At 45.2% G+C, this 569,699-nt stretch overlaps 3 protein-coding genes and 5 long non-coding RNA genes across 29 annotated transcripts; 4 read left to right on the forward strand and 4 right to left on the reverse strand.

Annotated features, from left to right (window-relative positions):
• Positions 1-566: 566 nt before the first annotated feature.
• PLEKHB1 (pleckstrin homology domain containing B1) lies at positions 567-55,290 on the reverse strand. Of its 5 annotated transcripts, XM_043504037.1 has the most exons (10): positions 55,079-55,195; positions 53,291-53,350; positions 50,771-50,923; positions 45,860-45,962; positions 42,762-42,801; positions 27,060-27,124; positions 22,984-23,220; positions 15,154-15,164; positions 8,112-8,115; positions 567-578 (listed from the first exon to the last, which is right to left on the reverse strand). In XM_043504037.1, exons 2-7 carry the CDS (start codon positions 53,325-53,327, stop codon positions 22,992-22,994), a joined length of 627 nt encoding a protein of 208 aa, XP_043359972.1. In that variant the 5' UTR covers positions 53,328-53,350; positions 55,079-55,195; the 3' UTR covers positions 567-578; positions 8,112-8,115; positions 15,154-15,164; positions 22,984-22,991. The 5 variants fall into 5 exon arrangements, with proteins under 5 accessions (XP_043359972.1, XP_043359970.1, XP_038278312.1 ...); XM_043504035.1 differs by lacking the exons at positions 567-578; positions 8,112-8,115; positions 15,154-15,164 and having other exon boundaries at positions 19,795-23,220; positions 55,079-55,290; XM_038422384.2 differs by lacking the exons at positions 567-578; positions 8,112-8,115; positions 15,154-15,164 and having other exon boundaries at positions 19,795-23,220; positions 27,022-27,124; positions 55,079-55,290.
• Positions 55,291-69,410: 14,120 nt separating this feature from the next.
• On the forward strand, positions 69,411-73,459 carry LOC122457575. The gene is made up of 2 exons (XR_006277191.1): positions 69,411-69,461; positions 72,315-73,459. It is a non-coding gene; the product is annotated as an uncharacterized LOC122457575 (long non-coding RNA).
• Positions 73,460-91,996: 18,537 nt separating this feature from the next.
• FAM168A (family with sequence similarity 168 member A) lies at positions 91,997-454,819 on the forward strand. 16 transcript variants are annotated; one of them, XM_038386325.2, is made up of 14 exons: positions 92,591-92,703; positions 129,443-129,582; positions 151,731-151,815; positions 155,557-155,651; positions 234,349-234,450; positions 237,387-237,474; positions 400,671-400,751; positions 410,223-410,249; positions 419,811-419,936; positions 420,882-420,920; positions 433,349-433,491; positions 440,686-440,860; positions 443,792-443,922; positions 445,187-454,819. In XM_038386325.2, exons 5-13 carry the CDS (start codon positions 234,448-234,450, stop codon positions 443,902-443,904), a joined length of 795 nt encoding a protein of 264 aa, XP_038242253.1. In that variant the 5' UTR covers positions 92,591-92,703; positions 129,443-129,582; positions 151,731-151,815; positions 155,557-155,651; positions 234,349-234,447; the 3' UTR covers positions 443,905-443,922; positions 445,187-454,819. The 16 variants fall into 16 exon arrangements, with proteins under 16 accessions (XP_038242459.2, XP_038242378.2, XP_038242424.2 ...); XM_038386381.2 differs by lacking the exon at positions 129,443-129,582; XM_038386405.2 differs by lacking the exons at positions 129,443-129,582; positions 151,731-151,815 and having other exon boundaries at positions 92,574-92,703.
• LOC122457862 lies at positions 170,219-174,207 on the forward strand. Its single transcript, XR_006277541.1, has 2 exons — positions 170,219-170,553; positions 173,567-174,207. It is a non-coding gene; the product is annotated as an uncharacterized LOC122457862 (long non-coding RNA).
• LOC122457864 lies at positions 228,146-233,160 on the forward strand. Its single transcript, XR_006277543.1, has 2 exons — positions 228,146-231,925; positions 232,636-233,160. It is a non-coding gene; the product is annotated as an uncharacterized LOC122457864 (long non-coding RNA).
• Positions 263,294-272,804, reverse strand: LOC119849491. 3 transcript variants are annotated; one of them, XR_006277547.1, is made up of 2 exons: positions 272,752-272,804; positions 263,294-263,899 (listed from the first exon to the last, which is right to left on the reverse strand). It is a non-coding gene; the product is annotated as an uncharacterized LOC119849491 (long non-coding RNA). The 3 variants fall into 3 exon arrangements; XR_006277545.1 differs by lacking the exon at positions 272,752-272,804 and adding an exon at positions 271,396-271,528; XR_006277546.1 differs by lacking the exon at positions 272,752-272,804 and adding an exon at positions 264,119-264,777.
• LOC122457865 lies at positions 308,575-309,612 on the reverse strand. Its single transcript, XR_006277544.1, has 2 exons — positions 309,558-309,612; positions 308,575-308,636 (listed from the first exon to the last, which is right to left on the reverse strand). It is a non-coding gene; the product is annotated as an uncharacterized LOC122457865 (long non-coding RNA).
• A 19,301-nt stretch (positions 454,820-474,120) lies between the features above and the next one.
• On the reverse strand, positions 474,121-555,226 carry RELT (RELT TNF receptor). Its single transcript, XM_038387705.2, has 11 exons — positions 555,067-555,226; positions 513,179-513,261; positions 502,829-502,942; positions 502,195-502,373; positions 501,167-501,252; positions 496,574-496,831; positions 487,738-487,818; positions 487,256-487,337; positions 486,180-486,446; positions 484,538-484,718; positions 474,121-477,099 (listed from the first exon to the last, which is right to left on the reverse strand). Exons 2-11 carry the CDS (start codon positions 513,221-513,223, stop codon positions 477,088-477,090), a joined length of 1,305 nt encoding a protein of 434 aa, XP_038243633.1. The 5' UTR covers positions 513,224-513,261; positions 555,067-555,226; the 3' UTR covers positions 474,121-477,087.
• Positions 555,227-569,699: the final 14,473 nt, after the last annotated feature.

A 569,699-nucleotide genomic window follows, 5' to 3' on the forward strand; every position in this document is an offset into this window, starting at 1 on the left:
AACCTGGATGCAGATCAAGCTGCAGCCCTGAGTCAGCAGGTCTGGGTAGTACAGCATGAACCCATTAGCTTGACTGTCAGATCTGGTCCTGCAACTGTAAACCCAGGTCAATCAGAGATGAAATTTACAACCCAAATGAAAAATGGTCTGGTCGCAGGCGGTGAATTGGGACGAACGCCAAAAGCCACAGAGCTGGTGAGCCCCCTATGTTCAACGGGGAAAAGCCAGATCAAAGTGTGGAAGTAGATAAAGAGAATTTGGATGCAGGCCTCTGTATTGAACAGGAGTCAGGCTAACTCTAGCTTTAATAACGCGAGATTTGTAGCAGCAGGGGTAGTGTGAAGCGAGTGGAAAACAATTGTGAAAGAGGCTGTTGTGACCTTGTATTAGATAAGAATAGAATGCAGACTATAAGAGAAATGGTAAGAAAAATAAGATATCATGAAGGAATATTTATAAATATGCAGTTATTGCTTATTATTGTCTGTAATAAAGGTATAAATACTTGCTCTAATTGTTTATCTTTGAGAGACCTGCATAGGTGGGGGAAACCCTGTGTCCTAGTGCACTCTCTCCCTCTGTGCAATTGCTTGAGGTAATAAAGTGTATCTGATACCCAACCTGAGAGTGAGAACTTTGTTTTTCTCCAACAAAGTATTGACCGGAAAGAAAGGCACTGAAGATGGAGAGAAATGGTTAGTCAGCCAGCCTGGTCTCGATCCACAGCTTGAAAAGAGCTCAGCTGCCAGAGCCCTGCCTCTAATTTTATTTTCTTTGACTGATGTACATCATCAGCGTCTTTTTTTTTTTTTAAATTCCAGTACTCTTCCACTCCAGCAAGGCAGAAATAATTGCAGGTGTTCAGGGAGGAGCAGCATGAAGACGAGAGAGAGAGAGATCATACGTGTAGCTGAGCAGAGAAGCACAGAAAAGAATATAAATGAGTGAATCAGATTCTGCACTTTAAGACAGGAAACAACAGAGATCTGAGAAATAATAAATGAGAATTCAGAGAGGAATCTGTCAGGGCTGGAAGCACCCCTTCCTTCACCCCTTGTCCCGCCCACAGGAAAACTGTGTTTTGTTTGGTAATGGGGAGGGCGTAGCCAAGAGAGGCTGTGGCATTTGTGGAGATGTGGAAAGAATTGCAAGAGCCTAGTGGAGCTCCCCTCTGAGGAATGGCGAAGTGAGTTGTGTGGCATTAATGAGGCCTGCTCAGTAAATTCATCCTGATGGCAACGTTGCCAATTCTCATGACTCTAACTGCAAGTTGCACAAGTTTGGATGATTTTTCTCAAAGCCCCAGATCCTGGAATCAAGTGATTAAATAAGAACCTCTGATTTTTTTTAATTGAACGCTAATTTCCAGCCCTCGTGGTTGCAAAAGAAAATATGAAAATGTGAAGTGTGTGCAATCTAAAGGCTCAGAATCCAGAAGGTTTAAAAAAAAAAAAAAAGAGAAAACCTCACACTTATTTTCTTTAAACCAATCATGATTTTTGGGGGTCCAGACTCATGAATTTTGAATGCTCAGGGTTGGCAATACCATGACTGATACAAGTGTAGCGTATCTACAAACTCTTGTCAGTTTCTTTTCTGGAACATTTTCTGGTCGGAGTCAGTTAATATTTCATCACAGGAAAATTCTGGGTCAAATCTGCAAAGCAAGCGTTTCTTGTGATATGGTATCCAATCATCTGAGCAGCTGCTATTATTAAAGCCCTCACAAAGGTGCTTGGTGATGGTAACACAGAGAAAGAAAGTGTCTCTGACCCAGAGCGTTTACAGGCTAAACAGACTGACTGTACACCCAGATAGACTGCTGTGTGTGGGTAAAGGGCAGCTCTGGGAGCCCTGGGGTCTCTCTTAACTGAATGTGCGAGAGTATTTCTAGCCGTTTTTGGCATTGGGGAAGAGGTGGGGAGGCAAATACCACCATGCATGTTCCACATGCATTTGCTTGTCTGAGAAGCAATCTGCTTTGGTGTGTTAGCACCCACACGCTGCCCAGCCACGGCTGCTCCTAGGCTTCCTTTGTTACCGAGCCACCCAAAATCATGAGTCGGGCCCCCAAAATTAATGAGCTTGGCTTAAAGAATCATGCCAGTTTAAAAATAATAATGGATTCTTTTTGTTTGCCTGCTGGCATTGGGGCATTTAGAGTTCACATTTTCAAGCTCTGCTGTGCCGCTGTTGGAGCTAGAAATGCCCTTTTTATGCTAGTGAAAGTCGTGATGCTCATGTATTCACATGACTCCAGGAGCTGGGGCTTTAAGAAAAACACCAACTAGCACAAGACTCGCAATCAAATTGCTAGACTTGGTAACATGTCTGTCCATCTTTCCCCCAGTCTTATTCACATGCCTTACTCTGTGCTGCCCATTACACCTGGTCGTATCATCTCTGGTGAGAAAAAGGACCAGGCTGCTCAGCTCCTTTTAATCCCTCTCTAAGACACATTATTCTGTTCTCGATAGGTGCTTCTGCTCTCCTTATCATCGTAGTATCTGAGCACCTTCCAGTAGGGCATAAAGCGACGTGAGTAACATCAGTCATGTTGTTTGTACTCTCTCCCCAAGGACAGAGAAGTATACGGTGGGGTGCCATGTTTTGGTAGGGGTTGGGGTTTTTTAGCGTATATGCTGCTCTGTGTTTGTTAGAGAGGGCAGGTGGAAGAAATGTGTCGAGCCCTTGGAGTGGCAGATTGCAGATTTGTGATGATCCTTCATTCCTGGGGATGTGTCCTGGGAGCAGAAGTGTCATTATTTCCCCTAATTGTTTCCTCTAGAGTGAATTTACCTGAAATTGAGGTCTTCCCTTTGGAGCAGCCAACTGGGGCTTTTCTTCTTTCCACAGCACAAGAGGAACCAGTGACTGTTTTAAAGGCTGCACCAAGCTGTTACGATAAGGAAGGAGAATGTACGTAGCTAAGAGAACATCTCCATTTTAAAGGGCTTATATGGAAGGATACAGGCCAGCTGAAAATGGTCTTTTTATTTCTTTGCCAGCTGCCACACAAGCATATTATCAGAGACGCATACCAAGCTCCATAGTAAACAGTATTGCAACAATCCACTGAAGCCCTCTAGTGGATGGGATCAGAACTCTCAACTGTGTGTGTCATAAACCCTGTACTGCTAGGGGGGCTCGTGGTGATTCTCGGTTAGCTCAGATGCAGGAGTGGCTGTGTTGTATAGCATAGCTACAAAGGGGAAATCCTAGGTGGTTATGGATGCTGAGAGCCTGGAGGCCCTGCTCATGCCGCTATGGGCCTACATTCATAGGCTACTCACCAGTGTTGGAGACTTTTCTCTTCATCTCAGGAGGTGGTGGGAGATGCATGTGCGGGGGTCTCCCCTTTCTTCAAACTCTTACACCCTTTGGGCAGGCAGGTATCTCTCCCCTGCCCAGATCTAGCCCAGCGCCTTGATCAGCATGGACAGAACCCCAGTGCCATGGTAGAAAACACTCCACAGGGTGCGGTATAATCCCAGTTGCCTCCTCCAGTCACAAACCACCTCGATGGCTCCTCAGCCCGGCTCCTTAGTCCCAGATCCCTTTGGGCAGTGGCTGATGTGCAGTGCAGGCTCACAGGGACTATGCACTCAGGCTGCTTCCTAGCCCTGTCATCTAGCCCCGAACTCCAGCTGCATCCCTCCAGGGGCTGCACCTGGCCTCTACAGCAACCTGCACAGTCCCATCTCCAATGGCATCCTGTTCTTTCATTCAGGACCGTGGGCAGGAGGGGCAGGATTTATTGCCAAGGCTCTTGGAGGGGAGGTGGAGAGACCAGGTGCTCCTCTCTGCTCATCCTCAGCCGGGCTGGGATCTGGGGCAGGGCCACCCTTCACAGCACAGACCTCTGGTGCGGGGGCTCCACAATGAATCCCCAGGGAACCCTACAAGTGTCTGTGCAAAGTGCTGGTTCCTGTGAAATGTAATTGGCAGGAGCGCTGTTGAGCGGTTAGCACAGGGGACTGGGAATCGGCATTCCTCGTTCCGCTGCATGACCGTTAACTTAGCCTCTGTGCTTCCATTTCCGCTCCGTGAAACGGCATTCATGATGCACCTCCCTCGTGGGGCAAGGCTGAATGTGGGCAAAGTGCTATGAGATCAGCTAATGACGGTGCTATGGATGCACCCTGAATTATTAAAATTAACTCCAAGTGACGGCCTGTTCATCTCAGCCTGGCAGCTGCCAGGCTACCGGCCAGAGCTCAGCAGCCACAGAATCCAGCTCCTTATAGTCTAGGAAGTGAGGGACTGGAGTGGCCCAATGACCGAGGCTCTGGCTGTTTGTTTTATTTCACTGTGCCCTGGTAAATAGGGTTACTGGGGCAGTTCCTGACACAGACCTCATGCAATGGCAGCAAGAATGTGAGCAAGTCCCCTTGGGTGCTCAAGCTGGCGGGGCGTAAGGGCCCCTGCAGTAATTATCCTACAAGCCTTGATTGGCAAAATGGCCCAGAACCGCGTTATTGAGCGCAGGGCCGGGAAGGAACGCCAGCCCCCTGTCACTGTAGCTAAGGCGATCTCTGGGCCTTTGACACACAGTTGAGCAATTCTGATTCCACCCAGCAGAGGGCAGTGCTACCCGGACACACCAGGCCGCGTAACAAAGGAAATGCCCACCCCAGCCGAGCTTTGCGGCTCTGAGCGCATAGCAATGATTGTTGTGCTGTCAGATGCTGCTGGGGCCAGGTCTGAACCAGAGCCCTAGCTGCAAACATCCACCCGCTGTAGTGAGAGGTGGAGCTGAATCGTACCCCTGCAATAGGCCAAACCCTGCTCTGAACAGCTTCAGGCTTGGGGGCAGGTTTGCAGTGGGGGGGCCTGTCTGATCAGGGCTACAAAGAAAATTGACCCGCCAGATCGATGCAAACCTCAGCCTTAGACATAGCCGTGTCCCCCTCCCACAGGTGACCATAACTGAAAGGTGGGGAGTCATGGAAAAACAAGCCGAGGCCCCATTTTATGTCTACAATAGACCCGTGTTTCTCAACCACTAGGCTGTGTGCTCGGGGGTGGGGTCATGGAAAGCAACTCAAGGGGCATGAGGCGTTCAATTTTATTACAGTCTAAAGCAAAGAAAATCTCGCTCCGCCTCTCCCCGCACACCCTGACAAAGATCAGGGATTCCTTATCATCCTCTCCAGCCATGCACACAAATCAATTCCATTGGCTTATCATCGTTAGCACTAATGCACTTTTTACTCTTTTATATTAAATTTCTGGGGGTGGGTGGCAAAAAATGTTTGACTCCAAAGAAGGGGGTCGCCAAGCTGAAAAGGTTGTGGGCCAAGACCCTGGAATCTTACCAAGCTGTTCGGGGACATCTGCCGACTTTGTAAGATCAGGCGAAAGGGCACTAACCACTCTTAAGCCAAAGCGTCTAAAAAATCCAGGGGATTCATAAAATGGTGGGTCTATTGCAGGTGAAGTGCGGGGAGAGGCATCTCATGCTGACTTAGCAAGCAGATGAGTGCCCCTGGCTATATAATTGTGTAGCCCTGTGGGCCGCTACAGTAAACTCGCCCCCCTCCCCCAAGGGACTGTCTGAAGTATCCCTCTCTGCACTGACAGTCCTGTCTTTTAGCTGGAGAGAGCCTCGTTTTCCCATGCCCCTTGATTCTGCTGGCTCAGCCTGTGAGCAAAGCTAATTTCCTGGCCTCGAACAGAGGCGAGTTCATTTTGTGTTTGAGACGGTCGTGGTGCGTCAATGGACGAGCGTAGCATAGGCATCCTGCTGCCGCCTTCACTGCACTGCCTGCCACTCGGTCAAAACGCCCGAGTGGATTTTCAGAAGACTTTCTTGGCTGGTTTCCCGGTGACGGAGGAGGGGAGGGGCACAAAGTGGTAGAATAGGTGCTTATGTACTGGCAGGCGTGCTTCTGATACAGTCTGGTAGTGATGAGTTTGTTGGGAATTCTCTGGGGCAGGACACGGGCTATCAAATGCACCAGGACTACAAGGGGCGGGTGGGGGGAGTCCTTTAGCAGCATGTGGGATACTCAGAGCACCATGTAGCCACTGGCTTTTAGCTGCCTCCAGTTACGCCCACTGGACCATTTCCAGGCAAGAGCTGAGCAGGATTTGGACCAAAGCCAGCACAGAAACAAAGAAAGCGGCTGACCGGAAGCGTGTCTCGGAAACGACTGAGAAGATGCTGTCTGCAGCAAGGCCAAGAAGTTTGGACAGTTGGCTATTTGTCTGTCTGGGGGACAGTTGGCCCTGCACGATGGTCACAAATTCCTGGGGCTAGAGGGCAGGGAAGTGAGTACCTGTCAGCCTTCAGAAATCTGCCAGTCTGAATAATATGCAGATTAGAGTATTAAAGGAAGGTCCTGTGCTACCAGTAGTTATTTCTGAACAATCCTGCAGGGTGTGGGGCAGTCCATGCTTACCAGCGTGGTACAGCCTAGTAGGTCAAGCAGTAGCGTGGGACTCATAAGACCTTGGTTCTATTCCTGGCTCTACCACAGGCCTGCAGGGTGACCTTGGGCAAGACACTTCCCTGCTCTGTGCTTCAGTTTCCCCATTTGCAAAATGGGGTTAATGATGCTGTTCTCTTTTGTAAAGTGCTTTGAGAGCTATGGATGAAAAGTGCTGTGTAAGTATTATTAGTACCAGGAGACCAGAGAAATGAAAATGACAGGTTTCAGAGTAGCAGCCGTGTTAGTCTGTATTCGCAAAAAGAAAAGGAGGACTTGTGGCACTTTAGAGACTAACAAATTTATTTGAACATAAGCTTTCGTGAGCTACAGCTCACTTCATCGGATGCATTCTGAGCTGTAGCTCACGAAAGTTTACGCTCAAATAAATTTGTCAGTTCTAAGATACCACAAGTCCTCCTTTTCTTTTGAGAAACGAAAATGTGGCACAGATTTAAAAAAAGAGAGAGAGAGGTGATCCTGCAATTACCATTCCTAATTCTAACTTTTTTCATTGCTTTGCTAGATGAGTTGAGAGGAAAATAACGTATGATGTGATGAGAGAGCGAAAAGATTAGCTGCTGGAGGGAATACCGTAGATGGTCTTGATGTTGATATAGCATCTCATAAAAATCTTACTCTCAAAATGACCCAGATACAAATAGTCCCCCTGGCTTAAAAACGGTGTAGAGGCCAAGTGTGGGCAATGGCTCTCAGATTGGGGGAGGTGTCGGGCAGGGGGTACGGGCCCCGTTTCATGAATGAATGTCATTAACATGCAGCTTGTTCCCTTGGCAGATCAGAGCTGATACTAGTCAGCGGAGTTGTGAGGCCAGAGAAATAATAACACAGAAAGGTTATGGAGGGCTGGAAAATGTAGGAGGTAGATAAGGAAAATGCAGGAGAATATATCTGCACCAAACCAACCCTACAAGTGCACCCATGTGAGTCCGGGAACAGCGGTGCACTGTTGCTATGGGCCTGCCCACGGAATGCCTCTGCCACAACTCCTGGCACAGCCCCCTTGAAGTGGGGGATTTTGAGAGGGAATTGTGGGAGAAGCGGTCAAACCCCCACAAGTCCATGCATGGGCAACGCCTCCAAGTCCCAGACATGTCTTTGCTCTCAGCTGCATGAGGCTTTGAAATGTCAGAAAAAACAGACAATTCCCAGGACAGGAGTAAGAGAGAGATGATACCCCCAGACAGACTATCGCCTGCTTCTGCATTGATGCACGACCCCCAGCGCATGCATGAGGGTCCAGTCCAGCCCTGGTGATACTCTGAGACTGACACAGAGTCTCTAGAAGGTAGAAATGGAAAAGATCCAGCAGCTTACCCGCTCCATCCCCCTCTGCAGTCAGGCTTCTCCCCACTAGGAGAGTCTCCAGTGTACCTAGGAATGGCCCCCGCTGGCTCCAGTACAACTAGGAATGGCCCCCCACCTTCCCAGGGGACACTCTTCTGCAGCCGACTGCCAGACATCGAGTTCCACCCTGAACAATTCCTCTGCCACCTGGGTGTTCCCACCCTCCCGTTGTTTGTAGGCAGTTCTCCTGCCCCACCCTTCATAGCCAAAAATCTTCCTAATGAGCTCAATTCAGGAGCAAGGGAAAGATTGGTGCACTGCCGAGTGCCACCTTCCCACTCACTTGAGATCCTCAGAAGAGCCAGTTGCCACACACAGCAGATTGTGCAGATGTTCAAGCTAGGATCACACATGCTCTGCTGGCGTGGCATCTCCTGAGCTCGGCTCTGTTCCTCTGGCCTTTTGCTTAACCTACACCCCACCATCCCTCCAATTAGTCTATATAACTCCATCTCTGGCTGGGTTTGAGCCACCAACCAGCAGCCACGCACGCTTGGCCATCGAGACACTCCAGGTCCTGGGGTGCCCAGAACTGAGAGCACTATTCCACTATTACAGGTTTCAGAGTAGCAACCGTGTTAGTCTGTATTCGCAAAAAGAAAAGGAGGACTTGTGGCACCTTAGAGACTAACACATTTTTTTATTTATTTATTTTATTTATTCCAGTATGGGGCCATCAGCTCCCTCATCTGTGATGCCTTTGCCTAGCTTCTGCTTGCTCCGCCTGGTTTTGGGATGCATGGCTGTGGGAGCTCGCAGCCTCCCAGAGCACCACGCTCGCTGTCACGGGGCGTATAGATCTCAGTCCCACTGTCACAGACACTGGAGAAAACCCCGCCCGTTCTGCATGTAAATAAAGGACAAGGCTAAACTGCCCAGCTGCTGCCTAATTAAATATAGATCTTTGGGGGAAGAGTTTAGATCTGTTTGTTCAAGTGGCGTCTCTGTGTTCCGTGCTTTGCGAGGGGGATTTGAGACAAGACCCCTCAACCTGTTGCAGACTTTGTCCCCCTGGCAACAGCTGAGCAGGGTGCATTAGCCATTCTGCGAGGCAGAGGAGCAAATCCTGCATCCTCGATGATTGGCCGCAGTTCAGGCTTCGGGCAGAGCTCCTGAAGCTCCTCATGGTTTGCGATCAGAGCTGCTTTGCACCTGACCCATCCATCTGGAGACTCTGGGAAGGGTCCCATTTTGGAGCTTGCCCCATCTGTTTGGGGCCCTGGGTTGCTCTGCCAGGCTATTCGAGGTTGGTTCCATTGTTATTAGTGATCGGCCTGTAAGTGAATTTAGCACTTGAGAGGCTGATGACATTGTGTTTGAGCCAAGCACATTGTGAGCCACCCTGCCTCCTGCCCGCACAGCTCTGCCGGCCAAGCCAAGGATGGCATGGCATGGTATTGCCACCTTTACTTCTCTGCTGGTGACTGCAGAGCTGGATCCTCAGTCAGCAGCTGCCACTCTCCGGCCACCCAGCTCTGAAGGCAGCAGTGCAGAAGTTAAGGGTGGCAATACCACAATCCCCCTAAAATAACCTTGTGACTCCCTTTTGGGTCAGGACCTCCAATTTGAGAAACTCTAGTCTCCCCCTGTGAAATCTGTATAGTGTAGGATAAAAGCACACAAAAGAGCAGATTTCACGGGGGGAGATCAGAGTTCACAGTCCACAATGTGTTTTTCATGGCCGTGAATTTGGTAGGGCCCTAGCTCTATCCCATCACGGTGGAAACTCTCCAACTCATGGAAAGCTCGGTTCTCTAGAGAAGTCCTTGTAGCCAAACAACTAGGGCTGCAGCTGGAAAAGCAGGCGGCCTCCAGGGATAGAAACTAAGCACAGCGACTTGGCACTGAATGAGCCGGTGACATTTCAGAGAAGACTGAGTCTGACTTTTTTAGAAATCTTTGATTAATTCCTAGCAGATGGAAACTGAGCTAGTCCTCTCCTTTCCCTCCCTGTTCCCCTTTCCTTTTCTTCCCTTCCCATTGCTTTACTTCTTCATTCCTCCCTTCTTTTGGAGGGGGAAAAATCAATAAAATGTAACTCTGTGACCTTGGGCAAGTCCCTTGGGCCAATGCTTTCACAAGGGGCCACTGATCTTTGGGCATCTCTTGCCCAATGTGAGACATTTGGGCCCAATTTTCAGAGGTGCTGGCCAGGGCCGGATTAACTCTCCTGTGGACCTGGGGCTATTAGATTTTTGGGGCCCCTGTATACAAGTCTTTTTCCTTGGAGGGAGTTTGGTGCAGGAGGGGGCTCCAGGCTGGGGCAGAGTGTTGGGGTGCAGGCTCTAGGAGGGGGTTTGGGTGCAGGAGGGGATTCTCAGCTCGGGCACGGGTGCGAGGTGGAGACTATGGCCGGGAGGCGCTTACCAGAGGCGGCTCCTGGCTGGTGGCACAGCTGGGCTCAGGTAGGCTGCCTGCCATAGCCCTACCCTGTTCCCGGAATTGGCTGGTGGCTGGCACGTCTCTGTGGGGAGGGAGACAGCGTGCCTTCGTGTGCAGCCCGCACCCACAAGCGTCGCCAGGGACGGTGCTCGGGGTGAGAGCAGTGTGCAGAGATACCTCTCCCCTCCCGCCCCCCGCCAGGGGCCGCAGAGACGTACCAGCAGCCAGCCGCATCCAGGAGCAGCCTGGGGCTATGGCAGGCAGAGCCCTGCTGCGCCACTGGACTTTTAGCAGCCTGGAGTTGGAGATCGCTGCCTGTGATTTATTTTTGTGGGGCCCCCCTAGAGCCGGGGCCCTGGGCTGCAGCCCATAAAGCCCCTGCCTTAATCCGGCCCTGAAGCCAACCACCCCAATTCCAACTGAAAGCTGTGGGTGCTCGGTGCCTCTGGAATCAGGCCCCAGGTGTCTCAGGTTGGGCAGCCCAGAAATTAAGGAATCCAAAATCAGTGGCTGATGTGAAAATTGGGGCCTAACCTGCTCTGTGGCTCAGTTTCCCAGATGGAATTACAGCTAATAATACCTCTCACCTCATAGGGTGGTTGTGAGGTTTAATTCATTCATGTCTTGAAAGTGCTCGGAGACGCTCAGATGAACATGCTAAAAAAGGATGATGATAAATTCAGACAGCTCAAAATTCAGAGGGGAGGCTCCGTGTGTTTTGCTCAGGCAGTTGGATGCGGGGCCAACTTCTGTTGTGTGATGCTGGTGTACATCTGAAGTAACTCCACTGGATCAGTGGAGACATTGGTATAACTTGGAGCAGCATTTGGTCCCAGATTAATGTGGGCTGATTCTTTCCTGACACTGTTTTCTCCCCTGTTACACCCGAGAGCACAGTAAGGCCCATCATTTCAGCAAGTTGTCCCATTACCCAGCTGCTTAGATCACTCACCTTGGCTCAGATGCACCTTGAAGCAGAGCTGAAGGGCTGGAGGAGCTGGGCTGGCACCATTTTGCTCTAGGGAAGACCACCAATTAATTAACACTTAGCAGCGGCTGCAATGAATTGAAAAGATTTTCTGCCAAGCTACATGGAGCAGAAGGAATGAATTAATCACAAGGAAAACAGATGTGATGGAAACTGGGTCATTTGCTCATATTCAGGGGCAGGGTTCCTACTGCTGAAAGCCAAGGACAGGGCGTTGGTGTGAACTGGTGAATCTGACATTGGTTCTGTACAGAAGAGTATTCCAGGCTGGGGAGATGTTGTTACTCAGACTGTGTGGGGTCTCCTTGGGATGCTCAGTCACAGCACTTAGCGGTGGGAAGCGGGATGTGGATTAAACCCAGGCTGGCCAGTAACCCCTGCTGTATGTCCAGTGAGGAGGAATCGGGTCACTAGCTGTCCGAGTGTAAATCCAGAATAAGAAATCAACGGGGCAAATGAGAGTGTACTAACATCTAAAAGTCCTGTGAACCAGGATTCAAGAGCTGTGGTATCTGACATCTTTCCCCCCCCCCACACACACCTGAAGAGGTGCCCTGAGGGCAATGTGAGACTCGGCTTCTTGGGGTGATTTTTGTAAGGTCACTGCATGGCAAGTTAGAGTGTACTAACCTCTAAGGATAGCTCAGTGGTTTGAGCGTTGGCCTCCTTAAACCCAGGGTTGAGAGTTCAATCCTTGAGGGGGCCATTTAGGGACCTGGGGAAGAAATTGGGGATTGGTCCTGCTTTGAGCTGGGGGTTGGACTAGATGACCTCCTGAGGTCCCTTCCAACCCTATGATTCTATGGAGTTACATCAGAGTTCATGTTCTCTGTGTGTGTGTATATAAATCTCTCCTCTGTTTTTTCCACCAAATGCATCCGATGAAGTGAGCTGTAGCTCACGAAAGCTTATGCTCTAATAAATTTGTTAGTCTCTAAGGTGCCACAAGTACTCCTTTTCTTTTATCAGAGTTCCTGAGAGCAGGGCTTTCCCATCACTTTTTGAGGGCCTGTTTGGAAACCCAAGGAGCCAAAATTACAACTACATAAGGGAGGGTGCAAGGGAGGTGAGACCACCCTTGGGAGTGTTTAAACAATGTAGTTTGAGTTTCTATTTTTTCCGCAGCGCCTTTCACCACCTCCCTAGGTAACCATTCCAGTGCTTTGCCACCCTCCTAGTGAAATAGTTTTTCCTAATATCCAACCTAAACCTCTCCCACTGCAACTTGAGATCATTGCTTCTTGTTCTGTCATCTGCCACCACTGAGAACAGCTGAGCTCCATCCTCTTTGGAACCCCTCTTCAGGTAGTTGAAGGCTGCTATCAAATCCCCCTTCATTCTTTTCTTCTGCAGACTAAAGAACCCCAGTTCCCTCGGCCTCTCCTTGTAAGTCATGTGCCCCAACCCCCAATCATTTTCATTGACCTCCGCTGGACTCTCTCCAATTTGTTCACATCCTTTCTGTAGTGGGGGGGCCCAAAACTGGGCACAATGCTCCAGATGTGGCCTCACCAGTGCAGAATAGAGGGGAATAATCACTTCCCTCGATCTGCTGGCAATGCTCCTACTAATGCAACCCAATATGCTGTTAACCTTCTTGGCAACAAGGACACACTGTTGACTGTCATATGCAGCTTCTCATCCACTGTAATCCCCAGGTCCTTTTCCACAGAACTGCTGCTTAGCCTGTCGGTCCCCTGTCTGTAGCGGTGCATGTGATTCTTCTGCCCTAAATTCAGGACTCTGCACTTGTCCTTATTGAACCTCATCAGATTTTTTTTGGCCCAACCCTCCAATTTGTCTGGGTCACTCTGGACCCTATCCCTACCCTCCAGCTTATCTACCTCTCCCCCCAGCTTAGTGTCGTCTGAAAACTTGCAATTCATCCCATCATCCAGATCATTAATGAAAATGTTGAACAAAACAGGCCCGAGGACCGACCTCTGGGGCACTCCACTTGACACCAGCTGCCAACTAGATATTGACCCGTTGATCACTGCCAGTTGAGCCCAACGATCTAGCCAGTTTTTTATCCGTCTTGTAGTCCATTCATCCAGTCCATACTGCTTTAAATTGCTGGCAAGAATATTGTAGGAGACCATATCAAAAGCTTTGCTAAAGTCAAGATATATCACATCCACCACTTTCCTCATATCCACAGAGCCAGTTATCTCATCATAGAAGGCAATCAGGTTGGTCAGGCATGAATTGCCCTTGGTGAATCTATGCTGACTGTTCCTGATCACCTGCCTCTCCTCCAAGTGCTTCAAAATGGATTCCTTGAGGACCTGCTCCATGATTTTCTCAGGGACTGAGGTGAGGCTGACCAGTCTGTAGTTCCCTGGATTCTCCTTCTTCCCTTTCTAAAGATGGGCACTACATTAGCCTTTCTCCAATCGTCCAGGACCTCCCCCGATCACCATGACTTTTCATAGATAATGGCCAATGGCTCTGCAATCACATCAGCCAACTACCTCAGCACCCTCAGATGAATTGCATCTGGCCCCATGGACGTGTGCATGTCTGGCTTTTCTAAATAGTCCTTACCTGTTCTTTCACCACTGAGGGCTGCTCACTTCCTCCCCAAGCTGTGCTGCCCAGTGCAGCAGTCTGGGAGATGATTTTGTCTGTGAAGACTGACTCAAAAAGCATTGAGTACTTCAGCTTTTTCCACATCATCTGTCACTAGGTTTCCTCCCCCATTCAGTAAGCGTCCCATACTTTCCTTGACCTTCTTGTTGCTAAAATACCTGTAGAAACCCTTCTTGTTACCCTTTACATCCCTTGCTAGCTGCAACTCCAATTGTGCTTTGGGCTTCCTGATTACACCCCTGCATGCTTGAGCAATATTTTTATACTCCTCCCTAGTCATCTGTCCAAGTTTCCACTTCTTGTAAGCTTCCTTTTTAAGTTTAAGCACACTGAAGATTTCACTCTTAAACCAGGCTAGTCACTTGCCATATTTGCTATTCTTTCTGCATACCAGGATTGTTTGTTCTTGTGCCCGCAATAAGGCTTCTTTAAAATACAGCCAGCTCTCCTTGCCTCCTTTCCCCCTCATGTTATTCTCCAAGGGGATCCTGTCCATCAGTTCCCTGAGGGAGTCATAGTCTGCTTTTCTGAGTCCAGGGTCCGTATTCTGCTGCTCTCCTTTCTTCCTTCTGACAGGATCCTGAACTCGACAATCTCATGGTCACTGCCTCCCAGGTTCCCATCCACTTTGCTTCCCCTACTAATTCCTTCCCAGTTTATGAGCAGCAGGTCAAGAAGAGCTCTGCCCCTAGTTGGTTCCTCCAGAACTTGCACCAGGAAGTTGTCCCCAGCACTCTCCAAAAACAAAACTGATTGTCTGTGCGTTGCTGTATTGCTCTCCCAGCAGATGTCAGGGTGATTGAAGTCCCCATGAGGACCAGGGCCTGTGATCTGGAAACTTCTGTTAGTTGTCCTAAGAAAGGCCTCATCTACCTCATCCTCCTGGTCAGGTGGTCTGTAGTAGACGCCCACCACGACATCACCCTTGTTGCTCTCGCCTCTAAACTTAACCCAAAGACTCTCAACAGGCTTTTCTCATTTCATACTGGAGCTCTGAGCAATCATACTGCTCCTTTACATACAGTGCAACTCCTCCACCTTTTCTCTCCCACCTGTCCTTCCTGAACAGTTTATACCCATCCATGACGAGTGCTCCAGTCATGTGAGTTACCTCACCAAGTCTCTGTTGTTCCAATCACATCATAGTTCCTTGGCTGTGCCAGGACTTCCAATGCTTCCTGCTTGTTTCCCAGGCTTCTTGCGTTTGTGTACAGGCACCTAAGAAAACTAGCCGATTGCCCTACTTCCTCAGTATGACTCAGGAGGCTTTCCCTGTTGCACTCTCCTCGTGTTTCGTCCCGGTATCCCCACTTACCTCAGGTCTTAGGTCACTGACCCCCAGCGAACCTTGTTTAAAGCCCTCCTCACTAGGTTAGCAAGCCTGCCTGTGAAGATGCTCTTCCCTTTCTTCGTTAGGTGGATTCCATCTCTTCCTAGCAATGCTTCTTCCTGGAACAACATCCCCTGGTCGAAGAATCCAAAGCCCTCTCTCTGACACCACCTGCATAACCATGCATTTACCTCCACTTGTTTGATGGTCCCTATCTGAGCCTTTTCCTTCAACAGGGAGGATGGATGAGAACACAACTTGCGCTTCAAATTCCCTTTATCCTTTTCCCAGAGCCACGTAGTCTGCAGTGACCCACTCAAGGTCATTCTTGGCAGTATCATAGGTGCCCATGTGGAGAAGTAGGAAGGGGTAGCGGTCAGAGGGCTTGATCAGTCTCGGGCAGGCACTCCGTCACATCCTGAATTCTAGCTCCAGGCAAGCAGCACCCTTCTCGAGTTTCCCGTCTGGACGGCAGATAGATGAGTCCATACCCTTAGGAGGGAGTCCCCAACCACCACCACCCGTCTCCTTCTCCTGGAAGTGGTGTTCGTGGAACTCGCATCCCAAGGACGATACATCCCATGCCTTCTGGTTGATGGGGGTCCTCCCTTGTTTCCCCTGTTTTTTCTCCAAGTGGGTGTTTGTTTATACCTCTTTCTAACTTATCTCCAGCTCAATGACTGACCCTGTGAATTCAAGAGCTTGTAGTATGGCTATTTTTAGTGGAAAGAATCTACTTTGCCCAGTGTTCCACTCTCATCATGATGTGCAGGTTGTGATCAGTGGAGGTGCGGCTGTTAAATCTCCCTTCCCATAATGAATAGAAGGCAGCTGGCAAGGTATTTTCTGTAAAGACCCCGCAGGCTGTCAAATATCCTCTGAGTAGCACAGATTTGCTGACACTCCAGAGACACAGCAAGGCTCATTCTGGGCATTGTTGGTAGTTAGAGCGACTCTTTAGTAGACCAAGCTGGCTGAGCTGTGTACTTTAAAGAACAGCTTGCATAAGGCTTAGGTGACCAGATAGCAACTTTGGGAAAATGTGATGGGGGTGGGGGGTAATAGGCACCTATACAAGAAAAAGTCCCAAAAACTGGACTCTCCCTTTAAAAATGGGACATCTGGTCTATCTAGCATAAAGGGTCTTCAAATCTGAATAAAGGAGAGGGTTCTATCCAGCCTGAGATTTCCTACCTTTCTTATCGTAAAGTGAGGGAGTTCAGGGTGGGGAAAAACTAGATGGGAGCCAATTGGAAACAGTAGGACGTGACATCGCTTGGTCACTCAGCCTAATGTACCTTGACTAGGAAATCAACATAGTTTTTATTTTTTATTATTTTTCAATTGTAGTGGAGGTAACAAGGCACATGCCCCTCACCAGCCTGAGGCCTCAATAAGACTTTGCTTCTGTGTCTTTTGCCTTGCAGCACTCAGTGCTCTGTTGCTCAGTGTAGGCTCCCAATGGCATGGCCCAGGTCTCTGTTCAGCACCTCGCATGGGTATCCCCGACTGACTGTAATCGTAAAGAATCATGATGATCCGAGAGCTGGACTAAGATGGTACCTGCCTGGATTCATCCCTCTGCTTAGCGGCAATGCAAACCTCCATGGCAATTTGCAATGAGACACCTTATCCCAGTTCCCAGTAGGGGAGAGCCATCAGTGTGATAGCTTAGCTGTCTGTGGTGGGGATTAGCACTGATACAGCTGCATTGATGGGTGACATCAGGGCAAATACCCAGCCTAGACAATGCCTTAGTGACCTAGTTTCTCATGGCCCTTGAACATGTCATTCCTCTGTGCCTCTCTTTCCCCATCTGTAAAATAGGGACAATGATGCTGACCTTCCTTTGTACAGCGCTCTGAGACCGCCAGATGAAAAGTGCTATATGTAAGAGCTAAGCTAAGTATTAAACTAAGCTTGCCCTGATCTCTCTCATGCCTGAATTGCAAAAGGTGGCCCCCCTCTGATCAAAGTCTGGGAAAGCGATTGCCATCCTGTTGCAGCAGAGGTGCTTAGCACCGGACCAGCTCTTAGCAGAGATTTCTAATCTAAAACCAGGCCCCAGGGTTCTGCTCACCTTCCATTCAGAGCTTGCTCACACTTCCAGGATTCATGCGTTGGTAGTGAGTGGCATGGCAAAGCAGCAGGAACCAGCCCACTCTGGGCTCTGCAGAGCCATCCTAGCTCCTCCTCTCTGCTGAGAAACAGGCTATTAACATTACACGCAGGTGGCAGCTTCTGACTGTGCTGACGTTTGGCAGCTATCAGCTTCGGCTGGCCGAACACTTAAACCCTAAGAGCAGTTGGAACACTGGTCTCTGAGCCTTTGATTCGCATGGTCTCTCGCTGCAGTGAGCAGCGCTTTCATCACAGGCAGGCCAAGAAGATCTTCAGCCTCCCTCCCCAGGGTCTGCTCTGCCTGTTCCCATTCTGCTTTCTGCCCCCATCGAAACAAATAAACCAGCCTGTCAATTTCCTATACATCAGCTGAAGTGACGGGGCAGAGCTATGCCGGGGAGCCAGTGGAATGGCACCCAAGGAGGAAGCTGAGCCAGTAGCTCCAAGCCTTTCACCTGTCCAACCATGTATGAAGATGGGTATGGGAGGGTGAGTGGAGAGAGACGCAGCTGGGTTGATACTTGAGGATGTAATTATGTGAGGGAGAGCAGGTGGGGCCGGGTGTCAGCACGCCCAGGGTCTACCCCATCTGCCTGCTGGCTTATTGTGTGACCTTGGATGACTCTCTTGAGCGCTCTGTGCCTCAGTTTACCTTGTGTGGGTATTTCCTATGGGCAGCAGCTGCATTTACAGAACTGTTGTCAGACAAACTATGGCCCTGAATCAGACAAGCATCCTTATGCAGGACAGCACTTCAGCATGTGCCTAAGTCCTACTAGGCTCTCAAATGCTTTCTGCATTGTGGGGGGGGGTGAAGGCAGTAACACTAAGCCTTCCTCCAACCTATTGTAAGATCAAGTGTAGTTCTCAACTGGACTGGACACCCTGCCACCCCCCAGCAATATGGAGAGGGCGGGGGGGGGCCATGACCCCCAACATCTGTTCACAACCTCCAAGTTGAGACCCCCTTGCTGAGATGTCCTCATCTCTTCAGATGATTTAGCCATCTGAACGGCACCAGCTCTTCCGCTGAACGGCCCTGCCACAAGTTACTGGCTTTCTACTGACATGGAGTTTAACTCCCCCAGCATTTCATGGACGTGGGAGGGGCTCTCTAGAGAGCGGGAGCTAGACCTGGCCAGGTCCTGGATGAAACCTTCAAGGCAGGCAAGCTCAGGGAGGGAGCCTATGCTGAAGCTCACTGGTCTTGAGTTACCAATGAAGCAGGTGGGGGATGAGCATGGATGCTATTTTGGGGACTGTGTGCTCTGTTGAGGATGAGGCAGGGCTTTGGCCCATTCATAGCAAGTATTATAAATGCCTCTCCCTCTCTCTCCAAGCCAGGTTAGCAAAGAGCAGCGTTTTCCTAAAGGAGTTCTGCAAGCTTCAATTCCTTCCACTCCCCCGTGGGGTGCATACTTCCCCAGTTTCATCCTGGGCAGCTTGACTATAGCAGATTCCAGTGCCCTGCTCTTTATGGGGCTTCTGAAGCCATGTAGTATTTTTGATTTGCTTACATGAGCATAGCTGAGTTTCTGCCTACAGGTTAAGAAATTATTTCAGTCTGAGAGAGTTCAGCTTTATTGACCATAGACTCAGCTCTGAACTGCACCACTGCTAGTAATAAGCATTCTTCCAAGATCTAGTCACATATATGCTCAGTCAAACAGAAGATGTAAGACTTTCTGTAATGATACCAGCTAGTAACTCATCATAATGCTATCATCCCTTAGACACTAAATATGGGAAAGAAAGCAATAGATTATACACGGAATAGTGAAGAACCACCTTTATTAGTTTTAAATAGCCTTTATTTTCAAAATATACATTAGTGGATTTATAGCAACAGTGATGCAACAAAATTCTGCTCCTCGGCACACAAAAAGAGAAAGCAAAAGTGGCAAGGAAACTGACATATTAGCATTAAAACACTAAGACCGCCTGTTAAGGACAGCTACTGTACCAATGTGAACCAAACCAGGTCAGAATACACCTGGAGGGGATGGCTGGTGGCTACATCAAACAAACGCAGGAGACAGAAAGCAAAACCCCCTCTTCTGTTCTCAGTCAGCCCCCATGACTGTTGTTAGGGTTCCCCCCTATTCCTACCGCATCTCCAGTATCCACAGAAGCAAATACACTTAACAGGGTCGCTGTCAACGCCTTTTAGGACCAAACCAAGTAGGCAGCCCCAGCAGCCCAGCCAAGCAGCGATGCTCTGGGGCATTATTCCTGCACAGGGTAGATATAGGCAGGATAGCACTTTGCTCTTTCCACCCAGTGATTGCAGGTGCTGCCACGCCCGCAACCCAGTTGGCCACACCCCCTTGAGGCCATGGAGCAACACCGGGAGCACTAGCCATTCCCCACCCTCTGAACTCAAGGGGTGCCCCTGGCCACATACTGCTGGCATCCTGCAAGGGAGGAGAGTGGAAAATCTGTGCCCTTGCCCTCTTAGCCCCCATTGCGCAGGTCAAGCTAGAATTGAAGCCGTCAATTGGATCTGAATGGGCTTGTTACAAAACTGAATGAGCAGGAAAATTTTCAGGTTTTTTTTTTTTATATGTGACCAAATTGTTTTCTCCTATTTATGGAAACCGTCCCCTGCAGCATTTGCACCCCAGCACTGCAGCTTTGTGCTAGTGCAAGACAACCAGAAAGGGAAAGTGACCAGAAACAGCATGTGAAACTGACCAGTCCAGCTTTACTGCCCAGATTGGGCAAACATCCTCCCATCTTGCATGGCATCTCAGAGCCCAGGATCCTGCCCGAGGCTGAATGTCTACACTGCAATTTTACATCTCCGCAAGTCTGAGTCAGCTGATGGAGATCAGCATTGCTGACGAAAGCAGGATTGGGGCTTAACAGCCTTGCAGTTTAAATCATCTTAAACCAGTGGCTTTCAACCTTTCCAGACTACGGTACCCCTTTCAGGAGTCAGATTTGTCTTGCTGACCCCAAATTTCACGTTACTTAAAAATTACTAGCTTACAAAATCAGACATAAAAATACATGTGTCACAGCCACACTGTTACTGAACAATTGCTGACTTTTGCATTTTGTCTGTATGAAATTTTAATTTGTACAGACTTCGCTAGTGCTTTTTATGTAGCCTGTTGTAAAATTAGGCAAGTGACTAGATGAGTTGATGTACCCCTGGAAGATCTCTGTATACCCCTATGGGTACGTGTACCTCTGGCTGCCACTGATCTAAGCTATTAGAAACAGACACAAGATCTGTCTTTAAGTACGTTTTATGTTTTCTGTGTCCCTTTAACAGCACAGTAAATACCTCACAGGCTCTGAAATGGACACAGTGTGGCTAAGGCTGATTGCTCATCCCCTTAGCCCTGTCTATGGGTGCACTCTTACCTAATGCACATAAGGAAATCACTTGTTGAATTGTAAACAATTCTGTCAGTCATCTTTGGGGAAAAGCCCACACAGCAACTGAATGAGAAGGGTGCTGAGCCACTGGCCGGCACTTTCCACTGCACAGATAAAAGTCATGTTATGCTTTAGCTTTCACTAGGGTAAACCCAGGTCACTCCTTTGAAGTCAATGGAGCTGCTGCTGTCTGACAATGGGGCAAACAAGGTCAGAATCTGGCCCATGGTCTGTCTCCACTGTTATCCCTGATATCCTTAGAGGGGCTCTTTAACATAGAATCCCAATGGGGGTTTAGCCCCACACTCATAAAACAACCCCCCCTCTGGGAAATGCCACAGGCCAGACGCATCAGCCCTGCTGAAGCCACCAACCACACAGTGGCGAGGTGCGTTTGCAGGCGTCACTGTTACTAGCGGGTCGTGCTTCATTTCTGCAGCGCTTCAGACGTACAGTGGCATCACAGAATGCTTCACAGACCCCCCTGCGTGGTTCTGGACGTGCCAGTATCAGTGAACATCAGGGGTTACAACACAGTACCAGACAGTGCAGCGGAAATGGCTACGGTTAATGCCTGCTTAACTGGATTGCACTGGGTTCCTAGAAACCCTGTGGGGTGTAAAAACTGCCTCTTGCCACCCATAGATCCGGTAGGAGAGATGGGAAAACAGCCTGCTTTCCCTCAGCAATTTGCATGGTATCTGCCTGCCTCTTGAAATACAGGTGGGCACAGAATGGGCATACTGCCCCCCCTTGTGCATACCCACTCCTGCCCATGGCTGCAGAATGGACATACTGCCCCCCCACCCTTGCATGTACCAAGTTCTGCCACTGGGCACAGATTGGGCATACTGCCCTCCACCCTTGCGTGTACCTCACTCCTAAGGGTGAGCAGAGAATGGGCAATCTGCCATCCACCCTTGCACCATAAAATAGGTATAATTTTTTCCTCCCATTCATCCCAGCCTGGGCCAATATATTCTGCAGGTGCTTTCCCTCTTCTTGTCCTGGGGTCAAACCAGGGACTTTGCTCCTAGCAGGTGGGCAGTCTGGGGCTCAAACAGCCAAGTGTGGAATTGGCTGTATAGTCAGGCACCCCCAGTGCAGGCTGTAGTGAAAAGCAGAAACCATCTAGAAGTGGACGGAACTGGGCTAATGGGAGGGGCACGGCTTGTGCCTGCCAAGTCTTATTCACTCACCCCTGCCACCTCGAAGGGGGAGTAAGAGTTGAGCAGCATGGGGCCCTGCCATGGCCTGAGCATTGGCCATGAGCCCATAAAAGGGCTGACCGTCACGCTCCTCCCGAATCCCCCTGCTGGTAGTGACCTGGGGGCAACAATCCTCTTCATGGCCTAGCGCTTTGGGGGTCCACTGGAGGGTTGCCACAAAGACCTCCCTTGTCTTGCCGCCTGGGGGTGGTATTCTCAGCCCCGGCAGCTCAGAGACCAAGATGGGGCTGAGGGATAGACCAGGGGGCAGAAGGGACTGGGCGCTAACCGACAGGCCAGCCCCAGCACAAAGCACCGTGGGGGAAGGACAGAGGGCGTCATACACGTAGCGAGTGAGTCAGATCTTTTAATAGGTGAGTGGAGTGTAACAGACTCTGGGTAAGTGTCAACATGCACTGGTGTAAATATGACACAGAAGGATTCGCGTGGCTCATGTCCAAGTACATTTTGTGGCGTGAAATACGCTGTAGACTTTGCCTATTGCACTTCACTGTGCACTGGACCATATAGAATCACGTCTAAACTAAAATACCCTGACCCCCCCCGTGGGATGACCTCTGTGTTTCCTTTACACAGCTAGTCAGTCATGTTCTATATATGTTACACGCCTGAGGGGGGCTGCTACATAAGAAAGGGGCTGTTTCTTTTTACTGCCTATTTAGTCCAAGGAGGATTTCTTGTAAACGCAATGTATAAAACATCTGCAACTTACACAGCACTGGCCTGTACGCTACAGGAATCTGAAACCCATGGGCCAATTGAGACAGGATTCTCACCGTAGCATCACCCTACTGACATCAGTGGAGTTAAATCACCCTACACCAGCTAAGGATCTGACTCCGTGCTCACCTCCTCTGTCCCTCTCTTCAGAGGAGGAGGGCCAGGAGCAGAAGCTGTCATTCTGGAGCAGAAGGAGACGCTGGGAGGTACCGGAGGTCTCTGCAGCACTCTCTGCTTGGCCCTGGCCAAGGTCTGTTGGGCAGGTGCAGAGCCTAGGTCAGTGTGGGCCAGAGGCATCTGGATTGTGTTGAGTGATCAGAAAACGTAACAACTGCTGGGGTAGGAGGCAAAGGAAAATTTATGCCGCCAGTGCGCCTAGTCAGGCACGCCAAGCAAAGTGCAGACTTGTTGGGGATGGGAGGGGAACCTTACAACGATCTACATTATGGGGGATCGCCCCACAGGCCTCCTGGAGGGAACCCAAACTTTTTGGTCAAGCGCTTGGTGCAGAGGCGTCCCGCGGGTGAGCGAGTTCTTAGAACCAGCACGGCATCCACATGAAGGATCCCAGGGCGGCCCCAGTGGCAGCGCCGGCCAGCAGGCCCAAAGCCATCTGGTCTCCCGACACGCGGTAGGGGTCCTCGCGGACAATCACGTGAGTCACTCCAGGTGCTGAGGGGCAAAGACAAAAGGAGATGCAGGGTGAACATGGAGGAGGGCACCCAGGGACACCATTGTGGGAGAGGAGTGAACCTACAGCAGCGCCGAGCTTACACAGCGACTTCACCAGGACCTGGGGAGCGCTGCCTCTCGCTGTCACCGGGAGACAAATACTGCTCAGGTCCGTTCAACACCAGGGTACAGTGTGATCTGAGCTGCTGGGGGACAGGGGGAGACCTGGGTTCTGCTTTGGGGTATTTGATGAGAGCCTGGGTAGAGTTCGTGATGCATTGCTTGCTTGGCTAGTTAAATTATGGGGGTGTGTCCTTCCTGCTTGAGCTGACAATCTCCTGGAGCAGTGAGCAATATAGGGCTTATGACACACAGTGCAGTATTTGTTTCCACCCAGCAGGGTTTGGTAGCGCACACACAAGCCATGGTGACTGAGCCTTGAACAAAACAAAGGCAACATCTCTCTTCCACTTCTGAATAAGCCAATCAAGTGAATCAATTGCTCCAATAATCAGGAAAGCACAAACGCACTTTCTGCAGGAACTAGCTGCCCTGGAGACGTGAGCAAGGAGCTCTTGGCTCTGAGCTCCCAAGGGGCTTGTGTACAACTGTGCTGCCTCATGCACCACCCCAGAGCTGGGTCCGCTGCTCGGGTACTGCCTGGTGTGAGTCTGGAATCTCCCAGCTGGGCAAGCTAGGGGCCAGATTCCCCGATGGCGGGCAAGTTAACATGCCCATGATAGGACCAAGCAGGACCTGGGCTTGCCGTGACACAGCACCCCTCTGAGCTGCACAGATGCCGCGCTTCACAGTGCGGCTCGCCCTGAGGCAGGGCATGTGGCCCCTCCACCTCCAGGTTCCTGCCAGAGATGAGGAAACAGCTTTAATTTAATTTCTGATGTATATTCCCACTCAGGGCCTGCATCCTTCCTTCCAGCAGGGGCAGGGGCAGGGGCAGGGGCAGGGGCAGGGACGGCTGCCTGAGCCCTGTGCAGATCCACCCTGGCCAGAGGTCCCAGGCCATTCAGGGCTGGCCCCCTGCACTGCTGTGGTGAGCCAAGAGCCCATCTGCATCCAGGCAGTGACAAGTTGGCTCCAAAGTCGCGGGTGCAGCCAGGGCAGTTTCATGTTGGTGCCACCAGATGTCACCCTATCATTAGGGATGCGGCTCGGCGGGAGGGGGAGCAGTCGGGCACCCAGGGATTTGGCACCTGTAAATGTCTGACAAGCTCAGGCTCCGATGGGAAGCTGCTGCACCCCCCCCTGCCCCAGTAGGCCACGTGTCCTAGCCACAGCCTCCCTCTGCTCGCAGACTAGCACACCGGCTCCAGGGCAGCAGGTCCTGGGACCCTCAGCCTTGAGGAGAGAAAGCGGCAGCTGCCCACTGCTTGGCAGAGGGTAAATTCTGAAACAACGTCCCATGGAACATCCCGGCTTCTCCGGCTTAGCTACTCAGTAACACCTCCAAGCCTGATCCCCCATCCCAGCCCCCGTAACACCCCCCAACCCGATCGCCCGTCCCAGCCCCTGTAACAACCCCCAGCCCGATCCCCTGCCCCAGCCCCAGCAACCCCCCCGCCCGATCCCCGTCCCAGCCCCCGTAACACCCCCCCGCCCGATTCCCCGTCCCAGCCCCGTAGGCCCCCCAGCCCGATCCCCCTAGCCCCCGTAATACCCCCAGTCCGATCCCCCGCCCCAGCCCCCGTAACACCCCCCAGCCCGATCCCCCCGCCCCAGCCCCCGTAACTTGCCCCAGCCCAATCCCCCATCCCAGCCCCCGTAACACCCCCCCAGCCCGATCCCCCGTCCCAGCCTCAGTATTATCCCTCAGCCCGATCCCCAGCCCCAGTAACACCCCCCAGCTAGCTCCAAATCCAGCATCTGTAACTCCTCAGCGAGCCTTCACTGCCAGCACCTGTAACCCCCCATCCAGCTGCCCCTCCCAGTTCCAGTCACTCTGGGGCAACCCCCTCCCAGCATCACTAACTCCTTCCCCAGCCAGTCTCCACTGCCAGCATCAGCCATCCAACCCAGGCCACCTTCCCAGCACCACTAACCCCCAGCTAGCCCCCCTCTCAGCACCAGTAACCCCCCAGCAATCCCCCTCAGCCAGCACCAGTAACCCCCAGCTAGCCCCCCTCAGCCAGCACCAGTAACCCCCCCAGCAATCCCCCTCAGCCAGCACCAGTAACCCCCAGCTAGCCCCACTCAGCCAGCACCAGTAACCCCCAGCTAGCCCCCCTCAGCCAGCACCAGTAACCCCCCAGAAATCCCCCTCAGCCAGCACCAGTAATCCACCAGCTAGCTCCCCTCTCAGCACCAGCAACCCCCCAGCAATCCCCCTCAGCCAGCACCAGTAACCCCCAAGCCAGACCCTCTGCCAGCACCAGTAATGTCGCAGCTAATCCCTTCTCAGCACCAGTAACCCCCCAGCCAGCCTCTCTGCCTCAACCAGCCCCCCATCCCAGACTCCCAACCCAGACCCCCTATCCAGCAGCAGTAAGTCTCAGGCAGCCCCCCACTTCCAGTTCCAGTAAGAACCCCAGCATCATCCTCCACCCCCAGACCACGCACCCCAGTCAGCCCCCTCCCAGGACCAATAACCTCAGTTTTCAGCCCCTGCCCCAGCATTGGTCCCCATGCCAGTACCACCCAGCCCCACATCCAGCTCCCCACCCCAGCAGCCAGCACCACCCAGCTACTGAAGAACAGCTTTGCCCATTCAGCGTCCTCTGTGCACTGAGTTTCTGGGTCTCAGTCCAGTCCACACCTGGGACCAACTGGTGTCCATGTTGGCAGCCAGAGCAGAGAGGCCAAGGCCTACGCAGAATGAACTCCTCTCCCTTCCTATGAGATGGTCGATATTGGGCCAGGGTGAGGCAGCAGCTGTTACCCATTAGGAAATAGACAGAGAGCATCAGTCTCTAGGCCTGTCTGTCTAGGTTCATAGGGCCAGATTTCCAAGGTAGTTAGGTGCCTGAAGATGCAGAGAGGAGCCTAGCGGGATGTTCAATGGGCCTCTACCTGTGTCTCTAGGGGCCTAAATCCCTTTAAAAATCTGGCCCCATAGATTTGAAGGCCAGAAGGGACTGTAATGAGGTTCTGATGCTGGTGCCCACCACCATGGTATCTCAGCACCTTTCAAAAGCAGGGAGTGTCCATCCAGCACCTTTTGTAAGCAGTAAATTCAATGCATTTATGTTACATTAAATACGTGAAGGGAATATAATGTTTTGCAAATGACTCTAGGAATGGCCCAGAAGTCTGCAGCAGCGCTGCTGTGCAATGCAATTTGGACCAGTGCTAGACTACTGTAGGAATTTAATTTTAAATTAAAAAAATATTGGCTTCTTTATAAACTGTCCCATTTTAGCTCTAAGAGATGATGCCAAGTAATTAATGAGCTGTGACCTTTTGTCCTTTCCTGGTGAAGCTAGGCACAGAATTGAATTCTACCTAGAGTTACAAAAACTCAAGAAATGTATTTCCTGAAGGAATTAAGCGTCCTCTTCTGCTTTATGCACAGAAATAAGCAAAACCCTCAGTAAATTATTAAGAATGATACCGTGGCTTGATTGGCTGGGGTGTAAATGGGACCTGCCATCTAGAGGTTGGAATATGGAATATAAAGAGGTTGGAATTTACTAGCCAAGTAAATAACAAACATGTCTAAATCTGCTCCGTTTCCTGCAGGCTGGGTGCAGCCCTCTGGATCCTGGCCGGTTACTAACCCCCTGCCTCATTGGGGCCCCCCAACAGTCAGTGTGGGCTGTGGGAAGGCCATGATGGGGAAACACATACCTCCGTACTGGGTGCCGTAGTATCCCGAGCTGACGTACATGGTCTGGTGGGAGTCCAAGGGCACTGTCTGGTAATAGTCGTCATACGGGTCGTACATATGGACCTACACAAGGAGGGCAACACTGATATCAGACCCAACAGTGATGCCTTGCCACCTGCTCCCAACTCTGCCTCACTGTCCTAGTCGATAGCGTTTGCAGCATGGTAGAGCACAGACGTCTTTCCAAACTTGCTGCCGTCACCAGTAATTCTACAACCCCCATCGCCCCAGTATCTGGACCCCTGGGAACTATCTTTACATCGAATGGTGGCACACTGCACTGCTTCTGTAGGCCAAGCTCACTGCCCACATCAGGCTTCCTTTGATCTCTCCATTCCCCCACAAGCTCCCTTCCATCCCACCTCCTCCCTCATGCCGGGGCTGTGACTCCCCCATTCCCTGCCCAGTGCCAGCGGCCCAGATTCCCCCTCTCCCCCATCATTCTTATTTCTTTCCTTCTGTCTGGCAGATAAGTCATTCAGGGTGCCAAGACTTTAACCCTATTGGGATGACGGGCAGAGCTGAGCTGAGGGGTGGGCTGGGGGTCTTGTTATGCTGGAAGATGTTAATGGTGCCATCAACTGGTTCTTTGCTTTCGAGACAATTAGAGACCTGGCTGAAGCTGCTAGCTCTGCTACCCAGATGCCAGGGGCTCTGTGTCTCCCCCATTTCTTTCATCCCATTTTTCCATTTTGCATCAAACTCAATAGGGTTCTTCTCCCTGAGGCCTAGCATGTTCCCTGAAATTTTACAATTGATTGGCTGTAGCATTCAAAAGTTATTGTGTTATGTCCAAACTGATCCCATTGCGGCTGAATGTAGGATGGTGCTTCACCTGGCCAATTATGGTAAGCCCTAGAGGCCCCAGCTGAGATCAAGGCCCCCTTATACCAGGCACTGAAGGTACACATAGTGAGAGACAGTCCTTGCCACAAAAAGTTTAGTCTAAATAGACAAAGGTCAGGAGGGGAAACTGAGGCACAGGAACAAGAACTGACTTGCCCAAGGTCACTGAGCAGGCTACTGCCAGAGCTGGGCCTAGAACCCAGCTCTCTGGGGAACACACTTGCACTACTGGGAAGAAAGAATTCAAGGGGCAACACAACCCCAGTTCAGGTGGGTGAGTCTCTCTCTCTCTCTCATGCACGCCCCCCCTTGTGTTTCAAAAGCACACAGCATCCGATCATCAGCCTCAGTTGCAGCGTGCGCTTAACAAAATGTCCCCCAGCAACCAGATGTGCAGCAAGAGCGAGCGAACGCTACTGCCGCAGCCTGGATTTCCTGCTGGGGTTTCTGTGCACAGCCCCTCCGCAGAAGCCATCTCCCCCAGTCTGTCCTGGGCATTTGATCTGTATTGAATTGCTCCTTTCTGCGGCTGAAGCCTCAGGAGAGGAATTAATGCAGATTACCAGCTCTCTGCTCTGTGCCTTCCTATTAAAATGTATTTATTTGTACCTCGGGAGTCCATCAGGGAGGCTGTTAATGATGTGAGAGCTTAAACTGGTTTTAAATGGGTTCTGCTCTCCTTCAGACTGATTTACAGACATCCCGCAGAAGGGCCCTGAGACCTGAGGGTATGTCTACGCTGCAAGCCGAAGGCGTGATGTACCCAGGCTGCCGGGTGGGTGAGGCGAGTGTAGCTGCCCCCTGCTATTGTTACTCGAGCTAGCTTTGATCTGACTTGATTAAAACTAGCTGTTATCTCTACACATGCTGCAGTGCAGCTATAACCTCCAGCTGGAGCCAACGGTAAAATTCCCCATTCACCTGGGCAGGATCAGGGCCTAAAACAGTCCATGTGTGAAGAGGCCACGCTAGGTACACTGTAGTCTGAAGGGGCGCACTCCCCCCATGCACAAATCACACGTGCAAGGAACGGTTGTGCCCTGTGTTACTGGCACAACAGGCCGCAGCAAAGCACACAGCACTAGCTACTGGTGCTGTGCGTGGTCGAGTGGACCGAGGATGGACGGGAGGCAGGAGTGCTGGGTTTCATTCCTGCCTAACTAGCTGCTGTGTACGGAGGGCCAGAGCGGGAGGAAACCTGCCGCTTGAGCGGGGCCCATGTTCGGCCTAAAGGAAGGCCAGAAGCTGGATGTGGGCGAGGTGACAGCGAAGAATTAAGAGAGAGTTGTGAAGTCAAAGCTTGAGGCACTGGCCTCCATTCCCAATGTGCCTGGGCACCTGGCTACAACCTGGCGCTCTCCAGGGATGATTAAAGTACAACCCAACAGATGAACTCCCGCCTGTGTCCTTGGACTGTCCAGAATCAGGGCTGCTGGTAAGGTCCCTGTTGGAAACAGTGCTCTGGCCCAGTTGGACGTGTGGCTTAGCCAGGCCTCTAATGGATTAGATTTGGCCATCGGCACAGACAGCCGCTCACGCCAAGGGCTCAGAGCCTGAACGTGACCCGCAGTTTGTGCTGATTTCTCTTACACACGCGGCTCCAGCAGATGGGTTCAGAGAGCAGCTGGATTTGTTCAGGGGTCCTCACAGATAGCGTCACCTCGACCAGCCCCGGTAACGTACTGAGCTTCCAAGCAATGGGAGGACACAACACGAAACCCTCAGCCAGGCCGAATGCAGACACGCACGTTCCGGAGCGGAGACATGCCGGCTGCGGACAGCATAGGGATCCCTCGGTCACAGCACTAGTGCGTGGAGCACAGCTCGCTTTCCTCTGATAGCCAGTGCAACAAGCATGAGTGTTAAGAGCTGGAGGTGGGAGCTTGATTGACGGCCCTGAAGATGGAAACCTCCGGTATCCACACAGGCAGCAGGGGATGCCTCTCCAGCCTGGATCGTGCCTCGGAGAGGGCTCCAACTCCGTGGCCCCATCAGTCCTAGGCCTCTCCCCAAGGCTGCCAGTTAGCTCCAGTTGCGGGGGTGAATTTATGTGGGTGGCGGCTGTCCACCAGGTGCTGGGCTGAGCTCCCCAACCAGTCCACATACAGCTCTCAAAGCAGTCGTCCTGACAAGACTTAGCCATCGCCGACCTCGGATGGCTGGACACCCGGGCACCGTGGTGCTGAAAGGCCTTCTGACCTACTCTCTCTATTGGTATTGCAGTAGCTGCCAGCTGAGGTTGGGAGCCCACTGTGCCAGGGGCTGTACATACGCCGAGGGAGAGTCCCTGCCCCAAAGTGCAAGCAGTCTAGCCAGAGAAGACAAAGGACACAAGGAGGGCCAGCCTGGATCAAACCCAGCGGTTATCTGGTCCAGAGGCTGGTCTGTGACAGCGGCCAGTAGCAGATGTCTCAGAAGAGGGTGTAAGAGCCCCACAGTGGGGAGATGTGGCTGCCTGTCCCATGTTCACTCTCACCCTGGTTTCTAATAGCCAGGGTTTGGCTACAACACTTTCATTATTAATTCAGCAAAGGGTGGGAGACAAGCAGTAGTATTATCCCCATTGTACAGATGGTGAGTCTGCAGCAGCCTGGCTGGGCAATGGAGACCAAACGACATGCTCAGGGTCACCCAAGGAGGCTGTGGCAGAGCAGAGAGCCCAGAGTCCCTGTCTTGTGCCCTAATTACAAGACTGCACTCCCTCCCCTCCATTACCAGGTGTTGGAGTGCTTTGCTCAGGCACTGTGGGGTTAGCTGGGCTACCCTGTGAGCAGCACTGCACTTTGATTCAGCCCACTGGCCAGTACCTTTCTTTGTGAAACGCAGGCAGCAATAAACCCCCATCCATGCCAGCGGCACAAGAGCCCAGCATCTTACAGGGCACCCTGGGGTGTGGAGCTGATCACTGCATTTCTGCCAGTGGCCTCTGGCCACTGACTTTATGGCAGTGGTCTCCAAACTGGGGTGCACACACCCCAGGGGGTGCTCAAGATGATCCCAGGGGGTGCATGGCAGCAGGAGTGCCACCGGACGACACTCCGCTGTATTTTTTCTTCGGCAGCAGCTCTGCATGTCCACAGCTGGTGTTCCCCTCCAGTGGCGCATCTGCGGCAGGTCTTCCCGTCTTTACCCTGGAGGTGCGAGAGCCAAAAAGTTTGGAGACCACTGCTTTACGGAGCATTCAGCGGGAGCGATCAACAGTCCAGAGTGAAATGTGGCTGAGGTGAGAACCCACGCAATGACCCGGCCACCTCCAGGCCCCCCCAGCTTGGGGGGGAGTGGGGGTGGGGGAGACAGTGAATAATTCAACCAGGGGAAAATGCAATTAGAAAGCAGAGGTTTGAGACAGGAGGTGAATGGCATCCCCATGGAAACACATGGCCAGAGCCATCCCCCGAACCTCAGGCTGGGATGCATCAAAGGGAATCCCGAATTGCCAGCTGCTGCCTCTCTCCCATCTCCTTAACATGCTCTGCCCCATCTCTCCCATGGGCTAGGCTCAGTGGTTCACTGACATGGCTCAAGTGGCTCAAACCACAGGGGCCGGGTGCCAGTAAAGAATCTCACTGTCCGTGGGTAGCCCTCGCTGCAAACTATGGGCTGGTCTCACTGCCCAGGAGCCACAGACAGCAGGGAATGGAGAGGAACGAATGTCCTCAGCCCCTGCCCTATGGGAGGGTTGGGTCCCAGAGCGTGCCAGGGAGGGGAAATACCAGGGCACCTCCAAGAGGGTCTAAGTCAGTGCCAGATGGACCAAAGGGGAAGGGACTATCTCTGACCCAGGGGCTGGAGGCTAGTCTAGCTTCTTACCCAGGGCAGCGTTGGGGAAACCAGCATGCCTGCTGCCTGTTCTGCCAATGATCAGGGCACAGCAATGCCTGGCATTAACGACTGGCACAAAACACTCCCCTTGTACAGAGCATAGGCCAGAATGCAACGCAGGCATGGCTGACAGACATGCCTTCCCTCCATGTGGGTGTAGAATTGCACAGGATGAAGCCCCGGCCCAGCCTGGCCTCCCCCCGCCCAGCAATCCGAAAACAGGACGCGTTGTCTATGCAACCTGCAGTGGCAGAGTGATATTAAAAGGCCAAGCTGGGAAATGAAGCCATTCGGGGCCGAGCCAGACAGGTTTCCTGCTGACTGGGGAGATGCTGCCAGGCAACTGGTGGAGTTTGCGAGTGGCCACTTAACGGCACTGCTGTGCCCTCATCGAATGGCCTCCCTAAGGGGTGGCTATCATAGGGCTGACTGGTGAGCTGTGGGAGAGGCAGGCCGCTGGATGGGTGGCTTTAGCACAGAGGCAGCTGTCTATCATAGGGCTGCGTTGTTCAGGGGCTGCCCATGCTGTTACACCTGCCTGTATACCGGGCTGCTCTCTCTTCTACACCCCATTCATGGTGCCAGTTTAAATCCTCTACATCTTTTCCCCCAGGAACAGCGGTGTAGGCACCTCAGGGCCCCACTGGGGCTGGCTACTTCCTCCACGGGGTCCAGCGCAGTCTGTCTGCTCCTGCATAGTCATGGCCCAAGCCCGAGAGCAGCCGTGACACAGGAACAAGGGCATCTGGAGAGCATGGTTCTGTTCCCGGCTCTGGCCTGCTGTGAGATTTCAGGAAAGTCATTAGGCCCAAACATACTGAACTATTCTGGGTGCCCAGCTGAAGCCATCCCAGGCCTGCCGTCAGTAGGAGGAAAGGGTGCTCAGCCACTCTGACAAACAGATCCTGGCTTCAATTGCCTGCTCTGCCACAGAATCCCTGTGACCTTGGGCAAGTCACTTAGCCTAACCAACGCCTCAGTGCCCCAGCTGTAAAATGGGGAGATAATCTGTCCTTCCTCCACCTGTTACCTGGCTGGGCTGTGTAGACAGTAAGCTCTCCAGGGCAACGGCTGCCCCTTATTCTGAGGTTGTACAGTGCCTGGTGCAACAGGTGCTATTAGGTGCTACTGTGCTACATTAGGTGCTACTGTAATACCTATAAAATATTTCTATATTCCCTGGTGCAACTGGGGCTGAGGGGACTGTAGCAATAAAACACAAGCAAGCACGAAGGGGTGAATTTTAAGTCTCTCACACACACCCCTCCACCTCCTCCCACCCCCCATAAATCTTCCTACTCCACGATCCTGCAGCAGGCGTTTTGGGGGCACCGACGTCCTTGAGAACAATGAGGATTTGAAGCGGCAAAAGCAATGGCGCTGGAGAGGAAGGGGTTTCTGAGCCAGCCTGCACCGAGCGCCAATGCATCCGATGAAGTGAGCTGTAGCTCACGAAAGCTTATGCTCTAATAAATTTGTTAGTCTCTAAGGTGCCACAAGTACTCCTTTTCTTTTTATCAATATTGTAGAGACACAAAGAAAAGGAAGGCTGCAGCTGGTGCGTGGCTGTGCTATGGGAACACACTTACCCTTCTAATGTATGAGGGAGCCACGGGGAAGGGATTTTAGTCCCATCTCAAGGCAACAATGTGAATTCAGTGTCCTCCCCCCCTAAGACAAGGGTCCAGTGAGGAGATTCCATCTGCACTGCAACCGCCTGGCATTCGCTGCTTAGGGATCAATTCAAAGCAAAGGGCCAAGTCACTGCGCTCCAGCAGGGTCCCGCCAATGAAAGCAGGGCAGGTGCGGCTAAGACCTCCCAAACTCATTCCACTTGCAGAACTTTAGCTTTCAGCCGTATGCACAGACCCCATGGGCTAGCTGTGGTGTCTGGGGCCTGAGTTAGGACACGGGGCCCCTCAACCAAGTCTGGTGGTGGAAACAGGACTATATGCTTAGGCCCCCAATTCTGGGCTCTGCTGTCGCCCCTTAACTGAGCTGCCATTTAGGGGCCACACAGCTGGCTTAACCAGCCACCAGCGGTGGTGGTGGGGTAGGAGGGATCCCCAGGCAGCACAGAGCAGCTGGAATGTGCCTATATCTTGATTTACTGGGATATATAAGGGGAGAAATATGACCAAAGAATTCTCAGGTCCAGCTCTTGTGGGCAGAGCAGCCCCTGGTCGCCAGTTCGAAGTCACCACATGTTCAGGTAGCCCCCGAGGCTGCTCTAATTTATGCTGGGGGCTGGGCAAGCACCCGCCCAAGGCCAGAATTTGCAAGGCACAAAAGCTGGCTTATAGGCATTTGGGGCCCCACTCCCTGGGTCTGGATCTCTCAGAATCGGGGCCTTAGAACTCAGCAGAGCCGCAGCAAAACTTGGGAACACGCCTCAAAGGTCTGTCCTCACAGTGCTGTAAGACTGACGGTATTTTAACTACAGCAGGGAGCTAGTGCCTGGTCACGGGACCACCCAACGGGGTAGCGGGTGTAGTGGAGACGAGGCCTAACCTGGACATCTTAAAACAGGCGAAAAAAACAAGTCACGAGTCAAACAAGTTTTGGAAGCCTCAGCTGCAGCCGCCCCCGCTTGGGAGGAGTCCGCTGCAGGGTGTCAGACACTCCGCCATTTGCTCTCCTCCCAATCCGTTCGGGCTACAGGGGAAACTACCGCTCGGGGCCCTGAACTTGCCACCGAGCAGCAAACTGGCCTCTGAGCTCGGATAGAAATCAACACCCAGCCGCGGCCTTGGAGCTCCTCCGGAGTTGCCTTCTCTCTGCTGAACTCGAAGAGTAGAACAGTCTCTTTCTCCTCATGGCTAGTGGTCATGTGCCAGGCCAGGCCAACGGGTTTCAATACCAACAACCAACTACCAAACACAGCCATTGGGCCCTGATTGACCCGGGCCTGGAACCTCCTAGCCAGGAGGAGAATCCAGCACTTCTTTATTAGCCTGCCTGGCTGGAGTGAACCAAGTCACTTCACACACCCAGCAGGACAGGGCCTAATTAGCAGCTCCTCACACTGAAGGGGCAGCTTCAAAGTGGGTCTTTGCTCAGTGCTGATGCAAAGAGTTCAGGCCAGGGAGAGAGGCCAGAGCATGGCAAGGCAATTAAAATCTCTTGCGTGCCTCTCGTCTGCACAAGCTGGGAAGCCCGGGGCGCAAGGCCCACCAATGCCAGGCCTGGTTTTGGCAGAAATCCAGGTGTGTGTTTGCAGCAGGGAGAGCCAGCAATGTGGAGGCAGGCTTTTGATCTTGACAAGGTCTGTATGAAATGAGAGCCTGCCTTTACCCTCAACCTTCTAGTATTTGCTCCTGTGTGTGACAGGAGACTGCACGGGGCAGCGAGGATGTTGCACTTCAGGAGCGAAGCCCACCCATGTGTCATGGCCCAGGCCAGAGAGCAGCAGGAGCAGATGACCTTGTGCAGAGACAGAGGTCATTTGATCCAAGAACAAACCTAGAGAAGAATCACCCCACCCCACCCCGCCCCCACCCACCCACTTGTCTTTCCCTGGGTTCCAGGAAGACAAAGACAATAGCCCCTTTCCCTTTCCCCATGCAGCACCATGCCCCTGGATGCCTGACCTTGAGAGAGCCGGGGATGGGACGGGACGGGACGGAGCATCAGAACAACACCCTCCGGCCCTCAAGCTCCAAGATGCTTGCGCAGCATAAATCAATATACTGATCAGCCTCACACAGCCCCCATGGGCTTTTGTGCACCAGTCACCTGTGTTTTAATCTCCTTCTCCTATTCATCTCGCTCAATACACAATTAGATTGAGTGTGCTGGGGGGTTCAGGATGGGAACTCTGAGCACAATCGGGGGGGGAGGAGGCAACCAAAGGTTATCTGCCTCACGTTCTTATTCACTTTGATGCACGCTCTCCTTCAATTCAATTGATGCTCTCCTTTAATTCATCTCTGTCAGCCCAGGTTTGAGACACTCCTGCTCTCTGGGTCTCCAATGTAAGCATCACAGCTTTAGATCATTTCCTAGTGGTACAAGTAGAAGACTAAAGGGGAAGGATGGGTCCAAGCACTTGTCTGGGAGACCAGAGTTCAATCTGCCTGATCTGCCATAGGGAATCTTGGGCAAGTCTCTCTGTGCCTCAGTTCCCCTCTGTACAATGGGGTAACAGCCCTGCTGTACCTCCCAGGGCGTAGCGAGGATGCACACATACATGGCCTGCATCACCAGTTCAGAGCGCACGTAGCTAGGACAGGCAGAAGACTCAGACTCCTGGGTTTTCCCCCTAGCTCTGACACTGACTTGCTGTGTGGCCTTGAGCACGTCACTTAACCCTCTCTGTGCCTCTTCTGTAAAATGGGCATGATACTGACATCTACCTGGCTGCAAGATCTTCAGCTGGGAGGTGCAGCAGGTTTGTAACTTAGAGCTGCCTTCCAACAGTGCAGAAAGCTCTGCCTTCTCCTAGCCACGGCACTTGGCTGCTTCCTCCCCGTATCCCTTTGCCTTCACTTCCACTGTGTGACTGAACATAGGAAAACTCATTATCTGCTGCAAACACAGCTTCAGGCCCCTCTCCAAAAAGCCCTGCTAAGGTCAGCCATTGATCCCCAGCATGCGCCAGCTCAGCAGCAAACGTTTCTTTCTTCCCAGCCCAGCTAGAGGAGACTTCTGCTTCCTTGCCACTGGATTCCCCACATTAAAGACGCTAACAGCTCCTTCCTCGTCAATGCTGGCTCATTTTGTTCCAGAGTAAACTGGAGACAATGGAAACTAGCCTCTTCTAACAGCTCTCAAATTTGCTGTCATCCCATGTGTTAACCTGCAGCCCCTGCCTCCACCAGGCAGAGATGAAGGAGACTGGAAGAGGAGGAGTCACAGCCATGGGGAAACACAGCTCCACTGCCCCTCCAAAACACCTCCCCGCCCCCAATCAAGGGCTAGTGGGGCAAGACACACAAGGAGCAACCAGGTCTACAATATTATTACTACTAGGTAAGGAAATGAAAGGAGCAACCAAGACAAAAGTATTCTCCATTATACTACGGGGGAAACCAAGGCATGGTTGGGTTAAGTTGTTGGCAGAGCCAGGACTTGAGACTCATGAGCCATGTGCTCTCTCTCTTGCTATGACCAGCATGTACCACTTAGGAACAGAACTCCAGACTCCTGCCCCCTCGTACCCTGTTCTAACCACTAGACCATGGCAGCCCAGGGAGCCCTGGGTTCTAGTGCACCTTCCAGTCCCTTGCTTTACGCAGGAGACCATGGACAACCTATGAAGGGACCTCAGCCCTCCCATCTCACTCTTCTACTCCAGTCACATGGACCACCTGCAGCGTCCATTCAGAGGGTTCTGACTGATGATGACAGAGTTTCATGTTGATGAGACGCTACGAGGACTCGGCAAACAGAACAGGTGAACCCGCACATGCGTGGTCAGACCAAGGCAAGAACTGCAAACACAGTTACATGTGGGACAGACAAGACAGTCCATGACCATTGCAGGCTGATGCATCCTTGCTTCGCGCTGCTCACATAAGCTGTAAATGCGCCTCGCTTCTAAGTGGTTAACAGTGATGTGACAAATCTGCTGCCACTTTGTTCTGGTGGGGCTGTTGCATGTCAGTGACACGTGCTTGTAAGCACCTGAAGGGCTAGAACTGGGGACCATGAAGGTTCTGGGCTGATGCCTCTGCATCGCCACTGGGTGCTCAATCTAGGTTTCCACTGGGGAGCCCTGTGAAGCTAGGCACTGCAGGAAGTACCACCCAGTGGGGACTGAGTGGCGCCCTCCTCCCCAGCCCACTGATTGGCCCATGCCAGTCTATAAACCCGGAAGCCATCACAGGGAGCTGTTTGAGCAATGATGCAGCTTGCCTGCTTGCTTCTTCTCCAGACCTTACCTTACTCTGACTCCAGCTCCTGACCTCGGTTCATCCCTGACTCTGCTATTTACCTCCTGCCTGCAACTTGGCGCCTGCCCCTTACTTCCTGCTATCCTGACCTGGATCATTCTCGACTCCGCCACAGGTCTCCTGATCACAACTTGGTCACTGACTAGCACACACTGGCCACCCATGGCCCAGCTCTGACACATGCTTTCAAATTTGACTTCAGTGTGTCTTTATAGCATTTGTACCAGCCACCATAAAGAACAGGTGCCTTTCTTTAGCTGACCACAGAGGGTTAGGGTAGCCTTGTATTGGCCGTATGAATGAGATGCTAAGGCTAACGCAGCTGAGCTTTAAAGAGCATGAAAGCAAGACATCTGGTGACAATTAAAGATTTTCATATTGGGAATCTTGTCCCACCATTTGACCCTGCAAAACACACCTAAGACAGCGCCTATGGCATTGATAGGTTTCCTAACACAGCAGCCATATGTTGTCCATGTCTCACAACCATACAGAAGCATTGTAAGCACGACGGCCCGACAGATATTTAGATTAGTGCTAATTTCATCACCCCTATCGTTCCATAGGTGGTGCAACAGCATTGCAAATGCAGTGCTGGTCTTGGCTATATGATGGGTGGCCTCATCAGCAACTGTGGTATGCTGGGACTGCGTGTGCTCTAGGTAGCCAAACTTCACCACAGGTTTGGGACTGGTTTTAAACAGGGTAGAGGTGCATCCCCCGACACACATTGGCTTCGCTCTTCTGTTCTCTTTAGGCTGATTGTTTAGGCTCCATTTTACCACGGTATCAATCTGTCTATATCATAAAGCAATTGTCACACAACATGTCCAGGGGTCTCCAGGATCCCCCTCTGATACACTGCAGACTCCCACTAACAATATTCACCACATACATAGCATAGCATTTTACATCTTCCACATGCTTCACAGACATTAATTCATTCCCAGAGGGAGCTGTCATCACCCCCATTTTACAGGAGGGGAAGTTGAACTACAGAGCGGAGAAAGGACTTGCCCAAGATCACAGAACAAGTGAGTAGCAGAGGCGGGACTAGATCTCGGGAGTTACTCCTTAAGTCTTTGCAGGATCAAGTCATTATAAGCATATTGGGTGAAATCTTGACCCTATTAACTTCACTCAGGCTGCCTATTGCTCATGGCTCTGTTATCCCCTAGGAGCCAAAGGCTCATTCCCTTTTCATTCGGTCAAAATTCCCATTGAAAGGACCATGGGATTTGGCCTAAGGTATTTAGCAATTTTCTTAATATCAGATTTTGTTATTTTCCTGGGGATAGAAGATAGGCTGATTGCCAGGATCGTGCTAGGTTCCTCTTGGAAGAGTTGCTTTTGCCAGTTCCCTGTGGCTTTTCAAAAAAAAAAAAACCACAACCACCCAACAGTGGTCTGATAAATTTGTTAGCCAGTTCCCTTAACGCTGCATTTCCTCTGGACTCACTCATTCGTATACATTCACATTTCCCAAGGATTCCCTTAGCTATTGATCTTTTTCAAAAAGAATTTGTACAATAGCAGAAAGCAAGAAGAACCCTTGAGAATCTTCTGTACTCCAAGAAACATGTATGGAGCAGCAACAGGAGGCAGGGCTCCCAGGCTCCAGCCATTGTGTTATGAAGGACATCTCCAATTTATTCTCCAGCACAATGAAGCGGATCCTCCCATTTCCCTTCTTTGTGATAAATCCAGTTAACAAGTTCATTTGAAGAGGTCAATTCAAAAAGTTATTGCTAATTCCACCCCCAATTAGCAGCCTTTCCTCACTGGAGAATCTTGGCTTTATGAATGGCTGTCAGACCAGCAGTGTGACAGCATTTACACTCTCCCTATGCTCTTAGCAGCACTATTCTCCCCCAGCATCACTAGGCAATGTTATTTGCCAGTGGCACTCGACTCTGTGGGATGCAGACAATACAAACAAGAGAAGATTGGAGCCACCAAGTTTAAAACAAAAACCCTTCTCTTTCTAGAGCTCCCCGAGACTTATCAACCAAAGAGACGCTACTTTTGCGTTCCAATTACTCTATCCTGCTGGTGAGGGAGGAAGTGGGGGCTCTATCAGCCTTCTCAAGATGCACCCTTCCTCCAGGATTTGATCCACTAAACCAATGTCCTAATGTGTTTCTCTAGCAATCTCCAGAAACTCTTTACCAGAATAGTAACATCTGTGAAGGGGGGGGGAGGAGAGGGGGGGTGTTTTTAAGACATCTCTATGCCAGCCAAAAAGCCCAAGTGTAGATGCAGTTATATCAGCATGAATGCTTTACAGCTTATTTTGCTCAGGGAACCAGTATAAGCCATGCTGGCAAGAGCCCTTTGTTGCCAGCATAAGCTGTGTCTACACTAGGAAGGTTTTCCAGTACAACAATAGAATCTACACTTTAAGTGTAGGTACGGCCTTAGATTTCTGTTGGACCAGCAATAGCTACTGTGTGATGGACTATTTTCTTCAATGGTAGAGTCCTCATGAAACTGGAGTGCAATTAGGGTTCCTTTCACTATAATTTTCCCAGCTCAATGGAAAATCCTGCCACACTGAGCATGAAATAAGCCAGTCTTCTGTTTCTTTGTTCCATGCACACACACAAAAATAAACATTTTGTGCAATGTTATGGTGGACAAACTAAGCAAATCAGGCAATACAACCTTAGTCATAATAATATCTAGCTCTTTTATAGTACTTTTCATCATAGATCTCAAAGCACTTTACAGAGGAGGTCAGCATTATCCCCATTTTACAGATGGGAAAACTGAGGCACAGAGCAGTGGAGTGACTTGCCCACCATCATCCAGCAGTCCAGGACAGAGCTGGGAATAGAACGTAGATGTCCAAGTCCAGTGCTCTACCTACTTGGCCCCATTGCTTCTCTTTATGGTGAGATGCTCCACCTTAACTCTGCCCAATTGCACACGTTTGTAAACTAAGGTCTCTTTGGACATCCTTTTCTTTTATAAATCAATAATACAAAACACCAATTGGCACTTCACATACAGCTTCACACTGATCCCAATTCTCCTCTCACTTACACCAGTTTTACATCACCGGCTTCAGTGGATTGGCTCCTGCATACCACTGGTGTGAGATCAGTCAGATTCACAATCTACTTGCTGTACATACCACATGGAGTAGTATGGACTCTGCCACCTAACCTGTCTCATGACTACTGAGCAGAGCAGAAATATTGTGGCTGGTCTTTGTAGGATTTCTGACTTGACTTTCATACACTACTCCACCAACAAACAAGGAAATGAGCAAGGTAAATGCTCATAGGGTTTAGTAGGGTAGTGGGCATCCCAGCATGGGGGCGGGGTGAGGGAAGGGTGTCTGATCAATCCAGAGGGAGATGGGCTGAGGCAAGGAGCAGTGGGGACAGTAAAAGATGCATTACCCTGCATCCACTATCTGCCCCAAATCCCCAAATGCAAAAAATTTGCTCCAATGTCTGTAAGCAAGGCAGCGAGCAGATCCTTGAAAGCCACCCTGCAGCTCTTAAGGAAATCAGCTGTAGGAGAAGCTTAGGCGCACAGCTTCTCCTCCCGGCTCCCACGCCCACAGGAACTACCACGACAGCACACGCCTCCCAGCCCCACGTAAGCAACCAATAGGCTACCGCAACCATCCCGAACAGCAAGTAGGGGGTGTAACAGTATTTGAGATGAGAAACAAGCACAGGAGCATCACCACCACCACAACACAGAGACAGTCAAGGGTTGGACAGAGCAAATGGTGGGAAGGCGACACCTGTGTCTGGCCAAGCCCCAAGGAGACACATGGGAACAGCCATCCACCAGTCCATCACAAGGTGGCTCCAACAAAGAGTCCAACGATCCAACAAAAAACACTGGATTAGAACACAGTTTAGCCAATCCCCTCTTCCCTGACATATCCCCCGCTCCCCTCCAGCGTACACCCCCATGATCCTAACTCCTGTCCCTGAACAGGCACCATTTGCCTCATAGTGCCCTTAGTTTATCCAATGCCCCTTTAGTCCCCCCCCCCGGCCCATTTGGATAAAGGGGCTCCTGCTCTATCTTTACAGCGCGAGGAGCAAAGCCATCCGAGGCAAGGCCTGGGATGAACCGCTCTGTCCCTGGGAAGAACAATTCTCCCATTATCTGTAGGGTCCAGCAGCAGCCCTCACTCTGGTACAGGCTCCCCTTTGTTGGGCTGCTGGCATAGGCGTGGCTCGGTTGCTCCATCGTGGGTAGAAACAAAAGAATCTTAGATATTCAAGATGGAGGAGGCCCGCTGGGTTAGCAAGTCTATTGCCCAGCTGGGGCAGGGCTTCTCCCTACAGTATGTTTCCTTGGGCTTTTGTCCATCTTATTATTTTCATCCCAATCCTCCTGGTTATAAAACCGTGCATTACACTAAATAACCACTTACATCCATAAAACTAATCCCTTTAGGCAGCTGCAGACTGATGTCCCTAGTCATTGCCCCACTAAACTCAAGAGGTAGTGTGGTCTAGTGGACACAGCACTGCCCTGGCAGTCAGAAGAGACTTGAGTTCTTGTCCAGTGACCTTGGACAAGTTGCTTCCCCTCCCTGTGACTCACTTCCCCCTCCCATCCTTTGTCTGCCTTGCCTGTTTAGGTAATGAGCTCTTTGGAGCAGGGATTGCCTCTTACTATGTGTCTGCACAGCGCCTAGCATAAGGAGGCTCCAATCTCAGCTGGGGCAAATCACTGGTAATGATACTGAGCAAAATTTATTAAGAAGGTCCTGATTCAAGGACCAGTGAAGTCAACTGAAAGACTCCTCACTGCCTTCAAGGGGCTTTGGATCAGGACCTTAACTTCAGCTCATAAATCAACCCCTCATGGACTTGAATCCTCTCTGTTGTTCTTCTCTGAGCACCATCCAGTTTGTCTGTATCTCTTTAGTACGGAGGTCCCCAAAAGGGAATGCAGTTCTCCAGATATGGTTATGCCTCTTCCCACACTCTGGGACGAGATGCCTTTGTGCAGGTAGTCTCCCCCGCCACACTCCTCCCTTGACTGATTCTATGGGACTTGGGGAAGGGGGTGTTGGATGTGGGAGAGGAGATGGAAGGAGACAGCTCATTATTTGCAGCCTGTAATAAGAGTCCTATGAAATGGAAGTAGGAAAGGCTCACCGGGGTGTTTTTCGCCTCCAGCACTGCCATCTTCCAGGCGCTGTAAACAAAATGGGACAACAACATGTGAGCGAATACGTGCCTGGAGCAATTTTAAAACCACTTCAAGGCTCTTCCTTGGTTAATCTCTCAACACTGCTCTACTATCAGGGAGCTCAGCAAACAGCACAGCGCCTAGGCCAGCAATTCTCAAATGCAGCCACTGTGGCCGCATATGGCCACCGGGGCTTTTCTTGTGGCCACAGCCTCCTGGGCAGTGATTGGGGGGCAAAGCAGCCACCCCTCCCCTTCCCTGTTGCTCTTGGATGTGCCACCTTAATGTTGGTTGCTGGGACTGCCAGCAGGAGTTGGGCCCTGCCCCCCTCTGGAGACACCTGGGACACAACACGGGAGGAGAAGGCACCCCACCTTCCCAGGGATGTGAATTCCCCACCTTCCCAGGGATGGTGGGGTTTGGGCTTCAGCCCTGGGATGGCAGGGTGACAGGCTCTGGCCATGGGGCTTCAGGCTATGGCCCCGGAGCTTCAAGCTCCTTCCTGGGGCCCCATCCCCCAGGCTTCAGGCTCTGGCTCCCTGCTGCCTCCCCCACCCTTCATCGCCCCTGGTCCCTGCTGCCTCTCCATCCACCTCCCCATCCAGGGCTTAATTTGTCCCCAGGCTTGCTGAGGCTGAGTAAGTCTGCTGTGAAAATGATACTTGTATGTTTGTTAATATCACTTTTCACAGCAGCAGACTTACTAGCTAGCAATAAATAAATTACAATGATTTTGATGTGCATATGTATTTGTTTTTCCCAAAGTTAATTACTTTAGGAAAAATTGTCAGAGCGGCCACCAGCAAGAATCTGTGGCCATACTCTGAAGCCACCAAAAAATTTGTTGTGAGAACCCCTGGACTAGGCCCTTCCTTTCACAAAGGGCCAGGAACCTTTCACACGCCCCTGAAATGAACCAGGAACTAGGAGGAGAACCTGTGTCCCTGGGAATCTCCTTAGCTCGACACAGTTCTGGTTAGTTAGCCTAGGAGGTGGCTGTTGGGATTGGAGAGGTTTCAATTTGGCCCCATGTCTCCTTTAAAGTGACATTACGGAATTTCCATATTTATTATCCATTGGTGGCTGCCAATCTAAACGCCATCAGTTTCCAAGCCAGGCCTTTTTATCCGACAGTCTCACAAACTCTGTTCAGAGTTGAAAACTCAGCTGGGTTCTTTATGCCTCAAATATCATCGCCTGCAACTAATATTCTGCAGCTGGAACCAGGCTGACACAAGAGAGGCAAAACAGAACCCAGCTTGCTCTCCCAAAGCTACATCTCTCAGCAGGGCTAAAAGAAGCGAAGACAGGTGTACACCAATGAGACCAGCAGATAAAAGTTAAAGGCAGACAGGAAGCAGAGCTGTTGAGTAAGAAGGTGCCACTTTTACTTAGCCACTTCTCTGACCCTATATCCTCACAGAGGCTAATCTCAGAGTCTAATCTCAGCTGTGTATCACGGGACATCTCCGTAGCTACATAGTGGAATTAGATACAGTACTGACCCCTAGACTGCGTGCAGAAATAACTACAGGTCAGTTCACTATTCCATCATCAGAATCTGGACTGGTTCTTAGGGCTCCCGCACTGGGATCTGCGCTCACTTTGAGTTACATACCTGGGATTAGAGGGGAAAAATATGTCCCTAATTAGTGAAAAGCACTATGATACAGGAGATCTCCTGTTTGTATGGAGTAGGTGAATAACTACAGTGCCAAGTTTGGGTTTTTTTCTTGTCTTGGGAGCCCAATCAAATAAATTCCTTACGGCTACTTAAATCGATTAAAGTAATTAATAGCCACCACATCTATCCATGGTACTTATTTGGTCCTCGTTACTATAGTATTTGAGACTCTGACAACCCGGAACAACTATATCCTCATGACACCCTTGTGGGGTAGGTCGGTGCTATTATCACTTGTGCACAGATTGCGAACCAAAGAACAATGACTTGTCCAGGATCACATATCAGCCTGTGGTAGAGCAGGAAACTCCCAACTTCCCATTTAGCACTATAACCACTGGACAATCCTTCCTCTGCCCAAACACAATGGAATTTGGTCTTATTCAACGCCACCTTAACCCTAGACAGCCTGGAGAAAGTAAGAGCAAGATTCCTTTGATGGGTTCACAGTCAGGAAGCCACCCGGCTTGCTGGAAGTTGTCACAGTGCATGACCCCAGTTCAGTTGGGTGTGCATGTGTTCCCGTGACTGTAATCCTTTTTGACAGCCCCACTAATCTTTAATCCCTGTTAGCTCATTCCCTGGGGCAGCACCATAGCCAGTGGTGCAGCTGGGTCATGTGATCACAGCACGTCTGTTCTGGTGTCTAGCCTCTGATTATGCTCTTTAAAGTTATGTAAATCACTTCCCATTTCACCTGGGAAGAGGGGGGGAAATGCACACACAATGGGCCAGACGCACACCTGGTGTACATCATTGAAGTCAGTTGGGTTGCTTGCACCAGAGATGAATTTGGCCCCGGTGTGTTTTATACAGACTATCAGTGACACAAGAAGCACTCAGATCCTATGTGAGGGGCATCAATATAAGAACCCAGATGGGCCACATCTGTATCAGGCTCCAATGGTGCACTCCTCACTGAAATTCAAGGCCAGCAATCATCCTTAGCTTGAATGTTTTATGCTCTGGTGAGGCAAGTTTTAATTATTATTGTAAAAGGTGCTGGATTGAGGCCAGGGGTGCCGGAACAGGCGAGTTGCTGAGTGCTGCAAAAAGCAGCAAGAAATACCCCTGGTGAATGTGGGCGAGTACTGCATAAGAATAATAGTAAAAATACTATTGGGGGAGGGTGGATGGTGTGGGTGCTTACAAACAGTCCCTTAACAATGTTGCCAACCCTATGCAATACACAGGAAATATACCGTGGCTCCCAGGAGGGGGTGTCTCTTGCAACAGTCCAGTGACGTTTATGCCTCTAGCAGGTTTCTGGTCACTGGCCACGAACAAGCATTAAAGTGCAGCAGAGACAGGCCTGGTATAAAACCGGGGAATCCTCGCCATCCTACCGCTGATCGTGCGGCACCTCCAGGAGTTACTTACACCGCGTCGTCCTCACTCTCTGCACACAGGGTCACTTTGGAGCCATCTCGCAGCACAATCGTCATCAGGCAATCTCGACTCTTCCCTTCCGGGGGCTGCACATCTGGAAGCCAAAGCATCAGCACGTCAGAGGAGTCAGGGTAGGGGTGCAGCTAGCAAACCTAATATGTGTGCAAGCGCACGCTCGCTCGCACGCGCACACACACCCAGACAGCACCTCCTTCCCCTCAGGGCACTCCAAGTCCCGAGCTGCAGCCCCACGAAAGGGCCTCCCCCAGCCACATCCCCACGACATGTCCAAGCCCCCCTGAACTATAACCTTACTGACCTTGGGGTGCCACTCAAGAGCCATATGCTCAGGGGTTCATTGCCACTCCACGGTGGGCAAGCCTCACTCCTCCCTTTATTCAGGTGGGCATGGGTCTTGTCCTTGAGAAGGGAGTGCTCACCCACCCCTCGGGGCGCGTGGGGCCCTTTCTGGTATCTGAGGGTACGATTTAGTTACGGAGGTGAGGGAAGCCAGGGATTCCTCCAGGACTTTGGCTTCGATGGTCATGGGTGGAGCTGGGGCTGTGCATCCCTGACCCTCGACTTAGGCCTGAACTGGGGCTGTGTACACCCCCCCCCCCACCGCAGCTGTGGCAGGAATCGGGGCTGTGCAAACCTTTTCCCCTGTGGCTTCGGATGGGGCTGGAGTCGGGGCAGTGCGCCATCCCCTTCACCCCGCCAGCTTCAGCTGGGACTGTTCGCCACCCCTCCCCCATGGCTTCAGATGGGGCTGGAGCCAGGCTGTGCACCCCTCCTGTCCCCTGTGGCTTCAGCCCCCCTCCGTCCCCTGTGCTGTGGCAAAAAGATGTCCTGCAAAAAGATGTGACCGCCCCTCCGGTTCTGCAGCTTCATGAGTTTTTCAGTATGCTCATGCTCCTCGCGGGCTGCGCGCCCCCTCCCCATGGCTTCAGCAGGGTCTGGAGCCGGGGCTGTGCCCCCTGTGGTAGTGGGGCTGGGGCTGTCAGTCCTTCCCATGGAGATCCCAATCTCATTCCTCCCCCACAGCCCTCTCTCCCCCCATTGTTTTTAGTAAAAGCCACGGACAGGTCAGAACTCCCATGAATTTTTGTCTATTGCCCGTGACCTTAGCGTGACTTTTACTAAAAACAACCGTGACAAAATCTTAACCTTACTGATACCAGACCAGCAGAGCCACAATGGGACTGGCAGCAAGCCCTGTCCCCATGCCTTTGCTGGGCAGAGGCTGCTAGAGCAACAGGCTTCAGAGATAACAGGTCACAGGGATGACTGAGGCAATTTGCCCCTCTCAGACCTATTGACTGAAGCTCTCCACAGACTCTGGCAGATGTCACCTCATCACTTACACACAGGTCTTGTTTTCAGTGTTTTCTTTGCAACCATGGGAGCTACAAACAGAACCACTCTCATTTTAAAGGTGCACAGAGATTCTAACCACATCATCCTGGGAGGTCAGGAGCCTGGGGCCTAGGCATGTCCATACAGTGCCCCACGTCTTCATCCAGCCCTGCCATCATCTCCCCCCAATGCAGCCCTGCCATCTCATGCATGGGGAGGGTGAAGCCAGCGATGCAGCAGGAAACATCTAGCCACGGGTCAGCAGTCTAAGAGAGCCTGCCAGTAATGGCATGACAATCGCAGATCCTAGCAGTTAGGCTAATATGACAGGATGGACAGCTAACCCAGAAAGAAACCCAGCCCTTCGGGTCAGAACCAGTCAGCTAGCCCTTCCCATCCCACTCATTAACAAATAAATAAATAATAATGACTTTCATTCATTGATCTGAAAACATTTTATGCAGCAGGGTCAGTATCATAATCCTCATTTTACAGATGGGGAAACTGAGGTAGAGAGCAGGGAAGTGACTTGCCCAAGGTCACTAAGCAGGTGAGTGGCAGAGCTGGGACTAGAACCCAGCTCTCCCGAGTTCCAGCTCAGTTTCCTGGCCATGCAGCCTCCCAGCAAACGACACAGCAGATGGAATTCATTCTCCCTCATAGGCTGCCAAAGAGCCCTCTGGGGAAATGAGGCTGGCGGTCCTAGTCCAGAATCTGGTGGGCAGGACAGACTGTAGCATGAGCGTAATGGGGGTGAGACTCTCCCCTGCAGCGCCTCTTGTCGGTCATTCTGGGAATCACCTCTTTTGACCTGGAGCGCCCTCTGCCTGCCGGTGCCTTGCTGCCGCTGGCCCCCGTGTCCCTCCCGGACCCCGGTGCCCCTTTATCTGGTGGTTCTGCCCCAGCAGTATCCCCCCAGTCTCTGGGTCTCCCTTCCCGGGGATCCCCCAAACTCCCTAATCTCACCTTGCCTCAGCCTCTGGGCTACTGCCAGTCACCATCTAGCCCCCTTTCACTGGGGCCAACTGCAGTCTGTATAAGCCAGTCATCATAGGCAAAGGGGGTAGGACCTACTGCCTCTACCCAGCCCCAGGCTGCCCCTTTGGAGCCCCCGAACCTGTTTAGGCCCTGCATAAGCCCCTGCAGCCTGGGGGGTTTCCAGACAGGAGTTCCCCAGCTCTCTTGCCTTCCCCCAGCACTACCCCACCTCAGGTTCCTGTTTAGCTCCCACGCAGCCAGGTCCTTCCCCCCCTGCAGTCAAAGAGGGACTGCCTGCTCCTGGACCACTGCCCTCTTATAAGGGCCAGCTGGGACCTGATTGAGCTGGCCACAGCTGCAGCTGCTCCCTAGTGTATAGGCAAGTAAAGACACCATATTTTAAGTTTTATATAAAAGAGAGATGGATTACAATAGCTTTTCTTCAAATGGAGTCAATGCAGGAGTTAAAGTAGATTGAACTGTGGAAATTGGAAGGGCAATAGCAAACCACTACAAGCAAAGGGGAGATGAGAAATTAGGGATGGAAGTGGGAGTAAAAATTTCCACTTTTTGGTGACCTGTTATCCAAACCTGGTTTGATACATTTTCTTCAGACTTGGCAGAAACCTCAGACTAAATCTGTCAATTTTCAGGCCAAACTGATTTGTCAAGCCAAAGAGCGATATGAGATCTAAAACACGGCTTTATAATGGAATCTATCAACAACCTGACCTATGGAAAGGAAAGAAAAACTCTTGCCTCTCCATAATCAAGCACTTTGAGATCCTCAGAGAGACGGCTCTATAGAAATGTAGTGTTGTTATTGCGATTAGAAGCACAAGAAAGGAGCTTTGTGCCATAGGAATTTCCTTTGTTCCAACTGCCTGAGGGATAATACAACTTGCTGACTCAATACAGTACCATGTATTGAGTCACCAGAACAACAACAAAATGCAAACCAAGGAAGAGAGAGACTCTCCCTCTTCACCCAAAGAGAAACGGGCTCACATCTTGTGTAGAGTATATTCCACTGCCCTGGGCTTGTGTATTCATTATGTAGTACTCAGACGTATATTCAGACACATTCTCGGATTCACGTAGCGTCTATTATAATCAAGAGTTCAGGTTCCAAATAAGTCCTCATCAACAACAGAAGGAACAGGTCACTCACAAGCTCAACACCTCACTTCAAGCAATAAGCAGCATCTCACTTAGTCACCGAGGTAACAAGCATGCCAGCCCTCACTCCAACTGCTTGATCACTGGTGTTCTCTAGATTCCCTCAAGAAATGGTCTTGTCTTGGGAGACATGTGAAAATTGGAGTTTTGGAGAAGAGACCATTGCTTTCTCTGTAGATTGTGGGAACAAGATGAAAATGAATTTCAGGGAACCAAGGTTCAGAACAAAAGAAAAGGAGTACCCGTGGCACCTTAGAGACTAACAAATTTATTAGAGCATAAGCTTTCGTGAGCTACAGCTCACTTCACGAGCTGTAGCTCACGAAAGCTTATGCTCTAATAAATTTGTTAGTCTCTAAGGTGCCACGGGTACTCCTTTTCTTTTTGCGAATACAGACTAACACGGCTGCTACTCTGAAAAAAGGTTCAGAACATTGGCTTGGGTTTGCCTGGACTCTGCCATCTCTGAAATGGCGGAAGTTTGACATGTGAGGTGCTTTTGAAGTTACATCTACATAGGACTGCGAAGTTGTATCTTTTGGTCATTATTGGGGGCTTTTCCCTTTCCCAGAAGGGGCCCAGACAACCCAGTCTTGCCCACATTGAATACCTTCACCTCATGGAGTGGGCACATTGGAAAGCTCACGCATGATTAACCCCAAAGGAAGGCAGAGGTTCCAGAGATGAGGGACGTGTCTGGGTAATGGAGGTGGCACACAGCCGTCCTGTTCAGGACACTTTGGTTTAGAAGCCCACAACGAGCTCCGATCCTCTGGAGGTGGGACAGCAGGCGACACATACAAGACATGGCGAGCAGAAGTCACTCATCGCCAGCTAAACAAATCTGCAGAGCATCCCTATGGATCACCTTGCAGCCAGAGCACACAGCGCAGTCGTGGAGGTCACAACTAGGATAGGTACACGGTGAACCGAAAGAGCGAAGACGGAACCCCAGAACTGACGCATGAAACAGCGAGTTATTTTTATTACAGCATCCCTTTAAATCAAACAAGTCCAACAAGGCCACAACACTGAGTGTGAACACGAAAGGCAGCACAGTCCAGCAGGTAGAGCATTGCACTGAGAGTCAGAGCTGGGTGTTAATCCCATTTCTGCCACCTACTCAGTGTGACCTGGCCACGGAACGTCTGTTCCTCAGTTTCCCCATTTGTACAGAATGAAGCAGTAGTAGTATTTGCCAAAGAGCACCAGAATGCTCAGCTCCATACTAGACAGAGTAAAGCCTAGCAGCACACTACAAAGACAGACAGCAGCACAAACCAGACCCTGGGAGCCCCAGGGGACAGTTCTCCCAACATCTTAGACACTGCAGAAGCAAGGGCGTAGAAAGCGCGAGATGCAACGGGACCCCCAGAGGTATTCACTCACCTCTGCATTCGCGGCCAGTCTTTATGTCCCGGCAGTTGAATTTGATGTGGATCCTGCCCTCCAGGTCACGCTGAGTCTCATCCTGGAAATATACAAGGCCACCATCTAGCCACAGGACAAACCAGTTCCTTTTCCAGCGTCGCAAAATGGAACCTGCAATAGCAAGAAGGAAGGGAATGAGGGCAAAATCCAGATAGACGTCAGCCATCCAGATAGTAGTACGTTCCTCCTGCAGAGCTGCTGATGGGGCAAAGCATCTAACCTCTTGTTCTCACCGACTCTGACCACTACAGACGCCTCGTTGAAACAAGGAGAGCTTTGCTGACTTCAGCTTCCAGCCACTGGATCTCACTCTGCCTTTGGTTGCTAAATTAAAAAGCCCTTTTAGTTTGCAGTATTCTTCTCCCCATGTAGGTTTTGACACATGAAAGGCTTGTCTTACTGGAGACAGACCAGACACCCAGTTTGAGTTGCTGAGTGGGGAGCACAGGTCTTGCTTTAAAGCAGAAAACAACAGCCCAAAGCAAAGATCAGTCTGATAAACAGAAACATACAGACAGCTCTGAGGTGTGCTGCATGGCGAAAGCATGCTCAGGATCTTAGATTTATCTCCCACCTGATTCCTTTGGAGGCAAGGGGCATCGTTGCAGTAGCAGAGCAGGGATAGTGCTTTTCAGGATATTCTACGCTGGAGCTGGAGGTGTCATACCTGTGCTAGATCTGATCAAGCAAGCGTGCTAAAAATGGCAGCATAGCCATGGCAGCACAAGCTGTGGGAGGGGCTAGCTATCCTAAATGCGTAACAGCAGACCTCGGACGGGATTACGATTGGGTTGGCAATCCCGCTGCTCACTCTCCGTAGCTATGCTTTTATTTCTAGCGCGCTCAGAGCTAGCACATGTACATCTCCTTGCGCTGGAAAGTACCTGACCAGCTCCAAGTGTAGACCTACCCGCAAAGTCACAATTCTGTCCTTGCTTCCCCCAGCTACAGGGGCGAAATAAGATGCTCCAGCCCTTTTGATGGCACAACTCACTGCCGCCTTCATTCTGGCTCAGCTCTGCTGGCATGGCATCATAGGGGGGCGGAGTTTTGGCTTTTGACTTCCTGCCCATCTGAGGAGGAGAGTAGCAGCTGTGTTGCTCTGGCCCCTATGTAGGGTCTGGAGCTGTAGAGTAGACAGCTTGCACAGGGAGTAAGCAGGCTCCTTATACCTTCTGTATATAATCGGGTTCACTACTGACCCCTTTTGTCTTTCTTCCTCATGTCTGATTTACTGCAAGCTCTTTGGGGCACGGCCCTGTTCATTATTGTTTCTCCATGGAAAGCCCCTAGAGTATTTGGGGGCACTCGGGGTTTGATTCTCTTCTGCCTTGCCCCTTGTGTAGTGGTTGACACCTGGGAAAAGTGAACGGAAGGTGATGCCAGTTCAGAATGGTGGTGTTTCACACCCAGCGGTAAGTGGCTGCACAAAGCGTAGAGCAGTGGAGAATCTGGCCCAATATAGTTCAAATGGGGAAGGCCAAACAGTTTTAATTAGGGCCCCCAGCGAGAGCTTTACAAATAAAGCCAGCCCCAAAGGAGAAATCGCAGCAAATTGGTCACATACTCAGCTCTCAGATACTACACTGCTGGGAGGGATAGAAAAACCTACTCTGGGGCCAGACTGTTAACCCTTGACTCACCTGGGTGATGAATTACTCGCCTGAGTAGTCTCACTGACTTACCTGGCTGAAGAATTCCTCACCAAGTGCGAATAAGGGGACAAAATCCGGCCCACAGATTGTTACAATGAAAATAAGGTCAACAAAGCCAATAGATGGTGCTTGTGACAGCCTTGTGCTGTTGCAGTCATTCCCAGGCCCAGAGCAACTGGAGTTGGAGTGCCAGGAGCAGAATGGCACGCCAGGTATAACCTTCACTTCGTTACCAGGGCACGGCTATTCAGGAAGCATAGTGCAGTACTGGAAGTCACGTGTCCTGGGTTTTCTCAAACAGAAAGACAGCCTAGATTTGTAAGGCCAGATGGGGCCATCTAGCCTGACTCTTACATAACACAGACCAGTTACACTCAGTAATTCTTACACTGAGCCCAGTAACTTGTTATTGAACTAGAGCATATACTTTAGTAGATCTCTATCATCAGAGACAGGATTGTCTGCTATCAGGTTCTTACACACTTTAGGGAAACTCCACGAGCCCAGTCCTCAAGGCAAACACACTATCCTGCAGCCAGTGGGTTAACATGAAATGTTTAAGTGCTCGGGATCCAGGCTGTGCATGTAATAAGCACATCAGCCAGCTACCCAGAGCATGTGAAGAAAAAAGTTGTCCCCAAATACCCGCAACAACAAGGACCCAGCAAGGAGAAGCCAGCCCAGTGCAACCCTCCCCTCCCAAATAAAGAGAGATCTTTTTGGCATGACAGAGCTAAATTAGGTTTCAGAGTAGCAGCCGTGTTAGTCTCTAAGGTGCCACAAGTACTCCTTTTCTTACAGCTAAATTACAGACTGAACTTACTCTGTCTCCAAAGCCAGCCGCTCTTCATCAGCGCCATTGCTTTAAAAGGTCTTTCCAAACCTATCAAGGCAGGAACATCAAATACACGGAGTTAAAATAAACAACCACAGTGGGGTCTGTCATTGCTATCCAAATAAACACAGCAGCTTTCCCGGAAGTTACTGTCTTAACTACTGGGTTTCCCACCTGCAGGCTTCCCCTAGCAACTGTGAAAATAGTATTTTGGGTTCTAAATTTAAGAGCTAATCTGGGTTAAATAGATGCAGTATTTAATTATCTGTGTGATATGAATTGAGGAGGGAAAAAAACTCCACTACCTTTCTTTACACCATTAATCATATTGGGATTTAGGGATTAGCAGCTCTCCTGTATATGTAATGGAGAAATCCAGAACATACCTGCAAACACAGGCAATAACTCACAAAGGCTTTGGTAACTTTCCACAGTGACCGATTGGCAAAAAGCAAACAAGTGTTGCAAATGGATGAAAATTAGTTCTTACTAAAGTTTAAAAAGCTCATTAGTGCATACAAATCATAGAAGCGTAGGACTGGAAGGAAGCCTTGAGAGTCATCTAATCCAGTCCCTTGCACTCATGGCAGGATTATGTAATAACTAACCCACCCGTTCCTGACAAAAAGGAGGACTTGTGGCACCTCAGAGACTAACAAGTTTATTTGAGCATAAGCTTTCATGAGCTACAGCTCACTTCATCGGATGAGCTTATGCTCTAATAAATTTGTTAGTCTCTAAGGTGCCACAAGTACTCCTTTTCTTTTTGCGGATACAGACTAACAGGGCTGCTACTCTGAAACCATTCCTGACAGGTGTTTGTCTAACCTGTTCTTAGAAACCTCCAATGACAGAGATTCCACAACCTCCTCAGGCAATTTGTTCAAGCGCTTAACTACCCTGACAAAGGCAACAGCCAAACAGTGGGGGCTAAAAGACAGGAATACACCCACTTGTTTTAAGTCAAGAGTAGCAAGGCACAATACATTTTCAGTCCTTTTTTGGGGTAAATAAGAGATTTTACTAACTTGCATCAGTATGTACGTACATTACATGCAGTCTGAGAGCCAATCTATGACCACACAAAGTGAGTAGGTTTCAGAGTAGCAGCCATGTTAGTCTGTATTCGCAAAAAGAAAAGGAGGACTTGTGGCACCTTAGAGACTAACAAATTTATTAGAGCATAAGCTTTCGTGAGCTGTAGCTCACTTCATCGGATGCAACATACCGCCTCCGTTCACGAAAGCTTATGCTCAAATAAATACGTTAGTCTCTAAGGTGCCACAAGTCCTCCTTTTCTTTTTACAAAGTCAGTCGTGTCACATATCTCAGTGTTTATGGACAAATACGCAGTATTCATAAACCACCCACCAGCTGTATTATGCAGCTGTACAATTCAGCTACGCACATCCGATGAAGCGCGCTGTAGCTCACGAAAGCTTATGCTCAAATCAATTTGTTAGTCTCTAAGGTGCCACAAGTCCTCCTGTTCTCTGTTCATCTCTAAACCACACCCCTGGACAGCGCCTGGGTGTTGCCTACCTCCCCGCCACACTCATCACCTGCGCTCGGGTGGAAACAGCTCAGGCGTCCCGCTTACTTGCGCATTTCACTGGACACTCGTGCTGCCCCGCCCCCCCCGCCGTGGAAATTCACCTGCTAACCCGCCCCCCCCGGCTGTGGCCAAACAAATCCCGCGCCAGCCCAGGCTAACTTACGGCCAGCACGGCGCGCGCCCCCCGCCCCGCGCAGCACCCAGCTCTGCGCATCCTTTACCTGGCACTCTGCAGGGCTGCCACGCGCCGCGGCTAGAACCCCGGCCTCTGTGACGCGGCCCAGCCGGGTACCCCCGCCCCCGCCCGCCAGGAACGCGCCCACCGCCGCCGGCGCTCGGCTCGCACAGCACGCCGGGAGTTGTATTTTGCAGCCGGCGGCCAGCCTGGGCAGGGTACGCCAAGGCGGGACTACAGCCCCCAGGAGGCAACGGGGCCGCTCGCCACCCTGCCGACGGGGACCTGCCGTCTAAGCCAGGGCCGGGAGCTCTGCGTCTTGTGACATAGGGTGACTCGCAGCCGCTAGCAGGGGGAAAGGCCAGGCGGGCCACCGTGCCCCCGGATGAATGTGGGCGGGGACACACACACCACACACACAGTGCGTTTGTGCAATCTGGCTTTGCGGTCCTGCGTTATGGGGCTCCCACCACTGGGACAGTATCACACACACACACACACCCCACCCACACACACAACAACACACACACACAGAGTGCGTTGTGCAATCTGGCTTTGCGTGTCCTGCGTTATGGGGCTCCACCACTGGGACGTATCACACACACACACACCCCCACACACACACACACACACACACACACACACACACACAGAGTGCGTTTGTGCAATCTGGCTTTGCATGTCCTGCGTTATGGGGCTCCCACCACTGGGACAGTATCACACACACACACACACACACACAGAGTGCGTTTGTGCAATCTGGCTTTGCTGGTACTGCGTTATGGGGCTCCCACCACTGGGGACAGTATCACACACACACACACACACACACACACACAGAGTGCGTTGTCCAATCTGGCTTTGCGTGTCCTGCGTTATGGGGCTCCCACCACTAGGACAGTATCACACCCACACCACACACACACAGAGTGCGTTTGTGCAATCGGCTTTGCGTGTCCTGCGTTATGGGGCTCCCCACCACTAGGACAGTATCCACACCCACACACACACACACACAGAGTGCGTTTGTGCAATCTGGCTTTGCATGTCCTGCGTTATGGGGCTCCCACCACTGGGACAGTATCACACACACAACACACACACACCACACAGAGTGCGTTGTCCAATCTGGCTTTGCGTGTCCTGCGTTATGGGGGCTCCCACCACTAGGACAGTATCACACCCACACACACACACACAACAGAGTGCGTTTGTGCAATCTGGCTTTGCGGTGTCCTGCGTTATGGGGCTCCCACCACTAGGACAGTATCACACACACAACACACACACACACACACACAGAGTGCGTTGTCGAATCTGGCTTTGCATGTCCTGCGTTATGGGGCTCCCACCACTGGGACAGTATCACACACACACACACACACACACACACACACACACACACACACACACAGAGTGCGTTGTCCAATCTGGCTTTGCATGTCCTGCGTTATGGGGCTCCCACCACTGGGACAGTATCACACACACACACACACCACACACAACAGTGCGTTTGTCCCATCTGGCTTTGCATGTCCTGCGTTATGGGCCTCCCACCACTGGGAAGTATCCCGCCGCCAGTAGCATGGGGTTGGGACTTGGAGGAAATCCCTAGCCTTTCCGTAGCCCTCCTGTGACATTCCATTCCATGTGCCTTATGAAAATACGCATATGGTGTGAATATGACATAACTGAGATATACTTTATGCAAGATGGGGCTTGTGAGAGAGCATTGGAAAGGCTGTGATTTACTGAACGGTTCCACAGTAGCAGCCGTGTTAGTCTGTATCCGCAAAAAGAAAAGTAGGACTTGTGGCACTTTTTGTTAGTCTCTAAGGTGCCCCAAGTCCTCCTTTTCGATTTACTGAATGTGATTATCCAATGTGGTACGCCCATATCATTCTGGTTTCAGAGTAGCAGCCGTGTTAGTCTGTATTCGCAGAAAAGAAAAGGAGGACTTGGGGCACCTTAGAGACTAACAAATTTATTGAGCATAAGCTTTCGTGAGCTGCAGCTCACTTCATCGGATGATGTAGCTCACGAAAGGTTATGCTCAAATAAATTTGTTAGTCTCTAAGGTGCCCCAAGTCCTCCTTTTCTTTTTGCATATCATTCTTTATCTGAAGTTAGGAATATTGACTATGCATCTGTATTTCAACTATTCTACTTTGGGTGATGCCACTGCTAACACTTCAGTACAACAATGGAAAAGCCAGACAGGGCGGATGTCCCATCAGCGAGGAAATGACTGTGAAAAGCTTGGCCCTCCCGTGGACCCTCCATACTGCCACTCACTCATGGACACTGTGTCAGGTGGTCTTATGTCCTGATGCTAAACATTACCTGGGACTTTTTGTAATTTTCCACTGTAAGGGGGGGGTGTCAAGTTTGGGAAACAAAGGATTCCCACCTTATGTAAAACCTATTTAAGGTTTGGGAGGAAGGCAAACAGGACTCCTCTCTTCAGCCTGTCTGCCCAAGAAGAAAGACTGCAAAAGCCACCTGAAGGGAAGGCGGGGGGTGGGGTGGGGAAGTCCAGTCTGAGACAGGGGGTCCAGTCTGAGACAGGGGGTCCAGTCTGAAAAGGAATATAACTGGAACTCTGAACCACAGAAACTTTTCAAACGGCCTGCAACAATATCTAGGGTGAGAAATACTATTTGTAACCAATTTCTTTAGTGAAACTAGCTTAGTTTGCGGGTTTGATTTCATTTGCTTAGTAATCTGCTTCGTTCTGTTTGTTATCCCTTTTACCACTTAAAAGCTACCTTTTATAGTTAATAAAATTTATTTTGTTTATTATTAAACCCAGTTTCTGTAATTTCTAACTGTGGGGGCAAGAAGTGTGCACACCTCTCTTCACATTGAGGGAGGGGGCGAATTTCATAATATATCTTTGGGTCTGCACTCCAAGGGAGGTAGACACCTGAGTGCTGGGGGAAAGTCCCTTAAGCTGAGTCTTCCCAGAGCTGATCTGCAGCTGGGTGTGGCCCTGCCTGTGTGTGTGTTAGAGAAGGCTTTAATAGCCTAGCTCGGCAAGACAGGTTAAAGGGGGCCCATGCTGGCAGAACAGATAGACTCAGTGGTATCTCAGCACAGTCAGGTGGCTTCCCAAGGGGTCCAACCCATCCACTTCCCATCAAGAATCTAAAAGCACTCCACAAACTCTGACTGATTCAGCCTCACTGCATCCCTGCCGAGTCAGAGAGGTGTGAATGACATGCCCCAGCCTACACAGGGAGTCAGTGGCAGAGTTGGAACAGAACCTAGGTCTTCTGATGCCTGTTTCGGGTCTGCAACATCCTGTTGCCTCCCATTATGCAACCTAGGGAATGTACACTGTTTATTTACTCTGCCTTTGAGCTGTGTTACTGAGGAGGAGACTTTGAGAAGGAACAGTCCTCCTGTTTGGGAGAAGCCTGGGAAAAGCCTCTCAGTAATATTGAACCAACAGCTCATGCTGCTGACATCCTGGCTGTGCATACCATGAAGAAGCACGCAGCACTGCCAGACTCCTGTAGTCGGGAATGGCTATTGGTATCACTGAATCACAGCAGCCACACTGAAGAAAAACAGGAAAAACATGGACACATGCACATTTGAAAAAAAAGAACCTACTGCTTTATTCTGCAGCGGGGCTTGCTTTGAAACCGCCTCCCAGGCGTGACCCCTTGCTCAGCTACGTGAGGTGGGTACCGTGTTAAAAGACAAGAGTCAAGGGGGAAAAGAGATGGACAGCCAGAAAAAGGCCATTCCAGACAGCAGGAGAGGAGATGCACAAAACATGGCACAGTCAGGTGAAGGGATCAGAGAAGAGGCCAGTTGCAGGTGAATGGAGGGATTGTGAAGACGAGTAGAGAGCGAGAAGGTGTTTGAAAGACTGCAGAAGGTATTAATAGCAAGGAGGCCATAAGCTCTTTGTAGGAGAGACACTGTTTCATAGATTTGTATAATGCCTAGGACAATGGGCCCTTGACTGGAACCTCTAGGTGCTGCTGTAATATTACCAATAAAAATAAATGATGTTTATATTACAGCAGCACCTAGAGGCATCAACGAAAATTGGGACCCCATTGTAGTAGGTGCTGTATGCACGCAGTGAGAGACAGTCCTGATCCGGAAGAGCCTGCAGTCTAAATAGACCAGAGAGACAAAGGGCAGGAAGGAAAACATAGGTGCAGCAAGGTCACCCAGCAGGACAGTGGCAGAGCTGGGAATAGAAGTCTGCTAATCCCAGTACGATGCCCTAACCACTAGAACACACTGCCTTGATATTTGAAGTGATTTCTGAAATGAATGGGGAACCAATTGAAAAGCAGAATTCTGCTCCCAACATGAGCACAGCTTGAAACACAAAGAGGTTAGAGAAGTTCTTACTATGATGCTGATCATGTCTTGTCACCATGAAGGATGGAAACCATCTGTTTATTTTTTAATGTGCATGAAGGAGCCACTTTACTCTGGAGCTTCAGTCTGTCTCCAAACTGTCCTCACATCTCAGAGCAGCTCGAGTGGGTTGAGATGTATCCTCTGGAAGAGACGTACATAGACGCGAGGATTTGAAAAATGCTGTACATTCCATTCAGTCCCACACTCCATATCACCTAAAAGCCACCTGTGCAATAAGTAAGACTGACAATGGGACAGTACTATGGCGAGATGTAATAAAAGCCTGCTCCTCTGTGTAATGAGCATCCCATATTACCACTCATGATACAGGGCCAGACTTCACCCACGGACAGATTCCTCTGATCTTGTTCATCACCCACAGCTGGACAAGTCTTGACCAATCAGATGTTTCCTGCTGTTACCTGCTGGATAACTACCTCTGAGGCTTGATCATGCAATCCTTACTGCTGCAAATAGTGCCTTTGATATCAAGAGGAGTAAGCTCAGGAGTAAGGAGTATCCACATGAGGAAGAACTGAAGGCTCAGGGGTTTGGGTTTCATAGAAGGTGAACGGAAATGTTCATTTTTCATCTAAAGGAGGAAAAAAGAAATGAATGTAATAGGTGCTGAAAAGGACTCTCTGTAAGGTTTCTAGTCACTTTCACACCCCACATTTCAAGAACTAGCACAATGGGAGTGATGTTTGGATTCCAAACACAGCAGGGGAAAGTTTTCGTGCAAATAATTTTTTATTTTAATTGGATTTGACACTTATTATACAGACAAAAAGAAAAGGAGTACTTGTGGCACCTTAGAGACTAACAAATTTAAATTTGTGCCACAAGTACTCCTTTTCTTTTTGCGAATACAGACTAACACGGCTGCTACTCTGAAACCTGTCATTATACAGACACACACACACAAATAACATTATTAAGGTTATATAGCTAACAACTCTAAAGTAAGGAAACATCAGGATTAAGGTTGATGTTCAACTTTAATTCCACCGCCTTTTGCATATGCAGTACCATACAGTCTTTAATTACATGATCACATACAATTTTTTCCACACAACCCCTGTCTCTTTCAGTGCATAGACAGAAAGGCTCCCTACTCTCAGGTGATTGGCTTGCCACAGCTCAGTGTTGCAGTTGCAGGAAAAATGCTGTTTGGGCTGGAGCATGCCCAGTGCAGATGGAATTTTGGGAGACTTCAGCTGCGAAATTCTAGCAGGTCTCTACTGAACATGCACAAACTGATTATTTCTGTCATCTGCTTTTTCAGGCTTATAACTTGGCCAGATTTGAATGGGTTTTCATAGGAATGACACCACATCCCTTGCACAAAGGCTGCCCCCTTGCCAACTTTCAAGTCCTGGCTCCAAAGCATGGGAGTACTAGAACTTCTCAAAGAAAAAGACCTCCCAAATTATTTAATCTGGGCAAAACAACACATTTTTCTCTAACCTAGTTCTCAGAAATAACTGACCAATTGGGGCTGAAATTTCCTTCCAAAATTCAGCTCGAGACAGACACCTGTCAAATAAAATTTCAGCCCAAACAGTTGATATTTGGCAAAGTTATAAGCAACCAAAAACAGGGCTGTCTAATGGGCAGTGACAGATAACCTTAATAAGTGGTGCCACCAGCCTACTCTTTAAACATTTATGGAATTATATTTGGAACCCCAGCAACACACCTTTGTACTTGTGTATAAGAACCAGAATGTGAAAGTGGCTAGAAACCTACCTGTCTCTCTTTAAACAGTTTTAAAATTAATTTCTTCCTTTCTTTGGGGAAAAATGAGTATTTCAGTTTACCTTTATGAATCCTAAGGACCATGCTTCAGTCCTTAATAGATGAATAAATTTTTAAGGTCAGGGAAGACCATAATCTAGTCTGACCTGTTGCTATGGAATTTCACCCAGTGATTCCTACAACAACCCTATAATTTGAGATTCAGCTAGACAATCTCTTTTAGAAAGACATTCAGATTGTGTATCACCTTTCATCTTCTTCCTTCTTTTGCTTTGTTTCCTAGTCTTCTCCCCAGTCTCCTAAATTAGGGATGATCTCTATAACTCACTTATTGCTGTACGTCTTGTAAGTAAGGCAGCCATGCCAAATTCATGCCTGTCTCACCTTTATACCGCCCCACACCACGTTGTGTTCTCTTTCTGTGCTTGTGCATGCCTATATGTCTCTTCTAATGGCCCAGAGACATTGATTTCCCTGAAACTCCATCAACTCCAATGGCATTTAAGTAAATGCTTAAGGTTTCAGTTTAGGAAGGCACTTAAGCATGTGTGCGTACCTAATTTTAAGTGTAACCCTTCTGCCAGGTGGAGCCAGCAGCAACCAGGGCTGGGTTCAATATCTAGGGGTTCCTTTTCAACAATACAACACAGAACTGGCTCGAGCCCCTACTCAGTAACCTGGGAAAATTACATACCATCCCAGGGTGCCTCAGAGAGGCAAAACTTCCCCACTCACAAGCACAGAGTCTGAGTGTAGAAAAGAAACTTTTAATGAAAGGAAGGAAGTCACCTGACATTAATTAGGGAAAATGCCACAAGTAGGATTCATAATCATAAAACTGTGATCAGGACACATACCCCAGAGTGAGTGGGGCAGAGCCTTGCGCCTTGTGTTCTTGAGTTCTAGAAGCAAAAGTTCCTTTTCGGTGCCCCTTTCTGCTTCCTCACCATACCCCACTCATAGCGGTTGTCCTTGGTCAGTGAGGACCCAGGGGTCAGAGGTGCATCTGTGTGAGTTCACCTCCCACCCAGGGAAGAAGGCACCGTGCTTTCTCCACCATCTGAGCACTTGCTCTGGCTGGCCGCTCCGCCAGCCGCTCATTCATTGCCTTGCCAGCTGTTCGTTCGCTGGCCGACCGTCAGTTATCTTGTGCTGTCACCTGCCTCTCTGCTGTGACCTCTGCCATCAATCTCCCAGGGGGTTGTCTACACTGGCATTTTGTCCTCAAAACTTTTGTTGTTCAGGGATGTTAAAAAAACACCGCCCTGAACAACAAAAGTTTCATCGACGAAAAGAGCCAGTGTGAACAGCACTGGAATAAATTGCCTAGGGAGGTTATGGAATCTCCATCATTGGGGATTTTTAAGAGCAGGTTAGACAAACACCTGTCAGGGATGGTCTAGATAATACTTAGTCCTGCCTTGAGTGCAGGGGATTGGACTAGATGACCTCTGAAGAGCAGGCAAAGAGTCTCCAGGGAGGAAGCTCTGGGGGGTGCTGCTCCATCCCAGAGCAGGAACCTTTGCATGTAAGCTGGTCCACTAGGGTGCTGAGATAGACCCTGCTGTTCAGACTGAGGACTTGTGCCCAGGGAGCGCTACAGAGATGTTGAAAATGGAGGGGTACCATGGTGGGCCCTGTTGGACATGAGGACTGAGCCCAGGGAGGGCTACAGGACATTACTGAGGGATCTGAGATAGGCCCGGTTAGACAGTGTACCCCAGAAGGTACATTGTTTGCACATGGATTGTGGGTGACTCAGCCCGAGGGCTGAGTCACCGAAGACCCGCCTGACAAGCGCAATGGCCGATGGGGCACCGTGAGCCAAGACATTAAGAGAACTGCAGGCACGCACACACTCGACTAGGGGACACTCGCGAGAGGTGGGTGCCACCCCATTACACTGGCCCTAAGTGCTTTCCTAGATCAGGATGGAGTTACTCACAAGCTTAATGTGAATCATGTGCTTCAGGGTCTGATCCTCCTCCCACTAGGGTCAGTGGCAAAGCTGTCAGTGATTTGAATGAGGCAGGATCGAGCCCTCAGTGCTTTGCTGACTCATGGCTGATAACCCAGCTTCATTTGAAGTTCACTGACTCAACTCCCAGCTCTTGAACTCTTGAATCTCCCCTGGCGGTTTGGAAAAGCTTCTGCTGTGACAAGCTGTCATAGCTCCGCATTATTAGAGCCCTTCTCACTACCAGAGATGGCAGGGATTGCATGAACTCTCCAGCCTGCATGGCATTCTTGGCTGTGCCTCCCATGATGTCCGTAAATAAACAGGCCTCTAGTTCCATATGCAGGGGCTGCGTCTAGTGAGGTGAATTGTCCAGCCTTCCCAGAGTGGAAGACTTTCTACCTGAACAATGTTTGTACAGAGTAGATGCACATCTCTGCACCCCAAAGAGATACACCCCACAGAGGCAGATAATTAAATTGCTTTAGGAACCTGTCACAGGCTCATAGAAAGGCAGAGAAATGGGGAGACTCGATGGGATGGTTTGATTCTTCTACCCGAGGAACTTAAAACAATGGCATGTTCTCACCTCTGAAAGGGCCTGAGACTTGCAAGCTGATGGGCAGAGGTTGAGAGGGAAGCTAGGGCTCGAGTCTCCAGTGCATTCTACCTTGGGGCCATCATTTACAGCTGCACCAAGTGAGCATGAGATGCCACCAACTCAGAATTCTCTCCTCCCTTGCACTGGCTCTACAATGTTTGCACCACTGTATATTATGGTACAGAGTTCAAGGCCTGTCTCTGCTCTCACTTACACCAATGTAACTCCCTTGAATTCAATGTAGTTCCTCCTGATTTACACCATATAAGTGTAAAGAGAACCAGGCCTATGAAGTTTAAATCATATGCCTGGAAAACAAAGTAATATTTTCCTGTAATTCAAATCTTAGGATACAGTTGTAATTTCATGTACCTCATGCTGAGTAATAACATGAGAGGACTCTATGCTTGTAAAACTAAATGGCTCTTTATTAAGAGAACTATTTACAGAGATGCTGCAACTGCAGCTAATATTCCAGCCATGTGCACACAGACTGCCTTCCTGGTGCCTCCTGCAAGTTCCTCCCCCATACAACCTGAGCTTCTCTCTCCAAGTTCCATGAAGGTTGCTACCATTGTGATCTGTGTTATGTGCCCAGGGGAGGAAAGGACTATAAAGCACCCACTTACTTCTCTGGTCAGGCTAATTGTATCATGGGGAGAGGTTGTTGGGAGGGGCAGAGCCTACATACACAACCCTCCAGCCAACACACCTGAGCCAATGCACAAAGTCATTTGCACCAGGGAAAGGGCTTGCAGTGTGTCATAGGGTTTACAAGTCCCCCACTAAGACTAAAGGGATGATGGAGCAGTACTGGGCCCCAAAAACCTCGCCCCTCAGCAGCTGCAGAGCATGCTCCCAATGGAGGACCTGCTTAAAATGAGATACGGTTGTCAAGCTGGAGGAAGAGTGAAGGAGAGGCTATCTGCAGGAAGGAAGTCAATTAGTACCTTCTGGGACAGAGGAATCTGCAGGGGAAGGCCCTAGAGTGTGGGTAAGGCCCAGGAGGGGGGGGCAGCTATGTGCCTGACCCCTCTTTCTCTCCCATTCTCCTAGACCAGGGAGAAACCACCAGGAAGGGAGCTGGGGAGCCCCAGTGGACAGTCCGAATTGCTGAAACTGCTTGAACAACCTTCTGCAAGGAGGGAAGTAGAGGGCTATGACCACACCCCAAATTGAAGAGAACAATTGGGGATAGCAGATGCCCCAGAGGAGGCTGGTCTGGGGTGTCAGCTAGAGAAGAGAGAAACATTCCCCACCCTTCCTCCCTTCGGCCCTGGGCTGGGACCTGATGGAGTGGGACGGCCTGGATCCCCCTACCATTCCCTCCACCTCGAGACTGACCAGGGAAATCTGCAGAAGGACAGACTGTAAATTGGCCCTAGGCCCGCCCAGGACTTTAGAGTCCGTTGAGCTGCAGCCTGCCTGCTGGCCCCTAAATGCACCCTCCAACACACAGATTGCTTCCTCCACGGAGCACGGGGGGAACCAAGGATCAGATTGTCCCTGAATCATAGTTCAGGCCCTGGAGCAGTACAACTATGTGCGTCCCTTAGGGCTCCTGGTAACTCTACAATCTAGCCCTTGCATCAGCTTTAATTACAAAGGGTATCTGTTATAAATACAGGTTTCAGAGTAGCAGCCATGTTAGTCTGTATCCGTAAAAAGAAAAGGAGGACTTATGGCACCTTAGAGACTCAAATAAATTTGTTAGTCTCTAAGGTGCCACAAGTCCTCCTTTTCTTGTTATAAATATAGTTCCCCAGATTTCACATCTGGGTGAGCAGAGGGCCTTGTCTACACAGCCCCCCAGTTTGGAGTTGGGGGTGTGAACTGCAGCACACACCAGCATGCTGTGCTGTAACTTCTGTGTGTGGCGCAAACTAAAAGGTCCCTCGTTTGCGTAAACAGAGTCCTCTTGAAACAGGTCTAAGTTAACGTGAGCTAGCTACCTTTTAGTTTGTGCCTGGAGTGTCCTCATGTGGGAGTTACCGCACAGCATGCTAGTGCGTGCTGGAACTCACACACCCCATAGTGAACTGCCTGGCCCTGCAGACATGAGCCAGGGCTACACCACAAATGATACATCAGTATAACTACATTGCTCAAGGATGTGAAAAATCCACAACCCTGGCTGGCGCAGTTATACCAGCCTCACCCCCCATGTAGACAGCGCTATGTTGACAGGAGGGCTCTCCTGTTAATACGGCTACTGCCTCTCGGGGAGGAGGATTAACTACGCCGATGGGAGAAGCTCTCCCGTTGGTGTAGCAGTGTCTTCACAGAAGCTCAACAGTGGCACAGCTGCAGAGTTTTAAGTATAGACCTGCCTGTAGACGGAGAGGCAGTGTGGCCTTTTAAACTGGGCAGCCGATGAGGAAGTAGATGCTGTGTGGTCTAATAGTATGTAACAGCTGCCATTTGGGTTGACACACCAAGGATTAAACAGTGGACCTTCAGAGCTAAAAGGTTGAGTTGCTATAGTTTGAGCTAGATAACCAAGACTCTCTAGCTGATGTCTGTAACAGACGCATATCCTCCGCAGAGCGGTACAGCGGGGACCTATAACATACACTCACCAGTAAATTACAACTGGTTCTCACAGTGGTTGTGAAAACCTGGGTGAGTAGTTGAGAATTCAATCCAGTGGCCAGTAAAGTCAATGGGAGGTCATTTGATCAGGCTCTTAATCGCTCTGAGCCTCAGTTTTATCATCTATAAATGGAGATACTGATTATTTAAAATATAAATTAAACATTTGCAGGATTTAAGATACATACTGAGTCATGCACATGGATTTTCTCTCCGTAGATTATTTGTGTACATATCTTATCAACTGTATGTTATGTATACGTACACAATCACAGTATATTATGCTGGAAGGTGTTAATGGCTGCTATAAAGCTGATCTTTGATCTATAGACAATCACATACCTTGTTCAAACTGATGAGTGTAGCAACCACCTTTTATTTAGACTAAATGGAAGGAGCAGTTAAATGCTGCTTTATGTCATGATAGGTGAAACAGTAGAAGCCACTGTCCATGGCATTGGGCTACTTGGTAAGGTTTGAGTAACAGCTAACCCAGGTTGAATAGGGGTTTTCTGGGGATTGCAAATGCAGGGGCCAGGGGATTGATTGGTTGGAGCTGTGGGGTCTATGAGAGTGAAAAGTGGAAAGCGAGAAAGGTAGCCATGAGTGTGGAGCAGTGGCAGAGCACCTTGCAGCATAGGACTGGCCAGAAAGGCAGGCTTGGAAATTGGGAGCCAGGAAACTGCTTGCTGTTGTTTGTACCTACTGTGTTCAGGGAAACAGGACTTTGTACGTTCTTGGTAGATAAATGGTATTGCACCAAAGACTGTATCGCCCTCATGTATCAATTTCTTCTGCTAACAGAAACAGTCCAACAAGGGACCAAATATTGCCAAACTACCTGGGTCCAAAAGGACACACATATCTACTCCCACAGTATTTAACATACCCAGGTGCATGTAAATGCATACACTCTCACACAGGCGATTTTAAAGGGATGAAATACAAAGCTTTTCTGAGCGGTCTTTTCATTGCACCAGAGGCGAGAATGCTTTTTTCACATTGCACTGTTCATATGTGGGAAACAATCTAGCTCAAGACGACTTAGCAAGGGAAATCCCCAGTGGCTGGCTGGTGTTACAAGGCTTAAAATACAAGTCTGGTTATTTATAGTCAAAGGCTGGGTTGATAATAATAATAAAGATGTTTAATAAGCATTTGGCAGCCCTAAATACAAAAGTCCTATATTCCAGGCAGGTTTTTTCAATATAAAGCCCTCTTTCTCCCCTCCCTTTCCTCCAGCGCTGGGTTTACTGAGTTGAACATCAGAAGGAATTACGTTAATCCAGCTGCTTGCAGGTTGATTACAAAGGGGCTAAATTGTGATTCTGTATCAGGTCTCCGCTCAGGAAACCCCCTCCCCACATGTACAGAGTGATAATTAGATATCAAAACAATCCAGTCGTGCTAAGCCTTTTAGAAAGATGCATGTTTGGAAATCAGGCTTCAGGGTTGGGCCAGATGCTTTGTTCTACAATGAATTAATAAAAAGACTCCCTTTGGAAGGGTAATAGTTTGGCTGAAAATTTTACTTGCTTCAGGCCATCTGCTAGTACTAGTTTGAACCTCGATGTATTCCACAGTTTGGTATAATAGTTCCCAAAGCTTTTTCTCCCTCATATTGTGAGCTCTGCCATAGGACTGGAATAATTTGTCTCCTTGACAGCAAAAGGACATGCTGCTGACTGAAATAAATAGATGCTCTATTTAAAATGGCAGCAGATTTTCATGGTGCCGAAAATGTGTAGCATTGCACTAATGGGTTCTGGTTGGCTGCTGTCCTCAGTTGGCAGGGAGAGAGGACATCAAGTTTATTCCAAAGGAGGGGTGGGGGGGAGGGAGAAGAACAGAAGTATAACCCAGAGGGAACAAAAACCAATGTACTCTGTGTTTGTTATAGGTTGGAGCAAATGTAGGACACAGTGTATTTAAAACTGCAAGTGATCAGATGTGAAACATCATTAAAATATTGCTGTATTGTCCTGTTTTCATGATATCGAAAAAAATTAATGAAGTTGACCTAATATTTTAAGGGCCTGATTTTTTTTTTAACTGCTTTCATTTTGCAGGTACAAATGGTAGCTTTTAGATGCCTGATTCTAACATCTGCATTGTGGTGTCATCAGAACTCACCCTCCTGTTTACTATACTTTTGGAAATGTGCTTTGGGGGGCAGAGCAGGAGGTGACTGTAGTGAGGAAGGTCCCAGGAGGAGTCTGGGGCTAAAGGCCAAGGGCTCATTGTGCTCTGACAGGTGGGTAAATAGAGGGGCAAGAGGTCAGGCACTTCATTCATGAATGACTATAAGGCCCTTTGAGATGCTCTGAGAGAAGGTGCAAAGGATTCATGTATATTATTACCACTGTGCACAACAAGCTGTGGGGTGAACTGCACTGAAAATGTAGGAGGGCTCCATATTGGAAACAAATCAGCATGACAGGTTTCAGAGTAGCAGCCGTGTTAGTCTGTATTCGCAAAAAGAAAAGGAGTACTTGTGGCACCTTAGAGACTAACAAATTTATTTGAGCATAAGCTTTCGTGAGGTACAGCTCACTTCATCGGATGCATTTCCACCAAATGCATCCGATGAAGTGAGCTGTAGCTCACGAAAGCTTATGCTCAAATAAATTTGTTAGTTTCTAAGGTGCCACAAGTACTCCTTTTCTTTTTGCAAATCAGCATGAGACACCTTGTTGCCCTTCTGATTGCCTAGAGAGGACAAGCCCACCCGTCGTCATCCCAACAAAAAGAACCCTTACCATAGGCAATGGCAGGACCAAGCCTCAGTCAACTGTGAGGTGTATTTTCCTGCCATCTAATGAGTCAGGTGGTTATTCCTGTGTGACTGGCAAAAGCTAGTGAGGGCAGAATAAAGGTGGGGGGGAGCAGGACACAACAGAAAATCACCATCGGCCCTTCATGCAAAAGGTCAAAAAGGATTAGAAACAACTTTTCCTCGAGATTATTACTAATGGGACCACAGATTACTAAAAGGGTTTAAGAGCAGCCACAACTGTGGCCACACCCAATCAGTCCACAGCTGGCCCTGATATAAGGGCTCAGGAAGGAGCTGGGCTAGTCTCACTCCAGCCTTGGAGTGGTGAGAGCAAAGAGCTGGAGTGCTCAGGCCAGGTGAGTCCCCAGGCTGAGGCCTGGCTAAAGGCTGGGGCTGTAGGGAAAGGCAGGAGGTCCAACCCCCTTTTCAATAATGAGTGGCCATCCCAGACTAGAGTTTGCCCCAGAGAAAGGGGGCTAGATGATGACTGGCAGTAGCCTCTGAGGCAAGGTGGGTATAGGAGATTGGGGGGACCCGTGGTAGGGGAGACCCAGAGCATGGGGACTGCTGGGGCAGAACCCCAAGGTAAGGGGTACTGGGATCCAGGAGGGACATGGGGCCTGTGGCAGGTGAGATACAGGCCAGCGGGAGGTGTGCCGAGTGCTGGAACTGAGCTAATTCCTGAATGACCAGCAGGAGGCACTGTGGCAGTAAATCGGTGCCCTGCTACAATCCAGTTTACGCTTCACCATCTCTTTTGGTAGGGATTCAAGTGAGTTATGTGCCCAGCTCTCATTGGAAGTCAATGGGATTGGGGTGCACCCAAAAATCTGAGCTTTTGCCCTTGGTTGAGCCTCCACAGTGAAAGTAGGCTGGTCACTTTCACTGACTGGTTCTCCAGTGCCAGCTCATTCTATTTTTCTCTAGTCAGGTCTTTCCCTGCACTCATCATCCTTGTCCTAGCGGAACAACAGAGTGTTTTGCGGATTGGGTTTCTAGCACAGAAGGGTCCGGAGCCAAAGTCAGTGTGGCCCAATAGATGGGGTCCTAGAGTAGGATTTAGGAAACCTGGATTCAGTGCCTAGCTCTGCCAGTGACTTGCTGCGTGACCTTGGACAAGTGACTTCATCTCTCTGGACCTATGTATAGTTTGTCAGCTCTTTGGGGGCAGGGACTGCGCACAGGGTGGCCCTGATCTCTGAGCGAGCCTTTGGTGCTACTGTAATACAAGCCATAGTCACTTATGCTTCCCACCCCAGCATTCTCCCATCTCAGATCCGTTCCCCAATGCAGCAATAAAAGGGCTAGCTCCTAGGAGCCTTCCCACCGAATCTTTACCCGGGACTCTGGAACAATTAAAGAAGAGACAAGCCCAAAAGAATCCATTCCAGATTTTACTCTGAGACTGGTGGATGCTGGGACAGGACTTCAGGAGTTTAATCAGTGCTGTGGGAACACTCAGGCTGGCCGGTCTTGGTTTGTTGATTGCCGGAGCTCCGGGGGCCATAACAGAAAGCTTGTCCTGCAGTATCGCTAGGTAGGACACATCTTTCAGATCCACTAGAGAGGAAAATTTTTGTGTGGGGAGATATTGCCCTTGGAGCTTCCAATCTTTTTATGGGCTTGACACACAGGGTGTCTGAGCCTCTGCCAAAAGATGCTTATTGCCCTGTCCCAGTCCTGCCCCAGCAGGTCCAGATCATATGCGATATACAGTTCAGGTGTGAATCCAATACTTTTCCCTGTCCTCAGGATGCTTGCTCCATAGTCAGAGATGAGAGAAGCAGGGGGGGCTGTGTCCTTGGGTCGGAGTCACATATTGATTTGTTCTTGAATCTCTGACAGCTTGCCGTCTGCGGTGTGATCTTTGTGAAATTGAGAGATACAAAGCATTGCTTGTCATTGAAAGATTCTGCTAGTGGCAGAGACAGATGCTTTTTGGAGTTGCACTGAGTATGACCTATAATGCTTGTGGAGTCAACTGTACGTTTGCATATCGCTGGCAAATGTCTTACACCGCCTCAGGCTCTCAGTGCTTATTATATTCAGCTGAACAGCATTGAATGTATTGTGCGAGTTGCAAAATATTGCCCTAACTTCCAAGCATTCAGAAAGGGTTTCGTCTGCAGGAGTGGAGAGTTTATTTCATTGGAAGAGAAATCAGTGGCTCGAGGCTCATGTGTTTCATAAATTTGGAGGCCGGAAGGGGCCATCAGGATAATCTAGTCTGACCTGTGCAACACAGGTTGCAGGATTTTACCCTGTGATTCTTGCATCAGGCCCATGAGCTTCTGGTTGAACTTGCCTGGTCTCTCTCTTTGCAATATGCATGTACAGGCTCAAATCCCCAGCAGCAGCACCCAGCCCAAACACTGGGCGGGCAGGACACTGCAATGGCTTGAGGGGGGGAAAAAATTCTCCTCTCCAGGCTGTGGAGGAGCTCTGTGGCTGCTGCTACAGCCCTGAAGCTGCAGTCTGTAACTCCCACCATGCCCTCTGTTTGTTTGGGTGGATTTTCTGACCCCAATCCTGCCCTTCCCACAGCTCACCCTGCACGGCTAAGCCCTGCACTGACCAGGGGAACACTCACCCTCTGAATCCTGTCCAGCCCCACACTCACCTCCCAGCTGGCTGAGCCTCCACAGCTGTCAAGAATTATAACATTCAAAAACCAGTTGGAGAACACTTCAATCTCTCTGCTCACTCGATCACAGACCTAAGAGTGGCTATACTTCAACAAAAAAGCTTCAAAAACAGACTCCAAGGAGAGACTGCTGAATTGGAATTAATTTGCAAACTGGATACAATTAACTTAGGCTTGAATAGAGACTGGGAATGGATGAGTCATTACACAAAGTAAAACTATTTCCCCATGGTATTTCTCCCTCCCACCCCACCCCCCACTGTTCCTCTGATATTCTTGTTAACTGCTGGAATTAGCCTACCTTGCTTGTCACCATGAAAGGTTTTCCTCCTTTTTCCCCCCCCACCCCACTGCTGGTGATGGCTCATCTTAAGTGATCACTCGCCTTACAGTGTGTATGATAAACCCATTGTTTCATGTTCTCTGTGCGTGTATATATATAAATCTCTCCTCTGTTTTTTCCACCAAATGCATCCAATGAAGTGAGCTGTAGCTCACGAAAGCTTATGCTCTAATAAATGTGTTAGTCTCTAAGGTGCCACAAGTACTCCTTTTCTTTCCACAGCTGTAGGGGCAGGAGGAGGAGGAGTCACCCCATGTAGTTGCTGTGATTACTTGGAAGGAGAACAGATGAGGCCAGAACAAGGGGCAGCAAAACTTTAAAGGATGGATCAGCCGTTTCAGAGCTCTGGGCAAGCAGTCCTCTCTTCAGGACTTTCAGCCAGATTGCTGCTCTGCTGGGAAGTCCCCAGCTCCTGTGCCAAAATGTCCCTGCTCAAAGCCACCTCTCTGCCCCATCATGTAGCCTTTGTGTTCTGTAGGATGTGAGTCCAGGAGTTACTCAACCCCACCTGCATAGGCGCTGACTCCATGGGTGCTCTGGGGCTGGAGCACCCGTGGGGGGGGAGTGGGTGCTCAGCACCCACCGGTGGCCCCGTGGATAAGCTCCTCCACAGGGCCTCCTGCTCGCCACAGATCAGCAACCCAGAGCACCAGATCCTCCATGGGTGTAAATTGGTGTCTCTCCACTGGCTTCAGTGGAGCTGCTTCCAGCAGAAGGTCTGGCTAAAAGGGACTAAATCATAGTGGGCAGACAGGGGATGGTGAAGAAGCTAATGTGGAAGCATAGGGGCTAAAGGAAGCACGGCGAAATAATTAACTGGCAGAGATGGGTGGTGTGGCTGGGTAGTCTCTTAAAAAGGAAGGAGGAGTTGTGGGGAATAGCTGGGTATTTAAAAATCCTGTCCTGTCAAGAATAATTGGACAGCAGAGCTATGATTAGAACTCAGCAGTTCCTGACTCCCAGGCCTGGGATCAGGCCACCAGACTATCCTTTCTGATCCCCGTCACTCACAAGGACATCATGTGGCTTCAAAGAGCTGTAGCTAGGGGCAGGACACAATCTAGGGAGCCAGAATGTCAAATTTCATTTTTTGGGGGGGGAGGGGGAGGAATCCCCAGACAGTTGCCTGTTGCAGAATTTGGTTGTGCAAAAATGCTCAGTTACAAATAATGGGCCAAGTTCTCAGCTGGCATAAGTCAGCATAGTTCCATTGCAGAGCTGTCCTGATTTATACCAGTGGAAGATCTGGCCCTGTGAGAATTCTATATTTCTATAGTTCACATCTGTTAGGAAGGAAGACTTCCAAACACACATCGTATTGTGATTTGTTCTCTTAATGGTGAACAATAAATGCTAAGTTAAAACAATTGTTCCTTTCCCAGTGTGTATGTGCAATGCAAATGCTTATTTTGGGATATCTATTAATGAATTTCATGCATACTTATGGGACTTGGAGAAAGCAATTCCCTCCTGGATGTTGTTAGCATATTTGCTTTGCCTGTTAGAGTGTGCAAATAGAGGTCACACACCTGAAATAGTTCAAACAGATTCTGGAGACAATTAATGCAGGAAATAAGATGTTGGGATCAAATTTAAAATTTTTATTAAAGCTAATGTTAAATTGTATAGTACACAGGTTAAGAAAAGTGTCTGTACATCTGGGTATAGTACTTGGATTATCCACAAATACAAAGTTTGTTTTAAAAGTCATACGATACATATAGTGCATAATCAGCAATAACCCAGACTTAGGTGAATAAATTTAAGAATACAGTTTAGATATTAGCATCCAAGTATTCGGGTACATCACTCATGAAAAGTTATACAGAGAGTTGGTTGTGGAAAGCCAATATAGCAATGAGTGAAGATAGTCCCTCAGTAATTGAGACTCGAGGGTAGGTTGTCCATTTAGAAAATAGAATACATGTGGAAAGTATTTCAGATACTTTCCTGATTGCACTTCTCATTGGCACTCCAGCTTGTCTCTCCTGGTATTGTGATCTATGTAGATGTCCCTTGGCCACCTGATGGCATCCGACACGATGAGTTGCCGCATCAGCAGAGCGTAGCACTGACCGAGTCTGCCTTCTTTCAATACTTGCTAGTTACTGGGGTCCCATGTGCCCAGGGCTCGGACAATCAGTTCATGTTACTGCACTGCCTTGTAACCTGCAAGGTAGAACAACTTGGAGGCATCTAAAGAAAGCTGAGTAAGGGGAGAGGATGTTAGGAAATGCATAGATATGCCCCGTTAAAGGACTTCCTGTGACAGGGAGCAAATCGCACTGCTCAGGAGGATAGTACACTTATGTGATGTCTTTGTGCCCTAGGGAAAATGAGGATGGGAGTAGTTAGATCAAAGGGCTGGTTGTTAGAACTCTGAGCCTGTCGCTGACTTGTTAGGGAAGTGAATTCACCTCTCTGAGCCTTATTAAATTCTTCCTAGCTTTTGTTTATATGTTGTCAATAGGAACAATAATACTTTCCACTTTTCCTAGATCTCAGTAATCTGCGGACGTGTGTCAGTATTATTCCAATTTGAAACCTGGGATTTAAGTAACTTCGCTTCAGAGTTGCTGGCAGAGAACCCAGGTCTCTTGACTCATCGCTGCAGAATGCTGCCTTCCTGCTTTAAATGACATGTGCCAAACCATTCCTGAGATGGGGAAGAGATCCATGGGAAATGGATCTTGGGTGGCTGTGGGCTGACGGTGAGATGTCCCTGAGGTTAGATGTCCATGCAAATAATAGCTTTTTCTGTATCAGATGGAGGTGGGATTATTCCAGATGACTTCTGAGTCACCTGGAGCTGGCAGCTTGGATGGGATTGGCAGTTGGAAGGGATGGTCATTACTACCTATGTCATGGTCCAACCATTACTTTCTTCAGTTTGGGGTCAGGGCATTCCTTTGTCATCAAGGGAAGGGGCCTGTTTCAAAAATCCAGGACGATGGAGCCAGTGTGTTTCCAGATGGCAACGTGGAGAGACAAGTGGGCCTTCCAACAGCCCATGCCACTGATGGCCTGGTGGGACCTCAATGGCTTTTTTTTTTTCCTGCTCTGAATGCCCTCTTCCCCATACTCATACTTACAAATGAAGTGAGCAGGGGAGATGGCTGCAGCAGTGGGAGAGTTCAGAGCACCAGGCTGGAAGTAAAGAGACCCACGTTCTATTCTTAGTTCTTTGGCTGTCCTGCTGAGTACCCTTGGACATGTCATGTCACCATTCAGTGCCTCAGTTTTTCCACCTGTAAAACAGGGAAATACAATAGCTGCTTGACAATGGTTAGGCTGCTGGCACAATGAAATCATGCTAATCAATGTGGTCTCATTGTTTCCTTGCACTCCCCCCCTCTGTCTGTATCTATCTGCTGTCTCATCTTGTACTTCGATTGCAAGCTCTTTGGAGCAGGGACTCTGTGTTCTGTGTTTGTACAGCACCTAGCACACTCGGATCCTGGTCCATGACTGGGGTTCCTAGATGCTATGGTAAGACAAATAATAATACCCTCCTTTGCCAAGTGCTTGGAGTTCTGTGGATGAAAAGCACTAATCTATCAGATCAGGGCTAAGTTGCATGCTGAGTCCAATAGGAGCAAGAAGATTCTGCTGTCTCATAAGAATGGCCATACTGGGTCAGACCAATGGTCCATCTAGCCCAGTATCCTGTCTTCTGGTTGTGGCCAATGCCAGATGCTTTCAAGGGAATAAACAGAACAGTGCAATCAAGTGATCCATCCCCTGTCCAGTCCCAGCATCTTGGCCTATAACTGAAAAGGAGGTGGTCACAGATAGCTGCTTAGACTTCAGTTTCATCTGTGATCATTCACTATTTTCCTATGCAACCCTCAGCTTGCAGTCTGCAAGTGAAATTCTTAAGTGGGAGAGGGACTCTAGTCTGTTCTTTTCAGACTGAGAATCTTAAGTGTGGGGAAAACGATAACAAATACATCAAAGAAACCTGAAAAGGATAACTGACCCACAAGTCGGCCAGGAGGGGGAAGAAGGAACTGTATGTAAATGGACTGAATACCTATCCTGTCCTCATAAGAGCAGCAGCCACTGAGCTAACATCTACCCTCAGCCCCTGCCAGGGGATTGGCTTTGTTGGTAACTCGGAAACAACACAACATGTATATCTGCTGAAGCTGCTTCACTGTGATTAACTGTCCCTGGAGTTTCCCTCTGGGGCCTTTTCTGTCCTAGATTCCTCTTCCTAGAGGCTCTCATGTCCCAGGTGGTGGTGATGAGCCATACACCTGCTGCAATGATTCATCACAACTCCCAGCAGTGCATGTGCAGGGTTCTAACACCTGCTAACCAGGTGGGTCAGCAAAACAGTTCTGTTAGCCGGTTATACTGAGCTTATTAAAGTCCCAAATCCTTCGAACACTTATGACTTTAATGGGCCTATTTATGTATATAAAGTTAAGCATATTTGTTTACAAATCATAACAGACAGGAATTTTACTGATAAAAGTTTACTTTCTACTCTGTTTAGTTGTTTGTGTAGTTTGCAATTTGCTTAGTCTGGACAACTGGGGGGGGGGGAACCCATTCAGTTCCCTTTCTGACTCTCATGTGTAAGTCTGCCAATGCTGCAGAGGAAGGCTTCAATCAAAAGAAAGCTATTTCTTTTAATTTCAAATGAATAAAAAAACCTAAAATGTTTGTAAAATATTTGTCTACAATACCAACATTTTCACACTAAACTGCCTGACAATGACCTTCTAATCTATTATTGAATAGACATTATGTTGATTAGATAGATTACAGTGAAAACTACCTTAATAGCTTACTCAGGGGACCCGCAATGGGTTGCTTATGGCCTTCTAATAAAGAGCTACCATAATCCAATTATAGACACCACTGTTCTACTCCATGTAGGCTTTTATACCATGCTCATCTTTGTAGTATCTGAGGCCCTGTCTACACTGGCAAGTTTCTGTGTAGTAAAGTAGCTTTCTGCACTGTAACTCCTGAGGTGCACACACTGCCAAGCCATGTAGTGCACAGAAACTGCACAACTGCAGTACTGTAAAAAACCCACCCCGATTAGAGGCGTAGAGCTTTCTGCACCAGGGCTATAGCGCTGCGTTGCCAGTGTAGACACCCTTGTCAATTATAGTGCTGAGACTGGCCTCCAGAAAGTGTCCCAAAATGCCTGTTCTCGCCTCTCTAGTCATCAGTTTGAACTCTACTGCCCTGCCCTCAGGTGACCGACCATTATCCCCATCCTGTAAATTCCTTGAGAATTTTGAAAGTCCCCTTCCTGTTTGCTCGGTGATACGTGCAGTGGTCTCAGCGCATCTTTCTAGCTGGCTGTGCCTGCTCTATGCACCAGGCGATTCCCCCGCTTGGAGCAATGCCGAGCTGCTGGAACTCATCAGCGTTTGGGGAAGGAGGCTGTCCAGTCCCAGCTGCTCTCCAGCCATAGGAATTATACGGTGCATGACAGAAAGGGGCCATGACGGGACACATTGAAGTTCAGGGTCAAAGTGAAGGAGGTGCAGAATGCCTACCACAATGTGCAGGAGGGAAACCACTGCCCTGGTGCTATGACCACGAGCTGCTGGCTCTACAAAGAGCTGGACGTGATACTCTGTGGCGACCCCACCTCCACTACGAAGGCCACTGTGGATTCTTTGGTGGCTTGTGTGCCAGTCGAGAGTGGACCGAGCCAGGAGGAAGAAATCTTGGAGGGGCACCTAGAAGCAGAGGATGACTCGGAGGTCAGAGATGCATACAGCCAAGAGCTCTTTTCTACCCTGGAGGAGGCTAGCCAGTCACAGCTGTCAGATGTTGGTGAAGTGCAAACAGGAAAGAAGGACCCTAGTAAGTGGATTTGATTTTGGGAATCATTGATGAGAGTTGTTGGGGGCAGGACGGTTGCAGAAAGCAGGCTTGTCTCCCACCATATGCCTAGTCTGAGCGGTGGAACAGTCTGTTGATAGACTCCCTCGCTTCATGGGAATCTCCCTCAGACCTCAAGGAACTCTCGTGGAGATACTGGGCAATCTGCTGCCGCAGGTTCCTAGTCAGAGCTGTTTTGTTTCTTGCCCATTAACGGAAACTTTCCCATGCCACCGTGGCATCAAAGGATGGGGGGGACCATTGCTGCACACAGACGAGCATAGGGGCCAGGGCAGAAGCTGCAGGCTTGGAGAAGACCCTCCCTTGATTCCCTGTTCACCCTCAGCAGCGAGATATCTTCCATAATGAACACATCCTGTGGAAAGTGTGGGGACAGGAATGATTATCAGGCCCCCACTACAGTGCAGGCTGTCCCCAAGAGCCACATGCCCAGTGTACAGTAGAATCCAGGAAGGGTGATTTACACTGCCTCTGCGGCTACTCACCATTTTGGGGGTCTTGTGGCTCATGTGTGCTTGCCTGGGGTCAGCCAGTTAGTGACAGGTGTGTGAGTACTGGCTGTGTTTTAAATCAGTGTTTTGTGTGTTGCAAACAATACTGCTTCTGTAAAATGTTGCGTTTAAACTTCACAGAGATGACCTGGGGAGCCCAGCCTTCCTCTTTATCGGCAGCAGAGTGGCTGCGCAGAATTAGAAAGCAGCCACAAAGGACTAAGGAGGACTTTCTGTGTGATGTTATGATGTGCTTCACCCCCAAGAAACAGGAATTGAAGGAGTGACGGGAGAGCGAGAAGAGGGATCAAAAGGAGAATGTGGCATGCCAGAATGAAGCCATAGAGCGGCTCTTAAAGGTTATGGAGCGCCAAGTGGACATGCTCCAGCCGATACTAATTCTGCAAACTGAGCATCTCCACGCCCGCCCTCCCCTGCAGCCGCTGTTGCAAAACTTTCCCATGCTCCCCCCAGACACTGCCAACATACTCTTATCAAGCTCCTGGCTCCAGTCTATAGGTGTGGCATTCCACTCCTCCCTGTCACAGTTCAGCAGTGCGGACTCCCAGTATCCACTGCACTCAACATCCATCCCTCTGCAGTTTAGCCCTGATGAAGTACAGTGCTCGCTGCATTGTACTCAAAAGGAGGCAGTTGGATATGATCCATGGACATACACAAATCTTTAACCATCCCAGGACCAACCTCCTCTTGAGACCTTCCCTTCCCTCATCCCCCCCCTTACTGCTGATGGGTTTTTTTGTGTTTGACTCTCTCCTCCAGTTGTTGGTTTTTTTTTTAATAAAAGAATTGTGTTGGTTTGAAAGCAATCTTTATTCTATTAATTGAAAGCAAAAAGAGCCCTGCAACACAACATACAATTATGTTAAACAACATATTGCATTGTCTGAACCAATCACCTCCTATCATTACAAGCACTGCACTCCCACGCATAGCAACAAATATTAGTTGGCTTTCAGCTTCAAATTGCTGCCTCAAGGCATCCCTGATCCTTGCAGACCTGCGCTGCACCCCTCTAATAGCTATGGTCTCTGGCTGTTCAAAGTCTGCCTCCAGGCAGACAGCCTCTGGGGTCCAGTCCTGAGTGAAGCTTTCACCCTTCCCTTCATAAATATTATGGAGCATACAGCACGCACCTATAAGCATAGGAATATTGTCAGCGGTCAGGTCCAGCCTCTTGTATAGGCAGCGCCAGTGGGCCTTTAAAAAGCCAAAAGCACATTCAAAAGTCATTCTGCACTTGCTCAGCCTGTTGTTTAACTGCTTCTTGCTGCTGTGAAGGTTCCCCATGTATGGCTTCATAAGCCATGACATTAAGGGGTAGGTGGGGTCTCCCAGGATCACAATGGGCATTTCAACTTCCACTGATAGTGATCTTCTGGTCCAGAAAGAAAGTTTCTGCTTGCAGCTTCCTGAAGAGGCCAGTGTTCCAAAAGATGCATGCGTCATGGACCTTTCCGGACCAGCCTGTGTTAATGTCTGTGAAATGCCCATGGTGATCCACAACCACTGAGAGAACCATTGAGAAATACCCTTTCCGATTAATGTACTCAGTGGCTAGGTGGTCTGATGCCAGAATTGGAATGTGCATGCCATCTATTGCCCCTCTGCAGTTAGGGAAGTCCATTTGTGCAAAGCCATCCACAATGTCATACATGTTGCCCGGAGTCACAGTCTCTTGGATCAGGATGCGATTAATGGCTTTGCAGACTTCCGTCAACACAAGTCCAACTGTCGATTTTCCCACTCCAGACTGGCTAGTGACTGATCTGAAGCAGTCTGGAGTAGCCAGCTTCCACAGTGAGGTCGCCAAGTGCTTCTCCAACTACAGGGTAGCTCTCATTCTCATGTCCTTGCGCTGCAGGGCTGGGGCGAGATCACACAGTCCCATGAATGTGGCTTTCCTCATCTGAAAGTTCTGCAGCCACTGCTCATCATCCCAGACGTGCATCACGATGTGATCCCACCACTCGGTGCTAGTTTCCTGAGCCCAAAAGCGGTGTTCCACTGTGGTCAGCACCTCTGTAAATGCCACAATCAATCTGGTGTCATATCTTCTATGCATGGTGAGATCAGTGTCAAACTTCTCTTGTCTTTGTAGTTTAAGGAATAACTCCACTGCCACTTGTGACGTGTTGGTCAGAGCCAGCAGCATATTGGTCAACAGTGCAGGATCCATTCCTGCAGATGGAAGAGGCAGAGCACACAGTACACATGTCCACTTTCATCATCTGAGTCAGATGCCATCAGCAGAAGGTTGATTTTCTTTTTTGATGATTCAGGTTCTGTAGTTTTCGCATCGGAGTGTTGCTCTTTTAACAACTTCTGAAACCATGCTCCACACCTCATCCCTCTCAGACTTTGAAAGGCACTTCATTCTTAAACCTTGGGTCGAGTGCTGTAGCTATCTTTAGAAATCAAACATTGGTACCTTCTTTGCATTTTGTCAAATCTTCAGTAAAAGTTTTCTTAAAACGAACAAGTGCTGGGTCATCATCTGAGACTGCTATAACATGAAATATATGGCAGAATGCGGGTAAAACAGAGCAGGAGACATAATATTCTTCCCCAAGGAGTTCAGTCAAAATTTAATTAATGCATTATTTTTTTAACAAGCATCATCAGCATGGAAGCATGTCCTCTGGAATGGCGGCCGAAGCATGAAGGGGCATATGAATGTTTAGCATATATGGCATGTAAATACCTTACAATGCTGGCTATAAAAGTCCCATGCAAACACCTGTTCTCACTTTCTGGTGACATTGTAAATAAGAAGCCGGCAGCATTATCTCCTGTAAATGTAAACAAACTTTTGTTTGTTTTAGCGATTGGCTGAATCAGAAGTAGGACTGAGCGGACTTGTAGGCACTATAGTTTTACATTGTTTTGTTTTTGAGAGCAGTTATGTTACAAAAAATCTACATTTGTAAATTGCACTTTCACAATAAAGAGATTGCACTACAGTACTTGTGTAGCGCCCCCTCTCCACCTGGTTACCTCATTTAATGCCAATCCGCTTACAGGTTTTGATGGACAGGCTGCCAGCAGGCAGTCCCAGGAATCTATGTAGTCTGCTTGGGGGTTACACTCGTATGAGGTGAATTGAAAAATACTATTTCTTTTGTATATCATTTTTACAGTGCAAATATTTGTAATAAAAATAATATAAAGTGAGCACTGTACACTTTGTATTCTGTGCTGCAATTTAAATCAATATATTTGAAAATGTAGAAAAACATCCAAAAATAGTTAATAAATTTCAATTGGTGTTCTATTGTTTAACAGTGCGATTAAAACTGTGATTAATCATGATTAATATTTTTAAAGTGTGATTAATTTTTTTGAGTTAATCACGAGTTAACTGCAATTAATCAACAGCCCTAATTATTATATTACTAATATTAGTAATTTAGATTACATGAAGCTCTGGGATGAAGTCCATGGTTGACACCTTTGCTCCTCTAGCACAATGGAACACTCTACCATCAGGAGACAGAGCTTTCTCTGTGACTCTGTGCAGAGTGGACTGCAGAATGAACTCCCCAGGAGCTCGGCTTTATCATAACCCTCACCACCGCCTGCTCTGAGTCAAAGGAACATTTCTTTGACCTGTCTTCTCTAACATAAACAGATAGCAGCAGGTGAATATATCTAATAAAAACAATTGCAAAACAAGACACTTCTCCCCCAGGGGAGAGGATGACAGAAAAAACATGTGAAAGAGATTAGTCTGTTACTTAATAGTGCCTAATATACTATTGGTAGGCACTCAGGTCATGTCTACGCTGGCAGAGTTACATTCTTGGCAGTTACAGCGCCACTCAGAGAGCACTGAAGGGAAACTGCTGTTGTGTGTTCACATTGACAGCTGCCTGCGCAATAGCGTGTTCCCACTTGAGGCGGTATTCGGAGCGGTGCATTCTGGGCAGCTATCCCATAGAGCACCTCTTCCTCTGCTGCCGCTAAGAGTTGTGGGAAGGCGGAGGGGGTTGAGGGGCATCCTGGGTCTCCCAATGCCCCATGATGCATTGCTTCACATGCCAGCAATCCCTGTGCTTCTGTCCACATTTGGCACCATCTTCCAATAGTTTGTGTACTGTGTACACCTAGTACAATGGAACCTGAATTTCAGCTGGGACCTTTAGATGCTACTGTCATCCTCATCAATAAGGCACTCAGTTTTACTTGATCATATTCGAAGGCCCTGATCCTGTAATTGGCTCTGCACAGGCAACCCCGTACTTCCATGCCAAACCCAATTAAAGTAAGTGGAACTCCGTACAAGCATGTGAGCCCTCCCATGCAGTTCCAATTGCAGGATCGGGGCCCAAGGTGTTACAAACATGGTTCAAACGATTGAACCATTTCACCCTTTCCCCATTTGGCTTTACAGTGCTGCGGAGTGTCTGTCAGTAGGAAGCAGGCTGTCTGGCCTTTGACTTCAGCAGGGGCAGAGTTAGGCCAACACTGAGCACTTTTGGAGCTCAAATGTGTACGCAATAGGCCAGGTTGTCCATGTCCCTGCACTTGGGACCTGCTTCTCATTTACACTTTGGCCCTTTAACTGTGCTTTGGTGATGTGCAGGGAGCTTACAGTGAGATCTCAGCTCTTTGTGTTGTCCTTTACACTGATACACAGTGGGTCTGAAATGTTGTCAGATCACAACTGCAGCATCGTATGCTCGCTTTGCTCAGCTACACAAGGTGCAGGGCCAGGGTGCGTCTGCTCCAGTGGCTGCATGCAGCTCCTTTGCCAGCTCCTCCCGCTCCTGATCTGTGTCATTGCATTTTAAAAAGCACATGCATGTGAAAATCCACAGCTGGGAAAGTGATATAAAGACCTAGTTTTTGTTCTAAACAGCTGTGTGTCTCTTGAAGCTCAGTTTGTGAAAATGCACCGGTGCTTCTCCAGTTTAAGGAGATGGAGAGCCTGTACAATTTCCCTTTAGACACAGATCCCTTTTTGGGAGGCTTCTATACCTGGACTGACCTACTTTGGATTTCATTCTCCACTGTCACCAGCTGCACCCAATTACAGTCATGACCTCCTCACGCCAGCCTGCAACAACACCTGGAGTCAGTAGGGGCAACCCCATGCATGTCAGTGGATTTAGGCATACTTGTGCTAGTATTAAATTTGACCACCGGTGCCCAGTCTGTGCCCACAGAACTTCCTAGGCATCCAGGATTTGTGAATGTGGTCCAAATGCCCAGACTCCCTTTAGTTCTTCTGTATTGGGACAAGCTGTTTTTGGAGCCAGCAAGAGGGTGTGAAACATACACTCATGGTGGGAGAATGAGGTCATGTCACCTCGTTGAGTATTCATAGTACAGTAGCACATAGAGACCCCCAACAGAGACTGGGGCACTGCACAAACACCCAAGAGACAGTCCCTGCTTCAAAAGAGCTTATGAGGTGGAGAGACAAGACGAGCAAAGGCAGGGGTGCTGGAACACTTTTAATAGTGGGGGTGCCTAAAGCCAGTCCCCTTATCCTTGTCTGACCCCCACAGAGCTGGGGCTGGGAGCAGGGCTGTGTCTGTGGGAGGGGGGACCCGGACAGGGGTAAGGAGGCAGAGGCTGGGGTCACAGCTGGGGGTGGGCATGGGGCCAGGAGCGGAGCACTGGGTGCGGGGCAGCAGCCAGGACCCTGGGCACAGGGTGGCAGTCAGGACCCTGGGCATGAGGCCGGCAGCCAGAGGCATGAGAACTAGGGCTGCACAGGGCGCTGCAGCACCTCCAGGTTTTACGCAGGGCTCTACTGCCAGCCCAGGGTCCTGGCTGCCATCCCGTGCCCAGGGCTCCAGTCCTGGCCCTGCCCCCAGCCTTGGCCCCCATACCTCTATCTGGGTCCCCCCATCCTGGAGCCATGGCCCTGCTCTCAGACCTAGCTCTGGTGCATGGGTGGGTAAACAGGGGTGAGAGGGCTGGCTTCCAGCACCTCCATGATTAAAAGTGTTCCAGCGTGGGGTGGCAGCCGGGACCTTGGGTGTGGGGCCACCAGTGGAGCCCTGGACATGGATCAGCCGCTGGGACCCTGGCCTGGGCACGGGGTATCAGCCAGGACCCTTGGTATGGGGCCGTCAGTGGAGCCCCAGGTGTGGGGCAGCAGCTGGGACCCTGGGCATGCGGCCAGCAGCCAGGACCCTGGGTGTGGGGCCATCAGTGGAGCCCCGGGTGCAGGGCAGCAGTGGGGACCCTGGGTGTGGGGCCGGCAGCCAGGACCCTGGGTGTGGGGCTGTCAGTGGAGCCCCAAGTGCAGGGCAGCAGCTGGGACCCTGGGCAAAGGGCTGGCAGTGGAGCCCTGTGAAAAACCTGGGGGTGCTGCAGAACCCCCTGCACCCCTAGTTCCTGCACCTATGGACGAAGGGTGGGAATGGAAACAGAGGCACAGGATGGTGAAGTGACTTGCCCAAAGTCACACAAGATGATCAGTGACTGAACTCAGTCTAGAACTCAGGTGTTTTGACTCTCTCCCAGTGCCTGATCCACTAGAGCAAACTGCCTCATAAGTGACCTCTGGGCAAGGGAGCAAAAGATGTTCATATAAATATGCCCTTTGGTTCCTCTCCTGTAGTGTCTAGGTACTACTGTGAGGGGGTGTGTTAAGGGTCTGCCCCCATTGAGATCCATGGCAAAACTCTCAAGGGCTTAAAAAGGAACTGTATCATGCTTAATAGTACCTAAGGTAGCCCCTACTGATACTCTGTTCAGAACTGATATTTACAGAAATGTGAAGGAGAAGAAGTTTTACGTCACACAGCTTTAAATAAAAAGAAAAGGAGTACTTGTGGCACCTTAGAGACTAACAAATTTATTAGAGCATAAGCTTTCGTTGCATCCGATGAAGTGAGCTATAGCTCACGAAAGCTTATGCTCTAATAAATTTGTTAGTCTCTAAGGTGCCACAAGTACTCCTTTTCTTTTTGCGAATACAGACTAACACGACTGCTACTCTGAAACAGCTTTAAATGGCACACACAAATGAGGCTGGAATTAATAGCTAATACCCGGTTTGGGAATCTTAGCTCCATAGACAGTTCAAACATAGGGGATAAATTCTGGTACTGCCCCAGTGGAGGAGCTGGACTAGATGACTTTTGAGGTCCCTTCCAGCCCTACAACTCTATGTTTATGCCCTGAGTTACACCAATGCAGCCAATGGTCTTATTATGGGTAAGGCTCAAGAATGGCAGTCTGGAGGCTGATCAGTAGATCAACCATTATTATCTGGGTTCTGATAGTGGCTCTATCACAGATTTCCTCTGTGCCTGAGCTTGGGAAAGTCACTTATAGGGTGGGATTTTCCTACATGTTCAACACTGGCTTAATTTATTCCCATTGAAGTCACTGGTATAACTCCTGTTGACTCCATCAAAAATGGATTTGGGCCAACTAGCTGTATTAGATACTTGCCTGGCCCCTATTACCATAGTACCTGAGCATTTCCTAATCTCAAATGTATTTATCCTCACAACACCCCGGGAGGAGGTAGGGAAGTGCACTGCTACCTAGAAATAGCAATAAGTAAACTGAAGGCAGATTTTGGCCAGCATAATTAATTTCTCCCCCCAGGTTTCTCCTGTCCTTGGCAATTTATTCTCTGAGCTCTCTTTCACTCAGGTCTGTATGGAACGCAGAAGAAGAGAATGCAGTGCTTGTCTTCTAATGAAGTTGCTGCATTGAGGCAGTTATCCCTTTTCTGACAACGGGATATTCTTTTACCTTCCATGTGTGGTCAGAAATCCATATTATGGGGTCACTGAAGAAATTTGAATATGCAGAGATAACTTCATTATTCTAAAAAGAAAAGGAAAGAAAAACAAATTTATATTTCTATTTATTTATTTAAATATTTATATTCGTGAGCTACAGCTCACTTCAGCTCATGAAAGCTTATGCTCAAATAAATTTGTTAGTTTCTAAGGTGCCACAAGTTCTCCTTTTCTTTTTGCGAATACAGACTAACTCGGCTGCTACTCTGAAACCTTTCATTATTCTAGACTTCAGCCTAGATACACACAAAGTACTTTATCAGAGCAAATAGTTTACTATACACATGTTCTCTTTGCTAGTGGATATTTGCATTGCCCTTTTATTGTATGCCCCGTGAACAGCCTATTGGACATAATAATGTGTGGAACATTAGAGCAGTAAAGTAAGTGAAAGAGAGACTATGAGTTTGAATTATGAAATGGTCTCTAAAAATTTCCATCTGAAAGAGGCACTAGTGGGTGAAATTATTCCTAATCTTACTTACTGGATAGCTATCCTGTACAGCAAAATCTGTGTTGTCAACCTCAAGCATTCAAAAATCATGAGTCAGGCTCTCAAAAATCATGAGATTGGATAAAATAATTAAATTTTAAAAATGAATGTTTTTGGTCCTGTTCATTTTCCTAACGTTTTTTCAGCCATTAATGTTTACGTTTCCAAGCATTACTGTGCTACGAGGGATAGTCTGCCTGCCTTCCTGAAATCCATTGTCTTTATTTCGCTGTTTTCCCTCCTACCATTCCTTAGAATCATGAACTCTATTATTTCATGATCACTTTCACCCAGCCTGCCTTCCGCATTCAAATTCTCAATCAGTTCCTCCCTATTTTACAAAATCATACCTAGAACAGCCTCTCCCCTGTTTCTCCATCTTTTGAAATAAAAAATTGTCTCCAATGCATTCCAAGAACTTGTTGGATAATCTGTGCCCTGCTGTGTTATTTTCCCAACATATATAATAACCTGACACTTGGAGCTGGAGTGTTAAGAAAAACCCCAAATGTTGTGAGACATACTGGTGTAAAACTGGAGTGATGCAGAGGTGAATCAGGCACAATAATTGCAATCCAGAAAAGTCAGACCAGACCTGTTTATATTGGACGTGGTGATGTACCTGAAAGGGGACAGTAAATGTCAGCAAGAGTATTATTCTTAAGTGATGTAAGGTTGGCACCTGTTCCAGTATTTCCATTCTGAATTAACTGGGGTGAGTCCTGCACCACTAAAAGTGGTGTTATGACGTGACAATGTTTTTGTCTCAGTGTGATGGTGTTTTAACGTTGCATGATGACACAAAGTCAATTTGTTGTGCTCTATTATTATTATTATTAGGAATTGGCTGGTATGTATATAGTATAGGTACATACTATACCTATACAGGATAGAATCAGAACTGATCAATTGTGTGTAGTAGGCTTTGTAGGGCTAACTGCTATGGAAGACTCTCTTTTAGCAGAAGTGGTAGGGACCTGTGCTTCTGGAGAAGAATTCCAGTGAAGCTCTGTGAAGTTCCATGTCTCTGTGGTGTGCAGCAGATTGACCACTGTCAAGTCAAAATCAGGCATGGACTGGTTACCTTTTTGCTCAGTATTTGCTGAGTGCTGAAAATGCTCGGTCTTGTATCGAACACAGAAGAAAACGTGGTTCATACCACAAGAAGTTTAGATTCCAGTCCAAGATTTCTCAATTTCCCTAGCAAGGCCTATTTTGATGGTGCAAATACTATCTACCCTCCCTCTTTTTCCTGAGTTCTCCCCCTGTTATGAATGGTCATTCAGCAGTCTGCTGCAGTCCTCTGTTACAACAACATGACTGGTACTTTCCAGTATGTCAAAGCAGATTATATCTTACTGATGTAAATTTTCTTTGTTTAATTTCTTTTAATTTATTTCCTTAAACTAATTCCCTCCTTCCCCTTAAATTAAAAACAAATGTGATGGTGGGGGTGAGGTACTCAAGCTCAGAGGAGCCCTAATGGTTGTTACATGGCCATGTTTCCCGTGTGCTAGAAATGCAAGCTTGCCAAGCTCTACTTCTTCTCTGTCACACACCCACCACATGATTGTAGCTTCTGTTTGTCCTCCAGAACAAGAGATACAATAGCAAACATTAAAAAGTCATAATTTTACCAATAGTTACCATGCAGAGCATTCCCTTATACTCACAGGTAACTGTTGATACTGATTTTTTAACAAAAAGAAAAGGAGTACTTGTGGCACCTTAGAGACTAACAAATTTATTAGAGCATAAGCTTTCGTGAGCTACAGCTCACTTCATCGGATGCATTTGGTGGAAAAAACAGAGGAGAGATTTATATACACACACACAGAGAACATGAAACAATGGGTTTATCATACACACTGTAAGGAGAGTGATCACTTAAGATAAGCCATCACCAACAGCAGGGGGGGGAAGGAGGAAAACCTTTCATGGTGACAAGCAGGTAGGCTAATTCCAGCAGTTAACAAGAATATCAGAGGAACAGTGGGGGGTGGGGTGGGAGGGAGAAATACCATAGAATCATAGAATCATAGAATCATAGAATATCAGGGTTGGAAGGGACCCCAGAAGGTCATCTAGTCCAACCCCCTGCTCAAAGCAGGACCAAGTCCCAGTTAAATCATCCCAGCCAGGGCTTTGTCAAGCCTGACCTTAAAAACCTCTAAGGAAGGAGATTCTACCACCTCCCTAGGTAACGCATTCCAGTGTTTCACCACCCTCTTAGTGAAAAAGTTTTTCCTAATATCCAATCTAAACCTCCCCCATTGCAACTTGAGACCATTACTCCTCGTTCTGTCATCTGCTACCATTGAGAACAGTCTAGAGCCATCCTCTTTGAAACCCCCTTTCAGGTAGTTGAAAGCAGCTATCAAATCCCCCCTCATTCTTCTCTTCTGCAGACTAAACAATCCCAGCTCCCTCAGCCTCTCCTCATAAGTCATGTGCTCTAGACCCCTAATCATTTTCGTTGCCCTTCGTTGTACTCTTTCCAATTTATCCACATCCTTCCTGTAGTGTGGGGCCCAAAACTGGACACAGTACTCCAGATGAGGCCTCACCAGTGTCGAATAGAGGGGAACGATCACGTCCCTCGATCTGCTCGCTATGCCCCTACTTATACATCCCAAAATGCCATTGGCCTTCTTGGCAACAAGGGCACACTGCTGACTCATATCCAGCTTCTCGTCCACTGTCACCCCTAGGTCCTTTTCCGCAGAACTGCTGCCGAGCCATTCGGTCCCTAGTCTGTAGCGGTGCATTGGATTCTTCCATCCTAAGTGCAGGACCCTGCACTTATCCTTATTGAACCTCATTAGATTTCTTTTGGCCCAATCCTCCAATTTGTCTAGGTCCTTCTGTATCCTATCCCTCCCCTCCAGCGTATCTACCACTCCTCCCAGTTTAGTATCATCCGCAAATTTGCTGAGAGTGCAATCCACACCATCCTCCAGATCATTTATGAAGATATTGAACAAAACGGGCCCCAGGACCGACCCCTGGGGCACTCCACTTGACACCGGCTGCCAACTAGACATGGAGCCATTGATCACTACCCGTTGAGCCCGACAATCTAGCCAGCTTTCTACCCACCTTATAGTGCATTCATCCAGCCCATACTTCCTTAACTTGCTGACAAGAATGCTGTGGGAGACCGTGTCAAAAGCTTTGCTAAAGTCAAGAAACATGGGGAAATAGTTTTACTTTGTGTAATGACTCATCCATTCCCAGTCTCTATTCAAGCCTAAGTTAATTGTATCCAGTTTGCAAATTAATTCCAATTCAGCAGTCTCTCGTTGGAGTCTGTTTTTGAAGCTTTTTTGTTGAAGTATAGCCACTCTTAGGTCTGTGATCGAGTGACCAGAGAGATTGAAGTGTTCTCCAACTGGTTTTTGAATGTTATAATTCTTGACGTCTGATTTGTGTCCATTCATTCTTTTACGTAGAGACTGTCCAGTTTGGCCAATGTACATGACAGAGGGGCATTGCTGGCACATGATGGCATATATCACATTGGTAGATGCGCAGGTGAACGAGCCTCTGATAGTGTGGCTGATGTGATTAGGTCCTATGATGGTATCCCCTGAATAGATATGTGGACAGAGTTGGCAACGGGCTTTGTTGCAAGGATAGGTTCCTGGGTTAGTGGTTCTGTTGTGTGGTGTGTGGTTGCTGGTGAGTATTTGCTTCAGATTGGGGGGCTGTCTGTAAGCAAGGACTGGTCTGTCTCCCAAGATCTGAGAGAGCGATGGCTCGTCCTTCAGGATAGGTTGTAGATCCTTGATGATGCGTTGGAGAGGTTTTAGTTGGGGGCTGAAGGTGATGGCTAGTGGCGTTCTGTTGTTTTCTTTGTTGGGCCTGTCCTGTAGTAGGTGACTTCTGGGTACTCTTCTGGCTCTGTCAATCTGTTTCTTCACTTCAGCAGGTGGGTATTGTAGTTGTAGGAATGCATGATAGAGATCTTGTAGGTGTTTGTCTCTGTCTGAGGGGTTGGAGCAAATGCGGTTATATCGTAGCGCTTGGCTGTAGACAATGGATCGAGTGGTATGATCTGGATGAAAGCTAGAGGCATGTAGGTAGGAATAGCGGTCAGTAGGTTTCCGATATAGGGTGGTGTTTATGTGACCATCGCTTATTAGCACCGTAGTGTCCAGGAAGTGGATCTCTTGTGTGGACTGGTCCAGGCCCCCTGCTGTTGGTGATGGCTTATCTTAAGTGATCACTCTCCTTACAGTGTGTATGATAAACCCATTGTTTCATGTTCTCTGTGTGTGTGTATATAAATCTCTCCTCTGTTTTTTCCACCAAATGCATCCGATGAAGTGAGCTGTAGCTCACGAAAGCTTATGCTCTAATAAATTTGTTAGTCTCTAAGGTGCCACAAGTACTCCTTTTCTTTTTGCGAATACAGACTAACACGGCTGCTACTCTGAAACCTGTGATTTTTTAACGACAACCAATTTTCCTCGATGTATAATTTGGCATTAGGTTTCTGTCTGTTGTCAAAATGTCAAAAATTCTAATGTTGATGTGTGTATAATCTAGCTCCACAACCCCTACTCCCAGATACTTCCCCAGGGTGCCCCACAGCACCAGGCTAGTCAATTACAGATGAGACAGAAAAAAGTTATGCAAGATCAGGGCTAGGAAGGCATTTTAAGGAGTGCTTTGAAAGAGAAGGACAGTGCTCCCTGTATGAGCCAGGGGATGTTCCAGCTGATAAGTAGTTTTGGGGGCTGTAAGGCCTCTGGCTCCTGGGCCCCCGATTGCTGGGGCTGCTGGTTCTCCAGGCTGCATTGCCTGCTGAGGTGACTGGCCCTTAGGGCTGCTGATGCTCCAGGATAGGTGTAGTTGGACTTCTATATGTGGGGGGGCGGCTTTAGCCAGGCGAAGGCGGCCATGCGGGGGGGGGGGGGCGAATTCCTTGCCAGACAGAGGCCTGCCCGGGGTGGGGGGGCACACTCTCCCATTCCCCTCCCAAACTTGGCTCACAGGGGTCTAGGGTGACCAGATATGAAGTGTGAAAGATCAGGAAGGGAGTGGTGGGTAATAGCCATCTATGTAAGAAAAAGCCCTGAATATCGGGACTGTCCCTATAAAATCCAGACATCGGGTCACCCTATAGGGTCCGACAGTCCCCCGGGGCTTGGGCTGCAGCACCAGGTCTATTGACTACAAGTCCCAGCATGCCACACTCCATGACTACAGATCCCAGCATGCCGTGCTTCCGCAGCCTCCCAGAGCCGGCCTGTCTGTGACTACAGGTCCCAGCATGCCATGCACCAAGACTAGGCCGGGCGCCATGACTACCGGGCCCAGCGTGCCGTCCTCCCCCGGGATCCCTGTCCGCCCAGCTCTCCGCGTTCCCCGTCCCTTGCGCGTTGACTACATGCCCCAGCAGGCCGCGCTCGCCGATCGCTCGGGCGGCAGACTGTCGCGGTCAGCGGAAGACTACAATTCCCAGCGTGCTCGACACCAAGTCCCTCCCCTTAACTACAACTCCCGGCATGCAACGCTCCCGCCTGCTCATCCCGTCCCCGGGAAGACTAGCGCGCACACTGAAGTACTACAGCTCCCACCGGGCTAATGCCCTCAAACTACAAGTCCCAGCATGCACTGCCTCCGTTTTGGTCCGGGGAAAATCACACGTGCGACGGGAAGACTACAACTCCCAGCATGCCTCGCGACCGATGCCGCCTCGCGGCTTCGCCGTGCCCGGAGCGTGGCCTGCCGGGAGCTGTAGTTCGCGGCTGGTCTCTAACGGTCCCGCTGGTGGTACTCTCCCCCCCTCCCCTCGGCCTGTCCCCTCCCCCACTCGCTGGCTGCTGTGGGAAGAGACAGGAGCCGAGGCGGAGGAGGGGGAAGCCGCGCAGCCAACGCCACGGACACCGGGAGCGGGGACGCCGCCGCCGCCGGGGAGACCAGCCACCGTCTCGTTCGCCCGCCCGCAGGTGAGCGGTGAGGAGACCCCCCCCCCCACAGGGGCCGCGAGCGGGCGCCCGGGGCCACCGCATCCCGGGGTGGGCCGGGCACCGCTGGGTTGGGGAGCGGGCGGGGTATGTGGGGGGAGCTGGCAGGGGGCTGGGGGTATGTCGGGGGATCTGATATGCGCTGGTATGTTGGGGGGGAGCTGGTAGGGGCGCAGGGGGTATGTGGGGGGAGCTGGCAGGGGGCTGGGGGTATGTCGGGGGATCTGATATGCGCTGGCATGTGGGGGGGGAGCTGGTAGGGCGCAGGGGATATGTGGGGGGGAGCAGGCAGGGGGTATGTCTGGGGGAGCTGATATATGCTGGTATGTGGGGGGGGGAGCTGGTAGGGGCGCAGGGGGTATGTGGGGGGAGCTGGCAGGGGGCTGGGGGTATGTCGGGGGATCTGATATGCGCTGGTGTGGGGGGGAGCTGGTAGGGGCGCAAGGGGTATGTGGGGGGAGCAGGCAGGGGGTATGTCTGGGGGAGCTGGCAGGGGGCTGGGGGTATGTCGGGGGATCTGATATGCGCTGGCATGTGGGGGGGGAGCTGGTAGGGCGCAGGGGATATGTGGGGGGGAGCTGGAACCAGGGCTGGGGGTATGTCCGGGGGATCTGATATATTCTGGTATGTGGGGGGAGAGCTGGTACGGATGCAGGGGGGATGGGGGAGCTGCTAAAGGGGCAGGGGATGTGTGGGGGGGAGCTGGTATGGCAGAGGGGGACATCTGGGGGGAGGTGGTATGGGGAAGGGGTTCAGGGATATGTGGGGGGAACTGGCAGAAGGGAAGTAGGGGGAGATCATACAGGGCAGGGTGGACTATGAGGAGACCTGCCAGGGTGTGTTTGTGTGTGGGGAGCTGATATGGAGCAGGATGCATGTTGAGAGAGCTGGTATAGGGTCAAGATTTATATGGGGGGAGCTGGCATGGTGTGCGTGTGAAGCTGAAGCGTGTAAGTATGGGGAGCTGATATGGGGCATAGGGGTTGTGTGGGGAGCTGGAAGGGGTTATGGGGGAGCTGGTTTTGGGACACGGGGTATGGAGTGAGCCTGCATAGAGGAAGGGGGCAAGGGAGGAGCTGGCCAGAGGGTAAGTTGGCATGGGGGCATATGGGGATCAGCTGGTACAGTGTGGGGGGAGCTCATGTAGAGGGCTTGCAGCTGGCATGGGTGTACTGGACTGCCATGGGGTAGCATGTTGGTAGAGGGCTGCCATGGTGACATAAGGGGGAACTGGTATGTGTAAGGAACTGGCCCAGTGGGGCTGGCCTGGGGGAAGCTGCCATGCAGGTCTGGGGAGGCATGAAGGAAGCAGTAGAGAGCTGGTATGTGAGAGGTAATAGAAGGGGTTTGACATTCGTGTTTGGTAGGAGGGACCCTTTTTTGGCGTTTTGAGGGAAATAGGGAGGTATATTAGGAAGGCTCTGGAAGGCATGGGGCACATGTGAAGGGCTGGAATGTGAGAACATTTGGGCAAATAATGGAGGTGCAGGCCTGTGGGAGATGGCAGCAGGCCATCTGGACAGCAGGCCTGTGGGGGATGGTGGTGGTATCATGGTGGGGAGTTAGAAAGAAAGGTAAGAGAGAGCTAAAAGTGGTGTATGGGGAACTGGAATAATTGCCCTGAGCCCTTGTGATAGGCTACACTTTGTCCATATAAACAATAAATATATTAAATGCAGGAGTTTGGCAGGAAGACAAGTTGTATGTGGAAAGCTGGCAATGGTGGTATGGGGAGGTGGCATAAGGGCAGCTGGTAAGGCGGTGGTTCTCAAACTTTTGTACAGGTGACCCCTTTCACATAGCAAGCCTCTGAGTGCAACCCCCTTAATAAATTAAAAATACTTTTTTTATATATTTAACACCATTATAAATGCCGGAGGCAAAGTGGGGTTTGGGGTGGAGGCTGACAGCTCGCGACCCCCCATGTAATAACCTTGCGACCCCCTGAGGGGTCCCGATCCCCAGTTTGAGAAGCCCTGTGCTAATGGAAGAGTTGGCAGGGGTTATGGTGGAGCTGGCAGGTGGTAGGAAGGAGTCAGAGGGAGACTTGGCAACCATACAGGGAAAAAGGATCTGGCAAGAGCATGGAGGTGGGGGAGGTAATGTGGGTTTCATTCCAACTTTCACCTTTCCTTTTGGTGCTAAAAAGGGAATTAAATCACTGGGTTTTTGGTTAAGGTTATTTATTATTTCTCTTCTTTATAAAGGCTATTTTTTAAACCTAGGTTTGTGCAGGCTCTTGGAAATCCATGTAGGTTGGTGCAAAAGGGCTGTTTTTAAAATGAGGGGATGCTTCTGTTTTGCAGCATCCAATGCAGGAATGTGTGCTTAATGTAAAGGAGTGGGGGGGCAAACAGTGTGGAAAATAAAAATGGATTGTTGTATAATTTTGTGGTGGGGAAGAAATGAATTGTGTTGTCTCCTTAGCCTGTTTTGTGTTGTATTGGAATGCGGAGTTTAAAATGACACAGATTTGATGAGATTGAGGATATCGCCATGTAACATCTGTAGTCTGAAAACAGAGATCACAAGGTTGAGAAATATAAGGCTGCATTAATGTTCCACCCATATAGTATTTTACCAATGTAAAAAAAAAAAAAGGCTAGGGTTTTATCTTTTTAAAAATTGATTGCTTGAAGATTTCATTTATTGGTGTCATGGTTTTCAGGGCAATTAAGTCCACCATCATTATATTGTGGGCTAATAATACCAGAGAGGAGTCCTTGGCTTCAGTCTTTTATGTAAACAGAGGAGCGGTGAAATATGGAAATACAATAAATATTCATTGAAGAAGGTTTTGTACTGATTATTTTTTTTTCTGCACTGCTTGATGACAAGCTTTCAGGTTATAGCTTGTATTTCCATAGATTGAATTTCATCTAAAAGGAATTCAGTTGTTACTGAATTCTGTCAAATGTAGAAAAATGAGCAGGTTGAGTGAATTTTTCTTCCCCGACAAAAGGCATGTTGTGTTGACCAAAAAGAAACTTCGTTTATGTTTTAATCACAATATGATTTAAGATGAAGTAGTGTGTTTATTCTAACTGAGAAATTGTGATGGAGGAAAGTAGAACATTTTCAAGGAATGTGGATGATGGAAACATCTTTAGGGAAACGTTTTGCTGGACTTGATTGCATCAACTACATTATTTCATGAATTGTTAACTGTAAAGTGGTTGTTGATTAGAACTCAAACTGAGTGGAGATGGTGAATAATGTAAAGAAAAATGGAAATTAGTACTATGAGATCAAAATGATTTTTTATTTCTTACTGAAGTGCACCTCTTTTAAATTTTAACTAGTTTTCTCTTGACCTTTACAGTTGAGTACATAAAACAAAACTGATATGCTTAATGTTTGTACTTACTAGATACGTACAATTATAGAAAGGACTTAAATCAGTTAAATTTTTTTAAGCTACTATGAAAATTAGAGCTGCTATTTATATGTCTCAAATGAAAGTGAAATAATCAAGTTACCTAGTAGTTCTTCCTAAACTTTTTTCCAAAGTAAATAAAAATATTTGAATTCTCAGTTAGATTCTGGCTGGTTGATTTAATTGATGGCTTAAAATTCTAAATTTAGATTGTTCATAATGATGAAATGATGTGGAGAGTGTGTGTGTGTGTTTTTTTTTTAAATTTCAATGTTTATTATTTTACATACTGGTGTTAAGATGGGCCCTTTTTTCTGTCTGTAAAAATGTTGCATCCTTTTTGGTTGGTTAAAAATACTTGGTTATGCTTATAGAAAAGGTTTGCTAAATGGTTTCAGAGTAGCAGCCGTGTTAGTCTGTATTCGCAAAAAAGAAAAGGAGTACTTGTGGCACCTTAGAGACTAACAAATTTATTTGAGCATAAGCTTTCTAAGTGGTAAATAAGACATTTTGAACACGTTTCACCCTTTTCTATTATGGAACAAGCACATTGGAAGCTAAACAGCTTTATGGTGCATGGGGTTAGCTGTGAATTTGTTATTCATAATGGACTGTTTAGAGTGAAAAACATAAATGATACATGTGTGCAACACAAAAATTATGAAGTGAAATATCTGTACATTGTTCTTCCTTAATGAAGCTGAATCTAATGCAACTGTTACTTTTTTTATTCAGCTATGCTAAATTACCTGTCAAATTCAGTGATGATTGAAGGTTGCAGTGGATGAACTACTCTTGATGATGATTTTAAAGAAATAATTGAGGGCAAAGCTGCAAGAAGAAATTAAAAATAAGTTTTCATGACCCATTATATTAATAACCACTGTAGAGCTACTAGAAAAAAAAATACTGCTCTCGGTGCATTTAAAAATATTTCTTAGGCAATTGAAAACACTTCAGTGAAACATTTCCGTTAAACACAGGTTTCAGAGTAGCAGCCGTGTTAGTCTGCATTCGCAAAAAGAAAAGCAGTACTTGTGGCACCTTAGAGACTAACAAATTTATTAGAGCATAAGCTTTCGTGAGCTACAGCTCACTTCATCGGATGCATTTGGTGGAAAAAACAGAGGAGAGATTTATATCTCTCCTCTGTTTTTTCCACCAAATGCATCCGATGAAGTGAGCTGTAGCTCACGAAAGCTTATGCTCTAATAAATTTGTTAGTCTCTAAGGTGCCACAAGTACTGCTTTTCTTTTTGCGAATGCAGACTAACACGGCTGCTACTCTGAAACCTGTATCATCTTGAAAGTCCAGTTTATTTCCGTTAAAGAGTCAATAGTACCTCAATTGGAAGTATAATTAAATTCAGATTTAATTTCATTATAATTTTAATCATTCAATGTGACTGGAAGTGCAGGTAAATTTCAGTATGGCCAAAAAATTGCCCAGATACCTTCCTTAGTTGGGTATATGTGTATACTTCAGATTAACAGCCACTTCTGATGAATTTTAAAATGTGACAGTAATGGGTGGACATTTGATCTTCCGTAAAACGCTAGATGGATGGATTTGATGAGGTTTTTAAAGGGAATTTTTTATATTTTTGTTTCTGAGATCACCTTTCCTTCAGTCCAGATTATGATCTTCATTTGTTTGCCAGTCATGCCCTTTGGGCTTGATTATATCTGCAGAAGCCCTGATTTCCTTTTTCCCCAACCCAAATGCTTTGTGTGTTTCCCATTTTCTCGGTAATTCATAAAGTCTCTCCTTAGACCAGTGGTGCCCAAACTTTTCCTGTTGCACCCCCTTACAAGTAATGGAATCTGTCTGTGTCCCCCACTCCATTACTGCACAGTTGGCTCAGTGAGGAGCTGGGCCTAGAGGGAATAAGGACAACGCTGTGGCTGGAGGTGGGGTGGAGTTGTGGCTACTGGGGGCGGAGTGGAGCTGGGCTGGGTGGTGCTCCCTTCCCTGAATGTTCCTCCATGCCCCCCTAGAGAGGTACACCCCACTCTTTGGGGACCACTGTCTTAAACCCTATGTCTCTTAACTGTGGTAGTTCACTGATGAATTAGTCATACCAATGTTTACTTGCGTGCTGCTGGAGAGTAGTCAGTTTTGTCAGGTTTCCCTTGGCTGGAGGGAAATCACTTGCTGCTTTGGATGACAGCATGAGTTTTGTTTCCTTTCGCTCCAGAGCCAATAAACTTCAGAAAGGAGCAAGTTAATCTTTGTCTTGAGATAGGAGAAATATCATAATGTTGTGCCTACCCCTCCTTCAAATAAATTTTTATCATCTCAATGTTTGAAGTGTCCTCTAGATTTTAGGGAACCATGAATAACAGGCCAATGTATTTAGACTATAGCGATTCTTTAAAGCATGAGCAGAATACATCAATTGCTGTAACAGTGAGAAAAATGCAAATGATTGGCTTAGGAAACAGATAATTTTCATACTTCTCCTTTTACGATGATTCTGTGCCTTTTTGGTTTTGAGGGTGAGGGAGTATTGAGTGTGAAAGGATGGTAGTGACAATTATTTTTCTTAGATTTCTGTTGTTCACATCTCAGACTATTCTATAGCTCAACAACTAATACGTTTGATTAAATTATTCTAAAGTTTAAAAAAATTTAACTCGTATTCAAACCATGATTTTGTAGAAATACTTGATATAGTATCATTTAATGAGTCAGATGGTTTTTATGCAGTTTTCTGTTGCTTTGAAGAAAAATGTAAATAGTCCAATAAGATATATTACCTCATTCACCTTGTCTCTCTAATAGTCTTCCTAGTTCATTTCAAATGTCAACACCTTTGTTCTTTGCTTGTCTTACATTAATAGAATTTCTCACAAACTATTCCTGTAACCACATGAAAATTGTTTCAGGTCACAAAACTGAAGGATAAATTAAAACCACTCTGAAATATTTTATCTGTTAACTTATGGTATTTAACTATTTGAATGAAAACAAATATATTGGATCTGGATTGGTTAGTATTAGAGCCAGAGCAGGTTTCCCAACATTATTCTAATATGACTACAATACCTGTACTCAAATAGACATTGTTCCTAAGATGTCTTTAAATAGTTATTGTCAGTTTCAGGACCATTGCACCTGTATTTTCCCCCTAATGGTCCACCAAGGGTACCCATTTAAAGGCTCCCAGCCATTTCCTTGCCTCACTCCCTCCTGACTGGGGTTTTTCCAGGCTCCAAGGTTCTCAATTTACATTGTGATGTGCCCAGAAAGCCAGGCTGCTTAAACAGGCCAGCATCTGCACATTGCTTTCTCTCTGAAGGTTATGAACTTTATAATTGCCAGCAGTTGCAATTTATCCCACAGCTCTCTCTAAGCAAGCACATTTATTCTTAAAGCGAGTGCATTATAGAGAAAACATATTTAAAAGTACCTACCATCATCATTGCTCTTCTCAGGGAGTAACACACATTTTGTTAATCTGCTCTGAGATTAACAGACATGCTTAAATTTCTGAACTCTTTGAGACAGACTGCTGTAAAGCATTGAGGCACCTTTTTGGTGGTTTTGTAGGACATCATATCTAGTCATCTTTTATCTGTAGTTGTTGAAAATGGATCTCCTAAATGCCTTCCACTGTCATGTCATCCATGCATCTTATTGTAGTATTCAGGTGATAAATGACAAATCAAATATAAAGGGAAGAAGGTAAAGTGCCAGTGGTAAAAACTCTGCTCCATTTGACTGAATTCAACATAAATAATTTTTAAATCTGAAGATGTAACTCTATGGGCTCAAAGAATGTTTTGTTTTTCCTCCACTACAACATCCAAAGTCCTGATCAGCAGAACTCGGCCATGTGCTGGACAGTCTGGTGAATCTGGACTGTTTTCATCTGTAAGCAGAGTGAAAGGATTTTTGCTGAAGAGTTTTTTCACAGTATGTTTTTCATGGATGAGATTGATTGGATTCAGCCTGGTTTGGCTGCCTTTGTGATAGCAGATTTATGTTGTGGGCAGGATAGATGGATGGGAACAAATATGGTGTCTTGTCTTGGTGAGTTTCAGCCATTCTTTCTCACTGACTTTCTAGAGATGTTGGGTTAACTTCAGGCTTTGACTTGTACTTATGTGAGCAATTGTTAGGCCTCTTCTCAAGAAATTATTTATTTTATAATGATAGACTAGTCTATCTCTCTGTCTTTAAGCTTTGTTTTGGAAGGAAGGTTATTAAAATGGTTGCGTCATGGCAGCTCTGGTATCATCTGTAGTGCTTGGCCTGTGAACAATACCTTCTGGTTTCAGAGGCACAATGGCATGGCAAACTGAAAATTCAGATGCAAGCTTCATTTAAATTCAGAAATGGAGGTTTTATTGGATTAGATAGGAAAATGAATAACACATTCAGTGTTTTATCCCATATATTATTTATTGTGTTATTTCAATGTTACCCCAGTCTTTGCTGCAGATTATTGTACTGACAACGTATAGTTGAAATTGGGAAGGCTGAGGGAAAATTCGAGGTTTTGGCAGCAGGATATAAAACAGTTTGGCCTTTTAGAGAGAGAAGGTAAGTGAGGTAATGTCTTTTATTGGACCAACTTCTGTTGGTGAGAGCGACAAGCCAACAGATGTTGGTTCAATAAAAGATATTACCTCACCCATCTTGTTTCTCTAATATCCTAGGACCGACACAACTACAACAATACAGCATACAGTTTGGGCTTTTGGCACTTGGGAAGACATGGGGAGTTCATGTTAGAGCAATTGTTGATCACGTGATAACGCAAGTAATACCAATTATCTGCCCTAGTGATGTCTAGCCCAATATCTAATGGTGCATCCAACCGTAAATATTTTGGTAAAAATGGTGAGTCATGAAATAGTTAGCCATTAGTGTTAACACACAAGCTAGATGGATGTGTCCATTCATACTTCTCGTATAGCTGTTATTTAAGGCTGTTTGCAAAGTCCAAGAAAACTGTAACTAAATCAGGCGGTCCAGTTATTTTAAAACACACATCCTATGTCTCCCCTTACATTATGTTTAAAACTTGTAGTTAAACCATGTTGTTACTGGTCTCCTGGACTCTGCATTAGATACAGTGTCTGCATTACATTAGTTATATTTGGGTCACATTTGGAAGGTTTTCTTTGTAGTTACAAAGGTTAGAACCTTAATTTAAAATAAAAGCAGCTTAGGTTCTGCTGCACAATTTTGTTGTAGATTCTGTACAAGTGTGGAATATACATTATCTGATTTTTTGGCAATGGATATTGGCTCAGTGCTGATTCTTAATCTGTCAGCTCTTTGATGCCATTCACCATGAGGAGGTGGTGGTGTGCCTGCAGATCCTTGCAAGGGTAGATGGGAATCGCAGAGAAGGTGGTTGTATATAAGTAGGGGCTGCATGGTTGTCACAGTGGTAAAAAAATGTCATGGATACCTTCATATTTGTGTTTGTCTGAGGCTTTTCTTTGTGTCAGTGATTTTAATAACTGTACCTTGCAGCGGTGGCTCCTGTTCTGTGGGACTGGGATTGGCTCAATGCTCCAGGTGTTGTGACCTGGCCAACAAGGTTGCAGTGCTGTTCAGGTTTGGCCCAACTGCCCCTCCATCGTAAATTTTTAACAGTGAGGGTAATTAGTCATTGGAACAATATACCAAGGATTGTGGTGGATTCTCCATCACTGGCAATTTTTAAATCAAGATGAGATGGTTTTTCTAAAAGATATGCTTTAGGAATTATTTTGGGGAAATTGTATGGCCTGTATTGTACTGGAGCTCAGACTAGATGATCACAATGATCTCTTCTGGCTTTTGAGCACCACTTGCTCAAATTTGGCCTGTCCGCTCCTCTGTCATAGTGGAGGAGAGCTGGGTCAAATCTCAGCAGCGCTGCAACTCCATGCATCAGGTCACAACACCTGGAGTGGGGAACTGGGCCCAGTCTTGTGGGGTGGGAGCTGCCGTTGTGGGGTGACAGGACCTGACTACCCCTGCAAAGTCCTTTGTACTTTAAATAGCGCTCCCATTATTTTACACGCTATTTTCCCCATACCCATGTTTTTTACTACATTTACTGTGACTGTGTTGTGATTTTTTTTTTTAATTAAAAAAAGTTGTGACAAATTTGTGGCCCTACATATTAAGGCAGTTACTCTGAGATTTAGTGAGATGGTCTAGACTACAGTGCCTTTAATATTTTGATGTCCCCGTCAATTTTGTCCCTTTCATTAGATTTATATAGTGTGGGCTCTTTGTTTTCCTAGTACTTAGCCATGATTAGGACATGAATGAAAGCTAGATTTTTGAAAACTCGTTCCAGATAAGTCTGAGATGTTGCTGGTTGGATACGGAAAAAGGTACAAAGAAGATAGTGTACATATCTTCCTCAATTGAGGGCATATCTGTTTGCTAACACGGCTCAGAACCTTAGGGGTTCTCAGCTATTGATGGGTTCCCAGGTAACAGCTGTAGCTAATATTGCTTTTTTTATTTTAAGTTGGTTTGTCCAGTGCTACATTAACTTTGCCGTGGTTATCTGTGACTTCAAATACTACTACTACTTTGGTAGCACCTTCCATCCAAAGTTCTCAGAGACTGTACAAATATTAATTAAGTAAGCCTCGCGTTATCTGTATGAGTGGATGGTATTATCTCCATTTTATAGATGGGGAAACTGAAGCAGAGAAGTGAAGTGGCTTTCAGAAGTTACTCAGAAAATTTTGGTCAGAGCCAGGAGTATATTTCATAGTTCAGGGCCAGAAGAGACCATTAGATCATCTTGTCTGACCTTATTAATATCACAGATTATTAAATTTCACCCAGATACCCTTCTGTTGAGCCCAGTAACTTTTGTGTTTAACTAAAGTATAACTAACTTCTGTTTGGCTGAAGCATATCTTCCAGAAAGAAAAGGAGTACTTGTGGCACCTTAGAGACTAATACATTTATTTGAGCATAAGCTTTCGTGAGCTACAGCTCACTTCATCGGATGCATTCAGTGGAAAATACAGTGGGGAGATTTATATACACACAGAGAGAACATGAAACAATGGGTTTTATCATACACACTGTAAGGAGAGTGATCACTTAAGATGAGCTATTACCAGCAGGAAGGGAGGGAGGAAGGAGAAAAACCTTTTATGGTGATAATCAAGGTGGGCCATTTCCAGCAGTTAACAAGAATGTCTGAGGAACAGTGGGGGGTGGGGTGGGAGGGAGAAATACCATGGGGAAATAGTTTTACTTTGTGTAATGACTCATCCATTCCCAGTCTCTATTCAAGCCTAAGTTAATTGTATCCAGTTTGCAAATTAATTCCCATTCAGCAGTCTCTCGCTGGAGTCTGTTTTTGAAGTTTTTTTGTTGAAGGATAGCCACTCTCAGGTCTGTAATTGAGTGACCGGAGAGATTGAAGTGTTCTCTGACTGGTTTCTGAATGTTATAATTCTTGACATCTGATTTGTGTCCATTTATTCTTTTACGTAGAGACCGTCCAGTTTGACCAATATACATGGCAGAGGGGCATTGCTGGCACATGATGGCATATATCACATTGGTAGATGCGCAGGTGAACGAGCCTCTGATAGTGTGGCTGATGTGATTAGACCCTATGATGGGTACTCCAGAAGTCACCTACTACGGGACAGGCCCAACAAAGAAAATAACAGAACTCCACTAGCCATCACCTTCAGCCCCCAACTAAAACCTCTCCAGTGCATCATCAAGGATCTACAACCTATCCTGAAGGACAACCCATCACTCTCGCAGATCTTGGGAGACAGGCCAGTCCTTGCTTACAGACAGCCCCCCAACCTGAAGCAAATACTCACCAGCAACCACACACAACAGAATCACTAACCCAGGAACCTATCCTTGCAACAAAGCCCGTTGCCAGCTGTGTCCACATATCTATTCAGGGGACACCATCATAGGGCCTAATCACATCAGTCACACTATCAGAGGCTCGTTCACCTGCGCATCTACCAATGTGATATATGCCATCATGTGCCAGCAATGCAAATTGGATACAATTAACTTAGGCTTGAATAGAGATTGGGAGTGGATGGGTCATTACACAAAGTAAAACTATTTCCCCATGTTATTTCTCCCCCCACCTCACCCCCCACTGATCCTCAGACATTCTTGTTAACTGCTGGAAATGGCCCACCTTGATTATCACCATAAAAGGTTTTCCTCCTTCCCCCCTCCCTTCCTGCTGGTAATAGCTCATCTTAAGTGATCACTCTCCTTACAGTGTGTATGATAAAACCCATTGTTTCATGTTCTCTGTGTGTGTATATAAATCTCCCCACTGTATTTTCCAATGAATGCATCCGATGAAGTGAGCTGTAGCTCACGAAAGCTTATGCTCAAATAAATTTGTTAGTCTCTAAGGTGCCACAAGTACTCCTTTTCTTTTTGCGAATACAGACTAACACGGCTGCTACTCTGAAATCTTCCAGAAAGGCATCCTTTTGAAGACACCAAGAGAGAGAAAATTCACCAATTCCCTTGGCAGCCTGTTCCAATGGTTAATCACCTTTGCTGTTTTTTTTTTAAGGGCCTTATTGATTGAATTTGTCTGACTTCAGCTTCCAGCCATTGGTTTTTATTACATCTTTCTCTGCAAGATTAAAGAACCTTTTATTATTTTGTATTTTCTGCCTGTGAAAATATTTATATACCGTGATCAAGTCACCTTTCACTCTTTGGTGAGCTAAACAGACTGAGGTTTTTGAATTTCACACTATAAGGATCAACTATCCTGTTGGAGAATCCATATCTCCAACCACATGTCTTAGTGAGTAGGAAGGTAGTCCAGTTGTTAGGATACTATTTTGAGATTTGGCAGCATGGGTTCAATTCCTTGCACTGCCACAGACTTTCTATGTGACCTTGGGCAAGTCTCTTGGGACAGGTGTACACTTAAAAAGTTAGCTCAATCCAGCTACGTTGCTCTGGGGTGTGAAAAATCCACACCTCTAAGCGACATAGTTATGATGGCCTAGTCCCTGGTATAAACAACATTCTTCCATTGACCTAGTTACTGCCTCTTGGGGAGGTGGATTAACTATAGAACACCTCCTGTCGTGATAGTGAGTGTCTATGCTGATGCATGACAAATTCAAGTGCAGCACTTCTAGTGAAAACATAGCCTTAGTTTCTTTTTGCCTCAGTTCATCTGTGCAATGGGGTTATCAGCACTGCCCTGCCTCTCAGGGTTATTTTGAGGATAAATACATTAAAGATTGTGAAGCATTCAGGTACTGTGATGATAAGGACAATATAGATACCTACGATAGATATAACAAGACCATCCTTCTCCCATTTGTGACCTGCAGATTGGATTACTGCAGTATGCTCTGTGGGGAGCTACTCTTCAAATTCACACAGGATTTTCAACTAGTGCCAAATGTGTGCCCCCCATCTAATTAGAAATGTCTCTTGTAGGAAGCATAACACATCAGTGATGCATAGACTACTCTGGCTTCCTGTTTGGTCCTGTGTACAATTCAAGGTGGTGGTTTTGATCTATAAAACCCTTGTTTTGAATCCTGTCTGCCTAGGAGAATTCTTCTTTCTCCATGCTTTTTATTGACAGATGAGATTAGTTAGGATTCGCTCATTGACAGTCTCTATATGGGAGGGCTTGGAGAGAATGTTCTCTCTGGGGATACTTGACTCTGGAATTTACTTTCCCCATTGATCAGACAAACCCAGAATTCACTGGCCTTCAAGGCAAGCCTCAAGGCCTACCTGATCATTTATGCTTTTGCCTGAGGTGGTGACTTAAGGGGGGGTTTAAGTATCTTTAATAGCTCCAGGTGTTTTCTTTGACTTCTGAGATTGCATTTTTCTTGTTTAGTTATTTTAATTTCTGTGGGTTTATAATGCTGTACCCTAGAGACTGAAAAAGTTGCGTTATGAAAAATAACGTATTCAGAGGCTTTTGGCTCATAATTGTCTCCTTTAGGCATTGACAAAATGCACAGAAATACAGGTTGTGGAAATCAGATGGCTATGTTGACTTGTTTACTGTGTTTTTCATGCTCTAGAAACCACAAAGCTCATAACTTGTTCCCATAAAAGGTTGTGTGTTTTCTACTTGGTTCACTTTATTTTACCTTGAGGACCAACTTGGCTACAAATAGTTTCTGTATCTTGGAAAATTTCAAAACCACTTCACTACTGAATTAAAAAGGAATATTAACTTCTGCATGTGTCAGGTTCTGTGGACTATTACACTTATTGAGCTTGTTTTACAGGAAAACTATGAATTTAGAAATCTCTATCAAGCCCATTAGTGTTGCATCTGAATACTTTACAACACTGTAACAAACCAAATTTAAGAAGAAATAATATTTGCCATCAGTCACAAGACACCTACCATTAACACCCGTACATCCCCACAAATGATAAATGCCTTCCCAGCTTCTGATCCTAAAAGTCAGGTTATACTGATGCCTTGCATTGAATCTAAAAGATGGGAGCCAATTCCAAAGCAGAGAGCGGTACACTGAGAATTTCCTGCCACCTGCCCTCAGAATTCAACCCAATGTGAATCCTCACTGGATTTCTTGGTAGCAAAGCCCCAGAAGCCTTGGCACCCAGAGCCTAGAAGCTCTGACATTATTGTATGTGGACTTTTTTACAGTCATTTTACAGTAGATTCTTATTCTGAACAAAGTGTCTGCACAGATGAAAGTTATACTCTATCAAACGTCTTTGGATAGCCAAGTATCAGAAAACTAAATTTCTATGAAATTGGCATTTTAACTATGTACAGAAACATATCTTAAAGTACGTTCATGCCCCCACTGTGTAGTATCTGAGTGCCTTACAATTTTTAATGCATTTATCCTTACAATGCTCTCATGAGGTATGTCAGTGCTATTATCCCCTCTTTACAAATGGGGGACTAAAGCAAAGTGATTTGCCCAGAGTCACACGCACAGTCTGTGGCAGAGTCGGATTGAACTCAGGCTGAAATAATGGACTATCTTTCCTTTCATTACAAAAAAAAAAATATAACCCTCCCTCTCCAAAGACACACAGGCACCCAAAGGATTTCTGTTTTTACCAGTTTCCTCCCTAGGCATCATACAATGACAGTTTATGAGGGGGTGGACAGTGGGAAAGACAACTAGAGATTACATGTAAAGGTGCATTCTTGGAATAAAATATTTGTATTTCTCACTGGGGACAAATAGTCTCTACAAGTCCTTTTTTGTAGAAAAAGCATGTAGTAGGAGTATCCAAATGCTACTTAACATCACTGGGGAGTATTCAGGCCCTAATCCCACACTGTTCTGATTTAAACAGGCTCTTTTTCTACAGATTTTTGAAAGCCATGCTTCCTTCTAGAGCCTTAGTGATAAGAAATGACCAACAGTCAGTCTACTAGATCCCAAAAATCTTGAACGTTTTACATTTTAATTCAAGTGGACTAAAGGAAAATAAAAAACAACAAAAAAAGGCAGCCATGGAGACAATGACCAGTCTCTAAATTTCTGTTGGTGGAATCCTGGTGGATAAATTTCTGGAATCCCCTTTATGTCGTTTATTTAATCTATTTAAAATCACACTTCTGTTTGAAAAGCAAATTACCTACTTGTTACAAATATCACCTGAGCTTACTATAAAGAGATTACAGAGAAAAATATTTCTCTTTTTTCAGCTTTACTTTCTATAGTCAGTTTTGCTGTTTCTTCCTTTAGACCAGTTTCCATGTTTATGTGGATTTTTCATGCAGCAGCAGGAAAAATAAAACTATTTTAAAACGTAGGAAAGTGTGATTATTAAACCACAAAAATTGGTAAGGAGAAACCTGGGGACAGGTGCAGTACCTGAAACTTCTTCCAAGTAATTTTTTTTTTAAATTAACCACATTTCAAGTTGACTGTATCCCTTTAACTTGGCAAGAAGTTGTCTTGAACCCAGTGTCCTAAAAGAAGTGTTCTTTTCCAGAATTTCTGACCCAGTGTTTAGCCAGTAAATGTATCGTTGCTTCAACATTTGCGTCTTAAAAAAGCTTTCCTAATAGGGACAATTTATTTCTCGTTGTCTGGCTGCCTCTAATACAAATTACTACCTTATAGAATTTTTAATAGAATGCATTTTTTGATTACCTCACACCTGCTAAAATGAGGGGAAAGAAAAAAACCCCTTGTATAACCTTGGACTACAAACTCTAAAATACCATAATTTTGAGTCATATGGTTATTGCCATGGTATCTGTACAGGGCAGTTAAGGTTGTTTGGGTGCCTTAACTCTGCATTTCCATAGCTTAACGTATTTGGATTTCTTTTAAGTTTAACCTTAACTCTGAATTCCTTGAGTTTATTATGCTTATTTTTGGAATAATTGCACCATTCCTGTAATGTGTTTTACTATAAATTGATGATTGTGTACTCTCTACCGCAACTCCATCTTAATGTTTTTGTCTGGGAATATATACTAAAGGTCGTGAATAATACACAATGCAGTATGTTGATATTTTCTGAAATCCTTGAGTTTTAATAGCGAATAAACTGAAATTTGTGAAGACTCTAATTCGGGTTGGTCCCTGTTAAGCTATTGAAATTTTGTATGTTATGTATTTCTGCTATATTTAGTGTGATAAATGTAGGTAAAGTAAACCTTAGCAATGAAGACTATTATGACACAAATAATTAGTGTATGTATGTTGCGGTGTATTGCTTTTTTCCCTCAGGACTCTTTTAGCATAACACAAAAGGAGCAATAAGATGGAGGTCTGTGCTGCAATTTCCAACAAATTGCTGCTTCTGGTAAATGATAATACAGTTTGAACCTCTGTGCAGAAGTGGATGAAACAATAGATACAATGCTGCTATTTTTCTGATAAGAATTGCTTAAATGGGAATCTTGTTTTAATAATGGAATAATTTGCAGGACTTATAAATTATTGTGATTTTATTCTCATGGAAATAGCTGTATTTTGGCTCCTGTTGTTAATTTCTGTAATATGCTGGTTGATATACTCTTTTATCCTGGACAGCTCTGGACTAGTCTGATCAATATGCTTGGGTAATTAGTGTGATGCACAAATCATTTTCCTTAGCTTTGGCCTGGCAGGTGGTTACTAGGTAACTAGTTGGATTGTGCAGGAAAAATGCACAAAATTGATGACCACCCTATGATTAAAGACTAAACAGCTCATATTTTTGTGTGGATTGCAACTTTGAAATCATTGTCACTCAAAATTTGTTTTCTTTTAAAAAAAAAAAAAAAATATTCATCCAAGAAGTTCTGAAGATGAATTTTCTAAAGCTTATTTTGTTTTGGCTTATCTACCATAAGATTCACGTTCATTCTCTTTCTGTGTCTCATATATTTTTACTGTGCAATAAGCAGCTATTTTAAAAAAAAGTCTTAATACAAAAACATTGACAATAAACTGAATCTCAAATAATGAAGGATTATTTAAAGATTAGAGATTGGTGGTGGTTTGAGCAGTGGCAGGGAATATGCAATTCAGGGAAGAGTGGGGTGAAAAGGAGGGTTTCAGAGTTGTGCAGTAGGAGGTGTTGAAAAGGCTTCAGCTCTGCTCTCACTGACTCCATGGTAGGTCCTACACTCTTTCTTGTATCCTTTCCACAGCTCCTCAACCTGTGGGTCCCAATCCAATAGCTATCACTGTCTGGAGAGGTGAGCTGTGCTATACAACTTGTGAGACTGGAGATGAGGAGATGCTTCAGGGGCAGTGAAGGGACTAATGTGCAGACAGTGCATTCCGTGGCTGGGCTAATCAGTTTTAAGGAGCCAGAAGGAGGAGAATTGGGCTGTGGTATATAGGGATGCTGAAAAATGTTTTAAAAAAATCCAACAAACCTCCAAGGAGATTGAACGTCCACAAACTTGGTAACGTGGAGTTGAGGTTGGCTGGTGATGCCTCATGCAGAACACTGAGTTCTGCTACCCTAGGACTTTTGAAAACCAGAAAATAGAGCTAAGGTACATGCCACCCCTGCAATTCAACCTTAACCCTGCTCCCAGGAGCTGGCAATGGCTCAGTAAGAGGGGCTGCCATAATAAGTAGACACAAGGAAATTCTGAGAGAATATGCCAATATTTGTGTTTTCATAGATTTGAATTCCAGAATCTGTTTGCATACACTTCAAATGCCTTCATTGTGTTAGGTATTCGTTTTATTGAATGGTTGAGTGATTAGTTGGAGTAGATTGGCATAACTATTACTGTGATATGAGAGGTGCATGTGTACTTCCGAGGGTCATGTATGCCTCATTTCAGTGTTGAGTTCTGTAGGATTTGTGAGTAGTGGCATGGGGGGGTCATCTTAAAAACATAAAAATGGCCGTACTGGGTCAGACCAAAGGTCCAACTAGCCCAGTATCCTGTCTTCTGACAGTGGCCAACGCCAGGTGCCCCAAGGGAATGAACAGAACAGGTAATCACCAAGTGATCCATCCCTTGTCGCCCATTCCCAGCTTTGGGCAAACAGAGGCTAGGGACACTGTCCCTGCCCATCTTGTCATGTGGATTGTCAGAATGAGGTAGTGTATACAGCAGTGGTCTATGGAGCTTAGTGCGGGGTAAGTGAAGGCACTGTCTTCACAGAAGGAACCTTCAGAGCAAGGATGAAAAGGTGGTAACATTAGCAAGTCTGGGGTGATGTGTGTGGAGTAGGGTCAGGGTTTGAGTGTAGGCCACGTGTAGGTAGCTCCTAATTTCTACCTCTTACATAAACATGAATTTTGCCTTAGCAAAGATAAAATGTTAGACTTTGTCCTACAGTGCTCACGTGCTGTGTTCCCAGAATGTTCTGTAGCATTTGTTTAAGTAGGGTGCTAGTACATGTGGTGTTGACAGGTTTGGGCGTCACTGAAAGAAGCCAGAGTTAAAGTTGTGTTGCAGGGATGGCGAGTACTTTAACTTAGTATTTGCTGATGATATTCCTCAGATGCTTCAGCAGAACAGGGTTAAGTACAGTACAGCATGGATTGACATTTCCATTAGAGCATGAAGCACTTTTATTCCAAAATTTCCCCAACCTAAAAAATGAACTTGTACCTTTTGATACACTCAAGACAGAGATATCCATTATAACTGCACATAATATTGTATGTGAATAGATATTTAAGGTGGAGCTGGTAGCAGTGAAGGTACTCTGAAAACTCAGGCCCTAGCTGTCTCAAGTTGGGTACCCAAAATTAGTGGATATATTTGAGACAATTTTGTACTTGTATCTCTGGGCCTCAGTTCCCAATCCATAAAATGGGGATATCAGCACCAGCTCACCTAATTGGAATATTGTGAAGATAAATTTGTTCATATAGGTGAAGCACTAAGACACCATTGTGACAACGCCACAGAAATGCTCAAGAGGAGATTATAAATTTTGTATTCTGTTCAGGCTTTGGATGTTATGCAGTAAATAAGGCCTGGGGCCACACACTGAATAGGGATATAAGGAAACAGAATCATAGAAATGTTGGACTGGAAGGGCCCAATCTAAGCGACAGTTCTGCAGAAAAGGACCTGGGGATTACAGTGGACGAGAAACTGGATATGAGTCAACAGTGTGCCCTTGTTGCCAAGAAGGCTAATGGCATATTGGGCTGCATTAGTAGGAGCATTGCCAACAGATCGAGGGAAGTGATTATTCCCTCTATTCAGCACTGGTGAGGCCACATCTGGAGTATTGCGTCCAGTTTTGGGCCCCCCACTATAGAAAGGATGTGGACAAATTGGAGAGAGTCCAACGGAGGGCAACAAAATGATTAGGGGACTGGGGAACATGATTTATGGGGAGAGGCTGAGGGAACTGATCTTCTTTCGTCTGCAGAAGAGAAGAGTGAGGGGGATTTGATAGCAGCCTTCAACTACCTGAAGTGGGGGGTTCCAAAGAGAATGGAGCTCAGCTGTTCTCAGTGGTGGCAGATGACAGAACAAATAGCAATGGTCTCAAGTTGCAGTGAGGGAGGTCTAGGTTGGATATTAGAAAAAACTATTTCACTATGAGGGTGGTGAAGCACTGGAATGGGTTACCAAGGGAGGTGGTGGAATCTATCCTTAGAGGTTTTTAAGGCCTGGGTTGACAAAGCCCTGGCTGGGATGATTTCATTGAGGTTGGTCCTGCTTTGATTCTATGACCTCAGTAGGTCATGTAGTCCAGTCCTCTGCACAGAGTCAGGACTAAGTATAATCTAGACCATCCCTGGCAGGTGTTTGTCTAACCTGTTCTTAAAAACGTCTAATGATGGAGATTTCACAACCTCCCTGGGCAACTTATTGCAGTGCTTAACCTGCTTGACAGTTAGGAAGTTTTTCCTAATGCCCAACCTACACCTCCTAGCTAGGAAGAAGAGCTGGCTGAAACTTTTTTTTAAAGTTGCTAACAAAATCATCCAAAGCATAGCACTTGATGATGATGGGGATGTTTACTGCCCAGACATCTGTTAGGAAAATGCAGCAGGATACAGATTTTCAAACAAGTTCTTGGAATGTATTGGAGACAACTTTTTATTACAGAAGTGGAGAAAATGACTAGGGGAGAGGCTGTTCTATATTTGATCCTGAAAAATAGGGAGGAATTGGATGAGCATTTGAAAGTGGAATGTCTGCCCTGGCCTGTACTGAAAATTGGACGGGTCTGTATACTATGGTGCTACATAAAAGTTTCACAAAGAAACTAAAACTTCCTCCCCATTGTGAAAACCTTACTTTGGGTTGACCATGTTCAACAGAACATATCCAGGAGTAGTGGCAGATATGACTTCATGTGGCAAAAATCAGTAATGGATAGATTGTCTCGAGTAAATATTTCTCTATTCTTCATAGTACAGGAGAAAATAATGCATCTCTAATCGGTGATCTCTAATCAGTGAAAAAATTATGAATGCTGAAAGAAGCTGGGTTTAAGCCATGAACAGTTTCCTGCCTCCTTCCTCTCTCCAAAACCACACGTACCTGAAACAGGTGCCAATTTCTGTTCATTTGACCCCTTCCTATCTGAGCCTGTAACCGTATGATATTATGTCAGATACAGTAGGCATGAAATACTCTCTCATCTTTAGTGTTGTTTTAGTTGATTAAAATAATGGTTGAAAGTACTCTGTAGCTGTTTTAAAAACTAGATGAAATCGACTAACTAACCAAAATATGTTCACTGAATGACAACATAACTATTACTTTTTAAAAATGCTTCCTGTCAAAGCCAGAGTTTAAACGTGCACTGAGTGCAATGTGTTAAAAACTGATAACAGCCAAGTGAAAATTGTCATCACTTTTAACCATGCTAGCTCACTCACGAGTGTAGTTTTGTATTTTAATCTTTTATAACCCACTAAATTGTTGGATACTACAAAGAAATGTAAACCCATTGAAAGAAGTTAAATCACAAATAATCCTTCTACTGTTGAGTTAATTGCATACATGTTTGAGTTTTTCTAAAATTATCTATTCAACTGTTTCAGGCTCTGTTTGAGACTTGCACACCTGTGTCTAGCTTGCAGAAGATTTTCCTCATTAATTAAGAGCTCCTCTCTTGTGTTATTACTTAATTGGATGCCACAGGAGTCTGATGAAACAATGAACTCTTAATTGCATACAAACTCCTGTAACAAATGCTGTATGTGGTGTTTCTGTAGCTGGTTAGTGTCTAATAGCTGTGTTGGTCAATGAGTAAAAGCAGCCTACTTAATTCAGTACATAGTTGATTCAGTCCCTTTTTCTTAGAAGTCAACTTGACCTGTTTGTCAGCTTTATTTAAAAAAAATAAATAAATCCAAGCTCACGTGTGTACAACTTAGGAAATTTAAGCAAGTTTAAGTTTGCTTAGTAGATGTATTGCTTAAAAGGGGTGTGCATTTCTCCATAATTCCAAACATGTAATTCTAACTGTAAAATAGTGCATGGTATCTTCTCCCTTGTATATACAAGGTTTGAAAATTTTCCTGGATACGTGCTAGCCCAGGGGTCTCAAACTCAAATGACCATGAGGGCCACAGGAGGACTAGTGCATTGGCCTGAGGGCTGCATCACTGACACCCTACCCTTGCTGCCCCCGGCCCCGCCCCCACTCCACCCCTTCTATGAGGCTCCGCCTCTTCCCACTCCTTCCCTGTCCCCAGGGGGAGCGGGGAGGGGTGCGGGGTGTGGCGGGCGATTAGGGCAGGAGGTGTGCAGGGTGCGGCAGGGGGGCTCAGGGCAGGAAGTTGGGGTGTGGGGTGCAGGAGGGGGTCAGGGTACAGGGTGTGGCAGGGGACTCAGGGCAGGAGGTGTGCAGGAGGTGCCCCAGGAGTGCAGGAGGTGTGCAGGGTGCAGTGGGGGGCTTAGGGCAGGAAGTTGGGGTGTGGGGTGCAGGAGGGGGTCTGGGTGCAGGGTGCGGCAGGGCAGGGAGTGCAGGAGGTGTGGCAGGGGGCTCAGGGCAGGAAGTTGGGGTGTAGGGTTCAGGAGGCATGAGGGGTGCAGCAGGGGGTCACGGTGCAGGGTGCGGCAGGTGGCTCCAGGCAGGGGGTTGGGGTGCGACAGGGGGCTCCAGGCAGGGGCTTGGGGTGCAGGAGGGGTATGGCAGCAGGCGGGCAGGGAGTTGGGGTGCAGGAGGGGTTTGGGGTGCGGGCTCCAGCCCGGTGCCGCTTACCTAGAGTGGCTCCGAGGTGGCAGCGGCGCACGCCTGCCTGCCCTGGCCGCGCGTCGCTCTGCTTCGCTCCGCTGTGCTCCAGGAAGCAGCTGGAACCAAGTCCTTGAGGGGGAGGGCGGGGGGGAGGCACACGGCTTCATGTGCTGCTCTTGCTGCTCCTCCAGGTACCTCCTCCGAAGCTCCCATTTTCTGTGGTTCTCCATTCCTGGCCAATGGGAGCTGCGAGGGGCTGTGCCTGGAAGCGAGAGTATCTCGCGGAACCCTCTTCTCCTGCTCTGGGGCCGCAGGGGCATGATTTCGGCCGCTTCAGGAAGTGGCGTGGGGCTCATGACGCCACTGGGTAGGCAGGGGGGCGTGCGGGAGGGGGGCGCAGGGAGCTTGGTGGGCCGCATACAAGAACCCCGCGGGCCACGTGTTTGAGACCCCTGTGCTAGCTGGAGGTTGACATGAAAGATGGGAGAGGGGTTTGCCTGTGAGTTTCATAGGTGTTGTAGTGAGAAGACCAGTTTTTGTGGCTATATCTCTTATAGTAGCCTCTGGCTAGTCAATGTCTGAAAATTTGAAGCCTTCTCTGTTTTCCTCTGACAGCTAGAAGGAATTTCTTGACCTGTTGAGGTGCTTATGTCTCCACTACTCTATTTTCTTGCAACTTCTGTTTTTATGCTGGGGAATGGTTCTCCTCAGTGTCTCATTCCCATGGTTGTCTCTGCCGCTCATACCTTTCTCAATCAGCAGAACGGTGTATTGTGCATAATTCATGTCAGTGTCACTGCTGCCCACGGAGTTCTGAATACCTGGAGTGGAACTGACAAGACTTTTTTATTTTGCTCAACTACTTTGGTACACTCTAGCAGCAGCAGCTGAGACAATGTAACTACCTGCAGGCTTGGAAAGACAGAGCTGCCTTTTTTCACATTTGGAGGGTTTTATTCACAACCTTAGCAACTAGAAACACCCTCTCACTCCACCCCCAGTAGAAGCTTAAATTTGGCAGAAATTGCTAGGTTAAACTCCCACTTCCTTGTAACTCTAGGGCAAGCTGGTTACTTGATGCTGGCCAATTGAATTTTCAAGTTCTGCTTAGGTAGATAGTTGTCTATAATGCTGTTATAATAAATGGACTGAAAGAGACCTGATCAGTTTTTGAACACTATTATTTTGTTGTTCCCCCTGTTCAGTAGTATTTGCCAGTGTAACTTTCTTGGGAGCGTTATATTAGTCCAGTGGTTTTCAACCTTTTTTCACTTGCAAATCCCTAAAAAATTTCAAATGGAGGTGTGGGCCCATTTGGAAATCTTAGACATAGTCTGCAGACCTCCAGGAGTCCACGGACCACAAATTGAAAACAATTGTATTTGTCTAAACGAGTTTTAAATTTTTTTTAAAGATAAAGTTCCACCTCTGTCTTCAAAATTAAATTTTTGATTCTCTGCTTAAGTATTTGCTATTGACTTTGAGATGGAGGAGATATTATTTATCAAGAAATAGATTCTTGTTAGAGCAGGAGACCTGGAGTTGAGCGATCTGATTTATGTTCCTTGTTCTAACATGGGATTCTTCTATGACATTGGACAAATCATTTTCCCTTTCACTCAAAGGAGGTTATTAAGATGCAACTCACATGGTGGTTGTAAGACTTAACTTTTTTAAAGATTTCGAGATTTGTGGATGTAAGTTGTGCATTGGTGTATCCCAGGAAAAAGGAATGGAATAACTATAGATTTGTTGGCATTGAAGATAATAAAGTGATAAGTAACAGTCAAAATGGATTTGTCAAGAACAAATCGCGTCAAACCGACCCAGTAGCTTTCTTTGACAGGGTAACAAGCCTTGTGGATGGGGGGGAAGTGGTAGATGTGGTGTATCTTGACTTTAGTAAGGCTTTTGGTACTATCTTGCATGACCTTCTCATAACCAAACTAGGAAAATACAACCTAGATGGAGGTACTATAAGATGGGTGCATAACTGGTTGGAAAAACATTCCCAGAGAGTAGTTATCAGTGGTTCACAGACAAGCTGGAAGAGGATATTGAGTGGGGACCCACAGGGATCAGGTCTGGGTTTGGTTCTGTTCAATATCTTCATCAGTGATTTAGATAATGGCAGAGAGAGTACACTTATGAAGTTTGTGGACAATGCCAAGCTGGGAGGGGTTCAAGTGCTTTGGAAGATAAGGTTAAAATTCAAAATGATCTGGACAACCTGGAGAAATGGTCTGAAGTAAATAGGATGAAATTCAATAAGGACAAATGCAAAGTACTCCACTTAGGAAGGAACAATCAGTTGCACACTTACAAAATGGGAAATGACTGCCTAGGAAGGAGTACTGTGGAAAGGGATCTGGGGGTCATAGTGGATCACAAGCTAAATATGAGTAAACAGTGTAACACTGTTGCAAAAAACGCGAACATCATTCTGGGATCTATGAGCAGGAGTGTTGTAAGCAAGACACGAGAAGCAACTCTTCTGCTCTACTCCGTGCCTGTTAGGCCTCAGCTGGAATATTGTGTCAAGTTCTGGGTGCCTCATTTCAGGAAGGATGTGGATAAATTGGAAAAAGTTCAGAGAAAAGCAATAAAAATGATTAAAAGTCTAGAAAGCATGACCTATGAGGGAAGATGGAAAACATTAGGTTTGTTTAGTCTGGAGAAGAGAAGACTGAGAGGGGACATGATAACAGTTTTCAAGCACATAATACAAAGAGGAGAGAGAAAAACTGTTCTCCTTAACCTTGAGGAAAGGACAAGAAGCAATGGGCTTAAATTGCACCAAGGGAGGTTTAGGATTTGGCGTTAGAAAAAACTTCCTAACAGTCAGGGTAGTTAAGCACTGGAATAAATTGCCTAAGGAGGCTGTGGAATCTCCATCACTGGAGATTTTTAAGAGCACGTTGCACAAACGCTTGTCAGGAATGGTCTAGATTAGTGGCTCTCAACCTTTCCAGACTACTGTACTCCTTTCAGGTGTCTCATTCATCTTGTGTTCCCCCAAGTTACACCTCACTTAAAAGCTACTTGCTTACAAAATCAGATATAAAAATACAAAAGTGTCACAACACACTATTACTGAAAAATTGCGTACTTTCTTTTTTACCATATAAATATAAAATAAATTGATTTGAATATAAATATTGTACGTACATTTCAGTGTAGTATATAGAGTAGAATAAATAAATCATTGTATGAAATGTTAGTTTGTACTGACTTTGCTATTGCTTTTTATGTAGCCTGTTGTAAAACTAAGCAAATATCTAGATGAGTTGATGTACCTCCTGGGTATGTGAACCCCTGCTTGAGAACTACTGGTCTAGATAATAGTCCTGCCATGAGTGCAGGGGATGGGACTAGATGACCTCTTGAGGTCTCTTCCAGACCTTCTCTCGAGGTCCCTTCCAGACCTACTATTCTATGATTGGTAGCTTTTTTTAAAGGTGAAAGAGTGTTGAGGAAGTAAATTATAATAACCGCTTATCTTTTATCCAGCTACCTTGAACCTCTAATTAAAAACTACCTGACAAGTATACTGTTCATAGATTCATATATTTCAAGGCCAGAAGGGACTACTGAGATCATCTGCTCTGATCTCCTGTACAACATAGGCCATACAACTTCTCAAAATATATTGATAGAAAAACATCTGATCTTGATTTTAAAATTGCCAGTGATGGAGAATCCACCATGACCCTTGGCAAATAGTATGAATGGTTAATTACTCACACCATTAAAAAATTACATCTTATTTCCAATCTGAATTTGTTTAGCTTCAACTTCTAGCGATTGGATTGTGTTATACCTTTCTCTGCTAGATTGACGAGCCCATTAAAAAATATTTGTTCCCCATGTAGGTATTAAATTTCTGTCAGCAGCTGGGACTGGATGGCAGGATATGGATCACTCTATAATTGCCCTGTTCATTCTCTCTGAAGCATCTGGAAGACAAGATACTGAGCTAGATGAACTGTGGCCATTCTTATGTTCTTACAGACTGTAATCAAATCACCCCTTAACCTTCTCTTTGGTCTTTTGAGTTTTTCACTATTAGGAATGTTTTCTAATCCTGTAATCATTCTCATGGTTCTTCTCTGAAACTTCTCCAATTTATCAACATCCTTCTTGAATCCTGGGCAGCAGAACTTAGTAGTTTCTGATTAACATCCTCCGGAGATATAAGTGGAGTGGAACGAATGTTATCATATTATGAGAGGTTTCAGAGTAGCAGCCGTGTTAGTCTGTATTTGCAAAAAGAAAAGGAGTACTTGTGGTACCTTAGAGACTAACAAATTTATTAGAGCATAAGCTTTCGTGAGCTTCAGCTCACTTCATCGGATGTGAAGTGAGCTGTAGCTCACGAAAGCTTATGCTCTAATAAATTTGTTAGTCTCTAAGGTGCCACAAGTACTCCTTTTCTTTTTGCATATTATGAGAAGATATCTGTTTTTCCCCAAATTCAGAACAGAAATATTTATTGAAAACTTCTGCCTTTTCTTCATTATGATTGATAATTCTATCATTTCCAACTGGGGTAATGAACCATAGCATTGTCAGGATTCTTTTTGTTCCTAATATAGTTTAAAAATTCCTCCTTACTGTCCTTAAGTGCTGGCCATAGATTTCTCCTTGTGTCCCTTTGCTTCCCTTATCAATTTTATACAATTCTTACTTTCAGATTCATATTAATTACTGTCAATTTCCTCTTTCTTTCATTTATTATGTATTATGTTTTAATTTTTGTATAGCTACTGTCACATCACCTCTAAGCTGTTTTGTTTTTAACCAGTACGGTTCTCTGGGAATCTAGTAAGGTGTTTTTAATGATTCCAAATCATCATTCACATTTTTTTGATTAAATTCTTCCTCCCATCTGATTTGGCTCATAGTTGTTTTCAACTTTGTGAAATTGGCACTATTAAAGCAACGTGTTTGTATGTAAAAACACACATTTGATGCTTGAGAATATTCCAGATGTATATTATATATGTAAATATATAGTATATTTAGCTTTGGATGAGCTCAGACACCTCTGGACATAGAAGCAACTGTGTGGTTTATTTCCATGGGAACTTTTGGGCTTTGAAGTAATGATGTTGGCATCTGGTGCAATTGATTTGTCTTCAGTTCACATGAGCACAATTTTGGTTAGTTTTACCGCATAGTGAGATTTTTCCTCAGTGGAGATGAAATTAATGGTGGGTGGCTGGTGTTTCTGACCCCAGAAAGATTGGGATTTGAGATAATGTCCCTTCCTGAAATTTGATATCAGTTTGGCTTCACCTGACAAGGAGATTGGGTTTACATAGAGACCTGTGCACTAGTAGGAGGCCTGGTAGTTTTCTCATGAAGTGGCTTTGGCCTTAATTAGGCCTAGGAATAAGATTGGCCTGACAAGATCAGGAGATGTCAGGATGCTATGGATTAGAGCATCAAAAAGGGAGGAGGAAGCCTTTGACAGCCTGGAGCAGCCAATAGCCTGAAAACCATCCCTATCCTATTTCATTTTTCCACCACTGCCAGGACAGTTTGTTTTTAGGAGATATATCAAAGTTCAATACAGTTGCCGCCGTTGGCCCAAAAAGATCATTCCTGTTTCCCTCTTTATCATCTTCTACCATTTGCAGTACTTTCTTTCTTAGGAGGGGTGTTGTGAGGATAAATTTATATTTGTAAAGTGCTTAAAAAAAAACCTGACAAATCACCGTGGTAAGTACTTAAATGTAATTCTTGCCAGACAAACTTGATTGCTTTTTATAGGATTATAATATTTCAGAAGGGACTGTAGTAGCTTTGATATATTTGGAAGTTGTGTCTTTTTAAAATCCTCTTCCGTCAATAACAGGGATCTAAGGATGATCTCATAAGAACAGCCATCCTGGGTCAGATCAATGGTCCATCTAGCCCAGTATCCTGTCTTCCAACAGTGGCTGATAGGTGCTTTTGAGGAGTGAACAGAACAAGGCACTTGATTGAGTGATCCATTCCCTGTCATCCAGTCCCAATTCTAGCAGTCAGATGTTTAGGGACACCCAGAGCATGGGGTTGCATCCCTGACCATTTTGGCTAATAGTCACTGATGGATCTATCCTCCATGAACTTATCTAATTCTTTTTTGAACCCAGTTATGCTTTTGGCCTTCAGAACATCCCCTGGCAATGAGTTCCACATCTTGACTGTGTGTTGTGTGATGTGCTTCCTTAGATTTGTTTTAAACCTTCTGCCTATTAATTTCATTGGGTGGATCCTGGTTCATTTGTTATGTGAAGCAGGAAATAACACTTCTCTATTCATGTTCTCCACACTACTCATGATTTTATTGACCTCTATCATATACCCCTTAGTTTTCTCTTTTCCAAGCTGAACAGTGCTAGTTTTTTAAATCTTTTCTCATTTGGAAGCTATTCCATTCATCTAATCATTTTTGTTGCCCCATTGTGTACTTGTTCTCATTCCAGTTGATCTTTTTTGAGATGGGGTTACCAGAACTGCAAGCAATATTCAAGATGTGGGTATACCATGCAGTTATATAGTTGCATTATGATATATTCTCTTCTTATTATCTATCCGTTTCCTAATGGTTCCTAGCATTCTGTTAGCTTTTTTGATTGTCACTGCACATTGAGCTGATGTTTTCAGAGAGCTACCTGCAATGACTCCAATATCTTTGTTGAGTGGTGATGTACAAATTGTGGGTCTAAATTAGCTGTTAAATTGGGATTCTGTTTTCCAATGTGCATTACTTTGCATTTATCAACACTGAATTTCATCCGCCAGTTTGTTGCCCAGTCACCCAGTTTTGTGACATCCCTTTTGCGTATTCTCAGGAAGTGGTGTGTTTTTCTGTCCTTCCTCTTTCCTCCTTACCAAGTGTATTCCTTAACTCAATACTTGTCATTCTCCGACTCCTTCCTCTTGCTGTCAGATGGCCCTTCATTCACTTTTTTGGACAGTGAACCTAGTTTTCATCTGGAATATTGTTGTATTTTTGTTACAGTGGTCTTGGCTTTCATATTAAAACTGTTTTAACACGGCTGCTACTCTGAAACCTACATTTTTTTTAATGTGTGTGTAAACTATTTGTCTGAGACTATTGGAGAACACAGGAAGCAGACACTGCATGTCACAATGTATAAATAGCTTTGCTGAGAGCATAACAAAGGCGCTGTTTTATCACAGAGCAGAGTCAAAGAAACATCAGAACCAATGATCATGCCTCTTGTAGTTGTGTGAATAGTGGACAGGGCAATATGATGATGATGTAACACTGAGGTTATGACTTTCACATGCACAAATGTTGGGAAATTCCGGGCTGAGATTTCTATAGGGACATTATACCTGCCCCATGTCATGAGTATATACACTTTACAATTGGTCATTTATCACACTTGTGCAAAAGCCCAATACTTGAGGCTTGAAAAATCCACTTTCCAAATAGAAACATTTCCCAGATGAGTGCATTCAACCCCTGCAGAATCTAAGCTTTCATTTAAAATAAAATTCTATTGCTTTTATACTTACAAAGAACCCTTCCAAATGTGAGCCAACTGATCATAGAATCATAGAATCATAGAATATCAGGGTTGGAAGGGACCCCAGAAGGTCATCTAGTCCAACCCCCTGCTCAAAGCAGGACCAAGTCCCAGTTAAATCATCCCAGCTAGGGCTTTGTCAAGCCTGACCTTAAAAACCTCTAAGGAAGGAGATTCTACCACCTCCCTAGGTAACGCATTCCAGTGTTTCACCACCCTCTTAGTGAAAAAGTTTTTCCTAATATCCAATCTAAACCTCCCCCATTGCAACTTGAGACCATTACTCCTCGTTCTGTCATCTGCTACCATTGAGAACAGTCTAGAGCCATCCTCTTTGAAACCCCCTTTCAGGTAGTTGAAAGCAGCTATCAAATCCCCCCTCATTCTTCTCTTCTGCAGACTAAACAATCCCAGCTCCCTCAGCCTCTCCTCATAAGTCATGTGCTCTAGACCCCTAATCATTTTCGTTGCCCCTAATCATTTTCGATGTAGAGCTGTTTTCCTAAGACTGCAGGCAGACAGACATTCAGTGCTTTTGCGACTGCTCAGAGTTTTCCCAGACTGCAGCAGAATACTTTCCAGAACCCTGTGGGGAACAATGACACTGAGACGCTTTTTCTCGGGAAAGCTACTGTATGAGCAGCATGACATGAGAGACTGATATGGCAGCTTTCAGAGTAGCAGCCGTGTTAGTCTGTATTCGCAAAAAGAAAAGGAGTACTTGTGGCACCTTAGAGACTAACAAATTTATTAGAGCATAAGCTTTCGTGAGCTACAGCTCACTAGGGAGGATGACTTAGAAATGGAGAGCCTCAACCCACTATTTCCCAAAAGACCCCTGAAAACCTGCCTGAGTTTGAGGCCTGTTTAAAAAATGAATTAAAATCCCTTAGGTGAATCAATATTTCTGTTCTTATATAGTATGTCCTTCGTTCTTGGAGTAGTTATGGGAGGCAGAATGAGGAAACTATGGGGATACTTTTGCAACTCCCATTTAGCAAATCCTACATAATAAAAGATTTGCCTAATAAGCAATGAAGACTTATTCGATAGGAGTTCATTCACCATTTAAGGGAACTTCTGGGAACTCAAGTTTCTGAGTCCTCCTCACAACAGTCGGATCTGATCTTATCCCAGGCTTGTTTCGTACATTCTTTATGCCAGAAAAGGCGAAGCCCCTTACTTAATTAGTCACTCACAGTTTGGATGGCTACGTTATGGTAGCTGGGATGTTTTTCTTTTTGAAAGTCATGGTTTGTTTGAATGAATAGTTGCTTCCTTTGTCTTAATGGTTAGGTCAGGAAAAGACAGTCAGCTTCATAAATGTAAGGGCACGTCTTCACTGGCAGCGCTTTAAAGTGGCTTGTGTAGTTGCAGCATAGCGCTGGGAGAGAGCTAAAAAACCCACTTCCCCAAGGGGAATAGCTACTAGTGCTGGTGCACTGTCTACACTGGCATTTTACAGCGCTGAAACTTGCAGCGCTCGGGTGTGTTTTTTCACACCCCTGAGCAAGAAAGTTGCAACGCTGTAAAGTGCCAGTGTAGACAAGCCCTAAGTTCCTCATTTGCTTTGGCATTTTTGACACTGCTTATCACATTAGTCTGCAGCTGTTACAAAGAGGGTCTTTTTGTAGTATAAAAAGCCGCTTGATGGAATACTATAGCAGCATGTGTACACATGGAGTTGGGTTTGCCCTCCAGGAACTACCCAGGATTTTAAAGATCTCACAGGACTGTAGTTTTAAGACGTATTTTGTGGCCCTGGAGAACTGATCAGTGCTGCTTATTATCAGTGTTTCCCCCTAACTTCCCTGCTCATTATTCATCAGTTCTGCTTGGCTTTAAGTTACCAATCTGCACTGTGAGACACACAAGCTGTGGCTACACAGATATTAGCACTGATAATGTATTACGTTCCTTTCATAGAAGGACTTCATTATATAAGGGGAGACTGCTTGCATTGTAGTGTTAGGTGCCTGCTATATTAAATGTGGCCTCTGTGAGTCTGCATGTGAAGGAATGGAGATTTTGAAGTAATTGGTTCTTGCTTTGTTTACCCTGTTCGGCTGTAATAATTGCAGAAGTCTGTCCACAGCATTCAAAGTGGGAATCTAAACCTAGCCATCGGCTAATAACACAATACATTTTATGTAAAAGCCTCAACTTCACACAGCAATTATTAAACCTATCTACCAGGTAAATGATAGCCTCTGACTCCTCATAGTCATTTGTGCCCTGCTGCAAAATGAGATCTGTTTTCAAGAAACTATTAAGTCAATACTTAATTACTAGTTCATTCTTTTTATATACCTTTTGTATATAAATTAAATTTGGGGTAAATATAGTATCTGAATATGGAGTAATAGATAAGCATTTTCCTGCAATGCAATTTATTTGCCTTAAATTACTACTGTCTATAATTTTATGTTCACATGTTGGAAATCACCTTGTTCTATTTCCATGAACAAGCACTTGTTTTGTTTAGCATTTTTCCAGTCCAATCTGTTATGAGTTTTGCTATTGTCTCTAACATCTTACATGGTTGACTTGAGGGAGGCTTCTCTGCTCCTTGAAGTCTTTGAACCATGATTTAAGGACTTCAATAGCTCAGACATGGGTGAGGTTTTTCATAGGAGTGGGTGGGTGAGATTCTGTGGCCTGCGCTGTGCAGGAGGTCGGACTAGATGATCAGAATGGTCCCTTCTGACCTTAGTATCTATGAATCTACATCACAAAGGGTGATACTTGAGTAACATATAATGTTCTTCGCAGGATTTCTCTTCGGGCTAAATTCAATATTAATAAAGTGGACAAGGACAAATACATTCATTCATCTGTTCAGATCAGTTTTAAAAGAATTATAAAAATTAGAGATGGAAAAGCCAAATTAGATTACTGTATCTTGTCCACCTTCCACCTTGCCAGTTCAGGATTGTTCCCTATAGCAGCCTTGCTAAATTCTACTTGTCCAACCAAGGTGAGAGAAATATGAATCACGTTTTTGTTTGTTGTTGTTTTCATTCTTGTGGGAAAGGACAGGTGATCTTCTAGGTCGGCTGGTAAATTTTATTTCAATTTACAAGGCTACCTTTTGCTTTATTTCGTTTTACTTTGTCTTATGTTTGGTAGGTTTCCATTACTTCTCTTGGGAATGGTGATCTTACCATTAGGAATGTTTCCTACTATTAAACTGAAGTTCTTAATTTTGCCCTATTACTCCTATCTATTATAGGCATCAACTACATTTTGGAATAGCTCCTCAGACCACCATAATCAATTTTTCTCCTTGATGTTTACACTCTTCACATGTTTTTTAAACAGTTGTTCATACATTAAGCCTGGGATATTCTTCCTTACACATTGACAAAATTTATGTGATTCTGAAGATTCAAATAACTTGAATCCCTTAAAAGACAGCTCATGTCCTTACCTCCTAGCAGGAGGGCTACAAAAGTTAGTGTATTTTGTAAAAATAACTTTTAAAAATGGAAAAGGTACCAGAATCATTGGAGATTGGCTCTTAAGCATGGTAACCTTAGGGTCTGAGATAGCATGTCAATGCTAAGCATGTTTAATTCAACAAATTTATTTTAATACCCATCAAATCAAAATATTTTTTCATGCCTATGCTTGTGATCATGAAGAAAGATGGTGAGATGGAACAGCACCCAGATCAGCCTTCTGATTAAGGAGAATGTTTCTGTAACCACAATTATAGCTGTAGGATTAGCATGTAAAATCCTAAATAGGAATATGTTTCATTGGAAGGAATTCATATGTAACATGTATATCTACTGCTTATCTACCGTTGATTAAAATGGGGGAGGGATAGCTCAGTGGTTTGAGAATTGACCCGCTAAACCCAGGGTTGTGAGTTCAATCCTTGAGGGGGCCATTTAGGGATCTGGGCAAAAATTGGGGATTGGTCCTGCTTTGAGCAGGGGGGTTGGACTAGATGACCTCCTGAGGTCCCTTCCTACCCTGATATTCTATGATTCTATGAAAATGGTCAATATTCCCAGATACTTCTCATTTTTATTTATTGGCCAGCATATGTTCTCTGATAGAGAAGACAAATGAAATGACATCAACTTCATTTTCACACCAGTCTGGGCTGTAGCTATGCATTTGCTTTGTGCAAAATGAATCAAAACTTTCCTCCATCTTTGGAAAATATGAAAGCCCCATTGCTTAACATATGAAACTAGACTGCCACAGCACAAAAAAGTGCACTGTAATGAATGATTCTACACTTGCAGGGCAATGGACTATGTGACTAGTAGATCTTCTTAATTTCTTGAATTTGTATGATTCTGCTGTAATAAGGTTACATCTCTACTGTAAGGTGTTGTCAAGGTTCCTTCCTCACTCTGAACTCCTAGGCTACAGATGAGGGAACCTGCATGAAAGACCCCCTAAGCTTATTCTTACCAACTTAGCTTAAAAACTTCCTCAAGGTACAAACTTTGCCTTGTCCTTGATCCCTATGCTGCCACCACCAAGCATGTTAAACAAAGAACAGGGAAAGAGCCCACTTGGAAATGTCTTCCCCCCAAGCCCTACACCCCCTTTCCTGGGGAAGGCTTGATAAAAATCCTCACCAGTTTGCATAGGTGAACACAGACCCAAACTCTTGGATCTTAAGAACAATGAAAAAGCAATCGGGTTCTTAAAAGAAGAATTTTAATTAAAGAAAAAGTAAAAGAATCACCTCTGTAAAATCAGGATGGTAAATACCTTACAGGGTAATCAGATTCAAAACATAGAGAATCCCTCTAGGCAAAACCTTAAGTTCCAAAAAGAGACAAAGCCAGGAATATACATTCCATTCAGCACAGCTATTTTACCAGCTATTAAACAAAAGAAAATCTAATGCATTTTTAGCTCGATTACTTACTAACTTAACGGAAGTTCTGAGAAGTTATAAAGAGCATTCCTGATCTGTTTCCAACAAAAGCATCAAACAGACAGACAGACCCTTTGTCGTCGTCGTCGTCCCCCCCCCGCCCCGCTTTGAAAGTAACTTGTCTCCTCATTGGTCATTTTGGTCAGGTGCCAGCGAGGTTATCCTAGCTTCTTTACTCTTTACAGGTGAAAGGGTTTTGCCTCTGGCCAGGAGGGATTTTATAGTTCTGTATACAGAAAGGTGGTTATCCTTCTCTTTATATTTATGACAGGTGTTATGTGTAAAATTATCAAAGGAGACCAAGGAGTTAGGTGCCCAACTCATTGAATTTCAGTGGAGTGGGTACCTAAATCCTTTGAATATCCCAGCCTGTATCACTAGAACATCTGATATTTGGACCTTTCTAGCCACTGTAGCGTTACTGCAGTAGATCTGACTCTGGAGTCTAGATGCTGGACAATTTTATTTCAGACAAGTCCCCAGTTTGTCTAGGCCCCAGGTGAGTAAAGGAACATTGGAGAAAGCCGAGAAGCCAAACCATTATAACAACAGAAAGCAAGGCCAGTTTACAGAGAGAGAATTCGTAGATGAGGATCTGCAGAATGAAATCTTTGAAGTTAGATTTTTTTTTTTTTGGACGGGTACTTTGTAGTATTAAAAAGAAGGGAGGGGAAAAGCATTCATATGTAGACCAACCTAGAATTATCTTTTATTTGGGCCTTTATAACATCAGTTAATGACTGATTTTTAAGTTAATTATTGTTTAACTTAAATTACTTGTTGGATAACAAGATTTTTTTAAACATTCATACCTGCCACTTTTTATCTATGTAATTGTTCAGATTTTGATCTAAAAAAACTCCACACTATGGAGTCCCCATCCTAAACTCAGGACTACTTGACATACATTTAAAGACACAAGAATGTGCGAATTGCAAAATATAAATAGTCCAAAGTAGCAGCACTATTCCTGTCTCCCATTCTACCACAACACATAACTTAATCATCACAAGTGTTATCAGTACAGCTGTATAACCACTCCCATGCTTCCCTACCTGACAGATACACCACTCTGAATGGTTTGACCCTCCACCAATGCCTGCTCAAACAGAGGGACTTTGCAATACTTTGGTCTGTTTGTTTTCCAGAACGAAACATGGCGGTGTGGTCTACTGCAATGTACAGTGACTTTATTTTAAAACAATCTTGTCAGAAGGAGGGTTGGTTTTAAAAATGTGGGGTGCATTATCTTTTTTCTCCAATTTATATGAAATATGTGTGTATAAGGGATAGCATGTTCAGGCCTGCGATAAATTAATTCTTTTAGCAAAAGCACTAAAGTTATACTGTTCTTTTGCCAATTTGGCACAGGAAAACTACTCAAATCTCAAGAGGAATGCTCTGCCAATGAAAAGTCTCTCTGTACTTTTTAGATTCAGCATACCATTCTGACTGGGAAAACATTTTTGAAAAATGAACTGCTTTGTTGCATTGACTTATTAACTTTATTACATTTAGTTTTTTTTTACACAGGAGAAAAGCAAACTCTTCTGCCAATCAAGAACTGTTGGGTGTTTCCTCTACTCGTGTGACCTGAAGGGCTGAAGTGGCCTGTACGATCTCCAGCTGCTTGCTACTTTCCAGCAGGAGTGTTTGTCTTGCTATTAGCACTTAATTTCTTATTTTTTAAGTCACTTCTGTCTCTGCAGCAGCTGTTCTAAATCTTTTGCCAAAGATAGTTATTTAGGGAAAAACCAGAAAAAAACATTGCAAGGGAAGGATGTGCTTAAAATATTGGGCCTAACTGTAGATGTTAACTGCTAGTCCTTTTTCTGACTTGCTCACAAAATCCGTGGCTCACCCTGTTTGGCCAGGATAGCAGAACGTTTTGGTGAGATAATGGTAATGGAGCCTGACCCTGGTTGTCTTGGAATACCACTTCAGGCCTTGTAAACATGATTAACTTCGAGCACATGAGCAGTTCCATGACTGCAAGGTAAACACATTTAAAGTTAAGCAAGTGAGTGCACGATAGGGACCTCAAAGAGGATCTTTGGTGTAAATCAACATAAGTGGACTATATGAGAAATCAGCAGGGCTGGCTGGGGGCTACCGAGTTCTTTTCTCATGTCTCACTTCAGCAACCCCTTCCATCCTTGTTCTCATCCCCTACTTCTGCCTTCCTGATTGTAAGCTTTTCCCTCTGATATGCGGCTTTTGTGAATATACACACTGTGTCCTTCTCCTGTTGATCAGGCGGGGAGTGTCTTTTGGTTTCTTCTCAGTTGTTTTCCTCCTTCTTTTCAGGAAAGCAGCAGGAGCTATCTGTCTGGAAAGCACTAAAACTCTAGAGGGTCAGAAACAAAAAGTTAAAAATTCAGAGAGTTGCTTGGACTCTGGAAGGTGCATGAAAGAATTTCAGTGGCTTCTAAGACCATCATAATAATGTGAGTAACATGCTTTGCTCCCAGAGCTGACTTTGTCTTGCTCTATAAGGCTGATTATACCTGGAGCTCTCAGAAGTAGGAAGTGAGGTGTCAGTAGAGGAAAGTAAATAGTGGTCTTATGTTCTCCTGACAAACATTTTAGGTGGAATTCATTTTTCCTTCTCATATGAGACACTACAACATTATTGAGCTATTGGCCTCTGCCAACAATGCTGGCCTTCATTGTCCATTTGTCCAATATTCTCAAAAGGACCATCTCACTTTCTTCTTGTTAATATCAAGGAAGCCAGTATGTCACAAACAAGGAATTAGAATTGCTCCCACATGAGCATAAGTTCATTTGGTTGCTATTATTGAACCAGCTGAGATGATTCACATATTTGGAATGTTACAATCAATGGTTGTAACCTATTTAGTAAGGATCAAAAGAGAGTGGCGCTCTATGTCAGAAATTGCATTATCTGTTTCAAAATCACTGGTAACTGTGAAGAAAATGATCCTGAAAACCTGTGGATCAATGTCTCATAGATAAAGCACAAGATGGAGTATTGGTGTCTGCTAGAGACCACCAAATCACTCTAGGGAACAGGATGTCCAGCTCCTTACACACCTATCTATAATGTATAGGGGAAAAAAAGCTGCATGATCACGGGGGACTCCAATTTTGAGCGACATGCTGGTGGCTCGTGCTGCCTGTACCAAAACATTCTTGGAATTTCTGAATATTGTAGATGACAATTCCCTAGCTCAAAAAGTGTTGACTCCAACATGGGGGAATTCTATATTAGACCTCATCTTGACAAATACATAGAAACTGTTCACAGAACTAAAAATTAATAGTAACTCAGTTACAAGTGATCATGACTTGTTTCAACATTAGAAATGGGATCAGAATAAAGTCCAGATGCTTTAAAAAGGCCAATTTCTGTCTAGTACAACGGAGCCCAAATTTTTTGTGTCAGGCCCCCCCCTTGCCAGTAATGAAATTTGTCCGTGCCCCCCCCACCCCATTACTGCACAGCAAGGTTTCCTCAGCAGAGAAGCTTAGGATGAAGGCAGAGTTGGGGACAAAACTGGGGATGGGGAAGGAGCTGGGGCTAGAGGCAGAGCTGGCCTGGGGGCGGAGAGGGAATGAAGGCAGAGCTGGGCTGGGGGCGGAACAGAGGGCGGAGTGGAACTGCAGCTGGGGCTGGCCCGGGCCCCACCGTGCACCCCTCTGAATGTTCCTCAGCGCCCCCTACTAAAGTTAAACATTTTTATATTAACATATCTGGATAGCTTTCATCCAAGACTTTTAAAAGAGCTGGCTAAGGAGCTCAGTGGACTGTTGTTGATTTTCAATAAGACTTGGAACACAGGGGGAAGTTCCAGAAGATGGGAAGAAAGCTAATGTTGTGCCAGTATTTTAAAAAGGTAAATGGAATGACATTGGTAATTGTAGGCCTGTCAGTCTGACATTGATTCCAAGATAATGGACCAGCTAATACAGGACTTGATTAATCAAGAGTTAAAGGACGGTAATATAATTAATGCCAGTCAACATGGGTTATGGAAAATCGATCCTGTCTAATTTAATATCTTTTTTTTGATGAGGTTACAAGTTTGGTTAATTAAGATAATAGTGTTGACAAAATATACTTTGCCTTCTATAAGGTGTTTGACTTGGTACTGCATGACATTTTGGTTCAAAAACTAGAAAGATATAAATTAACGTAACATACATTAAATGGATGAAAATCTGGTTAATTTATAAGTCTCAAAATGCAATTGTAAACTGGGAATCATCATCGGGAGGGTGTGTTTCCAGTGGGGTCCTGCAGGGACTGCATTTTGGTCTTATATTATTTAACATTTTTATCAATAACCTGGAACAAAACATAAAATCATCACTGATAATGTTTGCAGATGACTCAGAAATGGGGGAAGTGGTAAATAATGAAGATGACAGTCACTGATATAGAGCAATCTGAATCTCTTGGTAAGATAGGTGCAAGCAAACAAGATTTGGGGGTTGTGGTGGATAATCAGTTGAATGTGAGCTCTCAGTATGATGCTGAGGCCAAAAAGGCTAATGTGGCCATTCGGTGCATAATCAGGGGAATCTCAAGTAGGAGCAGAGAGGTTATTTTACCTCTGTATCTGGTACTGGTGTGATCACTTCTGGAATACTGTTTCCAGATATAATGGCCGCAGTTCAAGAAGGATGTTGATAAATTGGAGAGGGTTCAGAGAAGAGCCCCAAGAATGGCCCAAAGGATTAGAAAACATGCTGTATAGTGACAGACTCAACAAGCTCTATCTATTTAGTTTATCAAAGAGAAGGTTAGGGAGTGACTTGGTCATAGTGTATAAGTACCTATATGGGGAACAGATATTTAGTAATGGGGTCGTCAGTCTAGCAGAGAAAGGTATGGCATGGATTGGAAGCTGAAGCTACACAAATTCAGACTGGAAATCTGGCATACATTTTTAACAGTGAGGGTAATGAACCACTGGAACAATTTACCAAGGGTTGTGGTGGATACTCCATTACTGGCAATTTTTAAATCAAGATTGGATGTTTTTCTAAAAAAAAAAAATGCTCTAGGAATTATTCTGGGCGAGTTCTGTGGTCCCTTCTGGCCTTCGTATCTGAGTCATCCTCTTTCAAATCTTTCCCTAAAACTCACCTTGGCTGTGATGCCTGTAAAATACTGACAGTTGTGTGTTGAGGCTGTTGCTCTTTACACTAATCTTTGTATCTTTGTTTTACTGTTTCCTTTTCCTCTCTTCCCCTCTCCTTATTTATTTGTTTTGTCCACATATTGTCTTGTCAACTCTTGTGAACTCTTTGATACAGGAACTATCCTTTATTTTAGTTATGTGTGCAGCACCTAGTACCAGAGAGCCTTGATTTGAGACCTCTAGGTGCTACTGCAATATAAATAATAAATAGATTGCAGAGATTTTGGAACACTAATTTCCACTGTCTATTCTCCAATGATCCTGTGTTTAAAGGAGGAGTTCTAGATTGTTGGAATTGATGAATGTACAACCTTACCTCAAAATGTGGTGTTTGAGGTAATGGTGCTAGGTTCTCAGAAACAATGGTGATAGTGTGGTATATGAACCTGAATAGAAAAGAATAATGTGTGGAAGACCTTCAGGAATTCTGGATTGGAATTCTGATTAAGCTGAGTTAGACTTACTGGATGACTTTCAGTTTTGAGAAATCTTTTAGTCACTAACTTTTAAAAAGTGGAAGGAAGGGTTAGCAAGGTGGGAAACTCTGAAACTCTAGTTGCTGCTGCCTGTCAGTCTTGAGCAGAGGAAGCACCAAACAGTGAGACTGAATATAAGGAAGGCTGCTTTGTTTACATCTATTCATATGATTATTATATCTTAAGACAAATGTATGGTGGATAGAATTGAATTTCTCCCATTTTTTTAATGCTTTAAATACATGTAAAGATGAATACGGCCCTTACTTTATATAAAAACAAACCATTGTCTATCTTGTAAAAACAAAAATTAAAAAGCATTGAAAAATTCCATTGATGTTACTCCAACAAACATAGTGGTTTTATTTCCAATTCTTTCTATAGGCAGATTTTGCAACTCAATAGTAATATTGCTTATTATTTATAATTAACACCTTTCACCTTTCAACACCTTTAGATAAAGATACTCATCTTTATAAAACATTTTTGTAAGTCTTATCCCTATTTTTCTCAAGGGTAAGTCCAAGCAGCCAAAGGTTGTTGTTACCTGCCAAAGCTCTCTCAGCAAGTCAGTGAACCAAGTGAATACAGGGCCCTGATCTCCTTATTCCTATTCTTTTGCTCTAACTTCTTACATGCAGCTTCCATAGACTAAGTAAACAGCTTTTAGAAGCTATCTGAGGTTTTTGGCTCAGAAAAGTAAAGAAAATAGCTGTATTAATATCAGTCTAGTTTTTTAAAATATGAAATTTTGTAACTTAATTTTATAGCACAGAGATATAAGGTGCAAGTGAGGAAGCTAAACAAACAAAAATGATACAAAGACGTATCTGACAATGTCACAAAGCAATGCATCCCTGGAAGTTTTTCTATAAATAATGTTTTGTCTACTACACAGTGAATGCCCTTTTAGTGCCTGTGAAAGTGTCAGACTGAGATGCATGGAAAGTCAACTGTTCTGTCCATGGAGTACAGGTAGCTTCACTGCAACTTCATACCACGCTGAGCTTGGTGGGACCACTTTTATACAGTAGTTGTGAGGTTAATTCAGTTGTCATGTTGCCCCGTCAGTCCTTTGTCCCTGTTTTATCATCCATGATTCCAATTTTGTATCACTTTTAATAACAATACCTTTATGCCAGGAGATGACTGAGTCCAACAACTCACTTCACATGATTGCTGGACAGTGCTTGGAATGAACCTACTTTGTTCACTGGTAGGATTTGTGTACCAAGTGCAGTTTCTTGAAAATACCCTGATTTTTACAGAGTTTAATTATCTCATTAATGCAACATTAATTTGACTTTGGCTAAATAGGGTAACATTTATTTAAAACAAACCCGTTTTGTTTTCTCTTTGTAGGAAGTGTAGAATATAACATTCATTGATGCACTCGCAAACTAGTGGTTGTTTTTTTTCAGCACTAGATAAACTAATGGGAGCAAAAATATACAGTATTGATTTTTTTTTTTCCTGTGGCTTGTGAGGGGTTGTTAATCCAGCAGGTACACAAGAGCACTCATGTCTGTCTGCACAGTAATCTCTAATATATTGACTTTAAAATTTTTTTTTTTAGTCTGTAGTTTCAGTGACTTGATTTGTGGAGCAGATGATATCTCGTGGCATGTAATTACTCATTTTGGAGTTGTGTAAGAGGATGGAGGATGAATTTTGATGCATTATCTGTAACAGTAAACATCTCTCCTATTATTCATACAGGATTCCCTGTATGTCTTCTTTCTTATTATTTGATATAGAGGTTTGAGAGACCATTCTCTTATTATCAGGAAACAAAATTTATGGAACCAGATACTTGTAGTCCTGGTCTTGGCACATAAGATTGCTATAAGGCAATGATTTATGTTCTGAAGGCTAACTATTCTTTTCTCTTAGGGTTACTAATTGTAAACAGTTTAGTGTCCATAATGTGCTGCATCCTTCTTTTGTTTATGGTTGGGGGGGGGTCAAAATGCACAGTGGATTATAAGGAGCTGGTTGTATTGAATGAGTAAGCAGTTTTGGCAATATATAACATAGCACATCTTAACATCAGAGGAAGAGTCAGCACCCTGACAAACAAACAAACAGGTTGTTTATTAAGGAAAGCATGTTGGGGTGCTAAAGTGCTTTGCTATAGCAGTTGTAGACCAGGTTTCTCAATACTGAAGTATTATTTTATGTTGGATTCCTGAAGGAACCAGGGTCTGAGGAAGAACCCTGGGGATTGACAGAATAGACAGATAAATGTTGACAGTTACATTTCCATGAAAGGTACTTAATGTTTTTATTCTTTGTATGTTATTTTCTGTGTACATAGGTTTCAGAGTAGCAGCCGTGTTAGTCTGTATTCGCAAAAAGAAAAGGAGTACTTGTGGCACCTTAGAGACTAACAAATTTATTGGAGCATAAGCTTTCGTGAGCTACAGCTCACTTCATCGGATGCATTTGGTGGAAAAAACAGAGGAGAGATTTATATACACACACACACAGAAGTTTCATGTTCTGTGTGTGTGTGTGTGTGTGTGTGTGTGTGTGTGTGTATATAAATCTCTCCTCTGTTTTTTCCACCAAATGCATCCGATGAAGTGAGCTGTAGCTCACGAAAGCTTATGCTCTAATAAATTTGTTAGTCTCTAAGGTGCCACAAGTACTCCTTTTCTTTCTGTGTACATAGTCTCTCTTTGTTTTTGAAGTTGAGGCTTGCAATAGATATCTTTATGGTCACTGATTTTTTTTCCCACCCCCACATCCAGCCCCTTAAAGTTTTTTTTTTTCCTTCTGAGAATGTGTTTATCATGGCAGTGCTGCATTTTGTGTAGGATTTGCAGGTGCCAGAGGCAGAAGGTGTCCACAGTGAGTAGGGTTCGATGATGTGGCTGACTGGATGGGATGAGGCATGATGTGCTTCCAAAAACTGTGTGGAGACGGCAAAATGCGGAGGAAGTTTGCTGGCCAGTGACTCCGTGTGTTGTGTTTACTGTGCATTGTGATGTGACTTCATGGTGCTTTGCTATTATGTGAAAATAATAATAAATAGGCTATCATATTCCATCTCAAGATTAAGAAAAGGAAATAGTTGTTATATATGTGTCTAAAGGTTTAAACATTGCTCTTGTGGTGTAGTTTGTGTGGTCAGAGGCTTTGGGACGAGACAGCCATGATGGTTGGCTGTGCTGCTCTCCAGAAACTTCTCTTCAGCAACTTCTTCCATTCAGTACAACATAGTGGCAGAAACACAGTGGTTCCTGGTCTCATTGTGTTGAGTCGTCTTGTGACAGATTGGTGGATGGGCATTCTATGGCTCTTTCATGTCATGACCCTGCTACAGTTGACATCATCTCTTTCTCTTTGCTTCTTCCCTATACGTCATATCCTTGTCGGTACTGTTATCTTGTTTCAGTTCTTATCTTGTCGTCTTATGTGTGGTACCCAAAGTCCTCTAAAATTATTATGTCAGTCTTCACCGAAAAGGCCCTTGTCCTGGGGAAGGCAGCAGCATCAGTATAGGATTCTCTGGATAAGAAAATGTAACTCATTCTCAACAGACATTACAGGTTGAGAAAGCTGTTGTCCTGAAAGTAGCGGTGGTCCATGAAATGTTGAAAGCTGCCTACTCTCCTGGGCTAAAGTCCTGAGGAAAATTAACAAGCACAAATATAAAGGCTCCAGTAGGACCAAAACATGTGAAGGGTATCTGCCTCTCTTTCCTTTATTTATAATGCTACTTGTGATGCTATAAAGCTTGCCTCATGCACTTTCTTTTGTATTCTTATATCAAGAAGGGACCAAAGACTCAAATGTCTGGGATGCTAACAGCAACTTCAGATCACGAGTCCCTTTTGACAAACAGAAGCTGTTTGAAGAAGCTCTGTGCAACAAAGCCATCAAGGAGGTGACAGATTTAGTTACTGAAGGAAAAGAAGGAAAAGTGGTTTCTATTCAAAGTTCAGATTCTTTTGAGATTCCAGTTTTTGAAGCCACAAGCAGGCCTTTGCCCTGCTGAATCTGATGTTACTTCTTGGGGTCATTTTTCTTCAACTGGCTGTGGAGCAAATAGTCTCTTCACTTTTGCACCATGCCAACAGCAATAAAGGCCTGCCTGCCCAGACCACACCTGTCTTCTTATAGGTGAGATGGAAAGGCAGACTGAAACATTTCTGCAGTGTCTGGGCCATTACAACATTTGTTCTCCCTATTGGTCAATGTCACCTTGTTTCTTGTAATGAGTTTGGCCCAGACACAGGCTATGTTAGACTCTCTTCAGAAGCCTTTGATATCAAAGTGCAATGTCATGGGTCCCCAAATCGGAGCAAAGGCTTTTTTTTCCAGGTTCCCCAAGGCCCCCACAAGAGTTTGGGTGCTTCTTATTAGCTCACTATTTATCCTATCCAAGGGGTTAATAAGATGATGCAGGATCTGCGAGGAAAACCTCCCTATTTTCATCCTAGGTGGTTTCCTATGGGAACTCTTGTATAAAATATTTAAATCTGAAGGAAGATTCAATTAGTTTTGTATGCACCTGCCAAGTTACTCAGACAATTTTTGGATCACATGATCAAATGGGAAAGGTACCAACAAAACTATGTATGACTAAGAGCTGTGTTTTGTGTAGCTTATTCTATTTGTTGTGATCTAATATTGAGCTAAGAAATTAGTTTAAATACACAGAAATCCAGGGTTTTCCTTTTCTAACTTCTTAAAAATAGATATAAACTGGAATTAGTGTAACACCAAGGAAAAGATGTGCTTCACTTGTTCTTTCTGTGCTGTCAGGTAATTTGTGACTTTTCCCCATATCACTTCTGAAGGTCTCATAGAATTTAAGACCAGAAGGGACCGTCATGATCATCTATTATGACCTCCTGCACATTGCAGGGCACAGAACCTCACTCGTCCACTCCTGTAATAGACTCATACCTTCTGTCTGAGTTACTGAAATCCTCAAATCATGATTTAAAAACTTCAAGTTACAGAGAATCCACCATTTACTCTGCAAGTGACCTATGCCCCATGCTACAAAGAGGTGATCCCTCTCACCTCCCAGGGTCTCTGACAATCTGACCCAAGGGAAGAGTTCCTTCCTGACCCCAAATATGGCGATCAGTTGGATCCTAAGCATGTCAGCCAGACACCTGACAAAGAATTCTCTGTAGTAACTTGGAGCCCTCCGCATCTAGTGTCCCATATCTGGCTGTTAGGGATATTTGCTACTAGCAGTTGCAGATGGGCCACACACCATTGTAGTCAGTCCCATCATACCATTTCTTTCATAAACTGATCAAGCTCAGTCTTGAAGCCAGTTAGGTTTTTTGCCCCCACTGCTTCCCTTGGAAGGTTGTCCCAGAACTTCACCTCCTCTGATGGTTAGAAACCTTTGCCTAATTTCAAACCCAAACTTCTTGATGGCAGTTTATATCCATTGATTCTCGTGTCAGTATTGTCACTTAACTTAAATAACTCCTCTCCCTCCCTGTCGTTTATCCTTCTGCTATATTTATAGAGTGTAATCATATCTGCCCTCTGTTTTCATTTAGTTAGGCTAAACAAGCTAAGCTTTGTCTCCTCTCATAAGGTAGGTTTTCCATTCCTCGGATCATTCTAGTAGCCCTTTTCTGCAGCTGTTCCAGTTTGAATTCGTCTTTCTTAAACATGGAAGACCAGAATTGCATGTAGTATTCCAGATGAGGCCTCACCAGTACCTTGTATAATGGTACTCTCGCTTCCCTGTCTCTACTGGGAGTACTTTGCCTGATACAGCCTAGGATTGCATTAGCCTTTTTCACAGCTGCATCACATGGTGGCTCATAGTCAAGGGCGGCGGGTCACATAGGCTGGGGAAGGCTTTGCCTCCCCAAACAGCCGGGTGTGACCCTGCCTCCTGTCATGCCGCTCCCTGAGTGCTGCTCCAGTCCTCTGGCACTATCCCCCCAGTTCTCCACTGGGGCTGCCTGCCTCTGCCTGCTATGGAGCTGGGGAGGCTGGAGCCATGTGCCGCCCGTCCTCCTGGCACTCCTTTGGGGCTGGTGGGCTAGCTGAGGGACTGGGCTGGTGGCCACAATGGTGGTGGTGGGGCTCTCTGGGCTCCGGCATGGGTGGGATGGAAGGGGAGGCTCGGCTCTGGCGGGGCCTTGGGCGGAAGGGGCGGGGCTGGGGGCTAGCCTCCCCCAGCAGCAGTTCACACGCTGCCTGTGCTCATAGTCATCCTGTGATCAACCAATACACCCTAGGCTTTCTCTTCCTCTGTTGTTCCCAACTGATATATCCCCAGTTTACAGCAAAAATTCTTGTTGTTACTCCCTAAATGCATGACCTTGCACTTTGCTCCATTAAATTTCCTCCCATTTCTATTACTCCAGTTTTCAAGGTCGTCCAGATCTTGTTGTATGATATTCTAGTCCTCCTCCGTGCTGATAATACTTCCCAACTTTGGGAAGTATGCAGATTTTATTAGCACACTCCCATTTTTTTGTGCCAAAGTCATTACTAAAAATGTTAAATAAGATTGGTCCCAAGGCTGATTCCTGAGGAACTTCATTAGTAACTTCCCTCCAACTGGACAGTTCATCTTTCAGTATGACCTGATGTTGTCTCCCTTTAACCAATTCCTTATCCACCTTTCAATTATCATAGTAATCCCCTTCTTTTCCAATTTAATTAATAATTTCCCACGTGGAACTGTATCAGATGTCTTACTGAAATCCAGATACTAGCTCACCCACCTTGTCTCTCTAATATCCTGGGACTGACACGGCTACAACAACACTTCATTACTGACATCCAGGTAGATTAGATCTACTGCATTTTCTTTGTCTAAAAAAAATCAGTTATCTTCTCAAAGAAAGAGATCAGGTTGCTCTGGCATGATCTACCTTTTCTAAAATGTTGTATTTTATCCAATTTACCCTTTATCTCTACATCCTTAACAACGTCCTCTTTCAAAATTTGTTCCAAGACATTATATACAACTGAGGTCAAACCAACAGGGCAGTAGTTTCCCAGATCATCTTTCCCCCTTTTAAAAAAATAGAAACCCTGTGACTGGAGAATTGTAAATATAGTATGTATTCATTGAAAATCCTTGCTGTTGGGCTCACGGTTTCACATGCCAGTTCCTTTAATATTCTTGGATGGAGATTATCTGGCCCTCCTGATTTGGTCGAAGCTGTTTGAGCTTGACTTCCACCTTGGATGTAGTAATTTCTGCTTCCCTATCCTCATTTCCATTAGCCACCCTGCCACTGCCCCTAAGATCCTCATTACCCTTATTGAAAACTGAGGCAGAGTATTCATTTAGGTGTTGAGCCATGTCTAGCTTATCTTTACTCTCCAACCCATCCTCAGTGCTTAGTGGTTCCACTTCTTCTTTCCTTGTTTTCTTTTTATTTATATGGCTCTAGAAGCTTTTACTATTGGATTTAATTCTGTTCGCAAGGTTCAACTCTGCTTGGTTTTTGGCAATTCTCATTTTTTCTCAACACTTTCTGACCTCTGAGAGGAGACTTTCCTGGCTGAACTTTCCTATCTTCTATGCCTTGAAGGCTTTCTGCTTTCTTTTAGTAAACTGTTTGAGATGCTTGCTCATCCAGTTTGGCCTACAACCCTTCCCTATGAATTTTTTCCCTTGCTTGGGATGCAGGCTTCAGACAGTTTCTTCAACTTTGACATAAAATAATTCCAAGCCTCCTCCACATTCAGATCCTTGAGTTCTTCAGTCCACTCCACTTCCCTAACTAATTCTGTTAATTTTTTTAAGTTTGCCCGTCTTGAAATCAAGGACGCTAGTTGCAGATCTATTTTTGTTTATCCTTCCATTTAGTTTAAACTGAATTAGCTCACGATCACTTGAACCAAAGTTGTCCCCTACAGCCACTTTTTCTATGAGCTTCTCACTACTTACCAATACTGAATCTAAAATGGCATCTCCTCTTGTTGGTTGGTGAAGAAATGTCAGCTATCACACCTGAGAAATCTGGGCTATACCAAAACTCATGGAAGAGATTCCAGAGGACTGGAAGAGGGGGCAAATTAGGACCAGTCTATCAAGGGAATAAGAACAACCCAGGGAATTACATATCAATCATCTTAACTTCAATACCTGGAAAGATAATGGAGCAAATAATCAAAAAAATCAGTTTGCAAACACTAGAAGATAATAAGGTGATAAGTAACAGTCAAAATGGATTTGTCAAGAACAAATCATGTCAAACCAGCCTAATAGCTTTCTTTGACAGGGTAATGAGCCTTGTGGATGGGGAGCAGCAGTAGATGTGGTATATCTTGACTTTCGTAGTTTAAACCTGTTTTAATCAGTTTTGACTGCTTCCACCCCAGAAGTCTATTTCCCTCCCTACTTAAGTGAAGTGCATCCCATGAATGTGTGAGTCCTCTGTCCATGAATGCCGCCTAGTGGTTGAATATCCCATATCCATCCATATAGCACCACTGCCTGAGCCATATGTTGATAATCATATTCTTGTTTTGCCTTTTCTCCTCCTGTAGGAACAGGTAGAATCCCACCTGAGCCTCCATTTCTTTAAGTGTCTTCCCAGCCTGGCATAGTCTCCCTTGAAGCATTCCAAGAAGAATTTAGCAATATGATTTGTTCCCACATGAAGGACAATCAGTGGATTTTTTTCTGCTCTCATTAGGATTCTCTTCTGCATCAGGCCCACGTCCCATATCTTAGCTCCTAACAGAGAGCAAACCCTTCTGTTGTCCAGATCAGCCCTGGTTACAAGGCTGTCCATAGCAGAAAGTCCCCAATCACATAGACCTGCCTCTTCCTTGTGTTGGTGTGATTCTCCAGTCTTCCTCCTGTTTTTTTTTTGGCTGCAAGTCCTCTGTCTTTAGTTCTCCTTTGTCATCTTCTGTGAGTCATCCTCTATGTGCCTGGAGCTCTGAACTCTGGCTGTCTCCACTGATTCTTCCCCTCTTCTTGTAGGACTAGCCGCTTTTCTCTTCTTCCTTGCCCTCCCACCTTCTGTTACTGTCTGCTGCACCCCTTCTTCATTTTCCAGCTCAGCAGACCTGTACCTGAGCTCTATTTCTCCTTCACTGCTGGTCTTTTCCTCTGCCTGGTTCTCGTAGTTGCATGCTTCCACTGGCCACTTTCCTCACCCAGCAGTCTCCCTTCAGAGTTCTCCAGTCCAGCTTGCATCTGTTTTGACTTTTCCCTTCAGCCTCCTCTTGCCTTCCCTCCATCATCTGCTTGAATCCCCTTCAAAACTCAACCATTGTTTTTGTCTGCATCTCCAAACCTCCATCAGCTCCATCAGGTGGTAGTTTATATAAAGGAAACTCTTTTCAGGTACCCGCTCCAGGATAATCTACATCCTGCAGCTTCCACATCCAGTCATCTTCATTATGTCACCCATTCCTTGGGTCACTACTGCAGCTGTATCTGTCATAGCATTCCCACCTAATCTCCTGTCAAGAAAACAAAATAAAAAAACACACACAAAACAAAAACAGAACACCACCCCCACACTCCCCAGTTTTCAACTCTGTTTGCTGGCTCCCGTGCCACTGCTCATGTACTGCTAGGCTGACTTTATAATCAGGGACGCCCTGCCCCGAAATGAGGGTTCTGCTGTGATCAAAGACTCTGCTTCTCTCACAGCATGCTGCCTCCTACCAGCATCTGCAAACTGAAAAACAAAAATCAAACCAGCAAGCAAGCAAGCAAATTTTCATCAGACAAGAGGCATGATTTGTATGACTCCTTCCGTTTTTCCTCTTCTCTGGCTGAATCACCAGTTTTCGTCTCTTTCTGCTGGTGTCTTTGCTCTTCCTTTATCTAGCCATGTCTCCTCTTTCCCATATCTTTTCCTATATTATCCTCCCAGCTATCTGTATTTCTGTGCTCTAACCCAGTGTTTCACAACCAGTGTGCCTTCAGGCACAAACAGGTGTGTTGTGGAATTTTTTGAAAAATCTACACGTGAGAACAAAAAATAGTCTTCCCTTGTATTTTAATTAATGTCTGATCCAGATTGCATTCTGTACTTGTGCTCCTTGGATGAAGCCTCTTTCAAATATTATGCATGCATCGCATTCCATTCCCCAAAAGTGAGGTTAAGATAGCAAATATGAGTACTGTGGAATTGTGGGTGGGGAAAGGGGGAAAGCTGTATTCTGATTGGCTGTTTCCTTCACTCCCCTGCTGCCTCCAATGGCAGAGCAACCAATTGGAGCTCAATCTCCCTCTCTCTCTCCTCCCCCTCCTATGAGCAACGGGTCACCTCCTCTACCCTCCCCCTCCATTCTGCAGTCGCCAGCCTGGGGTGGAAGAAAGAGCCCTTGGAGCTGCTCGCCAGCCTGGAAGGGGAATGGGGACCTGCTGCAGCCCCCAGGATTGGGAGGTGGGAAGAACCCTAGAAGAAGCAGAGGTGGGTGGGGGCTGGGTGTGAGGTGGAAAAACTGGGAAGGGGGGCAGAATGTGTGGGAAAATTGAAGGGTAGAACTGATGGGGGCTAGGTGGGTGTGGAGGCAGAACTGGTTGGGGCTAGGTGGGGGTGGGGCAGGGGCAGAATTGGGGTCTTGTTAGTGTGAATTTGTGAGTTGACTAAAACATCATTAACTGTATTGTACAGACTGTGGATGGCAAGGATGATGTGGTAAACAGCTTAACCCGAGGCAATAAGAGGAGAGTTCATTCAGAGACAATATGGGAGGGTGCTTCAAAATAATTAAAGGTATCAAGGTGTGCTGTGGCAGAAAAAAAGTTGGGAACCACTGCTCTAACCAGCAATGGCTCTGTTCTCCTCTTTCATTGTTGGGTGTATCTGTGCCCTGTAGTGGTTCAGTTGGATGCAGTGACACCAGCAGGGGAAGAAGTGTCATTGCATTTAGACTGGATTTTACACCCCTCTCCTTGAATAGGAGGAAATGCTTGGGTCAAATTTATCTGCTTCATTGAGAGACAGATGAGCAGATGGGGCTATTGTCTTAGTGATGTTCTTTTCTCCTTCGGATAATGGAAGCAGTAAATTTTGTACATGATTTTCTCCCCTTTAATTTTTCACATGTAGCTCTGTATTAAAACATTTTTTTTTATCCCTCTCAATTAAATACAAAGCTTTCTGCAGAGGGCCTTGGGGTGCCAGAATTAAAAAGTCTGCAGGGGGTATAATTAACCAAAAGAAACTGTCTTTGTAAGGACTGATACTCTTTCCCTTCTGTCTGAAGGGAAGTTATAGATCACAGTGCATGAGGAATGGCAGAGGCATGAGTGACATAAGGGCCTTTTTATTCCTGGTTGTTTCAGGTTTTCATTGTTTTCCGAAACAGCTGTGTAAAAATCAGCATTTAGAAGATAATGATTTTCACAGGAAGGACTGGCAAATTTGCATGCCAGGCTTTTTTATTGTGATAGGCTTTTAGTAGGTCAAGGAAATGAACACAGGAGGGCTCTTAAAGTAGGCTATGAAATCATTTTGCTTAGCTTTGTTTTATCACTTATTTTTAAATAAGGCTCCCTCTTCTCCTCAGGCTGCGGCTTTTCAAAGCTGCACGAGCAGAAGCAAAACAATAATGGCAATGTTTCTGCCAGCGTCAGCTAAATTCATATATAGTGTTGAATATACTTAATCCACAATTGCACAGAGGTGTTAGTTATTTTTCCTCTTGGTTTGGTATCTAATAGTCAAATAGAGCTCTTAGCATCGAGGAAGCGGGAGAAACAATTTACAGAACTGGAATGTATGTTCGGTTTCATTACGTTAACTGTGTCCTCTCTCTTTTCTGGGAAACCTCTGATAAAGGTCTCTCTCCCCACGCAGTTAAACAAGACTTACTAGATTTGTTACAGATGTGTTCAGGAACACTGAATAACTGTTCCCCTAAAAGGCTGTTCTCGCGCGCTCTCTCACACCAATCCCTGTCCCCCAACGTCTTTCTGGACAAACTTGTTGAAGTAGCTATGATCATCCTACTCATGTTTCCCCCTGCATTTGTATTTCTTAGAGTTCACTTTTAGACTAATCAGTCTATTTGCAGCTGAATTTCTCTGGCTAGATCACTCATTTCTAGTCCCATGTTCATGTATTGCTAATCGAGTGTTCTGCTTGAGGTCTTTTGATCCAAGTTTGGTTTATGTAGTGCCTCTTGCACCTTTAGTCACTCCATGCTTCTCTTCTGACACTTCCCTTGGTTACCTCTACCCAGTTTAGATTGAGCCTTTTTTCATGCTGTCGCATATGTGCTTGTTGTGTTCAATGTATGATAACTTTCCTTCCCTGTTTACCATTTTTCACATTACACTTACTATACAGCACTGCGTACACTGAAGTTGTTTAATAACTATATCATAGACTTTTGGCTGTGCCTCCTTAGTCTCCTTAAAATGAAACAGCCTTTAAGAATTCCAAGATGCCATGATTCAAATGATAGAATTGTTTTCCTATTTATAATATCAAGCAACTTGTAAAATCCTGTCTGCACACTATTGTCTGGCTATATTTGTCTTTCTTAATCCATAGGACTGGACCTCATTTTAGACTGCAAGGTACATACTTTTTTGATAGGCATGCAGTACATTCTCAGTCCTAGTGTTATAACCTGTTGGACACACAGACTGCACTTAAAAATCACCAGGTAGTTCTTTGTTATATATTTTTGCTGCAAAGCAAAATACAATTAGACTTTTCTTGAGGGAGGTGGAAAAAGGGCTAAGGTCTGTAGGAGAAATAAAAACGCAATCTAAGTCATGAATTGAAGTCTTCCAACAGCTTGTTGGCTTGAAGCATAAGTCAGTGAACATGTCTCAGCTATGCAGACAATTTATGAGCTCACACTGTAGCAAACACACTTAAGACAAGCATGTAAATTTGCTGTAGGGAACTATCTTGCACTGACAGAATGGTCAGGTAGATGACTTAATAGGTTTTTTTCCCCATCTCTATAATGAATGCATGATTCAAATAAATTATGCTAAGGAAGTTAATTGTTTTTGTGTGGCATAAAAATCTGCCAAACTAAGGGCAAAACTTTTACTGGACTACATTAAGTGCAGTTATTTTATTATTACTCCCAAACATATACAATGGCGTAGAGTTCTTCACACATACCAAGCAACATAGCAATCATGAATGGGAACTGCTTTAATTTAGTTAGCATAAAAGAGTCTGGGTAGCAAGCAGTGGAAGGTTTTCCAGGTAAACCATATTCCTTTCAGCCTTTTTTAGGTACTAAGAGTTCAGAGTAACAGTATGACTGTAAGTCTGTCATTAAACAGATTTATCACACAGCAGTAGAAACCATTTGAATGTGCAGTTTCTCTTCCCGTGAGATGATAGTTGTGCATCCCAGCATGTGCAACAAAATGGGATAAGATAGAATACAGACTTCCTGTGTGATCTTGGGCAGTCATTAGTCTAGTCTCTTTATGCTTCAGTTCCTCATTTATCAAATGGGGATAATAGCACTTCCCTACCTCACAGGAGTGTTGTGAAGGTAAATTCTTAGATTGTGAGGTGCTCAGGCACTGTGGTGATGGAGGCCACGTAAGTATTTCAGACATATATATAGCTACTGGAATCCCACTCTGCAGGCATGTTGTAGAGTTGATTTCAATTCTATTTAGAGACCCCTCTTCAGTCAAACTCATGGGACTATTCGAAGATATGTCTCCAGCCTGAGAGAAGGTGCGTTGGAAGTTCTTAGGCAGAAGACTTCACAGGCGTCTAGTACTGGGTATTGCCTGTGCTCTGATGCTTAGGAATATTTCTCTTGCCAAATTCATTTAAAAAAAAATCTGTGATATGTCACTAAAAGTGTACACATGCTTCACACTGAATCAGACATGGTTCTCTCCCTTATAAATTTACATTTTAAATTGAATGGAAACAATACAACAACTAAAGGAAGAGGTGTGACTAGGATCACTAGAGATCAGATCTGGTTAAAGAAATGGATTTTCATGACACATTTGGAGGAGAGGGAGGATGCTTTTTGTTCAAGGAGAGAGATGCAATTCCAAGGGCGCAGGGGTCAGCATGAAAAAAAGAGTAGAAGAAGCAGATAAAGGGAGCATGAAGAATAGAGGATTGGACAGGGTGTGAGGAGGAGATGCAAACAGATGTACGCAGAGCAGAGCTGTTTAGAGCAATGTGTAGTCATTTTGAATACATAGAACCATATGTTGCAGTCAAATTTGACATGGAAATTGAAGGGCACCACTGATATACTGGGAAAAATGAAATAGCAAGCATTGCTTAAACTAGCTAAACCCATTCAGTTAACATCTTGTGCAGGAAGAATCTAATGTGTGGGTGAAGTGCAGTGTTATGTAAAATAGCTAATAACTGTATAATTTCCTGTCTATTCACTCACTGACCTGCAGCAGATGAAACGGATGGGATGGAGGTTAGAGCGCCATTAGAAGGAGTCTTTGCAGGGACTGGCCAGTTGAGTGAGTTATTTAAAAGCCTAAATGTTGGCTGCTGTGAAGGTTGAAGAAGTCTGTCTATCTTCTCCACAGTAGCTTCAAGGAATTTTTGTCCAGCTGAAATATTGTGGATGGCAAGATAGTGATTTTGGGTTGCTGTGGTATGTCTGAAAAAAGAAGAGCATTTCTCTGAATTTTGACTTATTTTCTCACTGAGGCTCTAATGTAGGCTATTATCTGTGCAATTGGTCTGTGCCCCTCATGGCTAGGATAATCAAGCGAGATAAATTGGGTCCACTGGTGGCAGAAGTTGTTAATGCCTTCCTAAGGGAAAGGCAGAATTTTGGCTTCACTTGTTTTGCTCCCTCAAACATGCAATTAGCAGGTCCTTGCTCCAGAAATGTTGACAGTACCACTAACTATTTTGCTGTCTCTAATCTACCCTTTTTGGACTAGGCCATTGAAAAGGTGGTGATGAGGTAATTCTGGCAGTATTTAGAGCCCTCAAATTGTTAATGTGAGGGGGGTGAAGTCAGAAGGTGTAGCAGTGTTTTGTGCTGTGACTTTTTTAACCTCTTCAGGTTTGTTTTGTTTTGGTTATTTGGCTTAATCACCAGATCAAGGTTGCCAGCACAAGTATGATCTAGCAGGAGGGCAGAAAAGCCCAATTTCATAACTATTGCCTTCTTTTTTGGTCTGAAGTCAGATAGTGTAAATTTTCCAAGTTCTGCTTTATGTCACTTGGCTGGACGTGCTATAGGAAGGTTCAGCTCATACTCAGGTGTCTTATCAGATATAATTTGGTAACTATCTTTAAAAACAAAAAGCCAGGAACAAAGAATTCAATACTTGCTGAGCCTGAAAGCCTTCCAAAGTGGTGAATATGTTTTCTTGTTTTATTTTTCATATTCTCCATACTTTATCAATCACTTCTAGCAAAACATAAGCAAACGTGGCTTTGGCTTGTGATTGTCACTTCGAGTGTCTGGAGAACTTCTGTGAGGTTTCCCCTGCTATTTCTAATACAGTGCAAATCAAATCAAGAGAGCAATTATCCCAGACTTTTATCCAAGAGCGTATTAAATGAAATCTCACTTTAATATAAAATTAAATATTTTCCTTAAGTAATAGCATCAAGACAACTAATACCTACATGCAGCAATTGTTAAAGCATACAATACACATTTATGTAGAATGATTATCAGGAGCACAAATGAAAATCTAGCAGATGCAGCAAGAATGTGATTGATTGCTTTAAACCATATTAAGGATATGAAATGCTTGTCAATCTTATCACCCTAAAAGAAATTATTTTCCAGAGGTCTTAGAAACTTAAAAACAGCCAAACCAGTGCACACCTATGTGATGGTCTCTGTCTAGTTGCATCTATTCCCTTTCCTTCCTGTTTCTTTGCTCACGCGTTGTCTACGCTACAGAGTTTTGTCAGCATCAGGCAGCGTTTGGTGACAAGACAGTGGAAGTGTACACACTGCAATGCAACTTTTGTCGACGAAACTCTGTAGTATAGACAAGGCCTTACTCTCACCTGTGCTGATTAGGAGACTTTTGTCCCCTCCCAAGTCTTATTTGAGATGTGGCTTGTGTTAGTCCTGTCTTCATCAAGTGACAGTGGTTTCTAGCACCACCATCCTTTATTTCTGGCTGATATCAGAATGGCTTTCTAGGCCTCCCCCTGAGCGATGCAAGTTTTGCAATGCCTACACTGGTGCTATGTCAGTGGGAGAAGCTCTACCGCTTACATAGCTTCCGCTTCTCACAGAGGTGGAGTAATTATGCTGAAGGGACAGCGTTGTAATGTAAACTTACCCTTTATCTGTGCATATTATACTGGCAGAGCACTCCTGTGGCTTGTCTGTACAGGATGTTGTTGTGTGGCAAGCCAGGGTCTGAATTTAGGGTGCACAAGCTTGTTGTGCAGTAACATCCCGTGTGGACGCTGCCACAGCACATCCAGAAGTGCCAGAATGTGTTTTCGCTGCTACTATTTTAAAGTGTAGTAAGTCAAACTACATTCTGGGACTTAGTGTGCCATAGCAGTGTCCACATGGGACGTTAGTGTGGTAACCCTGTAGTGCTGAAGATCCTGAACACAGGTTACATCAGCAAAAATGTGTTATTTCTGGAATACAAATTCCAGCCATCTACACTCCCCCAAACAAAATAAGATGTAGTAGCAAAAGTGCAGTTTTGATGGTATAAACTGCTTCCACGCTGGGGGCTTTTGCTGGCGTGGTCACAAATCGTACCCCTTATTGATATAGCTGTAAATCTCGCCCTATTCACCTCTTTTCCTTACTGCTGTATTTTATTTACTTAAATTAGCCAGATTGATAATTCCGGGAGTGCAGGTGTCGTAAGCCTTAATTTAATTGTTCTTTCCCTTTTTCTCTAAAATTGAAAATAATAATTATTATTAAATATATTGTGGTAGTGCCCAAAGGCCCCAGTCAGGATTTGGGCCCCATTGTGAGGGGCTCTGTACAAAGAGAAGACTATCCCTGATTTTGATGGGCTTACTGTCTAAAGATTCAAACAGAAAAAGAGAGAGGATGTGGGCAGAACATACAAGCAAATGAGTATGGTGAAGAATTGCCATAGTTTTGTTAGTTACATTTACTGCAGAGTTTTAAAAATAGGATGAGAACTAGAGAAGAAGAGAATAGGAAGCAGGAAGAAGAACAGTCACAGAATGTCACTTGTGTAGCCATGAGCAGCAAATTGGGTTTTCTAGACATCATGGCAGAGGTGAGTCTTGCAGAAGTGTGTGAAGGAGAAGAAGTTAGTGGGTGTTCAAGTTTTATCAGGGAGAAAGCAGGGAGATGTTTAAAGAAAAAACTGGTGGTCAGTGGCAAAGGGGTAAGTGTCATGATAGGTAACTAGTTCATCTGAGCAGGATAGGGCTAAGTTTTGAAGCACCTTAAAAGGTAAAGACAAGAAGTTTACATTTGATATGGTGCTGAAGAGGGAGCCAGTGGAGAGTTTCAAAAAGGAGGTTGATGTGGTCAGAGCAACGAGCCAAAATGATTTTAGCAGCACCAATCTATTGAATAGACTTGAGGGGAGGAATGATGAGAACTAAAATGAGACTTTATCTACTATCTCTGTGTGGACATAGAGGAAAGACTGGATTTTAGAGAGGTGTAAGAAAAAATGCAAAGATTTAGAAATGGCCTGAATATACAGGTCTAGTGGGAGGGCTGAAATAAAGAAGACTCCTAGGGTGTGGGCCTGAGTGACGGGGTGAATGGTGGTGTTGTCCACGATGGTTGGTGGAGAGGGGAGGGTGTGGGGAGACGATTAAGAGCTCAGTTTTGGCCATGTTGTGTTTAAGACGATGACTGGACATCCATAAAGAGATGTTGAAAAGAGTTGTTGAGATACAAGGCAGGATGAAGGGAGATAACTCGTTAGTAGAGGCTGATTTGTGAATCCACAGCATTGTGATGCTAGTTAAAGCCATGATTGTGGTAAGAGCAGATATTAGAGTTCCGACAAAGGAAGGAGGACCCCAAAAAACAGGGCTGCAGGAAGAGGTTACAGTAGCAATGTGCCCCTTACCTTCTGCCTTGACCTCCTATGAAGCAGCAAGGAAGCCAGGAGATCAGTAGAACAGTGAACCGCCTAATAATCTATAGGCTGTAGACACTAATGTCATATAAATAATAAGGCTTGGAGGAAACTCTTCAACCCTATCAAAGGGGGTTTGTTTCCATGGAGGTGATGACGCCGAGCAGAACCAATGATAGACGTTCCTTTTGTCCAGTTGGTAAATTGAGGGAGGTGGGAAGGCTTTGAAAATCCTCTTGCCATCCTCTATAAGTATATGGAGCCCAGCTAATGCTTAGTAGGAGTGAGAAGCTTTAGTGAGAGATTCATTAAGCAAGGCTGCTGACTTTGTAAGGCACAAAAGAATAAAGAGATAAGAAGTGTTTTCAAACTCAGACTTAAATAAGTTTAGCATTTGGGCTTTATTTGCTGAATTAAGTAGCAGTTTGAGATGTGTACTTTGTGGACATAGGACCAGAAAGACTGCTGAATGGAAAGGGGTCACTTGGCGGCATCAATTAATACAGCTCTTTTGGAAAGCTGAATCTTCACCCAGTGTTCCCAATGCTTTTCAACAAACTAGTCTTGTGGAGAATGGAGAAAGAACTGCATGCTGGATGTTCTGTTCTTTCCCTTCCTTGCACCCAAACTTTTTTTTCTGCGATGCCTCTTCTCCTCCCCGCACCAAAAAATAATTAATTGTAGAGTTGTGTAATTGTCCCTGAAGTTCAGGGAACTGAAACTGCAGCATAAGTCATCTTGATAAATGACTGTATGCATTCATGTGATGAAATTAAAACAAGGCTGTTATTTTTTTTTTTTTTTAATAGTTCTTGAAGTGGTAAGACTACTCTGAGTACAAGGTGTGCTTGAAGGGGGAGTAATGCTGTGATACTGCAAAGCATGATGTGATGCAATTTTCCATGTTCATTGTTTTTGATGGAAGTCACTTATAAGTTTATACATCTCCTGAAGATTATATTTGTTTGTATTAGAGGGTTCCTCATGACTTTGAAGTAGAGGACTCTGAGCTGCAAATGAGAAACTCTAATAGAAACAGAAGTGATCTACAAGGAACAGGTATGCTTATTATAAAGCAAAATACAGTAGTTCCTGGTTTTATCTGCCTTCCCTGTGCACTTTCAATAGTGCTGATCTGTTACAGAACTGTTTGTGTGATGCACTCTCAACATAATCATGTTAAGACTGTTAGAAAATGTGAGCTACAGTAAGGCTATGTATGGGAACTGTAGCGGCATAGCTGTGGCACTGTAGCAATGCCAGCATAACCTCATTGTGTAGACAAAGCCTGCATGGGCAGAAGGCTTTTTTCCATCATTGTAGGAACACTGCCTCCCTGGGTGGACAGTAGCTAGAGGTTAACAGGGGTAACTCTGGAGGTTAGGTCGGCAGAACTATGATGCTCAGCAGTGTGGATTTTTCACATTGCTGAGTGCTGTACTTTAGCTATGTGAACCTAAATTTTAAGTGTGGACCAGGCCTAAAAGTGCTGGTGTTTGACTCTCTTCCAAAGGTGTAGGACAAATGGTGTGTGTGTATCGTTTGTGAGAGGTGATTCCAGGCACTTTAGTAAAAGCTAAGATTTATATCTTCATTCTGGGCTTCCCTTTTGTTTCATATTTCACTCCCTTTCTTCTTGCTGCTATTGAAGCACCTTCTGTCTGGGAGGCTGAATGAGTCCTCAATAAGGCTACGTTTTAGCCATGGGTAATTTTAGTAAAAGACAAGGACAGTTCACGGGCCGTAAACAAAAATTCACGGCCCGTGACCTGTCCATGACTTTTACTAAAAATACCTGCCGTGACTAAAACTTGGGTGGGGGGTCTGCGGGTGCTCAGGGAGTGCGGTCAAGGGATGCTGGGGGAGGTGACCTGGAATCCCTGCTGGTACTGGGGGAGGAAGGGTTGGCGGGGCTGGCAGGGGCTTCCTACCCGGCTCCATGTCCTGGCAGCTCCTAGGCGGCAGAGGCAGGGGCCAGGGCAGGAGCTCCTTCACGGCTCCCGCCACAAGTGCCGGCTGCTGCAGCTCCCATTGACCAGGAACCGCAGCCAATGGGAACTGCGGGGGCAGGGCTTGCGGGTGCTGGCAGCATGCGGTGCAGAGACCCCCCCGCCCCTCCACTGCCTAGGAGCTGGAGGGGGGCCACCCCACCACAGGTAAGCATCCCTATCTCACTCCCCAGCCCCCTGCCCCTAGCCCTGAGCCTGCTCCCACACACCCAAACTGCTACTGCTGTCCCAGGGGCTGCCTGGCTCGGGCCAGCACCAGCCGCTGCAGAAGTTACAGAGGTCACTGAATCTGTGACTTAAGTGACCTCCATGACAGATTCGCAGCCTTAGTCATTAATGCAGCAATGCTGTAGTTAAAGTTGAGATGGCCTTTCTGCTCTAAAGCAATTCTCAGAAATTTTATTATTAATAAATAATGATATAGAAATGATATTATTGTCTTATCCTAAAGACTTTTTTTTTTAAAGAAAAAGTTGTCTCGGTTAGACTTTGAGAAATGTTTAATGTGGATCTTTTGGTGCTTGGATAATTCAAAAACAACTTGGTTGTAAGATTTCAAATTTACCATGCTCACAGTCCTCAATAACATGGGTGAGGTTAGGTAGGTGAACTGCAGAGCAAAAAAAAAATCTTTGACTCTTCTTAGATGCATAAAGAACTCCATTTTTACTAAGCTTTTTCCTGCCTTTATTTTATATTTTTAGAAATTCCAATTCTTTGCTTCCGTGATTTTTTCTGTAGAACTTAAATTATGATATCACCAGAGACTAAAACCTGATCAGTACAGAGAGGAGAGGATGTTAAGTTTAGAACATGTTTTTGGTTAAAACCTGTTGAAGTATGAATTCCTGACAAGCAGCTGGATGAAAATCTTTCTCTGAAAGATGCAACCTATTTCCCCCTCATAATTTGAGGGCTGGGAAAGCTGTAGCTCAGGTTTCAGCCTGTTGCAGTATTGCTGTCCTGTTCTAGTTCTCTTGACTTCTATATGGTTCTCTGGCTGGCTGGATAAAAAAAATATATTTTTTTTAAATTGATTTTTATTTACGTATTTTTCTTTTAAAAATATACCTATTTAAAATGAAATTTGAAATTATGATAACTTGTGTTAAGATCTAAACATACCATCACTTATTAAAATAATTTAATTTAAATATTTAAGCATAGTATGTTTGCTACCAAAGTTTTAAAGAAAGTCAAAACCATTTGACTGATGGAAGTCACTGGCTAAGCACCTGGAACCAGAGTTTGTTGAAGTGCCCAACCAGCTTTTGGCAGCTGTAGCCTCTTCTGCAAGTGCAGAGACATTGTTTTCTTCATTTCAGTTTATTCAGCTAATTCAGTTCAATAATTAATTCATTCAAAGTTGAGAAACCAATTGCAGGAAAGTTTGTTTTCCTCATCCAATCTATGAATGAAAATGAGGCCCAAGTGGATGCGATCTACTAGTTCTAAAATCTTGAAAGAACATGGTGGCCAGAAACAATAAGATCAGTTCATGACCTACAATTAATACTTCCTTTGTTTAATAAATTGATTATTTTTAAATGCAAAACATGTTTGATAAATTTACTTTATTTTCTGGAATATCCAGCACATTTACTTAATTATAAAAAACAAATTTAAAAAGCCGGTTTTGTGACTTTTCAATTGAATTCCAGTTTCCATCCCAATGTAGATTGACACAAACCATGAGTTAAAAAAAAAATCAACTGATAAATAAGAAATGCATCATTTACCATTTTCTAAAATAATATTTCTAAAAATTAAGAATCTGATTAAATGTATGTTAGGCTATAGAACTGCTTAAATAAATGTGTATAGATGCTATGTATCCTTCTGGTTATCAAAAAGAAGTACCAAATTTAGTGTTCAGGATATACTTAGTTATAACATGTTTTAATGGTTACCAACCAGTGAAAATCAGCATTTATTTAGGGGAATAACTTAAAAAGTACAAATGAAAAATAAATTAAAATAGATTATTTAAATCAAGGTTTTCTGCTTGCCGATTAAAATCGTGAGCAGGGGGTTGGACTAGATGACCTCCTGAGGTCCCTTTCAACCCTGATATTCTATGATTGAAGTTGGTGATTTAAAAGACCAATTTAAATCTGCTGCCCTTCTTCTGCAACAAAATGTAGAGAAGTGATAGATTTTAAGGCCACAAGGGAATATTTTATCATTTAGTCTGACCTCTTTGAATAACATAGACCATACTGAATGAAATTGTAATTCCTGCATCAAGCCCATAATTTCTTGGTGAGCTAGAGCATATCATTTCCGAAAACCATACAAATTTGATTTAAAGACTTCAAGTGATGGAGAATTCACTACACCCCTTCATATCAAGACTTCAGTATATCTAAGGTGAAAAACAAACACAAAACCAGCCAACCAACCTCCTCATTTTTCAAGGGGGACATATCTTGAGATTGTCTTGATACATAATAAAAGTTCCTTAAAAAATTGCATACTACCCATGCATAATGTCTATTTGCTTAATAATAGGTGAAAAAAGTTTCTGTAACCATCTAAACCTTGGCATCTCACTCCCAGCCTGGTGGTTGACTATGGTAGTGATCCCATCTGGTATGTCTCCCTACTCCTCCTTCCTTACAAGCTGTACTTTTTAAACTTCCCTGATTCTCCCTTTGTTAGGGGTGCAGATGGAGAGCACTTCTGTGCTTGTTTCCCCACCCTTTGCTGCAAACATTGATGCTGTCTGTCTGATAGGAGCGCTCTTCAGCTGTGAAATCTATAATTCTCTTTTTTTGTTTTGCTGTTTTAGAATTGTGGAATGTTGTGAAGACTCTAAGTGCCCTGCAGCATTAGGCAGATTACTATCTGGATTATCTTCAGCACAACGAAATTCATATACAAGAGGTATCAGACCAATGGCTTACCCTCACCCTCCGATTGCACCATTGTAGACTAGACTGTTATATTAGATCCTTCTTCCTGCTTCCGCCATAGTGTTGCCAAATTGGTGGTAATTTAAAACTGGACAAAAGAAAAAGACGCACTTATTTTTAAACGAAAGCTTTACAAATAATGTAGAATGTAAACTGGTGCAGGGACTGTCCTCTTACCATTTGTTTCTATAGTGCCTAGCATGATGGGGAGACCTGACCTGCTTAAGGCCTCTAGACACCAATAGATTATGCAGCAGAACCAAATGTACCATTAGTTAGGAACAGGTGAAAATTACAGGCTTTTGGGGGCGGGGAGGGGAAGAGGATTCTGCCTGCTTGCTTCTCCTGCATTTTTTGCTGCATTCTAAGAATTCTGACCTTTAACTTTAAAAAAAAAAAAAAATTAGCTGCCAATATAGAGAGAGAACAGCAGAAACAGGTGTTCTGTTCCCCACTCAAACCAGCATTGTCCAACTCGACCTGGGTTTTGGCAATAGCAGCAGCAAAGGTGGCTACTCTGTACTCTTGTACCCCATTCACTTCACTTTGCACATACATTAAGCACATTAAATTATTAAGCACAGGCAAATTTTTTAAAAGGGAAATTAAATGCAAAAAACAATGTGAATATGTAACCCACATACCTCCTAGGTGTCGTGTTCTGTCCCATCTAGTAGCACTGAGACCGCTTAAAGAGAGAGAGATAAAATGAGTCTGCTCTACAAACTTAGCAAACTACCACTTTTAAGTGGGTTATTAGAGTTGGTTGCTGCCCTAGATAGGGAGAGGAACATAGCTTACTGACTACTGGTTTGAGCCTTTTCTTGGGCAGTACTTTTGACCTGAATGAGATTTGAAAGTTCCTTAAAATATTGTTTCCAACCGTTAACCTCAGAGTGAATTGGGATTTTTTAGGGTCAAGGATACTCAGAAAGGAAATAAACAAAATGGTATTCCAATAGTTGTTTTTTTATATCAATTGTCACAAAAAATCCACGTATATTTAAAAATGTCTTATCTTTGTCAGTGATTTAATAAACATTTATAGTTAATTTTTACATTGTTATTCTTATGCAGTGTATGTGGATGCAATTTGGCATATGGTTACAGGGCTTTGTTTAAACTCAAACTCTTTGGTCTGCACTTCAAAATGCACAGGAGATTTATGAGCTTAATTCTCATGAACACTAACATTGATTCTTCTTCGAGTGCTTGTTCATGTCAATTCCAATCAGGTATGCGTGTGCCGTGTGCACTGTTGCCAGAAAGTTTTCCCTTAGCAGCTCCCATCGGGTCAGCTGTGGAGCCCCCTGGAGAAGTGCCTTCATGGTGCTCAATATATGACCCTGCCGACCCAACCCCTCCTGAGTTCCTTCTTACCACCAGTGACAGTTGTTGGAACTGCGATCGCTTGCCTAGCAAGTTCTTCCCTTGGGGTTCTTTCATATAGTTAGTTTAGCCTAGTTTAGTTGTAGTTAGTCTTAGTTGTTAGTGTAGATAGTGAGGTTTGGGAGCGGGATTTCCCCAATCCCAACCCCTCTCCCCCCCTTGGGCTCTGGGGTATACTGCGAGCTCAATTCTTTAAACCCTGTGGAACCTGCAGCAAGCCTATGTCAATGAGCGACCCCCAGGACTCATGTCTGAAGTGTCTGGGGGATGCGCACCAGACAGATAGGTGCAAGATCTGCAGGGCTTTCTGCCCCAGAACTAAAAAAGAGCGAGATTTCCGATTGAAGTAGTTGCTCATGCAATCCGCCCTTCATCCCCAGTCTGCTGCGGACTGCCAGGACCCTGCACTAAGCGCTTCTGTACGAAGTGCCCTGACATCAGTACATGACACAGTGCCGAGGAAGGACTCTAGTCTGAGACGCTCAGCACTAGCGTTCTCCAGCACCGCATGATGCACAGATGACCTGGCACCGCTTGCATTCACTGGTGCTGTACAAGTGGCATAGAAAAGCCGACAGGGGGCGCTCCCCAGTGCAGAAAGCAGCAGGACCCGTGGGCGCTGTAATGGTGTGTCCCATGAATGAGCACTTGGCATCCAACCACCAAGAGTCAGCGTCGTCGACCTTGGTTCCCACTGGGGGACCGTCGAGTCCAGGGCACAAAGACTCCCAGGATGGGCAGTGCCAGGTGGAGGAGTTGGAGCTACCCTCCACCACGGACATTTTTGAAGCTGCCAGAGACTTAATAGTGATGACTGCTCCTCAGCCCCCGGTGGTCAGAGGAAAGCCTACGGCGCCGCTGCAACTGGCGCCATGTAGAGGCAAGCCAGCCATGATGGGGCAGTCATCCTCTCCTGCCCAGCACCGTTCGCCTTGGCACCACTCCAGATTGCCATTGACAAGACACTGTTCTTCGGCACCAGCAGAATGACGCTTCCCTTCCCCGGCACCGATGAGGGAGCGTCATCGATCCCTGGCTCTGAGAGAGGACTGGCACTGAACCAGCAACAGTTCCCGGCCCGGGCACCTCGACACTGGTCCCCCGCATCATCAACTCGGCACAGGTCCCCAGTGCAGTACCATGCAGCGCCACTGTGGTCATCACAGTCAAGATCCGTGTCTTTGGACTCGGACAGTGACTCACACTATTCCCGTCGTAGCAGCCATAGATCCGACAAGCAACGGAGGGAGGCGCCAATGGCATGGCAACCCCAGTGGCAGCCTCCAGTGCAATGGCCTTTTTGGACCCTCTGGGCTTACCATCAGGCCCAAGGCTCCCTTTCCAGGGGCTCCCATTCAGTGGCCTTGGAGCACCGACCACCCCAGGCAGCCAAGGACCGACCTATGCCTCGTGGATCCGAGGCGACCTTGGCGCAAGCACCGCAGCCAGCCCAGATCACTGCCGAGGCAACTCTGAGGCACGACCCATTACAAGGCCAGGCTACTGCCTCCTCAGCTGGGGTCGCCACAGAGGCCCCAGATGCTGAACAGGAGGAGGGCAGAGAGCCGGTGGGTCAGGAGGATCCCGTACCACCTCTGGCCTCCTCATCTTCGTCCCTGGGCGAGGCGGTGGCAGGAGCTTCAACCTTGGACCCTCTCCCAATTGACCACAGGGCCCACCAGGACCTTCTATGAAGGATTGCCCATAATGTGGTGTTACAGGAGGAGGAGGTGGTCGAGCCCAAAGACTCATGGTCGACATCCTTGCACCAGAGGGACCATCCAGGGTAGCTCTGCCGCTAATAAAAACTATTCAGAGCAATATTAAGACTCTGTGGCAGACCCCTGCCTCAATCCTGCCCACCACCAGTGGGGTACAGCACAAGTACTTCGTTCCCTCCAAGGGCTTCGAGTACCTGTTCTCTGACCCACAACCATGCTCCCTAGTAGTATCAGCGGTGAATGAGAAAGTGAGAGTTCGCCATGTGCATCAAAACTAACCAGTCCTGTGTGGGGAATTATCAGTTTGACTTGTAAAGGCCAGAAAATTGATAAATCTCTATCACAACAACAATTTGTGTAGTGGGTGTGCTGAGAGCCATTGAATCAAACTGTAGACTCTGTATGTAATGAAAAGCACTTTAAGCCAGGGGGTGTGGCAGCACCCGTAGTTCTGGCACCTGTTGCTGTCCTAGGAACAGAACCCTCAAGCTTGCTTTCTTGCATTTACTTCAACCAGAGTTGCAGCAATAGCTTGATGACTTATTAAATGACAGAAGGAGCATCTTTGGCAAGAAAGCGGAGGCCATGTTAATCAAGCTAGGGGAATATGACTGCTCTTCATTTCCTCTTAGACTCTGTCTGCTTCATCTTCTCAGACATTCCGGAGGTCATGGAAGGGAAAGGTATCCTTGAAAGTAAATCTGCTTAGCACAGTTCTAGGCCTTTGAGGATTTAGCTCTTGAATTTTGTCCAATTTGCCCCAAGCATCAAAAAACCTTAGAGGTTTTGAAAGCTTTTGGAACCTATAACTAGTCTGCCACTTCTTGCTTCATAGGAACTTTATTCCTGAAAAGACCATTGGTCCTTTGTCTGTGACCAATGCTGGATGTTTTAGTAGAAGAAAATTCCCATGATACACCTAGATATGCAATAAGATACCACATGAGGGAAATTTCTTCCTTACCTTAGCTGAAGATGAGCTTGTACCCTGATGCGTGAAGATTGACCCAATATTTTATGCTAGTTATTTTCCTTGCAAATGCTATTCTTCTTTGCTTCTAATCCTTTAAAGGATATTAAGCTCTTGCCTTAATATCTCGTGACTGTGAGATTTACAGGATAATTATATAGCACATAAACTGTGATTGTGGATTCCTAAGCTAGCCTTCACCACTTACATATCTTCCTTAGCTGACCTGATTCAACCTAAGGTGCCCTCTGCTGGTCCATAATACATGATGATGCTGTGTTACAGGAATACAACGTAATCAAATATCAGGATGCAAACATCGCTCTGGACATCCCACAACAATTATTTTATAGCACACTGCAACTCAATTTGTTAACATAGTGGCTTTCCATTTCTTTATGGCTAAGTACCACTGCCATACAATAGTTGTTAGAAGAAAAAAAATGTGAAACAGCTAGTGTTACTAAGAATAGGCTTCCCATGACAAGAATGAAAAGCATCAAATGTCAGAAACTGGCAAAAAGAATATTGCTTTAATAAGGTTACAGATATAAACTGTAGGGAAGATTTTGGGCACAAGAAGTTCTTAGTACTAAGAACTTCATCACCTGCTTGTGATCCCACACGACTAAATAGCTTATTGACGGATGATGCAGATATTACTGTGAATTATTGTGTGTGTGCACCAAGATTGTTTTTTGGCTCTCTGTTCAGTGCAGTATTTCTTTTCTATCCTGGTTTCTGGGTGTGGGATACAATAATGTTCCTCCTCTTTCCCCACCCTTATGGCTTATTGGTGGGCAGAGGTTCCCATTGCTTCCTTTGCTTGTCTCTAAAGGGTTGGTGAGTTCAGTTGCTTGCTCTTAGGCACATGGCAGCTCAGGGGCCAGTCTTGTGATTAGTGCTCCACTCATTCTGAGACCAGATTTAATGTCCACTAGGCATACAGACTCCGAGAATCCCACATAACTATAGCATTAGGAACTGAATACCATTGTGTGTGGGCTTTCAGTCATATTTTTTTTAAAGGAAGTGTAAATTTTCTGAGGAAAAAACAATAGCCTAATCAGAACTGCACAAATCTCTCTTCAAAGCTAATGCAACATACTGTGAAAATACTAAGCATAGTGGGAATATAACATAGTGGGAGATCCACTTGAATACTAAGTTCCTATTTTTCTAGAAAAGTACAATAGTGTTCACAATACTTGCAGTTTAAGTGGCTAGAACTATTGTAGAGCAAAAGGCTGCACAGACCTTTTGATGGTGCCTTCCCACGGTGCACATCCTACATAGCTGCTCATACAAAAGCCTGGTTGGAAGTAGTGGCCTTTATAGCTGATGTGTAATTTACCACCTCTTCCTGGTGTGTTAGCCTTGTTTGTATTGATAAATGCATGTTCTCTGTGTATAGCCTGTAGATAATTCTGTAGGTCACATTCAATGCTGCTTAATATACCTGTTTTTTATTAAATACTTCTGAATTTGTGACTTTGGTTAATAAGCTACTACTCTCACAAATTGTATTGTTAACCAATAAAGTCTGTATGTTCTGATTTATAGTGCCACAAGGGGTAAACTGATGTTAAAAGCATTAATTAGTCTTGGTTGACTGCAGAAAGAATTGAGTTGGAGTGAGACAGCTTTTGATTTAGTCCTTTGTAGGCTTTTGATTTTTGCCTAAGCTTGTTAAAGGGCCTGTATCTCTGACTTTTTTTTTTTATGCCTCACTGTATAATTAGAAAGAGTTTAGTATGAAATATAATGTTTGGGCCGACTGAGTCAGGGCCCCAGACCTAAGATGAGTTACAAATATTTTTTTTCAAGTTTTCTTTTCTCTGGACAGTGATGTAAATCAGTTTGGTGAAATTTACATATACTTTAATGGAGAATTTTTCTCCTAATTCACAGGAGCTGCAAACTCGTGTAAATCTGTTAGTTATTTTAGATTTGTAGTAACTATGTAAGAGGGTCTGTCCTAAGTTTTCAGTGCCCTGGACACATTCTGAACATTACAATCGATCATAAACAGACTCTGGCATTTACCCAGTGAGCGCTGTCTCAGCAGTAACATCTATGTAACAGAAATCTAACAAGCCCCACAATTAAATTACCATAGTCCCTCAACTGCCCCCTTCTTCCAGGGTTTTTGCAGGCCAGGAAGTACAGATGGGCCTTAGTACTTTTCCTGAATGTTATGCTTGGAGTTCCTAAGCGATTTGATTTGTGAACAGAAGCTGATAGAGCTTAGTTTCTGTAGCACTCAGTACTATCTATCTGGGTGCTGGACAAAAGTTTAAGAACAAATAATTAAAATTAAATTAAATTGAAGTCTAGTTTTCCATACAAACCTCCATAAATGAAACTTGTTGATTCAAAAAAAGAATAGAGTTGGAACTGGTTTGGATGTTGCCTATATGTATATGATTTAAGATTTCCCTCCATTCCTTGCAACACTCAGCTCTGATATAAATGATCACATCTGCTTATAAAAGAAAAATGTTGCTTCTTAGTTGGATTGAATTTGCGTTCGCATGTTTTAATGCTTGCCAGTAAAAAGACAGCATTTGCCCATAGTTGTCCCCACACCGTGGTATTTCAGCTCCTGAGATTATTTCCTTTTTATTAGTATGTAATACTGTTCAGTAGCTGGGGTGTAGGTTAACCTATTAGTGGTAACCCAATACAGAAATGCTTTTTAAAGGTACACAAACATGCTTAAGGAAATCCACACGTACTTTGCATCAATGGATCGCTAAGCTACATATAGTTTTAGGGAGTCCTAAAATGAGTGAGATGGTACAAAAATGATAAAAGGTTTAGAAAACCTCATCTGTGAGGAAAGATTAACAAAACTGAGCATGTTAGTGTTTAATTGTTCTCCATGTCCCCTGAAAGTAGAACAAGAAGTAATGGATTTAATCTGCAGCAGGAGAGACTTGGGTTAGACAATCGGAAAAGCTTTCTAATTAAGTTCTGTTTCAGAGTAGCAGCCGTGTTAGTCTGTATTCGCAAAAAGAAAAGGAGTACTTGTGGCACCTTAGAGACTAACAAATTTATTAGAGCATAAGCTTTCGCATCCGATGAAGTGAGCTGTAGCTCACGAAAGCTTATGCTCTAATAAATTTGTTAGTCTCTAAGGTGCCACAAGTACTCTTTTTCTTTTTAATTAAGTTCTGGAATTAAGTTCTGGAATAGGCTTCCAAGGGAGATTGTGGAATTCCCATCATTGGAGATTTTTCATAACAGATTGGACAAATACCTTCCAGGGATAATCTAGGTTTACTTAGTCCTGCCTCAGTGCAGGGGGCTGGACCTGCGTGAGTGCAAGGTGTCCCTTCCAGACCTAAATTTCTAAGATTCTGTGATGTTCAACTTCTGTCGTTTAAAAGAAGACTTTCACTAAATCTGAAGATTTTTTTTAAATGATTCACTGCCAAGCTGATTTCCTCTTCCATAAATATTATTTTGAAAGGTTTTGGGCTCCTTTCATTGGTCACGATCTACTATAGTTAAAGTAATAAAGTAAATGTGTTGTAAGATTTATTTCTATACATATATTCTCTATAGGTTGGTACATACTATTTTCACACAACCTGCTTCCTTCACTCTTCTTGCTGCAAGTTTAGCCTTGCACCTCCTCACTGCCACCAGAAAAATTCTCATTATTCAGAAGAATTGATGCTTATTTTCTATTGTATTTATCTATCTACTTGGAAATAGAAATAGATTGGGTGGCTGATAGTTCTGACATTCCTTAATGAAGTCGTAAAGCAAGACTGGGGCTTAGCATTTTTCACCATTATCCCTGCTGCTCAGAGTTCTTGCTTGATGCCATTCATCAAGTTGTCCTGTCTTGCTGTCATGAAAAGTGAAAATTCAGAACCACTTCAAATTGTTATGATTAACATGTCATTCAGCCCAGTCCAATGAAAGCTTAGGGTCAAAGGAATAAACCTTTGTTATTTTGTAAAAGGCAAATTATGATTGTCATTCAGTTTTCTTGGCAAGTCATAATTTAAATTTTTGACAGCTACATGTGTGAACAAACTGATATTAAATCCATGAGCAGGCAACCAAATGGCAGTTTTTGGGTGCCCAATTCTAAATGTTGGTGGAGCACAAATTTCTCAGTGGAAATAATGAGATAACAAAGTGGGCAAGAGGACTTGCAGGAGACTTTTCTCTATAATCAAGTCCCCCAGAGCAGGTTGATAGGTTGCGCTTCTCAGTGAGGTTGACAAGAAGAATCAGTAGTAAATCTGCAAAATCTTGCTTAAATTAGATTTTTCAGTGTGTGTTTTAAGAGTACAGTTAGGAGCCAGCATGCAAAAAGAAGCACTTGTTTTTAGACGTGTCTGATGCAATTAAAATACATGGCTTATGCTGCACGAATGTGCACCTATATAAATGCCCCCAATTGCACATGCTGCTTCACTGTCCGCTTTTGCTTTAAGTACATGGAGGTTTTGTCCTTGCAGTTGCATGCTCTTATTATCTTCTTGCTCATTTTCAGTATGTAAACAACTTTTAATGGCTTTCCCCCCTGTTTCAAATAATGGCCTTTGTACCGAAGGAGAAAATTAGTAATAGCTGAAGGCAAATTTAATGATACAAAGGCAAAATTTTTATAATAAGAAAAACTTCTACCAAACCTATTCCATTAGATACCATTATAATTTGTCATTTCTGAAATACTTGCATTTCTAAAGGTGTTTAAAAATTAACCCTTTGCCTGTTTTAGTAGTAGTAATAGTAGTATTCATTTAGTAGTATTCTCAATTATTAGTTTAAGATAGTGTCCTTGTGTTGCTAGTTGCTTTCAAGCCAGGCAAGAAGGAATGGTCTCTCACTTCACGAAAGCTTATGCTCAAATAAATTTGTTAGTCTCTAAGGTGCCACAAGTACTCCTTTTCTTTTTGCGAATACAGACTAACACGGCTGCTACTCTGAAAACAGTCTAAGGAAACATAGATGTATTGACAGAGGGCGCAAGCAATAGGAAACATACTTTTTTTCTCTTTGCTTTATACATGTCATCTAGATTCTCTGTAGACAGCAGGGCAGAAGTGGGTCTTCAAGAGGGACTTAAATGTGGTAAAGATATGGGTCTAAGGGATGAACTCAGGAAAGTCGTACTATGCATAGAAGACTCAGAAGTGTTTGTTTATAGCCAACAGTTGTTTTCATGGAACTTTGTTAGAATATTCCTTCCTATCTTTTGTTAAAGGGATGTCACTTAAAATATTATACTTACTGATTGACTTCAGTAGGCAGGAAAAGAATGCCACTCTGTCCAGAAGTATAGCCTTTCTAACCCAAGGAGTTCAAAAATAAGTCAGGCTGCCCAAAAATGAGATTCTAAAAAAATTAATTGGATTCTTATTTTAGCTTTGGGGTTTTTTAACCTGTAGGATGTATTTGGGTGATATTTTCAAGCTTATCTCTGCAACAAAGAGGGCTTTAAAGTTTTTTTTGTTGTTTTTTTGTTTTTTTTTTTTTAAAGTGAATGCTGAAATTTTAATATAATTTGTAGAATCATAGTAATATAGGGCTGGAATGGACATTGAGTGGTCATCAAGTCCAGTCCCCTGCACTAAGGCAGGACCAAGTAAACCTAGACCATCCCTGTCAAGTGTTTGTCCAACCTGTTCTTAAAAACCTCCAATGATTGGTATTCCACAGCCTCCCTTGGAAGCCTATTCCAGAGCTTAATTAGAAAGTTTTTCCTAATAGCTAGCTAAATCTTCCTTGCTGCAGACTAAGCCCATTACTTCTTGTCCTACCTTAAGTGGACACAGAGAACAATCGATCGCCATCCTCTTTACAACAACCCTTAGCAGGTTTGAGTCCCCCTCGATCTTCTTTTCTCAAGACTAACCATGCCTTGTTTTTTCAACCTCTTCTCATAGGTCAGGTTTACTAAATCTTTTATAATTTTTGCTGCTCTCCTCTGGACGCTCTCCAATTTGTCCACATTTCTTGAAGTGTGGCACCCAGAATTGAATACAGCACTCCAGCGGAGGCCTCACCAGTGCTGAGTAGAGTGGGACCATTACCTCCCATGTCTTACATACCATGTTCCTGTTAATACACCCCAGAATTATATTAGCCTTTTTTTTTACATCTGCCTTACATTGTTGTCTCGTATTTAATTTGTGATCCACTGTAATTCCCAGATGCTTTTCAGCAGCACTACCACCTAGCCATGTATTACCCATTTTATAGTTGCACATTTGATTTTTTCCTTCGTAAGTGTAGTACCTTGCTCTTGTCTCTATTGAATTTCATCTTGTTGATTGCAGACCAATTCCCGGATTTATCAAGTTACAACTCCCTTTTCTTCATGTCCCAATATATATTTTTGCCGTATTTGTAATTTTCACTCCATGCATCTGAAGAAGTGGGTTTTTTACCCATGAAAGCTTATGCCCGAATAAATCCGTTAGTCTTTAAGGTGCCACTGGACTCCTCATTGTTTTTGTGGTTACAGATTAACACAGCTACCCCTCTGATACCTAATTTGTCAATGTTGTTTTGAATTCTAATCCTGTCCTCCAAAGTGCTTGCAATCCCTCCCAACTTGGTATCATCCACAAATTTTATAAGCCTATTCTCCACTCCGTTATCCACGTCACTTATGAAACTCTTGAATAGTATCGAACCCAGACTCACTCCTGCAGGATCCATTAGGTATATCCTGCCAGTTTGACAGTGAACCATTGATAACAACGAAAGCTTATGCTCAAATAAATTTGTTAGTCTCGAAGTTGCCACGAGTCCTCCTTTTCTTTTTGCAGATACAGACTAACACGGCTGCTACTCTGAAATCTTTGAGTATGGTCTTTCAGCCAGTTGTGCACCCACTTTATAATAATTTAATCTACACCACATTTCCCAAGTTTATGAAACTGTCCTATGGGACTGTCTCAAAACCCTTACTGAAATCAAGATTTAAAAAAAAAAAAGAGGAGTACTGTGGCACCTTAGTGACTAACAAATTTATTTGGGCATAAGCTTTCGTGGGCTAAAACCTCACCTGTCCTCCATGAGTTCTCAAATGTAATTGCTAATGGTTCCAAGATTGCTGCCTTTAGTTCCTAAAGACAGGTTTCAGAGTAGCAGCCGTGTTAGTCTGTATTCGCAAAAAGAAAAGGAGTACTTGTGGCACCTTAGAGACTAACAAATTTATTTGAGCATAAGCTTTTGTGAGCTACAGCTCACTTCATCGGATGAATGCATACGTAGAGACTGTCCAGTTTGGCCAATGTACATGGCAGAGGGGCATTGCTGGCACATGATGGCATATATCACATTGGTAGATGCGCAGGTGAACGAGCCTCTGATAGTGTGGCTGATGTTATTAGGCCCTATGATGGTATCCCCTGAATAGATATGTGGACAGAGTTGGCAACGGACAGTCTCTATGTAAAAGAATGAATGGACACAAATCAGACGTCAAGAATTATAACATTCAAAAACCAGTTGGAGAACACTTCAATCTCTCTGGTCACTCGATTACAGACCTAAGAGTGGCTATCCTTCAACAAAAAAGCTTCAAAAACAGACTCCAACGAGAGACTGCTGAATTGGAATTAATTTGCAAACTGGATACAATTAACTTAGGCTTGAATAGAGACTGGGAATGGATGAGTCATTACACAAAGTAAAACTATTTCCCCATGAAGAAAAGGAGTACTTGTGGCACCTTAGAGACTAACAAATTTATTAGAGTATAAGCTTTCGTGAGCTACAGCTCACTTCATCGGATGCATTTGGTGGAAAAAACACAGGAGAGATTTATATACACACACAGAGAACATGAAACAATGGGTTTATCATACACACTGTAAGGAGAGTGATCACTTAAGATAAGCCATCACCAGCAGCAGGGGGGGGGAAAGGAGGAAAACCTTTCATTGTGTCAAGCAAGGTAGGCTAATTCCAGCAGTTAACAAGAATATCAGAGGAACGGTGGGGGGTGTGGTGGGGGGGGAGAAATACCATGGGGAAATAGTTTTACTTTGTGTAATGACTCATCCATTCCCAGTCTCTATTGAAGCCTAAGTTAATTGTATCCAGTTTGCAAATTAATGTAGAGCCTCAGAAACAACTCTGACATCATAATCAAAAAGACTGACAAAGGAGGTGCTGTCGTCATCATGAATAGGTCGGAGTATGAACAAGAGGCTCTACATAGAGTGCTTCCGCCGACGTGCACGAGCTGAAATTGTGGAAAAGCAGCATCGCTTACCCCATAACCTCAGCCATGCAGAACACAGTGTCATCCACAGCCTCAAACAACTCTGACATCATAATCAAAAAGGCTGACAAAGGGAGGTGCTTTCGTCATCATGAATAGGTCGGAGTATGAACAAGAGGCTACTAGGCAGCTCTCCACCACTTTCTACAAGCCATTACCCTCTGATCCCATTGAGAGTTACCAAAAGAAACTACAGCATTTGCTCAAGAAACTCTCTGAAAAAGCACAAGAACAAATCCGCACAGACACACCCCTAGAACCCCGACCTGGGGTATTCTATCTGCTACCCAAGATCCATAAACCTGGAAATCCTGGACGCCCCATCATCTCAGGCATTGGCACCCTGACAGCAGGATTGTCTGGCTATGTAGACTCCTCCTCAGGCCCTTCGTTACCAGCACTCCCAGCTATCTTCGAGACACCACTGACTTCCTGAGGAAACTACAGTCCATTGGTGATCTTCCTAAAAATACCATCCTAGCCACTATGGATGTAGAAGCGCTCTACACCAACATTCCACACAAAGATGGACTACAAGCCGTCAGGAACAGTATCCCCAATACTGTCACGGCTAACCTGGTGGCTGAACTTTGAGACTTTGTCCTCACCCATAACTATTTCACATTTGGTGACAATGTATACCTTCAAATCAGTGGCACTGCGATGGGTACCCGCATGGCCCCACAGTATGCCAACATTTTTATGGCTGACTTAGAACAATGCTTCCTCAGCTCTCGTCCCCTAATGCCCCCTACTCTACTTGCGCTACATTGATGACATCTTCATCATCTGAACCCATGGAAAAGAAGCCCTTGAGGAATTCCACCATGATTTCAACAATTTCCATCCCACCATCAACCTCAGCCTGGACCAGTCCACACAAGAGATCCACTTCCTGGACACTACGGTGCTAATAAGCGATGGTCACATAAACACCACCCTATATCGGAAACCTACTGACCGCTATTCCTACCTACATGCCTCTAGCTTTCATCCAGATCATACCACACGATCCATTGTCTACAGCCAAGCTCTACGATATAACCGCATTTGCTCCAACCCCTCAGACAGAGACAAACACTTACAAGATCTCTATCATGCATTCCTACAACTACAATACCCCCCTGCTGAAGTGAAGAAACAGATTGACAGAGCCAGAAGAGTACCCAGAAGTCACCTACTACAGGACAGGCCCAACAAAGAAAATAACAGAACGCAACTAGCCATCACCTTCAGCCCCCAACTAAAACCTCTCCAACGCATCATCAAGGATCTACAACCTATCCTGAAGGACGACCCGTCACTCTCACAGATCTTGGGAGACAGGCCAGTCCTTGCTTACAGACAGCCCCCCAATCTGAAGCAAATACTCACCAGCAACCACACACCACACAACAGAACCACTAACCCAGGAACCTATCCTTGCAACAAAGCCCGTTGCCAACTCTGTCCACATATTTATTCAGGGGACACCATCATAGGGCCTAATCACATCAGCCACACTATCAGAGGCTCCTTCACCTGCGCATCTACCAATGTGATATATGCCATCATGTGCCAGCAATGCCCCTCTGCCATGTACATTGGCCAAACTGGACAGTCTCTACGTAAAAGAATGAATGGACACAAATCAGACGTCAAGAATTATAACATTCAAAAACCAGTTGGAGAACACTTCAATCTCTCTGGTCACTCGATCACAGACCTAAGAGTGGCTATACTTCAACAAAAAAGCTTCAAAAACAGACTCCAATGAGAAACTGCTGAATTGGAATTAATTTGCAAACTGGATACAATTAACTTAGGCTTCAATAGAGACTGGGAATGGATGAGTCATTACACAAAGTAAAACTATTTCCCCATGGTATTTCTCCCTCCCACCCCACCCCCCCACTGTTCCTCAGATGTTCTTGTTAACTGCTGGAAATAGCCTACCTTGCTTGTCACCATGAAAGGTTTTCCTCCTTCTTCCCCTCCCCCCCCCCCCGCTAGTGATGGCTTATTTTAAGTGATCACTCTCCTTACAGTGTGTATGATAAACCCATTGTTTCATATTCTCTGTGTGTGTATATAAATCTCTCCTCTGTTTTTTCCACCAAATGCATCCGATGAAGTGAGCTGTAGCTCACGAAAGCTTATGCTCTAATAAATTTGTTAGTCTCTAAGGTGCCACAAGTACTCCTTTTCTTTTTAGTTCCTAAAGTATCCTATGATGAATTTAATCAGGCCCTACTGACTTAAATACCTCTAACTTATCTAAGTATTCTTTAACCTATTCTTTCCCTATTTTGGCTTGAGTTCCTTCCTCTTTGTTGTTAATATGAATATGAATTGGGTCACCATTAATCTTTTTAGTGAAGACTGAAGCAAAATAGGCATTAAACTCCACAGCCTCAGGTAGGCCTGAGTGTATGGCAAGGCATATAGTACATTTAGCAAAGATGGGGAGAAACTAATTTCCAAGACTTTTTTTTTTTCTGTGTTTAGTTAATTTAAATAGACTGATGAAGGAATGAGAGAAGAGTGCAAGGTGTATTGGCAAAAAGAAAAGGAGTACTTGTGGCACCTTAGAGACTAACAAATTTATTAGAGCATAAGCTTTCGTGAGCTACAGCTCACTTCATCGGATGCATTTGGTGGAAAAAACAGAGGAGAGATTTATATACACACACACAGAGAACATGAAACAATGGGTTTATCATACACACTGTAAGGAGAGTGATCACTTAAGATAAGCCATCACCCACAGCAGGGGGGGGAAAGGAGGAAAACCTTCCATGGTGACAAGCAGGTAGGCTAATTCCAGCAGTTAACAAGAATATCAGAGGAACAGTGGGGGGTAGGGTGGGGGAGAGAAATACCATGGGGAAATAGTTTTACTTTGTGTAATGACTCATCCATTCCCAGTCTCTATTCAAGCCTAAGTTAATTGTATCCAGTTTGCAAATTAATTCCAATTCAGCAGTCTCTCGTTGGAGTCTGTTTTTGAAGCTTTTTTGTTGAAGTATAGCCACTCTTAGGTCTGTGATCGAGTGACCAGAGAGATTGAAGTGTTCTCCAACTGGTTTTTGAATGTTATAATTCTTGACGTCTGATTTGTGTCCATTCATTCTTTTACGTAGAGACTGTCCAGTTTGGCCAATGTACATGGCAGAGGGGCATTGCTGGCACATGATGGCATATATCACATTGGTAGATGCGCAGGTGAACGAGCCTCTGATAGTGTGGCTGATGTGATTAGGCCCTATGATGGTATCCCCTGAATAGATATGTGGACAGAGTTGGCAACGGGCTTTGTTGCAAGGATAGGTTCCTGGGTTAGTGGTTCTGTTGTGTGGTGTGTGGTTGCTGGTGAGTATTTGCTTCAGATTGGGGGGCTGTCTGTAAGCAAGGACTGGTCTATCTCCCAAGATCTGAGAGAGCGATGGCTCGTCCTTCAGGATAGGTTGTAGATCCTTGATGATGCGTTGGAGAGGTTTTAGTTGGGGGCTGAAGGTGATGGCTAGTGGCGTTCTGTTGTTTTCTTTGTTGGGCCTGTCCTGTAGTAGGTGACTTCTGGGTACTCTTCTGGCTCTGTCAATCTGTTTCTTCACTTCAGCAGGTGGGTATTGTAGTTGTAGGAATGCATGATAGAGATCTTGTAGGTGTTTGTCTCTGTCTGAGGGGTTGGAGCAAATGCGGTTATATCGTAGCGCTTGGCTGTAGACAATGGATCGAGTGGTATGATCTGGATGAAAGCTAGAGGCATGTAGGTAGGAATAGCGGTCAGTAGGTTTCCGATATAGGGTGGTGTTTATGTGACCATCGCTTATTAGCACCGTAGTGTCCAGGAAGTGGATCTCTTGTGTGGACTGGTCCAGGCTGAGGTTGATGGTGGGATGGAAATTGTTGAAATCATGGTGGAATTCCTCAAGAGCTTCTTTTCCATGGGTCCAGATGATGAAGATGTCATCAATGTAGCGCAAGTAGAGTAGGGGCATTAGGGGACGAGAGCTGAGGAAGCGTTGTTCTAAGTCAGCCATAAAAATGTTGGCATACTGTGGGGCCATGCGGGTACCCATCGCAGTGCCGCTGATTTGAAGGTATACATTGTCACCAAATGTGAAATAGTTATGGGTCAGGACAAAGTCACAAAGTTCTGCCACCAGGTTAGCCGTGACAGTATCGGGGATACTGTTCCTGACGGCTTGTAGTCCATCTTTGTGTGGAATGTTGGTGTAGAGGGCTTCTACATCCATAGTGGCTAGGATGGTGTTTTTAGGAAGATCACCAATGGACTGTAGTTTCCTCAGGAAATCGGTGGTGTCTCGAAGATAGCTGGGAGTGCTGGTAACGAAGGGCCTGAGGAGGGAGTCTACATAGCCAGACAATCCTGCTGTCAGGGTGCCAATGCCTGAGATGATGGGGCGTCCAGGATTTCCAGGTTTATGGATCTTGGGTAGCAGATAGAATACCCCAGGTCGGGGCTCCAGGGGTGTGTCTGTGCGGATTTGTTCTTGTGCTTTTTCATGGAGTTTCTTGAGCAAATGCTGTAGTTTCTTTTGGTAACTCTCAGTGGGATCAGAGGGTAATGGCTTGTAGAAAGTGGTGTTGGAGAGCTGCCTAGTAGCCTCTTGTTCATACTCCGACCTATTCATGATGACGACAGCACCTCCTTTGTCAGCCTTTTTGATTATGATGTCAGAGTTGTTTCTGAGGCTGTGGATGGCACTGTGTTCTGCATGGCTGAGGTTATGGGGTAAGCGATGCTGCTTTTCCACAATTTCAGCTCGTGCACGTCGGCGGAAGCAGTCTATGTAGAAATCCAGGCTGCTGTTTCGACCTTCAGGAGGAGTCCACCCAGAATCCTTCTTTTTGTAGTGTTGGCAGGAAGGTCTCTGTGGGTTAATATGTTGGTCAGAGGTGTGTTGGAAATATTCCTTGAGTCTGAGACGTCGAAAATAGGATTCTAGGTCACCACAGAACTGTATCATGTTCGTGGGGGTGGAGGGGCAAAAGGAGAGGCCCCGAGATAGGACAGATTCTTCCGCTGGGCTAAGAGTATAGTTGGATAGATTAACAATATTGCTGGGTGGGTTACGGGAACCATTGTTGTGGCCCCTTGTGGCATATAGTAGTTTAGATAGCTTAGTGTCCTTTTTCTTTTGTAGAGAATCAAAGTGTGTTTTGTAAATGGCTTGTCTAGTTTTTGTAAAGTCCAGCCACGAGGAAGTTTGTGTGGAAGGTTGGTTCTTTATGAGAGTATCCAGTTTTGAGAGCTCATTCTTAATCTTTCCCTGTTTGCTGTAGAGGATGTTAATCAGGTGGTTCCGCAGTTTCCTTGAGAGTGTGTGGCACAAGCTGTCAGCATAGTCTGTGTGGTATGTAGATTGTAATGGATTTTTTACCTTCAGTCCTTTCGGTATGATGTCCATCTGTTTGCATTTGGAGAGGAAGATGATGTCTGTCTGTATCTGTGCGAGTTTTTTCATGAAGTTGACAGATTTCCACTCTATACGGCTAAATTCAGTGCCTTCCATAATGACAGGCTGCTACTCTGAAAGGTGTATTGGGAAGATGATGTAGGTGTATGATCTGTAGGTTTAGTCCTGTTTTTGCCCTGCTTTAATATGTTATTAACACTGTTCTATAGCTTTTGTAATGAATTTAGACCCCAGAATAGATAAAGCAAACACATTTGAATAGATAAATTACATAAAGTAGAAAGTACGAAGCCCCTCAGAGAAAATCAGTTGCCTTGTGTATCAATCTCCAGTTCTTGTATAGATGGGAATCAGAATGTTCATTTTTGGAGATGTGGCTGCAGAGGGCTTTATATAGATTGGAGCTGCAGCTAATCTAAACATTAAGTGACCTCTATATAATAATCCTAAAGGGGAATTGAAATTTCCTTTCAACTATGTTGCTTTGAGATATTAACAGTGAACATGTATAAAGTTAAATTACAAACGCATATAAAAACACAATTATATTAACTTTGTTCATCCTTCACTTATTTACCAAAAGTGAGCTAAGTTTAGGCTTCGAAAGTTCTGGATTTCTTGCTACAGAAGATAGTACCATTAATGCTTAAAATGGAGTGAGGAATGCAACTCAATGATCTAATCTGCTATGGACATTAGTGATATTATAGGTAGGAGAAGAAACACAATTCTTAGAGCCTGAATTCAGATTCTGGTAAAAACAAACAAACAAACATCAGTTTACCTTAAAGTACTGTGTCATTCCTTACTGTCATTCTCTTTGCACATGAAAAAAATCCTTGAGGGAGTAGGAGTACTTGTGGCACCTTAGAGACTAACAAATTTATTTGAGCATAAGCTTTCGTGAGCTACAGGTTTATTTGAGCATAAGCAAGTGAGCTGTAGCTCACGAAAACTTATGCTCAAATAAATTTGTTAGTCTTTAAGGTGCCACAGTCCTTTTTTTTTTTTTTTTTTTGCGAATACAGACTAACACAGCTGCTACTCTGAAACTTCAGGGAGTAGTCGTCTTCCAGACAAGGTGTTGTCTAATAGATCACTATTTCTAGCGCAGCTTTAGGCAAAAGCAAAAGATTAAGCAGGCTTTTGTTTAAATCTTTATTAATATAAAATTGTCTACTAGGATATCCTATATAACATGCTATACTTTTATCCATCTGTGTACATGCACCATCGCCCTCTACTAAATGGCATGACAGACCTGCTCAGATGTGCATAAACTTGTCTTCTTTTAGTGACTGCAGCCTCTGGAGGCTTATCCCTACAATGTGAATGTTTTACATTTCTTGCCCAGTACTAGAAACCTTAAATGGATTAATTAGTTTTGTTTTGAAGCTGTGCATTAAAATGAATCACTGAAGTTCATGATATGAACAGGGATTTCACTGGACCCACTTTTCTACAGCAGACTTGTAGCATGTCTTACATGCAGATTCCCTTAGTGAATTTACACGAATATTTTCTGTAATTCGAAATATGAGCAGCCCATTTTTCAATTTGCAGGATATTATGTGGTCCGATACTACAGTAATTGGAGAGGGGAGCCTAGACAGACAGGTTCAGATTATGGTGGAAGTGGTCTTGATGGAAAAGGAATGCTCTCTTATAGATACTAAGGTCAGAAGGGACCATTCTGATCATCTAGTCCGATCTCCTGCACTACGCAGGCCACAGAATCTCACCCACCCACTCCTACAAAAAACCTCACCTATGTTTGAGCTATTGAAGTCCTCAAATCATGGTTTAAAGACTTCAAGGAGCAGAGAATCCTCCTTCCAGTGACCCATGCCCCATGCTACAGAGGAAGGCACAAAACTCCAGGGCCTTTTCCAATCTGCCCTGGAGGAAAATTCCTTCCCGACCCCAAATATGGCGATCAGCTAAACCCTGAGCATATGGGCAAGATTCACCAGCCAGATGCTACAGAAAATTCTTTCCTGGGTAACTCAGATCCCATCCATCTAATATCCCATCTCGGGGGATTAGGCCTATTTACCCTGAATATTTAAAGATCAATTAATTACCAAAATCACATTATCCCATCATGCCATCTCCTCCATAAACTTATCGAGTAGAATCTTAAAGCCAGATAGATCTTTTGCCCCCACTGCTTCCCTTGGAAGACTATTCCAAAACTTCACTCCTCTGATGGTTAGAAACCTTTGTCTAATTTCAAGTCTAAACTTCCTGGTGGCCAGTTTATACCCATTTGTTCTTGTGTTCTTGTTAGGGTAACTTGTATAAAACCCATTTCTTCCTTTCTTCCAATACCTGAGGGCAGAGTAGTTTGCTGTTTTGAAGTTTAGATATTCCATAGAATCATAGCAATGTAGGGAAGAAAGGGCCATTGAGAAGTCATTGAGTCTAGCCTGCTGGCTGAGGCAGGATCAATTAAACCTAGATTATCCTCCAAGACGCTGTAGGTATGCTACATAGTATTGTTCTCTTAGTGGGGAAGAAAAGTATTTTTTTCTGTGTTAGTGCCATTTCTACCACTTGAGACCTGACCCCAAGCAATTTGAAAAAAAAAAAAAAAAGTTTGTTTTGCCTGTGCTTGGGAATAAAGGCTTTATGGAGTCATCCATGGCATTAGTAGAATCTCTCTGATCAGATTCTCTAAGGATGTCTATAGCATTAAGCTTCAAATTAGACAGGTAATCCCCCGGGGACTCTTGACCTAGTCCTGAAATTATTCTTTCCTGCTTTTTGAGCCTTTGGGTTCCACTCCAATGTATTTTCCTCTTCATCAAGACCACTTGCTTAATTGCTGTGACTGCTAGGCAGAAATCTTTCTTACTCTTCTGTCTTACAAGATCTCCTTTTCTTCAGTTCCATCACAATAAAATAGTTACTGGAGTTGTGCCAAGTCTTTAGCCCAAAGTGTCTTCTAGCTTTCATATTAAACAAGGAATAGTACTGCCAGATTTCCATCCTAATCCCTCTTTTGAGAGACAAAGAAATCAACACTGTCTAGATGCCACCATGCTAAAATTTTTTATTTGCTTTAGAATGAAGTAATTTAAGACTGCTAGTTCCCTGTTCCTCCTTTTCATCCCATACATAAAGGGCCTCAGAGTCTCCCCAAATCTACCATTGCTACATAGATTAAATTTTGGGGTGTGACAAAGGCAAACAATTTGGGAGTAGTTCCATGTCTCTTTGAAAAGGAGAGTTCATTCTACAGCCAGGTATGAAACAACATCTACTAAGATTTGCAGAGTAGATGCCTGGTGGCCCTCCTAATATATAGTCTAAGAATTTGTCATATCGAACCTTGTTTCATATCTAATTCTACATTGAGAAACAAGATATTAAACATAGTTGCCAGCTGCTTTTTAGTTCTTGTGCATCTTATGGCTTGCTCTCTGCAACACATTTCCCTTACGCCTACGTTGGAGAGCTTGTTAGATGGGGGATGGTTCCTTACATGTTAGATTTGGTTTTGAACAGAAGCGTTTGAAACCAGGTTTCTCTGATCCTTCAGAATTTCCTTCTGTTTCTTGATTAAGACAATTATTTATCCTTCCATTCTCCTTTGTTTTTTGGAAGAGTTTTTGTGGAAAGCTTAGTTATTCCTTACATCTGCTTAAATGGGTGAAAGACCCAAGTCTTTCAGGTCTTCCCCAACAAATCTGACTTCTGGGGGCCAAGTGTGGTAAGAACTTATCCTTTCAGAACTCTTCAGAAGATTTGTCTTTGTAGTGTAGCCTCTGGTCTCTTGCTTCTCAGATCGATGGAATTCCACTTTTGGTGTGAGAAGGTGCAATTCTTTTATAATTGCACCTGTTTACATCAGGGTTGTATTTCACCCAATGCATTTGAGTGGAAACAGTTGTGATAAGATGGTTCATTAACAGCAGCTTTGAGATTCCAAGGATATACTGGCACCAAGCCTCAGAGGAGACTATAAATTCATTTTAGCTTGGAAATGAGCTTTTGTTTTATGTCTGTCTGTCTGTGAGAGAGAGAGAGAGAGAGAGAGAGAGAGTATTACAGTAACTCCTCACTTTATGTTGTAGTTATGTTTATAAAAAATGCTACTTTAAGCAAAAGGTTAAGTGAATCCAATTTTCCCATAAGAATTAATGTAAATGGGGGGGTTAGGTTCCAAGGAAATCTTTTTCGCCAGATAAGACTATATTTTTATTTATATATCTATATATATATACACACACACAGAGACAGAGTATAAGTTTTAAATAAACAATTTAATACTGTAGACAGCTATGATGATTGTGAAGCTTGGTTGAGGTGGTGAAGGCAGAGAATGGAAGAGGGTGGGATATTTCCCAGGGAATGCTTTACTGCTAAATGATGAACTAGCACTCGGCTGAGACCTCAATGGTTAACACATTATTGTTAGTGTAGCCTCACAGTCTACAAGGCACCACGAATGGAGGAAGGGGAGACAGCATGGCAAAGAAAGACAAAGATACACACCGTGTGTGTGTGTGTGTGTGTGAGAGATGTGCATTGCCCCTTTAGGTTTGCTGACCGCCCCCCAAGTACACTGCCTTTTTAAGAGCAGCAACTTGAGACAGCAGCTGAAGCTCCCTCCGTCCGGAGCCTTGCCCTGTCTCCCTCCCCCTCGCTCTGTGGAGAAGGGGTACAGAAGCGGGGGACGGGGAGGGAGACACCCTGACATCAGCATCCCTCTTCCCTCCCCCTGCCCACACAGGCAGCTGGAGGCTCCCGGGAGCAAGGGGAGGGAAGGGCAGGAGCAGCACACGGCAGTGGGAGGAGGGAAGGCTGAACTGCCCGGGCTGCTGGGTGGCTACCGCACAGGGAACTTAAGGGAGCGGGGAGCTGATAGGGGGGCCGCCGGTCCACCCTGTTTCCAAGCCCCCACCAGCTAGCTGCAATGGGTTGCTCTTTCCGCAAGCAGCGAACAAAGCAGGCAGCTGCCAAACAACATTATAAGGGAGCATTGATCAGCAACGAAACAATGTTAACTGGGTTGACTTTAAGTGAGGAGTTATTGTACATCACAAACAAAGGTTCAGGGAAGTTCAGTGTCATCTGGATTAGTGTGTGATCAAGGAGAAGTCAGATATGCAAAAGATATATTTTTAGAAAAATAAAAATGATAGTTGAGCAAAAAAAAAGTTGTCTTAAAAGTTCACACTCTCTCTAGTTCCCATGGTCCTGTGCCTCTCCCTTGTGCATTTTGGGGAGTGGATTCCTTCCATTTATTTTTATTCCTTCTCCATACATCAAAGAATGGGGCTAGTGGTCTCCAGTTTTGCCATCCAGACGATCTTCTGATTCTCCTCAGAATTCAAAATGGCTCCTCTGAACTTGCTTGGAAGGCAGCAAGTATTAAATCCTCATAGCTGCCTTTCCTCTCTGCTGGCCACACCTCTTCTGACTGAATCTTTCCTCTGTCATGGGTCTAAAGCCAGGAGGTGGGGATTGTAGTGGAGAAAAAGCATTAGAAGGTCAAAGAAAGTAGTTAAGGAAAGTAATTAGTTAATTTATAATTAAAAAATACAGGCTAACCAAAATTTGAAGATATTTTCTCCTTGGTGCTTCAGAGCATGTCTTGTCACCCATCTATCTGTTTTTTACATTGTAAGCACAAGAGACGATGGGGGGCTTTTGTCTGTATTTTGTGTCTCGTACAGAAATCAGTGCATAATCTTTACATACATTCCACATACTGTAATTTCTAGTAAATAATAAAAACTAACTTCCCAGCAAGCCTGTAATTTTAGAAGGGTAGCTGGAGTTGCACACCAACTGCATTTTGATTTCAGTCTCTAAAAATGTATCCTGAGTAATGTTTCTATTCCTTCTTCACCTCCATTTCAAAAAACCTTGTAGCCTAGGGAAGTTGCATTGGATTGGGAGCCAAAACACTGTGAGTTCTAGTCTCTTCTTCCAGTGATTACTGTTAATAATTCTAAGCACTAAGATGTCACCTTATAAGTACTTGAACAGAACAGAATTTGTCATCTTAAAAGAACTTGAATAAAAGTGTAAATAGAATGGTCAGTCTAGCAACCACCTATTAGCTTTGAACTTCCCCTCTTCATTCAGTCAGAGGCAAAGGTACCAAAATTTGATCATAATTGCAGCCACCCTCATTTGGCTAGTCAAGATCCTTTCTCCTACTTCCTTTTACAATGGTCATTTAACATAATTATTCTTAAGGCAGTGGTTCTCAACCTATTTACCATTGTGGGCCGTATATGCAGCTCTCTGTGTTATGTGGGCCACATCCACACTATATATATATATATATATATATATATATATATATATATATAAATACATACTACCCGTACATCTACAAAAACAGTAAGGTTTAGTATTTGTTATATGATAGTAATATGATTCAGATTGACAAAGTACTTTTCATTTCAACACTGACAAACGTCTACCAAGAGCATTTTAAATTAGCAAAGTAAGTCAAAACATTAACTGTTAAAATTAATTAATATACTGTAAGGGTGGCATAGCATGGTGTATTGCCACCCTCACTTCCGCACTGCTACTGGTGGCGTGGCTGAGCTGAGCTCCTGGAGAGCATGGCTGCGCAGCCTGCCTGTAAATGGGAAGCTCTGCTCAGTGTAGGGTGACCCTCCCGCCCCGCCAGGGACTGCCCCCCCAAGCCAGGAAAGGTTCCCCATCACCTAACCCCCCGGGACTGCTCTCCCCCCCCCCCCCATCCAGCATCCCGCAACACTGGGCTGGTACATGTGCCTGCCCTGCAGAGGCAGGGTGTCCTGTCCAGGGCAGAATGCCATTCTCCACCCCTCCCCTCCCCCCGCCAAGCGACTGCTCCCTCCAGAAGCCAGTCCCCCACCTCGGACCGCCCCCCCCAACAATTTCCCCATCCCCCAAGGACTGCCACCCATCACTCAACCCCCCCATCCAGGGACTGTGCCCTAGTATCTAGCCCCCCATCCAGGGACTGCCCCCAGTCTGCCCACCTAGAGTCTATCCCACATGCACCAGCTGCACCTCCCTCCCCAGCCTCTGCACCCTCCCTCCCCGTGCTCACTGGTCTTCTACCTTGGCTGCACGTAACTCAGCCATGCAGTCTGCCGCTGCAATCCTAATGCCAGGGAGTCTGCTCCAGCTGGGGGTCACTGGACCTGTGATCCTGCCCGGCAGGCAGGTGCTGAGCACTGTGGCATCTTGCTTATGCTGCTGAATCTGATCCTGACAGGGTGGCTGATGCTGGGCCTCAACCTGCGCCACCCATTTTTGCAGCCCCCTGCTGGGTGTGTGCCCAGGACAGGTGCCTCTCCCGTCTTGCTCTAGTGATGATCCTGAATATGTCAGATAGGCCACAGCTGTGTGTGGATTGGACTGCAAGTGGCCCAGAGGCCTCAGGTTGAGAATCACTGATTTAAGGTATTCTTAATCCTGCCTCAGCGTCCCTTCCAGTTTTACATTTCCGTGGTTATTATTTATTTGTATTACTGTAGTGCCTAGAAGCCCTAATCACAGGCCAGGGCCCTGTTGTGCAAAGTGCTGTACAAAGAGCTTACAGCTGAGGTATATAACTGAAGAGACAACGGACGGTGACAGACAGATGGGAGTACAAGGAAACAGTATTGGTCAATGATATAGTTGGTGATCTTAGCACACCAATAGCCTATTTCTTGCCCAGACAACAAAAGTTATGTTAAAAATTGCTTTCTGTAGCTGCTCCAGATGAGCTTTATAAGGCAGGCATTTTGTAATATTTTAGGGTGTGCTTTCCACTTCTGGAGTAATTTTTATAAGCCGAGAAAGGATATACCTGCATTCCAGCTTCTTAGAAACCCAGAATCTGAATGTCTTTCTTTAGCTTGACACATTATTTTCTGGTCTTGGTTTCCTACCTCAGCTTCCTGATTGTTGCAAGGGTGTTCTCTCCCTGCTACTCTGTTCCATCAGCTTTCATTTTGACGGGCTCTTAAACAAATAGTCCATTGCCTGCCTTTGCTGCTTATAGCTTTCTCCAGCAGCAACACCAGAGTGAAATCAGCCTAATTCTTGTCAGTTTCACAGTTCCCCACAGAACATTGAACAGTGGCAGTGAAAACTGACAAGACTGTGGTCTGTTTTCACTCTTCCCCATCTTGGAAAAGTTCAGAGTAGAAGCAGCACCAAAGGCATTTTAGCTGTTTGCAGACCTGGGAAGATGGCACTACATTGGTTATGCAGGTCAAATTTAGAAGATTTTCTTTCAGCAGAAGTAACTGGCACTTGCCTGGAAATCTTCATACCCATCACAGGTAAGCAGATAGATGAGGTGAGTAGGTGACCATTAATAGATTGCAAATATTATGTCCTACATCGTGCTGAAGGATTTATTTTTTCTTCTTTTGCTGACAGTTATTAAAACAGTCATTGGGAATTAGAATCTGGTTAAATGGCAAATCAGATTTAATTTGTTCAGCTAAGCTTAGTTTTTTGGAGTTGCTAAATACTTTATTTTATGTTTTAAGGGATGTGTTGCTGAGAACACAAATCTGGACATCACTTTGCTTATTACCTAAAATATTTCCTGTGACCTGTAAGACATCTGCTTAAAAACCTAATTAATATAATGAAGCTGTATGGAAGGAAGCTGTCAGGGTGCTGCTGTTATAGCTTATTTACAATCAGTTGTTTCCCTTAATGTGTCCTTCCATTTAGTGTTCTTCCCTTAGATTTATAACTCTAACATGTCACTGGAGCATCCTTAGGTTCCCTTCCCCCATCAGTCGGTGTGGAGGAATGGTGAGCTATTCTCATCAGCAACATGCTCATTCCCTTCTAGCGAGTCTCAGTGTAATTCAGTTATGAATCATTGCTTTATTTGTCATGTCAAGCTCCAGCAGGATGGTTTAAAGTGCTTTTAGTCGGCAATAATTTGAGGCACTCTGCCAAGCCGTTCAGCTGTTGTCAAACCTGGCAGTGGCTGCAGCTGATATGATGATAAAACGCATTCTGACTGTAGATTATTTCAGTGGCTGTAGGAATGCAGTTCATTTTTACATGTGGCAGGCAATAAGAGCTAATTAACAAGCATATGAATTTGCTGGGTTTATCCCTGAGGATTAGAGAAGGGGTGGGTGTAGTTGAATCGGTTAGAGGATTTCTTAGTGTCTTCTGTATTTATAAATTAAAATTGATTTTCCTGAATGCTATTTTATACTCAGTTTTTTACTGAAAAATTATCAGCAAAATGTGAGTAGTCCAATCAGAATATATTCTACATGCAAGGAGGCTTTTATAATGTTCTGTGCCTCAAACAGAAATATAGTTTGCCTTTACGAAAAACCTTAGGATAATTTTTTTAGATTACCTGTACATTTGGGATTTACATAGATTTCATTTGAATGTAGGATTCCAGCTGAGCTCCATCTAAGCATTGGTGGCTGCTAAATTTGGTTTAAATAATGTCAGTGTTGCTCCGGAAAAGAAAAGTCATTTTAGCTAACAGTTGTTGAGACAAACAGTTCTAGCAATCTGTCTTTAATGTTCCAAAAACCTCTAGAAGAGGGTGGGGGTAGAGGATGTTAACTTTTGTATACTAAGTCAGTTTGTCTGTTCGTTCTCAAATTTGAAAGAAGGTATGTACTATATAGACTGGTTTTACATAGTGTAATACTAAAATATGAACCATCATATTTCTCCTTATCATCTCTCTCTAAGGTTTAGTGTTTCAGAGTAGCAGCCGTGTTAGTCTGTATTCGCAAAAAGAAAAGGAGTACTTGTGGCACCTTAGAGACTAACAAATTTATTTGAGCATAAGCTTTCGTGAGCTACAGCTCACTTCATCGGATGCATTTGGTGGAAAATACAGAGGGGAGATTTATATACACACCCAGAGAACATGAAACAATGGGTTTTATCATACACACTGTAAGGAGAGTGATCACTTAAAATAAGCCATCACTAGCGGGGGGGGGAGGGGAAGAAGGAGGAAAACCTTTCATGGTGACAAGCAAGGTAGGCTATTTCCAGCAGTTAACAAGAACATCTGAGGAACAGTGGAGGGTGGGTGTGGGGGGAGAAATAACATGGGGAAATAATTTTACTTTGTGTAATGACTCATCCATTCCCAGTCTCTATTCAAGCCTAAATTAATTGTATCCAGTTTGCAACTTAATTCCAATTCAGCAGTCTCTCGTTGGAGTCTGTTTTTGAAGCTTTTTTGTTGCAGGATAGCCATCCTCAGGTCTGTAATCGAGTGACCAGAGAGATTGAAGTGTTCTCTGACTGGTTTTTGAATGTTATAATTCTTGACGTCTGATTTGTGTCCATTCATTCTTTTACGTAGAGACTGTCCAGTTTGGCCAATGTACATGGCAGAGGGGCATTGCTGGCACATGATGGCATATATCACATTGGTAGATGCGCAGGTGAAGGAGCCTCTGATAATGTGGCTGATGTGATTAGGCCCTATGATGGTGTCCCCGAATAGATATGTGGACAGAGTTGGCAACGGGCTTTGTTGCAAGGATAGGTTCCTGGGTTAGTGGTTCTGTTGTGTGGTGTGTGGTTGCTGGTGAGTATTTGCTTCAGATTGGGGGGCTGTCTGTAAGCAAGGACTGGCCTGTCTCCCAAGATCTGTGAGAGTGACGGGTCGTCCTTCAGGATAGGTTGTAGATCCTTGATGATGCGTTGGAGAGGTTTTAGTTGGGGGCTGAAGGTGACGGCTAGTGGCGTTCTGTTATTTTCTTTGTTGGGCCTGTCCTGTAATAGGTGACTTCTGGGTACTCTTCTGGCTCTGTCAATCTGTTTCTTCACTTCAGCAGGTGGGTATTGTAGTTGTAGGAATGCATGATAGAGATCTTGTAGGTGTTTGTCTCTGTCTGAGGGGTTGGAGCAAATGCGGTTATATCGTAGAGCTTGGCTGTAGACAATGGATCGTGTGGTATGATCTGGATGAAAGCTAGAGGCATGTAGGTAGGAATAGCGGACAGTAGGTTTCTGATATAGGGTGGTGTTTATGTGACCATTGCTTATTAGCACTGTAGTGTCCAGGAAATGGATCTCTTGTGTGGACTGGTCGAGGCTGAGGTTGATGGTGGGATGGAAATTGTTGAAATCATGGTGGAATTCCTCAAGGGCTTCTTTTCCATGGGTCCAGATGATGATGTCATCAATGTAGCGCAAGTAGAGTAGGGGCATTATGGGACGAGAGCTGAGGAAGCGTTGTTCTAAGTCAGCCATAAAAATGTTGGCATACTGTGGGGCCATGCGGGTACCCATCGCAGTGCCGCTGATTTGAAGGTATACATTGTTCCCAAATGTGAAATAGTTATGGGTGAGGACAAAGTAAAGTAAATATATACCCACACATGTTCCTCTCCTTACTATCATCTCCTTGTTCTGGAACTCACTACCGATACAACAAGAAAATTGCAGGATTTCTTAAAACACTGCAGTTGCATTACTCTAAGCCTCCATTGTCCATATAATTTTAAAACACTCCTTTGTGTCTACCTTTCTGTTTTGAAATTCAGGCATATACCTGTTACTCCTCTGTTCTCATCATGCTATCCTCATCCTCTTAAATCCATGTTTTCTTTTTTTGGATCCCACCTACTAAATATGAGGCAGGTTAAGAAAAAATTGCTAGGTTTATAGTATGCTTCCATGGTCTCACCACTTCTCTTTTCTGATAATCGCTTTCTGCCCTTCTTAGAACCTGGTGGCTTACAAATAAATAAAAATCAGCTTTTATTTGGAATAGTCCTAAATCTGCTTGTTTATTTTGGACCATTTTGCAACAGGGCAAACAGAAAACAGGAAAAACAAAATGTAAACTTAAGGTGGCTGTAACAGTGTCTCATTCCCAGAAGAAGTGCTTCTGTTGGAGCTGAGCTACAGGCAATTTTATGGGAACCATATCTGAACTTCAAATGCTGCTCTCCTCTTGTATCATCCTTATGCCAATAACACAACACAGTCGCAGCAACTGACTGGAGCATTTGGAATGTGATATTTATACTTGTAGTGGCTTGATGCATGGTGGCTAGCAGGGGGTTTTGTTCTGTACCATGGTACTGCTGCCCTTGAGGTTTAAACAATTTAAGGACTAAGAGTGTTCCAGGCTCATAGTAAGGAGCTATAACCCAAGAGTGGGAATCCTGCAAGATCATATCTTTAAGGGGCAAAATTAGAAGGGAAATAATATTCCCTGTATTGAGCATGACGGAAGTCTTCCATTTAAGAGAGGCTTGCCCTCTCAATATGAGGTGCTGACAGTCTCTTCTAATAACAGCTCAAATGTCCCTCATGAAGATTTTACTAAACAAGAGGGGACATGGTCCCACATTGCAGGTTGCACCTCCCTGGTGGCTCCTGAAGAAACAGCAGTGTCCAAAACTAGGTGGAATTCATGCTGAAGTAGCATTGACTCTTGTTCTCAGTGCAGTTTCGCTGCCATCGAAGCTACCAGTGTGGCCTGGATCTGGGCTATCTTATCTGCAAAGCAGCTTGAAAACTCGCAGCAAGAAAATCAATTAGAAGGTAGCCTTTAGCCAAAATATATCAGATAGGGTAAAGAGCTAAAACAAAGTGTATAAAGGGTGATGTAAATTCATGCTCATAAAAGTTTGAGGCTGTACTACTTTTACACAGGTTTTGCCCTCAGTCCTCAGGGCAATGAGAGATTTAGTGCAGAAAAGCTTTTTACTTTTGAAAAATAAAACACAAAATCCTCCTTGTTCAGTGTAACGTTATTAACATTGAAAGATCTTTTTCATTGTGGACTGTCAGTTGTTGCAAAACTGGAAGTAACAAAGGACAGTGATCAGGAATAGCTTTCCTGAGTAAAATGATCCATATTTGATCCACAAACTACCAATGTTCTGCAAGAAGAATCCATATCCTACACACTTGAAGAACCTCAGTTTTGCCTTCACTGACTTTGACAAATAACTAATCATATGCAACAGGAATGGCCATCCTGGATCACACCAGTTGTCCTACTGGTCCAGTATCATGTATCTGATAGTGACCAGAACTAGGTGCTTCAGTGGTATATGCAAGAATACTTGTAGTGGGAAAATATGGAATAACCTGTCCCTAGGAGAAGTTTCCTCCTAATGTCTTTTGATTGATGATCCAGACTATAACCTAAACATCAGAATTTATAGCCCTTCTTTTAAAAACAACCATTCTGATGTAATTGTGGATGTTCTTGTTATCCATAGTAATCTTAAGTTCCTTTTTTAATCATTCCAAGATCTTGGCCTCAACTATATTATTTTGAGTAATGAGTTTCACAGGCTAGTTATGTATTTGTGTAAACATATTTTAATTAGTTTTTAATTTGTTGCCTGCCATTATGTCATTTGCTCTTGTATTATGAGAGGGTAAATAGTAGCACCTGATTTACTTTTTCTGTACCATTTATTATTTGTATACCTCTTTTGTGTCCTTTCTTATTTTTCTCTATGCCATACAGTTGCAAACCTTTCAGTCTCTTTCCACATGGCAGTGTTTCCTAGCATATTAGTCATTCTTGTCAGCTATTTTTGAACCTTTTTTAAGATGTAAAGAGATCATCTGTCACAAAGGTGGTAGGTATTGAACACAGTATAACTGGTGAGGGTGACCCATTGATTTCTAGAAAGGCAGTATGACATACTCAGTATTGTTTTCGATCCCATTACTTTATACCAGTGATTTTCAGTGTTCTCAGGTTGACAACCCTTTATTCAAAGTCAAAAAAAAGTGAGGCCCCCTCCCTCCTTATTTTTATAGTAAATATAAGAGTTAAAATGTATCAGTGATAACAATTATAACCCTATATAATTTTTTATGTTGTTTCAAAAGACTGACAGAGAATATTTGACCTTGAAGGATAAGGGTGTGTGGGTTTGACGCTGGCAGGCCAACTGCCAGCTCATGCCTAGGCCTCACTGAACAGTGACAAATGCATAGCTGGAAGCCAGTCTGGCTCACCTGTGTGTTAGCATTGTTAAAACAGATCTTAAGTTTATAAGAATGTGTTTAATGTTTAGACTTTATGAAATGCTTGTAGGATGCTGCATGTATTAATCTTACTTGTAATATATATCTGTATCCAAATGTTATAAGTTAATATTGAATTGTTTGCTCAGCCCCTATAAAAGTATTTGCTCTGAAACGGTAAACCCAGTCAGGAGAGAAGTATTACCAAGTGTGAAATATTCGTTTACCACCAGAAGTGTCATCTCCCCTCCAACAAAAGAAGGCCCATAGACACCAGACAAACCATTGTGCAACATCAGTGGACAAAAGACCTTGTTGTTTGCTCCCCCCACACGCCCACGAAGAGGAGATGTGCACAAGCACTTGTTCCATCAGCTTGAACTTGGAGGGAAAGGGCATAAAAATCCTTGTCAAGAAGAAATTATTTCTATGCTGCTTGAAATCTGAGGGGCAAAGATTTCTAAGCATAGGTAAGGGATCCCCAGCTGTTTGGCCTGGGTTAACCCTAGAGGATTTATAGACCTTGCATATTGCAGCAACTTCTATTACCTTTTGGAACCTAAAGGCTGTAACTTATTTGTATGTGTATGTTTATCTACTTTAACTTTGTAAATAACTCTTATTCTTTTTTCCTAGTTAATAAATAACCTTTAATTAGTTTATTATAAAATTGGTTAGAAATGATGTCTGTGGTGAGAGATTTAGGGTGAGACTGGTCCTTAGGGACTGGGAGTAATCTGAATATTATTGTGATTTTTGGTGTAAGAGATCATCTGTCTGTCACAAAGGCAAGCTCAGATAAGTGGCAAGATAGATTGGAGTACCCAAGGGGATGGTCTGTAACTCCATGTCTGTAGTGCCTGAGGGGTTCATACTTAATACTTGGTTGGTGAAATCTAAGTTTGGGGTTTGTGCCCTGGTTTCTAACAATCTGCCCGTAGGTTGGTACTCACGTTCGTGAGCCATTCTTGACAGTGGGGAGTGGAGGATTGAGATTTTCTTTGCTTTAGACTGTAATAAAATTTACAGTGCTTCACAACTTTTTTTTTTTTTTTTTAAACACCCTGGAGTTTGCAACCCACAGACTGAGGAACATTGTTGTGTATAATTCAATGTTTGTTGGTCGCCCTTGCTCATGGAGCAGAGGTTTTCATTGAACCATCCACAATAATGGTCAGATCTCCTTCCTGAGTGGCTACAGCTAATTTAGAACCCCAGCATTGCACGTGTGAGTGAGCTGTGGAAATTAGAAGGAATAATCTGTATTACCTTGTATTTGTCAACAATGAATTTCTTTTGCCTTAGCTCTGTTAGGTCCTTCTGAAGCTCCTTAGTCTTTACTAATTTTGTCTAATCTAAACAATGTGTGATGCTGACAGGCCAGATTCCAGCTCTTGTCCATGCTGCATGCATGAACTAAGAACTAACAAACTTAAAGCTGTATATTAGTTTTGCTCAAAATAGGTATTAGTCTTATCAGAATGTATTCAGTGTATAGACTCTGAGATGAATGTAAAATGAGGCATGCATTAATCTCACTTGTAATGTCAGTATTCCATGCTATAAGAAAATATGTAAGTTTTTTGCTTTATACCTTTAAAAATGTTTGCTCTGAACTTGTGAACCCAGGCACCAGAATTGTCCCCGCAGCCCATTCAGAAGAATTATCAAAATCAGATGGGCCATCAAAGACCATTACAATACAAAGGATTACAATACCAAACTGCACCTTGGAAATGCTGCATGGAAGGAAGCTTGTCCAGTAGACTTAGAAGCACAGTTGCCAACTTTCAAGCGGTAAATAAGCACCCGACTTTCACAATAAACCAAAAATCAAGCTAATCCCATTTCAAATCAAGGCCAAAACAAGCCAGTCCCTAAGAACCCCAACACTCTCTAAAAAAGAAAAGGAGTACTTGTGGCACCTTAGAGACTAACAAATTTATTAGAGCATAAGCTTTCGTGAGCTACAGCTCACTTCATTGGATGCATCCGATGAAGTGAGCTGTAGCTCACGAAAGCTTATGCTCTAATAAATGTGTTAGTCTCTAAGGTGCCACAAGTACTCCTTTTCTTTTTGCGAATACAGACTAACATGGCTGCTACTCTGAAACCAACACTCTCTGTGACTAGATCCCCTGGTGTGCTGTCTGGGACTGTGGTGGCCCGCAGTGCACCCCTAACTGACCTCTGTTGCCCCTGCTTGCCCTTTGCCCCTGCTTGCCGGGAGCTGATCAAAAAAAAGAAGAAACAAGCTACAAGCCAAAAACTAGCCAACAAGCAACTCTCACAAGCCAATTAAGCAAAAAACAAGCCCAATTTCTGCTTTTTTTCCCTACGGGTTTGGCATGTCTGCTTGGAAGCTGAATGAAGGAAATAAAACAAAGGTATGGGAAATGTTCTCTCTCTCTTTTTGCTGTTTGAACACTGACAGGTCCGGAGACTCTTAACTGAGGCAGAAATCCCCAGGGTCCATCCTGAGAGACTCCTTGAATTGCCAGATCACTACAACTCTGTCATTCTTAGGATTTAGATAACTCACTTGTGAATATATGTTGCTTGCTTTAACCTGTAAATAACTCTTATTTCTTTTTTTCCTAGTCAATAGACCTTTAGATAGTTTATTACAGGATTAGCTATAGGCATTGTCTTTGGTGTTAGATCTAAGAACATAAGAACAACCCTTACTGGGTCAGACCAAAGGTCCATCTAGCCCAGTGTCCTGTCTTCTGACAGTGGCCAATGCTAGATGCCCCAGAGGGAATGAACAGAACAGGTAATCCATCAAGTAATCCATTTCCTGTCGCCCATTCCCAGCTTCTGGCAAACAGAGGCTAGGGACACCATCCCTGCCCATCCTGGCTAGTAGCCGTTGATGGTCCTATCCTCCATGAATTTATCTAGTTCTTTTTTGAACCCTGTTATAGTCTTGGCCTTCACCACATCCTCTGGCAAGAAGTTCCACGGGTTTACTGTGCACTGTGTGAAAAAATACTTCCTTTTGTTGGTTTAAACCTGCGGCCTATTAATTTCATTTGGTGACCCCTAGTTTTTGTGTTATGAGGAGAAGTAAATAACACTTCCTTATTTACTTTCTCCACACCAGTCATGATTTTATAGACCTCTATCATATCCCCACCCCCTTAGTCATCTCTTTTCCAAGCTGAAAAGTCCCAGTCTTATTAATCTATCCTCACACTGAAGCCGTTCCATACCCCTAATTTTTGTTGCCTTTTTCTGAACCTTTTCCAATTCCGATATATCTTTTTTTTGAGATGGGGCGACCACATCTGCACGCAGTATTCAAGATGTGTACATGCCATGGATTTATATAGAGGCAATATGATATTTTCTGTCTTATTATCTATCCCTTCCTTAATGATTCCCAACATTCTGTTTGCTTTTTTGAGTGCCACTGCACATTGAGTGGATGTTTTCAGAGAACTGTCCACAATGACTCCAAGATCTCTTTCTTGAGTAGTAATAGCTAATTTAGACCCCATTGTTTTATATGTATAGTTGGAATTATGTTTTCCAATGAACATTACTTTGCATTTATCAACATTGAATTTCGTCTGCCATTTTGTTGCCCAGTCACTCACTTTTGAGGGATCCTTTTGTAGCTCTTCACAGTCTGCCTGGGACTTAACTATCTCGAGTACTTTTGCATCATCTGCAAATTTTACCACCTCACTGTTTACCCCTTTTTCCAGATCATTTATGAATATGTTGAAGAGGACTGGGCCCAGTATACGATTTACCTCTCTCCATTCTGAAAACTGACCATTTATTCCTACACTTTGTTTCCTATCTTTTAACTAGTTACCAATCCATGAGAGCACCTTCCCTCTTATCTCATGACTGCTTACTTTGCTTGAGAGCCTTTGGTGAGAGACCTTGTCAAAGGCTTTCTGAAAATCTAAATACACTATATCTACTGCATCCCCCTTATCCACATGCTTGTTGACCCCCTCAAAGAATTCTAGTATATTGGTGAGGCATGATTTCCCTTTACAAAAACCATGTTGACTCTTCCCCAACAAATTATGTTCATCTATGAGGCTGACAATTTTGTTCTTTACTACAGTTTCAACTAGTTTACCTGGTACTGAAGTCAGGCTTACCAGCCTGTAATTGCCGGGGTCACCTCTGGAGCCCGTTAAAAAATTGGCGTCACATTAGCTAATCTCCAGTCATTTGCTACAGAAACTGATTTGAATGATAGGTTACAGATGACAGGTTTCAGAGTAGCAGCCGTGTTAGTCTGTATTCGCAAAAAGAAAAGGAGTACTTGTGGCACCTTAGAGACTAACAAATTTATTAGAGCTACAGCTCACTTCATCAGATGCATCTGGTGGAAAATACAGAGGGGAGATTGATATACACACACAGAGAACATGAAACAATGGGTTTTATCATACACACTGTAAGGAGAGTGATCACTTAAAATGAGCTATTACCAGCAGCAGGGGGGGGGAAAGGATGAAAACCTTTCATGGTGACAAGCAAGGTAGGCTATTTCCAGCAGTTAACAAGAATATCTGAGGAACAGTGGGGGTGAGGTGGGGGGGAGAAATACCATGGGGAAATAGTTTTACTTTGTGTAATGACTCATCCATTCCCAGTCTCTATTCAAGCCTAAGTTAATTGTATCCAGTTTGCAACTTAATTCCAATTCAGCAGTCTCTCGTTGGAGTCTGTTTTTGAAGCTTTTTTGTTGAAGGATAGCCACTCTTAGGTCTGTAATCGAGTGACCAGAGAGATTGAAGTGTTCTCCAACTGTTTTTTGAATGTTGTTATTCTTGACGTCTGATTTGTGTCCATTCATTCTTTTACGTAGAGACTGTCCAGTTTGACCAATGTACATGGCAGAGGGGCATTGCTGGCACATGATGGCATATATCACATTGGTAGATACACAGGTGAAGGAGCCTCTGATAGTGTGACTGATGTGATTAGGCCCTATGATGGTGTCCCCGAATTGATATGTGAACAGAGTTGGCAACGGGCTTTGTTGCAAGGATAGGTTCCTGGGTTAGTGGCTCTGTTGTGTGGTGTGTGGTTGCTGGTGAGTATTTGCTTCAGATTGGGGGGCTGTCTGTAAGCAAGGACTGGCCTGTCTCCCAAGATCTGTGAGAGTGATGCGTAAAAGAATGAATGGACACAAATCAGACATCAAGAGTTATAACATTCAAAACCAGTTGGAGAACACTTCAATCTCTCTGGTCACTCGATTACAGACCTAAGAGTGGCTATCCTTCAACAAAAAAGCTTCAAAAACAGACTCCAAGGAGAGACTGCTGAATTGGAATTAAGTTGCAAACTGGATACAATTAACTTAGGCTTGAATAGAGACTGGGAATGGATGAGTCATTACACAAAGTAAAACTATTTCCCCATGTTATTTCTCCCCCCCACCCCACCCCCCACTGTTCCTCGATATTCTTGTTAACTGCTGGAAATAGCCTACCTTGCTTGTCACCATGAAAGGTTTTCCTCCTCCCCCTCCCCCCGCTGCTGGTGATGGCTTATCTTAAGTGATCACTCTCCTTACAGTAAAAAGAAAAGGAGTACTTTTTGTGTTTTTTTTTCCACCAAATGCATCCGATGAAGTGAGCTGTAGCTCACGAAAGCTTATGCTCTAATAAATTTGTTAGTCTCTAAGGTGCCACAAGTACTCCTTTTCTTTTTGCGAATACAGACTAACACGGCTGCTACTCTGAAACCTCTCCTTAAGGTGTGTATGATAAAACCCATTGTTTCATGTTCTGTGTGTGTGTATATCAATCTCCCCTCTGTATTTTCCACCAAATGCATCCGAAGAAGTCTATCATTTTGTTCCAAAACCACCGAAATTGAGGTGTCCTCTAATGACACCTCAATTTGGGACTGTTCCTCAGATTTGTCACCTAAAAAAAATGGCTCAGGTTTAGGAATCTCTCTCACATCTCAACCGTGAAGACCGATGCAAAGAATTCATTTAGTTTCTCTTCAATGGCCTTATCGTCCTTGAGTGCTCCTTTAGCATCTCGATCGTCCAGTGGCCTTAGTGGTTGTTTAGCAGGCTTCCTGCTTCTGATGTCCTTACAATTTTTTTGCTATTATTTTTTGGGTCTTAGGTTAGCTTCAAATTCTTTTTTGGCCTTCCTAATTATATTTCTACACTCCATTTGCCAGAGTTTGTACGCCTTTCTATTTTCCTCACTAGGATTTAACTTCCACTTTATAAATGATGCCTTTTTTCCTGTCACTGCTTCTTTTACTTTGTTAGTTAGCCAAGGTGGCTCTTTTTTGATTCTTCTACTGTGTTTTTTAATTTGGGGTATACATTTAGATTGAGCTTCTATTATGGTGTCTTTAAAAAGTTTTCATGCAGCGGGCAGGGATTTTACTTTTGGTGCTGTCCCTTTTAATTTCTAACTAACCTTCTCATTTTTGTGTAGTTTACCTTTGTGAAATTAAATGCTACATTGTTGGGCCAATGTGGTGTTTGTCCCCGCCACAGGGATGTTAAATTTAATTATATTGTGGTGACTATTACCAGGCCGTTCAGCTATATTCATCTCTTGAACCTGATCCTGTGCTTCACTTAGGACTAAATAAAGAATTGCCTCCCCTCTTGTGGGTTCCGGGACTAGCTGCTCAAAGAAGCAGTCATTTAAGATGTCAAGCTCTTTATCTCTGCATCCCGTCCTGAGGTGATATGTACCCAGTCAATATGGGGATAGTTGAAATCCCCCATTATTATTGTGTTTTTAATTTTAATAGCCTCTCTAATCTCCCTGAGCATTTCACAGTCACTACACCATCCTGGTCAGGTGGTTAGTAATATATCCCTACTGCTAGATTCTTATTATTTGAGCATGGAATTACTATCCATAGAGATTCTATGGTACCAATTGATTTGGGGTGAGTGACTGATCTCTTGTGACTAGAAGCAACCTGAACATTTTGTGATTTTTTTGGTATAAGTAGCCATTTACCACTAAGTCCAGTTTGTCTGGGTGGCAAGATAGACTGGAGAGTCTAAGGGGACTGTCTGTGACTCCGTGGTAAAGACTGTTATAGTGATCCCGGAATTCACATTTGTTACTGGCTTGGTGAAATCTAATTATATAACACCCCACCAATTTGGGGTGTCTGCCCTGTTCTTGACAGTCTGCCCTGGTAGCACTCAGTCATGAGCCACTCCAGACAGTGTTACAATATAGTCTCTGTAAATGTTGCTATGTCAGTTTCACTCTGTTTTCCAGGCCAGTGATTAATATATTAACTCTGGCCCTCCTAAGGGATCGTGGGGCAACTCGCTGTTGACCTTTTAGCATGCTGAAAATTGAACATTTAATCCTACTCTGTTTTCTGCCTTAGCTGGTTTCTAATCCATGAGTGTTCCTTACCTCTCATCTATTGACTGCTTAGTTTCTAGAATAGCCTTTTGCAAGGGACTTTGTCAAGGGCTTTTTGAAAATCCAGAAAATTAAGGAAACTGGTTTCCCTTTATCCACTATGGGTTTTTGGTATGCGCAAAGAATTCTAGAAAAAAGAAAAGGAGTACTTGTGGCACCTTCGAGATTAACAAATATATTTGAGCATAAACTTTTGTGAGCTACAGCTGTAGCTCACGTAAGCTTATGCTCAAATAAATTTGTTAGTCTCGAAGGTGCCACAAGTACTCATTTTCTTTTTGCGAATACAGACTAACACGGCTGCTACTCTGAAAAGAATTCTAGCTGATTTAGAGAAGCACAGATTTTTTACAGAAGTTGTGCTGGTTTGTCCCTATCATGCCATGTTCATCTAGGAGTTTTAGAATTCTATGTTTAATTATTATTTCAACCAGTTTACTTGATACTGAAGTAAGGCTTATTGATCTATAATTCCCAGGGTCACCCATGAGATTGCTTATTTTTGTAAGAACCACAACTTCTTCATTCTTAAGTTCCCTCAGAATGCTCAGATTTCTGTCATCTAATTTTACACACTCGTTGCCCGTTAATTTATCAGTTTCTTCCATCACTTCTTTTTGGCATCTCAGTCTGATAGTGCCTCATCTTTACTACATGAAAAAAGTAGGTTTGGCATAGTTAACTTCCCGCACCATCCTCTCTGGTGAAGACGATGCAAAGAAATCTCTTATCTTCTCTTTCTTCATCTTATTTGCATTAAATAATTTTTTAACTTTTTGTGTCTTTGGCAGTTAGCTCTTCAGTGGTTCTCTTAGCCCTTCTAATTTAAGTCTTTCATTTTATCCTCCTTCCTAATTGTCTTTGCTGGGGTTGGGTTTGCATTTTCTGAAGGATACCCATCTAGTTTAAATGATCCCTTGTGTCTTGCTGTTTCATCATCTTTTTTACTCTTGCTTTCCTGCTTCCTTCTTTGTTTAGGTACTTCCAAAATTCTATTATGGTATCCTTCAGTAGCCTCCATGCCTAGTTTAAGGGTTTTAATTTCCTCACTTTTGACTTTAGGCTCTTTTGACTACTTTCCTCTCTTTTTTTAAAGTCAGTGCTAGTTTGTGGCATGATTCCTCCTCTGAAGGTGTGGTCTTTTATTATATTATGGCCATCATTATACAGTGGCCCACCTGTAATTATTATGAAACCAACTCTTTTGTGTTACTTAGGACTAAATTGAGAGTAGCCTCTCTCCTTAAGTACTACAGCTGTATTGTATTGCTCACGGTATTAAGAAATTTCTTCTCTAATTCTTGTCCAGTTTGACAATTGACCTGTTCAATTATCCATACATAAACAAGGCAATGTTCAGAGAATTAGTTTCTCGACACCTTCAGTAATGGTTTCTTGGAATGGTTAGTTCTGTTTAGCATGGAAGAAGCTGTTCTTCTTTACAGACAACATAGAGTGGTGAAGGAATATTAGAAAAAAATCTGGCTCTCTGCAGCTTGCAAGGTCATTGTACTGAATAACAGCTCAAATTAGCATGCTTGGAGATTGTTCACTGTGTACTCCAGATGCTAGATAAGCTTTCTTTCCAACACTGAATCAAATAGCTGATCTGTAACCCTTTGGTACTTTTAAGCATCATGCCTAATTTTCTGCAATGATGTAGCAGTAAATTAGATGGGTAATATTGTGTAACCTGTTTACTTGGTCCAAGAAGATGGGTTTGCATTGTGTAGCCCAGCCACCAGAGCTTGAACTCAGGTTGACCTTGAAGAAACCATAGATTGTAGAGACTAAAAATGGACATAGCATGCCTAGAAATAAAACCATGCAATAAATGATCCATTCATGTCACTACCAAAAATTGTCTTTACTGACCCTATTGATTGGCTCCAATTCAAGAGACCAAGTTCTTGTAGATTGTGCTTGGCCAGCTGAAAGTTTAACATTAGTGTAGAATCACAGAGAAAACACATAAGTAACTTATAATTTAAATATGTCAGTTGTTTGTTGAGTAAATTCTAGTTTTTTTACATTTTGCTTTAAAATGTGGCGTCTATCATACTATTCCACAAAAATAAAAAAAATATACATCAATGAAAGGTTATTGCGGGAATCAAAAGTTGTTAGGTTGATCCTTCTGGAAACAAAGCAATAGACCCTTGAAAATATTACTGAATTTTTTTTAACCAAGTCACTCCAATTGAAACATCCTTGGAAATAGGTTGGTGTCAGATAGTTGTGTGCAGTATCAGATACATACAAGAGGGCTCCGGACAGATTGCCCAGAGATGAGTAATCGTGATTTGTCTTGGATGCTCTATAAAGGGATTCTGATTCCAGATCAGGGAAATCTCTTTATTGCAGATGAAAGGATGGACTGTAATGGGCTGCCCTATGGAATACTGTAATTCTGGTAGTGCTAATTTTTTTTAAAGTCAAAGTTGTTCAGGGAAAGAACCAATAATCACGTTAGAAAACCAGCAAATCTGTTCTTCCAAGAAATACTTCTGGTAATATGCCTTTAATGTACATCTAATTGTACCTCTGAGTGCATCAAATTGTAGCTTATTTTTTGCCAAATTCTTGCATTCTGGTAGATATTATATTTAAGATTGAGAAGGACATTCCATCCTCGCATATGTCTGGTCCTTAATGAGTCATAGCCACTTTGTTGTGTTTTAAAAAAGAATTTGATCTCAAATTCTAAGTCAGGGTGGCCAACTTGAGCCTGAGTAGGAGCCAGAATTTACCAAAGTACATTGCCAAAGAGCCACAGTATTATGTAATGATTATATACGTACGTGTGTGTGTGTGTGTGTGTGTGTGTATATCTGTGCGCACACATAATCATTATAATTTGATAATGTATATTTATTATGCATTTATAATGTATAGTTAACGATAATAATAACAACTTGTCTTAACCTTTTACTTAGTGGGACTTCTTAGTGGCAATCTTTGCTTTTAACAATTCTCTGGAAGTTTGGTTTGTGTTCAGTTGTGCTCACATGTAGCAGTTCTCTTAAGTAGCTGTCTGTCAAAATGGATCAGTGCTCGGATTTCACATATTTGAGTGTTGAGAAAACAGACTCTCAAAGATAGGTTGAGGCAAACATTGAGATTAATTTTAGGGCTGCACCTCTGATGTTGCAGTATTTATCCTTTGGTACAGATTTCCAGAAAATAAGGGTCCCCTCTGTCTTCTGAACAGATTTCAATCTGTCATCTTCCAAAAGTTCTATGATTTGCATGTTCTCTGTGTGTGTATATAAATCTCCCCACTGTATTTTCCACCAAATGCATCCAATGAAGTGAGCTGTAGCTCACGAAAGCTTATGCTCAAATAAATTTGTTAGTCTCTAAGGTGCCACAAGTACTCCCTTTTCTTTTTGCGAATACAGACTAACACGGCTGCTACTCTGAAATCTGGAATGTTGTTCGTCAGTGACTAAAGGGAGCTTCCAACAATCAGCTTCGACTAAAAGTGTTAATCAGAAATCTTATTTGAGGTCTTTTCTGCTGCAAATCTTGGAATCTTTCCTCAAAACTATCCTTAAGATCTGTAATAATATGCCAGGTTAGAATTGCAAATGTTTTCATATTATTGAAGCTTTGAATTTTAATTTTTGGCTTAAAATCGGACATTGGAGTTTACATGGCAGTCAGTGAAAGGTATGTTCTTTACCATTCAGATCAGTGCAGCTCTTCTTACTCGAATGTTCCATCAATTAATTTAAATAATTCTGGAAAATTTTAAAAGTCTGGTTAATTGTTTAAGTTCTCTCAAATTTCCATTAATTTTTTTTTAAAAAATGAGTATTAAGTGTTTTATCCTGAAGGGTCATGAGCACTGTGGCCTAATCCAGCAAAACACTTCAGCTTGTGCTTATTTTTAAACACCCGAGTAGCCAGACTGAGTTCAATTGGGCTCTGATCCTGTAGGGAGTTCCACATGGAGTTCAGAACAACTTACTCCCATGTGTAGGGAGTCTTCCAGGGGAAAATCCAGGTGATGCATGAAGTGGTGTTGTTGATTCACCAGGCAGCATTCTTCTTTCAGAATCTGCATTGAATCAGTACCTCAACAGAGTGCTAGGGAGCACTAAGCTGCTGGAGATGGTACCTTGAATGAGATGTAAAATTGAAGTTCTAATCGCTTGTCACTGTTGTCCAGGCCAAATTGCATTGTGGTTAACTGCATTCGGCCACCCTTAATTTGTTGTTTGACTCTGAAAAGTGACTATTTAAAAATGTCAGTTTTGCTCAACAGACCAGCACCATGTGTCTCCAAGTTATTCTTGCTGACTGTAGTGACTAAAATAAGTGTTTTGCCCATGTTAATCCTACAGAACTATCCCGATTATGGGAGAAAGAGTTGGAATCTGTTCCACCTTATACATCCTCAACAGAATTGTTTGCTAAATTCCAATTGGTCACCACCCTCAAAGTGATTGATGGCATTAAGAGTATAAATTGGCCGTCAGAATCTTTATTTACTGTTAGTGAATGTATGAGAAGGCAAGAATCCAGCTTGACTTTCAGATCTTTTCTGAGTTTGGCCCTGAAAAATCTTTATTCACACAATTGAGTGTATTTACAGTAGAACCTCAGAGTTATGACACCTCGGGAATGGAGGTTGTCCATAACTCTGAAATGTTTGTAGTTCTGAACAAAGCACAGTTCGGGCTCCAGATCCAGTAGCTGACACTCCAGGCCATGATTCAGCAGCAGTTGAGCTCCCTACTCAGCCCTGGCATGAGTTTCCAAGCTTGTCCCCCTCTGGGCGGGGGAGAGGGGATAGAAACAGCACATCCTCTTCCCAGCTGGGGAGGGTGGAAGGTGGTGCAGACCCCAGAGCTGCTCCAGTTCTGCTGGCTCTGGCTGTCTTGGGCTGGCTTGTAAGTGGCTGCCCCACGAGTGGGGGTGGTGTGGGGACAGGCAACCCCGATGTGCCTACCTTTAAAATGCAATATAGACACAGTACAGTACTTGCTTTTTTTTTGTCGCTGCTGCTGCTTGATTGGTTACTTCCAGTTTCACATGGTGTCCGGTTGACAGGTCAGTTTGTAACTCTGGTGTTCGTATCTTTGAGGTTCTACTGTAACGTGAAATAAGGAGACCATAAACTGGGAGTCCCCAACATCATTTTTAAAGTCACCTTTCAGAATCAAACTGTATATTAAACTTTCAACTGGATACATGGTGTTTTTCTTCAGCGCTTGACCTAAACTCTTGTGGAGTACTGCTACTAAATAGTAACCACCCCCAAGGTGGCTGCATTTCAGAGATTAGTGGAAGTCTTGCTCTAAATCTGTAAAATACTTCGGGATGATTGAGTAAAAAGGTGGAGAGAAGTAGGGCACCTTATGTAGGGTGAGTTATACATTTCCTGTTTGTCACATGCTGTATCTCTTCTGTGTTTTAAAAAAAAATTGAATAAAGGAAGAATAATTCAGATTCTTCTGTCAAAGTTAAAATATGATGATAGCTGAATAAGTGCAATCAGCCTAGCTTTCCTGTATATGGCACCCTGAGTACTTTAAAGTACTTTGTTTATTGAAGGTCTTCTAAAAGTAATTAATCTGGCATTATTTAGTTGTTTTATGACTGGCTAGCCTCAAAACGACACTTTTGAAGAAGTTGCCAAATAGAGCCATCTGTTTTCTTGTATTCCTACTGCTCATCCAGCCCAAACAGCTGAGTAGCTCCAAGTAAACAAGATAGTAAAATTAGCAGACAGGGCCAAATGTTGATAGTTGTTCTGAGGTTATCTCCACTTGAATTAAAGGACTCCTTGTCAGGAGTTCAAATGTAGGACCATGGAGCACTAACTCTGCACTTCTCTACTTACCAGATTATATCCCTGGTCACATCCACTCTGCAAATGATGTTCGCTTTGGGCAGGGGAATGGCAGTCAGTGGAAGAGGGGGGTGATAGTAATGTACTGTAGGTCTGCACCATCAGTAAACTGCTACCCATTTTCTGTTAGCTCAGCTACTCTGGCTCTGCCAATTCACAGCCCACTTGCTTCAAAGTGGAAGTAAGCAGGCATTTCCTTACTGCTGTGTGTCTGTACCTAAAATCCAGATGCTCCAGCTGGAGGTGTAAGGGAGGCTTGCTACTCTCCTGCTATTGTGGACAGTCAGTCTAGTCTGAAGTCTGTTACCCCTTGTTATTATGTCTTATATGTTCTCACCTCTTTGGGGCAGAGTTCGTACCCTTTTGTCTGTATTGTGTGGTGCCTAATGCACTTTTGAGCACTTTAGGAAACAGTATAAAATTATATTTGTTGATAGACCTCTGAATGAAACTCCCATTTCTCACATAGAGATAAACACTGTGATCAACTTATTAAATACATGAGTTTTAATTCAACAGACACTCTGGAGGTTTTCTGAAAAAACAGCTGCAGATGCAACTGCCCATTCTGAGGGACGCAACTCCTTCTCCTAGTGATAAGATATTACAGACAAAGAGAAACATCAGGTGGTATAAATATGTGTGTGCATGTGTACATATCTTAGAGTGGATACTGTTGATAGGTGTCATGGATAGATGTCTGACTCACTCAGGACATCCTCTGTGGGAAGACAGCAAGGGAAGAAAATATAAAGAGGATACCCATCCTGCAAAGTAGGGCTTGTTGGCTGAGGGTTCAGTAACAGCTGGAGAAAATGTGGTTGAAATGAAATGTGGTGGGCCTAAAGATTAACTCAAGCAACAAACCACCATGGAAGAAAAATAAATTGTTTCTTGTAAAACCTACTGCAGTACTATAGTGGTCACATGTTGTATTATAACTTCCTCTGCTGGTTAAGCGAATTGTGTTGGTAAATTCTATGGAATACACCTGTGTAGCTCCTGAGCATAAGCAGCAAAGCCTGTGGAGCTTAATAACTCTATGACCCAAATAGGGAGCAAAAAACTTACAAACTCTGCTGGCATAAATGAAGTTGACAGTACTTTCTGGTGATAAGTCCCGTTCTTTGCTCAAAGAAACATTTGATAGTTGAGGTGCTGTAATTTTTCTTGGTGGGCCTGAGTTTGCTTTGACCCAAAGTGCACATATGAGAGGGGCTTGGAGGAACACACACTATTTCATTCACCCTTGTGTTCTATTGCAAAGGAAACCATTAGTTCACCTGTGCATCTTGCTAGGGTTCCCAAAGGGAATAAACTCCCTTAAGATTTTGAGGACGGTTGAGCAAATTAGGTGCACAGTTAGTATAGTACTTGTCCCTTAGATCCCGATATTAGTGCTTAAGGGATTGATCCTGCTTAATGGCTGCTTTCAGGAATTTAAAAGGGCACGGAATCTATCCTTGAAATTAGTCTCCCTGCTAATACAGAACTTTGGGGTGGTGGCTGCAATAGCTTTATTTTTTTCACATTGTGTCCTCTTTATGTTCTCCTATGGGTCACTAGGGTCAGATGGACTTCTTTTTATCCAAGATTAATTATTTGTCCTATACCAGAGGTGCAGGAGTTTGGCATGAATTTGCTGTCTGGGCTGTGAATTTTATTTGATAAAATTAGAGGTTGATCCAAATCAGATGATGATCTCATTCTTTCCATGTTGCTGAACAAAACGGGGCTGTTTTTATTAGAAAAATCTGTGGTTTCGTTAGAGAGGTGAAGTCCTACATCATATCTAAAGGCAAGACATGGTCCAATCAGGCAGTGTGTTAACCTCCTTTACAGAGTGGGAATTAATCTTTTGTGTAGAAGATCTCTTGGCAGAACCTAGAAGTCTGGTCACTCTTTCCTTCAGCACTGTTAAGGTTATTTCTGCAGCTTCCATAGGTTTGTTTGTTCCTAAGGTGCAATGCTATCATTGGTCATATTCATTAAGAGGGTTACCTTTCCCTATAGTGTCTTTAACTTCTCCAGAAAAAAATAGTTATTACATGATGCAACCCCTTTTTGAAATGTGTTTCTTGGATTTGCATGCACTTATCCATACCTTGTCCTAGTGTCTGCTGTGTCTGAAAGTGATGTACTGACTGTACTTAAGTGGTCCTCACACGGTAGGCATTGGGATACCACAGTGATGGGTAAAATATAAGAACTGGAAAATAGAACAGGGTTTGTGCACTTCCTGAACACTGGTTGATTTATTTGTAGCGAGGCAACCCCTGCCTCGAGTGCCGCCCTAAGACAGGCCACGGCACAACCAGTATGCTTGCCTCAGTTTCCCCTTCACTTGCCCATAAAACAGGTTAAAGTTTTTGTGTCCATATGAAGTCCTGCCTTTGGGCATAATTTATTCATGTACATGTTAATTCATCTGCAGCACCCTTGTGATAAAACCAGTCTTCCCAAAGTATCAGAGTACAACAGAATCACAACAGTTTTTCAAAGCCACCATACCCCACTTTTCAGCAAAAAAGTGACACTTTTTGATTTCAGCTGGGCCAGTCTCCAGCAGTGTTTATAACTGGGGAATGTATTGAATATTTAATTGCATGTTATTTATCAACTATGTTCTCCTTCCAAATAACTATCTCTCTTCTTAATTTTACTAAGTAACAGAATAAGGTTAGTGACGTTACCTTCCATTATGGGGAAAGGGATCCTTAAACCTGATCTCTACCCCCTGTGAAATTAAAGCCTGACTTTGAAAGCCTTACTTAAAGCTTCAGTGCAAGCCAAAATTCCAACAAAAGGATATTATGCACAAAGTCAGAACCAAATTCCAACACTTCCATAAATTTAGCAAGACCCCCTCCAAACAAAAGTCATTGAGGGCTGTTTGGAAAATTATTGAAACTTGCCAAGTCCTAATAAGATAATTATCTTAATCGGGAAGATTAAAAGGAACTCTTCAGACTTCAAGGCTACATCTTTTCCTCATGGCAAAATGTATCTCTTGTATTGATTGTGAAGTATCTGTACATGGCAAAGCACTATTGGCACAGCTAATCAGAAAATGAATCAGATTGGATCTGGAAAAATAGTAATCTTCTGGATATCAAGGCCCAGAGAGCCTTTACAATTCATCTTCAGTCCGTTTCCAGTTTAGGGAGCAGCACCAGACCTGGCAATCACTGGCAGAGTGGGCATGACCAAATTTTTGAGGAGCCTGCCAGTTCTGTTTTGCTGCTTTAGCTGCTGGGAGGCATCATTACTTGACCTCCCAGATGTACAGATAAAGAGATTTTAAAGCTAGAGGGGACAATTAAAATAATCTAGTCTGACTTCCTACATAACCCAGGGGATAGAATTTAATCCACGGATGCTTGTATTGAGCCTATAACTTCTTGTTAAGCTATACCATGTGGAGGTTCTAAACAGTGGTACATGTACCATTGGTGCTTCATGAGCTTGATGTTCCATTCATTCACTTCACAACAATTTTTAAGAAGTTGATATGTGAACCAATAAAATTTGGGAGCTGCTATACTAGAGTCTGGATCAGGGCAAATTTCCAGTAGTGGAGTTTGGGTTAAGGGCATGCAGATAACTCTATCCACCAAGCCTCACTTGGCTGGGCAGAAGAGGAGACAAGTCAGCTCAGAGAACTAGGCGGATGTAGTGTAGCAGTGGCTCAAGGCACCACTGGTCTCTCAGTCTCTACTGGGAGAACAAGCTAAAGCAAGCCTTGGAGAAATTGCTTGGGCTATGTGGAACCCACTATCCCTGTGGATTTGGGGACAGAATAGGCCCACTGCTTCTCCTGCATGTTGTAAGAGGCGACTAAAAGGGGGCTGCCTGGAGAGGGATGGGCTCTGCCAGTTTAGAAATTTGCCTAAGACGCACCATATGATGAACAAGTCAACCATGTCCATATCAGACTGGTTGCAGCCCAGGTTAATAATGACTGCACCAACAGTCTCCCACCAGGGCAGACGCAACAAGTATACTACTGGTGTAACTCCAACAAAGAGGATCTGTGGAAAATATTGCATCACCATAGCCACATGGAATGTAAGGACATTGAGACAAATAGGGAGGTTGAAAGAACTCGCGTACAAAATGGAACAATACACCTGGCATCTCCTAGGAATCTCTGAGTTCAGATGGAAGAACTTTGGAGAGGCACTAACAGAAGAAGGCCATGTACTCTATTACAGTGGAGAGGACAAACACGTCAATGGCGTAGGATTTCTTGTGCATAAAGATATCAAGAATTCAGTATTGGGATGCCATCCAATATCCAGCAGGCTTATTTCCATCCGTTTAAAGGCAGTACCGTTCAATATCACAGTGCTACAAGTCTACGTCCCTACAACAGACTATGATGATGAGCAAATTGAAGATTTTTACAATCAGCTCCAAGACATCGTTAATAAGGTACACAAGATATCCTGATTGTACAGGGAGATTGCAGTGCTAAAGTGGGTACTGATGCACAAGCAGATTGGTGAGATTATTGTGGGCCTTTCTGTAGTACGGTAACCAATGAGAGAGGACTGAGACTTTTGGAATTTGCCAGCTATAACAATCTGGTTCTTACAAACACATTAGGAACACATAAAGCATCCAGATGATCAACATGGCATGCACCTGATGGTTTACATCACAGTCAGATTGACTACATCATGGTGCAAAACCAATTTCATTCTGGGATCAACAGAGCTAAAACAAAGAGCTTCCCCAGTGCTGATGATATTGGAAGTGATATCAACCTTGTGATGCTAAACTTTTGGCTCTGGCTAAGGAAAATTGTTAGGCCAAAGTTCACCAGAATCAAGTTAGACTTAGAAAGACTTAGAGACCGAAGTATTGCAGAGTCATTCCAAGCAATGATTGGTGGAAAATTTGCTCCACTGCTTGCTCTAGTGGAAGACGTAGAAACAATGACCAATAATTTCTATGCTGAAATGAATGAGGCAGCAGTGGACATTCTTAGGAAACATCATAAGAAGACAAAACCTCGGGTCACAAATGAAACACTACAAATGTGTGACATTAGAAGAGAACTCAAGAGAGACAAGAACAGTATTAAGGGAGCTGATAAATACAGAGCGATTGACAGAAACATCAAGGTGGCCAAGGAGATATGGATCGAAAAACAATGCTCTAAAATTGAAGAGTGTATCAATAATAAAAAATAGCAAACTGGCCTTACAGATTGTAAAAGATCAGAAGAAGGAAAGATGGACCAAAGCTAACGCAATTCAAGACAAAGAAGGGAACAGTCTTGCAGAAGAAAAGGACATTATCAATAGGTGGACAAATTAATGCTTTGATCTATACAATCACCAGACAAATGGAGATCCTAGTGTTCTAGACAACCCAGATTCAACACAGGAGGAAGACTTTCCAATACTGTGGGAAGAAGTGGAGACATCTATGAAATCACTCAAGAATGGAAAGGTTACAGGTATTGACAACATCCAAGCTGAACTGATGAAATTCGGAGAAGAAATAGTAATAGATGTACTCGCCAAGATCTGCAACAAGATCTGGCAGACTGGTGAATGGCCCTTCATGTGGACACAGTCACTAATCATCATTCTGCCAAAGAAAGGCAACCTGTAATTGTGTCAAAATTACCGGACCATAAGCTTAATTAGCCATCCCAGCAAAGTGATGTTGAAAGTCATATACAGAGTTTCAGTCTTCGTGTTCTATGTGAGAAGTACTTAAAATACCAGCAGGACATCTACCACGTCTTTGTTGACTTCAAGAAGGTGTTTGACAGAGTATGGCACAAAGCTCTCTGGGCAACCACGAAGAAGTACAACGTTGGTCGTAAGCTTATTCCTACCATTAAACAACTATATGCCAAGGCCAGCAGTGCAGTTCTCGTCAATAGCACAATAGGAGAGTGGTTTTGTATCACTGTTGGAGTCCGGCAAGGCTGCCTTCTCTCGCCCATACTGCTCAATATCTACTTGGAGTGCATGATGACTGATGCCCTAGAAGATCATATATGCGCAGTCAGCATCGGGGGGTCAAACAATCTCAAGTCTTTTTTGTTTGCTGATGACATTGACGGACTGACAGGTAGCAAAGATGAACTTGTCAACCTTGTGAAACAATTGGATGAAACCTCTGCAAAATATGGTATGAAAATCAGTGCAGAGAAAACAAGTTGATGACAAACAAACATGACAGGATCAGCTCACATATCACTGTCAGTGGACAAGAGCTGGAGACAGTGAAACAGTTCAAGTATTCGGGGGCAATCATCACTGATGAAGGATCAAAGGAAGAAATTCTGGCAAGAACTGCGCAAACAGCAGCAACAGTGGCAAAGCTAAAGCCAGTTTGGAGGAACAAGAACATCTCCCTGGAATCCAAACTGAAACTGGTCATCTCCATGCGTGCGAGACAAGGACCCTTACGGCAAAACTTGAATGGAAAATACAGGTAGTAGAGATGAGATACTTCTGTAAAATCCCGGGCCTCTCCTAATTTGACCACGTCACTAATGAAGAGGTCAGCAACATCATCACCCAATGCACTGGGTCATATGAAGACCACTTGACAACCATGAAGATGCACAACCTGAAGTGGTACAGCCATGTAACAAGATCTGGCCTACCCAAGATCATCTTCCAAGGGACAGTACAGGGGAAGAGATAGACAGAAGAGGTGGATTGAGAACATAAGAGTAGACAGGAATGGACTTTGCGGAGACTCCAGTATGGACACAATTGTCAGGGGTGGAGACAATTAGTTGATTGCTCATCAATGATGGTGCCCCAATGACCAGTGCGATTATGGGAGTGATGATGATGTGGAGTAGAACAGTGTTTCTCAACCAGGGGTTCAGGGCCCCCTGGGAGGCTGTGGGCAGGTTTCAGGGGGGCTGCCAAACAGGGCCAGTGTTAGACTCACTGGGGCCCAGGGCAGAAAGCTGAAGCCCCATGACATGGGGCTGAAGTCCAGGGCCCTGAGCCCCGCCACCTGAGGCTGAAGCCAAACTTAGCTTTGCGGGGGCCTCTGTGGCATGGGGCCCCAGGCAATTGCCCTGATAGCTACCCCTTAATGCTGGCTCTGGCTTTTATATGCAGAAAACCAGTTGTTGTGGCACAGATGGACTGTGTAGTTTTTATAGCATGGGGGGGGGGGCTCAGAAAGAAAAAGGTTGAGAACCCCTGGAATAGAAGACCTTGCAGTGGAAGGATACTAACAATTTCAAAAAAACGTTTGCTTATAAGCATGATCATAATGCGGAAGAGGTGAGGACTTTCTTTTTCAAGTGAATTCCATGTTTATGAAAGATGTTAGAATTAGAACACTGTTAGCTGAAGACCCAGTGAACAGATACAGTTACAGCAGTGGTAATGCAACAAGTCTGTTCCCACACTGCCCTGCCAATGTGCTATGCTGCCTCCTGATTCTGGAAGGTGCAGCTGATGGAGTGAGGTGATAGTAGTCTTTATGCCCATTCAGTTTGTCAGCAAGGTTGCATATCATGTTGATTTATGAGATGTGGATACTTGCCCTATAGGAAATGAACAAAAACCACTAGCTCACTTCTAACAGGGCATCTGACAGTTGGTAATGACTTTTAAGTCTTAGTCACCTTGGTATGATTTGGCACACAGATTTAGAAAGCTGCATATTGTATTGTTAATTCTCTAAACCACCTAGTCCAAGAGCTTCAGAGAGCGAATTTTGTATCAGATACCTGGGTGCATTTATACACTTCCGTAATATGATATAGTAATAATTGTTGTTAATGCAATTAGTAAAAATGAAGATATATGGTAGCTGATTGAGTCTATGATGTTGAGACAGAAGTGATGTATGTGTCTGAGCATTTTTTGTAATGCATTTCACTGTAATATCCAAGCACTGATATTCATGTTAATTTCATTGAATTAACAGCTAAGTAACTGAGACTGACTTTTCTATTACAAAACAAATAGGCAGCACAATATATGGAAAATAATGAAGCTGAAAGATATGATAGACAATATGGCAGTTAACTAGCATAAGACATTTCAATGCACCCATTGCTACAAGCTCATGACAAACAGGTATAGCCAACCTCCATAAATCCGCCCAGCTCACTAGGTGGAAAGGACTCTAAAATCTTAGTGCAGTGTTAAGCAAATGCTTGAATGAAAAGATGAACCTTTTACTGTGATATGAAGGTTGGTAAATTCAAGCTCTTGACTGATCACATGGGAAAGCAGGTTGCAAAGCTGGAAAACTTGCATGGGAACACCCCTGCCTCTTCTCAGAGTTCCCACCTGGGGATTCTCAGTAGGAGCACCTCACTACTCGCAGTGGTCATGATAATGCAGAGAGAGAGAGAGAGAGAGATGGGTGGTCCATTAGGTAGTGAGACCTTAAACCACTTAACAGGCATACAAAAGATAAAATATTAATAGTAGTCGTGATCTGCAGATGGACAAGCTTCTCGGACTTGTACATCAACAATACTGAAGGTTAAAAAAAGGAATGTGCTATAATGACTAAACTTATATCTTGCGAAAAATTATGATATTGAGAACAAAACTCCTTTGTGGAGTGTAATCAGGTTAATCATGCAGTTAATCAAGAACAGAAAAGAGCAATAGAGGTCTCCTGCCAGACTCCATGCAAGCTAAATTTTTAAGAACAAAGTGCTAGTGAATATTTGAATAATTGTGAGCCCAATCCTGCAAATCTTTCCTCACATGGGTAGTGAGTAAATCTTAGAGGATCAGGGGCTGCAGTTCTGTCTCCCTACATTTTAATCAGATTCATCCTTGACTTATTAAATGAATGATTGAACAGCCTGGCAGAAGTGTATTATTGATTGATTTTTTTGTAAGTGTTGTGAAATGCTTTTCTCACCAGCAGATCTTCTCAGTATAGTGTATGATTGATATATGCCCTAAAGCTCTACATTGGGATCCATGTACTGTATCAGTATTTTGAATTATAAAGTGATAGTCACAAAAGTTTTTATCATCTCTACTACGGGTTTCTGGATCCAGGTTCAACACTTTCTCAGTGCAGAATATTTCAGTGCATTTTAAAGCAAAGGAAAAATTATTTTTTTGTTTATTTTTAGAGTGGCAGGGGAGGTGCTGGTGAAAGGTGCTAATTTAGTGCTGGAGAAAGGTGCTAGATTGACAATCTTGGAAACTGAAGGCCTCTGTCGATGGAACACGTGCTCACATGGGTGTCAGCTCTGCAGCTTCAGTCAATGTGCCTCAACTCTGACATGGAAGGATCCACTCTTAACTGAATGAAGAATGGATTCTGAATTTATCTCCCTCACAGGCAGGCAGCACGGGGGACGTTAGTGCCAGTTGTGGATGTGGACATCTATCCACTAGGATCCAGACTGAGATCATTAACTCATTTCACATAGGCTACAAAGCAGCCATCAGATGGAAACAAGCAGGCTGTACAAAATGCAGACACTGATACAACAGGGAAGGCAGACAAAGGAAACTGACCTCATTCAATGGCATCAGCTCAAATATGAAAAAATATGGTGCAAGGGAGGACCACAACCCAGTGAATATTTTTGCTAATAACTTACAGCAAGATGTAGCAAAAAAAAAAAAAAAGACACGAGACAGAATTGCTTTTTTTTTCACCCAATGTCTGTAAAAGATTTTCTAAATAAGATGGCAACAGTGAATAAACCAGGAGATTAGCGTTTGTATCAAACACAATTCTACAGAAAAAGATTACAAATTCTGGGTCAGTTGACAGACAGATTTAGAAAGCATAGCTATAGGATGAGTGCTGGTGTACTAATGGAGGTTAAAGAAAAAAAGACAGGGTAGAGAAACACAAAAAAATGCTGATAAGTGGGCCAACCTGGTGGTCTAGCATTATTCCTCTGCATTGCTATGTGGAAGATGTTTTGATCCATAGTCCAGATTTTTCACTCTCCTATAACATAATCAGGCTGTTTTAAATATTTAAACATTGATTCGTTTTCCCTTTCCTGTTCCTGGAAATAAAATTAAGACCAACATAAGAGGAGGTAATTGTCTGGCTCTAATTGGCACTGGTGAGGCTTCAGCTGGAGTACTATGTCCAGTTCTGGGCGCCACACTTTAAGAAAGATACAGACAAATTGGAAAGAGTCCAGAGAGAGCATAAAAAATGATGACAGGTTTAGAAAACCTGACCTGTGAGGAGAGGTTGAAAAAATTAGGATGTTTAGTCTTGAGAAAAGAAGATGGAAGGGGGACCTCATACGTATTCAGATATGTTAAGTGAGCTGTAGCTCACGAAAGCTTGTGCTCAAATAAATTTGTTAGCCTCTAAGGTGCCACAAGTACTCCTTTTTCTTTTTGCGAATACAGACTAACACGGCTGCTACTCTGAAACCTGAGATATGTTAAGGGCTGTTATAAAGAGGTGATAAATTGTTCTCCATGTCCACTGAAGGTAGGACAAGAAGTAATGGGCTTAATCTGTAGCAAGGGAGATTTAGGTTAGATATTAGATTCTAACTATAGGGGCAGTTATGCACTAGAATAGACAGTTCCAAGGTAGGTTGTGGAATCCCCATCACTGGAGGTTTTTAAGAACAGGTTAGACACAGACTGGTGAGGGAAGGTCCTACCTCAGCAAAGGGGTATGGACTAAACGAATTCTTGAGGTCCTTTCTAGCCCTTCATTTCTGTGATTTTATAATAATTCTGCATTCTTAATTTGATATGTCTGTTCTAAAGACTAATAGTAAATGGATGACACCAGCATAGCGTGATCAACAAAATGAAGCTATTGGTTGATATTAGATACTATTTTTATTTTTTCTTTATTTTTATTATTACTGTAATGCATACTGTGCAACACTATTTTCTGATATTTCTAAATGTGGGTATTTTGCTTTTCTTAATAGATAAAAATCAAGTAAAATACAGACTTGAGCCATAGCTTTCTTTTTAAATGGCTGCTTTTTATATAATGACTAGCATGAACAAAGAGCTGATATGAGACCAGTGAATTTCATTGGTAGCTTCATCCAAGATGTGAAAAAGGACCTCACTCACTCATGCAGTTCTACAGACTACAGTACTTACAGTTTTGTATGCAGCGAGCATAATGTCATGCTAACTTGGGAAAACCTGCTCTCCCTCTATAAAGTGGTTAAATGCTAAAGGTACACATCCAGTTAATTGCTTGCCTGTGGCAAACAGATTGCCTTAGGGTGAAATTAAAGTGCCACTCTTAGAAAGCTTTCTAATTACCTTTATATAGCCTCCAGCTACATTAATAGGAAAAGCTTGTCTCTAGGTTGTTTGAAATCTGAATATAGGCAATATTGCTTTATTATAGCAGTACGTACTATATGATATATCACTGGGTATTGTTTATACTTATACATGAAACATTTCATTTAAATACATCATACATTTAAATCTCTTCATTTACAATATACTTTAAATAAAAAAATAAGTATCAGATTCTATCTTAATGTACTTGAAGAAATCAGTATTTTCGAGATAAAAGGAGGAGAATCTTTTGGATGCTTTACTTGTGAGGTAAAGAGGTAGAAGTTAAAACATTGTCTTTTTTAAAAAGTGTATTTTGATATGAGAATCATATTTTCTTAAGTAAATAACACTTAAACAGCATCGCCTGTTTAAACTGGCGATGCTGGAAGAACCATCTGTTCTGAAGGTCTTGAGGGAGTCTATTTCATTGCTTTTTGGAATGCCTTTAAGGAACATTGGGCTGAACTCATCTTGATGTAAGCAGTTGCAGCTCCTTTAGAATCCATTAGGAGGAGCATCTGTGGAGGGGTGAGTTAGGTGTTGCAGTGATTCGTAGATAGAGACAATTCTCCCTTTAGTATATAAACACTCATTCTGTATTTAATCCATATTAAATTCTACAAATTGGCTTCTGCTTAGCTACAGTATATAGGACTATGATAAGTATTGAATTGTTTTCCCTCTGCATCCGATGAAGTGAGCTGTAGCTCACGAAAGCTTATGCTCTAATAAATTTGTTAGTCTCTAAGGTGCCACAAGTACTCCTTTTCTTTTTGCGAATACAGACTAACACGGCTGCTACTCTGAAACCTCTGTCTATAGTTCATTTTCCAAAATTTATGGGGCTTGATTTTTCAGAGCCAGTCTTGCATGACATTCTTATTTCATCATGTGATGATATGAGTATTCTTATTACAAGCCATTTCAATTATGGATGGCTGTAATATAGAATAGTTATTCTTCATAGGAGTACCAAAATCTCTTTTTTAAAACTTGCATTCAATATTCTTTGGGGATAAAGGCTTTGGCTTTAAAGTCTGTTTCCTTCTATGCTGAGGGTAAAGATGGTCCACAGACTAAACCTCTCAGCCTCACTTGTGCAATGGAATTAATACTACTCTCCTGCCTTACAGGGGTTTAAGGAATATAGGAATTGCCATGCTAGATCGTTGGTCTATCTAGTCCAATATCCTGTCTCAGTCAGTGTAAGGATTTCCTCTTACTAATTTTCTCCCCAGGAGAGAAAACTGATGATTCAACGGATTCTAAATCACTGGCTCTAGAAATATGTTATTTTCCCTTATTCGTTTAGCAGCTGCAGCCTGACCTGGGATATCTGTCCTTGTTTGCTTGGCTTATGGAGAGGCAAGAGCTTTCAGTCCACCTAGTTGCTTGGAAGAAATCTACCCAGATGACCATAAGATTCCAAGTGGCAAAGAAAAATCTAGTGTTTAAAACACAACTGGCCCCAGTTCTCTCTTGACAATGCTTTATTATGAAAATTCCCAATTCCTTTAGCAGTCCCAATGATTCCCATTACATTTAGAGTTGTGCTTTCATTATATAAAAATGATTTAATATGTTTTTTAACTGAATTCCTAAACCTTTGAAAGCTTTGGCTGCTCATATTCAGTCTCAGGCTTATGATATTGGGGGATGACTGCAATTTCTTTAATTAAAGTGTGTGTGGCACTTGGAACATATAAAGCACTGCATTTGTGTTAAATTGTCGGAAATTTTTCCTAATGGTGCTCTGATTTATATTTTATTAAACACAGTCTCTCACAATCGCATGGAATTCATTACCCCATTTTCAGCTGTGTACCTGTCAAGATTAAAATGAAACAGGGGCAGAGGTTGTATATTAGTTTCTCTTTTATTTTGCACATAGTCTGAGAAGCTACAGACTTGTATGTTATGTTAGGTTTTTTTGTTTTGTTTTTTTAAACTCAACAGTTTTGACAGAGAGCTTGCAAAACTAAGATATCTGGACTAGGCAGGCCAAGTAGCAAAATTCCATTTGCTTTGGTAAATTTTCTTTCTTTCTTTCTTTCTTTCTTTCTTTCTTTCTTTCTTTCCTTCTTTCCTTCTTTCCTTCCTTCCTTCTTTCTTTCTTTCTTTCTTTCCTTCTTTCCTTCTTTCCTTCTTTCTTTCTTTCTTTCTTTCTTTCTTTCAACAACAATGTTGTGGTAATATCACACTGACATCTAAAGGTAGTACTGAGTTGGCAGTGAAGAAAGTAAACTCTCATTCTTGTAAAACACAACATTATTGCTAAGGCGCAACATTGAATTAGTTGATATTGTTGGTAGGATAACTAGTTTTACATGGTGTGTGTGTGTGTGTGCATATGTATACATATTGTGATACAGCATGGCCAGAGGGCTGCAGTGTTAGGAGGGAGCCTTATTCCCTGTAGAGGGAAGAAAGTTTGCTATAAATTAATTAGAGCACCTGAAGCCAGTCACATGATAAAAACCCACTGCTTCAATCAGACAAGAGGAGGAGTTGGATTGGTGTTGGAGTAGAGAGCAGTTTGGAGGAGTTGAAGCAGAGTGGATTGGTGTTGGAGCAGAGAGCAGTTTGGAGGGAAGCAGAGGAGAGTTTGGAGAAGTGCTGCGGTGGGCTAAGACGACCAAGACCCTTTGTAAAGAGACACCCGATTTGTGCAGAGGGAGGGCAGGAAGCCCCACAAGCTGAAGGGCAGGAGAAGGAAGTAGCCCAGGGGAAGGAACTGCTAGTTCTAGTGGTTTACCACTATCCCTAGGGCTCCTGGGCTGGGACCTGGATAGAGGGCAGGCCCGGGTCCCTCCCTCTCCACTCCCTTCCTCTAGGAAACCAGTGGGGCAGTTAATACCCCAGTTCAGGGGCAAGAAACGGTGCCCTGAACCCGCCCCCCCCCCCCCCCCAAGAAGAAAAAGCGCGAGACCCATCATAGTAGTGCCGGCAATTTGCCACAATGTGTAAATATGTGTATATAATATTATGGAGGTGCCAGTTGTGGTGCTGTAGTTAAGGTTGAGTTGATTTTTTCACTTTCAGTTTGTTACCTACAAAGAATAGGGCATATTCTCCCCAAAATTTACAGGACTAACTCCTTGAGTACTTATTTAAAAAAAATTCAAAACTTGTCAGAATAATCTCAACTCAGGCATTGTATATTTACACAAAAAAGGTCAGAGAAGATCCCGAATAGATCAGATGCAGCAAATAGTTTGTAGTTTTAAATAATTATGTAGGTTTAACGGTAATTTTTTCCCATTATTCTTCATAAAAAAAGCTATTGCTTCAGCAAAAGGTGAAGAATACTTCTGAGAAACTCACACCATTCAAAATGACTGCTATCTCCTATTGTCCTTATGGGTCTGAGGCACAGTTTGCCTTCAGCAAAGATGTCCATTGCCTTCATTGATCAGCTCCTCACAATAGTTCTCTCTTCCTGAAACTGAGATGGGAAATGTGTATTTGAAATCAGTTTAATTTGGGCCCACCCACACTAAACTGCATTCATCATAATTGTATTGCATGGCATCACAACAGGGCAGAGTTAAAGTTGTGTGCATGTCTTAATTGTACATTTCTTTACTGTAATGCTGAATTTCTTGAGTTTTTAATGCTTGATTTTTGGGATAATTACAATATCCTGGTAATGTTTTTTTTTTATCTTTATGTTACTGATATGTACCCTCAACTGTAACTCTGTTAACAAATTTTTGTCTGGGAATATATATGCACATACTATTTAACAATTTACCTTTAAGGCTGTTTAGGAATAGCAATTGTTCATTTAGAATCAAACTGAGTTCACAATTCCATATTTTCAAATCACCACTGTTGTATGTAGTGTATTTGTATGATGTGATATAGCAGAGTTCATTTCAAACATTTAATTCAACTGACATGAAGAATTAAGGCAAAAAAATTGTGATATATACAGAGAGAATTTTTATTCTGGCCAACTATGAGTACCCCTACTTGTTTGCAGGTTAAGGGCCAGATTTTCAAAGTTAAATGCACAAATAGTAGATGTGCATGTGCATTTGCCTAAAGTGTACTGGGCCCTTTACAGAATACATAAATGATAATCTTTGTCCTGAAGATCTGACGGTGTAAAGCCCCGATTCTGCAAACACTTTGCATGTACTTAACTTTAAGCTCATGAGTTGTCCCACAGTGGGACTTAAAGTTGAGCGCTATTGCAGATTTGGTTTCTAAGAATAGCCAAATCATAAGTGGCAACAGACAGTATATAGTTATACACCTATTTGGACACAAGCAAATGCTTGATTTGGTGTTTATGTATGTGCTGAAATGTAACATTTGGTGCATACGCAATGGAGCCACAGGAAGTGTGTCAATTAATGGGTTAACAGACCCCCAAATTCAAAGTTCTTCAACTACATTTGTTTATGCATGGTACTTAGAGTGAGCCACTAATGCTAAGATGTTATTTTGCAAAGTGTCATTAACTTTAAAAATTATGCACTTTGGCTTTAATTAAACTTTCCCCTTCATAGGTATACTGGCACCGAAATATAAAAATCAGAACGCTCGTGCAAGGCATAATTTACAATATTTTGTAGACACCGTCTGAGCTCTAGCGGCAGCATGTGAAAGAGTTGGGGTAAACTTGACTGTGGATGACAGTTAAAAAAAAAAAAAAAACTCAGACTCACTTAATTTTATGAAATTGGTTTCTGGTGGTAGGGGTTAATGTGAAATTAAGCCATTTTGTAATACATTAAAGCTTTTATAATTTTTTATCAATTTGGGAGTCATAACATCGAAGAGACTTTGGGGAGAAAATAGGATACTCATCATGGCTAAAATGAAAGGCATTGTAGCTCTCTGTATGAAGGCTGTGGCATCATTCAAATTTAAGCAAAAGTGAGTGACAGATTTGTGAACTTAACTAATACACTCTTCTTTGACAGTTGAGCATATTAATTTTTTTAATAAACATTGCTTTTAAGAAAAAATAGTGTCTTGGTTGTATTTATTTGAAAATAGCATTCAACACAGAGGATCAGCAGAATTTCATCTTGTACTTGCTGGGTTCATGTGGGTATCCCATTGTCTTTAACATTTTAAACTAAAGAGCAGCGTGACTGTTTCTAAGTCCTAAACCTGCAAACACATACCCGTATGCTTAGATTTACATGCAAGGGTAATCAATTCATTGACGTTAATAGGACTTCTCATGTGTAAAGTTACATACATGCTTATGTGTTTTGTAATGGTACCCAAAGTGCTGTGGTTTCTGTACCTTTCCAGGGTGTGAACCACATCTTAGAGAGACTATTTAGCTGTCTTTAATGTGATAAGAGTATTTTCATTTTTGGAAAAAAATTAGTGGTGACTTCCACTCTTCATTCATCTCTCTGACCACCCCAGCTCTGCCCCCCCCCTTGGAAAAGAGGAGAGCCAGTACCATGTGACCTGTCAGCTTTTCAGGCTCCACTAGTGGTCCACAGTTCTGGGAATCATTGCTTTAGTGGATTGTTTTTGAGTGTATTTAAACTGCAATATCTCTGACTTGCTTAAAACTTCCATGTTCTGTTTTTCTTTCCATCTGTGGAGCAAAGATGGGGGGTAGGCAAGCTTCCCTGTCCACTAAGATATTGGGGTAGCTGGTGGATGATAGCAACATAGGGGGGAAGGGGGGGAGAAGGAGAGTGGAGTTACATGGTAATATAAATGATACTCTGATTTATTAATCAGAATTTCTTTTAGCCCAATCCTCTAATTTGTCTAGGTATTCCAACTGAGTCACGGAGGGAGGTGAGGCTGACCGGTCTGTAGTTTCCCGGATTCTCCTCCTTCCGTTTTTTAAAGATGGGCATTGTATTTGCCTTTTTACAATCATCCAGGACCTCCCCCATCGCCATGAGTTTTCAAATATAATGGCCAATGGCTCTGCAATCACATCAGCCAACTCCCTCAGCACCCTTGGATGCATTAGGTTCAGCCCCAGGGATTTGTTCATGTCCAGCTTTTCTAAATAGTCCTTAACCTGTTCTTTCACCACTGAGGGCTGCTCACCTCCTCCCCATACTGTATTGCCCAGTGCAACAGTCTGGGAGCTGACCTTGTCTACGAAGACCGAAGCAAAAAAAAGCATTGAGTACTTCAGCTTTTTCCACATCATCTGTTACTAGATTGCCTCCCCCATTCAGTAAGAGTCCCACACTTTCCCTGACCACCTTCTTGTTGCTAATATACCTGTAGAAACCCTGCTTGTTACCCTTCACATCCCTTGCTAGCTGCAACTCCAGTTGTGCTTTGCCTTCCTGATTACACCCCTGCATGCTTGAGCAATATTTTAATACTCCTCCCTAGTCATCTGTCAGCTTACTTCTTGTAAGCTTCCTTTTTGTGTTTAAGCTCACTGAAGATTTCTCTAAGCCAAGCTGGTCACCTGCCATATTTCTTCACATCGGGATGGCCTGTTTCTGAAACCACAATAAGGCTTCTTTAAAATACAGCCAGCTCTCCTTTCCCTCTCATATTAGCCTCCCAGGGATCCTGTCCATCAGTTCCCTGAGGGAGTCAGTCTGCTTTTCTGAAGTCCAGGGTCCATATTCTGATGCTCTCCTTTCTTCCTTTTGTCAGGATCCTGAACTCAACCATCTCATGGTCACTGCTGCCTAGGTTGCCACCCACTTCTACTTCCCCTACCAATTCTTTCCTGTTTGTGAGCAATGGGTCAAGAGGAGCATGGCCACCAGCTGGTTCCTCCAGCACTTGCACCAGGAAATTGTCCCCAACACTCTCCAAGAACTTCCTAGATTGTCTTTGCCCTGCTGTATTGCTCTCCCAGCAGAAGTCAGGGTGATTGAAGTGTCCCATGAGAACTAGGGCCTGTGATCTGGAAACTTTTGTTAGTTGTCCTAAGAAAGCCTTGTCTACCTCATCTTCCTGGTCTGGTGGTCTATAGCAGACGCCCACCATGACATCACCCTTGTTGCTCTCGCCTCTAAACTTAACCCAAAGACTCTCAACAGGCTTTTCTCATTTCATACTGGAGCTCTGAGCAGTCATATCAATGACAAGGTCCCTCACCAAAGGCTCTTATGTAAATTAAGTTGTCATGGGATAAGAGGGAAGATCCTTTCATGGATTGTTCCCTGACTTTTAACTAGTTCTCAAAGGATAGGAATAAATGGCCTGTTGAGAATGAAGAGGGGTACCTAGTGATGTTCTCCAAGGGTCAGTCCTAGGACCAATGCTATTCAACTTATTCATAAATGATCTGGAGAAAGGGGTAAACAGTGAGGTGGCAAAGTTTGCAGATGATATTAAACTGCTTAAGATGGTTAAGACCAAAGCAGACTGTGAAGAACTTCAAAAAGATCTTACAAAACTAAGTGATTGGGCAACAAAATGGCAAATAAAATTTAATGTGGATAAATTGAAAGTAATGCACATTGGAAAAAATAACCCCAACTATCCATACAATATGATGGGGGCTAATTTAGCTACCCCTATATAAATTCATGGTATGCCCACATCTTGAATACTGCATACAGATGTGGTCCCCTCAACTCCAAAAAGGTATACTGGCATTAGAAAAGGTTCAGTAAAGGGCAACTAAAATGAGTAGGGGTTTGGAACGGGTCCCATATGAGGAGAGATTAAAGAGGCTAGGACTTTTCAGCTTGGAAAAGAGGAGACTAAGGAGGGGATATGATAGAGGTATATAAAATCATGAGTGGTGTGGAGAAAGTGAATAAGGAAAAGTTATTTACTTGTCCCTAGCCTCTGTTTGTCAGAGGGTGGAGATGGATGTCAGGAGAGAGATCACTTTATCACCTGTTAGGTTCGCTCCCTCTAGGGCACCTGGCATTGGCCAATGTCGGCAGACAAGATACTGGGCTGGATGGACCTTTGGTCTGAGCCAGTATGGCCAGTCTTATGTTCATACTGCTCTCTTACGTATAACGCAACTCCTCCACCTTTTCTTCCCAGCTTGTCTTTCCTGAACAGTTTATACTCATCCATAACAGTGCTACAGTCATGTGAGTTTCCCCACCAAGTCTCTGTTGTTCCAATCACATCATAGTTCCTTGACTGTGCCAGGACTTCCAATGCTTCCTGCTTGTTTCCCAGGGTTCTTGCATTCGTGTACAGGCATCTAAGATAACTAGCCGATTGCCCTACTTTCTCAGTATGACTCGGGAAGCCTCCCCTGTTGCACCCTCCTCCTTGTGTTTCCTCTTGGTATCCCCACTTACCTCAGGTCTTAGGTCACTGACCCCCTAGTTTAAAGCCCTCCTCACTAGGTTAGCAAGCCTGTCTGCGAAGATGCTCTTCCCTTTCTTCGTTAGGTGGATTCCATCTCTTCCTAACAATCCTCCTTCCTGGAACAACATCCCCTGGTCGAAGAATCCAAAGCCCTCTCTCCACACCACCTGCGTAACCATGCATTTACCTCCACAATTCGATGGTCCCTATCTGAGCCTTTTCCTTCAACAGGGAGGAGGGACAAGAATATGACTTGTGCCTCAAACTCCTTTATCCTGAGCGAAGAAGTTATACTGACCTAACTGTGAGACTATATCTGTGGGACCCATCAACATAGCTACCATCTTTTGCAGAGGTGGATTCACTATGCCGACAGGAGAAGCTCTCCTGTTGGCATAGTAGCATCTTCGCTGAAGTGCTATAGCCGTGCAGCTGAGTCACTTCAGCGTTTTAACTGTAGACCTGCCCTTAGAATTTGGTGAGGAAATTCCTCTGGGTTCTAACAACATTTAAGGTAGGTTAGATTTTGTACTCAGCTAGTAGTGTCACTTTAAATTCACCCTGCAAAACTGTACTTTTGCTTCACCGGAGATGAAATATTTCCTCTGAGATGAATGATTTTGTTTGACAAATGCCATGTCATCAGCGTGTGTTTTCGTTATCATGGCTAGGGTGTGTGCCTACATTAATGCTCGAAATAGTAAATTTTCGTAATGATACTGTAAAGCAGATTTTAGTCCTCTTTGATTTGATTAATATATTATTGTACAGTATGTACTGAATGAAAAGACCCTGGTAATTTTGCCAGAGAAAGCTTAGAATGTCTGACGTCAAGAGCAGTTAAGGGAAGGCTGCCACCTGGCATTGGGGAGACAAAATGAAGATTGAGAGAAGTGAAATACCTGCAGCTCATATGTATTGGGGCTGAGCTGTTAATGGACCATGTGAAAGCAAAGGATATTGAAGTGTTAGTAGACTTAAATCACAGAATATTAAATCTTTGTATATCTGTGTGTCAAGAATGTAGAGAGGAATGAATGGGAAAAATGTGCAAGGACTCGAAGTCTTCTGAGAGAAACAGAAAGGATTTATCATCCAGATCCTCACATCTGAGAAATATTTTTAGTAAAACACGATGAGTCAGAATAATTAAGATAAAAGAATTCAAGATAATCACTAATTTCCAGAGAATGTGACTCAGTTGGAATACAAAATTGGGATATTGGATTCTGAGAGTGGAGCAATGTTGCTTTTGCAATAGGACAAGACAGCAAAGAGTCTCTAAAGGATTGGAATATGCGATGGAAGTAGTCTGAGAATATAGTGGGTGTTAACTGGTATATGGGCTTCAAAATAAATGCATCTCTTTTAGCTTGTGGAATACTATAGAAATGAGGGAACAATTAATCTTTGGGGGGTACATGTATAATAAGAATGTGTGGACTCTAGTGAACTTGACACATGATAAATCAAAAGGGTGATCATATTTTGCTATTTGTCACAATCAGTTTAATGACAGGTTTCAGAGTAGCAGCCGTGTTAGTCTGTATTCGCAAAAAGAAAAGGAGTACTTGTGGCACCTTAGAGACTAACAAATTTATTTGAGCATAAGCTTTCGTGAGCTACAGCTCACTTCATCAGATGCGTTCAGTGGAAAATACAGTGGGGAGATTTATATACATAGAGAACATGAAACAATGGGTGTTACCATACATACTGTAACAAGAGAGTGATCACTTAAGTGAGCTATTACCAGCAGGAGAGCGGGGGGTGGGGGGGAACCTTTTGTAGTGATGATCAAGGTGGGCCATTTCCAGCAGTTGACAAGAATGTCTGAGGAACAGTGGGTGTCTTTGTGTAATGACCCATCCACTCCCAGTCTCTATTCAAGCCTAAATTAATTGTATTCAGTTTGAATATTAATTCCAATTCAGAGTCTCTCGTTGGAGCCTGTTTTTGAAGGTTTTTTTTTTTTTTTTGAAGAATTGCAACTTTTAGGTCTGTAATCGAGTGACCAAAGAGATTGAAGTGTTCTCCGACTGGTTTTTGAACGTTATAATTCTTGACGTCTGATTGATGTCCATTTAGTCTTTTACGATGAGACTGTCCAGTTTGACCAATGTACATGGCAGAAGGGCATTGCTGGCACATGATGGCATATATCACATTGGTAGATGCGCAGGTGAACGAGCCTCCGATAGTGTGGCTAATGTGATTAGGCACTATGATGGTGTCCCCTGAATAGATATGTGGACACAGATGGCAACAGGCTTTGTTGCAAGGATAGGTTCCTGGGTTAGTGGTTCTGTTGTGTGGTGTGTGGTTGGTGGTGAGTATTTGCTTCAGATTGGGGGGCTGTCTGCAAGCAAGGACTGGCCTGTCTCCCAAGATCTGTGAGAGTGATGGGTCGTCCTTCAGGATAGGTTGTAGATCCTTGATGATGCGTTGGAGAGGTTTTAGTTGGGGGCTGAAGGTGATGGCTAGTGACGTTCTGTTGTTTTCTTTGTTGGGCCTGTCCTGTAGTAGGTGACTTCTGGGTAATCTTCTGGCTCTGTCAGTCTGTTTCTTCACTTCAGCAGGTGGGTATTGTAGTTGTAATAATGCTTGATAGAGATCTTGTAGGTGTTTGTCTCTGTCTGAGGGGTTGGAGCAAATGAGGTTATATCGTAGAGCTTGGCTGTAGACAATGGATCGTGTGGTGTGGTCTGGATGAAAGCTGGAGGCATGTAGGTAAGAATAGCGGTCAGTAGGTTTCCGGTATAGGGTGGTGTTTGTGACCATTGCTTATTAGCACCGTGGTGTCCAGGAAGTGAATCTCTTGTGTGGACTGGTCCAGGCTAAGGTTGATGGTGGGATGGAAATTGTTGAAATCCTGGTGGAATTCCTCAATGGCTTCTTTTCCATGGGTCCAGATGATGAAGATGTCATCAATGTAGCGCAAGTAGAGTAGGGGCATTATGGGACGAGAGCTGAGGAAGCGTTGTTCTAAGTCAGCCATAAAAATGTTGGCATACTATGGGGCCATGCGGGTACCCATCGCAGTGCCGCTGATTTGAAGGTATACATTGTCCCCAAATGTGAAATAGTTATGGGTGAGGACTAAGTCACAAAGTTCAGCCACCAGGTTTGCTGTGACATTATCGGGGATACTGTTCCTGATGGCTTGTAGTCCATCTTTGTGTGAAATGTTGGTGTAGAGGGCTTCTACATCCATAGTGGCCAGGATGGTGTTTTCAGGAAGATCACCAATGGATTGTAGTTTCCTCAGGAAGTCGGTGGTGTCTCGAAGATAGCTGGGAGTGCTGGTAACGTAGGGCCTGAGGAGGGAGTCTACATAGCCAGACAATCCTGCTGTCTGGGTGCCAATGCCTGAGATGATGGGGCATCCAGGATTTCCAGGTCATAAACAACTACAGAAGAGCCTTGGCAAGTGTACTGAATATTTATAACAACATTTGTAACCACCCCATTGTCCAGTGAAAAACTTTCCCTCTCCCCAAACTGGGAGCTCATGTTCTGTACATGTCAAAAATAGCTTTGGTTTTTCAATGATACCAACTGGTGACCAGAGGGGAAAAACCCACATATCTTGTGTATTTGAGGAAAGGAGTTAGTTCTTTTCACACTATTCATCCAAGCATAAGTTTTCTTAGCAAAATCCTTTGAGCCAAAAATAACAAGTTGGCACTGTGGAGGTGGACAGGTACCACAGTAAAAGTACATCATGTTTATGTTGGCATGGCATGAATGGATTGTAGTGGGAATTAGAATCTGGGCCCAAGTTTTTAATATGACAGACCCAAGTTTTAGCCACTTAGCTACACTGCATCCGATGAAGTGAGCTGTAGCTCAAGAAAGCTTATGCTCTAATAAATTTGTTAGTCTCTAAGGTGCCACAAGTACTCCTTTTCTTTTTGCCTTTCAGAGTGATTCTATCAAATGTATGTGTTTTGCTGTGCTGTATAACCACTAGAGAACACCCCTCAACAGACCCAGGGATAGAACCCATAATTCCTGATTCCCAGTACTTCTCTGTTGTCTCCTAACTAGGTGTGAAAGCCCAAGGCAAAGGTATGAGCATTCCTTGTAATTGCTAGTCTCTGTAAAGGATAACAGCACATTACTGCTTCCAGTTAGTCTTCTAGCTCAAAGGGTAGAGATCTGGGTTGTGGTTTTAAAGGTCCTGAGTCCCAGGTCATTGTAAATCCATGTGATGGAATTGGCTTTTTCAGTTTACCTTTTTTTTTAAATTGCAAATTACAGCCCCCCGACACTCCTCAACAACTTCTAAAACAAGACATATGTATGTTAAGAGAATGTTATTGTTGCCATGTCAAGCACTCAAAATAAATGGTTGAGAAATATCTGTAAATGAATGAAAAGAACATATTATGGATAGCTCTAGACATTCTCCCTACTGATTTTAACTGGGTATACTTACTCGTGTGTGCACATTGAAATACAGTCAGTCATTATGCATTTGAGTATTTGATCACATGTGGTACAGTGAACAAAATGCAAGTTCGTTGCTCTGTTTCTTTATTGATACATCCCACTGTTATATTTGCTTCCCCAACTGTGGCCAGACACATTGATCTGATGGTTTTATGTTTCTGCCCCTTTCGCCCTTCAGGATCCTTAGGGCGTAATCCCTTTTGATGCTTGTCAATTTTTAGCAGGTATATTACTTCGTACTTCCTACACCAAAGTTACATTGTTCCACCCATGGCCCTATTTTTTCTGTGTCTTCAGTTCCAAGCTCTGTGTTTAGATAGGGTGCTTACAGGTATTCTGTATTGCTGAGATCATATGAATCTGATCACTAGTCACTCGGATTTCCATGTGGCACATTTCCTGATAGATAAATGTCATCCAGTCTGAAAGCGGGTTATTTATAAATGTGCAATGATTTTTTTGTCGATGAAGTTCTGTTATTGGTAAGCTATTCTCTGATTGGCTGAAGAACACAAGTCTGGTGTTTATTTGCCATGCCAAATTCAAATATTCAGTAATCGTACAAATAAGCAATTGTCGTTTTGATAACTTTGACAGTGGTACAATTATATTTTTCACTGGGTGCAACAGAAATAGGCATTGCCATAGAATGCCATTTGGGGATAATTTACTGTGTTTTATATTTTTAAAATTGCAGAGGTTATATACAGTTTTTATATAGGTATATATTTAACTGTTCACTCAAACCTTTGTATGTCTATTTTGGTCTGGGTTTTGAGGGCAGCAACCAAAAATTGTAACTCAAAGGGGAGGCTCAGTTCAAAAAGTTTAAAAAATCTCTGATTTAACTTTTCTGTCCCGTGGTCTTGCCAGTAGGTAAAATGAGTATTAAAATGAGTAAAATGAACTGCTTCTCAAGGGTGCTTGGGTAAAAGGTGCTATGTACTTGCAAGGTATTCATATGTCCTTTCCTTGATATTGTTTCCTACACAAGCTCTTTGAAATTTAGTATGTCAAGTGCTTTACTGAAGCCCCTCTCTTTAAGGCAACCTGTGTGTTTCCAATTGTTTAGCTGATTCTCTTCCCTCTTCTTAAGTATCCACATACATTCCACATCTGCTTCTGATTTAGATTTCACTTGAATAGACAGCGTTTCTTTACCTTAGCAACCATACTGCTGTGCACATTGCATGTGTGGGATCTGATCAGTATTGTCTCATTGCTTTCTTTCCTATCTCTCTGTTTGTCTAGCCACCTGTTTTATTCTGAGATCGTTAAGCTCTTTGTGATGGGGAAAGCCTTTGTTTTGTTTGTATAATGCATGATGCAATGGGGTCGTCTTCATAGAATCATAGAATATCAGGGTTGGAAGGGACCTCAGGAGGTCATCTAGTTCAACCCCCTGCTCAAAGGAGGACCCAGTCCCCAACTAAATCATCCCAGCCAGGGCTTTGTCAAGCCTGACCTTAAAAACTTCTAAGGAAGGAGATTCCACTACCTCCCTAGGTAACACATTCTTCTTTGATTGGAACTCCTAAGAGCTGTTACAAAACAAATACATAAATAATATGTACACAACGTGGTATGGAATTAAAAATTCAACAAAGAAAATATATTCTCATTTTAACTCATGGCTAATATGTTTTAATCCATGTCCAGAGCTGCAGACCTGCTCATGAAAGATAATCAGGTGTTTTACATTCAGTACTGAATTAGCTACCCTTCATGTTTCTGTGTTTAACCTACCTGATTGTATCGGATGATAACCCTGATCTCATTTTTAATATTTTCTTAGTATCCTTTTAGCTATTATGTAAATTCAAGAGATTCCAATTTTAATAAAGGCCATACCTTTATGTAAATTAGTTCTTGTAATGATGCTAATATAGCTATGATGCAAAACAGTACTTCATTTGGTCAAACGTCTTTCATCAAACCATGTCTCAAAATGGTATTACTAAAGCTTTGTCTTCCAATACAGTTAAAATGTACAACCTCCTAGTGTGGCTGTAGTTATGACACACTAAGCTGTTCCCACAGAGGAAGAGGGATAACATATAGCGGTGTAAGGTTTATACTGATATAATTGCGTCCACACTATGGATTGTACTGGTATAACTATATCAGTGAAAGTCACAGTCCTAAGCAACACTGTCAAAAAAAAAAATATGTAGACCTGGTTAAAGGAGAAGTGACATTTTTAGTTGAGATCAGAAATATGGAAGGTTCCTGAACCAGAGAGCTAGAGGAAAGCTGTTCCAGATGGCAGAGGAGAAAGGTCTCCCACAACCAATGGCAAGATTTTTGTGAAGAGTCAGATGAGGCTAGTGCTAAGTGGGTAGGGAATAGAGAGAGAGAGCGAGAGAAGGGCTGCTACAATATTAGTTGGTGGGGAAGGCAGTTGTGAACTGAATTCAGAAATTAATGGGGAATCAGTGAGGTGGTTTGAGGATGCGGGTGACATTTGCGCTTGATTTGTTATGAGTTTAGGCAACAGCATTTGTTAGGGCAGTGATGCTCGGACTGAAACTCGCGAGCCGCAAGTGGCTTTTTAATGTGTGTCCTGCAGCTCTTTGCAGCACATGTTATTAAAACACTGTGTGATTTAATTATTAACCAATCTAAGTTATTAACCAATCAGGATGCTTTTACTGTGTTATTAACCAGTTGTAATTGATAAAATAATAATACTTGGTCAGTCATTTTGCTGTGAGAATAGTTTGTGTGTGTATACACACACACACACACACACACACACACACATATATAGTAAATGAAACAACGAATTCAGACGACTGGGTAACGTTCGTGGCTAATTTCGCTCCTGAAGCACTGAGGTCTGCGTATCACTGCACTAGAGTCTGGAGAACTGGAATTTTAAGAGAAAATAGGGAATTGTCATTGTCCAGGTGAGAAGTGTTGAAAGCAAAGACTAGGGTTTCACCAAAAGGGGAGTCAACCCATTGGCCTACATGAGAAGTGGAAGAAGAAAAAGTTCAGGGTCCAGGGTGATGTCCTGGCTTAATTTTACAAACATAAGGAGTATAGTTTAAGGAATGGTTTTTTTTTTTTTCGAGAGAAAAATGCACAGCCTCATAGATTCCCTGATTTAAACTTTACCTGGTGAATCAGAAGTTGATTAGATATTTTTAGAGAATCGCATTTGAGGATCAAGCTTCAAACAACTGAATATTTGTCAAGAAACTATTGGAACACGAATATAATGTAGTGTCAGAAGGTCTGGTCATGTTTATAGAAGGATTTGGGCTGAATATAATTACAGACTCATAGTCTTCAGGGTCAGAAGAGACCATCATTATCATCTAGTTTGGCCTCCTGTACGCTGCAGGCCACAGAAAGTCATCCACCCACTCCTGTAATAGACCCACAACCTCTGGCTGAGTTACTGAAGTCCTCAAATCAAGGTGTAAAGACTTCAAGTTACAGAGAATCCACCATTTATTCTAGTTTAAATCTGCAATTGATCCAGGCCCCATGCTGCAGAGGAAGGTGAAAAACCTCCAGGATCTCTGCCAATCTTCCCCAGGGGAAAATTCCTTCCCAACCCCAAATATGGTGATCAGTTAGACCCTGAGCATGTCGGTAAGACGCACCAGGCAGACTCCTGGCAAAGAATTCTCTGTAGTAACTCTCAGCCTTCCCCATCTACTCTCCTATCACCAGCCATTGGAGATATTTGCTGCTAGCAGTCGCAGATCGGCTACATGACATTGTAGACCAGTGGTCCCCAATCTTTCTGTGGGAATAGCATATTGCTATTCCCAGAAGACTGTGGTGGGTGCTGGACACCCCGCCACCAAAATGCCGCTGAGAAACGGCAACACATCTTGGCGGCATTTCAGCAGGTGGTTCTCTGGCAGCCGTGCTTGGCGGCGGTATTTTGGTGACGCGGTGTCCTGTAGGCACACAAAAATGCCCCAGCGGGTGCCATGGCTCCCGTGGGCACCATGTTGGGGACCACTGTTGTAGACAGTCTCATCATAAAATTCCCTCCATAAACTTGTCAAGCTCAGACTTGAAGCCAGTTAGACTTTTTTGCCCCCACTGCTCCAGTTGGAAGACTGTTCCAGAACTTCACTTCTCTGATGGTTAGAAAGCTTTGTCTAATTTTGAGCCTAATCTTGTTGATGGCCAGTTCTTATGTCCACATTGGTGTTGAACTTACATAAAGTGTGTGATTTATACTTAATAGGTGATTTTCAGAGTGAGGAAAAAGTGTATCTTGCTGGTATATCTTTCAATAGTGTCCACATTCACTTGATTCTATACTTTCTTTTGTGAAGGAAATCATTTTTAGTCTGTACAAAGACTCAAAGGAGAAACTTCCATTTCACCTCCAAAGAAATGCGCAAGGGTCCACACACCTATTTCAAAGTGATTAAGTGACTTATAAGTGTAAGTCCCATTTTCAAATTTGAGTTAGGCATATAGGAACCTCAGTCTCATGGAATGTCAATGGGAAAGTCAATTTGACCAAAGCTCTAAAATTAAACAATATCTTTCCTTTCTGGGGCTTTCAGAATTATCCACACAGAGCATGATGCATTCAGTTTTGAAGTGTTAGATGTATTTATTTAGACTTACAAGAGCCACAAAGAAATGCCTCAAATTATTTAAAAGCACAACTAATATAAACATATTTGTAAATAACACTCTGTGTTTAGAAGGACGCTATCTATTTGAAATCTAATTCATTAACATAAAAGGTGAAAAGTACTTTCAGGTATTAGCATATGTCCCTGAGTCCCCATTGCCAAATGTCGTGGTTTTTCAATAGCATTATCCTACTCGCAATATTTGTCTCTCCTTGGTTGTTGTATGAAATATGCAAACCCAGGGAAGAAGGTGCTCTAAGTCCCAAATCCTGCAAAAACACACACACAGGAGTAGGACTGTTGAGTTCAATGTGTAAAATGGCCAATGCAATGCAATTTGCAACGGTGTAATTAAACACAAAGTAAAGAAAAGTGGAAAAAGGAAGAGATTTTTCCCCGTAATTTTTCATTTATAGTAATTTTAGGTGGTGGTCATAAAAAAAAAAAAAAAAAAAGTCAAGCAGAAGTGACTTTTAAGTTGCCAGTGTCCTTGAGTAACCATTGCCTGATGAATGGAATGGACAAGAGGACAGAGAACTGTGGCAGCAGTCTTTTCTGATTCTCGTAGCTTTGGCAGCAGCTGTATATAGTGCTGAGCTTCACACTCATTTCATCACACTATCTAGAGGCACTCTTTTGTTCAGTGAGGCGAGAGCACCGGGGTGTAACTGTGCAGCCACTTAATAGCATGGAAAGTTCAAGCTCAGCATTCACCACACAGAGAAGGCTGTGTGTACTACTTTGAAATCTCCCTAGTAAACCTCTTTTGACTGACATATTGGCCTGCTGAGTGATGTGATGCAGACTCTTAGGCTGACCTCTCTTGTATTTCTGTTTACACTTCATCTGAAGTAATTTCCCAGTGTGATGGAAAGATGTCATGCACTTTGGCTGGAAAGATAAAATAGATAAAAATGTAACCAGGTTACAGCAGGAAAGTATCCCAAGGTTGTTTGCCAGCAGGTGCTTCCCATGACATTCCTTCTGGAATTCTTATGACTTCAACTGTTTGGTAAAGAGTCTGAGCAGCTTCTAAGAAACCAAGCGTCAGTGCCTTGGGAACTGAAAAGCAGTAGAAGATGCATGTAGTGGAGCCAGGCTTTTGTTTGCCTGTTTACACTTAATTTCTGGTAGTCTTTTTATTGTGTATTCATGGCCACATGGAAGCACCACAAAATACTGTGCTGAAATAGGTTTCATTTTGCTAATCCTGTTTTATTCTTATTTCATTGTAGCTTTGCAAATGCCATAATGAATTTGAAATATATAGTTGAATGATACAGTGTCATGGAATGTATTGGAAGCTAACCTGAATACATTTAAAACTAGACGCGATTTTTTTTCATGTGAAATGCAGTTCACATTCACTCAATCACACTATCTTGAAATAAAAGCCCTGCATACCAAACAGGGAAGGAAGTGTAAACCTCTATTCCTGCAGCATGCTCAAATCTATAATGTGAGTGCAATCATTTTATCCATGCCAAAGAGGAACTTTTCTTTCATGAGGACCTAATAAAGGAATTTTCTTCCACTTGTTTTTACTGTTTATACAACCCAAAGAGTGCTAGTTGCTTGAAATGGGTTTGCTAAATTATTACTATTTTATATTGTGATCGCACGTAGAGGCCCCAACTGAAATTTGGGCTGCATTGTACTGGCCCTGTGCAAACACAATAATGACAGTATCTATCCTGAGGAGCTTAAGCTTTGTCTACACTACACATTTTTATTGGCAAAAGGCACCTTTTGTTGACAAAGCAGTGGAGGTATACATACTGCGCTGCTCCTCCTGCCGACAAAACTCTCCTGCTCTGCCGACAAAATAAATCCACCTTGATGAGAGGCATAGAGATGTTTTTGAGGCAAAGTTAGATCGACAAAGTGTCAGTGTAGACACCGCACTTGGATTTGTCACTGTAAATGGCCTCCAGCAGGTGTCTGACATTGGCTATCCTGACCACACTGGTCAGCAGTTTGAACTGCGCTGCTCTGCACCCAGGTACGCAGGTATCCACCCCTCCCCCTTTAAAGGCCTGAGAATTTTTGAAATTCCATTTTCTGTTTGCTCTGTGTGGACCGGACATCACATCACATCTTCCCAGCTTATCATGGCGTTGTCAGCAGCAAATGCTCTTCCGCTTCGACCACAGCTGAGTTGTTGGATCTGCTGAGTATATGGGGAGAGGAGGCTGTCCATCCCAGCTGCACTCCAGCTGTAGGAACTTCAATACCTATGGGCAGATTTCTCGTGGCCTGAGCAATGAGGGCTACGAATCGGGACACAGTTCAGTGCCGAGCAAAGATAAGGAAGCTGAGGCAAGCATACCAGAATGCAAGGGAGGCAAACCCTCACTCTGGTGCTTTTGGGAAAGACCTGCAGCTTCTGTGAGGAGCTAGACCCCATCCTCGGCGGTGACCCCACCACCAAAAGCCCGTGGATACTTTGGTAGGGCTGGAAGTGGCAGACAGTGGATCTAACCCTGAGGACAAAGTCATGGACGAGGAGATTGAGTTGGAGGATGATGTGGAGCACACGTCAGGGTTGTCCAGTGGCATGGCAAGTCAGGACCTCTTTTCCACTTTTGAGGGATCTAGCCAGTCGCAGCAGTTGATCTCTGGTGCCCGTGATGCAGAAGAGGAGAGCCCTGGTAAGTGATCTTTTTTAGTTGATGCTGCTTGGTTAGATGAGGTAGAGCTGTCCTTTTCTCTGTGTATTGTTGAAGAGGGTGAAGGGATAGAAATGTACAAGACTAGCTGTGTTTGTGTGTGCAGCTAAGCAGTGCAGTGGAACAGTGTGTTAATGCACACCAAGATTTCACAGGAATTCTCCAGAGAGATCTCTAGGAAACTTTCCTGGAGGTACTCACCAATTCTCTGCTGAAGGTTCCTTGCCAGAGCTGCTTTGTTCCTTCCCTCATCGTAGGAAACTTTTTTATGCCACTTGGCAATCACTTGTGGAGGGACCAAGGCAGCACATAGGTGAGCAACATAGGTACGGGTCTGAACCCGCATGCATGCAGTAGATGCACCCTTACATCCTTGCTTGCCCTCAGGAGTGAGATATTGGCTTCAGTGACCCCCGCCTGTGGGATATGGTGGCAAAATTTACAATATTGTCCATAGTCGCCTTCACTGATCCCCTGAAAACATCACCTATACCCTTTCCCTATCTTGAATGCCCACCCCCCACTCAGGTCTAACTCACCACGTTTAGGGTGCATGCCCAAAATATATGCTTGCCAAGAGTCAGTGAGAAAGTGAATGGTATGTTACAAGAGGTGTATTTTACTGTAATGATTGAATGCTGTGCATGAACTAACCATCATGCTTCTGTGCATTGTTTCTTGTGCTTCTGTAGATGTGGCTTTCGGGGAAACCTCCTACATGCTGGCAGAATGCCTCTGCCAGATAAGAAGGCATCAAAGGCGTAGCAAGGAGGACATGTTCTGAGAGGTGCTCCAATCCTCAGAGGCTGAAAAAAGAGAACATGGAGTGGAGAGAAAAGGAAAAGGCAGTACAGAAATGAGAGTGAGGAGCGCATTCTAAAGGGCCATGAGTGGGTGATAAAAGTGATAGAGGAACAAACAGAGATGTTGAAGTCCCTAATCATGCTACAGTCAGAACAGATGTGTGCTCAGCCCTCCCTCCTCAGCCAATACAGAACTATTTTCAATGCCCTTCCCAAACTCCTCCCACACATTCGGTGCAACTTCCTAGCATGTCTGAAAATCCTGTTTGCTCCATCCCTTTGGACAGGTTCCAAAATGATAGCTGGACTTATGCACAGCTCTGAGAGCCTTCACGGTCCTTCACTGTTATCTCCCTTCCCACCAAACCTTTTCTGTGTTTTAATTGTGTTTAATAAAAACAAACTCTGTGAAAGCAAACCAATCTTTTTGTGTCCTACATGTAGTGATTGGTGCGGGTAGTAATATATAGGTGCAGTTTAATCATTTACTTAGTATAAATCCCACTCAGGAAGCATCACAATTTTTAGGCAAAACAAGGTAACTGAAGTTAATGAAGCATGGCAGATTGCTATGTAGAAGTACACATTCCTGGTTCTCATTATCAAAATGTTGCCTCAAAGCCTCCCTGATTCTAACATCTCCCCCATTGATCCACTCTAATAAACCCTGGTTTCGGGCTGCTCAAAACCAGCAGCCAGGCAAGCACTCAGTGCTAGCACTCCACCCCGGGGAAACTTTTCACCCTTAGCCTCACAAATATTATGGAGTGTGCAACAGGCTGCTACGATGATAGGAATGTTTTCCTCATTTAGGTCCAATCTGCCATAAAGGCAGCACCAGCATGCCTTTAATCTGCCAAAGGCATATTTCACTGTCATTTTACACCTGCTCAGCCTACTGTTGAAGTGCTCCTTGCTGCTGTTCAGGTTTCCTGTGTAAGGCTTCATGAGCCATGGGAGTAAGGGATAAGCTGGGTCTCCCAGAATCACTATGGGCATTTCAACATTCCCCACTGGAATCTTCTAATCTGTACAGCCCAGTGTTCCTGAAGATACATGTGTCATGCACCTTTCCAGACCATCCCACACTGATGTCAGTGAAATGCTTACGGTGATCCACGAGCACCTGCAATACCATAGAGAAGTACCCTTTTCTATTGACGTACTCCATTGCAAGATGGTCTGGTGCCAAAATTGGAATATGCGTTCCATCTGTCGCCCCTCCGCAGTTAGGGAATCCTATTTCCTCAAAGCCATCCACTATTTCACACACATTGCCAAGAGTCACGGTCCTTCATAGCAGGATGCAATTAATGGCCCTGCACACTTGAGTTAACGCAGCCCCAGTGTTTGACTTTCTGACTCCAAACTGATTCGTGACCGACCAGTAGCAGTCTGGAGTCGCCAGCTTCCACACAGCGATAGCCACGTACTTCTCCACCGAGAGGGCAACTCTCATTCTGGTGTCCTTGTGCCGCAGTGCTGGGGCGAGCTCTGCACACAAGGTGGCTTTCCAAATCCGAAAGTTCTGTAGTCACTGCTCATCATCTCAGACCTGCATAACAATGCGATTCCACCACTCAGTGCTTGTTTCCTCTTCAGATTGGGAGCTCATGATATACTGCATGACCAGACGTGATATGGCCATAACAGTGACCACAACAGCAGAGAGCAGTGTTGGATCCATCCTTTCAGACAGAGATGGTGAGCACACAGTAAACAGGGACTGTTGAAAAATGCTGCAAAATGCAGTCGGAAACCCATGGAATGCTGGGATGGAAAAACTTCATCATAGGATGTTGATCCTGCACCTATGATGTGCTGCGATCCACTCTGCCTTCCCACAAGTCCTAGCTGCAGAAGGTGGCGAGTAGCACAGTGGGATAGCTACCCACAGTGCACTGCTCTCACTGTTGATGATAGAGCACCAAGTATGGAAGCACTCTGCTATCAGAGGGAGTCTACTGTGAACATGCATTAGTGATATAATTATAGTGCTTTTTGATTGTCAGCAAAAGTTTGTAGTGTAGACAAGACCTTACAAATTGTAGCAAATCCCAGCCATGCAGTCCAAAATGCCTTGTGTCCTAGGTTTGTGATTAACTTATCCTTAGTTATGTTAATTGAGGGCTGAGTTCACAGCCATCCATTTCCATGAGGTCCATATTCATCCCATCATTAGCACCTTTCAATTTAACAGTACAAGGCAACAGAAGGAAATTAAATTGGGGGGGATGTATCCCTGTATCTCAGGAACCCCTTGGTCAAATTACCTCAAATTAGGACCCCTAATGCTGCTTTTGTGCCCCATGAGGGACACCAAATTTAAAAACTAGCCGAGGAACTGTTTGGATTTTAGAACATTTACAAGAGTCAAGCTTTAAAGCATATAATGTGGTGGGAATGGAAAGCCTTTAGCCATTTTTTTCTATTGGTGCATGCACATGGTAAAATACATTTTCTTAAATACCATTCTCAGTTTGGATCCCCCCCAAGAGTTAAAGTGCCATAGGCTACCTTGGATAAACTGTTGATAAAATGCAGGACCATGATGACCTGCGTGATATAAATAGTTTGATCGTTTCCTCAGTGCAAGAAAGAAAGAAAGAAACCCACCTAGAAACTTTTTGAAAAATGGCTATTTTTTCAGGGCTTTTATCATCGCAAACCCTGCTCAAAAGACCCCTCATTGGGTCATTAACCTTACCCTGAGGCAAAGCAAATTTCAAAGGAAACCAACTAAGTCTGTCAGCTTTAGAGATTTTAGAAAGGTTGAGTTTTAAGGATAAGTCATGATGCAACCTTAACTCTAGTAGTGCTGCCGTTCCCCTATAATATAGATCAGGTTTACACTAAAAAATTAGGTCAACCCAGCTGTGTTGCTCCTAGGTGTGAAAAAACCCCCACACTGCTGAGTGACATACTTAAGCTGACCTAACCCCTGGTGTAGACAGTGCTAGGTCGATGGAAGAATTCTTCCATCAAGCTAGTTACCACCTCTCAGGGAGGGGGACTAACTACAGAGACAGGAGAACTACTCCTATCTCTGTAGTGAGTGTCTACACTGAAATGCTACAGTGGTGCAGCTGCAGCTGTGCCGCTATAGTGGTTTAAATGTAGACCATAGCCATAGTAACTTGCAATGCTGGCTGAGAGCAAGAGGGGCAAGTGCTAATTACTGTGGAAACCATAAACTCTGTCCTGACGATTCTGGGAAAATCTCCAGGAATCCGTTTCATATAAGTAGGTTTTTGCAATGATGTTACGTGTTAATCTTTTTAAGAAACTTTCCATTGTGTATTTCTGAAGCCACTTTGGCTTACACTTATTCCAGTCAGTGTTGTAAATACATTTATTTGGATTCTGTAGCGTTATCCTTTGGCATGTTTGGCATCCCTGGTTTTCCCTTTGTTACAGAATTTCAAGCTAACTTGGGAATGGAGGGAAGACTACTTAATTAAGTAGTAATTGTTGTCAAACCAATTGTTGACTTGTTTACTATCTGAGGTGAAACTGAAGGAGTTAATGATCTAACAAATTGCACATCAATCAGGAAAGACTAGTTTGAAAAGAATGGTTTTATTTTATGTAAATAAAAGATTTTTTTAAAAGACAGTTTAAGGTAAGTGTGGTGGGCTCCATGTTTGAAATTGTCACAAGATAGCTGTGGAGACAAATGTGTTGCCTCATAAAGCTTAATGACTGATTTTTCCATTAATCAGAATTGAGAATGTGCTTCATTAAGCTAATTAACTGAGCAGTTGCTTAACTGACAGTTACTAGACACAAATTCCCAGGTCCCTTGCTTTCCTTTAAATAAAAGCTTAAGAAAAAATAACCTGGCTCTCTTTAATCATCTTTATTAGAGAGATAATGAGCAGAAATGCTATTAAAAATCTTACCGGTCATTTTATGTCTGGGGCAGTGACTGTGGCGATTTCAAATAGCACTGCGCGCACACTGATGTTCAATAAATAATAGCTTAGTATGCTGTGCTGTGAAGGAGTAATGTTAAGGCTGGTCTTTTAAAAGAGGTTTCAAAGGAGATTAATTTCCAGGCACAAGGTTGTTGTGTTCATAGAGAAACTCTGTAAACTGCTTGAGAATTTGTGTATCTGCAGCTCTTAGCATTACCAGCAGGGAGTGCTCTTTTGCCAACTAATCTTTGAGAGGCTTGATGTTCATTGGTGGTTTTTTTCATTACCCAAAAAGCATTAGCTCCCCCTAGTGGGGCAACTGAATTACTGCAGGTTTTGCACTCTACTCTCTGTATCCATTGTACAGTAGAAAGAGGATCCTGATTTTTTTTCCCTTCCTTTGCTCAGGAGTAATTTGCAAAACACTTTGGAAGCTGGGGATGTGTAAGACTAATTTTATCCTACACTCCAGGTGCTTTGTAAGGAGGACATGTAATGGTGAAGAATTTAAGGGAACTAATTGAAGGATCTGAAATTTGAATTATTAAATATACTATCTAGTTATAATGCCTAATTGTAAATATTTTTTTTACAGCTTAGTGTGTCTTGAATAATAACATGGTAGCGCTAGCATCTAGTACAAGCAAAGACCTTTCAACAGAAGACTAGTGTTGAAGAAAAATAAGACTGTCTTCTTAATTATTTTTTTTTCCCCTCCTCCAGAGTTCTCAGTCTTCCACAATGAATCCTGTTTACAGCCCTGTTCAACCTGGGGCTCCCTATGGAAACCCTAAGAACATGGCTTACACAGGTAAGTTTAGTTTTAAGTAACTCTTGGAATTTGGCATTTTATGGTTAGAGCAGATTAAGATCAATTGGTAAATTTCTTTTTTTCCATTCCAGTTAGCTAATATAAAAAGGCATTCTGTGACGTGTTGTTATAGCAAAGTGCTCAGCACAATCCTAGATCTTTCTGTTTTCCTGGAGTTTCCATAAAAGGCTCAATTTTAAGTACCAGTTTATGCTTTGGAAGGCCACTTTCTTAACAGATAGACAGCTGGCATGTTCTTGCTTTCCTGTCTTTTCACACTATGTTTTCTCTACAGCTTTAGGCACAAAATCCTCCCCCCCCGCCCTCCTTAGATTTTCCTAATAATCTCCAGGAAACGAGCAATTCTCTGTTAAGGCTTTCAGAGATGATTTTAAGTGTCCAAAATGCCTATTTCAGAGTCTTTTATGGTGCACGTCCATTGTTGGAGCAGGCAGCTAGGAACAGACTATCGAGTTTGCAGTAGAAACAAATAGGGAGGAATAACATGTTGCTCTCCAAAAAAACTCTTTGCCGGTTCTGCAGTCAGTTTCATTCAGCAGGAGAAAATCTAAAATGCAGGCGGAGGAGATGATGCAGAACAAAGATGAAGGACAACATCACAAGGGAGAAGGCATGGGGAAGATGGATGATCCATCAGAGGGCTATCCTGGAGAGAGGAAGGAAGAGTCAATGTCCCAGCAGAAATTCAGAGAGATCACTGGGTCGGAGTGGGGGAAGGAAAAGAACTAGAGTCTAAAAATTCATTGTTTAATTTGTTTGCATGTCACTTTAGAACATTTATGGGAAATATTGGTCAATAAAAATTGACTTAGTTGATCTTAATTTCATTATTTTTTAGTGTAGCAGAGAAGCTAAAGGCACTCTGAACGGTTGTTTTTTTTGTGCTTACTATTCAATGAATAATTCAAAAACACTCATAGGAAGCGCTTTCCTGACCCTAAATTATTTATCTGAAATATTTGCACTGTATGATGGATATTTTAGACTGCTGCACCTCACGTCACTCCCAACGCCATAGAGAAATAAAGTTACTCATTCGGGTACATTTGCAAAAGCTTCAGCTAGGAGAAGAAACAAATAGTACAGATTTCTGAGAAGTGCTGCTGGGAAAGCCTTTTTTCTTTGGAAATTACAGAATCATGGTATTTTGAGCTCTAACAAATTTCCTTCTTGAATTAATTAAAATTAGTGTGGTGTTAATTTTGGCAAAATATTTATTTTCTTGTAATGCATCTTTCCTCTTGCAGATAAGTATAATCTGTCTTAACTTTCACTGCTGTGCAGATACTTTTAGAAAAAGAATGTTGATCCTTGGTTCTTGGCCTTGCTTTCTTTTAAAGTACATGTCAAGGTTCCTTCCCCACTCTGAACTCTAGGGTAGAAATGTGGGACAATGCACGAAAGACCCCCTAAGTTTATTCTTACCAGCTTAGGTTAAAAACTTTCTCAAGGAACAAACTTTGCCTTGTCCTTGAATCCTATGCTGCCACCACCAAGCGTGTTAAACAAAGAACAGGGAAAGAGCCCACTTGGAGACGTCTTTCCCCCAAAATATCCCCCCAAGCCCAATACCCCCTTTCCTGGGGAAGGCTTGATAAAAATCTTCACCAATTTGCATAGGTGAACACAGACCCAAACCCTTGGATCTTAAGAACAATGAAAAAGCAATTGGGATCTTAAAAGAAGAATTTTAATTAAAGAAAAAGTAAAAGAATCACCTCTGTAAAATCAGGATGGTAAATACCTTACAGGGTAATCAGATTCAAAACATAGAGAATCCCTCTAGGCAAAACCTTAATTTCCAAAAAGACACAAAGCCAGGAATATACATTCCATTCAGACAGCTTATTTATCAGCTATTTAAACAAAAGGAAATCTAACACATTTCTAGTGAGCTGTAGCTCACGAAAGCTTATGCTCTAATAAATTTGTTAGTCTCTAAGGTGCCACAAGTACTCCTTTTCTTTTTGCGAATACAGACTAACACGGCTGCTACTCTGAAACATTTCTAGCTAGATTACTTACTAACTTAACAGAACTTCTGAAGAGCATTCCTGACCTAGTCCTGGCAAAAGCATCAAATAGACAGATACATCACACAGATACAGACGGACAGACCCTTTGTTTCCGTCCCCCCGCCCCAGCTTTGAAAGTAACTTGTCTCCTCATTGGTCATTTTCATCAGGTGCCAGCGAGGTTACCTAGCTTCTTAACCCTTTCCAGGTGAAAGGGTTTTGCCTCTGGCAAGGAGGGATTTTATAATTCTGTATACAGAAAGGTGGTTACCCTTCTCTTTATATTTATGACAGCATAATAGAAATTAGGTTGACCCGATGACAAGAACAAAATATCAGGACACATGGTGGGGCAGCCACAGGCTTACCGCCCACCAGGACCAGCTCTAGGTTTTTTGCTGCCTCAAGCAAAAAAAAAAAAAAAAAAGCCAGAGTGCCAGCAAAGCAAAATATCGGGACAAACAACTAAATATTGGGACAGTCCTGATTTTGTCGGGACGTCTGGTCACCCTAATAGAAGTGTCCATATTAAAATTGACAGGAAGTAGTAAATTGGCCAGAATACATAGCAAATTTGATGAACCTATGCAACAGATATTCTTTCTCATCCTTTGAATGAATGTGATTCAGAGGCAATGTCAGGCATCTCTGTTACATCCCCTGCATCTCTATACCAAATCAATAAATTCTGACAGGGCAGTCTGTAGACTATCACACAAACGTCAAATTAGTTTTTGTGGACAGATTAAATTTTTGAAAAATGGAATTTTAATGGGAATACTTGTATAATGTTGACCTTGCTTGTAGGAGCCATTATAGAGGGAATAGGGTTATTAGAAGGTATTGAAGCAAGTCCTGTCACAAAAAAAAGTTAGCCTAAAATTCAGAATGAGAATTTCTGTGATAAATTGTTGACAATACAATTTTGTTTTGCAAATACTGTATTCTAGTCTGATACTCAGAAAGCAAAATATAAAATTAAAAAACCTTCGGTTTGAATTTGATTAAGTATCTTGGTCTTGTACAACACTGAGCATACAGTTGTGACTTAATAAATGATAATGAATGGTCTGAGGGAATAGCGAGAGGCAGTGTTATCTACTGGGCTGATTGTGGGAATAGGAGCCAGGAATTCCCAGATTCTAGCTGTGGCTCTACCGCTACTCACACTGTCATTTTTAATCTATCTCAGTTTCTCCATCTCAAAAATGTGGACAATACTTACTTACCTGACAGGGGCTGTGTAAGCACTGAGCAAATAGTATTTGTAACGTGCTTTGAAAAAAGTGTTATGTGAGTGAAAAGAATTATTGATGTCATTCATGCTCTGGAGTCCAAATTAGTGACATGATGTGCAATACTTACTAGAGCTGACATTTAAAACTCCATTGTTGTTTTAGGGATGACCAGGAGCTAGCTAATCTTATACTGAACAGCGACACTAATGTCTGGTTTGAAGCCCAGTTGGGACTGACCTAGTGAAGGGTCTGTTCTACCCCACATCACCTGTTGCACTATCCAGTAAAGATTCTGTAACACACTGGTCATTCTGGCTGACTATTCTCTAAGTAACTGAGCTTCTTTCTGAACTGATGAAAATGTTTCTTGGGTAGGACTAAAACTATCATCTTAGCATTATTGTATCCTGAACAAGGAGTCCAGATATGTTCATTATAATGGCTATGTAATTAGTAGCCAGGATACACTGTGCTAACATCGAGTTACTCTTTCAGTGGGCTTAACCTTTACTGCAGCCTGCACCCGTTTGGTTCTCAAAATAAGTTCTCGCACCCCTTATAAAAAATCAAAATATGTTCTCACACCTCTTATCAAAAATAGTTGAAGTAGGTCAGTTCTTTAAACCTAGATATATTTTTTGTTTGTATATTACACTAATCGTTAAAAATGTATAATAATAAATACTTAGGTTTGATGAAACAAAGTAGTTGTACTTACGTGCCTGTGCTTAATTTGTGTTTTCGATGATTTACCTTCTAAAAACATCTGGCATGTCTTGCACCCCCAGAAAGGGCAATCTTGCACCCCCATGGGGCACGTGCACCCCAGGTTAAGAACCACTGCTGTAGATGATGGAAGAAATATGGGATCCTCAAATTGATCTGTTCAGCTCTGCTAAAGACTAGTGTTTGTATCTGAGAGTGAGAGGGAAGAAGTGGTTATTTGAAAATAAAAATAAAATAGACTTGGATGTAGCCTGAGTTATTAATTAAGATGTTTACCAACAAGTATTCAATTGATTTTGCTAGGAGTCTATTTAAAAAGTCTTTATTTTACTGAAAAACATATCAAGGAACTCATTTAGCTTCATATTAATGCAAAGAAGCACTGTTCTTACATTGTGAACCTGTACTTTCTTGTTAACACAAAGTATATGGGCACCTTCAAAATTAAAGTGCCATATCTCCATTCCTTCGGATGCACTGCTGGATGTGTAGAGCCAAGATTATGTAATTATCTATTAAGTGTCTTCCTACGTTTATGCTTCCTTCTCTCTTATGTAGTGGGTAGGATGTTTTGACTCTTTCCAAGGTGTGAGATTTGCAGGGGCTGTGTTTCCATGGAGCAGAGCAAAGTGATCAACAATCAATGGAATTGTACATCAAGGGATAAGTCTTGATCACAAATATTCTCATTGACTTCAGTGGGGTACTCATATGGGTAAGGCAAAGCTGGGTGACTGCACAGCCAAGAGGTGGCCTGTGGGGTAATCTGTGGTGTAAGTAACAAGTAAAGGGCATTTCCCCATTTCTAGTCATGTTTGATCTCTTAAAAATCAATGGTTTCAGAGTAGCAGCCGTGTTAGTCTGTATTCGCAAAAAGAAAAGGAGTACTTGTGGCACATTAGAGACTAACAAATTTATTAGAGCATAAGCTTTCGTGAGCTACAGCTCACTTCATCGGATTTTTCCACCAAATGCATCCGATGAAGTGAGCTGTAGCTCACGAAAGCTTATGCTCTAATAAATTTGTTAGTCTCTAAGGTGCCACAAGTACTCCTTTTCTTTTTTTAAAAATCAATGTACGTGTCCTGTTAAATTTATGCTTGTTCTATAAGAGATACTGCAGCTCAAGGGATTTTTGGTCTCAGAGTTGAAACAGTAGTATACAGATTCTCCAGGAATGATAGTCTCATCAGTAATATCACCATTTTAAGAGTGACTACAGATTCTAGCAATGTTGGGGTGATTGAGCTCATAAATACACATTTATCTTTCTGCTTTAGAAAGCAACAGAGATTTCATGCTCTCTAGCAGACAGATGGTTTTGACAAAGCGTCCACTTGTCTCTCATTTTAATGCTTTCTATGTCTTTAAATCTCCACATTAATACACTTTTGATATAGATCTCCTAGCTCTGCTCTTAAACTGTCTGAAACTATCTAAACAGCCTACCTGGCATTTGACAAGGCAATATTTTTTAAATATGGAGATGCAAATTGTATAAAATTGGTAACTTGACCTTTGTGAAAGGAGAATTTCAGAGAGTTGTCTCTCTTCTAAATAAGTTATCCCTACACAACTGCATGCTGAATGCTTCAAATAGCAGCATTAAGAGAAAATTATCCTCTGTGTACCTTTTACATTCTAAAAAGTCCCACTGGTTGTGTCCAGTTGCTGTGAGGTTTTATTTTGTGTTATAATATAAAAACGAGTCACCTACTTTTGCCCTCAACACTGGATCCATTGCTCCTGGTGCTTTCCTAGTAGTTGTGACTGCACGGAATTTGCATCACACTGACTGGAAGCTGAAAATGGAACTTCAGGTGACTAAAAACACGTTTTGAAAAGGAAAAATAATAATGGTATTGTTAAAATTGATGTTCTGAAGGTTCCTCTTACACTAAGTAGTTCAGGGGTATTTATCATGTAATTGTAGATTTAGTTAATTTCTTCTCAAACCATGCGAATTCACCTGTTGTGTCTTTGTTTTCACTAGCAAAGTTAATGGTAAATGGATTTAAGAACTAAGCTTCCTCTTTAAGAGGGCTTTGAGCTAAATTGTAAAGAATTCAGGGAGCAAGGCAAATTTACACATCAGCTAATTAGGTAGTGAAATGACCTTCCTGTGTGCAGGGCAAAGACCCTAGCGAGGGCAGAAAACCTTGAATGGAAAATGGTGGTAAAATCAGACTTACAAAAGCTTAACAAGGTCCCTAAGAATGTAGATGAAAATAAAAAAGGAAGATGATTTATTTAGTTACAGTGTGAATTTGAGCATAGTTCACTGATGCAATATTTGAATCACACTAGAGCTTGGATTTTAAATTGGTTGTCCATGAGATAGAGTCAGAATGGAGTGTATCTTTATTTGGAAACAGAGATAGAAATATCTGGCATAAGTCATTCAAGGAAAGGGCTGTTGCCTTTGCCAGGCAATATTTCAAACCCTTTTCTGAATATGGATTCAGAGGACTTTTTCTTTTGGTTTCTTTTATGGCAGCCTAAGGGTAAATTGCAAGATAAAACAAAAAGGTGTTTTATCCTTTATTGCCTCTCTTTGATGTATAAAGTTTGCCTCAACCATCATCCAAAAAAAAAGAAAAGAAAAGAAACCATTTTGTTTGTTAGAAAAATATCCTGCCTGACAATGCCATTTCTTCATACTTAAACACTCCATTTGTCATAGCTTAACTAAGCAAGTTAATGGCAGTTACATTAATTATACTTGCATCCTTGCAAGCTGTTCTGGAGGATATTAAAGCAGAGAAACTAAATGTGCTTTCTCAGAAAAATTAAATTGGAGGAGTTTGAGGACATTTTTCAAGTTGCCTTGAAGATATTAAGTAAAGAATTATGAAACTGTTAGGTGTGGTGCAGGTGGTCTGAGGCTCCGGTCCTGCAATGGGCCTCTGTGTGGGCACAGGTTTCAGAGTAGCAGCCGTGTTAGTCTGTATTCGCAAAAAGAAAAGGAGTACTTGTGGCACCTTAGAGACTAACAAATTTATTAGAGCATAAGCTTTCGTGAGCTACAGCTCACTTCATCGGATGCATCCGATGAAGTGAGCTGTAGCTCACGAAAGCTTATGCTCTAATAAATTTGTTAGTCTCTAAGGTGCCACAAGTACTCCTTTTCTTTTTGTGTGGGCACAGGAGCTCATTACAGGTCTGGGGCCATAGACCTCTCTCTGTGTGTGATACTGTCACAGAGCTAACAGCTGCCTGGTTTAGGAAGAGGGTGTTTTCCATGAGAAATGTTTTGACTCTGGAGTCCTATTCATTTTGGTGGGATAGCATGTCAGCAGTCTCTTACAGCGATCACTTTGCAGGATTCAATTGATGGGTATTAATCTTGTAATTCTGATTGTGCAGTATAGTTTCCTTATTTTAAAATATCTAATATTATTCTATTCTAAAAAGTCTGTCTAAGCCATCTAAAATGTTGGTTAGCATAGGTGCAAGACAGATTGCTGCTGTGCAGGGAACTTCCAAGGTCTGTTGAAAACCCTTATTTGTTTCCCAGCTGAATAATTCAGGATTATTTCTGCATTCTTGTTTGAGGGGGACTCTTCCCCCCCATCCCCCACTTTTAAGGCAAACATCTACCATTGCTGTAATGCGAAGGTTTAAAAAAGTACGAGGCTTTATATTGACCAAGAAGATAGGACTTGAAAATACTACATATATGTAATAAGGCTGAGTTTAAATTGTGGAAGCAGTCTTAACTCATTTAATTCCAGCCCTACTTTTAGAGCTTTTGATTTTTCAAACTTAACATAGCATTTGCTTTTTCAACTTTTTTATTTTTTTCTTCTTCTTTTTTTAACACACATGGGCAGAAAATATAATAATTTAAATTATACAAATATTTATCCTTCCAAACATTAATAGCTTCACATTTCCACATGCATTTGCGTTTACATAAAACATTCCTTTCTAGCACTAGTGGATAAAATGGTAGATGGACTCCAAATAGAAGAAAAATCAGGTAATCAGAATGTTGGGATTTTAAGGTCTGTTATCTTGTGGCCTATTATTGCTTGAAATGAATGCGGTATGTCATTGAAAGGCCAGGTTCCCTAGATTTTCCACCAAGACATCTGTTTCTGTTTTCTTACTTTGGTGCTACTTTTGTGTTTAGTTCAGCACTGAATATTTTGTAACAAGTCCTAAAATCCTCCCCAGTTTAATTTTCATTTTCATATAAATCCAATATGGTGTCAATCCTGCCCTCACATGGATAATCTCACTCCCCTGTGTAGCACTATTAACTTCAGTGGGAATACTCACATGACTGATGGTTCCAGGAACCTGTTGACTGTTGGCATGGAAGAGTCTTCAATCATACGGGTAGTGTTTTTAACATAGGATTTAAACTACTAGAATCACAGAAATGTAAGGCTGAAAGGAACCGTGCAAGGTCAAGTCCAGCTCCATGTGCTGAGGAAGGACCAAGTAAACCTAGACCATCTCTGACAGGTATTTCTCCAGCCTATTCTTATAAACCTCCAATGATGGGGATTGCACAGCTTTCCTTGGAAGTTTATTCCAGAATTTAACTACCCTTATTGTTAGAAAGTTTTTTTCTAATATCTAACCTAAATCTCGTTTGCTGAAGATTAAGCCCATTACTTCTTGTCCTACCTTCAGTAGACATGGAGACCAGTTGATCACTGTACAGTAACTCCCCACTTAATGTCCTCTCGCTTAATGTTGTTTCGATCTTATGTCCCTGTTCCATTCAGAACATGCTCTTTTAAAGTTGTGCAGTGATCCCCTATAATGTTGTTTGGCTGCCTGCTTTATCCATGGCTGGCAGCCCCCCTACCCGCTTCCCCCCCGCCTGCTGGCGGACCCCACAGATCAGCACCTTCCCCCTGCTCCTCCTGCCCACTACAATCGGCTGTTTTGCGGTGTTCAGGAGGCTGGGGAAAGGAGTGAGGATGCGGCGCGCAGCCTCCCCCATCCCTCCCCGCCTCCTGAACGCTGCAAACCACCTGATTGCTGTGGGCATGAGGCGGGGGAGGCTGCATGCTGGGTCCTCACTCCTCCCCCCAGCCTCCTGAACGCTGCAAGACAGCTGATTGCCTCAGGCAGGGAGCAGGGGGAAGATGCAGATGTGCAGGGTCTGCTGGTGGGGAGGTGCATGGGGGGCTGCCAGCCTGTTTAATACCTGTATTAAATTGCTTGTTTAAAATTGTTTAAAATGTATATAATGCCTTTTGTCTGGCAAAAAAAATTTCCCTGGAACCTATCCCCCCCTATTTATCTTAATACTTATGGGGAGATTGGATTCACTTAACGTCGTTTCTCTTAAAGTCACATTTTTCAGGAACATAACTACAACATTAAGTGAGGAGGTTTCAGAGTAGCAGCCGTGTTAGTCTGTATTCGCAAAAAGAAAAGGAGTACTTGTGGCACCTTAGAGACTAACAAATTTATTAGAGCATAAGCTTTCGTGAGCTACAGCTCACTTCATCGGATGCATTTGGTGGAAAAAAAAACAAAAAAACAAACCATTCATTCCACTGAATGCATCCGATGAAGTGAGCTGTAGCTCATGAAACCTTATGCTCAAATAAATTTGTTAGTCTCTAAGGTGCCACAAGTACTTCTTTTCTTTTTGTACTCTTTATAACAGCCTTTAACATATTTGAAAATTGTCCCCCCTCAGTTGTCTTTTCTCAAGACTAAACATGCCCAGTTTTTTAAATTTTCTTCATAGGTTCGGTTTTCTAAACCTTTTACTATTTTTGTTGCTCTCCTCTGGAGTCTCTCCAATATATCCACATCTTTCCTAAAGTGGGGAATCCAAAACTGGGCACAAGCCTCCAGCTGAGTCCTCCCCAGTGCGAAATAGCATGTGTCAATTACCTCCCATGTCGTACATATGTTCACCTGTTAATACACCCCAGAATTATATCTGTCTTTTTTTCAACTATGTGACATTGTTGTCATTATATTCAATTTGAGATCCATTATAACTCCAGATCCTTATCAATAGTACTAGCATTTAGTCAATTATTCCCCATTTTGTGTTTGTGCATTTGATTTTTCCTTCCTAAGCGCTTGTCTACCCTACCGCGCGGGGTTGATCTAAGATACGCAACTTCAGCTACATGAATAGTGTAGCTGAAGTTGACGTACTTAGATCTACTTACCGGGGTGTCTTCACTGCGGTAAGTCAACAGCTGACGCTCTCCCATCGTCTCTGCTTATGCTTCTCGTTCTGGTGGAGTACCGGAGTCGATGGGAGAGCACTCAGCGGTTGATTTATCGCGTCTATACTAGACACAATAAATCAACCCCCACTGGATTGATTGCTGCCCACCGATCTGGTGGGTAGTATAGACAAGTCCTAAGAGTAGTACTTCTCTTTATTGAATTTCATCTTGCTGATTTCGGATTAATTCTCTAATTTGTCAGGGTTGTTTTGAATTCTAATCCTTTCCTCAAAAGTACTAGCAACCTTTCCCGGGTTGCTGTCATCCATACATTTTATAAGCATACTTTTCATTGCATTGTCCAAATCATTAATGAAAATATTGAATATTACCAGACATAGGACTGATCCCTATTCAACCCTATTAGATACACTCTCCCAGTTTGACAGTAAACCATTAATAACTACTCTTTGAGTACAATCTTTAAACCAATATTGTACCCTATTTTGTACATATTTCCCTAGTTTGCTTATGAGAATGTCATTTAGGGCTGTGACAAAAGCCGCACTAAAATCAAAATATATCATGTATAATGCTTCCCCTATCCACTAGACTAGTAACCTTGTCAAAGAAGGAAATTAAGTTGGCTTGGCATGGTTTGTTCTTGACAAATCTATTCTGGCCATTCCTTATAACACTTAGAATTTCAGATGGAAGTTGTTCAGAGTAGCTGTGCCAGTACTAATCAAAGTGCCGGGTAAGTCAATTTTTGCTAAGACACACTTTTCTTTGAGAGGTTTCAGAGTAGCAGCCGTGTTAGTCTGTATTCGCAAAAAGAAAAGGAGTACTTGTGGCACCTTAGAGACTAACAAATTTATTAGAGCATAAGCTTTCGTGAGCTACAGCTCACTTCATTGGATGCACTCTGTTTTTTCCACCAAATACATCCGATGAAGTGAGCTGTAGCTCACGAAAGCTTATGCTCTAATAAATTTGTTAGTCTCTTAGGTGCCACAAGTCCTCCTTTTTTTTTTTTTTACTTTATGTGATTTTAAGTTTTAGGGTGTGTGCCATTCTTGAGACAAATAAATTAGCTTGATGGAGTGGAATCACTAGTAGAGGATCAATGTACATTGTAGGTTTCAGAGTAGCAGCCGTGTTAGTCTGTATCCGCAAAAAGAAAAGGAGGACTTGTGGAACCTTAGAGACTAACAAATTTATTTGAGCATAAGCTTTTGTGAGCTACAGCTCGATGCATTCAGTGGAAAATACAGTGGGGAGATTTATATACACAGAACAATGGGTGTTATCATACACACTGTAACGAGAGTGATCAGGTAAGGTGAGTTATTACCAGCAGGAGAGCGGGGAAGGAGGGAAAACCTTTTGTAGTGATAATCAAGGTGGGCCATTTCCAGCAGTTGACAAGAACGTCTGAGGAACAGTGGTTTGTTTGACTTCAGGCCTAGAAACTGTAGAAAAGTCTATTATAAATTGCCTTATAATCTCCTTCCCTTGTCAGAAAATGATGAAATTACATTTATAATGTGCTGTGATTAATGAAACTTTGCTAGAATGATTTGATGATTTTTATCGTAGTTGTAGTTATAATTACGAAATAATGTTACGGCAGCGTGCAGAGGCCCTAAGTTGTGAAGTTGGTCAATAATTATCTGGGGGAATTTATGTATTATACTGGAATAGTGCATGACATCCCCTGGTGGGCTGCCACAGCCCTACAGTCATGTCCCTTCTCAGTAAAGAGTTTTTCTTTAGCAAGTGGTAGAGGATTGTGCTTTTGGTGCTGAAGAGCCTGCGTTTGATCCTGGCTAAGAGACCTGTGGCTATATGTACATGTGCCCACAGTCCATTACACTGAGGCAAAATATTTGGGTTTTTATTTCTTTTTCTGTAACTGCCCTCAACTTTTATTTGGAAGGAGTTTTTTAAATTGTAAGAGGAGCTAAACAAGGGCTGCTTTTCCGGTTTCCCACTATTCTCCGAGTAGGCAACCCACTGACTAGCATTGGTATAATGTATGTTCTTCTGTGTTCCTGCACTGCCCATGCAATCCTAATTCCTTTGTATCCTTCTGCCACATTCTTTTTGTACCATCTAACATGCTGCTTCCTACAGTTAGATCCCTGTTCCCAGTGTAGCATGCATCCGTACTCTCAAACGCCTCTTCAAAATTTACTACTTCATGCATTCTACTAGTCCTAATCCTCCACCTGCAGAAGTGCTAGCATCTCTCTCTCTCTGTCTCACACTCACACCCCTACCTCTCTCTCACACACACATCCTTCACAGTTATGAGATTATTCCATTTCCTGGTCACCTAGTGCTTTGTCTGTGGGTTATCATTTGTTTTACTTTTAAAATTATAAAATCTTTAATGCAGACACCATATCTTCTGCATGTGCAATACTCTTCTGCTTGCTGGTTAGTTGTTATGGGAAGATAATTGGACATTTGAGACAATACAGGAAAGAGACTATTCATTGTATGTCTTTGGATTTTTATAATAATAATGAAGCTACCTTCCTAGTGCTCTGGATGCTTCTGATACAAATTTATATCTCTGTCTATATCTACATAATATTTCTCTCGCTCTCTCTCACCCCCCCCAAACAAAAAATCCCTCCCCACTACCTCCTTTCTCAATCACTGTGAACAACACCACCATTCTGCCTGTCACTCAGGCCCATAACATGGGCAGCACCTTTGACTCAGACCTCTCTCTGCATCCTCACATCCAGGCTATGTCTAAGTCTTGCAAATTCTTTCTGGCCAACATCTCTAAGACACAGCCTTTTCTGTATATCCACATGGCTAAAACTCTTGTCCAGGCTCTCATCATCTCACATCTCAAATGCTGCACCATTCTTTTCACTGGCCTTGACAATTGCAGTCCCACCCTGCTCATATCCATTCCGGATGCTGCTGAAAGGTCATTCTCCCTGCCTGTTGCTTTGAACATGTCACCCCTCTCTGTGCATCCCTTCACTGGTTCTCTTTTCTTTATCAAATGAAATATAAGCTACTTGTCTTCACTTGCAAGGCCCTTCATGTCATATCCCCACTCTAGCTATCGTCTCTCATTCACTATCAGTGTTGACTCCTGCCGCCGATTGGCCCATGATGCCAACCTCTATCACCTATTTGTTCAATTTTCAAACAAGCCCTTTTGTGCTTTCTCCCATACTGTCTCTTTGTTCTGTGTCTATGCAGTTCCTACTACAGTGGGACTTTCATCCATGAATAGGGCTCTGAGATACTACAATAATACAAATAATAAATAACAGTGATAACCCAGCCCTTTAAAAAACATACAAGCACCAAGTTCACCTCTCCTGCTCAGATCTCTAACCCGCAACAGCCTACACAAATAAATACACTTCACAGTATGCTCTGAAGGCCATCAGCTCATAGCTGTTTTGGACCAGCTTGGTTCAGAACTGAGGGTACCTCAATGGGAAAGCGCTCAACGGCCAGCACCCCCCGCCTTAAATTGAGGAGGGATGCAGCTTGAGTGCCTCCTGTGAGCCAAGCTGTGGCAGCATGATAAAAAAGAGAGGCAGACTCGCAATTAGGAAGTTCCCAAGTCACTTAGGATTTATAGGTCAAAACCAGCATCTTAAATTCCATCTGGGAACCAACAGGCAGCTAGTGCAGATCACAGAGCACAGGTGTGAGGTGATGCTATCAGGAAAGCACCACTTAATAAGCAGGCTGCTGCATTCTGTACCAGTTTATTGACTGGCTGCCTTCTGCTGCCCAGAGAGATTGCTTTAACATTTTGCGTGTTTGTCTTTCATTCCAACCTTACAAAATGATGCGTTAGATTAAGTTGTTTATGACTTTTGCTAAGATTTCAAAAAGGAACAGATGATAAAAGGGGGCAGTTCCTGCTGCATGGTAAACTTCTGTCCCTTCCTTCCTTTCTCCAATAACTTTGTTGTTATGACAGATTTGAGCAAAGAGAGTAGCATTGGAAAAATAGATTTTTTTTTCATGTTTACAGTTCACATCTAATCTGGTGGCAAAATGCAATATATTCCACAGCTGCTTTTACTAAAGAAATTTGATATTTCTTCAGCAGTTTGAAACATAAAACCTTGAGAAAAAAAATCTTCTTTAATATTCTTGTATGTAGAAGACCATAATGCCTCCATTGCTCCTGGGGGAATGCGGTGCCGTTGCATGCACGTAGTATTCCTGTCCCCCACAGATTTCTTTGCTTCCCTGCAGAAGAATAACTTCTGATGGGGAAGCAAAGGAAAGCCGCAAGAGCAGTTATGTGCCCCTCCCCAGCAGTGCAGGCTTGTCATTTCAGGCACCCAGAGCAGCCAGTGGGGAGAGAGACCACTGGGGGGGCGGGGGAAGAGGCGAGGCTGGGGAATCCCCGACCCGTGGCTCTTATCCTATGCTGGGCTCAGCTACTAGTCCCAGCTGGGGACAGGAAAGGATGGGACTTCCTCTTCCCCTGCAAGGAACAGCCAGGGCAGGGTCAGACCCAACACCAGAAACCTCCCCTGCTTGCAGGAAGCTCTGCCCCCCCCACCGCTTTCTGCCCTCATCGCTCCTCAGCCTCAGGGGGAGAGGTCACTGTACAGGGAGCTGCTCCCCCATCCGCCTAACCCCCAGGCACCCGGACTCCCTATATCCGGATCCCCCACACCCAGACTACTCCCTGCTGAGTCCCTCCCCCTGCATCTGGGCCACCACCTCTGCACTGAAGCCATCCCACACTCAAACCCCTACCCTGATTAGCCCCACCTCCTCTACACCTGGACCACCCAGACTAGCCCTCTACACCCGGATCCCAACCCCACTGAGCTCCAACCAACTGCACATGGATGCCCACCCTTCCAAGCCCCACTCCCCCAGCACCCACCCCAACACAAAATCTTAGCTCTGCTACTGCAAACGATGCATATTACATCATTATAAATCCAAAAATGATCCATAATAAATGATCATTATAAATCCACACTCTAGCAGATTACTTTCCAGCACCTCAAAACCAGTGAGTTCATCACCACATATAGATCACCACTTAGACAGAGAAGCTGGCAGACAAATAAAATTGCAAACCAAAATGAGCCTAGCCTTTGCAAACAGTTTAAGGGTGAAATGGACACAGGGAGTAATCCTGAGGGAATTCTGCGCCAAAAGAATAAAAAATTCTATGCACAATACTTTAAAATTCTGCAAAATTCTGCATATTTCATTTGTCAATAAATAAATGTGGAGGCTCCAGCATGGCAGTGGGAGCACAGGCCCCTGGTTGTACAGAGGTGGGAGATCATTCTGCATCCCCCCACCCCTCATGGGACATGGACTCGGTGGTGAGGCTGCACCCGACCCTGACACAGCACAAGGGCCTGGTGGGTGGGTGAACCAGTATGCAAACTAATATTCAAATTATCTTTTATATTCAGTTAGAAACAAAACGAGTGAATTTCATACACTTTGATGGTTCCAAAAACTTGGAGATCTTTCAAATGGACTCCACAAAGGGTTAAAAGAAAAGGAGTACTTGTGGCACCTTAGAGACTAACAAATTTATTAGAGCATAAGCTTTCGTGAGCTACAGCTCACTTCATCGGATGCATTTGGTGGAAAAAACAGAGGAGAGATTTATATACACACACACAGAGAACATGAAACAATGGGTTTATCATACACACTGTAAGGAGAGTGATCACTTAAGATAAGGTTTCAGAGTAGCAGCCGTGTTAGTCTGTATTCGCAAAAAGAAAAGGAGTACTTGTGGCACCTTAAAGACTAACAAATTTATTAGAGCATAAGCTTTCGTGAGCTACAGCTCACTTCCGATGCATCCGATGAAGTGAGCTGTAGCTCACGAAAGCTTATGCTCTAATAAATTTGTTAGTCTTTAAGGTGCCACAAGTACTCCTTTTCTTTTCACTTAAGATAAGCCATCACCAACAGCAGGGGGGGGAAGGAGGAAAACCTTTCATGGTGACAAGCAGGTAGGCTAATTCCAGCACTTCAATCTCTCTGGTCACTCGATCACAGACCTAAGAGTGGCTATACTTCAACAAAAAAGCTTCAAAAACAGACTCCAACGAGAGACTGCTGAATTGGAATTAATTTGCAAACTGGATACAATTAACTTAGGCTTGAATAGAGACTGGGAATGGATGAGTCATTACACAAAGTAAAACTATTTCCCCATGGTATTTCTCCCTCCCACCCCACCCCCCACTGTTCCTCTGATATTCTTGTTAACTGCTGGAATTAGCCTACCTGCTTGTCACCATGAAAGGTTTTCCTCCTTCCCCCCCCTGCTGTTGGTGATGGCTTATCTTAAGTGATCACTCTCCTTACAGTGTGTATGATAAACCCATTGTTTCATGTTCTCTGTGTGTGTGTATATAAATCTCTCCTCTGTTTTTTCCACCAAATGCATCCGATGAAGTGAGCTGTAGCTCACGAAAGCTTATGCTCTAATAAATTTGTTAGTCTCTAAGGTGCCACAAGTACTCCTTTTCTTTTTGCGAATACAGACTAACACGGCTGCTACTCTGAAACAAAGGGTTAAGGATCCTTGTGAGCTGATCCTTTTATAGCATCATGGGTCATGCTGTCAAGCTACAAAAGTTCCAGTCAGAAACAAAAGTCACAAGTACACCACAGCTTAAATGTTTGTAGAGAAAGCCCTATCTTTATGAAAGAGAGTTTAATTGTTAGAGAAAAAAGTGGAATCAAAACATTTTATCCCAATCAAAATTAACTTTCTTACAGAGATTTGTAAAAACTTTAAACTGAAAAGCTAGAAATGTGATGTTTAAAAATGCAATATTTTCCACATGGGAACTGTGGAAGATACCTCTAAAGATCCAGCTAGTCCAGGGAATGGAGAGATGTAGTGGATACACCTATGGGTCACTGGCCTGCCCAACCAGTAAGAAAATCAAGCTTGTCCACAAAGAGATCTCCAAGAGACTAAGGAAGATAAGCAGTCCTTGTTGGTGATTCTGTACTAGGAGAATCTAAAGAACATTCTGCAAGGGACAGGCAGAGAGGCAGATGGATGTGTCTTCCCAGAGTCAAGACATGAGGTATCACTCTAAGATTGGATAGGCCTCTGAAGTCAATGGGCCAGGTGATGGTTAATATTGGACCTAATGACAAGGCATCTCAGGATATCTTGCAAATAACAGATGACTGTAGGGTGATCTTCTGGGAGATGCTTCCTGTTCCACAAGCTTAGGAAGACAAAAAAATCTGGAAAAGAATCAGTGGCTAGGTAAGTTGTGTAAGGTAGAGGATTTTGGTTTTGTGGAACATTGGTCCACTTTTTATGGGGATGGGGTCTGTCTATTGAGCCTCCAGCTCAATAGAAGGGGAACCAATCTCCTTGGGAACAACTGGCTAGAATAGTCAGAATGGCATTAAACTAAAAAACAAAGAGAGTAAAAAGAGGGAAGAAATGAACATTCACTTAGCACAAAATTGAGATGCTGAGAACATAATAATCAAGAAACAAAAGGACATGAAGAGAAGAAATTCGTTAATGGCCTGTACTCCAAAGCTAGGAGCCTGGGTAACAAACAAGGAGACTTGGAATTTTATGAGCATAAATTGGATCCAGTTGGTATTACTGAAGCCTGGAGGGGTGATTCACACTATTGGAATGTTAAAATCAGTGGTTACAGGAAGGATCAAGTGAGCAAAAGGGGAGCAGGAGTGGCATTCTATGTCAAAAATGGCATTACCTGTTTAGCGTCACTGACAACTCTGGAGAAAATGATCTTGAATGCTTAGGGATCAGTGTCCTAACAGATAAAGCACAAGATGGGATATTAGTTGGTGTCTGCAAAAGACCTCCAAATCACACTAGGGAACAGGATGACCCTTACATACCTATCTATAATATTGGGGGTTGGGGGAAGCTGCATGACCATGGGAAGCTTCAATTTGAGTGATATGCTCTAGGTCTCATGCTGCCAGAAGTAACACATCAATATAATTTCTAAATATTATGGATGACAATTTCCTCACTCAAAATGGGTTGCACCCAACATGGGGGAATTCTATATTAGACCTTGCCTTGACATACACACAGAGGAATTTATCACAGAACTCAGTTAGCAGTAGGTGAAGTACAGGTAATCATGAGTTAATCACATTTGAAATGTGCAAATGGAATAAAGACCAAACCAAAAGTGTGTGTGTGTGTGTGTGTATATATATATATATATATATATATATATATATATATACACACTTGGTGTTTTAAAATGGTCAATATCACAAAGCTAAAAACAATTACAAACCAAATCAGCTAGGATGAAGTATCAGGAATCAGGGTCTGCAGCAGAGCCAGTTTGTAGGCAGATGGCCTGTAGTAAGCTGGCTGATTGGCTACATCACCCATTTGGTTGAAAGAGTCAGCAACCGTCTCTTAAGTCCAGAAGCTGCTCATATCATTCATCCATGGCTGCGATAGCTCCTGTGCCTACTTGTTCCCAGCTCTTCCCTGCAATAGCTCCCAGCGCCTGCCTTTTTCCAGTCCTGCTCCTCCCTTTTTCCAGGTTGGTTCCAGTCCTGCTCCTGTCTTGGCCCCAGTCTTGCCTCATTTCAGGTAACGTAGTCCTGACTCTTGGCTCCAATTCCTGACTTCTGGCTCCAGTTCTGATCCTTGTCTCTGGTGCCTGGCCTCTGACTCCTGCTTCAATTCCTGACTCTAACCGCACTAGGCATGACTGCTGCTCTAACCATTGGGAATGAACACTCAACTCCCAGTTACTGCCAGGAAAAATTTAATCAGAAAAATGTGAATGATGATTGGGAATTGTTTAAGATGTTGCTCGAGGTCTAAAAAGCCACAATCAAAGAGGGGAAGTGAAGCCAGTGTTAAATAAGTATAACAACTCAGTCTATAACAAATGGAAGAAGGGAGAAGTTGATAGCAGTGAATGTAAATTAGAAGTTAGCAATTTTAGCAAATCAATAAGGGATGCAAAGGGACATGAGGAGAAATCTATGATCAACAGCATTAAGGCCAGTATGGAGTTTTCTGAACATATTAGGCAGAGAAAGAATACTAGGGTAAATAATGAGAGGACAGGTCACTGATTCAGCATGATCTGGATCGCTTGGTAAACTGGGTGCAAGCAAACAATAGGAGTTTCAATATGGCTAAATGTAAATGTATGCATCTAGGAACAAAGAATCTAGGCCATACTTGCAGGATGGGGGACTCTATCCCAGGAAGTAGTGACTCTGAAAAAGATTTTGGTGGTCATGGTAGGTAATAGGCTGAATGCGATCTCCCAGTGAGATGCTCTGGCTAAATGGGCTAATGCGATCCTTGGATATATAAACAGAGCAATCTCAAGTAGAAGTCAAAAGGTTATTTTATCTCTATTTGGCGCCGGTGTGACTGCTGCTGGAATAGTATGTCCAGTTGTGGTGTCCACAGTTCAGGAAGGATTTTGGCAAATTGGAGAGGGTTCAGCAAAGAGCCACAAGAATGATTAAAGGATTGGAAAATGTGCCTAATAGTGACAAACTCAAAAGGTAAAGGGGTGACTGGATTACAATCTAGAGGTATCTACATGGGGAACAAATATTTGATAATGAGCTCTTCAATCCAGAAGACAATGGTTGGAAGTTAAAACTAGACTAAATGAGACTAGAAATAAGGTGTAAATTTTGAACAGTGAGGGTAATTAACCATTGGAACAGTTTACTAAGGGTCATAGTGGATTCTCCATCACTGACCATTTTCAAATCAAGATTGAATGTTTTTGAGAGAGATGATCTAGTTCAAAAGCAATTATTTTGGGGGAGTTCTATGGCCTGGGGTATTCAGAAGGTCAGACTACTTGATTACAATGTTCTCTTTGCCCAGGGAATCTCTGAATGAATTCTGCTGCTTTCACTTGGGGGCCAGTTCAGGAAAACACTGAATGTTTATTAATGTGAATGGAACATTTGCTTAAGTGCTGAGCTGAATCTGATCCTTGAACACCTATATGCATAATTGTATGCTCTCTCCAGAATTTGATATATTCTTACTCCAGGATCTGCTCTAGTATTTGCAGCGCTCCCCCGGATGGTGTATGGGTCACTTCTATGATAGTTCTCCATGTTCATGTGTCTTAGAATGGATGATGTGTTTCTGGTTTAGGTCATTTAATGCATGTTAATGGAGGAAGTTTTCTCACTTTTCTTAAGATGAAACCAGAATGATTTTGTTTTGACATAGTGGTTGTCAGAGGGAATTGGCTTGTTCAGCTCTGCAGCCACTGGACTCAAGATTTGTTGGCAGCACAATAGGTACATGGTGTCTACTTGTATTTTATCCTGTTCTAAATAGTTTGTATTGCTGTTGAACTCGCCTGATTTATCCTCTCAGCTTTTTTAGGGCTGTCAAGCAATTAAAATTAATCGCGATTAATTGTGTGATAAAAAATTAATTGTGATTAATCGCGCTGTTAAACAATAATAGAATACCATTTATTTAAATATTTCTGGATGTTTTCTACATTTTCAAATTGATTTCAATTACAACACAGAATATAAGATATACAGTGCTCACTTTATATTTTTTTTATTACAAATATTTGCATGGTAGAAAACAAAAGAAATAGTATTTTTCCATTCACCTCATACAAGTACTGTAGTGCAATCTCTTATCATGAAAGTTGAACTTACAAATGTAGAATTATGTTAAAAAACAAACACCTACATGCAAAAGTAAAACAATGTAAAACTTAAGAGCCTGCAAGTCACTCCATCCTCTCCTATTTCTTGTTCAGCCAATTGCTCAGACAAACAAGTTTGTTTTCATATGCAGAAGATAATGCTGCTTGCTTCTTGTTTACAATGTCACCTGAACGTGAGAACAGGCATTTGCATGGCACTGTTGTAGCCAGCATCGCAAGATATTTACATGCCAGATATGCTAAAGATTCATATGTCCTTTCATGCTTCAGCCACCATTCTAGAGGACATGCATCCATGCTGATGACAGGTTCTGCTTGATAATGATCCAAAGCAGTGCGGACTGACACCTGTTCATTTTCATCAACTGAGTCAGATGCCACCAACAGAAGGTTGAATTTCTGTTTTAGTGGTTTGGGTTCTGTAGTTTCTGCATCAGAGTGTTGCTCTTTTAAAACTTCTGAAAGCACAGTCCACACCTCATCCCTCTCAGATTTTGGAAGGCACTTCAGATTTTTAAACCTTGGGTCGAGTGCTGTAGTTATCTTTAGAAATTTCATATTAGTATCTTCTTTGCATTTTCTCAAATTTGCAGTGAAAGTGTTCTTAAAATGAACAACATGTGCTGGGTCATCATCCGAGACTGCTGTAACATGAAATATATTCAGAATATGGGTAAAACAGAGCTGGAGATGTACAGTTCCCCTCCAAGGAATTCAGTCACAAATTTAGTTAACGCATTTTTTTAACGAGCATCATCAGCATGGAAGCATGTCCTTTGGAACGATGGCTGAAGTGGCATATGTATCTTTAGCACATCTGGCACGTAAATATCTTGTGATGCCAGCTATAACAGTGCCATGCGATGAAAACCTGTTCTCGCTTTCAGGTGACACTAATTAAGAAGTGGGCAGCATTATCTCCTGTAAATGTAAACAGACTTGTTTCTCTCTTGTTTAGCGATTGGCTGAACAAGAAGTAGGACTGAGTGGACTTGTAGGCTCTAAAGGTTTGCATTTTGTGTTTTTGAGTGCAGTTATGTAACAAAAAACTGCTACATTTGTAAGTTGCACTTTCATGATAAAGAAATTGCACTACAGTATTTGTATGAGGTGAATGGAAAAATACTATTTCTTTTGTTTATCATTTTTATAGTGCAAATATTTGTAATAAAAAAGAATATAAAGTGAGCACTGTACACTTTGTATTCTGTGTTGTAATTGAAATCCATATATTTGAAAAGGTAGAAAAACCATCCAAAAATATTTAATAAATTTCAGTTGGTATTCATAGAAGGCTCAAAATGTTCTCTGATAGAATTTTATTGTCAGTTTTACAGGACGAAGGTAGTTGTAATTTTGGGTGTGGACTATTTTTTCTTATTAAATCTAATTCTTTTTAATTATTCCTAGGGATTTATGTCAGGAAGGCCAATTCTTTGGTTTTACAGATTAGTGCCTTGGCCTAGAAGGTTTTAAGATCTTTTGGATTTGCTCTATGTGAGAACATAAGTTGTGATGGGGGCAGACCAGGTGCCAGCTGAGATCAAGATCCCCATGCCTCAATTGAACACTGACAGATACCTAGCTGGAATCAGTCTCTCACCTGCATGTTACTATTGTTAAAATAGGTATTAGAATTATAAGAATGTGTTTAGACTTTATTGAATGCCTGTGAATTGCTGCCTGCATTAATCTAGTTTATAACATCTGTATCCCAGACTCTAAGGTATTGGTTGAGCATTTGGATTGCATTTGAATTCGCAACCAGTTTGGCGTTTGTGCCCTGAAGTCTGACCTCAGGTTGGCACTTCTGCTCTTGAGCCCTTGCATGACAGTCTGACAAATATAGGCCTCATATTTCAGTCATTCCTTCGATGTTTGGGGAAGTTCTGAGGTACAGTGGGCAAATCACTTTGGTAGATGCTAAAAAGGATCGGACTGAAGTATTCGCCTCTCTCTCTGTGTTAGCTCATTGGCACCTGAGTGCATATTTCTCTTCTCCCCTGTTTGATAAATACTGTATCTGTATTTAATTAGGTGATACATTTCCCCATCAGTCTGGGTAGTAATTTTAAACTGAGTCCAGAGTGCCAAAGTGAATCCAATGCCATTTTAATTTATGAAGTAGATACAATGAATATTTTCCCTTTGGCACTTTTTGCATGTTTGTTAATTGACATCTATAGAGCAGGCATGCGACCCATAGCTTGGTGACTGGGAAGGAAGGTAGCTTGTTGCTGGGATAAGTACATCATTTCTGTGTGAATTATGCTACGGAACAATTCACTGTCTTCCACAGTGTTGGAAGCTCCCTGAGTTTAGGGTGCATGGTCAACTGCTCACTAATGGCTAATTAAGTGTCTTTGTTCATAGTTAATCTACTCATATAGCTGCCTGAGCTCCGTGGCACATTGAGCCTATGGAAATCAGATGTCATGTTTTTTGGTTATTGGAGATTAGATTTACTTCCTAGAATGATTGTGCACAATGCAAGTTAGTTACACTCACTGTGTTTGACACCTGTGTTATTTTAACAATTCTCCTGCAATGACACCACTGTTGGATGATGTGCACAGAGTCTTACATAGAGCTGGTAGAGATGAACATGTATATGTAGAGATGAAATGGGTCTGTTTCTCCTCTTGATACATATGACAAGTTTGTGTGTATAATAAACCTGTACATCAAGACAATAGACCTCTGTATTTCTGTAATATTAAAAGTGGGTGAATGAGTTAGTAATTTGTCCGTTTAAAGAGGTTTCCTACACAAAATGCATATGTAAATAATGTTTGCAGTGTTGCTGAAGAAGACCACACACCTCAATTCACACAGGAACGTAAGGGAACCATCAAATCCTTCCCCAAACAGCTCTGAGTAACTCTACAACCTCATCCCTCTATGAACAAGAAGTGGATACAATTGATGTTATTTTTAAAAAAAAAATCAGGTTTTTTTTCTTTGAAAAAATAAACCTGTTTAAAATGAAATATGAATTTAATACAAAATATGTTAAGGTTAAATTTATGATCTCTTAAAACATTTAAATAATAAATAAACTGAAATCTCTGAGCCTCTATTTAAAAACTATGAGTTAAAGGTTGCATTTATGTGGCCATATCTACACACAAACTTATGTCTACTCAAGTTATGACAGCTATCACAGTTAGTACATTGCTTGTGTGTGTGCATACTTGGCTCCTTGTGTCGGCGGTGCGCATTCGCACTAGGAGTGCTTGTGTTGATGCAGAGTGTGATGCGCCAGGGATCGGTATCCCACTGTGCAACTTGCCACTGTCCAGTGCACTGTTTTTAAGCAGGTTTTGGCAATGCGTGATGGGGCCAAAAGAAGTCGTGCAGGGGTGACTGGCAGCATGGGGCAACTTCCCAGTATTTGCAGCTGTCTCTATCTCTTAATGTTATCTGATTCCCATAATTTCCACACCTTTTTTTTTTTCAAAATCCCACAAACCTGCTTGGCCCTCCTTGCTGTCCACCATCTCTGACAGTAGCATTGAGCCTGCACAGCTCTGCACTATTGGCATGAATGTTGCAAGCAGAGTCCATGATCCTGCAGTATTTGCAGAGCCACAAGAAGAACCAAATGAGTGGGAAACATGGCGATTTCTTGGTGGACAGATTGCTGTGGGATACAGTGAGAACCATTTCAAGGTGATTGGTGACATTCGCCGATCAGCTGCAAGTGATGAAGTGCTGCTTCTGGGCCCGAGAAACAAGCACTGACTGGTGGGATTGCATTGTCATGCAGGTTTGGGATGACAATCAGTGGCTGCAGAACTTTGGGATGCACAAGGCCATGTTCCTAGATCTGTATGGCAAGCTTGCCCCACTTGTCTAGTACAGGGTCACTAAAATGAGAGCTGTATTGATGGTGGAGAAATGAGTGGCGATCGTACTGTGGAAACTTGCAATGCCAGATTGCTACCAGTCAGTCAGGAATCAATCTGGAGTCAGGAAATCTGCCTTGGGGGCCATTGTCATGAAAATGTCCAGGGCCATTAATTTGCCTCCTGATATGCAGGACTGTGGCTCTCAGCAATGTGCAGCATCTAATTAATAGATTTGCAGCAGTGGGGCTCCTGAACTGTTGAGAGATGGCACACATATCCCTATTTTGGCACCAGAACACTTGCCATGGGGTACATCCACGAAAGAGCTGTTTTTCTTTGGTTATGCAAGTGCTGGTGGATCACCAGGGACACTTCACTGACCGCAGTGTGGGCTGGTCAGGGAATGTGCATGATGCTTCCATCTTTAAGAACACAGGACTTTTCAGAAAGCTGCAAGCTTTCTTTCCTGACCAGCAGATCACCACTGGCAATGTTGAAATGCCAATAATGATCCTCGGGGACCCAGCCTACCCCTTGCTTTCTCATGAAGCCGTACACCAGCCACCTTGATGGCACAAAGGAACTATTCAACTACTAGCTCAACTGGTGCAGAATGACAGTTGAATGTGGTTTTGGTCATTTGAAGGGATGCTGGTGTTTACACACAAGATTGGACCTCAGTGAGGAAAAACAGCCCATTGGTTTTGACTGGTAGCGGCTTGCTGTGTCCTGCATAGTATCTGGGAAGCAAAGCGGGAAAAGATAGTGCCAGGGTGGAAGGCTGAAGTGGAGCAGCTGTCTGCTGAATTTCAACAGCCAGATACAAGGACTATTACAAGATCTCAGCACAGAGCTGTACTGCTCAGGGAGGCTTTGAAAGACCATTTTAACAGTAAGCCCAAGGAATGTGTGGTGGTGGTGTGTGCTCTGTCTGGCCCTGGTCTTTTGTGGTCTGGTTGGATTTGTGTGGTGTTTGTCAATACACCTATTAATTTTGTTTGTGACTGAGCTTAGGAGTTTTGTGACATTGTGCAGTAACAGGTAATTAGTTGTTTTCAGAACTGCTGAGCACTCGGTAGCGTATGTTGTGAACTCAAAGATGAATTATGTTCCAAATAGAATTTTATTCTGTAACAAAATCAGAGCAAAAAAGGGCAATTTTAGAACAAATACATTTTAAAACCTAATAGAACAGAACTTATGAAGGGGAAAGAACATTCATGTTCATTTCAGCTACACATACACCAACTGTGGCTTTCAGGGAAGTGTATATGAAGTTGTGATTGTCTTTGATGTCCCCTGTGGTGGAGTGGTAGGGGTTGTGCAGCTACCCCTGATGCCATGTTGAATGTTGGGGAGGGTTTAGGGGGAGTGATCCCGACGTGGAGCTCTCAATGGGTTGCAGAGGAAGGCAAGCCCAGGATTGTTGAACCTGCATGTCCACCAGAGTCTGCAACATCTGTGCTTCTGCCTGAGAAGCCCCATTATGTCCTGGTTTGTCTGCCTCTCCTTTTCCTGCTCGGACTCCTGGGTCTTTCTCCTCACCACTCTTTCCTTCTCCAGACTGTCTACAATGTCCATCCTCCAGGCCCTGTGCTTAGTCAGATGCAGCATTGGCTTTTAGGACCATGTCGTCCCGAGTCCTCTTCTTTCTCCTCCTATTTGGCTCAGGTGTGGAGAGGGAGACCCTGAAGGCCACAATGGCAGCAGCTGCAGGTAAAGCATACGGAAGTACCATGGTCATTCTGTTCACTACGGAAAGTGAAATTTACGCTGCCGAACTCACTTCTGGTTGAGATTACTTATACATGGTGCCTGTCACAGCACCAGCCATGGTGAGTATGGCCCACAAGGGGTGGGGAAATGAGGAGGGAATTACTCGGTTGCATGAATCTACTAGCATAGGGCAATGACACTGAATACACGCACCATTTTCCAGAGGCAGTGGTGATTTTAGCAGAAATCTCACTCCTGAGGGTAACAAAGGCAGTGAGAGCACAGCTGCTGCTGGTGTCCTGAAGTCGCCTGGGCTGGGTTACTGCTATCCTGTGTACTGCAGTGGCATCGGTTGAAGTTATCACTGAGTGTCATGGGAAAATGTCTTACCACAGAGGAAGAAATAACGCAGCCCTCCATAGAAACCTTAAGAGGATTTCAGAGTACCTTAATGAAAGTTTGTAATTAGGCAATATATCATTCAATGTTTTGTAATATAGTAAAAATGAACTGTTAAGAATCTGAAAATGTTAAGCTATATAATTGCTTAAATAAATGTATATAGTTATAGTGTACCCTCATATAGGAAAAAGATGTACCAAATGTAGTGTGAAGGCTCTATTTAAGTTGCAAATCAATATGTTCTAATGGTTATATCAACCAATGAGAATGCACCTTTCTTTAGAAAATAACTGAAGTAGAAATAGAAAAATTGATTGCAGTCGATGATTTACATCAAGGCTTTCCACTTGGTGATTTAAATCACCTTGATTTAAATCAATCTACCATAGCACAGGTGCAAAAATCCACCCTACAGACCTTATGCACGCTTCCTAGCGTACTCAACTAACGGAAATCAGGCAGACCTATCATGTCTGGCCACAGCGCTCTTACTGAAAGAATAAGAGAGCTCCTAGAAACCATCCTCATACCACTCATCACACAACGGGCCATTCAGAAACTCTGCAACATAAAAAAATACTTTGTCCAAAACATGAGAAAATATATGGTTACTAGGATGAGTCCCCAATATGCCAACATCTTCATGGGCTTCCTCAAGGAAGAATTACTAGAAAAAAGTACCATAAAACCAATGAGGTACATCAGATACCCAGATGATATTTATAGCCTGTGGATGGACCTAAACTCTATTATAGATTCCATCAGAACTTCAGTAACCACAACTCATTAATCAAACTCTCTAGAACACTCCCACACCAGCATCAACTTCCTGCACACTATGATCAGCTTCAGTAATGGAACCCTACAGACAACTATATAAAAGAAACCCACAGACTACCACACTTACCTCCACAGATCCAGTAATCACCCCAGACACACCAAGAAATCTGTTATCTACTAACAGGCACTCCGATACCATAGAATATGCTCTGAGGAGAAAGTCTGGGGGACACAACTTAGCACTTAAAACCTCCTTCACCAAACAAGGACACTCCACCGGATAAGTAGATCACATAAAGGAATAGGCCATCCGAATACCCCGAGAGAACCTGCTCCAATACAAGAAAAAGGGTATCATCAAACAATTACAACCCATACTTGATGGGGAACACATCCTGAAAGAAAGCTTTCCCAGACCCCCTCTTCTGACTTTCAACAACCCCGCCAACCTCATAATTGGAAGTAGGCTCCCTGTTGACCAGGACACAACAATCTAAAATAGCACCAGACCCTGCCAGAACAATGGATGCAAAACCTGCAGCCATATCTCCACTGCTATGATGATCAGTACCCTCCATGACGCACCTTCCAAGATCTGTGCGTTCTACACATGCTTATCCCAATGCGTGGTGTACCTCATCCAGTTCATCAAATGCCCCAACAACTACTATGTAGGGGAAACTAGACAAACACTATGCTCTCAAATGTGCTCACATAGAAAAATGATAAAAGACAAAAATACTCTGTCATCCCTGAGTGAACACTTTTCATAAAACATTCATTCCATATCTGACCTCTCAGTCTTCATCCCCAAAGAAAACCTGCCCAACATTTTCAAAAGACAGTACTAGGAACTTACATTCATGACTCTGCTGGGCAGTAAAAACCATAGACTTAATAGAGACAATGGTTGTATGGCTCATTACAACAATTGGTAACAGCCTGCTGCCTAATACCCTCCTTGTCCTATGACAGCTGATGTGTTAATTGCTCTCTTCGGTTTAAGTGGTCTCCTACAACATCTGTGAACCCCTTGTGTTTAACAATCGCCCCACCTTGTATTTAGCTTGGACGTGCTGGTTACCTTCCCTAGACCTGAGAAAGAGCTCTGTGAAGCTCAAAAGATTCTCTTCCACCAACAGAAGTTGGTCCTCAGCCACTTTGTCTCTGTGTAAATCATGTAGGGTTGGGCATTTGACCATTACAAAATTAATTTGGTCAATTGACTGATCAAGTAATGTCAAAAAGTTTTAAAGCACTAATTTATTATAACAGTAACAAAAAAGATTAAGACATTCTGGTCTCCAGTAGACTTAGCCCTAGACTTATGCCTAATTACAAAAAAAAACAAGTTGCTTCACTGAGTAATTTTAACTCAGCAAAATGAAACGAAGTTCAAAAAAAAAGAAAGAATGGAACTTTGATGCAATCAAAAGGGTAGGCCACCACTGTCAAAGATCTTCCTGGAATATTTGACAGTATTTGACTGTGGTCAAATAATAAGTGGTTAATTGACCAGCTTCCCAAGCCAAAAATCACGAAACACCCTCACAGAGGCCTCAGAGTAGCAGCCGTGTTAGTCTGTATTCGCAAAAAGAAAAGGAGTACTTGTGGCACCTTCATCCGATGAAGTGAGCTGTAGCTCACGAAAGCTTATGCTCTAATAAATTTGTTAGTCTCTAAGGTGCCACAAGTACTCCTTTTCTTTTCACAGAGGCCTGTAAACTTGGCCACTCTGTAGATCTATTGCTAGTGTCATCCTTTGAAGCAGCTTTATAGGAAGCTTAGTCTGACGCTGTTTGCTCCTTATTTTGTGTTGCAACTGGTTATATTAGTTTTTAACTTTTCTGTTAGGATAAATAAATTGAACATGCTTCGATCTTAAAAACAAACAAAACTCACATTGTTTTCCTGAATCATAACACCGTGGACCTTTTAATCTTGTGTACTGAGTAGGTATTAGGCTATTTTGTGCTGCACCTCATCTCTTTAGTGTAATATTGATTTTGTTTTTTCCATCATGGAAAAAAGATTAAATGAATAAAACTGAAGAGGTCCAAAGAGAATATACATAAGGAAGAGGAGAGGAAAGACTGGAAAATGATCTGTAGTGGGCATGGGAACATGTTATAAGAACAAGAGTGTTAGCTTAAAGGAAAGTAGGCAAGAAAAGACATAAGAAAAAATATAAGTTTTTAAAGATGTTTTTCAACATGAATTAGTTACCTGGTAGATTTTTTTTGGCATGTAATTTTAAATCTGAAACCACTATTTTTGCATTTACCTGTAGAGAAGGAAAAAAACTATTTTTTGAAGTGTGAGATCTAGTGAAGCTTTGACTTATACAGAACACGAAAAGAAGCTGGCCAGTGCTTACTTGTGATTTTAAAATGAATGAAATAAAAATCGGGAAGGGTAACACACATAGACCTTTTCCTTCCCAGTCCATCCCCCTACTGCTGTGAGGTTATATTTTTGAGTGTTTGGCCTATCTAGTTTACAGTGGTCCCAAGTGAGAGGTTTCTACTTTTTCTCTCAAAATCTTATTCCAGAGCCTAATCATCTCACAGTCCAGTATGCTTTCTGGCCATTCCACTTAAGTTTTGTTTTTTCCCCTCTCCCTTTTCTCAATTTCTTCCTTTTAGTTTTAATTACATTCTTGGGGACCATTCAGAAATCTTCTCACTTTGTATTCCCTTCAGTTGTGTCAATAGTTATCAATTCCCTTCATCATTACCTATCTAAACTATCCACAGTTAATTCTTTTCATGTTTTCTCATAAATCAATTTATCCTGTTCCCTTATTGCTTCTCTTGCTCTCCTCTATTGCCTCCAGTGTGTCTGCATCTTTCTGGTACTGTTGTGCCTAGAACTGCACACAGTATTTTAGGTTCTTCCGTGGAAGAGCCAAGATTTCTTTTTTGTTTAATGGGTAGCGGCTTGTTCAGAATGGCAAACGTATCTGTAGCTGGTTTAATGTGTGTTGAGATTCTATCCTTGTTTTTATTTATGCCAGTGTGAAACTAGGATTGGGTACTTGCTTACCCACCAATGCTCACACTTATTTGAAAGTCTGTATGTGTTCCTCCCTTCCTCTCTCAGTGCTTGCCAGCATTCAGCCTCACTTCATCTAATGTAGTACTGGGCTGGAATTTTAATGTCTTTGCAGCCAGAGATGATTTATGAGATCCCAAAGCCCTGGCTCAGAGCTCAGGAAGAAAATATCACATCAGAGAGTTTGCTTGGCACTGTTCAAATAAATGAGCCCTGAAGGACTCTTTAGTGTTGTGGCCTTCCCCCATCCCCCTTCTCATTACAAGTTTCTGCTAATATTGAAAAGTCCTAGTTTACTTACTGGAATGGAAGAATGAATGGATGCCATCAAAAGGTTTCTTTTAAAAGTGAATGTATTGGTCAATAACCTAAATGCAAAGCCCTCTGGGACCACAGGCCTGTTGCAAGAACACCTCTACCCCAATATAACGCTGTCCTCAGGAATCAAAAAATCTTACCACGTTATAGGTGAAACCGCATTATATCAAACTTACTTTGATCCACCGGAATGCGCAGCCCCCCCCCCCCGAGCGGTGCTTTACCGTGTTATATCCAAATTCGTGTTATATCGGGTCGCGTTATATCGGGGTAGAAGTGTAGTAGCAAAATCTAACTAGAATTCTTACTAGAAACTATCCTTTTTTTTAAAGAAATCTTTGGAAGGAGGTGTGTTCCATGGTAATGATCAGGCGTGTTCTCATAGCAGGTAATTTACAACAGCAAAATGCACTTAAGGCTTTGTAATCCAGTTCACTCAGGCAGAGCCCCAGTGCTGAGAGATACTGAGTGTTGTCAGTTCCCAATGAATTCAGAGTGCTCAGCAGCACACAGGAACAGGCCCACAGGTCCTTAGCATCCACTGCAGAGTTTTCTAAATTGCTAAAAGACAGTTATCTACGTATTGTCAGATTTATGCTCCTCCTTGGAAAATCTGGTTTCTCCATTAAGTTTACTAGATCCAATAAATCTTTGTTTAGACAGGGATTAAAGCTGTGCTGCAATTTAAAATGTTCCAACAGGCTGTTAACTCACTGCATGATAATGAGTTACGAGTTCATGGTTATATTTTTTTTTATCTCTTGTATTCATAATTTGACAGGTGTTTTAGTTTGTCTTACCATTCCATTTCCCCAACAGACACAAAGATCAGCACTATCAATATTTTTTGTTCTGTATAATAGTTCCAGCAATGGAGGGGCCTCTTTTTTCTTGAATAAAATATCATCATACAGTCATCCCATGCACTGGGTGCTTTCTAGTAGCCCCAAGGCTGGTGGAGATTAGTGTGTCACTCAGGTGCAAGCTGCTCTCTGGATAACATGGCTATTAGGTGGGTGTATGCAGGGCCTTGTTTGCACGGTTTAGCGATGCTAGTCCCATCATTGACTGATAACTGACTATGTTTGCTATTGGTCTTGATTATAATTACATTTCTCATGTTTCAAAGATAAGGTGCTGCAGAATTGACCACTAGTAATGAACAAAGAATAAGGAGATTTCAACAAATTTTAGTCAGTGTGAGCCCAGCAGTGAGCTGGGTGAAAAGTATGTACATCATTCTAGATGCCAATCCCCACACCATCCCCATACTCTGTCCCTATCCACATATGTCCACATAATCTGTCCCTGTCTATATACAGGTACATACATTCTTCTCACACATAAAGAACAGGGAATTGTGTGAAATTTTTTAAAAACATTCTACTGGAGAAAATGGTTGCAATGTTGTTGTTACGGTGGTTGTTCTCTCTCCATGAGTAAGTAAGATTAGTTGGCTTCTGCTATCTATCTAACATATCAGGGGCAAGTCATTCTGTGGGTTTGCAGAATTAAAACTCCCTGAAATATTTTCTGTGAAGTATTCCTGTGAAAATGCTCAGCCTACGATTATTTTAGGGCCACTGCATTGGGATCTGAGACAATGTGTTATGCACCCAAAAATGGCAAGTTCACTTTTGTAACTAGATCATCAAATAAGGCAGTTATAGAATCCCAATTCATAAAGCTGACTTGTAGAATTCTCAGTGGATGCAAGTTTTGAGGAGGTCAGGCTAAAACATTTATTCCATTTAATAATCTGACTAATTTTGTTAATCATTTTATAAGCAGGGATGAAAGTTCCCAGGGACAAGAGAAAACCAGACTGAAGACATGAAAATGGAAAGAATGGGGCTGAGAGAAATTTAAAAATAAAGCCCTGGAGAATGGGGGGAAAGATTAATTTAACCATGGGTAAGGAAGTGGGTTAGTGGGTAAATAGAGGCAATTTGTCTTGCATTTGGTTTATTACAGATGATACTACTACCTCTCACTATTAAAAACCTAATGTATTATAGTAGCAATTGTCAAATTATGGGGCAGGCCTGCCAAGGGAGGCATGGGAATGTGTCAAGGGAGGTGCATGCTGTGGGGTTGGTTTTTTTTAAGAGCTCTGGCTATCAGCCACAGGCAGCTGAGGCTTGTGCAGAAGGGCCGTGCACACCCGGGAGACGGGTGCAGGAGATAAAGGGGTCAGCGGGAGTCGCAGCCAGCAGGCTGACGGCAGGAGTTTCAGCCGCACAGAGCACTAATAAACTATGGGGAGGTGCAGTCATTTTCTTCATAGCTCAGGGAGACTCAGTGTGACAAAGTTAGAGAACCCCTGCGTTATAGAAATGAGCATTCATCTCTAGGGAAAGGGAGTTAGCTGCCCATTTCAGTGCCATTCTCAGGAGGCAAAAGTACGTGGCAATAATAAACGGTAAATGAGATGAGACGGAGGAAAACTAACTTGAACAGATTGCCAGCAAGTTGTCTCTTTAAAAGGGAGGTCTGCATGTGCCCGCACTTGAACTTCTATGTACGTAGACCCAGTCTTCTGAATCCTTTTGCTTTCAAATCCATAGCTATATTTCTCCAGGTGGCGACCATTTTCTGTTGTGTTTTGAAAGTGATGGTAAGGACACCTGTTCAGTTTCCATTCTGTCGTCATGTGTTTGCTTAGTTCTTTAAAATGTTACATTCCATACAGTGCTTACAACAGCATATACTGATATACAGTAGAACCTCAAAAATACAAACACCAGAGTTACAGACTGATCGATCAACCGGACACCATGTGAAATCAGAAGTAACCAATCAGGCAGCAGCAGAGGGGAAAAAAAAAAAAGCAAAAAGCGAATACTATGCTATGTCTGTATTGCATCTTAAGATAGGCAAATCTGGGCTGCCTGACCCCTCCCCCTCTCCACCCAATGTGCAGAGCACCCACTTACAGCTAGGAGTAGAAGACGCTGAGACTCACAGGCAAAGCTGTGAGCCCCCACTGCCAGCCCAAGGCAGCCAGAGCAGGTGCAGCATTGGAGTCTGCACTGCTTTCCGGTAAGCCATGGGTACTGTTTTCACACACACCCCTCCCCCAGCCAGGAGGCAGGGCGCTGTTTTCACCCACATCCCACCCCAGTTGGGAGGGAGACAAACTTGCCTGGGCAAGAAGCCGCCTGCAAGGAAGCTGACTAGCTGCCTCTGGAACCTGGCCCAGAGTGTGAACTGCTGGAGCCTGAGCTTCAGAGTTACAAACAGCTTCCCTTTCCAAGGTGTCAGGAACTCTGAGGTTCTACTGTATGTGAGAGATGAAAAGAAGCTCCTGGGATCATTGAGACAATACATGCAATACTGCCCTTATACATGCAAGAAGTTCAGCATAGCTTAAATGCATGTGCTCCAAACTAGGGAAAACGCCACCATTTTTTAAGTAGATATATATTTTTTTATTGAATATCAGTGTAATTTGGGACTGAAACAATGAATACAAAGACCAGTCCATTGTTTTAACATGCATTTTAGTTAATCTTTAATAGACAGCAGTACATACGTAGAAAGCAGAAAGCATCATTGTCCATTACCAATTAAATGCTTTCTTCCTTAATTAACAATTCCACATTTCTTCTTCCTCCCCCAAAATGTGGGGAAAGAGAGCAGTGTTCAAATGAGATGTTGCAATAATTTGAGAAAAGGAGTACTTGTGGCACCTTGGAGACTAACACGGCTGCTACTCTGAAACCAATAACTTGAGAATGATTGAGAAGTTTTTCCATAACCAGTAAGATGCAAAAAGGTTTTAAGGAAATAGCGAAAGTTTCCAGAATCCAGCAGTGCAATGGTCAAGAATAAGTAGCCCTTCAAATTAGGACTAGTGGATTATTATTGTTTGAGGCCTAAATTTTTAAAAATTAATCGGAGTCTAGTATTGTCAGTGTCTGAGCCAAATTAGTATAGTCTGAATTTAAAATCATAAATTACTCGTTATTGCATCTCTAAATTTTTATGGTACTTGGTCCAGGATTGGTGGACGAAGTAATTTAGTCTTGTTCCTTGTCCGCATTTCTGCCATATGACACTGTTTTCTTGATAGTAGAGTACAGATAATGCCATCTGTGTGTCAAAAGGGTGACCCAGGAATGCAAAATGTATTTAACATCAAGATAAGTTGAAGTCTTTCCTAAACTTACAGTTCTTCAGTTTGACCACAACTTTTTTGGACTTGTATGATATATATATTTTAAATATTCTGCCACTGTATTTTCTGAAAGGCAGTACAGTAACTCCCCACTTAATATCCTCTCGCTTACCGTTGTTTCGATCTTGCGCCCCTGCTCAATTACAGAACATGCTCCATTTAAAGTTGTGCAATGCTTCACTCTAACGTCATTTGGCTGCCTACTTTTCCACAGCTGGCAGCCCCTCTATCAGCTCCCCTACGCCCCCCACCCCAGTGCCTCCGCCTGCCGGCAGACCCTGCAAATCAGCACCTTCCCCCCACCCCCGTCCGCGGCAATCAGCTGGCTTGCGGCATTCAGGAGGGACAGGGGAGGAACGAGGACTCAGCGCGCGGGCTCCCACTCCTTCCTCCTGAACACTGCAAACCAGCTGATTGCGGAAGGCAGGGGAGGGAAGGAGGAGGCCGCGTGCCGAGTCCTCGCTCCTCCCTCCTGCCCCCTGAACGCCGCAAGCCAGCTGATTGCTGCGGGCAGGATGTGGGAGGGAGAGGAGGGAGGACACGACACGCCTCCCCTGCATCCTCCCTTCCTCTCCTGCCCACGGCAATCAGCTGGCTTGCAGTGTTCAGGAGGGAGGGGGAGCCTGCGCACCATGTCCTCGCTCCTCCCTCCTGCCTCTTGAATGCCGCAGGCCAGCTGATTGCCAAGGGCTGGAGGGACGGGGAAGGAGTGAGGACGTGATGTGTGGAGTAAAGGGGGAGGAGTGGGTGGAAGAAGAGGCAGGTTAAGGTGGGGGTTTGGAGGAAGGGGTAGAGAGGGTGGGCCAAGGGTTGAGCCCCCCCGGCCCTGGTGCTTGCAGAGTAGGGGAAGCTGCCGTTGCTGCTGCGCAAAGTGCTTCTCCTAGCCTAGAGCACCTTCAGCCTCCTTGCCTGTTTCATTGTCTCTAATGCCAGTGGGGTAAGGTGGGGGCATCTCCCAACTATAGTACTGTTCTGTATGGCAAAAAAAAAAATTTCCCTGGAACCTACCCCCCCCCCATTTACATTCATTCTTATGGGGAAATTGGATTCACTTAACATGGTTTCACTTAAAGTTGCATTTTTCAGGAACATAACTACAACATTAAGTGAGGAGTTACTGTACTATGTAAATCTGCCATCATTGCAAAAGACTGATATTAGTTCCTTTATGCAAATAGATAAAGTAGAAAAGAAATGCCTTCCCATTAATTTTAAAACTTTTTGGTTATCATGGCAACAGGTTACAACTCTTCAATTGCCATGACAACCTGCTTCAAAACTGTTAAAATGTCATCTCAAAGTTATTTTTAGTTTGTCCTCTATTCCCATGGAGACCAACTTTTCTTGAAGTCTATAGTGCCATGTACTCTGGGCCTTTAACAACCCTTAGAGAAGAATGGAAGCTAATATTGGCAAAGATCTATTAGGTCATCCAGTTTCTCTACCAGCCACTTCAGGAATGTTTCTTACAGTAATTTATCTTTGTTGTGCTGCATATATCTACATTTTATGCTGCTATATATTTTAAACAGTGTTTTAAATTTGACATAGAGCCTCATCACTTATATGCCCTTGTAGAGCACATGTATGTATTATTTGTTACATTGCGTTGCTTCTGAAATTCTTTACTGCTTTTATTGGTGAGTTAGAAAAACAGCACAAGACATTAAATGCTCACCTTCAAAATAAAAAATGAACTAGACAGTTCAAATTGTCACATTTTCAATTACTACTTAGCAAGCAATGAGACTAAATAATTTATTTTACAACTTCTAGAGAGTCTTGTTTGAGGGTGGTTTTATTAATTAAAAGCATGCAATATAGAAGTATTTCATTGCTACTACAATAGAACTATGATGATCTGCATACTGTAATTCATACAAAGTGAGGGTCTTTCCCAACTTCTCAACAAAAATGTAATGACAGAATTTTGCGGTAGTATGGTCTCATATTTCTCAGACTTCTTTATTTTTACCAAATGTGCTAATCATTTACTAGCACGTTGTGAAACATTACTTTAAGTAAACTAAAATTGTCAGTTAAGTGTTATGACATATATTTTGTGATCCTTGCTTTTAGCGTGTGCTTTCACTTTGTCCCTAATTCACCAAGTTAGGTAACTTATATTGAGCCTCCCCATCATAAGTGTGAATTAGAAGTAATGGTAAAAATGAATGATAGAAAAATAAGTCATTTATACAGGACTTTTGCTTGGAAGCTGGTAAGGATTCAATGGAGCAGTTATTTACCTTTTACTTTAATCATAGCCAAAAACCGCATTTGGGTTGTCCAGACCAGTGGTTCTCAACCGGGGTCCATGTACCCCTGGGGGTACTCGGAGGTCTTCCAGGGGGCAATCAACTCATCTAGATATTTGCCTAGTTTTACAACAGGCTACATAAAAAGCAGTAGTGAAGTCAGTATAAACTAACATTTCATACAGACAATACACTGAAATGTAAATACAATATTTATATTCCAATTGGTTTATTTTATAATTGTATGGTAAAAATGCAAAAGTAAGCAATTTTTCAATAATAGTGTGCTGTGATACTTCTGTATTTTTTCTGATTTTGTAAGCAAGCACTTTTTAAGTGAGGTGAAACTTGGGGTGTGCAAGACAAATCAGACTCCTCAAAGGGTTACAATAGTCTGGAAAGGTTGAGAATCACTGGACTAGATAATACTGCAGAAATCAAAAGTGCAGTTGTTATTGTATGTGTATTTACTCCAGGGCTTTTTGGAGCCAACACTATTGCCTCCTTATTTTTACATGTAAAATACATATGTATAATATGTATATAGTAACTTTTATTTATAAAAAGAAAAGGAGTACTTTTGGCACCTTAGCCACAAGTACTCCTTTTCTTTTTGCGAATACAGACTAACACGGCTGCTTCTCTGAAACCTTTATTTATAAAGTGCTTCACCTTACCCCCCTCCGGTGGAGGTGATTATATGCTGCTTGAAAATTTGAAATGGGGGAATCAAAATGGCATCATAGAAATGTAGGGCTGGAAGGGACCTAGTCGGCTCTGTGCACTGCCTCTGCCCACAGGCGCTGCCCCTGCAGCTCTAATTGGCCACGGTTCCCTGCCAATGGGAGCTGTGGAGTCAGTGCTCAGTGTGGGGCATGGGCAGCATGCAGAGCTGCCTGACATGCCTCCATCTAGGAACAGCTGGGACAGGTTGCCACTTGCTGGGAGCCGCCCGAGGTGAACATCCCCCCACTCCCAGGATCCATCACCCCACAACCCCTCCCGTGCCTCTGCACCCAAACTCTCTCCCTCTTAGTTAACCAGAATTTTTGACTTACCGGAACCCCCCATCACACCAACATGTCAGATAAAAAAGCTTTTACTGTATTTCCTAAAGTATGGTGCAGACCAAATTCTTTAATTTATCAAGACTGTTCTGAACTCTAATCCTGTCCTCCAAAGTGCTTTCATAAGAAAACATAAGAACAGCCATACTGGGTCAGACCAAAGGTCCATCTATGCCAGTATCCTGTCTTCCAACTGTGGCCAATGGCAGGTGCCCCAGAGGGAATGAACAAAACAGGTAATCACGAAGTGATCCATCCCCTGTCACCCATTCCCAGCTTCTGGCAAACAGAGGCTAGGGCAAGGGTGAGTAAACTTTTTGGCCTGAGGGCCATATCGGGGTTCCAAAACTGTGTGGAGGGCTGGGTAGGGAAGGCTGTGCCTCCCCAAACAGCCTGCCCCACTCCACTCCCCACAGAACCTCCCACTCATCCAACCTCCCCTGTTCCTTGTCCCCTGATCGCCCCCTCCCAGGACCCCCTGCCCCTAACTGCCCCCCTGGGACTCCACCCCCTATCCAACCCCCCCCCGCTCCCTGTCCCCTGACTGCCCCAACCCCTATCCACACCCCTGCCTCCTGACAGGCCCCCTGGCACTCCCATGCCTATCCAACCCCCCCTGTTCCTCATCCCCTGACCACCCCCCCGGGATCCCATGCCCCTGATCCAACCCCCCCACTCCCTGTCCCCTGACTGCCCCCTGGGACCCCTTGCCCCTATCCAATCTCCCTACCCACTTACCTTGCCGCTGAGAGGAGCATGCCTGTCAGCTGCACCGCCCAGCGGGAGCCAGCCTCGCCGCCACGCTGCCTGGCAGGAGCTCGCAGCCCCACCGCCCAGAGCGCTGGTGGCATGGCGAGCTGAGGCAGCAGTGGAGCGGCTGGGGCTAGCCTTCCCAGCCGGGACCTCAAGGGCTGGGCAGGACATTCCCTTGGGCCGTAGTTTGCCCACCTCTGGGCTAGGGACACCATCCTTGCCCATCCTAGCTAATAGCTATTAATGGACCTATCTCCCATAAACTTTTTTGAACCCTGTTCTAGTCTTGGCCTTCACAACATCCTTTGGTAATGAGTTCCACAGGTTGACTGTGCATTGTGTGAAAAAATACTTCCTTTTGTTTGTTTTAAACCTGCTGCCTGTTAATTTCATTTAGTGACCCCCTAGTTCTTGTGTTATGAGAAGGAGTAAATAACACTTCCTTATTTTACTTTCTCCACACCAGACAAGAGTAACAAGAAGGGTTTCTTCAGGTATGTTAACAACAAGAAGAAAGTCAAGGAAAGTGTGGGCCCCTTACTGAATGAGGGAGGCAACCTAGTGACAGAGGAGTGGAAAAAGCTAATGTACTCAATGCTTTTTTTGCCTCTGTCTTCACGAACAAAGTCAGCTCCCAGACTGCTGCACTGGGCAGCACAGAATGGGGAGGAGGTGACCAGCCCTCTGTGAAGAAAGAAGTGGTTCGGGACTATTTAGAAAAGCTGGACGAGCACAAGTCCATGGGGTCTGGATGCGCTGCATCCGAGAGTGCTAAAGGAGTTGGCGGATGTGATTGCAGAGCCATTGGCCATTATCTTTGAAAACTCATGGTGATCGGGGCAGGTCCCGGACGAATGGAAAAAGGCTAATGTAGTGCCCATCTTTAAAAAAGGGAAGAAGGAGGATCCTGGGAACTACAGGCCAGTCAGCCTCACCTCAGTCCCTGGAAAAATCATGGAGCAGGTCCTCAAGGAATCAATTCTGAAGCACTTAGAGGAGAGGAAAGTGATCCGGAACGATCAACATGGATTCACCAAGGGCAAGTCATGCCTGACTAATCTAATTGCCTTCGATGATGAGATAACTGGCTCTGTGGATGAGGGGAAAGCAGTGGACGTGGTGTTCCTTGACTTTAGCAAAGCTTTTGACACTGTCTCCCACAGTATTCTTGCCAGTAAGTTAAAGAAGTATGGGCTGGATGAATGGACTATAAGGTGGATAGAAAGTTGGCTAGATTGTCGGGCTCAACGAGTAGTGGTCAATGGCTCCCTGTCTAGTTGGCAGCCGGTATCAAGTGGAGTGCCCCAAGGGTCAGTCCTGGGGCTGGTTTTGTTCAATATCTTCATTAATGATCTGGAGGATGGCGTGGGTTGCACCCTCAGCAAGTTTGCAGATGACACTAAACTGGGAGGAGTGGTAGATACGCTGGAGGGTAGGGATAGGATACAGAGGGACCTAGACAAATTAGAGGATTGGGCCAAAAGAAATCTGATGAGGTTCAACAAGGACAAGTGCAGAGTCCTGCACTTAGGACGGAAGAATCCCATGCACTGCTACAGACTAGGGACCGAATGGTGAGGCAGCAGTTCTGCAGAAAAAGACCTATGGGTTATAGTGGATGAGAAGCTGGATATGAGTCACCAGTGTGCCCTTGTTGCCAAGAAGGCCAATGGCCTTTTGGGATGTATAAGTAGGGGCATTGCCAGCAGATCGAGGGATGTGATCGTTCCCCTCTATTTGACATTGGTGAGGCCTCATCTGGAGTACTGTATCCAGTTTTGGCCCCCACACTACAAGAAGGATATGGAAAAATTGGAAAATGTCCAGTGGAGGGCAACAAAAATGATTAGAGGACTGGAACACATGACTTATGAGGAGAGGCTGAGGGAACTGGGATTGTTTAGTCTGCAGAAGAGAAGAATGAGGGGGGATTCGATAGCTGCTTTCAACTACCTGAAAGGGGGTTCCAAAGAGGATGCATCTAGACTGTTCTCAGTGGTAGCAGATGACAGAACGAGGAGTAATGGTCTCAAGTTGCAGTGGGGGAGGTTTAGGTTGGATATTAGGAAAAACTTTTTCACTAGGAGGGTGGTGAAACACTGGAATGCGTTACCTAGGGAGGTGGTGAAATCTCCTTCCTTAGAAGTTTTTAAGGTCAGGCTTGACGAAGCCCTGGCTGGGATGATTTAGTTGGGGATTGGTCCTGCTTTGAGCAGGGGGTTGGACTAGATGACCTCCTGAGGTCCCTTCCAACCCTGATATTCTATGATTCTATGACATGATTTTATAGACCTTATCAGACCCCGCTTAGTTGTCTCTTTTCCAAGCTGAAAAGTCCCAGTTCTATTAATCTCTCCTCATATGGCAGCTGTTCCATACCCCTAATCATTTTTCTTGTCCTTTTCTGAACCTTTTCCAATTCCAATATATTTTTTTTTAGATGGGACAACCACATCTGGATGCAGTATTCAAGGTGTGGGCGTACCATGGATTTATATAGAGACAATATGATATTTTCTGTCTTATTATCTATCCTTTTCTTAATGATTCCGAACATTCTGTTCGCTTTTTTGACTGCTGCTGCACATTTGAGTGGATGTTTTCAGAGAACTATCCACAATGACTCCAAGATCTGTTTCTGGAATGGAAACAGCAATTTATACCCCTTCATTTTATATGTATAGTTAGGATTATGTTTTCCAATGTCATTACTTTGCATTTATCAACATTAAATTTCACCTGCCATTTTGTTGCCCAGACACCCAGTTTTTGTGGGTACCTTTAGGAAAGGACCTCCTTCTTAACTGCCCGATATTACATTGTTTTTGTGTAATTTAGATGGAATGTAACTTTCTGTTTCTTGGCTCAGGGCGGCTGCTCTCCTAATATGGCTGCAGAAAAAGGCCTCAGACCTTAGACTATGCTTTCTTTCATCTTTCTCTTGTTCCTAATTTATTTAAAGAACCTCTACTTATTGCCTTTAATGTCGATTGCTAGGTGTAACTTGTTTTGTATCTTAGGCTTTATGGTTTTCTCCCTGCATATTTGTGCTGTTCTTTTGTACTCCTCCTTAGTAGTTTGTCCATGTTCCTACTTTTTGTAGGATTCCTTTTTGATTTTCAGATAATTAAAGAATTCCTCATTGAGCCATATTGACCTCTTAATATTCTTCTAATCTTTCCTTCACTCTGAGATAGTTTGCATTTGTGACTTTAATATTGTCCTCTTGAGTAACTGCCATCTTTTCTGAACTCCTTTTTCCCTTCAATTTCCTTCCTTTGGGACCTTATCTACTAGTTCTATGAGTTTGTTAAAATCTGCTTTTTTGAAGTCCATTGTCCTAATTCTGCTGCTTCCTTTCTTTAGAATCATGACATTTATCGTTCCATGCATTTCTTCTTTTTTATCGGAGTTCTACCTGTACAGATTCTTCTCTCCATACAGCAATCAGATCCAGTGTCTCCCTTTCAGTCCATGCTGGAGCTCGTTTGCGATTCTGGGGGGACTGCATGGTCACTTGTGCTGCTGAGTTCGCCACACTGGAAATGAAGGAAGGAAGGAAATGAAATTCAAAAGTTCCCGGGGCTTTTCCTGTACACCTGGCTAGTGCATCGGATTTCAAATTGCTGTCCAGAGCAGTCACAATGGAGCACTCTGGGATAGTTCCGGGAGGCCAATACTGTTGATTTGCATCCGCACTACCCAAAATTCGACCCACCAAGGTCAATTTTAGCACTACTTCTCTTTCTGGGGAGGAGTACAGAAGTCGATTTTAAGAGCCCTTTAGGTCGACACAGGTTGTGTGGACGCAGTCATTTTTAAATCAACCTAACGTGGCTAAGTTCGACTTAACCGTGTAGTGTAGACCAGGCCTAACAAGAATATTTGTGTAGGCAACTGACTCTGGCTGATCCTTCATGGTGCCTGGGTTTACTTCACAATGTTTCATGCCAAAAGCATCCAGTCAGAGATTTCTGTTAACACAGTTTCATGTCCTTTTCAACTTCTTTGCCTGTGGGTGTATGTGAAGACTGAAGAGTATCATATTGTGACGCAGATAGCCACTCATTAGAGTCCCTCTTGAAGGTGTGTGAGAGACTCTTTAGCCTTTTTATGTTTATCACGTCTTGAGTGAGTTTCCGTTACTTCCATTGGGAGATTCTTCCACAGTCTAATAAATCTTGTGATTATGCAGAACTTCCTGATAGTTAATTTTAGGCTGTTGCTCTTGGCTTATACCTCCTCTACCTTCTTTATGCATACAGCCTATAAATACTTAGACATGTCCCTGTAAATTGGCATTTAGCCAAGCTTATCCGTGCTTAGCTCCCTTAATCTTTCCTCATAAGTCAGTATCTCCAGCAACCCAATCATTTTTAGTTGCTCTTCGCTGATTTCCCTCCAGTTTGGCTTTATTGGGAAGGTGATGATATCTTAATTAACCATAACAAATGTTTTGTCACAGTGACAGTAGTTTGCATAATCGAAGGAACTCCTTTTTCGTAAATATGAGCCAATGCTATAGTTTGTTCGTATTTTCTTGAAGTAGAACTGGTTCACTAAGATGGTGTGTGTGTGTGTGCGTGTGTTTTACCAGTAATTTTAGGCCTTTATAGATAAGACAGTCTGAGTTACTTGTTTCAGAGTAGCAGCCGTGTTAGTCTGTATCTGCAAAAAGAAAAGGAGTACTTGTGGCACCTTACAGACTAACAAATTTATTTGAGCATAAGCTTTCGTGAGCTACAGCTCACTTCATTGGATGCATGCTAATTTGAATTTGAGCTACACTGTTTCTCTCTCAAGATGAGAATACCTCCTTTTGATGTTCAAGATCATGCTTTATCTTTTCACAGCTGATAATAGCAATCAATTTTAGCAATCAATCAAGAGGAGATTGCTTTTATGATGTCTTGCTCATGGTATCTACGCATGCATCAGGCTGGCAGGCTGGCTTTTGCCCTTTTGTGCATTCTGCCTTTGCATTAATATAAGGACTAGAAATGTAAGATTCCTTTTTGCAGAACCGAGCAATCGTCTATAACCTTGAAAGCCTGCATCTTGGATGTAAATATTTCCTGGGATGCATAGCTCTTAATTCCATTTGTTCCCCAATTATGGGGAAGGTGAATATGAAATATTTTTATTTATATAGCACCAACAGTGTTGTGTATGTCTCTCTGTGTTACACGTAGTGTAATGTTGACACAACCAACTGTGTTGTGTGGACTACCACAGTTCAGGGCAACTGCACCTGTATTCCCCCCAGTGATCCCTTGAGGGCACCTGTTCTAGGGCTTCCATCTCCCAGCTATCATCTCTCTTGGGTGGAGACCCACGTCTCTCTCCCTCCTAACTGGAGGTTTTGAGGCTGCACAGTTCCCTGCCTACATTGTGATATTCCCAGCAAACCAAATTGTTGAACCAGGCTAGGATCTGTGCTTTCCTTACTCTTTGAACTATAAACAGCTGTAATTTCCCACAGTCACAAGTTACCAGAGACGGTTCTTTATAAGTAAGCTCATTTATTCTTAAGATGAGAGCATTCTGCAGAAAACATTAAAAACAATAAAAGAACCTACACGCATGCAGATAAGCTAGCTATGAGCACCCCAACTCCAGCCAGGGCTCCTTCAAACTCATTGTGACTGGGATCCCAGGGATGGGGGAGTTGGGTGTCACACTGAGTTGCTCAAATCAAGGCAAACTACAAAAAATGCTACAGACAATCCCTAAAGCTGGTGGTTATTCTAATACCCAAATCCACCAAGCTAGCCCCAAAACAGCTTCCACAGTACCTTACTGGTTACACAGAAGCCAAAATACAGTTACCTTAAAAGCAACCCAGCCTTTGGGCTCCCTCCCAGACAGCCCAGTCAAGTATGAAAGTTCTACCAATCGCAAAGGATCAGACACATTACCTCCCAGGTTAATGAATATTTCAGGTCTTACCCAAATACACGCTTACAGCCAATTCTTCTTAACTAAACTTAAAAGTCTTTTAAAAAAAGAAAAGAGAGAGTGAGTATTGGTTAAAAGACCTTTATACAAACAGACATGAGCACAGTTCTGAGATCAGCTCACAGTAGAGATGGTGAGCTTTGGAGTTGCACAGAGTTCTTAGAATTAGTCCATAGGTTATAGTCCAATGTTCCATACCAGGGTGATCCAAATAAATTTGGAGACCTCAATTTTGCAGCTCAATACTTTCCCTGATAAAGCATAAGCAGGTTTGAGATAAAAAGGATCAGACCCAAGAGTCCTTTATGCAGTTCCAGGCCTTCTCTTGAAAGCAGGGAGTCCTCAGGTGAACAACCGGCAATCATCCCGACTTTGCAGTAGACCTATTTCCTAAGCAGCATCAGTAATTAATGACACAGATTAACAGAAGGCAGTTGCCTATCTTCCACCATTTGCAGGTGATCTGCTATATACTTCAAGGAAAAATCAATACAGTGATATCAGTATATTTACCGTTCATTTAAATGTCAAGATCTCCTTTGATCTCTGAATTAACAGAATACAGCATAGACAGGAACTGTTTGGTTACATCGTCAACCTCTAACAATATATATGTAAACACACAAAAACACAAACATTATCTACCAGTATGTCTCTAAAGGCTGAATCTGGGTCATTTAGCCTGTGAGCTGCTTAACCCTTTCTGGCCATGTATCACACCCATAAAGTTTTTCTGTGGTTACAAGTTCACAAGAGCCATAGCTCAGATGAAGCACCCAGACTGGAAGCGGTGGCCAATATGTCCCTTGGCCCGCACCGTTTCTAGCAGCTCCCATTGGCCTGGAGCAGCAACCCGCAGCCACTGGGAGGCGCAATCAGTTTACCTACAGATGCGGCAGGTAAACAAACGGGCCTAACCCGCCAGGGGCTTTCTCTGCACAAGCAGCAGAACAAGTTTGGGAACTACTGCCCTAGGCAAATCCTTGATACTGTTTGCCCCTTAAAGTCCACTCTCATCTCCTACATTGTTCAATATATCCATGTTTTTAAGGGGAGATTTTGGATGCTGCAGGTTTCCCTGATGGAATTCACTTTGTTATATCGGCATCTGTTAAAGTAAGACTCAAGCCTATCAGCTGCCTCAAAAGGAGGAGTTGTTAAGGAGTCAGGAGGAGTAGTTAAGAAGTTGCAGTCTGCATGTCACTGTCATCAGTCTATCAGAGTTGAGTATGTAGCCAAAGGCAGTTACCTGTGTCAAATGTTATTAAGGTCCCACATTGGCAAAGTACTGAAGCAAGTGCCTAATTTTAAATATGAGTAGTCTGTTAGGAAGAAAGCAATATTTTGTGCTTCCTCTGCTGGGTCCGTGTCTAGAGCAGTTAACAAACAAAGCATTCCCTGAGCTGTGCTGGAAAGATTCTTTTTAATTTAATGAGAACATCTGTATTAATGTTAGATTTAGTAAAACTTTTTTAATACATAGGCATGACATAAATTGGAGAGCAAGGCTCATGAGTGGAGTTTGGGCCTAAATTATCTGGGATGGTCTCTTTAAGAGCTAGAATGCTAAAGAATTTGCTCTTGTGGTAAGCACTGTCTGAATTTACTATTCTAGCTCCGATTGTAGATCCAAGGTCACTGATCTTATTATAAACAAAGACTTCGATAAAAATGTTCCGCATGCCCCTATCAGTGTAGAGCTATTGCCTCTGCACAGTTACATAACAGTCACAAAACCAAGGCACAGATGATTGCATGGTGAGTCTAAACTATTTGCTACTTTGTTCAATATTTCTGAAATAAAGTAAGACTAACTTGTGAAGAATACACATTCATTTCACAAATAAATAATATTGTCATCAAACAGCCACAGGTCATCTTATTTATCAATTTTTTTAGTAAAACAACAAATCTTCAAAGATGTATTCAAATAGCAGCCAAACATGTAGAACCACACACAAGTTCTAAAATCCCATGCTACTTGTTTCCCACAAAAATATTGTTGGTATTTATTGTAGTAAGCATGGTGCTAAAATGCGGATCTTGTATCACATTTCTTTTTACAGCCTTTCTCTACTGTATGTTTTGTGGTGACAGTTTAGGTCCTGTTTCTGCAGCGGCATTTCATTTTACTAAGGTTGATTTTGCTACTGTATGTAAATGTTCAGCATATAGCCACCATCAGGCATGGAATTGCCTGCCCTGCATGGAGAATGCCATTGAATAACAGTGAGTTGTTTGGAATTCAAGACTAGATTGGGGTACTGGAACAATTTTTATAGTAGGAGGCTGACAGCTACTGAACAAAACTGTAAATGCTGTGTATGATGGAAGCCATGCATTAGATTGCTATTGTTACTCCCCCCTGTCCTAGACCCTCTACAGTCTGGGTCCTTCATCTTGTGTTTCCACTGAAACTACTTTTGACAAAGTCTTCAGTGACCTCTTCCTTATCAAAGCTCAGACACAGTACTCCCGCTACGTCCTCCTTGACCCGTCAGCTCCCTTCAACACAGTCAACCATGCTCTTCTGGAAATCTTGTCCTCTGTTGGCTTCCATGCCCCAGTCCTCTCCTGGTTCTCCTCCTGTCTCTGTAATTGCTCCTTAAGTATATCCTTTGGAGGATCCTCTTCTTTCCCCCTCCAACTTTCTAAGGCTTCCACAGGGCTCTGTCCTTGGTCCCTTTCTTTTCTCCCTCTATACCTTTTCTTTGGGTACTCTCATCTGCGAACACAAATTCAACTACCATCTCCATGCTGAAAGCTCAGAACTCTGCCTCTCTACTTGTGACCTGTCTCTTTTGTCCAGACTAGCCTATTTGAACTCTCCTTGTGGATGTCTAACCATCAGCTCAAGTGCAACATGACTGAAACGTAACTCTTAATCTTTTCTCCCCAGCCCTTCCCCCATCTCCTTCTTGATTGCTGTGGACAGCCACCAGGCTATCTGTCACTCAGCCCATAACCCGAGCATCATCTTTGACTCAGAACTTTGTGTACTCACATCCAGCCTACGTCTAAATCTTTCAAATTCTTTCTGCTGATGTCTCTAAGATAGGCCTTCCCTATCCGTCCACACAGCTAAAACTCTCCTCCAGGCTCTCACCATCTCACATCTCAATTACTGCAATATCCTTCTCTCTGGACTTGACAAATGCAGTCTTGCCCCACTCATAGCCATTCAGAATACTGCTGCAAAGATGATTTTTCAAACCAGTCATTTTGATTGACTCTCACTGAATCCCTCCACTGTCTCCCCTTTCTCCATCACTTCAAACATAGGCTACTTGCCCACATTTTCAAGGCTTTTCACTGTCAGTCCCCAACCTACCTATCATCTCCCATTCGCTATTGAAATATTGACTCCCACCTTCGATCAGTGATGCTAGCCTCCAATGCCCACTTATTAAATTTTCCAAACAAGCCCTTTAGTGCTTTCTCCCATGCTGCCCCTTGTGTTTGGGAGGAGCTCCCTGTAAACATCCATAAAACTACCTCATTATTGTCTGTCAGATCCCTCTTTCAGACACACCTTTGCCATGATGCTTACAAAGGTTGACAACGGTGAGGCTGCTGGTGTGCTGGATCACTGCCATCCAATATTGTCTGTTGTTTCCTGACTGTACTACCCTGTCTGTCTGCATCCCTCTGTTGTTTCTTGTCTTTTACTTACGTTGTAAGCTCTTTAGGACAGCTGTTTGGTTCTGTATTTGTATAGCACCTACACAGTGGAGTCCATGTCCATGTCTAGGGCTCCTAGACACTACAGTGATACAAATAATAACCACAAAACAACACACAAACAAAACCCTACTCTTCCTTCCTGCATGTCCTGTGGAATTTTTAAGGCTTCATGACTCCTTGGCATGGGCCAATCAAATAATATGTCCCTGCCTTAATAAGTTAACAGTCTGAAGCGATAGTTGGAACAGTACAATACAGCATAAATATGGGCTGCCCTGAACTTCTTGTTCCTACTATCAATGATGTTAGCTTTGTGGGTAAGCACTAGTGTAAATAATATCTTACCTGAGAATTGGGCAGGTGTGAGAGGGCTGCTACATGCATGAGAGTCATGCAAGCTGTGTGACACTTGACGAGTCTGATTTCAGGGCAGTTTTTGAGATGTGGCCCAACTCTGAAGAATAGCAGTCTATCATACTAGTAAAGTGGCCAGAAGTGAAGGGGGTGTGAACTAACTGCACAAAGAGATTGAGACAACGTGTAACCATAGCCTAATTAGAAAAACTCCAGTTGGCCTACATTGTGGCCATTTTAAGCCTTCCATTGTTTCAGCTGCTACAGTATAAACAGAATAGAATTTCAAGTAGTTTTAGATGAAAGGCACTTGAGAGAACTAACTATTTGCCACGTACGAGCTCTTCTAGTTGGCAGCCTTTCTTGCAAGAAGAGGAAGAAAGCTACATGACCAGTTATACAGGTGTAACTCCCACTATGGACACTCTTATCTAGTCTAAGAGTCGCTTTTTCCAAGTTCGCTTAAACCCCTTCTCAAAAAAATAATCTAAACCAAAAAAGGCACTGTTTGAACAGGAAATCAAGGTGCCCACTTGGGGGATTATACAGGTTTAGAGATTTAAATTCACATTTTAGCTTATACCACAAAATGTTTCCTGTGTAGTCAAGACCTAATATTTTCAGCTGTGGGAGACAAAGAGCAGCAGCCATTCATGTGTCTGTTAGTCCTTTAGTTCTGACATCTCACTTCAGTGGACAGGGAGAGGGTTTAGTGCTCCTCTCAACTGGCTTTGCAGCTCCACCCACTCCCCCTGCTCAGGGCATGCAGCTCCTTCACATTGCATGCCTCCGTATGTAGAGCCTTGCGTGGATACAAAATTAGTATCCGCATCCGATACGCAATCTGCAAAAATGGTCCGTGGAGCAAGGTTCTATCCATATGCACCTGCTAACATGCCAGCCACTGAGCAGCTCCTGTTCATTCATCCACCCAGCTTCTCCTGTTCTTTAGGCTCCCTTGCTTCTGCTGTTCTAGGTCCCACATCCTAAGCCATCTTCTCATCTGGCTCTCAACACATTGTTCCTTTTCTCCCCTCTCTTCCTCTTGGTTACCAGTCCTTTTCTCTCCCACATCATTCAAAAGAAATTAGGGTTCAAGTTAAATAATAACAAAATTTGTGATTGTTTTCTCAATTTTTTTTAAATTACCCCGCCCCCCAAATATAGGAGACATCTGCCCATCCCTACTTGTTAGTGAGGGGGAGATAAAGGGTCCCATGACATTTGCTGAAAAGCCTCAGACATATAAGCTTAATATCCCAGCCAAAATCCCCCTCTCAGTGACACAGATAAGTCCCTGGCTGGGTTTGAAATATTGTTGAGCATGTTATTAGCTGCCTTTGTCTAGCTACTGATCTAGTTATCTAGATTCATATGTGGTGTTCTTACCATAGTTTCTGATGATGCAAATGTGTGTAACTTATACATTTGTTACATTACTTTGAGTATGAAAGGTCCTGTAATATTCAGAAGCAAAATTTGGTAATTAGATGTCTGAAGGGATCAAGAATGGGATATTGACACTTTCAACCATAAGTCACTGATTCAAATGCATACTAAGCAGCTAATGATGGAAATTCAATACCATCTGATGGCTGGTTATTAGCCTGTGTGAAGTAAGTTAACAGACTGTATAACTTCTTCTTCACTAAGCATGAAAGTAGCATTATGCATTCAAGTGAGAAGTGCACCTAGTATCTGATACTCACAAATAAAGGAATCTTCCTTGGGTATTTCTACATACTCAATAATCAGTCCTCCAGCTAGTTGTTTAGCAAATGTAGTGTTATTATTTATTGAGCAAATATTCAGCTAGAAGTGTTTGTTGGAAAATTTCCATAGGAAAATGCTATTTTGAGTCAATCAAATTGTTTTGCAAAATTGTATTGATTTTGATGATTTCCATGAAAAAATGAAAAATTGTTTCAATATTTTTGTAATAAAAAGTTCTTTGCTTTTTTTGTTTCAAAAGTTTTTCACTTTTAGATTTACTTTATTTTCTATATTTAAAAAGGTCAAATCTGAAATTAAAATTTTGTCAAAACAAAACATTTTGATTGACTCAAAATGCAATTTTTTTAGAGTTTTGTTTTGTGAAAAACATTGAAATTTTGGGTTTTTGTCCTGATTCAAAAATTTCCACAGGACAGAAAATCTGTTTTCCAGCTGCCTCTATCTGTTGGTTTATCTTCAAACCCTTATGCTAACCAAGAGTTAAATCAGTCCCTAGTAATCTTTGGGGCTGCTTGCTTATGTAATATATATTGTAAGATCTTAAGGACAGGAACTGGGTTGCCACTGGTTTCTGTGAAATGCCTACCATGCTTCTCAGCGCTTGGAAATAGTTAATAATAAAGTAAGCAGCATATTGCTGCAACCAGCAGCTTCAGTCAGCTGTTCATATGTAGGGTGGAAAGAGCCTTTCCCCTGGTGCAGAGAAATGCAGGGTTTTTTAGCACATGCAGGCAAAGGCAACAACAATTCACATCTGTTGTGAAAGTCACAAATCTTTTATAAATAAATATCTGGTGAGCATAAAGCACTGTCAAAGCAAATTTCTGTACTAAACCTTTTGGCAAGCTCATTCAAAACAGTTCTCAAAATCCATGCAAAGCCAAGCAGTTCCAAACACAAGAGGAAATAAGTCTGCATTTCTGTAAACACCTCCAGTCAGGAGAATCATTGACTCCTATTGTTTCTAATTTTGCTGGAGCATAGTACAAATTACACAACAAATATAGAGGAGCGAAATGATGTTGCCATGTAACTGAAATTGACGAGGTCAGATTTCTTATTTTGTATCTTTAGAAGAAGTGTGTGTTTTGCACTCTTCCCCCAGAGCAAACAGGAAGCTACTTCAGCATTTTCAGCCAAAACACCAAAGAGCTTGTAGGGAGACTGTACAGTTGCTGCCCCCTATTCTGTTAACAATTATAAGACTTCACTTTCCGAGACTGTTGGTCCAGCACATTTTACCAGCAACATTAATTTGTTCTAAATGTTTCTCTTTTATGCCTTTTCAGAATCTGCCTCAATTGCTGTAGTATTTGGTTTTAACATTAATATTTCTGGCACAATTATTTTAAGCAAGAGATAAGCCCCCAAACACCTTAAAACTCTGAGAAAGTTCAGATCTAGCTCAGATCTTTGCAGTTCAGGACTGTGATTAGCCTGACGCATGTACATTAGCGTGAGCTCTCCTATCCTATACCTAACCCAAATCTAAAGGCCAGTCCAAACAGAGAGGCACTGGGTTTTCTTCTAATATTACCTTAACTATTCCCTCTATGCCTCTGGCTAACGTGTGTGGAAAGCAGATTTTTCTGGCTCATTTTATGCCTCCCTGTAATCATTCTTAGCTCTGCTTTAATGTGCTGAGGAAGTAAAACTCGTGAAAAAAAGGAATCTTTTTGTAGGTCTAATACTTTTGTTCCTGGAAGCTTAAGGGACTAATTAGCATTCCAGTGGAGGGACCAGTTACTATGGCAGTACATATTGCTGGAACACAGTTGATACAAGTGAGATGATTCAAATCAGCCTAGGGCTATATGTTTAGATCTGTCATTATATAACAAGTTTTTGAGGCCCTTAAAATTTCAGAGTAGAAATGACCTTCAAAGAATGCTTAAAATAAAAATTTGCCTTCTTCTTTTGTGCCAGTACACAGTCTCATTAATTATATAAACAGGACGAAGGATTTTAATCTCCTTTTTAAGAGCTGTATGCATATTTATTGAGATTTACCTTGCCTTTTTTACTTGGTATTCTATTGATCTGAAAGCAGAGGACATAAACATAGCTATATCTATATACTTCCCCAAGATTCATCTCAAGAGAGGTTATCTCACTCCCTTAGATGAGATGCAACTGCAGAAGTCACCTTCACCCTAAAATCAATAAAGCAGGAATGTCTTGGTATTTCTATGAATTTTGTTTAAATGTTCAACATGTCTCTTGCTGTAATTTTTGAAGCTGTCTACCTATGCTATTCCTCATTGCCCTTTAAAGTAAGTAAATCTCTGTAGCACTGAGAATGCTAGCAAACAATTTTACTACAGACTAGAGACACTGGATTTCAGGAAAACTTCATTCTAATGGGTTAGATCCGGTTTTAATCTCTCCTTGTTGAAGAGGACCAACTAAGGTTTATCAAAATCATTGTAGGGCAAAGAGCATGTGCTGGGCTTATCAGCATTATTGATTTTTCCAAACAGGCCATGGAGACTTTTGTTTGTTGGTAATATGTTTGCATTGCTGGAGAGACTGTGTTTTAAGGATAAATCAGTTTGCCAATCACCTCTGCATTAAACCCATTGCTACGCTCCACAGTCAGAGAGCAATTTCACATTTCTTTGTAGTGGAAAGGACAACTAGACAAAAAAGTCCCCATCCACATCTCTACTATATTTCTGGGATTCCTTGGCAAGATGGAAATCATCAACTGAATCTAACCGAGTGCTGTACAAATGTTACTTTTTGCAAGTGCTGTTACAGACCCCCACAGCATTTGAGCAGTATTAATGGCATCACATTAAGTAAGGCTTCTAAAACTTGAAATCATAAAAACACATTTTAAAAAAAGGGAATCTGCTTTTGTTGAGATGTATGGAGTTTCACCTGCTTACAGGTCAAAAAAGTGCCATAAAATGCAGAATATTAATTATGATAATTAAATTACACAAGGGTTATTGAGTTCTTAATAGTTAAATGCCATCCTTCTAATTAAATCAAATCAGATAGCGTGCAGGTATCTTTATGGACGGACCAGCAAGAAGTTTTGTGCTTTACTGGGTTGTGGCTGGCTAGTGGGAAGGGCAGAAGATTCTTCATGTAAATTGTGTTTTGGTCATGGTCTCCTTGCGCACCCTCAGTTGTGAACACAGGTTCTTCCATAGGCTCCATTGCACCAGCTAATCCAGAGAGGGGATGGAGAGGTTTTCTCCTTTATTTCTCCTTCATTTTGTCGTCATGGTTTCACCCACCCCCATCTCTGAGAAAAAGCAAGAATTGTGGTCCCCAGCAGGTCACTATTAATACTGGCTCCTTAATTTTCTGTTAGGCCATGTAGAGAGTGGTGCAATCTAATCCTGATGTTCCTCAGGGTTTGTCTAAACGAGTAGTTAGGGAGTGGCAGGCTGCTGTGTAAATCTACAATGCTGCAGAGTGCTCCACTCTGCCCAGTGGACCCTGCTGACATGTACTAAAAGTTCCTTAGTGTACATTGACATACTGCTCCTCCAAACTGCGATTCGTCAGTGCACAGCAGGGAGCTAAACTTCCTAGCTGAGAAATCATAGATCCGAAGGTTTCACTTGGTATGCTGCTTACTTGCTGTCACTGTGCCTCAGTTCATCACAGCTGAGGATGCCAGGTTCAAGACAAACTGCTGAGAAATAGGGCAGACTCACCCCAAACTAGTGGTTATTCTATCATTAGATTATACCAAGCCAGTAACAAAAGTAAACTTCTGTCTCACCACACTAGTTAACAAGAAGTCCAAACTGCAGTCTCCTTAAGCATCCCAACCCTTGTTTCACCATCCAGATACTAGACTTTATGATGAGTCATTATTGAAAGCCAATTTCATCAAACAAAGAATTCTTCTGATCTCAAAAGATGAGCCACATACTCCGACTGATATATAACTCAGATCTTACCCAATAATCACGCTATTGCCAGTCCTTTAGTATCTAATATCTAAAGGCTTATTTAGCAGAGAAAAGAAATAGAAGAGAGTTAATAGATCATATACATAAATCATTGCAAAGTTCTTATAGCAGGTGTATAGCAGTGATGGAATAAACTCTAGTTTGCAAATGTCTCTCTGAAAATTACCCAAACAGTTTGGGGGGTGAGGTGGCCATTAGTCCTTGTTTAGAGCTTTCTTGTTAGAAATCCAGTCCAGAGGAATGAAGCAGGAAATGAAGACAAACTGGAGATGTTTCCAGCATTTTTATATCCTCCCCCATGTGGGAATTTCACTGTCCCCAAACAAAGCTCTCAGCACGATTTATGGAAAAGTACAGACACAAGATGGAGTCCAGGTTCACATGCTTTTACGTGCTTTGATGACTCACAAGAGCAGCCATTACCCATATTCTGGCTAAAACATCTACAGGAAGATTTGCGGGGTGGGATGAGTTTCTGCTGTGGCCCATTGTGAGAATCCAGTTGTCTTTGATGGGCTATCAACACAAAGCAGTCTGGCGACAATGTAGATTTAAACTGGTGGGTGTTACTCCAAGATCGAACACATCTGAAATACTGGTACATAGTTAATCATAACTTTAGATACAAAGATGATACATGCATACAAACAGGATAGTAATATTTGATAGATTGTAACTTTTCCATTGATACCTTACATGACCTACTTTGTAGAAGAAGGTGGCTTTGTATAAGATTTGTTGGAATTGTATAACATGGTAGCAACATTGACATACATGGTAATGTTTCAATCATACAGCATCACGCTTGCACTCTGCATTGTGTAGGCAAGCCAGTGGATTTGACTGTGCCTTATCTACTTCTGCATTTTCATTTGACTTACCAGCTTTGTGCTAAGACCTGACATGGGAGCCTTAGATTGGGTCCCCAGTTCTGGTCTCTTGTTTTCTTGCCCTGAAGAGGTTGGGAATGCTTTAACCTACAAAGTGAGTGCCATTAGCACATCCCGAAGGATGTCAGCCTGTTGTTCCTGGACCTGAAGATTACTGGCTGATTTGTGATCAACAACTTAATAACAAGGTCCTTTTCGTTTCCTTTATGTTATATTGGTGACAGTGCTATTTGGCAAAGTGCCAGTTCCAATTTTCTCATTGACATTTACACTCCAATTTGTCAAATACCTTTGGGCAACTGTTTATTTTAACAGAAGAAACTTGCATGCAAACATTGGCATATGTTGAGGTGGGCAAGTGTTGGCAATGAAATGTTAGATATTAATGAGCTCTTGACCATATTTATGAGTAAAATGATGGCTTGCACGCTTTTCTAAACTAGACTAGGCTTGTATTATGTACTACTTGTGCTCATTTAACATATTGTTATAAAGTGTCCTTCAGAAGGAGCTTATTTGCCCCATATTTGTTTTCATGAAAACTTTCTCGTAAAAATTCCAGAGCCTTCTGCTTAAACATCTCTCCACTGTTTTGCAGTCATTCACTCACAGAGGATATATTACAAATTGATTACTGTTTGTTTATTTGATAAGTGCTGCCATTGCCCTAAGTTCTGTAATAATAATAGTTTATATATAGTGCTTTGCAAATACTAATCCTAACAAAGCCCTATAAAGCAGTTAGATCAGTATTTTCCTTATTTTGTAACTAATGAAACTGAGACAGAGAGATTGGGATTTGCCTGAGGCCACTCAAATGGTCAGTGTCAGAATCAGGATTAGAATTTAGGGATATGTCTACACAGGGATAAAAAACCCACAGCTGGTCCTGTTGGATGATTTGGGCTCAAGCTCTTGGGCTGAAAAATTGCTCTACAGATATTCAGGCTTGGGCTGGAACCCAAGCTCTGGGACCTTGCAAGGGTGGAGGGTCCCAGAGCTCGGACTCCAGCAGGAGCCTGGATATCTGCACAGCAGTTTTTCGCCCTGCAGCCCAAGCCAGCTGGCCCTGGCCAGCCATGGCTGTGCCACAGGGCTCTTATCCCTACACAGACATGCCCTAGGTGTGCTGATTCCAGTCCTATGCTCTAATTACTCGTTTAAGCCCCAGTCTAGCAAAGCCCATGCTTAACTTTAAGAATGTAAGCAATCCTACTGAAGTCAGTGCCACTGCTCGTATGCTTGCGGTCCTTTTCAGTCCTACATACCTATGATTCTATGTGCTCAAGTGCTTTCCTGAATCAGGGCCTTAATATCCACATCTGTGCAAAGGGATAGATAAAGAACTGCTATTAGCAGGTACCAGTTACATAAAAGGACACATTTTTGTGTTGCTTTTCTTTAAAAGTCCACTTTTGAGACATATTAACCTTGTTAATTTCAGGAAATGTTTGTTTTTAAGTGTCTTCTGGTTTTTAGCCTTGACAATTTCATTATTCAGGCTTAAGAGAGATGCCAGATTTGCATGTGATCGAAAACAGTCTTGTCCATTATAAAGCAAATGCATATATCCAAATATTCCCTCTACTGTTCAAATACAATATATTACCACTTTTTAGAGGGAGTAGTAATATGGCTCACAAGCGAAAGGATACATTCAGGATGTCAGACTAATCTCATACAGAGATTCTGCTATGATAACTAACGTGATGTATTTATGTGAAATGATTACTACTGAAAGGAGAAAGAAAATACAGTGAATAGTATGGTACATAGATTGCCAAAATACATCTGATAAAGTTCTATATGTGGTGTCTTTTTAGGTCAACTTTTTAAAAAAAAAATGTGTTTAAGAAATAATCAGGAATTCTATCACAAAGTCCATGCCTCTGGTGGAAGGAGCTCCAGTGAGTAGAGGGGAGGGGTTAGGGCATGCTGGCCTCCTTGGCAAACAATTAGTCCTTCCTGTGGAAATCAACAGAGTTTTCCTAAGTAAGGACTGCACATTTGGACTCACTGAATTAATTCTCATTAAAGACTTAAAGTTGATAAGTAGAACCTCAGAGTTTCGATCATCAGAGTTATGAACTGACTGGTCAACCATACACCTTGTTTACAGAACAGTACTGTTTTCTGTGTTAAACGTAAACTACTAAAAAAATAAAGGGAAAGTTTTTAAAAAAAAGATTTGACAAGGTAAGGAAACTGTTTCTGTGCTTGTTTCATTTAAATTAAGATGGTTAAAAGTAGCATTTTTCTTCTGCATCGTAAAGTTTCAAAGCTGTATTAATTCAAGATTCAGTTGTAAACTTTTCAAAGAACAACCATACCGTTTTGCTCAGAGTTATGAACATTTCAGAGTTACGAACCACCTCCATTCCTGTGGTTTTTATAACACTGAGGTTCTAAGGAATAACAGAAATTAAAAACTGCACGAGGTTTGGTAAAGGACTGAAAGATGTGGTCACGCTGAGGGACTTAATGTGAAAATCAAGAGGAAGAAGATGGGGATTCAGGATGTGCTATTTCAGCTAGAGTAAGCTATGTATTGAATAAGTAGCATGGTACCTGTAAGGATATAGTTTAAAAGATTTTGAGACAGCTAGACATTTTTAGGGAGAGATTGGTTTAAATGAAAATACAACAAAAGTGTGGCGTGAAGTTAAAATATACCTTTAAGGAGACTGGGCTGTTCAGTGGCCGTTTTTGCTAACAATTCTGTGTCCTCTTTCCTCTGCCTAGCAGATACTCTGTAATAAGTGTCACTCTAGTGTAGGAGCATGTGACTTTAATTGAAAGTTCTTCAGCAGCTTAATTCCGACCAGAATAAAGACAAGGTTAAACATTTTGCAGTCAGCTTGTTCTTCTATTTTTGACTTTGCCAAAGCAAATTTTTTTTTATTAGCAACTATAGTTTGTAATGCTGATTGTCTGGTTTTGCTAAAGTAACATTGTTTAGTCTGTCTTTCTATAAAAAGAAAAGGAGTACTTGTGGCACCTTAGAGACTAACAAATTTATTAGAGCATAAGCTTTCGTGAGATACAGCTCACTTCATCGGATGCAAGCTTATGCTCTAATAAATTTGTTAGCCTCTAAGGTGCCACAAGTACTCCTTTTCTTTTTGCGAATACAGACTAACACGGCTGCTACTCTGAAACCTGTCTTTCTATAGTACCTGTGCAAGCATCTGCACTGCATTCATCACATCATTGGCTGCATGTTAACCATGCATTCAGTATTCTGATGTGGAATTATTATTCAGTAACAGTACAACCTTCAATGTGTTATCCAAGTAACCAGACTGGCAGCCTTGTTATCTTTTAATCTTGTAGAGTAACCCAGTAATTTCTTCTCTACTTATATATTTACACAAGTTTTTATAAATATATATTGATAGGATGAAGGGAATATTATTTTTATTTTTGATTCTTTCCAATTTTATAAAAAGCAGCTAATTATGATGAGGCATTTTCAAATACAAATGTGAAGAAATAAAGGCATTCCAGAGGTATCCCAAGACTGTGGCATAACTCCCACCCAGAGCAGTTTTACAATTAACCATGCTTTGTCTGTCTTAAGCCCTCCTCTCTCACCTTGGCCACATAAGCTGATGTGGCCGTCAAGTGGCTGCTATTGAGGAGTCTTTTGTGGAGAGATCCTCAGCTCTGGGATTGGGGTGAATCATCATCTTTGCTTTTTGTTCTAATTCTTCTCTCCCAGTCTTGCATACTTCTCCAGTGTTGCCAACTTTTTTGTGATTTTATCATGTCACAGCATTTGGTGGTTTTGTGAAAACCCTGTCATGTTTCATGAGAATCTCAGCTTTTATTTTTAAAAAAAGTTTCTAGCCCTTGTGCTTAGATAGGAAAATGTTACCTGTGTGTACCCTGGAGGCTCACAAACCAGAAAGCAAACAAAACTCCCCAGTTTTATTATTTTTTAAAAAAAATCCTCATTTTAAGCCAGTCTCATGATTTTGGAATGCTTGAGGTTTGCAATACTGAGTCTACTCTCACTCTCTTGGATAAATCCCTTGCTAAACCCATTACCCATACCAGCAGCAACCACATCACTGCAGAAGAAATTCCTCTTATCTCCTGTTTTCCATGATGTGGCACCATAAGTACAGCTTTTACCTACCTACCCACTTTATGCTCTGATCACCATGGTTTTGGGGTGCCAATGACCCATCCCATGGGTATCAGATTTCAGCGTAAAGGGTAGATTTAGGGGGAGGATAATGTAGGATAACCATTCTATATTTCATCTTGAGAGGTTCTCAAGTGAAGCCTGACACTTCAAGGAAGTAGCATCTTACTCTGCTAGAGCACCATCAGCCAACAGTGAATTTGATGTTTTGAGAAATTAGTTGCTGCTGCCTGAAACTTTAGCATTGTGGTTCCTGTTGAACTCTGACCAAACTTATAAAACCATTACAATAATTTTAAATTAAATGCTGTCTGTGGCTTCTGCCTAGTCAGCATCACAAAACTTTCATCCTCCATGGCTGAAAAGAAGCCAGAACCTTGAATAAGCAATAGTGCAGGGAAAAATCTGGGAGAAGAAGATTCAAGACATTAGAATTTCCATTATAAAGCGCTCTTTAAGGGTGAATAGCTCTGCTGTCAATATTTTCTACAGGTTGAAACTTGACGTGTCAGGGCTGAGAGTCATTTTTATTCCATAAATATAATGCAGTTGATACAGCCTGATTTTGTCTTGTATTTGGTGTGGGTTGAGTTTTTTTTAATAGAGCCATGTAAAAATAATTTGGTTTTCCAGTTTATAAAGAAATCCACAAAATTTAGCAAATGTATCTGATCTTTCTTTCTTTATCCAAAACACGATTGTGGTATCACTGTTTTTTGTACTTACTTTATATATGCCATAAATCAAGCTTCCTTTTAGGTAATTTTGGGGTTTATGATTTTTCCCCCACTTGTGCACTACATATGTGCACAGATTTTTAAAAATCATATCAAATACAGGCTGTTCCTGCTTGTGTTAGCTTTATTCTCTAGGGAAACTAATATATGCTGACAGTTCTATGTTTATAAATGATGCTGTGACAATCGCTACCAATTGTGATGTGAACACCTCTCCACTAGGAAATGGACTGCAAGGGCACCTCATTTTGCAGGGGCAATGCTAATGACTTAGTATGTTAATGTGTATGCTAATGACTTTCTTTGAAAAGCTTCCAGTTTGGAATCTAGACTGCTGCTCCTAGCTGTTTGGTAGATCCAGCTCCTAGCTGGTTGCTGGGCTTTGGGTGCTCCCAGCAACCCTCACTCAGCTCCATTCTTCTGCTACCTCACAGTCAGACAGGAGCTTCTGCAGCAATGGTGGCATCAGGATCAGAGCAAGAGGGAGGGGGCTTCTGCAGAGATGGAGAAGCAAGCCTGGTTCCCTCTGTGGTAGCTCCCTCTTGCCCCACTGGTCTTCAATTCTTCCCTAAGAAGGAGAGGAAATCCAATAAGACATTGTTCCTTCCCTCATGCAGACTCTGGGTGAACAGACCATCCCAGAGGGCAACTGAGGCAGAAACCTAGAAGAAAGAATGTTTGGGGGCACGGACAGGGGAATAGTGTCTCCTTACTTTTTCCTCCCAACTGTAACCCTGCTTTGGTGACCCTCTTCAACTCCATTTCCACTTTCCTGCAAAATCCAGCTGTACAGGGATCCTAGAGAAGGAAACAGGGCTTACTCCTTCTCACCCCCATTGGGCCTCCTTTCGACAGGTTAGCACTAGAATCATAGAATCATAGAATCATAGAATATCAGGGTTGGAAGGGACCCCAGAAGGTCATCTAGTCCAACCCCCTGCTCAAAGCAGGACCAAGTCCCAGTTAAATCATCCCAGCCAGGGCTTTGTCAAGCCTGACCTTAAAAACCTCTAAGGAAGGAGATTCTACCACCTCCCTAGGTAACGCATTCCAGTGTTTCACCACCCTCTTAGTGAAAAAGTTTTTCCTAATATTCAATCTAAACCTCCCCCATAGCAACTTGAGACCATTACTCCTCGTTCTGTCATCTGCTACCATTGAGAACAGTCTAGAGTCATCCTCTTTGAAACCCCCTTTCAGGTAGTTGAAAGCAGCTATCAAATCCCCCCTCATTCTTCTCTTCTGCAGACTAAACAATCCCAGCTCCCTCAGCCTCTCCTCATAAGTCATGTGCTCTAGACCCCTAATCATTTTCGTTGCCCTTCGTTGTACTCTTTCCAATTTATCCACATCCTTCCTGCAGTGTGGGGCCCAAAACTGGACACAGTACTCCAGATGAGGCCTCACCAGTGTCGAATAGAGGGGAACGATCACGTCCCTCGATCTGCTCGCTATGCCCCTACTTATACATCCCAAAATGCCATTGGCCTTCTTGGCAACAAGGGCACACTGCTGACTCATATCCAGCTTCTCGTCCACTGTCACCCCTAGGTCCTTTTCCGCAGAACTGCTGCCGAGCCATTCGGTCCCTAGCCTGTAGCGGTGCATTGGATTCTTCCATCCTAAGTGCAGGACCCTGCACTTATCCTTATTGAACCTCATTAGATTTCTTTTGGCCCAATCCTCCAATTTGTCTAGGTCCTTCTGTATCCTATCCCTCCCCTCCAGCGTATCTACCACTCCTCCCAGTTTAGTATCATCCGCAAATTTGCTGAGAGTGCAATCCACACCATCCTCCAGATCATTTATGAAGATATTGAACAAAACGGGCCCCAGGACCGACCCCTGGGGCACTCCACTTGACACCGGCTGCCAACTAGACATGGAGCCATTGATCACTACCCGTTGAGCCCGACAATCTAGCCAGCTTTCTACCCACCTTATAGTGCATTCATCCAGCCCATACTTCCTTAACTTGCTGACAAGAATGCTGTGGGAGACCGTGTCAAAAGCTTTGCTAAAGTCAAGAAACAATACATCCACTGCTTTCCCTTCATCCACAGAACCAGTAATCTCATCATAAAAGGCGATTAGATTAGTCAGGCATGACCTTCCCTTGGTGAATCCATGCTGACTGTTCCTGATCACTTTCCTCTCCTCTAAGTGCTTCAGGATTGATTCTTTGAGGACCTGCTCCATGATTTTTCCAGGGACTGAGGTGAGGCTGACTGGCCTGTAGTTCCCAGGATCCTCCTTCTTCCCTTTTTTAAAGATGGGCACTACATTAGCCTTTTTCCAGTCATCCGGGACTTCCCCCGTTCGCCACGAGTTTTCAAAGATAATGGCCAAGGGCTCTGCAATCACAGCCGCCAATTCCTTCAGCACTCTCGGATGCAATTCGTCCGGCCCCATGGACTTGTGCACGTCCAGCTTTTCTAAATAGTCCCTAACCACCTCTATCTCTACAGAGGGCTGGCCATCTCTTCCCCATTTTGTGTTGCCCAGCACAGCAGTCTGGGAGCTGACCTTGTTAGTGAAAACAGAGGCAAAAAAAGCATTGAGTACATTAGCTTTTTCCACATCCTCTGTCACTAGCTTGCCTCCCTTATTCAGTAAGGGGCCCACACTTTCCTTGGCTTTCTTCTTGTTGCCAACATACCTGAAGAAACCCTTCTTGTTACTCTTGACATCTCTTGCTAGCTGCAGCTCCAGGTGCGATTTGGCCCTCCTGATATCTTTCCTACATGCCCGAGCAATATTTTTATACTCTTCCCTGGTCATATGTCCAACCTTCCACTTCTTGTAAGCTTCTTTTTTATGTTTAAGATCCGCTAGGATTTCACCATTAAGCCAAGCTGGTCGCCTGCCATATTTACTATTCTTTCGACTCATCGGGATGGTTTGTCCCTGTAACCTCAACAGGGATTCCTTGAAATACAGCCAGCTCTCCTGGACTCCCTTCCCTTTCATGTTAGTCCCCCAGGGGATCCTGGCCATCTGTTCCCTGAGGGAGTCAAAGTCACTAGCTCCCATTCCCCTTCCCCCGGACATCTCAGTCAGTCAAAGTAGGTAGTGACCCCTTTAAAAGGTGGAAGGAACAGCCGAGCAGCTTAGGGTATGTGCTAACTTTGATCTAGATAGCATGAGTACCAATAGCAAGGAAACCACAGCAGCACGGACTTCAGCGCAGGCTAGTCACCCAAGTAAGTACCCAGGGTCCTGGGTGGGCTAATACAGCTTGCTCTGAAGGCTGTGTCTTTGCAGCTTCAACTGCTATCAATACTCATGATAGCTAGATCAAGGCTAGCTCATGTATGTCTACATGTGCTGTAGTCACACCTCCGATTGCAATATAGACATATTCAATGTCCCTGTCCACTACAAACAGATGAAGAGACCCTGGGGCATCAATACTAGGCCTCAGATTTTATATCTGATGCCTTTTTGGACATGATCAGCCTGGCCTCTCTTATGTGGGACATTCCCCAGGGTACAATCTGGATGGTTGAACAACGGTGTCCCTTAACTCTATAGCCTGGGGTGCCTTTTACTCTGCTGTGCTGTTAGAACAGGCACACTTGGCCTGCTCACACAGCCTTCAGCCTGCAAATTCACTCACAGCTAAATACATGAGCACTCTGACCAGTCACTCATGAACTACATAGAGGGCAATACCTGTAAATTCTTAGTCCCCGGTTTGTTCCCCCAGAAATGTGTGTCTTGTACTGTCCAGCACACTGCTGAACAATGCAAGCTCATAGAAAGTCTGTCATTTCATCAAAGGAAATGAAAAACTCATCAGCCTTGTTATCCTAAATGGAGTTTTCCCACACACACTAATCAAAACACACTGATTAAGATAAAACAACAAGATAAGTCTATTAACTACAGAAAGATAGATTTTAAGTGATTACAAGTGTTGATGCATAAAAGTCAGGATTGATCACAAAAGAAAATAGAAGAGTAATATGCAAGCTAATACCTAACTTAACCAGTTATGTGGCCTTAAGAGCAAAGATTTTATCTCACCATACGCTGCTGTGAATTTCACAGGCTGGGTCTCCTTCCAGCCTGGGAACACTCCCTCCTTAGTTCACTTCTTTGAGAGTTGCTGAGGTCATGAGCAGAGAGATGGGAGGCGGAGAGGTGAGTTGGAGATCACAGTCTCATATTTATAACAATCTCCATTCTTCAAGGATTCCTGTGATGCAATGTAAATTTCTTCTTTTCACCTTCCTATTGCTGGAGAATGGTCACTTAAGAAGGTGATGGCTCTTCAACACCTGTCTGGGGTGCTAGTGCGTCTTTGACTCTGAGAAACTGGTCCAAAATTGCAACATATTTCAGTAACAATCTACAGTAGAACCTTAACTTTTTAAATGATCACAAGGCATACTTTGTACAAAATTTATCACAATATTGTGAAAGTAGTGATCATGATAGTATAGATAGTCACATTATGCTCATAAATAATCTCTCAGAAGATCCCTGTAGCTGCAGACCCAGAGGTGGAACTCCCAGAAAAAGCAGTAGGTCATTGGAGCTCCAAGGAACAGACTCAAGCTGGCAATCTGCCAAGCTGGTTAAACGTTAGATAGCTGGGAAGCAAGATTAGACCTGAGGCAAACTCAGAGCTGCTGCTGTTGTGCATAGCATGTTAATTTTATATCATCCTTCTCCATCTCACCCCCTCCCCCCAACACAGACACACTTAATTTGATTTTGGTTCTCTGTTGCTTCTGTAGACTGTGAGCTCTCTGGGGCAGACCCACTTATTCATGTGCTTACATGACGCCTAGCACAAGGCAACCCAGATTCTTGTTTGAGGCCTCTTGCATTGCAGTAGCATCTAATAATAATAAAGCCTGTCCACTTCTGCCCTCAGAGACAGGTGCTGCTTCGTCAATTAGCAGTTGGGGTGGATAACAGGTAGTGTTGGGAGTTCTCTTTGGTCTAATCCAAACACTGTGGATCTCCAATACTTTCACATTTCTGCAGGTTTGTCCCATCTCCTAGAAAACAAGGAAAGTGAGGAGCATTGAGGAAGGCCTTGCATTCCCTTCTGGGCATCCAACCTGTCTCCAGGCTCACAGAGCAGGAATGCTTAGCAGGTGTTGTCTTTCTATTGCCTGCAGCACCCATTAGATCAGTGGGCCTCTGTCTAGTCTTAGATCAGAAGTGGCTCAATTCCTTAGTGACCTACAGGAAATCCAAGATGGACAGTCAGTCTATCATAGCAACAGTGGAATTAGGAGATTTCCTCACATCCATATTTCAGAAAGATACCACCTACCTGCTCACTTCCATTGCATCAAATAAATTCTTGCTTCACTCTGAATCAAGAGTGATATTTTTAGAACACTTCTCTGCCGTTTGGCCTCGCATTGTATCCTAGCATCTTCATCAAGATCACAGTTGTGTGAACAGGTGCCTGTGGTCTAAGACAGAGCTTCCTAGTTTTATCTCAGGAAACTCCCCTGGGTTTATCAGAGGTTCCATGAGGCATAGTCCATATTCCATACTGAAGGAGGCTCCTCACAGAAATGGAGGTTTTGGTCCTACCGTGAAAACTACAGATAGGAGAGCACCAATCTGAAAGCCTCACCAGGTGATGTGCAGATCATGTATTTGAGTTCTTTTTTTCAGTTAGTGTTTGAATCTAAGGAAGCTTTGACTGGAGCTGAGTGAGAACTGGGCTGGATACCCTGGGGAACCAAGGAGCAGCAGCCCAGATTCAGGTCTCGACATCTACAGCTCAGAAAGGGAACTTGTGTAGCAGGTAGAACCAGCATCTTCATTCCAATCCTTGCTGGCCTAGTAGTGAAAAGTTCCATATCTTGTTTCCACTCTCTGAGCCAACTTGCCCCCTCCCCTCCCCAATATCTGAATGTTGATTAAAAAAAAATAATTAAAGGGCCAGTGCCCAGAAAATTGCTGCAGCTGCTGCTGTTTTGTCAATGGATTCCCACATCATCCCAAATTCATGGGGATGAGTCACTATATAGGAACTGGAAAAGAGTGGTACTGTCCTCTCATTTGAAACAAAATCCTATTCATACCAATGCACTCATGATACATCAGTGTATGGAGACAACACGCCTTTTCAGAATACCGTAGGGCCCTCGTTCATAATATTGTTTGTTTTCTTAAAATGTGGTGTTAGCAGAGAAATAAAAGGGAGGTGCTGCTTTAATAGCGGGGTTGAAGAATAGCGACTGAGAGAAGGTAAGGAAAGCAGGAGGTTTTCTGTCAGAGCTGAGGAGATTGTTTTTCCAGTGACTTCATGGCTCTTCCTACTGAACTGGGAAACCCTCACTGTAGTGCAGTATTATTCAGGTCTTTTGTGAAGTGACCTTGATGAGCTCGTCTACACTAGAAGTGCTACATCGGCTGGTAGTGCGTCTGGTGAAGACTGTCTATTCCAATGGGAGAGCACTCCACCTCTGCGAGAGGTGGAAGCTATGTCAGTGGGAGAAGGTCTCCTGTTGACATAGCACTCAGTGTGGATAGCGCTTAGATTGCTGTAATTTGTCTTTTTCACACCCCTGAGCGATGTACGTTAGATTGACTTAAGCAGAAGTGTAGACCTGCCCTTTATGACTTAGCTATCAGTGTGGGCGTTGGACTGAGCTATATCAGCAAAAGGCTTTTGAAATACTAGTTCATTTGGAGAAGTTTGTCTCCAAACTTTCTACTTGAAAACCTGATTTAGACTTGCTGCTGAGCAGGCTTATGCTTTAATTCCCTAATTAAACAGAATTCATCACCTGTAGCAAAGCATGAATCAAAAATGCAGGTGAAGATGAAATGATGAAATGAAGATCAGGTCTGCTCACTGGATTAGATCCCAGATAATGGGGGAGGGCTAGTTCAGTGGTTTGAGCATTGGCTTGCTAAACCCAGGGTTGCGAGTTCAATCCTTGAGGGGGCCATTTAGGGATCGGGGCAAAAATTGGGGATTGGTCCTGCTTTGAGCAGGGGGTTGGACTAGATCACTTCCTAAGGTCCCTTCCAACCCTGATATTCTATGATTCTATAATAAACAACTAAAGCAGTGCACCACAGTATTCTGCCTTGTATTTAATGTTTTGTCAGTTAGCACAGGTAATTAGGAAGTGTAGGTTGTTTTGTCTAATAACTCATGCTCTGTACTTAGTGCAAATGTCTCTATCAGGTAATGTCCTCCCTCCATCCCATGCCAGCATATATTCCCTTTATTCTTTGGTTTCCTTTCCATGGGGTAAGCTGAAGATGAGGACTCTTTGGCTCTCTAATGCCCACATATTAATGAACATTGTGTGTACATGATGTGCATTGATGGTATGTAATTCTGCCCTAGATGAGTAGTGTAGTTGATTAGTTTTAAAATATATTGTCTGTTGTGTAACTTGCTAGAAATTCTGATTTCTAAATTCCAAATTTTATTTTATTAGTTGGTACCCTTAAGCAAGGATAGATTATTCCTGTCCCATTTATGCAACCATGATGTAGGCACTAAGCGTTGAGAAGGTACCTACATCTGTATAGTCTTTGTAATCTCCTAAAAGCCATTAGGAATTCCACAAAAGAGCTGTCTGGAAAATTGCAGGAAACTTTATCTAACTGTTTAGATTTTGGCATACAAATATGGTAACCTGTATTGTAATGAAAACTGAAGGGTCTGTTCTAGAAAGTCTCTCATGAAATCCCTAACACAATAATCTGTTAAGTATGATCAATTGGCCTCCTTTTTAAAAGCAAATCTAATTGAGTTGCAGAAATGGTCTGTGTTCAAGCACATTGAAACTCATGGTGACGATCTCATGAATAATTATCACTCCTTTTTCTAAGCTTTCAGTTTGTTACGGTTTTAATGAAAATTGCTGTGATATACTTTAGTAGATAAGGTTTGTTTGAACACAAAGCTTTTTTGAATAAGTAATTAAACATTCCATTGGCTTTCTCTTGTAGTGTTGTGATTGTTAATTCATCTTGTTTTCTTAATTTATATCTTTCCCTTTTTGAAGCCCTACAGTACACTGGGAAATTGTTCCAATTTTGCAATTCTTAAATGCCTTCGTTTTTTGTCAGTGTTTATAACACTTCCTACAATAATTGATCACTTTTTGTGCTCTAAAGTTTGAAGTAAAATATGAAGAAAAATAAGATTACAAGTATATCAGGGCTTTAGAACACCTAGGGTAGGTCTACACTATGAAATTAGGTCAATTTTATAGAAGTCGATTTTTAGAAATCGATTTTATACAGTTGATTGTGTATGTCCCCACTGAGCGCATTAAGTCAGCGGAGTGCATCCTCACTACCGTGGCTAGCATCGATTCACAGAGTGAATCCCACAGTCTCCACTGCCCATTGGAATTCTGGGTTAAGCTCCCAATGCCTGATGAGGAAAAAACATTGTCACGAGTGGTTTTCGGTACCTGTAATCAGTCTCCCCTCCCTCCGTGAAAGCAACTGCAGACAATCATTTCACACCTTTTTTTCTTGGGTTACCCATGCAAACGCCATAGCATGGCAAGCATGGAGCCCGCTCAGCTCACCGCTGCTGTTGCAAGCATTGTAAACACTTCGCGCATTATACTGCAGTATGTGCAGAACCTGGCTAAGAGACAATAGCACGAGGACGATTGTGAGGAGGATATGGACAGAGACATTCCTGAAACCACAGGATGTGGCAATTGGGACATCATGGCGGCAGTGGAACTGGTTGATACAGTGGAATGCCGATTCTGGGCCTGGCAAACAAGCACAGACTGGTAAGACCGCATAGTGTTGCAGGTATGGGATGATTTCCAGTGGCTGCAAAACTTTTGCATGCGTAAGGCCTCTTTCCTGGAACTCTGTGAACGCTTTCCTGTGCCCTGAAATGCAAGAATACCAAGATGAGAGCTGCCCTGACAGTTGAGAAGCGAGTGGCGATAGCCCTGTGGAACCTTGCAATGCCTGACTGCTACCAGTCAGGCGGGAATCAATTTAGATGGGCAAATCTACTGTGGGGATTGCTGTGATTCAAGTAGCCAATGCAATCACTGACATTCTGCTATCAAGGGTAGTGACTCTGGGAAATGTGCAGGTCATAGAGGATGGCTTTGCTGCAGTGGGTTTCCCTAACTGTGGTGGGACGATAGATGGAACACATATCCCTATCTTGGCACTAGACCACCTTGCCAACCAGTACATAAACTGCAAGGGGTACTTCTCAATGGTGCTGCAAGCACTGGTGGATCACAAGGGAAGTTTCACTGACATCAACGTGGGATGACGGAAAAGGTGCATGATGCTCGCATCTTTAGGAACTCCAGGCTGTTTGAGCAGCTGCAAGAAGTAGACTTACTTCCCAGATCAGAAAATTACTGTTGGAGATGTTGAAATGCCAATAGTCATCCTTGGAGACCCAGCCTACTCCTTGCTCCAATGGCTCATGAAGCCATACACAGACAACCTGGACAGTAGTAAGGAGCAGTTCAACTATAGGCTGAGCAAGTGCAGAACGGTGGTAGAATGTGCCTTTGGACGTTTAAAAGCTTGCTGGCGCTGTTTGCTGACTAGGTTAGACCTCAGCGCAACCAGTATTCCCATTGTTATTACTGCTTGCTGTGTGCTCTATAATATCTGTGAAAGTAAGGGGGGAGATGTTTATGGCGGGGTGGGAGGTTGAGGGAAATTGCCTTGCTGCCAATTTTGAACAGCCAGACACCAGGGAGATTGGAATAACACAGGTAGGTGTGCTGCGCATCAGAGAGGCTTTGAAAACCAGTTTCATGACTGACCAGTCTACGGTGTGACAGTTGCATGTGTTTCTCCTTGATGCAAACCCACCCCCTTTGTTGATTTTAATTCCCTGTAAGCCAACCACCCTCCCCCCTTCGATCACAGCTGGCAAAGGAAATAAAGTCACTATTGTTTTGAAACCATGCATTCTTTCTTTATTAATTTAAAAAAAAGGGGGAGATAACTGATAAGGTAGCCCAAGTGGAGTGGGGTAGGGTGAAGTGGGGTGGGAGAGGAGGGGAGAAGGGAAGGACAAGGCCACGGCCACATTGCTTATTGTAGCCACACACAAATCAAAACTGTTTGAATGACAGCCTTCTGTTGCTTGGGCCTGTTTTCTGGAGTGGAGTGCCTGGGTGCCCGGAGTCTCCCCCACCGTGCGTTCTTGGGCCTCTGGGTGAGACGATATGGAACTTGGGGAGGTGGGCAGGCGGTTGTACAGTGGATGCAGCAGCAGTCTGTGCTCTTGTTGGCTTTCCTGCAGCTCCACCAGACGCCTGAGCATGTCGGTTTGCTCCCCCATTAGCCTCAGCATTGCATCCTGCCTCTTCTCATCGCGCTCACTGAATGCCTCCCTGCCTCCTATCACTGCAGGAGGACTCCATGAGCTCGGAAAACATGTCATCGCAAGTGCATTTTTTTCACCTTCTAATCTGCGATAACGTCAGGGATGGAAATGATAGGGGGAGCACAGAAACATTTGCACCTGCGGGGGGATAAAAAGGAAGAGTAAAATTTAAGGTGATAGATTTCTGAGAACAAAAGGGAGACTCTTTCACAGTGAATCAAGCAATTCACAGCAGACAGCACATGTGCTTTAGGTACAAGGTTGCATTTTGCCTTTTATATCGAGTGCCTGCCGGTATGGTGACACATCACATACGGCTGGGCAACAGAATTTGGTTTTCAGGCAGCCATGGTAAGCCAAAGGGTATGCGGGTTTGGCTTCTAATGCCTTCATAACATGTGGGAATGTTTTCAAACTTCAGTGCCCTCCTTTCCCATAGCAAGCAATGCCGGTTGGGTTTCACATTTAAAAGGAGGGGGTGTGTTTTTTGGGTGGATGTACATCTCCCCCCACCCCTCCGTGTGGCTATTTGGGATGATCTCTTCACCCCTCCCCCCGCCGCATGGCTATTCTCAGGAATGATCCCTTTTAGCCAAGCGCAAACAGCCCAGCATGAACGGGGTCCTTTTACTGTTCCCTTACAAAAATTCCCCTATTTCAACCAGGTGACCATGAATGATATCACTCCCTGAGGCTAACACAGAAAGATATAGACAGAATGTTACTTGAATGTGACCAAAACCCAGGACTATTCTCTGCCATGCTTTGTGCTGCAGTGATTCCAGACTACTTGCTACTGGCTTGGCATGGTAAAGTGTCCTACCGTGCAGAACGAAATAAGGCAGCCCTCCCCAGAAACCTTCTGCAAAGGCTTTCAGAGTACCTCCGGAAGAGCTTCATGGAGATGACCCTGGAGGATGCCTGCTCCATCCCCAGACATGTTAACTGACTTTTCCAGTAGCTTTACTGGCTGCAAATGCATCCGAAGTCTTCAGGGAAAATCAAACATGAAACGCATTGCTTTTAAACCCCGTACTGTAGTTACAAATGTGCACTCACCAGAGGTGCCTTCTCCGCCTTCAGGGTCGGGGATCCCGCCTTGGGAGGGTATTGGCTCCAGGGTGATAAAAAGGTCCTGGCTGCCGAGGAGAACGGATTCACCACTTGCCTGCTGCGCATTCTCCTCTTCTTCCTCATCCACAAAATCCTCCTTCATGTTGTGTGATACTTCCCCTTTGCAGGTGTCCACGGACAGTGGTGGGGTAGTGGTAGGGTCCTTCCCCTAGAATGCCATGCAGCTGATCATAGAAGTGGCATGTATGGGGCTCTGACCCAGAGCGACCGTTTGCCTCCTTTGTCTTTTGGTAGGCTTGCCTGAGATCCTTGACTTTCACGCGGCACTGCTTTTTGTCCCTGTTGTAGCCTCTGTCCATCATGCCCTATGCAATTTTGGCATATATATTAGCATTTCTTCTTTTTGATCGGAGTTCTGCCTGCACAGATTCTTCTCCCCAAACAGCAATCAGATCTAGTGTCTCCTGTTTGTTCCATGCTGGAGCTCGTTTGCGATTCTGGGGGGACTGCATGGTCACCTGTGCTGCTGAGCTCGCCACACTGACCAAACAGGAAATTAAATTCAAAAGTTCCTGGGGATTTTCCTATGTACCTGGCTAACGCATCAGAGTTGAAAGTGCTGTCCAGAGTGGTCACATTGGAACACTCTGAGAGAGCTCCTGGAGGCCAATAATGTTAATTTGCGTCCGCATTACCCTAAATTCAACCCAGCAAGGTCAATTTTAGTGCTACTCCCCTCTCTGGGGAGGAGTACAGAAGTCGATTTTAAGAGACCTTTAGGTTGATGGAATGGTGTTGCTTGTGTAGACGCATTCATTATAAAATTGACTGAACACGGCTAAATTCAACCTAACCCTATAATGTAGACCAGGGCTTATAAAAAACAACACTGCAGGGCTTAAGAAGGGGACCTATCAGTCTGTGCTCCCATAAACCCTAGTTCAGGAAGGCACTCAAGCAAGTGCCTTAAATGCATCTGTGTTCAGGAAAACACCAAAACATGTGCTTAAGCGTTTTCCTGAATAGGGAACTTTTCCTGAATCGGGGCATTGCTCTAGATGACTTCACTTTCTCAGTTTAAAAACTGCTTGATCAGCAGCACTCCCATAAGAATGTTAGTATATCATGAATAATTTTTTTAATTCAGATTTTCCAGATGGAGGATGAATTATTCCTGCTATAATGCAAACTATGTAACTTCAGTACATATTATGTTTTGACTAATGAAAAATAATCATTACCACTTTTTAAATAGATAATTTCAGAATAAATGGCTAATGGAGGTTAGATACATAGACCTAAAGACTAGAAGGGACCATCGTGATCATCTAACCTGACCTCCTGCACATCGCAGGCCATTGAACCTCACTCACCCACTCCTGTAATAGACCCCTAACCTCTGACTGAGTTACTAAAGTCCTCAAATCATGATTTAAAGACTTCAGGTTATCAAGAATCCACCATTTACCCTAGCTTAAAACTGCAAGTGACCCATATCCCATGCTGCAAAGGAAGGGGCTTTTCAGGGTCTCTGCCAATCTGACCGGGGGGGCGGGTCCTGTGTGAATTCCTTCCCGACTCCCAAATAGGGTGGTCGGATGTACCCTGAGCATTTCTGCAAGACCCAACAGCTAGACACCTGGCAGAGAATTCTCTGTAGTAACTCAGAGCCCTTCCCATCTGGTGTCCCAACACTGGCCATTGGGGAAGATTTGCTACTGGCAGTCACAGATTGGCTACCTGCCATTGTAGGCTGTCCCATTATACCATCCCCTCAATAAACTTATCAGATTCAGTCTTGAAGCTAGTTAGGTTTTTTGCTCCCACTGCTCCCCTTGAAAGGCTGTTTCAAAACTTCATTCCTCTGATGGTTTGAAACCTTCACCTAATTTCAAACCTAAATTTGTTCATGGCCAGTTTATATCCATTTGTTCTTGTGTCCACATTGGTGTTTAACTTTAACTCTTCTCCCTCCCTGGTATTTATCCCTCTGATGTATTTTAGAGAGCAATCCTATCTCCCTTCAGCCGTCTTTTGATTAGGCTAAACAAGCCAAGCTCTTCGAGTCTCCTCTCATAATGTTGGTTTTCCATTCCTCCGATCATCCTAGTAGCTCTTCTCTACACCTGTTCCAGCTTGAATTCCATTTTCTCAAACATGGAAGACCTGAATTGCACTTAGTATTCCAGATGAGGTCTCACCAGTGCCTTGTGTAATGGTACTAACCCTTCCCTATCTATTGGAAATACCTGGCCTGATGCATCCTAGGATTCTATTAGACTTTTGTACAGCTGCATCACATTGGTGCCTAATAGTCAGCCTGTGGTCAACCAATACACCCAGGTCTTTCTCCTCCTCTGTCACTTCCAACTGATAAATCCCCAGTTTATAGCAAAAAAATCTTTTTGTTAGTCTTTAAGTACATGACTTTGCACTATTGCATTTCATCCCATTTCTATTACTCCAGTTTTCAAGGTCATCCAGATTTTCTTGTATGATATTCCAGTCCTCCTCCATGCTGGCAATATCTCCCAACTTTGTTAAATTTGTTAGTCTCTAAGGTGCCACGGGTACTCCTTTTCTTTTTGCGAATACAGACTAACACGGCTGCTACTCTGAAATCTGATCCCAACTTTGTGTCATCCACAAATTTTATTAGCACAGTCCCACTTTTTGTGCCAAAGTCATTAATAAAAATGTTCAATAAGATTGGTCCCAAGACTGATCCCTGAGGAACTTCACTAGTAACTTCCCTCCAGCCTGACAGTTCACCTTTCACTATGACCCATTGTTGCCTCCCCTTTATCCCAATTTTTAGAGTTTACCTCTATGTCCTTACCTACTTTCTCTTTCAAAATTTGTTCCAAGACCTTACATACAATTGAGGTCAAACTAACAGGCCTGTAGTTTCCCGGATCACCTTTTTTCCCTTTCTTAAAAATAGGTGCTATGTTGGCACTTCTCCAGTCATAGGGTATGAACCCTGAGTCTACAGATTCAAAAATTCTTGCTACTGGGCTTGCAATTTCATTTGCCAATTCCTTCAGTATTCTTGGATGAAAGATTATTTGGGCCCTTTGATTTAGTGTCATTAAGATGTTTAAGTTTGATTTCCACCTGGGATGTGGTAATTTCTCCTTCCATATCCTTATTTTCATTAGCCGCCCTCCCCCACCACCACTATCCTTAAGCTCCTCATTACCCTTATTAAAAACTGAGGCAAAGTATTTGTTTAGGTGTTGGACCATACCTAGATTATCTTTAATCTCCACCCCATCCTCAGTGCTTAGTGGTCCCACTTCCTCTTTCTTTTTCTTTTTATTTATATGGCTGTACAACCTTTTATTATTGGTTTTAATTTCCTTTGCAAGGTCCAGCTCTGCTTCTCTTTTGGCAGTTCATTTTCCCCCCTCTGCTTTCTGACCTCCAAGAGGTCACTTTCCTGGCTGAACCTTCCCGTCTTCCCTATGAATTTTTTTCCCTTGCTTGGGACGCAGGCTTCAGACAGTTTTTGCAACTTCGACTTAAAGTAATTCCAAGCCTCCTCCACATTCAGATCCTTGAGTTCTTCAGCCATCACATCCAGGAAAATCTGGGACCTACTATTATTAGTAGCAGGTTATGAATATTGGCCGTATACTGGCTTGATTTCTAAATGACCTTAGTAGAGCATTTGGTCAGTTCCTGGAGAAAGGAATTTGCAAAGTTAAGTGCCCAATCAAGAAGCACTGAAGGAACAATGCATCTTGGAATACTCCAATCCACATAAGAAGTCTTCCTGGAGACATTCAAGATACCATGTGGGCAATGGCTTCTGCCTGTAAAAACTGTGAGTCATGTATGGACATGTGACTTGCCCAGGTGTCTCCAGAACTCCATCTTGGAGCTGGACTTTGCATAGAAGAGAGGAAGGGGTCTCCACCCACAAGAGAGAGTCTATTTAAGCCCTTGGGAGACCCCTCCATTTTGTCTTCAGCTGGCTAAGGAGATAGCCTCTCCACCCCCAAGGACACCTGAAAGAAACTGGAACAAAGGACAGGGGGGGTGAGTGCTTGCTGGACCCAGACTAGATTTAATAAAATCACTTTTTTTACTTATTAATTAATGTAGAGTATGTATTAATACTTGGGGGGGGGGTCAAACAGCTGTGCCTATCTCTCTATCAGTGTTATAGAGGGTGAACAATTTATGAGTTCACCCTGTATAAGCTTTATATAGGCTAAAACGGATTTATTTGGGGTTTGGACCCCATTGGGAGTTGGGCATCTGAGTGTTAGCCAGGAACACTTCTGTAAGCTGCTTTCAGTTGAGCCTACAGCTGTTAGGGGACATGGTTCAGACCTGGCTCTGGGTTTGCAGGAGGCTAGTGGGTCTGACTCAAACCAGGCAGGATGCTGGAGTCCTAAGCTGACTGGGCAGGAAAGCAGGGGTAGAAGTAGTCTTGGCACATCAGGTGGCAGCTCCCAGGGGGTTTCTGTGATCCAATCCGTCACACTTATAATATCTGTTTTCACTTTCTGCACCAGTCATTCTAGTTCCTCTATTTTGTTGCATTGGCTCCTTGCATTGGTATACAAATATCTTGTTTCTGCTTCGCTTCACCCAGATTCCTCACCAGACTCAGTACAGACATTCTACTGCCAGACTCGCCTACCTGACTGTTAGATTCCTTGGTATTGGCATTGTTTTTCCTCTTAATGCCTATTCCCCTACCCATTGCTATTCCTTTCTTCATCGCTGTATTCTCTTTCTTGATTTTCCTATCAGTCAGTATTAGAATCAGGTGTCAAGATTACATGAGTATCTCCCAGTAATCTCCTCTGAGTTCCTAGTTTAAATCTTTTAATCAGTTGTACCAACCTCCATCCCAGAAGTCTATTTCCCTCTCTACTCAGGTGGAGTCCATGACTGCCTCACAATGACTTAACATCCCAAAGTCCTCTTTATAGCACTACTACTGAGCTATCTGTTGATCATCATAATCTTGTTTGCCTTCACTCTTCTCCTCCGGAGACAGGTAGAATCCCACTGAAGACGACCTGAGCCTTCATTTATTTAAATGTCTTCCCTGGAATAGTCTCCCTTGATGTGTTCTGGAAAGAATCTAGCAGTATCATTTGTTCCCACATGAAGAACAATCAATGGATTCTTTTCTGCTCCTATTAAGATCCTCTTCAGCCTCAGGTCCATATCCGGTATCTTAGGTCCTGGCAGACAGCACACCCTTCCGTTCTCTGGATCAGGTCTGGTGACAAGCCTGTGTGGTGTTCTGAGTAGCAAGTCCCCAATGACATAGACCTTCCTCTTTCTGTGTTGTTCTTTGACCTTCTTCCTGTTCTTTCGGGATGCAAGTCCTTGTACCTTTTGTTCTGGTCATCCTCGTTGTCTCTTCCATTCCTTGAATTGCTACTCCTTCTGCCTCTGTATTTGTCATAGCCTTCCTGCCTCAGCTCCTGTCAAAGGGGGAAAAAACAAATAAACCCCAAACATACACCAAAAGAAAATCAGAACACCACACGCCCCCTCTCCCATAAGCCCCCTACAAACTCCTACTCAAACTCCACTGTTTTCATCTCTGTTTGCTGACTCCTGGGAGACTGGTTGGCTGCTTGGCTTCCTTTATAGGCCCCCCTAATCAAGGAAGTCCATCTCCCCCAATCAGGGCAGCCCCACCTCCCAATTAGGGTTCTGCTGTGATGGAATGTCTACTTCTGTCATAGCACACTGCCCCCTAACAGCCCCTGCAAAGAGAAGGAAAAAACCACACAAAACAAGAACTCACTCATTGCCCATAAGGAACAGGTGCTTGCCTCCTCCTTTCTCCTCCATGACAACTTCCACTCAAATTCCCCTGTTTTCAGTTCTGTTTGCTGGTTCCTGGGTCTCTGCTCCTGTTAGACGTGTAGCAGCCCTGGAACCTGAACCAGTTTGTTTATAGAATTGCAGTGATCCAGGTCATCAGTGTAATGGAGTGCTCTCAGGGATGAGAGGCAATTCAGTGTAGTGCCCACAGAATTGATCTGGTCCCTATTCTGCTTCCTACCTGCCACTTTCATCATGTTTCATTAACTCTGTCTATTGAATACAAACATGAGGGGCAACAGAACTGACAGGTCTCGCATAATCCTTTTTCCTCATCACTAATGATTCACTTTTATGGAGCTGATGGCTGATGAATCACAGAAAATCTGGAGTTTATAAGCTTTACTGCTGAACTTTCACATTTATCAGACATTGCTTGGTTCAAAATTGCATTCTGTGGGTGAAATGCAATTGTTGACTGCAGTAAGTAGAAACTCAAGCACAATCAGTAGGTTTAGGTAAAAGGGGTCTTTTAAAACATAATTTATAATAACCTGCCTTTTTCTACATGACATATATTGTCTGTAACTGATGTTGTTACATATTGAAGTGGAGGTTATTTATATCCCTCCAAGTTGCCTTCAAAGTGCGAGTATCTTTAGATAGATAGATATGTGCATGCACACGCACACACACACATACCCAAGTTCCCATTTCACCCCCAAACAATCCCATAAGAATGGCCATTCTGGGTCAGACCAATGGTCCATCTAGCCTAGTATCTTGTCTTCCAACAATGGCTCAGACAATATGCTTCAGAGAGAATGAACAGAATGGGACAATTATCAAGAGCTCCATCCCCAGTCATCCAGTCCCAGTGTCACAGGGAGGCACAAGTTTCCTTCCCCATTTCCCAGCGCCCTGTGCTTGGGCTGGCAAAAGAAAAGATCTCAGATGCCTCTTGCAGGTGCTTCACCCATGTTTTTATTTACTGTAGCTGTACGGTCCCAATTCCCCCAACACCGGTCCCCGCTCTGACCCCTCACTGGGTCCTCTGGCCCTTGAGGCTTGTGTCAGCCAGCAGAGACAGAGCCTCAACCCTCCTATCTTCCTGTCTGGCTCGCCTCCTTCCTGAGCTTTTCCCTGGGTTTATATGCCTTCCCAGTCATCAACCCAGTTTGTTCCAGTAGGCTCAGCGGATCACCCTGAGCCTGCCCTCATTAGGGCCTGCAGCTGGGCTCCCTGTTAAGGGTCCTAGGCCCATACATCCGGCCATCCTACAGGGAAGCAGGGGGAAGCTGGCTCTTTAGCAGGGCACCCAAAGGTTTTTTTCCTTTGCCCCGTGACACCCAGCCTCTGGCCGTCATTGGTTTAGGGACACCCAGAGCATGCGATTGCATCTCTGACCATATTGGCTAATAGCCACTGATGGACCTATTCTCCAGGAATTTATCTAATTCATTGTTGAACCCAGTTGTACTTTTGGGCTTCACAAAATCTTCTGGCAAAAAGTTCTACAGGTTGACTGGACATTGTGTGAAGTATTTCCTTATGTTTGTTTTAAACCTGCTGCCTATTAATTTAATTGGGTGACCCCTGGTTCTGGTGCTATGCAAAGGGTAAAATAACACTTCCCCATTCACTTTCTCCACACCATTCATGGTTTTATAGACTTCTATTATGCCCCCTTCTTCCCCAGTCACCTCTTTTCTAAGCTGAAAAGTCCAAGCCTTTTTAATCTCTCCTCATACAGAAGCTGTTCCAAACCACTAATAATTTTTGTTGCCCTTCTCTGTATTTTTTCCAATTCTAATATATTTCTGTTGAGATGGGGTTGACCAGAACTGCACACACTATTCTGCTTGTGGGCATACCATGGATTTATATACTGGTGGTATGATATTTTCTTCTTCTTATTTAACCCTTTCCTAATGGTTCCTAACATTGTTAGCTTTTTTTAACTGCTGCTGCACACTGAGTGGATGTTTTCAGAGAACTATCCACAATGACTCCAAGATCTTTCTTGAGTGGTAATATCCAATTTAGATCACATCATTTTGTATGTATAGGTGGAATATGTTTTCCAATATCCATTACTTTGCATTTATCAACATTGAATTTCATCTGCTATTTTGTTTCCCAGTCACCCAGTTTTGTGAGATCCCTTTGTAATTTCGTAGTCTGCCTGGGACTTAACTATCTTGAGGAATTTTGTATCATCTGCAAACTTTGCCACCTCATTGTTTACCCTTTTTTCCAGATCATTTTTGAATACGTTGAACAGCACTGGCCTAAGTACAGATCCTTGAAGGAATCTGCTATTTACTTCTCTCCACTGTGAAAACTGACTATTTATTCCTATCTTTTGTTTCCTGTCTTTTAACCATGAGAGGACCTTTCCTTTTACCGCATGAATGCCTCCTTTGCTTAAGAGACTTTTATGAGAGACCTTGTAAAACGCTTATTGAAAATCCAAGTCCAAGGGGTGGACAAACTTTTTGGCCTGAGGGCCACATTTGGGAATGGAAATTGTATGGAGGGCCATGAATGCCCGGTGTGGGAGGGGGACTCTATGGGGTGTAGCATGGAGGGGATCAATAAGGGATGTTACCGAGGAGGGGGACTCCTGGGGTGAGGGGGGCTCTACAGGGCGGTACCGGGGACTCATAGGGGCCCTGCTGGAAGTAACACCAAGGAGGCCGTACCAGGCACTGCCCCAGGCGGAGGCACCCTAGCTGGAATGGGTGCGGCCCGTGGGTTCGAGGCTCTCGAGGGTGTGGCCATAGGAGACCAGGACGGGATTGGGTGTGCTGCCGCGTAGGGGGGCTGCCACGTGGGGGTGGAGTTCTGATCCCGGAAACAGCTTGGTGAAGTCCTGCCTGCCCAGTGTGGCTCTGCATGCCAGAAGATGGTGCTGATCAAGGAAATTGTGAGTTGGGGGCTGGGGAGCACCGGGCGGGTGGAGCGGGGCAAGCCCTCAACCCTGCTCCCCGGCAGGAGCTCAAGGGCCGGATAACAATGTCTGACGGGCTGGAAGCAGCCCGCAGGCCGTAGTTTGCCCACCCATGAAGTACACTATATTCTCTAAATCACCCTGGTCCACATACTTACTGATATCCTCAAAGAATTCTAATAGATTCATGATTTCCCTTTACAAAAGCTGTGTTGACTCTTCCTTAAACACACTGTGTTTATCTATGTGTCTTTCCTTTACTATAGATTCAACCAGTCTGCCTTGTATTGAAGTTACGCTTACTGGGCTGTAATTGTCAGGATCGCCCCTGGAGCCTTTTTTTTTTTTTTAAATAGGCATCACATTAGCTATCTTCCAGTCATCTGGAACAGTGGCTGATTTAAGCAATAGGTTACATACCACAGTTAGTAGTTCTGCAGTTTGTTACTTTAGAACTCTTGGGTGAATTCCATCTCGTCCTGGTCACTTATTAGTGTTTACTATATCAATTTGTTCCAAACCTTCTCTGTTGTCGCCTCCGTTTGGAACAGTTCCTCAGACTTGTCACTTGAAAACAATGACTCAAGTGTGGGAATCTCCCTAACATTCTCTGCAATACCAATTCATTTCCCCACCTAATAACCACATTAACTGCTGATGAATTTCAAGACTTTAACATATTGAGCAAAAAGATCTTCTAATTAAAACATTTGCTATTGCAGTGTTGACCTAGCATGGACCTTTTGTATTGTATTGTATTGCAACCAAGCCACGGGCAAAGGAAGAGCTACTAAAAAGGGGATATGAGGAAGAAAATAATTATGAGAGTGAATAGTACACCGTCATATTTTATTGAAAATGCTCAGCCTCAACCTAGTGCAATCAGGTTTTCAATGCCATGAAATGTACGTACTCATTTGTAACACTGTAGTATCATGATAGATTCCATAAGAGAGTTTACCTATATTTTGAAAGCTCTGCATTTGCTCTTCTGTTGTATTTAGGAGAAAAAAACTTAAGAAGTAGACTCCATTCTGCAAACTCATCCACATGCTTAACTTTAAGCACATGATTAGTGAGCGTTCACAGGTTTGGGGCCTAAAGTGACCAGTGAGATGCACAGGCATATTTGGGGTCAGGAAGGAATTGTTCCCTAGGTCAGATTGGCAGAGACCCTGTGGTTTTTTCGCCTTCCTCTGCAGTATGGGGCAGGGGTCACTTGTGGGTTTAAACTAGTGTAAATGGTGGATTCTCTGTAACTTGAAGTCTGTAAACCATGATTTGAGGATTTCAGTAACTCAGAGGTTAGGGGTGTCTATTACAGAGGTGGGTGGGGTTCTATGGCCTGCAATGTGCAGGTGGTCAGACTAGATGATCACAATGGTCCCTTCTGGCCTTAAAGTCTATGAGTTCCCTCTCCTCTCCTGCCTATTGATCATAGCAAGAATTATTCCTCATAAGAACATAGAACATAATAGCTATTTATACCATTGCCAAAGACTGGGCTTACGAGGCAGCCAGTATAGGATTGTGATGCTTTGTGGGGGTGATTGATTGTGAGTGGAGGAGCTGAGTCTTTGTTCTAGGAAGGTACAAGTGCAGTGCTTGCTTGTTTGCAAGAGGTTTGTCTCAAGCTGAGAGGCAATAACAGAGTTGAGCTCTGGTTCTAAAGGTGTTTGGGCTGTGTGGGCATTCAGGCGCTGAGTCAGGGTATTAGACTTCTCAAAGAGAATTTAATGGATTAAATAAATAACCCCCACTAAAAAATAACTTTTGAAAACACAAATATGCACCCATCCATAGAGAAATCAATCTTACCCAGTGTTAAAACCCGGAGAGAGCTTCAGGTGGCCAATGAATCAGGAAGTCTAGTCACTGCTGGGGTTTTACTCAGTTTATTGCACTGATTGCAGGCTGGATGACTACTTGCCAAGTGGCATTCTGTACCAATATATCTGGTACAAACAGCTCCAGGCCCCCCAAACCCAAGTACTGCATCTTGAAGCCAGGCTTGGTGTACTAAAGGATGAACAAGACACAGAAATGTTTATAAGACACAGTGTTACCCACACACTCTAGGGCTTCCACCTTTACTCAGTTTCTAGGGCTCAAGGCGCAACCAGTTGATTTCGGCACCCTTACCCTTTCCCACTTCTTAGGGCTCTGTGGGAAAAACACTTATCTTTACCCAGTTCCTAGGGCTTAGGGCCATCCTTAACCAATTCCTAGGGCTCAGGGCATAATCTTCTGTGGGTTTGCAGGATCTTTTACCAGTGAAAGAGCTTTACACATATCTTTATCCTCTATTTATTAACAAGTATCAAGCAGAATACGCATGCTAAGCATACAGTGCTATGCTCACTAATACTGATCATGCCGGCAGACTTTCCCCGTTGGCCAGACACGGTCAGTCTCATCTGGATTGTGGTTGCTGCACGTTATGGCTGTGCAGAGGATTCTTAGCAGTTCTGATCTTGGGCTGTGTCTTAGAGGCGAGTTCTTCTTCTTCATTGTCTTCTTCCAGGTCTTTCCTTCTTTTCTTTTCCCAGCTGGTCTCCTTCTTGGATCCCAGATTATATAGTGAAACTTGAGTCCTGCTTAGTTGTACCTTAACAAATCATTTTACTAAAATATTACAAAATAATTCTTTGACCAATACTAAACTTATAGCAAAACAATTCTTTAACCAATCATATCCCACCACCTTAGTTGATTTAAATCTTACAAAATTACTTATGCAACAGACAGAAACACTCAAAGAACCAGACAGAGACCATACAGATAAACAATAGAGAAGTGGGGACCATAAAAACAAAACAGTAAAGAAGTAGGGATTTCACAACCACAACTGTTGATAAGTGATTTCTTGCCAGACAGAATGCCATTAAACAAAATTTTCTTTAACCATCTTAAGATCAGTTTCTTTATCTGAAAAAAGAAAAGGAGGACTTGTGGCACCTTAGAGACTAACAAATTTATTTGAGCATAAGCTTTCGTGAGCTACAGCTCACTTCATTGGATGCATTCGGTGGAAAATACAGTGGGGAGATATATATATCGCCCACAGAGAACATGAAATAATGGGTTTTATCATACACACTGTAAGGAGAGTGATCATTTAAGATGAGCTATTACCAGCAGAAATGGGAGGGAGTAAGAAGGAAAACCTTCAGTGGTGATAATCAAGGTGGGCCATTTCCAGCAGTTAACAAGAACGTCTGAGGAACAGTGGGGGGTTGGGGGGGGGGGGAGAAATAACATGGGGAAATAGTTTTACTTTGTGTAATGACCCATCCACTCTCAGTCTCTATTCAAGCCTAAGTTAATTGTATCCAGTTTGCAAATTAATTCCAGTTCAGCAGTCTCTCCTTGGAGTCTGTTTTTGACGTTTTTTTATTGAAGGATAGCCACTCTCAGGTCTGTAATCGAGTGACCGGAGAGATTGAAGTATTCTCCAACTGGTTTTTGAATGTTTTGAATGTCACAGCTAACCTGGTGACTGAACTTTGTGACTTTGTCCACACCCATAACTATTTCACTTTTGGGGACAATGTATACCTTCAAATCAGCGGCACTGCGATGGGTACCCACATGGTCCCATAGTATGTCAACATTTTTATGGCTGACTTAGAACAACGCTTCCTCAGCTCTTGTCCCCTAATGCCCCTACTCTACTTGTGCTACATTGATGACATCTTCATCATATGGACCCATGGAAAAGAAGCCCTTGAGGAATTCCACTATGATTTCAACAATTTCCATCCCACCATCCACACAAGAGATCCACTTCCTGGACACTACGGTGCTACTAAGCGATGGTCACATAAACACCACCCTATATCGGAAACCTACTGATCGCTATTTCTACCTACATGCCTCTAGCTTTCATCCAGATCACACCACATGGTCCATTGTCTACAGCCAAGCTCTACGATATAACCGCATTTGCTCCAACCCCTCAGACGGAGACAAACACCTACAAGATCTCTATCATTCATTCTTACAACTACAATACTCACCTGCTGAAGTAAAGAAACAGATTGACAGAGCCAGAAGAGTACCCAGAAGTCACCTACTATAGGACAGGCCCAACAAAGAAAATAACAGAACGCCACTAGCCATCACCTTCAGCCCCCAACTAAAACCTCTCCAACGCATCATCAAGGATCTACAACCTATCCTGAAGGACGACCCATCACTCTCACAGATCTTTGGAGACAGACCAGTCCTTGCTTACAGACAGCCCCCCAACCTGAAGCAAATACTCACCAGCAACCACACAACAGAACCACCAACCCAGGAACCTATCCTTGCAACAAAGCCCGTTGCCAACTCTGTCCACATATCTATTCAGGGGACACCATCATAGGGCCTAATCACACCAGCCACACTATCAGAGGCTCGTTCACCTGCGCATCTACCAATGTGATATATGCCATCATGTGCCAGCAATGCCCCTCTGCCATGTACATTGGTCAAACTGGACAGTCTCTACATAAAAGAATAAATGGACACAAATCAGACATCAAGAATTATAACATTCAAAAACCAGTTGGAGAACACTTCAATCTCTCTGGTCACTCGATTACAGACCTGAGAGTGGCTATCCTTCAACAAAAAATGTTAAAAACAGACTCCAAGGAGAGACTGCTGAATTGGAATTAATTTACAAACTGGATACAATTAACTTAGGCTTGAATAGAGACTGGGAGTGGATGGGTCATTACACAAAGTAAAACTATTTCCCCATGTTATTTCTCCCTCCCACCCAACCCCCCACTGTTCCTTAGACGTTCTTGTTAACTGCTGGAAATGGCCCACCTTGATTATCACCATAAAAGGTTTTCCTCCTCTTCCCCCCCACCCCTCGCTTCCTGCTGGTAATAGCTCATCTTAAGTGATCACTCTCTTTACAGTGTGTATGATAAACCCATTGTTTCATGTTCTCTGTGGGTGTATATAAATCTCCCCACAGTATTTTCCACCGAATGCATCCAATTATAGTGAGCTATATCTCACGAAAGCTTATGCTCAAATAAATTTGTTAGTCTCGAATGTGCCACAAGTACTCCTTTTCTTTTTGTGAATACAGACTAACATGGCTGTTACTCTTGAAACCTTTCTTTATCTGGTGATGGTGGGTACTATGAGGAGAGGATTGCCTTCTTAACAGCCCGATATTACGTTGTTTTAATGTAATTTAGATGGAATGTGAGGATGTGATTTTCTGCTTTTTGGCTCATGATTGCTGCTCTCCTAATATGGCTGCAGGAAATGGCCTTAGACCTTACAGGGAAAGCCCTCATCCTTACAACAGTGCAATTTTAGAATTGTCCCACCTCATAACCAATCCCTTAGTCAAGGAAACCTGCCCCGTGTAGTGGCAACTCGTGGGAGGGGCACAAAGGGTCAAATGACCCTCCAGCAGGGTCAAGTGATCCCTGCAGCCGGTCCAGGTGGAGTGAGGAAGGGGCGGAGCCAGAGCTGGAAGAGGAGAGGTGGGGCTAGAGCCTCTCCTCTTCCAGCCACACTGCATGGGACGCTGCCCAGTGCAGTGCAGTGTCTGACTGGGAGAGCGCCTGGCTGCGGCAGCAGCTGGCTGCCCCCTGCCCAGGCTCAGCTTCTGGGAACAGTGGCCGAGCAAGCCAGAGCCCCCCACCCCACCCCCACACCTGCAGCATGTTCAGAGTCGGCTCCTGTCCCCAGAAGCTGAGCCTGGGCAGGGAGTGGGCTGCCACTCTTGTCAGGGGGAGCCAGTGCAGCAGGAGGTCAGAGCCCCCTTCCCCAAGTAACATGGGATGGGAAGGGGATGGAGGAGAGCACAGGGGCCCAAGGATGGGGATGGGGTGGGTTGGAGAGGAATCACGTGGGGCGGTCACATGTCTTCCCCTTTAGCTGGTGTCCCCTTTGTGTCCATCCCATGGGTCATTGGAAGAGGAATGTAATTATTCCTCATGCTCCAAGTTCAGTTAAGTGATAGGGACGCAGAGGATTCCACCATAAAAAATACTGATATCTAGTAATGAGGTGAGCGCAAGAAATGTTTGGTGACTTGTCTGGCAGGTGGAAGGGTGATGGAATTCATGAGACATATAGACAGACTTTTAGAAGTGCTGAAGAGGCCTGTGATGCATCCAGTTTAAAAACAGCTATAATTGGTACAGTGATGTAAGAAAGAAGTCTTGGAAGCTAAATTTATAGAAGGTAGAAAACTCAGTGGTGTTGGTCCTGCTTTGAGCAGGGGGTTGGACTAGATGACCTCCTGAGGTCTCTTCAAACCCTAATCTTCTATGATTCAAGTAAGAGACCATCACATTAGCTTTCACTGTAATGTTTCTGGTTCTAATAACAAAGATAGCTAGACAAGGAATGCATATGGACTCTGAAACAAAAACAAAAGCAGAAAGGTGGGGGGAAATATATGATTAAACAGCAAGATATAAAAGTATTCAGATTAAAGTTATTCTTCTGTAAGACAAAATACAATGCAAGGGATGTCTGTGCAAAGGACATAAACTATGACAGGTGAAATGTAAGATGAAAATTATGAGAGCAAAGACTGGATCTGAAAGCAAAAAGCCAAATGGTGCATTTAACTGGAGTTTATAAAACAGATATACCAACAACAGTGTTGGTAAGAGTTTGCCATTGCTAGAATTCAGTCCTCAGTTCTTCATTTTTATACTCTGTTTTTGCAGCATCTTTGTCTTTTTGGTGCATTTTAACACTGAAAAAATTCTGACCAGAATAACCATCTCTTGGAAAATTGAAATTGAACTCTGTTTCCTTAGGCTTGGTTTACACTACAGACTTACGTTGGTATAGCTCAGTCACTCAAGAATGTGGAAAATCCACACCCTGAGCAATGCAGTTATACTGACCGAACTCCTGGAGGGCTTCTCCATCAAAAGGAGGGCTGAAGAATAGCCACTCTGAGGTCTCTAATCGAGTGACCAGAGAGATTGAGGTGTTCTCCGACTGGTTTTTGAATGTTACAAACAGCCCTTCAACCTGAAGCAAATACTCACCAGCAACCACACACCACACAACAGAACCACTAACCCAGGAACCTATCCTTGCAACAAAGCCCATTGCCAACTGTGTCCACATAACTATTCAGGGGACACCATCATAGGGCCTAATCACATCAGCCACACTATCAGAGGCTCGTTCACCTGCGCATCTACCAATGTGATATATGCCATCATGTGCCAGCAATGCCTCTCTGCCATGTACATTGGTCAAACTGGACAGTCTCTACATAAAAGAATAAATGGACACAAATCAGACATCAAGAATTAAAACATTCAAAAACCAGTCGGAGAACACTTCAATCTCTCCGGTCAATCGATTACAGACCTGAGAGTGTCTATCCTTCAACAAAAAAAGTCAAAAACAGACTCCAAGGAGAGACTGCTGAATTGGAATTAATTTGCAAACTGGATACAACTAACTTAGGCTTGAATGGAGACTCGGAGTGGATGGGTCATTACACAAAGTAAAACTATTTCCCCATGTTATTTCTCCCCCCCCACCCCATCCCCCACTGTTCCTCAGACGTTCTTGTCAATTGCTGGAAATGGCCCACTTTGATTATCACCACTGAAGGTTTTCCTTCTCCCGCCGCCCCCCTTCCTGCTGGTAATAGCTCATCTTAAATGATCACTCTCCTTACAGTGTGTATGATAAAACCCATTGTTTCATGTTCTCTGTGGGTGTATATAAATCTCCCCACTGTATTTTCCACTGAATGCATCTGATGAAGTGAGCTGTAGCTCACGAAAGCTTATGCTCAAATAAATTTTAGTATCTAAGGGGCCACAAGTACTCCTTTTCTTATTTTCAGGCCTTTGATCATTCTCATCGTTCTTCTCTGAAATCCCCCCGCCCCACAGCTCTGCAGTATCCTTTTGGGGTGGGGTGAATGGTACTGCCCAAACTATCTAGATAAGGGGACACTACTAATTTATATAAAGGCATTGTAATAATATCCATGTTATTCTCTGTTCCATTCATTCCCTGTGCATGCTAACATCTTGTAACTTGTTTTGACTTGCTGCTGTACATTGAGCGGAGGTTTTCATGGAGCTGTCATTGCAGACACCCAGGCCCCTTTCTTGAGCTGTTAGTTAGTTTAGAGCCATGTGTGGTGTGTGAATATTTTCTTTTCAATATGCTACTTTGCATTTACCACCACTGGATTTCATTTGCCATTGTTCTGCCATTTCCCAGTTTGCTCAGGTCCCTTTTACAGCCCTTTCTGGTCCTGTTACCTAAATATCTTTGCATCATCTGCCAATTCTATTACTTCACTATTTCTCTCCCTTTCCAGATGACAGGTAATAAATTAAACATTAGTTTATTCATTTTTCTTTTTCTAAGAAACATTAAAGAGTATTTTTGGTCTGTGAGGATTAATATGTAATTTTTTAGACTTTGTAACCAGATATACAGTATTGGGGTGGGGGAAGGAAGAGCTACTCTTAACTGTGTCATTAGCTATCCTGCCTCGATATCTCCAGTTAAGTAGGTTATTGGTTTTGCCTTCCAAGTTCCAGCTCTCTTCCTCGTCACCAGCCACAGATAAAGGCTTATGCTTGCTGATGCTACCAATGCTTATAATAGTCATTAAAGATGTTAGACCAAGGTTATAGGAGTCCCTGAGATTGAAACAGGCCTTTCATTATAGAGCAGCTTTTCCTCCCCACTTACCCATGGAGATGCTCATCTATTTAACCTGACCCATCACCAGCTCTCCAACAGGACCATTCTCATCTTGCTATGAGCACCTCCACGGTGACCTCTGAGCCAGGGGGACAGGATCAGGCTTCCCATTGAATCCTGTTGTCACAGCCAAGAGAGTTCATTAGAGTAGCAGTGCCAGTTGTTTCCTTCCCCTGGAGCTGAGAACATCCTACCCAGAACCCTCCGAGCCCTTGTCAATTTGCAGCATAAGCATGTATGCAGGAGCGAACTGTTTGTTTTCCACTTTCAAACATGCAATTCTTTTGGTATCTTGTAACTGAGGTGCCAAAATAAGCATGCCAGTGATAACAGCATGTGTGTTTGGACAGTTGGTAACTGAAATGTAGGGGAGGGGACAAGGGGCACTAAAGAGGGCTAGATGATCCTGTCTGTACTGGAACACTTGGTGATTGGGTTGCCGTACACCATGAATGCCAGCTGAAAGCGAGCTGAAGAAGAGCTCTGTGAAGCTTCAAAGCTTTTCCTTTCCACCAACAGAAACTGTTTTGAGAAGAGAGATTACCTCACCTTCCTTGTCTCACTCATATTCTGGGATGAACACAGGCTACAAAAACACTGCAAACTGTTGTTGAACTATCATTTTAGGATGTGTGTGTGTGTGTGTATGTATGTGTATATATATGTATATAGACAAAATAAATTCCTTATGTAGATCCAGTGCTGGGAATTAATTTAAATGCTTTCATTTCACTCTCAGTTTTTTTCTTATTGCCAAACTGTGACTAAATTTGATTCCCAGTTCATTTTAAAGAGTGCTTGGAGCCTTTTGAACCTGAAGAAACTGGGTCTCAGAGCACCTGAATCATGAGGCTCCATTTCAGTTCACATTGTCACAAATATACATCACTATTGTGAATTACATTTGTGCTTCAGGTCCTTGGTTCTAAAACAACTCTTTACTGCATATCATTAGCAAACAATAATACAGAACCTCTGTTCCTGATTGGTAGCTGATTTGGTAAATACCAATATTCCATTTTCACTTTTATTTACCTTTTCATTAAGTTTAAGTGGAGTGGCTCCCAAACCTACTCCCTAGCTGGAATGATGGAGTGGGGCTGGAGCTAGAGGCGCCAACTTTCCAATGTGCTGGGGGGAGGACTCACTGCTCAACCCCTGGCTCTGCCACAGGCCCTATCCCCACTCCATCCCTCCCCTGAGCTTGCCATGCCCTCACTCCTCCCCCTCCCCCCCCAGAGCCACCTGCATGCCACAAAACAGCCGATCAGGAGGTGCAGGAAGGGAAGGAGGGGGTGGGGCTGCATGTGGGCAGGAGGTGCCGGCAGCAGGGGAACTGATGGGGGGCTGCTGACGTATTACTGTGGCTGTTTGGCAATGTACATTGGTAAATTCTGGCTCCTTCGCAGGCTCAGGTTGGCCACCCCTGTGTTACAGTTTCAGGGTAAATGCATCTGTATTTCCCCTCCATGGTTCCTCTAGGGCACCCACTTAAAGGGTTTTAATATTGTACTTTTAAATTTATCAGAGCAAAATATATAACCATTGCACAAGTCAACAACCATTGTACAAAAGTGTCAATATGTTTTTTTTCTCTCCAGCATATATAGTTGAATCTTTTGACTTGTAAGAGCAAGTTCCATATCTCACATCTAAATGGATTTTGGATGCAACACTGTAGCCTTTCTAAGCTCCCCTGCTCCAATCATTTTGTCTTTGGACTACATATCCTGCTTCCACAAGCTTGTCCTTTTAAGCACTGCAGCATGGCCCAGACAGTCCTTCTGGATTTTCTGTCCTTGCATAAAGCCATTAGATTCCTATCAGTTAGAATGTGTATGAAGGGTTTCAAGATGAAATACAGCTGTCTCCTTCTTACGCCTCTGTATGTAGTAAATGCCTTTGTTTCTAGGCTTAACAGAACTACAGTTCCATGTGAAAATTCCATTAATCTCAGGCATCCAATGATAAAATGAACAAATACTATACATCATATGGTTCTCCTTATATAGATGTCCTTTTATGCAGTTTGCATGTAGAGAGCTCTCAGAAAATGGCTTCAGACCTATTATCGATAGATGTTTAAAATTTCCCAGCCTAAACTTGCCAGGAAACTTCTTTTTTCTCTTTCCAAATCTTCTTTTGTTTCTTGTAGATGCTGTATTCAGTATTTATAAGCAGAAAAATTAGATTGTAGATATCGCTACTGCTTCAAGCTTCATCACTGGTCTGCGGCACTGCCACCAAAGTTCCCCTCATTGTTCTACCATTTTCATCCTAACATTTTTCTACTCTCTCTAATGTGGCTGAACACTTATCACTTGAAAAAAAAATCTTTTAAACTCAGTCTCTGGGTAAAATTTTGGCTCCATTGAAGTTGATGGGGATTTTGCTATTGATTTCAGTGGGGCCAGGATTTCGCCCTTATTTTTCATCTCCTTAGGTGCTATCTTAATGGATTGGGAAGAGCAATTTCTTCCCCACTCATGTACACATTGATTTAGGAATTAATAGTTCACCATCATATCCCACAATTATATGGAGGATTCTTATCCCTCCTGTCCTTCTGAAGCGCATTTATAAAAGGGTCGTAAAGATTAAATCACAGTATTGCAATTGTGGCCTGTATCAAGATGCAAGGCTTTCACTGTGTCAATGGAAACTTACTACACACTGACCTGGGCAGATCTCTTCTGTTTATGTTGTATGCAATTCAGGGAGAGGCACCTGATTGATTGAGCTGCAAGCTTCTGCATCCAATTCTACTGCAGCTAATTTGCCAAAATTGGGGAACCATTGACTCTCGTAGCACTGGAAATCCTTCATAAAGTACAGAGATGCAGGAAATCAATGACATTGATAGTCAAGAAAGAGCAGTAGATATGTGATGTTAAACTTGGCTGAAGTTTTATTCGTACATGTTGCTATTCCAGCCTATAATCCACAAATTTTGAGATGTTCAGATGATAACATGGGTCAGAAAAGTTGCTGTTAAGTAATAGAAGAGGTATGCTGAGAATAACTAGATAACCTTTAAAAAAAAAAGAGAGAGCTTTGGTTTTCATTCCTCAGCACATGTGAACAGAAGCAATTTGAATCCTACCATGTCCCTCAGTTTCTCACGTTAGACTCTCAGCAGGGAAGTTTTGACAAAGTGTGAATATCAGCAAGCCAATGTTAAAGATGGGAACAAAGTTAGCCATTCAAATCTGGAAATGATCCTCACACCATGTGGATTCTTTACAGCTCTTTCAATAAATTAGTCTTTAGTCTTTTTGTGGAAATTTAATCCCTTTAAAAATTGGGCATCTTCAGATGACCTTTCCTACTGTAGTAATGTCATCTTTTCATCAAAATAGTTTTTCTTAGTTATCTTGCTCAGCTTGGAGCTGCAAGCCCTCTTATTACTCTTCAGTTTTATAATTCTCCAAAGATAAAGTAGTATTAGGAGCAGATCCCAGTTTTCTCTTGAAAGTTATTTCTGATTTCAATCATAATAAAGTTTTACCTTCATTCTGTCCTAATCCTAATAACAAGGAAAGAAGATTGCATTCTGTAGAGATTAGAAAAGCAATTAAATTTGAATTGGGGGGGGCGGGGGAGGGGAGAAATAACACTTCCGCTCTCTGTGGGCCGTATAAGGAAATACCCTCACCTCCAAAATATTGCTTTCTTGCTGGATCCATTCTTTTACCTTTTAGAAGTGAACTGTGCAAACACCTCTTGTCTGAAGATCAAAAATCAAACCACATGTGACAAGAATTGGCTCTCCATGATGGGCATAATGTATAGAACTTTTCTCAATTGATATGTTCAAACCAGTCATTCTTTTACTAATTACTATCATTTAGATTTTTGTTCTTTCTCGGGAAAGTTTTCAGCAGAGAAAATAGTATCTGTCTTTTAGGTGAGTTTTGTACACTTGAGGTTGTTGTTTGGCCATCTTTTTCTTCTTCATTTATTTAAATTTGTTCATAATCTTTGCCCATGATCAGTTCATGTGTGTGTCGCTGCTCCAGAGGGAGATGGCAACCTTGTGTGTGCCTTTGATCCAGTACACAGAAAGCTACCTTCATCTCACTGAGGTCATAGCATTGGAAATGGCAGATAGTAAGTACCCCAGAAAAAGAAGTCAAGGGTCACAATTCAGTTTAGCCACAAAAAAAGGGAATGTTTATTGGCCAAAGCTTGGGCGTGGAGAGACGGTGCACGCACCAGTCTGTTAGTTTAGCTGAGTTCGCACACTGTAAAATACAGCACTGGGAGATGATATATCTTTGCTTAAAACAGTCTCTCACTTATATCAAGTTACTACCATCTCCAGCTCTCCGGGCAAGAGGATCTAACAGTCACAGAAACAGAGGGTGCTGTCCCCATTACCGCCGAGTGACGGATAACTAAGAGGTTCTCTCCGCTTCTTTTTATAGTTCAGTAAACCTTTGAAATATATTCTTTTGATGTGAATCCCCAGATAAAGTTCTTCTCCCCTGCTGTTTGTCTTTTCCTGTTGACTTCCCATCCCCCTGTTGACTTGTATGTAAATGTAACTTCCATTGTTTCTGGCATCACTTGCTCAGTTTACATTGGAGACACAGGGATTATCTATATGCCAAAATTAGGACTGCTTAATTTAGGTTGACGTACAGCCACCACAGTAATGCTGTTGGTGTCCACGCTACCCTCATTCTGCCAGTGGTGCACATCCTCACTAGGAGCGTTTGCATCAACAGTGGTGGGGCATTGTGGGGGTACTGACGGCCACGTGGAGCTCACAGCTGGAGCCACCCATCCACCCTGGGGTGACCGCCCGAGCTGAGGGCTTGGCATGGGCTCACAGAGCCTACCAGCAGCCCTCTCCCCCATTCCTCCACGTCCTGCTAGGGGTCACACCCAATTTTCTTGGCAAAACTCTGCATTTGTTCCATTTCCTCTTCCCAACTGATGATCAGTTGGGAAGCGCAAACAGGACAAACACCAAGTTTTGCCAAAAAAAAAAAATCAGGACAGCTGGGACAGAGCTTAAAATAGGGACTGTTCCGGCCAAAACAGGATGTATGGGCACCGCACTCAGTATGATTCTGCTATGATAAAGTCTTATTTTGTACTCTGACTTTTTAAAAAGCCTTTGTTTTTATCAGCAACAAGTGGAACCTTTTGAAAGTCCATCTAGATTTTGAAATGTTTGGTATCCCACATTAGGTTATCCTGTGTGGGGAGGAGCTCCACAGTAAAATGAAATGGTTGTCTTTGTGCCTTTTTTATTGTACTTTGGCAGAAAGTTGCTTGGGGGGGGGTGTTAAAACTTATTCAGCCAGAGCTGTGATGGTGACAAACTGTCCTAAGGGTTCAGAGTAGCAGCCGTGTTAGTCTGTATTCGCAAAAAGAAAAGGAGTACTTGTGGCACCTTAGAGACTAACAAATTTATTAGAGCATAAGCTTTCGTGAGCTACAGCTCACTTCATCGGATGCATCCGAAAGCTTATGCTCTAATAAATTTGTTAGTCTCTAAGGTGCCACAAGTACTCCTTTTCTTTTTGTCCTAAGGGTATTTCTGCTCCTTGACATTTGCAAGTCAGCCAGTTGAAGACCTTTAGATAACTTTACAAAGCTTTACTTACTTGATTTGGCATTGCAATGGGACTTTAAATTTCACTGTCTATTGTATACATAGTGCTGTTTTGAAGGTCCAATATTATCTGATGTATTTCTTTTTTGTAAATATCTGTTTTCTTTATTTTCTGTGTCTCCATGTTAAAATGTTTTAGGTATTGCTCAAGAGAAAAAAGTGAATGTATGTGCAATATACCACGTACATGTTATTGTTTTAAAGCACCAAGTGGTTGGGAAGAAAGTGCCATTCCAATTGCTTCTTTTTAATGTAACACTTCGTTTTGGTGGCCATCCTAGATTTTAAGCAAATTTTCAGTTGAAGATTTTTTTTGACAGTGAGAGCTTAAGTGGAGTTGGAAAGAGTAGAAAGTTTTAATAACAGTGTGACAATGACAGCACTCCTGTTTGTATTGGTGTAGCATCCAGAATGTGCTAGACACTGTATAGTCTTTAGAAAGAGACAGTCCCTGCCCCAGAGAAGTTCCCAGCTAAGGGTACAGTCCTGCAAAGACATAGACTGAAATGTACTACTCAGGCATGAAGTTATCCATGTGTCTATTTGGAGCCTCTGGTCCTAAAAGACAAAAACAGAAAAATAGGTAGGTGAGGGAATGTGATACAACATTCAATCAGAATGTTCAGGGTGATGATCACTGGTACACCTATTATTAATTCCACTTCACTGATTTTACATTTATTTGTATGTAGTATTATCCCAATATGCCTTTTTACATAGCTATTTACTTGACTAAAATTCTTGTCTACAGGTTTTTTAATATTAAATTTTATATCTGGATAATTCTGAGAATCAAGACCTCTTTTCCAAGTGTCTCCAGGGCTACAGTGACAAAAGAATGCTGGAGTTCAGAACGCTGGAGTTCAGAAAGCTGGGTAAATCACACCTGGGTCTCTGACTTTTTCAAGAGAGGTATAAATTATCATTTAGGACTGGGTACAAGCAGCAATTATACAAAGCCAGAATTCTAATTTAATTTTGTTTGAATATGAGATTTGGAAGGATATGAGAATAAGTGAATTAATGTAGTTTTTTAAATCTAATTGCAGAAATATGTTCTACTATAATTACTACTCTCTTGAGATGGGTGCCCTGATTAAGATTTATGTAACAGTAATGTAGTCAGCATGTCTCCATAATTTTTCTCTTACACCTCTCTGGGATTTCATAGTTTTACTACTGGTTTTTCAGAAGAGAAACTGTATTATGGGTTTCCTAGTTATTCTGATCGTAATTCTTCTCACCCTGGCCCTTTGTTTTCAGCTCTACTAGTTTGGGCCCCATTCTTGCAAATGTGCAGTTGAGTCATTTTGTGCACATGGATAGTCCTATTGAAGACCATAAGGACTGTGCACACAGGCAAGAGTTTGCAGGTTTGAAGACTTAATCTTGATGTAAAATAATATCCAGGTATATTTTACTGATGTAAACATTTCAAACTATCTTAGTATTTTTAGAACTCCCATTAATGTACTGGGATAGAAGGGGAAAACTCTAAAGCTACTGTTTTTCAATCTTCATTATATTCTAATTTTTAACTGCTGGGTTACTTTATATTTGTTTTGTGAAATTCACCCCCAGAGCCCTAGTTTCCTTCATGTCAATGAATTCCTAGCTAGGCCATCTGGTTTTGAAGTTTTATTGTTTGATTGATTAATTGTTAAAAATATGGAGAAATAATATAATTTCAAGTTCAGGGTGTTTCTGGCCCTTTAAAACACTGGCCTTTTTTCAGATTTCATATAAGCACTGATCATTTTGTATTGAAACTGGTGATTTCTCAGAGGACCTTAAAAAAATTCTGTCAACACGTTGCTGTGCAGCACCAGTTTCATTTTCAGTGCATGTTCTGGAACAATGCGTCATTCATGGTGTGTCCTGATTTTAAAATTAACATTATACGCCTAGGACATGGTTGGAAGAAAGTAACTCTTTTGGGATAATGGTTATAGTGGTGTTGGATTTTCAGTAGCCATCTGCTGACCATCAGCACTGAAAATTTGAGCTACATGCTTTGGGTGGTGAGAAATTCAATGTTTTTGGCCCCCAGCTCAAATTAGGTTGTTGCTGACTCGGGCCTGATCCGCTGGCTATTAAACTCTGTGGAAAGCTTACCATTGATTTCAATGGATCAGATACTCTTAATGGGTAAAAATTTTAAACCTTTTATTTTTAAATTTTATTTTGGGGCAGGGATACAGATTTAACTCAACATTTGAAAATTGGATTCAGGGAATACGAATCAGGTTTCTAGGTTTCACCCTAAAATTGAGCCCGTAGTTAAAGCTCTCTCCCCTGCCACCCTACCCCTCAGTTCTTTGCTATGTAATGTTATTTAATGAAACTAGCTCAGTATAAAATGATTGCAGTGCACTGGTCTTGCACTTGCACATCTAAAGAAGTTCATGAGTGTTGAACAGGCTGATATGGATAACAGCTGCTGAACTTCTCAAAGGCTGATTGACCAAAATGAGTAGGAGAATAAGACTGGAAAAAGAGGGTACATATGTAGTCTGCATGCTCTGAATAAAAATGCTGAAAATACCTGTGAACCAATTAACTGGGTATAGTATGCAGTACTTGCTAAGTGACCTGATAATTGTGCTTTTCAGTATCAAGGGAAGGGGCAAAATCTGTTATGATTTTCCTTGCCCTTCAGGAATATTTCGATGATACAATTTCTCAAATGATTAAGGGTCGGGAACAGTTTCCGTATGAGGAGAGATTGAAAAGACTGACTTTTCATCTTTGAAAAGAGACAACTAAGAGGGGATATGATAGAGGATTATAAAACCATGAATGCTGTGGAGAAAGTGAATAAGGAAGTTTTATTTACCCCCTTCACACAATGCAAAAACCAGGGGTCACTGAATGAAATTAATAGATAGCAAGTTTAAAACAAACAAAAGGAAGTACTTCTTCACACAATGCACAGTCAATCTGGGGAACTGATTGCCAGGGGATGTTGTGAAGACCAAAACTATAACAAGGTTGAAAAAAGAACTAGATAAGTCCATGGAGGATAGGTCCATCAACAGTTATTAGCCAGGATGGCCAGAGATGGAACCCCATGCCCTGAGCGTCCCTCTCCTCTTTTTCCCAGAAACTGGGAGTGGATGTCAGGGGATGAATCACTCGATCATTGTCTATTCTGTTCATTCCCTCTGAAGCACCTGGCATTGGCCACTGTCAGAAAACAGGATACTGGGCTAGATAGACCATTGGTCTGACCCAATATAGCTGTTCTTGTATCAGTCTGATAAAAGCAGATTCCCATTGAAAAACTGGCTATAAATCGCACACTTTCTTGAATGAATGATGGATATTTGAAAATTCTCCACTGGAGACTTTATATACGATCTTACAGTCATATACGTGAGAATGGACGTAGGTGCACAGTGTTAATTCTTGTGAGAGTTATTCATTTGGTGCTGAGAAACCTACACATCATTCGTAATACTAGATCAGACATAATTGATAAGCTTATTTACTTTCATTTGGATTTTAAGTAAATTTCCTTATAAAGTTTGACATCATGAGATTGATTCAATTTACTCTGTAACCAAGACAGTGATTTTACCAAGGCTGGTTAAAAGTTTAGAAGACCTCTCCTGTGGTGTGAGGCTACATTTAAAAAAAAAAAAGTCTGCATTAAAAACATGTTACCTGGGAACTAGTTTGTATAAAGTTATAGAATATAAACACACTGGGGAAGTACCTTACAGTGCACTTAAAAAAAATATAACTTGTCACCATATAAAATGTGACCTCCCTCATAAAAGGCATTTCTGGCTTGACATTTGTTAATTATTTATTTATTGACTAGTGTACGTTATTCGAGAGCCTCACATTTTGCAAGAACTCTAGTGAAACTTTAATCATCAACAAGTGCTCAGAATTACTACACTGGAAAGTCCTGAACTGAGTTTTAACTAAGGTACAGTCAATTGCTTAACGACACCTGGATTCGATATTAAAATTATTTGAGAGTTCAGATAACCAAGCGTAGTCAGTTTATTAGTTAAAGACAAAGCAGGACAACACAAAAAGGAGGCATACATACCACTGCTTCTGGGAACCAGTCATTCTCGCAGGATTCAGTTCACCTTATTCAGAAGGTCTCCTTCAAAAGTATGCACCCAAGATTAACTATGTTTAAGTACAACTGCTTACAAGTTGGAGAGCACTCTCTATGTCACCCACCAGTTTGTAGTTGTTTTTCTGCACTGTCCTCTGCCTTCCTTATCTGTGTTTTGGATATCACATTCCAGGTATCAATGGGTCGTCTAAGCACTCCCTAACTGAAAAGGTCATACGTTCATTCATATTGCTTCTCAGTGGTTTAGTATTTTTCAGCCCAACTGTTGCAATGTTATGGGATAAACCTTGGTGTGAAAGAACAGGTGTGAACAGCATTCTGGGGGGAAACAATACAATTCACAGCATACCACTCAGCATAACTACCCAACATTGACTTATATATATTAGTGTTGTGTGTGTAATACACATCAATGTGGTATGTAATACACATAATATATATGTTGGCTAATGTGAGCTAGGACATTCAGTAAATAGGCATCTTCCTATCAGCAGAGAAATTGTTTAAAGTGACTTGTAATAGGAATTGTTCAGATTCCCTTTGTCACTGTGCCTGGTATGGCAATATTCCACTGAGAATGCCAGATTCAGGACAGACTGCAAGAAGTATGGTAGACATACCCGGACACGGCTGGGTTATTCTATAATTAGATTTCATCCAGACAGTAACAAAAATGGGCTCCTGTATCACCACAAAAACAATGAGGAGTCCTTGTGGCACCTTAGAGACTAACAAATTTATTTGTGCATAAACTTTCGTGGGCTAAAACCCATTTCATCAAATGCCTGGAGTAGAACATACAGTAGGGAGGTATAAATACACAGCATATGAAAAGATGGGAGTTGCCTTACCAAGTGGGGGTGTCAGTGCTAATGAGCCAATTCAATTAAGGTGGAAGTGGGCTATTCTCAACAGTTGACAAGAAGGGGTGGAAATCACTGTTGTAGTAATCACTTTTTTGCTAATGAGGCCAATGTAAACAAGGTGGCCCATTTCAAACAGTTGACAAGAAGGTGTGAGTATCAGCAGGGGAAAATTAGTTTTTGTAGTGACCCATCCACTCCCAGTCTTTATTCAGGCGCAATTTGATGGTATCCAGTTTGCAAATTAATTCCAGTTCTGCAGTTTCTAGTTGGAGTTTGTTTTTAAAGTTTTTTTGTTGAAGAATTGCCACTTTTAAGTCTGTTGTTGAGTGTTCAGGGAGATTGAAGTGTTCTCCTACTGGTTTTTGAATGTTATAATTCCTGATGTCAGATTTGTGTCCATTTATTCTTTTGCGTACATGGCAGAGGGGCATTGCTGGCACATGATGACATATTTCACATTGATAGATGTGCAGGTGAATGAGCCCCTCATGGTATGGCTGATGTGGTTAGGTCCTATGATGGTGTCCCTTGAATAGATATGCGGACAGAGTTGGCACTGGGGTTTGTTGCAGGGTTTGGTTCCTGGGTTAGTGGTTCTGTTGTGTGGTGTGGCCTGTCTCACAAGGTCTGTGAGAGTGAGGGGATCGTCCTTCAGGATAGGTTATAGATGCTTGATGATGCACTGGAGAGGTTTTAGTTGAGGGCTGTAGATGACGGCTAGTGGCATTTTGTTACTTTCTTTGTTGGGCCTGTCCTATAGTAGGTGACTCCTGGGTACACTTTTGGCTCTGTCAATTTGTTTCTTCACTTTACCAGGTGGTTATTGTAGTTTTAAGAACGCTTTATAGAGATCCTGTAGGTGTTTGTCTCTGTGTGAGGGATTGGAGCAAATATAGTTGTATCTTAGAGCTTGGTTGTAGACAATGGATAGTGTGGTGTGGTCTGGATGAAAGCTGGAGGCATGCAGGTAAGTATAGCGGTCAGTAGGTTTCCGGTATAGGGTGGTGTTTTTGTGACCATCGCTTATTAGCACTGCAGTGTCTAGGAAGTGGATCTCTTGTGTGGACTGATTTTTCAGTTCCTGGAAAAATCATGGAGCAGGTCCTCAGGGAATCAATTCTGAAGCACTTAGAGGAGAGGAAAGTGGTTAGGAACAGTCAGTATGGATTCACCAAGGTAAGTCATGCCTGACTAACCTAATTGTCTTCAGTGATGAGATAACTGGATCTATGGATGAGGGGAAAGCAATGGATGTGTTATTTCTTGACTTTAGCAAAGCTTTTGATACGGTCTTCCACAGTATTCTTGCAAGCAAGTTGAAGTATGGGCTGGATGAATGGACTATAAGGTGGATAGAAAGCTGGCTAGATCATCAGGCTCAATGGGTAGTGATCAATGGCTCCATGTCTAGTTGGCAGCTGGTATCAGAGTGCCCCAAAGGTCACTCCTGGGGCCAGTTTTGTTCACTCTCTTCATTAATGATCTGGAGGATGGCAAGGACTGCACTCTCATCAACTTTGCAGATGACACTAAACTGGGAGGAGTGGTAGATACGCTGGAGGGTAGGGATAGGATACAGAGAGCCCTAGACAAATTAGAGGATTGAGCCAAAAGAAACCTGATAAGGTGCAACCAGAACAAGTGCAGAGTCCTGCACTTAGGACGGAAGAATCCCATGCACCGCTACAGACTAGGGACCGAATGGCTAGGCAGCAGTTCTGCAGAAAAGGACCTAGGGGTTACAGTGGACGAGAAGCTGGATATGAGTCAACAGTGTGTCCTTGTTGGCAAGAAGGCTAATGATAAGCTGAATAAGTACGGATATTGCCAGCAGGTCGAGGGATGTGATTGTTCCCCTCTATTCGACATTGGTGAGGCCTCATCTGGAGTACTGTGTCCAGTTTTGGGCCCCACACTACAAGAAGGATGTGGAAAAATTGGAAAGAGTCCAGTGGAGGGCAGCAAAAATGATTAGGGGGCTGGAGCACATGACTTATGAGGAGAGGCTGAGGGAACTGGGATTGTTTAGTCTGCAGAAGAGAAGAGAGAGGGGGAATTTGATAGCTGCTTTCAACTACCTGAAGGGTGGTTCCAAAGAGGATGCATCTAGACTGTTCTCAGTGGTACCAGATGACAGAACAAGGAGTAATGATCTCACGTTGCAGTGGGGGAGGTTTAGGTTGGATATTAGGAAAAACTTTTTCACTAGGAGGGTGGAGAAGCACTGGAATGGGTTACCTAGGGAGGTGGTGGAATCTCCTTCCTTAGGGGTTTTCAAGGTCAGGCTTGACGAAGCCCTGGCTGGGATGATTTAGTTGGGGATTGGCCCTGCTTTGAGCAGGGGGTTGGACTAGATAACCTCCTGAGGTCCCTTCCAACCCTGATATTCTATGATTCTATGACTGGTCCAGACTGAGGTTGATGGTGGGATGGAAATTGTTGAAATCCTGGTGGAATTCCTCAAGGGCCCCCTTCCCATGGGTCCAGATGATGATGATGTCATCAGTGTAGCGCAAGTAGAGTAGGGATGTTAGGGGGTGAGAGCTGAGGAACTGTTGTTCTAAGTCAGCCATAAAAATGTTGGCATACTGTGGGGCCATGTGGGTACCCATAGCAGTGCCGCTGATTTGAAGGTATAAATTGTCCCCAGATCTGAAATAGATGTGGGTGAGGACAAAGTCACAAAGCTCAGCCACCAGGTTTGCTGTGACATTATCAGGGATACTGTTCCTGTTAGCTTGTAGTCCATCTTTATGTGGAATGTTTCAGAGTAGCAGCCGTGTTAGTTTATATTCGCAAAAAGAAAAGGAGTACTTGTGGCACCTTAGAGACTAACAAATTTATTTGAGCATAAGCTTTTGTGAGCTACAGCTCACTTCATCGGATGAATGCATCCAATGAAGTGAGCTGTAGCTCACGAAAGCTTATGCTCTAATAAATTTGTTAGTCTCTAAGGTGCCACAAGTACTCCTTTTCTTTTTGCGAATACAGACTAACACGGCTGCTACTCTGAAATTTGTTAAAAAAAAAGGAAGAGAAGAGAGTTATTAAATGCTAAAAGGAATTATATACATTTCACATAATTTCAGAGTCTGTAGATCAGAATTGTAGCAGTGATGGTAAATTTCCTGGTTTGCACAAAGTTTCTCTGGATCATCCAAAAGATTCGAGTCCAAACGACAGTTTAGGTGGTAGAGTCTGTTAGAGTCCTTCCATGAATTATCCAGCTCAATCCAAGTCTTTGCTTGGAGATCTCCATCCGATGGCTTAAACTTTCCGTGTTTAAAGTTTAGCAGACTAGAGATGACAGGATTGTGCCCAATGCCTCTCTTTTATAATTGAAACAAGCTGCCAGGCGTCTTGAGTGCAGCATGTGTTGGAAGATTTCTCTTTGTTGAGCCCACAATGACCCATCCTTTGAAGTTAACATTGTATTTCCTATTCATACACAGGTAATCCCTCTACATTGATTTACATAAGGCAATTGCGGGTTACTCATTATAACAGGGATAGATAAGATGAAGACAATGTAAGTGATATCATTAGTTCGTGCAGTATTTATACATCTTTGATCTTAAGGTTGATTGAACACAGTTGCATACATAATGTAAAGGCAATTAAGACATGAAAAGGATTTAGCATCTAAAAGCCAATTTGGTTACATTGGTAAACTTCTAACAGGATATAGGTACACAGACAAACACATTTAGCATCTATCCTTGATTCCTGTTACTACAAATGAATGGGTTAGTGATTGCCAGTCTATTTAAGATTTCTTGATACCACACACAAGTCAATTGTCCTGATTACAATGGCAATATCACTTGTTAAGCTATAAGGGTCATATACAGATTAGCTGGTTTGTCAGTGTCACACCATGGACTTGGACATGTGCCAAATGTCCTCTGTAACAGGTGAAGCGGAGGGGTTCAGTCTTCTTTTGTTTAGATCCTATGACCCACAGTTGTCTTTGAATCTCCACCTCCTGACCAGTTTGACAATTCATCAAGCACTAAGCCAGCATAAGAACATAAGAAAGGCCATACTGGGTCAGACCAAAGGTCCCTCTAGCCCAGTATCCTGTCTTCCTATAGTAGCCAACGTCAGGTGGTTCAGAGGGAATGAACAGAACAGGTATTCATCAAGTGATCCATCCCCCGTCATACATTCCCAGCTTCTGACAAACGGGCTGGGGACACCATCCCACATCCTGGCTAATAGCCATTGATGGACCTATCCTCCATGAATTCATGTAGTTCTTTTTTTAACCCTCTTATAGTCTTGGCCTTCACCACATCCTCTGGCAAGGAGTTCACGAGTTGACTGTGCATTGTGTGAAAAAATACTTCCTTTTGTTTGTTTTAAACCTGCGGCCCATTAATTTCATTTGGTAACCCCTAGTTCTTCTGAGAAGGAATAAATAACACTTCCTTATTTACTTTTTCCTCACCATTTATAATTTTACAGACCTCTATCATATCCTCCTTAGCTGTCTCTTTTCCAAACTCAACAGTCCCAGTCTTTCAAATCTCTCCTCCTATGGAAGCTGTTCCATACCCTTAGTAATTTTTGTTGCCCTTCTCTGTCAATTTTCCATTTCTAATATATCATGTTTGAGATGGGGTGACCAAAAACTGCACACAGTGTTCAAGATGTGGGCGTACCATAGCTTTATGTAGTGGCATTATGATATTTACTGTCTTATTATCTAAGCATGCCCCTGTACCTCACCTTTCCTGTCACTATCCCTTCTTACCCCATGAGCTGACAATCCAACCCCCCTGCCACATCCAAACCTCATGTCAGTCCTTGTTATTACAAAACACACACTCCCAGTTCTTTGCTAGTTGGTCTTTTGTCCTTCACTCTGTGCCCAGGTGTCAGTAATCTCACATCAGACATGGAACCCTGCTGAAGCCAGGACCCAGCCTAGAGGGTTTTGTAAATGGCTGTTTGTTGTTGTTCTACAATGTGTGGAATTGCAGGGGTTTTAATCTGAATGTTTGATATCCCGAAGGGTTTATATTAATTTTGAAAATAATGTAATGTAGCTTTTAAAAGATCACCCTTATTGAGTGGAATATGACACCACCACCTCCCTTTGGCAGGCTAGTTTATATAAGGTTGTGTGGACGAAGTGAGGTCACCTGCCTGCTGTGGTGGACTGGAAGTCAGCAATCCAAGCTGAGTTGGATGTTACGAGATCTAAAAAGAAAATATAGTTTATGTCCTGTGATACTGTCCTGACTGCCTGTTGGATCCTTTCTGCACACACTGGTATTGCAAATATTGAGGGGAATTTGACATTTAAAAAATTCAGTGGCAAACAAATACCTCTTGCATTTCAAAGATCTTTTCAACCTTCACAGGGGACCTCAGATGATCCTTCAGTTCTCGACATCAGAAATTGTACACCTTAATGAACACACGTAGCCAGATAAAAGTGGTTTATGATTTTTCGTGAACAGTCATATTTGGCATGTTTCCTATATGCAACAGCCCATATTGACTGAGTGTACCAAATCTAACAAATCCAGTTCAGTGGGAACATGAAAGTAGTAATTAATGTATTACAAGCTTCCATATTACAAATGTGTGTGTGACTTGTGTGTTACTCTCATGATAGCTTTGGCCAGTCAACTCCTCTCTTCCTGGGTTTGTGGCATTAGACAGTGGCCATAACATGACCTATAGTGTTGCGGTGATGGCAGTTTTCTCTACTACCTTGCTTTACAAAGTTCCCTAACTAAGGCTATGTCTACACTACAACCAGGATCGACACTCTGAGATCGATCCACTGGCAGTCAATTTAGTGGGTCTAGTAAAGACCCGCCAAATCGACAACAGATCATTCTCCAGTCAACCCCTGTACTCTACCCCGATGAGAAGAGTAAGGTAAGTCGATGGGAGAGTTTCTCCCCCCAATGGTGTAGACCCTACAGTAACTCGACCTAAGGTATGTCAACTCCAGTTCCGTTATTCACGTAGCTGAAGTTGCATAGTGTAGGTTGACTTACCGCAATAGTGTAGACATAGCTTTAGTTTTAACAGACTTCCTCAAGAACGACAACAACATGAAGTGCAAATTCAGTATGGCCCGTTATACCTGTGGCCACTTGAACTGGACTTTTTCAATATTCTTCCTTTAGAGCTCCAGGTGGAGAGTGCTTTTCTGTGTCCCTGCATGAAAGGGAAAGTGGTTATGCAATGGAGTTTCACAGTGGGATAAGCAGCATTTATACATGTAGTCCATCCAGAGTCAGGAGGACACTGGCCTACATCTGGTGTCTACAGAATGGACTGTGATACAGAATCTGTGTTGCATCTTCCATCCAACTGGTGATGCCACTAAGTTGGGTTGATTATGGTGATGCTGATATCAGCCAAGTGATGCCACTCACTTTTCTGCTGGAGAAAAAACTTTTCTACATGATCCATCATCATGAGCAAAGATATGGGAAGATGATGCTAGTGGTGGATTACAGCACTTGGCAGACACTGCAGAGTACCTGACAAATCAATGCAATATGGAGAGAGGAGCACTACAATCCAGGTTCCTCGTTCCATAATGTAAAAGCACCATTAGTAAAGACACTCCTGACCAAAACCAAACTATTGACAGCTCTGATTGAGATGACTTTTTCTTTTGCTTGTCTCCTTACAGAAGATAGTCACTCATGCTAGTGATGTTTCACAGAAAAATGACACTTCCCAGAGCAAAACAGCCTCCAAGAAATTGTAGGAATTTTCAGTTTCATTTATTACTATTTTTTTCAGTTTCACATGCCTCCTATATTGAAAATAACTGAAGGGGTATTTTTTTCCTCCCTCTCTTATAGCGTATTGCAGTGAGGCGAGCTAATGGAAGCCTTCTATTATTAATGGCTTTTTTCTACATTAGTATTTTCCTTGAATACTGTGCAAGAGACTCACTTGAATAGGCCCTTTCCTTTGTTTGTATAGCACAGCATGATTTAAAAACTCCATGTGGCGTGGGTTCTGCTGGTAACCCCTATGCATGTCACTGTTTTGCTTTCCAGCATGTAACTAGTTGCTTTTGATTTTTTTTTTTAAAAAAAACTACATATACATTGACTAATACTATAGGAGAAGATTGACACTAAACATCTAATTTTATTTTGCCCAACACAAATGTCTTTCATTACTCAAACTTTTGAGGCTCTCCCCCCTTTTTTTTTGATGCAGTCTGGTACTGCCCATGGAGATGAGCTGCTGATTCTTTTCCAGTCTCCAGGACATGCTGTGGGAAGTGTTATTTTTAAATCAGTTTTACTACCTGGAGCATAATGAATCATTATGGATTTGTGATGTTCTTAACAATCCAGTTCTGTAGAGGACTCAGCTTCCAGGTTTTAGTTCTTGAGATTCTATTTAGAATGCAGCTTGAAGTCCCAAGACCCCTTTAGGACAGTAAATTAAATCATGAAACCTCTCCTGAGTGGTCTAACGAGAGGATCTCCTCTCAACTTGCTGATAGCAGTCTATTGGGTCAGAGGGATTTGTATGGGAACTGATTGCAGCATACCGAGCTACTGCTAAATGAAAAGGTTTTCTTTTTCAGAATCCCCACTCTTTTAACCTACACAGTGAACAAATATATATCTTTGTATACTGGTGAAACAATTCATCAAAAGAAAACATGTAGTCAGCAAGGATTTTCCTCAACAGATCATATATAGAGCAAGAGACCTAAACAAATTAACATAAGCAAGATAGAAGTAACAGGATGCTCCCCCAGCCTGCAGTTTAAACCAGTCTTATGAACCTGTGGCTGTGTGGAGTCCTGACTTTCCCTGCACTGACTTTTCCTGTGCACCTCTGTAATGAGAGGGAGAAACTGAGCTCACGTTAACCTTATGGTGACTAGGGAATAGCTATGGCTTGTGGCCCCTACACCTTATCACAAAGTTTCATAAAGACCAGTGGTTCCCAGGGTGTGGTCTGTGACGTATTTGCTTCCGGTCCCCAGAGAGAACTCTAGTCACATGATGCTGTATCTCCTCGTTTCCAGCTGCTGTACTGCATAATTTCCTTTCCCCCCATCCTTTCTGTCTTGTCTGCTTACATTGTCAGATCTTTGGAGCAGGGACTGTCTCTTACTATGTATATTTATTTGTACAGCACCTGGCAAAACAGGGCACTGATCTCAGTTGAAATCTTTTAGGCGCTGCCACATAATACTGCTAATATTAGTATTAGAAGCTAAAAATACATTAAATGCTTTCCTGGTGCTACCTTTCTGTGTAAGCAATTGATGATGTTGCCACAAAGATGTTAGGCTACGGCTATACTAGAGAACTTACTGATGCAGCAATGCTGCTGTAAACTCTCTAAAGTAGTCACTCTAAGCCAATTGGAGAGAGCTCTCCCATTGACTTAATTAATCCACCCCCAATGAGTGGCAGTAACTCTTCCATTGACATAATGTTGCCCACACCAGTGCTTAAGTCAGTGTAACTTATGTTGCTCAGGGTGTGGCTTATTCACACCTCTGAGTGACATAAGTTATACCGATGTCAGTGGTAGTGTAGAACAGTGGCTCTCAACCTTTCCAGACTAAGGTACCTCTTTCAAGAGTCTGATTTGTCTTGTGTGCCCCCAAGTTTCACCTCGCTTAAAACGTACAAAATCACACACAAAAATACAAAAGTGTCACAGCACACTATTACTGAAAAATTGCTGACTTTTTCATTTTTACCATATAATTATAAAATAAATCAATTGGAATATAAATATTGTGCTTACATTTCAGTGTACAGTTTACAGAGCAGCATAAACAAATCATTGTCTATGAATTTTTAGTTTGTACTGACTTCACTAGTGCTTTTTATGTAGCCTGTTGTAAAGCTAGGCAAATATCTAGATGAGTTGATGTACCCCCTGGAAGACCTCTGAGTAACCCCAGGGGTACATGTACCCTGGTTAAGAACCACTGGTGTAGACATAGTCTTAGTCATCGGTGGAAGAGGGGAGAAGGTCCACACAGTCATGAATGGCAGGGAGGTGTGTGAATGATCAGGAATGGGAGGGGAGGTGTCCACAAGACAAAATGCGGGTCTGCCCCATGGAAAAAGTTTGAGAGTCCCTGATTTAGACCATTCTTTGCCATAGGTTTTGTGTATACTACAAGAACTATAGCAGCATAACATTGCGACAGTGCTCAGGAGTGTAGATTTTTCACACCCTTGAGCGATGTAGCCATGTCAATGTAAATTTTAAGTGTAGAGTAGGCCATAGATACAGTGTGACCTTAAGTAAATAAAGTAGGTAAAATGAGGCTCAGAAGGTATCTATAAAACATGCTGCTTCCCTAACTTAGATATGGCTGTGAGAGTCTCTCAATGTGTGTAATGTGCTTTAAGAGCCCTTAAAGAAAGGGTCTAGAGACGTACAAAAGAAGCCAATAGAGTTTTCAAATTTATTTCTATGCAAATTCATCTATGTATAAGAATTTAAATAAAGCTTAAAATCTTTAATAATAATAATTAATAAAAGAATGTAAAGCACCTCAAAAAATTCTCTCTTTTTTGGGGAAAAATAGCTAGCAGAATGAAGTGAAACTTTAGGGCAGGTTTACAGTGTGCATGTACTGCATTTTGTTTGTCATGTGTCCTTCTGAGAGCTTCACTTCAGACTTCAATCATACAAAAATTCTGCCTATAAAATGGCACTGAAAAAATAGGAATGTGATTGTGTATTATTTTTGGTGCACTGTCATCATGTGCAGTGCTTTATGAAACATGGAAAAATTATGTCCTTGCTTCAATGAGCTTTCAGCCCAACTCAGCCACATACAATACATGGGAAAACAGTCTATAGCAAGTGAGGAGATCAGTGGGCTGCTTTTGATCATTTGAGTTTGTATGTATCAACCCAGTATCAGAATACCATGGGGCTTCCTATCCTGTAGTTGGAATGATTTTACTGTTACTTGGTATGTTTTCGGTTTGAACAGAAAGGTGTGTATGTCCTGAATATAGATCTACCACCTCTGCAACACGTTCACGTATGTATTTCCGGAAGGCTTGTATATTTGATATAACTTCATAAATATTTTAAAATGTGTGTAGCTAAATCTCTCCTGTTGTTTCCTATGAATCAATGATACTCCTATAATGTAATAATTTGTTTTGTGGTCTAGTGCCGCAGTCTAAGGGTGCCTGGGTGATCTAGGTAGAGCAGGTTTTGAACATGGTGCTGACCTCCTCCTTCTTGTTTCCAGTTACTAATGCATTAAAGACAGCTAAAAAGCAAACACTATTCCTATTATTTTTTCACATGAGCAATTCACTGTAGTTGCTATGCACCAATAAATGGGGAGCAGAATGTTTTGCATGATAGCAAATGAACAGGGGGTGATCTGTGCAACAGTCGCTTTACTGAGATGTAGGCCACTCTATGAAAATATGTGAGGACCCCTGGTCTAGTGATAAAATATGTTTTTTTCTAAAAGATCTGCTGTAGGAATTATTTTGGGGATGTTCTGTGCCCTGTTTTACAGGAGGTAAGATTAGAGGATCACAATGGTCCCTTCTGGCCTTGGAATCGGTGAATATGTATTGGAAGCCAGTGCCTAGGTAGGGTCTATTTCTGGCCTTGCCACTGACCTGCTGTGTGACCTTCAAAATGTCACCTAGCTTCTCTGTATCTATATTTACCCAGGTGTTAATGCCTGCCTAACAGGAGTGTTGTACAGTCATATGTTTACAATCTGTTTTGAGATTCTTAGATGAGCGGTGTGATATACACCAAAAGGAAAGTTGCAGTGAGACAATACTACACTACAGTCCCAGTGTTTTTTATTGTTGTTGTTTGTTTTTTAACAGACAAGCGAGACTTCTTGACTGTGACAAAAGCAAGAGAGTATAACAAAAGAGGAGAGATTTTATCACTTGTAGACTTATAGACTTTAAGGCAGAAGGGACCATTATGAGAATCTAGTCTGACCTCCTGCACAACGCAGGCCACAGAATCTCACCCATCCACTCCTGTAACAAACCCCTAACCTATGTCTGAGCTATTGAAGTCCTCAACTCGTGGTTTAAAGACTTCAAGGGGCAGAAAATCCTTCAGCAAGTGATCTGTGCCCCACGCTGCAGAGGAAGGTGAAAAACCCCCAGGGCCTCTGCCAATCTGCCTTGGAGGAAAATTCCTTCCCGACCCCAAATATGGCGATCAGCTAAACCCTGAGCATGTGGGCAAGACTCACCAGCCAGACACCCAGGAAAGAATTCTCTGTAGTAACTTAGATCGCACCCTATCTAGTGTCCCATCACAGGCCATTGGACATATTTACCGCTAATAGTCAAAGATCAATTAATTGTCACAATTAGGCTATCCCATCATACCGTCCCCTCCATAAACTCATCAAGCTTAGTCTTGAAGCCAGATATGTCTTTTGCCTCCACTGCTCCCCTTGGAAGGCTATTCCAGAACTTCACTCCTCTGATGGTTAGAAACCTTCATCTAATTTCAAGTCTAAACTTCCTGATGGCCAGTTTATATCCATTTGTTCTTGTGTCCACACTGGTACTGAGCTTAAACAATTCCTCTCGCTCCCAGGTATTTATCCCTCTGATATATTTATAGAGAGCAATCATATCTCCCCTCAGCCTTCTTTTGGTTATGTTAAACAAGCCAAGCTCTTTGAGTCTCCTTTCATCAGACAGATTTTCCATTCTTTGGATCATCCTAGTAGCCCTTCTCTGTACCTGTTCCAGTTTGAATTCATCTTTCTTAAACATGGAAGACCAGAACTGCACACGATATTCCAGATGAAATCTCATCAGTGCCTTGTATAACGGTACTAACACCTCCTTATGTCTACTGGAAATACCTTGCCTGATGCATCTCAAGACCGCATTAGCTTTTTTCACAGCCATATCACATTGGCGGTTCATAGACATCCTGTGATCAACCAATATTCCAAGGTCCTTCTCCTCCTCTGTTACCTGCAAGTGATGAGTCCCCAGTTTATAACAAAAAATTCTTGTTATTAATCCCTAAATGCATGACCTTTCACTTTTCACTATTAAATTTCATCCTATTACTATTACCCCAGTTTTCAAGGTCATCCAGATCTTCCTGCATGATATCCTGGCCCCTCTCTGTATTGGCAATACCTCCCAGCTTCGTGTCATCCGCAAACTTTATTAGCACATTTCCACTTTTTATGCCAAGGTCAGTAATAAAAAGATTAAATAAGATTGATCCCAAAACCGATCCCTGAGGAACTCCACTAGTAAGCTCCCTCCAACCTGACAGTTCACCTTTCAGTATGACCTGTTGTAGTCTCCCCTTTAACCGGTTCCTTATCCACCATTCAGTTTTCATATTGATCCTCATCTTTTCCAATTTAGCTAATAATTCCCCATGTGGAACCATACCAAATGCCTTACTGAAATCAAGATAAATTAGATCTACTGTGTTTCCTTTGTCTAAAAAAATCTGTTTTCTTCTCAAAGAAGGAGATCAGGTTGCTTTGGCACAATCTGTAATCCACCTAATTAGCTGTAGCTGCTTGTTAAAGTTTGACTGATTATAGACAACAACATCCTATGGCAACCAGATAGAAATAGTACTTTATTAAAGCAGTCTGGTGCTGTTACCTATCACTTTCCACCCACCCCCCCATTACGTTTGTTTTAATGTTTGTAGTTTCTTCCTGGATAAAAGTCTGTTTTAGTATGAAGTAAAATATTTACAACACAGTGTTATAAACTTCACTTTAGTACTAGTCCTACTGAACCAGCTGGTGGAGAAATAGAAATCTAATTAAAACATTTGCTAAATTGAGTTTAATTTTTTAGGAAAAGGATCGTGGGGGGAGGAGCATTATTTATAGTTTTGTAGTAAGTTGCAGGATATAAAGATCCATCTGTGAAACACACAAACTTGATTCAGAGCTGTCAACATGTGCGCATTGTTAGCCTATGTAATCAGATGCTTTTATTACTGTTACCCTGCCTTCCCATCTCTTGCTTGTTACTCACTTGTTTCCTGTTTTTAACTGAGAGTTCTTTGGAGCAGGGACCATACCTGCCTCTGTGTTGTACAATACCTAGTCCAATAGTGCCCTGATGCTGGTTATAACTTTTGATTGCTCTCACAATATAAATAATAATTAAATCAGGATACAAACCATTGTGGGCCAACAAAATTTTCCCTCCTCTTTGAGAAGAACTTTAACACTTTCCAGCACATGAAATTAGATTTATTTATTTATTTATTTTTTGCTGAATTCTTTTGCAAACACAGCTGTGGAGTTTTGCCAGTCCCCTCAAGCATCGTTTGAATCTGATCTCCTGGCCCAAAGACATGAGAGAAACCCATTAAGCCTTTTAACGTGCTAAAACTGGTTTTGTTAGTATTGCGTGTGTGCGCTCCATCTGCTTTGCTATTTGTCTAAAGCAAATGTATTTGAGAGCAATTCATTTTGTTGGTATAAATCCAAAATAGCATATGGACATTTTAATTAGCATTTAAAAATTAAACATCTCAAGTTCAAGGGTGATGTAAACTTTGACTCTTCAGCGTTCCTGAATTTAGATCAAGACTGACCTGTCTGTACAGCACAAGACATTTTATAATGATCAATTTTTATCTAGGATAACTGGCAAAGGAAGAATATAACAGTACTGCTAGCCAGATTGGCACTTACACGTGTTTCTTTGGAGACCGTGTGCTGTCTCCCACAGCCAATCCGTATAGCATACTGATACGCTAAATAGCTGTTGCATGGCATTTTTACTATAAATGTGTTGCTCTGGGAAAGAATACCTGCAACTTCACTGTGTTGTAGCTGTCATCTGTTTTAGTAGCTATCTGCATCTGACCTTTTATTCCATTCACCTTATGTGAAGCATTTTTAGAAAGCTATCTGTAATAAACAGATAACCTTTGGATATGTAGATTTGTCACTCTTAATTTTGAAATAATTGATGTCCGTATAATATGGTGATGGGTGTATTAGAAATGCATATAACTAGATATAGTTGAAAAATAAATTCTATAGCCGCAGGAATTTGTTTGAATATATGAAATATTTAGTGCAAAAAATTGAATTGTTAATTTTGATACTCTAAATTTCCTGGGCCTGAATCCTGTGGCACTTACACTGGTGTAAGTCGGGAGTAACTCCACTGAAGTCAATAGAATTGACACTGCCACTGATATAAAATTAGTGTCAGAGGGGAGCCAGGCCCAGGAAATATAGAATTCAGAGAAGGGAGTCAGATACCCACCTCACAGGCAGGAGGCTTGGCTACCATTGTTGTCTGACAATTTTTGTTGCACGTTCAAGTTAATTTTGCAAGCTCTGCGGATACATGAATCAGTGTGCGGTGTATTGTGTCACACAGAGCAACCAGTACTTGAAGTGGCCAGGAGGCCTGGCGGGATTGTATCAGAGATGCTGAACCCTTCAGTGCCATCTTTAAGATAGAGGCAAATTCAAAATTAGCGAGCTTTTAAAGGCTGAAATTCAAGAACATAAAAAAATAGTAAAAACAATTAAATACATTGCATGCCCAATATGTAATAATCAGCTCATTGCTTCTCTTTAAAGTGACCCAGCATACCTTTACATGCTGTAAAAATAATGAATAAATATCTCCATACAAAGGCAAAAAAGGTACACATCAGAACTCTGGTGTGTAGTATTTTTGACATTGGACTTTTGAGAGCGAGAAGGTACCTGGCCAACTAGAGGTCTGCAATAGCAAGGCTTCTTATTTAGGAGGGGAACACCTGATGCCATGGAAAATTTAGAAACACATTTGCTATAATGATACATTTTGATACCTCTGAAACCAATGACAGCCAAAAAATGACAAGTTTTTAAAATGCTTATATATCAATGCTAGAAGTCTAAATAATAAGATGGGTGAACTAGAGTGCTGAGTATTTAATGAGGATATTGATATAATAGGCATCACAGAAACCTGGTGGAATGAGGATAATCAATGGGACACAGTAATACCAGGGTACAAAGTATATCAGAAGGACAGAACAGGTCGGGCTGGTGGGGGAGTGGCACTATCTGTGAAAGAAAGCGTAGAATCAAATGAAGTAAAAACCTTAAATAAACTAAATTGTACCATAGAATCTCTATGAATAGTAATTCCAAGCTCAAAAAATAAGAATATAGCAGTAGGGTTATATTACAGACCACCTGACCAGGATGGTGTTAGTGACTCTGAAATGCTCAGGGAGATTAGAGAGGTTATTAAAATAAAAAACTCAATAATAATAATGGGGGATTTCAGCTATCCCCATATTGACTGTGTACATAGATTCATAGATTCATAGATACTAAGGTCAGAAGGGACCATTCTGATCATCTAGTCCGACCTCCTGCACAGCGCAGGCCACAGAATCTCACCCACCCACTCCTATGAAAAACCTCACCCATGTCTGAGCTATTGAAGTCCTTAAATCATGGTTCAAAGACTTCAAGGAGCAGAGAAGCCTCCCTCAAGTCAACCATGCCCCATACTACAGAGGAAGGCGAAAAACCTCCAGGGCCTCTCCAATCTGCCCTGGAGGAAAATTCCTTCCTGACCCCAAATATGGCAATCAGCTAAACCCTGAGCATATGGGCAAGATTCACCAGCCAGATACCCAGGAAAGAATTTTCTATAGTAACTCAGATCCCATCCATCTAATATCCCATCTCAGGGGATTTGGCCTATTTACCCTGAATATTTAAAGATCAATTACTTACCAAAATCCCATTATCCCATCATACCATCTCCTCCATAAACTTATCGAGTAGAATCTTAAAGCCAGATAGATCTTTTGCCCCCACTGCTTCCCTTGGAAGGCTATTCCAAAACTTCACTCCTCTGATGGTTAAAAACCTTTGTCTGATTTCAAGTCTAAACTTCCTGGTGGCCAGTTTATACCCATTTGTTCTTGTGTCCACATTGGTGCTGAGCTGAAATAATTCCTCTCCCTCTCCTGTATTTATCCCTCTGATATATTTATAGAGAGCAATCATATCTCCCCTCAACCTTCTTTTAGTTAGGCTAAACAAGCCAAGCTCCTTAAGTCTCCTTTCATAAGACAAGTTTTCCATTCCTCGGATCATCCTAGTAGCCCTTCTCTGTACCTGCTCCAGTTTGAATTCATCCTTTTTAAACATGGGAGACCATAATTGCACACAGTATTCTAGGTGAGGTCTCACCAGTGCCTTGTATAACGGTACTAAAACCTCCTTATCCCTACTGGAAATGCCTCTCCTGATGCATCCCAAAACCGCATTAGCTTTTTTCACAGCCATAGCACATTGGCAGCTCATAGTCATCCTATGATCAACCAATACTCCAAGGTCCTTCTCCTCTTCCGTTACTTCTAATTGATGCGTCCCCAGCTTATAACTAAAATTCTTGTTATTAATCCCTAAATGCATAACCTTACACTTCTCACTATTAAATTTCATCCTATTACTATTACTCCAGTTTACAAGGTAATCCAGATCCTCCTGTATAATATCCCGATCCTTCTCCGAATTGGCAATACCTCCCAGCTTTGTATCATCTGCAAACTTTATTAGCACACTCCCACTTGTTGTGCCAAGGTCAGTAATACAAAGATTAAATAAGATTGGTCCCAAAACCGATCCCTGAGGAACTCCACTGGTAACCTCCCTCCAACCTGACAGTTCGCCTTTCAGTAGGACCCGTTGCAGTCTCCCCTTTAACCAATTCCTTATCCACCTTTTGATGTTCATATTGATCCCCATCTTCTCCAATTTAACTAATAATTCCCCATGTGGCACGGTATCAAATGCCTTACTGAAATCTAGGTAAATTAGATCCACTGCATTTCCTTTATCTAAAAAATCTGTTACTTTTTCAAAAAAGGAGATTAGGTTGGTTTGGCACGATCTACCTTTTGTAAAACCATGTTGTATTTTGTCCCATTTACCATTGACTTCAATGTCCTTAACTAATTTCTCCTTCAAAATTTTTTCCAGGACCTTGCATACTACAGATGTCAAACTAACTGGCCTGTAGTTACCCGGATCACTTTTTTTTCCTTTCTTAAATAGGAACTATATTAGCAATTCTCCAATAATTCGGTACTATTCCTGAGTTTACAGATGCATTAAAAATTCTTGCTAATGGGCTTGCAATTTCAGGTGCCAATTCCTTTAATATTCTTGGACGAAGATTATCTGGGCCCCCCGATTTAGTCCCATTAAGCTGTTTCAGTTTCGCTTCTACCTCTGATATGGTAATATCTACTCTATATCCTCCTTCCCATTTGTCATGCTACCATTATCCCCAAGATCCTCTTTAGCCTTATTAAAGACTGAGGCAAAGTATTTGTTTAGATATTGGGCCATGCCTAGATTATCTTTAACCTCCACTCCATCCTCAGTGTTAAGCGGCCCCACTTCTTCCTTCTTAGTTTTCTTCTTATTTATATGGCTATAGAACTTTACTATTGGTTTTAATTCCCTTTGCAAGGTCCAACTCTACTCGACTTTTAGCCTAATTAGGTAGCTTTCCTTGTTGATCCCTCCCATCTTCCACTCCCTGTATGCTTTCTGCTTCTTCTTAATCACCTCTCTAAGATGCTTGCTCATCCAGCTTGGTCTACAACTCCTTCCTATGAATTTTTTCCCCTTTCTTGGGATACAGGCTTCCGATAGCTTCTGCAGTTTTGATTTAAAGTAATCCCAGGCCTCCTCTACCTTTAGATCCATAAGTTCTTCAGTCCAATCCACTTCCCTAACTAATTTCCTTAATTTTTGAAAGTCAGCCCTTTTGAAATCAAAAACCCTAGTTGCAGATTTATTTTTGTTAATCCTTCCATTTAGTTGGAACTGAATTAGCTCATGATCACTTGAGCCAAGATTGTCCCCTACAACCATTTCTTCTATGAGGGCCTCGTTACTCACCAAAATTAAATCTAAAATGGCATCCCCTCTAGTCGGTTCAGCAACTACTTGATGAAGGAATCCATCAGCTATCGCATCTAGGAAAGTCTGAGCCCTATTATTATTACTAGCACTGGTCCTCCAGTCTATATCTGGGAAGTTAAAGTCTCCCATGATCACGCAGTTTCCATTAGTATTTACTTTATTAAAGACATCAAAAAGGGCTCTATCCATATCCAAATTAGATCCCGGAGGTCTATAGCACACCCCAAGCACTATCATAGGAGAGGCTTTACTAGTTTTCTTCCCCAATGTAATTTTTGCCCAGACAGACTCTCTTATCCATTGCATCGCTTCTTATTTCTTTACATTCTACCTCATCATTGATATACAATGCTACTCCACCCCCTTTACCTTTGTTTCTGTCTTTCCTAAAGAGCACATACCCTTCAATACCTGTAGTCCAGTCATGACTACTATTCCACCATGTTTCTGTTATCCCTATAATATCTGGTTTCACTTCCTGCACCAGTAGCTCTAGTTCCTCCATTTTGTTACCTAGACTCCTCGCATTGGTGTACGAACATCTTAATTTTTGCTGTTTGGCCTCGCTCACATTTTGTACCCTATTAGGCACAGTCATTCTACATCCAGTATAACCTATTAGACTAGTATCCACACCACCCTCACTCCTTATATACATTCTCCTACCCACGGCTGTATCCATTCTTACTTCATCTTCTTCCCTCTCAATGCTAAAATCTGGCGTGGAGATTTTCTGGACATCTCCCATCCATCTCCCCCCAATTCCTAGTTTAAAGCTCTCTTTATCAGTTGTGCCAGCCTCAATCCTAGAAGTCTATTTCCTTCCCTACTCAGATGAAGTCCATCCCGAGAGAACTGACCTCTGTCCGTGAATGCCTCCCAGTGGTCATACATCCCAAAGCCCTCCTTATAGCACCACTGCCTAAGCCATCTGTTGACAGTCATAATCTTGTCAGACCTTTGTTGTCCTTCTCTAGGAACAGGAAGGATCCCGCTAAAGATCACCTGAGCCTCAATTTCCTTAAGCGTCTTCCCCAGCCTAGCATAGTCTCCCTTAATACTTTCCAGCGAGAATCTAGCCGTATCATTTGTTCCCACATGAAGGATAATTAGGGGATTCTTTCCCGCTCCCTTTAGGATCCTTTTCAACCTCAGGTCTACATCCCGTATCTTAGCACCCGGAAGACAGCACACCCTTCTATTCTCAGGATCAGCTCTAGTTACAGGCCTGTCTATTCTTCTCAATAAAGAGTCCCCGATCACATAGACCTGCCTTTTCCTGGTGACAGTGCTATTCTCCAGTGTCTCCCCTGTTCTCTCTGGCTGCAAGTTCTTTCCATTCCTATTTTCCCTTACAATCTTCTTCAACCCATCCTGTATCCTCGTGGGGCTCATATTTGGTGTAGTCTCCCTTGACTCTTCCCCTTTTTCTATAGGGCTAGCCTCTCTTCTCTTCTTCCTTACCCTTCCACCTTCAGCGACTACCTGCTGAGCCCCTTCTTCATATTCCAACTCTGCAAACCTGTTCCTAAGCTCTATTTATCCTTCACTAGCCCGTCTTTTTCTCTGCCTGGTTCTTTGAGTCACATGTTTCCACTGACCACTTTCCTCATCCAGTCTCCCCTCAAAATTCCCCAGCCCTGCTTCCATCCGTGAGTCTGAGCTTTTCCCTTCAGATACCTCATATCTTTGCTCCATCATCTGCTCAAACCCCTTCCTAAACTCAACCAGACTTTCCACCTGCATCTCCAAACCTCGGATCTTTTCCTCCATCAGCTCTATCAGACGGCATTTCATGCAGACAAAACTCTTACCGGTTCCCCCCTCCAGGATCATGTACATACCACAGCTTCCACATCCAGTCATCCTCAATGTGTCTTTCACTGCAGGAGTCACTCCCACAGCTGCCTCTGTATCTGTCATCTCCTTCCCACCTAAATCCTGTTAATCTGGGAAACACAAGCCACACCAGAAAGACCACCCCCCCCCCCCCCCAGCAAAAGCAAACCCCAAACAAGCACCACAAGCCAAACTCCCCTGTTTAGAGCTCTGTTTGCTAGCTCCTGTGCCGCTGCCTGACTGGCTGGCTACCTTTATAGGGCCCCTAGTCAGAAGCCCCGCCCCCTAGGCAGGGCTCAGCTGCTCTCTCAGCACAAAGCCCCACCCCCTAATCAGGCTCAGCTGCTCTCCCAGCACAAAACCCCTACACACACACACACACACACACACACAAATACAAATACTAAAAATACAAAACCAAGTACAACTACCTTCTCCTCCAACAGAACTCCCACTCAAACTCCCCTGTTTAGAGCTCTGTTTGATCTGTTTACATATCACCTCAGGAAGGGATACTGAGGTAAAGTTTCTTGACACCTTAAATAACTGCTTCTTGGAGCAGCTAGCCCTGGAACCCACAAGAGGAGAGGCAATTCTTGATTTAGTCCTAAGTGGAGCACAGGATCAGGTCCAAGAGGTGAATATAGCTGTACCCCTTGGTAATAGTGACCATAATATAATTAAATTTAACATCCCTGTGGCAGGGAAAACTCCACAGCGGCCCAACACTGTAGCATTTAATTTCAGAAAGGGGAACTACACAAAAATGAGGAGGTTAGTGAAACAAATTAAAAGGTACAGTACCAAAAGTAAAATCCCTGCAAGCTGCGTGGAAACTTTTAAAGACACTATAATAGAGGCTCAACTTAAATGTATACCCCAATTTAAGAAACATAGTGAAAGAACCAAAAAAGAGCCACCGTGGTTAAACAACAAAGTAAAAGAAGCAGTGAGAGGCAAAAAGGCATCCTTTAAAAAGTGGAAGATAAATCCTAATGAGGAAAATAGAAAAGAGCATAAACTCTGGCAAATGAAGTGTAAAAATATAATTAGAAAGACCAAAAAAGAATTTGAAGAACAGCTAGCCAAAGACTCCAAAAGTAATAGCAAATTTTTTTTAAAATACATCAAAAGCAGAAAGCCTGCTAAACAACCACGAGGGCCACTGGACGATAGAGATGCTAAAGGAGCACTCAAAGATGATAAGGCCGTTACGGAGAAATTAAATTAATTCTTTGCATCACTCTTCACTGTTGAGGATGTGAGGGAGATTCCCAAACCTGACCCATTCTTTTTAGGTGACAAATCTGAGGAACTGTGCCACGTTGAGGTGTCGGTAGAGAAGGTTTTGGAACAAATTGATAAACTAAACAGTAATACGTCTCCAGGACCAGATGGTATTCACCCAAGAGTTCTGAAGGAACTCAAATGTGAAATTGCAGGACTACTAACAGTTGTCTATAACCTATCATTTAAATCAGCTTCTGTACAAAATGACTGGAGAATAGCTAATGTGACGCCATTTTTTAAAAAGGGCTCCTGAGGTAACCCTGGCAATTACAGACCGGTAAATCTGACTTCAGTACCAGGCAAACTGGTTGAAACTATAGTAAAGAACAAAATTGTCAGACACATAGATGAACACAATTTGTTGGGAAATAGTCAACATGTTTTTTGTAAAGAGAAATCATGCCTCACCAATCTACTAGAATTCTTTGAGGGGGTCAACAAACATGCGGACAAAGGAAATCCAGTGGATATAGTGTATTCAGATTTTCAGAAAGCCTTTGACAAGGTCCCTCACCAAAGGCTCTTTAGCAAAATAAGCAGTCATGGGATAAGAGGGAAAGTTCTCTCATGGATTGGTAACTGGTTGAAAGATAGGAAACAAAGGGTAGGAATAAAGGGTCAGTTTTCAGAATGGAGAGAGGTAAATAGTGGTGTCCCTCAGGGATCTGTAACATATTCATAAACAATCTGGAAAAAGAGGTAAACAGTGAGGTGGCAAAATTTGCAGATGGTACAAAACTAGGCAAGATAGTTAAATCACTGGCAGACTGCGAAGAGCTACAAAAGGATCTCACAAAACTGGGTGACTAGGCAACAAAATGGCAGATGAAATTTAATGTTGATAAATGCAAAGTAATGCACATTGGAAAACATAATCCTAACTATACATATATAATGATGGGTCTAAATTAGCTTTTATCACTCAAGAAAGAGATCTTGGAGCCATTGTGGAGAGTTCTCTGAAATCATCCACTTAGTGTGCAACGGCCGTCAATAAAGCAAACAGAATGTTGGGATTCATCAAGAAAGGGATAGATAAGAAGACGGAAAATACCATATTGCCTCTTTATAAATTCATGGTACGCCCACATCTTCAATACTGCATGCAGATTTGGTCGCCCCATCTCAAAAAAGATGCATTGGAATTGGAAAAGGTTCAGAAAAGGGCAACAAAAATGATTAGGGGTATGGAACGGCTTCCGTGTGAGGCAAGATTAATAACACTGGAACTGTTCAGCTTGGAAAAGAGGCGACTAAGGGGGGATATGATAGAGTATAAAATCATGAGTAGTATAGAGAAAGTAAATAAGGAAGTGTTATTTACTCCTTCTCGTAATACAAGAACAAGGGGCCACCAAATGAAATTAATAGGTAGCAGGTTTAAAACTAACACAAGAAAGTATTTTTTCATGCAATGCACTGTCAACATTTGGAACTTCTTGCCAGAGTGTGTTGTGAAGGCCAATACTGTAACGGGGTTCAAAAGGGAGCTAGATAGATTCATGGAAGATAGGTCCATCAATGGCTATTACCCAGGATGGGTGGGAATGGTGTCCCTAGCCTCCGTTTGCCAGAAGATGGGACTGGATGACAGAGCATGGATCATTTGATGATAACCTGTCTGTTCATTTCCTTTGGGGCACCTGCCATTGGCCACTGTCAGAGGACAGGATACTGGGCTTGATGGACCTTTGGTCTGACCCAATATGGCCCATTATTTTCTTAATTACATGAGAAGAGGGATGGTCGTGGTGTTAACGTTTGGGACTGAGACTCAGGAGACCTGCATTCACTTCCTCACTGTACCACAGACTTCTTGTGTAGCCTTGGGCAAGTCACTTAATTTGTCTGTCTCTCAATTCTATTGTAAAATAGGGATAACAGTTGGTCTGTCTTGTCTATTTAAACTGTGAACTCTTTGGGACAGGACTGTCTTTTCAGTTTTTGTACAGCACTTAACACAATAGGCCCTATTCTGGTTGGGACCTCTAGATACTACTGTAATACAAATAATTAATTGGTAATATTTTCAGACCTGTTCCACCATGCACACAAGACGACAGATTAGAAAATAAGAGTTATGGTTTAAAATAATGCTGAAAAATTCACTATTTCAAGTTAAGAGCAAGTATGAAATAATTAAATTTAAGATTGCTATTTTCCTTTACATAGTTTGAAAAGTAGAGGTATTGATCATATTATGCCATGTGTTATAGAACAGAATGAAATACGGAACAATGTGCTGGGACTGGAAAATATTTTTCTCAGTATTGCTGCCAGGTGAAGTTAGCAGAGAGATTTGTGTGCAGAGCTGAAACTGATGAATTGAAAATTAGCCAGATGAACAAATACATTGAAAAATAACAAAGGAATGTTTTCTGAACATTTATTACGAATATACTGTCATAACCTATAACCAGAGGGAACAAAGAATGTGGAATTGCTCTCAGACAGGGAGACATGCCTGACTGAATTTACATTACAACTACTCTAAAAAGAGCAGAACAGAAATAGTTCCATTCAAGACTATCAATGGAGTTGCTATGGAAACATTCCCAGCGTGGTCGGTAAAGCAGAAGGTTAACCAGCAATGCTTGCTTTTGAAAGGGTTGGTGATGTTTTAGATGTATCAAAGGCTTGTCAGGAGCTGGTAAATGAATTACATATGATAATCATTCACACTTCTATAGCATTGTCTGTCTAAGGATGTCAACTGTACAAAAATTACTGATTAAGCCTCACAGACACTGCTGCGAGTTAGGTAGGTAGGTAGTGGTGTCTCCATTTTACAGATTGGAAGACTTGAGCTATAGAGGGGTAGTCTCCCTGCTCTTCCTGTCAGAAACTGGGATGGAGATGGTCAGGCCTAGTGATTAGCACTGGAGCGGTCACACCTAGTGGTCGGAACCAGAATCTGGCGTCCAGGATGGGATTGCAGCGTGACTGGGAGCAGGGCAGTGGCGAGAGCAGGGCTGGAGCCAGGGGTGAAAGTAACTGAAGCCACTTACCGGTACGGGGCGTCAGGTAGAAGGGGTGGGGCTGGGGGGGTCAGCATCCCCCAACTAGCCCTTCCAGTCTGGCTGGCCCACGCCGCCCAGGGCTTCTGTGTTGATTTAAAGGGCCCGGGGCTCCAGACGCCACTGCTGCCGTAGCGGCACCAGCATCCAGGAGCCCCGGGCCCTTTTAAATTGCCGTCCCAAGGGCAGCTGCTCCCTTTGCCCCCTGCCCGTTGGTGGCTGGGGGAGGCAAAAAGGGGCAGGAATGTTAAAGCGTTGCAGGGTCCTTTGCTGTGGCAGCCCTTTAACGTTGCTGCCCCTTCCCTCCGTCGGTGGCCCTGCCGGTATGGACCCTACCAGCAGGGCCGCCGACAGGGGAGGCAAAAGGGGCAGGGACATTAAAGCGCTGCCGCGGCAACGCTTTAATGTGGGCTGGGTATGGGCCGGTGCAGGTTCTTACCGGTATGCAGTACCGGCCCGTACCGGCTCACTTTCACCCCGGCTGGAGCAGGACTAAGAATAGGTTAAGGCCTGGGAAGTCTGTTGCCATCATCAGGCAGGAGAGAGTTCCAAGCTTTGGAGTGAAGTTGAGCAGACTGAGCTGCTGTTCCTCCTGTGGGACTTATATACCTGGTCTGGGGGAGACACAACCAGATCCTGGCTTGTGGATTGACTGGAACCCACCAAAAGAGTGACTCATCACCTTACACTTCCTCCTCTTTCTTTCATGGGAATATCGATCTGCCTGCACTAGACATTTCAGGATGAAAGTCACCCACTATTCTCTGAGGTTTAGAACTTGCAGCACGTGTGAGGCGAATTCTGTGGAAAGGAACTCTCAAGTTTTGACACCCTCACTAGACTGTGGACTGAGTGGAAGAAGAGAAAGCAGACTGTAAAATGGAATACAAAATAGTATTTTTAGGTTTTTACATAGGGTTTTACAAATATTAATAAAAATGAATCTGTCAAAATGGCACCATGGGATGCCATGTTCACGTCAGAAAGATGAGCACTTTCAGCAAGTAAATCAATACATATTTTGCCTTCAGAACTTAGTTGATAATTCAGTTGATGATTTGTGAATCAGAATAGAATCCAGTTCATGCTCCCAGAGCTGTGTTGATTCTTCAGGGCTACCAGGAGTGAACTGTGGGTATGTCTACACTGCAATAAAAGACTCACATCACGGCTACAGCTGGCCAGGCTTGTGGGGCTTGGGCTGTGTGCTTTAAAGTAGTAGTGTTAGATACTTGGGCTCAAACTGGAGCCCAGGCTTTGAGACCCCACAAGGGGGGAAGATCTCAGAGCCTGGGCTCCAGCTCAAGCCCAAATGTTTATGCTGCTATTTTAGCCCTGCAAGCCAGAGTCAGCTGACCTGGGCTCTGCAGCTCAGTGTGCTGGGTTTTTTACTGCAGTGTACACGTACCCTGTAATACAAACCTGGCTCTGTCAGTGAAGTAAGCAGATTTGACTCTGACTACATGCAGCTAGCAGATCTGTTGAGAAAGAAGATGACACAGGCACTTTTCTGACCATAACCTCACTTTAGTTTGTCATCCTGGATCTGCTTAACTGCCATATCAGAAATTCTGCTCTAGCTCCCATTTGCCTGATGTACACTCTTGTAGCTGACCTTTCAAATGTTATAATCCAATGCTAGGAAAACAACCTTAGTGATTTTCAAGAAAAAGAAGAGAGAAAAACCCTTGGGGGGGGGGAATGAGTTATCTTAGCTAGAGTGGGCAGGAAGAGATATTGTTATTGTCTCCTTTAAATTTAAAATCTTTCTAATACAACTTGCCTGATGCAGTATAGTGTTGTTGGGGAGTATCAGTGCTTCACCCTCACCATTCTGTCTGAGAAACATATACTTGAAAACATTTCCTGAGATGTCTAGGTTTTGAAATGGCAAAGATTTAAGAGGGAAGGAATAGCTCAGTCTTCTGAGGCAGAGTGGTCTAGTGAATAGGGCACCAGACTGATGTCAGGGGACCTGGGTTCTGTTCCAAGCTCTGCCTCTGACCTCCTGTGTTACCTTGGACAAATCACTTTGTTTCTGTGTGCCTCCGTTTTCCCATCTGTAAAATGGAGCTAATAATACTTGCCTTTCGTGTCTGTAGAGCTCTATCTATCTATGTAAGATCTAAAACGGTTACTATTTTTTTGCCTGTACCTACTCTATCTTCTTCCATCCAGTTCATAGTGTGGTTCCCCTATATAGGATCATAGAATTATAGGGTTAGAAGGGACTGCAAGGGTCATTTAGTCTAACCACCTGCCAAGATGTAGCATGTGTTATGTCTAAACTATCCAAGACAGGTGGCTTTCCAGTCTCCTTTTGAAAATCTCCAGCGAAGGTGCTTCCACAACCTCCATATAGTTACAATTGTCTTTTGATAAACACTTGTCCTGCATTTTAGTACAGTTCAGTATATTTAATGAAACATGAACACTAGCACACAGTGAACCTAACCATAGATGAAATTAGAACAGCTTTTCTGATGGTGATTTACCAAACTTATTGCTGGAACTTGATGATGTTGAGCTCCTGCAGCACCCCCGCCGACTGGATTTGGTGTTGTGGGAGTTCAGCGCATCTGGAATTTGAGCTTTAGGCTTCTCAGGTTGGTACCTAAAATCTGACACATCCAAAATTAGTGGCTAGTTTTGTACATTTAGGCATAAGTGAGCAATTAAATAGATTTAGGTAGCACCCTGTGTCTGTTCTTTGCTCTTCTTAGGAATTTAAGATAGAGAAAAAGCTTTGTCTGCCTGTGCAAGAGAACTGAGAGAGTCTTCCTGTGGGGAAGCCCATACAGTGGATATATCCAATATAAAACTCACACTCTTAAAGATGAGGCTTGCTTTGCTGGTGGTATCACACTTCTCCGGATGATCCAAACCAGGGTCTGTAGTTGACTGCACAGAAGCTATTCAAATCTTGGTAGTGCACACTTGCTTCTTGGCTCACTCCTCTGTGGGATGATTCAAAACTGTAAAAGTTTTTAAATGGTGCTGTGGAGCTGAATGAATTGTCGGTTGCTAATACATTGGTATATCCACTTTTAGGTTGACTGGATTTCTTCTAGAAGTCCAGCTGTTAGCTGGCATGTGACCCAATTACTGCTGAATCTTTGCTATATTACTTACTCTATAATGGTAGCCAACTATCCTTTCAAAATTCCTTTTGTCTTTCTCTAGTATGAGTTTTTAATTTAATGTAGACTCTTTGAGCATGCTTGCTGCATTTAATTTCACCACCAGAAAATCTGTAGAGCTGGCTGAGGCATCTTCAATACAATTCTTTTCCTTTGAGCTGGTTTCTATAGTAATGCAGCATCTTCAGAGAGGCAGTGTTTTCCTTGAGGGGTTTCTTTAAGAGATAAGCTTCATCCTTAGGGGAAGGTCTGAAGCTGTCTGCTAAAAACAGGCCTCTTCCTGAGGCATTGATTCCACTGCTTGTGGGTGGCAGCCATTCCCTAGACACTGGTAACAACCTCTTTGCAAAGGTTTCAACTCCTGCTTTGAGGTTTAGAGTATTTACCTTTTTATGTCCCTCTCTTTCTCTGTTCAGTGGTGTAATTCAGCCTAGCAAGGATTGTGCTTGAAGATCACATAACATACTCATTGTTATTTTTGCTGCATGGTCTCTTCTTTCTTGTCTGGGCTAGTATATTAATGATTATCCATTGTTCCTGTGGTGGATACATGGTTTAATTTGCATGGGAGATAGGCGACTTCACTTTCACTTAGACTTTCACTTTCTTTAAATGCATCCGATGAAGTGAGCTATAGCTTACGAAAGTTTATGCTCTAATAAATTTGTTAGTCTCTAAGGTGCCACGGGTACTCCTTTTCTTTTTGCGAATACAGACTAACCCGGCTGCTACTCTGAAAACTTTCTTTAAAGAAATTGTTTCTCTCTTTTTATCTGAATATGCTGAAAATTCTTTGTGTGTGAACACATCTTAGCTTCCTTTTAGTCTAGCCCTCTTCCACTATCAAAAACTATTTTAATCTACTCAACCCAGCATTTACTGTGGGGTGACACTGAATAAGTGTGTGGACCCACGATATAAAAGATCAGCATTTAAGAATAATTTCAATGGATTCTTTATCAAGGGTTTATAATTTCTTCCCAACAACATAGTCTTATCTCTTGTTGGTTCTGCTGCTGTTGTTTTGATGAATTAACCAAATACAGAATGAAGTATATAATTCCAGGTAGCATTAATATTACACAAAATATCTAAGCCTGATCTTAAATAGTTTTAGAAATCTACTTTACCTTAGGGATCTCATTTATTTTAGTGGTTTGTCTCAGTGTAGGGGAAGAGAAAGCAGCCCCATAACCTCAGCTGTGCAGAACACAATGCCATCCACAGCCTCAGAAATAACTCTGACATCATAATCAAAAAGGCTGACAAAGGAGGTGCTGTCATCATCATGAATAGGTCGGAGTATGAACAAGAGGCTACTAGGCAGCTCTCCAACACCACTTTCTACAAGCCATTACCCTCTGATCCCACTGAGAGTTACCAAAAGAAACTACAGCATTTGCTCAAGAAACTCCCTGGAAAAGCACAAGAACAAATCCGCACAGACACACCCCTGGAACCCTGACCTGGGGTATTCTATCTGCTATCCAAGATCCATAAACCTGGAAATCCTGGAGGCCCTTTCATCTCAGGCATTGGCACCCTGACAGCAGGATTGTCTGGCTATGTAGACTCCCTCCTCAGGCCCTACGTTACCAGCACTCCCAGCTATCTTCGAGACACCACTGACTTCCAGAGGAAACTACAATCCATTGGTGATCTTCCTAAAAACACCATCCTAGCCACTATGGATGTAGAAGCCCTCTACACCAACATTCCACACAAAGATGGACTACAAGCCATCAGGAACAGTATCCCTGATAATGTCACGGCTAACCTGGTGGCTGAACTTTGTGACTTTGTCCTCACCCATAACTATTTCACATTTGGGGACAATGTATACCTTCAAATCAGCAACATTGCGATGGGTACCCACATGGCCTCACAGTATGCCAACATTTTTATGGCTGACTTAGAACAATGCTTCCTCAGCTCTCGTCTCCTAATGCCCCTACTCTACTTGCGCTACATTGATGACATCTTCATCATCTGGACCCATGGAAAAGAAGCCCTTGAGGAATTCCATCATGATTTCAACAATTTCCATCCCACCATCAACCTCAGCCTTGACCAGTCCACACAAGAGATCCACTTCCTGGACACTACGGTGCTAATAAGCGATGGTCACATAAACACCACCCTATATCGGAAACCTACTGACCGCTATTCCTACCTACATGCCTCTAGCTTTCATCCAGGTCATACCACACGATCCATTGTCTACAGCCAAGCTCTACGATATAACCGCATTTGCTCCAACCCCTCAGACAGAGACAAACACCTACAAGATCTCTATCATGCATTCCTACAACTACAATACCCACCTGCCTGAAGTGAAGAAACAGATTGACAGAGCCAGAAGAGTACCCAGAAGTCACCTACTACAGGACAGGACCAACAAAGAAAATAACAGAACGCCACTAGCCATCACCTTCAGCCCCCAACTAAAACCTCTCCAACGCATCATCAAGGATCTACAACCTATCCTGAAGGACGACCCATCACTCTCTCAGATCTTGGGAGACAGGCCAGTCCTTGCTTACAGACAGCCCCCCAGTCTGAAGCAAATACTCACCAGCAACCACACAACAGAACCACTAACCCAGGAACCTATCCTTGCAACAAAGCCCGTTGCCAACTCTGTCCACATATCTATTCAGGGGACACCATCATAGGGCCTAATCACATCAACCACACTATCAGAGGCTCGTTCACCTGCGCATCTACCAATGTGATATATGCCATCATGTACCAGCAATGCCCTTCTGCCATGTACATTGGTCAAACTGGACAGTCTCTACGTAAAAGAATAAATGGCACAAATCAGACGTCAAGAATTATAACATTCAAAAACCAGTTGGAGAACACTTCAATCTCTCTGGTCACTCAATTACAGACCTGAGGGTGGCTATCCTTCAACAAAAAAAACTTCAAAAACAGACTCCAAGGAGAGACTGCTGAATTGGAATTAATTTGCAAACTGGATACAATTAATTTAGGCTTGAATAGAGACTGGGAATGGATGAGTCATTACACAAAGTAAAACTATTTCCCCATGTTATTTCTCCCGCCCACCCCACCCCACCCCCCACGGTTCCTCAGATATTCTTGTTAACTGCTGGAAATAGCCTACCTTGCTTGTCACCACGAAAGGTTTTCCTCCTTTCCCCTCCCGCTGCTGGTGATGGCTTATCTTAAGTGATCACTCTCCTTACAGTGTGTATGATAAAACCCATTGTTTCATGTTCTCTGTGTGTGTGTATATTAATCTCCTCTCTGTATTTTCCACCAAATGCATCCGATGAAGTGAGCTGTAGCTCACGAAAGCTTATGCTCAAATAAATTTGTTAGTCTCTAAGGTGCCACAAGTACTCCTTTTCTTTTTGCTGTTAAGGTACATTGACTTATGTTTCAGCATCTGTCAGCTAATGGCCATGCTAATCTATGCATCTCAGGAAATGTCTAACGGTAACAGAGCATCCATATCTGCTCCCTGGCAAAAGGAAGGGCATAGGTTAGATGTGTTTGGTAGTAATATATATCTATTTTTCTGTCTCCCTGCATTTCTGTGTGACAAACTAGCAGATTATTTCGTATCATGATTCAACTATGCCTTACATGACTCCACCCTGGATTCAGTGCTTGAGGAGTAAAGAGAAGCTGCAAAGAACTTGGTTGCTGAGAGGAGGACATTAGCCAGGCATACTGTGAGGATAGCTTATGACTCCTCAGATTCAACAACCAGGGCTATGGCCACTGCGATAACTTTACAGAGATCATCATGGCTCTGAATATCAGGCCTTGTTCCAGGCTTTCAGAAGCTAATCAAAGATTTGCCTTTGAGGGCTCTGACCTGTTTAGTGATAAGATGGATGACATTCTGGAAAAGATTAAAAGTAAGAGTCCCAACCCAAGTCTAGGAGGCTCTCCCAGTATGCATCTGTTACTAAAAGGAAGCCATATTATACAACCAGTTTCATTAAGTTTGAGTCAGCCCCAGTTTCAGAGGCAGCCCCCTGCTGTTCAACGCAGAATACCCAGCCTCAGAAGTGATATGAGGCTTTAGACTCTTCTAAAATGGAGAACTCAGTAGAGAAGATCACTTTTGATAGGCTACTTAAGAGCCACATTTTTTCCTCTGCAGCTTAGACCTCACAGACTCATAGAAGATTACGGTTGGAAGAGACCTCAGGAGGTCATCTAGTCCAACCTCCTGCTCAAAGCAGGACCAACCCCAACTAAATCATCCCAGCCAAGACTTTGTCAAGCCAGGCCTTAAAAACCTTGAAGGATAAAGATTCCACTACCTCCCTAGGTAACCCATTCCAGTGCTTCACCACTCTCCTAGTGAAATAGTTTTTTTCCTAATATCCAACCTAGACCTCTCCCACTGCAACTTGAGACCATTGCTCCTTTTTCTGTCATCTGCCATCACTGAGAACAGCTTAGCTCCATTCTCATCTCTTGTCTCGTCTTGAGTGTAGACAAGAAACTTTTAATTAAAGGAGGGAAGTAACTCGGCGTTAATTTGGGAAAACACCACAAACAGGGTTCCTAAACATAAACCATGAGTAAAAGACCAACCCCAAGTAGGTTGGGCAGTGTCCTTTTTCCTTCAGGTTCTTAAGTCCAGCAACCCCAAAGTGCCTTTCATGTGTCTGACTCCTCTTTGCACCCCACTCACAGTTGCTGTCCTTGGTCAGTGCTGTCCCAGAGTTCAGAGGTGCATCTGCAGAGTTCATCTCTCCCCTCCTCCCCCTCTCCCCCCAGGTAGGGTAAAGAGGTACCTTACTCTCTCCGCTGCTTGGGTATTCACTTGCCACCCACTCTACTGGCCGCTAACCAGCTCACTACTTCCGCCGTCTGCCTGTTCACCGTTCTCCATTGCCGCCCTGCTGGCCACCTCTCACCGCTCTTGCCGCACCTCTCCATTAGCTCGCACCAGTCACTCGTTCACCAGCTGACTGTCAGTCACCTGCTGCTGCCCCCTGACTCTCTGCTTTGACCTCTGCACAGCAATCTCTTAGTAATTTTCAGCTCTTTGCAGGCTGGGCAGAAACACTGCCCCATCTCAAGTGATTTCAGCTATCAGTGATTTTCAGCTCTTAGCAGGCCGGGCACAAAGTTCTACTACAACTGATTTCAGCTCTGATTGGGATTTAACATAACAAAGAGGCTCCTAATGAAGCCTATTTAGCGCTATTCTTTGAACAGTGGGGAGGAATAGGTTAAACCAGTCTAAGGAAGACCCTTGAAGGTGTACAGTCTCCTGGCTGGGGACACCTGTCCCCATCCCTCTTACTTTCACATGGCTCTGACATTCAAGCCCCTGGCTTAATGAGGTTCTTTCAACTGAGAGTGGCCCCCTCATTTGGGACAGGTTAAGTACAGTCCTGCTTTCCTGTATTCTTACAATAATTACAACATTGGTAACCATATTTCACTACCCCTGCATTCAGTACTAAGGTGATTTGTACCCAACACCAGCCAAAGTTGATCATTTTGACACCTCTGTATTTGCTGCATATGTAAGTAGAGAAGAAACAACTATTTTTACATAAACACACTAAAGTCTCTACCCCTCCCAGCTAGCTGGCAGGGAAGCATTCATTCAGATCTTACTTACATCAGTTTCATGTTTCCTTAAAGGATTGACTAATGACTTGTCTACATGGGGAATTTAGTACAAAATAGCTAGGGAGTGTATTTAAAGTACAATACTCTTCTGCACTAGCTCCCGGAAAGGATGGTCTTGTTCCATGCTAAGAGCACCTTTGTGCACTTTAGCTTAATCCACTTCCAAAGTGAGTGCACAGAGGCATCTCTCAAATAACTTCAGTTACTAGTAAATAAGCCCTTTATAAAATATTTTAAAAAATCCCTGTGATTTCCACAAAATCAGTCAGACTATATCCTTGACCTACTGTTGGTAGCTACAAACGTAGAGTACTTTTTATGACACAGTGATAATGTATACAACATAAAGTTTAAATCAAACTGCATCGTTCCATAGTGAAGTCAAAGTTTAAAAATGGGAAAAACAACAGTATGACAAACGTTGTTGGTCTGCTGTCAGTAAATGTGAACCTCAGCTTTGTACAATCATAGCCTGTGGGCAAGAAGTGACTCATTGCTGCTGACAAGGAAAAAAGAGTAGATGGAACAAAAAACCCCAAATCTTTAAAAGGTATACAAGAGAGCTGTGTAGTTCATCAAGGGCTAGAACTAATCTTTTCAAATAATTGCTGAGCCTCGACTGCATATATTTTCATGTGGTCAGTGTTTTACTTTACGCCTTGGGCTGATGAAGCTTGAACCAGTAATAAGAGGATGGCATTTCTTCATAAGAATGAATGTATTCATTATCCTTTGTGACTTTAGAAATGCTACATTCTTCACCATACATTAGCTCACTCTTCCAAATGATACCACCCTGGCTTTTCACTTCCCCTCTATTTATACATTTAGTGCACATAGGTTGGAATAGGTTTGTGGTAAATGGATGGCTAGGATCTGGCAATATGATATGAGGACCTACATAAAATAACAAGAATCAACTAAACCTCTGACCTCCCCCAATGCACTAAACTGCTTCTCAGACTCTAGACCTTTGCCTTCTGCACTAAAACTCTAATTCCTGAAAAACAGAGCTTGTGTGTGTGTATTTGCCAAAGATTGCCATGAAAATGTGTATGTCCACAGAGCCCGCCTTTCATTATTAAACTGTTTTGGTGAATTCTTTCTATATTTTTAAAAAAATTGTGTTTATGTACTGTTTTAATGGTATTTGTAACTGAGCTAACATGCCTGACTTTATGAAGCTCAAAAGCTTGTACCTTCCACCAACGGAAGCTGGTCCAATAAAAGATATCACCTCACCCACCTTGACTTTATGAATTCAGTCTTCTGTTTTAGGAAGTTAAGATACTGCACTCAAAAGTCAATCAAAGCTGTTAAGTAGAACTCGCTATGTCCTCTCACAATGGAGATTTTGCTTCTAAACATGTTTCATTTGGGAAGTTCCCTGAATTAGGGGCAGGGTATTTTGTACCACAAAAAGAAACTCATTTCAATACACCAAGCTTTCCTTTTAAACATAAAAGGCCAAATTAAACTATGCCTGAATGCCCCAGTTCTGAGTTTGACCAGTGTTTTAATTGTATCCTGCTGTTTGACCATAAACTGTGTCTTCTAATCCATTCTGCAGTGTCCCTTCCTCATCTCAAATAAATAGCAATAAATGTATTCTTTAACATCTTCTGCCGGTGGGACTTACTGAAGATCCTGACTGTATAAATCATTTAGGTGCTTTTGAAAAATTTGCCCTGCTTTCCCCTTTCTTGGGGCTGATATAAGCAGTACTCCCAATGCAGATGCAGCAGGAGCACTGTTATACAAGCAGCCTGATAGAGAAGGCCAGCAACAGAACCTCATGAGTCAGGCAGCAGGAGGTGCAGGGGAATGGATGAGCTGGCTCTGAGGGGAGCCAAACAGCAGTGGCATAACTATTTCACATTTGGAGACAATGTATACCTTCAAATCAGTGGCACTGCGATGGGTACCCGCATGGCCCCACAGTATGCCAACATTTTTATGGCTGACTTAGAACAACGCTTCCTCAGCTCTCGTCTCCTAATGCCCCTACTCTACTTGCCCTACATTGATGACATCATCATCCGGACCCATGGAAAAGAAGCCCTTGAGGAATTCCACCATGATTTCAACAATTTCCATCCCACCATCAACCTCAGCCTTGACCAGTCCACACAAGAGATCCACTTCCTGGACACTACGGTGCTAATAAGCGATGGTCACATAAACACCACCCTATATCGGAAACCTACTGACCGCTATTCCTACCTACATGCCTCTAGCTTTCATCCAGATCATACCACACGATCCATTGTCTACAGCCAAGCGCTACGATATAACCGCATTTGCTCCAACCCCTCAGACAGAGACAAACACCTACAAGATCTCTATCATGCATTCCTACAACTACAATACCCACCTGCTGAAGTGAAGAAACAGATTGACAGAGCCAGAAGAGTACCCAGAAGTCACTTACTACAGGACAGGCCCAACAAAGAAAATAACAGAACGCAACTAGCCATCACCTTCAGCCCCCAACTAAAACCTCTCCAACGCATCATCAAGGATCTACAACCTATCCTGAAGGACGACCCATCACTCTCACAGATCTTGGGAGACAGACCAGTCCTTGCTTACAGACAGCCCCCCAATCTGAAGCAAATACTCTCCAGCAACCACACACCACACAACAGAACCACCAACCCAGGAACCTATCCTTGCAACAAAGCCCGTTGCCAACTCTGTCCACATATCTATTCAGGGGATAGGGCTTAATCACATCAGCCACACTATCAGAGGCTCGTTCACCTGCGCATCTACCAATGTGATATATGCCATCATGTGCCAGCAATGCCCCTCTGCCATGTACATTGGTCAAACTGGACAGTCTCTACGTAAAAGAATGAATGGACACAAATCAGACGTCAAGAATTATAACATTCAAAAACCAGTTAGAGAACACTTCAATCTTTCTGGTCACTCGATTACAGACCTAAGAGTGGCTATCCTTCAACAAAAAAACTTCAAAAACAGACTCCAAGGAGAGACTGCTGAATTGGAATTAATTTGCAAACTGGATACAATTAACTTAGGCTTGAATAGAGAATGGGAATGGATGAGTCATTACACAAAGTAAAATATTTCCCCATGTTATTTCTCCCCCCCTCCCACCCCACCCCCCACTGTTCCTCAGATATTCTTGTTAACTGCTGGAAATAGCCTACCTTGCTTGTCACCATGAAAGGTTTTCCTCCTTCCTCCCCTCCCCCCGCTGCTGGTGATGGCTTATCTTAAGTGATCACTCTCCTTACAGTGTGTATGATAAACCCATTGTTTCGTGTTCTCTGTGTGTGTATATCAATCTCCCCTCTGTTTTTTCCACCAAATGCAGCCAATGAAGTGAGCTGTAGCTCACGAAAGCTTATGCTCTAATAAATTTGTTAGTCTCTAAGGTGCCACAAGTCCTCCTTTTCTTTTTGCGAATACAGACTAACACAGCTGTTACTCTGAAACCTACACTCAGACAGTATTATACTATAGGATTGTGGGGGCTTTACATCTTAAACTAAGCAAATTCTCTTGTAAAATCAAATGTCTGTGAAAGGAATCACATAAAAACTATGTATTGTTAAGGCTTTAATTCCCCACTTCCCCCCTGGATTCCTACTTCAGTTTTCCAGTGCAGAGCAGGGCTGTTAACTGCATCTCTGAGATAGCTCATAACAAGGAGCAGGAGACACCTGTGAGCCAAGCCCACAGCTCTGTCATGGAAGGGAGCCATAAAAGTGCAAAGAGTCTTCTTAGTCCAGACTGGGGGAGCCTAGTATAATAGTTGCAGAGCACCTGCACAAAATCTTGGATAAAGAAAAGGAGTACTTGTGGCACCTTAGAGACTAACAAATTTATTAGAGCATAAGCTTTCGTGAGCTGCAGCTCACTTCATCGGATGAATTCCTTAATGTAATAGCCCTTCATCTCTGGAGACTTGGTTTCAAATACTGAATTAGTTCACAGGTGTGCTTATCATATGTTTTCTCCATATCCCTAAATCATCACATAATTAGATGCATTATTTGTGCTTCCAGTGCTACTGGCAATCACTGCTCAAGGAGGGCATTGTTGCAAGTGTAGGTTATGAAGCATTTGGCAGAGCTGTGTGAGGGAACCTGCCTGGTGCCTCACCATGATGTTAGGATATAGAGATTGAGGCCTGTCTATAAAGGCCTATACTCTAAGAATTTAGGTTATTCTTATTACTTAGCTAGTTATAGAGGTATAAAAGCGAGAATCAAAATCACTGCCTGCTGGTGTAAGGGCCTTCTCTCACTGTGACAGTCTGAGGCCCTGTTCTTAGGCTAAGATCTTTGGCTAAGCAGCAGAGGCAGCCATAAGCTGGGAAGCGAATGGTCAGATCCTCGCATTCCAACCTAGTCACTTTGAAATAAGGTGCTATTGAGCTGTTAGGATACAATCCTGTCCTGATAGTGCCTATCGCCTCCAGAGAAAGGGAAGTACCTGGAAAATGTAAAAGGAAACTTAATTTGATAGCATCCTGTCTGGCAAGAACTCACTTATCAATAGCTGGGATGTGAAATCCTCATTTCTGTTTCAGAGTAGCAGCCGTGTTAGTCTGTATTCGCAAAAAGAAAAGGAGTACCCGTGGCACCTTAGAGACTAACAAATTTATTAGAGCATAAGCTTTCGTGAGCTACAGCTCACTTCATCGGATGCAAGTGAGCTGTAGCTCACAAAAGCTTATGCTCTAATAAATTTGTTAGTCTCTAAGGTGCCACGGGTACTCCTTTTCTTTTTCCTCATTTCTGTGTTGTTCTATCACTATAGTTCCCATTTCCCCATTGTTTGTCTGTATAATCTGTCTGGTTCTGTGACTGTTTCTGTCTGATGTATAATTAATTTTGCTGGGTGTAAATTAATTAAGGTGGTGGGATATAATTGGTTAAATAATCATATTACAATATGTTAGGATTGGTTAGTTAAATTTCAGGAAAATGATTGGTTAAGATATAGCTAAGCAGAACTCAAGTTTTACTATATAGTCTGCAGTCAGTCAGGAAATAAGGTGGGGAATGGGAACAGGGAATGGGGGTGGGGAAATGGGAATCATGTTTTGCTATGTGGGGGAATGGGAACAGGGACACAGGTGTAAGGCTCTGTGGTGTCAGAGCTGGGAAGGGGGACACTAAGGAAGGAAGCTGGAATCATGGAAATTCACCCCAATAAACATCAAATTGTTTGCACCTTTGGACTTTGGGTATTGTTGCTCTCTGTTCATGCAAGAAGGACCAGGGAAGTAAGTGGGTGAAAGAATAAGCCCCCTAACATATGGTAATTTCTCAACTACCAAATTCCCATGCACACTTTGCAAAATGTGAGGCCTTTGCTGGCATAAGTCCCCAGTCAGTCTGACAGGAAATAAACTACAGCAGGCTGGAAGTACCTGAGGAGGCACACTTTTGCTGTGCCCATGAAGAATGCAGTAAAGATATATTATCTTTTGAGTATTTCTTAGGAAGATCTAGGAAATAACTGAATGAAAATTGGTGGAGGATGATCCTTAAGATGTAATATACAGATAACTTGCAGGTAAAAAGGCATTGGCTTAATATCTCTGAACTGAATGTGTCACAGTAAAGAAGAAGTATTTCTGGTTGCACTGAAATTTAAAGATGTCACTTAATGGAAACAAATTGGCATAAATATGTTTGGGATTTTAAAGGGAGAATTAGTAAAATGGTCCATTGAATTACTCTACTTTTAACAATGATACAGACAGTTTCTCTTGACTGCCTTGGTTTTTATTGTATTGAATTTTAGTAGTTAATTGGCTTTCGAGATAATGCAGGAGGTGTCTTAACAACAGCTAGCTTGAGCCCTCAGTGATGGATGGTGAATGGATCGAAGTATCATTTTACACAGTGCCTTGTCCAGTACTCAGATAAGGGACTTTATTATCTGTCATTTGAAAATACTTGTGATATAACTGCTATTAGAAATGTATCACTGTTCTAGAATTATATGGGGAAAGAATTAAGTAGAACATATTGTCTTGTTAGTTAATGTAGTCTGCTTGTAGCAATTTAATCAATAATTAGATAATAACCAAGAGAGAGGCTAAACCTATTCTTGAAAAAATAAATGGTACATTCTGGAAATCAGTTTTATAAATCACAATTATTGTACCCAACTATGGGAAACTGAAAATGGGGGCTAACAAACTGATCACTTCTGCACAGAACTGCAATCTTATTTTCTATTTGTCTTGTACATTGTGATTTAGGGTAAAATTTTCAAAAGCACCTAAATCCAATTGATTTTCAATGTGATATAGAGCTCTAAGCCACTTAGGTGCTCTTGAAAATTTTACCCTTCATCTAAAGCTAAAATATCATTCTTAAAGTGGGTGAGAATCATGTACTGTAAAGATTGTTTAGGTCATCTTATTGAGATCCCCATCAATGCAGGATCATTTCCTATAGAATATTTTCAAGTGCCTTGTCCACTCAACTTTTTAATCTCTCTAGTGACTGAGTTTGCACCTCTGCCTTTAGTGACACTGTTCCACAGTCTAATGGTCCTCAGTATTTAGGCAATGTTGCTATGTAGCCTTCATTTTCATTATTTCAGTTTTCTTCCCTTTCTCCTATATCCATGATACGGCTGGATGGAGCTGCTTTTGAATGACTCCATTCTTTTCTCTCTGAGAATCCTGAGGGCACTTTTAGGTGATTGCTCATCTGCCCCCAAGAGCTCGTCCATGTGAGGCATCACGTTGTTGGGTTTTTTTTGGAAAGGGGGAGAGGGTTGGGTTTTTGTTTTTTTTTTGCCATCCCTCCTGTTTATCATTTATATGAGTTAATGTGGGATGTAGTGAGGTGATGTAGACTGTGATGCCTTCGATATGCTGAGGACAGCGAGATCCGTGTCTCCATTTCACCACATGCAGCAGGCACATGTAATGGCTTTTCCAATGTTTAGTTAATCAACGTAAGGACGTGGGATGGGAGTAAGCTGGCTGAGACTCAAGACATGTCTTGTTACCAGATTTGCCCGTAACTTTGGGGTATGCTCATTTATTAGGGTTACTCTTCTAGAGAGGTGTACTGCTATCTATCAATGTACTGCTTGTGTCATTTGTGTTTTCATATGGAGCTCTACTTCTCCCATGTGTAAGTTCCCTCCCAATAGAGCTATCCTACAGGTTCTTCCAGCCCCAGAATCAGATGAACACACACACATGAATGAACACACACACAGTGCGTCTGAGTGGACCGGGTCAATCAGCACTCCCAAGCTGACCCCTTATATGACCCTGGACTCAGCAGGCTGGGTTGAGCAGCACTTCCAAGCTGCCACCATCCTATGCCACAGGTTCAGTACGTCCCTATCCCCACTTTCCAATTTGTTCTGGTAGTAACCGACTTGATGAGCAAACCCCATAGGATTTGTGAGTGCTAAAGGGATCTTTAGCTTAGGTAAGAGAAGCATTGCTGCAGAGCAAATGGGGAATCCAAAAACACAAAGGGGGGGGGAGGGAGGGGGAGAAGCAAGCAACCAGCTTAACCATAAATGTTATTTATTGCAAGGTAATAACCATACTAGGAGAGCCAAACAAACAAACAGGTACAATATTAAATCTAGCTTAAATTTTATTACAAAAGTCAGGTTTAGAAAACTATACCTGATCACACAAATCAAGGTTAGAGAGCTATACCTAGAGTAGGGGGGAAAAAAAACAGAGAGGGAGAGTTGGGTTCTCACCACTCCATAAAGCTTGAACCAGTCGGGGTTCCTAGGTGGTGATGGTAGCTGAGGGTCCGGAGTGCTGGAGACAGGCAGAGCCCCCAGCATGATCAGTCAGGAGAAGATGAAGTCCCAAAACAACTGATGCAGATTTTGGATCCAGGCATCAGAACACTTACTTGAGCTTGGTTAGGGTTTTTTTGTAGGGAAACAATTAGGCAGTATTTTGGATATCAATCAAGGATTTATTACTAGAATTGGTCTGATAACCACTGAGCTGGGTGTGTGCAGGCACGGGTTCATTAACATCTGGAGCAGAGATCCCCCGTCATGCAGTGCTTCCCTGCTTTTCTGATCCCAGAGTTCTGTGCGGTTCTTGCCTTGGAATCTCTGTTCTCCATTCTGTACACTAATGGAGATGCATTGAAGATGGGACAGGGAGGCAAATGAGGCTAGGGGAGTTGCCTCAATCCTGTCACCCTTGTCCGGAGAGGTTCAGGTGTGTCTCCCACTGCTTTTTCAATGCTTTTTGTAAGTCTGTCTTCTGATCGGTTTTGGTTCAAGCAGAGGCTGGGTGGGGGGTGTCCTCCATGAGTCAGACAGGCTTGATCCTGTACCCTGGTTCCCCAAGAACACACAGCTGACAGGTAACAGTCTACACTTGGTCTGCGCTGCTGCAGCATTTTTAGTGCTGTCGGGCTAATTTGGTTTAACTGTAAAAAGAAAAGGAGTACTTGTGGCACCTAGTTAGTCTCTAAGGTGCCACAAGTACTCCTTTTCTTTTTGAGAATACAGACTAACACGGCTGCTACTCTGAAACTTGGTTTAACTGTGTCACTCAGGAACGTGGATTTTTCCTAGTGTAGACCAGGGCTTAGTCCACATAAGAGACATTGAAATAATGCAGCAAAGAGTCCTATGGCACCTTATAGACTATCAGACGTATTGGAGCATAAGCTTTCATGGGTGAATACCCACTTCGTCGGAAGCATGTAGTGGAAATTTCCAGAGGCAGGTATAAATATGCAAGCAAGAATCAGGCTAGGGATTATACCTGCCTCTGGAAATTTCCACTACATGCATCCAACGAAGTGGGTATTCACCCACGAAAGCTTATGCCCCAATACATCTGTCAGTCTATAAGGTGCCACAGGACTCTTTGCTGCTTTTACAGATCCAGACTAACACGGCTACCCCTCTGATAATTGAAATAATGGTGGGCATTTGAAGGGGAAGCAGGAAATGGCAGAGATGAAGGAGGTTTTGCATACCTTTTGTTGATCAAGTTCCCTTTCTCTTCGTCTTGGATTTTCTGCTGCTTCTGGATGTCCAGACAGTGCTCTCTTGCATCTGGATGTGGCGAGGTTATGATCTTTTCGTAGTGGTTGTTATCCTCAATGTTGTTATCCAGGTCTTTGTCACCTCTGAATGGATTACTGCAAGCAACACTTTCTATGTGAGGACTACTCTGAAACTTCAGTTAATACAGAATGCAGCAGTCTGTTTTGTGCAGGGAGTACATTAGAATCATAGAATCATAGAATCATAGAATATCAGGGTTGGAAGGGACCCCAGAAGGTCATCTAGTCCAACCCCCTGCTCAAAGCAGGACCAAGTCCCAGTTAAATCATCCCAGCTAGGGCTTTGTCAAGCCTGACCTTAAAAACCTCTAAGGAAGGAGATTCTACCACCTCCCTAGGTAACGCATTCCAGTGTTTCACCACCCTCTTAGTGAAAAAGTTTTTCCTAATATCCAATCTAAACCTCCCCCATTGCAACTTGAGACCATTACTCCTCGTTCTGTCATCTGCTACCATTGAGAACAGTCTAGAGCCATCCTCTTTGAAACCCCCTTTCAGGTAGTTGAAAGCAGCTATCAAATCCCCCCTCATTCTTCTCTTCTCCAGACTAAACAATCCCAGCTCCCTCAGCCTCTCCTCATAAGTCATGTGCTCTAGACCCCTAATCATTTTCGTTGCCCTTCGTTGTACTCTTTCCAATTTATCCACATCCTTCCTGTAGTGTGGGGCCCAAAACTGGACACAGTACTCCAGATGAGGCCTCACCAGTGTCGAATAGAGGGGAACGATCACGTCCCTCGATCTGCTCGCTATGCCCCTACTTATACAACCCAAAATGCCATTGGCCTTCTTGGCAACAAGGGCACACTGCTGACTCATATCCAGCTTCTCGTCCACTGTCACCCCTAGGTCCTTTTCCGCAGAACTGCTGCCGAGCCATTCGGTCCCTAGTCTGTAGCGGTGCATTGGATTCTTCCATCCTAAGTGCAGGACCCTGCATTTATCCTTATTGAACCTCATTAGATTTCTTTTGGCCCAATCCTCCAATTTGTCTAGGTCCTTCTGTATCCTATCCCTCCCCTCCAGCGTATCTACCACTCCTCCCAGTTTAGTATCATCCGCAAATTTGCTGAGAGTGCAATCCACACCATCCTCCAGATCATTTATGAAGATATTGAACAAAACGGGCCCCAGGACTGACCCCTGGGGCACTCCACTTGACACCGGCTGCCAACTAGACATGGAGCCATTGATCACTACCCGTTGAGCCCGACAATCTAGCCAGCTTTCTACCCACCTTATAGTGCATTCATCCAGCCCATACTTCCTTAACTTGCTGACAAGAATGCTGTGGGAGACCGTGTCAAAAGCTTTGCTAAAGTCAAGAAACAATACATCCACTGCTTTCCCTTCATCCACAGAACCAGTAATCTCATCATAAAAGGCGATTAGATTAGTCAGGCATGACCTTCCCTTGGTGAATCCATGCTGACTGTTCCTGATCACTTTCCTCTCCTCTAAGTGCTTCAGGATTGATTCTTTGAGGACCTGCTCCATGATTTTTCCAGGGACTGAGGTGAGGCTGACCGGCCTGTAGTTCCCAGGATCCTCCTTCTTCCCTTTTTTAAAGATGGGCACTACATTAGCCTTTTTCCAGTCATCCGGGACTTCCCCCGTTCGCCACGAGTTTTCAAAGATAATGGCTAAGGGCTCTGCAATCACAGCCGCCAATTCCTTCAGCACTCTCGGATGCAATTCGTCCGGCCCCATGGACTTGTGCACGTCCAGCTTTTCTAAATAGTCCCTAACCACCTCTATCTCTACAGAGGGCTGGCCATCTCTTCCCCATTTTGTGTTGCCCAGCACAGCAGTCTGGGAGCTGACCTTGTTAGTGAAAACAGAGGCAAAAAAAGCATTGAGTACATTAGCTTTTTCCACATCCTCTGTCACTAGCTTGCCTCCCTCATTCAGTAAGGGGCCCACACTTTCCTTGGCTTTCTTCTTGTTGCCAACATACCTGAAGAAACCCTTCTTGTTACTCTTGACATCTCTTGCTAGCTGCAGCTCCAGGTGCGATTTGGCCCTCCTGATATCTTTCCTACATGCCCGAGCAATATTTTTATACTCTTCCTTGGTCATATGTCCAAGCTTCCACTTCTTGTAAGCTTCTTTTTATGTTTAAGATCCGCTAGGATTTCACCATTAAGCCAAGCTGGTCGCCTGCCATATTTACTATTCTTTCGACTCATCGGGATGGTTTGTCCCTGTAACCTCAACAGGGATTCCTTGAAATACAGCCAGCTCTCCTGGACTCCCTTCCCTTTCATGTTAGTCCCCCAGGGGATCCTGGCCATCTGTTCCCTGAGGGAGTCAAAGTCTGCTTTCCTGAAGTCCAGGGTCCGTATCCTGCTGCTTACCTTTCTTCCCTGCGTCAGGATCCTGAACTCAACCAACTCATGGTCACTGCCTCCCAGATTCCCATCCACTTTTGCTTCCCCCACTAATTCTACCCGGTTTGTGAGCAGCAGGTCAAGAAAAGCGCTCCCCCTAGTTGGCTCCCCTAGCACTTGCACCAGGAAATTGTCCCCTACGCTTTCCAAAAACTTCCTGGATTGTCTATGCACCGCTGTATTGCTCTCCCAGCAGATATCAGGAAAATTAAAGTCACCCATGAGAATCAGGGCATGCGATCTAGTAGCTTCCGTGAGTTGCCGGAAGAAAGCCTCATCCACCTCATCCCCCTGGTCCGGTGGTCTATAGCAGACTCCCACCATGACATCACTCTTGTTGCACACACTTCTAAACTTAATCCAGAGACACTCAGGTTTTTCCACAGTTTCGTACCGGAGCTCTGAGCAGTCATACTGCTCCCTTACATACAGTGCTACTCCCCCACCTTTTCTGCCCTGCCTGTCCTTCCTGAACAGTTTATAACCATCCATGACTGTACTCCAGTCATGTGAGTTATCCCACCAAGTCTCTGTTATTCCAATCACGTCATAATTCCTTGACATCACCAGGACCTCCAGTTCTCCCTGCTTGTTTCCAAGGCTTTGTGCATTTGTATATAAGCACTTGAGATAACCTGTTGATCGCCCCTCATTCCCAGTATGAGGCAGGAGCCCTCCCCTCACAGACCTTCCTGCCTGTGCTTCCTCCCGGTATCCCGCTTTCCCACTTACCTCAGGGCTTTGGTCTCCTTCCCCCGGTGAACCTAGTTTAAAGCCCTCCTCACTAGGTTAGCCAGCCTGCTGGCAAAGATGTTCTTCCCTCTCTTCGTAAGATGGAGCCCGTCTCTGCCCAGCACTCCTCCTTCATGGAACACCATCCCATGGTCAAAGAATCCAAAGCCTTCTCTCCGACACCACCTGCGTAGCCATTCGTTGACCTCCACGATTCGACGGTCCCTACCCAGGCCTTTTCCTTCCACGGGGAGGATGGACGAGAACACCACTTGCGCCTCCAACTCCTTTATCCTTCTTCCCAGAGCCACGTAGTCCGCAGTGATCCGCTCAAGGTCATTCTTGGCAGTATCATTGGTGCCCACGTGGAGAAGCAGGAAGGGGTAGCGATCCGAGGGCTTGATGAGTCTCGGCAGTCTCTCCGTCACATCACGAATCTTAGCCCCTGGCAAGCAGCAGACTTCTCGGTTTTCCCGGTCAGGGCGGCAGATAGATGACTCAGTCCCCCGGAGGAGAGAGTCCCCGACCACCACCACCCGCCTTCTCCTCTTGGGAGTGGTGGTCGTGGAACCCCCAACCTCAGGACATCGCATCTCATGCCTCCCAACCAGCGGAGTCTCCTTCCGCTTTCTCCCCCCAGACATATCATCTGGTCCACTCTCCGCATTGGTACCTGTGGAGAGAACATGAAAGCGGTTAGTTACCTGTGTCTGTGTTACTGGAACCCGGACATTCCGCTTACCTCTTCTGGAGGTCACATGTTGCCAAGCTTCTTCACTGGCCTCTTGGCTCCTCTGTGCAACCTGCTCTATATCTTTAGAGCTTTGTGCCCCTAGAAGGCTATCCTGAGTTTGGTCCAGAAAATCCTCAGTCTCTCGTATACAACGCAGGGTCGTTACCTGTTGCTCCAGACCTTCAATCTTCTCTTCCAATATGGAGACCAGCTTGCACTTTGTACAGACAAAGTCGCTTCTGTCCTGTGGAAGAAAGACAAACATGGCACATCCAGTGCAGGTCACAACAGCTGAATTCCCCCCTTCCATATCACCTACCTACTACGGAGCTTCCTCGGAGACGTTGGCAAGATGTAAGCCTCACTGGGCTCACTCCAGGCGAACTCCCAGGCAAACTCCTGCTGTGAGCTGCTCTGCTGTCCCCGCTGCTCCGCTGCCGCTCAGCTGGTTCGCGAGGCTCCGGCTATTTTTAAACAGCCAGGCTTCCCTGACGCAAACACACAGACACCCTAATGCCCGCCCCCTGCAGGCTAGCAGCCAATCAGACACTCACTCAGGCTCCCTCCCAGCAAACACACGCTCGGATACTTCCTCAGCAAGCAAACACACACACTCGGATACTTACCAGTCCCAGGCAAACTCCTGCTGTGAGCTGCTCTGCTGTCCCCGCTGCTCCGCTGCCGCTCAGCTGGTTCGCGAGGCTCCGGCTATTTTTAAACAGCCAGGCTTCCCTGACGCAAACACACAGACACCCTAATGCCCGCCCCCTGCAGGCTAGCAGCCAATCAGACACTCACTCAGGCTCCCTCCCAGCAAACACACGCTCGGATACTTCCTCAGCAAGCAAACACACACACTCGGATACTTACCAGTCCCAGGCAAACTCCTGCTGTGAGCTGCTCTGCTGTCCCCGCTGCTCCGCTGGTTCGCTGCCGCTCATTACTTCTGTGCTGTGCCATGTTCACTTTCGGATGTTCCCAGTTTTGGCCTTCAGGGTTAAATGGCAGAACGCTAAAGGGGGTGATTACAAAGAAAGGTTTCCACAGGCATTTGTATTCCATGCTTGGTTAATTAGAGCGTGACTATGTTGATCTGCAGGGCAAGTTAGAAGGCCCATGTCCCAAGCTTTTTTGGTATGTTGGAGGGAGAGTTTTATTTTTAGGTGATTTGGAGGAACTTACTATCTTAGCAAATTATTTGCAGCATCCAGAACTATGAGTATGTACGTTTCAAATGTTTAAATAAATGAAGGAAATACTAACCTTTGGACCAACCTAAAAAAACCCCTCTCCCTCCGATTATTTGCCTTCTCGAGTTCTGTAATCACTCTACCCTATGAGTAGCCATGTACGTACCCAGGCTGCATATCTTCCCTCATGGGTAGGCTTGGAAGAACTAGATTTTTTTAAATAATTTTAATGGATAATATCAATGTTTATTTTTTAACTTTTTTATGTATTTAAATTTTCAGTCTTGCAAAATGATGGGGTTTAAGCATTTTTAAATTATTTTTATCAATTAGATTTTCACAGTTGTGGGAAATTATGGGGGTGCTTAGAAAATGGTGGCAGGTCAGACAATAATTATTTAATGATAGTTGAGATTCAAAAAATTAAACCATTAAAAAATAAAACCATTAAAACACAAATTGTCAACATCATGTCAAAATATACCAAGTAAATAGCGTTAAATCAAACTCTAATAAGTTCTCAATCAGGATTTTTCTTACTTTGCCTATCTGTACATTTTGATTCTTATCAATCATATTAAATAAATAAATAAATAGTGTATGTTCATTGCTTTGTGTGCGTACAATGAAATCGACATTTATCAACATTTTCCAGTAAAAATTTAATCCAAGTCCACATAGATTCATAGATACTAAGGTCAGAAGGGACCATTCTGATCATCTAGTCCGACCTCCTGCACAATGCAGGCCACAGAATCTCACCCACCCACTCCTACGAAAAGCCTCACCTATGTCTGAGCTATTGAAGTCCTCAAATCGTGGTTTAAAGACTTCAAGGAGCAAAGAATCATCCCTCAAGTGACCCGTGCCCCATGCTACAGAGAAAAGCGAAAAACCTCCAGGGCCTCTTCCAATCTGCCCTGGAGGAAAATTCCTTCCTGACCCCAAATATGACGATCAGCTAAACCTTGAGCATATGGGCAAGATTCACCAGCCAGATACTACAGAAAATTATTTCCTGGGTAAGTTAGATCCCATCCATCTAATATCCCATCTCAGGGGATTAGGCCCATTTACCCTGAATATTTAAAGATCAATTACTTACCAAAATCACATTATCCCATCATACCATCTCCTCCATAAACTTATCGAGTAGAATCTTAAAGCCAGATAGATTTTTTGCCCCCCTGCTTCCCTTGGAAGGCTATTCCAAAACTTTACTCCTCTGATGGTTAGAAACCTTTGTCTAATTTCAAGTCTAAAGTTCTTGGTGGCCAGTTTATACCCATTTGTTCTTGTGTCCACATTGGTGCTGAGCTGAAATAATTCCTCTCCCTTTCCTGTATTTATCCCTCTAATATATTTATAGAGAGCAATCCTATCTCCCCTCAACCTTCTTTTAGTTAGGCTAAACAAGCCAAGCTCCTTAAGTCTCCTTTCATAAGACAAGTTTTCCATTCCTCGGATCATCCTAGTAGCCCTTCTCTGTACCTGCTCCAGTTTGAATTCATCCTTTTTAAACATGGGAGACCAGAACTGCACACAGTATTCCAGGTGAGGTCTCACCAGTGCCTTGTATAATGGTTTTAAAACCTCCTTATCCCTACTGGAAATCTCTCCTGATGCATCCCAAAACTGCATTAGCTTTTTTCACAGCCATATCACATTGGAAACTCATAGTCATCCTATGATCAACCAATACTCCAAGGTCTTTCTCCTCTTCCGTTACTTCTAATTGATGCATCCCCAGCTTATAACTAAAATTCTTGTTATTAATCCCTAAATGCATAACCTTACACTTCTCACTATTAAATTTCATCCTATTACTATTACTCCAGTTTAAAAGGTCATCCAGATCCTCCTGTATAATATCCTGATCCTTCTCTAAATTGGCAATACCTCCCAGCTTTGTGTCATCTGCAAACTTTATTAGCACACTCCCACTTTTTGTGTCAAAGTCAGTAATAAAAAGATTAAATAAGATTGGTCCCAAAACTGATCCCTGAGGAACTCCACTGGTAACCTCCCTCCAGCCTGATAGTTCCCCTTTCAGTAGGACCTGTTCTAGTCTCCCATTTAACCAATTCCTTATCCACCTTTTGATGTTCATATTGATCCCCATCTTTTCCAATTTAACTAATAATTCCCCATGTGGCACGGTATCAAACGCCTTACTGAAATCTAGGTAAATTAGATCCACTGTGTTTCCTTTATCTAAAAAATCTGTTACTTTCTCAAAGAAGGAGATCAGGTTGGTTTGGCACAATCTACCTTTTGTAAAACCATGTTGTATTTTGTCCCATTTACCATTGACTTCAGTGTCCTTAACTAATAGATGTCAGTCCTTTACCCACTTAATCCTTTTAGTGGCTCTCCTCTGAATTCCCATCAGTTTCAGTCTTTTTCTGGTGTTGATGTATAGTCTTACTGCATTGACCTCTGAGGAAATGCCACTAGTGGGACAGCTGGAAGTTTCGGGGCAGGAATAAGCCATCACAGAAATACAAGGGAGTAGTGTTAGAGGTCAGCAGAATGGAATGAGACATGTCTTTGATGCACCATCAGGTTGTGCACCATCACTACACTGCAAAAACTCAGTGTATCAGAGTATATTGTGCTGGTCTTCACATGTATAAACTTAAGCACTTCTGTCTGGATGTAGGCAGTAAACTGTGTGGCTGGAAGTAAAAGCAAACTGCTTTGTTATGAGCAATCTGTATAATCTTCAGGGACTGAACTAAACCAAGCTGTTCCTTTTGCTTTAAAGCAGTCAAAAGGCTGTATCCATCAGTTATTATAATTTATTTTCCTTTTGTGTTTCCACAAGGTGTGCATATTAAAATTTATGCAAAATGGAGGGATTGGGGTGGTTAGGAACCAAGGCCTAAGAACCATTAATCAAAGGCAGCACTGCATAGAAGAACAATGAAGAGCAGAGATGGTAATAATTTTCTAGAAACATTTAGAAATACATGAAAATTAAAAGGCAGCTTTAAAATATGTGCTTGAGTAAGTACTACAGCCCTGAGTGCTTTTCATTTTACATAGCCAGTTATTACATCATAATTTTTAAACTTGTTCAGTTAGTGTTTCTCGGATCTATAGTGCCATAAGTCTTCTGCAGGAAGACTATTAAATGAACATTGAGTTTTCTGCTACTATTGATTGTGGATTAATTTTCAGAATGATTGGAAATGAAAATTTTAAAAAATTATATTTTTTCTTCTCTAAGGACTGGAATAAAATTTTGCTTGACATATTCCTCTCAAATTCTCTCAGTACTCACGTTGTTGTTGTTGTTACAGCAACAGCACCTAGATGGCTCAGCCAGTATCAGGGCCCCATTGTGCTAGGACAGGTGTTGTACATACACATACTAAAAGATAGTCCATGCCCCAAAGAATTTAAAAATGTAGGTCCCCAATCCCATGCAGAGACTCGTCAAAGTCATTGGGGCCTCCCCACAGGGGCAGTGGTTCATCGGCACACGCAGTTCTCTGTGCAGGATTGGAGCCTATATAGACAAGACAGACAGAGCGTGAGAGGAAACAGGGTCACAGAGAGGGAAAGTGACTTACCCACAGTCAGACAGGAAGTCAGTGGGAGAATAGAATAGAACAGAACCCAGGTCACCACAGTGTTGCCAGCTCTCATGATTTCATTGCAAGTCTTGCGATATTTTGTTGTTTTCTTAAAGCACCAGCACCTGTAGTTATTGAAAATACCAGCTTTCTCTTTTTTAAAGAAGTAAGTTTGTATTCGTCATGGTTGCAGAGAAAAGCTGGAAAACATAAACTATACAAAGTCTCAAAAACCAGAAGGCAAATTAAAAGACTCAAATGTATTATTTTTTAAAATCTCACAATTTTTAATCCAATCTCATAATTTTGGGGGGCACTAACTTACTGTTTTTGAATACTTAGGGTTGGCAAAACTGCCTGATTATCCACTAGACCATACTGCCTTGGATTCTGAGACTTTCTCATCTTTCAGTATTAGCAGTAGGAACAAAGCAGCAACCATTTCTCCCACTTCTCCTTAATAAACAAAAGACAATTATTTGTTGCTGAAGGTCAAGACTTATAAAGTTATTGAGGTATGTGTGATCTGATTTCTTTAAGTGGAAGAAGGATTAGAGCAAAAGTCAAATATGTGCTCCTGTGGGTGAGATTATTAGAATTTCTTTAATGGAATAAAGATTTATTTGAAATGAAATCATTTTTAAAATGGTCATAGCTTTATTGTATGTCAAAGTAAAAAATAAAAACGAAGAACTCAGACTCTGCGTAAGCTAAAAAAAGACTCAAACCTGAGTAATTCAACACAAATAAGAATATCCTATAAAACCCTGTTGTCTCTGTATGTGTTTTAAATAGCATCCAATTATTTGAATAATTAAAGTAATCAATTCAGAGAAATGCAACAAAAAACACAGCCCAGCATTTTCAAATATAGGCACTTAATGTTAAGCATCTACATCTATACAAGCATCTAAGTAAAAGTGGTCTGATTTATTTTAGGCCTGTTTATTTAAGTGCCTAACCTTGAACATTTTGGTACAAGATTTGTTTTTAAAAGCCTTGTGAAGAGAGAGGGTGTTTTGTTTTGTTTTTCTTTTTTTTTTTTTTTTTTTTTGCAGTGGATGGGTAGTATAGAATATTTGATTGCTGGAAATGTACCAAAGAGAGAAGATGGGACCTTTTCAAAATGTAAAAAGAAAAGGAGTACTTGTGGCACTTTAGAGACTAACAAATTTATTTGAGTATAAGCTTTCGTGAGCTACAGCTCACTTCATCGGATGCAAGTGAGCTGTAGCTCACGAAAGCTTATGCTCAAATAAATTTGTTAGTCTCTAAGGTGCCACAAGTACTCCTTTTCTTTTTGCAAATACAGACTAACATGACTGCTCTGAAACCTTTCAAAATGTCGCCACTTAGGAGTATACTTGCAGTTAATATTTGTGGAACTATTCATGTACCATTATTTATTAATTGTATTGCAGTAGTTTTCAGATGCCTCAGTCAGGATTGGGGCCCTGTTGTGCTGGGTGCTGTACAATCAGGAAATAAAGCAATATCCACCCCAAAAAGCTTATAGTCTAGGTATAAGCAAAATGTCACCAGCTAAGTATAGAATGTACAGGAAAGGAAGACAAGGACACAAGGTGTTCCTATTGCTACTAATGTTGCACATACAGAAGAGAAGTAAAGATTGATATTGCATAAACTAGGCTCTGCCATAATACAAATGATGGCCTACTGAATTGAACATTGGACTGGGACTTAGGAAACCTAGGTTCTTCTTCGAGTGTTTGCTCATGTCCATTCAACTTAGGTGTGTGCGCTTGCCTAATGCAACGGCACCGGAAGTTTTTTCCCTCAGCAGTATCCATAGGGGACCAGCTCCAGTGACCCCTGGAGTGGCATGCATATGCCTGTGGTGTATAGGGCGCCACTGGCTCCACCTACCCTCAGTTCCTTCTTGCCGCCAGCGACGATGCTGGAACTGTTTCTGCTTCAGCTAGTGTTGTTGCTTTCTTTTTCATACAAACTTGTTAATTCTTGTATTAGAGAGTGTATAGTTTTCTGTTAATGTTAGTAAATCCCTTACCTATAGTTAGAGACTTCGTAGGTCCCGAAATGGAATTTTGCCTCAGGATGGGGCATGCCCCGGTTCCCAGGCTTTAAGCCAGTGATCGCTGCAAGAGGCTCGTGTCCGTTAGTGATCCACACAGCAGCTGTCTGCATTGCTTGGGCAGACGGCACATTGGGAAAAAGTGCAAGATTTGTAAGTTGTTCAAGCCAAGAACTAAGAAGGAGTGTGTTGTTCGCTGAAGAGCGCTCCTTATGGAGTCGGCCCTCACCCCGGCACCAGAGCAACACTCCGACTCGGTGCCGAGCACCATGACCTTGGTACGCAGTGCCCCACCGGGACTGTCCACTCGCTGGCACTGGTCTCCATCCGTTGCTCTGGCCAAGAAGCCCAAGAAGACGGTGTGAGGTCGGTCTCCAAGGTCCGCAAGGGAAAGGATAAGACAGGGTGCAAGCGAGGTCCTGTGCCAGGCAACTTTTCACCCCCATTGGGATCTTGGGCTCAAGATCCAGTTGAGCGGGGTCGCCCAGCCCACTCCATGCCATTCACCCCAATAGTGGCAGAGACCTCTGCCAGCTCGAGGTACCATCCACGCCAAAGGCCCTGCAGGTGGCGCAGGAGATCATGTCCCTCCCAGTGCTGCCCACGCCAGCTCCTGCGGTTCCCTGGTCACAAGATAAACCTGCATTTGGACCACCATACTCCCCACCCCAGGGGCACTGTTTCCCGTCGTGGGGAATGTCCCACCAGCGCTCACCCTCCCGTAGCCACCACGCCCGTGACCATGAAAGGCAGAGTCAGCGCAGCCCCATTCAGTCCCCGGACCTTGGGCACAGGCAGAGAGGCTTGAGGTGCAGCTCGCTGGCGACCGGGCGCAGACATCTGGAGGCATGCGCCCCCCAGCAGGAGTACCAGCCCCGGCACCCGGTATCTTCAAGACCACGATACCACTCCAGAGACCTGTTGAGAGATCGATGCTACCGTTCCTCAGACTGTCACCGATCCCCTAGGAGGACATCACTGTGTGTGGGCGCTTCTTGGCACCGGGCCTGTTCCAACTCCCATTTCCGCTCCTCATCCCAGTACATTTGTCAAGTGCGAGATGTAGATCGCCAGCTTCAGGCCATCGCGGATCTGTCGAGCACCATTGGTCCCCAAGACCCCGTTCCAGATAAGAGTCCAGACAGAGTGACCGGTATCAGTTGGGGCAGAGCCACCATTCCGCTCTGTCCTGGTTGCCTGGGAGGACCCTATGGCATCATCCTCCTCATTGTTGCCAGACGAGGCTCTAACGGGGCCCCCTCCCCGGCTCCTCCAGATGACACTAAAGCGCACCAGGAACTACTGAAGAGGGTCACCGCCAGCCTGGGTTTTCAGGTGGAGGAGTTAGAGGAGCCCTTGGACTCTCTCTTCGATGTCCTCTGCTCCACAGTACCAGCCAGGGTAGCTCTGCCCCTTCATGAAGGGGTCTCAAAGATCACCAATGCCCTCCTCCCTGCTCCCATCTCCAAGAGGGCCGAACGCAAGTACTTTGTGCCATCCAAGGGCCACGAGTACCTGTACACCCACCCTGCTCCCAACTCCCTAGTGGTAGAGGCGGTTAATCACAGGGAGCAACAGAGTCAACCCAGGGCTATGCCTAAGAACAAAGACTCCAAGAGACTAGACTTGTTTGGGTGTAAGGTTTATTTGTGCTCTAGTCTCAGTTGAGGTTGGCCAACCATCAGGCCTCCTGGGATGCTATGACTTTAACATGTGGGAAGCCATAGCCAAGTTCAAGGGCTCTCTCCCTGAGTCTTCTAGGAAGGAGTTCAGGGCAATCATGGAGGAGGGCATGACTGCGGACAGGGAGAAACTCCAGGCGGCTTCGGATGCAGTGGACACTGCTGCTCGAACCATGGCCTCGGCCATCACCATGCGCCAGGCATCCTGGCTGCTCCTCTCTGGCTTGTCCACAGAGGCTCAGCAGTAGATGCAAGACCTTCCCTTTGATGGGCAAGCCCTGTCTGCGGAACAGACGGACAGTCAGCTCCATGGCCTCAAGGACTCCCGCACGACCCTGAAAATGTTGGGCCTGTATGTTCCTGGCCCGGCCTGCATGGGGTTCAAGCCACAGCAGCCTTAGGGCCAGGGAAGCCACCCTCACCAGGAGAGTCCCCATAAGAAATCCAGAGGCTACAAGCATCGTCCTAGCCACCAGCCTTCGCAGGCTTCTCAGTCGAGCTCATTTTGAGGGTATGGCCAAGGGTGACCTACTGGACTGTTCTAGGATCCTTTCTCCCCTATTTTTGCCAACTGCTTTTCTCCTTTCCTCCCTGCGTGGGCATCTATAACATCGTACCGAGGGGTCCTCAGTACTGTGGCGTGGGGTTACACCCTTCAGTTGCTTTCTACCCCTCCTTCCCACACCCGCTCCCCATCCCTCTTCAGGGACCCTTCTCATGAGAGTCTCCTCGCGCAGGAGATAGAGGGGTTCCTGCAGCTAGGTGCGGTGGAGGTTGTTCTTCCAGAGTACAGGAATAACAGTTTCTATTCCAGTTACTTTTTAATCCCAAGGGTGATCTGTGACCTGTCCTTGAACCGCTTGCTAGCGAAGCTGAAGTTCAGCATGATCTCCCTGGATCCGGGAGACTGGTATGCCGCCCTCGATCTGAGAGATGCATACTTTCACATTGCCATCTTCAAGAGACAAACACGCCTCTTCCGGTTTACGGTAGGTCCCAACTATTATCAGTTTGCGGTCCTCCTGTTTGGCCTAGCGACAGCATCGCGGTTATTTACCAAGTGCATGTCAGTGGTGGCTGCTTACCTCAAACATCGAGGTGTCCAGATCTACCCGTACCTTGACGACTGGCTAGTCAGAGGCAGCTCCAGGTCCAAATGGATGTTGCGATGCTGTTAGCCACTTGCCTTTGCCTTGGCTGTTTGGTGAATGACAAAAAATCCATATTAGTTCCGATACAGAGGATAGAGTTCATCAGAGTGGTCCTCGACTCAACCTATGCCAGGGCATTCCTGCCACTGGAGAGGTTCAGGGCACTGACAGATCTCATCATGGATACTTATCTCACTGCAATGGTGGACCAGAAAAGTCCTGGAAGGAGTTCCCTTCATCAGCACTCCTCACTCACTCAAGTTGGTTTTGGACTCCTTGGACCATGGCTGGGGGGGTACATCTCTGCACTCTCCAGACCCAGGGCATGTGGTCCCCACAGGAAATGACGCTACACATAAACGTCAAAGAGGTCAGGGCAGTGCACAGGGCATGCACTGTCTTCCTATCTCACCTGTCGGGCCGAGTGATCAGAGTCTTGACAGACAACACAGCTTATTTTACATCAACAGACAAGGGGGAGGCAATCCTCGGACTTCCTGCATCAACCACAGAAGAAGCGTGTCGCCTTCCAGGTACCGAGAACACGGTAGCAGATCGCCTAAGCAAGTACTTCTCCTCTCACAATAAGTGGGTGCTCCACCCACAGGTAGCCGGCATGATCTTCCAGAAATGGGGAACTCCCCAAATGTATTTGTTCGCCACTGGCAGAACAGGAGGTGCCACAGGTTTTGCTCCAGATGGGGTCTGGGCAAGGGCTCCCTCTCCAACGCCTTCCTCCTGTCATGGGCAGGAAGCCTGATGTACACATTTCCTCTGATTCCGCTAATCATCAAGGTCCTTGCAAAAATCAAGAGAGACGAGGCTCAGGTTATCATGATCACCCCAGAGTAGCCTTGCCAGCAATGGTTTGGGATGCTGTCAAGCCTGGTAGTGATCCCTCTGTGGCCCCTGCCGAACCGAGTGGACCTGCTGTCACAAGATCATGATCGACTCTTGCACCCCAACCTCGCGTCCCTCTGCCTCACAGCATGGATGTTGTGTGGCTGAACCCCGAGGAACGGGCCTGTTCAGAAGGGGTCCAGAAGGTCCTCCTCAAGAGTAGAAAGCCCTTGACTAGACAAACTTACCTGGCAAAGTGAATGAGGTTCTCCTGCTGGGCGGCCAAACGGGGCATCTCCCCTTTGCATTCTTCAGTGCAGTCGATCGTAGACTACCTGCTTAATTTAGGAACCAGGGCCTGGCACACTCCTCTATCAGGGTGCATCTGTCAGCCATTTACGCCTTTCATCCTCCAATCCAGGGGCAGACGGTGTTCTCCCATGACATGATGGTCAGGTTCCTCAGGTCTTGAGAGACTTTTTTTCCAAAAGTTCGGTCCCCAGTCCCTCAGTGGGATCTCAGCTTGGTTTTGTCCAGGCTTATGGGCCTGCCCTTGGAGCCTTTGGCCTTATGCTCCCTTTCTCACCTGTCATGGAAGGTAACTTTCCTGGCGGCAGTGACATCAGAAGGCTAGTCTCTAAGCTGCGAGCCCTAACCTCAGAACCACCATACACTGTCTTCTATAAGGACAAGGTCCAGCTCCGGGCCTTCCTTCCCAAGGTGGTGTCTATTTTCCGCATGAGCCAGGACATCTTCCTTATGGTCTTCTGCCCCAAGCCCCATGAGACTGGGGAAGAGAGGTGCCTTCACGCTTTGGACATAAGAGGGGCCCTGGCTTTCTACCTAGATTGGACAAAGCCTTTCCATAAGTCGACTCAGCTTTTCATCTCTACAGCTGACAGAATGAAGGGCCTCCTGGTGTCCATGCAGAGGATTTCTAACTCTTGCATTCGCACCTGCTATGAGTTGGCGGGAGTCCCTCCACCGCTGATCATTAGAGCCCACTTGACCAGAGCACAGGCATCTTCGGCGGCCTTCCTGGCACATTTCCCGATGCAGGACATCTGTCAAGCCACAACGTGGTACTCGGTGCACATGTTAACGGCCCACTATGCCATCACTCAGCAGGCCTGGGATGATGCTGGGTTCGGCCGAGCTATGTTGCAGTCTACACGTCCATGAACTCCTACCCACCTTCAAGGGATACTGCTTGGGAGTCACCTAAGTTCATTAACGATCTGGAGGATGGCATGGACTGTACCCTCAGCAAGTTTGCAGATGACACTAAACTGGGAGGAGTGGTAGATACGCTGGAGGGTAGGGATAGGATACAGAGAGACCTAGACAAATTAGAGGATTGGGCCAAAAGAAATCTGATGAGGTGCAACAAGAACAAGTGCAGAGTCCTGCACTTAGGATGGAAGAATCCCATGCATCGCTACAGACTAGGGACCAAATGGCTAGGCAGCAGTTCTGCAGAAAAGTACCTAGGGGTTACAGTGGATGAGAAGCTGGATATGAGTCAACAGTGTGCCCTTGTTGCCAAGAAGGCTAACGGCATTTTGGGCTGTATGTGTAGAGGCATTGCCAGCAGATCGACGGACGTGTTCGTTCCCCTCTATTCGACATTGGTGAGGCCTCATCTGGAATACTGTGTCCAGTTTTGGGCCCCACACTACAAGAAGGATGTGGAAAAAATTGGAAAGCATCCAGCAGAGGGTAACAAAAATGATTAGAGGACTGGAACACATGACTTATGAGGAGAGGCTGAGGGGACTGGGATTGTTTTAATCTGCAGAAGAGAAGAATGAGGGGGGATTTGATAGCTGCTTTCAGCTACCTGAAAGGGGGTTCCAAAGAGGATGGATGTAGACTGTTCTCAGTGGTAGCAGATAACAGAACAAGGAGTGATCTCCTGAGGTCCCTTCCAACCCTGAGAGTCTGATTCTAAGTTGAATCAACATGAACAAGCACTTGAAGAAGAAAAGACGGTTATCTTTTTCCGTAACTGGTTTTGTTCAAGGTGTGTTGCTCATGTCCATTCCACAACCCGCCCTCCTTCCCCACTGTCGAAGTTTCCAGCAAGAAGGAACTGAGGGTGGGGGGCGCCAGCGGCATCCTATATATTGCAGTATATGCATGCCACTCCAGGAGGCGCCAGAGGTGGTCCCCTACAGATACTGCTGAAGGAAAAAAAACTTCTGGCACCGGTGCATGTGGCAAGCACACACACCTAAGTTAAACGGATATGAGCAACACATCTCGAAGAACACCAGTTACAGAAAAAGGTAACTGTCTTTTCTGTTCCTGGCTCTGCTGTTTGCGTGCTGGATGAATGGGCAAATGAATTCACCTCTCTGTGCCTTACTTTTCCATCTATTAAATGTGGGTAATGATCCTGACCTCCTTTGTAAAGCACTTTCAGAACTATGGATAAAAGCACTATGTAAGAGCTAGGTGGTATTGTTATTATATAGTCGAAATAGAGTTGACGGTATTATATGAAATATGGGCCTTGTTTCTTTAAAGGCAGACAGTGAACTGGATGTAGGAACCAGAGAGACAAGGATGTGGGAGGACACACACTCAAGGCAGGATCTGTATATATTGCCCTGCCAGAGTGTCACGAGGAAGGGACAAGGGAGGCAGAAGGAGGCAGCACTCTAGCAATGCAATAGTTTGTTCGTTGACCATGATGACCTGGACTGTGCCCCGGTAGATTAGTTTGTGCAGAGGGTAAGGCTGTCAGGGCTGTGGAGACCATTTCTTTTGTTGTAATCTCCAGCTCCGACAGTTTTTTGCTGCTGTTTGGGAACTTCTTACAGATTGTCCAACGAGATCAGAAACCAAAACAACATCTCTTCAGCCTCTAAGGTCCTGTCTAGATTAGGGTACAAGGTCTGGTGCTCAAGGCAAGTGAAGCCAGGGAACATACACTGTCTTTAATACATGTTAAAGTGGTTGAGTTGCCTAGCGGTGAGCCCTAACTGCCAGGCTGTGTGGTCAGTCTGTGTGTGTCTTGCTTGCAGTTTCTCCTGTTGAAACTGTTCCACTTTGTATGAATAATTAACATTCATTGGGCCAGAGAGAGAACTGACTCTATATCCCAATGGTCAGGGCACTGCCGTGGGAGACTCAGTTCAGGCAGAGCATAAACATGAGCCTGAGTTTCCTAGGTCAGTGCTTTTGTCATTGGACTAGTGGATATTTTGGGCTGGGGTCTTTCTGTGCAAAAAATGTTGAAAAGTCTCAGTTTTGTTCTGCACTGTACTGAAAACAAATACCAAAGCCTCCTTTTCCCCCCGCCAACCTAGCTAACCTGTTCTTACAGCTCACCCTTTATCCTGCTCTAGACAAAGCCTAAGCACAGGGAATGAAGGAAGGCTAACAGAGCCTATCCTGCTTGAGCAAAAAAAGTGGGATCGTTTCCTACAAGCTGTGCTGCTCTCAGGGCAGAGATCTGAAATATGAACTGCAAAACCTAATGACCGTAGATGAGAACAGAGTTCAAAAGGTTTCAAGTGGGACAACAGCAGTCTTCATGGATCTTGCAGGTTTTCCAGTGTAGGTGAACATCCTGAAAAGGTTTTTGACATGAAAAGTTTGTGCTGGGGTTTTCTCCTTCCTAGCCCAATTCAGCTCCAGCTCTTCCCTGTCTCCATGCCAGCTGCCCTTGGGGGGATCACAAAAAAGTTACTACAACTTCAATCAACTGTTCAGTGGTTTGCCTGGCAGAAGGGCTGGTAGGGTTGATGGCACATGTTCTCTGGCTTGGCACTTTGTGAGCCACAGAGCCCATCTGTTGGGTTGGGGGGTGTCACAGTCTGAGTGCTCTGGAACTGCTCTGATGTCAGGACTCTGGTGCAGCGGGACTCCCCTCTCTGGTCACTCTTACACCATGGCAGGAAGCTTCTTTGGCTTCGGCGCTTCCTGGGTCTGTCCTCGGAGCATGCAGAACCCCTGTTCACCCCGTGAGCTCCCCGTAGTGAGTCCACCTGGATAGGATACCTGGGGAAGCCTTACACACACACACCCATGTACCCCATCTTCACAGTCAGCAGTGACTCTCAGCCAGCGTTGAAAAACTGAAGGGTTTATTAGTTGACAGGAACACAGCCTAGAACAGATCTTGTTAGAACAGAAATCAGAAACTTTCAGCAAAGTCCATCCTGGGGGGAATCCAGGGCCTGGTGCCCTGGATTCCCCCCTCTGAGTTCCAAAACAGGAGAATGACCAGTTTCCACCAGCCCATCCCCCAACCCCATAACCCCTACTCTGTCCTTTGTCCCTTTCCCTGGGCAAAAGGTCACCTGATCTTTGTTCCCAACACCTTGGGGGGCGGGCGGGCTGGCTGGCTGGCTATCAGTTGCTAGGTTACAGGGTATTGGCCATTCTCTGTCCCTACGGTACTCTCACCTACCCTCTAGGGGTTTCTGCAATGATTACACACTCTTATCCCACCAGCCAGATATTTAAGCAATACATAGGGGAAACTGAGGCACACACATAGTGTTCAGAGAAAACATTAGGGACATTCCCACTTCGTCACAGGGGAAAAGGGATCAGTGCTGCAGAGGTGGCACTCTCTCTCCCTTCTGTGCAGCCTGGGCTCTCTGCACATGGTTCCAGGGGCCCAGTCTGTAAACACATGTGCAATGGATGTGTGTTATATCCTGAAAAATAGCTACAAACAGGCTGTGGCAATATGGACATCATTTCAGGTGGGCGGGAGGTACTTCAAAAAAGAAAATGAATCTTCTAATGAATGGGAAACTAAGTGTGGATATTTCTGACTTGACTTCTTCCTCATTAGGGTTCTGTGTGCAATCACTGAATCTATAAATAACTTTCCTAAGAGCTGCTTGATTGCTAAAATCCTGTATATTCCCAAACACATCAACAACATGGTTTTATATAGGGGGGAGGGGAAATCTGTTAAACATCAGCATTAATGATAGCAATTTTTAATTAACCTGATTTAGAAGCCAAATGTAATACTGATGAAAATGAAAGGGTAGAACATACAGTAATTTATTCCAGTACAGTGGTCATGACTGTTAAATTAAATTTATTCAAATTAATGTTAAAAAAAATCTTTGTAGCACTAGGCTTAGTGCTAGATGCCACACTTTGGAAATCAAGTTAGAGTGCAAGCTTGGACATTGTGTATGTGAAAGCATGGCTGTGCAAGCAGTTTGGGATGAAGTGATTCTTTAACAGTGAGGGAAGATCAGGGGGCGGGTAAAGACCAATCTTGATCTTGTTTAAAAGAGGGAAAAAAATCCGTTTGTGGTCTTTTACTAACTGCCCCTCTCTGGGACATGCTGGTTACAGGAAGATGGTCATTGTCAGTTGAACATAGGAAACTGGCTAGGATTCACTTTGCCCTCCACAGAACACAGTTCCTTTCCTGGATGAGGACCATTATAATAAGTACCTAGATAGATAATGGGCAATAGTTGTTCAACAGCACACACCACCAGTGTACAGCAGGATGTGAACCTGTCGGGCTGTTGAACCTGCATGAGGGGTTTAGCTAGAAAGAATATAACTGAGTTGGAATTAAGTACTCAGTCTGTGAAACAGGCCAAAAATTGTGCTGGTTTAAAAAAAGCCAAACAAACCAACCAATCCCCCACAGGCTTCCAGACAGAAGAGGAGAACATACAATAACATGGTAGTGTATTGAGAAAAGCGTGCTACTGGGTATGTGCATTGTGTATGTAGGCATATGTTTATGAAAGCACATGACAGCATGATGTTCAAGCGTACAGTAAATGATGCTTTTTAGGAGCAGTTAGGGTCCTGTTGACTTCAGTTGCACTGCTTATGTGAGCAAGGGTTGAAAAATAGGGCTTCTAGTTTTAAAAATTATTTTCCTCTGAATTCACTGGGACCTATATGTCCCTAGCTGATTGAAGAAGGATCATTTGTAGCCTTTGTTAAAATGCCTATTAAAACCCTTTGCCTTACCTGTAGGTTCCAAACGGTACAAATTGTTTTGCTTGTCATTTTCTAGGTGGCTTGGCAGATAATTGGGTACAAGTGATGAGTGGTCCCAAGAGCTGTAGTACTTTCATTCAATGTCTCTAGCTTTCCATAACAAGGGAATCTGGCTTATAGAAACTCTGCTGATGGTGAGGAAGGGCCCAATTGAATAAAGTGCTAAACCTTTGCTGCGAGATGTAGAGCTCTCTCAATTCCCCGTGGGAGTAGGACTAAATGAGATTGGATCATAAAAAAGCAGTAGCATAACTTTCTAATTTAATATTTGTTTTTAAATTCAGTGATTGTCTATTTAGCAAAATGAACACTTAATAAAACGTGTGTACTCCAATCTTGAAATTTTACTGTGAGTTCAGTCAGACTAATACCTCACATTAACATGGCACGGCAAGCAGCTTAGTGGTAGTAGTTGTGTTCTACAGAGCAGGTAGTTTTCTACAGAATACGCTGAATATTCCTGTGTTCTTCAACATGCTGGTTATTTGCCTTCAATTTCCAGGGGAATAGTATTTCAGTGTTGCAGATGACAAGGGAAAACTTATACTGCGTTCTGTGCTCTCTACGTTTCCTGCCCATCTGATAATATATGTTCATCTTTATATCTCAATTGTGCCAATCATCCTTGTGTTCAGACAGATTTTTTTTTCTCCTAGGGTGCTCTCTTTTCTCCTTACTCTGATTGACAGAAGTGTATTTTCTCTGTCCTTCTCATTGCAGGTTATCCAACTGGGTATCCCACAGCTGCCCCTGCCTACAATCCGAATATGTATCCAACCAGCAGCCCTGGCTATGCCCCAGGTAAAAACAACTTTTCATTCTGGAAACAGTTCACAACATGCTTAAGGATACAGGAGAGCCTCACTCGTTTGCCCTTTGTTAACTAGCACACGGAACTCTGCTGTCTCCATGTTTTTCAGCAAATAGTACAGAGGCTGTAGTAAACTCTCCCATTACTTCACAAAATATGTCACCACATGTGTCCCAATCCCTTGCATAGGTATGTCTATGGACCCCTCACCACAGCATCTGAGCTCCCACACAATCTTTAGTGTATTTATCCTCACAATCCCCCTGTGAGGCAGGGCAGTGCTATTATTATGGGGAACTAAGGAAGTGATTTGCCCAAGGTCACAGGAAGTCTATGGCAGAGCAAGGAATTGAACCCTGGTCTCCCAAGCCCTCAGCTAGTGCCCCAATCACTGGACCATCCTTCCTCTCTAGAAAGTTATCAAAAGTATCATTATAAAGAATTAAAACAGAACTGCATTGTCATATAGGTGAACACAGAACATGTTGTAATGGATTATCCTTCCTTTTCTGTGTGTGCACTTAATCAATAATTGGCAAAATTCAGTAATTCACAATAAATTGTTCCTGCACATCATCAGTGCAAATTAGCGAGGTTCCACTGGTGATTCATTTTGAATATTCTAAAGTAATTTTCTTACCTAAGCAAACCACTTGTGTTTCATGCATTTTGAGCCCAAACCTGGAAGTCCTTACTCAAGCTATATTCTCCTTGGAGCCAGTAGAAAATTTTCTTTAGACCCCAATTTAGAATAGGAAAGTGTCCCTATTCAAGAAATCACTTAAGTATGTGCTTAAATTTAAGCATATGCTTAAAAGCTTTTCTGAATCAGGGCCTCAGGTAGAACAAATAAAAATCCTTACTCACGTTGACTAGTTCCTTACACTATGAGCAGGCTCTTAGACTTCAGGGGACCTACTTGTTAAGTAAGGTACTACTCAATATGACTGAGGATGGCAGAATCAGAGGCTAAATAAGGGCTTCAGGATATGGCTCTTGTTTATTTTTTGCTTCGTATACAATGTAATTTAAACAGTACATAGCGCAAAAAGATGCAATATCTTCTTTTGTAAGTGTTTTTGAAGTATATAACTTATTACCTGTTGCTTTTTAAGCCACAAGATTGTTCTTACAGGGATATTGGCGGGGAGGGCTGAAGAAGCACAGGGACTAGAGGGATGGGGTAGTGGCCGTGGGAGAAGCAAGAACTCTATGGGGAGGGAGTGGGGGAGAAGCCAGCAAATAGGGACCTGGTGAGGACGGGGAGGAGTGGTCTTTGGTGATGGTGGAAGCAGGGATCTGAAGGGGTGCGGAGCAGGAATCTGGGGTGGGGGGGAAGTAGTAAGGGGGTGGGGGATGGTAATGACCTGGAGGCAATTGGGGGCATGGGGAATGACGGTGGCAAAAGAAGCAGGGATGCAAAGGGGAGAAGTGGATAGATGGGGGGTGAAAGCAGGGAGCTGGAGTTGGGGGGCATTGGAGATGGGGAGGGGAAAGGAGGGAACTGGAGTGTATGTGGGGAGGAAGGGACTGTTTGTTACAAACCCTGGGTTTTTCAGCTCCGTTTTCCAGCAGAAAATCATTGTGCTGGAAAATTTTCAACCAGCTTTCTTAGTGACAATTATAGGATATACCTAGTGTACTAGATGCTTATGACAGACAGTGACCCAGGGAAGCTTGATAAAGAGATGGTCTAGTAAATTTGAAAGTTGAGAGGTAACCCTTCAGAAGAGGACATCTGGGATGTTATTCTTCAGGTTTATTACCAGTGTCAGGTAAGGGTGTTAGATAGCCGGGATAAGGAGGTCAGTTTAAGAAAATGGTGCACATAGTCAGGATTTAAATTTTGGTAGATTTTGAGGTAGTCCTCATCTATACTGAGTAGAGGAATTGCACTTATTCCAAAGAGAGGCTAATAAAATAAGCAGTTGCATTCTGCAGCCCCAAGCAAAAAGAGGAGGAGGAGTATGTGGAGTCTCTGATACAGACATTCAAGGAGCAGTCAAGGAGAGAACGAGAAAAGCTCTGCACCTTGGAGCCCCAGGAGGGTAGCGTGTGTGTGAAGCTGGAGGGGAGTGATCTACTGTGCAGTAGCCTAGATGGGAATTGATGACCCAGCTGCGTACGTGTGTGTGTCCCCCTTCTCAAGTCCTCTCATTCCAGTTGAACATCAGCACTTAAAAGCTTGCTGCCAAATGAGTAGGTGCCTACCAAATTCATGGTCCATTTTGGTCAATTTCATGGCCATAGGATTTTAAAATTCATAAATTTTGTGATTTCAGATATTTAAATCTGAAATTTCACAATGTTATAACTGTTGGGTCCTGACCCAAAAGAGGGTAGTGGGAGGGTTGCAAGGTTATTGTAGGGGGGTTATGGTATTGCCACCCTTACATCTGCTCTGCTGCTGGCGACGGCGCTGTCTTCAGAGCTAGGCATCCAGAGAGTGGCAGCTGCTGGCCAGGAGCCAAGCTCTGAAGGTAGTGCCACAAGGCAGCGCAGAAGTGAGAATGGCCTGGTATAGTATTGCAACCTTACTTCTGTGTGGCTGCCTTCAGAGCTGGAGCCCCAGTCAGCAACTGCCACTCTCCAGCCGCCCATTGCAACCCTTGCTTCTGCTGGCAGTGCTGCCTTCAGAGCTGGGCGCCTGGCCAGCTGCCACGGCTTTCCGGCCACCCAGCTCAGAAGGCAGTGCAGAAGTAAGGGTGGCAATATCACGACCCCCCTAATCTAACCTTGCAACTCCCCCGCAACCATATTTTGGGTCAGGACCCCCAGTTTGAGAAACGCTGGTCTCCCCTGGGAAATATGTAGAGTATAGGATTAAAGCACACAGAAGACCAGATTTCATGGTGGAGATGAAATTTCATGGCGCATGACGCATTTTTCACAGCCATGAATTTGGTAGGGCCTTACAAATGAAAATAACATATGGAGATGCTGGTGCATTCAGCAGCAAAGGAGTTAAAGCATAAGAGAAGCTTTAGCAGAGGTAGGCACAACGTATGGGCAAGTTCTGGCCACCTTCCAGGCACACCACCTCAGGGGAAATACGGGAGGAAAAGGAATGTGTACAGTCGAGAATGATGCCAAGATTTCAGACCTTCAGAGCAGCATTAAGGAGATTGATGGCAGTGTCAGAGACATGGGACAAAGAGGACTTTTTACCCAGGAGGAAGACTTCAGGCTTTGATTCATTCAGTTGTAGGAAGTTACGGTTGGAGCCAATAATTGAAACCTTCTGTCCTGTTTGTGGGTTTTGGAGAGCTGCTGGCATACTTCAAGCTGGTTAACCAACCTTTTGGAATTCAGTCCGTGCTGATTATCCACATGTGTGCTGTGCAATTAATAAAACCCAATGGAAAGGGGATTAAGTTACTAACATATATAAGGAGAAAGAAACTAAGAACAGACCCAGGAGAGAGAAGCAGCATCGAATAATGGGTGAATGGACTAACTGATGGATTTTGGCAAAGGGAGGCAGGCATTTAAAGGTTCATCTACACTGCACGCTCCTTTGGGTATCATATAGAGAACATACACTATATGTCCCCCTAGCATGGATATAGTTAGCAAAGTGTGGATGGTGAGGCACTAGTTAGGCGAGTAATGACCTCTGTGGACAGTGATGAGCTGCCAAAATCTTAACAACCGGTTCCCTCCTTGCCCCACAAGGGGGTTGTGGCCCATCCCCGCCCCCTGGGGATTCCTGCCCTATCCAACCCCCCACGTTCCTTGATGGACCCCCCGGACCCTTGTCCCATCCACCCCCCTCCCCTGACTGCCCCTGGAACCGGGCAGGAGGGTCTCATGGGCCACTGTAGTGGGTGCCCATCCCACCCCTAAGAACCAGAGGGACCTGCTGGGGCGCGAGGTGGGGAGTCCCAGTGGTGCTTAGCTGGGGCAGCTCCCAGGAAGCATCCGGCAGGTCCCTCTGGCTCCTAGGGGCAGGGGAGGATAGCTGGGGGGAGAGCAGGGGGAGCGGCCGCTCCCCCCACTGATCACATCAAAAGTGGCGCCTTAGGCTCCGATGCCATGGGTGCTCTGGGGCTGGAGCACTCACGGGGAAAATTTGGTGGATGCAGAGCAGCCACCTGCAGCTACGTGCCAGGCCCTAGCTCACCTCTGCTCTGCCTCCGCCCCTGAACGCGCCGCCCCGCTCTGCTTCTCGGCCCCCGCCCCCGCTTCCTGTGAATCAGCTGTTCACGCGGGAAGCCGGGGAGGGCTGAGAAGCAAGCGGCGGCTTTGCACTCAGGCCCAGGGTGGTGGAGGTGAGCTGGGGCAGGGAGCGGTTCCCCTGCATGCCCCCCTCCCCGGGTTACCTGCTGCAGCGCAGGTGGCCCTCCTCGTGCCCCCCGCCCCAGTTCACCTCCGCCTCCCTGGGCCTGAGCGCGAAGCAGCTGCCTGCTTCTTGGCCCTCCCAGGCTTTCTGCGCGAACAGCTGCTTCGCAGGAAGCCGGCGGGGGCAGAGAAGCAGAGCGGGGCGGCACGTTCAAGGGAGGAGGCGGAGCGGAGGTGAGCTAGGGCCAGGCGTGGGGCGGGAAGCTGCTGGTGGGTGCTCTGTACTCATCAAATTTTCCCCATGGGTGCTCCAGCCCCGGAGCACCCACGTAGTCGGTGCCTAAGGCACCACTTTTGGCCAGTTGATAAATTTAGAAGCCCTTTTAGAACCAGTTGTTCCCTCACAGGGGACCAGTTCTAGCAAACCGGTGCGAACCGGCTCCAGCTCACCACTGCCTGTGGATATGTACCTAGGTATGCACCCTCCCTGCCCAAGCAGTGCTTCTCCCATCTATACAGTGGTTTTTAGCAGTGTAATGTCCCACTGCACTTCTGCTGCTGGAGTCATTCCCCACCAGAGGGAAGGAGTCCAGCAGTGGGGAAAAAGTCCGGCAGCAGGGTTCTGGAAAGGCTCCAACCTTAAAAATGCACATGTAACATCTCATAGTGCTGTGTATTATTCTCTGTGGAGCACACAGAGTCGAGGAACGTTATTCGTATGCAAGATGTGGAGTGAATGAGCCAAAGGCTCTGTACTGTGCCATGTACACAATGCATCTTCAAAGGTTGTTTAAAAGCTTGTATGATATTATATTGCATTTGTTTTAAAAATAGCCCAGGAAGAGAAATTGGAAAGGTTAGGACTGTAATTCAAGGAGAGAGGTGAAAAAGGTACATAAAATGATGAAGGGTACAGACAAGATTAACCAGGGTCTCCTATTTTACCTTTTACAAATGCAGGAATGAGGAGAAAATCAATTAAACTGAAAAGAAAAAAATAGTAAAATGATAAAGGAAATTGTTTTGCACAATGCTTAGTTAACCTGGGGAACTCCATGCCACAAAGCATATTGAGGATAGGAGTTCAGCAAGATTCCAAGAGAGATGAGGTATGTATACTGATAATAAGAACATCTACACTTTACGTTAAAAGGGACCAAAACATAAAGGATGGATGTACATCTTAATACTTCAGCACATAAGCCAGCCACTGACTGTTAGGGGTTAGGAACAGGTTATCTAATATTTGACAGTTACAAGAGCTCTGTCACCTTCTTCTGAAGCATCCAGATTAGACCATTGTCAGAGACAAGGTGTCAAATTAAACGGCCCACTGGTTTGATCTGGTGTGGGAATTTGTAAGATATATTCTCAGATCAGGAAAGGCAAGCACTCAAAGCACGAGCCTCTTAATCTTTCTGACACAGCTTATTAAGCTCTGTAATGCTGGTGGTAACCAAACACTCAAACATCCAGAGATAACAGTTGATTATCCCTTTTGGTAAACTGAAGCCAAGAATGCTCAGCACACACCACAAAAAAACGAAACAATTGCCACTAGATTCTAAGGAGAAAATCCAGAAGCCCTGGCCGAAGTTCTTGTTGTTAAAGTAATTGCTGTAATTTAATTCTTGATTATCCTAGTCCCCCATCTCAGAGAAGCCACTACATTCCTCAACTTCTGACAGACCTCAGCTCACATCACACCAGGCCTATACTGATCCCTCAGTTACTGTGGCCAATTCTGAGGTTTCTGGTCCTCCATGCGTGTTGCGAGCTTCTAACATGCGTCCCTGTAAAGGCATATAAATATTTGTCCCAAACATTCTTCACTCATGCAAGGGGGGGAGTGCTTGGAGCCAGTAGATTTAACCATATTCTGTACAGATTTGCATAGTACTCGAACAACAAGCTCTCCTATGCTGTTCTCTGTTGCGGATGATACTAAACTGGGAGGAGTGGTAGATACGCTGGAGGGGAGGGATAGGATACAGAAGGACCTAGACAAATTGGAGGATTGGGCCAAAAGAAATCTAATGAGGTTCAATAAGGATAAATGCAGGGTCCTGCACTTAGGATGGAAGAATCCAATGCACCGCTACAGACTAGGGACCGAATGGCTCGGCAGCAGTTCTGCGGAAAAGGACCTAGGGGTGACAGTGGACGAGAAGCTGGATATGAGTCAGCAGTGTGCCCTTGTTGCCAAGAAGGCCAATGGCATTTTGGGATGTATAAGTAGGGGCATAGCGAGCAGATCGAGGGACGTGATCGTTCCCCTCTATTCGACACTGGTGAGGCCTCATCTGGAGTACTGTGTCCAGTTTTGGGCCCCACACTACAGGAAGGATGTGGATAAATTGGAAAGAGTACAGCGAAGGGCAACAAAAATGATTAGGGGTCTAGAGCACATGACTTATGAGGAGAGGCTGAGGGAGCTGGGATTGTTTAGTCTGCAGAAGAGAAGAATGAGGGGGGATTTGATAGCTGCTTTCAACTACCTGAAAGGGGGTTTCAAAGAGGATGGCTCTAGACTGTTCTCAATGGTAGCAGATGACAGAACGAGGAGTAATGGTCTCAAGTTGCAATGGGGGAGGTTTAGATTGGATATTAGGAAAAACTTTTTCACTAAGAGGGTGGTGAAACACTGGAATGCGTTACCTAGGGAGGTGGTAGAATCTCCTTCCTTAGAGGTTTTTAAGGTCAGGCTTGACAAAGCCCTGGCTGGGATGATTTAACTGGGACTTGGTCCTGCTTTGAGCAGGGGGTTGGACTAGATGACCTTCTGGGGTCCCTTCCAACCCTGATATTCTATGATTCTATGATTCTATGATTCTTCAGGTTCTCCTAATGTGATAGCAGAGTTCCTTATCTTTATGAAATTAATAACAGAATTGCAACAGTGCCTGGCACCATCCCTTCCTACATACTCCACAGCAGCTGTGGAGGAGAGAGAAGGATTTTATAGGCACTAAGGGTTAAATTTTCAAAAGCGTTGAAATAACTAAGTCACATTTTCAAAAGTGATTTTCGCACATAGGAGCCTGGCTCTTTGGAGCCAAAACCCCATTTGAAAATGGGACTCAAGTGCTTTTGGAAATTTTAACCAAGAACAAAAAGTCTTACAACTCCCACCTCCTTTGTGTATCTCCTACCAGACAGTACAGGTGAAGTCAGACTCGTTTTTTCTCTTTAATGACTTCTAACCGATTCTTATAATTCATTCGTAGAAGGGGATTTAACAATCAGCTGCTGTCAAACTAGTGCTCCCAAATTTGCTTATCAAACTGAAAGTAGTTCAGAAATAAATCAGCTCCACATCTGACTCTCAAATTACATCCACTGCAAAACATTATTTTGCCTCACTTATGAAAAAGTTTCTAGGTGCATTTAATAAGAAGAAAGAAAGAGAAATCCCCAGTTAAAGACTGATTCACTAGGATATCTACATGTGGCTAAGTACAGTTTTCTCTTAGGCTACGTTTACACTTCACATCACTGTCTGCAGTGTGTACGGTATGTGTCGCTACACACTGCCATCAGTGGTGATTAGCCACCGGGCCAATGGGGCCGTGCCCAGCCACCCTGGCCAATTGGGGGGCCCTGAAGAATGGGCGCCCCCGTGCCCTGATCCCGCTTTGCCTGCCCGCCCCGCTCCTACCAGGGAGTGGTGATAGGGGGCAGGGGCTTGCCCCCCTTCTGCCAGTCTGCCAGGTGCTCCTTATCAGTATACATACCTCATCTCTCTTGGAATCTTGCTGAATTCTTATAATCAGTCAAGCTTTGTGGCAGAAAATTCCCCAGGTTAATTAAGCATTGTGCAAAAAAATTCTTTTATCATTTTACTATTTGTTGCCTTTCAATTTCATTAACCGTCTCCTTGTTCTTGCATTATTTGAAAGGTAAACTAGGAGAGCCTGGCTAATCTTCTCCATGCCATTAATCATTTTGTGTACCTTTCTCTACTCTTCCAATTTTTCTTAATATGATATTTTTCAAATAAATACAATATCATACAAGGTTTTTAAACCACCTTTGAAGGCTTACCTTGTATGGGGCACAGCACTGAACCTTGGGCTCACTCATTCTGTGTCTTGTGTACAAATAACTCCCCTGGACTCAGACTGGTATACAGAGATTAGTACACATTAGTAGGAGATGTTGTGTGTGCATTTCTAAGGTTGTAGGGAAAAAATGTGTGATATGTTGTTTGAGAAATTGTGCGTGGTCCTGTGAATAAAACTGCATCCTACAACATCCACATATGGGGCAGAGTTAAGTTGTATAGGTATCCTTACTTTAATTCCTAGGCAAATTTGACATCTCCTGAATTTCTAGGGCTTTTCTGTGCAGCTAGCTTTCTCAAAGTCCCTCTCTATTTTTGTGAGTGAGCCTCTTTAAGGTCCAGTCCTGCATCGTCATGATCCACTAGCATAGGAGTAGGGGTCTAAATTAACTGATCCAAAAGCTCATTGGGAATATTTTTATTAGCCAAAGCCCTCCTTTGGGATTTAGTCACTCCCACTGAAGTTAGGAGGCCTTCAGCACCTTGCAGAGTGGGCCCTTTGTTAGCAGTCACTTCATTATAGCCAACATACAATTAAAACAGAAACATGAGGATTTTTAAGAAAAAACTAGTACAAAAGGAGCTTTCTATAGTATTCCATCCATGGATATACAGTATGTGACAGAGTGGGGAGTGTTCTCCACTGTGTTAAATGGAATTGAATTTAAGTAATACTGTGGTTCAGTGGTTGAGTTAAAACCAGTGGTCTGTATCGATACAAGGAGCTTTTACTCAAATTGAATCAGTTTCTGACATAGAGCAGGCTGGAAATAATCAAACTGCTGAAAGGAACATGCTGCCAAGGTTCATGCAACCCACTATAAATGCGTGTATAGCAGGGGAGACTCAACCTTATTTAAAGAGTTGTAATTTTGAAAATATAAACCAATTTTAAAATGTACATATGGGTTGTTTTAGATGTTAAGACTTCAGCTGCCTTGCTGTGGAAGGCGATATTGTACATTTTCAGACTCTAGAACTACTGTTCTCAATTCTGTCCAGTTTACAGGCAAACTGGTTTTACGGGGAAACATATTTGTATAGCATACTGTATGCTGTGTACATATTGGCACAAATCCTTAGTGATCATTTAAAACAAATAATTTTTATTCAACAGAGTTTCAACTCCTGCATTCAGCTAATGGTAGGAGAACTGTTTATCCTCGTCTGTTAAGCTTATGAATGTGTAACATGATAAATATGTAGAACTGATATGGAGGGAGTAAACTCAGCCTGAGGGAGAAAGCGTCTTTTACCAGTGACCCCTTACGGCATGCTGGGATATGTATTCATGATTAAAAGCTGCTTTTTATGAAATGCAAAAAAAGGTTGCTACTAGAAAGACTGGATGGCTCAGAGGATAGAGCGCCTTTCATATTTGGTCAGTAGAGACCAAATTGCCTTCTGCTGGCTGTTCAGTAGCCTCTCAGGGCATGTCTACACAGCAGCTGGGACTCTGGGAGCGTGCTTTCCAGTGGGGACAGACACACATGGTAGCTCTCCTCAAGCTGGTGTGCTAAACATAGCAGTGTGGCAATGATGGCACGGACAGTGGCTTAGTCTTGTGGCCCGAACAGAAATACACCCAACCCCTTGGGTGCATACTCGGGTGATTAGGCCAAGACGCCAATAGTGCTGCTGCGGCCACGTTGCTCTTTTTACCGTTGAGCTAGCGCATTTGTCTGCCTATGCTGGGAAGCATGCTCCCAGCAGCTGTGTAGACATACACTGAGAAATGAGTAAGTGGCTCTGTGATGGGGTGGACTAGGCCCAAAGGCCCCCTGCTAGAGGTCTCAGGGTCCTGTCCCATCTCATCCTAGAGAGGAGCAGAAGAGAAGTCCTCCAAGTGGCCTAGAGTGGTTGCAGGAAAGCAGCCAATCTGGGCCCAGAAGGGGCCGTATAAAAAGGAGTTGCAGCACCAGACAGGCAGTTCCTTGCTGGAGCTAGCAGAGTGCAGGTGGTGCTCCTTGCTGGCCAAATGGAACTGCAGCACAACAGATGGCAACCCTAGTCCCTACTAGTACTGAGCTAAGCATCTGGTTTTTGACCAGAACGCCCGGTCAAAAAGGGACACTGACGGCTCTGGTCAGCACCACCGACCGGGCCGTTAAAAGTCCAATCAACGGTGCTGTGGAGCTAAGGCAGGCTAGTCCCTACCTGTCTTGTCTTTGCACTGCACCCTGGAAGCGTCCAGCAGGTCCGGCTCCTATGTGGGGGAGGGGGTCAAGGAGCTCCGCATTCTGCCCCCATCCAGAGCTATGACAGTGCCTGTGGGCAAGAGCAGTGCGCGGCGCTTCCTGCCCCCGTGCCTAGGAGCTGGATCTGTGGGCCACTTCCAGGGCACAGCGTGAAGCCAGGGCAAGCAGGAAGCCTGCCTTTGCACCGCTGACCGGGAGCAGCTCGAGATAAGCCCACGCCCCAACCTCCTGCCCCAGCTCTGAGCCCTCCCGCCCCCCAAACCCAGAGCCCCGTCCTACATCCCAAACCCCTCATCCCTGGCCCCAGCCAGAGCCCTTATCCTCCTGCACCCCCAACCTGCCCCAGCCCAGAGCCCCCTCCCACACCCTGAACCCCTCATCCATGGCTCCACCCCAGAGCCCGCACCCCCAATCAGAGCCCTCACCCCCTCCCACACTCCAACCCCGTGCCTCAATCCGCAGTGCCCTCTTGCACTCCAAATCCCTTGGCCCCACCCCCCAGCCTGGAACCCCCAAACCCTCATCCCTGGCTCCACCCCAGAGCCCGCACCCCCAGTTAGAGCCCTCATCCCCCCGCACACACCCCACCCCTCTGCCCCAGCCTAGTGAAAGCTAGTGAGGGTGGGGGAGAGTGAGACACTGAGGGAGAGGGAATGTAGTGAGCAGGAGGCAGGGCCTCGGGGAAGGGGTGGGGGCAGGGAAGGGGGTGTGGCCTCAGGGAAGGGACAGGGCTAGGGTGTTTGGTTGTGTGGGATTAGAAAGGTGGCAACCCTAGTAGGGACAAGGGGAGCTAAAAAGAGCTCCTGGCTGGCTGCTGGGCCTGAGCATAGAAGAGAGCTAAGGGCAAGCCACTGGTGAAAGCCCCCCCCCCAACTTTTTTAGCCCACAGTGGCAACTCAGCCGAGGCCAAACCCTAAATGGACCGGGGAGACTGACCTCCTCCCTTTGCCATAGAGAGAGCTGTTGCTGGTGGGAGCTGGTGCATGTTAACAGCGGAGCAAAACTGGAGTGCTGCAAACAAAAAGCATGCGCCTCCAGGCCTATTGATCGGGCATGTTGCACCAGCACTGTACTCTCTCTGAGCTCCGCAACAAAGCAGCACGAAACTGGCAGATACTCACTGCTTAGAGACAATCCGCTTCAGTCCTTGGTACTTCCCCAGCACATTGAGACAGGCTGAGTCCATGGAACGCTGCTGCTCAGATTTCACTCGGAGGAGTCACCAGCCTCCATTATTTCTTGTCAAATCCATTTGACATTTAATTACAATCCCTGATCTATTCCACACTATTTATATAATAACAAAACAGTGCTCCTAATGACTCCACAGAGGAAGGTGACAGGAGTAGATACCATCATCTTCCATAGGGGTTCTTTAGAAAGGTTGCTAGTACAAGATATTAGCTGGTTCCTAAAAGAACTGTAAAGCTGAAGGTGGAACTGGCAGAGGAAAGCAAGTGTTTTTTTTTTTTTTAACCTTCTTGGCACTGACAGACTCGAAATGCTCAAACAGCCTAAAGCGACACCAGACACCAATTTTCAAAGCCAGACTAGAGGAGTTATCATCGCAGACCTCCTGACCCCCCCAGCACCAGAGGGGCTTAAGAAACATGGAGAGAATTTTGGGAGTGCTCCCGAATCCAAAATCCTCTCAATCCTGCCACTTTCATCCAGACTTGACTCTCATTAGAAAAACAAAAGCAAAGCTTAGCTGGCATCAATAGGTCTCTCTCCCTCTCTGTGTGTCATTTATAGATGGAATAGTTGCAAGTTTTCAAGTGAAATGTAGTTTAAAAGAAAAGAGTGCTAAGGTGTCTCTATTGATTTATTTTGCACCAAACCTTTCCAAGAGATAGTGAGCCACCAGCCATTGCATTCTCTGCAAACGTGATTTACATCAAATGAAGCAACAAAACCTGGCATCAGGCAGGTGAATGTACATCTTATTCCGCTGAGATTCAGAAACCTTCCCTTGCCAGTGCAAAAATACATTTCTAGCTTACGCCAACTCCTTGTTGTATGTGACTTTGTTTCAGAGCTTTCAATATCTTTTAGAATGAGAGAGACAAGGCAGGTTGAAAATCAATACAGAACTCCAGCATTTCAAATATTGATAAAGCATATGCAAGTCTGGCTGCCAGACAATTTCACTATAACCTTTCCTTTCCCATATACAAAATGCGTGTGCCTAGAATCCCGTGCTGTAAAGAAATGAAGCATGCTAATTATTAAGAGATGAGTGATATTTTAGAGGATCTCTGCATTAAACTTAATGCATATTCCCCTCTAGGCCTTCTGTCTTTCTATGATGTTTTTTTTGTTTTAACTTCCTGCATTCAAACATCCATTTTATTTTCCTGTAAGTAGGACACACATTTATCCACACTGAATATGGTTTCTGCCTTAACTCTACCTATTAATAATGCAGTAGAGAATAACGCAGGCCATCCATTACTTTGATGCTCTCATCTAGCAGAAAATCAACCCAGGAAATTAGGTTTATCTGTTTTTCATTTCATGATATGAAGTTTGTAAGTTATGTTCCCTCCCTCCCCCCACCCATTTCCCATTTCTGGTTACTTCATCAAGATAATTTCTGTTCTGTAAAAGTGTAAAGATAAAGTATCCTGCATATGCCCCTTCCCTCCCCACTCATAGATCACATGCACTTGAGAAGGAGGATAGGCTAGGGGTTAGGATTCTAGCTAATGCTTTGACAAATCCATGTTCAATTCCCAGCTCTGCCACAGACTTCCTGTATGACATTGGGCAAGTCACTTAGCCTCTCTGTGCTTCAGTTCCCCATCTGTGCAATGGGGATAACAGCTCTGCCCCACTTCACAAGAGTGTTTGAAGATAAATACATTAAAGATTGTGAGGCACTCAGATACTATATTGATGGTGACCACATAAGTACCTACAGTAAGACTATCCCAAACCTGGCTCCACATTCCAGGCATTCTTTGCAAGATGCCAGGTCATGAATAAATGGAGACTGAGGAAAGGATATATTCCATCATATATTTAAATGCTTAGTTCCACTTTCTTTAATCCAAGGATCGGTTGTGTGCTCTTATTACTGATATTGGCTCCATACATGCATCATGTACATTTCTAGTTGAGAGTTTTGCCTCTTTGGCTTTCCATGTCTTATCATCATGTAGTCATGTTGACTGAAGCACATGTTCCCTTAAATATAATTGATGATTGGATGATCAAGGACTCAGGACATGAGTACCCATCATTGCAGTGCTGTAGCTATTAGGTTCAGCTCAAATTACTTGTCCAGTCTCAACAACTGGAATTCAGAGGGTCCCTGTTAGAGATGGATAAAAGTGAAAACTTTTCCTTGTCAGTTAATAGTCTTTGAATGAGGCTAAAACAAATCCAACAGATACTGGTGATAACCAGGTGAAGAACTATGTTAAATCGTCTGAACTGTATTTGTCTCGGACAATACTTTGTGTGGTGAAAGAGTGCCTGACCTGACATCTGGAGGGTAGTTTACAACCCCTAGCCTACCATGATATCTCTGCTTACAGAACCTGGATGTTGGCTCTGACATCTGCGTACGAGAGAACTGTATTTGTACCATCCATGCTGTGTAGCTGTTTCAAAGGACCATAAGCTATTTCTGTTCTTAGATGCATCCTGAAATTCACATTTTGTGTAGCTCTAAGCCAGGGATAGGCAAACTTTTTGGCCTGAGGTCCACATCGGGATGAAAAAGTGTATGGAGGGCCAGATAGGGAAGGCTGTGTCTCCCCAAACAGCCTGGCCTCCGCCCTCTCCCATTTCTCGCCACCCTCAAGACCCCGCACCCATCCAATCCTGCCCCCCGCTCCTTGTCCCCTGACCGCCCCCTCCCAGTACCCCTGCCCCTAACCACCCCCCCAGGACTCTACCCCCTATCCAACTGCCCCCTGCTCCCTGACTGCCCCCCAGGACCCTCTGTCCCTGGTTCCCTTACCATGCCGCTTAGAGCAGCATATCTGGGAGCCGCTCTGGAGACAGACATGCTGCCATGCTGCCCTGCATGAGTGCACAGGCCTGCCGCCCAGAGTGCTGCCTGTGCGGCGGCGTGGCTGAGGGGGCGGGGGGACAGCAGGGTAGGGCCGGTGGCTAGCCTCCCAGGCCAGGAGCTCAGGGGCCGGGCAGGACAGTCCCGCGGACCGTAGTTTGCCCACCTCTGCTCTAAGCCATGTATTCTGTGAGGGTTAGTGATTTAAGAACAAACTGCACAAGGCCAAGATGCAAACTTCCAAACTGCTCAATCCAAATCATTTGAACCATTAATCCATTGAAACTGGCCAAGGGGCTGGGGGGAGTCACCCACAAGGATTTGATTCTACCCCTAAGATAATTGGTCTTTCCAGAAATGCAGATAACATGTCAGGGTCTTGGAAATGAGGGCAGTCTTCAGGTCTGGAGAATAAAAGTGTAAGTGCAAACAGTCAACAAAAGGGATTTTGTTACCTTTAACATTGGGCATTAGGCAGTCTCTAATATGACATTCACACTGCTGGGTGCCATGCAGGAATAAGCAATAGATACGGAAATCCTCAGTCCCTCACAAGCACTCAGGAATGGTTAAAGGCTCACGACACAGTGACCAGATCTTCAAGTAGGGGAGGGATCAGAATCCAAATTTCTTTCTTCACTACAAGCCCACATAGGAAACTCCCAATGTTCTATATGAGAAGACAGAAAGGGAACTTTGGCAATGAAGACAATAGCCTACTCTAGGAGAAGCAGTTCTTGTGCCCACTGACTTGTTCCACTGCTGATGGACAAAGTCATAGCTGATCACACTGGATTTCCAGTCTCACCAGCTCTGATTACTTGGATCCAGAGCAAGTTTTTCTCACACACCTTGGCCCCTGAAATGAGGCGGATCAAATAGTTTGGTCCATAACTGGTGTGTTAAGTCATCCTAGCACCTAACAAGGAATTCACAAAAATTGTTTGGTTTTTTAGATTTTTTTTAAATAAGAATTAAATGGAGGACATTTGTAACAATTCAAACAATTGTATCTTTTCACTAGCTCCACCCACAATGATTTATCCATGTGTTATCATCATGTAGTCATGTTGAATCATTAGAATCAAATCAATAGGCCACTTCTTGGGGATTGATCTAGCCATCACTTGGTTTTCATTCTTTAGTAGTCAGGTTCATCAAAAGCATACTAGGGTTACATACAAATCCTATTTAAGAGCCAGGACTCTCTGGAGGAAAGACAATTGTACTTCCTAAATATTGGAAGCCCTCTTTTGTGCTGTCTGATTTAGAGAGTGCCAGTTTCTATAACTCATTTGCAGCAAGATCTAGTACTGACCCAACCTCTACTAGAATATGAGGTGTGAGCAACGGTTGGTATTTTCAAAGGCCCTAAAGCAGTTAAGCTGGGAATTGGGCACTCCCTTGGGCTTCTTTGAAAATGCCAGCCAAAATGCCCAATTTAACTGGCTACCCATGAATCGTATGGTACCCAAATTTACGCTGGGCCCAGAAGGGTGAGTATTGGACAGTAGGTACCAGAGTTTAATACTAATATGCAGTGATGAGCTGCCAAAATCTTAACAACGGGTTCCCTCCTCACCCCACGAGGGGGTCGTTGCCCACCCCCACCCCCCGGGACTCCTGCCCCATCCAACCCCCCCGCGTTCCTTAACACCCCCCAACCCAATCCACCCCCCTCCCCTGTCCCCTGACTGCCCCCAGAACTGGGCAGGAGGGTCTCGTGGGCCACCGTAGTGGGTGCCCACCGCACCCCTAAGAGCCAGAGGCATCTGCCGGGGGTAAGCTGGGGAGTCCTGGAGGTGCTTACCTGGGGCAGCTCCCAGGGAAGCATCCGGCAGGTCCCTCTGGCTCCTAGGGGTTAGGGGAGCGTAGCTAGGGGGGGAGCAGGGGGAGCGGCTGCTCCCCCACTGATCACATCAAAAGTGGCGCCTTGGGCGCTGACTCCATGGGTGCTCCGGGACTGGAGCACCCATGGGGAAAATTTGGTGGGTGCAGAGCACCCACCGGCAGCTCCCCGCCCCGCACTCAGCCCCAGCTCACCTCACCTCCGCTCCTCCTCCTCCTCCCCCCCGAACTCACCGCCCTGCTCTGCTCTGCTTCTCCGCCCCCATCCCCCGGCTTCCCGCGAATCAGCTGTTCGGCAGGAAGCCGGGGAGGGCTGAGAAGCAGGCGGCAGCTTCCCGCTCAGGCCCAGGGAGGCGGAGGTGAGCTGGGACGGGGAGAGGTTCCCCTGCGCCCCCACCCCCGGGTGGGGTGGGGTGGGGTGGGGAGCTGCTTGCTCCAAATTTTCCCCTTGGGTGCTCCAGGGCTGGAGCACCCATGGAGTCGGCACCTAAGGCACCACTTTTGGCCAGTTAAATTCAGAAGCCCTTTTAGAACCAGTTCTCCCCTCGCGGAACAACTGGTTCTAAATGGGCTTCTAAATTTAACAACTGGTTCTAGTAAACCAGTGCGAACCAGCTCCAGCTCACCACTGCTAATATGCAACAAAAAATTGTGAGGGCTCCATACTGTCAAGGAAAAAGGAGACCTGTTAAACCTTTGAATAACAAACTCGGGATACACCATGTACCTACTGCAGAACTCAGCTTGCAGGAGAGCTTTCATATTGATGAGCTAACCTCGCTGTTCTTGATGTGCTGCCAGAAAGCCCCTGGTTTAGTGACTGCCGTTTTGTCACAGTTGACAATGCACTTGATTGCAGTATAAAAGACTTTTTAAGATCAAAGCCAGTGGTAGTCCTTATCAGCTTGCTTTGCATGTTTTCTAATGTCCTTTTTATGCAGGGCTTTGGAGCTGTGCTCCAGCTCCAGGCAAAAACCTGCAGCTCCACTGCTCCAGAGCTGCTCCGCGCTCCAGCTCCGGGCTCCGCTCCAAAGCCCTGTTTTCATGTGAGAACAAAGATTTTGGGACCTAAGTAGATACAAACACATGAAAAAAATGAACATGGAAATTCTTTCCAAAGTGTTCTGAATTTTTGTCTTTCAATTTTCAGTTCAATTCAATAACACTTGTATTGGCATGATAAGCTGTGCATATCTTGCCAGTATTTTCTCTGCCTTTCATACAAATCCCAGTAAGGCCACGCTCCATGGAGTAGATCTGAATAGCTCTCAGGAGCTCTGTCTGGAGTGGTAATGCCACTCTTAAAAGTCAAAGTCAATCCAACTGTTTGTTTCTTATTAACAGAGACATAACTGTTAGTTCTCTGGTGTCTAAGAACCATGTCTAAGTGGATTTGTGTTTTTTTTTCTCAGTGTTTTTGGAGTCTGTTACTTGAAGATCATATAAAAGCTTTTTTTTTGTTAGAGATGTTTCAGTGATGGCAGGCAACCTTAGGGGGGTTCCACTCAAGAGCTTCAAGGCAGCCATATTAACCAAATATCATCACCCCTCCCGAATCATGCAGTGCCTCAAGCTTTGATCTGTTTTGGGGGTTTTGCAACTCTTCTGACTTTGACTTTGTACAGACAATGATGATCACCTTCTAAGTTACAGGGTGATCTACCAAAAGCTATTGTTTCTACTGAACACTGTTTCCAAAGGGCATAATATGTTCTATAGCCCAAGTCAGTCTAAACAGGGTACTGAGGAACTGCCAATCCCTTCTACCTTCTGATAGGCACAATTAATTCTATCTTATACTCCATAGCACCTGCCATATGAGCGTCTGGCTAACACTATGAATCAAAACCTTCCAGCCTAGCTGTGAGGTAGGCGAGAATTAACATTTCCATTTTACAGTTGAGGAAACTGAAGCACGGAGCAGTTGTGACTTGTCTGAGGTCACACAGGAAGTAGTGCCAATGCCAGGCATAAAACTTAGCTCTACTGACTCCCAACCCATCCTTTAACCGCAGACTGGCCTTCTCCTCAGCCGTGGCAGTCCTCTCACATGAGTTCACATTCCCTCCCCCATCTCTTCTCGAGAGCTGGAGTCTATTGCTTTCTAGATACATATTGTCAGTATTGTTCAAAAAGAAGAGGATGGTGGGGGCTATATATATGGCCTTAGCCTGTTGATGCTGCCTTGAAAATCCCTGGGATTATCCCTGCAGACCATATGCTTAATGTGTAGATCTGTGTAGGTCTCTCACCCATAGGCATAGTTTGACTTCTATATCTGAGGAGGCGGGCAGCTCCAATCAGGCCAATGGGGCTGTGTATGGGGATGTGGGCAGCAAATTCCTTGCCTGGCAGTTTGCAGAGACCTGCCCACCCTCCTCCCCCCCACCCCCGCAAACTACTCCCATGCTCTCTCCTTAAGAGACCACCAATCCTTGATAGGTAATTTTCTGGTTTTCCATATCCTTCAGCCTCAGGAAATGTGACAAATCATGATATGAAACTCCTAGGGGTTTTTTTCCTTTAAAAAAATGACAGTTTTAATTTCACTATCAAGAAAGGGATACTGTGTTGTCACTGTCATTGACATTCCAGTGTTCGTTCCTGTATAACACCTTTTCTTCTGTCTTCACTCAAGCTACACTTCTGATGAAGCAGGCCTGGCCACAGACATCCTCCTCTTGTGCCACAGAGGGTACCTTTCACCTCCCAGTGGACACTGGGACTGAGAACAGAACTTACCAAGCTTCATCTGCAGCATTCAGTAAATACATCTTTTCTTCTGGGGGTTTACTTTGTCGTTTTTCCTTCTGTTTAACTCCTCTCTCTCTCCAGTGGCTTGGGGGTTTATGTGGGACATTTGGTCTGCTGACAATATGTTGGTTAACTTTGTGTCTGTTAAGGCTGCTTTGGGTATTGGGAGCCAAAAGAAGTAAATGATTATTAATAATACTGGGCTCAATAGCATTTACTTATGTAGTTGGGAAGAACAATTCCCTTCCACTGCAGGAATTATTGGCTGAAATTCTATAGCAGGAGGTCACATTAAGGTGATCATAATGGTCCCTTCTGGACTTAAATCCTACTAATCTCTGAATACCTTCTTGTCCTGAAGACAAGCTAAATATCACTGCCCCAAATAAATTTGCATCCATAAAAAATATGCCAAGGAGGAAAATATTTGCACCTACTTGTGTTAATTAAAAAGAGATAAATATGGGGTGAGTAGGAAAGCCTCTATGTTTAAATTATATCCTTGATCACTGAGAAAAATGTAAATCATTTTCAGATATTATATTAATATTTTAGTGTATGATGCCCTTCCTCTTTAATTTGCAGAAATCTATTTAGTACAGGTTTGGCCAGATTACTGTACTTGGAATCTCTCTGGTCAAATAATGAATTCTACTTTGGTAATATGCAACAGAACACATGCATATGCACACGGTAATTAAGCAAAATAGTTTGTGTAGAGCAGAATCCAGGAGAAGAGAGGGTCACTTCAGCTTTCATTCAAGAAGGCAACAGAAACTGGTAATCCCAAAATAAAGATGATTTTCCAGGGATTCAAGTGAAACTCTCAGTAGGACTTTCCCATCGACTTTCCTGCTGTTAGGCTTACGAAGCCCCAGTTATCACAATACCCCAACCGATGGCTATGTATCCTTCTGTTGATAAGTTTCCTGTTTTGTTTTGTTTCAACTTGCAGGGCAACAGTTTTCCACTACACACTTCAACTACGGTCAATGTATGTATTTGTCACGAGGGTACCTTTGTTCCAGTGCAAATCCTTTAATTAACTAGGCAATTTTAAAGTTATATTGTGCATACTAAAAGCTCATGCAACAATTGCCATTTTAAATGCAAGCCATACGTGGTCCACAATCAGCCCCCAAAAGTCACTGCTCTGTACCTCTGAAGTGGCTGCACAGCTCTGTACTGATACAGAAGGACAGCCTAAGATGAATGCATCTGGTTTTTCTATTTGGTGATAACCCAACATCTGTCTGTAAAATATTATTTAGGTAGAAGCAACAGAATTCCTCTGAGATGGAAAATTCTGCCTATTTAGGATTTTTTTCTATCAGTCTAAAAGTTAATATGAAAAAACGTCTCTGCTATTCAATGCACTGCAGTACTGCAGAATCTATAAGGTTAAGATTTACAGGGTAGAGGGGATTTAGCCACACATCTTCCACTAATTGTAATGGAAGATGTATGACTAAGTGACCTGTACTGCTTTTAGCAGTGTTGCAGCCATGTTGGTCCTAGGATATTAGAGAGAGAAGCTGGGTGAGGTAGTATTTTTTATTGGACCAACTTCTGTTGGTGCTAGAGACAAGCTATTTTGCTTACACAGAGCTCTTCTTTGAAAATCTCAGCCTGCAGCTAAACACACTAAAGGATAAATAAACTTCCTCATTCATCCCAAGAAAGTGCTAATAGTTAAATCCATAGGTGGTGTAATGGAGGATGGGGGAGACTAAGCCTCCCCACCCTCGCACTGCTGGACGGGAGGGCAGTGCTGGATTTGGGACCCAGAAATCTCCCCCTTCCACAACCCCAGGGCTGCAGCAGGGGCACAGAGCTTTCCGGTCTCAGGGCCACAGCAGTGGGGGGGGGGGAAGAAGCAAGAAGGGGCAGGGCCGCAGTGGAAGGGGCAGAATGGGGACGGGGCTGTGGGCGGAATGGGGATAGGGCTGCAGGGGAGAGGGTGGAACCTGGGAGTGGCTCCTAGCTCAGAGCTCCAGCCAGGGTCTCTGCTGCAGTCCTGGCTGAGAGCTCGACCCAGGCCAGGGCTGAGCTCTCAGCCCCTGTTCATCCACCGTGGCCCGGACCAAGTTCTCAACCCCTCTTTCCCCCTCCCCCCCCCACAACCCAACTGGGGCCATGAGGGGCTGAGAGCAGAGCAAGGGTGTGGCCTCAGCCAGAAGAGGCGGGGCAGCGGGCTAACCTCCCCGAAGGGGGAGAGCTTCACCTGCTGCCCCTGGTAAAATGATCACAATTAGGCTTTAAAATTAACACTGTTCTAAACACTGTTTCTAGAACTCTCAAACATCTTGCGTCATTAAAACTTGATTAAAGATTTTAATGCACAATCCAGTACAAATTGTTCTGTTTTAACTTTTTCCAATTAATAAATACATCAAATTTAGATTACATCTGTCTAGAGTACTGTGTCATCTATTTTTTATTTTGAAATAACAGCTAAATTATCAGTGAATCAGGAATCCAGAAACTCTGGCAAGTTTGAGTGATTACAGTTCATAGCAGTAAAAACATGCAACACTTAGCATTTCCACTTCCTCTAAATCTACATATAATTAATCAGGAATGAGATCTGATGCCAACTAATCACAATCTAGTAGGTCTTTGTTAAACTGATTAAAAGATCTAGGCCAAAAGCAGAGAGAATGTTTTGTGGAGGAGAATGGGGTTGTTGAGGTAAAACCTTTGTAAATGGATTTGCTGTGTACTAAGAATTCTACCAGCCTTTAAATAGCAGTTTCCTGCCCCTTCCACTGATATGGTGAATGTGGAGGTGAATGGAAAGGTCGTTGCTTTAATAGGGTTTTTAAATGATTACGCATTTAGCAATATCACTTTAAAGCTTTTTTCAATCTCACTTCCCCAGTTTTAGTTTAGTTCCCATTGCTAGGCTAAACATGACCTGGCAGCATTTGATGGGTCAATGTCTATGGTTCTTAATTGTGATGCTAGATGCAGAACTAAAACATTAGCACATGGAAAGTGGCCCACTTTATTGTAAAAGCCAGCACTGCTGGCTCTTGGCACTTTTAAGCTGGAGGGCATTTGCTATGGAAACACAGGAGGTTCTTCCTTTAGGCTGTTAGATTGTCTGTGTGAAATGAATGGGTTGTTTCAGTCCACTTCCTAGTGGGTAAGTGACACCCCACAATTTGTATAGTATAGCAGTGTTGTAGCCATGGTCGGTCCCAGGATATTAGAGAGACGTGGTGGGTGAGGTATATCTCTTTTATTGGAGAGCTTTCTGTTGATGAGAGAGACAAGCTTTCTAGCTTACTAGAGTTCTTCTTCAGGTCTGGGAAACTTACTCAGGGCATGTCTACTCTTAAAATGCTGCATGGGCCCCACTGCGCTCTGTAGCTCTTTAATGAAGATGCTCTACGCAGGATGGGAGAGAGCTGTTCCTCTCAGCATAGTTAATCCACCTCCATAAGATGCAGCAGCTGAGTGGAGGGGAGAAGCTTGCCCAGCAGTGTAGAGCTACCGACACTGGGGATTGGGGTCATGTGCACCCCCAGATTTCTGCGAGGGCTGAGCCGTCCTCCTCCTCCTGCTGCGCCTCCCGCCCAACATGTTTCTGGCTTGCTCGGCCCCTCTCCCTGGCAGCCAGGCCCGGGACAGAGCCACTTCTCATACTGGGTGAGGGTGGCCTAAGGTGGCCACGTGCCTGTTCTCGACTGGAAAGTCCGGTCAAAAAGGGGACCTGGCAATATCCGGTCAGATCTACTGACTGGACACCCAAAGTACGGTTCCTGCAGGGAGGCAGGGAGCCGCTGGGTCATCACCTATTCAGACGGGGCTGCCTCCTGCCTGGCAGCAGGCTGCAGCTCCCAGCCTTGACTCTGCAGGCGAATCCCTCCTGACCTGGGCAGGGGGGGTGGGAGGGAGAAGCAGTGAGCGACAGTGGGAGATGGGAAGAGGAGTGGATGGGGTAGGCCCTCGGGGGAGAGGCGGGGCAGCGGAGGTCCGGCACTCCTGCCTGAGTGCCCGTTTTTTAAATATTACCAAGTTGACAGCCCTGGGGTGGCCGCTTTGGGTTGCTGCCTCTGTGCAGTGCAGCAGCTGCCTGAGAGACAGCCTGGCTGGGGTGGTGGCGTGGCCAACCCCCTCCACTCCCAACCTGGCCTGGCTGCCAGGAAGTGGGACCAAAGCGAGCCGGAAACGTGGTGGTGGGGAGGAGTTCTGGCTTACCTCCGCTCCTGTGCCCCGCAGTTGAGCCTGGGTGGGGAGCGGAGGGGGCGGGGCACTGCCACCTCCCCAGCCAGGCTCTCGCAGGCACAGAGGCAGTGACCCTGAGCGGCCGTTCTCGGCTAGTGTGAGAAGAGGGTCCATCCTGCCCACTCCCTGCCCGAGCCCATCTGTCAGGGACAGGGGCCGAAAAAGCCAAAAACATGCCAGAGGGGGAGGTGCAGGTGCAGCAGGAGAAGGACAGAGCCCTCTGCCCGCAGGTAACTGTCGGGGAGAGTGCGGCAGCCCCAGGCCAGGCGCAGGATGTGGGGGTCGCTGGAGGAGGTGCCAGGAGCAAGTTCCCTGGCCTCTGCTCAGCCTGAGTTTGGGGCATTACCCATGCCCCTCCCCCTGCTGAGGGGTCCGTAAGGGTATGGGATCTCTGGGGAAACATTGTGGTGCTAAGAGTCCCCCGGCGCCAGGCCCAGCCCAGAAGCATGAGCTCCCCACTTCTGTGGCCTCAGCCCCAGGAGCCCGCAGGATTGGCTGCCCTGGCCCAGGGAGGTGGGGCAGACAGACCTGTGCCCCCTCTTTACATTGTGTCATTTCTCCCCCCCCCCCCCCCCCCGGATCAGCAGGCACAAGTCATCTCTGGCTGAGCAATGTAGTTATACTGTTGCAGGTCTGTAGTGTAGACCTGACCTCAGTGTGTCACAATTAACACCTTTATTGGTCGTGCAGCAAAGACTGAGGAAGCCTGGGTACACTCTCAGCGCTGCAGTAGCGAAGCTTCACCGCTGTAGCACTTAGTAAAGATGCTGCCTGCACTGACAAGAGAGCTTCTCCTGTTGGTAGAGGCACTCCACCTCCTTGAGAGGAGGTAGCTGTGTCAACAAGGGAAATTCTCCCATTCACATAGCACTCTCTCCATGGGGGTTTAGATCAGCGTCACTCAGGGGGGGTGATTATATGGACATAAGTTTGTAGTGTAGACCAGGGCTGAGAATTTAATGGGCCCTGATGACTGAGGGCTGATCTACACTGAAAAGTTACATCGGCATGGCTACTTCTCTCCAGACCCTTGGGAGACCTAGTTAAACCGACCTAACACCCAGTATACATGGTGCCAGGTCAATGGAAGAATTCTTCCGTCGATCTAGGCCTGGCCTACATTAAAAGGTTAGGTGACCCAGAGTGTGAAAAATCCACATCCCTGAATAGTGTTGTTAAGTCAACCTAACCCCTGGTATAGACAGCACTAGGTCAATGGAAGAATCCTTAATTTGACCTACCGCCTCTTGGGGAAGTGGATTACCTCTGCCAACAAGAGGGTTCTTCCGTAGGCATAGGTAGTATCTACATGGAAGGGATGCAGCTATGCCACGGTAGCATTTCAATTGTAGACAAGCCCCTAGCTACCACCTCTTGGGAGGTGGATTGACTATGCTGTTAGGAGAACCCCTCCCAACACTGTAGTATGTGTCTACACTGAAATGCTCCAGCGGCACAGCTGTAGCGCTGCAGGTGTACTACTGTAGCATTTTAATTGTAGGCATAGCTTGAAACTCCCCCTTCATCTCTAGCAATGGTCCCTCCAACCCAGAGCTATGGCACATTAGCAGAGAAAGAACGGATGAGGATTACTCTGTCATTTACAAATCATACCTGTGTATTCCTTTCCATGCTTTCCATCTTAGCTTTAAGCATGGATTCCAATGACTGATGCGCACAGTCCCAATACGCACATTACTGTAGGTCAGAAAAAGGTAGGTCATGGATATTCTGCCATTTATTAACATGTTTGTTCCAAACTACAGGGATCAGAAAGCATTTAGAGGCTGTTTGCTAGTCCCATACAGTGTGCTATTATCTACAAGCTGTTTTAGGCTTGTGAGGATAAGATGGAATATTAAAGGCATTGAAATCTTGTCCTTCGTTAATTGCTGTCCTGAACATTGGCAGATTAAATTTTCATTGTGTCAGAATTTTTTGATGTGTAATCACTTTTTAAGAGGCTCCACTTTTCCACCTCTGCTGTTTGAAACTGTGCTGTAGCTCATCAGTCTTCTGGGTTAGATTATCTGGTTTGATGTTGCACAGGCTTCATAATATGATTTCTAACGTTCACAAAAATGAGAGGCGTTCCAGTCAGAGTCAGGCACTTCCAGGCAGGCACTGGGGCTGTCTTTCACACACACTACGTCCACACAGCACTCAGTCCTCATTTGCAGTACCTTCTTGCTCATCTGATTTTCCAATTCCCCTGCACAGTTCTGTTTACCATTCTGACCTGCAAGCACTCCTCTTTATTCTAGTCCTTAGCTACACCTCAGCATAGACTAAATGTAATGCAGACCTTTGTGGTGGTTTTGTAAATGAACACATTTCCATGGATGATATTAAGACTCTCCAACTCATTTGTGACCTAAGTCGGGTTTGTACTGAGGTGAAAGGCTAGAGCGCATAGAGACGTATTAGTCTGCCTTAAAAAGAACTTAAACCACAGCTGTAAGGTTTTCTAGAATTCCCCCACTAATTTACCATTAAGTACAAATGATTCAGTCAAAACTTCATACACATGACCTTCATTTTAAGTGTCTGTGTAACCCTTTAACTCGAAAGAGAGAAAATCAACATAGAATTCAGGTACCCTTACATCCTTTTTTTTTTTTTTTTACAGGAATCCAATAATTCCTCTGTCCCTGGCTATTTCAGTAGTTCTTTATATATCTCAGAACTTTGTTTACCTTTTTTTTTTTTTTTTTTTTTTTACATTATTGTTCTGCTCTATAAGGCAAAGGGCATTTTTACAGAAGAATTGGCATGGCAAGTGAGAGGATTGGGCAGGATCTTGTGCTCAGCATGGAGGCCAGCTCAGCTGGGGCACACTGCTATCAAAGTGAAGTATGAGACGAGGCTGGGGGTAGAGAATCCTCTGCTATATGTATCTGAGTTCTAGCCTTTCAACTGAAATGACTGAGCTCTCAGCATACTCTTTTTTGAGGAAGAGAAATCAGTCCATTGGAATCCATGCTTCCAGAGCTGGTTGAGAATGTTTTTCTTAGGCAAGTGTCATCTCTTGCCATATGACAATTTCCAGACTTCAGTATGGCCAACTTCGAACATTCAAAAATGCAAGTTAGGGCCCCCCAAAACCTGGTGATTTTTAAAAGAATGGGTGGGGGACATTTTATTTTCTTTCTGGTATCTGAGCCTTTACTTTCAGAGGGGTAGCCGTGTTAGTCTGTATCACAAAAGCAACAAGGAGTCTTTGTGGCACCTTTGTGGCCCAAATGTATTTGGCATAAGCTTTCATGGCTAGAACCCACTTCATCAGATGCATGGAGTGGAAAATACAGGAGCAGGTTTAAATACATGAAGAGATGGGAGTTGCCTTACCAGTGGAGGTCAGTGCTAACGAGCAATCAATTAACAGTAGGGATACAAGGGAGGAAAAATAACTTTTGTAGTGGTAATGATAGTGCCCATTTCAACAGTTGACAAGAAGGTGTGAGTAACAGTAGAGGGAAATTAGTATGGGGAAATTAGGTTTAGGTTTTGGAATGACCAACCACTCCCAGTCTTTATTCAGGCCTAATATGGTGGTGTCCAGTTTGCAAATTAATTCCAGGTCTGCAGTTTCACATTGCAGTCGTTTTTGAAGTTTGTTGTTGAAGAATTTGCCACTTTAGGTCTGGTTTATTGAGTGACCAGGGAGATTGAATTGTTCTCCTAATGGTTTTGAATGTTATATTCCTGATTGTCAGATTTGTGTCCATTTATTCTTTTGCATAGAGACTGTCCGGTTTGGCCCAATGTACAGGCAGAGGGGTATTGCTGGCATAATGACAGTATATATCACATTGGTAAATGTGCAGGTGAATGAGTCCCTGATGGTGTGGCTGGACGTTGTTAGGTCCTATGATGGATTTTCCTCCTGTATTTTCCATTCCATGCATCTGATGAAGTGGTTCTAGCCCACGAAAGCTTATGCTCAAATAATTTGTTAGTCTCTAAGGTTCCATAAGGACTCCTCCTTGTGTTGAGCCTTTAAGGTTCAGTTTGCCAGCTTTTCTCTGCAACCACAAGGGATGGAAACTGACTCTTTTAAAAAGGGAAAGACTGAGATTGCCATGTGATCCCCGGAGCTGGGCATTTGAGAAAATTGCCAAGTCTCTTGAGACTAGTTTGCAACATGGATTCCTCCTGTAGTCTAAGTCAAGAATCATATATGGTGAGCAGTAGCAGAATTTAGAAAAGTCAGTCTGCCTGCCATGGTTGATACTATCCCGTTGGAACTTGGCTGATACAGTCATGCTTTCTTCCCCTCTCCCAGGAAAGTGTAAATGTTTCTTCTACTATTTATCTAAAAAAAATGCTGCTTCTTTGAAAAGTTTCTTTAGTCATTACCCACCAGCCCAACAAACTTTTTAACTCTGGAACACATGTGAATGGCTCATAGGACAAAGGATTGGCATTTATTATAAATAGTAAATGACCAATGTGTCCTTGTGTTGAAATGTAATGTGGCACCACTTTCAGTACCTCCAAGTTGCGCTAAGTTATCCTTGTTAAGAGCAGAATTGGACAAAGCCAGAGTGTCTCTGCTTTTTTTAAATGGACAGGAGATTAAAATGATTTATTGTGTCACTGATCTAAAATTAGTGGATCCTATGCTGAATTGATAAGCGGTGCACTTTCTACAAAGGGCTATTTCCCAGTGAGGCAATGGAGAAATCCACCCTTGATCACCCAGACTTTACCCTCCATTCTTCGTTCTTCGTAGCTTCTCAGAAGCTTTGAGGGCTGTACTGAATTTTCATAAAGCACAAGAGACTGCAGCCGCTATCATCAGTCATGTCAGGTGCCTCCCTTTGAGGCTTAAATGGTGGTGCATTGCATGCTGGGATGAGTAGTCTTTGTGAGCCACACCTCTGTCTGAAATATGCAAGTAACCACAAGACACACTGTTGAACTCGGTTAAACACAGTCGTGCAGACACATATGGGCCACTTCTGTCCTAGAATACAGATATGCGTCCTATTTTTCCTGCTTATGTCATTCTGGTGGGACAAAGCAGGCAGAAAGCTGACTTACCTGGCTGGCTGTGGGAATCCCCAGAGGGTGTAAAACCACTTGAGGAGAAGAGGAGCTGTTCTCCTGGGGTTCTAGTAAACTTGTGCCCAACCCTGTTATCGTCTGTCCATGACAGAGGGGCTTCTTTCTGAAGCAGGGCAGAACCAATAACCTCCCTGTGGAGATTTTATTCTGTTTTTCCTAACAGCTCCACTGGATCCAGTGTTTTGTCTGCACATAAAAGAGATGATGCTTCTTTTAGAAGTGTCTTTCATCCATCGGGTGATGCAGCACTATTGGAGAAATGTTTTGTTCCTGGCCCTCTCTCTCTCTCTGAAGGGCCCTGCCGGCTGTGGGACCAATGCAGTTCAGCTCAGGGTCAGGGGACAGGATTGCCGCACCCCATAAGGGGAGTCTACACACCATGTGCCCAGGTGGAACCTAGCTACATGTGGGCTCACTGTTCCCTGGGGGCTTGGGGAGTGCTTGGTCAGATCATGCACAGCTATACAGGTCACAGCTATACAGTTAGCCATTGGCACCTGATAGAATGATGGGCAACAGTGTTAAATTGCCATTGCAGCCCTGAGGATGCCGTCCTGTTTGTGGAGTGGGTCCAAAATCGCTCTGCTGCATGAGGAGAGATGTTTTCATCCCATGCTTTCACAAGGACAGCCCTGTGCCAAGTCCTCGTTATTCCTGGCTTGATGCAATAAATAGAATTGCCTCTGTAAGAGGAGGGGTAAGGTTCCCTTTTCTGGACTCCAGCCGCACAAAAGGAGCAAGTGGGCTTGTGTTTTTAATAGCAACAGAGCTGGCTCACTGCTTTTGTCATAATGCAAATGGGACGGCAGGGAGCAGGGCTGTTACAAAGATATCTGAGAAACACCCTATGAAATATGGTGACCTTTGTAGATACACTACCCCGTTTAGTCACCATAAACAAGCCCCAAAATCCCCTATTACGATCTTCATATATAGGGGAATCAGCAGCTTCAGCTTAGGTGGAAGTCGCACTTTTCCATATTTGTCAGGTGCAGCTGCTTACATTTCAGTCTTTGTTTAAAAGGGCTTCTGTTAACTGAAGACTTACAGGGGAGAATAAGGCAATTTGTGACACTGATGGGTTCAACAGTGCTTCAGTTGCAAGATAAGGAAAACAAATTATTCATGGTACAGTCTTGTCCTGCCAAATCTGTGCAGCTAGAAACATAAAAATAAGTATGCCTGGATAGATGCTAATTATAACGGTGCGCCAGCTGCATAGAGCAGACAGAGCTGCATACAGACTCATCAGCAAGCCAGTTGTCATTGAGAGCTTGCTCCTCCTGCCATTGAAGTCAGTAAGAGCTTTGCCTTTGACTTCAGTGAATATGTCTACTCTATGATTACAAGCCCACAACTGGCCCATGCCTGCTGACTCAGGCTTACAGCGCTGTTTCTTTGCAGTGTAGAGATCTGGGCTTGGGCGAGGTGGAGGGTCCCAGATCTCAGGCTGCAGCCCAGTCCAGAAGTCTACACTGCAATGAAAGAGACCGCAGGCCAGCCGCGGGTTTGTAATCACAATGTAGACATAGACCAGTGCAAGCAGCATTGGGCCCTTCTTACTTATTTTGCATACTTCACATGCTGTGTTGATAGGTGACAACAGTTGTGGCCTCCAATTGCATTGATTCCCAAGTGTTTTATTCCTGCATTTGAATTATGAAATCAACAGCGCTCACTACTGCAGATGATTTTATTATATTATAAAATGCCTTTTAAAAAAAACCCACACATCTTGATCCATGAAGTTAAATCAGCACACTGTTCATGTTGAACATTGTGCATATTTCTGGCATCAGGGCGCATCAGGAAGAGCAGTAATACTCTTGCACTTCTTTAGCACCCTTCATGCCAAGCTCTCCCAAGTGCTTTGCAACATAAGACTTGAATCTTGAATCATGTGGGAGCTGAGGTTTGGCATCTCTTAGATGTTCAGGACCTTAGTCGATTGGGCCCACTGTATGCATTGTTCAATTGCCCTGTGAGGTTGGAAGCACTATGACCACTTGACAGATCGGGAAACCATCAATGGAAACTTCTGGCCCAATCTGTTGATTTTAGGCATTAAAAGGCTGCTCATCACTCTAATGTCTAACCAGTTATTTGGGTTCATTATAGTCATCCACAGAAGACATTGTGCCTGCACCCTGCTGGTTTGCCTTCCCCTGCTTCTACAAAGCTTTGCTTGTATTTTTGTTATGATGTGTGAGTATTAGTAGTCAGGTTACAGCTGGAAGTGTGCGAACCCACTTGTGTTTGCACAGTCTAGCTCTAACATATAATGTTGAACAGGATATTTTTCTCTGAGTAACATGTTATGAACCTAGATTAGAGTACTTTACCTAATGGGAACAGTCTGTAGCATAGTTTGATTAGCATACTTGTCAGAATAAGATCCCTGTCAATACTGCTAAGTTTAAACACTGCTATGTATTCATAGCCTGGGTTCACCTTGAGCTTCTAAATCTTAAGGAAGATGAATGGTTAGAGCAGTGGGTCCATAACAGCTTTCTTAACAATCTTAATTGTTCACATTGAAAGGTTCAGCGCTAGGGAAGGAAAAGAGAGATTCAGCCCTTCCTCTCCAGCAGTGTTATCACAAGCTTTCCAGACACTAGTTGGTGGCATAAACACTTAAAATAGTCTCGTGCAATCTAGAATCCCGAACAATTATATTACTGATGTAACCATCCAGCAGACAATGAGAGAGGACAAAAGCTCTCAGATTGGGGAGAAAATTACTTGAATATATATATTGTCTTGAAGGACATTTTGAGTTCTGACGCAATCCCTCAAATCATGCCGGGATTTTTTAACCCTGTGAGTACTGGTATTTCCCAGGGTTACACCACATAAGTTTTTGTGTTCATAAGCATTCAACTGTTTGGACAGTTGTGGATATGTTACAGACACGTTTTTCAGACACTAATCTGCATCCCCTCCCCCAGCCAAGGAAAGAAAAATCCCACAAGGACTTAAGCTGCCATACAGAGAGGTGAACCCATACAGTGAGGTGTACTGTACACCTTCAGGCCCCAGATTTAGTGATCTGGCCCCGTGTTCTGAAACGAATTGTTCTAAGGACCCATAATGTATTCACGTTCGAGAACTGTTTTGAAATCCTTATATGGCCTCATATCCAGACTCAAACAAGTTAATAAAAATGACATGGTGGTTAAAAAAATCAAAGTCTGACCCTAGCCATGTCTCCCCTAATGGGACAGCTTTGTATAGTCAGCAGTGTATAGTCAACAGTGTAACATCTCCTTTAGACTTGTACACCCTTTGGGCCAGCGCTGTCATTTATTGTGTTTCTGACAGGCACAATGGTGACCCTGACTGGTCTGAGGCTTCTGGAACAGAAACATTTAATAATAACAGGGAGACATGCCTTTAATATGTAGCTCATATACCTTCCTCCACCAAGGTCCCGGAAACAGGGTATTGTTCCCCGCAGTCAGCGGGAAGAGGCGGACCTCCAGTTGATATTTTGATAGTGTGATCCCAAAGCAGTGGCTGGGCACTCAGTAGATTGGTCAGTCTCCAGCCAGGAACCAGCATTGCTATGTTGCTTCCCAAACTGACTCAGAGTGAGGAGTTTTGCCTCAGCTGTCCTGACCATTGGTGCAGTCTTTCCATGCCAAGTGCCCCCAAAGAAATGGCATTGGGTGATGGAACCTATTTTAATTATTGAGTAGCAGTATCACAGTAACACCCTGAAACTCCAGTCAGAATCAGGGCCCCATTGTGCTGGACGCTGCACATGTTAGACAGGATCCCTACCCCAAAGAGCATTTAGGTTTATTGTGGCCTCGTATAGCTCAAACAGCTGCAGATCACACTGTGTTCCGTCACTCAGAGGCCCCCCCCCCAATTCTTTGTTGATATGGAAATTGCCCTTCATGCTGAGCCAATGATTTGCTCTAGACTCATAATGAGTGGCTTCTGCATCCATAGGACCACTGGTGGCTGTGTATCTTTTATGGCACGCTAAACGTGGAGTGAAAATGGTGTTCTCAGCATGGTTTAAATTGCTAATGCACCATGTCAGCCTGCTCAGCTGTTGTCTCCCATAAACTTAAATCATGGCACTAATGCAAGCTGTTTTTCTTTTAACAGGGTACACCGCTGGGACTCCATACAAGGTCCCACCTACCCAGAGTAACAGTGCACCACCTCCCTATTCTCCATCTCCAAATCCGTACCAAACTGCTATGTACCCCATCAGAAGTGCCTATCCACAGCAGAATCTGTATGCCCAGGTATGTGTCTAGCAAACTACTGAAAAAAATAGCAGTAAAAGCTTGTGTATCATCCAAATAGCTGAGAACATATTACTGATGTAGATACTATGTTTCAGACTACGTTAATTCACCTATTTCTATCTTGTATCTACACCATCTGTGCAAACTTCAAACCACATCCTATAAGCTTGGACCTGGTCAGTATGTGGATGGGAGACTCCACGAAAAGTCTTCTGTGGGTGTTGGAGGAAGTGATGCTGGTCATGCTGCCTAGCAGAGTGGACCTACCTCTGAATGATATCTGATGGTGTTGTCTTTTACACTTGTGTAGCTTGTCATGTCAGTGAATTGGATTGAACTGCTCTGTGGTACTCTTTGCTCTGAGTCACTACTGAACCAAGCCACTCTAATGCAAAGAAGCATTATGCTGCTGGAGGATGCTGTCTTTTGGATGAGATCTTTACCACTTGTGGTCATTGGTCCTGTGGGGCTTTTTGTTAGCGTTAAAGGTGTTCACTAATGCTGCACGCATCCTGCAGGCTTTGGTTTGAATGATCCCTAAGAACCAAACCCAACATGCTGGTGCACAAGGAGCAGCAACAAATCAACTCTTGACAATTCACTTTCAAGGAATCTCCTCTCTTTTCCCCAGAAACCTTTGTCTCTTGTTCAGTCACCTGCCTTTCTCGGCAGTCCCTGGCATACCTGCTTCAGTGTTAGCTCCTGGAGCACGTCTGTGGCTTTATTCCTCTTTTTTCCTTGGGCTGTGTATTTCCTCTGTGGCTCTCCTCAATTGTCAGAGCTTGGCAGCTTCCCCCATCTCTGTGCAGATTCTTCTGGGGATGCCAGACAACACTGCTGTCTCTGTGCTCCTAATAGGGATTTCAGGGAGCGAAGATGTGGCATGGCCTCCTCTCAACAGACCAGTGTAGACTGCAAAATGTTCTAACTCCTGCTGCCATCTGCTGTGTTACTAACACACCATAACCCTGGTAGTGCCCCATAATGAAGCATACGGTGCATCCCTTAACTCTTTGTGTAAGATTGCTGAGGTCCAACAACCATAGTCTAGGGATAGGTGTTTCTGAGCGGCTCCAGTTAAAGGTCTGTCTTTCTGTCTATCAAAGGGTTTTCTTCACTGGTTATTATTGCTGTAGTTTTTGAGCACTGTTGAGCAACACTTGACCCTACTCAGAATCACAGCAGTTGGCAGCAGGACAGAGGCTGTTGGTTCTTGGTGGCTCAAAGCCGGGCAAAGAAAAGTATTCTGTTCTGTGGAGAATTTCACTTTTTCAAAATTTGGGTTTGTTCCAATTCACAATGAAAATCTCGAATTTTGAATTTTTCCACGGAAGGGACCTGGGGACCCTGGAAGCCCTCTGGTCTCTGACTCAGAGGCAGTCCACCAGGTGTGCATCCAAGGAGCCAGGAGGACCAACTGTCAAGAAACCGGGCAGATTTTGAAAACTGTCCTGCATGCTTCCTGGGAGAGCTTCGTCGAAATCACACAATCTCCTCAGAACATTTCCATTTCAATCAACTGGCTAATTCCAACAAAAAAAAAAGTTGGAATTTTTCTGACCAGCTGTCATGGGACTCCTCTCTGTCAAAGGTGCCTGTCACCATTGTGTCTAAGCTCCTCTCCTCAAATTGCTTTCTGGCCTTTAAGTACAGAGGGCTGGAGAATGATGGCCTCTCTGAATGCAGTGAATCCCTGACCACCCCACTCTGCCTCCAGAAGAGATGTAACAGTAAGTAGGGGGCAGGATCTCAGGGAGAGCTAGATGCTGTGCAAACCTCATCAGCACACATGTGCTGAACTTCTTTTCAGTATGTTAGACCAAGGCTGCTCATCTGTTGGCCAAGCTGTAGAGTTCTCCAGATTTTCTCCCATCACCAAATACCAACAAGTATTACAGTAGAAATGGGGTCTTTATTACTCTGCCCTATAAAGGAGCTGGGGCCATTTGCTGGTTTCTAAAACGCTGTAACTGCAATAGAGCGGCTGGCTAGGATGGAGGAAGAATTTGTGCAGCGTGAAGGTGAGTAATGGGGGAAAGTCGTATGTCTCAGTATTTGTAGTTTCAGAGTAGCAGCCGTGTTAGTCTGTATTCGCAAAAAGAAAAGGAGTACTTGTGGCACCTTAGAGACTAACAAATTTATTAGTATTTGTAGTATAAGACATACAGGACTTGATCAAGTGCCAAGTCAATGGTTATGCTCCCATCAGGCTGTATGTCCAGACCATGTCTCACTTCCAGGTTCTCCAATTACCAGGCTGTGTGTGCTAGCCTTTGTTTCTGATCTTCCCCACCATTGCTAGCTGCAGGTCAGCTCCAAGAGGGGTGGTAATGGTGGGAGCATCAGTATATATGGGGCCAGGCTGAGGCTACCCAACCCAGAAACACATACATTGGTGACCATTGGACCTTGTCTACCCTATGGTAGACTACCCATGGTCTAGTGCATCCACCATCGCTATCTCCCGGAGAGCTGCCTTGGGGGCACATTTTTCAGAACAAAGCCAATGTAGACAAGACACAAACACTCCCCCCGCCCCCGCAGTCTTTTTTATGGAATTCAAATATACTCCTCTGTGTTCATTCAGCTCTACTGCATCCACGTATGCATCCAGACTGGGATTTTCCAACGTGACTGGTGATTTTCTGGGTCTGACTTGGGACACGTTAAAGGGGCCTGATAGTCAGAAAGTGCTTATCACCCACCCTCTGAAAATCAAGTTGGGCACCCAAAGTTACTAGCCACTTCGGAAAATCTGGTGCCTGACAACCTCCCCTAGTGTTTGTATGTGACTTAGTAAAACAGGGGCGTCTTCTCGTCTCATTTTTTACATTCTAACATTTCATTTCTTCATGCTGACTTTTACATAAGCCATTTTAGACATATGTCCCTGTCCCTGTCATTCTCCTTGGCATTGTGACCCCCTGCTCCCAACTGTGTATCATCCTCACGTGAATGCCACTATCCTACGCCCACTCTTCCTGCTTACTGATATGCAAAGAACAACATTTCTCCCAACACTCAGCCTGTAGCACGACACCAATGACATCCCTATCTGCCAAATTGCTTCTGTACACAGACTTACCCTCTGTAAGCTGTATTCAATCCAGTGGCTCAGTACTAACGTACTGACCTTAAAGTGTAATCATCTCTGTATGGCCTGCATTAAATCCGTGGATTGTATTCAGTCCCTTTTACAGTGAAGAAGGATGTTTTTGTTAACGTGTTCTGCAAAGGGAGTGGGGAAATGGGAGCGTGTCTCCTCTTTTGTGTTTTTAATATATGAAGCTCACCTCAAAGGTTGCGGGATTTTTGTTTTGTTTTTTAAATCTACTTGTTTTTGCATTAGAAACTCAGATCTTATCTACCCTGGAAGGCTGTATGGAGACGGGCAAACTAGTGGGATTATGATATCATACAAGGCTGAAAGCCAAGCAGTTGAGAAAGGAAAGGATTTTTTAGCCAGACTCTTTTAAACTTTGTTTTTTAATACCAGTTTAAAACTCCAATGCAAATAAGGCCTTTGGAATGGAAGAAAGGATGGTCTTTGTTAAGGATTCAACATCCCACCCCTTCTGGGGAACTCACAACATATATGGAGATCTCCAACAAGTCTCCAAGCAAAACCAGCAAACACCAGACTTGACATTCTCAGTTTTTCCTGTGACCTAAAAAATGATGAAACTTTCATCCCTTCTTATATCATAAAGAAGGGGGAGAAAAGGTATTCGACCTTTTTTTCCCCTTAGCAGGTCACTGTGAAACATATCTATGAAAATTCCAAATTCCTCTTCCTCGTCTGGTGTCAGGCGGACTCTACACAGAGTTAGAATGTGAGATCTGATTAAATTACAAGTTTCTCATTCCCAGCGGAGCTGGTGGTGAAGCCATTAATGGAGTCTTCACTGATTGATTGAGTTTTACCACGGACTGAAGATCCCCTATGGGTTTGGTGCATGTAACTAGACCGTTGATAATGATATAGGTTCTGGCAGGTAACTCCATGGACTTTCTTTTTGGTACCACTTGTGTATTTTGGAGGCCAGTTGTGGCTTTGGGGCACATAACTGCCCTGCACTAAGGGTGGACAAGGATCCAGATTGTGACTTGGAGAGTTATAATCTGCTTCTCAGTTTCCTGTCTGCTCCAAGTGCCGGGGGAAGTAATGTATCCCAGCCCTGTTCCTGCCACCCCTTATTCCTTGGGGTGTTGATGCAGCTGTGGTGGCTGGTGCCTTGGGAGATGGCACCAAGGCTCATTCCATTCCCTGCTTCTTCTCCCACCTTCACCTTCTTTCCATCCGTTGTGTTATTCCATCCAGCACTACCGCTTTGGTCCAGAATCTGCTCTGTTGAATTTCAGCAGCCTTCATTTCCCCTTTTTCAGTCTCGCTTTAGATTTGCTTACAACCCTGACTAGATTATGTTCCCTTTTGTGTAGCTGCTACCTCATCTCTCTTTGCTTCTAGTTATGTCCTTAGCGTTCCTCAAAACTAAGTCAAGCGTTCTTCCTTTTCTTTTACTTGTCACTCATTTTGTAAGGTAGCAGCTACACAAAATATCTACTGACCACACTTACTGCTCAACGTATGTGTACATAAACAGTATATTCTTCTTGGCAATATGCATGGGCAACTCTTAACATTTCTTTTTTTGGCTCTTGCGGGACTTGACATAGGACATAGTTTCACAGCATCCGCCCTAAATAGAGACAGCTAAGCTGGCTCCTACTCGTTGTTTTGCAGCTACTTTATAGCCCTCCACAGATGACATGCTGGTAAAAACAACTGTGCCCTGTCTAATACTTTCACCATTGTGGCCACTGGTAGAGCTAGAGCAACAGTGGGGGAAGTGTTAATGCAGACAAAACCTTTATAACAGCCAGCACTACATGGACCACCTGCAATGGCTCAATATGGGCCACAATTTGATAACGTGTGGGAGATGGCATTCATCTTTGCTTCCTGTCCCATTTTATTGTGTACTGCTGTAATGTCTCGCTGTTCTGAGTTAAAGAGCTGCCATATTCTGCCCCAGAGGTAGCTGCACTTCAGTTGGGCTGAAGTAATCCCGGAGCCCAGATTCACACCTATGGCAAGTGACACTCACAGGGAAGCCACTGAGAGTGCTGGGTGTGAGGGGCTTGGAGGATCAGACGCCCTGTAAAGTGCCTTGAGAGCCTTCAGGTTTAAGGGTACTATATCAATGTGTAAACTGAACACCTCTGCTCAGTGCAGATGTTGTTTGGGGATTAGAAGGGCTAAAGTCATATGAAAAAAGCTTGCTGGTCAAAAGTGTTCTGGGGAAAATTTTTAAAAGACTGGAGGCTTAAAAACTAAGAAGTTATACATGGATGAAATGGGAGCTGTTGCCAGTGCTTCATGCACAAAAGTGTTTCAGTGAGAATTTGCCAAAAAGTGAATTTCACAATAACAGAACTGCTTCATTAAGAGAGGATGCCTTTATCCTGGTCAGCCAGTGTATTCAATATTGTGTTGTACTGTGCATGAGATTATGACCCCACGGGGTGGGTTACATATCTTCCCCTAGCTTCAGCATCAGGCATGCTGATGATGATGATGTGCTCTCTTCTGTGACTCAAAAGCATGAGTACCAACCTCAGGGCAGATGGTTAAAAACCAGGGCACAAACCCCAAATTGGTGGTGAGTTCTCTACTTAGATTTCACCAACCAATTAACAAGTGTAAACTCTTCAGGCGCTATAGCAGTCTTAATGTGGGTCACAGATGGTTCTGGTGGATACTCCCATCTGTCTCACCACCCAGATAAGCTTGTCTTTGTGATAGATGGCCCTTACACCAAGAATCACAGGAATATTCAGCTTATTCCCAGTCCCAAAGGACCGGTCACTTACTCCAAGTCAAGCGCACCTTAGATCTCACACCAAAGACAATCCTTGTAGCCAATATATAATAAACTATATAAAGATTTATTAAATAGGAAAAGGAAACGAGAGTTATTTACAAGGTTAAAGCAGGTAAACATGTATATACAATTTAGTTACAACCTTAAATTTCAAAAAGTAATAGATGATTCCAGACTACGCAGTTGGGGATCTCTTGCTTATGCCTAGATACATTGTCCTGCAGAGTCCAAGCAGCATAGAAATCCAGTTTCTTCTTTTTAGAGATTTTTTTATCTCCTTCCTCACTTACGCTCTTAGCTGCAAACCAGGGGCATAGCCATGGGTGGGCCACTTAGCATCCAGGCCCACCCAAATCTAAACAAGGGTGCAGTGCTGCCACAGTGGCCCGGAGCATCACTTGGGCACCTGCAATCCATGACGGAGCTATGCGCTCACCCTTCAGAAAGCTACACTCTGGCAATTCTGCCGTGCCATTTTCGGAGCTGCCCCATGCACATGCCCAACTCGGCAGGTGAAGCCCTGTGTCTGGGGGCACTGGGGCTAGGAAGAGGGCATGGCATCAGGGCAGAAGCTAGGCCAGCACAGTCTTTCATTGTCCATCCACCCAAAAGTCGGAGCCCACCCAAATTTCCACTCCTAGCTACGCCACTGCTGCAAACTCAGCTGATGGAAAGAATCCACTTGCATGACTCATCTTCACAAGGAGGGGGCAAAACAAAAAATGTCTTGTCCTTTTTAATGTTCCACAATAGTGCATCTGGTGTCTATGGACCTTCCCTGTTGGGCAGAGCATAACACCGTCAGTTGGAGACCAGCACGAATTAATGTCTCTTTCCTGCCTGGTGATTTACACAGTCACAGGGGCTTGCAATACAAAGGGTCAAATATTACCTTACCATAGGGGATAGAGATGTTACAAGTGAGATTAATGTATGCAGCAATACAATAAAGTCTAAACAGTAAACACATTCTTATCATCTTAATGCCCATTTTAACAGTAGTAACACATGGAGGAGCCAAGCTGATTCCAGCTATGTATTTGTCAGTCTTCAGTTGAGACATGGAGACCTTAGTATGAGCTGTCAGCGTCACAGGTCACAATAAATAATCATGATTTAAGCCTAACTGGTTGTGTTGGTATAATTCAGTGCTGACAATACAGCATGTGTTATCAGACTGATATCTAGGGCATGCAGAGTCTGCGATCATCTTGAAATAAAGTAACGAATTCAGAGATTGTCTGTCCATCCGGACGTGTGCTTTCAGTCAAATAGAAAACATTTTCCTATTTATTCTTTCCAACAGGGAGCTTATTATACACAGCCTGTGTATGCGGCACAGCCTCACGTCATCCATCACACCACCGTGGTTCAGCCAAACAGCATTCCATCTGCTATCTATCCAGCCCCTGTTGCTGCACCTAGGACTAATGGTGTGGCCATGGGAATGGTTGCTGGGACCACCATGGCAATGTCAGCAGGTGAGAATTAACTCTTGAATATGGCCAGTAAGGGGATCCTTCAGAATATCTGCACAAATAATGCAACTCTGTTGTTGTGATGTAACGGTGTGTTTTTTGTAGCTGATTGTGCCATGAGAAATAAAAAAGATGCCAGCACATAAATATTTGTCCTTTTTAAATTCAGTGCTTGTCTCTGCGGTCTTTCCTCCTATTGTACACAATAGGAATTTGCCAGAATAAACTCTGCAGAATCAGTCTTTAAATGTTGATGTAATATAGCACATTGCAACAAAGTAATTTCAAAACCAGTTTACACATGATTGCTTCTGAAATGTGGCCAACAACCCTCAAAGTTATTTCAGGGATTAAATTAAGAAAGCACCCAGTGCAAACTACATTTTATTGTCCCTGATTTCCATAGCTAATTGTGCAAAAGTGCTTGCCACAAAGATAATGAGCTTTTCCTGCACTAAAAGGGAAGCTAAATGTAGCTTTATCTGCTAACCTCAATTCCTTTTTAAACAAAGGTTCAATCCATTTGCTCCTAGTAGCGGTTTAACCATTCACATTTTCAAAGATAACAAAGTAGACCCTCCAATTGGCTCACCCTATAGGGACACATTCTTAAGACTTTAGGTGTATTATTCATATGCTGTTCCATCTGTTCCTGGAGCAATGTAATAAGCAGCTTCATTCCTTATTCACAACACTGTGATCATACCCTCAAGTTCCTTTTATAAGGTACTTGTAATGTTGTTGAAGATGTTAGTATTAAATATTTTGACAACAGAAACATTAATGTTGGTATATATATAATTCCCAAATTATATGTAATTTTTGCTCAATATTTAAATCCTGATAAAAGCAGATTAATTGATATCACCTAAAACACAGGACAAAGAATCTTTTTATTTGCACTACAGTTTATATTTCTATCCTTTGCTGATATTCAAAAAAACAATTGTCAGTATTGCTCCTTGAATTGTGCAGCAAGGTTTTTAAAGACTGTCACAGCTATAAATTCATAGCAATATACTGCATGTCTTCTTTGCTTGCTCCAGTAATCTGTGAATCAAAAATAGTTGTTTGTTATGGGAATCTCTGTCATGAATGGCAATGCTACGGTCTGTGTACCGCAGGTACCATTCAAATGGACAGTTCTCTTTCCTGTGGTACGTGTAGTATTCCCTAAATTTACATTAGGAAGGAAATGCAATTGCTCCATGTCGTCAGTGTCCAGTTTTTAATGATTGTACAATTAAAAAGTTCTGTGGGTATAATTGTTTTAAATAGTCATTCTGAACATCAAGATGACGCTTAGAATAAAAGTCTTGAATTGTATTCTGCACCTCACATCACACATAGTCCAAAGGCTGTGTGAAAGTGCTATTTTGAAAGTCTTCAGAACTATTGATGTGTTAGCAACAATGGACTCGTGGACTTCATAGAAATTATAGGTGGAAGAGACCTAATAGGACATCCAGTCCATCCTTGTCGCCTGCTGCCAAAGCTTGGTTCCCTACACAATATTTGCCAATGCTCTAAGTAACCCAAACAATTGACATTCCCCCCTTTCTGTGGGAGGTAATGCCCAGTCTGATAAACCTGATCATGAGTAAATTTGCCCTGATGGACTAAACTTCATCCCATCACTTTCAGTTAAAACGTCCCTTGTAATTTACCCTCCTTGGTGTTTATGTACTTCACATTTTTGTTGTGTCTGCTGCTGTAACTCCTTCTATCATCTTTGCCAGGCTGCAAAAGGTTTCAATGGGCCACTTTTTATATGCCTCTGGAAAACCTGGAGAAAGGAAGCTAGTAGAAGAATTGAGTGTATGCAGCTATGTTAAGCCTACATGAATTCAGAGTTTTGAAGAGGTTCATTAAAAAGCTTTATTCTGTTCACTGGTTTATCTAACATTGCCTACTTGAGCAAAATGCCTGGGATGGCGTCCTCTCTAGCCCAGTAATGTTTGGAAGAGTTAAAGGAGAAAAAAGGCAGTGTGTTTTCCCATCAGATATAGTATCTGTGGCACAATGCTCTGTGGACAGTGTGATATGTGAACTGAAGGTGCATCTCTGTTCAGCTTCAGGCGTCCTTATCACAAAATTCATCCAGCAGAATGCTGTAAAGTCTTGAGGGTGTTAATCTGTAATACAAGGCCAGTGGCAACTTTCCCTCCCTCTCACGAGGGCCTGATGCTCAGAAATGAGGGTTCTCGGTAATCCCTCATTTCCCTCCCTTCATTTCTTCCCCTGGGCAGCTGTGTCAGCTGTCAGTTGGATCAAGATCTAGGAACAGGCCAGTTTGAAGCTATGCTTTTGCTCCCAGGTTAGGTGGTGGTCACAGAACTGATAAATGAAATCCTCCATCACTGAGCTGAAGACACCTCTATTCAATTCTGGCAGTTTGCACATGAAAGATGCTATATTAACAAGAAAGCATCTCGAAGCGTTGGCCCAGCCACACAGCTTCCGTAATGGTAGCAGAGATTGTGGGCAAGTGTGAACTGGATCTGGAGGTGTAATTTCCATCTTGGATCAATGTACATGCACTGGCTTTGACTGACCTAGAGTCCTGAAAATAGCAGGGTAGCCACAGAGGTCGAGGTGGTGACTTGGGTAGCTGCCCAAGTACAAGCTGTCCAAGCCCACAGATAAGTCCTCACGCAGCTCACCGTGCTGCTGCCTTTGTGGCTACGGTTACACCTCTATTTTTAGTGCACGACCAAAGCTAGCACATATGTCTGCCAGAGCTGGAAATTACACCTCCAGCTCCTGTGTAAATGTACCCTGTGTCTAGGCAAACAAGGAGCCATTCTGTGCTCAGCTACAGCCGCACTGAGCCTCTGCAGCCTGCCTCAGTCAGAGCAGGGAGGCTGGCCTCAGTCAGCAGAGCCACCCTTACTCTAAATGCTGTCTGTCCTCTCTCTCTCCTCCCTGTTTCAGGAACCCTGTTGACCACTCCACAACACACTGCAATTGGAGCACATCCAGTTTCTGTGCCAACGTACAGGGCTCAAGGAGCCCCTACCTACAGCTATGTACCTCCACATTGGTAAACATGATGGCCAATCCATGTAAGTGCTGACACATGTCTAATGTGCATGAGGTTTTTAAAATCTTCATTGTAGGCCTTAAAGGTGAGCTGCAAATATCAAGCCACTGTAGCAGAACACGCTGCATGTCCCAATAGTAGCAGTCAGCATAACTGACTTTCCCCTTTCTGCAGAACTGCAGATTTTCTCCTTTCTTATTCCTTTGTAAATACAGAAAAAACTACTAACAGTAGCCTTCAAAAAGCCGAATAGCACAGGGTAATGAAAATGGAGGTGCTCCAGCTGGTGTTCACGCAATACCAAACCTACCTTTGTCAGGCCTGCACTCTAATGTAAAGCTTTACCACTGACTTCAGCAATGTTAAGACACAGTGACTTCCCAAACGCATGCAACATGCTATAGTCAGATGTGCTGATCTCTTGATAGAACTGATACAAAAGCATGTCAAGTCCCTGGTAAGGTTTTGCTTTAGAGTACAAGTTCGAGGAACCCCAGGCATGTCTTCCTTTCAGATGTTTGTTGGAGATGGCAGCAAAAACCTTACGGAGCCCCGGGGTGTGTTTGCGACAGTGGTGTTGGCAATATGAAGGTGGAAAGGAATGCACAAGTCTTTCCCTTTCACTTCTGGCCTCCATGCTTTGAAGGTTTTGGGTGGATGGCTATGCCACAGCCTTCACTGCCACTAAATGTCGTTTTGGTTTGCTGCTATTTATTGGGACAGCGTCTCTTGCTACCTTCTGTAGTTCATTTATACATCATGGTAGCACTCACAGGGCCCCCATCAGGACTGTGTTCCTATTACTCTTCGGGTCCTGGAAAACCCAGCTGGCTATTTAAGCCATCCCCTTTGCACTGCCAGACAATCATGGGGGAGTGGGGAGAATACCTGGCCCAGCTTGCTCAATTAGCATGCAGCACCTCTCACAGCAGCAGATGAAGCTCTGAGATTTCCCTGCATGCCACACAGGTGAGGTGAATGCATTTGCGTCTCAAATTCATCCTGAGGGCAGTTATCTTAAACAAATCTCTCCTCACAGAATACATTATGTCCAAGTAATCTTTTCTGTGAATAATTGTTACCCAGTGCAATTAGCTGAGAGCATCTCAGCTGAGTATTTCTAATCCTGTGTGTGTGTTTAAAATGGATTGTGAGATGCATTGACATTGCTAGAAGGCCAAAGCCCTCTCTCGTTATATCCAATAGAAAACCCATTCAAAGGAAACCTGTCTGTTTCTGCATCTGTGCTTCTAACTTTTTCCTTTAATTTGTTTGTTCTTTTACAGATCTGGAGTCAAACATTGTATGCAACTACTCAAGTCTTACATCGGTGCTGGAGCAACTGTACCACAGCACCAAGTCTGTTTGCAAGAACAAAACAAAAAGTGCAAGGGTCACTTTATGCATTCTTTAGTGTTTTTTGTAAAAGCTGCTTTTTCTAATCTTCTGTCTCTATTTTTTCCTCTTCTCCCCCCAGTCCCACCCAAATTGTGTAACACCACATACTGACACTGAGCAGTAGCCAAGTTCTCTCTTTGAGCCTCTCATTTTAAAGTTCAGAATATTCACTTTTATATGGTGCCCCATTCAGTGGTGCAAAGATCCTGGTTGGTTGGTTGGTTAGTTACTTTTTCTTGTTGCCGAGAGTCTATTTTATTTGACTAGTAAGAGCAATTGATGTTCAGGGTACTATGTGAAAAGCACATCATTGGTAGACAAGTTTCTTCCAGTTTGGTTTCTTTTTTTGTTTGTTTGCTTAATAATATAAATTATTTAATTTTCCATAACACAGTACAAGAAAATTGGTGTCTTCCAGATAGGTGTTGTGGTAGGCTATAATTCATTCTCCGCATATAAATACTGAGCTCATTCCTCCTTCTGTAGGATTAAGGGAATATAAACCTTATTATCACACACTTGTCTTCGGAAACAGAAAGACTGTTCACCACAGGGGTTTGTCTGCTTTTTAAAATTGGGGGAATATACTCCATACAATGAGAATAGAGAGCTGGAGGGGAGATACACACTGCCATAGGAATTGGATCTTATTGGGGAAACAAGACACCCCCTGTGCCGGTCCGTATTAATTTCACTGTGTAACAGACAGGACGGTTCCTTTCACTTGCTAACACAGATGTATGCTAGGCAGTTGTAAAAGGAAACAAAGGGATTTCCAGTTGTTAGTCGTAATAGCCACAGGGGCCAGCGATTTGGGAAGAGAAGTGGAGAAGCTGGTGGAGAAGAGTGTTTAAGGTCGAGCTAGGGAGAATATAGGTCTGCTTTGCCCTGCATCCACTCCAGGCTCAGACACACCAGTTTGAGGTTTGTGGCTATATCAAGACCTCTTTTTAGTTCAGACTCACTTGGGTGCAATTTGTATCATGATGTAACTTGGGTTCTAAAGCAGGTGAAAGTGTCTCCAGTCACTTTGATTGCTAATTGAGCGCAATTACTGTACTACTGGGCAGATCATAACAGTAAATTGGGGTGCCAGTCTCGTTTCTTTGAATACAATTTAACTCCATAGTAGTCACAGGGAGAGCTTTATCTGAACACAGTTTCTAACATTGTAGAGAACAATAGTATTACATTGCATTCGCCAGTGGATGGGATGATACAGGGTGCTAGAGGTCACACTGCTTTGAACAGAAAAGAATAGGAAATATGGTGACTAACATGAAGCAATAGCAATAAATTTGTTGCCTTACTAGCTAAAAGGCACTTAACTGGAGGAGATGGAAAAATGAGGGCAATCAGCCATTTAGTTTGGTTTAGAAACTAAAGGCAACAGGCTTGCACAGCCAATGGGATGTAAGCAAGTCACTGATTTTTTTAACCCTGGAATTCCCAAAAGGGAGAGCTGGTGTCATCAGCCATGTGTCATTTCCGTTTTGTTGGCTTTTTGTGAGGTGTCTGAGTAGAGCAATAACGTTTTGCAGAGGGAAGGAGGCAAGAATACAAGTATTTAGAAATGATGGTGAAGGTACCTATGATTTATTTTTCAGTTATTATCCCAAAACACAGCACACAAGACAGAGGAGGGGTTGTTTTGTTTTTGTTTTGGTAGAGAAAAATGTTGTTGTTTTTTCTCAAGCTGTGCCAAAAGAGTTCCATTCACCCAAAGGCGTGTGTGTCTGCAGCTCTGATTTCTCTGGGCCTCCAGTACAATGGTAGTGGGCCAATCTAGACTCATTTTTTTAAAAAGAATCAAATTAACAGAAGTATTGATGGGGAATAATTTCTTGTGCAGCCAGCAGGCCTGGACTCGGTCCCCAGCCCAAATTAATGGTGTTGGCCAATCATAGTTAAATGTCTGTGCTAACCGCTGGACTTGGATCATGCATACACTGGACCTTTACCTTTAGCTAGGGATGACAAGAGAGTAATTTGCAAGGGGGAACCTGTTTGGGGGTTTTCCCCCAGCTAATGATTCTGTTCTTCTAGATGCTAGATCGTAGAATCTTTTTTTTAAAAAAAATAATTATCAAGGCTTTCAGCAGCAGGTTAAGGCTCCAGTCCAGTCCAGCGCTTCAGCACAGGAGTTATTCCGTTGAAGTTTAAAGTCAAGCCCGTGCTTAAGTACTTGCCAGCTGAGCATCTGCAGCTCTCATTGAAGTCAGTGGGAGCTGCTGGGCATCAACACCTTGCAAGAGCCTGGTTTTAACTGGGGCGCATCGGGGCTGCTTTCTCTGCTGCTGGTTTTGTTGTTGGTGTTTATCCTGGTCTTTTAACCAGATCAGATGGTGTGTCAGCAACTCTGAACCAGGAGTTTATATTTTTGAAGGAACTCTTTTTACAGGAGTCAAGCTCCGATTCTCCTTCCCTGCCCCCAAAGCAAGCAAACTGGCAAAGCCGGAACCCCTTCATTTTAATCACTTGTATTCTTTATTTTTAAACCAGTCGTGGGGGAGGGGGAAGCAAAATTTCATAAGAATTTATACCGTGTGGTACTTTGTGTTGCACTTTGATTTTGTAAAAAAGAAAAAGGAAAAAATAAAAAAATTAAAAGAAAATATTCAGTGTTAACCTATGTAGCTTTGCAAAGTCCGATCTTAGGGTTAGTACTTAAAGGGGAATGTGTGTTTTTACTGACGTAATTACTGTACTTCATTCTTTCACTGTTTGTAACTCACTGAAATTAAATCCAGGCAAATATCAGGGGGATTTAAGAGCACTCAAATACCCTTTCTGCCCTCACTATATTGTAGGTTTCCTATTAAAGTGACTACATGTCGAGGTTCATCTGTCAGTCGTGTTTAAACATGCTGCACTGAATACGTACCATACAATAAACTATGCTAGTAAACATGATAGTACTCGAATTTACAGTCTTGAGCTGTGTTAGCACACTTTGGGCTATGTAAACTAGTATGTTTCAAAACAAACCTCCTCAAGTAGCTATTGTTTTATTTGTAGGTAATATATGCTGTTAATTCTGGAAGCAGTTAAAATAGGATTCCTAAAATGTCACAATCCCCTTTCTCATGTCTAAAAAGAAAATACTAAGCTTTTTATTAAAGAGAGAGAAAACACTCAATTTGGGTTTGAAAGCTTCAGTGTGTCTAATTGAGCACAGAGAAATCATTCTAGATTGACAGAGAACTCCACGTTAGCTGTTTGTTCAAAGGACTTTTAACTTCCCCAAAGCAAAGCTCTGCACTGCAGTGTTGAAGTTTGGAAAGCAATTTAGGCCTAAAACTGACCTATTTTCCATTACTACTGACTAAGGTTCTAAAGATAAAGAGGAAATCCCTTTGTTAAGGAGAGAGAGATACTGATATGTGTTGCTATTAATGAGATCGGTTGAGTGTTTTTTCGTCACTTGGATTAATAGCAGGTCTAGTCCATCTGATCGGGTTATGCATGGGCAGAAATGTCCGTTAGCACAATTGGAGTGCAAGGATGTAGAATCTATACAGCCTGGTAGGGAATACCTTTGATTAGCCCCTACGTTGTATAGATGCTGCCAGGGTTTTATTTAGGGTTTTCCCATAGAGAAGAACCTCAAACCTAAACAGTCACACACAGGTACACATTATAGAGTTTGAGTTTTATTGCTCTATTCTGACTAGTACATTGCAGGATGTTGGATTGCAGTGCCTGCTAAAGTATGCAGTGGTTCATCACAACCATTTTACCTCTGAAACAGTAATTGCTTATAAGGAGGGACCCAAATGTAAACACTCCTGATATTTAAGAAGAATCCAAATCCAGGACCAAATTTTTCAAAGGGCCTCTGTCCCTAATGATGGTTCCCAGCTAAAACTCTGGATCCACTCACCCCACGAGTGCGTTCGAAATCTGGATCTAAATCTTGTGGCTTGTGCCCATTTCCAGTTCCCAAATTGACTGGCTTCTCCAGTGAAGCCTGGCTACCACGCAGTTCTTTAATACCTTGCCCTCGTCTGAGCAAAGGACAAGAGAGCTCATGTCCCCGCTCAGATAGGCAGGGGTTGCAAAATAGATCACTACAGCTTCAGGCCCAGAAGAAGCTTCTGGGCACCAGAATTTTTAGTGCAAACTTGACTTAGCTGCTGATTGACGACAGTCACTGCCTTTGATTGACACACATTGGAAAATGGAGGCAAGATTATTTGCAGAAATATCGCTGTTATTTGTCACCAGCTTTATAAGCAATGATTGTGGGTGCACTAGAAAGTTACAGTGTATCATGGAAATGGCCTTACAGTGAATAACTGAAAACATCTGCAAGTGGCTAAGTCCAGTTTAGTTATTCCATAATGTGCAGGACAAACACAGAGCAGTTGTTCCAGGTGTCATTATAGAGAAGAGCTAGGAGTGTATTAGTCCCAGTATAATAAGGAAATTGCAAAACAGACCTATCACATGACTGATTTTCCTGGTGTCTGACATCCAAGGTTAGGAGAGTGCCAGGAAGAGCTGACTCTGCAGAAGAGTGCTGGGGTATTTCAGATCATGAACAAGAAACCAAATTCCAAAGTTGCTTTGTTCTAACTCCCAGGGCAATAGATTCTGCCATGATGTCCCCCAGCCTCCCACCCCCATTTTGCTGTTTTTTAAATACTATGGATGTGCTCTTAGTTCAGTTCCCTAGCGGAGAGAGATCCCCCTGACAAAGCCACTAGCCTGCGGAGCACCAATGAATACCTTTGTTGGCCATCTGCTTTGAAAAGGCTGAGAGAGGCTGAGCTGTCTGCTCATCCTTAGAGAGGGGCTCCAGAAGAAGACTCAGGCACGCTGGTGGGGAGCAGTCTGGGGGAAGCCTGTACTGCTTGGCACCGTCCAGCCTCATTCAAGTTCACTTTCAAACAAGAGAGAGGGGCTAAATTCCAACCAACAAAAAACCCTCTAACCCATATTTTAGTTTCAATAATGTTATGGTCAGTTGCAACACTAAACCCAGCGGGCCTGATTCCCACATCACATACTGTGGTGTAAATTCAGTTCTCTATTAACTGAAGTGAAATTACCCTGGATTTATAACTTCAACGCTGAGATCAGAAACTGACCTGGTGCGTTCCCATTTGATGCTGAAATGAGGGCCTTCCATAGCAGGGTTGAAAGGACCCCCCTCCTAAGTAGTAAACCATTTCAGGAGGCCAAAAAACCCCAGAGGACATAGACCCATACTGCATTTTAGACATAGGAGCTAGATGGATTGAGGTGGCAACCCTAAATTCTATTGGAGATCAAGACATTTCAGCTCAATCACAGAGCAAGATTAAATCTAGTAACTGCAATGAATGCCAGTACTGACTCCAGTCCGGGTGTACCAAACCGAATAGTGCCCATGGGATTTTGCTGTCAATGCCTGGAAGATTTTTCTATCTGTTGAGTAAATCAAAGGAGCTTAGCTGTGGAGTGAAATTACAGTAGGCTGATGATTAATTTGCATTTGCCTGGTCTCTGCTGGGATGACAACACTTCTGGTTGTTGCAGTATCGGATCCCATCTGTAAACTGTTATCCTAGAAATATTCCATTGTCATTTTTTAAATAGAAGTGTCTGGGAAATAACAAGGCCAAGAAACATTCCAAAGCTAGTAAAAGCAGAAGGCAGGGGGCCTCCTTCCCGCAAGCAAGTCAAGTCTTCTGTAGTGGTTCTGTTCCTTTTGTACTTGTGTTTGATTGCTGGAAAGAGGGACCTAGTTTAAATCAATTAAGGTAGAAAAGCAGGAGACCATCCAGTAACACACAACAATGAAGATATATTTTTAGTGGAAAGAGAAGGGAGCCAGAGCTAATGGCTGTGCAGGTGGACTGATTGAAATGTGTTTTCACGTGGTATAATCCTGTAACAAATGTAGAGATTAGGACTTCGGCAGTGGTTTAATGAGATGATTGCATGAAATATTGGTGGCAGAGAAGCAAGTCCTTGCCTGCTATAGAGTGGTCTGGTGGTCTAATGCTTAGTGGTTCCCTTCCAGCACATTTGATCTGTCACGGCTGTGGCAGTGATCTGGAGTCTGGCTGCTGATTCCCTGTCTTTGTGAATTACACTTTTAGTTGGCCCTAAAGATCCTGCTTAATATGCTGATTTAAAGAGTTTCAAATACAGTCATTATATGTCCACCTTGCAGGGGGAAAGTAGGCATCATGGGCCACTGAGTCTCGGTCTTTATCGAGTCTTAACTTAGGTGAAGCTCTCACTGAAGTCAGATATGGGACAGAATTTTAACATAGAGGCCCAGATACTTTTACTCACAATGAGAATTGCCTTATTCCTTGAATAGTCCCACTGAAATCCCACTGAAATAATTGATAAGAAAGGCGCTAGGATCTGAAAATCTGGCCCACGTGTGAGTTAACTGCAGTAATTGGGATCCAATATTTAACACACGGAATCTTTGCTGGAGCACTGCTTATATAGATTTCATTTTGATTGAAAGCAGTTGAGTGGAGGGACAAGGGGGCCAAAGGGCTATGGAATTGCATCTCTGATTAACTGGGAAGAGGGTTATTGTTGGACCAGTGCAGAAGGGGTTAAAATGCATTCACATTTTGTGGTGATACGTTACCTCTGTTGTGACTGTTTTTCTCACCTTTAAAGGATACCTTATAAATTATATGGTGATTAAAATCCCACGGAAACAGTGGAGAGATGAAAGCATTGTAATGAAAATAACAATCAAAGTTCCAGTTATGTCCATTAACCAGTCCCTTATATACCTTTGCTTTAAGACATGTACTGTAATGCAAGACTTGAAAAAATGCATATTAATAGTTGTGCTGGCCCAAATCAATGTCAAAGAACCTTGGAGCACATACAGAATGTGATTCCAAGAGACTCAGCTGTGTGTACGAGTATTTGCTCCTGTATTTTATGAACAATAATAACCTAGTAAATCTTTTGGCAGTTCTGATATGTAATTTAAGCGCTTTTTACCATACGTGTTATTTAAGTTTTTGTTTTAATGATTGATGTTTATTATTCTTAACTAGAGGAACTTTATGGTTGAACTGAAGTTGGATGCTTCTTTGAGCTACAGGGAGCATTTCAGAACACAAGTCTGTGGGCTTTCATTTCAAACGGGAGTATGCAACATTTCCTAGAGTGCGAGGCAAAAACTAAGCGACCAGGACACAATCATCCCAATTAAAATGTCCATTCCTAAGGTCTATATTTTTCTCACCCCTCCCTTCCCGTGTAGCTATCCCTGCTGTACAGTAAGCCAGGCTGTGTCTGATAAAGGTGTTGGTTGATTTCAGTGGTGAGAGCAGCCAAGTGTCAGAGAATGTATGATGTGTATAGCACGTATCTCACATACCCTCTTGCACTGAAGGAGAAATCCCCCAGAAACACAAAACAGGGCCCCAATCCTGCCAACATCTCCACGCAATGAGCCCCTTTGACTTCACAGGGGCTCCATGCAAGCACATGGGTCTGCACCTGCACAGGTGCTTGCAAGATGAGGGCCCAAGACAGAAACTGTGTCAGATCTGTTTTATGTTGTAAGGTTAACATTGATCTGGAGCCCAGACAACATGTTAAACATTTCCCTACAGACAGCTGTCGTCTTGACTTCTTCAATTCCCTAGTACTAACTTAAGAAAAATCTTCTAGGGACTTTGGATTACATATTCCAATGTTTTAGTGCTATGTGAACATTGTTAGTCTGAGAAACCGACGAGAAGATGAAATCTGGCCTTGCTGTTTTAGAAAGCTGAAAACACATTTTATTTTTGTTTTTTGAAGAAATCAACCAGCTTAAAATAGCAATAAGAACCATCAGGCAATCTGTAATTCCAATTTTCTTTTATTTAAAATATTTTCAGTCCAAATGAGCTCTTCATTTAAGTTCACATGCTCAGTCACAGAGTTGTAAGAAATGTTTAGACCCTACCTTGCCTTAGGGAGCAGTCTTTTAAATTCATGCAATTTGTGTTTCCTAACTGTTTATTTCTCCATAAGATAATTGCATTTCATTTGGAGAGAAACCATTAGATGGGACCATTTTGATTTAACCTCTAAGGGCCACATTAACATTCCTGAAATGAGTTGGGATTGTGTCCATTCTCCCTTAGTTTTCTTGGGGCTCTGATCCCGCAAACTCTTAAACACTTGGACCCATTTTGCTTGCGTGAGCAGTTCCATTTCACTCCTTTGGGCTCACCCCCAAGTAAAGTTGCTCGCCTGCTGGAGGGTGTGCGGGATCATGCTGGCTGTTTTCTATGCCATGTGCTATTGAATCTGATTTTTAAAGAAACGGCTCTTTTTCTTCAACAGAGATTGTTTGCGGGGGGGAGGGGATTTGAAGAGGCATCTTCTGATTGACATTCATGTGGGATCGCTTAGATTCATTGGTAATCAGGTAATAATCTGTTATGAGGATTATCTCTATGTCTGTGAAAAGTTGGAGCGTCAAACTATACGGTATAATTACAGCTTTTCCCTGTTGATAATGGTAAATTGCCAAGTTTTTTTAAAAATCATTATGTAACATTTCAACCCACAATATTTTTTCCTCTTTATATTTCAAGAGGTTATAGAATTCCATCACCCCCACCCACTCAGACCACCCACTCCCCTCACAGATCATGACTTTTCCTTTACTATGAATATTAAACCACGCTTGTGTACTAGTCCCCTTGGGTCCACTCCTGTGCTATGGTGAGTGCCTCCTATGCCATGGCCTGCAGCAAACCATCCTGGTTTAGCAAAGTGCTTAAGTATGTGCTGAACTTTAAGCACGTGCTTAAATCTTTTTCACTTTAATTGGATTTAGGCATGTGCTCAAGTGCTTTGCTGAATTAGGGATTGACTCAAGCATTTTGCCAAATGCTTGGGTAACTGGAGGCTGAGGCTCAGCGCTTGGTAGAATCAGGATCTTTGATACATCAATTCACAAGGATAACCGCTGTCATCAACAATGGTGAGGAATAGAAGTGGATGCATTTTCTATTACTGATGGCAGCCAGCCTTAAACTTGGATTGCTCAGGTTGTCTCTGATTATTACATACTTTGTCTCCCCTCCTCCTACCCCCATTTGTATCATGTCCACTTACAAGCAGGACAGAATTCTGCACCTTTTTGCCATTTTACATTTGCGTCCTATACATGACTGCCGATACAATCCATGCCAATACCCAGGAATTGTTTAGATTTCATAGCACATAACAGAGAAATATTGCTCTCAGAGTGTGTATTATTTTTGCTTTTTTCTGGATTTTTAATGATTTTTTAAATTAGTTTTGAACAACAGTACAGCTTGGATTACCTAGTTTTAAATTTTATTGGAACTCTTAAGCAAAAAATGAAAAAAGAAAAGAAGAAAAAAAAAAGAAAGAAAGAAAGAAAAGTTGAAAAAAAAAGTAAACAAGTCTTCCAAGTTTAAATCAAAGGACTCAATGGTGTGTAAGAAACACGGCCTTGAGTTTAAGTATTGGAAAGCCCCACAGCCGCAGCTTGTGAATATGAAGTGTAAATCTGTTTTGGGTTATTTTTTTTGTTTTGTTTTGTTCTGAAGATCAATTAGTGATCTCCCTGACAGATTTAAGCCAAGAGTTTGTAACTGTATGATATTTACTGTAAGATGTAGAACATTCGATAACTATTAAAATGTTTCCAAAAAAATTGCTGGAAGTTTGTTTCTGGTTTGTGAGCATTTATATGCACTGCAGCTGAGCATTTTGGGGCATTTGTCACCCACAAGAATTCTAGGGAAAGGAATATCATGAATAACTTGGGGCCTTACCCTTTGTTGATCTGTCCTACAGAACTTAACCTGGTCAAAACAAAAGGGATCGGTTGAAACTGCTCTCAAAACCTATAGACTTTAATCGAGAATGAGCTCTTTGTTGAACCACCCAATCGGATGCAATAGCAGGACTTTTTCCATAAAGCTTTTCTGCTCTGGTTGAAGTGTATGACAGTTTTGCTTCTTGTCACTGTCTGGGGTGGTTCACGGCTGTGAGTGCCAACCTCAGGGCAAACAGTCATGAAGCAGGACAGAGACCTCAAACTGATGGTAAGTTCTATCATTAGATTTCACCAACCCAGGAACAAATGTGAACTCTTGAAGCACTATAACTGTCTTGCCATGGAGTCTCAGACAGTCCCCTTGGTCATGCCAGTCTCTCTTGCCACCCGGACATGCTGGGCTTAGTGATAGTTGGTTGCTATACACCAAAGATCACAAAAGATTCAAGTTGCTTCCAGTCCCAAGAGACCAGTCACTTACCCTAGGTCAGTTTGTACCTTAGATCTCACACCAAAGACAATGCGTGTAGCCAATCCTACAGTACACTAAGTAAGGATTTATTAACTAGGAGAAAGAAACGAGAGAGTTATTTGCAGCTTAAAGCAAGCTAAGCTATATGCACAAATGAGTTAGTCTAGGGTTCCAAAAGGTGACAGAGTTGTAGCAATCTGTCAGCACTGAATCTCTTTGAGGACTAACCCAGGTTGACCCTAGGAATCTCTACGTCTGTTTCGTAGCTCCAGTCCTGAGAGAGTCTAAGCAGCAAAAGAGATGAAAAATGTTCTTGTTCACTATCTTAATTTCCCTCTTCCAGAATTCAAGCTGATTGGACGAGCCGTTTTGCATGTAGCCTCTTCATGGGTGCGAAAGGGCAATTAATGAAGTCTTTGTATTGTGATGTCCCACAATGACACCATTTAGTTTTGATAAGCCTTCTTAATGAGCAGGTGAGTTGGACTGATTTCCAGCAATGAATTTGTCAGTGCTCACCTGAGGCCTAAAGCCTTAGCACAAGCTGGCACCTGGGCTGCCAGCATCACACTCCTGACTTAAATGGCAGCAGGAGCAAGGCCCCTATTAAGCATTATGAAGGTGCAGGATGACTGCTGGGGAGGAGGATGGTCTTGTGGTTAAGGCAGAGGACTGGAGCTCCTCAGACCTGGCTTCTCTTCTTGGTTCTGCCACAGGCATGGGGCAAGTCACTTTGACACTGTGTGCTTCATTTTCCCATTTGTAAAATGGGAGTGCTACCCTGGGGTGCTGTGGGGCTTGTTAGTAGCACTTGTCCTCCAGTCTATATCTTGGAAATTAAATTCTCCCATAATCACATAACTCCCAGTTGTATTTATTTCATTAAAAATATTAGAGGTCTCTCTCCATATCCAAACCAGATCCAGGGGGAGGTAGCAGGTCCCAAGCGCTAATGACCTTGCACTTTGCACTATTACATTTCATCCCATTTCTATTACTCCAGTTTTCAAGGAGTTCTTGTATGATATTCCAGTCCTCCTAAATATTGGCAATACCTCCCAACTTTGTCTCATCTGCAATTGTATTGGTACACTCCCACTTTTTGTGCCAAGGTCATTATTGAACATATTAAATAAGATTGGTCCCAAGACTTATCATTGAAGAACTTCTCTAGTAACTTCCCTCCAGCCTGACAGTTTACCTTTCAGCATGACTCACTGTAGTCTCCCCTTTAACCAGTTCCTTATCCACCTTTCAGTTTTCATATAAATCCGCATCTTTTTCAATTTAATTAATAATTTCCCATGTGGAACTGCATCTGTTGCCTTACTGAGATCCAAGTAGATTCAATCTACTGCATTTCCTTTGTCTAATCAGTTATCTTCTCAAAGAAGGAGATCAGGTGGGCCTGGCACAATCTATCTCTTACAAAACCATGTTGTATTTTATCCCAATTACCAATTATCTCTATAGCCTTAGCTACTTTCTGTTCCAAAATTTATTCCAAGACGTTGCAAACACTTGAGGGCCTGTAGTTTCCTGGATCACTTCTTTTCTTTATTAAAAAAGGTGCTATGTTAGCAATTCTCCAGTCATAGGGTATGACCCCCAAGTTTACGAATTCATTAAAAATCCTTGCTATTGGGCTTGCAATTTCATGTGCTAGTTCCTTCAATATTCCTGGATGGTAATTATCCAGGGCTCCTGATTTGGTTCCAGTAAGCTGCTTTAGTTTAGCTTTCACCTCAGTTGTGATCATTTCTACTGCCATAACCTTATTTCCATTAGCCACCCTGGCACTACCCCTGAGCTCCTCATTACCCTTATTAAAGACTGAAACAAAGTATTTGTTTACGTGTTGGGCCATGCCTAGATTATCTTTAATCTCCAGCCCATCCTCAGTGCTTAATGGTCCCACTTCTTCTTTCCTTGGTTTCTTTTCATTTATATGACTAAAGAACCTTTTACTATTGGGTTTAATCTTCTTTGCAAGGTCCAGCTCTGCTTCGCTTTTGGCAATTCTCATTTTTCCTGTACATTTTCTGACCTCCAGGAGGTCGCTGATCCTTCCCATCTTCCATTCCTTCCTTCCATTCCTTCCATTCCATCTTCTTTCTGTTAATAACTTGTTTGAGATGCTTATTCATCCAGTTTGGTCTGCAACCCTTCCCCACAAATGTTTTCCCCTTGCCTTGGGACACTGGCTTCAGACCATTTCTGGAACTTTGACTTAAAGTAATTCCAAGCCTTCTCCACATTCAGATCCTTGAGTTCTTCAGTCCAGTCCATTTCCCTACCTAATTCCCTTAATATTTTAAAGTTTGACCTTTTGACCTTAGTTGCAGACATAGTTTTGGTTTTCCTTTCCATTTTCCTTCTGTTTAGTTTAAACTGAATGAGCTCATGATCACACAAACCAAGGCTGACCTCTGCAATCAGGTCATCTATGACTGTTTCTCAAACTGGGGGTCACGGCAGGGGTTTAGAGGGATTGCAAACAGGACCAGTGTTAGGGGGTAGGAAACAGGGCAATTGCCTGGGGCCCCACAAAGCTAATTTACATGTTTTAGACCCACGCTAGGCTGAAGCCCAGAGCCCTGCGCCCCGAGTGGGGCTGGAGCCCAAATTCCCACATCCTGCAAGGCTGAAACCCAAAACCTCACAGGTCTGACCTCTGAGCCGTGGAGGGATGAAACCCAAAGCCCCAAGCCTCGGGTGTAGAAAGTAGGGGGGTGTTGCAATTTTTTCTAGGGTAGGGGGTCATGATTTGTTGCAAGTCCAAAGGGGGTCACCAGCACAAAAAGGTTGAAAAACCCTGATGTATGTGGTCATTGCTACTTATCAGCACTAAATCTAAAATTGCATCATCTCTCGTTGGTTTTGTGACTGGTGAAGAAATCTGTCAGCCGTCACCTCCAGGAATATCTAGACCCTACCTTTTTTAGTAGCACTTGATCTCCAATCTATGGCTGGGCAATTATATCTTTCATAATCACACAACTCCCAGGAGTTCTGATTTGATTAAAAACATTAAAGAGGTCTCTATGCATATCCAGATCAGATCCTGGGGGTCTGTAGCAGACCCCAAGCTCTATCCAAGGGGACCTCTGGTAGCTTTCTTCCCCAAAGTGATTTTGACCCAAACAGATTCCATTTTATCTATTCCATCACTTCTAATTTCTTTACACTCTACCTCATCATTAATATACAATGATACTCCATCACCCTTACCTTAATTTCTGTCTTTCCTGAACAGCACAAACCCTTCAGTACCTGTTCTCCAGTCATGACTATCATTCCACCATGTTTCTGTTATCCCTATAATATCTGGTTTGACTTCCTGCACCAGTAGTTCTAGTTCCTCCATTTTGTTACCCAGGTGCCTTGCACTGATGTACAAACATCTTAGTTGTTTCTGCTCAGCTTTCCTCACCCGATTAGGTACAGTCATTCTACTGCCAGTATCACCCACCTGACTGTTAGCTTCATTGGCATTGGCACTGTTCTTCCTCTTGATGTCCGTTCTTCTACCCTGTGTCATTCCTTTCTCCATTCCTGTATCCTCTCTTTCTTGATTTTTCTCCTGCTCAGTATTAAAATCAGATGTGGAGATTACATGAGAATCTTCCGTCTTCCCCAAATTCCTAGTTTAAAGCTCTTTTAATCAGTTTAGCCAACCTATTCCCAGAAGTCTATTGCATAGAATTGTAGGACTGGAAGGAACCTCGAGAGGTCATCTAGTCCCGTCTCCTGCTCTCATGGCAGGACTAAGTAATATCTAGACCATCCCTGACAGGAGTTTGTCTAACCTACTCTTAAAAATCTCCAATGTTGGAGATTCCACAACCTCCCTAGGCAATTTATTCCAGTGCTTAACCACCCTGACAGTTAGTAAGTTTTTCCTAATGTCCAACCTAAACCTCCCTTGCTGCAATTTAAGCCCATTGATTCTTGTCCTATCCTCAGAGGTTAAGAACAACAATATTTCTCCCTCCTCATTGTAGCAACCTTTTATGTACTTGAAAACCGTTATGTCCCCTCGTAGTCTTCTCTTTTCCAGACTAAACAAACCAAATTTTTTCCATCTTCCCTCATAGGTCACGTTTTCTAGACCTTTAATCATTTTTGTTGCTCTTCTCTGGACTTTCTCCAATTTGTCCACATCTTTCCTGAAACGTGGCACCCAGGACTGGACACAACACTCCAGTTGATTTCCCTCCCTACTCAGGTGGACTCCATCCCCTGAGAACAGTCCTCTGTCCACGAAGTCCTGCAGTCAAACATCCCAAAGCCCCCTTGATAGTGCCACTGTCTGAGTCATCTGTTGATCATCATAATCTTGTTTACCTTCACTCTTTTCCTCTAGGAACAGACAGAAACCTAGTGAAGATCACCTGAGCCACCATTTCTTTAAGCATCTTCCCCAGCCTGGCATAGTCTCCCTTGATGAATCCAGTGAGAATCTAGCAGTATCATTTTTCCCCACATGAAGGACAATCAGTGGATTCTCTCCTGCTCACATTAGGATCCTCTTTGACCTCAGGTCCACCCATATCTTAGCTTCCAGCAGACAGAACACCCTTCTGTTCTCCAGATCAGGTCTGGTGACAGACCTGTCTGTTCTTCTTAGTAGTGAGTCCCCAATTACATAGACCTGCCTCTTCCTAGTGTTGGTGCAATTCGTCCTCCTGTTCTTTCTGGCTGCAAGTCCTCTTGTCTTTTTTTCTCCCTTGCCATCTTCTGAGAGTCATCCTCTATCCTCCTGGAGCTCTGAACTCTGGCTGTCTCCACTAATTCTTCCCCTTTTCTTGTAGGACTAGCCTGCTGCACCCCTTCTTCATTTTCCAGCTCAGCAAACCTGTTCCTGAGCTCTATTTCTCCTTCACTAGCCAGTCTTTTCCTCTGCCTGGTTCTCGTAGTTCCATACTTCCCACCAGCCACTTTCCTCACCCAGCAATCTCCCCTCAGAGTTCTCCAGTCAAGCTTGGATCTGTGAGTCTTGACTCTTGCCTTCCCTCCATCATCTGCTTGAATCCCCTTCTAAACTCAACTGTTTCTATCTGCAGCTCCAAACCTCAGATCTTCTCCTCCATCAGCTCCATCAAGCGACACTTCGTAGAAACTAAACTCTGTTTGGGTACCCTCCAGGATAACGTACATCCCACAGCTTCCACATCCGGTCATCTTGATTGTCTCTTCCATTCCTTGGGTCACTGCTGCTACTGTAGCTATCATAGGCTTTCCTCCTCAGCTCCTGTCGGAGGGGGGTGGGAGAGAAAGCACAAAACAAAAACAGAACGCCGCACCTACTCCCCAGACTCCCACTCAAACATCCTTGGTTTTAGCTATATTGTGCCACTGCACATGGTTGTGAAGCACTTTAAGAGCTGTCAGTGGCAGCTCCTGTGGTGATGCAAGTCGTTATTGCCTAGAGGTACACTAATGAGGATGTTTATTTTTGATACATGCAGGTGACCATTCTGAAAGGAATCTATTGGGTGAGTAAGGATCTAGTGGTGCAGGTCTGCAGTGCAACTGCCATTCGCTCCCTTTTAAAGTCCTCTGCGTTACCTCCAAGACTGTGGTAAGGCATCTGATGTGGTATTGCATGGGAAATTATTAGTTAAGCTGGAGAAGATGCGGATCAGTGTGAGATGGGTAAGGAACTGACTAAAGGGGCAATGACATAAGAACCGTCATACTGAGTCAGACCAAAGGTACATCTAGCCCAGTATCTTGTCTTCCGACAGTGGCCACTGCCAGGTGCCCCAGGGGGAATGAACAGAACAGGTGAACATCAAGTGATCCATCCGGTCGCCCATTCCCAGCTTCTAGCAAACAGAGGCTAGGAACACCATCTTTTTGAGATGTGGCGACCACATTTGCATGCAGTATTTAAGATGTGGGCGTACCATGGATTTATATAGAAGCAATATGATATTTTCTGTCTTATTTTCTATCCCTTTCTCAATGATTCCCAACATCCTGTTAGGTTTTTTGACAACAAGTGGTGCTGACAGGAGAACTACCAGGCTGGAGCATGGCAACAAGCAGCTCGGTCTCTGTACTGACAAGGCCTCCCAACTTTGTGTCCTCAGCACATTTCATTAGCGCCCTCCACCCGTGTGGTGTGGCCTTGAAAAAGGGAAATGTGACCCAAGGATGTATCAGGTGAGGCATTTCTAATAGAGAAAGACAAGCTTCGATACTGTTGTACCAGACACCGGTGAGACCTCGTCTGGAACACTGTGTGCAGTTCTGGGCATCCATGGTCAGGAAAGGCGAACTCACGCTGGAACAGGTGCAGAGAAGGGCTGCTCGGATGATTCGAGGAATGGAGAACCTGCCTTACTAGAAGAGACTGGGAAATCTTGGCATGGGCAGCCTAGCAAAACGAAGGCTGAGGGGGGACCTGATTGCTCTCCGTCAATGCATGAGGGGGGCGAACACCAGGGAGGGGGAAGAGCTATTGAAGCTAAAGGACAATGTTGGCACAAGAACAAATGGGGATAAACTGGTCCTGAACAATGTCGCGTTGGAAATTAAAAGAAGGTTTCTAACCAGCAGAGGAGTGAGGGTCTGGAGCAGCTTCCCAATAGGAGCAGTGGGGCGAGCAACCGTACTAGAGTTAAGATGGACGTTGATCAGTTTATGAACAGGTTTACATGACGGGTTTACCTGTGATAGTAGGGGACTGAATTCAATGAGGTACCTTCCAGTCCTATGTTCCTCTATAGCTCCAGAGTCTCAGAGTTAGGACTGTCTGCATTGCTCACCCATGGTGCCTTCCAAAAAATTAATGTGTCCTTTGATGGGCTCTGAAGGAGAATTGTCCATTCTTCCTTATCTGGGGAAGATGGTGTCTGCTATAATTTAAGGGCCATGGGGGTTCCTAAGAACTCCAGCAGAAATGCAGCTAATCCCTCAAGGAGGACTACCATGTGGGGAATAGACTTAGAGTGCGTTTATACTGGATACTCATAGTTACTTATCAGAAGGGTAGCTGTGTTAGTCTGGATCTGTAAAAGCGACAGAGTCCTGTGGCACCTTACAGACTAACAGACGTATTGGAGCATAAGCTTTCGTGGGTGAATACCCACTTCGTCGGATGCATGCATGCACCCCCAAAAGCTTATGCTCCAATACGTCTGTTAGTCTATAAGGTGCCACAGAACTCATAATTACTTGTGACACTTGGCCGTCAATTCCTAATGTACTCCAGCTGTGTATGGGACCAAGTATCTACCAACTCCAGCTTTGACCAGATTCTGCCCCCAGTTACACCAATGCTGCCCCATTGAAATGAATGAGTAGCACCTGTATAAATGCTTAAATCTCTCCTTTTTATGTTTAATTGTGGGCATGTTTACACCCATGTTCTTACCCTTTAGGTGGGGTGAGTTATTTGCAATAACTGTGGTGCAGGTACATGTGTATTACTCTGATCCAGAGCTGCAGAGTAACTGTTTGCTCAGTCATTTGCCCATTGTAATAGGAGAGACTAAGACAGCAGGCCTGAAAGAGGAAATTTAGCTAAGAAAACACTTCTCTGCAGCTACGTGACAGCAAAAGTCATGGGGAATGGCCACTTTTCACAACATGCAGCCAAGACAATTTCATCTGAGCTTAGACTGAGTCCTTATTAGTGCAGAGGCCCTGCCAGAACAGATTAATTGCCTTGAGCTACAGCAACAAAATGACCAAAGAAGCAGATATTTAGAGGCTCTGGACCAGAGCAGCACCCGTGTTCTTGCATCACAGTTCCTGTGTGTAATCCACCCCCACTGCCACCCAAAGGGTAACAACCTGGATCTAAATGCACACACAAGTAAACACAAAAGCACAAAACCGCCAAGGGCACACCTGATTGTGCAACAATCCAGGCATTTCTTTTTTACCTCTGCTGGCTTAAATACACCCCCCCCCTCCCCCGATAAAGTATCTCAATGGGAAGTCTCCCCTGCCATGCTTCTTTTGAGATTTGAGTTCTTGGCATTAATCCCAGGCTGGCAGGCGTCTATTGGGATCTGGTAGCGGCAATTTTCTTATCACCTGGTTTTATCCTTTTTCAGCTGTTCTTTGGCCCCTCATTGCTGGGGAAACATCCTGCGATCCAGGTTCCTTACCTCAGCTATTGAAATTTGGTGTTGGCTGGTGAATGTGGGACAAAGGCTGCAATTTCAGGGAGGGGGTGTGAAGGGGGCAGCCTCTCAACAGCCGCCAGAGGGTGACACCTGCCACAGTAATCTCACCCCACACTTGGAACCGTGCTGGGGCCCCCATCCTAGGAAGACCAGCTGGGGAGAGAAATGGAAGGGAGATGAACACAGGAGAGAGACGGGGTGGATGGGAGAATGCAGAGAGAGAGGGCTCTGTGGGTGCTACTGTAACCGTTATTTTCTAATCAATGGCCATGTGCTTGGCCTCGTACCAGGCACCAGATAGAGCCAAGGCCCTGCCCTCCAAACAACATTGACGCTGCTACACCCTTCACAAACCAGTTTCCACCCTGTCCCACCCCGCCGGAGCGGGAGCTCCAGGCAGCGAGCCCACTGCAGCTGGGAAGTGGCTATATAACTATCAAGGAGCCATGGCCGGAGTAGGAAGGAAACACAGCCCTGTGCTCTGCAGTGCAACGTCCTGCTCAGAGCCCTCTGAACCCACACCAATGATGCAACTAAGCATTGAAGGGCTCCACCTGGCGGCCGCGTGTCAGTATTACAATCACTAAGACAACCGCAGCTTGTGGACCAGTGTGGATTCCTCACATTTCCTTCATTTTGCCCCGAGTCCGGAGGCGTTGAGCCTGGAAGCTGGCACAGGGCGAGGCCCAGGGAGCCAATTTGCAGGTGCAGCTCCAGGCGGTCCTACGAAGGAGTGAAAGCAATGTGCTGAGGGCTAGGTTTATGCCCCTTGCTTCAGATCTGCCAGGCCGTTGCAATAGGGATGTTCTGCAAAAGGCAGGAGGGGTGGGAGAGCTCAGCCTGCGGCTGCTCATGCTGTACCAGCCCTGCAGATAACCATGCCTCTGGGCTCCAAGGGCTGCGTCTTTTTCACCAGTACTAAATTCACATGGGGGGCAGGGGTAGGCATCCTGGGGGGCCTTTGTCGTGGGCTGGCGTGGCCCTGATGCTGCCCTTCCTCATACCTTTGTGCGGCAGGATTAACAAGCCAAAGAAAGTCAGAAAAGAGCCACCACTAAAGGGGCAGTTCTGGTCCCCGCGGGTGCCAGGGCCAGATTAACCTTTTGTGAGCCCCCATGGGGACAACGTGGCATGGCGTGGGGGGTCCCCAGAATGAGGGACCAGCTGGGGGCAATGGGCATGGCACGGCGGGGGCAGCCCCACTCCGCCCAGCCCAGGAGGAGGGCACTGTTTACAAACCGACAGCCACCAGATACACCCAGGCCCACTTGGCCCTGCTCTGCCAGTGTGCCCCTTCCCCTCGGGGGTGGGCTTGTGCCACGTGATGTGCCACACTGCCCCCCACCCTCCTGACTCACTATGCCCAGCCCCCTCCAAAAGATCCCCCCACAGACCCCTATGCCCACCCCCCCACAACTGCACAGCTCCCTGAACCCCAGCAACCTGCCTCAGTGCCTCCTACAGCCCCCCCACCACAAGTACCCAGCACCCTCCCAGATCCCCACTGCCCAACACCCACAGACTGCCTCTGCCCCCCCGCCCTCCCCCACTGCCCAGCACCCCAAAACACACAACCTGCCTCCAACCACTGCCCAGCACCCCCCCAGCCTCCCTCAGAGACTCCCTTCCCCGCACCCACACTCACCAGCCAGCTGGGAGCTGACCTTGTCCACCAGGCTGAGCTGGCATTGCTTTGGCCTCTCGGGAACGGTGTGATCAGCCAGGCCAGAGAAGAGCGGGACCTGTACAGGCCAAGCTCCCTCAGGACCCACTTGCCTGGCAGGGCCCAGCCAAGCCCCCCGCACTGGCACCCGCCCCCACTGGCCAAGACCAGCCTCTGCATTGGTCCCAGGTGGCTTGGCCCCGGGGAGGCGAGCAGGGGCAGGGTCCCACGTGTGGTGGGCAGCAGAAACTGCTCAGAGCTGGAGCTGCTTTGGGGGGCAGGGAAGACCCTGGGACACGATCCTCCGAGAACCTGCCTGGCGCACTCGCAGGCGGCAGCTCTGCCCAGCCTGCATGGCAGAGCCTGGCTGCTGGGCAATGAGCACCCTACAGTTGGGAGAGCCCAGGTCTCCCACAACTTAGGGGACTGCCCTAATGACCTAGGTGAAGGGCCAGACCTGGCTGTATGGCTGCGTTACATGGGTCCGTAATGGGCCCCTTCCCAGCGTGGGCCCAGTGCCATTGTAAACCCGGTACTGACCAGCACAAATCCTGCCCTGCTGGCTTCGCTGTGGGGCTGGCCCGATGTGATGGCATAGATGCCACCCCATGCAGCTCCCTCCTTGCCTATGATCTGGCTCCCCGGTAATGACCTGAGCAGCCAGGCAGGACAGGAGTGGGCGAAGACAGCAGGCCTAGCGAAGTCCCCCCGCGACAGGCCCTGCTGCTGGAGTGTTGGGCAGAGCTGGAGCCGGCCAGAAACTGCAGGGCTGCAGTGAAGGCATCTCAGGGCGTGTTTTGTCCTGTGCAGGCAGCTCACGCCGAGCGCAGTGTCGGCACGGGGCTGGGATGCGGCAGCTCCATCGCAGGAACCGCGGGAGCGACCAGGTCTGCGACATCGTAGGGCGCAAATCCGGGGGGGGGGCGGCCAGGAGCCGGGGGGTGGCATGGTTCAGAAGAAGAATCCTGGCTGCTGTAGCCCAGTCTCTGGCCCTGGGAATGCCACGCAATGACCCCGGGGCCATTGGGTCGAAGTGCCCCAGCGCTGCAGCAAGCCAGCTGTGTGCACCTTGGTAGCAGCCTCTGCCAGAAAGACCAGGCAGTTGCGGGGGGGGCGGGGAGTTTGGTGCAGCGTCTGGACCAGAGCAGGGAATGGCTGCAGCTTATTAACTCTGTGCTGCCTGGCAGGTGTTGCATGGGGCAAATGGCAGCATGAGCAATCACAATAAGCCCAACTCCCTTCCCTACTTTAACACCCCCCCCAACTCACTCATTGGCCAGATCTGCCCTCCCAGGCGCCACAAACCAAGCCCACTTATCATGCAGTGTGTGGAGGACGCATTTGCACCTTGCTCGCACCCATAGCCGCCCGTCTGCAAACCCCTGTTGTGAACCTGATCGGCACTAGTGCAGCTTACCCTGGCAAGGGGGGGGAATGGTGCGAATTGTGTCTGCACTAGGGATTGCATTAAAGCAGCTACGTGGGGGGGGGGGTTAGTGTCCCATGGCAGCCAAAGCTTAAGTGTCCCTTACCAGCGCAGGCCCCACTGCATGGAAAGGTGACATGGGGGGGGGATTATTGTGCATGATACCTCAGCATGCGTTATAGAATCATAGAATATCAGGGTTGGAAGGGACCTTAGGAGGTATCTAGTCCAACCCCCTGCTCAAAGCAGGACCAGTTCCCAACTAAATCATGCCAGCCAAGGCTTTGTCAAGCCTGACCTAAAAAACTTCTAAGGAAGGAGATTCCACCACCTCCCTAGGTAACCCATTCCAGTGCTTCACCACCCTTCTAGTGAAAAAGTTTTTCCTAATATCCAACCTAGACCTCCCCCTCTGTAACTTGAGACCATTACTCCTCATTCTGTCATCTGCTACCACTGAGAACAGTCTAGATCCATCCTCTTTGGAAACCCCTTTCAGGTAGTTGAAAGCAGCTATCAAATCCCCCCTCATTCTTCTCTTCCACAGACTAAACAATTCCAGCCTCTCCTCATAAGGCATGTATTCCAGTCCCCTAATCATTTTTGTTGCCCTCCACTGGACGTTTTCCAATTTTTCCACATCCTTGTAGTGTGGGGCCCAAGACTGGACACACTACTCCAGATGAGGCCTCATCAATGTCAAATAGAGGGGAACGATCACATCCCTCTATCTGCTGGCAATGCCCCTACTTGTACAGCCCAAAATGCCATTGGCCTTCTTCGCAACAAGGGCACACTGGTGACTCACATCCAGCTTCTCATCCACTGTAACCTCTAGGTCCTTTTCCTTCCGTCCTAAGCGTAGGATTCTGCACTTGTCCTTGTTGAACCGCATCAGATTTCTTTTGGCCCAATCCTCTAATTTGTCTAGGGCCCCCTGTATCCTATCCCTACCCTCCAGCATATCTACGTCTCCTCCCAGTTTAGTGTCATCTGCAAACTTGGTGAGGGTGCAACCCACACCATCCTCCAGATCATTAATGAAGATATTGAACAAAACCGACCCCAGGACTGACCCTTGAGGCACTCTGCTTGATACCGCCTGTCAACTAGACATGGAGCCATTGATCACTCCCCGTTGAGCCCGACGATATAGCCGGCTTTCTATCCACCTTATAGTCCATTCATCCAGCTCATACTTCTTTAACTTACTGGCAAGAATACTGTGGGAGACCATGTCAAAAGTTTTGCTAAAGTCAAGGAACACCACGTCCACTGCTTTCCCCTCATCCACAGAGCCAGTTATCTCGTCATCAAAGGCAATTAGATTAGTCAGGCATGACTTGCCCTTGGTGAATCCATGCTGACTGTGCCTGATCACTTTCCTCTCCTCTGTGTGCTACGGCGGGGTTCTAACACCTCCCTCTGCAGCACCGGGTGCCAGCCGCTGGCACAGCCAGGACACTGGGTTGGCTGGACCGCAGGGGCTGATCCAAATTGCCAACTCCTTTGTGCATCATGAGGCCAATCTATAGTCACGCTCAGCCCTTGTCTCGTGCTGCGTGAACGTTGCTGTCTGCTGGGGACCTCGCCCCGAAAGTTCAGCCCCATCATGCTAGGGGGACGTCAGGCCACAGGTGATGCTGGGATCGCTCCAGTGACTTTAACTGGGTAACACCAGGCATCAGTCTGGCCTACTATGTTGGCTGGGCAGCTCTGGGAAAGCACCACGCCCCTCATAAGAAGGACAGGCTAGTGAGTATGGCCGGGGACACGAGCCCTCAGGTCCATTCCCTGCTCTGCCACCGAGTCTCTGGATGGCCTTGGGCAAATCGCCAAGCTGCTCTGAGTAAAGCCAGAGTGAGAGCACAGCCATGCCGAGCAGGGGGAGGGGGAGGGTGAAGCTGTGAATGGCTGTGATGCACTCTGCTGGGGAGGGGAGGAAAGGGAGGCGGGGGGCATAGCAGTACTGCCCTATGCAGGGCCCCTTGGCAAAGCCAGCCTGCCCCCCCGAAAGAACCCTCCTTTGGCTTGGCCAAGAGCCCATCCCTGAGGGGCCTGGCTACCCACCGTCCCTTGGCTTTCCCCGGAGCCATGATTACACCCCCCCAGAGAGGACTGTGCAACCCGCAGGCTACCTCCTGCCTCCAGTCTCTGCTCCCCGTGCGACTGGCAATCTCAGCAGAGATGCCCTGGGCAAAATGCACAGGCTGCCCTGCTCTGCCCCCTCCCCACCACCTCTGCCCTGCACAGGGTTGAGGTGCGCCTCCCACTTTGACAGAGGGGCTGTGTATGTAATGCTGCCACACTGGGCGTGATTAGTTACCAAAGTGCTGACTCTGCCGGTGGCCAAGAGTGTGAGGCCCAGAGCCTCAAAGGTGTTTGGGGGCTGAACGTTCAGGAGCCGAAATCGTTTCGTGGCTCTGGTGTCAGGGACTGTGGCCTCACGTGCCCACCCCATATCCTGAGATTGGCTTAAAAAGGAGCGTTAGAAAGACTGATACATTTTTGGCGTCTTTTTCTTTGCCTTCTATGGGTCGCACCTTCCAGATGCGCTCAGGCGGGGGGCATGTCCCTGCACCCACAAGGGCGAGTGACTGACGCTTTAACAAATAACAGCTGAGCAGCTCACATAGTCACATAATGCAGGAGCCGGGGGCTTTAAGAAAAACCACCAAATAACATGATACTTAGGAGGAGGGTGACCAGACAGCAAGTGTGAAAAATCGGGATGGGGGTGAGTAATAGGAACCTACATAAGAAAAAGACCCAAAAATCGGAATGGGGGGTAGGGGATAATAGGAGCCGACATAAGAAAAAGACCCAAAAATCAGGACTGTCCCAATAAAATCGGGACATCTGGTCACCCTACTTGGGAGCAAAGCACAAGTATTGACAGCACTGATAGCTGGATTCATTTTGGGGTGGGGCTGTAAATGACAGTGCCTTGAGCCCTGGCATTAATGTTCAGGGGCAGATTGAGGAATTCTCCGGCGTGTCTGCACTGGTGCAGTGTCTGCGCTGCGACACCCCTCCCAGCCGCCTTCACGCAGGCCGGTCCCTGCTGAACAATGCGGTGTTGATGCCATCGAGTGGCCGCAGCAGCGTGCTGCAGGGGAGGGCTTGGTAACAATGCAGCAGGCGGGTTTCCTGCCGGGTCTGTGTTGGCTCCACACCCTTCCAGGCCAAAGCACTCACCTTGCACAGGGCAGGCGACCGACTGAACCCCCCCTCTTCCCCCCCAAGCATCTGCCAATGCGCCTCACCCTCACCTGGCTGATCCAAACTGTGTCCATGTCCCTGACCGCCCCAGCAAGACTCCCACTTAGTGCTGCCTGCAAGAGCTCTGTGGCCACCCCAGACAGTGTTCTGTGAACCCGGCCGTAAAGGGGCTGAGTCTGCCCCGGGCAGCGTGGGCTCTGGGTCGCTGGCCACAGAGGGGCTGGGTCTGCCCGGGCAGAGTGGGTCCCTGGCCGCAGAGGGGCTGGGTCTGTCCTGGGCAGCGTGTGCACTGGGTTTTTGGCTACAGAGGGGGCTGGGTGTGTCCTGGGAAGTGTGGGTCTCAGGCTACAGAGGGGCTGGGTCTGCCCTGCCCCAAGCAGCGTGTGCTATTCACAGTTGTGAAGGGTTTTTTTTTTGAAGGCCTCACAGCAAAGGAGCATTTGAAGGAGGGCTGGGAAGGGGGGCAATGAGGTGGCGTTGCTGTTATTTACAGGGCGCTGCTCCCAAACATGAGGGGCAGCATGGGAGAAAACACGAAGGCGAGTGGTTGAAAATGAAACAAGTGGGCCATGGAAGCTGAAATCCTGGGCTGATCAAAGCTGAACACTGAGAGCGCCACAGCAAATGACAGGCGATAGGTAGGGCAGGGCTTGACTATGAAGGGTCCTGAAACTGTAGCCAAGCAGCTTGTGTTTTATATGAGCGTGAAGGGTGTGTGTGTGTGTGGGGAGGGCAGATGGAGGGCTACAAGGAAGGAGGTGACACGGTCAAAGGGCCTGGCTAGGAGAATGATCTTTGCAGCAGCTTTTTCCATGGCTATGAGCGAGCGCAGCGAGATTGTGTTCATCAAGGCCAATGTGAAGGACGTTGCTGTAATCGGGAGGTGAGCTGATGAGAGCCTGGCTGAGAGTTTTAGCCGTGTGGTGGGCTAGGAAAGGCTGTACCTTGGCGATGTTAGGCAGAAAGACATTGCAAGACCTAGAGAGAGTCTGGAGGTGCGGCCCTAGAGAGAGGTCTGAGTGGAAGATGATGCCCTATGTGACAGGCCCGATGGTAGCATTGTCCACAGGGTACAAATCTAAGCTTCTTTTGGTTCTGGTTCTGCCCTCCCCATAAGCATTAAATCATTTATCTGGCCTGAGGCTCAAATAATTACCAAAGCTGGCCACTCAAGTGTGACAGCATTAGACTTCAGAATTAACATTCACTTGCAATGACTGTGGGTGGTTCACACCTCTCCGCACTGTCCTTTCAGTACCTGTGGGTGGTGACCCAGGCAGGCAGCGCTGTGTTACGCCCATGTTGGAAGTGTTTCTCTGCAACCAACATAGACAAAAATTGTGGGAGGGGAGCAAACCCAGAAACTCACAAATGGCATTTGGGGCTGGGGGGGTGGGGGGCAGGGCAGGCAGGCTGCTCTGTCTCCTTCAAGGTCAGACAGTCACTCATCCTCTGCTAAGTCTAGTTTTAAAATCTCCTACTGGTGACAGAAATAACGCATAGCTACAATGAGGCCAGCAGGCGTCAGCTGCTGGCTAAATAAGAACGAACAAGAGCGAACTATTTACTGTGGCTCAGATTGCATTACTAAGCGTCTGTGGTTTGGCTCATGTGTAAAATCTGATATTCCTTGCTGGAAACTGTTATTATAGAAAGATAAATGGTGATGGTCCACGACTAAGACAAAGTGTATTCTAGCTCCTAAATATAAAGACTATTTATATTTGAGTCTCTTTCTCCATCGCTCTTAAGTCATTATATATATCTATATATAAATAGCTGAGACTATGAGACACAGAGCATGTCCTGCCGTTATGCGTGTGCATATATAATAAATAGGCCCTGTCCATTAAGGCAGCTCAGAAGCTGCCAGTATATACTCAGCGTGTGGGTGGTTTAAACTAAACAGGCCTGTCTTTTATTCTTCCCCACCCCCCTGGCTTCACACTTCTCCTTTTATCTGCGCATGCGGGCTGCTGTTGCTGCTCGGCTTGCCCCATTGCTGTGCGTGATTGTCATGTTTTAACCTACTTCTTCAGAGGTGTTGAGCCTGTCTGAGGCAAGCGTGCTTGCGACATTCCCCCCCCCCCCACTACCATGAAGAGAACAAATAGGGCTGCATGCGCCACTGCCAGGCACGGCAGGAAAAACAAGTAGCAAGCGCGCCAGGCTTTTTACCCAGGAGGCGCTGGGCTGGTGATACTGCTGGACTTCCTCTTGCATTACTGATGTTGATACTCTGTGCTAGGATCACACCTTCCTTCAAGGCAAGTGGCAAGTCATGGGAGAAAGGCATGGGTTTTTCCCCAGTGCACAGACAGGTAAACTGAGTCTTACAGCGCCAGGCCTCTGTTCTAAATAAATAAGCCACAGCCTGAACTCTAGCTCAGATGTATGAAGGGCTCCATTTGCTCCCTCAGTCCAGCGCCCTGGGCCAGTGCAGGATTTGGCCTTGGGCTTTCCCCTGGGGATTTTGTCCAGTTTGGTTGTCCAGGAAGAGCACCAAGAATGATGGGCTTGGGTTGGTGTTTTAGTCTTCTACATATCTCAGGATGTAGATGGGGCAGAGCTGTTAGGGAAACTAAGGCAGAGAGGCTGCTGTAAGTGATGTGCTCAAGGAGCATTGGCAAGGCAGGGGCAGGCCTATAAACACCCTACCTGTCTCCTCTAGCAGTAAGCTAGGGCTGATATTTAATATTGGCCCAGGGAGACCACAAGGCTTAACGTACCAACCCTTGGCGATCCTTGAGCATAAAGGGCCCAGCACGCACTTACGCAACCACCAAAGCTGGGACCAGAACCTGTTCCAGGTAGCTGCTGGGTAGTTCCGTGCAGGATGGAAAATGCCTCTCTGCTTTGTTAGTAAATGTCATTAGCTTCCTGGTGAAGCTTTAAAATCCTCACATCCCCACGCAGCAGGAACGCACACGCTGTTCAGAAGCAATGACTCTGGGCCTACTGCACCATTGAAAGGTTAGCCTTGCCCTTCAGCCATCCAGCACTAGGCCCTTGGCTCCAGCTGGGGATTTGCCTAGTGCCAGCCACTGGCCTAGACTAGAGGATAGTCCCACGGCAGCCCCAAGGCAAGCTGTGATTTCTCACCATACTACCTGAACCCCTCATAAGATAAGGCAGGGATGGGCAAACTTTTTGGCCTGAGGGCCCCATCTGGGTATGGAAATTGTATGGCAGGCCATGAATGCTCACAAAATTGGGGGCTGAAGGGGTCGGGGTGCAGGAAGTTGCTCCGGGCTGGGACTGAGTGGCAGACGGGGCACAGGCTCTAGGCAGCGCTTACCTCAATCAGCTGCCGGAAGCAGTGGCATGTCCCCCCTTCAGCTCTTAAGGGGAGGCGTGGTGCCGGCCAGGAGTGAGCAAGCAGCTGCTTACGGCCACCAGGAGTGAAATGCCAAGGAAAGAGGTAGGGCTTAGGCTTAGATCATCAGTTATTTATGGTTCTTAGCTGGGAACCCCTTCTGGAAGAAGGTGCCTAAGCCATGTCCGCTTCGTCTTGTTCTTAAATCAGGCAGCCCAGGGACGGGAGCCTAGGCCTCCCACAATTTAGGGGACTGCCCTAATGACCTAGGTGCACGCACACACACACACCCCCACCCAGCTCACCTCTAGCTACCTTTTGTATGTCTCTCAGCATGCCTGGTAAGCTCGGCGTGGGCTCACCGCCTTTGTGAATCCTGAGGCTTGAGCGGTGGCTCCAAGCAGCTCATTAGCTGGAGGCAGCATCAGCCCTTGAGGTAGCTTTGCACATGCTGACCAATGCAAACTTAGGCACCTCCACGGTTACGTGGCAGCTGCATGATGGTTTTGAGAAGGTCAGTGGCACCCGCACATTAGATTTAAGCACCTACGTCCCTTTCTAAGTGACTTTTCCATGGTCACAGAGGTGGTTTGTGGCAGAGCAGGGACTTGAACGCAGGCCTCCCAAGTCCTAGGCTGGTGCCCTACCCCCCCACCCCATCCTTCCTCTCAACACAAGCAAATGGTTCGGTGCAGGCCTCTGGTGTGGCAGTGCCTGTGAAATACACCTGCTTCCCCAAACACAGGCCGAGAAGAAAGAGGCTCGACCAACAAACAAATCCCCAGACGCCCCACCTTCACTTGACATTGGATTTATTTAGTTATTGACTTACAGAAATAAACCAGGAGGCTAAAAACAAATGATGGCTTTAAAAAAAAAAAAAAAACCACATTGTCTTCAATAAATAAAAGGCACGGGCCCAGCTGGGGACGCTGCCAGCTGCAGGGGGGCCTGGACAAACATGGTTAAAAAGCAGGTCCCCGCACCGCCCTCATAAATAACCGAGCATGTGATGTACAACACAGATCAATGGCGTGACTGACAATATACAATAGAACTAACCCTAATGTAAACAATGGGATAACACCCCAGGAGGGCTGGGGCCAGGGATGCCAGCCCAGGGGCCACATGCTGGGCTAGGACAGAGCTGCTGGCCCCAGATCTTGCATCATGTCTAGCACTGGACAGTAGTGCTGCAACATGCATACCTAAGCTTCCCCCCACCCTAGAGGAGGCGGCTCATGGGCCTAGGTTACCTGATCTATCATCATTGGACAGCCAGAGGGGCTCCCCTGCCTCGTTTTTGAAGGTCTCAGTCCTGGAGCTTCTGACCTGTTGAAAATTATGGGCCAGTCTTGCTAATGCAACACTGCACTTTGCTAGAGTGATGGGACAATGTGCCGCACGCCCGGCAGCGATGCTACAGTGTTATCAGGGCCAGGACTGGAAGATGCTGTTGGAGTTTGTGATCCCAGGGCGGGTTTGCTGGGTAAGCGCCCCCAAGTGAGCATTATTCACTGGGCACAGGATGGGCCCTGCAATAATGCCCAGTCATAGAGGAGAGCTCTGAATGGGATCTAAGTGAGCTGCAGTGAAATGGCAGCAGCCCCCTGGGAGATCCTGCGTGCTGTCCTCTCCGACGCGGGGAGCCATCGCCGTGTGAGAACAAAGCAAGTGCGGTCAGCCCCAGAGTTCTCAGTGGCCAGGAGGCCCCTTGGGCAGGGAGCCCTGAGGAGAGTCAAGAGGCTTCACAGATGCTAAAGCCAGATGGGCTCATTAATCTGTAGACCCCAGGCCATCAGAACGAGTGGGTGAAATCCTCATCCAGTGGGCAAGGATGGACGCCACTAAAGGGCTGGCTGGGAAAACTCGCCCATCCCTTTTTCTAAAGGGGGTGGTGGATTTGCCCTAGGGCGGTGTAGGCAGAATGGCCAGCCCCTTCATGGACACCCGGGGGTAGCCCGCAAGCCCTGCTCTCTCTCTCAATCACAGTTAACAGTTTCTTTAAACCGGGGCAGTCATTTTTAACAGCAACAATTTCCCTTCTTTAGAGGGGTAACTGCCCCCAGCAGAACATTGACTTCAACTGAGGGAGCCACTGCTCTCCCATGACACGGACGAGGCTCTAAGAAAAATACTTCACTGAGACACTGGAAAGTAACCCTGAGCCGAGAGTTTGAAGGGGAGAGGGAGGAATTCCCCACAGCCTCATGTACAGCGTTAGCATCCAGAGCAGAGATGTAGCTGGGGCCTGAATCAGCTTCCACCACTGCAGCAAACACAGAGTAAGCTGGGGCAGCCCCTTAGCGCTGGGCAGCAGGCAGAACCCACCCCCAGACACTGACCATCCTGTCACAACCCAGCCACAGAGCTCTTCCCGCTAACGGCAAAGATCCAAAATTAACCACCAAAGCAGAGAATCCCTGAGCTTCTGAACCAGTAAGTGCAGCTTCCTGCTTGACAAGCCGACCCCACACAAACAAAAATAAAGACTGTCTGAGGCAGGGTTAGGCACCGCTCGACTCAATGGAGCATGGTCCCTGCTTCCCTCGTGGCAGGAACAACGGAGGAAACGTGCCTTGTTTGGATTCCTCCCCTGCAACTCTTGTGCGTCTCTTGAAAGCACCATTAGCAACTACAATGCCACTAGCCCTCTTAGGGGTAGATGGGAGCACCATGGCCAACTGCACGCATTCAAAAAAATCACGAAAGGAGCTTAAAAATTATGATTTTGGGGGTGAGGGGGGATCCTAAAATTTGGGTTCCTTTTATGTCGTTTCTGGTTTCTGAACCATTGGGGTCATACTTTCAAGCTTTTCCCTGCAACCATGTGTGCTAGAAATTTAGGGCAGGATGAGCAAGGGGGATTAATGAAAGCTGAGAGTGTCCTCCTATCACATGGATCCAGGAGCTGGGGCTTTAAGAAAAACACCAGATGTGGCAAGACATGATAAAATTACACAGCAAGAGCTGTGCCATTACTGGGCCAATGCAATCACCACTGGGACATGAAAGTAGACAGAGCGTTGGTAACATTAGGCTGGGCTGTCTACCGCCAGAGAGTTTCACTGCAAGTCACCCCGGGTTTCCCTTTGTTCTTGAAGGGGGAAAGAGAAAGCCAAACTCGCCATCCCCAGGACTAGCAGCCAACCCCAGACCGGTACATTGCAATGCAACGTCCCCCCTCATCCTGGAGCCCCTGGGAGGTAGGAACATGCTCCAATCCAACAACAAGCTGCCCCCCTCTCTCTCAATCTATCTACCCTAGGCCCTAGTTTAAGAACACTGCTCTCTGCTGGAGCAACAGCCCCTATGATCTAAAGAAGGTAGCATGGTTTTTCCAGTTAGGCAGCTAAGTATCCCCCATCCCACCCATAGGTGCTGGAACTAGGGGTGCTGCCACGCCCCCTGGTTTGAAGTGAGGTTTACAGTTTGGTTCAATGGCTCTGACACCCCCACTATACGAATTGTTCCAGCAACCTGAGCCCCCATGCCTCCTTCCCCTCCCCCCCCCCAAGTCCTTCCCTAAAAGAAAAATGCTTTGGGATGCTGGGCATGGCCTTCGGCTCCTCCCTGCCCGCCCAGGCCCTGGTACCCGGGGCTGCGCCTTGCCATTCTCCGGGGTGGTGGAGCTCTCCCGAGGGGAAAATGAGTGTCACTCTTCGCCTTCAGCAGTGCCCAGGGTTTGCTTTTCGTGGGTGGACTGTTCAACCAGAAGCCTCTAAGTGAGCCGCTTCTCAGGTCTCCTGGTGCACGAGGGAGTCAGATGATCACCTGTAAGTGGGAGGCAAGAGACGAGACGTGTGACCAACATGCAGCCTCTGGCGCGGCAGCCAGCCCAGAGGCCTAGGGTGAGCTTGGCAAAATGCTGACAGAGCTGGGGCCTGGAATGAGAGGAACTCCTGGGGCCCATCCCCGGCCCTGCCACTGGCTCACAATAGGACCTGGATCAAGTTGCGTAGGGCTTGTCTACACAGGGACACCCAGCTGTATTAATCCAAAGTAATTTAAAAGTGGATTAGTTAAAAAAAAACAAAAACAAAACAAAAAAAAACAACCCCTCGCTTAGAATTAAAGTAGCATTAATTCAGTTAACTAAACCAAATTAAGGCCACTGTAATCCATTTTGAATGTTAATTCAAATTAACTGTCCTGTGTGTCCTTGTGTAGACAAGCCCTCAGTGTGTCCATGCCTCAGTTTCCCCATCTGTAAAGTGGGGCTAAGCCTACTTTTCCACCTCACGGACATGTTGGGAGATTTAGCAAGAGCTTTGGGGAACCATGCGAGGGAACAGGTGAGTTAAGGATGACCTTATAACAGGCTGGTTGAGGAAGCCTTGGTGCTGGGTCTGCTACAACGCCCCCCCCCATCCCTTCAACCTTGCATCTAACTGGAAGGTGCTTGAAGGGTGAGGGCAGGTTACGGCCTAGAAAGAGCTCCCTGGCCATGCTGCCCTGGAAGATAATTGCTACAAGTGTCCCGGGGGGTAATACAGCTCCAGCCCCGTAGAACGCCACACACATGCCAGTGTGCACACACACAACTTATCCATACCCAGCCCCACCTCTAGGGTGAAGAGCCACTGGCAGCTGGTGCTCGACACCCAAGTCTTTCCTCTTCTATGGGAACAGAAATTTGGCCTGAGACACGCCGTTTCCCCCCCCCCCCCCCCCGACCAAGAGAGACAAGGAGAACGCGAGACTCTGCGCAGTGGGGACAGGATCTGGGTTTAAAAGGTCTCAAGAACCCCCTACAGAGGAAACCCAACAATATCACATTAGCTGCTTCACTAGGGCCTGAGTCATCCAGCGCTCTGCTGGGCTGGGAATTCACAGTTCCATGGAAGCCGGGGGTTTTAAACCAGATGATACTTAGGAGCCCAAGCCATCCCCTCCCTTGTCAGTGTGAGCTTTGAGCGTCTGACGGGGGGTGTCCCCACATGTCAAAACTCAATCGCTACAAGACCATGCACCAAAACAGGTGGCAGGGACTGCAGCAGAATGATCAACAGATGGACAATCTGCACATGGAGTTACACAATGGCCCCCTACCTTGGACAGCCAGCTCCCTGAAGGGCACCCCTGGCTGGGCACTTCTTCTTGCCAGATCTACCACCAAGGGAGTGCTAGTATGATTAAAAGCTTCACACTTCCTTGGAAGCCCCCCCCCTCCACTCATGCATTGGGATTATTGATAATACAGCCCCTCTTGGGGGCACCTGTCCTGACCAGGGATCGGCCCTGGCCCGAAGAGCTTTCAGTCTGAAGCCGTTCTGTTCTCAGAGACATCAGGGTGAATGGAGGTTCAGGTGATCAAGAGAACATCTGAGACCATGACCTGCCCTGCTGCTTTAACGGGTTCAGGTTTTTAGGGAAAATGGCTCAAATGGCCTGGTTTGCCCAAGGGTTTCACTTCGGGTCACGGACCAGGCAGGGCCTTCTCTCCTAGTACCTGGTTTTTTGCTGCCGTAATTAGGAAGGGTGATTATTTGTAGTGTGGTAGGATCTAGGAATCCTGGACCCTTATTGTGCTAGGTGCTGTACAAACAGAACAGAGAGACCCCAAGTTTATGTAATGCTGAAGGGTAGCGTTGACCAAGTACAATTTGAATCTCTGATTTCAGGGTAAGAAGCCTCAGCATTGGCCTCTAGCAGCCTGCTGAGACAGAGAAGGGCTTCGCTGTTAGAAGGGAGGGTGATGGATGACTTAATTTGCCAAGACGTCCCCACCCCAAAGAGCTATGCAAGCTGCACATCTGTGCTCACCACCCACATTAAGAGAAAGCCTGGCATCTCAAGTGGACAGATCATCTAATATCAGGGGCAAGGGATTCTGCCTAAAAGTGGGAGGGCCACAAGGCCTCACCCCCTTCATGGCCCTGCCCCCCTCTTCCTCACCCCCAGGGGCAGTGCCTTGGCAGGGAAGAGGAGAGGCAGAGGACCGAGGCTGTGGTGAAAAGTGGACTGGCCAGGCCCATCCACTTTCAAAAAGTGAGAGGGCCATGCCCCCCACCCCTCTGTTACAGCACCCATGCTGAGAGCCCAGGTTCAGAGGCCAGTGGGGTTAGACCCAGAACAGCTGCCCAGGGCCAAGTCATCAGACACCATCCCCGTGACAGCACAGACCCTACATGCTCTGCAGCTGTGCTATGGTGCTACAAGAGGCTGTCTGCACTGTGCCACTCGTCGTGCTGGGCACCACGCTCTAGCATGGATTGGTCTGATCTAATGTAGATAAGAGACACTAGAAATCCTCTCCAGCCCTTCTGCATCACAGAGCAACCAAATGGGGTGCAAAGTCTCCTTACCTCCCTGTAACTGTGCCGGACAAGGGTCACAGGGCCAGTATACCTGCCCTTGCATGCCTGGCCATATGAGAGACTCCGAAGCCCCATGGAGGACCATCACTGCAGTCCGAGGGAGGAGACGCATCCCTCCCCTCCCTTTGGGCTCCACAGCGGTGGGATAATTAGGATGTTGTGTCTGTCGACACAGGCCTGGCTCCTGTAGTCTGCTCTGTGGGCTAGAGTGCGCAAGTGGCTCAAGGGAGGAACAGAAAGGCAGCCCAGCTCTGCCTTTGGGGGAGCAATTTCACTGCCTCCCCCGCTGGCACTGCAAGCTCTGCTCTATGCTGGGCAGGGGGACTGGGGCTATTTCCCATCCAGAGGCTGATGCAATAATCTGCTTTGGACTGAGCTATGTGTGTTACTTGTCTGAAATCGATCACAACAAAAAACCCCAACCAGGCCAAGCCAATTCCCCTCTGCTTGAAGAGAGGGAATCCTTAATTGCAGCACATGGAAGTGTGTGTCTCTCTAAGGTGCCACAAGTACTCCTTTTCTTTTTGCAAATACAGACTAACACGGCTGCTACTCTGAAACCTGTGTGTGTGTGTTCTGCAAAAGCTCCTAAGTCACTTGGGCCATAGTCCATTGGAAGCCAAGGGAACCAGTGCTCCTTAATCACATAGACTCACCAGAAAATCCCACCCTCTATTTCAGAACACTTCCATCAAAGTGCAGCCTAAGTCAGTCTGGCAGAGCCAGGCACAGAACCCAGGAGTCCTGCTTCCCTTCCCCCTGCTCCAACCACCGGAGGGCACTCCTCTAGTTGACCCACAAAAGCAATGATACATTACTCTGGGGTTATTGCTGCCTCTCACTCATGCCAGGCAATGGGAAGTCAAACCAACAAGGAGGTGGAGACTCATGAGCGTGTGTAGGTGTTGATGGCAGTGTCGTCTCCCAGTCACAGAACTGCCACCCTTTCGGAGAAGCACTGCCAGGGCCTCACCCCATCCAGCATCAAGGCACAGGGTTTGAAGGGTCCAGCTGGACCCTTCTAGCCATCAGGGCTGGAAGTGACCAGAGATGCAAGCTGGGCTTCAGTTTGCTGCCCTGGGAAATCACAGGCTGGAGCCGACAGGCCGCAGGACAGGTGCGTAGGAGGGATCAGTCAGTCCTGCAGGATTCCAGGGTAAGCGACCATTGCACATGGCTGCTGCTGCTCTGGAGGTGCCTTGTGGGGTCAGACACATTCTTCTGCAAGGAAGGACTAATGAGCCCACAGGAACCAGACAGGCCCACAACACGACGCAGACAAACCCTGTCCTAGCCTCTGGTAGAGCTGTTCCCTCTTTGAAACCTGCCGCCTACCCTTCACCGTGACACCACTGCAGCCTGTGGGGTGCCCTGCAAAGCACAGAGAGCCCTGCTGAGCCAAGCTCTCCCAGACCAGCTGGCTCAGAGCTGAACCCGAACAGTCCCTCGAGTGCCCCTAACCCTCAGCACCCCGTGGCAGCAAATCCAAAGGGCTCTGTTACCTTCAGAGAACAAGGCTTATGACCTAGGGGCTGTCCTGAAACACACTGCTGATGTACCAGGCGTTCACACCTGTGTATCTTCCCTTTCAGCACTGCCCACTGCTTTGGCAAGTCCTTTACTGGTGCAGTTGTGTGTGATTCAGCGACTGGCCAGCAGGGGGACCCGGAGGCCCAGGCACCGATACCGGGCAGAACAAACCATGCCCCTTCCACCTGCTCTGTCTCCGTTAAGGGAGAAGTGCCAGCAAACGCCCCTGACGTGGTGGCTCGTCATGTGCCAGGGGCAGCCCCTCTGCCCCCCAGGAGGCTGTTTCTGCATGTTCAAGCTCCCTAGCTCCCCGGCCCTCTCAAGGCAGGCTCGGCGGTCTCTGGCTGCGAGAATGCCAGCGGCCTGCCATGGCACAGCATCCCTGCTCCCCTCCCCCAGAGCAGCAGTGTTATGGCCAGGATGGAGAAGTGGGGCAATGGGGGTGGTTTCTCTCTGGGAAGGAGGTGGGGTCGGGGGAGCAGCTGCAGAGGAGTTCGCCCGCCCGCTCTGAAGCGTCACCCTGCACTCTGCAGCCCCGTATTACTTTACAGCTCCCGACTCGCCTGCAGTGACTGCGCCAGCTGCCCAGCCCCATTCTGCAGATCCCAGAGGAGCGTCCCAATGCCGAGGGTGCTTACTGAACACTGAACACTTCAGACTTCCTCGCGGTGGCTCTGCGGGCTCACAGCCCTCCCTGGGACATGGCCCTGCTCTATTGCTCACCTGGACCGATGACCGATCCCAGTCACAAATTCCCTGTGCTGTAGAGCTGGGGATAGGATCTGTGCACATACACGGTCGCCCAGCCCTGGCTCCCCCTAGCCACTGCCCACCATCCATGGGAGAGAGATGTGCAGCGAGAGCTTCCACGAGACCACAGCCCCGCTGTCAACGGCGCAGCCACCACCAAGGGCAGGAAACACAACGTCCTGAAAACAAACCCGGTCACCCAGCCGCAGGCACAAGGGACTCCCAGGTAAACAGCCCTGTGCGGCTCGGGCCTCAGAGCCGAAGATGATCCCAGCTATGCACTGCCATAACACCACGGCAGATCCCATCGCTGTGGGTCAGGGCACCCCCTGCCTTGGCCAGCGGCTGTTTTTCTAATGTAGGAAGCACCACAATTAACATGTTCCATGAGGCTCCCATACAGACTGGGTGTGATACGCTGCGGCTGCACATGGTCGATGCTGGAGAGCAGCCCATTTGCCAGCACTCCCTGCTGGATCTGTCTGTACAGCCAAAAGCCCGGAAAATCGGGGATAAAGTCCTAAAAGGACTACACTACCGGGGGTCTTTTGCTTTTCAGATCCTGAATTCAGTGTCCTCAACATATTCCAGCATGTGGCAGCTGAGAGGCAGAGGACACGCTGCAGGCTGGGAAAAGGGGAGGTCAGTGATTTGAGATACACTCAGAATCTACCCACAGTCGCTGGCTGGTTCTAGGAGGGTGGTGCAGCAGCGGGATAGTTAGGGGTCAGCACCACAGGTGCCGATTTTCTTCTGCCCAGGTGGATGTTCTGCCCCGAGGCCCTACCCCCATTCCACTCCTTCCCCCAAGGTCCCCCCTCCCCCTGCCTCTTCCTGCCCCACCTCTGCCTCTCCCCCCACCTCTTCCCACCCCTGCTCCGCCCCCTCTCCCCCAAGCGGGCTCCATCTCCTCCCCCCAGCACCTCCTGCCTGCTGCCAAACAGCTGATTGGTGGGTGGCTGGTGAGCACCCATGGTGTTGGCTCCTATGGTCAGCATTAGGCCCCAGAGTTAGTGCCCCGTTAAGACAGTTCCTGGTGCTGGGGTTTCTGACACTGCCGGCTCACTAAAAACCACGCTGCCCTGCTTCACGTTGGGCACGACCCCTTGGCAGTCAGAGCTAGAAGCTTGCGGCCTGGTGGTCAGAGGTGTTGAGCACCCACAGCTGCTATTGACTTGGGTAAGAGCCGGAGGGGGAAGGGGGGGGGGCGCGGGCTTGGCAGTGTCCAGGGCAGCGGTCGTTCATACGTAAACGGTAGGCGTGAAGTCTGCAGAAAGCGGTGGCTCTCCTAGAAAAGGGGTAGCATACGGCAGCCGCATCCAAAGCCCAGCCAGCTGGCTCGGGGCCACTGCTGCCTGACAGCTGCTTTACGTGCAGCGAGCCTGATGACTCTTTCCAGGGCTCAGAGGACAGGTGTCCACAGCCCCCAACACTCTCCTCCACCTGGCGGCGTCAGCAGAGAGGCCACAGGCCAGAGGGGCAGAAGAGCCGTCTCGCTCCTCCTGACTCAGCAGCGTTCTGACCAGGAGAAGGAGGTTCGCATCCTCGGGCCTCTGGCTCCTGCCCAACTGGCTTATGCTGGGGATTTAAACTGGACGGCGCAGCGTGTGCGTATAATCCCGGGAGAAGCCGACAGACGCACAGCTCTGGAATTCAGCAGCTTGCCCAGGCCATGCCGCGAGACAGATTTCCTTACGGCCGATCGCCAGCCAGCTGGCTGACAACGCAGAGCTCCCCGAGATGGGGAAGGGAGGCTAGCTGTGCCTCAGAGCCACCCAGGGGATCACAGAGAGCCCAACTATCGCCTCCAGGCAGGGGCGCAGTTCATACACGCTGGGGACAGGAAGCTCCTAGAGCAGGGGCGGGCAAACTTTTTGGCCTGGGGGCCACATCGGGTTTCGGAAACTGTATGGCGGGCTGGTCAGGGGAGGCTGTGCCAGGCTGCGCCCCGCCCCTGATCGGCCCCCTCTCCCCTGCTTCTCGCCCCCGACGGCCCCCTCCCCGGGACTCCTGCCCCATCCAACCCCCTCTGTTCCCTGACAGACCCCCAGGACCCCGCCCCATCCACCTCCACCCCTCCCACTCCCTGGCCCCTGACCGCCCCTGGAACTGCCCCATCCAACCCCCGCTCCTTCCTGACTGCCCCCCGGGACCCCTGCCCCCCATTCAACCCCCCCATCCCCTGACCACCACCCCCAACTCCCCTGCCCTCTATCCAGCTCCTCCCCGGCTCCCCGCCCCCTTACCACACAGCACAGAGCTCTGGTGATGCTACATTGTGCCGGCGTAGTGCAGTAAATCGCTCTCCGTTGGCTACCAGCGGCACATTCCTGCGTGGAGCACGGTGTGCTAAGGTTGCGAGGGAGGGGCCGGGGGGCCGGATGGGGCTCGTGGGCCGTAGTTTGTCCACCTGTGTCCTAGAGCATTAGTTCCCTCCCTGCCATCGAACCCCAGGTCCAGGGTTTAGCTCACCTCCAGCCTTTCTTTCCAAGCCAAAGCTTTGGAGAGGTGGCCGAGTCTAGCGGGAAGTGGAGAGGGGAGTAAAACCTGGACTAGAGTCCTCAGCCTGTGGGGGCTGGAGCCCCTCCCCAGCCCACCCCGTGCATGCTCACCTCTTGTTGGCTGTCGGCCATGTTCAGCCATTTCGACCTGGCTCCGTTGCCCACCAGTGGTTTCTGCTCAGCAGGGAGGCCGCGGCGGGGGGAGTCGGCCGGCTCAGCCCCACCGCTCTCCGAGATGGTTTTCACTTCTGGAGGGTTGGGCTTCTGCTCGGGGATGCGAGCCACTCGGAACCTGCAGACACAGCAGCGCATGGGTCAGAGACACTATGGCGGGGCATGGGGACAACCAGCTGCCCTGGGGGCATGAGCAGCCCAGCCAGCGTTACCCCCATATGTGGAACAGTCGTCAGGCAGGGCCTGACTTTGCACAGAGACAGCTGCCTGAGCATTGTGCATCTCTCCGCCTGGCCTTACAAAGGCCGGTATATGCCCCATTACACAAATGGGAAACTGAGGCACAGAGACTAAGCAGCCTGCCCAAAGTCACACAGCGATGGGTAAGGCTACAATTGTGTCACAGGCTATTTTTAGTAAAAGTCACGGACAGGTCGCAGGCAAAGAAAAATTCATGGAAGCTGTGACCTGTCCCTGACTTTTACTAAAAAGATCCACGACAAAATGGGGAGCCAGGGCAGCTGCCGGCGGGCTGGGAGCTCTTGGGTCCCCCTCCACTGGCAGCTCCGAGCTGTGGGCGTCCCCCGCAGAGCTTTCATCCTCTGGGGGGCCGGGGTATGCTGCTGCTTCCTGCCTCCCCAGGTGGCAGGAGACCCTGCAGCTCCCAGCCGGCACTGGCTGGGGTCACGGAGCTCTTTGGAAGTCATGGATTCCGTGACCTCGGTGACTAAATCGCAGCCTTGGCAATGAGTGGCAGAGCTGGAGGCCTGGCTCCTAGTCCCCGTCTCTAGTCGGATGATCACACTGCATCGTCTGGGTTTAATACCAAGTGTTTGTGCATCTCGGTTAGCCCTCCATATCCAGCCCACATTAAACCCCGGAGATGGCTAAACAAGTGACCCCATCTTGGCACCCTGCCACCTAGGATAGTCTCCCTGTACACCGAGAGGGGGCAGTGCGCCATGCCCAGTCTATGGCTCTGCTTGGGGAGGCCTGTTCTGTATGTAACACGGGGCCTCTGGATGGCTTGTTGGTAGCGGGGACTGAACCCAGGATTTAAAGCCATGAGCCTCCACTGCCTGGGCTAGAAGACCCAGCTCTTAGCAGGCTCAAACTCTGATGTGGTCCAGCCACTAGAGGGGGAGGGAGAGCCCACCAGGTAAGCCCCTGCCGAGCCATACATGGGACCCAGCTTCGCGAGAAGCCCTCTTTCCTCCTCGCCATCGGAGCAGAGCCATTCCAGGCCTGGTGGCATCAAGGGCTTGGGCAGGGCTGCTGCCCCTGGGACTGGCTCTCTGCAGCGGGCTGGGGATCATTGGGGGAAGGCTCTGTTTAATGGGGCCTGCCAGACAGCGGGGTTGAGATGAACAATGGGGTGCCGAGAGCTACAGCAAGTGACCCAAGCCTTGCAGTGTCCCCCTGCGTGCTCCTAGAGGTGGGCCCGAGCTGTGACGGGGGGCTGCAGACCCAGACCTCGGGGCAGGCCCAGTGCCACTCCTGACGGTTCTGTGTGCGACAGGCAACAACCCTTCGCCCCCCGGGATCTGCCCCCTTCAGGGCGGGGGCCAGTCCCGCTCACCTGCCCACGGAGAGGATGGTGATCTCTCCCGGCCAGCCGGCCTTGCCGCCCGGCTTTGCCGGTTTGGGGATGACGCTGGCGGGAGCGGGGATGATGGAGGTTGCGGCAGTGGCGGCAGCGGCTTCCGGAGAGAGCAGCACCTCCGGCCACTTCTTCTGGCAGCAGCGGGTGCAGCTGGGGCCAGAGCGAGTGGCCAGGCCCTGCACCGTGTGCAGGTGGTGCTGGTGCCGGCAGATGTGGGGGATGTGCGGTAGGAAGTGCAGCCTGCTGGGGAGAGACACAGTCAGTAGGGAAGGAGGGAGTGTGTGAGTGAAGCCCTAGTTAAAGTCTCTCTGCGAGGGCGGGGTGGGTTCCTGGCCCTGGGGTGGTACAGGTCACGCACATCACAGCCCCGATCACCTAGCATGCCCCCTCCGGCATCCCCACCACCAGAGCGGCCTGGGACACTGACTAGTCTGTACCCCAGCTCCCTGCTGGCGAACACCAACACCCAGCCGCTCACCTGCACATCCCCCCGGTGCCGTAGGGTTTAACCTGAGTGCAGCTAAGCTGGGTCGGTGGGCGGAGTGACCAGTTGTATCCTTCCCCCGGCAGCCAGCCCCTGGATGCTTTCTAGAGCTGCCCACCCTGTGCAGCGACCAAGGGGTCAGCCTGGCTCACTCCCGCGTACAGCAAGTGCGGTGGGTCCTTTGGTCATATGGTGGCAGAGTTGGTTTCCCAAGGGGTTATGGCACATTTGCATCTTGCGGCACCAATGGGATCAAGCCCCGCTACAGCTCCACTGAGTATGGCAGGGGTTTGTCTTGGGACTTAGGGAGTTGGGTTTAGTCTGGGCTGCAAGATGGAGCCGTATCGGGGCATGGGAGTGTATGGTTTCTTGTTGTCCTGGGGCTTCCTACAGGGAGACCCTTTGGGAAAAGGAGCTGTGCCAGGCCTGCCCCTCTGATGCCAGCAGCAGCCCTGGATTTTCCACGCCCTGAACAGACTCCCAGCCTTTCCTGCTCAGGCAGGCCTGTCTCCACTGAACAACCACAAACGAAGCCAGCATCAGCACGGGGCTGCCAGCCCAAGCTTACCTGTTAGCAGGCTTGTGGGTGGTCTGCACCAGCTGTTTGCTGTGGTACTCTTTCAGCAGCTCCTCCAGGGCCGCAGCATTCTCTGTGCGTGGAAATTCAACAAAAAGGGAATTTGGTCATGAAGACAGATGCAAAGGGAGACACAAGACCAGCCGTTCAGCCACGGGTCAGCTCGGGGACAGAGTTAGACCATCACAGGCCTGGCCCTACTTGTTCAAAGGTTGGGCTATGCAGGTTCACATCTGTGGCCTAGTTAGGGTCCAGGGGCTGAAGGACCAGCACCCTTTGGCATGCTGGCTAAGGAAACAGGGGACAGCACTTAGGTGCTGGAGTTGTACAGAGGAGCCTCTCTGGAAATCAAAGTCACTGGCCAGCACCAATGCAGTGCTCAGCAATGAAAGCCACATGTTCTGTCTCTCCCCGGAGTGTAACATTCAGCCACACGGGTCAGAGATCCCTGCCTCCCTTGGTACTGTACTGACCTTTCTTCTCCGTGATCAGCTGCACAAGGACCCCGATGGTATCTTGGTTGGCATCGTCTATTCTGTAGGCCGAGTTATTACCTGGAGGGGAACACCTGGTATTAAAACCTGCTGCCATTCTCCAGGCACAGTAATGCAGTGGCTCAGCACCTCGCCCACGTCAGCTGATTAAGCCTCATGGTGATGCACAGAGAGGCAAGTGGTGTGCCCATTTTACAGATGGGGAAATGGAAACGAAAGGACTCCCTCAAACTCAGTCAGTGGCCTGGCCAGACAGAACCCAGGCACCCTGGCTTTCAGTCCAATGCCCTAAGCACCCTCTCCCTGCAGAGCTATGAAAAAAAAAAAAAAAGTTACATTTTCCCTGATGTGACATTTAGAGCCCTTCCCCGCAAGTCAGAGAGTATTTTTAAATGCTTCTCTACCACACAAGTCAGCCGGTGTCCGGGATCAGCTGGGAGCCTGCCAGCCCTTTTATGATATAGGACCATCACAATATGGTCTAGACAATACTTAGTCCTGCCATGAGTGCAGGGACCTGGACTAGATGACCTATTGAGGTCTCTAGAAGCCCCAGAGCCGGCTCTGTTATGCGAGGTGCTGTACACACACTCATCTGCTAGCCTGAAGAGCTCACAGTCTAAGCAGACAAGACAAAGGGGGGGTGTTATGGCTGTTTTACAGACGGGAAATGGAGGCACAGAGGAAATAAGGAACTTGCCCAAGATCAAGGAGACAAAGCTGGGAATTGAACTCTGATCGTCTGCATCCCAGAGCCTTAGCCACGAGCTGGCTCCTGCTCCCATTCAGCAATATGGGAAGAGCAGGATGGTCACAACCCCCCGGGTGACCCCAGGTTAGGAACCCCCTGCAAGGAACCATTCCATACAGATCCTTCCATCACTCCTCTTCCCTGCGCGCATCAGAGGTAATGTTAGGCCATCATTAGAGACGAGATCATAGAATCATAGAAGATTAGGGTTGGAAGAGACCTCAGGAGGTCATCTGGTCCGACCCCCTGCTCAAAGCAGGACCAACACCAACTAAATCATCCCAGCCAGGGCTGTGTCAAGTTGGGTCTTAAAAACCTCTAAGGATGGAGATTCCACCACCTCCCTAGGTAACCCATTCCAGTACTTCTCCACCCCACTAGTGAAATAGTGTTTCCTAATATCCAACCTAGACCTCCCCCACTGCAACTTGAGACCATTGCTCCTTGTTCTGTTATCTGCCACCACTGAGAACAGCCGAGCTCCATCCTCTTTGGAACCCCCCTTCAGGTAATTGAAGGCTGCTATCAAATCCCCCCCTCACTCTTCTCTTCTGCAGACTAAACAAGCCCAGTTCCCTCAGCCTCTCCTCATAAGTCATGTGCCCCAGCCCCCTGAACAGGTACCCAGTTCCACCTCCATCAGGTATCTGTGCCAGCTGTTCTCTCTCATCATGAGCCCAGCAGCCCTGCTGCTCTCCTCTAACCAAGTCTTGTGGCAACACCCAACCTGAGGGGCTCAGCGAGTCTGACACCAGGGAAGAGCCTGGCCAAGCCCCTTGCAAAGGGATGGGATGCTGGACAGGCAGCTGGCACTGAGTCTCCTTAGGCTCGGGTGCCTCAGTTTCCCTAGCTGTACCATGGGTAGAATAGCACGTGAGATGACAAGCGTGTTATGAGCCCTGTATTATAATTAAGGATATGTTTTTGTCCCAGATATTCATAGTAAAAAAAAAAAAAAAAAAAAAAAAGTCATGGACAGGTCATGGGCAATAACAAAAATTCATGGAAGCCCGTGACCTGTCCCTGACTTTCACTAAAAATATCCATGACAGAGGCCAAGCCAGGTTCAGCACCCACTGCTGCTGGGGCTCCCGGGTCCCCCACCACTGCAGTGCATGGGAGCTCTGGGGTCCCCTGCCCGGGAGGCTGGGCTGCTGCGGGGTCCCCTAACCCCAGAAGCAGTGCTGGGCAGCTGCAGGGGGTCCCCCTGACACGGTGGGGCAGCTGATGGGTCCCCCCACCAAGGCAGGGGCTGGGAACTGCAGGGATGGGGCTGGCTGGGAGCTCCAGCCCCAGGGCAGAAAATGTCAGAGATCAGTGGAAGTCACGGATTCCACGACCTAATCATTGCCTTAGTTATAACGATTCTTTCGTTACAAAGCAACTGGACAATCCTGAGAAGCCCCACCCCTCTCAAATACTCCCTGGTAACTTAACTGTAGCTAACACTGATCCAGAAACTAGGTCAGCCCCAGCCCCCTTCTCATGCCCGACTTTTCTACACAGCAACCACTGGCGCTGCAGCCATCAGGGACCGCGAGCCCCCGTAGCCATGGCGACGGCAGCTGGAGCTGGGCGCTTCGGGGTTATTTAATGTTCATTCAGCTCAGAAAACAAACCGGGGAGGCGCGCTGCAGGGCAATCACCGAGGGCCGCAGCGGGCAGGCCAACAGCACGCCAGGCTGCCCTGCAGGGCCCGCGCTTGGAGCAAGCAGGCGTGCCGGGCAGGTGTTAGTTGTCGCCGTGGTTCTAGAGGGGTTTTGTGTTGCCTGGGAGTTCGAGTGAGGAATCAGGGTTTAGAGATGAGTCTATTTCTGAGGGATCTGGAGAGGGTGGAAGCCCATGTCAGGGGGCTGGGGGGTAACACAGCTGAAGGCACAGAGACGTATAGGAGAAGGCAAATGAAGAGGGTTCTTGGTCTTGCCATCTGTCAGTCTGTGTTGTGTAAGGGGACGGGGTGGGAGATGGATGCCGTTGTGCGGTTACTTCGTTCATAGCCTAAGGGAGATGTAGCAGCTGCATAGAAATCACTCGCAGTGCCCACTCTCACCATTTTAAGCACAAGCCTCATAATATTTGCTGTTTTCTTCTTAAAACTCCAGCCCCCGGAGTCATGCGATTACAGTCAAATCTCAGTTTTCACGTACAGAGTCCGTAGGCCTCACAGCTGCAGAACAGAGGCCGAAAACGTGACCCCGTAAAGGCTCAAAACCCAGAAACTCAAACAGACCCCCAGGTATATTTAAGTCTCGTGATAAAGCAGCCATTTTCCTGGTTTTTTGGAGCCTGATTCAGGAATTGTGAATGCACGGGGGCAGCAGGCTCCGTTTTAATCAACTCCAAGCTTCCCTCGCTCCAGTTTGAGCCCCACACATCTGCATCACACAGTTTTATCTGGAGGATTCCCCTGCACTCTGCAGGGGAATTTAGGAGAAATGAACACATGCCCCCACCTGGGCTCTATGCAACAGAGAGGGTGGGCTTGACGCATGGAACAGATCCAGAGACCATTGCCTGAAAAAGCGAGGTCAAAGAACTTTCCCACAGCTCCTATCTGGCCCAGGGACTAATGACAGAGGGGCAAAGCTATGACCCAGACTTCACCACAGCTCAGGACTATCCCATGCCAGGATTTTGATTCAGATCCCAAAGTGGTTCACAAGCTCCACATATACAGTACTGCAGAAATGCAGCCACCTCTGGGATGGAAGGTACGAGCCAACTTGCACACAGCAAAGCATGCCAAAGTGGGGTGGGGCAGGGGAGTATTTTGCCCTGTTGTCTTGCCCATGAATGCTATTCTCAAAAGCACCATGGCATTTCTATTGACCACACAGAAAATTTCCCACATAGCAAACCTCAGGCACCTGGGTGAGACAAAACACTGACTCATACTTGCCAAGTTCTGAACCGTGGACTCTGGGGGTACAAAACCAGAGGATTAGGGATCTAAGCCATCCCCCAGAGCTACTAACCAGACTCAAAATGGGCCTCTTGTTTTCAGAGAACAATTTATCATCTCAAGGCTCTTGATCTACCCTGGACTTTGTTTCTATTGTCTCCAGTGATGAGCAAGGCACCGGGGACAGGCGTCATGGGGTGACGGAAATGTAACAGCTGGTCCAAGCATCAATGCTGAAGAGACGCATTCCTATTGAAGTGCCAGGTGCGTCTAAGGCAACCGCAAGCCAGTCTAGTCAGCCAAGTGCTATTGGCTAGGAATAGGCTGGCTTCTGGCTGAACTCCTATAAATAGAGAGAGTGTCTTCTGGGATATTCACAGACAGCCCTGTTGCTACCCAAACTGGCCCCCTCCCATGCCACCACACACAGAGGTATTACAGTCTGTTACCCCTAGTATTATGGCCTGTATTGCAGATAACAGATAGATCTCAATGTGCTGTACAAGAGCTAAGTGTTGTACAAAGGGAGTCACATATTTTTATCTCCATTTGACAGATGGGGAAACTGAGGCACGGGGAGGGAGGCAACTTGCCCAAGGTCACACAGCAGGCCAGTGGCATGCTGGGAACTGAACTCAGGTCTCCTGAGTCCCAGTCCAGTGCCTTATCTACAGAGAGGGTATGCCATTCCTAGCACAGTTTGGCTAACACCTCAGAAATCACCTAAGCAACCAAAACAATTATAGAGGACACTCAGGCTAGAATAGCCCCAGATTCCAGCCATCAGGCACTGGGGACAGAGCATTCCCAGCAAAGGGGCCTCACCTGAGGAACTCCTTGCTACAAGAGATTGGAACCCGATTGGGGGTCAGGGAGGGGTAGCACACGCCAGTTGTATAATGTCTCCAGGACTGATGTGCCAGTGATTCAGAGGACAGCCAACCACAACCCACCCTTCTTCCTCAGCCCGTGTTACTTGGGTAGCTGTGCATTGCTGTGCCTATGTCAGGCACTGCAACAAATCCAGGCGCTGCGAAGTAACACCTGGGGAGAGAGGATTCAAACTCTGCCCCTTCTGAGGTGCTCTGCACCAAAAATGCAGGATGCAGCAGTGTGAGCTACAAGAAGTCTCCCCTGACAGGGGGTCAGCAGTAGGTGCCAGACCATCTTTGCAGCTCAGACACTGGAAGGCAACCCTAATTCCCAGGTATTACAGCCAAGAAAAGAAGGTTTTCAGCCTGCAGAGGCTCTAGTGAAGTGGGGGGTTCTGAGTTTTGACAGCACCCTAACAGCAGATGTCACCACCAGTGTCACGAGTCATAGCATTATCTGCTCCCTTCTCCCTCAAGGCCCCAGGCTGGAGAACTTTCTTCAGGCAAGGACGACTGGATGGGGGCTCCCACCACAGCATTGCTGCCATTCTCCTACTAGCCAGAGGGGGTCACTATAGAGCAGCTAGAAACACATGCTCCTTTTCCTGCCCAGAGAGAATGACTGGGGCAGGATCTCAAACCCAAGCCTCCTGCAAGACCCCAAGCCTGAATCTCTATCTGAGAGACGGCCAGGTCCAAGCTTGCTCCAGAGAGGCAGAGCTCAAGCCCATTCTCCAGGGGGCTCATTGTATAGCTTCATTCTGGCTTGCGTCTGGCAGCTCTGGACTCCCTTTCAGCAGCTGTTTGTTTATTCACAGTGCCACTGGGGTACGGTTCTTGAAATACTTATTAACTAAGCATGGGGGGGAAGATGATCTTGGGACCAGCCTTGGAATTGCTTAGAGAATTCTGGCATTGCATAGCCAGGCTGCTCCAGAAACGCAGCATGCTAGCAATCAAGAGCTTAGCAATAGGCAGGGACTGGGGGCAGCGGAGAAGCCCTCCTGTAACAAACCCACGTGCTGCAAACACACTTGTTCTCATATGCACCCAGAGGGGAACCAGACTAGAGCCCGGCTCCTTAGCTCCAAACACTGAGACTTCTACCACTTGATCTAAGAGCTCCCTAAGCTACCAGCAGATCCCCTCTCCAGGCCAGTCACTAGAAGGCACTCTCTCTCTCACACACACTCACGCTCACGATCCTTAACTAACGCTAGCCCTGTCCTCACTGAGAAATTCCAGAAGTGCCTCCCACCCTCGATCTAGTACAGGTGAAAAGGCTTGTGCGTCCAGGGAGCAGGAGGTTTTATTACTGTGTCACCTGGATCCATAGATAACCTATGGCTGGGTTTACACTAGAGAGACGTCTCCTTGCTGAAGAATGGGGCGGACTTTCTGCACAGCTTCAGGAAAGGAACTGGATTGACTTCAGAGGAAATGAACTGGCTACCAGAACTGAAATCAAGAGGAACAAAAACAAAACAAAGAGCGAGGAGAGAAGAGAAACTGAATTCCATCCGCCTTTAGCCTCCGGCCGGCGAGGCAAAGGGTCTGGAAGGAGGGCAAAGGAAGAGAATTAGCAGATTCTTCTCCATGATCCAGCACCGCATTAGGGTCGAGTCACATGCCAAAAAGCAAAAAGGATACAGCGAGAGCTGCTGGAACACTAGAGGATGGGACCAGGATGGAGTTGAGGAACTCGACACCAGCCTGTACGGCTTCCTGGGCAAACTGAACTCCGGGAGGACAAAAGGAAACCGCTGAGCTGCTAGCGCAGCAAACACTGCTAGCAGGGTCCTGGCCAATGCCTTCCCCACTCAGATCCTCTCACTCATTTCCCTTCCCCCTAGCCAAAATCTGACGTCAGCAGGAAGCTGCCTCACTGCTGTGACTTCCACCCCAAGTCTGACTGCAGCTCCCCAGGGCAGGATGATCCATGCACCAGGACAGAGGCCCCTCTCTCCTGGTGTCACCTCTGGCAGTAGTTAATGCTGCCAGCCGGGAGGAGGCAGCGGTCTGTCCACGGGAGGAGCAGCCACATGCTCCAAGCCTGCTGGATCTCATGAACAAGGACAATTTTGCCTGCCTGCACTTCCCCCTTAGGGCCACTAGGGGCTGCTGTGCTACACACCCTGCAAGCGGCAGCCTCAACAGCTGCCTGCGGTACCAGGTGCCCTGAGCTGCCCCACACCCAGCCCACCCTAAGCTTAGCAGCAGGAGCCTCCACCCCCGTGCAGGAAGTTAATGGAGGAGGGAGCTCAGGGCAGCCCCTCCCCGCCTGCAGCAGGGGCAGCTGCTGGAGCCTGCACAGGGCAGCGCGATGGAGCTGGGGCACTGTCCGGGGACCCCAGGCCCGCCTTGGCATGCACAGGAAGCTGCATCTGCAGCCTGTAAATCATCCCACCCCATGTGCACATGGAGGGGGAGAGCAGGGAGAGTTCAAATGACAGAGGACCCCACCCCTGCCCAAGCCCCCCATCAAACATAACGAGGATTTAGTTTAAATCTCCTGGCGTTTAAGCCAACCTCACGTTTCTGGAGGTTTCCGACTCATGACCTTCTGTCCCCTCCCCTCCCCCCCATCTCGCGCTGACTGTCATGGCCCATCACTCTCTCAAGGATGGCGAGCCCTTGGGCAGCACTGTTCAGTCCTCGCCCATGTAACTGCAGAGGTGTCTGGCGGCCTCTCCTGCAGCAGCTCCTGCCCTTGAGGTAACCTGCTGAACAGGGCTTTGTTCCCTGTGGCAGCTGAGCAGCACGCAGGCCCCAGAAGCTGGGGGCGACCCCTCCCCTGGCTCCTCCACGTCAGCCCATCCCTCCCCGGCTGCAGTCAGGGGCTCTTCTCAGTACACCGCCCAAGGGAGGGGATCTTCTGTCAGTGCTGGGAATGAGGCACCCTTTGGGGGTAACCCCACACTGCAGGAGACATGGGGCATGGAAGGGGTTAGTTGAGAAGGACTGACAGAGCCGAGGGGCGGTACAGCCACTGCAGCTGCACCGGGGCAAGGCTGACACCAGAGGTACTGCATTGCTAGAGAGCAGATCCTGCTGGATCACCCAGGAGACGTTCCACCAAGGAGGGAGCATGGACTGGTGGTCAGAGCAGGGGGCAGTGGGCCAGGCAAGCCCATGGCTCACACCACTGGTACTGCACTGTGCCTTGGCTGTAGCTCGGGGGATAATACCAGCTGCCTGGGAGATGTGAGAATTCACAGCTGTAAAATGCTTTGAGTTCCTTGGGCAAGAGAGACACTATGGGCCAGTCCCTCATTGGGGTAAACATTGATTGGACTGGCGCTCTCCTGATTCACACCGGCTGGTGCTCTGGCCCACAAAGTGCAAAGCGTTAGCTGCTAGACGCAAGGCAATGCAGCCACTCAGCTGCTGCCAGGACTCTGTGCTCTGCCAAGGAGGAGGTGGCTTTCCAGGCTCTCTCTGGGCACCCTCGCTAGCCTGTGTCCCCAGCACTTACCATTGCCCCAGCTCGTGAGAGCTCAGGTGGTGCAACACGGCCAATCGCTCTCCCTCCCGGCTCCATGGCAAGGGAGAGTGCTGCCACAGGAGAGCGGGTGGAGACAGGGCTGTGAGATGTCTCTACAGGAGGGGTGAACTGATCAGTCCTGCTATGGGCAGCGTGGGGCTGACGCGGAGTGACCTCCCTTCCCCTCTAACTATGGGAGAGGGAGTTTGTTTAGAGAGCAAAGAGCCAAAAGCAGACAAAGGAACAAACCCAGAGCCCCTGCCAGAGGAAGGAGCTGGTGACTAAGGCGTTTATCACACGAGATCTTTAAAAGAAACTCGACAACTCACTGCTCCCCTCTCCCCCGGCCCAGTTGGGCAGGAGCTCCTGGGTCCGAGTGCCTTAGCCACTGGCAGCCTGCCTAGAGACAAGAGCAAATGTGCTGGTGCAGTCAATGCACCTGGGCTGCCAGGCTTCCCAGCACACATCCACAGTGCCCGCTCTGCCCCCACTCTGCCCATGGGGTGGGAGGACACAGAGGCAAATCTCTCCCCTCTGCCAGGCTGGGCCATAGCAGGGGCTGGTCTAGTTCTTCCACATCATCATCAGTATTTCCAGTGTGCCTGTCACGGCACTCAAAGAACGGGCACAGATCAGCCAGGGTGGGGAGCTAGAGAGGCAGTGGGGAGTCTGGCATCCGGGGCTGCACTGCAGCAAGGCAACACAGCGCCCTCCTACTGCTGGGGCGCCCCCTGCCGCCCCTAGTCAGTGCTGGGAGCGAGCGCTCAGGCAGGGATTGCAGGGAGAGCCCACCCGGGGGCCCTTACCGCCTCTCTCTGCCTTCGCCACCTCCTCGCCGCTCTCCTTGCGGGCCGTGCAGTGGTAGCCCTTTTTCTTCAGCAGGTTGCAGAAAAGGACGCCCAGGAGCCCCATGACACAGAAGACCGGCACGATGGCCAGCACGGCGTACTGCGTGGCGCTCTCCTCCTGCTTCCCGTCCCGGGTGCCATTGGGCGCTGCCCTCTCGTCCCGCCTGTGCAGGGCCTCGATGTGCCTCGCCAGTCGGGCCAGCCACCGCTTCGCGCCTGGAGGGAATAGGGTTAAAAGAGAGCCTGTATTGACGGTGGCCTAGTTGCTCGAGCACTAGACTGGAGGCCAGGAGACCTGGGTTCTAGTCCTGGCTCTGCCGAGTGCCTCAGTAACCCCAGCTGGAAAACAGGGATAATGCTACTTGCCTCCTTTGCAAAGAGCTAGGCATGTTTATTAAGAGGGAGGGAACACGCCTTTGCCAGGCAGTTGTCTTAGGCACCACTGCCTGCTGGTCAGTGAAACGTTCATTTTTTGGTTCACGTTTCCTGGGTTTCGGCTGAGATTTCTGGAAACGTTGTCATGTTTTAGGGGAGTTGATTTCAGTTTTTCCTTGAAAATTGAAAAAAAAAAACCAAAACAAAACAACCCATTCTGGGGTAACTGAGGGGCCGTTTTGTGAGGGGTCTGTGACTCAGTGGGCACTCTGTGCCCAGTCCCCTTGTGCTGGAGAATTGTCGCCCTGCAGCAGGACACAGAAGTGGCTGGGATTTGGGGAGCCAGGCCCCCGTCGTTCAAGCTAAAATCCTGGTCAACAGCAGGAAATCGCTCCAGCTTTCAGTTCCTGCCGCCCCCCCAAGAAAAAGACAGTCACGGATGGCTCAGGACAGGCTGCAAGGGGCCTGGAGGCACTGAAACAGCAGCCCACCCCCGACCCCCGAAGCACAGACTTCCCATCCCCCAACTCGTCCTCACCCCAAAGGCTTCTGGAGGGAGAGACCATACCTGGCTCTTCAGCCTTGCAGGGAGTACATTGTCCACTGTAAGCTCCCCTCCCCGACCTGCACTGCCCCACCTCTTTGCCCCCTCCTGCCTGCACTTTTCACCACAGGTCTGGCCCCCTGCCCCTCCGGCCAGACTGGACACTGGAGCCTGGCCCAGGGGGCCCAGGCAGCTGTGCGTACCACAGACCCTCCACCTGCCTGGGGTGGGGGTCCTGAGAGCAGCCCCCGGCCCATGTCCCCGCCCTGAGCACATGGAGGGTACGCAGCTCCCTGCGTGGCTCTTACCCCAGCTCTGGCTCCGGCTTCCGGCCTGGCCTGCGGGCCATGCCGCGGGGGCCGAAGTAAGCGCTCTCCCACCGACACAGCACTGTCCACATGGGCACTTTTGTCAGTCAGGGGTGCATATTTTTCACACCCCTGACCGACAAAAGTTTTGCCAACAGAAGTGCTAGCGTAGTCATAACCTCACTCAGCCCGTGGGCAATACTGATCCCCGCCGGGGATTCAATTTTGGATACGGCCACAGCTGGAACAGAGCTTGTGTGGTCACCAGTGGAGGGATGGGAAAGCAGCTCCTGTTAGGTCCATTCCAGCAGGACAGGGGAGAAAAGAGATCCCAAACCATAAGAAGACCTGGGCCAGTTCTCCTCCAAAATGCACATCCACCCTCCTGCCTCCCACTTGGAGTGAGCAGAAGGGGGATCCGTTCATGGCTTGGGAAACTGTTCAGAGACACCTCCACTCCCGTCCTTTGGGTGACCGTTCCAAAGGGACACCAGGATCAGACCACACATCTGAACTGGCTGGGCTGTGGCAGGTAGGCAGAGGAATCCCCACCGGGCCATCTTCCCACTCTTTCCATCCAGTTCCCTTAGCCAGGGCCTCTCCAAAGCATTTACTTGGCTACAGAAGCCCCACCCCCAGCCCTCCTACACATATGGCAGCAGCGCCCCGGCTTCACCATCCTCCACGCTGAGGGTGGGTGGATACCCTGTAGGGGTGAGTCAAGTTTCCAACTAGGTTCTAGACATTGTGAGCAAGGACAAGAGGCCAAGTGCCCTATTCTTGTGCCCTGGGAGCTTTTGTGACCATTCAGGATCTAGGTTGTTACAGGCCTAACTCACTGCAGGGCTCTGCTGGGATCCAAACCAGCGCCTCCGGGAGTTTCAGGCTAGCCTGGCCCTGGGTGAGTCCACACATGAATCACACTTTACAGACAAAAGAAAAGGAGGACTTGTGGCACCTTAGAGACTAACAAATTTATTTGAGCATAAGCTTTTGTGAGTACAGCTCACTAGATGAAGTGAGCTGTAGCTCACGAAAGCTTATGCTCAAATAAATTTGTTAGTTGCTAAGGTGCCACAAGTCCTCCTTTTCTTTTTGCGGATACAGATTAACACAGCTGCTACTCTGAAACTTTACAGACAAGGGTTTCCTTCCTTCCATCCAGCTCCACGAGACCCCCTGCAATGCACCCTGCATACCCCCAGATCTGAACGCAGCAGTCTCAGCGTGGGTGGGGAAGGACTGCCCCCCCAGAGAGGAGCTTGCACTGCAGTGATATCCTCATACCCTCCTGCAAGGGCTGTCTAGCTAGCTAGCTCACCATTGAGCACCTGGAACGCATGGCCCTGGTGGCACTCACATGCCTGGAATGCAACTGGGCAGATGTGTGGTGCGTGAACCTGACTGTGCACACAAAGTGGGCTTGGGTGGTACAAACAGGCAATCCACATGACCAGGGACACGTGGTGCATGCAATTATTATAGTTACCAGCCCTACTAACTAAACCCCCATCTACCTCAATTCCCCTTGCAGGTTCGGTCAGTCGTGGTGTTCTCCCCTTTCCTGTCCCCAGCAATGGCGCTGCTACGCACTGTGACAATAGCTGAGGCGCTGTGCCCTAGAAGGGGCTGCACTGCAGGGATCTCTTGCTTTAACACACTGTTTGTATTACAACAGTGCCTAGAGGCCAGGGCTTCGCTGGGCTAGGCACTGTGCAAACTCTGAACAATGCCTAGCTTAAGGAGCTCTTTCTCTAACTCCAGAGGCGTCAGCGGCAACTCTGCAGGTGGAGATCTGCACTTAATGCTGGACTCCAATCCCGCCCCTTCACGCGTCCATCAGGACAACCTGGCACAAGAGCTCTGCAGAAGAACAATTGGATTTGAGGCAGTTTCTCCTTTAGCGAATTCTGCATTGCACCTGTCCAAGTGCTTTAATGAAGCGTTGGCACAAAGAGTGCTTGATAAATACATTACTGTGGAGGCATAAATCACCGTGGGACTGAAATAGCTCAAAGAACGTGCAAGTCAAACTGAGCGACTGAGAGCACACTTGAGTCCCTGCCATCCCCAGCTGCCAGGCAATTCTCAGAGCCAAGAGGTTGGGCCTTTTCTACCCGAGTTGCCAACAAACAAGCTGCTGGCCAGGACCAGCAGACCACATCCAGGATCGGTGGGGATCTGCACTTGCACTGCTTTGGCTCTTGGGGGGAATCCCACCTCAGTGATGGTTTAGGTTTCACATGCTCTTTTGTCCTGCTCTTTAAAAATCCTCAGCGTTTCCCTTTTCACTGATCATGTGGGGTCACTTTCCTTGTTTCCTAGAGCAGGGGTGAGTGAAATAGCTCCTTAGTCTGTCCGTGTGGCTCTTCTCCTCACCCAAGAACTGTCCCTTCTGCCCGAGAGAGGGCGGGACACGTGGTCATCTGCCCCTAAAGAAGGCTCCCCCCTTCTCTGGGAGATCGTTGGCATTCTCCTTTCCTGGCAGCACACCTGGTCTCTGCTAGACAGGCGGAGAAAGATATTACTGTCCATATAGTACTGGTCTCTATCCGGATGGGTGCCTGGGGCTCTGGGCTGGACCCCACTTGGGTTTCTGAGACCTGCTTATCCTCACACTACTAGTTATCAGTTCTGCTGCACTGGCAGGGAGCTCAGCTCGATAGCCTGTTTGCCCCCTTCTCAGACTCCCGCCATCTCCAGCTGCGCCTGCTGGGCCAAGTTCCCTCTAATTTTTTACACCCATGTGCAGAATTAAATTTGTTATGTGCACCAATATGGAAGTTGTGTGTGTGTGGCGGGGGCCCTCAGGGCTGGGGCAGAGGGTTGGGGTGAGGCCAGGGATGAGAGATTTGGGGTGCTACGGTGAGGCCGGAGCTGCAGCGCCTCTCCCCGCTGCCGCAGCTCCAGAGCTGGGGCCAGGGGAGAGGCGCCTCTCCCCTGCCGCCACCTGGCACACCCCAACTTGCTCCCCGCCCACCCCCTACCTCTCTCCTCTCCAGGCCCCTGTGGCAGCCATGCAGCTTAGAGGGAACTTAACTGCTGGGTCAGCAATTGTGTGGCCTGCAGCGGAAGGGCTGCCCTGGGTGATCACAGGTCCGGCAAAGCAGAGGATTGGCAATGCATGTAGTGATTCGAATCCTGTCTCCCTGAACTGCATGGAGACAGTTTCAATGGGCAGCAGAGGCTCCCAAAAGGAGACTGTCCTCCCTTTTGGCCCCGACAAACTCCTATGCCCCACTAGGGAAGCCCCACCCTTCCGCCCCCGGACACAGATTCTTTGAGTGTGACAGCTGTGGTGTCCGTTCCCCTCTCACTGTTAACCTGGGCAGCCCGGCACGCCTTTGGGAGCAGAGGAGCATAGCAGGCATTCAGCTGTTGGGTCCATCTCTCCTTCGGGGCTGTAAAACCTGCCAAGAGCAAAAAGAGGTTAGCAAAGGACCGAACGCAGATTGAGACAACGGCTGGCAGTTAAACAGCTCACAGGCGTTCTCTGTGGGCGGGGGCAGCTGCTACCAATTCCAGCTCGGACAAAGGCTGACTACAGTGGAAGCAGGTTATGTTCCCTGCACTCCACAAGTGATTCGCTTTCTTTCCTATTCTGCACTGCTAAGCCTCTGCCACGTTCCACCCCAGAAGTGGCTGCATTTCAGCGGTGGGGCAGAGCCATCTCTCGCTCGTTTATACAGTTCTTGGAGAGCATTTTCAGAGCAAAGCACAAGACAGTTTCCTCCAACAGGGAAAGGAAGGTGTATGCTCATCACCCCTTCTCCAAATCTCTTTCACCCACTGCCGTTGACTCACTGGGTTTGCATTGGCCAGACTCACCTGCTCTGGAGCTAGTCAGTAGCCCAGAGCAAGAGAGGTGACTAAACTGGGGAGTTTCTCTCCTCCCTCTTGCCTGAAGGATACCAGCTTGGAGGAGTCAACTGCCTTCTAGTGACTCACGTGAACACTCAGAAGCAACCGCCTTCCTGCTCTGCAACTTGGATTTTTGCTTTCCATGGTGCCCGGAGGTTGCTGGGCAGCCGGAAGCGTTCCCACTCGACAGGGCTATGCCAGCCCTGCTAGCTGGTCTTCGCTCTAGTAATAACACCCTGCAGAAGGGCCCTAACGAACCAACGGCTCAGAGCCAGATCCACAAAAACTTGTGGGATTTGGGCCCTGTTCAATGTAGCGCTTTGAAGTCCTTACACATGATTACCCGCTGGGAGGGTGGCAAGAATCGGGACCCTCATTTTGCAGATGCCACCCAGCTCTGTGCATGGGCCAGATTCCCCCCTCCCCCCCCAAAGAGAGCCCCAGCTGCCACTCCACTGCCCACACCAAGACAAGCCACAAAGCAAAGTTACCCTGGCATACAGCCTCCACACTCGCTGTCTGCTGCAGCTGTCCCGGGGCTGGCGCGGACCCTCTTCCTGGCCTCACAGGTGGTCTGAGGCAAGCAAGGTGCCGTGCCATTGCTGGCTGAGAAGGTGCCCGGAGAGCAGGCTTGACAGATCACACCTAGGCCTTGCCCAGAGCCGCACTTCTACAGGAGAGCAAACAGAGAGGGAGTCAGGAGAGGAGCTGGCAATGCTGGCCGCCCCATGGCACTGGGATGCAGCGTGGCAAGCTCCTCTCTGCGCCAACAGGCCTCCTCTCTGAGCTGCGTGGAGAGCTCAGTCCCCAAGGCCCGTTCCATACACAGCCTCTGTGCTCAGGCTGCCGACCAGCGCTAACTGGGACTGAAGTCAACCAGCAGCCCATCGCACAGAGGCCACCCATTGCTGACTCCTGGTTTGTACTGGGCTGGGTTTGAATCAGCGAAAGGGCTTTAACCTCCCACCCCCACCCTGCCCTCCCAGGGCCACGTGCGGAGCCATTCGCTTCCTGATTGCGCCAAGGGCCAGGGAGGACAGACACTCCAATCCCACCCCTGGGCAATACTTCTGCTCAAGCTGCTGCCAAGCAGCCCCTTGCTAAGTAGCAGGCAGAATGGCTTACCCTATCGGGCTCCTCCCCAGGGGGACACTCCACACAGGGGGCACAGTCCCCCTCCATGGTCCAGTACTCCTGCTCCCCGCATACCAGCGCCCAGGCCCGGGGCCGGCTCATCAGCTGAAAAGAGACAAGCAAGTGATGGGAATCGGGGAGCACTGCTGCTCCCGCCCCTTCTCCCTGGGCTCAGAGTCCGTGGGGACCAGCCTCGCACCGGAATAGCCGAGCCCCACCGGGCACTGGGAGGAGGCACCGTCACCATGGTCCTCTGAGGTCCCCTAAGGCCCTCATCCAGAGAGTCTCCCAGAACATTTTCTGCCCCCAGGACCAGAGGAGCTAGCAGCAGCTGGAGGGGGAAAGAGTCCAGGCAAGTCACTACTAGTCCCTTTCCCACCTCCAGGCTGGGCAGGGGTTCCCCCTACATGACACCCACGCTTATAGGAAGGGTCTCGAGAGAGGAAGCTCCCACTGCTTCCCTTTGGGAGTGGTTTACATCTCTAGGGCAGCCTGATGTCCACCAGGTACAGATGTGGGCCCCAGGTTGCTTCATCAGACTCGCTTGCAGGGAGCCTCACTCGCCACAAATAATTTCTGAAGGAGGAGGACAGTTAGCTGGACAACATGGTCCCAGGCAGGACTGGTGCTCCCGAGCTTGTGACCTCCACAGAGAACACGAGCAGTAGCTTCGCCTTCAGGGTGGGCAGGTGAGCACAGCGTATTCGGAGGGGCTGATGGACCTGCCCCCACGCTGCAGAAGAGCCGGCTTGCCTAGGCCCATCACCCTGGTATCTGAGCAGCTCCAGCTTGCCAGCTCAGCCCTCAGCCTCTCCTGGGCAGGATTCCATTGGGACAAACCTCTCCCCTTAAACCCCCCCGCGGGGCAGGGATCAGTAGCACACTGTCCTGCAGCAGGCTCGCAACAGCAATGCAAGCAGTGCCCCACATACACAGCCACCAACCCGTTCCCAGAAGCACAACTGGGAGACAAGAACCAGCCCGGCGCCACCTGCTTCCTTAGCTAAGGGGGGGGAAATGGCCTCCGCTCCTGTGGGGCACTTTCCTGGCTTCTGCACTACCCCGGTGGGATTGGCTAGTGAAAGGATCAGAGTCCTCGCTCTCACTGCCTTTACCCAGAGGCCTGCCTGACCTCGAGGGTTCCCTTTCCTCCCTGCCATGTGGCAGAGTCCTTGTAACCCCGCCAAGCCTTGGCTCACGATTTCTGGGGGGGCTCAATCCCCAATCTAGGACAGGGGCTTGGGTGTCCCCACTCCCGGGCACTCTCTCCACACCGGCCACCTCTCTGACCCACTGATCACTACATTAAGTTCAAACCAATTACAATTTATTAAACAGCAACTATAAGAAAGATAGGGGGAAAAAGGACAGAGGAACAGGGGCCCCGCCCTGTGGGCACAGGGACCATCACAACCAGCTGTCTCTGGGATGTAAAGGAAGTTCACAGCAGGTCCCTCACACGTCCCAGGCAGGGGTCAGCATCACCATGTTGCGTGACGGACACTTGACAAAAATACCGGACTTAGTGATGGACATTGGCGGTGAGCGGGAGGGGGCTCTGAGCTGAGGCAGGGGGTTGGAGTGTGGGAGGGGGTACGGGCTCTGGGCTGGGGGTGCGGGTTCCGAGGTGGGACCATAAATAAGGGGTTCAAGGTGTGGGAGGGGGCTCTGGGATGGAGCAGAGGGTTGGAGTTGGGGGAGTGGGGGGGGGGTGAGGACTCCAGATGGGGGTGAGGTGTTTGGGGTGAAGGAGGCGCTCTGGGCTGGGACTGAGTGGTTCGGAGGGTGATCATGGCTGGAGCAAGGGGGGTGGGGCATGTGCGCTTTGTGCAGTGCTTACCTCAAGCAGCTCCCAGAAGTAGTGGCATGTCCCCTCTCCAGCTCCTATGTGGAGGCGCGGCCAGGTGGTTCTGTGTGCTGCCATGGCCGCAGGCGCCACCCCCGCAGCTCCCATTGGCTGCGGTTCCCTGTCAATGGGCTGGGAACTGCAGAGTCAGTACTTGGGGAGGGGGATGGAGGCAGCGTGTGGAGCCTCCTGGCTGCACCTCCGCCAGCACCAGCAGGGACAGGGAGCTACCCGTGAGCATCCCCCACGGACCTAAAATTTTTTTTTTTTTTTTTTTTTTTTTTTTTTTTTTTTTTTTTACACACACTGTGGACACTTGTGTCCGTGTACAGACACGTTGCTGCCCCTGGCCCAGACCTTGGCTGTGTTACACTGATACCACGGGTCAGACACCAGGTCTGGTGGTGGCCACATGCCCTCAGCTCCAGGGAGCAGGGACCCTTCTCTTAAGTACTGGTCTTCCCTTTCCCCCGTTGTGGATCACAGCTCCCACTCAGAGTCCAGCCTGCAAGGCCTCTTTTGTCTGGCGACATCTACCTGCACGGGGTCCTTTGCCCAGAGCTGCCCTTGCTCTCCCCAGCTGCTCACGATGCTGCTGTCCTGGCTCTGGCCCAGCCGTCCCCTGCTGGAGCTCAGCCCTGGCTTCCTGTTGGCGTGGCTGGTCTGTGCTGCCCCAGCTCCTGGCTGCTCTGCCTTGTGGGCTGCTTCTCTGGCTTTGGTTGCTGCTACTCTCCCCTTAACTCTGCCCTACCCTATTCTGCCTCAGGCAGCTCCAGCTCACATGGACGACGGGCCCTGGCCTCTCCCCATTGGCCCTGGAGACTGCCAGTCTCAGGATCCTGTTTTCTTCATCCCTTCCCCTTTCTTTTCATATTGGGAAAGGGCCAGCCAAAAACCCCCAACAGCCCCATCACCTCCACACTGCCTCCCTGGGGGTGCTCAGGCAGTATGGCAGCAATGGGACCATGCAACACCCAGAGAGACAAGGCGAGGGAGAGGATTGCTTTTATTTGACCAACTTCTGTTGGCGAGAGAGACAAGCTTTCGAGCCAGACAGAGCTGATCCTCAGGCTGTACAACAGAAGCTGGTACAACAACAAGATACAACCTCACCCACCGTGTCTCTCTAACATTACTCCTGGGGAGGGGGATTCTGCGTGACTGCGCCCCCGCAGAATCCCAGTGCTTCCCTGCAGAAAACAGCAGGGAATCAAAGGGGAGCCGCGCAAGGGGTGGGGAGGGGAAGACGACCATCGGTGAAGTTTTTGGGGAGCCATCTGCCCCCAGAAGCAGGCATGGGGGGGCACACGGGGCCATGTGCCACTGCCCTCCCCGCATTTCCACAAGCGCGGAGCTGCCCAGCTGAAGGTGGTTGTGTCTCAGCTCCACTGACTCTGCAGCTGGACGCTGCCTCCTGGGTCCTAGTGCCAGTTGTGCTCCCTTCTGCGTGCTAGGAGCCTTCCTGTTTTCTCAAAAACAAAAGCAGTACTTGTGGCACCTTAGAGACTAACAAATTTATTTGAGCGTAAGCTTTCATGAGCTACAGCTCACTTCATCTGATGAAGTGAGCTGTAGCTCACGAAAGCTTACGCTCAAACAAATTTGTTAGTCTCCAAGGTGCCACAAGTACTGCTTTTGTTTTTGAGAAAACAGACTAACACGGCTGCTACTCTGATTCCTGTTTTCTGTGCAACAGAGTGTGCCCACGGTGGGGCTAGGTACGGGAGGTCGCGGGGGGGGGGGAGCGGGAGGGAAGAGGCCCGGCATGCAGCATCCTCTCGGCAGCAGCTAAGGCTCCCCCGTTAAGTAGGCCCATCGAACCCTCACCCTGACAAGCCCTACCCCCTACACCTGGACCCCTCCGATGAGCCCCCAGCACCAAGCCCCATCTCCCCACACCCAGACCCCTCATGCTGAGCCCCCATTGCCCCTGCGCCCAGAACCCCCCCCCCCCCCCCGCGAGCCCCTGTGCGTCCAGATCTCCCACTGAGCTGCCCACACCCAGATTACCCCACACAGAAACCTCACCCCCCAGACCTGGATCCCCCCACACTAAGCCCCTCCACATTTGGATCCTGCTGGGCTGAACTTGCCCAGCCACACCTGATGCAGAGGGGCAGGACCCCAGAGTGTTTCTGGGGCAGGCCCGGCCCTTGCACTACGTCAGGGTCAGGTGCAGCTTCACTGCCGAGTCCCTGTACTGGGGAGGTGGAGGCTTTAGGTGATCTTCCACCTCATTGCCGCCAGTGGCCTATGCTCCCCACTGCCATGCTGGAGCCACATTTATTTATTGACAAATAAAATTTTGCAGAATTTTAAAATATTGTGCGCATCGTTTGTAGGCGCAGAATTCCCTCAGGAGCACAACATCCTGGGAATGACGTGGCTTCAACTTCACTGCATACAGCCTACGTAACACCCAGGACTGATTTCACAGGCATCACACACAACTGGGATCGCCTCTTTGCTCCCCCCTGCCCCCAGAGCTGGGCCTGATTCTGCTGCATAGTGGCTGGGGTCGTAGGGTTCCAGGAGGAACTTTCCTAACCCCGGCAGCCTCCAGCCCAGAGAGCTGAACAGGGAGGGCCAAGTTGCACTGATAGCTCCGATTCTGACTTGCATCCGAGCCCAAGGGCCAAAGCCATGCTCATTAGACCCAAGCATTTTGGTTTAGGTAGGTTATAAGCAGCATGTGTCACCCTGTGAGTAGGGAGCCAATCAAGTCAGGGTGAGGGGTACTTGCCTCCCACAAGCTAATCCTTAGGTAGGCTCCTGTCCCGCTCCCTGCAGGTGGGATGTGGTAGCTACAGCCACCTCTGGGAAAGCAGAGATGAGAAGAGCTGGAGCCAGCTGGAGTCCCTGACAGCCCTGGGGTGAGGCAGGAACAATCCCTCCACCTGCCTGCTCCCCCTCCCAGCCACAGTACCAGATAAAAGCACTGCCAGGCAACCCCTGCACAAGCAAACAAAGCACCAAGAGAGCTTTAGGCTATTTATTGGCACAAAAGCAGGGGCAGCGGCTCCTTCCAAGCCCGAGCACGGTGCTGGTCATGTAGGAAACCACCGCCCAGACCTGGACAGAAATAGATCAGCAGGTGGGAGCTTGGCACACAGCACTCACCTAGCCTGTGCTAGTGGGCATTTGCTTGGCCGTGTTTCTCCAAGAGGCTGCACTAGTCACCTGCTCCTTTCATGTTCTCCAGCCATGTTCTCCCCCGCTACCGCAGATCCAGCCTCCTGCATGCCAGTATTGCTACGCCCAGCCACAGCACTGGTGTAGGCAGAGAGCATTGTCCCTGGGCAAATAGCTCGCATGTTGGCAACTCTGTGCCTTCTCTGGTTGGCACCACCTTCAGCAGGGGCACAGGGCACCAAGACAGGCACCGTTCATTAGCACGTTGTTCACTCATTGCGTCTGCCAATAGCAGGCTTGGTGGAGACAGCTACAAGGGACAGCAAACGGCAGCCCTCCCAGATTGCCCTCACCCCACATCGCAAACACGCTCAAGTGGTGACCATTTCCCAGGAAAGATGTTGAACAAAATGGACTTTTTCCTAGGAAGTTTTTTGACCAAACAAAAATGGATTCATAGATTTGTTTCAGTTCATTTCTTTGGCTTCCCTTCATCCTTTTTTTCCCTTCCCTCACTCCTGTTCCATGCCCCCTTTCTTCCACTGAAAAAAAGGGAGGGAGGGAAGAAAAGGGAGGAAATCCCCCAAACTGAAGTGAAATAAATGTCTGAGTTAAAAGGAAAAGGAGTACTTGTGGCACCTTAGAGACTAACAAATTTATTAGAGCATAAGCTTTCGTGAGCTACAGCTCACTTCATCAATGCATCCGATGAAGTGAGCTGTAGCTCACGAAAGCTTATGCTCTAATAAATTTGTTAGTCTCTAAGGTGCCACAAGTACTCCTTTTCTTTTTGCGAATACAGACTAACACGGCTGCTACTCTGAAACCTGAGTTAAAAGGGAAACTTTTGTTTCGGGGTGGGAGGGGAGTGGGAGAGAGAGGAGGTGTCAAAGGATTGCATGACAGTGTTTGAGGAAAACAATGAAACCTCTCAAAAGTTTTGGTTTTCTCTTTTTCATTGGGAAAAAAAATAAATTGATGAAAAGATTTTGGTCAGCTCCACGCTCTTTGAAGGCTGAATGTTTCACCTGTGATGTATCCACACTAACAAGCTAGGAACAAGGTTCTAACTCTGATCTCAAAGCGGGGCCTCAGTGCACAACAGAGCTGAAATGACAAAGCCTGCGTGAACTGGGAGAGGCTAAACAAAGTTGAGTTGTGGGTGTATTACACACACACACACACACACACACACACAAAGGAGTCCAGTCCCATGAAGAAAAGTTCTAAATAGAAACTGGGAGTGTATAAATAAAATGTCATAAGACTTTATGGTAAAAAGACTGAGGAATGCACATGTTGCATCATATACAGACTAATTGGCAGATCACAAGTTAAAGAAGTGGTGTGGCTTTTACAGAGAGGCAGTGTGGTCCAGTGGATAGAGCACAGGTCTGGGGTTCAGGGAGATCTGGATTTTATTCCTGGCTCTACTATGGGTGACCTTGGGCAAGTCACTTTGCTGCTTGATGCCTCAGTTTCCCCATCTGTAAAATGGGTGATAATGATACTGATGGCCTCTGTAAAGTGTTTCGAGATCTGCTGAAGGAAAGCATTACATATGAGCTAGGTATTTATTAATAAAGTGTTTTATAGAATTATTTCAGTTTATACAGTTTTCAGAGTAGCAGTAGTTAGTCTGTATCCACAAAAAGAAAAGGGAGGACTTGTGGCACCTTAGAGTCTAACAAATTTGAGCATAAGCTTTCATGAGCTACAGCTCACTTCATTGGATGTATTCCTATTACTTCAGTGTCCAGAAGCCTACGATGGGCACTTTACATCATCAGAAATTTGTTAAATAATTAATGCAGTACACATAATTGACCATTCACAAAGTACTGCCCAACCTGCCCGTAAAATTATCTATTAAGCCTTTCAACAGTCCCCTCACCTAAACTTTGCTTGTACCTAAACACCTCTGAAAAGAGAGGTGAAGGTAATGCAGAACAGAACAAAATTGGCTTTGAAGCCCTTTTTGGCTTCTTTACAAACCTCTGAAGGTGGCCTGAAAGGATTTCCATTCAGTTTCTTGCCTATGTTTCGTTGCTTAAAACGAAAGCAAAACAGGAAATTCAGGTCTTCTCTACTCTAGAAAACTATGGCAAGTGGAAAAAAATAATTCATCTCACGAGACTGAAAGCAAAGGGCGTTTTAGTCATGATGATGGTAAATGTGCTGTTGGTTACACCTGTTTAATTCCAAATGACTAGCAGAATCTTTGGAGAAAAAAAGCCTTTGTTAAAAATGCACCCTAATTAAAAGGATGGGTGTTTTAAGCGCTCACAGAGATTCCATACACCTCCAAGAGATCCTCCAACCAAACTAGATAAGGTGTTTTTGGTTAAAAATATATTAAACAAGTAGGGGGAAGAAAACTATGCAGACTGTTAGGACTTTTTTATCCCACATAAAGAAGCCAAAAAGGATGGAAAGCCAATTTAAAAAAAAATTGTAATGCCCCTTTAAATATGGGCTCTGGAACACCAAAGATAGGGAGTGAATTTCAGAACTCAGAAGGCTGCAAGGAGGTCGCCTTGCCAGCAACTCCCTTATATAGGTGCTCCAACTTGAGCATACTGTATTGATCACAGCTGCACGGGCAAGAGAAATGGTCTCTTGCACATCTTGGGTACTAAGCTATAAAAGGTCAAAACCACAGCCTCTGTCTCTACCGAGCAGCTCACAAAGAAGCCAGGGAGTCATTGGGTAACAACTAATTTTGTCAGTTTGCAAAGTGCTTTGAGATCCTCACCGAGAAGGCCTTGCGAAGAGCCAGGTTAGTATAGCCAAGGGAGGAAAGAAGGGGGCAAGCCCAGATCCTCTCATCTGAACCCGTTCTTGGGTCGGTTCCAAAACTGGGTGGGCCCCACTGGCCTGGTCTGAGCAGAGGTCAGCTGATTTTGTAGAATGGCTACTATCTGGGCTGAGGAAATCACACCTCTGAAACCCAAACCCCAGCCCTGATCCCTGTTTTAATCCTCTGGATGCTGCCTCCTCCTGCAGCGTATCGGAGGATGGGAATAGCACGTTGCAGCAGAGAGATGGGGAACCGCATCTGTTCTCAAGTGGAGCCCCCTGGGCTCTGCTGTCTGCAACATGTCCCAGCACTGGAGGACACTGAGCAGCAGCAAGCCACAAAACCATCCCCACCAGTAGGGCAGATTTGGGGAACCTGTTCTCTTACCACAACAGCCAGGACCAGCTCCTTATCAGCCAGCGCAGCTCAGCTCTGACCTAACGCTTTTCATTTGCCCAAGGCCAACACTTCCCAGCCAAGGGTAATCAGGGACAGGCAAGGGGCACAAGGCAGTCACGAATTCCCCTCGGCACTTCCACGGCCCCCACAGGATTCTCCTCCTTGGGGCAGCAGGCCAGCCATAACCAGGGTAATGGCCACCCCCTCCCGCCCCTCAGGAGCGCAGCAGGGCAGATGAGTCTGAGTGGAGAGGCAGGCCACTGGGACCCTACGTCCACAGCTTTTAAAGGGATCGAGCTGGAGCCGCCACATCGATTGCTAGATATTGCAGCAAACCCGATGCCCAGCTCTGCCTCTGCATCTCTAATGGATGGGGAGATGAGCTCAGGGAGAAGGGCTCTCAGGCCAGGACAGACCTGGGAGCACAGCCTTCTGGTGCCCAGAATGGCAGCTCCCTGCTTTTCCAGGCCTCCCCTGCTGTGTATTTAAAGCAGCAAGGCAGGAGGAGGGTGTGTGTTTGTGTGGGGAGAGAGGGGGATAAACCCTGTGACTTCTGACATAGAACGCCTGTTATTTCCCTCTCAACCCAACACACACCCCCCTTTCCCCACATCGCAGCCGCCCTCCTTCCGGCCCATCAGCCTGAGCACAGCACCCTCCAACAGCACGGCTCCCGCAGCACCCAGATGGGCTGCGATAGCTAGACAAGGAGGGGCCCCCTTGCATCAGCAGCCGCCACATGCCCGCTTCTCGGCATTGCCTCCTCTCCCCCCCCCAGCCCCACGCACGCTCCTCGGCATTGCCTCCTCTCCCACCCCAGCCCCACGCATGCTCCTCGGCATTGCCTCCTCCCCAGGGGCATCCAGCTCCAGCCCCCCCAGTCCAGAGCAAACCCCACCAGCTCCTGTGCCCAGGAAGCACATCGGACACGGAGGTCGAGGAGGTGGTTACAGGGGATGCCATGCACATTCCCCGTAACCATGCTGCAGGGGGCTGCTTCTCTCATCTCTCTCCTTTCCAGGCCTTCCTGTCCTGCAGCATGCCTTAAAAAAACCCACCCTGCCAAGGGATCCATGCAATCCTCCCTCAGCACCGCTGGTCCTGCACAAGCCTCTTTCCCAGCCCTGCCAGGCTTCACCATAAGGAAGCAAGAGGCAGAATCTTATTTTGGGCGGTCTCCAGGGGCAGCCAGAGCAGACTATTTTAGCCTCGATTCTCCTGCATCCCGTCCCCCCACATCCCTGCTGCTTTTCTGCAGCCAGAGGTAAAAGTCTCAGTCCTCAGATGCTCCAGTGTGACCTTTTCTAGCAATGTCCAGTATTTAGTAAGAGGAGGCTGGGGTTGGGGAGGGCATGAGGGAGGCTGAAGGCCCATTACAGAAGCACAGCCTGCTAGACCCCGACCATTCTCTCTTAGCAGAGGGTCTCCGAAGTGGCTTCCCAGCCAGGGCAGGGAGGTCTCCACTCATGCAGGGCATCCGTGCAATCGCTTCGGAACCAGCCTTGTCAGAGCAGTCACGCGATAAGCATCAACGCTCGTTTATAATCACGTTATCACAAGAGTATTGATAAGGGAACCGGGGCGTCACGTGCCTCCAAGAGAGGCGACGGGCAGCGGGTGGGCGTGACCACAACCCCTTCGGCTCTGGGGCAGGAGCTGTGGGCCCAGGGGACTTGGTATGATGTAAGCAGAGTTAGGACGCTGCTGAAAAAGACCATGTGGCTAAGTTGCCCAGAGGGAGCCCAGAGGCTGGAAGGCGGCGAAGAGGAGAACTCTGGATAAAGAAGAGCTCCCTGCCCTGAGATCACACAGTCAGAAGCCCACAGCCTGCTGTCAGATTGGCGTGGGTGGCCCCGGGTGCCTGTGTACAGCCCAGTTGACTTCAGCAGGGCTCTGTGTGGTAGCAGGGGCCTGTCCGGGTGGCTTCAGGCTGGGAAAGCAGACAGCGGAGCCTGCGACACTGTGTGGGGCGCTGAGGCACGTTTCAGCTTGGTTTTACCGTCACTCTTGTTCGATTGCCTGGGTTTTTAGTCCCCTCCATCGGTTTACCCCAGCCTCTCCCCCCCAACCCATCCGCTAACACTGCTCCATGCTTGTGCTCGATGGGGTGCAGCCGGCCCAGGCCATGCGGACCAGAACGAGCGCAGGATTATATTGTACTCACTGCGAGGAAGACGACGAGCGACCAGCAGACCAAGTTCCTCTTCATCCTGAGGGCTGATGACTGCAACGAGCCACGGAATGAACCTGATGGGACAAGGAACAGGAGGGTCACTGGCAAGTCAGCCTTCCTCCGTGGCTAGTTCGGTATCCAGCAGGACGGATGCACCTTGGCACCCCCGTTACAAACCCGGATTTGCCTCCAGCGCACACAAGCCTGCTGATCCCTGCAAATTACATCGCACATCCCCTCGCCTTTGGATCTGTGCCACGCAGCAGAGTCTGGAAGGGTTGCCGGTGATGTACAGCAGCCCCGGAACCTAAATTGTAAAATCATCAGTGGCCACAACTATCAGCCTCAGTGGATCTGTGCCCACTTACAGCAGCAGTGCTAGATTTACAGATTGGTCCAATAGTTAAAGCCTGCCTCTCTTTTCCGACATATCTGGGTAGTTACAGTTCCCCATTCTTATCAGGCCTTGTATAACAGAAAACCTCCCCCATCAAAATGGGCAGGGAAGAAGAGAGACATGACACAGAGGAAAGCTGTTCGGTTTGACAGGCAGATGCCTGGTTTTCCTTGCCAGTCCAGAAATTTCTCCTACAAAGTCTCCTGCAGGGAGAGGCTGCTTTAGAAAGCCATGTACTAAGCCTCACGTCTAGTTTCCAAAGCCGCCAGCAAGGACTTCCGCACTGACTGATGTGCAAGGAGCTTGATGCAGTTAAAGTGAGCCTGGCCTTAGAACGATTTTAAAGAATGATGCATTAGACGTTAATTGTGTCTACAGAGCCCGCAATTAAATGCCCAGAGACCTGCACTTGTTTAATATGATTGATTCGGTTGTCGGTGAATCCATCTGTCAAACGCTACATTACAAGGCATTATTTCATTGCTAGCAGTGCATCCTGGGCCTGCATGTTGCTTTAGAGTGCTCTGGAGCGTCACGGGGATTTTAGGATTGGAGCCGGGGCAAAGTAGGCACAAGCAGGGGACAGAAGCCAGTTGGCATCATTGCAAGTGGACAACATAGGCTAGAAATACAGGGTGAAATCCTGGCCCCACTCAAAGTCAATGCGAGTTTTGCCATTGACTTCAACAGGGCCAAGATTTCACCGCATCTTGATGAGGTTTGCTTCGGAACGCTGAGCGCAGCTGAAGCGTGGTGACTGGCCGCTAGTGAGGTCACACACTTCCAGCGCCTTGTAAAGATGCCCAAGCAGAGCCACTTCCCTTATTTCACCTCTAAGTGTCACCCCGGGAAAGTGACGGTACTGCCTCTAGGTCCCATCTCAGAACTGTAACTGCACTTTCCGGGACGGCTAGAGTCCCGTGGCTTTCGACCTCTTGCTTTAGAGCATTAGCTCAGCATCTGCTACTGTCCCCAGAAATTCTGCTCATCAGGTGTTTACTCCTCAATCTTTCTGAATTTGTAGGCAGACTTGGCAGAGGCTAGAGACTCGGACAAGAAGGGATTGTTGGCACAGAACACTAGGTGGTACCAGCTAATGCAAGAAGACCCTCCAACTCTTAGAGGCCAGGTGTCCAGTTTGGCTTTGGCTGCATGTGATCTATTCTGATGGTCTCGTAAGCTCACTTCACAGAAGAATGGTCTGATAGCTGCTCCAGGAATCTGGAGCCAAGTTGTTAGCTCTGGCAAAACCAAACAAGGGAAACGGAGGTCAGAGTGGTAGGCAAGGAGCACAGATGGGGAGGTCGATTTGTACCATTTATAGAAACCCAGGAGTCAGGCAGCACTACCGACAGGGATCTCCTACCCTGGGCAAATGGTCTGCCCTCAGATTTGCACTTTATTAGTGTCACGGCAGAGCCAATAGCAATCATGGCCCCATTGTGCTGTTGAGACGATTCATAATTGGAATCGGAGAGAGTTGCCTGCACTTATCTAGTGGAAGAATTTGGCTCCTGGGGTTGTTTCCAGCACACACTGCCCAAGACAAGTATTTTCAGGCTCAGCAATTGATTTTAGATTAGAGGCAAGGCAGGAGTCCTAGGATGTTCACAGGAAGCACCTACTCGACCGGTTCAGAGGTCTGACTACCTTAGATGCAGCCTACAGAAGGCAGTCTCAGTTGCTTTGCTGTATATGCCACAGCTAGGCACGATCAGGAGAATCGCAAATACTGGTCAAATCCATCCTTGGTGTAACACTGGCTCCAGTGAGATTACACCCCCAGGGAGGGATTTTATCTAGTCTGTCATAGAATCATAGGACTGGAAGGGATCTTGAGAGGTCACCTAATCCAGCGCCCTGCACTCATGGCAGGACTAAGTATTATCTAGACTGTCCCTGACAGGGGTTTGTCCAACCTGCTCTTAAAAATCTACAATGACAGATTCCACAACCTCCTTGGATAATTTATTCCAGTGCTTAACCACCCTGACAGTTAGGAAGTTTTTCCTAATGTCCAACCTAAACCTCCCTTCCTGCAATTTAAGCCCATTGCTTCTTGTCCTTTCCTCAGCTGTTAAGAAGAACAATTTCTCCCTCCTCCTTGTAACAACCTTTTATATAAATTGAAAACTTAGGTCCCTCCTCAGTCTTCTCTTCTCCAGACTAAACAAACCCAGTTTTTTCAATGTTCCCTCGCAGGTCATGTGTTCTAGACCTCTGACCATTTGTGTTGCTCTTCTCTGGACTTTCTCAAATTTATCCACATCTTTCCTGAAATGTGGCACCCAGAACTATATAATCAGTATAAATATACAATATAATCAGCACGGAGTAGAGCGGAAGAATTACCCCTTGTGTCATGCTTACAACACTCCTGCTAATAAACCCTAGAATGGGCTTTTTTTCCTTTTTGGGCAAAAAAGTGTTACACTGTTGACTTATTTGGCTTGTGATCCATTATGACCCCCAGATCCCTTTCTGCAGTACTCCTTCCGAGGCAGCCATTTCCCATTTTGTAAGTGTGCAATAGATTACTCTACTTCGGAGCGAACACTTCGCATTTGTCCTTATTGAATTTCATCCGATTTACTTCAGACCGTTTCTCCAGATCGTTTTGAATTATAATCCTACCCTCCAAAGCACTTGCAACTCCTCCCAGCTTGGTATTGTCCGCAAACTTTATAAGTACTCTCTATGCCATTATCTAAATCATTGATGAAGATATTGAACAGAACCAGAACCAATCCCTGTGGGACCCCTCTCGATATGCGTTTTTAGCATGACTGTGAACCCCTGATAACTATTCTCTGGGAACAGTTTTCCCACCATTTTGCACCCACCTTATAGTAGCTCCATCTAGGTTGCATTTCCCTAGCTTGTTTATGAGAAGATCATGTGAGACAGTATCAAAAGCTTTAGTAAAGTCAAGATTACCACATCTACTACTTCCACCCCTCCACAAGGCTTGTTACCCTGTCAAAGAAAACTATCAGGATGATTTGACACTTGACAAAGTTGTTCTTGACAAATCTATACTGACTGTTACTTATCACCTTATTATCTTCTAGGTGTTTGCAAATTGATAACTTAAGTATGTGGAAAGATAGTTAAGCAAAGCTGACTGGTCTGTAATAACCCAGGTTGCCCTTATTTCCCTTTCTATAGATGAGCACTATATTTCTCTTTCTAGTCCTCTGGTTTCAGAGTAGCAGCCGTGTTAGTCTGTATTCGCAAAAAAGAAAAGGAGTTCTTGTGGCACCTTAGAGACTAACAGTCTTTCATGACTTTCCAAAACCAATTGCTAATGGCTCATATCACCTCAGTCAGCAACTTAAGTATTCTAGGATGCACTTTGTCAGGCCCTGGTCACTTGAAGACATCTAAACTTGTCCAAGTAATTTTTAATTTGCTCTTGCCCTGTTTTAGCCTCTGATCCTACCTCGTTTTCTCTGGCGTTCACAGTGCTTGGATGTCCAAGCACTAACAACCTTTTTAGTGAAAACAGAAACAAAAAAAGGCATTTAACATTTCTGCCATTTCCAATACTTTGTTAGTGTTGTCCCCTCCCCCCCCCCCCTTAGGAATGGGCCCACCCTGTCCTTGGTCTTCCTTTCTAACATATTTATAGAACATTGTCTTGTTACCCTTTATGTCTCTAGCTAGTTTAATCTTGTATGTGCCTTGGCCTTTCTAATTTTGTCCCTACATACACATGTTTGTTTATATTCATCCTTGGAAACTAGGTCAAATTACAACTTTTTGATGGACTCTTTTGAATTTCAGATCATTGAAAAAAATCTCCTGGTTAAGCCAGGATGGTCTCTTGCCATACTTCCTATCTTTTGTACGCGGTGGGATAGTTTGCTCTTGTGCCCTTAATAAGGTCTCTGAAAAACTGCCAACTGTCAGTTGTTTTTCCTCTTAGACTTACTTCCCATGGGATCTTTTCTACCAACTCCCTGAGTTTGCTAAAGTCTGCCCTCTTGAAATCCATTGTCTTTATTGTGCGGTTTTCCCTCCTACCACTCCTTAGAATCATGCACTCTACCTAGGTGTCAGGCCTAGATTTAAAGCATCCTGCTTGCGTGACTTTAAACGAAGCCCAGAGTGTTTCCTGAAGCCACGCTTCCTGAAATTGAACAGCATGAGGTTATGGCAAATCTAGTTAAATAGAAAAGTGACTTTATCTGCCACCTAAGCAATAGTACACCGCTACACAGTCTGACTCAGGGATTGGTGCTTGAAGCAGAATGAAAGCACTTTACTGTATACGACTGCATCATGGCAATATTACAATAGAACGCTTTGATTTTCCTCATCAGTCCTTTTGGGAAGGGAAAAGGAAACGAGGTCAGGAAAGTGAGAACCGCACAATACAAGTTTCAGAGTAGCAGCTGTGTTAGTCTGTATTCGCAAAAAGAAAAAAGGAGTACTTGTGGCACCTTAGAGACTAACAAATTTATTTGAGCATAAGCTTTTGTGAGCTACAGCTCACATGCTCAAATAAATTTGTTAGTCTCTAAGGTGCCACAAGTACTCCTTTTCTTTTTGAGATTTACCCACAAGAGCTTATGCCCAAATAAATCTGTTAGTCTTTACGGTGCCACCAGACTCCTTGTTGTTTTTGTGGATACAGATTAACATGGCTACCCCTTGATACTTGACATTACTTATTGTCACCTTATTTGTTCTTTTTCCTTTGAAGGCAATATAATTCCAGAGAACTGTGCTGACTTACTGTGACGAAGTGGGAATGTTCTTAATGTTTTCTCTCAATACTATGTGTCTCAGTTTCCCCTATGTATCACTCAAGCACCTAGGTGGTGGGATAAGGGTACGTGATTGTTGCAGGGACCCCAGAGGGCAGGTGTGACTGCCGACTGGCTGCCTGAGGCCAGAGAATGGCAGACACTCTGATGCCCAAATAAATTTGTTAGTCTCTAAGGTGCCACAAGTACTCCTGGTTCTTTTCACTCTGTAGCCTGGCGACTGATGGCCAGGCCCCCTCTTCTGCAAGAAGCAGCCAGAAGTGTTGGAGAACAAAGTGAAAAGTGCAGACCAGGTGACCCGTTTGCCTGGGAAAGAGACAAAGGATGGAGACACAAGGGGGGGGGGGGGGGCGGCGTGATTGAGGCCAGGCAACTGGAAGTGAGAGTCTGCTCGTTTGGGACTCGGGTTTCCCACCCCCCAGGGCCCGGAGTTCTGGATGCCCCCTCCTTGAAGATGGACTTTCCTAAAGTTCCTGATTTCTGTGCAAACACTATCTGTTCTACACTAGGTTCCTATCTGACTAATAAACCTACCGTTTTACAAAGCTGGCTAAGAGTCACTGCTGACTGCAAAGTTGGGGTGCATGGCTCTTTGGGGACATGCAAGGCTTCCCCAAGCATCCCATCCAGGTAGACTCACTGTGGAGAGCCCATGGTGCGAACAGGGGTGCTGCATGCTCTGGAGGTAGACCCAGGAAGCACCAAAGCTAAGCAGGCTTCTTGCTCTAGTGAAAGTGTGCCCCGAGCAGGGAACCACACTGGACCAGAGTCCTGGCTGAGCTTCATTCAGACCAATTTGAGAGCATCAGACTGACTCACCTCATCTCTAAAGCAGAGTTGTGAAGGGACTGAATAGGAAGCGATTAGGATTTTTGACTGTGAAAGGAAACCCACAAACAAGTTTCACCTCAATCTGGTGAGGAGCAAGTTTAGCGAGAGCGTGCTTGTGAATGGATACCTCAACATGCTCTAGGCATCTGAACTTCACCAGCACTGTTAAGCACAAAAGGCTTGTTTTGTTTATGGAAGCGTATCTAGCAGACAGAGCAAGGTCCTGCAAGTAGAAATGCCAGGTACTATTCCCAGAATTGTCGTCTCACAGATTAGCTTTACACACTCAGTTACCATTGGTTGAAACAAAATGCCACAGGAAAAATTTTTCAAAACTGCTCACAAAAATGTTTATTCAACTAAAACCAGATGCTGAAAAAAAAACCGTTTGTGAAAAAGAGATTGGTTTTCAAACACACACCTATCTTTTAAAACTGAAAAAGAGACTCAAACATGAAATATTTTTTCACTGAAAATGGGGGGGCAGGGGGAAATAGGTTCCCCCTGATAAACATTTAAAAAAAATCCTACAATGAAAGATTCACAATGAAAAATTTGTCATTTAGTCTGTAAAGCTATTTTTCCATCAAAACAACTTTTTGTTGAAGAAATTTCAAACGTCTCTCAAAATCCTACTTCCATATTGCCACAGTGCCATCTCCCACGAAGTCTGTAAGACAAGAACACCCCATTGGGATTGCGGAATTTGGCCTCTGAATAACTTTGTTACGCTCCAATGACAGATACAGAATGCAAGAGCCAAAGAGTAATGAAGAGATTAGTGATCAATGATTGCTTTCACAGAAACAGTCAGCTAAAGGTGCTCAGTTACACCCATGCAACATCCGCTGAAGTGCATGCTTTTGGCTGAAGGCAGAATTTAACATTAAGTGTGTCATCAGGCTTCGTGCTTCACTAAAAGGTGCTCATGTGTGTCTGGGAAGCACGTGGGGCGAAAAGGCAGAGGAATGAGTCCATTTCTGCAAAGAACTATGTATCAGCCGTTGCCAGCAGCAAGATACTCAACGCAGCTGTCCCATTCATCACCCCCTCCCCCCCCAAAAAAAGTTTAAAGCAGTTTTACTCATAGGGAGGAGACTAAAGCTCACATATCTTTAGATTCCAGCTACTCCAGCTCAAATGTGCCCTGCTTGCAAGTAGATTCATAGACTCCCCAGCCCGAAAGGGCCCTTGTGATCATCTAGTCTGACCTTCTCTAAAAGAAAAGGAGTACTTGTGGCACCTTAGAGACTAACAAATTTATTAGAGCATAAGCTTTCGTGAGCTACAGCTCACTTCATCGGATGCATTTGGTGGAAAAAACAGAGGAGAGATTTATATACACACACACACAGAGAACATGAAACAATGGGTTTATCATACACACTGTAAGGAGAGTGATCACTTAAGATAAGCCATCACCAACAGCAGGGGGGGGAAGGAGGAAAACCTTTCATGGTGACAAGCAGGTAGGCTAATTCCAGCAGTTAACAAGAATATCAGAGGAACAGTGGGGGGTGGGGTGGGAGGGAGAACCCAGGAACCTATCCTTGCAACAAAGCCCGTTGCCAACTCTGTCCACATATCTATTCAGGGGATACCATCATAGGGCCTAATCACATCAGCCACACTATCAGAGGCTCGTTCACCTGCGCATCTACCAATGTGATATATGCCATCATGTGCCAGCAATGCCCCTCTGCCATGTACATTGGCCAAACTGGACAGTCTCTACGTAAAAGAATGAATGGACACAAATCAGACGTCAAGAATTATAACATTCAAAAACCAGTTGGAGAACACTTCAATCTCTCTGGTCACTCGATCACAGACCTAAGAGTGGCTATACTTCAACAAAAAAGCTTCAAAAACAGACTCCAACAAGAGACTGCTGAATTGGAATTAATTTGCAAACTGGATACAATTAACTTAGGCTTGAATAGAGACTGGGAATGGATGAGTCATTACACAAAGTAAAACTATTTCCCCATGGTATTTCTCCCTCCCACCCCACCCCCCACTGTTCCTCTGATATTCTTGTTAACTGCTGGAATTAGCCTACCTGCTTGTCACCATGAAAGGTTTTCCTCCTTCCCCCCCCTGCTGTTGGTGATGGCTTATCTTAAGTGATCACTCTCCTTACAGTTTTCAGAGTAGCAGCCGTGTTAGTCTGTATTCTCAAAAAGAAAAGGAGTACTTGTGGCACCTTAGAGACTAACAAATTTATTAGAGCATAAGCTTTCGTGAGCTACAGCTCACTTCATCGTAATGCATCCGATGAAGTGAGCTGTAGCTCACGAAAGCTTATGCTCTAATAAATTTGTTAGTCTCTAAGGTGCCACAAGTACTCCTTTTCTCCTTACAGTGTGTATGATAAACCCATTGTTTCATGTTCTCTGTGTGTGTGTATATAAATCTCTCCTCTGTTTTTTCCACCAAATGCATCCGATGAAGTGAGCTGTAGCTCACGAAAGCTTATGCTCTAATAAATTTGTTAGTCTCTAAGGTGCCACAAGTACTCCTTTTCTTTATCCCCAGAAACTCTGCCTGGCAAATTTAGGGCTCAGTCACTTTATAAATTTGCATGCAAGCTTGCGTAGGCCATAGCTATGCCAGCACTTTTGTTGGTCAATGCAGAGCAATTACCCAGGAGACCTTACAGCGGCACAGCTGCACCACTGTAAAGGTCTATAGTGTAATCATAGCCTTAGAGGCAAGAGATTACCTCTATAGAAACAGTGGGGCAGCCCTATCGCCTTCAGATTATTCCCCTGAGTGTCCCCATAGTGTTGCCAACTCTTGTGATTTTATGGTGAGTCCCACAATACAGTATTTGGAGATTTCCTCCAAGCCCCAGCTTCTTGAGCTGGATGTTGAAATTTCAGCTTTCCTTAAAAAAAAAAACAAACAAACAAAAAAACCCAAAAAAACAAACCACCCCACACAGCCAGGAAGCAAAGAAAAAAAACCCCAAAGTTTGGTTTGTTTGGTTTTTAAAAAACAAAAACCAAAGAAAACCCACACATCAGGATTTCTCTTTTTTTTAAAAAACAAACAAACAAACAAACCAAAAACCTGACTCACGATTTTTGAATGGCAATATCACCTATGGAAGCCCCGCTTGGAACCTCACAGCACTGTTGAGGATGTACAGTGGGAACAGCCTCCAGCTAACTCGGCAGGACTAAAATATTTTTGTCCTTGAACTCAACTAATCTGGCTCCAAAGCAGATCTGCTGAGTAAACGGGTGCCACTGTTCCACAGCTCAGAGTATCTGAGCTCCACAGATTCTCATTCTGTGCTAGCTGGCAGCCGCAACGGGTTGGTGTGTATGTGCGCAAAAGGAGCATGGCGCTACAATCAATCACTTCCCGCGGGGGCCACAGAGTTTCATGGGTAGCACAAAGGGGAATGCAACTCCAGGCATTGCACTTTCCCCACTTTATTTCCCCTAGGAAAGAACGTGAATTGCCCAGAGACTGTGGCTGAGCAGCAGACACACTGGGAATAAGGTGGTTTGGGCTTCTTAGCAGAGAGCTGGATGTATGAATGTTATTTTTAATGCAGCATTAATACACTTCACACCCGCAGCTCCTTTCCCCACAGAGAGCCAAAGCCCTTGGATTATTAAACTTCATAAACTCTAGTGAAAGTAATGCATCATCCCATGGAGAAACTGAGGCACACCCACATTAACTGTATCGTCCCAAAGGGTAGAGAGCTAGAGGCCTCGTGTAAACACATATGGCTCCATCTTCACTGCACCAAAAGGTGTTTGGGTAACTAGTTAGAACAGGGTAGTTTTCTGTAAGTCTTACTCCTGGTCTACACTTCAAAGTTAGGTTGACAGTGCTGTAGTTATGCCAACCTCACCTCCAGTATAGACAGTTTGTCAACGAAAGAATGCTTCAGTTGGCATAGCTATTGTCAGTCAGGGGTGGTGTTACCACAGCGACTGAAAACCCCCCTTCCGTTGCTGAAGGCTGCATCTACACCAGGGGGCTATGCTGGTATAGCTACAGCCACCTAGCTATGCCAGGATTATCTCTGTCCTGTAGATTAAATAGGAGCAGCCGTGTTAGTCTGTATTCGCAAAAAGAAAAGGAGTACTTGTGGCACCTTAGAGACAAATTTGTTACTCTAAGGTGCCACAAGTACTCCTTTTCTTTTTGTCCTGTAGATGTAACCCTAGTGGTGACAAGTCCATTAGGTTAACTGTGATGCAGCCAGGTGACTCAACCATGGGTGCAGGGGATAGCATTGAACTCACCTGGCTACATTGTGGTAAAAACTTGTGTGTCTCTTCTCCCCTAGGATTTTACAGCAAGCTAACTAGCATGTGCGTTTTTATAGCGAGATAACCAACATTTCCTGGCTGTGAAGACAGGGCCCAAGAAAAGGTGGTTTTCCTTCTAACAAGCTTTAGCAATTAGGACTTAAACACTGCTTAGTGCCCGTCATAGATAGGGTTTAGCACCTTGGGTAGACCACAACCAGCTACCAGTCTTGGAAAGCATCAAGTTCTGAGTGCGAAGGACTCATCCACTAACTTCAGCAAAAAGCCAGCACGTTTTCCTGCTCTAGGCAAGAGAGAGCAAGGCCCAGGAGCCAGGATTTCTGGGTTCTATTCCTGGCTGGAATGCCCACAGAATGCTGCCTCCAGGCTTACACGCTGCTTGTTTTGGGGTGTGTGGGGGTGTGTGTGAGAGAGATTGATTCTCATCTATCATGGGAACAGCCGCCATTTTCCACTCTACCTATCCTGCCCCAGTGAAGGCTGCCCTTTTGAGAGATGCGTGCCAGTAGGAGCAACCCTCCCCAACACCCAAGCCTGTGCTGTCCTAGCCACTCTATGGAGCCCTCCATACTGTCCTACAGACAGACACCTCCCGGGGTGGGTGCATGCAAATCACCAGGCTCCCTTGCCCACATCTACTGTAGATTAAGAGCCAATTGTCTTACGAGTGTCTTTACTGCCACCCTCAATATACAGTCGCCTCCACCCTCCTCAGAGGAGCCAAGCAAGCCACAAGTGATCAAAGGCACAGCACTGTGGCTTCAGCTCCCGTCTTAGCCCCATGGGGAGTTAAGCGCCAGACAGCCCAGCCTCACTGCAGGATGAAAGCTCTGAACCCCCCCGCCCCACCCCCAATCTATTTTTGGCCCTGCAGCTCTCGGGAAAGGCTGCCTCAGGGAAGCCTCTGCCAAAGGTAGACACCTATGACCTGCATCCGATGAAGTGAGCTGTAGCTCACGAAAGCTTATGCTGAAATAAATTTGTTAGTCTAAGGTGCCACAAGTACTCTTCTTTTTTACCTGTGACATAGCACTTCTAATTAGGCACCATTCAGCAACCTTTCTACCATTCAGCAACCTTTCTACTGAAGCCTCCTCAAGAAAGCAGTGAGCAGGGGCAGCCCCCGATTAAGGGGAGAGATTTAGCTTTGCTGACCCAGCTTCTTCTATGGAAAGGCAGGAGGGAGGGAATGCACAGGACTTTGGGAGAGGATTTGAGGAAGACAGGGCAATTCCCACTGCAGCTAGAGTCAGGACCCCTGGGTTCTACCACCTGCATGAGGTAGAATCTTGGACAAGTCAGCTCACGGCCTTGGGCCTCAGTTTCCCCATCTGTAAAATGGGGATCGTGATACTCCTCTGCCTCATAGGGGTGTTGAGAGGACCAAGGTTCGCAAAGTGCTAGTGATGCTCTGATGGAAGGTGCTATGCACCAGTAGGCAATGAGGTTTCACCCCACTACAAACTTGCACCAATTTAATTTCATCAGTGCAAATCCCTGTGAGGACACGGATAGCCCTAGGCTGTTCCTAACACAAGAAAGCCTGATTTTAAACCAAAATAAGACCATACACAGTCTTTTGCGCCAGTTCACTCCTGCAGTAAACCCTGTGCAAGTGTCTTGTGTAGGAAAGCCCTGAAGCGGGCAGCGGTTGACTTCCATGAAAAGCTTCGGCAGACTCAGTTTCTAGATCTGCAGCAGGGGGGTTTCATTTGGGGACCCCTAAAAGATTTTGAATGGAGGTGCAGACCCCCTTTGGAAAATCTTAGGCATAGTCTGCAGACCTCAGGGGTCCGAGGACCACAGGTTGAAAACCATGGATCTGCAGAAACCACTTCCCTTTTAATGGTAATCTGCCCATAGTTCTAAATTAATCCAGCACTTGCTTGAAAACTTCATCCACTCCCCCACCTTCTCTGGAGCAATCACACTTTTCATTTGTGATGTAGTCATGTGTCATACTCATCCCATTCCCACTGCTCTAATTAAATGTAATGTAATTAACTACACACTATTAAAGCCTGACTGAAACAAGAATTTTCCCAGTAGCAGGGCTGTAAAAAAATTAGTATGTAATAGTGCCACTTTAGATTCATATAGCACTTTCCATCCAAGGGTCTCGAGACACTTTACAAATTGGGAGATCAAATTTGCCACTAGAGTGAGCACAATTCTACTGACTTCAATGGTGTTGTGCTACTTTATGCTAGTTGCAAAATTAAGCCCCACAAGTCATAGGGAAATTAATCCACCACTGAAATGCAGCCACCTCTGGAGTGAGGTGTAGCAGCTGTGATGCACAACAACATTCCACAGTGCTGAACAGCTTATCCAATTGTACCTAAAGGGAGGATTTATCAATGGTATAGATTAGTGTTCAAAAAAAGGGGAGTGCTTTATGTCAGACTTCCAAATTTAAAGTCAGTGAAACAAGATTGGAGAGGAATAGGTTGGTACATTCTTACTAAAACGTAGCAGAACGCAACAGTTCTGCTAAGAGAATGGAAACAAGTCTGAGTGAAATCTTTATCTCCAACATTTAAAGCCTTGCTAGCGTAGTTTAAAGTGAAATGGAGTAAGATGTCCCCATTTGTTTTTTACAGTGGCAGAAGAAATCCCCCATTGCCAGGATACTATTGTAATCAAGTTTCAGAGTGGTAGCCGTGTTAGTCTGCATCAGCAAAGAGAACGAGGAGTACTTGTGGCACCCTAGAGACCAACAAATTTATTTGGGCATAAGCTTTCATGAGCTAAAACCCACTTCATCAGATGCATGCAGTGGAAAGTACAGTAGGAAGACATATTATATGTCTATACACATCCATTTTTTCATGTTCTCTCTGTGGGTGTGGCCATGCCAACTCTAATGAGACTAATCAGTTAAAATGGACTATTATCAGCAGAAGAAAAAAAAAAAAAGTTTTGTAGTGATAAATGAGCCATCCCGATTATCACTACAAAAAAAAAGTTTCTCCTGCTTATAATAGCCCACCTTAATTGATTAGTCTTGTTAGAGTTGGTATGGCAACACGCATTTTCTCATGTTCTCTGTGCATGTTATACAATGCATCTTCCTACTGTATTTTCCACAGCATGCATCCAATGAAGTGGGTTTTAGCCCACAAAAGCTTATGCCCAAATAAATGTTAGTCTAAGGTGCCACAAGTACTCCTGTTCTTTTTATTGTAATCAAGATAGTCACTTACGCTGGGAGGGGGGGTTGGTCAGGACTCCTGGGCTCTTACTCTAGTCCAGGGGCAGGCAAACTTTTTGGCCTGAGGGCCACATCAGGTTTCCAGAATTGTATGGAGGGCTGGTTAGGGGAGACTGTGTCCAGCCCCTGCCTCCTATTTGACCCCCCTGCTTCTCGGCCCCATCCAACCCCCCTCATCCCCTGATGGCCCCTGCAGGACTCCTACCGCATCCACTACCCCCTGCTCCCTTGTCCCCTGATCACCCCCAGACCCTGACTGCCCCCTGCTGCCCCATCCAACCCCCCCCATTCCCGACTTGCCCCCCGGGACCCCTGCCCCATCCAACTCCCCTATTCCCTGCCCTCTGACCGCCCTACCCCAACCCTTATCTGCCCCCAACTCCCCTGCCCTCTATCCAAGCCCCACTGATCCCTTACCGAGCTGCCTGGAGCATCGGTGACTGGCAATGCTACAGCTGCGCCACACAGAGTACCAGGTCAGGCAACTGTGCTGCCTGGTCGCCCAGAGCATTGCACCAGTGGCATGGCGTGCTGAGGCTGTGGGGGAGGGGCTGGGGACTAGCCTCCCGGCCCAGGAGCTCAGGGGCCAGGCAGGAGGGTCCCGCGGACTGTAGTTTGCCCACCTCTGCTCTAGTCAATCAAGGTCATGCAGCGAGCTGATGGCAGTCTGGGTGTCAGGAGGCTTAGCTAACATTTTTAATCATTAAAAAGTATTAATGGAGACAGCAGTTCTCTGTTGTAGGGGGTTTCACTCTACATTCCCATAGCCCTTAGAGAGCCTCCCACAGAGGCTGCAAACGCACTAGGAGACAATCTTTGCTCCAAAGAGTCAGAATTCTAAATGGACAAGACAAACAGCTGCAGTCAAGGCAGAAGCACAAAGGTGCCCAAGGTCACCTAGCGGGTCAGTGGCACAGCTGGGAATAGAATCCAGGTCTCCTGGTCACATCACTGTGTTTTGTACCAGGAAAAAGGAAATAGCCCAAGATGTTGTAAACGTTGGCTAATCTAAATAGAAATCTCAGCACATCCTCATGACTTCAGGGGAGTGGGAGGGGAGGGAAGGATACGCCCACCAATTTACAGAGTTAATACAGCCTCCCATGTGGTTTGACTTGCTGTACTACAAATTGTACATGACTCCGGGTTCCAGAGAACAGTGACGTCTTGAAAGTTCTGATTTGTGAAAGGGAGTTTGAAGTTTCCCCCATTTTGATAACTCAGAAACTTCTTCCTTGTAGTGGATAGTGAATCGGGTGTCCTCCTTCCTGCTAAAATGACTAGATAACTTTCCCTAAAGAATGACAGCCTCATTTGCTTACCTTAATGATTTAATACAAGGCATTATGCAAGGTGCTGGTGACACCTTATCTGGAACGCTGTGTGCAATTCCAGTCTCCCATGTGTAAGAAAGATGAAGCCAAACTGGAACATGTACAGAGAAGGGCTACTAGGATGATCAGAGAACCTACCCTACAAGAGGGGACTTAAGGAGCTTGGCTGGTTTAGCCTAACCAAACAAAGGAGGAGGGAAGATATGATTGCTCTCTATAAACATAATTGGAGGGATAAACACCAGGGAGGGGGAAGTGTTATTTAAGTTAAGCGCTAATGTAGACACAAGAACAAAAACAAATAAATTTAGGCTTGTGATTAGATTTCTAATCAAAAGGAATGAAGTTCTGGAACAGCCTTCCACAGGAAATAGTAGGGGCAAAAAAACTAACTTGTTTATGACTGAGCTTGTAAGTTGAAGATAGTGGTACAATGAGATGGGCCACAATGGCATGTGGCCCCTCTGCGACTGCTATTAGCAAATATCTCCAACTGCTAGAGATTGGACCCGAGCTGGGGAGGGCTCGTAGTTTCTACAGAGAATTCTTTCCCAGGTGTCTCGTGTGCACATGCTCAGGATCTAACTGATGGCAATATTTAAGAAGGAATTTTGCCCCAGGTCAGATTGGCAAAGACCCTGGGGGTGGATGGGGAAGGGTTTGTCTTACTCTGCAGCATAGGATCATTTGCTGGTTTGAACTAGAGTAAATGGTGAGTCTGTCACTTGAAGTCTTTAAACCATGATTTGAGGACTTCAGTAACTCAGCCAGAGGTTATGACCCTATTACAGGAATGGGTGGTTGAGGTTCTGTAGCCTGCAATGTGATATGTCCCTCTTTGAGGCAGGGGCAGTCTTAGCTTATGTCTGTACAGCACCTAGTACATGGGGTCCTGATCTGGACTGGGGCCTCTGATGGAGTTTAGGCTGCAGTGCTCAAGCGTGGGTTCTAGAGTCAGACAACTAAAGCTAGATTTAAGGATCAAAAATTAAACATGGTTGTTTCCCAAGCTGATGAGAACCCCAGGGGAGAGGCCATAAAGCCCACCAGCTTCGGTTTAGGTGTCCAATTCCTCAAAATGTAGCAGAGCGAAGTTCGATCCTAGCCTAAAAGGTATGGAATTGGTGCTGCGTGATGTGCTCTGGTGCGTAGCAGGTGGCCCTGCAAGCGCCTACTCCCCCAACACACCTTTACTGTGAAACCCTCCAGTCCTTCCCCCAAAAACGGCACCTAAGGTGGCAGCGGAAGGCAACCTAGTATGACCACAGGCTCAGAAAGGCAGGGACCTCTGTGCTCTACAATTGCGTCCGCACATAGGGACCATGTTCTATTAAAAGGCAGCCTTGCCTTCAGAGAAAGCAAAGGGCAAGAAGCGAGACTCCAAACCTCAGTTTCGCTAGTTTGGGAACATACAAGGAAGGGTCCGAAGCTCAGCAAGAGTTACAGAGCAGTGCGATTTCCAGGGATAAAAAAAGCCAGAGGATGAAAGAGTTTGCATCCCGGGGGAAGATTAGGATCTCTCCAGGAATGCAAAACTCAATACATGCAAAACCTCACATGCAAACAAGTCAGCAGCAGATGCAACCCCAGGGCAGGTTCCAGCAGGTTGCTTCTGTCAGGAGCTATTCTAGATGAAATCCTGGCCCTCTTCAAGTCACTGGGAGTTTTGCTGTTGACTTCAACGGGTCTAGGAATTCACCCTGGGTTTGTGACCTGTGTTTACATACAGCGCAGGATGTGAGGGGGCTCTGGGTCTGGCATGCCTGCTGCATCCAGAGCAGAGGCACAAGTGGTCTCTGTTGGAGAAGGCAATTTGTGAGAGAGACTGGGAGGACGCCCCCCCTTCCCCCAACAGTTCATCATTGTTCCCAGCAGCCCTGCAAGTGGCTCCTTTGTTGCACTGGCCTGGCGGTGGGCCCTGAATGGCCATTGAAAGCCCTTTCTTTGACCAGCTGGCTCAAAGCCAGCATGTTATGCTGGAGTTGCTGGCCTCTTTCTGTGTGGCCAGTGGTGCTACATGAGTGGCAGCCAGCCCAGAGAAAACAGCAGCTGGCCAGGATTTTAAATAGTGGGTTTAATCCCCCCCAAAAAAACCCTAGAGAATTTAACAGGAGAGGGTAAACCTTCCTGTAGGTTTGTTTTTGCACCATCCTATAGAATTTAATTGAGAATTCTATCCCTGCTCTGGGATGGTTCAGAAAAGCCACCAGGAAGGAGAATGGTGTATTAAATTCTATCAGGCGTTCGGAGTAATTGCTAGTCATCTACTCGCTCCCTGCCTCTTACATTCCATTAAGACCTTTCATAGAGGACAGTCCCTTATAGCATCAAGGGATTCCAAGACTTTCTGGCCTGCTCAGAGAACTCTACTGACACCACTCAGAAGGGTGCAGCATTCAAGCTAGTGCTCGTGTGAGTCAGGTGGAACGTGCATGCGTACTCTGTTGGAAACTAGACACGCTCCTCTCCTTGTGTGCAGGGGACAGCAGCATAGCTGCTGCAAGTCAGCACCGGCTTCCCACTGTGCAGCTGGAAGAAGGCCTGAGACCAAGCCCCCCCAGCGGGGGCTTCTTCTTGGAGCGTTACAGTGTGGTGCATTGTTTCCAGAAGAACAGCAGCCCCAGACAGCAAGCTGTCTTCTCCGAACGCAAGCGAGAGGCAATCCCCAGGGTGCTATTTAAAAATGTTGCCATGCCCTTTACGGGGGGAAGCAATTGCATTTCAGGGTTTTGTGTAAAGTGTTGCAGAGCTTCAGCTGTCAGACAAAGAGGGAAACAGTTTCCCAGGATGCAACAGGGGAATACCTGCTAGGCATTCACTGTGCCTTTTGCAGCAGCAGACGATTGCCATGGAGAGAAAATGTCTGAAATTCAGCAGACCAGAGACAGATAGACTGTGCCATGCATTCAGCTCCTGCCACAGGAGCCACCTTGTGTGGGTGTCAGGTGATCGGCATAAGTGGAAGCAATGTACAGTTTTGCTATTAAGAAAAAAATATCTGCATGGGTCAAGAGAGGGGCCTCAGAGACATGCAGGACTGAGAGATGCTGCAAAGCATGGAATCAATGAGACCCCAGGACCACCTCAAAGGGTAGTTTCTGCTTATTGTACACGGACTGCTCCCCCAGGTTAAATAAAATCTCTTGCTGGTTCATGAGCCATCTCCTGCTACTGCTCACCGCAGCATCTGTCTGATTTAAACAGGGATTTCAGTAAGTATCCTAGATTCAGTTGGAGCAGAAGTCTGGCCCCTTTCTTTTGTCATTTTCATGTCCTATATTAGGAACAAACAGCTCAGGAAACATAACAATGGGACATTCAGTAAGACACATTCTGTTAAAAATACCTTGCAATTGCATGTGGTTGCTAGTAGAAAGTCATGGTCTCAATGTGGAAATATTTGAAGTTTAAGATCTTTCCCATTAGCCACTGTTTAACACACTGCCAGAGATGGATAGCGATAGGGCAGCAATTCTGCAGAAGCTGCAGGTATGCATGGGATTATGAAGAAACGGCAATAATTAAATTATTTGTTGAGGGGAAGGGGGAGAAGAGAAGGAGTGGAAGCTACAGAAAGGGACATGTTATGTATTGAGAAGTAGATTTATCAGTTGATTTGACAGTCCTATGGCATGGGTTTAGTAAAAAACACCAAACAACTGATGAATTTTCTGTTCCCTTGCCACATCTGAAGGAATGTTTTATTAATGGATCTGGTAAGGAAATCTCAAAAATGTCACCCGTCCCCTGCCCTAAAATGCCCATTCATCAAAACCAAGACTTCCTGGAAAAAGGTTCCGTTTTGATGAATTTCCCAACTCGAAAAAAGTTGGAAAAAAGTTTGAAGTTGTCAGAATAGCCCATTTTGACATTTTCAAAAAAATGTTTTGTTTTTCAGGGCCTGTTGAAAAATTTTCCTTAAATCATACTAAAATGTTTAAACAAGAAAGAAGGTTGAAATAATGAAACATTTTGATGGACCCAAACTGAATTTTTCTTCTACTTGTTGGTTTGCATAAGTTTCTGGATGAAAAATAAAAACCACCAATCTCAATCAAGAAGAGTTTGATATTTTAAAAATCCGTGTGCGACAGCAGGAAAACCTTTTCTTGTCCAGCACTGCCTACTGGCAAGACACAAAGGCAAAACTAAAGCACCACCCAGAAGAATTTCCTGCAACTAGGTGCATTATGGAGAGAAGTAGGGGGAAGCATTTAAGCATCCACTTTAGATGTACCCAACACTGTCAAGAGACTAGAATGAATCCTCACTACACTAGCAGAGGGGTTAGCCCAGAGACTGTACAGAACCAGTATTGCCAACCCCAAATGTTCAAAAATCATGAGTCAGACTCAAACATCCTGATTGGCTTTAAAATCATGCGATTATGTAAAAAAAATAGATAGGGTGTTTATTTGCCTTGTGCTTTTTGAGCCTTTAGGGTGCACTGAGGTTACATTTTGAGCGGTCTCCATAGCCATGAGGACTAGAAACTTCATTCTTAAAGAAAAAGTAAGGCTGAACTCACAAATTCACTGCCTCCAGGAGCTGGGGATTTAAGGAAAACAATCATTACGAGAGTTGACAAGGAACTGAATGAGAGGGGGTAAATAAGCAAAGGACAATTTGAGCATCCCTTTCAGGGAATTTATCCAGTAGTCTCCCACAAGTCTATTGCAGATTCCCTTCAACACTTTTGGAAATCTGAGCCTTGGCTCAGTACTTGACAGATCTCTGAAGAATGGACTGTAGGGAATAGACAGCCCCTGGCAGAGGGATGGGCAAGGTGGCTTCTTACTATAAAGAAGTGCGCACACAGAACTATGTTCTCTATAGATTTCTGTAGCTGCAGGTTTAAGACCGTGGCTTGGTGTTTTAAGGGAGGCCAGAAGGTTGCAATATTTCATCCAATCAATCAAGATACCGAGATCCAAGATGACAGGCTCAGGCTTCCTTCCAAGAAGCAGAAGTTGGGAAGCATCACTGCGTTTTTGCTAAGGGCTGGGTGAGGGAAATGGCAGGATCACAGGACAGTTTGGAGGTTGCTGAGACAGGGGAAGAAGTTCTTGTCCCAGACAGCAGGACACATTTCACGTCAGAACATAACGCAAGCAACACCTGACAAAGACTACACACAGGAAGGTGAAGTAAGTAGCTGTGCTGCAGCTAGCTTTGTTAGGCAGTTCTGATCCCTTTAATTCCTTCCTTTAATGCATCTGATGAAGTGAGCTGTAGCTCACGAAAGCTTATGCTCCAATAAATTTGTTAGTCTCTAAGGTGCCACAAGTACTCCTTTTCTTTTTGCGAATACAGACCAACACGGCTGCTACTCTGAAACCTTTAATTCATTGGGCACTTTGAGGACATTTCCCAGACCTGAAGGGCTCTGCGTAAGCTTGTCTCTCTCACCAACAGATATTGGTCCAATAAAAGATTACCTCACCCCCCCCATCTCTCTAATATCCTGGAACTGACATGGGTACACCACCAGCGATCCCTTTAAGGTGGTGTTGAGGCTAAAGCATCCTACAGCCAGAGGGCAAGGGGCTCCCTGGTATCAGGAAGCCAGTTTCACTTGGCCTAACCAGTTCAGGGTACACCAATTCATTTGTGTCATAATCTGTATCACTGGAAAAAACCAACCTCAGACTGATCATTAATATTCCCACGTGACTGTGTATGGTAAATGCCCAAAAGACTGTACAAATATGAAGGAAATATGGGACTAAAGTGCCTTTTAATCAGACAAGCCTGGGGAGTAGAGAAACGGGTTCCCTCCCGGCCCCTACAAAGGAAACCAGCACCTTCTTCCAGGTGCAATCACAGTCAAGTGGCCAGTCATTGGCATTTCTGAAGCTGCAGGGACAGACCAATGTGCAGGGCAGAAAGCACCAGCAGGAAAGAAGCCAGCATGGAACCCGCTCCAGACTCCCTGGCCCCTTTCCTCACGGCACATTTAAAAAGAGGGGCAGAGAACCCCAGGGATTTCACTGAAGATGACAAAGGAACCAAGCCCCTTTGGGGCTTGGTGGGAGATCCTGACCACAGGTCGACTGGTAAGGAAACCACCTTGAACAAAGCCTCTAGTGTTAAGTATAGTCACTAGAAAGCATTCTGCTCTTTTGTTTGTTCCTGACTTTATCCCTTCCACATGGACTCGCTGAAAGCCTCTTTTTGATTAAATAAAAGTGTTTTACTTTGTCTCTAAGTCAGCCCAGTGCAGGGTTTCACCTGAAGGGGTTGGTGACCCCAGCGGCAGCAACCAGCTGCTGTGCTTTTGTCTCTTTAAAGGAGCGACCGGCCTTAGCACTCCTCTGAATGTTCCAGGGGAGGGCTGGTCATTTCAGGGCAGTCAGGGGAGATTTGGAACCATTGGTGCATTGGGGGGGTGGGGAGGGAAGAAATCACTTGGCTAGTAGTAACCAAGGCCGGTGGAGACCAGAGCACGGCTGTGGTGCAAGATGCTGGGGGCTGGAGTCAGAGCTGCTGAACCAGGGCCGCTCAATGCACAGACCCTCAGTGAAAACGCTTGTATCCTGGCTGGGAGCATCCAGACAGGGCACTACAGCAGCAGAGCGTTTTAAGGCACTCAGGGTACAGAACAAATGGTGACAAGCTCTCGCTGGTCTGGATTGAACCCCAGACCATGACATCCGTGTGTCCCATGCTCTTGCTAGTCAGCCATCATTGGTCAAATCATGCCTCCCCATCCTCAGCAGGGGTCTGAGCAGTGGGTGGATTCACCGATCTAGACACCCCCCCCCCCATGATCCATGAGGGCTGCCCCAAACCATAACAGTGGCACCTGCTGGATACCCAAGTTATTAGCTGTGGTCCCACACAACACTACAGGCTTGCATGGGCTAGCACCAACCTCTCCCAGCCTCTCTTGCCAACAGCTGGCAGCCCTGCGTATCCCAGAACATTTGCCTTTCCCACAGCCTGCTGCCTCCCCCATCTCCTGCTGGGGCTTGGACAGAGGGGTTTGTGTGGGGCACAGGCTGGGGTTTTCTGGTATAATGGAGGATCACAGCAGAGCTGGCTCTACCCAGGGGTCTCAATTTGCCCCAGCTTCCTGTGCCCTCCCCATCAATACAGGCAGCACTCCTCACAGCTTGGTTGATACCTTCACTTAAACCCTGGGAGGTTAGCCAGAGTCCCAAGCATTAATCTGCCCCTGAAAACAGCTTCTCCAGCCTGCTTCTCTCAATGTCCATTCACTGCCCCATCAGCACACACCCAGTCAGCAGTAGAATTAGTGTAATCCCCCACCCACTGCAGACAGCCACTTCCTTACACCCCCACCTGAGTAGAGTTCCCTGGTGGGGTGATTTACAGATGCTTCCTGGTAACAATTACTATGGCTACACTCAGCTTCTGTAACAGAATCAGAGCAGATGAGAGAACATGGGCAAACTTCATGGTTCAGACTGGTTTTCTAGTTGCCTGGGAATGGCTAGACACTTCAATCTTCTGAACACCCCTGGGAGGGCAGTATTACATACAGTTCCCACTGGGGAAACTGAGGCAGCAAGGTTATGCAATTTGCTCAAAGTCATAGGGGGAGGGGCAGAGCTTGGATTATACCTTGGGAATTCCTGGCTCCCAGCTGTGTCTCATATCCCCACAAAGAGGCACGGGTTATTTAAATGCTCCTCCCCCTGAGAGTGCTAGTGGCAGTACATTATCCTAGATCAATTGCACTACACAGGTTCACATGCAGACACCCAGAGAAATATGGGAAATATGGGGTTGGGGGCAGTGTGGTTGCAGAGCTGCCACCAGCCACTGCAAACACCCATCCTAGCTTGTGGGTGAGAGGAAGTTCAGATACCAAGCTGCCCTGCTGGAACAGGAAAGGCATAAGCAAAATCTGGGCTCAGCTGCCAGCATCTGTATAATCAGACACGCATCAGCCAATTCCTAGCAGGCACCAGCAGCTTCCTAAGCTGTTGGTCAAGTGTATTAACGCCTGGCAGCTTGGATCCCCTGGCCTGGCCCTGCCCCGCCCCCCCCCTTCCTGAAATACATGCAACTCAAACCAAGCTACCAACAAGCATCCTCTTGCCACTGGACCAGCGCAACCTAGAGAAACCGATTCCCAGCTACAAGCTGTCACCCAACCAGGCTCCAGCTTTGCATGCTGTCGGGGTGAGTGGCTGCATTCCAGAAAAATCTTTTCCAATGCGGTACACCCACCCTCCACCTCAATACAGCACCAAATCTCAGCCAGGAGAGTGCAAGCAGGGAAGCGGTAATCCATGGTTTGTCTGAGAGGTTAGATCAAAAAACAGGGGAGTGTTTAGACTCAGAGGGCACCTGGCAGCCCAGCCGCACCTCTGCTCCAGCTCCTGCCTGCCACGTGACAAGCTTTAATCTAAGATTAAACCCTCCAGCTGCAGAGCACCAGGTATAGCCATCCATCACCTCCACACTGTTCTCAAGGCTCCCGCTGGGCCAGGCCTTACACCAGGGACATACCAGTGTAGGACAGGTAAGAGATCAGAATCAGCCCCAAGGGCACCAGCTCACCCCTCTACCCCCAAGTGCTGGTATTTATTAACCCTTTAACTCACACTTATTTGTATTAGAGTAGCACCTAGAGTCCACCACAGAGATCAGAGCCTCTTTGTGCTAGGCAGTCCCAGACAGCTGGCAGTCTAAACAGGCAAGACAAAGAGTAGGAGGAGAAAGACTAAGAGGCACAGACAGGAAGGGACTTGCCCACAGGCAATAGCAGAGCTGGGTACAGAAGGCAGGTCTCCTGACTCCCAGCCCATGCTGCCTCCTTTATACATCTCCTCCCACCCGGAGTCTCTGCCTGGGATGTGTGTAACAGACTAAGCTAACTGAAGCAGGGGACCCCTCATTTTCATGTCTCTAAAGCGCCATGGACATCTGTAGCAGCAGCTGCTGAGCTCCCAGGATCACTCACCGAGCCACCTTGCTGCAGATTAAAATGCTGCTGGGGATAAGGGAACAATTCTATGGAGTCAGCCTGTACCGTCCCACCCTGCGTCTGCTCGCTGAGCTGTCCATTTCACAGACAGGCTCATTCCCACCCTGCAGGGCCAACGCAGCGACGCACGAGCGAGCCGCCTTCCGTTCTGCCTCGCACATCGGCAGCTAGGTTATCAGCCGGACTCAGGCTGCAGACCTCTCTTGCTGATGAGGATTTGAGTGGCTGAGCGAGCAGAGCTGATTGCTGACATGCAGGTGAAGCGTGAGCCACTGCAGCTGGCAGGGGAAGGTGGATCAGTCTAGGCTGACTACACAGGAACAAGAACAGTTGCTGACAGACAGACAGAGTGCAAGGCCCATGATCAGAGCCAGTTTGGCTCTAGCGAGGCTTAGCATGGAGCAGCATTAGTGTCAATCCTCTGCTGCTGGTTTCAAAAGGCTCAAATCTTTAGAGCAGATATGACATATGAGGCTAATTTGGTTCCCTTTGCGTTAAGCCATACCAAAAGTAGACTATAATCTCGGAGACTTGTGAAGCTTCAAAGAGATCCTGGGAGAGGGAGCCGCAGCGCAAGAGCTTTAGCGCCACCAATTGCAGGTCAGGCTCCTGTTTGGGATGATGTAGCCATAGAGGTAGCTGTCTGAGAGCAAATGACATCTGCCATGGGCTAGGAGAGGAAGGCCGGCCTAATGGCTAAAGCACTGGATGGGGATTTCAGAGCAGGGGGTTTGATTCCCAGCTCTGGCAGACTGGGTGCAGCTTTAGGCAGACCACTTGATCTTTCTGTGCCTTGGTTTGCAATTCTCATCTGTAAAATGGGGAGAACAGCACCGCCCTGCCTCACGGGGGCTTTGCGAGGATACTTTCATTAATAGCTGGGAGGTGCTCAGATGACAGGGGCTATCCACCACTTAGCCAGAGAGATCGCTCTGATAGGCCAGCCCTGGACACATTCCATGCAGAGATACTGCCCCAATTGCTCACTCCAGGGCTAATTTTTTTTGAAAGTAGTTTGTTTGATAGAGAAATCCTACCAAGAAGCTAGGCTACAATAATCCTGGCCATCTCCAAAGTAACAGGCAACATGGTCTAGTGTACAGGACTGAATTCCCATCACCCAATGCAGTCTCAGGTAAGTCACACTCTGCCTCGGTTTCACCATCTGTTGGGCATAGGTGTTTGAGTATTAGCATATTCTCCACAAGGCGCTTAGAGATGCTCTGGTGGAAGGTGCTACAGTATCAGCCAGGTCCAGCTAAAATCAGCTAACAGGCAGCAATGCTATTCTGGAAACCCCAGAGTCTCTCTGATGAAAGGAGGTGCGGCATTGATGCTCAGCTTTGGAGTCTTTATGGGCTGTTTGGCATTTGAGCCTTTAGGGGTCATGCTTTTAAGTTATCTGGAACCATGAATACTAGAAAACTTGCCTTTTTAAAAAAAAAACAAAAACAAAAAACAATGAAAGCAGAGAGCTTCCCAGCTCCTGGAGTCAGCTGAATTTGTGACTATCAGGAAAACACCAGCCTCTGTGAAAAGCATGGCTAAGCAAGGACTCCGTGATTTGTCCAGGGCCATCAATGAGTCAGCTGCACAGCGAGTGACCCAGGGATTTCCAGCTCCTATACCAAAGGGAGGGCAACTGCAATTCCCTGCCCCGTGGGTAGGGGGAGTGCACAAACTGCCCAGACACCACTCTCCATTGCAACAGCTCACATTGACAAAAACGCGTCTTAGGTTTTGCTATGTGCATAGGAATTAATTTGTCAAGTCATTCAGTTCCTTCATTGCCTGCTCTTCAGCACCCACATGGTGCCAGACTGCCCTGGGCCAATCAAGCATCCTGTGAGATGCATCACATTTGCCAGCATGTGCATTGCTCACCACTGGCGGTGGTGTGTAGAGAATGAGCAGCTATGTGCCAGAGCAAAAAGCAGGCGGTGTGCAGGGTTGTGTGTTTGGACAGGGGAGAGGGGGAGAGAGAGAGAGAGAGAGAGAGAGAGAGAGAGTGTGCCCCCCCCAAAACCCAGGCAAGAGCCTGGCCTAACTCAACAGTGAAGACAAAGCCAGAGAGAGAGAGAGAGAGAGAGAGAGATCGAGATCTTATACCCAAAGTCACTTTCAGACCTGCTCTGCAGGCAGAGGTTCCCAAAGAGGTGGCGAGACTAGTGCTAGCAAGACAAGCAGGAGACACTGGGAGTCTCAGACAGCAGTTTGTTCTTCAGAGGCAGGTGATGCCCCTAGTCATCAGAAGAGGCAGCTGGATAAGGAGCCTCTGGATGAGAAAAGGGCAGAAATGGCTGGCAGCTGCTCTGCACCAGTGACAATCCATTGCCAGCTGAAGTCACCCTAGCAAAACCAAACAGGCCAACTCTCTGGGGTGTGTGGCCTGAACCTCATCCCCTCTTAGCACGGTCCTGTTTGGCAGGAGAGGAGGAGTGCAGGGCACCATGTAGATGGGGCTCAGATCAACAGCCGCACTTCATTGAACCCAGGTGGTGCCATTTCTCAGTGCCTGTCTGAGGTTTGGGGCCAGATGAGTGACCCAGATGGGGGGGAGGGGAGAAAAAAGGAGAGCTAGAAATGGACAGTGGGATTGTGCCCATTTTCCAGTGCTGTACTGCTACCCTTTGCCAGTGGGTTCACATCATCTCAACTGCTGCTGCAGTTAGATGTAAACCTGCCTACGGGCACAGCAAGAGATTCAAGGAGCTGTGGGCCCTTTACCCACAAGCCATTGCAATTCAAAAGTCAAGTCAGCCACATGCTGGTCCAGATTCAGCTTGCAAAGCAGCTTTGCACAGGTGTAACTCCATTGATTTCCCCACAGCGACTCTTGATTTCCCCCATCCCTCGGGCTGGTATAAATCTCACCCATAGCCTTGCAGCTGACCAGGAAACTACAGCTTTTCTTTCCAGGCACAGACTTTTTCGTCTCTCTCAGACACCTCCCCTCCCCACACCTCTCTCACCTCAGGCTGAAATATGGTTTAACAATTCATCACTGCACCAATTTTATAATCAGTAAAAAGCATTAGGATGGATGCAATTAGCCTGAAAAAGGTATTTCACCCTCCACCACTATGCATCACCCAGGATAGGTGGAAATGTTGGGGGGGGGGGGGGAAGAAGAGAAAAAACAAAAAACAAATCTTAAGCGCCAGGGACTCAGTTTCATTTAAAACCCAGTGAACTAGAGGAAGTGTACCAGTTCACTCCACTGGGGATTGAAATCTTTACTCTCTCATCTTCCTTCACTCCCCCTCTGTAGCTTAGGGGTAGCGATTCCAACTTGCAGTCACCTGTAGCTCTCACTGTTGAGTGTTCATGGCCTGATGAGGGGTACAGGTGGTGCCAGCATTAGCTGCATTATGATGGAGGCCAGGGCTAGGTAGCATCACCTGCTGCAGATAGTTTTCCAGACCACATATTCCTAGAGAGAGACCCCAACTTATTTTCAAAGCTGGCAGCACATGGTTAGGATGCTTGATGCTTTTCTTCTCACTTCTACCACCATTATGGAGGATAGGGAGACCCAGAGCACGCATAGGGTGACCTCACTGAAACCAAATTGCCCAGCTCTGAGAATTTAGCTCACAGACCAAAGGATCCCAGCTAGGGCTATTTTGTCCCTTGTAATTGTTCATCCTGAATACAGTTAGTTTCCCAGGGCTTTCAGACCACCAGCAGCCTGTGCTGAGAGGGGAAGGCGGATGCATGAGTCACGGGGGAGAGGATGGCTTTGATGAGAAACTCAAACTTCCCATCAAGCTTCTAAAGTTCAACTTCAGTGAAAACAGAGCTGTCAAAAAGTGACAGAAAAAACAGTCAGTGGTCTGGACTGGGAGCTGGGGTCTGTGTGTTCTAATCCTGACTTGCTGAAGACCATGGAAGGAGCCACTTAGCTTCTCTGCCTCAGTTTCCCATTTGTCAGTTAAGGGTAATGGTTACATACTATACTGTCAGGGTTAGTGTTCATAACACACACTTAGCACTTACATAAAGAAAGGAATGCTTTAAATTTCTGAACTGTGCTGAAAACTTCCCCCAGGTTTATAAAACATTTGTAAAGCATTAATACCACCTAGCTCTTACACAGCACTTTTCATCCATAGATCTCAAAGCACTTCACAAAAGGACATTAGTGTCATTATCTTCATGAGGAAACTGAGGCCCAGATTAGTGTCTTGCCTAAGGTCACTCAGCAACACAGTAGGGAACAGAATCCAGGTCTCAAGTCCTAGTGCAGTGCCCTGTCTGCTAAGCTACACTGTCTCCACCAGCTGTTCCTCCTCATCCCTTATAGCAGATGAGGGCAAAAGATCAGCCCTGTTCTACCAGCAGAAAACTCTGCTCTGTACAGATGCCTCACTGGGCAAATCACAGAACCTTAAAATAAAAATGTAACCACCACCTGGCAGTGAATGAATGCAGCAGCCAGGGGAAGAGGAAAATTTACCAAGCTTCACATAAAGGGCTGCTCTGAAATCAGACCCAGCAGGAAGCTAGGACAAGGCAAGATGGAAGGGAAGTTACTGACAAAGGTTAAAGAGCGTCACCCTCTGACCACTGAGCACAGACCCCGGAGAGTCTGTTGCCTGGTAAAAAGAAAAGGAGTACTTGTGGCACCTTAGAGACTAAGTGAGCTGTAGCTCACGAAAGCTTATGCTCTAATAAATTTGTTAGTCTCTAAGGTGCCACAAGTACTCCTTTTCTTTTTGCGAATACAGACTAACACGGCTGCTACTATGTTGCCTGGTGTTAGCTGGGCAGGCTGGTACAAGGCCTGGAGAACAGAAACATTCTGGGATACTCAAAGAAAAGGAGTACTTGTGGCACCTTAGAGACTAACAAATTTATTTGAGCATAAGCTTCCGTGAGCTACAGCTCACTTCATCGGATGCATTGGGATACTGAATCAGAACCAGAAACAAGTGGCATAAGAATGGGCATACTGGGTCAGACCAAAGGTCCATCTAGCCCAGTATCCTGTCTTCCAGCAGTAGCCAGGTGCCCCAGAGGGACTGATCGGAACAGGTAATCAAGGGATCCCTTCCCTGTCGCTCATTCCCAGCTTCTGGCAAACAGAGGCTAGGGACACTTCAGAGCATGGTTTTGCATCCCTACCCATTCTGGCTAATAGCCATTGATGGACCTACCCTCCATGAACTTATCTAGTTCTTTTTTCAACCCTGTTCTAGTCTTGGCCTTCACAACATCCTTTGGCAAGGAGTTCCGCAGAGCTTACAAATCTGGGGAGACAAGACAAAGCATTGGTATACAAACCAGAGGGGAAGGGATTTACCTAAGGTCACCCAGCAGGTCAGTGGCAGAGCCAGGACCAGAGCATAACCCAGCTCTCCTAAGCCCCAGTCCTGGGGCACACAGACTCTCCAAGGAGTTTGCAGGAGAATTTCTCAGCCTACTTCATCCTCCCCCACTCAAACAATGCTGTGCATTTTACACTCCTAGCCACAGCCTCAAGGTTACAGGAGAAGCCAAGATGACTCTGGCTGCAGGAACAGAGCTGGGGAAGCCCAGCCAATTTGAGGGAGAGTTCTCCTAGCCCTAGTTTAAGGGGTCTGGGTGGCTCATAGGACTGGCAGGGAGCCCTTCACCCAGAAGGCACCAGTTCAAGGCTGGTCCTGGTTAGCGGCAGTGTGAAGCCACTACGTGGCTGCTGGTGAGGGGGTCTCAATTTACTTTTAAGGGGGGGCAGATATCAGCCATTACATGTGGTAGTCACTGCACAGAGGCCAGAAATGGAGGAGGCCACAGAGACTGAACTAGACCTTCCACCTCAGCAGTGTCTCAGCCCGATTGAGGTACAGTGGGAGAAGCTTGCGAGGCTGCCGGCACCCTGGCTGTCCTCTATTGGAGGGGCACAGCAGCCTGCAGGGCTGCCTATCCCATGCAAACTCCCCTCATTACCAAAATGGCAAGTCCCAGCATAATAGAGCCTCAATTGTTCCCCTGACACACATACAGGGCAGCAGATGGGGGGGAGGTTGTGCATTGTGCTTGCCATTTTGAGGTCAAATGAGCAGGATTCCTTAATTCTCTGCTCAATTCCATGCTTGTTTTCCACCTCTTCTGTCAAACTGGCTTCAAAATATGGGTTTTATGCAGCGAGCCAGTAGTCATCACAGCAGAGTTCTCAATCACATGCAAGACAAAATCTGGAATAAGCCGAAAATGAAAAACCCCCAAACTCAATCTCATGCGACGGTTTGGTAGAGGACAACTGCCCTAGGCTGCAGGGACCTTTTGCTGGGTTACTATAGCCTGGCAGCCATCTCTCTCGGCTCTTTGCCAAGGAGAGTTTGTCTGTTGCAGGCCGCTTGATTGTTTGCAGCCCTGTTTTTCTGAAACATCTTTGTTACAACAGCACAGAGAGGAGCAGCTGATATGTAAACAAACGCACAAAGATCAGTCTCTCCGGCACATTGGTGGAGTTTTAGGCACCACATTCCAGTTTTGTTGGGGGGTGTGGGGGGGAACACAGTAGTGTTATTAATTATTTGTATTACTGTAGCACCTAGGAGCCTTAGTCATGGACCAGGGCCCTGTTGTGCCAGGTGCTGTACAAACCCAGAACAAAACTCCAACCAAACAAAATAAAAACCAGAGAGCCAGGTTTTACACACGCCCCTGAGTAATTGAGTCACCTTCCGAGGGCACAAAAAAAAAGTCTACCCTGGGCACAACTGACAAGTCTAGTATTACTCTTGAAGCTGAGCAATATCTAGAGTCACAAGGCCTTGTCTTAAAGTCAGTTTTAATACACAGGGTTATTGGTAAAATGCTGGGGCAGATTTTCTTCAATAGGGTTTTCACAGCATCCCTTGAAAAGTAGACCCCACTTTTCCCCAGCATTTTAAATGCTAGAGGCAGCCTAAAAGATCTGCTGGAACAATAGGGTGGTTGTTTTTTGGCTGCCTTAGTAACCTCGATAATATTAAACCTCAAATCTTCTTTTCCCTGGAGGACTCGAGTGGGAGCTCTCACTCTGCTGGAAGGGCAAAGATGTTACATTGCCTAGACAGGAGAGAGAGTGTATATAGGGTACATGAAGAGATCCATGCAGAAGGAAGAGTTGCTCCTGTTTAATTCACTCCCTTTGTCACAATCCTGCTCATCCAGAGAGTCTTTATGGGAAGTGGGACAGACAAGACTGGAAATGTCTAAAGGTAAAAACAAGCAGAGAAGTTGCACACAAAGAGCTTTTCAGATCCCCTTTGTGCACAGTGAATCAGCAAAAGATACCAAAAAAAAAAAAAAAAAAAAAAAAAAAAAAAAAAAGGCACTACCTCATTCACACACACACACAGAGAGAGCAAATCCCCTTTAAATGAAAGGGAACTCCGCAAGTGACAGCCTCCTTTCGGGGCTCTCTGGCGACTGGCCAGTACAGAGTTGAAGACAAACCTCTGCAGCTTGTTGCCACACAAAAGCAGCTAAGCACCCTGAAAATAAAATGGGGACTTGGGATCAGTGTCCTGGTGGCTTGCCAGGCCCTGTGGAATGATGGTTATAGAAATACACAGGAGGCAAAAGTAAAATGCAGCATTCACAATGAATGCAACCATGAGGCTTCTCCCTCAAGAATGAGCTGTAAGGCAGCCTCCCCTCCCAGACAAAACATTAGGACAAACGCAAGTCATCCACTGTGATACTGAGTAACTCTCCTCAGTCCCCCAGCTGCCTCCCCCAGCATAGCATCTTGTGACAAGAGGGGAGGAGATAGAGATGAAAAACATTTAAAGGGATACACAAAACCAGACCTATTTCTCACCCTAGTGAGACCATCAGTGGATTAGAGCTACCAGCTGTAACCATCATCCTCTAGGTTACCTTTTACAGTTCAATCTGCCTGGATGGTGATCTACACACTTACATGCACTAGTACAAGCTGCGTACACACATGCATGACAGTGCACCACCAACAGGGACAGGACCCACTCCTACTGACAGCTCAAGCGGTCCTCCTTTAGCTCACGAGACAGAGGGGCTTTATTTTTGGAACTCATGGGCCAGGGCTGCAGCTCTAGGTCCCCAAGTGTGGGAGAACAAGGGATGGATACATCAGGCGTCTTGTCTGCAACACGCAAATCCCCCGTCACGAAGGCTGTCGGATTTGGGTTTCTGGTCCAAAAGAGAGAAAGGTTCCAAATTCAAAAGACAACCAGTCTGACTCCAAGACTGCATGCCCCCTGGGACGCAGGCTGCCTTGTTATAGGTCTGGACAGTGCCTAGCACAATGGGAACCTGCTCCTTGAGTAGGATTCCTAGGTGTTACCATAATACAAACCACCCCCTATTTTCACAGAGACTCAAAAAGAGGCACAGTCTGAGCAAAGAACAAATAGCTCTTTAGCCAACTCCCTCACTCCCATCATGGCCTGGGAGGTGACAAGACATCTTGCCAGCTCCCATTTCAGCAGAGGGAGGCCACCAACAATAGGGAGATTGTTTGGAGGAAGGAAGGGGCAGCCATGATTAATGCTCAGCAGGTACTTTGAAGATTAGCAGCACTGCATTTTTTTATTCTCTGAGCACTGACGAGGTGAGTGAAAAACCCAACTAAGCTTCGGGCCTAAGTTACTTAAGAAAGATCCAACTAATTATGCTTGCAGATTTGTTCCAGTAAGGGGCGCTATGGGCAGCGAGCAGCCAAGGACCCCAGTCCTGCAAGGAGCTCAGCATGGTGCACCGGTGCATGAAGACGGAGGGCTCTGCCCCGCTCACACTTGTGGATCCTACCTGCTGCCTAGGTCAGCTGCTGGGGTAACTATAGGACATGTCACCCCACCCCTAAAGTGTGGGTCTGGACCCTGCTCCATGTGAAGACAGGACAGCATTCCCTGGAACATAAGCACCCTCAATGTTAGATCTTTCTCCACTTCCTCTGCAGCCTGTGTGTAGCTTGTGGGGATGGCCACCTGCTGGGGATGGTTCCCCCCCCCCCCCCCCCATCTCCCTGAGCTCATGCAGACCCCGATTTCTCAGTAATTCCAGAGCAGCAAAGCTACCCCTAGCAGAGAGCATCACCAGGCTGAAAGCTTTCTATGGCTCCCCTGGTCGGTGTGGTTAGAAAAAGGAACTGCCAGACTGTCTGCGTGTCCAGAACAGCAGCAGCAAGACCCCCATTTCCAGCCAAAGGGGGGTTAAAAAGCCACAGGATAACTAGAAGCCAGTGTCCTTCTCTAAGCGAACTGTGATTGGGCAGGAGAGCATTAAAATGACAATCCCTGCACTGCCAGGAGCACCTCCCACACCCTCCCCAAGGGGAGGCAAGCAGAGGGCGATTGCTGTACCACACCTTAGCATCACCCCGCTGCTCTTCCTTGTGGGGGACCCTCTGCCTACACATGCCAGGGATAACCCCAGAAGCAAAGTGGGCTTGGCAAAGCTGGTATCCAGCCACAAATGCATTCCATCACGAGTCTCATTCACCCAACTTTGCAGCTAGAACCCAAAGCCTCCCCCCACCCCCGTGATCCAGCTGCAATGCAGGGGGATCCTCCATTCCTGCTGGTGTTTTGCCCAAAGAGCTTCATTCGACAGCACTACACGAGTGATGGGTCATTTTCAGATTTAGGCACCATGAGTGACCACAACTGATTAGAGTCACGGGCTCAAAAGCCTCAGCTGGCGTAAGGGTGCAATGCCATTTGACAGCAATAGAACTACACTGGTTTACATCAGCTGAGACTCTGGGCCAGTTTCCACAGGAAGTTGTGAGTGTGAATGGAGGCGGTGGGGCTAGGGGGAGAAGTAATTTCACAAGCGGGCTTTGTTTTCTAGGGGTCCTACCCAGGGCAAGGCATGGAAGAAAAGTGATAATGTGAAACTGGACTCTTCTTGATTAGCAGCAGATTCTACAAGAAAATAGCACTTTTAAGTCTATCGATCCCTGCTCTCTTCTTGGTAGTCCTGTGTATATACCTAGGATTTTCAGCACAGCACCAGGAGATCTCAACAAATCATGAAGTCTCACAATTCACCTTCCTTTGTGAGCAGCCATTCTTCATGCTGGGATATTAAGACTGGAGGCAAGGGGATGCTACTGGCTTATTTACAAAAATGCTGAGCATTTGCTGTTCCATTAGGCCTCAAGTGCTCAGCGCCTTGGATAATCCACCCATAGGCAACTGGCACAAAGTCACACAATGAACTGGGGCAGATCCGGCAATTGAGCCTCCGTGTCCCAGCTCACCTCCCCCACACTAATCAATGACCACATTACCTCCAAAGGAAGGGGGGGAAAAATGCCAAACAAAATTGCAGGTGCCAAAAATAGAGAGAGACAGACAAAACAAACCCACATGCACAGATTACAATTTCCATGTCTAAGGAAACTGCAAGCCAGTATGTAATTGGAGCAGCATGAACTTGTCAGATGGAGAGAGAATGCTTTGAAATGCGGGGATTCATCTCCCACCCCTTGGGGGGGGAGGAGAGTTGAGAACATTGCGGGGGTCCTCCCATCAATTCCCTTTTCTGGCACATATGCCATGGATTAGACACTCTCCCACTGAACAAAAGGCTGGTTAGCCCTGGCTGCTTGGCAGATTTTCCTGCCGAGGTCTGCCTGGGAGTCACGAGGCTGTCAGCCACACAACCTGGGATGGGAGCGGAGCAAAGCAAAGATTCGCCACAAAAGCGTCTTTAGAGGCTACCCAACACTTGCAGAGCCCGCCGGGCCTCTCAGGCCACGGGCACCAGCTTGCTAGCAGGGCTGGAAGGGACGTTCGATTCCCTTTAAAGCAGTATTTTATAGCGCAGGACTCGAGACCCACTGCAGCACCCAGTGGCGGGTAGCGCAGAACAGGCAGTGGCTTTGTACAGGGGCTTTTACTCGTTGTCAGAGGACTATGCCCAACTGTGGGAAAGAAGTGAAGAAACCGGACAGCATCGTTACCGTCTTTCACCCGGGCCCCCTCCCACCATTACAGACCTCAAACCACACAGTCAGTATCTCCATCATGTAGCATCTGAACCTGCAAATAGGCCCCAAATTCACCACCCCCAAACACACACCCACCCACCTGTGAATCTTGGCCCCTCCCACCACACTCAACCTGGCATTTCTACAGCCAACCTTTGGCCAAGGTCAAGCAGCGTAGCACAGTCAGCCTACGACGGAGGTGCTCCTTGCCAACCATTCCTTGGTTAGCTTTAAAGTCAGAGCCAAGCAGCCCCTGTGCTTCAGTTTCCCCTCATTTGATTCAGAAACCCCCAGCCACCTGCACCCCTCAACCTCTTCCCTTGGGGGTTTGGTTTCCTGAGCAACTGGAGGCATCTGCCGAAGCCTACCCAGGCACCGGGCCAAAGGAAACTGAGGGGTCTTTATTACTCCACCTCACAGATCTCTTGGTGGTCACAGGCCGGCAGAAACGCTAGCACAATCATACATGTCCTCAGTTAAACATGGGAGGATTAAGGAAAGACAGTGAAAAGCACATTACTGACAGGGCTGTTTTGGAAGCTGACAGCTGTTACTGCAATGCAGATCCCCACGCAGAGTCTGTAAGAGATCGTTGTAATCCCACCAGGGGTGGGGAGTTAAGTTCTGGTAAAAGAAACTACCTGCAAAAAGTTATCCCCTGAGGCTGGGGAGTACAGTTATTGCTCCAGAGTCAACAGGACACCAAGCTCCTGATCTATCCAGTCATGCAGTTCTGGGGGAGAGGAGACAGTTAATTGCATGGAGTGAAATAAAGGAGCGCTGGATGCTATAGCCCCTTCCCTGAACTAAAGGGAGAATCGCTGGTGGCGATATAGGGCCTGTGACACACAGTAGAGCAGTTTGAGTGTCCAGTGGAGGGCAATGCAGCACAAACACTACCCAGTTTACTACAGTATTAAAAACTCTACAATCACCTCCTGGCCTGCACACGTGCCCTGTAAGGATTTGAGGGAGGAGGACTGATGGTCATTCTAAAATAACTACATCTTCAAATTGTGATGCAGCATTTAGCTGACGTGTGTTATACGTGATCTGGATTATCATAGCATTTAGGAGACAATCATGGAGCATTGCTCCCCACTTTGCACCCCATTGTGTTAGCAGCTGTACAAACACACAGCAAGATGACTACCCCGTCCAAGGAGCTTACAATCTACATATAATGCACGTGTCAGCTAAATGCTGCATCACAATTAGAAGATGTAGTTATTTTAGAATGACCATCAGTCCTCCTCCTTCAAATCCTTACAGGGCACGTGTGCAGACCAGGAGGTGATTGTAGAGTTTTTAATACTGTAGTAAACTGGGTAGTGTTTGTGCTGCATTGCCCTCCACTGGACGGACTCAGAACTGCTCTACTCTGTGTCACAGGCCCTATACTGCCACCAGAGATTCTCCCTTTAGTTCAGGGAAGGGGGGCTATAGCATCCAGCGCTCCTTTATTTCACGCCTAAAATTACTAATCCTCACAAGTTTGATCTCTCTGCCCCTACCCTTTTATTGTTGACAATTTACATCAGAAATAAAGAACATAAACACAGTCATACTGGGTCAGACCTAAGAGCCATCTAGCCCTGTCTTCTGACAGTGGCCAATGCCAGGTGCTTCAGAGGGAATGAACAGAACAGGTATTCATCCTCTGTCACCCATTCCCAGCTTCTGGCAAACAAAGGCTAGGGACACCATCCCTGCCCATCCCAGATAATAGCCAAGAATCATGACAGAGGCAGTAGACAGTTATTTACACTAAAGGAAGGAATCCCACCATGTTTTAGTTCTCTTGCAGGAATAATTGTCTTGGTCACATGTTGCATCCCACATCTGGGGCTTTGGCAGGTTGAGAAGGATGCCACAGACTAGATTTGTGCTGGGGGGGGGGGGGGGAGAAGATGGATCCAACACCTGGCTCCACTGCCTCGGTGAAATTCCAGGTGTCTGTGGCAGAGTGGCAGCCCTGGAGTCCTGGGTGGCCAAGAATTGCTTACAGTGTATTCACCCCATGATGTGAATCCATGTAAACGCAAGCTAGGGGGTGGGAAGTGACGCGAGTGCCCAGTCTAGTCCATGTGTATACAGTGATAGGGGTACAGGTGGTTAGAATGGATTGAGACAATCAGACTGGACCAATGATCCATCAAGGTCAGTAGTCTGTTGGATGCAGTGGTCTCCCTTTGACAAAACAAAAAGCAAGTTGTGTGTACTAGTAACATCGGGTTTGGTCGTGCACTTGCTAATGTGCCCCACAGAAGGGACTTCAATTATCCCACATACAGGCTAGCCAGATGCTGGGCTTCCTAGCAGCTCTGATTCATCCCCTCTGTGCGGAGTGTTACCCAAGAGGGTCCTTTCTAGTCTGAACCCTGCAGGGATGGGCCTTTATTAGCTCTCATGGGAGATAATTCCACAGCCTAACACAGCGAGCAAGCCTGTTCCCTGGAGCTTTATTTCCCTTAAGCAGAAGAATGGCTTGGTGGTGGCAGAGGACATGTAGTTCCAGGCTGTGCCTTGGCTTTCAGCAGCACCGGCTGGAACTTCAGCGAGCTACACTGATCACATTTTCCTTCCTGTCCCCATTTTCTAGTGGGGAAGCACACGCTTCCCACACGATCCATGTACAGGGGCCTGAAAGCTACAGCAGAGTGTCTAGTAACAGGCAGCTAACCACACCTCAGGGATGCTGGGAAAACACAAGGCCATAGACCCCCCCCCCCCACCACGTGGTTTCCAGCCACCTGAGGAGTCAATTCCCAGAACTTGGGTGCCAGGAACTCCTGGGCCCTACTCCCATCTCTGCCACTGACTCACTCGCTGTCCTTGGGCAAATCACAATGCTACCTCAATTATCCCACCTGTAAAACTGCAAGGTTACTAATTATCTACACCACAGGGATGTTGGGAATAATTAGCAAGTGCTTTGCTGAGGGCACTACATAAATTCCAAGTATAATCAGCCTAGTGAGGCAGTGTGACCTAGGGGATAGAGCACTGGACTGGGACTCAGGAGACCCAGGCTATTACTGGCCCTGCCACTGGCCTGTTGGTGATCCTGGGTCACACTGTGCCTCTCCCCATTTGTAAAGTGGGGATGCCGAGCAGGTAGGGTCTGAATCCGGGATCATAATGATCCCCTCTTCTGGCCTAGTTTATCTTCTGATTATTCTTGTTTCTGCATCAATAAGGAAAAAAACATGTACACACATGCACCGAATAGAAGGTTGCTGCAACCTACATATGCTGGGTGCACTCCTGCCAGAAGTCAGACCAAGGTATGAGTGGTGTGTTGTGTTGTCTCACTTTTCAAAGAGGGGAGAAGCTAGGACATCATCCCAAAGGCCCACAGACTGAACAGTCAGATTCAAATTCAGGCCTGGGGAAGGAGGGACAAACACTCACACCAAGACAGAGGCCTCAGCATTCACAGCCCCATGACAGTGCTTCAACTGCACACAAAAGTAGCACAGATCCTTTCAGGCACATGTCCCACAAGAAGCCATGAAGTGATCAGTAGAGCAGGATTCATGCAGCATAATACCTAAGGGGAGGAGAAAACCCTGCATTTAAAAAGCTATTTTTCCTGCAACAGTCCCAGCTTTTAGACAGATCCATTATCTTGTGTATACAGTGATACAGGAGTAAGATTTAGGGATTTTGGATTTCTCTAGATTGCCAAAGTTAGAGATTTTACTCCCAGTAGGGACATCTTTGTGTTGCACTGTTTAATCCTCTTAATACAGAGATTTCCAGTGAGGCAAGCTTAGTACAACACAGCAGAAATACTAAGAGCTGGGACCAAAATAGCTCTCCACTTGCTGATGTGATGGTTGCCATTTTGGCCAACACCAGGGAACTCCAGAGCTAAAGAACACATCTCTGGCTAGAGTTATAATTCAAGCTGTAAAGAGCATGTCTCTTTAACACACGTGCAGCCTCTGTGGATTGGGTACATAGGTAGGGACACAATCCAAATTGACCAGTGGATTACAAAGACATGCTTTGCCAAACCTCCCAGTCCTTGCTAAAGGCAATTGGGGGGGTTGTCCAAGTCTTGGGTATGAGGATTACAGGATCCTTTTGGTCACCCATAGAACAGGTTTGCCTAATCTTGCTCCCCTCCCTTCCCCTCTCCATATGGACGGAGAAGTATCAACAGCTTGATGTCTAGTTGGCAGCCGGTATCAAGCAGAGTACCCCAGGGATCAGTCCTGGGGCCAGTTTTGTTCAACATCTTTATTAATGATCTGTATGATGGGATAGATGGCACCCTCAGCAAGTTCACAGATGACACTAAATGGGGGAAGGGGGGGAAGAGGTAGATACACTGGAGGGTAGGGACAGGGTCCAGCGTAACCTAGACAAATGGGAGGTTCAACAAGGACAAGTGCAGAGTCCTGCACTTAGGAAGGAAGAATCCCATGCACCGCTACAAGCTGGGGACAGATTGGCTAAGCAGCAGTTCTGCAGAAAAGGACCTGGGGATTACAGTGGACGAGAAGCTGGAATTAAGTCAGCAGCGTGCCCTTGTTGCCAAGAAGGCCAACAGCATATTGGGCTGTATTAGTAGGAGCATTACCAGCAGATTGAGGGAAGTGATCATTCTCCTCTATTCGGCACTGGTGAGGCGACACCTGGAGTACTGTGTCCAGTTTTGGTCCCCTGCATGACAGAAGGGATGTGGACAAATTGGAGAGAGTCCAGCAGAGGGCAACAAAAATGATAAGAGGGCTGGAGCACCTGACTTATGAGGAGAGGCTGAGGGAACTGGGATTATTTAGTCTGCAGAAGAGTGAGGGGGGATTTGATAGCAGCCTTCAACTACCTAAAGGGGGTTCCAAAGAGGATGGAGCTTGGTTGTTCTCAGTGGTGGCAGATGACAGAACAAGGAGCAATGGTCTCAAGTTGCAGTGGGGGAGGTCTAGGTTGGATGTTAGGAAAAGCTTTTTCATTAGGAGGGTGATGAAACACTGGAATACATTACCTAGGGAGGTGGTGGAATCTCCATGCTTAGAGGTTTTGAAGGCCCAGCTTGACAAAGTCCCGGCTGGGATGATTTAGCTGGTGTTGGTCCTGCTTTGAGCAGGGGTTTGGACTAGATACCTCCTGAGGTCTCTTCCAACTCTAATCTTCTATGATTCTATTTGCATCTTGGAGAAGGTGCAATAGATCTAGCCCCATCTTGACATGGTTTTGAAAATAAGAGACACTTCTTGCTAAAAGGCTGCTAAGAAACTCTGAAAATACAGAGGAGAGCTAAGGGATTGGAACGCAAGCGATAAGGTACCTCTCCTTGCCTTCTCCCTGCTGACCCTCAGCCAACCCTATCATTTACAAGCACACAGACTTCACAGCTGAGTCAAGCTAAGCATTCTTTCCAGAACCACTGCACACAAACTGCCCACCAACATGCCTTTTAACAGAGCCTTTCATCTTTTAAGGACGACTTGGGGTTTTTTTTTTTGGTTTTTAAACAGGTCAGGCAGCACTTCGAAGTGGGAAAAGAAAGCCGGGGGACAGTCAGTAGCAAGTGCTGGAGTTTCTGCTGCTCCCAGCAACCTGCTGAGGGTACATCTCTGACTTGCAGCCTCTAGCAAACAAAGCGAGACTGCACCACAGAGTTTGCTGCGGCTGCTGTTTCACAGCATCCCCCAAGCCCTGACTGATGGGCAACAAAAGCCTTTCCTGGCTCAGATGCAGACCGGGATAATGCAAGTTAGAGGCAGGCACCACAGAACATGCATAAGTTAGTACCTTGAACCAACAGTTCTTTCCTTCACTCCTCTTACAAGACCGGTTTCCTTAACCGTTGTTTCAACCCTTGCATGGTGACCTCCCTCGCACTATTATTCAAGGAAACGAGCAACACAGAAGGGCCTGTACTCAGCTCCCGCTCAGGGAAGCGCAAGATCTCAGGGGCCACCCATTTGTTGATAAAATGTACCACATAGGAATAGGATACAGACCCCCAAGGAGTCAGCAGAGGGAATTGTCACTCATACTCTGAAAGAAAAGGAGGACTTGTGGCACCCTAGAGACCAACACCTTTATTTGAGCATAAGCTTTTGTGAGCTACAGCTCACTTCATCGGATGTAGCTCACGAAAGCTTATGCTCAAATAAAGGTGTTCGTCTGTATCCGCAAAAGGAAAAGGAGGACTTGTGGCATTTCGGGGTCTGATCTTCTAGGTGTCCTCCAGACCCCAGCTGGTTAAACAAAACAGGGTCTGGGGCTTTTGCGGCTTCGCACGCCATTGGAAGTTTAAAGCAACAATCCTTCCCAGCTGGTTTTGCTATGCCAGAATGATAGTTTAATTCATAGCTCCTGTCATATAAACAGATACAGGGGCCCTTACAGCGGATGTTTGGAAACTCTGCCTGCTCTCACTTTTCCAGCCCAGGTGCCCGCAAAACTGGGACCAACCTCAGCTACCGGCCTAAAACAATCAGAGGGTTGGTAAAGAAGGATCACAACACAGACAGGTCTCCTAAACCCAAAAAGACTCATTAGCCTTCTATTTCACTCCAGTCACGAACCCCCGGGCCCCCCCTAAAAATAGGGGACTCCAAACCAGTTCATACTCAACAGATCAGCGAGACATAACGCCAGCCAGCCCCCAGCAAAATACTTCAGTGCGTGTTTAAAATAAAAAGTTACCCAGCCACGAAATGCCAATGGGGAGAAAGGAGGGCTTAGGATTTTGCCCATACGCAGTTTTCTATCTCGCCACCGCACAGCTAATGCCAACTCCTAGAGACAGGGAGCGGGAGAGAATAAATGAAGGGAACTACAACAGATTTTCCTCAACTTACTTTTCCTGCCCTATGTTAGAGGGGACCCAGCTAGGGGCTACGAGACGGAGTGTGCCAGGGACTCCGCTCGCAAACTAGCCCCCAGAAAACCAGCCCCGTGTCTGAGCAGATGATAACTGCTCGGAACACGCCACCCTTCGCGGGAAGAGGCGTGGGGCTTAGGAGAGCGGGGGGCTGAGGACGGGCGGGGGGTCTCACAAGCATTAGTCCCCCTAAAAACACTCCTTGAACAACGATTCCCGCAAGTCAGGATCAGCCCCCTGGGCGGACGGACACAGCCATCCCAGCCAGCTCCTTACCTTGAAACGCCTTCCCAAGAGCCGGCTGCCAGATGTAGCCCGGAGCAGAGCCTTGCAACACCCCACAGCCGCGTGTAAAGAGCGTGAGACGGAGCCTGACCCACCGCCGCTCGACCCTCTTATGAATGAAAGGCACCGGCTGCAAAGTAACAATTTGCCGGGAAGCCCCGCCCCTCTTTATTGCGTCACAATCGAACGGGCCACGCCCCTAACCCCTGTGTCTGACTGTTCCAAGCCTCCGCCTCTCCCCCGGCAGAAAGCTGCTTGCTCCGCAGTGCCGCCTTCCGGTGGACGTGGGGCGGGACGGGGTATTCAAGAGGAAGCGAGTCCGGCTGCTGAAAGGCGGATTTCTGCCCCTCGCCCCACAAAGATCGCTGCAGATCAAGCGTCCAGGCTTTTGCTCCAGTTGATTCTCTAAAGTTCCAGCGAGTTAGGAGAACCAGCATTTCCTGAGGCCGGGCAGTGGGGAGGTGTAAAGGGAGGAGGCACAGAGAGAGCCCCAGATTTTTGGGAACGGGGTAGGGAGGGGGAAAAATCTCTGGGCCTAATGTCTCCTGCTTTGTGCAGAGGTTGACCCCCATCTTGGGCACAATAGGTTCCCATTCTGCCCAGGTGCAAAGGACTGCCCCATGGAGCAACTTGCCAGGGGGTCAGGAATGGCCACTGCTGCCCAATGGACACAGGATCCAACCCCATCCCACACCCAGCCCTAGTCTTTCATAGGCCTCTGACAAATACCTGAGGGGGTCGGTCTCTGTTTGAGCACTTTAGCAACACTTGGATAGCTGGTCACATCAATGGAGTCTCCTTGAACTGAATTGGCTGCACAAGGCACTTGAGGTCAGGGCCTGATTCTCCTCTCACTCACACTTGTTTAAGTAACTCCATGGACTTTGTCTATGTTGGCACTCAAGGCACCCTCCTAAAACAGTATGTCCCAGCTGTTAGTGAATTTATTCTCACAGCTCGCCAGGGGGAGAAGTATTACTCTACCTAGTTTATACATGGGGGGGACTGAGACAGATCAGATGACTTGTCAAACTTCATCCAGGAAGGGTTGCAGTCTCCTCTCACTTCATTAGGGTAAGTCAGGAATAACGCCAGTGAAAACAGAGTAGAAGTCTGAAGTCTGTAGCAGAGGTAGGAATTGAACCCAAAGCTATAACCCAAAAGTTTAGATGGGTCTTTTTTTGCGAGCCTGGTTCTCAGCTGAATTCCATGGAGCTTCACTCAGCAGCTGAGAATCTAGCCCTGTCATTTAGAAATAGGTTGCAAGTAGCTTTCTCCATTTCCCCTGATAAATAGGACTGGGGAGACCTCAAGCTAAGCACCTTTCATCCTAGAGCAGCAATACTTTCTTCAGGGAGGAGATTTCTGATTTACCCTCATGTGAGAGGAGGATCCCACCCATGGTGTTTACTTGGGCACTCCTTTGATTTCAGAGTGTCTGCTTCAGTTTAACCCACAGAAGGAACAGGGCTTTCACCCATAAATATAGTAATCCTTTCCCACAGCTCACAAACACACCCACCACCCATTGTTAACTAACCTCTAAACTCAGCCAAACAACACACACACACAAAATACATGACAAGCAGGTGGAATGCAGGAGTAATGATGTTTTGAAACCTTCCTTATATAGCAATCTTTCCCACGGGGAGATTATTTTCATACCATCGGTCCTGACTCAGCAATATCAGTTTCATAAGAACGGCCATACTAGGTCAGACCAAAGATTCATCTAGCCCAGTATCCTATCTTCCGACAGTGGCCAATGTCAGGTGCCCCAGAGGGAATGAACAGAACAGGTAATCATTAAGTGATCCATTCCCTGTCACCCATTCCCAGCTTCTGGCAAACTATTCCCAGCTTCTGGCAAACTTAAAAAAAAAATGTTAAAGCTCTCCCTTGTCCTAAATCATGAAATGCAATTGGAATATGGTTAGCCACCCATCCTGCCATCATCTGGGAAGCACCATCTTCCCAATGAATTGGATTTTCTAACTAGCTAAGAAAAGTGTTGTTTCCAACTGTTAAGAGAAATGATTCATTTGGCCAGCTTTGATCACATCAGTATCCAGGTTAACACCCCCTGTCTGGGGGAAGGAGGGGCAGAAGCAAAGTTTTGAATCAGAGAAATCAGTTGTTAACGTTCCATGGAGGTCCAAAGCTGGAGACTGACAGAGCTTTATGGATGTCAAGGGAGTTCCACTGGTTTCCACCAGCAAAGCACTTGGTGGTGCGAGAGAACATTCGACACACAGCAGACCTGGTTCAAAGCGAATACCTAGGCTTTTTCCACTTTATAAAACACATCTTGTTATTGTTATTCATGAGAGGCACCATAGCTCAGTGGACTGGGAGGCAGAAGATCCAAGGTCCATTTTGCCACTGACTTGCTGTGCAACTTAGGTAAAGCACTATTATTAATTTGTATTGTGATGTTGCCTAGAAGCTTTAAGCATGGACCCAGGCCACATTTGGTGCTAGGTGCTGTACAAACTCAAAATGGATGATCCCTGCCCCAAACAGTTTACAGTCTAAGTCTATGGCAAAAGCACAAGTGTAACCCTTCTGCCAGTCAGAGTTGGCAGCAACAAGGGCTGGGTTGGGGAAACACCACAAACAGGATTCATAACACAAACCGTGAGCAAAAGACACACCCTCAAGTAAGTTTGGCAGTGTCCTTTTCCCCTCAGGGTCTTAAGTCCAGCAACCCAACAGTCACCCTTCCCACAGCTTCTGTCCCTGGTCAGTGCAGCCCCAGAGTGGTTCTTGAGTCCAGCAACCCAAAAGTTACCCCTCCCACAGTTTCTGTTCTTGGTCAGTGCAACCCCCAGAGTTCAGAAGTTCATCTGCAGAGTTTACCTCCCAGTCTGGGTGAAAGCAGGGGGAGGTAAGGGGGGCATCTTAAGTGCACAGCCAATTGCCATGCCTCTCTGTGGGGTCTTCACCGCCAGCTGCACCTCTCCACGAGCCCCCTGCTATCCGCACCACTCTACTATCTGTTGCACTCCCCCCAACTTAACACAGCTCTCAGCTCTTTAGTGACTTCAGCTGGTAGTAGGGGAGCCTCTGTGCTAGTGCACTACTAGCTCATAGCTCTTAGACCTAGGTATCTGTGATTTCAGCTCTACAGCATGTAACAAGACTCCTAATAGGATAAAAAAAATTAGCTCTATAATTACACAGTGGCAAGAGAAAGTGCTCAAAGCACCTCACTACTAGAAACAAATACCTACCCTCAGCATCTCTCAATTCACTGGGTTTTGGAACCCATTTCCCTTGCCTAGTGAGTGCTACTTCGTTGAGGGCAAGACCCTCCATCATAAAATGCCAAGGTCAGTTCTACTGTCCTTCATTCACATAACCAGGATAACAATGCTTTATTACTCCTGCCCCAATAACAAAGAGATTGGGGATCCCACAGCAGCCAAAGTGACCATTTGGGCAAGCAGTCCATCATGCTAAGCAGGGTGGGTGTACCCATGCAAACAAGATCAGTCCCTGATCTTTTCCACAGCTCACCACCAGATGTCAGGGTAGAGCTCATTCTGACTCTGCTTATACAAGGAAACAATGAGACAGTAAGGTTACCGTTATGCTAGTTAACATTTTAAATCAATGCCCTGGAAGAAAACACAGAACAGATGAAGTTTGCAGATGACAAAAACTGGAGAGTGGCAAATAATGAAGAGGACAGGTCACTGACTCAGAGAGATCTGGTTTACTTGGTAAACTAGGTGCAAGCAAATAATATGCATTTTATTACAGCTAAATGTAATGTATAGATCTAGGAACAAAGACTGTAGGCCAGACTTACGGGATGGAGGACTCTATCCTGGGAAGCAGTGACTCTGAAAAAGATTTGGGGGTCATGATGGATAATTAGCTTAACCTGAAGTGGGCTGTAGCCCATGAAAGCTTATGCTCTAATAAATTTGTTAGTGTCTAAGGTGCCACAAGTCCTCCTGTTCTTTTTGCGGATACAGACTAACACGGCTGCTACTCTGAAATCTGAACTCCCAATGTGACGCTGTGGCCAAAAGAGCTAATGTAATCCTGGGATGCATAAACTGCAGAATCTTGATTAGCAGCAGAGAGGATATCTTGGCACTGGTGTGACTGCAGTTGGAATCCTGTGTCCAGTTCTGGTGCCTACAATTCAAGAAGGATGTTGATAAATTGGAGAGTGTTCAGAGAAGAGCCACAAGAATGATTAAAGGAATAGAAAACCTGCCTTAGAGTGATAGATTCAAAGGTCTCAATCTATATACCTTAACAAAGAGAAGGGTGATTTGATTCCAGTCTTAAGTACATACATGGGGAACAAGTATTTAATAATGGGCTCTTCAATCTAGCAGAGAGAGATATAACACAAGCCAATGGTTGGAAGCTGAAGCTAGACAAACTCAGACTGGAAATAAGGTGTAAATTTTTGACAGTGAGGGTAATTAACCTTTGGACAACTTATCAAGGGTCGTGGTGGATTCTTCATCACTGACAATATTTAAATCAAGATTGTATGCTTTTCTAAAAGCTCTGCTCTAGGAATTATTTTGGGGAAGTTCTATGGCTTGTTTCAGAGTGGTAGCCGTGTTAGTCTGTAACAGAAAAGACAACAAGGAGTACTTATGGCACCTTAGACTCTAAGGTGCCATAAGTACTCCTCATTGCTTTTTCTATGGCATGTGTTATACAAGAGGTCAGACTAGATGATCACAATGGTCCCATCTGGCCTTGGAATCTATGAAGTATAGGCCAGCATTTTCTCATTACATCTTGGAAGTACCAGCATCGTCAACCTCAAGCGTTCAGCCATCATGACTTGTGCTCCCAAAAAACAAATAAGAGTCTCCTAAAAAGAACAAACAATTTATATTAAAACATTGCATGATTTTTATTAGCCTTCTGCATCTTAAGCCTTTCAGATTCGTGACTTCACGCTGCTTTCTGCAGCCAGAAGAGCTGCAAACTTAGATTTTCATTTTAAATAAAAGCTGAGAGAGATTCTCACGTGATCACATAAATCTTGAGGGAAAAACAAGCAAAAATCTCTATCAACAGGGCATGCACCTCTACTTTGCATAGCAGCTCTACATGCTTTTGGAGCCTCGATCTCTGTATGCCAGGTATGTTAAGGTAAGTGGACATTTTACAGTCTCTGTTCAGAAGTTATTGCCCAAGGACCATCTACACAGGTTTTGTACTGCTAAAATCAGTTTATAAACAGACTGGCATGGGCACAGATACACCAGTATAAAGAAAAGGAGTACTTGTGGCACCTTAGAGACTAACAAATTTATTTGAGCATAAGCTTTCGTGAGCTACAGCTCACTTCATTGGATGCATTTGGTGGAAAATACAGAGGGGAGACTGATATACACACACAGAGAACATGAAACAATGGGTTTATCATACACACTGTAAGGAGAGTGATCACTTAAGATAAGCCATCACCAACAGCAGGGGGGGGAAAGGAGGAAAACCTTCCATGGTGACAAGCAAGGTAGGCTATTTCCAGCAGTTAACAAGAATATCTGAGGAACAGTGGGGGGGTGGGGTGGGGGGGAGAAATAACATGGGGAAATAAGACCCATTGAAAAGAAGCCCTTGAGGAATTCCACCAGGATTTCAACAATTTCCATCTCACCATCAACCTCAGCCTGGACCAGTCCACACAAGAGATCCACTTCCTGGACACTACGGTGCTAATAAGCGATGGTCACATAAACACCACCCTATATCGGAAACCTACTGACCACTATTCCTACCTACATGCCTCTAGCTTTCATCCAGATCATACCACACGATCCATTGTCTACAGCCAAGCTCTACGATATAACCATATTTGCTCCAACCCCTCAGACAGAGACAAACACCTACAAGATCTCTATCATGCATTCCTACAACTACAATACCCACCTGCTGAAGTGAAGAAACAGATTGACAGAGCCAGAAGAGTACCCAGAAGTCACCTACTACAGGACAGGCCCAACAAAGAAAATAACAGAACGCCACTAGCCATCACCTTCAGCCCCCAACTAAAACCTCTCCAACGCATCATCAAGGATCTACAACCTATCCTGAAGGACGACCCATCACTCTCACAGATCTTGGGAGACAGGCCAGTCCTTGCTTACAGACAGCCCCCCAGTCTGAAGCAAATACTCACCAGCAACAACACACCACACAACAGAACCACTAACCCAGGAACCTATTCTTGCAACAAAGCCCGTTGCCAACTCTGTCCACATATCTATTCGGGGACACCATCATAGGGCCTAATCACATCAGCCACACTATCAGAGGCTTGTTCACCTGCGCATTAACCAATGTGATATATGCCATCATGTGCCAGCAATGCCCCTCTGCCATGTATATTAGTCAAACTGGACAGTCTCTACGTAAAAGAATAAATGGACACAAATCAGACGTCAAGAATTATAACATTCAAAAACCAGTCAGAGAACACTTTAATCTCTCTGGTCACTCGATTACAGACCTGAGAGTGGCTGTTCTTCAACAAAAAAACTTCAAAAACAGACTCCAACGAGAGACTGCTGAATTGGAATTAATTTGCAAACTGGATACAATTAACTTAGGCTTGAATAGAGACTGGGAATGGATGAGTCATTACACAAAGTAAAACTATTTCCCCATGTTATTTCTCCCCCCCACCCCACCCCCCATTTTTCCTCAGATATTCTTGTTAACTGCTGGAAATAGCCTACTTTGCTTGTCACCATGAAAGGTTTTCCTCCTTTTCCCCCCACCCCCCGCTGCTGGTGATGGCTTATCTTAAGTGATCACTCTCCTTACAGTGTGTATGATAAAACCCATTGTTTCATGTTCTCCCCTCTGTATTTTCCACCAAATGCATCCGATGAAGTGAGCTGTAGCTCACGAAAGCTTATGCTCAAATAAATTTGTTAGTCTCTAAAGTGCCACAAGTACTCCTTTTCTTTTTGCGAATACAGACTAACACGGCTGCTACTCTGAAACCAGTATAAAGGTGCTTGTCTAGGGATAGCTCATTCCCATAAATGTAACTACTCAGAAACAACCTGGGGTCTCCCTTCTCCTCTCCCTTCCCAAGAAAGGGCAATTGTGAGCTATATCCCCAGAAACATCATGCTTAGAACTCGTGGGGAAAAATTACGTTTTTGGTCAAAAAATGATAGTTTCATCACAATCAAAACCTTTCACAGGAACATGTCGATTTCCACAAGCTTTCAACAAAGAGAAGGTCGACTTTCATTCTGATCAGGTTGTTTTGATTCAATTTGATTGTCTGTTATTTAATATCTTAATACCATATAACAGCCAACACATTTTGACAGTCCCAAATAGAGTTTGGGGATTTTTGTGGTGCAGGAAATTTCAGCTCCTCATTCCTAATCAGAATGAAACGTTTTGGGGAACTGTGAGAATTTCTGTTCCATGGGGAACTCTGTTCCTAACCAGCTTTAACACTGGCCTGTCACTAGACAACATTGCAGCTGGTTAACAGCTACTTCCCATCTGGAGCTCTTGCCTTCTGCGCAAAACCTTTCTTGGATTGATGAAGCCCACATCAAGTCCCTCCCCTCCCCATTCACACCCACATCTATTAGCTACTCAAGCCAGGTCTCCTACAGGCTGGGAAGGAAGAGAGGTCATTATTTCTAGTTTTAACTACTCCAGTGGTAGGGCCAGATTCCCTCCTAGACAGATAACTCTCTCTTCCCCCATCACAAGGCAGGTGCTACACAGACCAGTTGCCAACTGCCCAGAACTCAAATCCCAGACAGGACTAATGACCTCTGTCTTTGTTCCAGGCCTCCTGCTATTCCAACTTCTGTGGCCTTTCCTGGCTACCAGGTAGGACTTGTTTTGCTTGCTCTGGCCCAGCAGGGCTTTTAAGAGCAATTAAGTTTCAAAGGGGCTAGTGATCTGTGAGACTTTGAGCACTCAGCTCCCTCCCATTTCCATAGAGTGGCAAGCTTTCGGCACCTCTAGCATTTTGGCCCATAGTTCTGCGCTTGACAAGCCGCCAGTGGGTTAGGGTCCAGCTGCAGTGAAGTATGGAGATTCTCAGACAGAAGGTCCGACACAGCAAACCCGAAAACAATCGGTTGGGATGTGGGTCCCTCTCCTGCAAACATTTCTTCCTGGGTCACTTCGTGCTCATCAGGAGGCCCGCCAGTCACCTGTACTCACAGAAAGAAACCTTAATTTTCAGCTGGTATTTGATAGTTTTGTAGGATGTAGCTCAGGGCGGCGGGATCTTTTTTGATCTCCTAAACTAGGGAGGCAGCATGGTCTCTAGAGAACGGGGCCTGTGACTAGGACTTGGGAGACCTGGGTTCTGGTCTCAGCTCTGCCCCGATCTGCTGGGTGACCTTGGGCAAGTCCCTTCACCTCTCCTTGTCTGTTTCAGGACAGGGACCTAGAATGTACAGCACCTGGCATAAGGGGGCTCCCAGCTCATTTGTAGCTTCGAGATGCTACTCTAAGAACAGGTGCCTAAGCCTGCTCAGGGCTGGAACTGGAGACCTCTGTGCGCAGGAACTGGTCTGAGTAAGCCAGGAGGGATGCTCTCAGCTGGGCCCAGTGCCCTAGCTTGGACACTGGCGCAATGGGCTGCTGAGGGTACCATCTGTCAGGAGAGATGGGAAACCTCGCTGGCAGCTGCTTTGAGATTTATACACCCCATGGTTTCGGCGAGAACTTATTCTTATTCTGCTAGTGCTGGGAAGGCTTCTGGGCTCTCCGTGTGGAGAGATTCCAGTGCAATCGGATTAAGTATGTAACAGACACCATGACTCCCTGACCCCAATCCCAGCTGCCCCATCAGGCTTTGGGGTTCTGGACAGGACTTTGGGTGTCTGGTCAGTAGATCTGATCCGACACTGTCAGATCCCCTTTTCGACTGGCCTTTCTGGTCAGAAAACGGACACCTGGAAACCCTAGTCTCCCCAGCGTGCAAAGGACCCACAGCTTGAGTCTCTTTTAGGCAGTTTTATTTGCCAAGCGGAAGCCAGCAGGACAGACAGTTCCACAAGTCACCCTGGGCTACAACTCCCAGAGCATTCTTCCTCGTCACCACTCAAGTTCTCACTGCCTCCCCTCCAATAGCCCTGCTCCCTGCAGCTTCCTACCTCAGCCTCACTGGCTCTCCCCTGCCCCAGGGCCAGGGCCTCTTTCAAAGCCCAATCTGAAACAGCACAGGTGTTCTGGCCCTGCTCCCTCTTAAAGGGCCAGTTTCACCCTGTGACATGCAGGTTCAGCAGGTAGGGCCAGACGAGATGGCATCAGATCCACATTGCCATGTGCCAACAGCTACTGAAACCTCGTGCTTTGAGAGATATGTACCCATTTAAAAGGCCTAATTGGAAGTTTCTACTTGAGCATGCACTTCTCATTGGAGACCTCTGGTCCCGGTACCACTCTGGGAACTGGAGATGAAGCACTTGAAAGCATAATGGTGCAACCTCTTCCCTGGTGAAACAGAACCAGCTTCAGTGGACTTACACTGGGGATGAGTAAGGCCCCATGTGTCACCGTACTACAGAAACAAGTGCATTGTATAGCCTGCAACACTCCACCCCAGAGATGGCTACATTTCAGAGGAGCTGTATGTATCTAGCGTGTGGAGTGCTTTGGGATCCTTTGTGCTGGAAGGATCCTAAGAAGTGTAAATACTATAATTAACTGTAGGGTGAACATGTGAGATATTGCCACCTTGGGGTTGGAGACCGCACTTCTGTAGTTAGAAAAAAAGGAGTACTTGTGGCACCTTAGAGACTAACAAATTTATTTGAGCATAAGCTTTCGTGAGCTACAGCTCACTTTATCAGATGCATGCAGTGGAAAATACAATGGGGAAATTTTATATACACAGAAAACATGAAACAATGGGTGTTACCATACACACTGTAACGAGCTATTACCAGCAGGAGAGAAAAAAAACCTTTTGTAGTGATAATCAAGGTGAGCCATTTCCAGCAGTTGACAAGAACGTGTGAGGAATAGTAAGTGGGGGGGGGGGAGAGAAATAAACATGGGGAAATAGTTTTACTTTGTGTAATGACACATCCACTCCCAGTCTTTATTCAAGCTAAGTTAATGGTGTCCAGTTTGCAAATTAATTCCAATTCAGCAGTCTCTCATTGGAGTCTGTTTTTGAAGTTTTTTTGTTGAAGAATTGCCACTTTTAGGTCTGTAATCGAGTGACCAGAAAGACTGAAGTGTTCTCTGACTGGTTTTTGAATGTTATAATTCTTGACATCTGATTTGTGTCCATTTATTCTTTTACGTAGAGACTGTCCAGTTGGCCAATATACATGGCAGAGGGACATTGCTGGCATATATCACATTGGTAGATGTGCAGATGAACGAGCCTCTGATAGTGTGGCTGATGTGATTAGGCCCTATGATTGCCTCCAGGTTTCATCCAGACCACACCACACAATCCATTGTCTACAGCCAAGCTCTATGATATAACCGCATTTGCTCCAATCCCCTCAGACAGAGACAAACACCTACAAGATCTCTATCAAGCATTCTTACCACTACAATACCCACTACAATACCTGAAGTGAAGAAACAGATTGACAGAGCCAGAAGAGTACCCAGAAGTCACCTACTATAGGACAGGCCCAACAAAGAAAATAACAGAACGCCACTAGCCATCACCTTCAGCCCCCAACTAAAACCTCTCCAACGCATCATCAAAGATCTACAACCTTTCCTGAAGGATGACCCATCACTCTCACAGATCTTGGGAGACAGGCCAGTCCTTGCTTACAGACAGCCCCCCAATCTGAAGCAAATACTCACCAGCAACCACACACCACACAACAGAACCACTAACCCAGGAACCTATCCTTGCAACAAAGCCCGTTGCCAACTCTGTCCACATATCTATTCGGGGACACCATCATAGGGCTAATCACATCAGCCACACTATCAGAGGCTCATCTACCAACCTGCACATCTACCAACGTGATATATGACATCATGTGCCAGCAATGCCCCTCTGCCATGTACATTGTCCAAACTGGACAGTCTCTACGTAAAAGAATAAATGGACACAAATCAGATGTCAAGAATTATAACATTCAAAAACCAGTTGGAGAACACTTCAATCTCTCTGGTCACTCGATTACAGACCTAAAAGTGGCAATTCTTCAACAAAAAAACTTTAAAAACGGACTCCAATGAGACTCTGAATTGGAATTAATTTGCAAACTGGACACCATTAATTTAGGCTTGAACAAAGACTGGGAGCGGATGTGTCATTATACAAAATAAAACTATTTCCCCATGTTTATTCCCCCCACCCCCCACCCCTTACTGTTCCTCACACGTTCTTGTCAACTGCTGGAAATGACCCACATGGATTATCACTACAAAAGGGTTTTTTTCTCTCCTGCTGGTAATAGCTCACCTTACCTGATCACTCTCATTACAGTGTGTATGGTAACATCCATTGTTTCATGTTCTCTGTGTATACAAAATCTCCCCATTGTATTTTCCACTGCATGCATCCGATGAAGTGAGCTGTAGCTCACAAAAGCTTATGCTCAAATAAATTTGTTAGTCTCTAAGGTGCCACAAGTCCTCCTTTTCTTTTTGCGGATACAGACTAACACGACTACTTCTCTTAAACCTGACTTCTGTAGTTGCGGGGCTTATGACGCACAGATGAGGAGATTCCCGTTAGCTCAAATGTTAGGGGCAGATGCTTTTGGAGCAGTAGGCTCAGTGTTCCATCCTGGTAATTGCTGTGAAGTTCTGAACAGCTGGGTGCACCAAACCAGAGATCAAAGGCTACCACTGATTTGTTAAATATTACAAGTCAACCCCTGCAGAGCCTTCTCCCATACTGAGGGGAAGCTCAGAGCTGTGCGAGAGAGATGCCTTCATACCTAATGCACTCCTGACTTGCATTCACCTGCCTGATGAGGTTTAGTTCAATTAACCTTGTATCAACTTTTAATCCAGACTGTGGGCTCCCTCTGGGGCTCCTGGGGGCTGCTTCTGACCTGCAAATTCAGACTGTGTTCACAAGGGACGAGGCACATGGGCGGCCAGGGATGCTTTGCGCGCTGCCCTCAAACCCAGAGGCGCATTGGTGGCATTTCCTTCCTGCCTTAGCTCCAGGCTCCCGCTGCGCAGCCGACCAGACTTTTAACGGCCCGGTTGTCAGTGCCGACCGGAGCCACCAGGGTCCTTTTCAACGGGGTGTTCCGGTAAAAAACGGACACAGGGGAACCCTAATCCTCAGCCAGAGACTCCACAACCAGCTCTGCTCCCAGCTCTTTTATTTCTCTGCCCCCATTCCCAGCATGCCCTGCTGTCCTGCCAACAGGTCCCAGGGGCCCTCTGGGAATTGCACCTCCCAGAATCTCTTGGTTCTGGGCTGAAATGGGATGAGGGCCAAGCTTGGCTGGAGCCTCCCTTAAAGGGCCGGCCTGCCCTGTCACAATCTCTAGTGGCAACATGGACGTTAAGTGATCAGCCCGCTGCAAGTCAGTGGCAGAGCCAGTCCCAGAAACCAGATCCCCGACTCTTGGTCCCCTGGGCTATCCACAAGCCCAGCCAGCTTTGCTACAGCACCTCAGGATAAGAAGAGATAACATGGCTATGGCCAGCATGTGTTTGTGACAAGGGCTCTGCAGCAGGCATTGGCTTGGTTTATAGTATCTCTGCAAAACACTGGCAGGTTAATTACCCAGGACCTGATCCTGCTAAATGCTGAGTGCCCTGATAACCCACTGTAAACAATGGGAGTTGGGGGTGCTCCTTGGCTCACAGCAGTGGATCCCCCAGGATCCAGATGGAAAAAGGGACCAGAGGAGCAGTATGTTTCTGAAGAGCACGGTATTCTCCCTTAAATAATACAAGGGGAAAAAAGTGCAGGTGTCAAGATGTTACAGGGAGATGAAGACACCAGCTGAAGAGATAATAGACATGGTCTGGGATTAAAATGCTTTTCTTTATGGGCCCAAAGCTACAAATCTGGGGCTACCTCCTGCCCTTCACCTACAGGTGAGAGGCAGCATGGGTTAATGGGTAGTGCACTGGGCTGGGACTCGGGGGATTAGGTTTTGAGTCCTGTCTCTGCTGTGTAGTCTTGAGCAAGTTACTACCCCCCTCTGAGCCTGTTTTCCTGTCCATCTTGTCTAGACTGAGAACTCTTCGGGAGCTGCAGCTGTCTCTCACGATATGTATGTACAGTGCCTAGCACAATGGGGCCCTGATCTCACTTGGGTCTTCTGGGTGCTGCTGAAATAGCCAATAATAACGGGCTGCTCCCACCATTGTAAATGGGAGCAATATGTGACCTGCAGTCCCTGGCGTGGTGGCTCTGGGAGGTGCATCTTTCTTCCACAGAGAACATGAAACAATGGGTTTTACCATAAAGCTTATGCTCTAATAAATTAGTTAGTCTCTAAGGTGCCACAAGTCCTCCTGTTCTTTTTGCGGATACAGACTAACACGGCTGCTACTCTGAAACCATCTTTCTTCCGTTAATTCTCCTGCCAGCGCAACTGTGGAGCAGAAAATACGTAGTAGAGAGTTTCACAGGGGTGTGTGTGTGTGTGTGGCCAGTAACAGCCCTCAGCATTTTCACAGGGGATGGTCAGTGTCCCCGTCCACTCTGAGTAGCGATAATGTCTTATCCAGCAACCTCCATCCCAAAGCACTTTGCAAACTCAGCAGCTGGGCGTGCGCCCATTGACTTCAGTAACATATTTCCCACTGCGCTCAGCATAGCAGCTTCACGGCCTTTATGTGCAGGAGTCACTTCACCCATCACGGACATGAATGCAGTTGCAGCTGGGGGGCGGCCCAGGAGCTGTTCTGCACCACACAGCACAGCAGCATTACGCTATAGCTTAGTTGCAAAATTCAGGTGCAGATCTCAAAGTTTGGGAGTGTTCTGCTCTAGGGGTGTTATAAAGATAGAGGAGATTTGTGAAAATCAGATCTGGCTTTCATATCTGGGATGTTCAGCTCACAGACTAACACGGCTGCTACTCTGAAACCATCTTTCTTCCGTTAATTCTCCTGCCAGCGCAACTGTGGAGCAGAAAATACGTAGTAGAGAGTTTCACAGGGTGTGTGTGTGTGTGTGGCCAGTAACAGCCCTCAGCATTTTCACAGGGGATGGTCAGTGTCCCCGTCCACTCTGAGTAGCGATAATGTCTTATCCAGCAACCTCCATCCCAAAGCACTTTGCAAACTCAGCAGCTGGGCGTGCGCCCATTGACTTCAGTAACATATTTCCCACTGCGCTCAGCATAGCAGCTTCACGGCCTTTATGTGCAGGAGTCACTTCACCCATCACGGACATGAATGCAGTTGCAGCTGGGGGGCGGCCCAGGAGCTGTTCTGCACCACACAGCACAGCAGCATTACGCTATAGCTTAGTTGCAAAATTCAGGTGCAGATCTCAAAGTTTGGGAGTGTTCTGCTCTAGGGGTGTTATTAAGATAGAGGAGATTTGTGAAAATCAGATCTGGCTTTCATATCTGGGATGTTCAGCTCTCAGTGAAGTGAAACTTTTTGTGGAAAGTGTCAGCTGGACTACATCTCCCATGATGCAGCATAGCCATGCAACCGCCATGATGCCTGCCCTC

Source organism: Dermochelys coriacea, chromosome 1 (genome assembly GCF_009764565.3).
Source record: "Dermochelys coriacea isolate rDerCor1 chromosome 1, rDerCor1.pri.v4, whole genome shotgun sequence".
Lineage (NCBI taxonomy): Eukaryota > Metazoa > Chordata > Testudines > Dermochelyidae > Dermochelys > Dermochelys coriacea.

Coding starts and splice junctions, on each gene's coding strand:
- PLEKHB1 (XM_043504037.1), bottom strand. CDS start 53,327: ATGGCGCTGATGAAGAGCGGCTGGCTTTGGAGACAGA. Junction 50,924..53,290: donor CGGCTGGCTTTGGAGACAGA/GTAAGTTCAGTC, acceptor TTGCTATTGCAG/GTTCCATTTTGCGACGCTGG. Junction 42,802..45,859: donor GAGAGTGAGGACGACGCGGT/GTAAGTAACTCC, acceptor TTTTGTTTACAG/CGCCTGGAAGATGGCAGTGC.
- FAM168A (XM_038386531.2), top strand. CDS start 92,260: ATGCAACGCTCCCGCCTGCTCATCCCGTCCCCGGGAAGACTAGCGCGC. Junction 400,752..419,810: donor CAGCCCTGGCTATGCCCCAG/GTAAAAACAACT, acceptor TCTTCACTCAAG/CTACACTTCTGATGAAGCAG. Junction 419,937..433,348: donor AGCTTCATCTGCAGCATTCA/GTAAATACATCT, acceptor TTCTTTTAACAG/GGTACACCGCTGGGACTCCA.
- RELT (XM_038387705.2), bottom strand. CDS start 513,223: ATGAAGAGGAACTTGGTCTGCTGGTCGCTCGTCGTCTTCCTCGCA. Junction 502,943..513,178: donor CGCTCGTCGTCTTCCTCGCA/GTGAGTACAATA, acceptor GTCTCTTTTCAG/CTGATGAGCCGGCCCCGGGC. Junction 484,719..486,179: donor ACCATCCTCTCCGTGGGCAG/GTGAGCGGGACT, acceptor CTGTGTCTGCAG/GTTCCGAGTGGCTCGCATCC.